Below are 555892 nucleotides of genomic sequence, written 5' to 3'. Positions count from 1 at the left end.
GGCACGTCACAAATCTTCTTGATGGAAAATTGCTTGCTTTATTTTTCTTGCCATCCAAGGTAATTGGCATCTGTTGGTGTGTCCTCGGTCTCTATTTTTATCGGCTGCTTGCACATTGACATCTCCACTCGCCTCATTATCCCCGCGCCTTTCAGACCCGCGGCTCTTTTATCGCTATTTAGATGCAAAGGAAATGACAAAAGAGGCCGTTCCCCCCTGTGCCCACCTGCTGGCACCTGTGGGGAGGCTCAGGCACAGCTCCTGCACTGGGACACGCAGTGACAAGTGCCAGCCCTGCCCAGCATCCCTCAGAGCCTTCCCTCTGCTGAGGACATCGTTCATCTCAGCAGCTGCCCCTTGGTGGGGACACTTGGGGTTGCCAGTGCTGTGTGTTTGCTGGTTTGTTGTATTTTGGGGGTTTTTCAGAGCCCAGTGTGCTGGGATGGGTTTGATGATGTTTATCCAGCTGGTACCTGGGGGATGCCAACCCTGTGCTCACCTTCAGTGTGCCAGGGCCAGGCAAGTCCCTTCCCTGAGCCACCTCCAGGCAGATGTTTTTGGGGATGTTTTGGCTCTGGGAAGATGAGGCAGCAGGGCCAGATCCTCCCCAGGCATGATCAGCTTGTCCCCTTCATGTTCCTTCATGGTTCTGCACTCCCTGAACACAACACAGGGAGTCTCTCTGGTTTTGGGGGTCCCCAGCACCTGCAGCCCTGGCCCCATGCACCACCTGGGCTGGCCCAGGCTGTGCCTCAAAAGCATTTTCTGCCACATGGGGAAAGCTTGGCAGCTCATGGAGCCAGTGAGGCCTGGGGCATCCCCCAGGGAATTCATTGCTGGGAGCCCCAGAGCATTCCCCAGGGAATTCACTGGTGGGCAGTGCAGAGGAACAGCTGGCACTGCAAAAGCACTAAATTTCTGTCTCTTTTTTCTTCTTTTCTCCTGTTTTCTCTTGCAGTCACAGAGAAGGAGGTGCAGCAGTGGTGAGTGCCTGCCATGGGGGTGAGCTGGGGCATGGGGCTGTGGGCAGGGGACAGGAGCTGGTGGCACTCAGCCAGCATTGCAGGGCAGGGTGGGACATGCAGGAGGTGTGGGCAGTGCCCCTGTATTGGGGTGCAGGTGCTGCCTCATACAGGGGAGAGCAGAAAATAGAGGGATTTTCCTGGCACACCCTGTGCAAGGGCTGGGTTCTAGTGGCTCTTCCCTCCCCATATGAGCAGCCAAAGAGTGTGGGGACATGGGGACTGTCCAGCTGGTGACCTGGTGCAGGAGGCTGCTGCTGTCCCTTTGGCAGCAGAGGCTCTCAGGGTAGGATCCACAGTTTCTCTCACCCCACTGAACACAGCGCCCTAGAAAAGCCACTGCTTCCCTTTCATCTCCCTATCCCACCAGTCAAGGTTTGCTTTCTTTATCTGTCTCTCTCTGCTCCTTCCCCCCCACGATGAGTCATAGCTGCAGCAGATGAAGAAGATGTCACCGGCGCTTCTTCGCTTTCCCACCTCGCCACCCCCTTCCCCTCCTCCTCCAGCCCTTGTCCCGCTGCAGCGGGCGCCTGACAGATCTGGGCGAGGGCTTGCATAACATCCCCGTACCCCACGTGGTGCCCATGTGGTGCCACATGCTCCCTCCATGCCCCCTGCACGGTGCCCACACCCACGGAGCCACCGAGCCCCTTCCCTCCGGCCCAGCTGCGCTTTCCAGCCAGATCCAGCCTGGAGCTGGCACCGAGGGGTTTTGGGGTGCTAAAGCATTGATGGGTTTTGGGAGTGACCTGGGCTGTGCCACCTGAGGACACAGGAACCTCACTGTGTGCTCCAGCTCATCTGAGCAGCTTTCATTTGGGGTCGTGCAAAAATTATCACAGAATATCATGAATTGGAAGGGACTCGAGCATCAGCATAAATCCAACTCTTGGTTCTGCACATCCCGAGAATCCCATGTGCCTGCAAGTGTTGTCCAAACACTTCTTGACCTCTGGCATGCTTGGTGCCATCACCACTTCCCTGGGGAGCCTGTTCCAGTGCCCAGCCACCCTCACAGACCTCAGTGGTCACTGTGCCATTGTTTTTTGCCAGGCATTGCTGGCATTGCTGCCAGTCCTGGCTGTGCAGTGGGTCCCTGTCACCTCCCGTGTCCCAGTGTTCAACACAAGCCTGGTTGTGGCCCCTGTGGGCTGGCAGCAGGTCGGAGCAGTGCAGTGGGCATCACTTGGTGTCACTGGTGCCACTCACTGCTTGTGTCATCACTTGGTGTCACTGGTGCCACTCACTGCCTGTCCCCTCTGCCACCCTCACTGTGGTGCCCACAGGGACCTCATCCACAGGGCTGGGGTGCTGTGGGTGGGTGATGGCTGTGGTGGTGTTCACAGGGGTGTTAGAATAAGGGAAGAGATGAGGATCTGACTCCATGTTTCAGAAGGCTTGATTTATTATTTTATTATATATATTATATTAAAAGTATACTAAAAGAATAGAAGAAAGGATTTCATCAGAAGGATGGCTAAGAATAGAAAAAGAATGATAACAAAGGCTTGTGATTGACTGAGACAGTCTGGACAGCTGCACTGTGATTGGCCATTAATTAGAAACACCACATGAGACCAATCACAGATGCACCTGTTGCATTCCACAGCAGCAGATAATCAATGTTTACATTTTGCTCCTGAGGCCTCTCAGCTTCTCAGGAGAAAAAATCCTAAGGAAAGGATTTTTCAGAAAATATCCTGGCTACAGATGGGAGTGACACAGGGAGCACCTGGGGACCTCCCCAGCTCCAGCCCACTGCAGCACTGGGGAGAACCTCCCAAATCAGTGGGGAGCCCTCCTGGGCCCATGCTGTGCCCTCCACCCACAGGTACAAGGGCTTTATCAAGGACTGTCCCAGCGGGCAGCTCGATGCCGCCGGCTTCCAGAAGATCTACAAGCAATTCTTCCCCTTCGGAGACCCAACCAAATTCGCCACCTTTGTTTTCAATGTCTTCGATGAGAACAAGGTAAGTCTGGGATCCAGAGGCTCAGTCCAGGGGGGTCAGGGCTGGGCCCGTGGTGATGGTGGGATGGGTTTGGGATGTGTCTGCCTGGCATTGGAGGAGCAGAATATTCCAGCACTTCCTGGGGTGTGAAATTGCAGTGGTGCAGCTGGAGAGAGCCCCTGTGCTTATTTTAGTTGGGGAGAATCATGTGGGGAAGGGCAATGAGGTGGCAAAGCAGGAAAGGAGAAGTGGTGTTCTGGTGCCCTGACAAAAGCCCATTCCTGTGGTGCCCCCTGCATTCCAGAGCTGCTCCTGCTGGGATGTTCTGGGTGCTGGATCACAGTGCTGGGGATGAACATGCATCACTCCTCCCTCCCTGCTGCCTTTTGGGATGTGCCCCCCTGAGGGGATACATGGGCAGGGAGGGCTTTGCTGGGCAGGAATGGCCTCAGCAGCCTGACCCCTCCTTTCCTGCTTTCCTCGCCCAGGATGGGAGGATCGAGTTCTCAGAGTTCATCCAGGCGCTGTCGGTCACCTCCCGGGGCACGCTGGACGAGAAGCTGAGGTGTAAGTGCTGCCCAGGGGCTGCTGCTGGGCTCAGCCCCACAGGGTGCTGGGTGTGTGTCCATGTCCAGGGTGGGGCACAGTCCCAGCCCCTTGGGCTGCTCTGTCTCACAGGGGCGTTCAAGCTGTACGACCTGGACAACGATGGATACATCACGAGGAACGAGATGCTGGACATTGTGGATGCCATTTATCAGATGGTGGTAAGAGGGGCAAGCAGGGCCTGCTGGGCTGGAGCTCAGCTCTGTGGGAATGCTGAAACACCCCCAGTTCCTTCTTTGGCCTCTTTTGATGGGGGGTTGTGACCATCGTGGCCATCATGGCCAGGGCAGTGTCTGGATCTGGTCCTGAGGGTGGTTCTGGTGCCAAGTTTGTCCCCTTGCACCCTGTCCTGATGTGTGTGGGGGGGACAATCCTCACCTGGGGACACCCTCCAGGCATGGCACAGGTGGGTGTGTGACCTGGCCCTGTCCTGCTGCTGCAGGGGAACACAGTGGAGCTTCCTGAGGAGGAGAACACACCAGAGAAGAGGGTGGATCGGATTTTTGCCATGATGGACAAGGTGAGGATGCTTGTGGGTTTTTCCCCTGTGGCCAAGGGATTTAGGAAGTGCTGTGGGTCCCTTTACTGCATCTTGACTCCTGCAGGTGCCTTCTTGTCCTACCAACACAAGATCTCAGCTGCTGGCAAGGTCACTGTGGGATGCCCACATCCCTCTGGGATCCCTGTATCCATTTCAGGGTCACTGTGGGATGCCCACATCCCTCTGGGATCCCTGTGTGCATTTCAGGATCACTGTGAGATGCCCACATCCCTCTGGGATCCCTGCGTGCATTTCAGGATCACTGTGGGATGCCACATCCTCTGGGATCCCTGTGTGCATTTCAGGATCTCTGTGAGATGCCCACATCCTCTGGGACCCTGTCCATTCAGGGTCACTGTGGGATGCCCACATCCCTCTGGGATCCCTGTACCCATTTCAGGGTCACTGTGGGATACCCACATCCCTCTGGGATCCCTGTACCCATTTCAGGGTCACTGTGGGATGCCCACATCCCTCTGGGATCCCTGTACCCATTTCAGGGTCACTCTGGGATACCCACATCCCTCTGGGATCTCTCTGTACCCATTTCAGGCTCTCCAGGGTGGCATTGTCCCCTCCATGGGTGACTCAGTGGGGAAACCGAGGCTGAGGCAGCGGGGTGGGGAGGGTGCATGGGCTGGTGTGGTTGTGCCAGGTGCCCAGCTGGGTGCAGCAGTGCAGTGACAGGAGTGTTTTGCAGAATGCAGACGGGAAGCTGACGCTGCAGGAGTTTCAGGAGGGCTCCAAGGCCGACCCCTCCATCGTGCAGGCGCTCTCCCTCTACGATGGGCTCGTATAGTCCCGGGGCCGAGCGGCGGTGAGTGAGTGCGGCCCCAAATCCCCCGTCCCCACCTCCCTCAGCACAGGCAGCTCATTCTCCTCTGCTGGAGCACCAAAACCTGGATATCCCCCCAAATCCCAGGGGGATTGGTGCCCCCATTCTGATGGGTTTCTCCCAGTATCACAGAGCCCCCTCAGACCTCATCCCACGGAGATGGAAAGGTTTGCCTGCAGCACAGCTCGTGCCCTCAGCAGCAGATGTGGCTGCACAGGAGGCAGGGAGGCAGCTGGTGTGCTGGGGGCATGGGGACACTCCAGAGACAGATTATATTAAATGGTTTATTTATCTTTTATCTTATTATGTTATGCCCTGGAGCTGGTTTGGCACGGCAGTGCCAGGGACACTGGTTCACAGCATCATACAGGTGCTGGGCTGAGCATCCCATGGTCCTTGCTGTGTTCTGTGGACCTGAGTCCCTTGGAGTGTTTTTCGTCATCACAGTCCAGGAGTGTCCTGGGGGTGGGATGTTTTTAACCCCACTGGAGTTTTGTTATTTTCAATATCTGTTTCCTGAGATGGCTCTGTGCTGAGACGGCCACAGGGATTTCTGGCCGTGCTTCTCACCCCGTTTCCCTTCTCCCCACCTCTCCTGCAGATGCCTGGGGGAAGATGCTCTCCGTGCCATCCGACCACCGCCGTGCGAAGCTTGCCTGTCCCTCCCGGCCTCCCTTTCTGTCCTGCGAGCAAGGAGTGCCCTCAAAGCGCGAGCTCAGCCCTCTCCGCGCTCCGAACCAGCCGCTGCCATCGCCAAACTCCGCTTTTCCCGAGCGCTCCCCGCGCCAGGGCCGGCTCTGGGCGGCAGCGCGGAGCTCGGGGAGCGCTGGGGCATCGCCGCGGGCAGAGCCCCCTCCGAGCCCCTCTGCTCCCTTTGCCCACATCTCCGGATGGCACCGCGGATGCGCCGGCGGGGAGGAGCCCCAAGGTACCGGGGACGGCCGGGGAGGCACCGACGGCCATTGGGGACAGAGTCCTGGCGTCACCCGCGACGCCGCTGGCAGCCCGGCTCGGCTCACTAGGGATATATATTATATTATTATTTTATTTTTTCTGGTGAGACAGTATTGTGCTTTTTTTTTGGTTTGGTTTTTTTTGTTGGTTTTTTTGGGTTTTTTTGCCCCCCCTTCCGGTGGAAAAAAAAGTGAGGCTTTTTTTTATATGCCTATCTCGACGATCGATATCCTTATTTATTTGTTGTAAATGTTGCTGCTGTGTTTTGTCTCTCGTGTGTGTGTGTGTCCACCCACCCAGGTGAGGATTTGTAAGGTTTACATGCTCGTACACTATTGCGGGGACCCGGGAGCCTGCAATAACAATGAAGCCAAAAATCTGCCTTCCCCCTGTCCTCCCACCCCTCACATCCCGAGCTCCGTGGGCTGGCTGCTGTTTGGAGGGGATGCTGTAGCTTCTTTTCCTCTCCCTGTTCCCCTGTTCCCTGCATTTTCCTGTTCACCCTCTGGGGGCTCAGTGAGGGCTCACTCAGCCCCAACTCTGAGCAGACCAAGCTCCATCCCTGAACTGAGCAGGGCGAGGAAACTGCTGGGCACCACAACATCCCTGTTTCCTTCATTCCCTTCATTTTCTCACTGCATGAAAAAGTATTAATGGAGCCCAGAGCTGGGTTTTGCTTTCAGGCAGATTCCTTTGCTGTGTTCTGCTTTGCAATGGTGGGAAGGTGTTTGGTGGTGGCTGTGACCCATCCTGTGTGCCCAAGGGGCAGCTTTGCTCTGTCTTGCAGGGACAGGGTGACAGGGGAGTGCCAGGCTGGGCTGAGCACAGCTCAGGGTGGCTCCTTTCCCCACCGCTCCCACAGGACATGGGAGGTTTGCTGTGACCCCAAATGGAGCCACTTGCACCCACCTTGTAGGAGGCAAAGGGCTGGGAATTTACACCTGGGGACACTGAGCTGCAGCCTCAGGCCTGCAGGGCCCCTCCAAACTCCATCAGCACCCAGCTCCCCTCTGGGATGTGCCCCCAGCTCAGCCCACACCGTGGGGCACAGTTGGCATCTCTGCTGGAGAAAAGGAGAGCTGTGAAAAAAAGGAGAGCTGTGCATTCCCTCAGGAGCAGAGTGCAAGAAGCCTCTGGGACCCCTGAAGCCACCCTGGGGCCTCACCCTTCCATCTCTGGCCCAGCTGATGGCAGCAGCATCTTCCCACCCAGCTGTGTCCCAGCTGCTGTGGCTGAGCCCAGACACAGGACTGTCCCCTGGCAGGGGGAGGTGACATCTGCCTGTGGGGGACAGTGTGACAGTGTCTCACCATGCAGGAGACAAGGTGGTGCCTCAGCATTCCCTGAGTCCTCCTGGCATGGCAGGGACAGATGTCCCAGCCAAGGGGTGCTGGTTCTTCACCGAGCAGCCCCACTCCCCAGCTTTGGGATTTTGTGCTTGTGGAACTTCTTGATGCCCGTAAAAACCACCTTTCCCATCCCCAAGGAGACTGACCTCACATCCACGTGCAATATTTCTGCCTCTGCTGCAGTTCCTGCCCTGAGGATGCCCCTGTTTCACTGTGGGGGTGCTTCTGGAGGGGGTCCCTCACTCACTCCCATGGAAACCTCCTTCTCCTTGTTGCTCTGTGGCCAAAATGCAACTCTCTGGGGTAGGTTTTTGCAGTGCCTGCAACTTGTTGAATGCTCATCTGCCAGACTGGTCCCCTCCTGGTGCCAATCAATGTTCCCAATGAATGTGACACTGCTGTAATCACCTCTGCTGATGAATGATGGCCCCTGCCACATTTGACAGAGTTCCCAGGCAAAGGCACGTTCACTCTGACACTGTTCCCTTGGAAAGCTTTCAATTTTTGGAGGACCTGTCGTGGGTTGAGCTCCATCAGTGCCCACAGATGTGTCCCCAGGGACTCAGCCCTGCCAGGGCTCCTGGCACACTGCATTTTGCCCCAGTGTTCCCCCTTGGCTGTGGATTTGGGACCCTGGCTTGGATTCTCCTAGTCTCACTTTTGGGGAGCACTGAGGGCCCCCAATTCCTCCTGACTGCCACCAGGATCTTGGTATCACTGAGAATAAGGCTTGGAGCATCTCGTGCTTGGAAATGTCGGCCTTAACCTCCTCGTGCCTCAGTTTCCCCTCAGTGGAGTGGCTGGGGTGAGCCCTCCCCCTCTGAAAGCAGTTTGGGGTCTGTGCTGGGTATGGCTCAGGGCTGTGGGCACGGGGCTTGGCAGGACCCACCAGGCACCAGGCACTGCAGGACAGCAGGAACAGTGCAGGGAACGCTGGGTTTGTCAGTGAGTCTGTAATCCCAGCCTTGTCTTACACCTGCTCACGATGGAACAGACAGCAAGCCCTGGTTTGTCTCTGTGCCTGTCCCAAATAGAGCCCTGGCCATGGGAAGGGGGCCCCCAGCACAGCCAGGCAGAGGTGAGGCTCCAGCCCTGGTCACTGTGGCATGTGCCCCCTCTCATTTGTCCCTGTCAGTGTTGCCCCATTAAATGCCATGTCTGTACTTTCCTTTCTTTTCACTTTTCTGTCTGTGTGCTGACTGTTGCTGCTTTGTGTCTGTCTTTCCTTGAGCTCTGGGGCTGGGCTGGGCTGAGCTGTTTCCCCCAGGAGCAAGAACGTGGGAGGGGGCTCTGGGGGCAGATTCCCCCCTGCCCTCTCCTCACAGCACAAACCAGGACCCACGAGAGAGAGAAGGGAAGGGGTTTTCCTCTGGAGCAGGCTGTTAATTAATGCAATTTATAACGAGACCAGGCTGGTCCCAGGAGCGCTCTCCACTGGGTTGGTGCAGGGGGGTGTTTGCTCATGGGGGACCCCAGCCCCTGCTTGTGCCAGGCACCAGCTGCATCTCACCCTCCCTCACAGGAGCCTGTTGGTTCTTCCTGTGCCATCAGGACACCCCATTCCTGTGGGATGGGAGGAGCCCAGCCCAGGTCACTGCTCCTCACTGGGATGCAGCTCCCAGAGGGTGGAATTGTCCTGGGGTTTTGGGATCTGGGTTTGAGCCCCACTTGGAGCAGGGCCAGGCATGGCGTGGGGGCAGCTGAAATCACTGGCAGAGCTGCCCCCTTGCCATGTATTTAGGGCTGGGGGTCATTTGGGATGGGCTCACTGTCCCCATCCAGGGAGGAGATTTAGTGAGAGCATCTTTCACCTGTCCTCTCCAAGGGCATTGGAGGGGAGGGTCTGGCTGGGACAGAAATAAGGGCTGAGAGCAAAGTAGGGAGCTGATGGCTCCAGCCTCAGTGCACAGTTTTGGGGTCTCAGTTCCACATTTCAGCCCTGCCTATTCCAGCAGCGCTGCAGCAAAATCATCCTTCCCTTCTCTCTCTGCTCCCCTGGCCACCAGCCCTGGGCTGGGTGCCCTGTGCCACTGCCCAGGGGGTGGCTGAGCCCTGGGCTGGGAAGCAGCAGCTCCAGCAAAGAGCCTTGTTTGTGGAGATGAAGCCTGTGTGTGTCTCGGCTTGCATGCCCCGCTGCCTTGTCTTGAGATGAATTCAAGAGCAAACCAAGCAAATGAAACAGTTTAATAACAGAACAAAACAAAACCCAGGAACTTTGTGACAGTGGAAATAAAAGCTTAATGACAGTAATGAAGTGGCAGTGGTCTGTGATGTGCTGTGGGATATGGGGGGGATCATGGGGGTCCCCAAAGCTGCCCTGGCACCCAGTGGGGCTGGGAGCTGGGCTGGAGGTGCCATAATCCTGTGTCCCAAGCCCAGGGCAGTGATGGCACCAGCACAGGTGTAAACAGGGATGCCCTGGGCTCTGTGGGCAGGCACTGTGCCCTCACTGTGATGAGCTGCCAGGAATCAGCTCCAGGCATCCCATACAGGGCTCTTCCCACCTCCTTTTACCCAGACACAGCTTTCCCTGCCAGGTCCCATCCTCACACAGTGCCTGCACCCCTTTTTCCTTGTACAATGAAGACACAGCCATGAGCCCATGGGCTCTGTCCCAGTCCCCTCTGAGCCCCCTCATTGATGCAGCGGGCTGGGAGCCATTGGGTCACTGTTGGCAGACAGTGCCTGCAGAGGAATCTTGATACAAATATTCCACAATCGTGTCCCAGTGCCTGGCGGTGCCCCTTGGCAGCCCCCTGCTCCTGGCAGGGCTCACAGGGGGCTCACAGCCTCTCACGTGCAGCCTTGGCCATTCTGCTGTGCCAGCTCTCCTGGAAGCGAGCCCTGCGGGGCCTCCCTGGCAGCCACAGCCCCGTGTCTGCTCCCCTAACGAGGCTGGTGACTAATTGTTCTCAGGAGGCCAGAGGAGATGCCCTAATGGTCTGAACAAGGGGGCTGTGTTTGTGCAGGGGTGCTTTGTGCCAGCGCATGGTGGCAGCTCCCAGGGATTCCTCCCCTGTGCCATGGCATGGGCAGGGCAGGCACAGGCTCCAAACCACAGTGGTCACCCAGAGCTGTGCATTTACCCCAGCAGGGAAGGGGTTAAAGCCCAGCTAACAGGTGGGACTGGGAGCACTGGTGGGTGTGGGAAGGGCTGGCTGGGATTAATTTGATGATGAGGAGAAGCTGTTGGGGTTTATTTTGTGCCAGTAGTGCTGGTGCTCCCTGCCAGGGTGCAGGACGGATCTGGCATGCAGGCTGGGGATGCTCCAAGGTAGGTTTGGTGGCACTGTGGGGCTGGGAGTGCAAACTCTGGGGGTGTGCAAGCCCTGGTAGTGGGACTGGAGGGGAGCAAGCCACTGGCACAGCCCCAGAGGCTCAAGTGTCATTGTCCTGCTGTGAAGGGGATTTCCTTGCCTGCTCTGAGGTTGAGCTGGGGATAAAGAAATGCACAGGACGGCCCCACTGTTCTGTGTGTGGGTTTTGAGATGGGTGATCTCCAAGTGTGGGTTATGAGATGGGTGATCTCCTCCTGTGCCCGGGAGGAGCAGGGCTGCCGTGGGGGTGCAGGAGGTGCATGCCCAGCCTCACCTGGAGCCGGCGTTTGGCCGTGGCTGTGCCCTGGCTGCGCTGCGGGGGAGTTGAGCAAGAGCAGAGCATCCCAGCGGAGCCGGGTGAGCTCAGCGCTGCCTGCCCCGGCCAAGCGCTGCCTGGCCCAGCCCAGCCCCGGCCCGGCTCTGTCTGTGCTCTGCGGGGCTCTCTGCTCCCTGTCCGTGGGGTGGCTGCGTGGCTGAGCCCCCACAGAGCCCCCTCGCAGACCCCCAATCCAGGCCCCTTTGCCCAGCAAGGGGGGGTTTGGGTCCTTGGGGCTCCTTTCACAGCTGTGTCTCCCCCGCTGGGGTTTGGCAGGGTTTCCTCACAGGTGCTCAGCTGTGACCCCCGTGTCCTCCCCTAACCCCAGCAGAGCAGGGTCTCTCTGAGCCAGGCGGTCAGGGCAGCGTTTCTGACAACCCCGTGGGCTGCAGGCTCTGCTTCCCAACCCCTGTATCCCCATCCCGCTTCCCTCCAACTCCCACCCACCTCCCAAACGCGTCGCTGGCTCCAAAATTCCGCTTTTTCCTCCCTCCCTCCCTCGCTGCTCCCTGCCAGAAGCCGAGCGCTGGAGGAGCAGGTCCGCAGCTGCGGAGGGCTGGGCGTTCCCCGCCCGGGTCCCTTCGCTGTCCCCGCCGCGTGTGGCCCCCTCTCACACCGCGTCCCTCCCTCCCTGCTGCCGGACGGGCCCCGCGGCTCTGCGGGCAGAACCAGGGGCGCTCCTGACCCCTGAGCGTGTCCCCCGCCATGCCGCCCCACGGAGGGGTGTTGGTGGCTCTCTGCACGCTGCTGGCCCTCGGTGCGGCCGAGACGCCCCCAGGATGGGCCACTCTGGCCTTCGTGTTCGATGTCACCGGCTCCATGTACGACGACCTGGTGCAGGTGATGGACGGCGCCTCCCGCATCCTGGAGCGGACGCGCAGCCGGAGCACCAAACCCATCAGCAACTACGCCCTGGTGCCCTTCCATGACCCAGGTAGGTCCGGGACAGGCTGAGGGTGTGTCCTGCCATGGAGGGGCTGCGGGGAGCTGGGCTGGGTCTGTGTTTGAAGCGTGCACTTCACAAGTGCTTGCACTGCTCCTTCTCCCTGTTTTTAATGCCCTGGTGGCTGCTGTGCTGGGGATGGCACCTCAGCAGCTGGGCTGGGGCTCCTGTCCCCAAGGGATCCTGTGGGCACAGGGTGGGTTGTTTTTCTCTGTATTAAACCCGGGGGTGCTGACACTTTGTTGTGGGTGGCTCTTCCCCTTCCATCCTGCTCCAATCTCCCTGGAGTAACCATGGGGGAATTTCTGTCCAACTCCACAATGAGCTTCCAGGTCACCTCAATAAAAACACCACTTGCTAAGAGGCTTTGGTAACTTGCTGTGATACCAGAAAAATTTCTTTCTGCCCCTGCTTTTGTCCTGTTTGTGCACACCCATGTAAGGGCAGCTGGTCCCCAAAAGAGCCCTGGCCTCCTACAAGGAGAGAGGGACCCAAGCTTTATTTTCAGCTGAAACACTGAGCTGAGTGAAACCATTGGAGCCAGACAGGGAAGGAGGCAGAGGCAGTGAATTGATTCCTGCATTGCTTTGCTGGGAGCCTCCCCCAGTAGAAAAGGGCACAGGGTTTGCAGCTCACCCTGGCTGGGACCACCCAGCATGTCAGGAAAATTCCTGGGCATAGGAATAGTCTGCCAAAGCGGTCACAGTATGGGCACAGGGGCTGGTCTGCCCAAAGCCACCTCTCTGCTGGTGCCAAGCCAGCGTAGATGCTGGACCCTGAGTCTCACAGGTGCCAGGAGCACCAGCAGTGTGGGAGGTGTTGGAAGGAGCTGGTGCTGGGCTCAGGGGACTGAGTGGTGGCATCTGTGTGCTCGCAGAGGTGGGACCTGTCACCCTCACCACGGACCCCCAGCTCTTCCAGCAGCGCCTGCGGGAGCTCCATGTCCAGGTAGGCAAACCCAGCCCCAGGCTGCTCTGCCAGGCCTGGGCACTGCATGGTGGGGGGTTCTGGGGGCAATCCCTGCATCCCCCACAGGTGTGATGGGGGTTTAGGCTGAGGCAGCCTGGCTGGGGGTGGAGAGGATGGGTGATACTGGTGCTGTGCCCCAGAGTCCTGCAACAGGGCAGAGAATTCCCAGTCCACAGCTCTTATGCTGATCCCAGAAGCGTTTGCACATACTCTCCATGGAACCAAAAATCTCTTCTACAACCACTGCCTGATAATTGAGTTTTTAATTTGTGTCTTTTTTTATTATTATTTTAAATTACTTTGTCTGTTTTCTGCCAGCTGAAATGTTCTCCGGGAGCTTAATCCTGCTTTATCCATCCCCACTCTTGCCCTGCCCCCTGTGAATTGCTAAATCCTTGTGGCTTTTCCCTTCGGATGCAGCTGTTTTGGCAGGAGCTGTCACGCTGAGGCTGCAAATGCTTTCCCAGCCCTTTGGGGTGCCAAGCCCTGGGAAAGTGGGAGCTGGTGCTCTCTGAGGCTTCCCTGGGCTGGCTGGCACAGATGTGCCCACTAAAGGTATCTATGGGAAGCCAGTGGCTTCTGTGAGCATGGATCCACAGATGGGTGCTTTAATTAGTGAGGCAGGGCTGGGTCCGTGTGATCCTCAGGGTCCCTGCAGTTCCATCCCGCTGTAAAATTGGGCTGTTCCTGGCCGTGAGCATCCCCCGGGTGGATCCCGCCGGGATCTGAGCCCTGGGTGTCTCGGTGCCTGTGCCACGTCCCCGCCTGTGTCCCCCAGGGCGGGGGGGACTGCCCGGAGATGAGCGTGGGCGCCATCAGGGTGGCCGTGGAGATCTCCCATCCCGGCTCCTTCGTCTACGTCTTCTCGGATGCTCGGGCCAAGGATTACGAGCAGCAGGAGGAGCTGCTGCGGCTGCTGCAGCACAAGCAGAGCCAGGTGAGCGCCCCGGCTCCTGCGACCGCAGCGCCGCATCACTGAGACACAGCCATAAAACCCCGGGCTGGGGGAATCCTGCACCCCTCGATGTCCTGGGGTGCTGGTGATGCCAGCTGTGTCCCTGCCGTGGGTTGCTGTGGCAGGTGGTGTTTGTGCTCACCGGGGACTGCGGGGACAGGAGCCACCCCGGGTACCGCGTGTACGAGCGCATTGCCGCCACCAGCTCCGGGCAGATCTTCCACCTGGACAAGCAGCAGGTGACAGAGGTCAGTGGGGACACCTGGCCCCTTGTGCTGAGGTGAGGCTGTGCTGGCCGGGATGGGAGATCTGGGTTTAATCCTCCCCTGGCTGCCTGCAGGTGCTGAAGTGGGTGGAAGAAGCCATCCAGGCTTCCAAGGTCCACCTGCTGTCTACGGACCACGAGGATGGTGGGGAGAACACATGGCAGGTCCCCTTTGATCCCAGCCTGAAGGAGGTCACCATCTCCCTGAGTGGGCCTGCCCCAGGGATCAGGGTCCAGGATCCAGCAGGTAGGAGCTGGGAAAGGGACAACAAGGGGAGTGAGGCTTTGGCCCCCACCAAGACCTCAGGTGAGGACAAGCAGCAAGGGGTTCACAAACCTGCACTAAAACTCAAATGAAAAGGTGATGAGCTACAAAGCCCTCAGTGAACACCAGCACATCTCCCTGCTCCCCCTCCCAGGCTGGCTTTGCCTCTGCCTTTGAGGGATTTCCCTGGCTGTGAGCTGTGATGGGCTCTGCACTGCCCTGAGCCCTGAGGGAGGTGATTCCCAGCTGCTGTAGCAGCCAGGGGATGGATTGAGTTGCCCACCTGAGACATTCACTTCTGTTACAGGAAAGGTCCTGGAGAAAGGCCGAGGTCTGAAGGAGCTGCTCAGCATCCCCAACTCAGCCATGGTGGTGGCCCTGGAGCCCTACGAGCCAGGGCTGTGGCTGGTCACGGTAGGCTGCTGGCAGACTGCACATCCCCTGCCCTTCCCTGATGGATGTTTAGCTTGCCAGGCGTTTCCAGGTGTGGACTATCCCCATCCACCTCCAGCCAAGCAGTTAAAGATGTGTGAGCAGGATAAAATGGGCAGCTGCAACCTCTCCTTTCCCTGCCCTCAGTGCTTCTCAATCTGCTTCCAGACCCGGAGCAGCGGCCGCCACTCTCTGAGGATCACGGGCATCAGCAATGTCAATTTTCAAGCCAGCTTCTCCACGCAGCCGGAGTTTGACGCCATCCAGCGCGGAGAGCGGCCGGTGCAGGGTGAGGGTGGTGCTGCCCGGGGCCTGGGTGCCGCATTTGGGCGATTTGCAGCCGGGAATGTGGTTGGTGTTTTTTTCCCTCTCCCTTTCCAGGTCTGCCCATCTCTGTGCTGGTGAACTGCAGCGGTCTGAGGCCGCCTGGGCGCCTGCAGGAGATCGAGCTGTTCAACACCTCGGGCCACGTCCTGCTCTCGCTGCCCGTGCAGCCGCTCCTCAACTCCTCCTCTGGCTCCAGCGCGCAGCTCTGGGTGGGATCGCCGCTCTGGGTGCCCCCGGGGGACTTTCTGCTGAAGGTGAAGGGTGAGGATGGCCAGGGCCACCCCCTGCACCGCCTCTCAGGGGTCACCTACACCAGCGTGGTCCCCGGTGAGTGCAGCCCGCGGGTGCTGAGCAGGGAGCAGAGGTTGCTGCGCTGCCTCTGCTGTGGTTTCTCCTTGGTCATCCTGCTTCCAAGGGTGCTGTACATCTGCACATCCCCAAACCCTTCCAGGACTGCCCAAAGTGAACATCTCCAGCAATATCCAGGCTTACAGCCGGGAGCCACAGCTCATCTCCTGCTCTGCACGGAGTGAGATCCCTTTCCAGCTGCAGCTCAGCCGCGGCAGGAGGAAGCTTGGGGAGGAGCAGCTCTTCAGGTGAGCCTCTGGTATGGCCCAGTGAGCCCCAGGAGGGTCCCATGTGGGTCCCTGAGCTGTGACCCTGAGGGGGTGCTGTGTGCTGGGTGAGTGCCTTCAGGTTCTGAGCATCCCAAGAGGAAAATCCCAAGGGACAGATCTGCAGCAAGTGGGATTGCACCTCTGCCTGACTCAGATGGAAAAAAGCCCCAGGGAGTAGGACTAGGATGGTGGCACTGCAGTCCCAAGGTGGGAGTGATCCATATTTCCTTCTCTCCCTTTTTGCAGGATTTCAGGGAACATCAGCTGGTTGATCCCTGCAGTGTCTGAGGGTGATGAAGGCTTTTACGAGTGCACGGCCACGAGCAAGGTCGGCGTGTCCCGGGCCCGTGCCTACCTCTCTGTCTCAGGTGGGGGCTGCTTGTGCCAAGCCTTGGAGCCCTTCCCATAGCTGGGCACAGGCTCCTTTCACCCAGGCATCCATCCCCTGTTTGCAGAGCCACCACCACGTCTCATCGCCCTGGGCAACATCACGGCTTCACCAGGCCAGGACGTGGTGATGTCCTGCGTGGTGCTGGGGGACGTGCCCTACAACCTGACCTGGAGCTGGGATGGGAAGGTGGCACAGCCAGGGGCTGGCAGGGCCCGGCTGCTGCAGAACAGCTCCCTGGAGATCAGCCACGTGCAGCCAGGGGACGGGGGCCTGTATGAGTGCGTGGCACAGAGCGCCCATGGCACTGCCTCTGCCTCGCTGTGGCTCTTCATCCAGGGTGGGTTGTGCCCCTGTGTGGGACCCTGCCCCATGGTGATGGCACCTGGAGGCTGAGCCCTGCTCCCACCCGTGCAGAGGCGCCCTGGGTGAAGGTGGACCCCAGTCCCCAGCGTTTCAGCAGGGGCCAGGAGCTGAGGTTGAACTGCACGGCCGGGGGCCACCCCCAGCCCCAAATCACCTGGAGGCACTGGGGCTGGCCTCTGCAGCAGGATGAGAGGTAACCCTGGGGAGCCAGGAGCCTCCATGCTGGAGTCCCACAGGGATGGGGCTCCCTTGCAGGGATGTATGAGGTGAGGGAGGGAGGCCTGGGGCTGCCACAGCTCTGGGAAGAGGGAGGCATTGCAGTATCCCAGCCCCTGCTCCTGAGCTGCTTGGCATGCTGCTGGCCTTAATTTCCTATATTTATTTTTAAGCTGTCCTGCCTTATCCAGGTCACTGTCCCCACTTTGCACACCTGGTGTGAGCTCAGGTCTCAAAATACACCTTGTACTTCTCCTTAATTTCCTCTGCTTTTTCCCTTTCAACTCCTGCCTGTGTCAGGCTGTGAGTGCAGGGGTTCACTTTGGGGAAGGTTTTTGGGCTTTTGAGATGAAAAAGCCCAATTCTCAGTGCTTTTCCCTGCTTCAAAGCAAAGTCCTTCCCTGCAGCAGCTGGCTCTAAGTGCTGACCCACATCCACCACATGCCCAGCATGGCCTGAAACCTGCTCATTTATATCCACACATTTTCCATCATCCCTGTTTCCACAGGGCTCGTTTCTCCCTTTCTCTCCCATTTGCTGCAGGGTTTTCAGGGATGCTGAGGGTTCCCTGCACATCAGGTCTGCTGTCCCAGAGGATGCAGGGAATTACAGCTGCTATGCCAGCAGCACTCTGGGCTGGGATGAGCAAGTGGTCACCCTGGAGTTCACTGGTACTGGCGGCACACTGGGAATGGGGCTGTGTGTGATGGAGAGAATTGGGGTCAGCAGAACGGGAATGGGGCTGTGTGTGATGGAGGGAATTGGGGTCAGCACAGTGGGAATGGGGCTGTGTGTGATGGAGGGAATTGGGAACAGCACAGTGGGAATAGGGCTGTGTGTGATGGAGGGATTTGGGGTCAGCACATTGGGTATGGGGCTGTGTGTGATGGAGGGAATTGGGAACAGCACAGTGGGAATGGGGCTGTGTGTGATGGAGGGAATTGGGAACAGCACAATGGGAATAGGGCTGTGTGTGATGGAGGGAATTGGGAACAGCACATTGGGAATGGGGCTGTGTGTGATGGAGGGAATTGGGAACAGCACAGTGGGAATGGGGCTGTGTGTGATGGAGAGAATTGGGGTCAGCAGAACGGGAATGGGGCTATGTGTGGTGAAAGGAATTGGAGGTCAGCACAGTGGGAATGGGGCTGTGTGTGATGGAGGGATTTGGGGTCAGCACATTGGGTATGGGGCTGTGTGTGATGGAGGGAATTGGGGTCAGCACAGTGGGATTGGGGCTGTGTGTGATGGAGGGAATTGGGGTCAGCACAGTGGGAATGGGGCTGTGTGTGATGGAGGGAATTGGGGGCCAGCACAATGGGAATGGGGCTGTGTGTGATGGAGGGAATTGGGGGTCAGACAATGGGAATGGGGCTGTGTGTGATAAAGGGTGTTGGGGGACAGCACACTGGGGATGGGGCTGTGTGTTATAAAGGTGTTGGGGACTGCACCCAGGGCTCTGGGGTCCCCTTGGGCTGCATGACCCCACACCCAGAGTAGCAGAGGGTGACCCAAGTCCCCTCTCCCCACGGCACAGAGCCCCCTGCCATCCTGGCAGTGACGCCCAGCCTGAAGGTGCTGGTGGGCGAGGATGTCACCCTCGAGTGCTGGGTGTCGGGGGCACCCCCACCCCAGATCGTGTGGTACAAAGGTGAGCCCGGGGGAGGGGGGGCACTCACCGGGTCCCCTCCCCTGCCCCGCGGGGCCACCCCCGTGGCTGTGACACGGCAGGGACGCACAGGGTGTGACCGTGGCTCCGGCAGGGGAGCAGGCGGTGGCGGCGTTCCCGGCGGGCGGCCCGCGGGCCGTGCTGCGGCTGCAGGCGGTGCGGGAGGAGGACGCGGGGCTCTACGGCTGCCGGGCCCTGGGCGAGGCGGGCACGGCCTGGGACAGCACCGTGCTGCGAGTGGGATGTGAGTGTTGCTGTGGGATGTGAGTCCCGCAGCCTCTTCCACAGCTCCCCTTTGTGCCTCAGCTCCCTCTGCTGCTCCCCGAGGCTTCCCAGCAGGGAGGTGTTGGTGCCTGGCACAGGAATTCCAAGCTTTGGGAAGATGCAGGAGGCTCAGCAAGTGGGAGAAGACAAGGCAGTTGTTATTGCACGGGGACATGAGGGTTTAGGATGCAAAGTGCATTCATTGGGATTAGGCAGAGGTGGGAGCTGACTTTTGTGTGTGTGAAAACCTTTTGCTGGAGGCAGAAGGGATGAAAGAGCATGAGGAGGAGGGAAGGCTCTGCATTGAGGGCAGCAGGGTTTAAAGCAGTTAAAGATGGAAAAGTGCAAGTTATTTTGCTGAGCCAGGGGTCGATGAGTGTACCTGGAGAGGTGGAAACTGCAAAGGCTCTGACAGCTTTGGAAAAGCACCAAATGTGGCTCTTGTAACTTGTCGGGGCACCCAGCTCATTGGTTTTGCAGCCCCATCCCTTCTCCAGGTTCAGCCATGGGGATGCTGGACCTGCCTGAGCCCTTTCTCTGCTGCTCTCTCCTCCAGCTGCCCCTCACTTTCCTGAGCCCCTGGGCGACCTGGAGGTCCAGGTTGGGGACAGAGTGAGCCTGCCATGCCATGTGGAGGGATCTCCCCTGCCCCAGGTTACCTGGACTCGGCAGGATGGGAAGCCTGTGGTGGGCTGGCACGGCCCACAGGATGTTTCCAGCCAGCTGGAGACTGCCCAGCTCCTCATTGACAGTAAGAGCTGAGTGTGCATGCATTTATTTGTATTTTTAACTCGTGCAAGGTGTGCAGCAACAGCCTGCAAGAATCCAGCTCTGAGGGGTCTGTCCCCACTGGAGATGGTGCTGGGGCCGGGGAGGGTGGTCCCTGCCTTGGAGCTGGCTCAGGGCTCTCCAGCCCCACCAGGCTGAGCCTTCTCCCCTCTGTGCTCCAGGTGCCTCGCTGGATGACCAAGCCACCTACATCTGTGAAGCCCAGAACGAGTTTGGGAAGATCCAGGCAGAGGTCAAGCTCACAGTCACAGGACAGGGTTTGTGTTTCTGTGCTTTGGTCGTGAGTCCATCCCAGAGTGCTGGCAGGGCTGAGGGCAGAGAGCAGAGCAGCTGTCTCTGGTCCTGAGCTGGCCACAGTGAACACTCAGAGACCCCAGGGCAGGTTTGGGCAATGCCCTTCCAAACCCTCTTTGGCTTTGTGTGCTGCCATGGACCCACACTGCAGTGAATATCCCCAAATCCCTGGGGAGTGGCATCAGAGCTGGCTTATGCTGAGCCATGTCCCCTTGGAACAAAGGTGATCTACCTCCATTCTCCTGAGTGTTCCTGGCCAGTTTATCACTGATTAATGCTGGTTCCCTTTCCCCTCTTTGAACAGCCCCAGAAATAGCCCTTGCATCCCCCGTGGTCCGTGTGCTGCCAGGCCAGCCCGTGTCCCTGCCCTGTGTGATCCTGGCTGGGAGCCCCTTCCCTGCCCGCCGCTGGCTCAAGGATGGGCACATGGTGAGGATTCCATGCCTGCTGGGACCCTGCCTGGGTGGGTGGGCTCCTAACCCCTGGGGGGGCTTCACTGCAGGATGGCTCCCCCAAGCTGATGATGAAAGACTCCAATGGAGCATTTGTGTTGGGAAGGCAATGTGGGTTTATCTCCACATCAGGGTGTTGCTCAAGGACTCATTTGGGGAAGGCTTTTGGATTTTTAAGATTAAAAAGCCCAATTCTCAGTGCTTTTTGGTGAAAGAATCCTTTCTGGATGTGCCCCAGAGATGCAGGGATGTGCTGGTGTTTCACCCTGCCATCTGTCCTGCTCTGCCCCATGTCCAGGTAGCCCCAGGTGGCCGCTATTCCATGCGGGCTGATGGGAGCCTGCACGTGGAGCAGGCGTCCCAGGGGGATGCAGGAACCTTCACCTGTGAGGTGACAAACGCCCTGGGCTCGCACAGGCAGGACATGGCCCTGGTCATCCACGGTGAGTGACAGGGAGCTGGGTGTCCCCTCTCAGCAGTGACACAGGGCAGTGCTCTCTGTGCTGGATGTAGCCCTGGCCATGTAGGACAAGGTTTCTCTTCCTTCCCAGCTCCTCCCAGCATCGAGCCTGGCCCTGTTCTGGTCACTGCCACCGAGGGAGCTGCTGTCACCCTGCAGTGCAATGCCACCGGTGTGCCACCCCCCACTGTCACCTGGGCCAAGGTAGGGGACAGGGACAGGGGCTCTGTGCCCCTGCCAGCCCAGCTGGGGCCAGCCTTGGGTTTAGGGAATTGTGTTTGGAGGGGTGGAGCTCTCCAGCTGCCTGGGGAGGTGGCACCGAGTGCCCTGGGGAGCTGGGACCAGGGCATGGCCTGCTCTGATGTGCCCAGAGCTCTCTTCTTGCCTTTGGGATGATCATGGGAGAATCTCTGCCTTCCTCCCTTCCCTTTCCCCTGCAGGGCACAGAGCCCATTTCAGCGAGCCCACACTACCAGCTCGACCCCGATGGGACCCTCCTGATCCCTTCATCGTCCCCTGGGGACGCTGGCACCTACTTCTGCACAGCCACCAACGCAGCAGGGTTCTCCAGCAGGGAGATGCAGCTCTCCATCAGCAGTGAGTGCTCAGGACAGCTCCACTGGGGCCAGGCAGGGAGAGAGGATGACCTGGGAACACTCCTGGCTTCCTTGGAGCACCAGCCCAGGTGCCAGATGGGTTTGGAGGATGGCAAGAGGAGCAGTGAGGGCTCTGAAGTGTCCCTGCACCAGCTGTGCTCTCTCTCCATGCAGCAAAGCCCAGGATCAGCGTGAATGGATCACAGACATTGGAGCCTGTGCCCATCCTGGCAGTGCTGGGGCAGGAGACCACCCTGCCCTGCGAGGCCCAAGGGCTCCCCCCTCCCCTGGTGGTGTGGAGCCGGGAGCCCCAGCCCCTGCCCCTGGCCAGCACCAGGTAAGGAGTGCTCTGGGTGCTGGGGCCACCATCTCCTGGGGTTTTGTGTCCCTTCAGCTCCATGGAGGGACTGAGCTGCTTGGCAGGGGGATGTGAAGGGCACCCCTGGCATCCTGTGGGCAGTGCAGGAGCTGAGGCAGTGAGCAGGGCTGCATTAGCTCTGCTCTCCTTGGAGAGCACCAGGCTTTTCTTCCATGTTCCAAACATCTGGGACCGAGCAGCTGCTTCCATCGCTCATGTGCCTACCCTGGACATGGGGCTGGGAAGGAAAGGCAGCTCCAGTGCAGCTCCTCAGCCTGCTGTCTGTCTGTCTGTCTGCCTTCCTGCACATTCCTGCCTGGTGCTGTCACAAGGTCAAGGATGTGCCTGGGGATGGTGGATCCCTGTGGGAAGTGTTGGACCAGGGCCTGGTGCTTCTTGGGATGAGGTTTGGCACAAACAGAGTTGTTAGCCCAGCAGTGGCTTTGTCTGCCCTGGGATGTGGTATTTAGGCCAGTTTTGTTCCAGTAAGTGACTTCTGGGGGACAAATCAATTTGCTGATGGTGTTGAAGCTGATGACAGCCATGAGACAGTTCATGTGATTTGATGGGCAAGGGTAAACTCATATCCAACCATTCTTTGGGTTAGCTGGTGTCTTGGTCTTCCAATGCTTTCCCCAAATGTTAGCACCATGTTGGAAGGGATCCCTAAAGCCACAGGTCCTGGTCTTGGGGTTAAACACTTCTTACCTATACCTGAGGATTGCTGGGGAAGCAGGAAGGCAGCTTGGGTTTGCTCTTCTTGGGGGAGGCATTGCCTTGCTGTTCATGTCTGGTTTGCCATGGCTGCTCCTGGCTGTTCACACACCCTGTCCCCGTTTCTGCTCCCCCCATCTCAGCTGGCGTGTCCATGCTGGGTGATTGATGGAGCACACCAGGAGCGATCTGCAGCCGTGGGCTGAGATGAGGTTATGTCTGTGGAGCACAGATGGGGCTGGCAATGAGAGCATGGCCAGCTCCAGCTGCAGGGGCTGTGCTCTGGGGGGACCCTGCTCCTCCTGCATCCCCCTGGGCTCCTGTGCTGCCTCGTGCAGGGGCTGAGCAAAGGGGGTTTGACCCCATGGGCAGCTGTGCCACTGTGGTGGTGTTTGCAGGGATCCCAGGATGGGGGAAGAGATGAGAATCTTGACTCTGTTTTAGAAGGCTGATTTGTTATTTTGTGATATATGTTATATTAGAAGAAAATATATTTATACTAGAAGAATAGAAGAAAGGATTTCATCAGAAGGTTGGCAAGGAAAGGAAAAGAATGATAATAAAATTTTGTGACTAACCAGATAGTCCAAGACAGCTGGGCTGTGATTGGCCACTAATTAAAAACAACCACATGAGACTAATCAAAGATGCACCTGTTGCATTCTACAGCAGCAAATAATTATTGTTTACATTTCGTATGTGAGGCTTCTCAGCTTCTCAAGAGAAAAACCTTAGCAAAAGTATTTTTCAGTAAATAAGTTTGTGACAGTGCCACCCTCTTTGAGTGGCATGTGGCCATGGTGAGCTCTGAGCCCTCAGTCCTGCTCAGGGTTGGGTGATAGATGACATGGCTGTTTCTCCCATCCAGCTTTTCTGTTCCTTCTCCCCCAAGGTTCAGCATCCTCCCTTCAGGATCCCTGCACCTGGCTGAGCCCCAGGTGACAGACAATGGCCTCTACACCTGCACGGCCACCAACGCTGCGGGGAGCGCCTCGCTCAGCTACAGCCTGCACGTGCAAGGTTCAGACACCTTCCATTTGTGCCCATATTCCCGAAACCCCTGGCTGTGTCACATCCTTGTGCCAGGGAGGAAGGATAGGCACAGCCTGAGGTCCCCTCTCCCCCAGCTCCGCCCCAGCTGTGGATTGGTGATGGGGAAAGGCACCTGGCAGCTGTAGCCAACACCTCCCTGAGCATCCAGTGTCACACCAGGGGCATCCCCCCAGCCCAGATCCAGTGAGTGCTGCAGTGCTGAACTCCCTGTGCTCCCAGGATAGGTGGTTGGGGTGTCCCTAAGGGGGGAGGCATCCATTCCTTCTCCTTATCCCCGGTGTCCTCTGCTGGCACTGCCAGCCTCATTCCAGGGGACAAGGGGACAGCCCTTGCTGCCAGCACCCCGTTGGTGTGCAGAGACAGGGTGTGGGTGGTTGCTGCCTGTCCCCTTGCCTGCAGGTGGCTGAAGGATGGGCACCCTCTGGATGGGCAGGACGGCGTGGTGGTGTCCCAGGATGGTGGCACTCTGCTGCTCACACGAGTGGGGCTTGGCCACCAAGGGCTCTATGCCTGCCAGGGCAGCAGCTGGGCAGGGCTGGCCCAGGCAGAGGTGCAGGTTTCAGTGCATGGTGAGTGCAGGGTCTGGGGTGAGGGGTTCTCTCCATCCCGTGTGTGGGGAGGAACGTGGCTGCCCAAAGGGGTGGGAGTTCTTGGCCCAGATTTTTGGTAGGTGCTGTGTCACTGGCTTGATCCCTTGGGATCTTGTCCTTTGTCAATGAAGCTGAGAGGTGATGGCATTGGCACCACAGTAAATCCCTGAGTGGTGTTTCCTGCTGGAGGGTCCTCCCCCAGCCCCATTTCCCACCACCAGCAGGATGTGGCTCTGAAGGTGCCAGGTGAGAAACCAGGCAGGGAGCAGAGATCCCTCCCTGGGAAGAATGGATGTCTCATTGGGGCAAGGACCAAACCTCTGGCTGGTTTGGGCAGCAGTGGTGGCACCATGGGGGGATGTGTCCCCTCCCAGAGCAGGGACTGGGCTGTGCTCCCGGCTGCTGCTGTGCCAGGCCTTGGTGTGTGCCAGGAGCCCTGGGTGAGCCTGGCTGTGCCCCGGGGCCCTGCCCTGTGCTGGCTGCAGGCAGACAGAGCCGCTGACAGCGCTGCTGGGTTGCAGTGCCTCCCAACATCGAGCCCAGCGCGGTGGATCTGACCATCCCCGAGAACAGCTCAGCATCCCTGGAGTGCCTGGCCTCGGGGCTGCCCGCTCCCGGTGAGTCAATCCTGTCCTCAGCTCCTGAACCCCTGGGGCAGCAGTGCCGTTCCTCAAGCTCAGCTCCCTGCTTTCCTGCAGACATCGCCTGGTTCAAGGGGCAGGAGCGGCTCCGGGCCGGAGCGGGGCTGGCGCTGTCCGGGCATGGGAAGCGCCTGGAGCTGCCCCGAGCGCGGCTCTCCGATGCCGGCAGCTACCGCTGCGTGGCCTCCAACGCGGCCGGGCTGGCCGAGCTCCGCTACAGCCTGCGGGTCACCGGTGAGCGCAGCCGTGGGGGCTCCCCCCTGGAATACCGTGTGGGACCGGTGGGGTTGGCCCAGCCCTCAGGATGCATCCCTGGAGGATGGCTCATTTGCAATTCCACTCATACAATCCCCAGATGATATCCTGGAAAGCCATGGCCCCATGGATGGGTATTTCCAGGTCCCCATTACAGGATCACCCACCCACCCTGTCCCTTTTGCACCCCATGTGCCTGGTGACATTTCTGTCCCCCCAGACTCAGTGGTGACTCCAAGACAGGCACTGGATGCTTTTTCTCCCTCGATCCAAGCATCCCTGCATCTTCCCAGACCACTCAGCATGTCCACAGCTCTGGGGGCTGAGCCAGGCCCTGGTTTTTCCCGGGGATGCTCCAGTTGGTGGAAGTCCTGCAGGCAGGAGGCCAGGGCGTGGAGAAGATCCAGTTCTCCTGCTCTGGGCTTGTTCCTGCAATCTCTTCCCAGGGAAATGTTTGCACGTCTGCCGTCCTGGCTCGCGTGCATTGTTTGGGTTCTGCTGTTTTTGTTTTCCAAGGGTTTCTGGGTGTTGAGACTTTTCTTCTCCAAACTGATGTCCCCCATGGGAAGGAGTTACCATTTTGCAGCCAGCTGTATTTATGAGCAGCTGAGAACATCACCCGATAATGGAAAGAGTTGGGTAACCTTCCCAGTGAGCAGAGCTGCCTAATAAGGCTGTGTCTGGCCAACCTGACCTTGGCTTGTTTGTGGGATGCTTGGTCATCCTCTGCTCTTGGCCACGTGCAATTAAAAGCATCCCTCGCTTGGCTGGAGAGACAAGATTATTGTTTGCACATGGAGCCAGGGCAGGGGGATGTCACTGGGGTTTTGTGGCACCCAGCAGGGCTGCAGGGGGTGTGAATCCATCAGGATGGAGCTCCAGTGAGGAGCTGCCCTTCTCCTCTTGCCCAGTGCCATCCATGAGCTGCTCCTCTCATCCCTGCAGTGCCTCCATCGTTCTCCTCGCCAGAGCCCGAGGCCGTGTCCGTGCTGGAGGGACAACCTGTCCAGCTGTCCTGCGAGTGCCACGGGACCCCCCTGCCCACCCTGAGCTGGTGGAAGGACGGTAGGGCCCTGTTCCTCAGCCTCATCTCTCCCCACATGGGCTCACCCAGCTGTTTGTCTCCTTGGAGCAAGGAGAGATTTTTGTTGAGCAGAATCCTGGTTCTGGGTGGGGATTTGTCCTGCTGGGAGCCTGAGGGGAATCTGCTGTCCCCTTCCCTGGGCAGGTGAGCCCCTCTCCAGCCAGCCAGGGAGCCCAAAGCTGGTGTCCCCAGGAGGGAACGTGGTGTACATGGAGAAGGTGCAGCTGCTGGACCAGGGGACGTACACCTGTGAGTGCAGGAACAGTGCTGGCAGCAGCAGCAAGGAGCATCACCTGGAGGTGCACGGTGAGTGTGGGGCACCTGAGACCTGTGGGGGCAGGTGGAGGTGCTGGGACTCTCTCAATGCAAGGTCCAGCTGGACCCTAAAGCCATTTCCAGGTGCCTTGGATATTTTGGAAGGGATGCTGCTGCCTGGGTCAGCTTTGCCCCTCCATTTGTGCACAACTGAGGGAGCTGCTGCTCATCCCCTCCACCCCTGTCCCTCTGCCCACAGCACTGCCAAGGCTCCAGGGCAGCAGCAGCAGCACCCCCAGGAAGGTTTCTGTCATCGAGGGTGGTGAGACAGTTCTGGAGTGCGAGGCCATGGGCACAGCAGCACCGTGGGTGACGTGGGTGAAGGACGGGCAGCCCGTGGCTGCTGGGGATGGGCTCCTGCTCACGGAGCAGGGGAGGAGGCTGCACATCCCCAGGGCAGAGCTGGCCCATGCAGGACACTACACCTGCCTGGCTGCCGGCCCAGAGGGGCAGGAGCAGAGGGAGTTTGATGTTGTGGTGCATGGTAAGGATGTGGGATGGGGCTGGTGGCTGGGGGTGGGTGCAGGCAGGATGAGGAGGGTGGTGATGGGGAGTAACTTGATGTGCAGCAGGTGTTGGACAGTCCAGCATGTAGCAGGTCCCAGGGTTATGCTTCAGGAATAGCTGTAGAACTGTGTCCATCAGGCAGGAGTTTCTTTCTAGAGCCATCACAGCAGATCATCTCATATAAGGTCCTCTACTACCTCATGGGTCAAGGTCACTTGAGATATAAAAGTTCTGAGGTGGCTCAGGCTGTGTGGCCATCCCAGTGTGAGCCTGTAAGCCTGGGCTCAGGTAAGTGGCACATCTTTGCTGTAGTCACCTGTCCCAAAACACCTTTGAAGTCACCATCTCCAGGTGATGCTAATGGTCCTTCTGGGTTTGTGTCCTAAAGATGTACAGAGCAAGAAGGTGGGAAAAACCAGGTTCACCCAGTTCTCCCCTCCTTGCTTTGCTCCTTTGATGTCCTGGCTGCTTTGCAACAGTATGTCCATCTTCTTCTGCATCCCCAGTTCCCCCTGAGTTCATTCAAGGATCAGGAGTGACAACCAATGTCAGCGTTTCCCTGCAAGGATCCCTGACCCTGACCTGTGAGGCCACTGGCATTCCCCAGCCCAGCGTCACCTGGTTCTGGGATGGCTCCCCTGTCACCCCCAGCGAGCACACACAGCTGCTTTCAGGTCAGAGGTCTGGGTGCTGTGAGGGATGAGCACTTTGGGAACGTGTTTTGCCCCAACACTGATGAGCTCAGACTCATGGTGGAGCTTCAGCCCCACAGGAGCACAGTTGGGATGGATGTGCTGGTACCTGGATCAGATCCCTGAGCCCCCTCTGCTCTGTCCTTCCAGGGGGCTGGCTGCTGAGGCTCACCCATGCTCGAGCCCAGGATGGTGGTCACTATTCCTGCCTGGCCAGCAACATAGCTGGGGAGGCCAGGAGGCATTTCTACGTGCAGGTCCTAGGTAAGGAGGGCTCTTCTGTCTGCTGCAGCATTCCTGCTGGGGTTTCAGAGCTCCACCCTTGCATGAGTTAGGACTGGACATGCTGGGTGTGCTGGAGTCCTTAGGATGTGAGCTCAGAGGCCGAGCTGGCCAGCTGCTGAAGTCCCTGGGGGCTTGTGTTCCCAGTTCCTCCCCACATTGAGGATGCAGATGAAGAAGACACCTTCAAGGTGCCCGAGGGCCACCCTGTCACCTGGTCCTGCCTGGCTTCAGGTGAGCATCGAGCGGGGAAGGGAGGTGGCATGAACAGGGAAACAAGGGGGAGATGGGGCTCAGGGCAGACCCGAGTCTCACTTTGGGGTGTGGAACAAAGGGATGGCTCCAGGCAGAGCCATGGAAACAGCTGAAATTCAGAGCTCTGCTGGGATGGTCCTGGCTCTGCCTTTGTGCTGTCCGGGAAGCGCTGGGGAGGGGACGCCCACATGGGGAGCCTGTTCCACAGTGTAGGATCCAATCATTCCCAAATGGAGTTGAAACTCCTCTAATCTCATTTCCCTTTAGTGATGGGAGTAATTAATCACCTCCTACTCAGGACAGTTCTCTTTCTTCTTGCTGGCTCATCCAGCAGCTTCGAAAATCCTGATCCAGGTCATGATAACTCTGATTTGGGATGATGTCCCTGCTTTCCAGAAAAGCTCCGACAGTGACCCCAGCCAGGCTGTGCTCACACATGGAAAAACTTCACACAAAGACCAAAACCCATTTTCCATCCCTCACAGGCAACCCACAACCCCAGATCACCTGGATGAAAGACAACCAGCCTCTCCCTGGCACCTTCTCCATCTCCCCAGATGGCTCCTTGTTCCACATCCCCCAGGCCTCCCTGGCCCATGCTGGTCTCTACTCCTGTGTGGCCTCCAACTCTGTGGCAAATCAGACCAAGAATTACCTGCTGGATGTTCTGGGTATGAGATGTCTTTGGATGGAGGCAGGGTCTCAGGTGTGAGCAGACTTAGTAGGTTTTAATGTAGGTGGGGAGGATCCCTTAGTCCTGCAGCCAAAGTGTGGCGTGGAGCTGTCCCAAAGCCCTTGTGAGACCTCTTGGAGGAGCAGAAAGCACCTGCTCAGTGCAGGATCCATCTGTGGTGGTGGCTTGTGGAAGAGGGGATGTGTCTCCTGGATCTCTGTGGTTTTGGAGGGCAGCAGGACGGGGCAGAGTCTGAAGTTGGCACAAACTGTGTCAATTCCAATTCCCTGAACTTGGATCGTTCTCTCTGCTGGGGGAATGAAGCACTGGGAAGCCAAAGTGTGTGCCAGTGCTGATCTAACACCCAGCCACGTCTCTGCAGCCAGTCCCACCTCTGCTCAGGATGCTGCTGCTGCAGAAGAGGTGACAGTGATCATCAACAACCCCATCTCCCTGCTCTGCGAGGCCCCACCATACCCATCTCCCAACATCACCTGGCTCAAGGACCAGGTTCCTCTCCAAGCATCTGGAAATGTCCTCCTTCTCCCTGGTACTGCTGCTGTCCCCTGGCTCTGCATGGCTGTGGTGCTTCCTTGCTGTGCATATCTTGGGGAGTGGGTGTGGGGCTTTTTCTTGGTCTGGCAGGGGTCCAGCACAGTGGGATGGTGAGAAATCATCATCCTGCAGGACCTGAGGGCTCAGGGATCAGCTGGATGCAGCTCTTGAAGTGCTGCATCCTCTGATAATAATGAGCCTCCTCAGTGCTGGTTTTTATAAGCCTGGGACTGGGCTCTAGGAGAGCATCAGGCCCCCTCCAGCCAGGCTTGCAGTGGCTCAGCAGGTCCCTGGAGATGCCTTCAGGCGCTGCACGGGGAGAGAGAGCCATGGCTGTGAGCAGAACCCTCTCAGGATTCCCCCTCTGCCCAGGTGGCCACGGGCTGCAGATCCTGAATGCCCAGGAGGAGGACACGGGCACCTACAGCTGCATCGTGGCCAGCGAGGATGGGGAGGCTGTGAAGAGCTATGCTGTGAAGGTCCTGGGTGAGGGAGCTCCCCAAATCCCTCCTAACTCCTGCAGTGACCCCACCACTGCAACCAGCCCAGCGCTGCTTCCTTTGGCTGCCCTTTGCTTCCCTTTGTCTTTCCCCACCAGTTCCTCCTTGGATTGCCAGAGAGGATCCTCTGGGGGAATTTGCTGTGAAAGAGGTGAAAGCCAGGGTGAACAGCACGGTGGTGCTGGAGTGTGAGACCTGGGCTGTGCCCCAGCCAACCATCCTCTGGTACAAGGACAAGCAGGTGAGGTCCAGCTGTGACCAGGGAGGAGCTGATGGGTTTGGGGACTGTCCCTGTTGTGACGAGGGGGGAGCTGATGGGTTTGGGACTGTCCAGGTGTGACCAGGGAGGAGCTGATGGGTTTGGAACTGTCCAGCTGTGCCTAGGGGGGAGCTGATGGGTTTGGGACTGTCCAGCTGTGCCCAGGGAGCAGTCGATGGGTTTGGGACTGTCCAGCTGTGCCCAGGGAGGAGCTGATGGGTTTGGGGACTGTCCCAGCTGGATGGAAAGGGAAAATACCCTTTGTAGAGGTGGCTGGGCTCTGCCCCACTCCTGAGTGTGTAATCCTCCTCCTGCCCTTCTCTTTCTTCCCTTCAGCTTCTGGAAAGCTCTGAACACATCCAGATCCTCAGTGAGGGGCAGGTCCTCCAGATCCCAGCTGCTGGTGTCTCAGATTCAGGGCACTACACCTGTGTGGCCACCAATGCTGTGGGTGAAGATGACAGGGATTTCATTGTGCACGTCCAAGGTGAGCCCTGGGCAGAGCCAGCACCCAGAGCAGGGGGGTCTCAGCAAGGGCAGGGGTTCTCAGGACCCCTTGTGGGAGCACTGAAGGGTGAGCAGGAGAAGAAATTTAAGCCTGCTGGCAAACAACAAACATCTCCTGAGCTGCAGTGAGGGCAGATGCTGTGGATGGACCTGGGGATCAATGTCCCTGCTCCCCACAGCTGACCACAGCCTGTCCCCGCAGTGCCCCCCATCTTCCAGCAGCAAACAGGCCCCAGGGAAGCCCTTGAGATCTTCTATCGGGAGGAGGACCAGGATGGGGAGGTGACCGAGCACCGGCAGGCTGTCCTTGGCCAGCCCACCGCCCTCTACTGCGACACCAGTGCCATCCCACCTCCCCAGCTCACCTGGTACAAGGATGGGGAGCCCCTCTCCCCCGGCCTGGGGGTGCTGATGCTGCAAGGTAATGGGCAATGAGTGTGAACCCCAACTCTGAGAGCTGGGAGTGGTACTGCTGTGGCCTTGGGGGTTGAGAACACCCACAGCATGGAGGAGGATGGAGCCTGTCCCCTTCCTGCCACCACACACAGCACCCCTGGTCTCGGGTTTTGGTTGTTCATTGCTGCCCCAAGATGTGCAGGATGTCTCTGCTTCGGCCTGCACAGCTGAAGAAAGAGTCAGAGCTCTTCAGTTTTCAGTCTTGAAGTTGTTTATTCATTCTTATCTATAAAATTTTCTTTCTGCCCAGCTGAGATCTGCCCAGCAGGGCAGCTACAGGCACTCTGACTGCCCCCGAGGTGGCTCCCCTTTTATACTACAAACTACATATAACATATTTACACTTAATTCCCAATACCTATCACCTATGTTAGTGCACTTCTACTCTAAACCAATCCCAAAGTGCCAACATCACTGCAGAGAATGGAGAACAAGAAGAAGAGGAAGAAGAAAGGCTGGACATGCCCAAGTTCCTCCATCTTGTCCCCATAACCCCCATACTAAAAATCCTAAAATCTACATTTTCACCCTGTGATAATTTTATTCTTATACCATTCAAACTTCTGTGACTTTCAGGTCCTCATACAAAGTTGGTAACTTTCTCCAGGGGTCAAAATCAAATCCCCAGCTGCTCTGGGCTGTGTGCCAGGGTCTCTGAGCCCCCCCAGTGGGGTCCTCAGCAACTCTGGACACCCGGAGGGATGCACTGAGTTCTGACACCGTGGGACCTCTGGGTCCCTGGGGCTGGGCAGGGCAGGGCTGGGGGACACCCCACAGACCCTGTGCTCTGTCCCGTGTCACAGGGGGCCGGGTGCTGCAGCTGCAGGCGGTGCAGGAGGAGCACAGGGGCAGGTACACCTGCGAGGCCGCCAACGCTGCGGGCCGGGACCGCCTGCACTACGAGCTGGAGGTGCTCAGTGAGTACAGGGACAGGGGACACTGGGCTGAGGCACCTGGCAGCCCCATAACCTCCTGCTTCCAGCTGCCCCGGCCATCCGTGGTGGCACAGAGGACCTGGAGGAGGAGGAGGTGACGGCCACCATCAATGGCACTGTCCAGTTTGAGTGTGAGGCTACCGGGCACCCAGAGCCCACGGTGTCCTGGCTCTGGAATGATGTCCCCATAGAGGCTGGCCTACGGCACCAGCTCCTGGAGGGTGGCACTGTCCTGCAGGTTGGTGTTGCCCTAAGTAGGTGGCTATGTAGGTGGCTCTCTCCAACATAGCCAGGAGACACTGGATGGAGGGGATGGGGCATTGTTTCCTCCTAAAGGTGGCAACTCTGGTCTCACCAAGGTCCCCATGGGAGCCCCAGCATCCCTCCAGCTCAGTGGTGCTCTGGGGCAGCCCTCAGTGGTGATCTGTTCCCCTGTGCAGGTGGCAATGCTGGAGGTGGGTGACGCTGGCAGTTACACGTGCGTGGCTGAGAACCCGGCCGGTTCAGCTGAGAAGCACTTTGCCCTCTCTGTGCAGGGTAAGGCATCTCCCCTTCCCTGGGTCACTGATTTACTGCCCTCCTCCTCCTCTTTCTCCACCAACTGGAGTTCCCTGTGGCTTTGGAACTGCATGGCTGGCTCTGTCCCTTGTGCTGGTCACGCTCACCCTGTGTGAGGAGATTGAGCAGGCCAAAGGCTCGGTGTGTGCTTCCTCCTGGGGTGGCATTGGCCCCCACGGTGATGGCTCCCCTTTGGCACTGTCTTTTGGGCACAGAAACTCCCTGGAGTGTGGCTGCAGACCCCGAGAAGGTCGATGGCGTTGTCAATGGCAGCGTCTCACTGGTGTGTGACATCCAGCCCCACCCGGCTGCAGAGATCACCTGGTACAAGGACGGCCACGTCCTGCGGCCTGGAGAGGAGGGCACTGTCACCCCAGGTGTGTTGGGATCAGCCAGCATCATTGCCTGTGCCCCAGCTCGAGCTCTAGGTCCCCTAATCCCCCTTTTTTGGGTGCCACCTGTGAGTCTCAAACTCAGCCTTTGTGTTGTGTGACACACTAATGACGCACTAATGACACAGGGCTGAGTGATCCCCTTTGGAGAGCACCAAGGGCTGCATCCTGCAGGCTCCACCCTGTTGCTTCCTGGGAGCTCAGTGCCCTTTCCTGTGGGGCCCAGCAAGGCTTTGGGCCTCAAATTTGGAAATTCCATGGCCAGACTCCTTTTGCATGGAGCTTGGCCGGGTGCTGGGGGATCAGTCCCCTGGTTCTGCTCCAGGCTGTCCTGACTCCCTGCTCTCTGCTCCTTCCAGACTCTCGGGTGCTGCAGCTCCCTGACCTGCAGCTCTCCAGCTCAGGCACCTACACGTGCATGGCACTGAGCGTGGCCAGCCAGGACCAGAAGAGCTTCATCCTCACCATCCATGGTGAGTGGTGAGGGCTCAGCCAGGAGCTGTCCCCGAGCCCACCCTGAGGAGCCGACAGCGAGCCCTGCTCTGTCTCACACCCCTGTCCCTGCTCATCCTCCTCAGAGCCCCCCGGCACCCAGGACCCACAGCAGGAGACGCTGGAGGCTGACATGGGGACACCCCTGGTGCTGAGCTGCCACGTCACCGGTGTGGCCGTGCCCTCTGTCACCTGGCTGAAGGATGGGCACCCTCTGGGTGTGTGTGCATGGCATTGCTGTGCCAGCCTGCCACCCCCAGCCTCCTGCTGCTCCTCTCTCAGCCCTGCCTCAGTTTCCCAACTTCTAACCCCACTGCAAGAGACCCTCAGGGCTGCACAGGGAGGGGACAGAGCATGAAGGGTCTGGCCTGTTCCCTGCAAGCTTTTCAGAGATCCCAGGTTCATTCCTGAGGCTCAAAGCCATGGGATGGGGGATGAGGGAGGAATATGCAGGGGGTGAACTCTCTGGGTACCAGCCCTTGGGGTGCTTGCTGGGACAGGGGTTTGCCCCCAAACCAGTGGCTCTTTTCTCCTGTAAAGCTCCAGCAGTGAGCTCTGCAGAAACCCTGCTTGGCTTTAACAGTGTCCCCAAACCTGGGTCTGGGGAAAAAGGGGAAAGCTTGACATTGATCCTGGGGAGGGCTGAGTGGAGTAGCACTGCTTAACCCTGTCTCTTTGCAGAGATGAGCCCAGAGCAGGGTTTGGTGTCCGGGGGGGCCCAGCTCCTGCTCAGCCCCCTGCAGCCCTTCCACCAGGGCCGGTACACCTGCCTGGCACAGGGGGCCGAGACACGCAAGGACTTCCTGGTGCTGGTGCGAGGTAGGGCTTCCCCGAGGCAGCCTGCTCCCTGTGGAGCTCAGAGCTGAGCCTTCCTCCCCTGCTCCTCCTCAGCCTCCCTCTCTCTCGTGCAGCGCCCCCCCGGATCAGCAGTGCAGGGGACCCCAGCGAGCACAGCGTGCTGGAGGGCAGCGGGGTGAGGCTGGAGTGCCGGGCACAGGGGCAGCCCACTCCCCACATCTCCTGGCTGAAGGACGGGCGGCCCCTGGGGCTGCAGTCCCCCTCACACGCCCGGTGAGTCTGGGGGGGACATTCCAGGGGCCCAGTGGTCCCACATACAAAATTGCTGGGCAAGGCACGGTGAGCTGTGCTCCTTTCTGTTGGATGTGCTCATCCCAGCTCTTTGCTGGGAGAATGTCATCCTGGGGTAAACCTGGCAGCCTTGGATGGCCACTGTCACCCTGGCAGAGTCCCAGTGGACACCCTGACCTTGCAGTGTGCCCAGAATCCTCATCCTTGGCACAACAGAGCGCCTGTGCCCCATGGGATGGGCACACGGGTCACTGTCCCGCCCTCCCGACGCAGGGTGTCCCCGGATGGCAGCGCCCTGCTCCTGGAGGGGCTGCGAGCCGCCGACTCCGGGGCTTACACGTGCCTGGCCCGGAACAGCCTGGGCGAGGACGCGCGGCTGCACACGCTGAACGTGCTGGGTGAGCAGGGCTGGGAGCTGCGGGGAGCACGGGGGCCAGCCCGCCCCGACAGCCCCAGCAGCCCCCGTGTCCTCTCCCCAGTCCCTCCCACCATCGAGAGAGGCGCCGAGGAGGAGCCCGAGGTGGCCCGGGCTGTCCTGTCGGCCGCGGTGACGCTGCCGTGCTGGGCACGGGGGTCCCCTCCGCTGCATGTGAGCTGGCTGAAGGACGGGCTGCCCCTCCGCCTGTCCCCTCGTGTCACCCTGCTCTCGGCTGGCCACCTCCTCCGGTGAGAAGGGACCCTGCAGCCATGGTCAGGCTCTGGGGCTGCTGCACCCTCAGGTGTCACCCTGGGGAGCAGGGGCTCACCCGGAGCTGATGTCCCCTCCCCATCCCCGTGTCCCACCCCGCGTTAGGATCTCCCAGGCTCAGCTCTCCGATGCTGGACTCTACACCTGCGTTGTCTCCAGCCGGGCGGGAGTGGCCGATCGCAGCTTCGTCCTGCAGATCCAGGGTACTGGGCAGGGGCTGGGAGGGCACGGCACGGGCACCTGGGCACTGCTTGTGTTGGCAGAACACACTCTGTGCACTGTACCCATCCCCGAGCAATCCTGAGCCATTCCTCCGCTGCTGGGGTGGGAACAAAGCAGGGCCAGCCTGGGAGCAGCCCCAGAGCCTCCTGCAGGAGGGCTGAGCCGCCTCTGGCTGCTCGCAGGATGTGACCGTGTTCACAGGGGTGCAAGGATGAGGGAAGAGATGAGGATCTGACTCCGTGTTTCAGAAGGCTTGATTTATTATTTTATGATATATATTATATTAAAACTATACTAAAAGAATAGAAAGAAGGATTTCATCTGAAGGCTGGCTAAGAATAGAAAAAGAAAGAATGAATAACAAAAGCTTGTGTCTCAGACAGAGAGTCCGAGCCAGCTGACTGTGATTGGCCATTAATTAGAAACAACCACAAGAGACCAATCACAGATGCACCTTTTGCATTCCACAGCAGCAGATAATCATTGTTTACATTTTGTTCCTGAGGCCTCTCAGATTCTCAGGAGAAAAAACCCTAAAGAAAGGATTTTTCATAGAAGATGTCTGTGACACGCAGGACAGCAGGGAGTGGCCAAACCCGGCCCCGGTGTCCGGGGTTTCTCTGCCTTTTCTCCCCAGTGCCCCCTGTCCTGGAGAGCCCCGAGAGCAGCGAGGAGCAGATGGTGGCCCAGGGCTCTGATGTCACCTTCACCTGCAAAGCCACCGGGTCCCCAGCACCGACAGTGACCTGGCTGAAGAACGGGGAGCCCCTGGGGCAGCAGAGGGCCCAGGTGCCCGGGGGCCCACAGCTGAGCCTGGTGGCTGTGGCACCAGCTGATGCAGGCATTTACTCCTGCCTGGTGGTGAATGAAGTGGGGGAGGTCAGCAAAGCCTTCCACCTCGTGGTGATGGGTGTGTGTCATCCCTCTGGGATTTGGGAAGGGCAGCTTAGCCAGTTTTTTGGGAGCAATGAGAGGATGAGCCCTCCTGCCTTGCTGTGTGCCTTGCAGAGCCACCCCGTGTCGAGGCTGGGTCCCATCCCACTGAGATATCCATCGCGGTGGGCACCCCTCTAGGGCTCAGGTGTGTGGTGACAGGTGTCCCCATGCCCACTGTCACCTGGGAGAAGGATGGACAGCTGCTGGCAGGGCCCTCGCTCGTGACAGGGAATGAGAGCACGCTCCACATTGACAGCACTGAGGTAGGAGTTCCACTTTTTTATCCCTGCCTGGATTTTGGTTTTGTGCCTCAATTTTCCCCTCTCCTGGCTTTTCAGGTGGCTGATGCTGGCTTGTACACCTGCCTGGCCACCAGCCCTGCAGGGGAGGACAGCAGGAGCTTCCATGTCAGCATCCAAGGTAGTGTGATCCCTCAGAGCAGCGAGGAGCAGAGGGGGCTGTAGGATGCTCCAACCCCTGGGGGACCACGGAGCCAGAACCTCCTTTTTTGGGATTGGTGTGGGCTCCAAAAGAGGGATCTGGAGCCCAGTGCTGGTCCTGCAGAGTGGGGGCCTGTGCATGACTGATGGGGACAGGGATGGGGGTGCCCAGCCCACCCTGACCCCCCTTGGGCCATGTCCCACAGCACCCCACAGCACCGAGGTCATCCCCATCATCACGGCTGTGCCAGGGGGGCAGCTCCTCCTGGAGTGCCCAGAGGGTGCTGAGCCCCACCCCAGCATCGAGTGGCACCGGGAGGGCTCCGTGCTGCAGGTACCTGTGAGGGGACAGGGACAGTCACAGTCAGTGCCTGGCTACCGTCACCAGCAGCACGGGGCTGTGCTGGGGGTGATGCTGGGTCCCTGCTCATGGGCTCCTGGTGGTTTTAGGAGGATGCTCGCAGGCAGCTCCTGGCCCAGGGGCGTTTCCTGCAGGTCCTGGAAGTGGCAGCTGCAGATGGTGGCGAGTACAGCTGCAGGGCCACCCCTGGGGACAGCGACCCACGTGGCCGGGTGCGGGTTCAGGGTGAGTGCTGCCTTTCCCTGCCTTTCCCTGCCTTTCCCTGCGTTAAATCCAGGATGTGGGATGTTATAGGGTTGTCTTATGGTCTGGTGAAGGGGTGGCAGGGCTGGACACCATCAGCCCGCAGGGCTGCTCTGTGCTGGCTCCCTCCCTCCCCCAGCCTTGTCCCACACTCTCGGTGCTGTCTCTGGGTGCTGCCACAGTGGCCCCCGAGATCCAGGAGGGCCCCCAGGAGGTGAAGGTGCTGCTGAACACCTCGGCCGTGCTGCCCTGCCGGGCACAGGGGTGGCCCGTGCCCCGGGTGACGTGGCGCAAGGACGGCCAGCTCCTGCCCCTGCCCGGGAGTGACAGGTATGAGCCTCTGTGGGTTGGTGGCACCAAGAGATGGCTCTCAGGTCGTGCCACCCTCCACAGCAATAGGTGATTAGTGTGCCAGTCACGCTGTGAATTGCTGTGCTCTGTCCTCACACCAGCTTAGGGCAAGAGTTGTGTGTGGCTGCAGTGGCCCTTGTCACCTTCCCTGCCCCTGCTCCCTGTGTGATGCAGCCTGGCCATGCAGAGCCCTCTCAGGGTTCACCTGCTCTCCCTCCTCAGATTGCAGCTCCTGCCAGGTGGCTCCCTGCAAATTGACCCTGTCCAGGCCCAGGATTTGGGCCATTACCTCTGCATGGCATCCAGCCCTGCTGGCTCTGACCGGCGTGGCCTGGACCTGCACGTGCTGGGTGAGCAGGAGAGGCAGATGGATCCCCCTGGGCTCCCCCTCCTGCAACCCAGCGCTGCTCATGGCTGCCATGCCCTCCCACAGTCCCTCCTGCCATCACACCTGGGCCCTCCAACCTCACCCTGCTGGCTCAGCAGCCAGCCACGCTGGGCTGTGACGCCTGGGGGTCCCCTGAGCCCCACGTCAGGTGGGAGAAGGATGGCCATCCCCTGAGCCTGCACCTCCCACCCGGCACCTACAGGTACCTGTTCCCCTCTAGGGTGGGGTTTGCCCCTCCTGCTGCTCCCTGGGGTACAGGGGTGATGCTGATGTGTGCTCTGCCCTCACAGTTTGCAGTCCTTGGGGTCGCTGCTCATCTCCAGCCCCACTCCCAGGGATGAGGGCAGGTTTGAGTGCATCGCCACCAACGCTGCTGGGGAGGCTCGAAAGGCTTTCCTCGTGTCTGTGCATGGTGAGCTCCTGGGGCTGGGGGTCTTGCTGAGAGTCTTTCCCAGGGTCTGTCACCACCTTGGCTGTGGCATGGGTGTGCTCCAGCCCCACACTGGGTGGGTGCCCACCCAAGAGCTGGGCTTGGGGGTGGACAAGAGGGAAAGAGAAATACTCATGTCCATAAGAACAGGGACAGAATCCTCTTCAACAATTTGCCATGCAGCCCTGCCCACCTCCTGTGACCGTGTTCACAGGGGTCTCAGGATGAGGGAAGAGACAAGGATCTGACTCCATGTTTCAGAAGGCTTGATTTATTATTTTATGATATATAGTATATTAAAACTATACTAAAAGAATAGAAGAAAGGATATCATCAGAAGGCTAGCTAAGAATAGAATAGCAAAGAATGATGACAAAAGTTTCTGTCTTGGACAGAGAGTCTGAGGCAGCTGACTGTGATTGGTCATTAATTAGAAACAACTCTATGAGACAAATCACAGATCCACCTTTTGCATTCCACAGCAGCAGACAACTATTGTTTACATTTTGTTCTTGAGGCTTCTCAGGAGAAAAATCTTAAGGAAAGGATTTTTCATAAAAGATGTCTGTGACAACCTCCCTCCCTCCTTTCTGCAGTGCCCCCCAGCATCGCTGATGACCTCACAGATGTCGTTGTCACCCGGCTGTCCCCTGCTGTCCTCACCTGCTATGCCTCGGGTGTGCCCCCTCCCACGGTGTCCTGGAGCAAGGGGGGGGCTCAGCTGGGCACCAGAGGAGGGGGGTACCGCGTCCTGCCCCGAGGTACAGTGTCACCCTGGTTTTTTAAGATTTTCTAAGCCTTCTGATGTTGACATTCTTGTAGTGAACTTCCTCACAAACTTTCTGTAAATAACTCATTGTTTTGCGTTCCTTTATGAAGGAAGAGAAAGTTGATAGACTGTTAGTTTGTCCAGTGTCATTGGAGAGGTGGCACTGTCACCCTCCAATCTGCTGTCACTCTTAGAAAACTATAAATGTTAGAGTCAGAAAATGAACTTCGCTTTTTATTCACCTTGAGAACAGCGGTGTGCGCTTGTGTTGTTTCATGTCCTATAGCGACAGTACAGCATGGGGCAGCACAGCCCGGGGGGGACAGGGGTCCCTGCCAGCCCTGCTGCCACCTCCCCTCTCCTGCTGCTGTTTTGCAGGAGCCCTGGAGATCCGGCAGGCGCTGCCTGCACATTCCGGCCGCTACACCTGCACGGCCCAGAGCGCCGCGGGCACGGCCCGCAAGCACCTCTGGCTCACGGTGCACGGTAAACACAGCCCCGGGCTGCTGCTGCTGAGGGTCCTGAGCCCTCTGCCCGAAGTGGCACTTCCCTGCCTCCACAGAGCCCCCTGCCTTGAAGCCCCTGCCCGGCATGGTGATGGTGATGGTCAATGCCAGCGTGGTGCTGTCCTGCGAGGCCACAGGCATCCCCCGGCCGGAGGTCACCTGGCAAAAGGATGGTGTTGGCATCGCTGGAGGTGAGCAGAAGTGAGCTGGGGGCTGGCAGAGCCCACATCACCTGCCAGCCTTTACCTGGGGGGAGACTGATGTGCCAGGGGTTTGTCACTGTGCACGGGTCCTGCTGGCTGCTGTCCTTGGTGGGTGTGGTGGCCGCTGGAGCTGTTCCATGGAGACTCCTTGGGAAGAGGCACCTCTGTGGGGGAAGCAGTCCCTGCACATCATCCATGTGTGCCCTGGCTGAGCTGTGCTGCCCCATCCTGTCCCTTGTTTCTGCCAGGCTCTGGGCTGAAGGTGCTCCCCAGAGGGCAGCTCCGGCTCCTCCGAGCAGCCCCAGAGGACGCCGGCACCTACCTGTGCATGGCCCGGAACCCCTCGGGCACCGCTGCGGGGAGGACCCGGCTCATTGTGCAAGGTACAGCGGCCATCAGAGCCCCGGTGCTGCCTGCTCTGCTCGGCCCCTCCCCAGCCCCGGTGCTTCCCTCTCTGCTCAGCCCCTCCCCAGCACCCCACAGCAAAACGGGGCTGCCGAGCTGTGAGCAAGTCCCTGCCCTTCTGTCCTATCCAGTGCCCCCATCATTGCTGTCCCTGCCCTTCTGTCCCATCCAGTGCCCCCATCATTGCTGTCCCTGCCCTTCTGCCCCATGCAGTGACCCCATCATTGCTGTCCCTGCCCTTCTGCCCCATCCAGTGCCTCCCACCATTGCTGTCCCTGCCATTCTGCCCCATCCAGTGCCCCCCATCGCTGCTGTCCCTGCCATTCTGCCCCATCCAGTGCCCCCCACCATTGCTGTTCCCGCTTTTCTGTCCCACCTCAGTGCCCCTCACCATTGCTGCCCCATCCAGTGCCCCCATCATTGCTGTTCCCGCTTTTCTGCCCCATCCAGTGCCCCCCATCATTGCTGTCCCTGCCCTTCTGCCCCATCCAGTGCCTCCCACCATTGCTGTCCCTGCCATTCTGCCCCATCCAGTGCCCCCCATCGCTGCTGTCCTGCTTTTCTGTCCACCTCAGTGCCCTCACTTGCTGCCCCATCCAGTGCCCCCATCATTGCTGTTCCCGCTTTCTGCCCACCAGTGCCCCCCATCGCTGCTGTCCCTGCCATTCTGCCCCATCCAGTGCCCCCCACCATTGCTGTCCCTGCCATTCTGCCCCATCCAGTGCCCCCACCATTGCTGTCCCTGCCATTCTGCCCCATCCAGTGCCCCCCACCATTGCTCTCCCTGCCATTCTGTCCCACGCAGTGCCCCCCACCATCGCTGCGGGCCCCCTGGAGCTGGAGGTGCTGCAGGGGCTGGAGGTGCTGCTGCCCTGCGCCGCCCGCGGTGTCCCCGAGCCCCGCGTGTCCTGGAGCCGGGAGGGAGCGCTGCTGCGGGGCGGGAGGGCCACGGTCCTGCCCTCCGGGGAGCTGCTGCTCCGGGACGTCCAGGTGAGCACCGGCTGCTGAGAGATTGGAGTGATGAGGGACAGGCGGCTTCTGCTGCTGAAGAGCTTTTGGCTGATTGTGGATACATCTGGTAGAGGGAGAGCCTTGTGCAATCCTGTGCTGCAAACTGAGGGTTGGGGCAGTGTGAGGTTGTTAATGTGGGCTGGGAAAAGGGGTTCTGTCCAAACTGTGACTTTTTAGGTGCACAAGAACCAGCAGAGCTGTAGCTCAGCCCGGACTCAAGGTGATTCCCTCTCATCCTCACACAGGAAGGGGATGCTGGCAGCTACTCCTGCACGGCGGTGAACTCCGCTGGGAGGGCCGTCCGCCGGCTCTCCCTGTCCATCCACACCCTGCCCACCTTCACCCAGCTGCCCACAGACATCACCCTGAGCCGGGGCGAGAGGCTGGAGCTGCTGTGTGCCGCAGCGGGCAGCCCCCAGCCCCGCGTCTCCTGGATGGCCAACGGGCAGCTCCTCACCGGTACCTGGGCAGAGGATGCTGAACCTGGGGGAGATGCCATCCTGGTGCCACCCTTGCCCCACCTTTCTGTGTCCCCGGGGTGCCAGCACGTCTGGCTGTGCGGGGTTTAGCCAGCTGATGGCCAATCCCCCTTTTTGGGGTTTGCACCCCACAGATGGCGGCTCGGGGCACAGCGGGCGGAGCATCCTGCGGCGGGAGGCGGCGGCGCCCACGGACAGCGGCACCTACGTGTGCCACGCCGAGAACAGCGCCGGGGCCATCAGGGCCACTGTCCTCGTCTCTGTCACAGGTAGGTGCTGGCAGGGAAACCGGGGAGCCTGACTCTCGGGTTTTGGTTGATAATTGCTGCCCCGAGATGTGCAGGATGTCTCTGCTTCGGCCCACACAACTGAAGAACGAGTCTGGACTCTTCACTTTTTGGTCTTGAGATTGTTTATTAATTCTTATCTCTAAAGTTTTCTTTCTGCCCAGCTGAGATCTGCTCAGCAGGGCAGCCACAGGCACTCTGACCGCCCCAGAGGGGTGTTGTCTTATTATACTACAAACTACCTATAACATATTTACACTTAATTCTCAATACCTATCAATCATGTTAGACAGTGCACTTCTACTCTAAACCAGTCCCAAAGTGCCAACATCACTGCAGAAAATGGAGAACAGGAAGGAGAAGAATGGCTGGACACGCCCAAGTTCCTCCATCTTGTCCCCAAAACCCCCATACCAAAAATCCCAAATCTACATTTTCACCCTGTGATAATTTTATTATTACACCATTCAAACTCCTGTGACTTTCAGGTCCTCATACAAAGTTGGCAACTTGCTCCAGGGGTCATAATCAAATCCCCAGGTGTTCTGGGCTGCATGCCAGGGTCTCTGAGCCCCCTGGCAGGGTCCTTGGCAACTTTGGACACCCGGAGGGATGGACTGAGTTCCGATGCCTGGCCAGCCCCGCTCCTCTGCCACCCTTTTCCCTTTCCCAGAGGCACCCATCATACAGGGGGACGCCAGCTCGTACCAGGTGGAGCGCTCCGGAGGTGATGTCCTCCTGCACTGCCATGCCCAGGGTCACCCTGAGCCCTTCATCCGCTGGAGTAAGGACGGGGTGCCCGTGGTGGCCCGCGGGCGCCTGCACCAGCTGCAGAATGGATCTCTGGCCATCCGTGCTGTGAGGGTGAGCGGGGCTCAGGGGGTGCTGGCACATTTCAGGGTGCTTTCCTGGCAAAGCAAAACGCTGTGCTGATGCTGTTGGTCCTGTAGAGCGCTGATGTGGGGCAGTACCGGTGTGTGGCGGAGAATGACGCGGGCACAGCGGCAAAAGTTGTCACCCTCGTTCTGCAGAGTGAGTGCTGGCCCCTTCTACACCCTTATTTTAAGGGATTGCAAACTATGTCACCTCCCAGGCCCTCCAACTCCCCCTGATCCATGATCACTACCTGCACCCCTTCCCCGCCCAGGTGCCCCGGTGGTGACAGTGACACCAGCAGAGCTGCGGGTCCCTGCTGGGCAGCAGGTGCTGCTGCACTGTGCGGTGTCAGGGCAGCCCACGCCCTCCGTGGAGTGGCAGCGGGACGGGGAGCCCCTGCCCGAGGGTCTCCAGGCTCGTGTCCTGCCCAATGCCACCCTGCTGCTGCCCTCTGTCACCCACCGTGACGCTGGCACCTACTCCTGCCTGGCCCGCAATGCCCTGGGCTCTGCTGCCGCCCACGCCTCGCTGGATGTCCGAGGTGAGGGGCTGGGGCTGCCTGCAGGGCTGTTCCTGCAGGGTGAGACCTCCACCCTGACATTGCCTTCTTGTTCTACCCCCGTGATTCAAACTCTGCTTTGTCCTCTCCTCTCCCGCGCTGCCCAGCTGGAGCCCAAGCAGGCCCTGTCCCGAGCAGCCTCTCCCTCACTTGCCTCTCCTCAGCCTTCCTGCCTCTGCTGTGATTAAATTCCCCTCTCCCAGGGGCTCTGCTGAGTGCACAGACACATCCTGTCGTGCTGCCCCTCGGGAGCAGAGAGCCAGGCTGGAGGAAGTGCCCCATGTGCCCTGGTGTGGCTGGTGGCATTTTCGCTGCCAGGCACGCTGGAGAAGCAAATAAAAGCTTGGGGCTCTGCCAGGGCCTTGAGGCTGATACAGAGCAGGGTTTGGGGGTGTCAGTGCCTGTTGGTGTGACGAGGCACAGGGCCACACTCACAACATCCCTTGTCAACATGGCACTGTGCCTGGAGCCACGGGCTCCCTGGGGGCTGCTGCAGCCAGGCAGGGACACTGCCTGCCTTGCTCTGGCTGCTTTCACCTCCAGAAAACGAGATTTTTTTTGACATGCAAATTAGTGAGAGGGGAGCCAGGCCAGGCAGTGCAGTCCCAGTGCTGCTGCCTGACCTGACCCTGATCCCCTTTGCCCCAGGGGAGCTGCACCAGGTGCGGGGCAGCCTGGTCGGTGTCATCAATGGCCACGAGCTCGGTGTGTCCAGCCTGGATGCCAGTGTGCTGGAGGACTCTGAATCCAGCACCAGCACCCTCCAGAGCAGCATTGGGAGCATTCCACCTGCCATAGGTGAGTGGACATTTCCATCCTCACCCTGGTGAGAGTTTGGACCTCTGTCAGATGTAAATCTTGGGGGAAAGGTTAATATTTCTTTTTTTTTTCTCCCAAAATCAAACCTTTTTTCCCCCCAAACCTTCCACTGTGAGCAAGGAGGGATGGGACTGTGACAGGGTTCACAGGGGTCTTAGGATGAGGGAAGAGATGAGGATCTGACTCCATGTTTCAGAAGGCTGGATTTATTATTTTATGATATAAACTATACTAAAACTATAATACTAAATACTATATACTAATACCATAAGTATAATACTAATACTGTACTCAAAAAATAGAAGAAAGGATTTCATCAGAAGGCTAGCTAAGAATAGAAAAAGAAAGAATAATAACAAAGGCTTGTGTCTTGAAGAGAGAGTCCAAGCCAGCTGACTGTGATTGGTCATTAAATAAAAACTACCACATGAGACCAATCACAGATGCACCTGTTGCATTCCACAGCAGCAGATAATCATTGTTTACATTTTGCTCTTGAGGCTTCTCAGCTTCTCAGGAGGAAAAATCCTAAGGAAAGGATTTTTCATGAAAGATGTCTGTGACATGGGACAGCCTGGGTGCCCCAGGAGGGTGCTGGCTCCATGGTGGCACCCTTTCTACCCTTTCTTCCCCATTCCCAGGGCCACTGATGCGGGTGCTGGTGACCATCATGGCCCCCATTTACTGGTCCTTGGCCCAGGCCCGCGGGGCAGCCCAGAACGGGCTCCTGCTCACTCGGGGCACCTTCCAGCACGAGTCCCTGCTGCACTTTGCCACAGGTGAGGGGTCCCTGACAGCACAGCCTGGCCAGATCCTGGTCAGCTCAGCCTCCACCTCCCCCATGCACCGTGCTGATCCAGAGCAGAGCTGTGTGTGGGGTGCTGTGGGTGCTGATCGCTGTTCCCCCTGGCAGGGGAGCTCCTGCGTGTCACCCACCGGGCCCGGGGCGCGGGTGGCGCTGGCGCTCTGCGGCTGGACAGCGTCATCAGCGGCTCCGTGCCCGAGCGCTTGGGCGATGCCGTGCTGCTGCTGCAGGTGCTGCCCCTGCCCATTATCCCCATGGAACCACGGCTGCCGTGCCGGGAGCACTGGGGTGCATGGCCTGACCCCTTTCCCTGCCTCTCCCCAGGATTTCAGCGAGCGCTATGTGCGGACGGGCGCGGGGCAGCTCTCTGGGGGCTCGGTGCAGAGCTTCCTGCGGGATGGGCGCCTCCTCCGTGCCCACTGCAACCACACCATCGTGTTCGACCCCCCCGTGGGCCCACAGCCCCCCCGGGTGCAGCAGCTGCGGGCCAGAGCCATCAGAGCCTCGTATGACCCAGCCAAGCAGGAGCTGCGCTTCCAGCTCCGTGCCTGGCTCGATGCAGGTGAGCAGGGGAGTGCCCAGCGTGGGGATAGAGATCTGTGGTCATTCTGGGTGTCTGTGAGGGTGCAAAGGCCATGTCCCTGCAGTGATATGTCACACTGTCTCTGCTCAATTCACAGGGTCTGACAGAGACCAGTGCCCGCTGGGATTCACCCCAGACCCTGGGCAGCTGTACTGTATGGGTATGGATGCTTTCTGAGGGGGCACAAGGATGGCAAGGGGACCTGGTGGCACTTCCCTGTCCCCCCAACGCTGTCCCTCTCCCCAGATGTTGATGAATGCACCGAGGGGTCCCATGCCTGCCGCTACAACCAGGTCTGCCAGAACATTGCTGGCTCCTACAGCTGCTCCTGCCCCCCTGGGTACCGCACGCTGGGCACGGGCTGGCCCTGCTTGGGTATGAGCTGGGCTCTCAGGGCCCATGGTCACCCCTCCTGCCCTGTTCCAGCCTCATTCCCCCATTCAGCCGCAGCTCCCCACCTCTTTCCTTCCCCAGATATCAACGAGTGCCTGAATTTCCCCCCTCCGTGCGCCTTCGAGTGCCGCAACCTGCGGGGCTCCTACGAGTGCCTGTGCCCCGCTGGCCAGGCCGTGCTGCCGGGCGGGCGGTGCGGCACGGCGGGGATGGAGGGAGGGGACACGGCGAGCAGCGAGCCCTGGGACACTCCCCCGAGCCGGCAGGGCCCGAGCAGCCGCCCGCGGGGACGGTCCTGGTACAGCCAGCTGGCCCTGCGCCGTGTGGCCAAGGATGCTGCGAGGGGAGCCCGGGGCCCGCCCTGCCCCACGGGCTACATCAGGAGGAATGGCACCTGCACTGGTGAGCGTGCTTGGGGAAGGGTGTTGAAGGGAGTTCAGAGATTACTTTGTCCCCAAAAGGTGCCTGGTGTCCTTCTTGCTGCCCTGCCCATCGCTTCGTGCCCTGTGGTTTTTGCTCTGCTGGGAAGGGGAGGTGAGAGCCAGGCTATGTGACCGTGTTCACAGGGGTCCGAGGATGAGGGAAGAGATGAGGATCTGACTCCATGTTTCAGAAGGCTTGATTTATTATTCTATTATATATATTATATTTAAAACTATACTAAAAGAATAGAAGGAAGGATTTCATCAGAAGGCTAGCTAAGAATAAAATAGCAAAGAATGATAATAAAGGTTTGTGGCTTGGGCTCTCTGTCCGAGCCAGCTGACTGTGATTGGCCATTAATTAGAAACAACCACATGAGACCAATCACAGATGCACCTGTTGCATTCCACAGCAGCAGATAATCCATGTTCACATTTTGTTCCTGAGGCCTCTCAGCTTCTCAGGAGAAAAAATCCTAAGGAAAGGATTTTTCATAAAAGATGTCTGTGACAAGGCTGGCCCAGGGCAGTGGCACCAGAGGGGACAGATCCTCCCCTCTTGCTTCACCCCTCTCCTCCCACAGATCTCGACGAGTGTCAGACACCGCACCAGTGCCAGCACGAGTGCAGGAACAGCCTGGGCAGCTACAGCTGCCTCTGCCCCTCTGGCTACCGGCTGCTGTCCAATGGGAAAACCTGCCACGGTCAGTGCAGGGGTGCCAGGGGGGTGCCCCCTCCCCATGGTGCCCTGGGTGTCATCTTTTTGGGGCTCCAAGCCTTTCTCTTTCCTCAGGACGGTTGTTCCCAGCCTCAGATCCCCACAGTCAGTACTCATGTCTCACTGCCTCAGTGTCCAGGCAGATGTGGGGGGGCTGGGGATTGAACCCCCATCTCAGCCACCCCAGAGCTGTCCCCTCTGTCCCTGCAGATGTGGATGAGTGCACGGAGGGCACAATCCAGTGCGGCCCCAGCCAGATGTGCTTCAACACGCGCGGAGGTGCCCTCTGCACAGACGTGCCGTGCCCGGCTGGGTACCGGAGAGGCTCCAGCCCAGGGTGAGTCCTGCTGTGGGGCTGGGAGTGCCCATCCCGCTCTGCCCATCCCACCACTCCCCCGAGTGTCCTGCCCACTCCCCAGCACCCACACTCTGCCCATCTCTCCCGCAGGCTGTGTGTGGGGCGCTGCCCCCCGTTCTGCGGCCCGGCGGGTCCCCCCACGCTGCAGTACCAGCTGCTGCCCCTGCCCCTCGGCATCGCTGCCCGCCGGGACGTGCTGCGCCTCACCCCGGCCTCCTCCCTGCGCCACCGGCCCGTGTTCCGGCTGCTGGAGCCGGAGCCCGACAGCCCCTTCGCCCTGCGCAGCGAGCGGGGCCGGGGCATCGTCTCCACCGTGCGGCCGCTGCGGGAGCCCGGCACGCACCGGCTGCAGGTGCAGGCGCTGCTCCCGGACGGGCAGCGAGCGCCCAGCACCTTCCTCCTCCTCATCTCCGTCTCGCCCTACCCTTACTGACACAGCCCAGGGGCAGGAGGGGATCATTTCTCCTCCTGTCCCTCCCCACCCCATCGGTGGGGCATGTGGTTCAGGGAATGCTGAGCTTGTACCTCTTGTGTCCCTCCCAGACACCCCTGCCCCTCTCAGCTGTGCTCCTTTCACCCAGGGCCGGGCCCTGACTCAGCAGGAGGGTCAGGATCCCATGGGGGATAAGATGTGCCACCAATCTCCTGCAATCAGGTCCCAAATCCCAGAGCAAACACAGCTTTGGGTGTGTTTGGATGTCAGACTGACTGCTGTCAGTCCCCAAATGTGGGGGTGGGAAGGTGAACTGGGTGACAGTGGCCAGCAAGGGAGACAGTGGCCATCCCTCCCCACCAGGGAGCAGGGAGGAATTCCCTGAGCTGGGGAGGGTGTGGGACACCCCAGCATTAACCATTATTAAACTGAAATAGTCTTTTTGTTTGTTTAATCCACTTGGTCTCTGCACTCTTATTGATTTATGTAGGTGTTTTGTGGCTAAATATTAGCTGTGCCTGAAGAAAGCAGCTTCCTTCAGTGTGTGGGAGAATTCCCAAGGCTTGGACACCTCCCTGCCTGGCCTTGGACCATACAGGGGAGGATGTCTGGATGTAGCAATGCCAGAAGGCCAATGTCCAGCCCTGAAGGTCCAATCCTGCCCTGGTGTCAAACCCCTGAAGCAGCAAGAGCAGGACGTGGCTTCTCTGCACATGGTGAAGATGGAGGCAGTTCCCAAAACACCATTTCAGTCCCAGCTGATGGTGTGGGGTGTGAGATGTGGGCTGCTGGCCCCAGGAGATGTGAGCCCACAGCCACCAGGGCTGGGCCATGGAGGCTGATGGTGGCTGTGCACCTTCTGTGGTCAGACCCTGTCCCTGGAGCTGCCTTTTGCTGCACCTCTCTGAGATTCCCCTAAAAGCCTCTGTCCTTTGGGGTGGAGCTTTCCTGTCCTCCAAAGCCAGGCCTGCTGTGGCTCTGGGGTGCTCTGGGTGAGGGGGGGAAGGTGAGTTTGGCCCCATGGGCAGCCCTCTGCCCTGTCCTCTCCTGCCCACCCTGGCTCCTGCATTGCCTCCTGACGGAGGCTCAAATAAACCCAACCTTCCCCTCCTTGCTGTCTGGGGAGGAAAGCCAGGTGCTGCAGGGTGCCATCTCTCCTCTGTCCCCATTTTCCCACTCCTTGGGGGCAGGAGGCTCCATGGGTGCTCTGTGGAGGTTGCTGAGGAGCTCAGGAGCGGGGGAGAGCTGTGGCAGCACCCAGAGCAGCCCTGCAGGGGCTGGAGCTGGGCACTGGTTCCATCTCAGGGTCAGCTTCTCCCCCGGTTCTGCGGGGCAGGAGGAGCTCAGGGCCTCTCCCGGGACGGTGCCCAAGGAGGGGCTGTCCTGCGGCGGCTCCGCCCGCCCGAGCCCGGTACAAAGGAGCAGCAGGAGGGGGAGGATGCTCCAGGCACCGGCCCAGAGCACTGAGGGCAGCCGGACACCGGCAGTGAGTGAGTGAGTGTGGGCATGGCATGGGGGGAGAGGGGAAAGGGGGGCTTTGCCTTGGGGGATGTCCCCTCATCCTGTCTGTCCCCTCATCCTGTCTGTCCCATTTCCACCCACCCACGGGTGTCCCCCACGCACCCCTGGGTGCTGGAGCAGGGCACGGGGGTGCCAGCCCCTTCCCAGCACGGTGCACGCTGCAGTCAAGCCCTTCCCAGCTCAGTTTGGGATGAGTGGGGAGTTTCCAAGTGAGTCCCATTTCCTTGAGGGTCCCCTTGGCCACCTCAGGGAGGGGAGCTGAGACCTCAGCCAGTGCCTCCTCGTGCCCTCTCTGTTCTGGGGATTTTGGGGGGCAGGATGGGACCTCCACGAGGTAGAGAAGCCTAGCAGCACTGAGCACATGCCTGTGCTGCTGGAAAGGCTGTGTCTGTCCCTCCTGCCTGCCTTTGCCCCTGTTCTTGCCCCTCCTGCCTGCTCCATCCCAGCCCTCAGGCAGCAACCCGGCTGGCAAAGATAGTTCCTCTCTTCACCAAAGTTTCAGCCTTTTTATTCCCCCCCCCTCTTTCTGTTTATTTCTTGGTTTTAAAACCGAAAGCGCCGTGTTCCTTTGGCGCAGGGCAGCCCCAGCCTCTCCAGCAAAATAAATCCCTGCCCCAGCTCACACGGAAATCGCTACGGAATAACAACAAGGGCTGAGAAAGTCCCGCCGCCTTCCCCTTCACCGAGCTTTGTTTGCTCTGATTTATTGCCACCAAAACTTCGGGGCTCTCCCTTCCTGGGCAGACAGATTTGGCACCAGCCGTGTTTCCCGAGCTGGGAGCGCTGCTGCTCCCACCCCGTCTCTGTGATGCAGGATGCGTCTCCGGGACAAAGTGCCCCCAGGCCCCTCGGGCATTGCGACATCGGGACGGGTCTGAGCAGGCAAAACTTGGAGGCATTTCCCTTCCCTATCGCCCTGCTGGGCCACTGGTAGAGCGAGTGCGCCCGCTCTCGGAGCTGCTTACTCAGGCTGGCAACCACAGCAGCGATGCTGGTGGCCACAGCGGGGATGAGTTTGGCACTAAAGGAGGGAAGTTGTCTCCAAAGGAGCCGCAGGAGCAGCGTCAGGGTTGGGCTGGGCCGTTTTGGGAACTGCGATTGCCTTCCTGTAATTGCCCCGTGAGGAAGGGGCGGCTGGAGCTCGCTGGGCAGGGACCCAGCTTGGCACAGGGAAATGCTGCTTGCACAAGCTCGGGCACCCGGTGCTGCCTGCGTGGCACGGCCCGACGGGCACGGGCAGGCTCGGGGAACCGCAGGGAACGGTCCGGGGCTGCCAGAGCTCTGTTCCTCAGCCAGAACCCTGCAGGAGCAGCGCAGAGCTGTCTGTGGCTGGCTTCCAGCCTCACCCCGCGGGATGCTGGCTCTGCAGTACACCCCGGTGTCACCCCATCCATCCCTGGGAGACCTGCTGGGTGGGCCGGCCCGGAGCAGCGGGCACGGCCCGGAGCAGCAGGCAAGGCCCGGAGCAGCGGGCACGGCCCGGAGCAGCAGGCAAGGCCTGGAGAGGAGGGCACGGCAAGAAGCGGCGGGCACGGCCCGGAGCGGCAGGCACGGCCCGGAGCAGCAGGCAAGGCCCGGAGCAGCAGGCACGGCAAGAAGCGGCGGGCAAGGCCCAGAGAGGCCTGCAGGAGCAGGATTGTGCTGACTTGGCAGCAGCAGCAGCGCTGTGAAAGTGGCTCAGGACAGGACTTGGCCGGCTCCACGTCCTCCTCCCCCGGCCAAGGGTCAGCTGGCATCGCCTCCTCGTGGGGCCCTGGGATTCACAGCCTGGGGACATTCCTGTCCCCGGGGACTGCAGGGACAGTCCAGAGCCCCTTCCTGCCCGGGAGCCCCAACCCTCCTGAGATCCAGGCTGCTGCACCCTTCACCTCTCCTGTTGTTGGCTGAAGTCCTCGGTATCCTTGGCTGGAGGGTGAAAGGTGCTGAATCCCCACGTAGGTGTTTGGTGCTGGCAGAAACCACCGCAGCACAATTAGAATAAATGCTCTGTAAGCATTAATTAGACTTGGGGCTGGGCTGGGCTCTAGGGGATGCTGCCAAGGCCCCCAGCCCTGCAGTCCTGATGGGCACAGGGGGCTGAGCCTGTGGCAGCTCTGCAGATGGGCAGGACGTGCTGGGCTGTGCCAGAGCAGGGCACTGAGCTGTGCCTCTGCCACGGTGCCTGAGCTCCCCAGCACTGCAGGGCACGTGTAGAGCGTGGGGCAGGCTGTGCTGGGGCTGCCAGCATGGAGAAAAGGTAAGAGCAGAACAGCCCTCCTGGCTGGGAGGGCTCCTCCGTTGTCCAGCCACCTCAGGGTGCACAGGTTGGTGCACAGGCAGTGTGTCCTCCCTGGCTGAGAGCCACAACCTGGCCATGGTCACAGTGCTGTGGCTTTTCCCCTTGCCCCCAGCCCTGCCCTGGCTCCCTGCTTCAGCTGATCCTTCCTGATGCTGTGGCTGGTGGCTGCAGTAAGGGCAGGGGCTTCATGACCCCCTTTTCCTTTGCTTTGGCAGCACCATGGCTCAGCCCAAGGGCACAGTGGTCCTGGCCTACAGTGGGGGGCTCGACACCTCCTGCATCCTGGTGTGGCTGAAGGAGCAGGGCTACGATGTTATCGCCTACTTGGTGAGCTCTGGGCTGTCCCTGGGGGTGCAGGGGGTGCAGGGCCATTGGTCTGGGGGGGCAATGGGGGTCCTGCTGTGTGTGTGTGCTGTGGGTGTGACCCTGCTAGCACTGGTTAACCATGGCCCAGCTCACTGCTGCTCTGCTGAGCTGCCAGCCCTGTGTGGCACAGCCTGTCCCTGCCAGCTAATGACCCTGTGCTAATGAAGGCAGGGGATCAGGGCAGAGCCAAGGGGCTTGGCAGAGCAGGGCATGGCCCTGAGATATCCAGCTCAGGGAGTGGAACTCCCCTCCTGCCCAACCTCGGTGTCCTCAAGCCCAGCCACCATGGACTCTGTCATAACACACACAATGCCCTATGCCAAACTGGACTTGCTCTGGGTTTTGTGGCCTTGTTTCACACTGAGTTTTTTTTTTGTTTTCACTCCTTTCCAGGCCAACATTGGGCAGAAGGAAGATTTTGAGGCAGCACGAAAGAAAGCACTGGCACTGGGGGCCAAGAAGGTAACACAGTGTCCCTGCCCTTGCTGCCCACCATGGGGCTCTCACACACCCCAGAGAGGGGATTGTGCCAATGAGAAATCCTCCAGAGGATTTGCCCCAAAGCCTTATAGTGCCATTTAGGAAAAGAGAAGCAAAGAGATTTTTGCTGCACCGTTCCTAAAACTGCAGCGTGGATTTCCCCTGCAGCAACCCTTCCATCAGGGTCCCTCTGCTGGCAGGTTTACATCGAGGACGTGAGCAGGGAGTTCGTGGAGAGCTTCATCTGGCCGGCAGTGCAGGCCAACGCGCTCTACGAGGATCGGTACCTGCTGGGCACGGCCCTGGCACGGCCCTGCATCGCCCGCGGGCTGGTGGGCATCGCCCAGCAGGAGCGAGCTGCCTACATCGCCCACGGGGCCACGGGCAAGGTGAGCAGGGCACACAGGCACCGGGCAGGGGTGGCTCCATGTGCTCGGCTGGGGGAGCTGCTCAGTCTGCAGGGCGAGCTAGGGGTGCCAGGAGGGGTGCTCAGGGTGTTTTGGGGGGACTGTGCAAAACTCAGCCGTGTTTCAACACTTCCTCCTCGCTTCTGGGATTTCTGTGCCCAATTTCGGTTCCGTCTCGCTGTTGGGAAGGCTGGAGTCACGGCTGAGTGTCTGGCAAGAATTTCAAAAAGCTGGGGCTGCCCGGGCCAGGAGCCGGCTGGGACTGAGCCAGCACAACCAGGCGTGGTTAGGGGTGTCCTGCAATAGGTCCTGTCCCACAGTCTGTCCCTATTCCTTGTCCCCACTTCTGGCTCTCCCGGCCCCTGTCCCCATTCCTGACCCTATCCCGGCTGTGTCGGTCCCTGTCCCCATTCCTGTCCCTATCCCGACTGTGCCAATCCCTATCCCGGTCCCTATCCCGGCTGTGCCGGTCCCTATCCCAGCTGTCCCTGTCCCCGTCCCCGCAGTCCCCGCCGGCCGCAGGGAGGACGCTTTGCCGCTAGAGGCAGCCAGAGACCGTGGCAAAGGGATGCTCGGGGCCAGCCCGTTCCTGCGGAGGGGGAATCCCCCTCGGGGAGCGTGGTGGGCCCGTGGGACCTGCGGGACGTGGCCGTGGGTCACCCCCGGCACCTCCAGCCCCTCCCTGGACACGTGGGGCAGGTGAGGGTGAACCAGGACCTGCCGGGTGCCTCCTCCTCCTCCTCCCACAACCCCTGCCTTGGGCTAAGGCCAGGTCCTTAGGGTTCCCAGGGAGATTGCCTATGGGTTTGGGGGCCCTCCCGGTGGGGACCCTGCTAGAAAGCGGATGTTAAATGCAGCCAGGAGACTGCCGAGCACCCAGGAGATGGGGCAAAGGGGCAGCTGAAGGGGCACATGACCGGAATTATTCTTTTTCCTGCTGCAATTGGGTCCCTGCACACTTTTCTGTCCATCCTATCCATCCTCACCAAGCTTTTCTTGCAAAGGTGCCCTGGATTAACACACCCCCAGCACCACGGTGTCCCCTCGGCTCCAGGTGCCACCAGCCCTCGGTGCTGGCAGGGTGTCATGGTTTGGCCTGCGACATTTCCAGCATCCCAAAAAACTCACTTCCTCCCAAACCACGACACAGGGGCGCCCTCCCCGAGGTGGCTGCACTCCCCGAGCCATTAAGCCGCGGGCACGGGCAGGGACGGACGGACGGACTGCCGGTAACTCGAGCCGGCTGCGGAGCCTCAGATGGGACCATCTGGGGTGTGGATCCCGCTGCTGCCGAGCAGATGGACAGTGCCGGGCCCGGGAGGGAGCTGAGTGCGCTGCTGGATGTGTGTAATAGTCCTCTGGGAATGCCCAGCCCGGTGTAAATGTATCCTCAGGCCCACGGCAGGGAATGGGGGTCCTTACACCCCGTGGTGAGGGTGGAAAATTGGTTTCAGTGAGTGCTATTCCCTTGGAAGTGCTCGTAATTCCCAGCCTTCCTGCTGCTCCTTGCCCCTTCCCAGCTACCTGGACTCATTAGTGGGATCTAATCAGCAAGGGACAATTAAGGTAAAGGGAGATTTGGAGCTGTTTAATGATGAGTTTCTGCATCCCTCTGCTCACTGTGGTCTTACCCCCACCTTGCCCTCTTCCTTCTTTGTCCTTTGATGTCTTTGGGGGAAAAAATACCCAAATCTGGTTTGAACACACAGCAATCAGGAGCTACAGGAAAGGTGGCTTGGGGTCCAAACCAGCCGTGGATATGGACCAGGAATGATCCCATGGGACAGAGAATCCTGGCCCTCTGTGCCCAAGGTTTCCAACACCACCGGGGGAGCTGTAGCTGGAGCCAAGCAGCTCCTCAGAGGCTGAGTGTGATTATGTGTGAGTGTGTGTTGTCACACCCTGGGCTGGGGTGACCCCTCAGCACCTCCTTTGCTGTTTCAGGGCAATGATCAGGTTCGGTTTGAGCTCAGCTGCTATGCCCTGTGTCCCAAGATCAAGGTAAGGCACCCAAACCCATCCCCTGCCTCCGCACTGCCGGGCTTCTGCCCCTCTGCAGCTGCTGGCAATTCTGTTTTAACACCCATGCAAACGGCCCTGCCTCACTTTAACAAGCCACCAGCTGCACACAGCGACGTTTTGGCATTTCAGGGCGCTGTAATGATCCTTAATTGACCTATTTTTACCCCAAACACCACGAGGCCACAGAGGAGACAGCACCAAGGCAGCTGCTGGCTAATCGATGCTGCCTGTTTCCCTCTGCATCCAGTGCCTGGTTAGGGTCGGGGTTTGGTTTACTCCCACCTTGTGCTGGGAGATTAAATTTCAGCTGAGATGCAACACCCTGTTGGTCTTGGCTCCCAGGGGCTACAAGAGGGCAGGGGATTCTCATCTCCTGCTCTCCTGCCAGGTTGTTGCACCGTGGAGGCTGCCTGAGTTTTACCAGCGCTTTCCTGGCCGCCGTGAGCTGATGGATTATGCCAAGGTAGGAGCTGGCGTGGGGTAGCCACAAGATGCCCAGGGCAGCAAAAGGTGCTCAGAGTGGCTGTGGAAGCTCAGGGTAGCCCTGGGATTGTTGGAGTGACCATGGGATGCTCAGGGACACCACAGGATGCTCACCAGGCTTGGCAGGTGACAGCAGCACACCCTGCACAACATCCCTGCAGCACCACTCAGGAGCCTCCTGGTCAGAGTTTCCCCCACCCCCCTTTCCTCTTTTTCTTTTTCTCCTTCCTTTCTAAAAGCCCCATAATTACCTGGCTATTAATTGTAACCCTCTTTCCAAGGAAACGGGTCCCAGCTCCCTGACTTGTGTAACAGACAAAGCAAATACATTCACCTTTGTTGTCCCTTCCTTTTTGAAGTACAAGTTACAATAAAACATATTAGAAGTTTTGCATCAGGTTTTTATGTGCCCACCAGGGTACCTTTCTTTTTTAGTGACTCCATGGAAATGCTTGACAACTCAGCTCAATCAATCAAAAGGGAAAAGTCAGCTCTGTGCATAAACCAGAAAATTGCTTCAGTTTTTAAATAGCTGCCACTGGAGCTGCCTGGGTAATCTCAGGGAAGGAGAGGTGTGGAGCTGGAGGGATGTGGCGTGGGGTGAGGAGCCCTCTGAGCCCATTAGGGCTGCCAGGAGAGCGTGGTGTGTTGAGGATTGTGTTTGCCATCTGCTGCTGTATTATGAAGGGGAGAGTTTACGAGAGCTTTCCATATGTTGCCAAACAAATTGTCAAATAGGGGAGTTATTAAGAGCACCGTGGTTTTATTATATGGAAAATGGAACATGTGTTTTGGGGTTGGGGGTTTTGTTTGGTTGTAGGGATTGTTTTGTTTGTTTGGGAAGGGGGAGGAAGGGAAATGAAATGGGTTGGGGCCCCATTCCATGAGCAAAAGGTTGTGGGTGAGGGTTTAAGTACTTTTCAGTCTTTGGTTATCTGTAACAAAAACAAAAAAGTGGTTTCCTTTCTTTTTCATCCTGAGGAGAGGGAGATGCATGGCCAGGTCCTTTGAGCACATGCATGTGCTCACCTTGGTGCTGGGGGAATTAGAAAATGATGATTTTGGGGCTCCGTTGGTGCCAGGGGAAGTGAGGCTCTGTTTCACTGTGGCACAGCTCTCTCCATGGGTTTGCTGCCCAGGGGCTGAACCCAGCCTTGCTCTGGCAACAAATCTGTGCCAGGGGCTGCTTCATTCTCATACACCTTAATGAGAGCAGCCAAATCCCCCTGGGTGGTGCCCCAGGAATAGCCTGGCCACAGGCAGAGCAAGTGAAGCTGAGAACAAAATCCCTCTTTGGTCCTGGCACTTTTGGCTCCTGCAAAGGCTGCCTAGGCTCTGTAGGTATTGGATCTGGACTTGGAGGATCCTCTTTGGAATGTGGTGAGGATGGGTTGGGGAACACTGGCTTTCCCAGTTACCGGGAGAGAACTGGCTGGGGGCACAAGGCTGCTCAGGATCACTGGAAGATGGATTTGTACACCCCAGATGAGATGGGTGTGTCAATGCTGGGTCTCTTCTCACAAATAGAAGATAGGGCAAGAGGAAATGCCCTTAAGCTGTGCCAGAGAAGGTCTAGATTGGATAGTGGGGGGTCTCAGCAGGCTCTATGCCGGAATTATGGTGGGGAACCAGCAAATCAGGACCCGTGAGCCTGAGGCCATGTCCCCCCAGGAGCAGGGCTGAGTCAGTCCCTCTACAGCATGAGATCTCAGAATCTTGTTCCCACCTCAGGTGCTGGTTTGAGGGCTGTGATGCAACAACCACGAGCATTTCCTTCCCCTGTTACTGGCCAAACAAGAAATGTCCCCTCCGCCCCTGCTCCTGTCCCCAGCTGAGCCCTTACTGAGCCCCTGCTGTGGTGACACTGCAATGCCAGAGCTGCCCAGGCTGTACAGACACATCAAGGCTCAGTGGGAGCTGCTGTCCCCATCCCTGTCTTGCCATGGCCATGTCAGAGCCAGCACATTGTGACTCGGTGTCCCTGCAGGGTGGGTGACATCCCCACTGGCTCCAGTTTCAGCCTGCTGCCGTCACCTCTCCCGCTAATTCCCCCAAGTATTCACCTCGTTTTCACAGGCAATTTCCCCCATTGAAGTGTCAGTGGATAAATGGCAGGCTGGTGACCTCGTTAGGGAGCTGGGCTCGGGGCTGTACATCCTGCTGGCCAGGGAGCTGTGGGGCCTCACGTCCCTGGGCATGGCATGTTCAAGGTGCCCTGGGCACTGAGCCTGCCTGGGGTGTGTCTGCTTCCCCAGGGGTTTGCACCAGGCTGTGAGGATGTGCTGCTGTCCCCTCATGACACAGCATTGTCCTCTGTAGGCTCTAGAGCATCCTGTGGGTTTGGGGACATGGATCCCAGTGTCACCTCCCCTTGCTGAGAAGCCTGGCTGGGGGAATTGCAGAATCATGAAACACCTTGAGCTGCAAGAGACCCACAGGGTCATCAGATTCAGCTCCAGGCCCTGCAATGAACACCCCAACAATCCCACCACACACCTAAGAGCATCATTCCACCATCCTGGCCCTGGAGCTGGGAAAAGCAGACATCATCTGTGCTGGTGTCCCCATCTCTGGGGTTCACGGGGTGCTCTGGGGCCCCTTCCAGCCTTGGCAGGGCTGGGATGGCCGTTCTCCCCCCACCCAGCCACACTGTGTCCCTGATGTCCCTGTTGGGCTGGCTGTTGTGGTGGCAGCTGGTGTTGGTCAGGGACATGGGAGTGCACCTTGCTCTGTGCTGCCCTGCTGGTGCCCTGGGCTGTGCCTCTGTGCTTTTGGGGCTGATCCTGCTGGGAACCAGCATCGATGAGACTGGCTTTCCCTGCAGGCTGGCTTATCCCCACTCTCCCTCTCTTGGCAGAAACATGGGATCCCAGTGCCTGTGACGCCTCAGACACCCTGGAGCATGGATGAGAACCTAATGCACATCAGGTGAGGAGCTGGGCAGGTGGGGACTCCCATGAGATCTGGAGCCCCAGTCCCCTCCAACCCACATGTCCAGAGCAGCCCTTTGCACATCCATTGCCCCAGGCTGCCCCTCCACATGCTGACCCCACCAAATCCTCCATCCTACCTTTCTGTCTAGTTATCTACATTCCCCATGGCAGCATTCATCTCCTGGACTCTCCTAAGCCCAGCTCTCCTCTCAGGGTTGCTGCTAAAACCCTCTGGAAATCCATGACGTGTTCTTATGTCCATCCTCACGGGGTGGGTGGGAGCAGGGGTCTCATCCCAGTGGGTTTTGAGGTTGCAAAGTTGCAGGTGCTGCAGTGACCTCTCTCTCCCTCCTTCCCTGCCTGCTGCAGCTACGAAGCCGGGATCCTGGAGAACCCCAAGGTAATCAATCGATCCCGGCAGCCGCGGGTCGGGGGCGTCTCAGGGTGTGTTTGCAGCCTAATTGGAAATTTCACGGCGGGGCCGCCCGGGGAGGTTCCGCCACCGCCCCCGGCGCGTTCATTGCCAGCTTGAACAGGGGACGGGACCAGGGTGACACCGGAGGGGGCAGAGTGGCGGGGCAGCGTTAAAGGAGCAGTGAGATGCGGTGCTGGTGCGGGGGGCAGAGGCTCGGGATGTCCCCTGCAGCTCGCCCAGCCCTCCTCGCTCTCCACGGGGGTGAAACCTCCCGTTGGGTGGGTGGTGGTGTTGGACACCCATGGGGCCACCAGCTCTGGTACAAGCAGGGACCAGGGACCGGTGACAGCGCCACATCCCCGGCCGTGCGAGCCGTGCCCGCGGTGCTGCATCCTGGCGCTGCCTGCGCCGTTCACGCTCCAGCGGGTCCCCGGCCCGGCCGCTATTTGAACTATCTATTTAAGCTATCTATTTAAACTATCCATCAGGGCTAATTAGACAGCCCGGGAGAGGAGGGGAAGGCGGGCGCAGAGCGAGCGGAGCCGCTGGAGCTCGGTGCCCGCAGCCGCTCCCGCAGCGGGGCTGACGCGTGCCTGCGCCGGGCAGCGAGGAAGAGGAGGGTGAAGGTGGAGAGGGGTCCTGCTCCTCCTCTGGTGCCCTCCAGGAGGGTGTCTATGGGTCACAGCCGGGTTCCTGTGGGGTCTCCTTCACAGAGAGTGGTTGGCACAGGGATGGGTGGTCCGGGCTTTAGCTGAAGGTGGCACGGGCCTGACCCACGGCTATCCCGAGCCAGCTGCAGCACCCAGCGCCTCTCCTCTGCCCCGCCCTCCCCGGGCTCTGCCAAACCCGGGGCTGAGCTGTGCCCTGACCCCATCCGGAGCATCCCCTGCTCGGGCACCTCACCCTGTGACTGTGCTGGGGATGGCTTCCAGAGCTGTCCCTGTCGCTGCTGTCCCTGTCGCTGCTGTCCCTGTCGCTGCTGTCCCCCGCCCGGCCCGGGAAGCGGTGCTGGGCACAAGGCGGCCCTGGCAGGATCCGGGGTGCCAGGCACGGCGGGCTCCCCTCCCCAAACCCCCGGGACCTGCCAAACGCAGGGATTTGAAAGCAGATGGTTGAGCTATTTTCTGCCTCTGTGAGGCCCGATTGAAGGGCAATGAGGCAGCTAATGTGGAGAAAGATAGAAATTTACTTGCTTTAACTTCATATGGCACTCTGAAAGAGTTCATTCAGTCCCGGGCACAACAATATCAGCCGGATGAATAAACCATTTGCGGCATCGATAGCTCTGCATCATGGTTTACTTCATGGACCATTTGCTTCCAATTTCTTCTCTTCTTGCCCCGTTTTTCTTGCTTCTTTCTTCCCCCCTCCCTCTCTCACTTTCCACACACTCTTCCCTTTTTTTTCCCCCCTTTTTTCCCCCCCTTTTTTTCCCTCTCTTCCCTTTAAAGATGACATTGCAGGACTAGCCCCCCTGCGGGGAGGGATAAATAGAAGGCATTGATACACTGCAACAAACTATTTGTCATTTGAACTGTGCTTTTAGGAGAGAGAATAAAAAGAGGACAGACTCACACCGTAATGATGGAACGCAAGCCAAATGTCACTTTTATTTCTATTTAGTTATTTTATTTAATAGGGGTTTTCATAGTTGGCTCGGAAAATTGGAAACTACCTGACTTTGACTTCCAATGTTTAGTAAAGAGTTTTTAATACTTTCCGGTCTTTTTTCTCCCACCCCCTTCCACCTTTTCCTTTTGAACTCAAAGTTTTTCATCATCTCTCGCGGGTTCATCTAGTTAATAAGTGTGATCAGGGCTAGGAAAGGCCAGACGATGTAAAATTGAAATCCACAGCCCGTGTAATCTGTGCGTGGGGGCACGGGGGAGATGAGCCTGCCTGCCAGTGCCTGTGCCTTAAAACGAGGGAAAGGGACAAAAATGACATTAAATGGGAAGCGAGGAGGGGTTTGCTGCAGGGAGTGCTTGGGTGGCTGTGTCTGCATTGCCAGGATTGGTGTTGGGATGTGCACCCCGAGGTTTGGGGAGAGGCAAGGGGTCCCCCCCAGTTTGGAGGGTGAGATGGGGTTCCCTTGCAGCTGTGTGGGGTTCCTTCAGGTGCTGGCAGTGCTTCAGCAAATATAAATATATTTGGAGAAAAAAAAATTGAAGTTTTCACTAAAATTCTTGTTGCCAGCCTGGAAAAATTTTAGATGAAAACTTCTTCTGTAGAGAAATTACTTTTCCATTTAAAAAGCTTAAATTTTTTAAAAGCAATCGCTCTTGGGTGGATTATTATGGGTTCTTTTTCCTAACTTGCTTTATACCTTATCGGTTTTTTTTTCCTTGCTGGAATGCAAGAGAAGGGAGGAAAAGGGACTTTTAAAGGTCCCTTCCATCCCAAACTATTCCATGATTTGATTAAGTGAGCAGAATTGTGGATTAAAAAGGAAAAGAGGAACAGGGAGAGCATGGACCAGGCATTCGGTGGGTGAGTACAGGCAGGGCCTCCCTGCCCAGAGATAACCCAGTCGGACAGAGCTGGAGCTCTGGGTTAGTGGGGAAATACCAGTTTGAAGCCTTCAAAAGGCTGCTTGACTCTCCATGGTGCTGCAGCGCCCTGGCTGCTCTGTGCCCCCATTCCCCCTCCGCCTCATGGAGCTGTGGCTGGGTGGGGAGTCCCTCTGGAGGCAGCAGTTTACAAACACACATCTGAAAGTATTTTGGGGTCAGCCGCATCATGGGTGAGTGCTGAGGGGCCATGTGAAATTGCAAAGCATTTGTTCTCCGGGACGGAAAGCTTTTTTATATTACATTTCCCGGCCCCCACCCCCCTTCTGGCACGCACTTCAATTGCAGCAATTCACCATCGGCACCCGAGCCTCTGCTGGCCTGGCTCTGATGGAGATAAGATGCCTCTTCCCTATAAATCTCAGAGAGAAAAAAAAAATATATATATATACATAAAGGTTGATGTGCTCTGAAATAGGTTTTTGCTTTGCTGCTCTATTTTCCCCCGTGTGTATTAACCCCGGGGACAGCTTGAAAGAGCCGGTGTGCCGGGAGCACCTGCTGGGGTCAGGCCGCCTCATCAGCGTTTTCGGTCAGTGCCGGATGAGCCGGGCCGATGCGGGGATGTGCGGGGCCCGCCCGCCCGCTGCCCGCGCCCTGCTTTTCCCTGCCTGACTTGCTTCTGCTCAGCCAGCCCGCCTCCAGCTGCGGGGGCGGCGGAGGGAAAGATGAGATCAAGTTGAGGGGAAAAATTGGCTGATTCTGCCAACCCCTTTGTTCCCGGGGCCCCTGGTAAGCGCCGGTGCTGCGCCGTGCTGGTCCTGTGATTTGGGATGGGGGTGAAACCCTGGGATGGGGATGTGATTTGGGATGGGGGATGCACCCCTGGGATGAGTGATGTGATTTGGGATGGAGGATGTATTTTGGAATGAGGGATGAACTTTGGGATGGGGGATGCACCCCTGGAGTGGGGGACGTGCTTTGGGATGGGGAACATCCTTTGGGATGGGGATGTGCTTTGGGGTGGGGGATGCACCCCTGGGATGAGTGATGTGATTTGGGATGGGGAATGCACCCCTGGAATGGGGGATGTGCTTTGGGATGGGGGATGATCCCCTGGAATAGGAGATGTGCTTTGGGATGGGGAATGTGCTTTGGGATGGGGGATGCGCCCCTGGAGGGGATGTATTTTGGGATGAGGGGTGTGCTTTGGCGTGGGGGAAGCACCCCTGAAAGGAAGATGTGCTTTGGGATGGGGGATGACCCCCCCTAGGACGGAGGATGTGTTTTGGGATGAAGGATGTGCTTTGGGGTTGGGGCTGCCAGCAGTGTTGGCCATGGCAATGCCACTGACTCTCCCTCTTCTCTCCCTCTCCTGCAGAACCAGGCTCCTCCCGGGCTCTACACCAAGACCTGTGACCCAGCCAAGTCTCCTGACACCCCAGATGTGCTGGAGATCGAGTTTGAGAGGGGTAAGAGCCTCCTTGCTGCCAGGCCTTGTCCCTGGGTCCCCAAGCCCCACTTCCCACCCAGGACTGGGGTTCTTGGGCAGATGGGTGGCCCTGACTCTGAGATTGGGGCTGAGGATGGTGCAGCAGCACACCAGGGCCCTTTGAGGTGTGCAGAGGGTCTGCTCAGATCCCAGGGGGTTTCTGGGACCCCCCTAAGAGTGGAAAGGGGTCTGAGCTCCCTCACTCCATCAGGGCACAGTGGGCACAGGGTCCCCTGTCCTGCAGGTGGCTCTGAGGGCATGCAGGTGATGCTGGCCAGGTAACAGCTGGGGAGCTGCTCAGCAGGATCTGGCTGGTGATGCCATCATGGAGGAGGCAGGGATGCTCCATTGCATCTCTGGGGACACTCCACTGCATCCTGGGGACACAAGGCAGGGCCCAGCCCCGAGCAGGGCACACTGGGCAGCATCTCCACATCTGCCAGCCACAGCCATCCCCGTGCCACCACCCACCCTGGCAGCAGTGGCGAGCCCAGCACAGGCTGGGGGGAGACCCTGCAGGGAGGGGACACCCCCTCCCCTCCCTGCTCCATTATAGCGATCCCCCTGCAAGGAGCAGCCCCCCTCCCGGCAGCCCATTCAGCCCCTAGTTAATTTATTTGAAGTTTTAATCTAATTATTAACTATTTCAAAGGCTAAGCAGCTTTCGGCAACAACAGCCCCGACGTTGTCGGCTCTTCGCCGAGCGGACCCCGGCCAATATCCCGGTGGAGGATGAGGAGAGAAAGAGCCGGGGCGAGGGGAGGGCGCGGGCTGGGGGGGCCCACGCCGAGAAGCAGCTTAAGGTTCATTATTGCCGCGAGTTTACATTTAATAGCAATTTACAACTGAGTTTATAAACCCCTGGAAAATAGGAGGTTTAAAGGGGGGGCGCTGGGGGGGAGCTGACAGCCCCCATCACTAGACAGGGCTCTTGCGGGCGCCTATATAATAAAGACTAGAAAGGGAGGCATTGAGGCTGATTGGCAACTGATAGTGCGTTAAATGGTAATGAGGAGGGCAGATGGAGGGGGGATTAAGCCTCCAACTCCGCACCGCTTTTCTTTGTGGGCTCCGCAGCCCCCTTGTCAGCTTCCTAATACATTTATTGCTCATTTCACACCGCTAAAGAAAAAATCCCTCTTTCTATTCAGCATCCCCCCCCTACCCCATCACCACCACCACCAACACCCCGCTCTGCTTTGCTCCTGCCCGGTGCCCTTAAAAAAAAAAAAAAAAAAGAAAAAAACCCCAAAAAATTAAGGAGGGGGTAAAGAAAGAAAGAGAAGGTGCAATAATGAATTCATGGCGGGGAGCGCCCCGCCGCGGGGTGCGTGTGCGTGCGTGTGCGAGCAGCCCGGGCTGGGGTCCCCCCCAGACACCCCCCGTGCTGGTGAGAGGAGGAGGGGGGGACACACATTTGTCACTCTGTCCCCCCTCCCCAGCAAGGGCTGGTGGGACAGAAGGTGCAGCGCCGTAAGACAATTGCGGAGCGTGAAATTCAATTAGTTAAGGGCCTGGTTGCAATTTCACAGGCCCTAAAAAAAAAAGGGAGAGGGAGGAGAGAGAGGAAAAAGAGGGGGGGGGTGACGTTTTTATGGCCTTTTATTATTTATTTATTTCGCTCCTCTCCCGAGGTGGGTCCCCCTCCCCTCGCCTCCCCCTCGCACCAGCTTGGATATGCCTTTTTAAGAAGTTATTTAGAGTTCATATCTGTCACATCTATTTAACGCCCACGGGGTGATGTTCCGGGGGGATCCTGACACCGGCTGATGCTGCCCATCCTCTGTCCCCGCCTCTGCAGGTGTCCCAGTGAAGGTCACCAACACTGGGGACGGAGCCACTCGTTCCTCGGCGCTGGAGCTCTTTGTGTACCTGAACGACATCGCGTGAGTGCCACCCTGTCCGGCCAGCAGAGGGGACAGGGCAGTGTCTCAGGGCACCCAGCGGGGTGGGAGCAGGATCTCACAGTGTCCTGGTGAACCCAGGGATGGTGGCCAGCGATGGGAGTGTGCCAGTTGTGCCATAAATGCCAGCAAGCAGAGCTGGGCACCAAGGCCAGGAGCACAAGGGTATAAATACCTCAGGGTTTTGGTCGTTGGGCATGAGGAGGATTAAAAAGTCCTCTGAGCATTCTCTGGGCTGCCTGTGTGCCCCAGGTGCCATGCCCCTGCCTTTACTTCTTGTCCCCTGCTCTCACATCTTGCCCTGCCCAGTCTCCCTGAGAAGGCTCAGTGTCCTTTTCGTGTGGAGAGTTGACTTTTTGGGGGAATGGAGACCTGCTGGCCAGGTTCACTGCCCTTTTCTATTCCAGTCTCCACAGCAGCAGCTCCTTTGGGGTTTTCTTTCCATGTGCCACCCCATGCCCGGCTTCTGCTGCTGCTGGCACAGAACCATCCTCAGGAGTTTGCCCAAAAATACAGCAGCACCCACAAGGGCACCCACCCCTCCTAAGTGCCACCCAGTCCTGGCCATCCTCCTCTGTGCCTTTATCCTCCTGGTGGTGAATGGGAATGAATTTTTCTACTTTATTCACTTTTTAAATGGTTAATAAGTGGTTTTAAAAGTACTTTGGAAATACAGGTGTCCCATGTCCTGTCTCCTTGCCCAGTTTATTTCCCAGTGGCCAAAGCTCCATGGCTGCCTGCAGCACTGGTGGCCCCAGTGACAAGCGGTGGAGAGAAAAATCCATTTCCTTGTCACCTGCCTTGTCCCTGCTGCTGCTCAGCAGTGCTGCCCAGAGGCTCCCTGCTGTCATTTGGGGTTTTTCCCCATTGTCCACCCCTCTGACCCAGATGTGGGGCTGGGACTGCAGCAACCTCCCTTCTCCTGACAGGGGCAAGCACGGCGTTGGGCGCATCGACATCGTGGAGAACCGCTTCGTGGGGATGAAGTCCAGAGGTGAGAGCACGGCCCCGAAAAGACAAAAAAATGGGAAAACCATGGTGGGTGCCCAGTAATGCTGGGGTGCTCTGGTTCAGGTCACACCAGCAGTCTCAGCCTTTCCCTCCCCATCAGATTTTGGCAGAGATTTCCTCATGACAGGGACTCTTTGTTGCTCTTTAATGAGAGCAGTTTCCCACTCACTGCCACTGCTGGCACCAGCCAGGGGGTCCCAGTGCCCCCAGGTGAGACCTGTCCCCACAGCAAACACACCAGGCTCTGGGTTTTGTGGGGATATGCTCATGGAAGGTCCTGGATGGTGCCAGACTCTACAATGCCTGTACAAACCACAGGAAGCTGATGCAAATTATTATTTTGATGTTTTTTTAAAGGCAAATATTTGATTTATCCACACATTTTTGAGTCTATGTCTCCTAATATTGATCTTCCATTGGGATCAATTTCATTGGAAACCTCTGGAGGCAGCAAGCTGCCCAGTGAAAAAGTAAGTGAGGAGGTGGCTCAGCATCATTTCCCAACTCCTTGCTCCAACTCTTTTGTTTTAAATCTCGTTAATGCTTAATTAGATGCTTCCTTTCTTTAAACTTGCCCTCTGTGCAGGACAACAGCAAAAATTTTGGTAAGACTCAGCCTGTGGTGTTCCTCCCCACCACAGAAGAAGAAACAAAACCCCAAATCATTTGATCTGAGTTTAAATAATCAAATTGAAACCAAAAGAAGGAAGTAAAAAAAACCAACCCCAACCCACACACACCAGCCTGTGCATTTGCATTCAGGATGCTGAGTAATTTGTCAAAATCTGCTTTATTTTTTTAAGAGCCACTGACACGCTCTAGTGACCCTTCCAGCATTTAATAATTCCTCCAAACCCCATTTATCTGTCACGTCTGTCTGCTGTGTGACACCAGCGAGCGATTGCTGCGCCAGGGAACCGGGGGGTCTGGGCCAGCCCTGCAGGGAGGAGACCCTGGGCTGGCTCCCTGTGGGGATGAGACCTTGGGGAAGCCTCCCCCCATTGCTTTGAGCAGGATCCTGTCCCTGGTTGGCTTTTTGGGATTGAGAGAAACCTCCCATAAATGTGTTATGCAGGAGGGAGGGAGAGTGGCATGGAGCAGGCCCGAACAGGAGGGGCTGTGGGCACCTGCTCTCCTCCAGGGTTTTGGAACTCAGCGTATGATCCCAGCACTGCCTGGATCATTTTGGACCCCAGATGGATTTAGGATCAGTGGTGCAGGAGATACTGTTGGGGTTTAAAGGATTGTCTCCTCCAAGCCCAGCTCCTGTGAGGTTGCCCCGCAGATTTGGGGCCGAGCGATGGCTGCCGTGCTCCTCCACTGCGGGACCGGGCCAGCCCTGCAGAGAGGAGACCCTGGGTGGCTCCCTGTGGGGATGAGACCTTGAGGAAGCCTCCCCCCATTGCTTTGAGCAGGATCCCATCCCTGGTTGGCTTTTTGGGATTGAGAAAAACCTCCCATAAATGTGTTATGCAGGAGGGAGGGAGAGTGGCATGGAGCAGGCCCGAACAGGAGGGGCTGTGGACACCTGCTCTCCTCCAGGGTTTTGGAACTCAGGGTGTGACCTGAGTGCATTTTGGACTCCAAATGGATTTAGGATCAATGGTGCAGGAGATGGGAGCTGGGCTTAGAGGAGACAATCCTTTAAACCCAGCAGTGTGAGGTTGCCCTGCAGATTTGGGGTTCTGCAGGGGAAACTGAGGCACGGGCAGCAGCATGGCCAGAGCCTTCCCTGTGGTGGAGGTGGCAGCGAAGGTGCTTCCTCTTCCTCATCTCCCAGTCCCAGGAAGTGAGAGAAGAGGAAAAATTCATTTGCATTGATTTTTACTAAGCTCCTAATTGGACTTCGTTAAGACCTAATGGGCGAGGGGGCACGGAACCACTCGCAGCCTTTCAAGCCCAATTAACTCGGGTTTGCCCTATTTGTTTTAGTGGCAGGAGGGTGGCTAATTACGGGGTGCCAGGGTCGGGGGCACGGCTGGGCCGGGGGGCACGGCCCTGCCTCTGCCTCCCGCTCACATCCTCATTATCAAATTATCTTTTTAACTCCGAAGGGGGGCTAATTAAGTGAGGTAAATGAAATCAGTGGGGAGGAAGAGGGAAGGAGGGGGACGGTCGCTGCCAAAAGCTGAGCGCTGCCGGCGGCTGGGGCTTTTCCTCCCCTTGGCTCCCTCCTTTTTCCTCCTCTGGATGCGCTGAGCTGATGGAGGAGAAAGTGGAAAACCCTTTCCCTGCAATGAGCACCAAACTGGGCCTGATGGCTCAACCTCAGCCCTGGACCAGGGGTGGAAATTTGGGCAGCATTTTCCCATGGGCACAGCATCCCCCTGTCCTTCCCCACATCCCTTCCTGTCCCCGGGATGACGTTGGGAGTGACAGCCTGCACTCAGCACAGCAGAATTGCTCCGATGGAGGTGAAGTGACAGCCGAGGTTACAAATTAGAAAATTTTAAGTAGCGGCAGCTGTCTCCTTCGCTGCCTCCCTCCCTGTCCCCCCTGCTCCCGTCCCCCCTTCCTTAGCAGTAATTATGGGGTGATTGAAGCATCGTTGGGCTGCAGTGCTGACACCTCTGTCTTTTTCCTGTAAACATGGGGAGAGGAAAATAGACACTTGGAGATTGTGCGAGTGTCACTTTGAAGGTGTCTCTTGTCTCCTCGGCAGAGGCTGGAGAGTGGCTGTCAGCTGCCCTCCCCTCTGCCCCAGCTGACACACTCTGGTCCTGTCTCCCAGCACCCCCAGATGGGCAGGAGGTGGGAGTAAAGGCATAGACCCAAACCTTCAGCCCAAACTGGCTTTAACAGCCCTCAGGGGAAGGAGACGGAATATTAATTGTATTAATTGTGTTAGTGGTGGGCTCAGCTCCACAGTGAGGGGCTGGAGCAGCTCCCTGTCACTGCTGTGCCCATGAGGACAGTTGGGGTTTGGTGTTAACTTGGCTGTCTGCTCCCACATCCTGAGGGAATGGATGTTTGGTGAGCACCTGAGCTGCCCCACCTGGGCTTCACCAGGGTTGCTCTCCTTTGGGACAGTCAGGCTGTGGTCCTGTAGGATGCTGAAATCATGGGCACTGCTTGGGATGAGGTGTGATGGAAGAGCCTTGGGCTGCTGCCCTTGTGGCTCCTGCTGTGTCTGGGGGACTGTGGCCACACTGGCACAGGAGGTGCTGAGCCTGTGCCACCCTCCAGGGCACTGAGAGAGCAGAGCCTGGTGAAGCTCTGAGCCCTGTGGGCTGCCCTCAGCCCCTCCTGGGGCTGGGGCTGGTTGGGGACACATCCCCTTCAGTGGGGACTTTGTTCCCTTTGCCATTCCCAGGACTGCAGCACAGCAGATGCCCAGCACTGGGAAATGACCATTGCTGTGGGCAGGGGACAGGGACATGCTGGCTGTGGGGTCACACCCTGATTTCCACAGCCCTGGCTTGGGATGAGGTGTGATGGAAGAGCCTTGGGCTGCTGCCACAGCCCTGGCTGTGGAACTCAGGGTGTGACCCCACCACTGCCTGGAGCATTTTGGACCCCAAATGGATTTAGGATCAATGGTGCAGGAGATGGGAGCTGGGCTTGGAGGAGACAACCCTTTAAAGCTCACAGCCTTTCCCATCACACACTCACAGCCTTTCCCATCACACACTCACAGCCACAGCAGCTCAGCATTTCCCCACAATATTTCTACCTTCATGGATGGCAGAACCGCCTGGCCACGCTCGCGTTTAAACACCACGCACAAAACAAGCCTCGAACGGCTAGAACAAAGGAGCAGCACGCCAAAATAATTAAACACCCTCCATCCCCAGGCCTTGTGCAGCAGGAAGAGCCTGGGGGGGCCCTGCCAGCCCCGAAGGAGTTGCCCTGGCAGCCCCAGGTAGCCTTGTTGGCTCCCGGCAGCCGCGGGGAGAGGAGGGCACTGCGCGCTCCCCATGCCTGTGCCCCGCTCGTTCTGCTAATTACAGGTTTTCAGCTGCAGACCGTTGGGCACGGATGGGTGGGGGGATCGGTTCCCAAACCCTGTCATTTAGCCTCGTCAGAGTGCCTCTTCAAAGAGGGGAATCTAGAAATTTTCTCCGCAAGGTGCGGAGTGGACTGTCTCGGCCCCAGCATGAATATAATGACAGATGCATTTTACAGCGAGCTGAGACTGAATGTGCTCGACCACGGCTCCTTCTGTCAGCCAAGTCATTATTTTTTGTCATTTGCTGACAGTTTTGGTCTCATTCGTTTCTCTCTCTTTTTCTGCTTTTCCCCCTGCCTGGAAAAATGGCTAGGTATCTATGAGACCCCAGCAGGAACGATCCTGTACCATGCACATTTAGATATCGAGGCCTTCACCATGGACCGGGAAGTGAGGAAAATCAAGCAGGGGCTCTCCCTGAAATTCTCAGAGCTGGTGTACAACGGTAGGTGCAGTCCAGTCCTGCCACAGCAGCCTCCTCCTCATCCTCCTTCCTTGCTGCTGGAGCTTGCAGGTCCCATTGGTTGTGAAACTGAGGTTTTGAGGCTGCTCCTGAGGAGAAATGTGGATTTGGGCTGAGCAAAACTCCACTGTGCCGCTTTCCTGCCCAGGGAGCTCCATGCCTGCCTTTGGGAGGCAATGCCATATTCCATGAGGCTTTCTCATGGCATTCCTCCCAGCCCAGTGCCACCACTTCATCCCAACCAGCACATTTGGATGTAATTCAGCATCCTTTTGTCCCCTCTCGTGTCACCTTTCCCCAGCTCTCACCTCCAACCCCTTCTACTTCTGCCTTTGCCTCCTATATCTGGGATATGGGGCACCCAAACTTTAAACTTCAAACCCTGCCATGGCATTTGGAGCTGGAGAGCTGTCCCTGTGCCCTGGCAGTGTGGCATAGGAGGCTCTGGAGTGTGCCTGTGCCCTGGCAGTGTGGCACAGGGGGCTCTGGAGTGTCCCTGTGCCCTGGCAGTGTGGCACTCTCTGGATGTCCCTGTGCCCTGGCAGTGTGGCACTCTGGGTGTCCCTGTGCCCTGGCAGTGTCGCACAGGGGGCTCTGGAGTGTCTGTGTGCCCTGGCAGTGTGGCACAGCGGCCTCTGGAACGTCCCTGTGCCCTGGCAGTGTGGCACAGGGGGCTCTCTCTGGAGGAATGGAGGGTCCTGGCAGTGCTATGTGGTGCACAGCCCACACAGGGGCACTGCGGGTTGGGGCTCCTGCTCTGGGACAGGACAGCACAGCCTGGAGAGGGCTGGGAGCCATGAGAAACGAGGGGATAGGGGCTCACCCAGCACTGAAGCTCTGTGTCCTCCCTCCTGTGCAGCAGCCACAGCCCCAGACCGTGGGCTGAGTTTAGGGGGTCACAGCTCAGCATTTCCCCTGTGCCCTGGCCTGGCACTCTGGGGGGAGAACCAGCAGTGCCCTGGGGGCTGCTCCATGGATCCACCCTGAGCCAGGCTCTGGTGTTGAGTTAAAGGAAGGAGGATTAGCCCAGAATGCCCTGAGCAGGCTCAAAGCCCCTCTGCCCACCCCTGGGTGCTCAGAGCTGTCACCCCTGCAGGCCCCACAGCAGGGCATTCCTTCTCCATGGCCAAACATTTGTCAGTCACTGATTTCTCAGCCTCCCAGCTCCTCATCCCATCACTTTTCTCTAACCACAAGGGCTGGGATGATTCCTGTGGGGTTTTCAATGGGAAGACACCTGAAATAACTTGATTTTGGGAGCTTGGGGTTTGGGCAGCAGCAATTCCAGCAGGACTGGCTCAGGCTTTTCTCTCCTGCAGTTTCTGTGCCAGTGCTTGTCACCTTCCCCTCCAAGGACATTCACTCTTGCATCTTCCTCAGCAACTAGCATTTAATGCCTGAGCCCCTTTGCTGCTTAAATCACATTTTAGGGCCCTGTCAAGGGCTGGGGGAACCTCTGTCACCTTCCTCTTGGATCACAGCCCCTGCCCTCATTCCCCAGTGCCACTCTTGCCTCTGGCCATTTTTATCAGACTTTGACCTGGCCTGCCATTCTTTTAACTATTTTTTTTTTTTTTTTGTAGTTCAGGCTTAAACCTATTTGTTTGTTTATTCCTAACCACTGGCTCGTTGTGCAGCCACCAGGTTAAAAAGCCACTGAGGGAACCATGGTTTGAATTCTCCCTCCCCACCTCTGCCAGGCAGAGGATGCTGTTTCCGTGGCTCCACGTGCTGAATCCCCAGGGATTCCCAGCTTGGTCCTAAACTCCCCTGCCAGCCAACCCTAAATCCAAGGAAAAACCCCAGCAAAGTGCAAAAAGCACCCGTGGGTCCCCATGCCCGAGGCCAGGCTTTCAAGCTCACCTTCCTTTAACACCTCATTATTGCAGCCAGTCCCGTTTTTAGGAGAATTAGTGTTTATCTTCCCCCTGTTCCTATTGATCCCATTGTGGAGGGGTGGCTTTGAAGCCGTTCCCTCCTTTCCAGGTGCGGAAATGCCATTGTCCCCCTGCCTGCGCCGTGATTAGGGCACGATGGTGGGGAGGTCATTAAGGGGGATCGCTTCCAGTGTCTGCAGTGGGGGGTCGGGAGGGGGGGATGCTTCCTCCCACCTGGAGCTGTCAGAGGCAGGATTTAAGCAGCTGGTTATTATTTTAGTGTGTCTGAGTTTTATTTTTACCGGGATTTTTTTACATCAGTCCTGCTAGTTGAAGAGTTGCACTTGGAGGGTGGGGACCAAAAAAAGGAGTGGGGTTGCTACTGGCGTGGCAGTCCTGATTTTAGGGAAGGGGTCCCCAAATCCTCCAGTGTAGAGCAGCTGAGGGGGGTCAGTTTAGTGGTGAGGGGCTGCAGGACCATGGTGCTGTGCCTTGGAGCAGGGGGGATCAGTTCAGGAGGTGAGTTTGGTGGTGAGGACCATGGTGCTGTGTCTTGGAGCAGGGCCACACAGACCCCGGGGACAAGGCTGCAGGATACAGCCCTGCTCAGGCCAAACAACAAAAGAAATTATTTGTTTCTTTAATGGCTTCGGCCCCAGAGCCCAGCTGGGAAGGGAAAGGTGAGAGGGCACCGGTGTGAGATGGGAGAGATAAAAGCGGGGCATGCCTGGAGGGCGGTGAATGGGCTCTTTCTTCCTCCACCCCTATCTCCTTCTGCATCTCCCAGGCTTTATTCCGGGTCTCCCAGGGCTCCCTGGCTAATAACCCTGCCTAGGGACAGGAGGGGCATGGGGGTGGCAGGCAGGGCACGACCCCTCCATGCACCTGCAGTGCCCCAGCTGCTCCCCCAGGATGTGTTTGGGGGCTGGGGTGTGACTGCACATCACCCCAGCACCCAGCCTGGGCTTCAGCTCAGGGCATTTGGGCTGCCAGGGGCTGCTGTCCCCCCTGGAGCCAGCCAGTGCTGAGGGGGTTTCCATTCCCAGAGCTGCTGGGACTGAGGGGTTCCTGTGGGGCTGCATCCCCCTGAGCACAGTCTGCCATTTGGGGCAGACCCCTACTCTGCCCATCCCAGGGGAGAATAGCTCATCCCTTTCTTGGGGAGCTGGAAGCTGATCCTCCCCCATTTCTGTGTCCATCTGTTTCCACCTGGCCTTCCCAAGATGGTGGTGTTTGAGTGGCAATTTCACTCCTGCTTAACAAACCTTTTCATCTGCATGATCACCCCTGCCCAGCAGAGCTGGAACAAGGACAGCCCCATGGCCTATTCCTAGTTTGTTCCATCCTCTTCTCCCATCCTGAGGGCCACCAAGGAGAAGGGAAACACCTGAGATCTCCATCCCTCATGGCTCAGCCTGTGTGTGAATCCCAGGGAAACACCTGACATCTCCATCCCTCATGGCACAACCTGCTTATCCCAGCATCTCATTTCCTCACCCAGTCCTGCAATCCCATCCCTTCCCCTGGAAATTACCCAAGCTCTGCCTTGTAAGGGGACCCTGGGGACCACCCTAGGCTGCCCTGGGGTCCCAGGTCCCTCTGGCCTTCCCCAAGCCCCTGACTGATCCCATCTCATGTCCTCAGGCTTCTGGCACAGCCCTGAGTGTGAGTTCCTGCGGGAGTGCATCGGGCGCTCGCAGGAGCCCGTGGTGGGCACCGTGCGCCTCTCTGTCTTCAAGGGCCACGTCTACATCCTGGGCAGGGAGTCCCCACGCTCCCTCTACAACGAGGAGCTGGTCAGGTGAGTGGGGCAGGGTGGGTAGGAGTGACAGTGAGCTCCCCTTCCCCATCCCATCCCACCCTTCTCCATCCCATCCCATCCCATCCCATCCCATCCCATCCCATCCCATCCCATCCCATCCCATCCCATCCCACCTCACCCTTCTCCATCCCATCCCAACCCCACTGGCACAGGTGACACAGCTGAAGCATAAGCCATGTTTCAAGTCAATATTGGGGTTTTTTTTTCCCCCTCTGGCTTTTCCCTTTTTCTTCGTGTTGTTTTCTCGCTTGCTCGCTCCCCCCTCAGCCCTCCCTCAACTCCTTTCAATCTCTCTAAACACTTTATAAGCCATAAATACACCCGAATGAGTTTAGATCAGTCGGAGTCAAATTATCTTCTCTCTTTCTCTTCTCTGGCTTTTTTTCCCCCCTTTCCCTCCCCCTCAAAATCAACAGCTCCTAATAATCCGTCCCAACCCTTCATTATGCTTTGCACTCTCACTTGGAGAGATTAAATGAATAAAGTATTAAAAAAAAAAAGGAAAAAAAAAGAGGGAAGAAAAAAAAGGAGGATGGAGGGGGGTGGGACGGAGGAAAAAGAGAGAGGGAGAGAAAAGCAGGGGCACTTATTCTCCCTGCGTCTCCAACCATTTTCCTTTTCTTTTTGATTTCTACATCGCTGGTTTGAAAGCCTTTGAGTGACGGCGTCACAGGAACCCGAGAGAAAGCTGTGAGAGGCAGAGCTGTGTGGAAATGCCTCTGCACAGTAGGTAGAAAGTAACGTAATTATAGAGCAGGTCAGAACCACTCGAATGAGCAAAAATAAAAGCACAGAGGTTTTTCTGTAGCCCGTCAGGGGAGGTAAAATCGTTGTAAACTCTTTTATTTTTTTAATTTTTTCTTCTTTATTTCCCTCCACTTCCTGCTTTAAGGTTTGTGGTTTCTGGGAAATGAGCCGTGTGGTTTGGGGATGTAGGAAACTGTTGGGAGCTGGGATTCAGTGGGTGGCTGCTGCCTTGGGAAAGGGGAGTGCTCTGAGGAATCACTGCCAGGTTCACAAAACCCCACACCAGTGTGGGGCTGTCCCAGCCTGCCTGGAGCCCTGTTTGTGCCTGGGGCAGTGCCTCCTGCCCAGGATCCCTTCCCTTTTCTAGAGCCAAACCTGTAGGATTGCTCTGGAACAGGGTGAGCAACCCTGGGTGGTGCCAGAACACGGGGAGGAAGGATGATGATGATGATGGAAGGGTGATGATGATGGAAAGGCGATGATGATGATGGAAGGAAGGGCGATGATGATGGAAGGAAGGGTGATGACGATGGAAGGGCGAGGACGATGGAAGGGCGATGATGATGGAAGGAAGGGTGAGGATGATGGAAGGATGATGACGATGGAAGGAAAGGTGATGATGATGGAAGGGTGATGATACAGTGAAGGACCAAGGAGGGGATTTTGGGGCAGTGTCCCTGGCAGGGCCTGTGCAGCCTGGGCATGGCAGATCCATGTGCCCCTTCCCCAGGGGCTGGCAGGGACCCAGCCCTGAGCCCCCCACAGTGGATGAGGGTCAGCAGCAGGGCCGAGCAGCAAGGTCTGGGATCCCTCACACTTTCTCCCATCCCAAAGGGCAGCCCTGATTCCCCCGGGAGTCCCATGGCAGTGACAGAGCCTTTCTCTCCACAGCATGAACGTGCAAGGGGACTACGAGCCCGCTGATGCCACTGGCTTCATCAACATCAACTCCCTCAGGTCTGTGGGGTCCAGGGGGACCCTCCCCAGCACCCCAAGGCTCCCCCATCCTCACTCAGGCTCTGGGGGTGATCCAAGCCCCCTTTGGAAGCCCCTCCTGAGCAGTGGGGTGCCACCAGCCCCGCCAGTACCAGCCCTGTTTAATTGCAGCCTTCCCCAGCACAGCCAGCCTCGTTATTTTACTTATTTCTCAGACCCCTCCCAACTCCAGGGCTGTAAAACACGCTGAATTTACATAATGGGCTCTTAATTTTTCCTTTGCCTGTTAACTGCTTTGTTCTCCCCGATGCTCCGTGTCCCCCCGACTCCTCTAAGATTAATTACATTATCTCGTGGGGAAAAAAAAAATAATTAAACTGTACAGGTCTTAACAAACGCCTGCTCTTCACGCCCCCTCATTCTGCTTAAATTAATTGAAAGGAAATGTGTGTTCTTACTGTTAATTTACAATTAATTTATTTTTTTTTCAAATCCCGGTTTCCAGGCTGAAGGAATATCATCGTCTCCAGAGCAAGGTCACCGTAAAGCAGGATGAATAGCAATCAATGCCTCCCGCTCCCCTTTCTAATTTCTGGAAGAAGTAGCACTAATTGTGGTGGCAATTGGTAATTGTAACTCGTCTCCCTGGAGCGGAGGTGACGGCTTTGTTACGGGGCTGCAAGTGAAATGCAATCGGGGGGGGAAAAAAAATATGTTTGTCCATCGGAGGAGAAGTGGGGAAAGAAATAAACCCCGGCCACGCGCAGGTCCGGCATGGAGAGCCGGGCTTTATCGCTTTATTCCTGCCTCGTTTGTTTGCTCCCTCCAGCCCGGCTTTGTGGGTTTGTGATGGGTTAAGTGGCTGCGAAGGACGAGGGGGGTTGGTGGTACCTTGTGGGGAAGGTGGGGAGCGGGAAACATCTCTGAGAGAGGCATTTCAGGGGCTGTAGTTGTGCTAAAGGGTCTACAGGGCTTGATCCTTTCTGCTGCATCTTGGTGAGTTTTAAAGAGCAGACTCGGGAAAGGCAAAAATGCAGGGAATATCCTCTGGTGGTGCTGCAGGTGAGCAGGAAAGGAGTGCTGGGTCCAGGCTGGGCAGAGCATCCCTCTTTCAGAATGCCTGGAGAGCTGCAGATCCCTGTGGTCCCCATGCTCACACCCGGCTGGGAGGCTCAGAGAGAAACCTGGAGCTGTGGTGGAAGCAGAGGGGAAAAAAAGAGGAAAGGACTGAATTTCCTAACCGTGCAAACACTCAGGATGTGCTGGACTGGGGAAGGACATGGTTTGTGATGTCCCCACATTGGATGTCCCAGGAGAGGAGCAGAGATGCTCCCTGGAGCTGGGGTGCACCAAGCACGGCGCTCACTGTGGCAGCCCCAGCCCAGCAGCAGCAATGTGGGGCTTCCCAACATGAAGGGAAGCATTTTGGGGAGCAAAAGCAGAGCTGCCACCAAAAAGGGGCACATTTTAATAGCCCTTATGAGACAGTCAGGCCAAGTGGCCATTTGGGGACGTCCAGGCGTGCCCTGCCCACTCTGCTGCCAAGCCAGCGAGTGTGACAAGCTCTGACATCACAGCTGGGAAAATAACATGTTATTTTCCCAGCTTGGATGTGAATTTCCCTGCTATTACTGGCAGCGACCATCTTGGGAGGAGAAAGCAGCAGAGGGCTGTCAGGAGAGGGGAGAGAAGGGAAGAAATGGTTTTCTGGGCTGGTGGAGCCTGTCCAACCCCTGTGGGCTGTGGGGAGGTGGGGATGCTGTGCAGGGACACCCCATTCCCTCAAGCCCACTGCTTCCAGCAGCAAGTGCAGCTACATGTGGGGTCCTGCATTGCCCCAGCGGGGCTGGTGGGCAGCAGGTTGTGCTGAGCAGCCAGCCTGGCTGGGGGCCCTGTGTGGAGCCCTTTTCACCCCACAGCAGCTCATTCTCAGCTGGGGGAAGGGTTTGGAACCTCACCTGAGGAACCATCCACAAAACCACAGGAACAGAGCTGCTTCCCTTCCCCACACCAGGGATGGATGCTGTGCTGGCCCATGGGGCAGTGAGCAGCCCTGGAAGCTGTGAGAGTTCCCTCCCATGCCCATCCTTGACTATGGTAAAGGACCTCATTTGAAAAGTGGAGTTTGAAACAGCTTGGTGCAATGGGGAGCTGATGTCTTTTATTTGGGGGGAACCCCAAAACACAACAACAACAAAACAAAGTGTCTTGGCACAAGATTCTTGTGCTCCAAAGCTTGAGAAATGCTGGAACAGCTCAGTGAGGGCTCATTGGGCCAGCTGTGCTTAAATCATCACCTGGAAAAAGCCATTTAACTCCCAGTCCTAGAATATCCTCCAGCACTCACCCCAGAACCCAGATCTGAGGGGATCCTGTCTCTCTGCACCCACTGGAGTGTCCAGGGAGGTTTTTGGCTCCACCATGGCAGCTCCAGCTCCTCGGGAAGCACAGGGATGCTCTCAGAGGCAGTGATGGCCATGACACCTCAGCCTTGGAGGAGTATCACGTGTCAGCTTCCAGCTGCTGCTTCCAACTGGGCTGCAAGAGGGTTGTGCTGGTAAGGCAGAGCTCAGTGTATTCAAAAAGCCATGTCAAACCCAGTGTGAGTCTTGGAGAAGGGGAAAATCTCTTAGAAATCTTGGTTTCAATGCATAGAGCACACCCACCAAAGTGCCTGCGCTTCCTGTTGGAGCTGCAATAAGAGGATGCTGTGAGACAGACACCACATTTCATTACCTTGCTGCCTTAATTGCCATCAGCCCTTCCAGTTCACAAGACTTGGTGGTTTCTCAGTTTCTCATCGTCCTTCCACCCTGTTGTGTCTCAGGGAGGTATTTCAGGGGCTGGGACTGCCAGGAGGGAAAAGCAGTGGGTGAGGAGCACTCTGTGAGAACCACCCAGAACTCCTCAGCAGAGATGGTTTCGGGGGAATATTTTGGCCTTTAAGGTGAAAACTTGTTTCTGCAACACCCAGAGGGTGTTGAGGACAGTGAAGATGGGCTGGGGGCTGTCCATTCCCATTGCAGAGCTGCACTGGGAAGAGCCCAGAGTGACCCTGGAAGGGACCTGGGTCACTGCTGGGATCTGAAGCTCTCCTGAGCATCCCCCAGAGCATCACCCACCACTCCAACCCTGAGGCAGCCCATTGCCAGCTCTGGGGATGCCTCTGGGAAGGTGCAGCCCCTCTTTGCACCCCATGGGGCTGCTCTGCCACCCTCCCAGGCTCTGGTGCAGGGCTTGGCCTGGGTCACTGCAATCGATATCTCATCTGCAGGCTCTCCTAGCGGAAGTGATGGTATATTGGAACATGGTAATGGCTCTTGTCTAGTGGAAAAGGCTAATCTTCCCCAGCTGTACGGGATCTCTGCAGGTGTCCTCTGGCTCTCCCCGCTGCCACCAGCCCTGCCAAGGAGCAGACACACTTCTTTAAAGCTGTAGCACTGCAATTTGCTGCTGTCCTGGCGAGGGAGAGCTGCCTGCAGGCTCCATGGGGCACAAAGCTGGGGCTGGGGCTTCCCAGTGAGGAGCTGGCACCCCCAGTGTCACCACAAAGCTGCTCACAGGTGCTGGGTCAAAGAAGAGAAGGTGATGTGTTCTCCAGAGGTGGCATTTCCCCAGGGAGAAGAGGAGAAGGATGTGGGGATGATGCCAGAAGAGATGTGGACTCCCAAAGTGCCACCTGCACGTGTGGGAGGGAGGCAGGGAAGAGCAAGGGTGGCAGTTCCTTGCTGTTAATTTGGCTTCTTTGGCATCACACTTGCTGCTTGGTGGGACTCCCCGGATGGAACTTGTCCTGTTTTGCCCATCCCTCAGGACTGCTGCAGAGCCAGGTCTGCCATTCCCCTTGTGCATCACACCCAGATGGGCTCTGGGCTCTGTGGGTTCTGTTTTTTGAAGCTGACCAGCCATCCCTGGCTACCACATCCTGCTGGATACCAGTGCCATAATCCATTTTCCCGTTTTTCTGAGGTAATTACCAGGTGTGAGGTTTATTATGCATGTGGATTTGAGCATGAACTGCCAAGAACAGCTCAGAACAATGCCCAGGTGTGTGCAGCACATCCTGGGGGCTCAGACCAAGGTGTGTGGAGCCCCCAGATGTGGGCTGTAAACTGGGAACCCCAAGGGCCTGGTGGGGGCCCTCAGAGGCTGAGCGACCATCAGAGCCCACAAAAGCCAAGCCAAAGGTTGTGCTAACCTTGTTGGGGCAGGGATTTTTCCTGCAAAAGACAGTGAGGATAGATGGATTTTAAGAGAAAATTCCTGGAGAGAGAGAGCAGTTGTGGGGCTGCTGGGTTTTTGCTTAAACTTTATGTTGTTGGGCAAAGAAACACATCACTGGGTCCATAAAAGGAAAAACCATGATGTTTTACAGGAGGGAAGCAGGGGGGTCTTGTGTGGTTGTGCCCTGTGGGACTGTGCCCATATCACATCCTTTCCTGGGGCTCCATGTCCCATCCGGGTGTGTAGGAGGGGACCCTGGATCACTTCTCCCAAAAAAGGGTCAGAAAATCCTGTGGTGCTGCCCAGTATCCCATCACTTTGTGCAGATGGCATTCCCCAGCCCTGGGTGACATCCCCTCAGCAGGGCAGCAATGGTTTCCTCTTGGGAAAACCACAGGATTCCCCAGATGAGTGGTTGGCTCCCATTTCCTTTGGAGATGTGGCTTCCAGTGGTCCATGGGAGCACAGGAGGCACCCTGGGCACTGCACACAGGTCACAGGGCTGCAGCACAGCACGGCTGCTCAGCATTCCCATCCTTCCCTGGATCATTTCTCCTAAAAAAGGGACAGAAAATCCTCTGGTGCTGCCCAGTATCCCATCACTTTGTGCAGATGGTGTTCCCTAGCCTTGGATGACATCCCCTCAGCAGGGTCACTGGCAGCAATGGGTTACTCTTGGGAAAACCACAGGATTCCCCACAATGAATGTTTTGCTCCAATTTTCCTTTGGAGATGTGGCTTCCAGTGGTCCATGGGAGCACAGGAGGAGCCCTGGGCTCTGCACACAGGTCACAGGGCTGCAGCACAGCACGGCTGCTCAGCATTCCCATCCTTCCAAGGCAAAGCCATCCCCCCAGTGAGGTTGGGAGTCACCAGCCCTGATCTTCCCAGGCAGGGGGGAGATGGTGGCCTTTGTAAAGCCCTTAACAAGGTGGCTTTGTCTCACGTTTAACAAGGAGCTCCCTCGCTCCTTTCCCAATGCTGTGTCCCTGAAAGCCAGCTTTATGCTCTGGCTGGGGACACGCTGCTGTGGGGCCGGATCAGAGGGACACAGGGGCCCTTTGCACGGCCCTGACAAAGGCTGCCCCGGGGGGACAGAGCCTCACAGCTCAGCCGGCTCGGGGAGGGACAAGGGACCCACAGAGGGGGCTGCGCTCGGAGCCCAGCGTCCATCTGGTCACTCGATCACAGGGAATGACCTGAGGATGCTCAGGGAGGGCCAGGGGCTCCTTCTGCTCTGTCCCCCCGCAGAGGGGGCAGGGGGAGTGGCTGGGAAGGGACAGGTAGGTTTTGTTGGCCGCAGGTAACAGGATCTGCAGCCGTTGGTGCCTCCCTGCCCTCTGCTCTGGCTTTGGTGGGGGGTGGGAATGAGGAGGTGAGGGCTGGAAATGAGACCTCCATTCAGCAGGGATGGTTCAGCAGGGATGCTTCCCTCACCTGGAAATGGGTTTGGAGCAAGCCTCGAGGTGTCTCAGCTCTGGCACCCACAGATCTGACTGGGCAGGTGCAGCAGCAGGAAGGGAGCACCAAGAGTTATCCTTGGATATGAGCAGCACCTTGGGGGTGGGAGTGAGGAGATGAGGGCAGGAAACGAGACCTCATTCAGCAGGGATGCTTCTCCTCACCTGGAAATGGGTTTGGAGCAAGCCTCGAGGTGTCTCAGCTCTGGCACCCCACAGATCTGACCAGGCAGGTAGGGAGCACCAGGAGTGATCCTTGGTTATGAGCAGCACCCTGGGGGTGAGAGTGAGGAGATGAGGGCAGGAAATGAGACCTCATTCAGCAGGGATGCTTCCCTCACCTGGAAATGGGTTTGGAGCAAGCCTCAGGCACCCCTCTGGTCTGGACCAGGCAGGTGCAGCAGCAGGAAGGGAGCACTGCAGTGATCCTTGGCTATGAGCAGCACCCTGCTCATGGCACAGCCATCACCCATCCCCGTGTCAGCATCCAAACTCCCCTCTGCCACCTCCTCTTCCTTCCCTGGGGGCTTTGCTGGCCTCTGCTCAGTTTGGGAGCTCCTGCCCTTCCCTGTCCCACCCTCTCTCACCTCCCCCTCAGCCATCTGCCTCTGAGCCCCCCGCCCAGCTTTGCTGTCACACATTAAAACCCCAGCTCAGCACCAGGGTCAGCGTGTCACAGCGGCCCCTCATCGATTTGTTTTACCTCCCCTTGGCTAAAGCACTTTGCCCTGGCCCCTTCCATGGCAGAAGGAGCTTCCCAAGGCCCTCCGCTCTCCCCTTGCCCATCCTGGTCCTGCATGGCTGGACCCTGTGGGCAGCAGGGGCCCAGATGAGCCGCTGATCTCCTGACCCTCCCCAGGGCACCTAATGTGTCTCCCTGGTTTATCTGGATCAGTATTTCTGCAAGGGCAAGGAGGATCCCTCCAGGGGAAGGAGGGGATGAGGGGATCCTGCTTGTTTGCACAGCCCCACGGCTGGTTTAATGCTTAGCTGGGCTGGGTCATCTCTGGGGATTGGGAAGGGAGGAAGACCCCAAATCAGGGGTGGAGCTCAACCACTGAGGTCTCCTCCTCCCAGTTCTCACTCTCTGCACTGGGGCACAGTGGTTGGGATATCTTTGCCTTCAAAACCCGAGGAGCTGGCATGGCTTCAGCAGGGGTGGGGCTGCTTTGGAGGATCTGCTTCTCGCTCGTGGTGTTTGGGCCTGGGTGAGGGGTTTTGGAAATGTTCTACTTGGTGCTGGGACTGCTTTTATAGAAGCCTGGAGGTGACAGTAAAGGACGATCATCAACTTAGTAAGTCCAAGCAGTGAGAGCCCTGGCTGGGACAGCAGCCTCCAGCCCTTCTTGCTGCACACTGGGGATGCCCAAGGCATGAGGATTCTTGGTTTTATGGCTTGGCTCGGGGAATGAAGGCAAAGAACACATGGACAACACTCCAACACCAGCCCTGCTGAAGGCACAACACCTCCAGAAGCCCTCCTGTCCCACAGAACCACCCCACAGCCGTGCCCAGGGTCCCTGTGCCAGCCGCCAGGGCAGCCCGAGGAGAAAAGCAGGGAGCTCTTGGCAACTCTGCCTTTTGCTTTCAGCCTGGCCCTCTCGCTATTTATTGGTGACTTTTGTCCTTGGCCAGCTTAGCGGCTGAAAGGGGCTGTATTATATCACATGGAGGCAGCTCCTGGGGGGAGAGGGCTGCGCTTTCTGCGCGAACAAAGCAGGGTTGGCTAATTCCCCTCTCCTCCCGCGGCACCCGGGTCCCATCTGGTTGACACAGTTTGCTCCAGTGTCTCCTGCTATTAAGCCCCCACTTGCCTGCTTGAATCACCGGCGCTCCCCCGCCCCTGCACCCTCGGCCGCTTTTTCTTGCTTTATTTTTCATTTTCCCCTAAAGCCAGGCAGAACTTGCTCCGTGGAGTGATGTCAGATGTGTGCGAGGCAGACCAATAAAACCTAATGCATCCCCCTCTTTGTCTGCCGGCCTCTCCAGCGCCTCACATTTTCCACTCAGAAAGCCACTTAAAACACATCAGCAACAATCCCTCACAAAACAGCCACTTGTTGGCTAATTGTGCCGAGGGCCCGCACTGCGCTCTCCTGCCAAGGAGGCTCTGATGCTGCCAGGAACCAGGGCAGTGGGGATGGGAACCCTCAGCATCCACCAGGATTGGCCCTGGGGTGCCTCAGCTGCTCTGCAGGGTGTGGTGAGGGATATGGGGTTGGGATGTTTCTATTCCCCACAGCTCTGAGAGGATGCTCAGAGCCATTTCTATTCCCCCTCAGAGGCAGGAGTGGGGCTCAGCTCAGCCCTCGCTTTGCAGCAGGATGGATGAACAGCTGTTTGCAGCAGTGCTCCCTGGACTCTGTCCTACCTGCTGATTCCTTCCTGGGAAGGAAAGCAGGCAGCTGCAGTGGGATGGGAGCTCTGGGGGGATGAGATGGGTGCCACCCTGCCAGACCGGTGACTTCAGCTCTGTGGCTGTGACTCTGAAGGCTGGAAGAGCTGCCCTATGCTGATGGGAGAGAGCTTTGTGGCAGCTTAGAGGGATGCCAGTGGGTTTCACTGGAGGGGATGGAGATCCAGGTACCTGATGGAGGGCAGAGAGGGTGCAAATCAGAGATGCTTCAATGCAGGAAGGGAGGCAGAGAGGTTTGGACCTTTGCCTCCAAAAATCCCTCCCAAGGAATCCTTTGGGCCCTTTGGGATATGGGAAAGAGATCAGAGGGTGGTTATCTCCCCCTCTGCAAACAGGGGACCCAGCCCTCCCCTCCCCAGAGAGATACAAGTATGTGCAGTATCTGCATTTATTTTTCTGCAGAAAAACTTGGAGAGCTTCTGCTGCTGCCACCCCCGGCATCCTGGGGAGCAGGATGGGAGCAGTGTGCACTCACTGCCGCCTGCTCTGGGGGCGGGGGAGCTGTCACACCTTTATCTCACAGCCACCCAATCACACCTGAAATTTGGGCTAATTTGAGGCAGGCAAGGAGGTTCAGACACAGTGCCAAGGAGTGGGAATGCGCTGTGCTGGGCAGGCAGCCCAGAGCCCTCCCTGCAGGCACCGAGCACACCTGCCCCCGCTCACCTGCCTGCATCCACCTGGGCAGTTCATTGGCACAGGGCAGAGTCTGAGTGACTCACAGGGACTGGTGCTGCTGCCTGCTCTGGCTCCATGGCCAGGCTGAGCCTCTGCCCCAGTGGCAGCCAAGGGATGAGGCGGGAGATGCTGACAGCTGCCTTGCATTCCCATCCCCATTCAAATTCGCATCCTGTTCCCATTCCCATCCCCTTTCTCATCCTGTTCCCATCCCCATCCCCATTCCCATGCCCATGCCCATCCCCTTCCCATTCCCCCATTTCCATCCCCATTCCCATTGCCCCATTCCCTTCCCATCCCCATTCCCATTTCCATTCCCCCATTCCCATTCCTATCCCCATTCCCATCTGCTTTCCCATTCCCCATCCCCATCCCCGTTCCCATCCCCTTTCCCATCCTGTTCCCATTCCCATCCCCATTCCCGTTTCCATTCCCCCACTCCCATCCCCATCCCCATTCCCATTCCCTTGCTGTGCCATGGGGGTCCCTGTGGGCTGGTCAGACCCCACCCCACACCTGTCAGGGGCGGGTGCTGGGGAGGAAGGGGTTAAGCAGCGGCAGGAATCCGAGGATTACAGGTTTGTGTCCGGACTGTCCCATCTGTCAGCAGCACAAAGACGAGCCCTGTGTCGGGCTGGGCTGTCAGCGAGGAGCCCACCACTACATTAGGACTCCATTAGGGAGGCTGGTGCTGGGAAATGGCAGCTGTCAGGACACTATCATTTCTCCTGTAATTCCTCCTGCTCCTTTCTCAACTGCACTTAAATAGCAGCTCTACCCACTGGGCCAATTTTGCATTTTCGTCCTCCCCGCTGCTCCTCTTCTTTCTTTAAAGCTGCAGCTCCCTGGGCTCCTTCCCTGCAGCCTGCTGGTGCCAGTGCCAGTGCCAATGCCAGTGCCAGTGCTGCCTGTGCCAGAGTTGCCTGTGTCAGTGCTGCCTGTGCCTGGCCATGGCATCTGCACAGGGAGGAGGGCTCAGGAGCATTGGCAGCATCCTCACTGTGGAGCCACAGCAATGCCAACCTGGTTTGAAATGGGAGCTCACTGGCTCCTGAGCCGGCGCAGGGAGGAGAGGAGGTGGATCACCATCTCCAAGGATGGTCCTTCCCTTTTCCCATCATCTGGGGCTGTCTCTGAGCTGGAGGATGTTCCCCAGGCTGTGCTGCCCTTGTACACCAGGCTGGCTGCTGATGCAGGGCTGGCCAGGATGGGGACAGGATGGGGCAGAACAACGGGTGGAGAATGGGGCTGGGGACCATGACCAGTGTGTCAGAGCAGAGTTTCCTCTTCCAGCCACAAAATCTGTGGCTGGGGACCATGACCCGTGTGTCAGAGCACAGTTTCTTCTTCCAGCCACAAAATCTGTCCAGTCTTTCAGCATTTGCCAGAGGCTCCTGGGTCACACTGCCTACCACATCAAGGTAGGATGATCCTCTGGTACCAGGGGACCCAGAGATAAAACCACAGACAGACAGATTTCCTGATGGGACAAAATCACCTGGAAACTCTCAGCACCTGCAGAAAAGCAGCTCAGCATGGTGAGGGGAGCATGCTGGGGGTCTCTGTGCTCACAGCTTTCCTAGGAATGCCTGCATCTTCCCACACCCTGCCCTGCCCTCAGCGCATCTCCAGCTGGACCAGCGCTCCCCGTGGAGCCTCCTCTTCCAGCAGGGGATCAAAACAAACACTCGTGTGGGGAAGTGCATTGCAGTGGTGCTCGAAATAAATAACTAATTTCTCCCTACATGATCTCAAGGAGCAGGAGAGGTGTGAATAGCAGGGCCCGGTGTCGGGCTGACTGGACTCCCCGGGGCGGTAATTCAGAGGATGACAAACATAAGCCAAAGAAAAATGTTGAAAAATGGGCACTTCCCGCAGCCCTGAGCAAAGGAGCTATTGCAGGGTTTGGAAATAACGAAGGCAAAGAGAGGGAGAGAGGGGAATTTTCTCATTGAGACCAAGTGAAGTGCCAAACAAGCTGCTATTATGGTGGCTTTGAGAGGCACAGGGAGGGGGTGGTGGGGAGGAGAGTAGGGGGAAGGAGAGGAGGGAGAGAGGGCTGGAGGAAGGGAGAAGAGTGGGGGCTCTGGGGGAGAAGGGGATGTGAGGGGCCAAAGCTGTGAGGTGACACAGGGGACATGGAGAGAGCACCAAGGTGTGTGATGGTGGCAGGGCCACCACATGCCAGCACGCCACCCCTCACCCCCACATCTCCCCATCCTCATTCCCAGCCACCTTCTACCCCCTACAACCATCACCACCACCACAAGGGAGGAAAAAAAAAAAAAAGAGAAAAAAAAGAGATGGAAAGAAGGAAAACAAAATATCTACAGTTGTCGAGACAAGGGGAGAAAAATAGAGGCAAACATCCATAATTTTCTCTGTGGGGCTTTGCAGTAATTGAGCCATTTGGATAAAAATAAAGGCAGCAGGCCCTTTAGGTAAGAGGAGCTTTTGCAATCCAAGAAGGCTGAATTATGCGTCTTGTATCACTTGAAACCCCCCAGCACATCACCCCCCTTCTGCCTCCCCCGTGCGACACCAAACCACTTTCCCTTTTCTTCTTCTTCTCCTTTTTTTTTTTTTTTTCCCTTTCCCTCCTCCTTTTTTAAGTACCCTGTCAAACAGCATCCGATGAGAGGAGAATTTCAGCTGTCACAACTAATTTCAGTGTGTGTGTGCAAAGGTGTATGTGTGTGCCTCGAGAGGGGGGAGCTGGGGGTGGAGGCGTAGAATCACTCCCTTGCTTTTTATTTATTTATTTTTTATTTTTTTATTCCTCTAAAAGGAAGATTTACATCAGAAATTTGTTTCTGGAAGTGTTTAAGGCCTGTAATTTCCCTCTTTTCAATCACTGCCTGATGTCTTCTTCTTGCCAGCTCCAGTGCTGAGGCTGGCTGTCACCCTCCCAGCAGCCTGGTCCTTTTCAGCTGCTCCTGCCCAGTGCCAAGGAGGATTTTCCATCTCTTACCAGGGCTTGGGGATCCCAAAATTCAGCTCTCACAGCCCTGAGCATCACTCTGGGTCTGGTGGGGAAGGTTCCAGCTTTTCCCTGCCTATGTCACAGTGTTGGTGGATTTGTGCTGCAGGTTTGGTCACCTTTGCAGCCACTTTGGGATTGGCATTAGCTGGAGGGTCACAGGGTGGATCCTGCTCAGGACAGGGCACCCCTGAGAGCCAGGTGGGGCTGTTGGGGTGATCCCCCATCCAGGATAAACCCAGGGGAAAAGGGGCAGCTGGTGCTGAGCACATTGGGTCTTCCCAGCCAGAGTCAGGAGGGGAAAATTCCCTGAATCCAAAACCTCTGGGTGTTCCCAAGAGAGGAGGAAGCAAAGCCCTGGGCATGGCTGGAGGTGTTGCCTCCATCACGTTCAGAAGATGATGGGGTGGCTGTGGAGATCATCTCAGGTGATGAAGAGCTCCAGGCCAGGCTGGGTGGAGCTCTGAACCACCTGGTCTCATGGGAGGTGTCTAATGGGTGGGACCAGATGAGCTTTAAAGTCCCCCAAACCCAAACCTTTCCGTGGTTAAAATCCTTCCCCCATGGGCTGTGTCCCTTTTCCTAAAACAAATGGACTTTTTGCTTAAAATGACCCCAGCTTCTGAGAGGAGGAAAAGCTGGGGAGCAGGCAGCCCACTGCTGTGAGGTGACCAGGGCAGACTCTGCACCCCAGATCATTCCATCAGCTCAGCAATTCCTGCTCCTGTAGGCACAAATGGGATGCACAGAACTGGAAAGAGCAAGACCCAGCCAAGGAGGAGCGCAGAGCTCTGTGGGACGTCCCTCAGGTGTTGAATTTCCTACTCAGGGCTTTGGGAAATGGGCTGTGGGGTCACTGAACCTTGTGTGCAAACCCAGCCAGGCCAGGAGCTGGGTGCAGGCAGCATTTTGGGAGGGATCACCCAAAAATGACACTCACAAAAAGCAGCAGGAAGGGCTGTGTCGGGCCCTGCTCAAGGAACAAGCTTTGCATGTTCTTTGCATGAATCCTTGACTAACTGGTCCTTGCATCATCATCCCAGAATCTCCTGCTGCTCCACTTGGCAGGAGCGGGGGCTGGACCAGACCTGGGGGCACCTCCAGAGCACCCCATGCCCAGAATCTTTGTGCAAAAAGTGTCACCAACACCATGGCAGTGTCCAGCCATGGCCATGTGAGTCAGGAACCTCAAACACATGGACCAAAGCAGGCAGGGAATGGAAGCTGTTCCCAGGGATGGGAGGCGTGTTCCAGGGAGGGGCTCAGTGAGGGCACAGCCTGGCATGGGATGGCACAGGCACAGAGAGGGCACAGAGGGGATTGCATGAGCAGGGAGAGGATGGCAACAGGTAGGGATGGGATGGCAAGGGCAGGGGTGGGAGGGAACGGGCAGGGATGGGGTGGAAGAGGTGGCGATGGGATGGTACTGGCAGAGCACGGAGAGCAGGCAGGGATGGGATGTCACAGGTGTGGATGGGATGGAATAGGTGGGAATGGGATGTCACAGGTGTGGATGGGATGGCACGATCAGGAATGGGATGTCACAGGCCGGGAGGGGCTGTCAGGGGCAGAGCAGGGTCCGGGACAGCGGCGCTGCCGGTCCCCGCGGTGTCCCAGCCCTGTCCCATCCCTGTCCTCGCCGTGTCTCATCCCTGTTTCCTCCGTGTCTCCCTCATGTCCCCTCGATGTCCCATCCCTGTCCCCTCAGTGTCCCCGGGTCCGTCCCGGGGGCGGTCCCGGGGGTCCCTGTGGGCGTGGTCTATCCTGACCCCACCCCTCTCCCCCATCCCCACCCCTCGGCGCGCGAGCGGCCCCGCCCCTCACCGCGAGCCCCCTCGCGGCCCCGCCCCCGCGGGGCACTTCCGCCGGAAGCGGGGGGCTCCTTCCCTTTCCGGGCGCGGGCCCCGGGCGGAGCGGCGGGACGGGCGCGGGCCATGGCGGAGCTGGCGCAGGGACAGAGCCAGAACGCGGCGCCCGTGGGGATCAAGCCCGAGGGGTTCGTGGACGCTCTGCACCGGGCCCGGCAGGTGAGACGCCGGCCGGCGGGCCGGGGGCGGCCGGGAGGAGGCGCGGGGCGCCGCTAGGCCGCGGAGCGGAGGCGGGGCACGGCCGCTGCCCCAGTGCCGGGAGAGTCGAGCCCTGAGGGGGCGGCGGGGTCTGACAGCCCGGCCGTGCTCGGTGCCGGGGCTCTGGCGCTGCTGTGCGGGAGGGGGCGGCCCGCAGGCTCCGGCCCCGGGCTCTGGCGGGGCTGAGGCGGTGCCGGTTCGGGTCTCACACCGGCCGGAGAGCGGCACCGGGGCTGGGGAAGGGGCTGGGCTGGGTGTCCGTGAGGAGCGGCTGAGGGAGCTGGGGGCGCTCAGCCCGGAGAACAGCAGCCTCGGGGGGACTTTGTTACAGTGTCACTCCCTGAAAGGAAGCTGTCCCCAGCTGGGGCTCAGGGAAACTTTGTCACAGTGTCACTCTCTGTGCCCAGGTGGGGTCGGACTCATCTCCCCGACAGCACAAGAGCACTCAGTCTCAAGCCATGCCAGGGGAGGTTTAGTTGGGCATTGCATGGAATTCCTTCCCAGAAAGGGAATTAGCCATGAATGGGCTGCCCGGGGAGGTGGTGGAGTCCCCATCCCTGGAGGTGTTTAAGGGAACCCTGGATGTGGCACTCGGTGACATCCTCTGATTGACAAGGTGGTGATCAGTCAGGTTGGGTTCCATGGCCTCAGAGATCCTTTCCAAGCTAATTGATTCTGTGCATGCAGACCTGGGCAGAGCAGGAGCTTGGCATTCCCTGCAGGGAGAGAGGAGGGGGCACTGAGGTGCTCCCCGAGGAATCCATGAGCTTGCTCAGTGCTGAAATGGGAAGTTCCAGTGCAAGTGCCCAGCCCTGCAGGAATCACCACCCTTGCCTTCAGCACAGGCTATTCCAGGTGTTGGTGTGCTCCTTGGCTTGTGGAAGGTGCTGCAGAACCAGAAGCTGCTGCTCCCAGCACGGGTGCTGTGCCTGTTGTTCCCATCTTCTGTTGCAGGTCTGCCTCAGGGATTTGTTTCATCTCTGAGCAGGCTGCACATGCAGGAGCTGTGACACAGCTGAGTGCCAGCAGCAGCTGCTCAGAGACCCTTTGCTCTCTCCAGGTGGGAGAAATCCCCTCCTGTGGCCCAGACTTTGTCATTTCACTGACAAACTTCTGAGGGAGCCAAGCTGGACCCTGAGACCTCTCAAGTGCTCCCTGTGGGTGCTGTCCCCTCACTCCCAGCTCCCCTGGGAATCAGGGGCAGCCAGTCCCTGTTGTGTGCAGCCTGCCCAGGGGCACCTGGTGCTGCAGACCCACACCCTGCCCCTCCCAGGACACTGGAGCTGCTCTGGGGCCACTGATTTCCCTCTCAGCACAGGCTGGTGGGTGTGAGCTGCTGCAGGGTGAGCCAGGCCTTGCTTCTTGCAGCCCCTGTCCTTGAAATGTGGTGTCTGAGCAGCCAGACTGGGTTTTGTGCTTGGTGCAGTTCAATTGAGAGTGCTGCAGCTGCTTTTGTCTGACCTGATTCTATCTTACTCATTGCAAAAAACATCTTATTTAAATATCTGATAACGCTGCCACCTGTTAGCAGTTGAATAACTCATTTATGTAAAAGAAAATAATTATTTGCTGTTGAAGTGCAGCTGGTTGGAATTGTTTTGTGAGTGTTTCAAGTCCAGAAGAGGCCATGAGGTTGGTCAGGGGTGTGGAGCCAGACTGGGAGAGCTGGGGCTCTCTGGAGAGGAGAAGGTGCAATGGGAACATTACAGCATCCTCCAGGATCTGAAGGGGCTGCAGGGAAGCTGCAGAGGAACTGGATTCTTCCATCAGGAGAATGGGCTCAAACTGCAAGAGGAGACATTTAGTCAAATATTAGGAAAAAATTCTTCCCTGTGAGGGTGGTGAGGCCCTGGCACAGGGTGCCCAGAGCAGCTGTGGCTGCCCCATCCCTGGCAGTGCCCAAGGCCAGGCTGGACAAGGCTTGGAGCCACCTGGGACAGTGGAAGGTGACCCTGAGGTGGAGCTGGGTGAGCTCTGAGATCCCTCCCACCCCAAACCCTTCTGTGTATAAAGGGTGATGCCTCAGAGCATCCTGGGCTCCAACAGCACAAACTGAACTCAAACTGCAAATGGATCTGAGCTGGAGCTGCCTCACTGCTCTCATCATGTTTGTAGGAGCAGTCTGTGAGACCCCAACCCCTGCATGAGGGAGATGGAATTATAAACAGTAAATAATTCTGGATTGTTCTTAAGTTCATTATACTTGCTGCAGTTATTCTGTACCTGCTGGGTTTCCATGAGCCCAAAACTGGAAGATTCCAGCAGCAACCTTCTGGCTGTCTCTCAGCCTGGCAACAAGAGTGTTGGGAAATGTGGGCTCTGCACGTGTTTGTGGGAGAGCAGTGTCCTACATTTTTGTGCAGTGAGTTGTTTGCTGCCTGTTGAATATGATTTTTTTTTTTCTGTTAGGGTTTGTGGGATGAAAGGAGGTGTTGGAGGGCTGAAATGTTTCCTTCCCCAGTGAAAAGAATTGATTTGAGTTCTGTAGAGGCTGGGTGAGAGAGCAGGTGGTTTTCTCTTGCACAGAACCAGGTTGTCACTAGTGACTCATTGCCAAATGTCACTGAAATGCTCCTCATTGCTCAGGTGATGGATATTTCCCTCAGCACCCTGCAGTCTGTGATGGACCTTCCTGGCTGAGAATCAGGAGAAAATGGAAATGCAGCTGCACCTGATGTTTCTCTGGAGGTGATGGCAGAGCTTTCACCAAGGGTTTGGTGCTGTGTTTGCCTGAGCTGTACTGATCTGGCACAGCTTTTGGCCTTTTTGGAGTATTCCTTTTGCTCTGAGGGAGTGAGGGAGCAGAGGAAAGAAATTCAGGATTTTACATTATGGGTTGCTCATCCCTGCCTTGATGTTTGAACCTTTCAAGGTTTTGTGTCACATGCAAGACCAGGAATCAAATTTGCTAAATTCAGTTCTCATGAGAGCCACAACATTGCAATCAGGCTCTGGAATACAGAGCTTGGTTCTGAACATCTTAACAAGGACAAGGAAGACTTCCCTGACTCAAGGAAAATGCATTCCTCAGAGCCACTGGGATGTGAGGTGATTATGGGAATATAAAACAGAAACCTGGAATAGATTTGAAAGAAATTACCTTGCATTGCTTTCAGCATTTGTGCAGGACCTGCTTGGATTTTTTGTGGACTCTGAAATATTTGGGATTTATGAATGATTATTTTTTCAAGGCAGTGCTGGGACTTTGAATTGCTCTGTCCTGCAACTTCTGCACCATGTCCCAAGTGGATTGGTGGCTCTGAGGTGGGGACAGGTCTGTGCAGCTGCTCCCTGGCTTTGGGGTGGGAAGAGAGAGAGAGAGAGGATGTTTGCTCCCCTTTTGGATAGTGGGATCAGAAAATAAGCAGAGCTGCTTGTACTTTGGACTAAAATGAATTTCTCTCAGACTCTCCTTAAGTTTTGTTCTTATTGACCAAACAGTGCCTTGCTGAGGCTTGGTGACCCTGTGATGTGCCATCCTGGCTACCTCAGAAATGGGGAATATCCTGAGACTGCCTGAGAGTCAGCAGGCTGTGTTTGAAATCCCTCTTTGTATCAGGCTCTGACTTTCATTTCTGTGCTGATGGAGGGGTCTTGGACAAACTTTTCTCTACCCCCTTTCTCAGGTCATCCTCAAATAGATTCAGGCTTTGCCAGTTACTCTGGTATTTAGGAAAACCTGTGACAAGAAGCTGGAATGGTTGTGGATGGTTTTATTGCTTTCTGCAGAGCTCTGGAGAAATGTCTGTCAGCCCAACTCAAGGGTTCTGCTGAGGGAATGGGAGGAGCAGCACAAGGACCAGAATAGTCTGAAGGGTCAGATGACAGTGCCTTATTGGGGTTTTTTTATCTTGCTAATACCTAGAATTGGTGATTTTATCTGTTGCTGTTCTTTGCAGGGCACCATGGAGAGGTTTTTCTTAGAAGCTGGGCCTGTTCTCTTGAAATTCTGCAGATATTTGTGTTTGAGTGTGCCTAGCAAAGAAGCTCCATGTTTAAAAGTGGTTTTGTATTACTCTGTATTTTGTACTGTCATTTTTCTATACATGTTAAATGTATGGGAGAACAGAAGTGCAAGGTGTAGGAAAACTTATATCTCTCACACAACTTCATGGATTAATTTGTTTTTCTTGGCTTTATCAGTGCAATTTGCAGCTGAGGCTTGTGTTGTTTTTTGAAGTCTTTGTTGCAGAGCTTTATTTTGGGATGCAGAAACAGTGATGCTTTTTCCCCAGTGTGTTTCAGAGCTTGATAAAATGGATGCATTGGGTTTAAGGGGAAGAAAAAAGGAGGAAAAAAACCTAAGGCTGACATGGAGCAGGACAAAAGCAGTGGCTAACAGCAGTACATTACTCAAGGTCATTGAGGCAGATAAGGGCTGGGTCTGCTTGCTTTTGCCATGTCCTAATTTTTGTGCTTACTTCCCTGCTGAACTTGTCATAAAATCTGAGCTTCCCATTTTAAGTTGAGCATGAGATGTTAAAATGCATTTTAGCTGCTCCATGTACTTTAAAAGCTCAACTTTTCATTTTGCTGGGTGCATTTTCCTGCTGTGGTGAGGTGGCACCGTTGTCTGCCTCTAATCCAGTGGCAGCTGGGAGGCTTTAGAGATAAGGGTGCAAGTTTAAATAAAGGGAGAGGGGGGGAGAAAGGAAAATATCCTAAAAGCTGATAATGTAAAAATTGCTTTAACACTCTTGCTTTGCCCTTTACTTGGAGGGTTCTGTGCCAGGGTGATCATTGGGGATCACAAAGCTCCCTGAGGTGGGAGGACACAGCCCTGGTGCCAGCAAAGGTCCTGAACACCTTTGTACTTCAGGCTGGTTTTTGATTTTCCTGGAGTGTGTGCTGAGTGATTTCACCTCTAAAGGATCATCCATAGCTTGTAAGTCATGATTAATAACCACTGACAGAAAGATTTCTTGAATAGGGTGTTGAAATTAAATATCCCAGAATATGTCAGAGTGTGTTATACCTGACACTGTTCTTTTAAGTCTAAGTTACTGTATGAAAACTGTTCATAGATTGCTGTAAAATACATTTTAAAATTTACATTTCAGCATTGAAGTAGTCAGAAAACATTTCTGCTTTTTGTATTTCATTGAAATTCTGTTCATCCCAAACATGAGGGGAAAGGGCTGAATCCATGGATGCAGTACAACTTTTATCAAAAGAGTGAAGCATCACCTGGCCCTCCCTCCTGGACAGGACAAGGTGTGTTAATGCTTTCAGAACCAGCTGGCTGGGGATTTACTGGAGATGTTGCTGTACACAATGCTTGTCATGAAAACTGCACTACAGGATTGCAGCTGGTACCAGTGGAAGATTTTATTCTCTAGCTCTGACATTCCTGACACAGCAAAGTTTCTGACTTTCCAAAAGGAGACAAGACAGGATGGACTATAAGGAGAAAATGGTCCAAACTTGGGGCCCTTTTCATGGAAGGCATTGAACAGAATGTTTGCTGTTCTCTTTCTAAAAGCAATGTTCCCAATCTTCCAAGATTATTTCAAATAGCTTTTTTCCAGTGCCCTGTGGTTCTGCATCTTGGGCAGTTGTTTGTTCCACTGCAGCAGAAAATAGTGTCAACAACCAGAGCTGCTGGAGATGTCTTGCTGTTGCAGTGAAATGCAAATTTTAGAAATCTTTAGATATATTGGTCATTAAAAACATCTCGGTGTAAAATGCTCTTTCATCTGCTCCTGTTCCTTATTCCCTGGTGAAACCCAGTTATAATGGAGTGAGATCAGTCTCTTGGTAAAGATTTGATGAAATGATTTTATTTTTGCTGGAAAAGGCAGCAAGTGCTGTAGCATACAGTGTACATGATATTTGTTCTGTAACTGCTTTGTTCTGTGCTTGCTTATTACAGCAGAATACTTTATGTGGGCAAGGGGAGCTGTGACAGTGCAGTTTGCCTGTCCTGTGAGGGTGAAATGGGGTGCAGCACCCAGGGAATGCACCTGAGTGTTTCTGGGGTGGTTTTCTGATAGAAAATTGATAATTAGCTCAGAGAGCAGCTGGAAGAGCTTGTGTTGTCAGCACCCACCTGTACAGCTGTTCCCCAGATGTCACTGGAGCTGAGCTTCACTTTTCTCTTGCATTAAGTGATGTTTAGATGTGTCTCAGTTTATTTGCTTACCTCAGTCCCCTCACTGTGCTACCTGCCTCTCCTCTTTGCTGTGAATAAACTCCTGGTGTCCTGGCTCAGCAGGGAATGGCAGTTTCCCCTGTGCAAGGCTTGGAAGCAGAGGCACAGGCAGCACTGGCTGTGTTTGTGCTGCACTGACCACTGCAGGAAATGGAAACCAGCTCTGCACTGATAGTTTGCCCACTGGCTTATTCCCCACACAGCAAACAAGAGTGATCCAGTCTCTGACAGGGAGCTCCCAAACCTGTCCTTGTGCTGTGTTTGCACTCTCCTCTGCTCCCCCACGGGTGTGAGTGCATTTCTGTGTGCCTGGATCTGCGTGGATGCAGGAGGGAGCACATGTCCTCCCACACAGCTGCTCCAGGACAAAGTTGGGGGGTTGGTTTGAACCCTCCTCCTAGCAAGATTTAGCTTGTCAGCTATCCATTGAGTAAATAATCCTGAATGTAATGTTCCAGGGCTGCTTATGATCAGGAAGAGGAACTGGGTGAATATGATCTTAATTAAGCAAATATTAAAAGCAAGCAGAAAACTGTTTGCTTTACAAATGAAGCACCTTGTTACAAATCCACCTATACAGTAACAACCTGAGAGAAGATTGGCCTGGGGTCAAAGCTTTATTGGGAGAAACAGCATTTAGTTGTGACTGATTATGCTTTTATCTCCTTTTTATAGATTGCTGCTAAAATTGGAGATATTCCTCACTTGAATAATTCTACAACACTTGTGGACCCCTCAGTCTACGGTTATGGAGTGCAGAAACGGCCCCTGGATGATGGAGGTAAGCTGCCTGTGGTTACTCAGTCTTGTGCATGCAGCTCCTGAAATCCATCTATGGAGGCAGTTGTGTTTTAAGCAGCTTTCTGTGTGTAGAGATTTTGTACAAGATGCCCTGTGCTGTTTACTCTTACCTAGATTGCCCAGTGTTCTTAGGCATTAGTATTAATGTGAAGCAATTCTTTGGTGGGAATCAGCAAACAAACTGTGTCATTTAAATCTTAGTCTGTGGTAGTTGAGGGAGGAGGATTTGTTCATTGGGTCTGTTCTGGAGCCCACATATAGAGCAGCAGGTGTACACAGCACATGTTCTTCCCTTCTTTTCTGAGAGCAGGGAATGTGTAGGGACAGCATTACACATGTTCCTTTCCATGTGTACAATAATCACAGCCCAGGAGCTGAGTTGCTGTCAAGTTCTGGTTGCTTTTTACTTGAATTTTAAGGAGAAAAGATATTTATTTAAGGTGATGCAAATTGGAAGGAAACTTCCAATATTTAGCTGTGCTTTCTCCATTAACATTTGAGAATTCTGAAATCTCTGAAGAATTTAAAATTGGCCATAGCCAAAGGATGGTTTATTGTATGGACCATAACTGGTAACTGTCATAAGTCAATATTTTATGAATTGTTGCAATTTTAAAATAAGCTACTAGTTTCTTACCTTTATTAGAACAAGAGTTCTAACAAAAATGCTAGAACTCGAAATAGAGTTTTTTAGGCTTTATTAATGTAATGATATGCATTGTTACAAGTGTTTAAACTGTATTATGTGTTGCTGTACAGATGCAAAGAGCTCACCTTTTCTTGTGAAGAAATAAAAAGCATGGGCATGGCTTTGTCTTCCTTTTTGCTGTTTTCCTCTGGTGTTTTTCCTGACACTCAAAGCCCTGCAGGGTGATTCTCTCCCCCATGAACATGTTCAGGAGTGCTGAGGAGATAAGCCAAGCTGCTGCCCAGCACTTCATTTTGAAAAGAATTTTTTTCTGTCTGATACAAAGGCTGAAAATAGCTGCATGTCTGCTCCTCAGTCTGGAAAAACATGCTGCTGCATGGGGAGAAGCTTCTCTCATGTGGAGCCTCTGGCTTGCCACCCTTACTGTTTTCTGAGCCCATGCCACCACCCACTTCTGTTCTCTGCTCTTGGCTCCATTTGGGCAACAGGTTGCTGCTGCTCCTTTGGTTTGGGGGTTCAGGAGAGAATGGATTTATCTGGGTGAGCCCCACATTTTGTATCTGTGTTGAGAAGCCAGGGGTCTGGCATTGCTGGTGTGTGCTGGTTCTGCAGGGGAAGGAGCTGGGCAGTGTTGAGGAATGCTGAACAGCTCTGAGCTTTGGGATGTGGCTGTGTGTGAAAAGGAGTAAAAATAGCCCTCTGGGAGCCTGTCATTCACAACATTTACCCTGCCTGTGTTTGTCATTGATTCATCAGACTGGAGCTCTGACCTCCTGACAAAATGGGTTTTAGGAACTGCTACCACGTGAGTTGGTTGTAGTGTTTCAGTGACAGGTTGGACTTTGTACTTAAACTTGCACTGGTGAGCCCCAGAAGGTGGTGAGCCTGTTTGTGTTGACACACAGCCTGTCAGTACAGTAGAGTCTGGGCTAGAAAAGTGCATTGCTGCTGGTTTCTTGTGCTCTGGAGAGAACTCCATGGGTGGGTGTTGTTCCTGGGAGAGCCTCCCAGAGTGGCTGTTCCTGACTCCTGCATCAGCACTTGTTCTGCTCACCCTGTCCTCAGCACTGGACCTTGTTTGTAATTGTTTTTAAATGCTGTGTTTGCCCTTGGGTTGTTCATACACATCTGTATATAGCTTTGTCCAACTCCCCTCCCAAAAACCTGGTCTTTGAGAAGGTGAGAAATGACAGAAGTCATATTTTAAAGGGCTGGAATTTGACAAAGAAGCAGGAATTGTCAGGGTTGTAGCAATTCTTTCAGCTTGGGTCATGTTGGGTTTTATTTCTAATGGTGTTAGTAAATCCTGTACTGAGATTCAGCTGTGTGATGAGTTCCCCCTACATTTGGGATCCTCCTGTGCTGTTCTTTACCTGAAGCTGTGGGTGCTTCTTGCTCTGGATCTCTTTGTGGTGTGGTCCATATCTCACTCTTGGGCTACCTGCTCTTGCTGCTGTGTAATTAAATGTCTGTAATGCAGCTTTAGCTTTAAACATCTGGAAGAGAGAAGTTGCTTTTAATAGGACACTTAAATTAGGAAAGCACTTCCTATTTGGATGATTTTTTTAGTCCTCTGTTAGCTGCAAACAAGGGGTGTTGGAATTTCATGCCCACACTTGTCTCCATTTTCTGCTTGTCTGTGAAGCACAGTTTGGAGATGTTGTTGTCAAGAAGTGATTATATTGTTACACATGCTTTAGAAATGTTATAGTGCATTTTATAGTGGAATTTGGATACATTCTACTGCTCTGGATGAGTTGGAAACAAATCTGGTGGGAAATTTCCCTGTATACTGCATATATATGTGTCTCACTGCTTCCTTATCCCCATGCAGCTCTTGGGAAATTATCTCTGTTCCTAATACTGCTGAAAAAATTGTCTGCAGAGGAAGTGTTTAAGGTGTCAGGAGAACTGTCTGTCTTTCAGGACAATCTCATTCTCCCCATCTGTTTTTGTAAACAGCTGCTGCTGTGGCTGCCTGATGCCAGCTGAGGAAGTGGTCTTGAGACAGGTGTCAGTGTGTTGATCAAAACAAATTCAGCTGCTTTTCAAGCATTTCTAGGAAAAACAGATTTAATATAATATCAGAAACCAGGATGTCTGAGTGCTTTTTGCACTTCCTTTACCATAACCCTCATCTGAACTGAGGAGCAGCAGGATCAGCCCTGGTAACCTGGCTCTGCTGTTAGATGGACCTTGAGACTGATTATTTCTCTTTTCCCTGGCTTCTTTTTTTTTCCCCTTTCTGGAAACAACTAGAAAGTAATCCTGCAAACAGCTGTAGTGCAGGGAAGGGATCAGGTTGATTTGTGCTGCTCCTGGGAAGTCAGAGCTGGCATTTCTGTGGCCACTTGCAGGGGTTGATGTTTGTGGGGCCAGGTGAGTGTGAGCTGCAGACAGACCTGGTGGCACCTTGCCTGTGGCTGCTGCTGGGCCAGACCCCAGCCCCCCTGTTAAGGGCCAACTGCTGCCTCTGTTCTAATTAAAAGGTCCCTCTAATTATCAGCAGAGATTAATAAGTTTGTTTAATGCTAAATAACCTTTAAAGAAGCAGCCTCCTTTTGTTCAAAGGAAGCAGGGATCTAGTTTGCTGCAGAGAGACTGATGGACAGAGCATTGCCCTTTGTTTGGGCTGCTTTAAAGGAGTGTCCTGGGAGAGCCATGGGATTAAGCAGCAGCATCACAGCTGAAGGCTGGGGCACCCTTTGAGTCTGGGAAAACAAAGGTGAGAGACCTTGGAGAAGCCTCACCCCCCTCTCTCCACTCCTCTCTCCTCCCAAAGCTCCTGTGGTACATCCAGATCTGAAGATGACTTGTTCTGGTGTAATAAAATTTGATTTTAATAGAATCAAGGGCTCAAATACAACACGATCCTGCTGTAGAGAGTATTTTATTCTTTCCCTCCAATGTGTTTTCAATGAAAATAGTGATGGGCAGAAGGGAATTCTATCCCTTACTGCTGATGGAAGTCAGTACTGGTGCTCTGACACATCTGCAGCACCAGTAGGACCAGGGCAAAAGTCCAGATCTCTTGGCAAAAGATTTTATTTAATACACAAAATGCCACTGTTCTTCAAAATTTGTAACTTTACAGATGGTCACTTTTTAAAATGAGATGGTTTAAGGGAGGGGAAAAACCTCCAAAGATTTGCAGCGAAGTCACACACAAAAATTATTAGGGTTTGACTATTTAATTCAAGAAAAACCCATCAATATTTAATGATGGAGAATTAGGATAACAATCTTTGTAGCTTTCTAAAATTTATCATGATCCCATTTTGGCTCTAAAGTCTGAAAAGCAGCCCTGTTCCACTGCTCTCAAGGAGATGTGTTGCTCTGATTTTATTCTAGCCATGAAGATATTCCTGAAGAGATTGCATATTCCCATCATGCACATTAATTTAGTGGGAGGCACTGCTCTGTTTTATGGGGTGGAAGAAAAATCCACATTTGTTTTGAGTGTCTGTTAGGTAGAATTCAGTTAAGGTGAAGCGTAAAGCAGATTGAAGAGTTATCAACCAGCAGGTGCCATTAATAGGAAATTGTGCTGATTTTATTCAGTATTTTTCCTTATTTGCAATGAAATGACTGCAGTTACAGTTAAATTGTACTGAATAGATGTAAAAGGGGGAAATATGTATGTGCCTTGTCAGAGTTCAGCCCCCTCCTTGGTGTGGAGGGAGACAGTGGAATGGTGCATCAGCTTTCAGAATTGTGGCTGCCCCAGCCCTGCCTCTCTGTCAGTCCCTGCTTTTCAGAGAAAAATGGACATGTTGGAGAGGGAATGGACCTTTAGCTTGTTGGAACTGGGAGCCACATCAATTTTTCCCCCTCAAACAGAGAGAAATCATAAATGACTTGAAGTAAATAATGTCCATTTCTCTCCATTTGCCTTCAAGTTCAGTTTATCTGTGAACTGTGGAAGGAATGGCCTCTCACATCATTTACTGTGCCATAATTTCTCCATACTAATTTGTCCAATAAACATGCATTAAGGCTGATACCTCCCTGTGGGGGTGAATGGCTTAGTCTGGATTCTGCAGCTCAGAATGGGATGGAGAGACATTGCTACCTTCATCTAAAGCATTAATTCCCTGTCTGATTTAACTCCCTGTGCTGGTACAGGTCTCCCCTCCAAAGCTGGCTTTTTCAAGTGTAGGATTGTGTTACAAAATGAAGGCTCTTCCCTTCCTTGCATGAACTTGGGGAGTTGATTATAGGATGTGTGTCTGTCTCATAATTTGTGGGCAGCGGCTGCAGCGGAACAGATTGCTAAGAGAGCAGTTCTGGTGAATTGAAATGAGAAGTGGAGATTTAAATACAGCCTTTGCAGGGTTAAAACCACTCTTTCTGGCATCTTGATAATGAGTGGCCTTGGCTGTGGCAGCCCCACTCTACACCAACACCACCAGAGCTACTGCTTGGAGTTGAAATATTCTGAGTTTGGTTGTATTTGCTCAGCTCTGTGGTAGAAGCTTATCAGCCAGAGCAAATATTCCCCATTACATCACCAGCTCCTTTTCAACTGCAATATTCACAATTATCAAATTAGAGCTTTTCGTATTCAGGGTGAGAATATGCAAAGACAAACTAAATGAGTCAATTAACACAGCAGTTGTCTTATCGCTGAGCTGGAGAGAGTAATAAAATAGAAACATTGTCAATATTTTGGTCCTGAACTATCACGGAGGTATTGACACGCAGCAGAAATACACTATTGACTCTCTTTGTCTATTTTCTTTGAGTAAAGTGTTTGGCCACAAACTTGATGCATTTTTCTACCAGATTTAGACAGTGTGGGATGCATCCACTTTCTATCCCTGCCACCTGATTGCCAATTTATTTCAGGTCAAAGAATGTGCAGCTTGCTGCAAGGTAGTTTGAAACAGCATCTTTATTCTCACAGCTCACATGTTGGCCAGTTTCATTTGTTTTGTTCTGTGCCCTCCAGGCATGCAATATAATCTTTCAACTGGTTGTTAGCACCAAATGGTCTGGGTTTTAGCTGGTTTGCTGCAGGCAAAGTCCAGTAGGAAGCCCAGCAGGGCTCGTGTTCCTACTTTGCATGAGTTGGTCTAATGATATTTTCCCCATTAACATTTGGAAGAAAGATCTAATCTGTTGGGGCTGGGGGGAGAAGTCTCTATCTCAGGGTTGTCAGTAAGGGAGATAATTGCTAATCATGGCTGGACCACCAGCTAGCATGGCAGAAATGCCTGGAATGTGTTGAAGAACATGTGTTTTGTTGGGTTGAAACAGTGTTTGGGTGCCACGAGGTTACTGAACAGCCCTATTCCTTTAACAGGTCTCCGTGTAAGTGGGCTCCATGGAGCACAGATCAGAGACACTGAGAGAAGTATGTGCCAGCCCTGCCAATGCTTGGACTGAGGGAATCTCTGAGGCTGCTTGGCTTTTATTCTTGTTTATTAATGCACACTGGTCTCCTTCAGATTTCTCTCCCTCCTCCCTCCCTCCCCCCCTTTTCCCTTTTTTTACTACTTTGGGTTTCATTTGGGAAGGGGGGAGGTTAGTTGCAGGGATTTGGATTTGGGCAGGCAGGATTTTCTCCCATGACTCTCAGCATGGGGAGACACGGATCAATTCCCTATCCTGTGTTCAGCTGGACACTGGGCTGTGCTGTGTGTTGATCAAGAAATCCCCTCCTGTTTTGTAGCACATAACGCATTCATTTCAGCCACTGAACCTAAATTACTGTTTTGCTTTTCTTTCTTTTTTGATGAAACGGTAAGAACTCTTTTTCTATAGGGATGAAGTTAGTTTATCCGTGCTAATGCTTTGATTTTTTTCCCTTTTTTCTCTCTCTGCCACAGTAGGTAACCAGTTAGGGGCCCTGGTACATCAAAGGTAAGCAGTGGGTTATGTTTTATTATTTATTGATCAATTCTAATTGTTTATTGATCCACCATCTGTAGTAGTGTTAGAAAGTCAGAGGTTGAGAATGTGGAAAAACTGTCAGCTTGGGTTTTCTACAGCCTGGCTTGTTTGTTCTGTTGAAAAAAGAGGAGTTGATGTGAAACTTGGATTTGGTCTCTGCAAATCTGCAGGACTGAAAAAAAGAAATTCTTCCTCCTTCCCCTGCCCTGGCAGGGGCAAGGCAGAAAAAGTGAAAAAAGATCTGGCATTTTGGTGAAAGGTGGAAGTATCAAAGACACATGTAACTGTTGTTGTTGTCATTATTTAGTTTTGTTGATGTAAAATGACCTGGGATGACTCCTTTGTCAAAGATGGTTTGGGAGGACTGAAGCAAGTAGGAGTTGTCATCCAGCATGTCTCAGCATCTAATAAAAATGTCAAATTCTCAGTTTTTCTCAAATCCTGCTCGTGAGAATTTTCTGTGTTGTTTTGAAGGGAGGAACATTTCTAAAGCTGGATTAGCCTGAAGGGGAATGGTAGTGCATTTCCATCCTAACCAGCTGTTTGGGGCCTCAGCAGAAGGGACAAACAATGTGCATGAAGGCTGTAGAAGCTTAAATTTTTAATGGCTAAGTTAAAGCTAATGTCCTCCCAGAGCATCCCAGAAAGGGATAGGCAGTGTTAGCACTTTATCTGCAACTTAGCTAATCAAGTCTAGTGTGTATTTTACAACTTTCCTAACTGATCTAAAGCAAAAAAATGGCAATATTTTAATATATCTGCCCACAAAACCTGCATTGAACTTACAATGCAGATGTTTAATTTCTTTTTAGATTGCTGAGCAAATTGTATATAATGCATATTTGCAAATTCCATGTTCATGGTGTTGTGTTTTCTCTAAGACAGAAAAAGCTAAACAAAAAAACAATCCAAGTTAATTCCTTTCTACTTGACTAAGGTCAGGTCTTAGGAAACTGCTTTGAGTGATTTGTTTTGAAGCAGACACATTGAAAATGTCCAAAGAGCAATAGGTGTGGGAGTCTTGAGATAATAAGAATTCAGAGGATAATTGAAGACAATCTTTATTAATTCCAAGGAAAATAATGATAAGGACAAGCAAGTGAAAAAGAGTCCCAAACCACCAGACCTGTGAATATGAGAAGGGGGATTTATGTCAGGACTGGCTGTGGTTGGTGTCTCCTGGGAAGAGAATACCCAGAAGGTCCAGGCTCAGTGATGAGGAAACTTTGTGCTTTTTTTGGTAAATCTGTCTGGAGCAAGAATGACAGAAGGAGCTTCTTCCATCAGCTCCATTCAAGATACCAGAAATAGACTGGAAATGGATCCAGCATAGGAGGAATTGTGTGACCATCAGAGATCCTTTCCAAAACAAAGAATTTTGACAGTGATGTGCTTTTACTTGTGTGTGCAGAGCCCCTGTGCTGAGCCCAGGCTCCATGGCAGGGCTGTGTTTTCCTCCAAATTGTTCTTTGTAATGACTTTGGGGTTTTCTTCCCTTTTCTTTCCTTTTTTTTTTTTTTTTTAGGGCTGTAATAACAGAAGAGTTCAAAGTGCCTGATAAAATGGTTGGATTTAGTAAGTACCTTGATGCTTCTTGATGTGTTTCCTGTGCAGGAATGCTGTTGATTCTGACACAAGTTTTTGTGTTTATTAGCCTTGGATAAGCCTTGTTTAATGCTGTCTTCATGGGGAACAGAGGATCTGTGTTTAAAATCCAGATGCAAGCTTCATTGGAAAGCTTGATGTCCCAGTAATAAGAACAAGAATGTTTGGTACAAGTTCCTGGGCATTTTAGTGATTTTCTCTTAAATTCCCATTAGCACAGTACATAAACAAGTCAAAAGTGACTTTATTTCCCTTCATTGCAACATTTTACCTTGATTATGCAAAACTATGAGAGTTGAGGACAGAAAACAACATTTACATGTTAAAATATGAGTTGACCAAAGGCAAGTTAAACAGAATTTTAAATTCCTCACACATTTGCTGCAGGGAAACAACCAGACCAGAGTTTTTCCTAGATTTGCATTCCTGATGCTGTTCTCTTTCAAGCTTGATCCTAATTTCTCTCTTCCTCTTAATGATCATTACTCTGGCTTTCAATGGCACCTCCTGCTGATGTGTTACTGCAGTGATTGCATAGACTCTTCCACTGCTGCCTCTCTGTGTATCCCTTCCAATTTGATATATGGAGAGTAAAGAGGAAAATAACAGGCCCTGCTAATTACCCCATAGCGCGCCAAGTTTTGTCCCGACTCTGTAAGACTGGAACTCAAATTCCTGCAGAGGAAAAGCTCCCTCCTCTCCTGCCAAACCTCTTCATTTGCCACTCCTGGTGCTGCACATGGAGCCCTGGAGAGGGGAGCTTGCAGGCAGCATCTCTGTTTCTCACCCTGATTCAGGGGTGGATGCAGCCCCACAGCTGAGATGCTTCTTTGGGAGCATCCTGAGCCAGGAATACCTGGTTGACTCAAAGCTTTGCTGTTTGTGCAGTCTGGGAAGGGCAGGAATGGTGATTGGCACAGCCTGTGCTCTGGGTGTCTTGTTGTGAAACAGCAGTTTAACTCTGAGAGTTAAGGGAGAGGGATATTTGTGTTCCCTGGAGGTTGATAGAGCATTTCAGGATGTGGTTCTGGCTGAGTGCAGACAGCCAAATAGCATGTCCATTCAAAAATGGCAGTAAAATAGGAATTATAAAGAAACAAGTCTTTACCTTCTTTAGTACTCCAAATAACTGGCTTATTGGTTCAGGCTGAACAAAATGTACTTAAATTACTCTCCTAGCATCATCCAGACTAGTGCCTTATTTCTATCATGCTTATTTCTTTCCATTCCTGTGCAAGAGAGGCTTTTTTGTTTTGTTTTTCCAAGCAAATAGAATAACCTTCAGCGGTATTTTAATGTTTTTCTGCTATGATAAATTTGGTCATGCTGTGGATACTCTTCTGCAATCCTGGAGTCAAACTGTTCCTTTATAAAAAGCTGCAGCAGAGTAAAAGGGGGAAGGTGCTGTGCAGTTTCCAGGAAAAGCAGTTTGTTCTGATGCTTGTTGCACTCATTGCAGTAATCGGCAGGGGAGGAGAACAGATCTCACGGATCCAGATAGAGTCTGGCTGCAAAATTCAAATTGCTCCAGGTAAGCCCCTCTTTGTGTGGTGGGTGAACAGGTTTTGATGTCAGAGGGTGTTGTGTGCATTAGATCAGGCACTTTCCATGCTCAGGGTGTGTTATCACCATTAGCATGGATACACAGCCATGGAGAGCTGTTGTGGGACCCACCTCCCAAGCAGGGTAGAAAACAGGTTGGTCAGGTGGTTTGGGAAGGGAACAGTGAGGGAGCTGCCTTTAACCAGCAGGTGGTTGCAGAGCAAATGAACAATCCATGGTGTTCTCAGACCTGAAGCTGCTGGGTTTTCTCACTTTGCTCAGCTCTGTGCTTTGCCTCTGACTGGCCTGGTCAGCTCCAGCTCCTGGCAGAGGACATTTCAGCAGGGTTGGCAGCAGCTTTTCATACAGCTTGCTTTGCATCATAAAAATGAGACCCTTCGTCCAAATGGGATCATTTGGTGCCAGTTTGCTTTGGGGAAGACTCTGCTGTTCCCTGCTGATCAGTGTTATCTGAGTTTTTACCCTTCCCTTTAATTGGTGGGGAAGGCTTTAAAAGAATGCAGACATCCAGTAAATCATTTTAAATATGTTGATCCTGGATGGTTTTGAGTCCTTTAGCATGCTGTGTGTGCAGGTGGGAGGTGCTTCCATTGGTGCTTCATGGTCACTGAAATAGCTGCCACATTTTTAATTCCATGTATCACAAGTTTTCTCCTTGATTCCTTTGCAGACAGTGGTGGGATGCCCGAGAGGCCCTGTGTACTCACTGGGACACCAGAGAGCATTGAGTGAGTTCTGATTTCATTTCTCTCCCTTTTCCTTCTTTCTCTTCTCCCTAATGCTGTGCTCTGTCAGTGGTGCTACTTGGTTATTAGCCACACCAGCAAATGTTGGCCTAGAGAAACTTGAGGGTCTCTGGAGCATAGAACCTCTTGGTCTGATGCTTTAAACTGTGCACCTCAAAGGCTTTTTTTTCCACTTGCAGTTTGACTCCTCTGCAGAAATTTCCTTGGAATTTCCCCCTCCTCAGGGTGAGGTTGCTCTTAGGGCACCTAGGATGCAGTTTAGTAACTGCAGCTTTCCAGGAGACTGAGCTAAGCTCTTGAAGGGCACTTCTCTTCTCCCCTTCGCTTCCCCACTCCTATTGAGATGAGCATCCTTCCAGCTGAACAAGGGCTGCATGAGGCCTCCAAAGCCTGTGGGTGCCACTCCAGGATACCCTGGAGCTGTTGGTGTTGTTGCAGAGCAGCATGAGGCCCACTGGGTGCTTGTCTCTGCATTGCTGCCAACAAGAGGCAAAGGACTGAACCCAAGTCTTGATTCTCTGCTCCTTGCATGGTAGAGACACGTGGCCAGCCAGCAGGGATTTCTATCTTTAGACCTATAGAAACTTTAGGGACAGTGTTTCCTCCCTCCCCCTTCCCAGGAGCTGAGTTTGAGACTCTCACAAACCAGTTGAGGACCTCCTGCTGGAACTGGATCCAGGATCCTCAGGCTTACAGGAACACACTTAACATATGGAGCTGCTCTTTCTCTCCCCAGCCTTTGGGTAGGTGGGTTTTTTAAAATCCATCTGGAAATCTTTGAGTTGCGTTTGAAAATACATTGGTGCAAAGATTGTCTCTCTAAAGAGAAGACACTCATCATCCTTCCATTCCTAAAGAGATCTAAGGGTACTTAAATCTCCTTATTCTACCATAATACTGCAAGCAGTGAGCCCCAACAAATATAATTGGCAAACTCATAGGGCAGGCAGTGTATTCTTGCTGATATTGAGGTGGTTTTCCCCCTTTAGCAAAGGATATTTAAGAACAGGAGCAAAATAGTAAAAAGCTGGGATTCTTCATGAGATGCAGTTGTGGGAAAATGGGGGAGAAGTGTAGTTAAAACTTTGTGGTTCTGAAATAAGCAGTTAAAGGTAGTCATGTCCAAGGCTGTTTTTAAATAAAATATGAGTAAATCTTAAAAGTAAGACTGTTAAATTTGTGAAACAGAGCATGGACATGAAATTTAATTTAATTTTGTGGTAAAATTCTTGACAAATTGGTTGTTTGAACTGGTTTTTTCAGGCTACTTGTAGAAAAAGAAAATGAAGTAAGGAAACCATTCCAAGTGTCAGACTTCTTTGAGAAGGGTTTTGTGAGGAATGTTTTCATTAGTTATATCCAGTGACAAACTTACAGGGTTAATTTCCAAGTGACCCCTTCTGATCTGAAGTATGTTGTGTATTAACTGTTGTGGTCTCTATATTGTCACTAAAAAAACTTTGCACAAAATATGAAGGCAGATAAATAAAATGTCCCAGGACTTTTCCAGAACATTTGAAGCAGGCTTCCAGAAATTCCACCTTTTCCCTTTTGTTGTGAGAAAGTCAGGGGCAAGCAGTGCTCTGCTCTGAGTGCAGCCTCAGAGCACCATCCCCTGAGCTGCCCTGGGGGAATGTCTGCCCAAAGGGATCAGTTTGTACTGGTTCTTCAAATCTCCAGAGAGAATTCAGTCATCCTTAGGGTGCCTGATATGGCTTGGTGTGAAGTGGAGAGAGGGGAAGGTGCTGCATTAGGCTGTCAGGGAACCAGGGAATTTCTTCTGCTTTCAGAAGGGTTGTGGGACAAGGGCAGGAATGGGATGTGCTGGTATAGGAGTCTTCAAGATGAAGGGAAACCCTGTCAGTTAGCTCTGACATGCTAAAGATTTTAGAGAAGGGATCTTTAATCTCCCAAATGCTTCTTTGTGTGTCTCTTCTCACCAGGAGTAGAAGAACCCAGTCTTTCACTGGTGGCTGCTGCAGTATCCCTGCCTTGCTTCGTGGTGTAGCTTCAGCACCTACTGCTTGGAGCAGAGGCTGTGTTAGGACAGTGTTCTGGTGCTGCTGGTAAGAGCAGGTAGAGAAGAGCAAAGCAGTTGCCTGTGACTGATCAGAGAATGGTTAATCCATGGGCTGTGTTAGTATCAGAGCAGTGTGTGTCTTTTTGTCTTGACTGAGAAGGAGACCAGAGCTTGAGTTTTATTATTGTATATGTGTTAGAAAAGTTAAAACCTAGAGCATCTTCATTTGAAGCAAGCATCCCAAATGCTGTAGTTCAACTATTGTCCTTAACTTCCTAAGAGGTCAGAGCATGCTGCTGCTCTTCCTTTTCTCTTCCCCTTCCAAAATCAAACTGCTTATAAGTAATCATGATAGGGGAAAATAGACATCAAAGAGTTTATTTTAAAAAGAAGGGCAAACATTGTGCTGACTATGGTTTCCTCCATCTTTCCACTTCTCCTCTCCATTCCGATGGTTCCTGGTCTCTTGGTCACGTGGAGCAATGTTGTCTAATGGTTGTTTCCCTCGATTCTTTTCCCAAGACAAGCAAAACGGCTTCTGGGGCAGATTGTAGATCGCTGTCGCAACGGACCTGGTTTTCACAACGATGTTGATGGCAACAGTACCATTCAGGAGATTTTGATCCCGGCATCCAAAGTGGGTCTAGTCATCGGCAAAGGAGGTGAAACAATAAAACAGTTGCAGGTGCGCAAGATGCATTTCCTTGAGGGCTCTCTTCCCTACTGCAGCTTCTCTAGATCCACTGGAACAGGCTGAAATGGAGAGCCTTGACTGCTCTAACCTTCTCCAGCAGGGACTACTCTTCTGCCTTCGGAGATTGGGCTCAAGTCCAATCTCGTGTTACAAAATCAGTGTGGCCCCAGCTACACAAGTAGTGGAGTTTTGCCAGAACTGCGACAGAAACCCTTGTGCTGTAGATAACACTTGGTGTGTGCTTTAGGAGGGGATCCCTGTAGCCAAGGAAGGGCCATGTCTGCTCTGCTCTGCAGTATTTTAATGCCAGCCATGCTCTTGTAGAGTGCTCTGCTTCTCTTTTTGTTGCTGGTCTGTGGTAAAGCTGCCATATGTCATCTTTTTTTCTCATCCCACCCCTTTCTAATTAAGTGTTGTGTTATGTAGAAACTGTGTTCCTGGACGTTCTTTATTCCTCCATCTGGTACAAGTTTTTAAAGAATAGAGGGTTATAGCAAAACACCTAGGGTCAAAAATGGAGGGGTTTTGAGTGCCCTTATTAGACCTCTGTCATATAGTTTGGAGGCTGGTCACTTAAAAACTGTTACATGCAGACAGCTACACATATTGGAAAGGGCTGGAAAGTCAGCAGTTGAGGTGGAGGGGGTTGTTCTTGCAAGGATTTCAGCTGTTTGAGAACCTCAGGAACAATGCAGTTTCTGGCAGTCCTTTACACTCTAGGACTGTTCCTGAATTTGTACATTCTGTAACGGTGCTGGTTTGACCTTCATAATGTTTAATAACCAAAATCTAGTCCCTTGTTTTAGGGACTCTGCTTAGAAAATTGCTCTGTGCTTTTTCTTCAGGAGCGAACAGGTGTGAAAATGATTATGATCCAAGATGGTCCTTTGCCTACTGGAGCAGATAAACCTCTCCGTATTACTGGAGATGCATTTAAAGTACAGGTATGTAACAAAAGCAAACTGGTTCCCCAAGAGAACTGAGGAGAAATTCAAACCTGACTGTATTTATGAGCACCTAATGGAGTTAAATCCAGCTGTAAATGTAATATTCTTTCCTGGTTTTGTTTGTTCTGTAAGGTTGAGTAGAGCAAGTTAAAACAGCAGAGTTTGTTTTACAGTGTGACTTAGGAGCTGTCACTCCACATAAATACTGCACATGGGTAGGAGTAGAGATGAGGGGGAGGGTTTGGAGAAAGTAGTTTTGAAATGCTTTCCAGTCTGTGTGACAAAAAATCAAAGAGAGCTCTGTGTCACTCAAGCAAATGGGTTCTTAGTGACTGACTGAATCACATGTTTGAGACAGCAAACCTTTCACAAAATGACCTCAGACAGCCAATCGACGCAGGTAATTAAAAACCAATCCCATAACAACTCCTGAAACCAAGGGGTTTGCTTAGTATTGGTGCCTCAGTCTCCTTGTGCCAGGGTTCTGCAGATGTGGATGTACCTGTGGTTTGGAGAAAAACCCCCCATCAGCTGCAGACTGGGGGATTGCAGTGTGATGGGAGCACCTGAATTACAGCATTAAAGTTCAGCCACAGCCTGTTCCACTTCTCAGCAAGTGCCTTTCATAACTTGCTAAGTACTTAAATCTAGCTTAGCATTCCTGTCTCCAATAGAAGTTCTGTTTCATAGGATCTCCCTAATCATAAATTGCTGTAACTGTTGATGTTGCTCAGGCATAGTGTTTGGGTAGTATTTTTCAGAGCTCTTATTGCAAGTTTTAGAGTTAATTTTTTTCCCCCTGAAATTCTTACTGTGGAGGTATCACTGTGCAAAAGGAGTTTAAAGACAGTCTGGCTACTTTTAACCAAATCATACTCTCAGTGCTGCCACTTCCCAGGTGGCTTCTGCTGTGCAAGATTTGCTGTTGTCACATCTTCCATTCAAGGGAACATGGAGACTGAACAGGCTGGAAGATCTTTGAGGCACTTAAGGCTGAGCACACTCAGGAAGTGTTTAAGAAGTGTGATGAATCCTTAGGTTTGGTGGGATTCTGTGGATGCTGCAACAGTGTTTCTTAACTTCCTCAAATACTTCTGAAATCTCTCCATCACCCATATTTCTGTCTTGGCATCTCTGAAATGTCTTTGAGTTGCTTCTTTCTGTTAAAAATACTTTGAGGACTTTGGGAAATATGTAAAAATGAAAGGAGAGAGATTCACCACTGTCCTCAAGCTTGGAAATGGAACCAAGATGTCAAAAGCTTGACTGGTAGTAGAGAGAAACAAATGCTGGGGTTTGACATACAGGCTTTTTTTATTTTATTGGTGAATACCGTTGGCTAGTTTCCAGGGTAGACTTTCACTAGCTGAGCTTATGAATGGCCTTGAGTGCTGTCAGTAGGTAGGAAAAATATCCATTTGTCTCAGGAAATGTCTTGCTGGATTGCTGCAGACTTGGGTTTAACTTTTCAGAGTCAGTGAGCTCAGTGGTGCCCAGCAGCCTCCTTGCTTTGTGCTCTGTAGCTCTTAGTGGGCATGACCTCTGCCATGCTACCAGCAGCTTCTACCTTACTGTGTTGCTGTCAGTTTTATCAGTAGGAAAGGGCATCCACTTCCAAAGATATTTTAAAATAAGTTAAAGAATCTTTTTTGAAAAACTGGAGGAAGCAATTGCACCCAAAAAACTGCCACCTTGTGTACCTGGCAGGTTTTTTCAGACATAGAAGATGCTATCAAGAACAGAGTGTGGTAAAAAATCCTAAATCAGGCTGCTGTTCCTGTCAGCAGATGGAGATCCCCCTGCCTGAAGCCTGACCATTCCCCACGTTGAGGCCCTGACACCAGGAGGGCGAGCAGAAGAATTTGAAGCTAACTGTAACTTCTTTCCCCATGTAGCAAGCGAGGGAAATGGTACTGGAGATCATCCGAGAGAAAGATCAGGCAGACTTCCGAGGCGTGCGCAGTGATTTCAGTGCTAGAATGGGAGGAGGCAGCATAGAGGTACGTTTGCTTCTCAGTGCTCTGCTAACCTCCCTGTGGGATGGGTCCTGGGGGGAGTCATCCAACTGCACTTGTAACCTGTAAGCTTTTTTTTTTTTAATGTGTTGTGTTCTGGTTTTGCCAGAAGAATTGAGTCTGGCTCTGCAAAGAGGAGGAGTTCTCGTGGACTCCCAGATGGCACTTTATAATTGAAGCTGCATTCTTGTAGTGCAGAGTTCATTTAGTGGGGAAGGAATTTGTGGCCATGTGTTTGTTTTTTCTCAAGAGATGCGGTTCTGTAGCCTGGAGCTGCCTAACATGGCCCACCCTCAAAGTTAAGAGCATCTCCTTGTAAAATCAGAGTCATTCAGTCTAGTTCTCTGCACTTTCATACTCCTTTGCCTTTCCCATCAGGTCTCTGTGCCCAGGTATGCTGTTGGAATTGTGATAGGAAGAAATGGAGAAATGATCAAAAAGATTCAGAATGATGCTGGAGTTAGGATTCAATTTAAACCAGGTTTGTGTGAGGATGGAGAGCCGTTGCTTTCTGACCAGTGTTCCACTTTTGGGTTCCAGCAGCCAGGCTTTCCTCATTTACAGGTGCATTGTGTCTCTTTCTGAAACCCATTTAAATGTGATGTGCTGCCTCCTCATGCACTTCCTGGTTTTCAGAGAGTTGAGATTATGTACAGCAACATTAGATGTCACAACAGTCATGTCTTGAGTGATAAATAAAATAACAAAAATCTTTTATTTCCTGTTAAAGAATTCTCCTTCAGGACATTAAAGCCTTTGGGGATCAGGAGTTGATTAATTCTGAATAACTTTCTCTGGGTCCTTGGCTGTCTGATCACCTATCAAAGCTACCTTTTTTCCTCTTAAAATTATATCAATCTCTTTCATAGCTTTTTGACATTTGAAAGTGTTTTCTTTTGAGTGTTGTTCCCTCTGCAGTGTGGGCTGGGTTTTGTCTTCTTGCAGTCCAGGGAAGAGGGGCTGAAGGTGGAGGGAAGCAGTAGCTCCTGGGATAGTTCTGTGGTGTGAAAATGCTGCCAGCAGTGTTGGTGCTGCAAGGAAGCTTTTGTTGGTGAGTGGATGTTTCTGCTTTTAATTGAATCTTTGCCACCTCTCTCCACAGATGATGGGATTAGCGCAGAAAGAGTCGCGCAGGTCATGGGGCTCCCGGATCGGTGTCAGCACGCAGCACACATCATCAGTGAGCTCATCCTCACGGCACAGGTGGGTTCTGGAGGTGCTCTTTGGGAATGGGGGCTGCATGGAGGGATGGAGGCCAGCTTCTGAGAAGCAGCAGTGTTCAGTTTTCCCTGGTAGGGCACACATGCTGCTGCCCAGAGCTGCTAGGTTTGGGATTTGCTTGTGTATGATGGAAGTTCTTTTAATGCAATGTGAGCTAACTGAGCTGTGGCAAGGTGTTTTATTCCCAGGCCTATGAGGCATCATTGTAGCTCCACATCTATCTCCTGTTTAGTTGTTGTTAAGTTTGGAAACAGTGACCTGATGGAATGGAGTCCATCAGCATCAGACAGTGACTCCAGTGCTCAGTGGTGCCTCATCTTCAGACCTCAGCCCTTTGGTCTGATGGAGGCACAGGAAGGTGCTGAGTGCTCAGGTACTGTGTCACTGTGCTCTGAGACACACCAACATTGCATTGCACAAGAGCAAGAAAGGTGAAGTACTAGGGCAGACTCCTGAAGGAGGTTGTATATTCCCTTTGCACTATGAGGAATTAAAACTTTAGACCATTTCAGAAACCTGAGCATAATTTGTCCAACAAGGCCTGTAATTTGTCCATCTTGATGTCTCTTCTGGCCCCAATACCTGAATACTTGATTTTGTAACTTGCTGTAATGATTCACTTAAATATTGTGATATCATGATAGCCTCTGACTGCCCATGGCATTTGCTTTTGGAAAAATCACTTACCCAAAATGGGTATGTCCTTTAAGTGCCTTTGAACTTAAAAGCTTCCTTTGGAAGTTTTGGAAAATGTGCATTTCTGCTGAGTAATTCCAGCAGGGTGACACTTGAAAGGGTTGGAAAGCAACTTTTGTGTGTGTCAGTGCCAAGATCCATTGTTTGCTCTAAAGAGACCCCCCCATCACAAACTGAAAGTCCTTTAGTAGTTGATGCTTATTTATAGGTTTATTTCAGCAGATATAAAGGCATGCATTTAAAAATAAAAATACCTTCCTGAATCAGGAAGGCAACCTACGTTACTTGGCATCTTTCTAGAGCACTTCAAAACCTTGACTGTGAAACTGAGGTCCAGGAATATCTCAATTCAATGCCATTGATTATGAGGAAGTTTAACTGACCTGGCTTTATTTTGTTTTTAATGAGCATTGGTGCCAGCATAAAAACACTGATGCACATGTTTTGGCTTCTCAGGAACGAGATGGCTTTGGGAACCTGGCTGTTGCCAGAGGAAGAGGTCGTGGCCGTGGGGACTGGAGTGTTGGAGCACCTGGGGGCGTGCAGGAAATCACCTACACTGTTCCAGCTGACAAGTGTGGCCTTGTTATAGGCAAAGGTGGGTTTGGTGGCTCCAAATACCACAGCTTGCAATCCTTCTCTCTCAGGATGGTCATGTTCTTGCTGCCTGACAGCAAAGCTTTGGGGTTTTCTGTGATTGTAGTGTTTAGTGCCTGGTGAATGCAGCATAGGAATAAGCTGTTGTTGTTGTTGTCTTTGTGGTGTTCTCACTCATAATTGTGTTCTCCAGGCCCTTGTTCACAAGCTGTAAGAGAGGCTCTTAATGCAGAGCTGTCAAATAAGCTTGTTTTATAAAAAGCTGCTGGCTGAGAAAAGGCAGGTTCATTTGTGGAGTGTTTTTACAGAGAATTCGTTTGAAGGACAGTTTATCAGGGACAAGCAGAGCAGTTATTTCATGGTGCTGGATTTCTGTGAGAGCTCTGTGAGGAAATGGAAGGTCTCTGGGTGTGCTAATAACAGGAGCTGCTTCCAGCCCCTGAAGTGTGTGATGAATGAAGTGAAGCAGGAGGATTTCTCTGCCCCTGCTGGCACCTGACCTGGCACAGGAGCCTGGTGCACCTTGTGCCACTTGGCTGAGCGTGTTCACTGCCATGGAGGCCCCTTGGCTGCTTGGCCTGTGGATCTCTCCATGCTCAGGAGATGGATGAGGAATCATCCTCTCAATCAGAACACCCCTGTGTTGGTTATGCAACTGAGCACCAGCAGCAGACTCAGTTTGTCACAGAACAGGAGCTGCATGTGGGGCAATGGCAGGACTCAGGGTAGAGCCAGGAGCAGACAAATTCTGTGGCTCTGAACTGCTGGGATGTGTCTGAGCTCATGCACTGACCTATCTAAGGCAGTGTTTCATTTTTCTATCTGCTTATTTCAGAAAGAATGACATATGCCTGAACTAGCATTTAAGTAATCACAGCTGGCTTTCAGCCTCAGCAGAGAATAGAATAGGAATAGATAAGCTACAGCAGAAAAGGAGGCAGAGACTTGAGGGCATTGGGCCAAGTTTCAGTGGCTTTGAGTGTTCCTGGCAGGAGGGAGCTTGTGGTGAGACTTGTTGTGGCCTCTCTCCCTCCTGCTGTTCCCTGCCATGGGCTGTCCCCACAGCACCCTGAGCTCCTGCCCTGTTGGATGACCAAGGACATGGGCAGGTCAGCCCTGTAGCTGCAATTGTTTTCAGATGTTGTTTTTTGCCACAAGCCTGTTCACAAACCTGAAAACTTTTTTTTCAGTATGAAAAACCACCTGCTTTCCCCATTATGCAGAAATTGCAGTGATTATGCTTGTCCTCACTGAACAGTCCAGTTGGCCAAAAGATCAAGCAAAGTAAATTTTAAGCCCACGAGTGAGACTTACATGTACAGAAAAATCAAATTATAATGAAACTTTATTGCTGTATCCATTAGTCATCTTTAATAAAGGATCAGAAAAGGTCACTTGTTGTTCAGCAGTGCACTGAAGTGGAGCATTTGTGACTACAGAGAGCACTGTGTGCTGAAAAGATAAATGCAGGTAGTGGAGTGAATGTCCCAGCATTCAAGTGCAAGGCCTGGCACAGCCTCACTGGGGGGTGAAGGGTGGCTTTTTACCTTTGTTTCCACAACAGCAAAATAGGGATTCTTACTTGGCCAGATCAGAAGCTTTCTGGAGTGACTAATTACTAGTTGTATGGTGATTTGAGTGCTGGTAGCATTGTAATACCACCTTGTAATCGGTGTTCTCACAGTGCCTGTGCTCTTAGGCTGCTGCAGCCTTCACTTTTGTCAAGTGAGTGATGGCTGTAGCGTTGCCTTTTGGGGTCTGGACCAGCATGGATGTGCTGCACTCTCCACACATTGATGCAAGACAGGCAGTTCTTGTTATTTCCACCCCTGCTGCCTGTGGGGCAGCGCAGGGCAGGGGGGATCTTAGTGGGGCTTTCCTAACTGTGACCAATTACAAAACCTTTGCACTCCCTGACAGATTCTGAGCAGTTTCCAGCTGTTGGGTGTGAGTACAGGATGGGGCTGTTGGCCTCCTGTGTAAAATCTGGCTGAGGGCTGTGGGCCCTCAGCTTGGTCTTGACATCAGCACCCAAGCAAAGAGTGCTGACCCAAGAGCCCTGAGCACCCAGGTGTGGTGTGTGTGATCTGACCTGGTGAGCACTCAAGAAGCTGGGAAAAAAGGGAGGCTGGGAAGTCTCTCTCAGCTCAATTCTGCAGCATTCATGACTGAAGATCTGGTGCCTTTTTCTTGTGGGCATCTCAGCTTGGGAGTGTGAGCTTTGAGGAGTTGGCCTGCAGCTCCTGCACATGGCTTTTCCCCCTGAAGGGTGGGAAGGTGCAGCTTTTCTTTCCCAAAGGCCCTGAGGAAGGGTGGAGGCGAGCACCATACACATGTCAAAATCTGTCTGTGTTTGGTGGTGCTTGGAAACAGCCTCTGACTGCCTGGGCCCCCCTGGATTTCCATGATAAATACGGCAATCCTGACAGATACCGCGCCCGGCCTGGCTCTTGTCAGGCCGGCCTTTGAGCAGGTTTGATTAATTGCTTTAGGATTTCACATCCAGCCGGGAGGGAGGCCGCTCCTGGCTCGCTCCTGCCCCCCATCAGGTGGAAGAATGGAGGGGATGAATGCTCTATAGACAGGCACCATGTGCCCAGCAGTCACCTCGCCGTGGGGAGGAGATTCCTTCCGGCACCGCGGCTGCGTCACGGCCTGTCCATCCTCTGGAGGGTGGCTTGGCTGGAGGGAGCACTTCCACCTGTACCAGGCTGCAGGGGGAAGAGCACAAGGGCACTGAGTCCTTCTGGAGTCTCCCACCAAACCTGGAGAGGCAGCTGACTCGATTCTGCTGTGTGGTGTAGAGGAGCTGCTGTAGAAACAGGCCCAACAACCACAGGCTTGGTGCTGAATGCTAAATGGGGCAATGATTTGAAATCTGTATTCTCCTTGCTTCCAGTTTGAGAATGCTTCGATTTTTAATCCCCTTTTGGAAGGAGAAACTAGTCTGCAGTGCAAGTAGCAACCTCTGGTTGTGCCTCTGTCATCCAGTAAAGAAGTTGTGCCACTCCTTCAAATTGTGTTGCCTGAAAGGGTCCTCTGTTTTCACTGAGCAGATGAAATGGCTGTTGATTCAGATCTCACCTCGATATGTAAAAAACAGAGCTTCAAACAAATCTGCATCAGACAAAAGCATGACACAAAAAAAACCTTCTTGGTTTTGAAACTTCATCTTGCTCCTTTCCCATGCTTGACTGAAAGTAAGTGGGTTGGCTTTTGGCTGCACAGTACAATCCCTGTTGTCTGCCCAGGGATGTGACATGATTATCTTTTGTTAAATGCATCTTCAAAAATTCATTTAGAAAGAGTTAATTGCCCTTTGGCAACTTTTCCTCCTCCCTTCCCCAAGAAGGCTTTAAAATGTTAAAAAGGTCACGAGTCCATTACAATGAAACGAACAAGTGTCTGCAACATCCACAGTTTGTTTTGAAATTGTGCTGGATGTATAGAGATGGAAATGTGAGCAAAATTGAGGCATTTCTTTTTGGAGGCTCTTTTTAATGAAAACCAAACAAAAATCCCTGGTTAGTTTCCTTTGCTCTCTGTGCTGCTTGCTGTCTATCCTATGAGCTGGTGATTTTTTGGTTTGTGATTTTAAAACTTGTAAAATCCCTTCCTTCCCCACACCCTTTAATTTCTCCAGTTGAGTGGAGCTGCTCTGTAAGTTGTGTGAGCTTCCAAAAGAAGAATTGAACCATTGTAACATTGGCTGAGGCTTTTGTTAAGCAAATTTCATGAAGAGACCAGGACCTAGCAGGTCTTGAGGAAATCAGATCCACTTTGACTGGCCCTGCTGCATCCTGCTGGAAGCACTCCTGTGCTCTTGTGCATCCAGATGGCAAACGAGCCAGACATGTTCAGTGCATGCACAGCTAACTCTGAAATAGCAGGAGACAGCCTGGAATCGTGGAGGGATGTGTGGCTGCAGGGTGAATAGCAAACTTTGTAAGCAGAGGCTGCTCTAAGGCAACAACCTGTCAAACAGCTCATGTTTGGGAGAAAGCTTAAGCTTTGTTATGTGGCTGGTGGCTTTTTGCCTTAGTGATGGAATAAAGAAGAAAAACCAGCATGTTCAGATTGCAGGTGACCTTCATTTCCTAGAGGATTTGAACAGCTGTGCTAAAGCAATGGAATTCAGTCAGTGCAGGTTTTGCATCCATGTTGTCAAAGTGTATCCCAGTCATGCTGCATCTTGCTGGGACCCTGGCAGTGGGCACTTAGCAGGGCTTGTGTGTTCTTTAAGCAGCATCATCCATGACCCCAGAAACTGTTAGAGTAGCTCAAGGTTTCAGGTTATGCTTGTGAAGTAGATTAAAGGAGCAGCATGAGCTCAGGTACTGCAGTTTCTTTTGCCACCTTCAGCCCACCTCTGCTGAGGCACCCAGAAGGTGCCTGAAGCTGTAATCCATTCCCAGGACCTGACTTTGATATGATTTTATGGAAAAAAATGCTGAATATCCCTCCTAATGTCTTGGCTTTCTTCTCCTCAGGTGGTGAGAACATCAAGAGCATAAATCAGCAGTCAGGAGCACACGTGGAGCTGCAGAGAAACCCACCCCCAAACACAGACCCTGGTGTAAGAATATTCACAATCAGAGGGGTCCCCCAGCAAATCGAGCTCGCTAGACATCTCATAGATGAGAAAGTTGGTGTAAGTTCCATCCCTGCTCTCTTGCTCTGTCCCTTTCAGACTTGCTGTTGTCACCCTTGGGTACTTGTAGGCCTGGACTCACAGGATGGCACAGAATGCACGTGCTTGCATTGTTCAGCTTCAAAACCATTTGCCTCTTAGCAGCTGGCTTGAACTGGATGGCCCTCCAGCATCCATTTGGTTAATTTTTTGCTGTGGTCCCAGAAGGATTTGACTGTTGACATAATCCTGGGTAGTGTATGCAGCTATATGAGAGGGAAGAACAGCAATAATAAGGTATGAAAAGGCTGTCAGAGGAGATTTTTGAAAGGCAGACAAGTGTGTCACTGTGTGAGAATGACACAGTCCTGGCAGCATCATCCTGAAAGTAAAACACTCAGCTTGCTCAGTAAGTTCAGGATGACTTATCTTACACTTAATGCAGTGCTGTGGTGTTGAAGTTTAATAAAGCTGCAGTACTACTGAATGAGGAGACTTTGGTAAAAAAGTATGGAAGATACTGCACTGGGGCATGGCAAAGCTGAAAAGCTGCCTTCATGCTGAATTGAGAGGAGAAGGCTTGACACCAACCTCAGGATCCACGTGTCCCAGGCTGTCTTCTCTCCTTTCTTACTACTCATAGTAGCTGCCTCCACCCTGCACTTGGAGCTGGCATTAAATATTTGTGGATTCTGTGGCAGGGTACCAGCATGGGTGGACCTGGAGGATTTGGTCAAAGTCCCTTCAGCCAAGCACCTGCTACACCTCATCAAAAGTAAGCTGCTGCATCTCCTCACCACGGGCTGGGGGAATGGCTGGGAGCTAGAAAGTGCTGGGAGAAGGGTGGAGGGCCATGAAGGGGTGGGGTGTGAGTGGAGCCTTTTAAAGATTGAGCATTCAGAAGCAAAAGCAAGTGAGCTCAATGCTTTAAGCTTGGCTACAGGAAAGATTTCACCTGTTAAATGATGCACAGGTAGGTATTGGCATCTCCAAAATTCCTATCTCTAGTGCAGTGAGCATGGAAAGAAGCCTGAACTGCACAGAGCACAAGGAGTGCTGTTCAGTGTGATGTATCTTCACCTTGGCTTCATGAACAGACTGATTCCAAGGCAGGACATAGCAATTCACACCTGCACAGCTTTCCTTTTGCTCCCATGTTGCCTGTTTGGTCAGCAGCTGCTGATTATAAGTGACAGCTTCTCTTCTCTGGGCAGCTTCATGTCTGTGCCTTGGTAAGTATTTTATTGTCTACTTGAGCATGGCTTTTTGTCCTCTGCAGTGGTCCTCAGGCGTTCATGACACAGGGCTGGGGCAGCACCTACCAGACGTGGCAGCAGCCTGGACAGCAAGTCCCAAGTAAGTACCAGGGCCTGGAGAAGGGTTGGTGTTCCCTCTGCAGTCTCTGCAAAAGGCAGGTTCACCCATGAGACCACGTGTGGGAAAACAGCACAACAATTTCCTGAGCAGAGCACAAGAGGTGTGTGGGGGCACGTGGTGGTGGCTGAGCTCAGAACGAGCTGAAGGATGTGGAAAACTTGTTTTTTGTGTGCTTAAGTGTTTGTTGTCTCTTTCTGCTCTTTGGGTAGAAATTTGGTCTTTGCTGTCTGTTCCTCTCTTTACAAAAACATTCCTACCTGTGGCTCTCTTCCCCCAGGATTCTCCAGGCAAGCACTTGCTAACCACACTTCTCCCTAACAGGTGCTGAGCCCTCCCATCTCTTTGTTCTTGACCTTATAATTTCTTGCTTATTTTCTTATTAAATTATTCCTTACAAGCTTTTATCACTATTCAAATTCCAGACTGATGGAACAACAGGGGAGAGGGATGCAGGAAATGGAAGAAAGGGGATGCAGGAAATGGAAGGAAGGTTGGGCAGGGCACCTGTACTGGTCATTTCTTCCTGAATCTCTGTTGAGTCAAAATTGAGCAGTTTGGAATGGGGAATTGCCTTTTCAGAATAATTGAAGTGGTAAATGCTGGTGGTGATGCTGTAGTTGCATCATCCTGTGTCTCCAACAGCTGAGGAATGGATTGCCCTGAGCAGAGCAGATTCATGTCTGCTTGGTGATCTCAAAGCTCTTGTGATATGGTGGTAATGTCCAAAGGACATTTGCAGTCACAATATTTTAAGAAATACAAATTTTTTAATTGTCTGGTCTCATTATACTAAAGCTAAGCACCAAGAGGTGTGTGGAGGGTTAATTTTCAAGGTGTTTAATGGCAAACGCTTTTCACTGCTAAGGCTGATTTAGCAAGGAAGCAGATTTTGAATTTTGGTATAAATTCCCACCCTTTGCAGTGCCTGAGGTAGAGGAATCATTGCAGGGACAATGCCTGCAGTTGCACTTGTGATTCCCTGTAACACTGATCACCTTTGAGTGTTTATGACATTGTGAATTTGTGAAATTTAGAAATCCCAATGCTGCTTTAACTTGTTTCACTTCTGAACTGTGTTCTGTGGTGGCACATGGGAACCCTGCATGGGAAGTGTGTGTTAAACTCTGGATGAATCCTCCCTCTTAGCAGTTACAGCCAGAAATGATGACTTTCCTTTGAGCTCTAGGGTCTTGGAGAAGGTCAGCAGTTGTTCTGGTTTCAGCACATTAAAATGCAGTGGTGGACTTTTCTTGTGTACAGGAGTGGAATGGTATGGTACTGAAGAAGAGTATTTTCTCACTAACTTGTTTTACAGGAAAAATTGTTACTCTGCTCCTTTGCTTTGCACCCCCAAGGGCTCTGAACTTCCCTGAGCTTTGGGAAGCAGAGCAGTCAGTGCAGCAGGGAAAGCTCCACAAAAATATTTAAGTTTTATCTTCCATAGATATTATTCCTTGGAATAAATGCTTACAAAACTGCACTGCTCTTTGCCTCGCAAGATGCCTTTAGAAACTCACCTTGGTAATTTAATTTCTTCCTCACCTTCCTGAAACATCCCCTCATGCTGCCCACAGTCCCTGGAGAGAGAAGAATCTCCCTTGCTGCAACAGATAATCATGTCTCAGCTCACCCCTCCTGGCTTTGGAGCCTGCTGGAGGAAGCAGCCCCCTGATGACCAATAATGCAGCTCATACTCCAGGTTCAGGTGGCTCCCAAAGCCCTGGAGCTTGTCCTTCCATTGTCCTTCCCCATGTGGGTTTAGTCCCACACTGCTGCCTTTTGGAGGCAGGTGTTTTATTTCTGCAGTTGAACCTGATGGGAGATGTTGGCTCTCCAGTTCCATGTGTGCTCAGGATGCTCCCTGTTCCTGTTTGAAGGCAGGCTGGGTGAGGAGAGAGGACACACATAAAATGCTTTAAGAACCTTCACCACTGTTCTCTGCTGCAGTGGTGCCCAGGTGCAGCTCACCAAGGTGTAGGAGGATTGTTGTAGAAATAGGTAAATACCTGATTTGCAGTTTTTACTGTGCAAAGCCTTGTGCAGGGTCCCTGGCCCGAGTGCAGCCTGTGTGTCACAGCTCTGTCAGCCCTGTCACAGCACTGCTGGCCTGGGGACAGCCTCGAGTGCCCTGCTCGTGGGAGGAGGGGCAGACCCCCACCCCCTACACATGTATTTAGATTTTAATTACTTCCCCCATCTTAAATAAATTAACTGGCTGGGGAAACATTTTGCTGTGAAATGCATTTAGCTGCGTGTCCTTTCAGCCTGCTGTGGACTGTAATTCTCCGAGAAGAAAAGGCATTGAAGGAGGTCCTTTGTTGGCATTAGCAGGTGGACAGTTGAGGCAGCCTTGACCTCTGCCAGCAAAGGTCCTGACTTGTAGCGTTGGTCAAGTCTTTTAACCCGCTTTTATGCCCCTGGACAGGACACTGCTGCCCTGTTCCCTCCACCCACTTCACACTTGCAGTGTTTTATTTTCCCCTTCCCCCCACTTCAAAGCCCCCCTCGGGCCAGCATCGGGCTGGGCTGTGCACGGGGCTGGGATGGGGTGGGGAGAGCTCTGCTCCACCCGTGTCCTCTGTCCCTGCTCTTTCCTTGTCCCCAGTGCTCGTGCTCCCCACCCCTGCTGTGCCTCTCTGCAGCTCCCAGTGCTGTGATTGCTGCTGGTGTGGCTCACTGAGGGCTCTGTGCTCCCACTGGGATCCAGGGAAGAGTGGGAAGGGCAGGGATCCTTCCTCTCTCCCTGCTGTGGCACTTGGATGTGCTGGGCTGAAGATTCCTTAGTGCTTCAGAGATGGGCAGTCTGTGCTGGGTGGAGCCCAAGGTTTGGGATCTGTGAGGAGACACTGGCACCGCTTCCCTTGGAGGAGTAGGAGCCTGGAGATGACACCATGAGCCAGCTGTGGCTGTTTGGGATATTGTGGCTGCTCTTCAGTGATGCCTGGGCTGTGCCCTGTGGCCAGTGGAGGAGGTGGCTGTGCCCCCTGGGCAGGGCTTGTGGCACCTTGAGGAGTCGGGAGCTGAGTGGCTGCCCCAGAGCTGTGCAGGTCATGCTGTGGAGGCTCATGTGTGTGCAGGGTGTATTGAGGGGCATTGCTCACAGGTCCCTCAGCTCTGCTCCACTGAGAAGAGCAGGGGTGAAGGATGCAGACCCTGAGAAATAAGTGAGGTGACTCAAAACGTGGCCATTCCCTTGGCAGCTCTGTCGAGGTGACAGCTCTCAGGTGTGTCAGGTGTCTCAGCTTTCCTGCAAGCAGACTGGGAGCCCAGGGTGGCTGATTGCAGGCTGGGCAGCTCCTACCATGTGCTCTGCCTTGAGCAGGTCCCAGCAGGGTGACATTTGGCTTCATGCCCCTTAGGAGAAGAGGTGATTTCAGGAACTCCAGCTTTTCCTCAGCTTCCCCTGAGGATGCCCAACACTGTAGAAAAGTGGAAGCTGAGGTGTCAAGTCTGGGCAGCTGGAGTAGACCCAGGGCCTGTCTAGTGGAGAGGTGGATGTCACTGGCTGGAAACTGTCACCTGTTCCATACTGACGTGCCCCTTGTTGTCATCTTTGCACAGGCCAACAGAGCCAGCAGCAGAACAGCCATCCCGATTACAGCAAAGCATGGGAGGAGTATTTCAAAAAACAGAGTGAGTGAAACAGGCTTCCTGGAGATGAATCAGCTCTTGTCACAAGGAGTTAACTCTAATCTGATGACTTGCATCTCCATCCCTGCCGTTTTTAGCTTCCAGTCCTTTGCAGATGCCCCCTGGCCCTGCCCTGTTGGTGATGGTGCATGTAGGAAAGCTCTCGGTTGTGCTGTCGCCTCTCGGGAGAGCAGCTCCCACCGAGCCCCTCGTGCCCCTGCTTGCAGCCAGCCTGCCTGGGGGAACACAGAGCACGCAGGAGCTGCTGCTGGCAGAGCCCAGGGAGCTGCAGCTGGGTTGTGAGAGGGTAGGAGAGCTCGTGGAAGGTCACAGGCCTGGCTCTCTGCGCCGTGTTCCGGAGTGCATGATCCCGACCTCTGGACTTGCTTTGACATGGAGCTGCTGGAGGCTTTGCATCTTTGAGGATGAGGGGTGTGCAGGCTGTCAGGCTGTCCCTGCAGCTGCAGGGATGCTCTGGGTGCTTTCTGCCTGCTCTTGGCTTGTCCCTCACAGTCAGCTTGGAGCCCATCCTGCCATCCCACGCAGCGGAGCCGGTGTCGCTCTGCCAGGTGTCTGCAGCAGCTGGAAGGGGGCTGGCTCTTCATTAAGCTTGGCAAAAGGAGATCCTAAGCCTGGGCTTGGACTTCTGGAATTGCTTATCTCTTTTCCTTTTTTCTTCTTCCCCTCCAGGTCATGCTGCCAGTGCTGCTTCTCAGGCAAGTTCCCAGCCGGACTACACGATGGCTTGGGCAGAGTATTACCGACAGCAGGCTGCCTACTATGGGCAGACACTAGGGCAGGCTCAGGCCCACAGCCAGGTCTGTATTCACCTTCCCCAAACCCCTCTGCTCCTTCTCTTGGTCAGTTGGGTATATTGGCTTTGCCTTAGTGTAGGGACTCTCCTTCAGGCTCACATGGTGAAGCAGAGATGTTTTGTGGCTGAGAAAGTGATCACAGAAACGTTGCCTCAACATTAAAGTCTTATTTTCTTGTACAGGGTGGGTGAGGGGTTTTTTGGGAGAGGACTGGGAGGTTATTTGTTTCTCCTGGGAGCCTTTCCTTATAGTGCCCAGGCAGTTTGACTTTGGGGAATTAAAGTAAAAGGAATGATGAAGCCAGGCTGCTGAGGCAGCACAGCACTGAACTGGGAGTGCAGGCACTGCCTTTTCTCATGGTGGGACAGGAGCTGTCTGCTCACCATCTCCCTGTCCAAAAAGAGACTAAAATAATTGAAAAATAATTTATATTAACCTGCTTTTGAGTGAAATCTCCCTTCAGCTGTCACTCAGTGCACCAGAGAGTTGTGTGAGATTTATCCTGATCACACTCGGTGCTTCATGGAGCAAACAAAGCAGCAAAAAGTTTGTGCAAAGCACAGGGGCACCTTGCTGTGGTCTGACTCTTGTCCCCACTGCTCCACATTTAGCTGTGGCTCTGGGAGCAGAGGCTGCTGTGGATGGCAGCCCCAGCAGCTGCTCTGCCCAGCTCTGCCCCGCTCTGCCCCAGCTCTGCCCCAGCTCTGCCCCAGCTCTGCCCCAGCTCTGCCCCAGCTCTGCCCCAGCTCTGCCCCAGCTCTGCCCCAGCTCTGCCCCAGCTCTGCCCCAGCTCTGCCCCAGCTCTGTCCCGCTCTGTCCCGCTCTGTCCCAGCTCTGCCCCGCTCTGCCTGCCCAGCTCTGCCCCGCTCTGCCTGCCCTGCTCTGCCCAGCTCTGCCCCGCTCTGCCTGCCCAGCTCTGCCCCGCTCTGCCCCGCTCTGCCTGCCCAGCTCTGCCCCGCTCTCCCTTGCTCTCCCTTGCTCTCCCTTGCTCTCCCTTGCTCTCCCCAGCGAGGTGGAGCCGGCGCTGCCGCGGGCGCTGGCCAGGGCTGCCCTGGTGATGATGAAAAGGCTTCTCTTCGTTCCTCCCCGAGCCTGCCCTGCTGAGAGAGGGATCTTGTTTGGTGAGGGCAGCAGAGCTCTGGGACAGCGTTGGGGCAGGGGGCTCTGGTGGCAGCTCAGAGCATCCTTTGAGCTCTGTTTCCCGCTCAGCTGCAGCGGGGACAGACCTGTGCTCGCAGCTTGGATAATTTCCTGCTGCTCAGTAACTTTTCCTTTTCTCTCCTCTCTCTTTTTCGTTCCAGGAGCAGTAGAACAAGGTCCTCGTGGCAATTTTTTTTCTTTGGAATCGTTGTGGAAGAAAACCTTTTTGTAACAGAGGTTTCTAGATTTGCAACATTTTGATGAAGACTTTTCTGTTTGTGAAACACTAGCTGTAGGATAATCTATACTGAACTTTTCTAAGAATCAGGAACAATTAGTAATGTACTAAACGTATGGACATGCTGGTAATTTTGTTTCCAAATTTATATTAAAAACAAAACCTCCGGGATTCTTTTTGGAGAGAAGCCAGAGAATTTGCAGGCACCAAAACGCACCCCAGAGCTGTGACATTTCAACATGTGGGTTTTTTGTGTGTTTTTTTTTTTTTCCTTTTAATTTTCGATCTTTTCTGTTGGAACAGAAAGAGTGGCTTGGAAGTCTTAGGTGGTATGTAACAAATCTTAAAAAGAAAAAAAAATTTAAACAGTATTTAAATATTCTTAAATATGTAAATTCATTAAATGTTTTACTTCTAATTTCTTGTATCTTGGCTGTCTTTGATTTTATTGCATTTTTAAAAAACTGAACTATGATATGTATTGTAATTAATGATATTATTTCTGTATTTGAAACAGTTACTGTTTGCAAGTTGGGGGGGCATTTTGTAGGGTTTGTATAATTTCTAGAGTCTAAAGGGGTAATATAAGAACGTGTTAATTTTTTTAGCAATACATGTTTTCATGTCTCCATTGGTAGTTGCATTTATGTATCTAAGACCTCCAAGCTTGTTAAAAAAAAGAAAAACAAAAAAAAAGAAAAGAAAAAAAACTTCTTCTATGCTCTCAGAAATATAAATACTGTTATTTTTAATATTAAAATGAATCTGCTATTAGTACCTTTAACAAACACTGTGGAACTTAAAACCGTATAAAAGGTAGTAACTATTTTTTAATTCCAAGGTGTTTTCTGCTTTTTCGTTTCTTTTAAATATTTTCTTATCTAATATTTGTCAAATTACCTAGAGAAATAAATGAATCTAGTATTAACCACAGTATGCGTTAAATAATTTTGATTTAATAAAAGGGATAATATGATTTCTGATGTTTACTGTAGTGTTTCTTGTACAGATAACAGTGTATTTTTAAAGGAAAAACGGAATTGAAGCTATTTTTTCTTGCATTTTTAATTGCCCTCCGGGACATTCCGTTTTTAAATGTACTGAATTTACTGTTCTTGGGTTCTTTCCTTATTTTTCCTTATGCTTGAAATGTCTAACTATAAAGAACCGCGATTGGATAATGTTGAGCATGGTGTTAAAATAAAAAAAAAAGTGTTCTTTTTATTTGACTGACAGTTGCATTTTACACTCTATATAATAAAATTTCCACAAGGTGTCTTGTGGGCCAAGTATTTCCCGTCTCTTGGACTCCGTTGTTCCCGGCGAGTTTGGGGTGGTCACTGAGGGCAGGATCAGCTTTAATTGTGGAGAAACTCTCACTGTCACATCCCCGTGATGCCGTTCTGGAGAAACTCTCACTGTCACATCGCCCTGGTGCTGTTCTGAAGCAATTCTGTCACTGTCACATCGCCCTGGTGCTGTTCTAGAGAAACTCTGTCACTGTCACATCCTGCTGGTGCTGTGACACCGAGGATTCCCATGCAAGTTTCTGTGTTTGCTGCTGTTTGGGCCAGAAGGGTGTGTGTTAACACCAGGAGGTTTCCTCTGCAGCCCTGTAAGGTTTTACTGCTGAGGAGTTGGCAGCCCCTGTTTTTAAGGCTCTGGACTTGTTGCTCTTCCCCAACTTTGTGGCTGAATCCATCAGGATCCGTCCCTGCACGGGGGGTGCTGGAGCAGCGCTGAGGAGAGGGATGGGAGGGATGTGGCTCTGGCCATTATCAGTGGTATTAAGGGCATTAGTTGTGCCCAGGCCAAGTTTGGCAATAACTGCAGCTCCTTCAGGGATCATTTTCTTGTAAAATGTGAGTTTTGAGCAGCCTGAGGCAGCTCCATCCCCTGCTCCCAGGCAGCCGTGGGGGTTTGTGACGGGGGAAGGGAGGAAAGAAGATCCCATCTGCAGAGCCGGGAGCGGGAGGCACATTGAGAGCCGGAAGAAAAGGAGATGTAGCATCTCTAAATATACCTCCAGAGAATCAAGAGAGACATTGAAAGATGGGATAGTAAAAGCCACTTGGAAAGAGGGGAGAGGGGGGAAAAAATGGCTAGAGGAGGGCATAAAGGCTGCTGATGGGAATTGGGAGCGGGCATTACCGAGAAGACTTCCTTCTAATTCATCTTCCAAGCTCTGTGCCAAAACAGCATTTGGCATGGTTCACAGGGAGCAATTGTGTGATAATGAACCCTAAGGTGTCCCTTAATTGAAGACTGAGGATTACAGATTGTGCCAATAGTCGTAAATGGCGTAGGATTGTGGGAGGATGCATTTTCTTAAATGTATCTGTAAGTACAGATGAGTGAGTCTCCCCAGTGAAATGCCCCTACTATAAATTATGGAAATATCTCTTTCTGATGCAACCTTTTATTGAGGGGGTGGGGCAGCAGCACAAGAAATAGTTTGCAAGCCTTTGAAATTTGGCCTGTCATTAAGATGGTGCCTGCAAAGCTGGGGTTTCATCAGCAGTCTGGTGTCCTGGAAGGATGAAGTGCTTGAAACGTTCCCAAGTTCACCGATTTGTTTTTCCATTATTGCTGCCTGCTCTGGGCAGAGAGGCCGCGGATGTTGAACTGTTGTGAGTCCGTGATGGGCTGGAGAGGGGCAGGGTTTGAGGCAGAGATGCCTCAGCACTTCATGAGGAGCTGGGTTCCTCCAAGGCCTCCTCCAGCCCTGCTGCTTTCCTGGTCTGTGTCCATCCGAGGTGCTCTGGGGCTGCTCTGATGGTCACTCCCACCCAGGGCTGGACACCCCTCACCTTTCACTCTGGGTCTGCAGGCAGCTCCTCATTCCTGGCTCAGGTGTGTGGTGCAGCCCTGAAGCTGCTGTGGTGCCTTCAAAGCCAAGTCTTGGTGTCCAGGAGAGGAACCAAACCTCCTGCTCAGCTCTGGGCAAATTTAACCCCAGGTAATGTGGATTAAGCCCTGGCTGCACTGGGTTTGGGGCAGGGAGGGTTTGTCTTCACTTTGGCAGGAACTGGAGCAGGAGCAGTCCCTGAGGGCTGGGCAGGACAAGGGACACATTTGGGACTTTGGGGTCCATGAATGGGGATGGGGATGGTGCAGCCTTTTCCTCCTCACAGGCAGCCAGAGCCCAGCACGGGGCCAGGACAGAATCCTGAGGGGCAGGGAGGTGATTCCATCAGCTCAGTCTGGGGAAGGCTCAGCCTCCAGAGTGTGACATTTGGGAAGAGCAGGACTGAGTCGATGGCCTTTGACAAAAATCCTCAATCCTTCTCCAGAGTCCTTGGCTCAGGCACACGATGGCTCTGCTGCCCCAGAATGAATCCACCTCACTTCTGCCCAGCTCTGCTGGGTGTGTGGGGGGGTCTGGACCGTGTCCCACAGGACCCCCCAAGCTGGCAGCGCCCACCCCACTCTGCAGGCAGAGCCTGAATCCTGAGCAGACATTAACTGTGATCTTTCTGCAAACCCTTTCTGAGCAGCAGCCCTAAAAACCCTGACACTGAAGCATCTCACTGAGTCCAGGATGACCCTGATGCTCTCCCATGCTCTGAATTTGGTGAGCCTGAACAGGAACAACGCTTTTAGGAGTGGGAGACTTTGAGATAGACTAAAATCCTTTAATTTTGCATGATTTGAGAACAAACTACATTATAGCCATTGTGAGTTAGACTGAAATTACTGTTGAAAGAGACAAGATGTGGGACCTTTTTCCCCCCATCTCCAAGTATTTAATATTTAATTGCATTAAAGGAACACTGTATTTACAGTAATGGGCAGCATGGTCAGAGTGAGAGCTCCTGGTGTTTAACATGGAGCTTTCCAACAGGATGTGGATCTTCACAAGGTCCCACCTGTGCTGCTGCTTCTCCCCTAAACCCACCTGGTTCCTCCCACTCTCAGGGGGATTTTCAAGGTTATTGGTGTTTGCAGGGTGAGGAATTGGGATCTTGCAGTGTCAGTGTATCCTGTCACACAGCACTTGGGTGTTTACTCCGTGCAGAGAGCTGCTCATCCTTCATTTGGCTGGTTTGGAGGTTTTTCACTGGATTTGCTGCGGGGAGCAGCAGCGCAGGGTGCCCATGGCAGGCAGCATTTCTCTGCTCTCATAAGGCTGGAAAAGATACAAAATAAACTTTCCAGAATTTTAATGGTGGAAATGAGCAGGAATTGGTGTTATGTGATGTGAAGATGAGTTGGAAGAGCCACAGGCCCTGGAGCCGAGGGCAGTGGGAGGGCAGAGAGCCCCACCGGTGCCTGGGCAGCTCCTCAGTGATACTGGGGATGGAGGAAGATGGCAGAGGGGAACCAGCCATCCCTGGGATGCAGGATTTGGGACAGAGGGTGCCAGATCTGCCCTGCCACTTCCCTCCAGGTCTGGGGCACCACGCACAAGGCAGGTGACCCAAAAGAGCATCTCTGGGGGTGATGTGGGGGCAGGTACCAACAGCCCCCAGATTATCTCCCTACCCTGCCCCTTATCACTTGAGGAAATCCTATTTCAAGGCCGCTCTAATGAAGCCTCTGATCTTTGCAGAGCCCGGCTCGCTGCCCTCTAATCCGGGCCGGGCCGGGGTGCAGGTGCCGCGGTGCCGGGGATTAGACGCTCCCTGCCCTTTGTGGGAGCCGTCACTCAGCGCGGCCTCCCTGTCCGGCCCATTCGCCAGGGAATATTAAACTTTGCTGCCGCGCAGTCCCTACACGGGCAGGCCGGAGCTGCTGCTCTGTTTGTTTTGGGGGAAATGGGGCTGGTGAAGGGCAGGAGCTGCCGGAGGGGTCACCCGCCTGCCGGGCAGCCCCGTCCCTGCCACCCACCCCGGTTCTGCCGTGCCAGGGCTGGTCCAGCCGCGCTGCCCCGGCCCTGGAGCAGGGCAGCTGTGCCTGGTGCTGGGATCCTGCTGCTGCCAGCCCCAGCTGCCCTCTCCCGCCGCCGGCTCCTGCAATCCTGTGGGTTTGGCCGCTGCTGGGGAGGCTCGGGCGGGGAGGCTGTGGGCAAGGGGAGCAGAGGGGCTCACGCACAGCCCCGCACTGTCACACTGTCACACTGTCACACTGTCACACTGTCACACCGTCCCCTCGGGCACCTCCCCGGCTCAGCGCACTGGGTCACAGCCCGCAGCTGGATTGCAGCTGATGCCGCAGGAGGGATGGGGTGTGGGACAGACGCTGGTGGGATGCGGGACAGACATCGGTGGGATGTGACTGTCCCATCCCCACATCACTGCCAGCAGGGAGGAAAAGGCGCAGAGATTTCCCTGTCCTTGCGGTTCACATCCCCGCTCTGTCCCTCCGGCCACTCCGTGCCACCGGCGCTGCTGCCGAGGAGTCGCCCCCTCGATCCGCCGCAGCCGCGCTCCCTTCCGAGGCCGCCTGAGCTCGGACGCAGCTGGGACGGTGATTTTCCTGCTCTTGCGTGCCGTGACACCCTCGCCGAAACAACCCTGGAAATAACGCTTAAAAGAAAGGAAGGGGGGAAAGAAAGGCAAGGAAGCGAGCGAGAGCGCAGGGGAGAGCACTCAGCATCTCTGCTCGGCTCCGCCGCCTCCCGCAGAGTGAAATGGAGGCAAATAATGCCCTAAAGCGCCTTCCCCGAGCAGCGCGATCAGCCCGCGGCTCCGGGGGCTGCCGTGCCCGGTGCCGGAGCCTTTCCCCGCACCGAGCGCTCCGTGCCCGGGGCCGCGGGCACCGCCGAGGGCTGGCACCGCTCGGGAGCACCCGACCCATCCCCAGTGCTCCAGCCCCTCGGAGGGCAGCAGGCACAGGGTGGCAGTGCGCGGTTTGGAGGGAAACAAGGGGGCATTCAGCTCCATCCATGGATGGGGCACCTTGGGCATGGTCGCTTTCTTTTTGCCCCTGGGAGGTGGCAGCGCATCCTCCGCACCGCGCACCTGCATCAGCGCCGTGCTGGCACTGCGATGGGGAACGCCAGGAGCTGCTCGGAACAGGATGGGGACACATGTGGGCCCGTCCTCGGTGTCCCCTCGGGCCCGGGATGAAGCTCCCCAGGTGATGGTTCAGGGGGGCTGCGTGCGGCGGGTGAAGGCACAGGTGGGATGGGAACCTGCCAAGGATCCGCCGGGCCCCTCAGCCCAGGCTCACCCTGGGCATCGCCTTGTCCTCGCCGTGTCCTCCTGCACCGCCTGCTCCGCCGGCGGGAGCGTTCCCGGGCGCAGGGAACATTTGGGCACATTCCCATAACCGAGTGTCACCAACTGCTGCGGCGGCAGGGCCCGAGCCCCTCTCCAGCGCTGCTGTTTGCTTTGCAGCCTCCTTAGCCCCCATTGAGGCTTTTCAGCTCCAGCCCCTTCAGGGGGTTTAAGTAGGTAAAACCTGAGGAAGAGGCTATTTTCCTCCCTCCCTTTTGAGCCCTGCCTTGTGCCCAAAAGGCCCCCTTGTTTCACGCGTGCCAGTCACCTGGCTGGGCCCCCAGCCCCTTTCTCTCCCAGCCTCCCTTTTCTTTCTCCTTTCTCTCTTTTGACTTTTCCAGGAGCCCTCGCTCTCCAAACGAGCTTCAGATTGGATCCAGATTGAGGTCCCTTTGTCTTTCAAGGGTTGTACTAAGCTAATTAAATGTGATCCCAACAAATAAACGCAGATCTCCCCATTACATTCAGGCCTGCCTTTCAGGCAGCACCGGGCGGCCCCTCGCCCCCGCCCGCTCCGCGCAGGGTCCCCCTCATTGAGTCCTGGCCATTGAAAGCACTGCCAGGATTTCTTTTGTGCCGGGGGTCTCCGAGCCCTTTTTCCATCAGAAAAGACCCCCAAACAGCAGCTCGGCCTTTGTGAGTTTGCAAGCAAACGCCAAAGAAAAGCCCCCTGAATGCTTTAATAAATGACACATTTAGCAACTTCGGAGGCGCCTGGCTCCTGCGGCAGCCGCAGGGGTGCGATGATCCCTCCTGCCCCGGCTCCCCCGGCTCCCGCAGGGGTGCGATGATCCCTCCTGCCCCCCTTTCCCTCCGGCTCCCGGGGCATTTGCAGCCCGTGGAGGCGCAGAGGTTGCGGCCGGAGCAGCTGAGCGCCCCGGCTCGCAGCCCGGCTCTCGGCCGTGTCCCTGCCCGGCGCTCGGAGCCCGTGATGGGGTCGGCCGGGCCGCCCCGCGCCGGCAGCGGGCACCGGGACCGCGGGCAGCGGGCAGGGCGCGGCGGGGCGGCGGGGCCGGGGGGCTTTTGAACTCAGAGCCCGCGCTCCCTTCGCCTCGTATTAGCGCTGGCAAATCCAAAATCGTTTTTAATGACACATACCAGCCCCCCCACCCCGGATCGGGGGCTGCGCTGGACTTTTCTCAGCTCAACTAATATCTTTTTAATGACTTTGGGAGGGGGCAGAGCCCGGCTCTGCCCTAGAGCCTGGATTGCTCCAAACAGATGTTGGGGCAGAGGGAGGGGGATGCTCTTCCCTGCCAGGGACTTTCTTCTAAAGTTCAAACGAGAAGGGAGCTTTCAATCACCGCTAAAAATGTATTTCTCCCCATTGAACAATGGGCTCCTTTCTGCGCCCGAGGGGACTCGGCTGCGATCGCGTTTCTGCTGCCGGAGAGGAGAAACCTTCGCTTTTAGGGCAAGAAAAACTCAGCTTCGAAAAGGGCTCTTCCCTGCGCCGGTTATTTTCGTAGCTCTGCATCCCTCCTGCGTTCTACACTACACGGGGAAAAAATAAAAATTAAAAATAATACAAAATTGTACTAACGAAGCACTAATCCTCCTTCCGCGCTGCAGCCCTTCCCCGCCGCACCGGAGCCGCCGCGGATCTTTGCAGAGAAGCCGGGCAGCGAATGCGGGGTTTGAGGAGAGAATCGCGGCTGCACCGGCCCGGGGCAGCGGCCGCTCCATCCCCTCATCCCGGCTCCATCGCCGGCGGCCCCACAAGAGTTAAATTTTAAAGCAAATCAAATTCCCATTGGCCACTGTATATTATCTCAGCAGTCTTCATTTGATACCTCTTTAATACAGAAAGGAGCTTTTCAAACCCCTTTTCTCTCTTTTCTCCCCGCCACTCTTTAAGAGCAATAAATGTTCAACTGCAATAACTATAAATCAATCTCCGCTCTGTTCAAATCCTATTCATGCGAAGGGCTGGAAGAGGGGAGAGAGCTCCCCCCTCCCCCCCGCCCCCCAAAAAGCAGCTGCTGGGCTCTAATCTCCTTTCTTGCACTGTCATTCACCCTCATTTTTCCTCCATCACCCCATCCCTGCAATCTTTTCTTGTTTTGCTTTTCTTTTCTCTCTTTGCTGCATTATGATCCCATGTCTCCCCTCATCAGACCCCAACCTTGTCCAGATCCTGACCATCCCCTTGTAGGCTGTGAAAGAAAAGAAGAGTCCATGGATGTCAAATTGGTCTCAAAAAGACCATGAAAGATTGATTTGCTCCACTTTTCTTCTGCCTGACATTATTTCTGAGGGTCCTGAATGGGAAACCAGAAAGTCTGGGACTGGAATAAAGATGTTCTCTCTGTAAGGGGGAGACGGGGGGGAAAAATGCCCATTTACTCCTGGCCCATCAACCCTGCAAAACAGAGCAAAAGAAAAGAGGACTGTGGCTATTCAGAGTCAGACCAATATGTACACCTCCCAACAATATGCCAATATACTGAGGGCTTCTCTATTAACACCCATGAATATTAAAGTGCTCACTAAACGCTCAGAAGGAACTTTGGGAATATACACATGAAAATACAAGCAGCATTGTGCGGGGCTCAGAACAATGGGGCGGCGATAATGGCCCTTCTCTATTAACAGCCATGAATATTAAACTTGTTTCCTCTTAAATGTTAAAAAGGAGGGATAGCTGCGATATTAAAAAAGAGAAATGAGTAGGGGGTAAGGGGGGGGAACACACAGCAAAGCACCTTCCTAGGACCGGGAAGAAGCTTGGGGAAACAGCTGGGGATATTTAAAACCACGCAGAAAATGGAAGAATTTTTATTCCACCTTTTTTTACCGTCACCCCCCCGCACCGCCGAGCCCCCGCAGCCGGGCGCGGGGTTCAGCGCAGCCCGCACCGGAGCCGCAGGGGGTTCAAGAGCATCTATTATTGTTTTTTGTCCCGGGATAACTTGAAGGTTGAAGGGTTTTCCTGGGGAAACGGGGAAAAAAAAATAAAAAAAGCAATCCGATGACTGGCTTGCCTCGGCGGCTGGAGGGAGCCGGCGTTGGGAACCTTTCCACCTGATGCGTTACGTTTAGCAAGGCTGAAATATTCTGACGGCTCCTCTAGCCAAAGTCCAGAAAAACAAAATAAACTTATTTTTTACATTAATTAAACCAAACCCTGGCAGGTTGTTAACACCCCCTTTCCAGGCGAAGACCCGAAAGTCAGCGCAGGTTTGGGTGCGTTCCTGACATCTGCGTTGCTTCTTGATTGGAATAATAGAAATAATTAACTGCACATGGGTTGTAGCATCATTTCACCCAGGCCAGAAGACACTCCACAGCTTCACCCTATAAGACACCGACCCAGGGGAGAGGCTGGGGGTTTGGGCTGTGCTCGGCTGCTGCTCCGGGCACGGTGAGACCCGGCGGGGCTGCCCGGGACTCCGGGCTGCGGGAACCGGCATTGGAGCGCCCGAGGATCCTGGGGGCCCAGCCTTCTTCCCGCAGCCCTTTCCAGCCCCTCGTCCCCATGAAAATCAAAAGAACAAGGCTAAGGAGAGGGCTCTAAGCTCCGACACAGCAGGACTAGGTTTAAATCCGGGAAAGATTAACCCTTTGCTGAGCCGGCAAAGCTCGGGCCCCGAGGGGAGCGCTGGGTTTGGGGGCACCGCTCTGATGCCGCTTTGCTGGGGAGCAGAGGAGGAGCAGAGGAGGCTGCGGAGCTCCCGGGCTCGGCAGGGCGGGGATGGGCGCCGTGGCTGGCCGGGGAATGCCCGCGGGTGCGGGCACGGGGCCGATGCGGCGGCAGAGCCCCGGAGATGCCGCAGCCTCCCCGGGTGCGGGTCTGGCCCTGGGGAAGCACGGCAGGGCACGGTTGTGATTGCAGGGAGACCGAGGATCCACCAGCGGTTCCCAATGCACACCTGGGCACAATTCCTGCGGGGATGCGGGATCGGGGACCGGCCGGGCTGGTGGCGGCAGCAGGGTGAGCCCTGCCCCGGGATCAAGCGGGGATCAGCCCCGGGACCTTGTCCCACCCTCCCCGTGCTTGGGGACCCTCTCCGGCATTCGGGGCAGCAGCGCCGGAGCCTCCCGGTGCTGCCGGTCCCGGCCGGGAAAGCCGGGGATGCGGGGGGCAGCGGGGAGCCGGGCACGGTCGGGGCCAGCTGCGGGAGCCTCAGCCCGTTTCCCCGGGGCTGCGAGGGCCGAATGCCGCCGAGCACCGGGAGCTGTCGGGCTCGGGGCCGCCGATTTCGTTGTGGTGCTCAATGGCCCCAAAACGCAGCGTTTTAGTCCTAAAACGAGCGCGGGGCCAGGTGGGGAGCGGGACCGTGCCCGAGGGTGCGCCCCGTCCGTGGGACACCGGCGGGGACATTTCTGCCCGTTTCGCTGCTGTTGTGCCGTGCCCGGGGCAGGTGCCCGGGTTTGGGTTTGCCCGGGCTGGGCGGTGCGGGGGGCCGAGCCGGTGCGTGTGTGTGTATCGGTGTGTGTATATGTGTGTGTGTGTGTGTATCCTGTGTGTTTGTGTATGTGTGTGTGTGTGTGTGCTCGCCGTGTCCCTCCCTCCCTCCAGCCACCCCACCCCCGGGAGGGGAGGGAAGGAGGAGATGGGGGGGGGGGGCTCCGACGGCTCGCCTCGCTCCGGCAGCCCCAGTCTCTCCGCCAACGTCAGGGAGGTCATTAATAACCAATTAGGAGGGTCAATGAAGCTCATATATAGCCGGGCGGGAGCCGCCGAGCCGAACGGAGCCCAGCCCGCCGCCCACCGCCCGCCGCGCCCGGCCCCGTCGCGCTCGGCCCCGCCGCCTCGCCCCCATGATGGGCTCGGTGCTGCCCGCCGAGGCCCTGGTCCTCAAGCCCGGGCTGAAGCCGCAGGGGCTCTCGCTGGCCGAGGTGATCACCTCCGACATCCTGCACAGCTTCCTCTACGGCCGCTGGAGAAACGTCCTGGGCGAGCAGCTCTTCGAGGAGAAGAGCAGCCCCAAGACAGCGTTCACGGCCGAAGTGCTGGCTCAGTCCTTCTCCGGAGGTGAGTGACCCCCCCCGGAGCCTCCCCGATCCCCCCGGTTTCCCCCATGGGCCCCGGGCCGGCTCCCGGAGCCCGGCGGCGGGATGCGGTCCCGGCGCCCCGCTCTCCCCAGGCGTGGGACTGGGGAAAAAGGGCTTTAAATTCATTTGGTTAACTTGGGCTTGACCTGAGAAAGTTCCCACTTAAACCGCGGGCTGGGGGGGCCGGGGCCGTCCCGCATTCAGCCGCCCGGGACAATATCTTTTCTCTCGCCCCGGCATCGCCGGGGCGTCCCAGCTCCCTTTTCCCCCTCTCGGATTTCTGTTCCTCTCTTAATTTACCATGAAGGCTAATTCCATTTCCATTCACGATATGTCAACCATCTCATCTCCCCATTTTGTAAGAGGAATTCCTGGGCCCTTTTAAACAAGCCCTCGCGCCATTCAGGCACAATGTACCGCTACAGCATTCCTAAAGGACTAATGAATTTAGAATTAGCAATTTCTTTCTAGTTGAGTTTAATGAATGCAGATCACTTTAACAGCATGACAAATTGCTGGATGGGCCGAAATAGACACCATTTAACCTCCTTTCCCAGCCCCGCTCCCTCGCCCAGCCCGGGATGCTTTTCCCAGGTACCTCCTCAATGCCCCGGGGGAACCTTGTAGCGCTTTGTGGGAGCCCGGTTGGGCGTTTAAAAGGCTCAGCCCCGGGTCTGGGCTGGGGCGGGGTCCCCGCCGCCCCCGATCTCCCTCCTCTCCCCCAGCCCTGTCCCTTTCTGAGCTGCTCTCCCCCCTCGCAGAGGTGCAGAAGCTCTCCAGCCTGGTGCTGCCGTCGGAAGTGATCATCGCCCAGAGCTCCATCCCCGGGGAAGGGCTCGGCATCTTCTCCAAGACTTGGATCAAGGCTGGCACCGAGATGGGGCCGTTCACGGGCAGGGTCATCTCTCCCGAACATGTGGACCTGTGCAAGAACAACAACCTCATGTGGGAGGTAACGACCCCCCCGAACCCCGAGCCCCGACTGGTCCGGGGAGAAGCAGGGACGGGGTCCTGGGGCTCTGTCCCGTGCTTGGGCACCACCGAGCACTGTCCTTGTGCCTCAGTTTCCCCATTCACGCAAATATCTGGCCAGATGGGTTTAGGAACCCCTTGCAGGAGAAGGATGAGGTCTCCCCAGCCCTCGGGGTGCAGCCAGCCCACAGAGGAGCCCCGAGATGCTGTTGCTCTGGTCCCGTGCGGACGGATCACGCCCTGCCCTGCCCATCCCATCCTGGTGGAACACCCGACTGGTTGCTGCCTGCACTGGCCACAGTGGACAAAACCAGCTCTGCCCTGTCCCTTGCCCCCTGCTTTGCCCTAGCCCTGGTGAGGTTAATCCCGAATGAAACCGTGGAGTTTGGGGGGATCTGAGATGCCAGGACATTGTGCACTAAAGCACAGCCAGTAGAGAGGGTTTTCCCCTTTTTTTTTTTTTTTTTTTTTAATTTGTTTGACTCAGACTTGCAATTGTTAATTATTATTGTAATTTTATGCCTAGCAGAAACTTGCCTTATCATTTTTGGCACCCTGCTAGGCATCTTTCCAGGCCTGGCATGCACCTTTCCCTTCCACCCAGGGATTCTCCTGCTCCCATGGCAGCTGCAGGATGCTGATCAGCCCCTTCCTGTAGGGCTGAGCTGCTGCTGGGGCTCTGATGAGAAGGGAAATTGAGGAAGGTTATGCAGGGAGATAGGGGTTGGCAGGACCAGCCATGCCAGTGAGAGCAGGGCATGTTTCTCAGTCCAGCACCACGAGCAGGAAGGGTTTAGCATCTCCAGCTGCTGTCAGGATCTCAGCCCCGAGGCTCTGCTGGCTTTGAGCTTGTCCCAGGGGTGGAGGGGCTCAGCCCACAGCAGGCAGCATCACTACCAAGCCCTCTCTGCCCTCACAGGTGTTCAATGAGGATGGCACCGTGCGGTATTTCATCGATGCCAGCCAGGAGGATCACCGCAGCTGGATGACCTACATCAAATGTGCACGGAACGAGCAGGAGCAGAACCTCGAGGTGGTCCAGATCGGGAACAGCATCTTCTACAAGGCCATTGAGGTAAGTGGGGCTGAAGGGCAATGGGAATCTGCAATAGAACAGTAGGGTGGTGGGATCCCCCACCCTGCAGACTCTCCCTCCCTTGTTCTTTGGGTTGTTGGCGGGGTGTCCGTGGAAGGACATGGCAGCTTTTCCATCCTTGGCACTCAGATCCACCAGCAGAGGTAGAAATGACATGGAAGGGTCATTTCAGGGAATAGTAAAGGTCCTTTCTCCTATCTGCCCCCTTTCTGTGGGCTCATGGAGTGATGTGTGTTGAACAGGGCGAGACTAGATCCTTGTTTGGGGTGTAAAGCCTGGAAAGAGCTGCAGTTCTCCTGATATGGAGCTTTGGGCAAGGACAGGGCTTGGATGCTTTATTGAAAAAGTGGGATTTTGTGCAGAACCTGCTTCTTTATAGTTTGGGAGGTTCTGTGAAACCCAGGTGCTGCACACAGGCTGTGCCTGACTCTGCACTTCGCCTGGGCATCACTCTGGCTGTGCAGGGAGCCATGGGGAGGGCAGGGAGTGGGGCTGGTGCAACTGTGCCTTGGGCTTTACCCTGTGGGGAGGGGGCTCTTCCTGCCCCCTCACCCCTGTGCTGCTGCATGAAGTGCACAGGGTCCCAGGGGTGGCACAGGCTGCTGTGCAGTGGGGTGATGGCTGAAGGGTGCCCACAGCTCCCTACAGCAGACTCTGGGATGGAGGTGGGTGTCAGCTCCCTGGCATTATTGGTGACATGTGCATGTAAATCACACAGTGCCAGAGCAGCGTGATGGTGGGGACCAGGCAGTGTCCCCATAACCCAGTGCTATTGCAAGTGGAGAAAGGTGGTGGCTTGGGGTGTAAAGCATGAAAAGAGCTGCACAAGGCCCTGTGCCACAGCTCTGGCTTGAAGAGTGACAAGGGGGGACACATCCCAGTCCATCCCAGACCACCACTGGGATTGTGTCGCTCCAGTATCAGGCTCAGAGTCTCACCTGGGGAGTGTTTGCAGTGGGAGAGGGTCTCAGCAGGGAATGACCATGAGTGCCTGCTGGCTCCGTGGGCACAGGCAGCGCTCTGGATCTGTCCAGGCTCCTGCACTGGCTCACAGAGCAGCACAAACCCAAATGCTCCACGGCACAGGACCACAGCAGGGCTGGGTGAGGGATTGCTGCCACAGGGTAGCAAAGGAGAATGGGTGGGTAGGAAGAGGATCAGATATTCTCTCCTCCTGCTGGAGGGTCCCGTGTGCCCTTTGGGCTCTGCCACCTTTCCCAAGAGCTCCAAGCACTTCCCTGCTGTTCTTCTGCTGGACAACAGGCTCCAGGTGTTTCTAGTTTTAAGACCTGATATTCCTGTGGGCAGTTGTTCCTGTTGTGACAGCACTTAAAGTACTTTTTACTACTGTTCTTAAATTATGCAAATAAGTAGAATAATCCCAGGTAGCCATGGTGTAATTAGGAACACAGCTGTGGTTTTTACACCTGGTGCAGGCACAGAAGAGAGGGTGGGTGAATGAATGTTTGGGTATAGCCTTGATCCAGCTGTGGGCTTGCTCCTAGGGCTGAAGCAGTGAGCAGTGGAGCAGGATGAGTTTAATTCTCTTGGGACAAGCAGTGAATTTGAGATGCTGAGAGTGCAGAACCCCAAGTGATGTGTGGGAGGAGGTGGGCATGAAGGGTCCCTGCTGTCACACTGCTCCTCGAGCTCGGCAGGGCATGCACACACTGACCCAAACTTAGGCGCTGCCCTGCTCAGCACCAGAGGTGTCCTTGCATAGCCATTGTCACCCTCCATCCCCTACCAGGCTCCCCAACCAGTGAATCCATCTCTTTGGATGCCTTTCTCACCAACATACCAAAAATCCAGATTGATTTGGTGCTTTTTTCCCTATTTACCTTGGATATTTTAATGCATTTTGCCTGTTCCTGCCCTTATTTGCTGATTCGTTTTTCCCATCCTCTTTCTCAGCAATACCAAGTTGTTGCTGCTGGAAAATAAAGCTAAGGCAGAAAGTTTTGGCCTTTGATCTGAAGGCCACAAGATTTCTGGGAGGCAATTTGAATTTGCTTTGGGGTGTGTGCACATGAGTGCTCACCTGCTGCTGGTGGGGCTGCAGCGGCTTCAGCAGAATAAACCACACACCCATGCATGCACCCATGCAGATTGTTTTTTCCTTTCAGCAGTATTTTATTTGCTTGTATTAAAAATGGCTAATTTTCTCTTAAGAGTAAATAATGCAAGAAACAGTGTTGTCAGTTTGGGATGCAAAAGGATATCGGCTTCCTCTGAATCCCAAATTCCTCCTCTGCAGCCCAGTGCGGTCTTTATGCAGAGGGACAAAGATATGAAGTCAAATTCCTATTTATTTCAGATGCTGTAAATTCAACATATTTTCAGTGTTGAGGTGATTGAACTTAGCATCCGTGTTTCATGTGGATGATGTTCTACTTGGATCTAACATCCTCAGTGTACAGAAAGCCATCCTCCAAAACGCAGGACGTTCCTATTTCTAAATTAGGTTCTTAACAGTAGGGACTGCTAGGGAAAATATGTATTTTTTAATGAAGTGATGTTGTTATTAGTGTTGTTTGAACTGGTCTGAGAGGATCCATCTCCCCAGCCAGGGCTGCTGCACAAGGGGAGCCGTGAGCGGCGTTTCCTGGCCGCTCGCCCCGGCCATGCGGGAACACAGCAGGAACAGCAGGGACAGGAAAATCCCATCACTGCAGGGAAATGGGAGCGTGGATGAGGCAAAACCTCTGTCCTGCTCCTGTGGCTGTCCTTGGGCTGTTGCAGGCACGGCAGCTTTGGTGAGGGATATAAGCAGCACTTCACACCTGAGCCATGGTCTCTGACAGCAGCTCCAAGCTCACCTCTGCTCTGAGGGCTGATGAGCCCTTTGCTGGTGGATCTGCATTTCCACCTTCTAAAATCAGCCCCAGCAGGGATGGGTGTGTGGGAGGTGCTGCCTGTGCCCTGCAACTGAAGGGTGCTGATGGCTCCGTCCAAAGAGAAAATGCTCTGCTGGAGCCCTGAGGGCTCCATGTCCCATCTCTTTGCTTTAGTCTCTGTCACTTGTGCTGGCTGTGGCTTCACAAATGTTTTTTTTTCTCCCTGTCTCTGTGTTCCACCCTGTCCTGGTCTCCCCAAGCTGCTGGGACCTCTGGGTCCTGCACTCCAGAGATTCCAGATCTGTGCCTGTGCTCTGTAGCTGCATATTTGCCTGTAAATATATTTGTACCCGTCTTAGGGGAGAGCCTGGAGTGTTTGTGTTGGTGCTGAGCTGTGCCATCACCTCCAGTGCTGCATCCTGGGCTGCTCCGTGCCTGCCTGTGGGTGTTGGGGACTGCTGGCAGGTCCCAGATGGCAGCAGGGTCTCACAGAAATGGGGCACAGCCAGGGTAGGTCCCAATGGATCAGAGCAGGGATGGATGTTCATTGCCCCTCCCAACAACCCTTTCTTTATCTCTCTTTCCAGATGATTCCTCCAGATCAAGAGCTGCTGGTCTGGTATGGGAACTCCCACAACACCTTCCTGGGCATCCCAGGTGTGCCAGGGCTGGAAGAGGAGCAGAAGAAGAACAAACATGGTAGGTAACATCAGAAAGAGCCAAGGGTGTAGCATCCCTGCCTGCTCACCCTGTGCCCAGCTCTAAGGCCATTGGGTGGGCACAAGGCAGGGATGTCCCAGGGTATGTCAGATATCCCAGTTCTCTTAGGACAAGCACAGGGACTATGAAATGATCCATACAGCTTGAGCAGGTCCTCACTAATTCAGGGTGGTGTCTCCAGGGCAGTTTGCCCATGGCTGTTGCTGGTGGGGTGTTGGCAGTCGCTGCCTGACCCAGCCAGGCAGGGAGGAGCAGTGCAGGGTGTGAGTGCAAGGCAGCCCCAACACCCTGTGAAACACCAAGTAGGGGCAGACTCTGCATTTAAGGGATCTTAACCTCTCCTTGGGCTTTCGCTTTCTGCTTGTCTCAGTGGCTCCCTGAGGTGCTTCTCCGTGGCACAGCAGAGCTCAGGCTGTGTTTGCAGCCACTTCTGTGCTCCCTGACTCTGCTCCCCACTCTCAGAGAGCCATGTCTGAGCCCAGCAGAGTGAGGGGAGAAGCTGGGACTGGGGCAGGAGATCGACAGTGTGGTTGGGGGGTTCCTGAGAGTTCCTGCACCCACCTCCTCCAGCTCTGCTGCAGCCCAGGGAGGGGAAAATTGGTTTTGTGCCCATTTATAAGGGATTTGTTCAGCTCAGCTTGAATGATCCCCTTACCTAAACCTGGCAGAGTGCATTCCCAGCACTGGCTGCATCCCAAAATCCTAAGAGCCAGCCAGGATAGGTGACCTCAGCAGCAGGGAGCTAGCAAGAGGGCAGTGGGGATTTTCCAGAGCACCCAGCACCTCAGGCACTTGTGGTGGGGTGAGCTGCCATGCTGGAGGGCAGCCCCTGACTATGTCCTGTCGTCCCCAGAGGATTTCCACGCCGTGGAGACGGGGGCCAGCACGACGGGGCGCATGCGCTGCGTCATCTGCCACCGCGGCTTCAACTCCCGCAGCAACCTGCGCTCCCACATGCGCATCCACACCCTGGACAAGCCCTTCGTGTGCCGCTTCTGCAACCGCCGCTTCAGCCAGTCCTCCACGCTCCGCAACCACGTCCGCTTGCACACGGGCGAGCGGCCCTACAAGTGCCAGGTTTGCCAAAGTGCCTACTCCCAGCTGGCGGGGCTGCGGGCGCACCAGAAAAGCGCCCGCCACCGGCCCCCCAACGCCTCCCTGCAGGCCCACTCACCTGCCCTGCCCGTGCCCCACCCTGCCTCCCTGGCCCATCACATCCCCACCATGGTGCTGTGAAGCCCCGGCGTGGCAGCAGGATTTGGGACAGCAGAGACTGATGCTGAGACATGCGATGAACTGGGGGAATGGCCCTTGGCTGAGCTGCTTTGTGTCTCGGAGAGTGTTGGGTTGTTTTTTGGGCATTGCTCACTGCAGGGGGTCGGCAGAAAAGGAGCCCCCAGCTCTGCGGCTGAGTTGTGGGGGATCATCCCCAGGGAGATGTGGCACAGGGTGGGCTGTGGGTTTGTGTGGGTTTAACAGTGCACTGGGGGAGGACTGGGAGAGCCGAAAAGCCAGGCTTGGAGGAGTTGTGCCTGGGTTTTACAGATAATTTGGTAGAAAGAAAGAAAAATTCCTCTTATGTGTCCTCCTCTGCTCTAGCAGACATGTGCCCCAGTGAAAGGTTGGCACAGCCCTGATGTGGCCACCCCAGTCATACCTGTTTGCCCGGGGAGTGGCTTTGGTCCTGGTGGTTCCTTCTAAGGGACACCTATTCCTGCTTGGGAGCCTGGAGTTAATGAACATTTGCATTTTCCTGCACCCGAGCCCCCTCTCCCTGCCCTGCTCCAGCCGGAGCCCAGTACTGGGGTCTGTCACTGCTCCAAGCCACGCTGTGGGCAGGGGGGACACCGTGCCAGCTGGGAATGCCCATCCACAGGCAGGATTTGTGGGGACCCTGAGCTCTGCCGGGCTGTGCCCGTTCCAGCCCTTGCAGCTTTTCTCCCCATCCCTTTCCCAGCTCTGAAGGAACATTTTGGTTGGAACTGCTACTGCCCTCTGGGGACAGAGAAAACCTGTCCCCGGGCCAGCTCTGTCCCCAAGGACAACTCTAAGCGCCCTCTGGAGTCCCTACACTGCGGAGGAGAGCTGTGTATCATAAATCTTAAAAAAAAAAAGGTATTCTAATATTAATTATAAGTCTAAGATGTATAAAGTTCTCACAAACCGTGTTTCACTTCCAGAAGAAAATAAACAAAAACAAAAGAAAAAAAACCCCAAACTGTCACTTTAACTTTGTAAATATTTATGTAAACATTATTTACAAGACTTTGATATTATATATTATTTGATTGTATATGTACACAGTGTAAATACATTTGTACTTTTCTTGTATTCTAAATAAAAATTACTTGGAACATTTATCATTTAGAAGAGGGATTGCATGAAGAGCTTTATTTTATGTGCCAGGGAAGAATGTGTGTATTGGGATGAGTGAAGGTCTTAACAAACACAACAATCTGTGACTGAGGAGATGTGTAGTCATCTGTTGGACCAAGAAGTGCATCTGGGAGGGGAAAAACCCTCAGTTTTTGGCTAAAGAAACCATTTTTCAGGTCTGGAAGCTGGGGTAAGGGCTGACTCACTTTGGAGCTGGTGCTATCTAGTGATTCCACCCTGCCAGTCCCTATTTTTGTGAACTTGTACAGTCCCTTATAAAGCCACAGCTACTGCCATCCTTTGATATATTCCATGAATTAGTGCCCATATTTCGGCTGTGATGGGACACAGGTGCAAGCCCTGCTGGAAGGGACATATTTGAGGGCGGTCATCTCATGGTGGGCTGCTTTTGGCATTTCCTCTGCGGCCCTAAATCCGAACCAGTGCTTGCTTGAAACTTTTCCACGGACGTATCAGTTCGTGCCGGCACAGCTCGGCCGAGGGGAAGGGCTCAGGGCCGAGCCCCGGGGGATGTTTGAGCCCAGCGTGAGCGCCGGCCAGCTGGGGAGGGCGTCAGAGGACTGCCCTCGGGGGGACACCGTGTGTAAGGGGCACCCGAACGGGGCGTGCTGCTCCCCGCCCCGGCCCGGGCTGTGGGGCCCGGTGAGCCCGGGGGAGGGTTCCCGGGCTTCCCCCCGGTTTGCCGGGCAGGTTCTGAGAGAGCGGGTCACGGCCGGGAGCTGCCCGCACTAAAAATGGCCGCTGTCCCCCTTGGGTTTCACTGGAGCGAAGCCAGAGAGGCTCTCCGCTGCCAGAAACAAACATGGCTGCCCAGTCACCGCCCCTGCTGCCCTCACTCAAGATGGCGGCGCCCGCGCCCTCAGGCGCGCTCTCGCCAGCAGCCAACATGGCGGGCGGAAGACGCGTGCGGCGGGGCCAAGATGGCGGCGGTCACCATGAGGCTGCCGGCGGCCCGCGCGCCCCTGGATTCCAGCGCGCTCCGGGGCGGCGAGAAGCACCTGGTGGCACCGGGGGACACCATCACCACGGACACGGGATACATGAGGTGCGGGCAGCGCCGGAGGAGCAGGCGGCGGCGGGGTGGCGCGGCTTCGGGCTGTCCTTAGGTAGCTCGCTGTCTCTCCGCAGGGGCCACGGTACTTATGTGGAGGACGACAAGCTGATCGCCTCGGTGGCCGGCGTGGTGGAGAGGGTGAACAAGCTGGTGTGTGTCAGGGCGCTGAAGGCCAGGTGAGCGCGGCCGCGGCGGGGCGGGCGGCAGCGGGGCCTGGCTCGGCCGGGTGAGGGAGGTGAGGTGTGAGGTGTGTGACCGCCGCTCTCTGCCCCAGGTACAACGGCGAGATCGGCGACATCGTGGTCGGCAGGATTACGGAGGTAAAACCCCCTGTTTGCCGCGGTGCCCAGGAGAAGGAGGGTGGTTGTGGCTCAGTCCCACTTCTAAGCGCTTCCCGGCATCCTAAAACACTGACACACATCAGTGTCCTTGCTCAGGGTACTGGGAGCGTGTGGATTTTAACTGGGATGGGGCTGGAAGAAGCCAGCAGAGCTGTCCCCTCCTGCAGTTTGGTGAGCTGCAGGTCCCATTCAGTTTTTGAGTGTGTACCCATAAAGCTTGGGTGATTTTTTCCCCCTTAGGTTCAGCAGAAGCGATGGAAAGTGGAAACAAATTCCAGGCTGGATTCAGTCCTGTTGCTGTCGTCTATAAATTTACCTGGTGGGGAGCTGGTGAGTGAGCTGGTTGTGTTTTGCATGGCATCCTAAGGTCCCCCACAAAGAGCTACTGATGGGTGTTTTCTCATTCTGGGCTACATGTAACTTTTCTTGTGATGTTTCAGAGAAGGAAATCAGCAGAAGATGAGCTTGCAATGAGGGACTACCTGCAGGAAGGGGATCTCATCAGTGTATCCTTCTGCTGCTCCCATTGACAAAAGAGCCAAGGGCGTGGGAAGAACAGGGAGAGCTTGGCTGGCCTGGCTGGGGGTGAGAGCTATGCTGGGGTGGCACTGGGCAGCCTTAGGGACCCTGTTTCCTTAAGTGGCACCAACAGGCAGAGGTCCAGTCTATATTTTCTGATGGAGCTGTGTCACTGCACACCCGGAGCCTGAAGTATGGGAAGGTGAGTTATTCCAAAGCCCTTGATCCTGGGTTCATTCTGCACCAGCTGATTTGTATAAGGCCTTTTGGAGGCTTTGTTAAGAAAACAGCTACAGAGTAGAGCAGGATGTTGTTATAACCCATTCCTGCAGGACAGGAAGACTCTTTGCTCTTCCATGGGACCACCAAGCAGAGTTTCCCCAAAACAAAGAAGGTGTCCTTGAGTTGCCCTTTGATCCACTGCTCTCCCTGTCTACAGTTTCAGCCTGCTAGTTCTGTTTTCCCCACTAGCCACTTGGGAATTAAATCCTGTGGAGAGATCTTCTCACTCCTCTTCTGCTGGCTGTTGCCCCTGTGACTTGTTCTTCTCCCCAGGGCTCTATTTTAGGCTTTACACAGTTGGCATTTATCTCTGGTTTTGTGCATTGAAATAAGCCAAGGGGCCGTTGGAGCGTAGGCTGCAGTTTGGGATTACCAGACCAAGGGTATTAGCACTTAAAAGATGAAAGGGAAGTGTGCTTATTGCACAAAGGGTGAAGGACAGTGATTGGATTATGAGGGAAAATGTTCTGCTAAATTGGGCCTCTGACTCCTCATTTTTCTGCAGGGATGGTTGATGTGTAGTTACGATCAAGATATTATTAACATTTGCGTTAAGCACTTAGAGTATTCTTCATCTTCAAAGGGCTGCACAGGCATTAGCTAATCCTCCCAGCGCTCCCAGAGGCAGGCAGGTTTTACATTCACTGTTTCACAGGAAAAGGTGTTAAAACAGAGTTGTTCCTAGGCTAGGAATTGAGTGAGTGTGTATCAGTGACTTGGTGTTATGTGGTGGCTCATGATGTCTCTCATGTTGAGTTTGTGGTCTGCTCTCCAGCTTGCCCAGGGAGTGCTGGTTCAGGTCTCTCCCTCCCTTGTGAAACGGCAGAAGACTCATTTCCATGACCTGCCCTGTGGTGCCTCCGTGATCCTCGGCAACAATGGCTTCATCTGGATCTACCCAACCCCGGAGCAGAAGGATGACGAGGCTGGAGGCTACACTGCCAACCTGGAGGTGAGTCCAGGGAGGTGAGCCCTCTTCTGCCAGTGATGGCTTTTTGTCTGACACAGTCAGAGGCACCTGAGTAACCTGAGGCTTTCAGGATCCTGGGTTAGGTTCACAGCAACACTTTTCTCCTTGCATTATTTCCCTGTGCATTCATCCCTTTTCCTCTGTCCTTCCTCAGCCAGTTCCCTTGTCTGACCGGGAGGTGATCTCACGGCTCCGAAACTGCATCATGGCTCTGGTTACTCACAAGATCATGCTCTTTGACACCAGCATCCTGTATTGCTATGAAGCATCCCTTCCTCATCAGGTACAGGAATCAATAGTGTTTATTCCACACTGAGGGGAGGGAACAGAAAGGCTGCTGAAATCAGAGTTTCATTTCAGTTTACCAAAGCATCCTGTAGTATGAGCTTTCCTCTTCTGCACAACATAAGTTGCCTTGCACAATTTCAGGGATAGTTTGAAAGGTTCTGCCTCTGGCAAAGTCTAACTATTCCTAAAGAGGGATCAGTCCCTTTTTGATAGATGTTGTGTATCCCTCACTGGGATTATGGACCCTTTAATTCCTGTGAGAACAGTGTTAAATTTGGCATTGTATGAGGGTACAGTGCATTTTATGAAGCAATGAAAAAGTAAATGTCATTTATTGTACAGAGAGCAGGCTCATGCCTGTACCCACATCCTGCACTGCTGCAGGACTGCCTCCATTTGCCCTCTTGCTGTACAGCTTTTCACTGTGATTCCTGCCAGCACTATCACAAGCAATTCTCTTCCCATAAATAAATGAGATCTGAATTCTGCTTTCATTCCCAATGAGGTGTTAATTATGCCTTGGACCCTCTGCCATAGATCTTTTTTCACCACAACCCTCTAAACTCCCTTGCTGGTTGCTGCCGTGTGCCAGGGACCTTTGTGTCCCCACTGAGTGCAGAAGTGGTTGTTGATTCCTGGTGCTCATATTGCTCTTCTTTCCACTGCAGATCAAGGACATTCTCAAGCCAGAGGTGACAGAGGAGATTGTTCTGGAAGCTCGACAGAGGTTGCTGGATTCAGAGGGATAGGATAGGGCACGTGGCCAGAAGCAGTCATTTGAAATCCCAGCATGGCAGCTTTGATTCTCAGTATTATATGGTTTTTTTCAGTGTTCTAGTTCTCAACATTCATTCCACACTTCAGAAACCACCAAAATTCCTCACTCCTAGGATATCTCCTGTGTCCTTTTAGTACAAAGTAGTACTTAAGTACAACAGCCTTTTAGTGCAACGGCCTGAAAAATTGATATCTGACCTTTATAAAGATCAGATGCAACTGGGACCTGTCTCCTAGCACCTGTTGCTGTGTCTAGTGCCCCAGAAATTTGTGCAAAATGACAGAGAGGAAGAGATTTGCTTTGTGATGTTTCTCTCTCCCCAGAAGATGATTTGGCTTTTAATTTACTTGTGATACAGATCTGCCAGTCTGTCCCCTGATTGAAAGCCCTCATTTTTAAGAATGTGTTTGGAGAACAGGAGTATCCACAGCCTTGCTAACCACAGTTTGGGTCTGGCTGTTCATGGCTTGAATGTCTCAGGGGTATGAGATGGGATGTGGCTGTGTCTGTCCATATGAGCCAGGAGCTCTGGACAAGCAGAGTCCTGGTTTGTGTATATCCTGCTGGTCATTTTTTATGTCTGAGAGGTGAGCTCCTCTTCTGAGGAGTCACCAGTATGGTTTTGTATTAAGTATTTTACATTTCAATAAATTTTTTGAAACAAATCAGTCCTTCAGCAGTGTGTGCATTGGCTTGTTTTTAGCCTAGCTTGAAAGCTGTGGCTGGCTCAAGTTTCCTTGTGCTAGGACACTTGGAATGGTTCCACTGCTTTATCTCCCCTTCATCCCAGCAGGACCTGACCTTCCTCTTCAGCCCTTACAGGGTTCTTCTGTAAGGATTGCCTGGTGTTCACAGTGGTTTTCCAAGCATTTTCTCCCTGCAGGATTCCTTGGAGAGGTGAGTCAAGCAGAGGTGACTGGGGGTGACAGGGAGCTCAGTATGACACTGGTGAAGATCTCCAGGCCACTGTTTAGAGGTGGACACGTTGAGCCAAATGTTGGCAGGCAGTCAGTCATGTTCTCTGTGAAGATTGTGATGTTTTCCCTGAGAATCCTCTCAGCTCCAGGTGCTGTATTAGAGCTGGTTTATTATATCTGTATTCCATCTATTTGTATTGCAAATATCTCCTTGCACCACAGCACTAAATTCCTAAAAAGGATGATAAAACATCCCTGAATCCAACTGCACGTTTCAAATTCGCACTCTTGCTTCAGGCAAACGGGAAAATTCTTTCCTCGGTGTTTTCCTGGGAATTTCTAGTTCTTGTTGCTGTCCCTGCAGCTCGGGCCGCTTTCCCTGTGCCGAGCAGGCACTAGATGGCACCTTTGGATCGCGTTTGTGGCACTTCCCTTCTCCAAACAGCAGGGCCTGGGCGGCTGCCACCAGCGCTGCTGCCCAGATCCTAAAGCACAATGGAGTAAGGACAAGCAAGGACATGGCTAATCCGTTCTGCTGCTGCACAACTGCCCGTGCTGCCTCTGAAAATAGCACTGAACTTCTTGGGGGTATCACTGGAATGCTCCACACAAGGCCTGGGAATTGCTGTTTTTGAGTTTTAAGAGGATTTCCTAGTAAGTGTTGCAACAATCAGATCCTCAAGATGACTGGGGAATTTTGAAAACCAAGGGTTGATGGTGACACTTTCAGGTCTCCATGAGGCTGCTGGTAGCCACATAATACACACCTCCATTGACAAAACTGGTTCAAAAAGGCTAAAAAAGCTTTAGCAGTCTGAATTTTTCTCTTAGAAAAGTACTTTTTTCTCCCCCTTACCCAATGCTGTAGTTTAGCAACTGTTTATCTTATCACAGGAGGAAATTCAAGGATTTCTGCTAAAAACCAACTCAAGATCTGGACTGCTTTAGCTCTGAGCTTTCTGATTCCTCCTGCTTGCTGCAGGATTCCTGATATCTTGCATTAATGATGAGTTAAATGGGGGAGACATGTGACTCATCCAGTTCCCTTACTCCTGATTACCTGGCACTTTTGTTTTTAAACCCAAGTAGAACACCAGCTGGTGAGGTTTGATTGTGGATCTTTCCTGATGGGAGGGAACCAAAGGTCTCAGTATGTTCCCCAGTGACCATGAGGGGTGATTATTGATCTTTGCACATTCAGCCAGTGCTGTGCCAAGACCTAAATTCTGTAACAAGGCTTCAGCAAGGTCATTGCTGGCAGTTCCCATCCAGCACAGCTCTGCAAACCAGCAGCAACCAAACAACAAGCCAGCAAACAGCAGTGGCCCCTTAAATTCTTGAAATAGTCTGTGGGATTGTGCTGGGCAACTTCTAAGCAGGAAGGGTGAAAGGGAAGAAACTATGGATTGGATTCTCTGGTTTAAGAATAAATAAAAAAAAAGTAGTTGAAAGGAGGTTCAGAATAACCTAATAAGTGTTCATTTTTCTGTGAGGAACTAAAAGGCCCATGCAGGCATTAAAACAGCTCAGACCAATCTGATTTCTTTGCTCACCAGTGTCTGACACTGTAAAGCAGCTGTAGCACCTCCTGTGCTGCCTCCTCCAGGGTTAACACATGGTGCAGCTGTGCTCAGAGGTGGGGTTGGTAACTCACCCTTCCTGGTGAGTGTTGTCTGTAGGAATAAGAACACAATATCACTCATGTGCAAAAAGAATTTTCTTGTTTCCTGGTGCCAGTGTTCATGTACTAATAGCAAGGATTCCTTTACTCCTAGGAATAACCACTGAGATTTTAAATTTGTGCTAATGGGTTATTAATCCAATTACTGCTGCTTATTGCATTACTTCTGTACCAGCCATGCAGTTTTGCTGTTCAGCTGAGAGTGGTACAAATAAAAAGCTTTGCACAGACCTGAGAAGAGACAAATCCCACTGAGATTTGAGACGTCTTGAAATGGTTCTCTCAGGTTCCTGAGGACTGTTAATTAGCATGCTAAGTTTTATTATTTGGTGAAGAGGTTGAGTTTTAAAAATATTGTTATGGAGAAAATGTCACTGCAGCTGTTGGGTGAGAACCCACACTTAATGGGAGGTAAACAGAAAAAGTGCTGAAGTATCTCTTAGGAAAAAATAAATGGTGGCAGGTACATGGACTTGATTGAAAAAAAAAAAACTCTGAAGCTTTTTTTTTAAACTTATTCTGTATTCACACAACTTTTCTGTCTCTAAAAATTCTAAATTTCTTCTTATTTTCTTCTCTAACAATTTCTGAATCTACTGGGCAGCTTTCAAGTTTAACAGGAGAGTCATGTTCACAAAACTGGCAGCAGGGCTGGGGGCAGAACATGCAGTACCCTTCAGGAAGGGGAAGGCAGGTATCTCACCATGATATTTGGGAGTGACCAGCTGACTCATCTGCCTCTGTATTGTCCCAGATTAACCACAGCAGTGCTCTGGGAAACAGGAAATGCTTTTGGAGAAACTGCTGAGTGGAAAGAGGCTGGGAACTGCTGGCAAAGGACCTGCCCCACTTTGCTGCTTATGATTGCACAAGCGTCAGAAGGAATAACTGCCTGTTGGCCTGAATGATAAACTCACCTGGTCTGTTAAATAAAAAGTAAGTGCTTTCCTCTGCACAGATCTCAGGCAAGGCAGGAAGAGCACATTTACAGCCTGTACTGTCCACAGCACAGCCCTGGAAGTGTTCAAGGACAGGTTAGATAGGGCTTGGAGCAACCTGGAAGATGTCCCTGCCTGTGGCAGGGGTAATGGAACATGATTGTCTTTAGGGTCTCTTCCAATCCAAACAGTTCTGTGATTCTATTGCATGTTTGGAATGACTTTTGCTTAATTTGGTGAAGGTTTTTCTGACTATTGTGGACCCATGGTTGTCTTCTGGAGTTTACTCTGCTTTCAGCCCATGGTAGGAGAGATTATCCAGGATGCTGCAGTCAGACCCAGAAGAGAGTCTTCATTTTACAGTGAAGAATGGTTGGTATTGGGTTTTGTAACAAATTTCTCTTGGGCTGCTTGGCCTGTGCTGACAGCTTCATTTCCTCCCTTTCCTCCAGTCCGTGGGAGCCCAGAGGGGGTTGTATCACCTCAGTGAGAAGCTGATCTCCTTTACTGAGATAAACCTGGAGAAATTCCACAGAGTTCAACAGATGTGACCTTGGATTTGCCTCAGCACGAGAATTTCTCTCTCCTGTGTGGGTGTGTGTGCAGCACAACCAGTCTCAGTACCTGCAAACTGAGTGATTGATGGAGAAATCCAATAGAAATGGTTTGAGCTCAGTCTCCTGACTAAGAATTAGTGATGTAGGAGCAGCCTGGCACAGCAGAGATGGAGGATCCCGCAGGGCTGGATGAAGTGCTCCATTTTGGATGCTATTGTTAGAAGATGAAAAATACAGGTCTGCCAGAGACCTTGAATATGGCACAGGAGACATGGAGTGTGTTTGGATTTGTCACAAGGGAGGAGTCAGTATAAACAAGCTGCTCTGTGTCCAGATGGTTGCCCTGAGCAGGAGGCTACAGCACAGAATTGCAATTGTGTGTTCTCCTGTTGTCGAGTGGGAGCAAGCACAGACCTTTGACCAAAACACCTTGACCTCAAGCTGCTGCCTTGACCTTCTTTATCCCCAAGGTGAACTGGAGAATGTATGAAAAACTAAATATCTTCAGCACCACGGTCTGCTCTTTAGCTCATGGAACTCTCAGTGCCTGCTGGAGAATTTGGCAGTTTAACTCCATCTTTGTACTAAATGGTGCACAAAAATAGGTCAATAAAATATTTTTGCAATTGTCACTGGTCTCTATGGCTGGTTTTGGTATCGAGTTCTGTGTATGCTGAGAGCATTTATAAGGAGGTGAAGTCCTTTGTGCAAGCAGGGTGACAGATTCCTGGCTGTGCACACAGCTGATCCTGTAAGGATTTCTTCTTCCCTGTCCATCTCTGCAAGCATCCAGGGCTGGCCAGAGGCTCTGAGACCCCTGCAGAGTCAGATCTGTGGGAAAACAACTTGGGTGGCCCTTCTAAAGAGGTAAGGGTTTTCACATGAGCGTTTTGGGGCCTTTTCACAGTTTTTTTTCCCCAGATCATAATTAGTTGGGGTTGGAGGGGATCTCTGGAGATCATCCTGCCAGGGCAGGGTCACCTGGAGCAGGTGACACAGGAATGTGCCCAGGTGGGTTTGGAACGTTTCCAGAGAGGGAAACTCCACACCCTCCCTGGGCACCTGTACCAGAGCTCTGCCACCCTCAACACAAAGCAGTTCTTCCTCCTGTTGCGAGGAAACTTTTTATGTTTTAGTTTATGTCCATTGCTTTTCATGCTGTCACCGGGCACCACTGAAGAGAGTCTGGCACCATCCTCGGACACGCCGGGGAGATATTGACATGGATATTGACATGGATTGCTGAGATCCCCTCTCAGCCTCCCCTTCTCCAGACTGACCCGGCCCAGCTCCGCAGTGTCTCCTCATCAGAGAGCTGCTCCAGCCCCAAATCCTCTGGATGTCCCTCACAGGACCCTCTCCAGCCCCAAATCCTCTGGATGTCCCTCACAGGACCCTCTCCAGCCCCAAATCCTCTGGGTGTCCCTCACAGGACCCTCTCCAGCCCCAAATCCTCTGGGCGTCCCCTCACAGGACCCTCTCCAGCCCCAAATCCTCTGGGTGTCCCCTCACAGGACCCTCTCCAGCCCCAAATCCTCTGGGTGCCCCTACAGGACCCTCTCCAGCCGCTCCTCGCCCATCTCGCCCCGAGGTGCCCAGCCTTGGGCACAGCGCTCCAGATGCGCCTCACCAGGGCCGCCTGAAGGGAGGATCCCCTCCCTCGCCCTGCCGGCCACGCCGCTCGGAGGCTTCTCCCGGGAGCCTCCCCTGCCCTTCCCCGCCCGGCCGGTGCCCGGAGCCGGGATCGGGCGGGAGGCGGGGGCGGCGGAGGAGGAGGGGCCGGAAGGGGATGTGACCGCCCGCCCGCCGGCCCGGGGGTTCCGGGATCTCCCTCGCCGCCTCCGCCGCCCCCCGCCAGTCCCGCAGCCCCGGGCTACCCGCGGCCCCTCGCCCCGCTCCGCCCGCCCGGCCCCGCTGCCGCCCGCCCGCCCGGGGATGCGGCCGGCGCGGTCCCCCCCGGCTGCCCCGGCCCGGCCGCTGGGCAGGACCCGGCCTCCCGGAGCTCCCCGGCCTCGCAGCCCCGCGCCCGGCTCCCCCTGAGGCAGCGGGCACGGGGCGCCGGCCCGGCCGCCCCAGCGCTGCTCCGACGCCGCCATGGCCCCGCCGGGCCTCCCGGCCCCGAGGTAGCGGCGCTGGAAGGAGCCCAAGCCCGGTGACCGAGGAGCCCCGGTCCCATCCCTGCAGCCCGGGGAGCGTGCGGAGCCCACCCGGAGCTGCTGCTGCTGCTTCGCCCGGAGAGCTGCCATGGTTCCAGCGCACCTGACCCTGCTGGACTTGAGCGATACTTGAAGCCAAATCCCCGTGGCTCTTTGGCCTTTGCTAACTCAATGCTATGCAAAAGAAAAGGAGGAAAAAAAAAGAAACCTTGACACTCGCTGTGGTGGGAATGGCTGTTTCCTGCCCTGGGTGAGCCCATGTGTGGTTTCTTGCTTGTGAGATGAACTGATTCTCCTTTACCCGGTGGAAGACACACTACATATGGCAACCTGAAACTTTGGTACTGCTTGGTCATTGCTGAGCGGTTGGAACTTTTACTCGTTTGTTTTGCTTGTTTTCTGTTTTCTTTTTTTTTTGCATAAAGTCACCTAAGGAGCCTTGTTGCTGTCTTCAGGAACATTGGAGGAATTTGTCTTAATTCTTCACCTCAAGTGACTTTATCCCACTGTGAGTGCCGCCAGTGCACCCACCTGAATACCTTCCTCCTTCAAAACTCCTTCCCAGCCTGGAAGATCAGGGATCACGGACTTCTTCGGAAACTTCTCGTCCTGGGAAAGGCTGCCCATAGTTACTTTATGGGGCAGCAGCCTGGAAAAGTTCTTGGGGACCAAAGGAGGCCAAGTCTGCCTGCCCTGCACTTCATCAAAGGAGCAGGGAAGAAGGAGTCATCGAGGCATGCGGGCCCACACTGCAACGTCTTCGTGGAACATGGTGAGAAGTTTCTATTTGTAGTAGAAACTATTCCTTTTGGTTTGCTGAGCTAGGTACAATATGGATTTATTCAAGACCATGGAGCAGATACAGACATGTACTTTATGGAAGTCTTGTTTTCTTTCTCTTGCTGCTTAATGCAAATCTTCTGTGATTTGTTTTTTAAGAAAATACTTGGGTCAGATTGCTCGAAAGCTGGGGAGAGGTTATTGTACAGCTAAAGGTGAAATGCAAGGAAGTAACTTTTTAACATTGTAAAAGTTTCTAATTTCTGCCTTGGTTATGTTCTGGTTTGCAGTCTGGGGAAGTGTTTGATCCTTTTTGAGTTGTCTGTGTCATAGTACAGACCAGCCTCAGCCAATGGTGATGCTGTGGTCAGTCACAGGTGTTCTTTAATTATCTTTACCGAAGGGACTTTGCTACTTGGAAGGGAAAAAAGCCTTTATTTTGGAAAGTTTGTGAACTTACTGCTGTTGTGAAAAGAGTTTCTTGTGGCATTTGGAGCATCTTTGCTCAGTGGTTTCTCATAGCTGGTTAAACCTCCATCCTGTGCTGGGATGGATTGAAGTGCTAGAGACCAAAAGTTTGGGGTAGAGCAACCCTGTCACTTGCTGGCCTTCTGCAAAGTATGGGAGGAGTTCAGAATCTCAGGAAAGAAGCCAAATGAAAACTCAGTAGGACTCAGAGGTAGATTTGGTGACTGCATCAAATTCTTCCTTAAGCAACAAAAACCAACCAAACGACCCCCTCCCACTCCCAAAACTGTAAACTGAAGGCATCTTTGCAGAAGTGAGGTGCAGAAATGCATTGTTTTTGCTTAAACTTTGGAGTAATCCTTGCTTTTGCACAACACTTTAAAAATTCTAATACAGTATTAGAATTTTAAGAGATTTCTTTGAGATGATGTGTTGTTGACTGCTTTCTTTGACTGGAGAATGTGATTTTGACAAAGCTTCTGCAACAGTTTTGTCCTGTAGAGGAAGTTTATCTGTGAACAAAGCAAAACTGCATCTGTAATCTTTAGAGATTAAAATTGAAATATTTGCTGTCTGAGAACACAATCTAGTTAGAGGAAAAGTTTTGATTTGTTCTTTCTTTTAAAGGGCTTTGCTTTCTAGCTTTTTCTCATTCTGTGTTTCTAGAAGGGCCCAAGGAATTCTCTGCAGTGTTCAACAAACACACAGAGATCCCATGTTTACCCTGCCCTGCTGAATTACTGTTTTGAGTTACTTCAGTGTTTTATTCTCCCATACAGTGTTAGTGCACTGAAGAAACTTGAGGTAATTAAGGGAAGGTTAGAGAATATCAGGGCTGACTTGTCCCTGTGATGTTAAACCTGCTGCTGGATTTTTCCTTGCTTTCAGTGCTGTGTTATACCCACTCCTCCACCCCCAGTTTGGTTCCTGCTTTTACTACTTTGGACAGAGTTTCAAGGTCAGGTGAGGTACAGCCAGAGCACTTGCTGCAAGCAATACAACGTTCTTAGTCCCTCTGGTGCTTTGCTGTGGCAGAAAAGCCAGAAACATTCTTTTTTGATCATCTAACAGCAACAGGCAGATGGTAACTTCTTGCCAGTGTGACCTGAGGTCAGCAGATCCCAGCACATTCACGAGGAAAAATGGCATCTCTAATGTCCATGTGCCATATGTCCACGAGAGACCTTGGTGTCTTGATTTAGAAGGGAATAAACTTGAAAGGGGACATCAGGGCTAGGACATCTGTTAAAAGAACTGCAAAAGATCAGCTTCGTTTATACACATGAGGAAAAGTTTTGTCCTTTGAGTGGAGGAAAAGGTTCTTCCAGGTCCTGGCAGTAGAAGGCAGTACCACTGGTGTTTGTTCAGCTCTCTTCTGAGTTTGGGTTGCTCCTGTCCTGAAAAATGCCATATTAAAAATCTGGACAAATTAAGAGGGAACAAAGTTCGTTTTAGAAAGTTCTTCCTTTTCCTTTCAGTAATTTGCCTTTGCAATACATAGAGTGACATACTTTATAATTAATGAACAGATCAGTATTTAATGCCTTCAGTTCTATTCAGTTATTGTGCCATGGGCTGTAGTTCATAAAAATAAGATTGGTGCTTTTCCAGGGCTTAAATATTTGCATGTTTCCCTTTCAGTGTGTTATTACACAGTTTCTTCTAAATACCAAACACTGTATCTGGTTTCTCTGTTGCACTGTGGGAACTGGTTTGTCCCGGGAAAATTGTGTTTCTGGCTTTTCATAACTAAGAAATGCTTTAGGAGAAATTCCATGGTGGGCCACTTAACCCCCTAGAGACAGGTGAATTCTTAAATGCACTTGTCTGAAGTTCTTGTGTATTAAAGGCTATGATAAAACAAACATGAGAAGTGGAATTTTTGGTAGCAGGGCTCTCCTTTTAGGGTTATTTTTATAAATGTATTCATGATCCTGGTTTGGTGGAACATGCAGATTTCTACTGAGGCTCATCCAGCAGGCACTTAGTGAAAGATCTGGATTGCTTCAGTGGTACCAGATTTGGCTGAAAGGGTTGGTGAATATTATCAGATACTAACAGTGTAAGGCAAAATAACTTTCAGCAAAGTAATTCCGTTTTTCGGTCGTCGCACTCTCCGTAGCACCCAAAGCAACACATGGAGAGGCTTCTGAAAAACCAAGGAGGCAACTGGCCAGAAATCAGCTCTGCTGGTGCTCAAATGTTCTGTGTGAATAATGCAGAAAGGCTCTAAATTTTGTCCTGAGCTGACAATTGAGGAGTGCCTTAAGGGGAATAAAGTAATCTATGGGCAAGTTTTGGGCTTGTCTCTTTGTGCTGCTGCTTTCCCCACGGAGGGTGTTTTACAAGCTGGAGTTCACGCTCGTGTCGTTACCCTGGGCAGCAGAGTAGCCTTTGCTGGGATTTTACAAATTTCACCCTGATGCAGATTACTCCAGCTCACAGTTTGCTTGCAAGCTTGAACTTGAGAGGAATTATAAAGGCAAAGTTTGGTTCTTTCTCTCTGCTTTCCTTGGTGAGAGTTGAATCTACAGTCACTGCTTTTTGGGGATATCAGCTGAGAAAAAAGTGTGGCCAGCGGACAGTTTAGGGAAAACACTCTGTCAGTGCACCTTGAAATTGGCACACAGCATACATGATGCTGAGATGAGGAAGAGATTGACAAAGCACTCAAACAAAAATGGCCTTTTCATAGTCTTTCATAGTGTTAAGATGTGGTCTTAGAGTTTCTCTTTCAGCAGGTGAGTGATAGGGGAGCTTAAATGAGCTGTTTACCTCACTGTAAAGAGAGATAAACTGCAGAACTGGATCCATTTTTCTTAAACATTTAGTGCTGAATATAGCTGAAGTCAGCCAACTACAATCTCTGTCATGTTAGATCTGAATTCTTTCTCTTACAAGGGTGCTGAAAGATTTTACTGCTTTAATTAGGAAGCAATTGTGCAAAATGGATCTATAGCACCAGCTTGCCACAGCTGCCAGTTGGAGATGTGCCCTGTACAGTTCACTGTGAGGAAAAACCCCAACAATTAAAAGTACCATTTCCTACATTATCGATTAAAAATAAATTTTAAGGGTCTCTATGTTTAATAATCTATCTTGTTTTATGCTGTTAAGTTTCATGTTTCAAGTACTTCAATTGGGAAAATGAATAAATTACATTGTAATCACTTCTAAGCATATCCTGGGCTGATCCCACAGTGTGGGCAGAAGGGCAGAGGGGGAAATTCTTCTCCTTCTTGCTCCACTATGCTGAGACCCCTCCTGCAGTGCTGTCTCCAGCATGGGAAGGACATGGAGCTGTTGGAAAGAGTCCAGAGAAGGCCAAGGAGAGCTCCAAGGGCTGGAGCCTCTGTGCTCTGGGGACAGCTGGGGGTGTTCAGCTCAGAGGAGGCTCCAGGGAGGGCTCAGAGCTCCTTCCAGTGCCTAAAGGGGCTCCAGGAGAGCTGGAGAGGGACTGGGGACAAGGGTTGGAGGGACAGGACACAGGGAATGGCTGCAAACTGAGGGTAGATGAGATATACAGAATAAATCACTCCCTCTGAGGGTTGCACAGGTTCCCAGAGAGGCTGTGGCTGCCCCTGGATCCCTGGAAGCGTTCAGGGCCAGGTTGGACAGAGCTTGGAGCAGCCTGGGGTAGTGGAAGGTGTCCCTGCCCATAGCAGGGTTTTGGAGCAAGATTACCTTCAAGGTCTGATTTTTGTACTCATTATCCTTTATCCTGCAGGGGAGCTCAATATGTCTTCCTTATATGCAATATACATTTATTAGGAAGTCAATTGCCCATACAAGGAAATGATTTAAATGATACTCCTTCCATACTAGAACTGTTTCTTCAAACCCATGTACTTAAAACTCCTGCATTTATCTCTTTCCATTGTACCTCAGGGAATTTTTATACTTTGTCTCTGCTTCACCAGCTGCAAAACCTGAGACTTCAAAGAAACTGCTTTACTACTCCTGACTCCACTTTAGACCATTCACCTGAAATTGGATCATTAGCACTGGCCTAATTGGAAACCATTTTTTAGTCTGCCTTCAGTATTTCAGGTTTTCATTCTGAACTGACAAAACTTTCTTTGTTGTCAGGCTGGAGATTTGGCAGCTCCCAAATTTCAATTTCCATCTCTATTAGGAGAGACTTATCTCCAGCTTTTGGGATCATTGCTTATGAATCCAACTTCACTGTGCCTCAGTATTAGCCTGGTTAATGCTGACATCTGCTGCATGCTGAATGCAGATTTGTTTACTGCCTCTGACTGTATCCCTTCTCATCATAAAAATCACTTGCTGTATTTTTTTTTTTTTGCTCCAATTATCAAATACTACTAGGTTTTGCTAAGAAGCTCTTCCACAAAACTTGATCTATGGTTGGAATATATATGGAAAGAGACCTAAGACTTTCTAAACTGCTTTTCCACAGGCTGAGGTGGATGATGATGATGATGATGGGGAAAGGCTAATCCCTTTCCTGGGCAAAAGCGGTTCTGTTCTGTGCGCTGGCTAATCTTTGATAACTTGCCATATTTAAGCAGTTGATCTCCTTCATGACTAATAGGTAGTAGTTGCTCATATGCCAGACTTTCATTAACAGATTATGGTAGTTCTGCATTCTTATTTACAAATTTTAATAGGGAGGCTGTGGTAGGAAATCAGGACAGGGAGGCAGGAGAAGGCTACAGGGTATTAGCATAGAAATCTTCCCTTGTAGGAGACCATCTCTTTCAGCACACTTCAACATTTACCATCAAACTTGCAGTATTTTACACTGAAAAGTTTAAATATGAAGCTTGAAAATGAGGAGTTGACACAGTCCTGTTGCTGAGAGTCCTGAGTTCCATCCCTGGTGCTCTCAGTGTCAGGCTCTGTGGCAAATCATGAGGGTGCAGAAAGGTGGAAATGGCCTTGGAAAGTCTTGTCCTGCTGACTGTCACTTTAGGGTGGTGATGCTGCTGTTGGGTTGTGCCTTGGAAGAACAGGGATGTGTTTCCTGTGTAGGAACTGTGACAAAACAGACAAGAAATAATTGGGAGAGTGTTTTGATAGCCCTGGTGTGGATGGGACTGCAAGCAGAGCCTTGGCAGGTGCCAATGAGGAACGCTCTTGGCTGGCAGCAGGCAGTGAGGATGCAGAGCTGCAGGAGTTAGTCCAGCTCTTCACACCCAGCTGACACCAGTGTTGTGTTCTGTGAAAGTTCAGAGCACCTGCCATGGATTTTGAGGTGTTTGGAATATTTCAGCATCACCAGGACATTCCTGCAGCTCCCTCAGTGTACTTGAGCCACCCTGTAAAGTTTAAAACCTGGATGGCTGTGGTACTGTGTGGGTGGACATTGGGTGTGTTGCAGGTGCCATCTCTTTCAGCTGTACAAAACACTCTGATTTGCATTTACAAAGACTGAAGGAAGTGTTTGAAACACTAGTGACCTTCTGGAGTATTTTTGCAGATGGAAAAGTACAGATTTTGCTTTCCTTATTCTTTGGCAGGGGGAAGGGGCTGCCTTCCCTCTGCAGTGTCTGCACCCAGCAGTGTTCTGTCAGTTCAGCCATGCTGTGCCATTCTTGTGAGAAGGAGTTAGTCTCCTTATAAAAGGTCTGTTGTGAAGTCTTTTGCTGTAGGAACATCCAGAGCAGTTCCAGCAGAGAGAGGGACTCTTGCTTCTTTGCTTCTGTGACTCTCTTTTCATTCAGCTCTTACTCTGCTCTATGTTGATTGAAGATCAATCTAAACAATCTGTAGAGGTTATTAATCTGCTTGCCAGAGTGTCCATTTAATTGGTTTAAGGAGGATTCTTGGGCAAAAAGGTAATGAACATTCAATTTTAGTGAGTAAAGCTGCCTAAGGCAGTGTCTTTTCTTAGTTCTTAACTAAATTAGTTCTTAGTTCTTAACTCTGGTCTTTAAACTTCTGTGTTTAATGCCAGTGTTGCACTTAGATATTATCATTAATTTTTGTGAGATGGCTGGAAGTTTCATCATGCTGGTGGCAAAATTTGATATAATTCTGCTAAAATGGTGTGTTGTGCTCTGGGAGGAGTCCCTTTCTTCACATTTCCTTGTGTGTCCTGAATATCAGCTTGCTTTAGTTTTTGCTTAAGTACTTTCTGAAATTAGTGTTGAAATTAGATTTAGGGTTTTTTTCATGTATATTTTCTTTTTTTCCAGCATTTTTCCTGGCTGTTACCAGCTGGGTTGTGAAAAGCAGGAGCTTGCTTTTATGCAGAGTGATTGCTGCTAATTTACATGGATGCGAGCAAGCTCATCATTCTTTCATGAGTGAGGAGACTGCCTGATTTATGTTGTGTCATTTCTGAGCACTGTTTTTACCTAATGAATAGAGTTTCACAACAGATTATTAATCATTAAGACTTTGGTTTCATTGTGTGTATTAAAGAATCAATATTGCTACATGTTGCCTGCCTTGAGAAGCTGCTTATCCATTAGTGCTGCTTTTCTAAGGCATTCTGGTGCATTTATCATTTTGGCTGACTTAGTTCCTACCTTATTCCTGCCACGTTTTCCAGGGCCTGAGCTGTGTCCAGCCTGCCTCTCTGCAGATTCCTCCTTTGAAGTGCTGTCTGAGCAGTAGCAAATGTTATTTGCTCCAGTCTCTCCTTAGAGCTCATGAAATAGTAAAAGGCTGGACCTTCCTCTGCTGTGGTTTGCACTCCACATTTGCATCAAAGAGGGAGTGATGGCCTCAGAAACTCAGGGAATAATGTGTGATGAAGAATATATTGAATTACTCTGGTGCCTGTTAAATGCTGGGTTTTGGATGGCAAGGCTTGCTGAGGACAGGATTCCCCACTGGCTGACCTGCTGTTTGTTCCCTGTCCAGTGTCCATCTCTGCTGGAAGCACAGAGTGACCTGGGCATGTTCCCTGTGCTTCCTGTCCCTCTGAGCTGCAGAGGAGGAAATTTCACTTGCTCTGCACATCCAGAATCCAACACACACCCACACGGGCTCTGTCAGGTTTGGTAGTGACCCCAGTGTCTGATCTCCTGCCACTGCACACCTGGGGGAACTGATGGCGAATTCATGGCCTTTTTTGTGCCTGTGGGTTCCCAGAATCAACAAGGTTGTTTTTCCAGAGGCTGAATGTGTGAATGGTAGTGGGATAAGGACATGGAAACTTTAAATAGGAAATTCTTTGGGCTTTCAGGAAATGTTTGCTCTGTCATTCGTGTTCAAGTTGCCCAAGTTCAAAGGCTGCTTGTTATGTTCAGCCTCATTTAACATACCTGGTGAGGGGCTGTTCCCAAGCTCGCAGCTCCTGGCCTGACCACAGGGCTGTTATGCAGCAAACACAACTGTTTTCACTTTTTTTTTTTTTTTTTTTGTGAATGAAATTATTTAATTAATTTCATTTACTTTAATTTACTAATTAATTATTTACTTACTTAAAATTTAAGCTTTATTACAAAGGTGTAAAGCAAATGAAATTGTCATTTGGGGCAGTGGCCACCAGATGTCTTCTGTGACTCTTCACTAACTTGCTCTGATTAAAACAATCCCTGCAGTGAGAATCGTCTTGGAAATGAACAAAAGTTAATTGGTGAGAACCAGGGTCAGAAGTGACAACTGTGAATTTCAGAAATAGTGGCTGTCAGGTCTTTTTAGATACTACCAGAACCTGTAATCTTTGTGTGCTTGCTTGCTGATGAAAAAAGCTTGGTAGGTGATGTTTGCTTTCACTGTTAATGGGAAAATCTTGCTCCTTCATCTCCTCAAGCTCCATTTTAGCCTGTTCTTTGTTAAAAAAAATAAAATAAATGGTTTTCAGTTCTGCCTTCCTTTTCACTTATTGATGTCTTCTGCAATTGGTCTAATTCCCCTACTTCTTTTGTTATGCTCACTGACTTTTAAAAGATGTAAATACTTTCCTAAAATTAATATTAAATATTAGATTCCTCTCAGTATAGAAATTGATTAGGTAAATCCTCTTGTAGCATTGAGTTCAACATTTGTGAACATGAGCTTTTTATGGCAAGGATGCTCAGGGAATATCTGGAAACAAATTCAGCCTGTGACACTTATTTACACAGTTGGTGTTGTCTGAATGTCAGAATTGCTCTCACAGAGCTAATGGTGGAGTTAAATTGTTATGAAGTCATAACAATGCTCACTAAAGCAAAGCTGTAATCTAGTAATACTCTATTTTACTTAAATCTCTTTTGGGTGGGAGAATTTTATAATAATGAAGATTTAGTGCATCTAGCAAAATAGTTTAAGCTATAAATATGTATGTGTGAATGGGGCTTTCTTTTTGTTATTTTTATTGGCTCTAAGTTCCTTTCATTCCTGATATAAGTCTGACAACACATAATGTTCATTTAAAAACTACATCCCATTTTAGCCTGAATAACTGGAACAGCTATTAGAGCCATTGTTGTCTGGCTACACCTCATGTTTGCAAATAACTTAGGAAAGCTCAAATGAAAAGTTTTGAATAAATGCCAAGCTGTTATTTCTTCTTTAATATATTTAGCTGGATGGATAAGAAGCTGCATTTAAAAGTCTCTGCAATTAAACCATTACTTCTTACAAGACTTATTGATGGATTGCACTAAATGTGTTTGCTATATACATTCTTTTTTTTTTTTTTTCCTCAACGTGCAGCTATTTAATAGAAAATAGATGTCCTTTACAGGAAATGAACTGGAGGGAAGACAAAGCTCTTCCCATCATTTGATACTGTTGATGTTCATGTAGAAGCTGTAATTTCCCTGGGCTCTGCAGATTGTCTGTTATGTCTAAATAGTGCCTCCCACGCTGAGGGTGGATGTCAAGGTGCTATCATGTTTCAGGTTTTAAGTAGTAATTATTGTTATGAGGTGATCACATAAGACAGTGTAAGTGTTGCTCAACCTTTCAAATTCCATGTCATTGGGGAAAAAAATCTGTTGGGGAAACTTCAGTCTAATTTAGACCTCAGTGTGAGAACTGCTGGTGGTTTTTACCTTGCTCTTGCTGAAAAGTGGGATAAAAAAGGCTTTTCTGACCACAGGTACACCACCAGATGTGGTGTGGGTTGTTGTGCTTGTGAAATACAACTTGGAGGCATAATCTGGGAGATAATTCTGGATTTGCTGTGGCAATTAGTCTGGAGAGGGTCAAATCCTGAAGGCTGTGGCTGGTTACCAACACCACTGAGCTACCTCTTGAAATAAACAGGGCCAGGAGACTTCTTCTCCTTTATAATGCCTTTATTAAAAGTGATCAGCTCAGGATTGGGCGGCTCGGCAGGGCTGCAGTCCCCGTCGCGTCTCCCAGGGCGACTCAGAGGAGGAGGATATGCGCAGCTCTGTCCACTAGGGGCAGAGTCGGGGATCCGGTCCTCGTGGGAGCTTTAGGGCGTGAGGTCCCCGTCAGATGTTGCCTCTGAGCCTCGCTGGTTACCCTGGTCCCGGCGTCCGGACGACTCTCTGCTCAGGGCGAGAGGGGCTCCGAAGGTGTTCAGCATCTCTGCAGGCTCAGCACTCGGCTCCTCACGTCCAGACATCATTTTAGTCTCTCAATTCTTGGGTGGCTCGTTGTTTTTGGGGTTTTTTCCGTGGGTTTGGAGTCAGGGTCCCACAAAGCATGCTGGTCTTGGAGTCACTTTGCATAAACCCCCCCCCACCCTCTCAGGTGTCTTCACTATGCTGGGAAAAGAGCACCTTAGCCTTGGGGAAGGGCCATTACCTCGCCCTAGCCAGGGCTTTTACTAATACAAAAGGAGCGATAAGCTACAACGACCCGTGATTACAATAACAAAACACGCAGAAGCTTGGCAGGGACAGAGATCTGGCTGCCTTTTTGTAACTTTTTCTCACCAAAAAAATATTAACCGAATTTTTGTTCATAACAGTCCCCCCTCTTTTTCTTTGATCGAGCTTAAATTCTTAAGCTCGCATCAACTCACAATTTTTTGTTTTGAATCTACTATAAATCTCTTGTGCACTTTGGTAATCATGCTTACTTAACCTTGTTACTTTGCTTGGTTTTTCCAGATTGGTTTGTACAGCCAATACTGTTTTACTAAAACAGACAAATAAGCATAGTAAAAAGAGCAATCCTCCAAGTACACACACAGCGAGAAAAACCACTTTTTCCCATACATATTTTCTGAAAATCTCTAAATTCTCCCACCCACTGGGATCAAGTGTAGGAGTTTGATCTTGATTATTTACACATGCCAATCTTTTTATTTCGTTTGAAATGTCCCTAATAATTGAATTCTTTATTTTTAATACTGCCTGTAGCCGGATGACTTTGTTCAACACAGATTTTGGGATCTAAACTTGGCTTTTACAATTTTTGATTTTCCCAATTTCTATTTCACTTTCCCGGTTTTGTTTAATTTCTCCCAAATCATTATATATAGGAACTCCCAAACTTGATCCAGTTTCTTTGGGTAATAAGAAAATTGGTGTTATCACCCTAGCAATGCTGTTGCCAGATGGGATCAAACTTAGGGGTTTAGAGTTACCCTGAAATGTGTTCCAAAAGGGGTTTATCTCTTTTCCAGTACACTCATATAAATACTTGTAACAAACAGTTTTTCTTACCATTTTCACCATTTCTTTGCTTTTTACTAATCTGCTGAGCTTGTTTCAGCAGCATCACATTCAAAGCAAACCAGGCTTCCTCTATAGGGCACTCTCCTAGGAGCGGCTGCCTAAAAGTGGCAGTATTCTGGGCTATCCAATACATTCTCTTATTTTTCTGATAAAGGACCAATTGGGAGAGGTTAACACCATCAGGGTTAGAACTGATGTGGACTCTCGACAAGGAGCTCACTTCCTCCTCTTCATAGCAGGGTTGGTAGCATTCACTGCACAGCTCAGCTGGGCTTCCCAGAGCACCACCAGCAATTAGAGCTATCATTACTACCCTTCCCAAGAGTCCGGTATGGGTCATCTTGCACAGCCTGCCCACCCGGCCTTGCCTCTTGGGGAATTTTTTTCTGAGGACAAGCTTCCAAGCTCTTTAGAGTCCCTTCTACCCGCTTCTCTGGTTAAGCCTCTCTTGGTCTGTTCCCTACAAATTTTAGTTTCCCCCCCCCAGGGGAGTGTTCTGTAGAGGGTTAACCTGGAGTCTTTAGAAGTATATTGGGGAACTTAAACTAGAATTACTTATTTACAGCCTTAAACTTTTTACCAACATAATTTACACAAAACAGTTTTGAAACATTTTAAACAATATTAAAACTCTGATACCAATTTTCCTCTATACAGTTCAGTCTTTTTGACTCTTCCTCCTGAGAGTCAACTTTAAATCACAGTATACCCAGGTGAATTAACTTGTGATGTGGATGAATCCTTGTCCAGTGCCTGGAGGTGAGTGGTGTGGACTCTGGCCCAATGCCAGAGGGGAAAACTGGGAGTCTGGCCCAATGCCAGAAGTAGACAGGGGTGTAGTCCGGTCCAATGCCACAAGGAGAAACTGGGAGTCTGGCCCAATGCCAGATGTAGAAACTGGGAGTCTGGCCCAATGCCAGCAGGAGACAGGGGTGGAGTCTGGTCCAATACCAGAATGCCAGAGGGAAAAACTTGGTGTTGAATCCTGGTCCAATACCAGGGGTGAGAGTGATGTGAGTCCAACCGTCTCAGTAATGAAGAATACCTGAAACGGGCTTTCAAACACAGGCATTAATGGTCTACTGTTAATGATTTTATCAAAACTCAGCTTCTCTGTTTAATGTTATCAGTAATTTCTCTTTTTCCATAGCTTGTATGTTTCTCTCATCAACTTCTACATACTCTGTATTTTGCAAGGAGTTGTATTTCTCAGCTAGCTTAACTCTCAAAGTACTTTTATTCTCCTATATATCTGTGTATTTAATTCACTGGTTTTCTGTTCTATTTTCAAGATCTTATTTATCTATCTCTTGCTTCTGTTTCATACTTTCACTTCCAGCTTAAATATTTCTTTCAACCCCCTTACACTTAAATTTTTCCTTACACCATTCTTTTGCACAATACACTTCTTTCTAAGGAGATGTGGTAAAACTTGTAATGCACAATCTACATTACCTCTATTCTAACTCATCTATATTCACTTTTTCATTTCTCATTCACTTTCACACACTACTCCACACCTTTAAGACACAAACTTATTGCTAGAAAATCACAGGTCCCTATAGCCCCCCCTCCACCTTGGGGTTGGCCCACAGGTCTCAGTATCTCTGGGCCTCTTGGAAGGGCCCAGACTCTGGTTGCCTCTGGTGCACATTCACTTGTGAGGCTGCCTGCGTGTCACTCCCGCTCTTACAGCTACGGCTCCCTCACACATCAGGGGAGCACTAGTCTGGTTTGCAGGTCACACACACACATTTTGGTCACAGCCCCCACCCGCCCGGGGGACACAAGCCTGGTTTGCAGGTCACACACACACACACACACTTTGGTCACAGCCCCCTTCCCACCTGCCCGGGAAGTTGAGGCTGACTTTGCTTGTAACTCACTCTCACACACAACAAGACAACAATAAGGTACCTTTTACTTTCACACCACTTATTACAAGTTTAGTTTTACTGGCCAGTTTTGGTGCTATTGGATATCCTTTCTACCTAGCTGTTTTTTGTCTAACTTCAGATGTTACTTTGTTGAGACAGGACTTATCTGCTCCTGTATCAACCAAAAATTCAAATTCCTCATTTAGGGGTCCCACTTCAAAGTTTACCAAGGGCTCTTCTAGATGTTGCATCGGGTCCCCTATATTAAAAAGCCCCTGACCCTCTACTCATCACCTCTAAGGATCTTTCCTAAATTATCTTGTTCCCTGGCTATTGCCACATCGAGACTGAGCTTTCTACAAAACTTCCTGGTGTGTCCTGGCTCTCCACAGTAATAACACTGCCGTCCTCTCAAAGGGACTTGAGGTGTCTCTATCCCTCTTGCACCTGACAGTACAAGAGGCCTATCCTTGCCTCCTCCTGGTGGTGGTCCCGCCCACCCTGCACTTTCTCTAGCTACAGCAACCATGATCTTAGCCTTGGCCTTTGCTTTTTCTTCCTCCCTCCTTAAATACACCTTCAATGCCTCTCTTAATAACTCATTAATGTCCTTTTCTTGCCAATCTTCCATCTTTTCCAGTTTTCTCCTTATATCAGGCCAAGATTTGGTAACAAATTGGACCTTTAGTAGCATTTGACCTTCTGGGGTGTCTGGGTCTATTCTAGAGTACAACTGGAAGTTCCGTCTTAGGCGATTAAGCCAGGCAGCAGGAGCTTCATCTTTCTCCTGCATGCCCTCAAATGCCAGTTGGGTGTTAGTTCCTTTGGGAACTGACTCTTTGATCCCCCGTATTATCAAAGACCTATATTCCATCATGGCCTTCCTCCCCTCCTCCTGGTTAGGGCTCCAGCTGGGATCCGTTAGTGGCAATTTCTGTTCACCTGATGGCACCTGGGGTCCTGGACGGTTATCTTTCTCCCAAATTCTTATGCTAGCCTCCCTAATCATCTGAACCTCTTCTGGAGAAAATAATATACTCAGGATGGAATTCATCTCCCCCCAAGTGTAGATATTTGGACCTAGAAATTGATCCACTTGGTTAGCTATGCCCACTGGGTCCTGAACTAAAGGCCCCAACTCTTTCTTGAATCCTCTCACCTCAGAAGCAGTTAGGGGAGCATTCACAAAGCCAACACCTCCCACTACTCCTCCCATAGGAACCTCTCTGAGGGGAAAGAGTCTCTCTGCCTTGGAGGTCTTGGATCTGGTGCTACAGTACGGCCCATCTTCAGATGCCAAACTACTTTGAGGGATATCTGGGTTACCTTGAATGTTCTGCCCATCAGCAGGTGTATTTGCTGATAGCTGTTTATCGGGCGAGGAGACATTTGTGTCCCAACTAGGAGGAGGTAAAGGGACAGCAATAGGAGGGGGAGAAGAGCCTGAGTGAATATTAAGTGGAGCTGGAGAAGGGGTGGAGAATGCAGCAGGTGGAGTAGGCCCTTGTGGTGGTGCAGAAGGAGCTGGAGGGGATACTGCGTTTATCATAGCGGAAGCTGAAGAGGTAGAAGGAGGAGTCTGAGCAGGTGGTAATGAGATGGCAGCCGGGGGAAGAACCGGACCTGCCATTTGAGGTGCTTGAAGAAGAGGATTATAAAGTGGAGGGGCAGAAGGAGGCAAATAATCCAGGGGATCCCATCTTTTACTAGTCCTATCATCCCCTCCTTCATTCCCCTCTTTCTTCCTCTGTACCTTACAAATTCGCACCCCTTCATCCCCAACAGTGCTCTTTAACCAGCAGGCTACATACAATAATTGCTCAGGATCAGTATCCCCTCGAGCTGTCAGATAATTATTTAATAGCTGGCACATCCACTTATCCTTTGTCCCACACCAAGGCCATCCTCCTTGTATCTCTAATTCTGGCCACACTTCCATACAATAATGGATCATTTTCGCTTTATCTAATCCCTCCGTGGCCTCTATAGAATCCCATTTTACTAACAGTTCTCCTAAGGGACTATTGGGATGTATATACCTCAGTCTCTTACCGGTCTTTCTACTATTACACCCTCCCATTTTACAGGTCTCAACAGTAAAAAAATCCCAAAGGTGCCTTTACTGACCGGTAATTTCAAAACAGAACCTTCTTTGAGGAGCTTCAGCCTCCTCCACTGAAACTTCAAATTTCTGCCTGATGCTCAGGACTTTATACTGAAACAACTGCCCAATCTCTTGATTGCCTAACTTTCCCCACGTCAGGTCTTACATCTATCGGGACTTGAACACACGAAACCTCGGCTTAAGAATCCGGGTCGTGCCTGACTCCCTCAGTCAGGAAAAACAACTGCCTGATTTTTAGTTTGCCTAACCCGCCAATTTTTAGGCTTCACCGTATCAGGACTTAAAAGCAAACCACAGCCTCCTTCGCTGGGGTTTTTGCCTGGTTCCTGTGCCAGGACTTACTTTTGCCTGCAGGGCTTATGAGCTACCCGAATCCTTCTCGGGACTGACAAATCTGCCTGACTTCCCTCTGTCAGGACCTATTTTAGGTAAGTGCCACTCATACAAATATTCCCTCCGCACGCCCGGAGGGGGCGGGCCCTTTATTCCCCCTTGGGAGACGACTCACTCACGCTAATTCCAAGCTCCGCCCCCTGTTCCCGGCCGGCCCCTTCGCAGGAGTCCGGAACCGCGGTACTGAGAGGTCCGCTCTCGCTTCGAAGGTCCGGCTGCCGGCCTTCGTCTCATTCACACACACATGCGCTCGACTCCCGCTCCCGCCACCGGCTTTCTCACCAATCCGGTGCTCCGGTGCTCCTCTGCGTCGCTGCTCCTGAGCTGATCCCTCTGGTCCTGGTAGCCAGCTGTCCTGAAGTCCAAGATGGCCAGTCTTGAGTCTTCTTGCGGCGTGGCTATCCCGGACGAGTGCCCCCAGCTGAAATAAACAGGGCCAGGAGACTTCTTCTCCTTTATAATGCCTTTATTAAAAGTGATCAGCTCAGGATTGGGCGGCTCGGCAGGGCTGCAGTCCCCGTCGCGTCTCCCAGGGCGACTCAGAGGAGGAGGATATGCGCAGCTCCGTCCACTCGGGGCAGAGCCGGGGATCCGGTCCTCGTGAGAGCTTTAGGGCGTGAGGTCCCCGTCAGATGTTGCCTCTGGGCTTCGCTGGTTACCCTGGTCCCGGCGTCCGGACGACTCTCTGCTCAGGGCGAGAGGGGCTCCGAAGGTGTTCAGCATCTCTGCAGGCTCAGCACTCGGCTCCTCACGTCCAGACATCATTTTAGTCTCTCAATTCTTGGGTGGCTCGTTGTTTTTGGGGTTTTTTCCGTGGGTTTGGAGTCAGGGTCCCACAAAGCATGCTGGTCTTGGAGTCACTTTGCATAAACCCCCCCCACCCTCTCAGGTGTCTTCACTATGCTGGGAAAAGAGCACCTTAGCCTTGGGGAATGGCCATTACCTCGCCCTAGCCAGGGCTTTTACTAATACAAAAGGAGCGATAAGCTACAACGACCCGTGATTACAATAACAAAACACGCAGAAGCTTGGCAGGGACAGAGATCTGGCTGCCTTTTTGTAACTTTTTCTCACCAAAAAAATATTAACCGAATTTTTGTTCATAACACTCTTAAGTAGGTAATATTTTGAGCCAAGCAAAAGGAGGAATTAGAATAATAAAGGTTGGATTTTTGGAGGCAAATGCTAGCTTGAAATGCTAATATAATCATCTTGGTGAGTGCAGTTTTGCCTCTGCAAAGCAAAGGCAGTGCATGACATTTCATTGAAGACCTGCTGCAATGTTGATAAGCCGACCTCTCCTGAGAGGAATTGTGAACTTCAGTGAGCAGCAGCATGGCTTTGTAATCGTGGTTAAAAACACAGGATTTGAAAAACATTAAATGAAAATAGATCAGTGCTGCATTCATTATCAGGTAACGATTCAAAGAACCGTGAAATGTTAACTTGAAGTATTTTGCATTCCACTCATAGGAATAAGTAGCACAAATCCAGGGAGGCGTTTTTGCTCTGATTTGTTAGCTTGGGCTGCTTTTCCCCAAAAAAATGAATATTGCATTGTGTTTGCCATGTCCACATCATTTAGTTGCCTAACTAGAGAGGCATTACAAACATGGAGGTGAAAGTCGCAGACACCAAGAGAGCCGTGGCTGTGCAGCTCAGCCATCTCCGTCATCCGCAGCCTTCCCAAATTAGGAAGCGGTGGCTTCAGCAGCCGGGGAGCAGGATGATGTGGAGCCCCTGGAATGAGACACATTTCATGGCCATGGGCAGGCCTGAATCATTGCTGGGGGTGCCTCGTCACCCCAGAGCCCTGAGTCACAGCAGGGGCAGAGCTGTGTCTGCCCGGAGATAAGGGGTGGATGTTGTGGCTGACATGGGGAGATCACCACTCAGCCACTTCTGAAATAGCTACACCATGTGGTAGCCAAAGTGCTTGGCTGGGCTGAAATACCTTGGCCATTCTACCTTTAAACTCCTCCATGGATGTCACAGGTTTTTAAATTTAGGAGGAAGGTGGCTCTTCTGTGGTTATGAGGCTTTCATCTGCTGAAGCTGTATTTCAGAAAGTTGGTGTGCTGCTTGTGAAATGCTCCCCTAAGGCAAACAAGCCCTTCGGGGAGGGGGACTGAGGGCTGGAGTGACTCAAACAGGCATTTTACATCTCAATTATTAATACTGCACTTTTTATGATTCTCAAATTGGAATTGCTAGAAGCTGAATTTTAAAAATGTAATAACTTCTAAAATTTTTAGGAGTAAAACTAACGCTGTGCAAGTAAAGGTGCTGTCTTCTACTCCAAGACCTCTTTACTACAGTCTTGCACAATCACACTTGGGTTTGAGTTCTCTTTATCTTGCTGCAGTGTGTTCTGTTTGTATCCATGGTCAGCCATGTGCGGGTGTCCATAAGGGATGAGTCCAGGTGATTTCTGCAGTTTAAGGTCTTACCTGAGAGGACTCACACTCAAAAGGTAATTGCAGGGTGCATTCCTGACTTATAATCCAATTCTGATTTATTTAAAATGGATCCAAATAAGCAGCGCTATTAAAAATTATTATCACTAGGATGCCGGGTGCAAAGCTGAACAAATGGATTTCTTTTAGACTACAACAAATTGGATTAGAGTGTATTGGATGCTTCCCCTTGTGCCTCTCTCCCCATCAAAAAAGGTATTTAAAAAACTGATCTGAGTGCAATACTTTAGCAAAAAAGGGATGGAGGAGAGGTGTGTGAGAGCTTTTGCTGAGTTCTGTCAGTGCACCTCCACCTTGACTCCATGTTGTGGTGGGGCCGAGCTGTGTGAATGCAGCTCCTGCCCTAACAAAGCTCCACAGGAGCCAGGGATGTTGGAATTCACCTCCTTGTGCCATGCAGCACTTCTGACTCCTCTGGAGTACAAATCACCTCCCTGACTCCTGATTTCAGGGGCTGCCATCTCAGTCTGGGCATCCAAGGTTTGTGGCTATGGGGAGGGAATTGCTTTTAGCCTGGGATCATACCTGGGATGTTTTATGAAGCTTGAGGAGCTGCCCTTGCCAGGGGTTGGCCTGGGGGTGTTTTGTGAGATGCACAAGTAAAAGCAGATAGCAGGGATGGGGGAGGAGAGCCATGGAAATGTTCTTTCCGTGTTCTTTTCCAGCTTCTCCAGGGCTCTTCTGCGAGCCAGCCTGGGTGACAGCTCCTGTTCCTGTGACACCACAGATAAACCACAACAGGGACTTTGGATCCTGCTTTTCCTTGTGCCACCTCCTCTCTTCCTCCCACACCTGGCCCTTGCACACAGTAGCAATGTGCTACCAAAAGCAGACTAAATAATACAGAAAAAACCCCAGCTTTTTCTTTGCACCTGACATCAGTGTTACATTGCAAAGAATAATTGAGATTTATTTCAGTCATTTCTCCCCTGTGCTGGGCTTGTCCTTGGATATGTAAAATGTGTATTTTTAGGCTGGGTAATTGAGGTTTGTGTAGGCAGTGATTCCAGGGATGCACTGGTGCTGAGGCAGATGAAGTCCTGTGTTATTCCTTGTAGCAGGGAACAGCATCACAGATAGTTAACAAGTGCCTGCTTGGATTATTCCTAAATCAAAACCAGATCCTTTATCTTTATGTTCTTTGCCATCACAAAGCTGCACCTTCTTGTTCTATAACCCATATAAATGGTTAATAAGATTTCTTCATAGGAGGGAAAGAGGGTTGAAAGCATGGCAGTGCTTGAAGGTCCTCAGAGATGGAATAATTTGTGTTTGCTGGTTTGAATTGGAAGCTCTGCCTTTTGTGCAGGTATTGATGCCAACATGGAACGCTGTGCATGTTTATTTGGCTTTCATTTATTCATTGGAGTGGGTGAAGATTAAACTCTTCTGGATAACACCTCCAGTAGCTGCCTATCCTATTGGCACCCAAATTTGATCCTTTGAAAAATCTGTGTTGTAAATCCCTGATATTTCACGCTCATCTTGTAACTGCTCACCTTTTGTCTTTCAGTGTGTTAAAGCTGTTTATTTTTATTTGTTTTGATTATTTTGGAGTTGGTTGTTGTTGGCTTTCTTTGTCTCTATCAAATTGTTCATTTTTTCTCTTGGAGAAACAACTGTCCATTTTCAAATTGGATGCTCTTGCAGGTTGAGTGATTGCTTTGTATTGTGTAAGACTATGGAAATCCTGCTGTTGAGCTGAAGCAACTGAAATCCTTGTTTAGAAAGGAACTAATAATTTCTTACTGCCTGCTGGAAAAGCTGTTGGCCTGCTCCTGCAGGTGACCTGCCAAGGATTTAAGAAAGAAAAATTGGGTTTTATCCTCTTTTTTCCTGGTTTTAAGATGGTCAAAGCTGGCATGAAAAATAGTGGTTTTCAGAGAGAGGCTTTGTCTGCCCAAAGCAGCAAAAAAGAGCAAACCTAATCTTGTTTTTCTTCTCAGGTCAGCTTTAAGTTCTTGGATATATTAGCTTGCTATTGAAAATTGAAAATAATATTTTTTTCTTTCTGCCCCTTTAAGTAAAGGGTGATGGCTGCTTTGCCCACTCAAATTGATATTTTGGCATCTTTCTATACTTGTTCCTTCTTGCTGCTTTTTGGGAAGATTGTCTTTAGGGATTGGCAGTGTCCTTTTTGGGGCAGCTGGATTTGAAATGCTGGTGGCATTTGGGTAAGGTGACATTGAGTCATCCCTGACATCCCTGCTGTCCTCTCCCACCACAGCCTGTGACCCTGGAGCTATTGATCACTGCTTCTGTAATTAAACATGCAAGCTGGTGTAACTCCTGAGCAGCCTGATGGTAGGAAACACTTCTGCAGTCTCTAAGGTGCAAAATACCACCTCCAACAGCTCAGTGGAACCAGAAAAATCAGACTTGTTCTTGGGAAACTTGCTTTTTAGCTTTCTTGATGACATGGATCAAAGCTTTTAGCCAAACTCATCTGTATGACAGGATCACACTGAACGAAGCCTGAAGGATTATGTGGACAGGAGGCTGTTGTGAGTTATAACAAGAAGCTTTGTTTTGAAAACCTGTGTTTTTCTCCTACCTTGCAATTACAGGGGATGGGACTTGGATTTCCACTTTGTTCTTGCCAGTTGTTGAGGCCTGACCTGGAGCTTGCTGGGAGGTTGGCAGTGTGATTGCAGCACTCTGGAGCAGGACAGACACTTGGGACTTCCAGTTCAGACACTTTTTCTCATCCAGCCTGCAGGTTTTTATCTCTTTTAACAAACAGTCGCAGAAATTGAAGAAACAATGCACAGGTTCACATCTCGGCAATTTCTCTTCTTCCATGAACCCTGACCAACACAGCAATGGGAAAGAAAGAACATAATTGTAGCAAAATGTTATGTGTGTCTCCTTCATTCTGCAAAGCCTGTATTTTAGGGAAGATTGTATTGCTGGACTCAATAGTCCAGAAACATTGTCCTTCCATTTCCTCTACATTGTCTCTTTCCTACAAATACTATTTTCATAAGATGCAGTCAGAATGAATGCCTTTTTTTTAATATATATATGTCTTTTCTGTGTCATAAAATAACCATTCCAGCTGAGATCAAGTTCATCCTTCATCCATATTCAAAGGAGGAGTCTTAAGGATTAATAAAAAGCTGAATCTGGAGAAGGCCATCTTGCCTTCATGATCCTTTGGGCTTTGAGATTTTGGTTCGGAGCATTTGGTATTTTTTTTTACCTCATGTCTGGGGACATTTTATCATCCTCCTCTTTCCTGTTCCAAGCAATTACCATTTATTTTATCTTCAAGCAGCAGCCTGTGGCAATAAATTTTAGGAAATTCCTTCCCGCCCTTTATTAAGCCCCACATAATAGCTTCCGCTACTCACTCATACATTCATTAGGAAGAATTAAACGAGTGCTGGCTCCCATTAGCAGAGAGTTTAATAACCTCTCCAAGGGAAGGTGCAGCAGATTGGAATAAATGAACAGGAGCAAAAACAAATGAAATAACTCCATAGAATATGCTCAACTAATTCGTTCTTAGAAAAACTACTTATTTACACGAGCGTCGCACTTCAGAAGTTGTCGGTTTGAAACCCCTGGCAGAAGAGTCCCTGAAGATCTGCAGGCAGTGACAGTGGGAAGGGTTCTGGGTATTTTAGGGAAAAAAAGGGGATTTTAGTGTGTCCTGCTCACTTCCCCAGCTGCTGGTGCTGTCAGCAAGGCTGATGGCTGTGCTTGTGGACTGCAGGGAGGACATCTGTCCTGCAGGAACTGGGCCATCACTAATAGCTCAGCTCATCTGCTAGCAGCCACACCACAGCCCTTGGATGCCTGTGATGGCTGATCCCTGCCAGGATGGGCTGTGGGGAAAGCACAGTAAGGAAATTACCCCTCCTCCATTGGTTCTTAACTGTTGTTTTAAAGGAGATTCACGCTCAGCTGACAGTTGGCATAGGAGAGATCAGAGTCTGAGTACCCCTAAGTGGCTTTTCCACGATAAAAGATAATATTGGAGGCATTGCTGTAGGGAATTTCCTTAGGAAATTTCAACTTTGACTACAAATGGACCTGGAGTTGCACATTACAGGAAGAGTTTTGCCGCTAGTTCTAGTACTTCCCATTATTTGACAGTATTTTAATTTTCATGTGTATGATCTGATCCACGCAGATGAAGGAAAGTTGCTGGCACTCATGTAGATCCAAGTGCTCTTTTGCTGGATGTGCATTTCCTCTTGTCTTGGTGGGAAACAAGCAGAGCTTTGAGATCTGCTCCTGTGTGTGACTGGTGACAGCTCCGTACCCTGGTGTAAAACAAACACTGTACCCACCGTGGGCTCGCAGTGTCACACTAAGTGTCTCTCAGCTGTGCTCAGCAGCCTTTCCTCCTCCAGGATCTGATACTGACACTTTGTTTTCACACACTTCAAAGCTTCAGACTGATTCTCTCTTGAAAAAAAAAAAAAAGAAGAATTCTAGTAAATAAAGCAAATGAAAACTCTACAGTAGCAGTTTTCATGGCTAACGTTTCATATTGGCAGTGCTGACAACCTTGTTTTCATTTTGCTGTTACCTGTTTTGGAGACAAAAATGTCATTGTTCAAATGTAATTCAGGTCTTGTGGATGAGAGAGTTTTTTGAGATTTTGTGTTGTTGTTTTTTTTTTTCTGTAGTCATTTCTGATCTCATTTGAGGAGCTCAACGAGTTGAGAACAGTGACACAATAATTGCAGTTATTGAACCAGAGATGCAGTCTAAGACTTTTACCTGGATCACTACATTTGATTGATATTTTAATTTGGTTTTCTGGCAGATGAAAGATAATGAGAATCAGTTTGTAGTTGGAAATATTTGCACTGGAGAATTTCTAATTTTTTTAATTATTGCTTTTTCCCTGCTTATAATACATATGCAAGTTTCCTGTTTGAGACCCCTTATTATATTTCAAGCATCAACATATCTGAATGGAAGGAATCTGCACAAATCATTTCAATATGCTGCTAATACACTCAGAATATCTTTTTCTTGTCTGTGTGCTGGATAATAGCTCGGATAACAGCTTTCAGACACGTAAATAACATTGCAGAGACATGGTGCAGACTCCTTAATGGATAAACGCATTTATGAACCTGGTTATTTGCATTGCTTTTTAAATGGCCTGATGACCACCCTTCACTGAGGGAAGGAGTAACTCGGGAAGATTTGGAGCAGATTGGTTTTGGCTCTGTTTCCTGCTGTGATAGGTGGACAGTGAAGTGTTACTGAGAGCAGGATTGAACCTGCACAAGAGCAGGGTGAAATGCTGCTGATGAGCTGATTTATTCCGGTGGGGTCACTCCCCTGCTAGTAAATAGCAGCGTTGGTAATTCTTGCTATTTTCTTGCAACTTTGCAGTATTTCCTAGCTGAAATCCTGCTGGATAGAGGCAGTAAAAGCGCTGCTCACATCCCTCCACCTCCAGCTTTCCCTTCTCCCCCACCGCTTTCCTTGTGGTGCCAGTCTCTGGTACTGGAGATCTCTTTCCATTTTAATTACTCTGGGAGCTTTTGTCCCGCATTTGAGAGACTTGCCTGAAGGCACAGCGTAGATTGCAAATGGCTGCCCCTCGTATATAAGCTAATAATTGTAATAGAAGCTAAAAATTGTAATAATATCTTTATCGCCTTGGAACAGTTCCCTGCTCCTTCCATGCTCTGGAGCGGCAGAAGCCATTCAGCGCTGTGACATTTGATCAGGAGCTCAGGCGGAGCCGCAGCTTGCTAATGGATTTCTGATTGTTCTCCCGGCCCATTCTCCTGATGAATGGTGCTCCGGCAGTCTGGGAGCTCATAGAAAGGCTCTGCCATGCTGTCATTACCTTTCTGTGGGAGAGAACAAGAGCAGGTTTCCTCTCCTGTCCCCGTGGCTGCTCTCCTGCTCAATTAGAGAGATAGAGAAGGGCTGGCTCTCTGTTCGAAGCTGAAATTAGTTTTACAGCTTATATTAGATCTTTCCTGGGCGTCTGGTGGAATCCCTCTTTGCTCTGGGGAGGCTTGAGCAGGTTTTCCTATGGCTGTTTCGCTCTGTGAAAGCCTTAAAGCCCTGCTGTTAGAGCTGGCTGGTGTAGTGGGAGGTGTGTTTTGGGTGGGGGGGTTTCTCTGCCTCCTGGACAAAACCCCTTTTTGTGCCAGACCTCTCCATTTCAGGCCAGGGAAGCCACGTCTGCCTGGGGTCAGCATGCAGGGTCCCCCTGCAGAACTGCCTTCAATAGGGCTTTTGTGCAAGGAGTTTTAAATGTGCTGTGACTGCTGCTTTAATAACTCAGGTGTATGGTTTGGAATATCTGCTTCAGGGCTTGTGGGTGCTAGTGGGAAAATTCGGGGTGATCTCTTTATTTCAGTTGTTACAGGACAGCAAACATCTTTATAATAAAATAACATTGTAGAAAGAAAAAATTATTCTTATGAATAATTAATTTAAATGTTTTTATCAACTTAAAATCAGCATTTGTGGCCCCTTTACCATCTCTAAGAACCTGAAGCAGCTCATTCCTTTCTCTTGAAGGATTGTTTCCCTTCCAACAACTCCCAGAGAACCGCAAAAGTGAATTCTGAGCTTTGTAATTAAGCTATCTTGAGTTATTTCTGATTTGTCAACATGACTGATGAAAGGGGTTATACATTTCTTTTCCTTTCACTGATATAGTTCTGCATGGGGAGGCATTCTGGGGGCTTTGTGGGTACCAGTCTGCAGAGTGCCAGCCTGCAGACCTCACTGCAGGAGCAGGGGCACAGCTCTGCCTGGGGAGATCCCCTTCAGGCTCTGCACCCTCATGTTTTGTTTTCTAGAAAACTCCAGGCTAATTCAGCCTGGGAGGTTGAGCTTGTTGAAGATAGCCAGTGATAAACGATGTTGTACCAACCTACATAATAAACATTAATAATACCTTGTAGGATGTTTTACTCCCATGCATCTGAGGAATACCTGCTGAGTGATCTAGCTCACATTTCAGCAGATATGGGCAGCTTTAAAAAAAGTAACTAATGAATTGTTGGCTTAGCTCAGTTTTATGGCTTAGAAGTTCAGGCTGTGCATTTCATTCCGTCACAATCTCATTATATCCAACAGCTGCCTCTGGCCTGGTTCAGATAAACAGCATTAACTTGTATTTAACCCCAAACCCTGTGTGCTTAGGCTGTGCTGCTTTTCCCTTGCACAGGTGATTTGTACCAAGGTAAATCCTTTCCCTGCAGGCAGCTGGCCCTAGGGAGAGCTGATGGGCTGTACAGGAGGGTTCCGTGATCCCTGGGTTTTCAGGAGCAATTCTGATTGGACTCATCTTCTTGTGAGGAGAACATTGTTTTCTCAGGACGTGCTGTCTTTTGGTAGGATTTTGAAATGGTGCTCCCATAGTTCTAAGAAGCTTTTCCCCAGGATCTTCCTACTTGTCTAGGAAGAAGGCCAGTTTATCCTCCTCTCTTTCTATTACTCACTTGTTTTGACTGGTATTATCTCTCTTCCTGATTTTTTTTCCTGTTTCCATGATCTTTCTGCCTCTTTGATTTCCTGCAAACCCAGCACAGCTTATGGATCAGTTTCAAAGCCATCAAGTGCAGACCTCCTGGGCTCCCCACAGGGCCACAATACCTGATGGTGTCACATTGCCCACTCCTGTCCCTGCTGAGGTGTGCAGCTGGAGCTCCCCTCTCTGCCCTTTTGTTTGACTCCTCCATAAAAGCAAGTTGATTATTTCAACTTGCAATAGTTATACCTGTGTCCTGTGGACAGGCTAATACCAGCTATCTGTGCAGGCTTCCATTATCTCTTCATTCATAGTGCAGAAAATGTGAAGAAATGCGCAGAGTTCTTTTCCTGTCAGTCTGTAGTGCTTTGGTTTAGTAACTGGTTTGGGGCCTTGTTTGCTGTTTGAACTACTCCATTTGGGTTTTTAGTGTTTTTTGAAAGCCTGCCATCAGAACAGAGTACTCAAGTGTTTCCAAACTTCCCAATTACGTAGAGAATAATCACTGTGCCAGAACCACCAGGAATCTTTCTTATCATACATGGTTTTTTTTTTTTCCCCTTTGATTACAGTCTCGCTGAAAGACAGTGTTTAGGCAAACATTCCTTTTTGTGTTCCCTGGGATGGGCTGTCAGTTTGTTAGGCTTCCAGCAGTCCTGTTTATTCACGTGTGCCTTTGGAAGAGTTGCGACACAGCAGGCCCATTTTGCCTTTGTTCACTGCTAAACAATTAGAAAATAATTTATGGCTTTGCTTTTGCTTTTGAATCTCTTAAGAAAATGATGGCATATTCTTACCCCAAGAGCTACAGCGCTGAGCCCTTTGCATCAGAGAGGAGCTGTTCCTCATCTGTGTTGGCACAGCATTGGGGCACTCTGCTGATGATTGGGCCATTTGGCTGTTACTTAGAATTAAATGAATAATGAATTTTCCCATTCATCCAGAACGGGCTAAGTGTTAGAAGTGATGTATGTGTTAGATCCCTGCCTGGGAGCAGCAGTGTGGCTGAAGAATTGAATGCAGTTCAGGCAGGCTGGGTATCCATGAGTGTGTGGGATCATTAGTGCTTTAGGGTCCATCTGCCCCCCACTAGCAGCCAGTTGCTGTGTTTAACAAGCAGCTGAAGTTTCATCCTAACCCAGGAAAACATTTGTGTTGTGTGTATGGAATTAGCACCCAGGTTTATTGATCATATAATAGCGTTGTCTTGGGCTGTTTAACCTGTTGAAGGTTAATTAAAAAAAGGAATGGCCAGCATAGGGACCTGATTGTTAATCTGAGTGTGGCTGTGCAGAAGTGAGTTCTTTATGTACTGAAATTGGTTTATAAGCCTTTTCTAGATTGCTTCCCCTCCGCCTCCTGCTCTGTGCCTGGCATTTTTTTCCCAGCTTGACATAAATATTTGGCTAAGGCTAAAGGGATGAACAGAATTACATACTATCAGCAGAATTAGAGGGGGAAAAAAGGTTATTCTGCCAATCACATCATGCGCTGGGTAGAGCAAAGGCTTGACTTAATGCATTTTATTGTACTTGGCATATGCTAAGCAGGATGAGGATCCAGTGGGTGCAGGTCATCGCCCACTGCCAGTTTCCCAGGCTTTGGGAGAGCCTCCATCCAGGAGCTGGAACGAGCGGCATGTGCCGGTACCCGCTCTGCAATGTGACCTCTGCTGCATTCCCCGGGCTCATTCCTGGCATAACTTGGCTTCTCCATCCCCACCCCCTGTCCTGGCTGCTTCATGGTCAGGCTGGAGAACCGTGGTAACCCCAGAGCCAGGCCTGAGTCCTGCTGAACTGGAGCCTAGAGGCCAGCTCAGGGTCTGAGCCCACCATGGCATGGCAGGAATGCTGGGACAGGAGGGGATGGCACCTAGAAAAGTCATCCTGTCACTAAACCAGCCAGCCCTGCTGTCCCAGCAGCACAGCTTGCCAAGCTTTAGACATGTGCAGTCATCACCATATGTGCAGTGATCACCATACAACGATACTTAACCTTGTTAAGGGTAGGGTAACCTCTTCCAAAGTAATTTAAGCAAGAAAAGAAATCTGTAATGCTGGAGTAAGTGTAAATTACTGGGTTATGTGTCTGTACGTGTGACCTTTGGATTACAGCAAAGTGTCTAACAGGCAAGACCTTTTGCCTTGGGTTTTCTTCTAGAGTGTGCTCATCAGTCTGAGAACAGCTGCTGGTACGAGATATAATTAAGGTTTAATTGGAGATGTCCATTAGGAGAATAGAGAGAGGAACACTGGGAGAAAATAAAGAGAATAAACTCTGAAGGTTGAAAAGAAGAAGAAAGTTTAAAGAATACTAAACTGAGAAATGGGAGCTGATGCAATATTGGTGCACTGGAGGAGAAAAAGAAAGGGCTGAGGAGCCACACTGGAGCCAGAGGGCATTAGAACAGCTGAGCTGGCAGAGCAGATCTCAGAAGTACAGTTGCCTGAATTATTCTGAGATGGAAGAAGAGAGGAGCTAAGGAACATCAGGGCATGAATTTGAAGAGCTTGGAAGTGAAAATAAGTGGGTTTTAGGTGGCAGCAGTATAAATGTTGAAGGGCAGGAGGCCTGTTGGGGTGAAACGATGAAGTGGAAGGTTTTTGCTGGAGGGCCCTGCAGTTCTTGGAGAATGGATTGTAATGGTTCTGCCCCAATGGATGGGAGTGGGTGCTGAATTACTAGCAAAATGCCTTTTCTTCAAAGTATCATTGTTAATCTCTCTTAGTGTCAGTGCTGTGTTCAAAGAGGAGTTTACAGCCCATGCTTTTGCCTTGTCAGTGTTTCAGAGGGGGTTGTTTATGTCAAGCACTGGCAGTGGCACAAGAGAGGTGGATTGCTCTTCCAGTGGTTGGTGTCCCTGGTGCTGCTCTGGGACAACACCAGCAAACATCACAAATCAAAAGCTCTGCAGCCAACCCAATGCTCCAGAGCCCTGCTTAGCAGGGCAGTTTATCCTGGTGGAATTGTAGGGGTGAGAAAACCTCAGGGTGTACTCCCTACCTTCCTTGTGGCTCTGCAGGATCAGAGGCATCAGGGAATGCCTTGGATTGTCCTTGCCTGTGCAGGAAGTCCAGAATGGATGAACTGAAGGGTGATGGCCATTATGGATTGGCTGGGATGTTCCACCCTACAAATTCTAGCCAAAATGAAAATAGTTCCTTTAAACAAAATATTTAGGCAGGCTCTATTTAAACATCCCCTGCAGTTTCCTTTCTTTTATATTGCTTGCCTAAGTAAGTTTGAAATTCTGCTGTTGAAAATGGAAAACTCCACAGTGGCAGTTTCCAGTGAATTTTCTAATTGTGAGCATGTGCACTCAGTGCCTTCAGATTTTCATTGTGCCCTTTAGCAGGGTTGCTTCAAACTCTTTATGGAGGGAAGTGCCTTTTCCTAAGAACCGGGGAATATTTGAAATGTTGAGAACAGATTTAGTATCTTTTGATGAGAAGGTTACTCTGGTGCTTAGAGCAAAGTCCTGGGAGCTGTAAAAGTGCAGGGCTATTACGCCAGTGGAGCCAACTGACTTTCCTCTCTGTATGACCTCCAGCAAGTCCTCAGACCTCTTTGCATATCATTCAACCCAGCTGGAAAACCTAAGTAAACAGCAGGAACCTTGCTTCAAGCCAGAAGCCTCAAATGACTTGAGTTATTCTGGGGAAATGGAATAAGTTGTGAATTAGAATCAGGTAAATAACATGTAGATTGGATTGCTTTAAAGAGAAAATAATTTTGTAAATGTCCAAACCCACTTTAATTTGGCTTAGTTTGAATGGGTGGAGTGATTGCTTTGTCCTACTTTACAGTAAATGGGGAAAAAAAAATCTACTTGCAGTTTCTGTTTTCATCAGACTGTTTACAGAGTCTGTAGAAATCCAGTTAATCAATATTTCTATTAGGCACCTCTTTGGGCCCTCTGCCACATGCACGCATTTTTAAAGCCTTCAATCTTGTATCATTTATGGAGATGGTATTGTCAGAAATAGTACTGTAAATAATTTATTCTGCTGCCAGTGCTTTTCTAAAGGTCTCTAGGCATGAGGCAAGATTTCCTCCAGGAGCTGTAAAGCCTCCAGATCAGTTTGCTGTGGCAGAAGGATTTATTTTTTTTGAGAGAGACAAGAAGGATGGTGGAAATGATGGGTTATTTCAGGGAGTGGCTGGCAGCTGTTTCTTTTGCATCATTTTTAGGATCTAGAGTAGAGCAATTATTAAAGTGGAATCGTTGTTTTGTGGGTTCTGTGGGACGAGTTGGGTTCCTCGGTGCTCCCAAGCTCCCGAATGCCCAGGTTGGTGTCAGTGTGGGGATGATGGGTTCCCTGTGGCTGTGCCAGCTGGGAGCAGCCAAGGGCAGCTCAATGCACCTGTGTCCAGCCCTGCCATGGGGTGTGCTGTGCTGTAACAGATACCAGCCTGCAGACTGGGCTTTTCACTGCATTGCACAGCGACTCCAGTCTGCAGATTTGATGCTTTCCTCTCTCAGGTGATGCTGTTTTTCACTACATTGTCACTTGCAGAGGAAATGTGGCACCGTCTTCTCTTTGTGCTGTTGAGAGCAGTTCCTTTGTGGGTGGCTGGTGAGTCCAGGCCCATTGCAGCTGGACAAGCCAGCCTGGAACAGAAGATGGAAATCTGTCAAACTTATGAGAGATTGGAAACTTTGTTGATTGAAAGCTCTATAGCAGGCCTAAGTAAACGTTGGCTGTGTGTTAGGAGGCTTGCAAGAAATCACTACCTCCAATTTACTCCTGAAAATCTTCCCAGGTCTTTAACACTGTTTTGGATTTCTGGCTAATGAATAGAGAGTGCAAAGAAAATTTCATGTGAACTCACTTGGTTTACTCCCCAAATAAACTAGAAGGTAAGTTTCTTATAGGAAAGCAGGCACAGGTAGCCTAAATTATCTCCAAGCTTCGGGGCTTGATGACCCTTATGGGTCTCTTCCAATCCAAAATATTGTGATTTGCTGCAGGTTTAGACCCAGAGAGCTGATGTAGCTTTAATGATGGTGCATCAAAGCTCTTTCTGAAGCACTGACAGCAGTTGTCAAGAGACTACTTGGGTATCACGTGCTCCATCATTGTTCTCTGAGGGTCTCTGCTCTCTGAATATTGTCTGTATATAAGCAGTAACCCACAAAAATTGCTTGTTGTTGATGTAAATCTTGGTGGTTCCTGGCAATGCCTTTCCCTGTCTTCGCTCACCTTCAGTTACACGTAGAGAAATCAACATCTTCAAAGAAATTAAGATTAAAAGCAATTTAAAAGAGAAACTGTGGCATTTTGCTTGGAGGAGTAACAAAATCACAGCCTGGCTACTGTTGTAGCGCAAATGGCTACTTACAGGTATGGGATGAAACAAATCCATCCTGTACATCCTGTATGGATCACAATGTGCCTGATGAGCTGAGGAGTCTCCCTCCCTGCGGGTGCAATGGTAATGCAGTTTGCTAACAGCTCCACCAGCCAGGCTCCAGCTTGATTAATAGATGAATCCTCAAATGCCTGCTTTGCCTAGATGTATGTACTCTTAAAAATTGCCTTTTTGTAGTGCTTTGGGAAAACACTAAGTATAATAGTTAAAAATAACTTGTATTACTTCATGTCAGGTATAAAACATTGCATTTTGACTCAAACTGCAGATTAAAGTGGGAGGCTGTGTCTTTCCTTCTCTTTGTTTTACAGCCCCCAAGGTGGCTGTTTCACATGAAACCGTGTCATCAGGCTTTGTTGTCAGTGATTTTTGTGCTTCAAAGGAAAGAATCAAAAACTGAATCTACCAGTTTTTATACTGACAGAACAAACCTCACAGTATTTGAAGTTTCCTTCTGAGGTAATTTATTTTTTCCTTGGCTTATTTTGATTTAGTTACCGATCTATCCTGACATTTCCCTCAATGTGCTGAGATGTCCTGGGATATTTGGTTGGATTTTTGGCTGGCTTGCCCCAGCTGATGGTGTTTGCAGCTCTGCTGACCTGGTGCAGCCATTCGGAGCTCTGCCACTTGGTGACAGTGTTTTAAAATAAAATCATCCCCACTAAAGGGGAGGCTTGAGCTCAACTGACCAGTGTATGTTTCTCAAATCTCAGAGTAAAGAAGGCTGGACTACAGGGATTTATTTGCATGTGAAGTCAAGTGCAGGGATTCAGCTCCTCAATGCCAGTTTGCTCTAAATACCAGGTTATCACTTCTCATTATATCATTCCCTGGAATATCACTGCTGGTAGGACTTTTTTTGTGGAGCAGTAAATGGCAGGTCTCCATCACTGCAGTGTGTCTCAGGTTGTCACCAGGGGTGACACATATCCACACGTTCACACCTTGTGAGCAGCCTCCTAAAGGCTGTTCAGGCCGTGCTGCTCATCTTTCCAGGAAAGAAAGGCACAATCCTGGTGCTGCTGGTGAGGGTTTTGCTAATTTATTCTAGACAGTGAATCTGTTAGCTGGACTTTTTTCAAGTGAAGAAAATATGTTTCAGGCAGGTTTCCTGCATAGTGTCTGCGTGGTAACTGGTCCATACCTTATAACTTGCAGCCAAATTTAATCCAGGAATAGAGGGAGAAACAGGGAAAGCTCATCTGTCAATCTTCCTGCACAGTAAAACCTGGCCAGATGAGCATTTATGTTGTACTGGACTAACCACAGAATATCTTCATTGAATCATTCCACTTTATTTTCTCTTTCCATTCAAATCTGGCAAAGTTCTCCTGGAAAGTCAGAGCAGTAGAATAAAATAAAAAATTAAGTTTGCTCTTTTTTGTGCTGCTCTATGGCAACACTTTGCCTGTTGAAACATTCATGAACCCATCTAGTATTAAGCTATTTTAGTGGATTTCATGCTGCTGGTGCCAGGGGAACCTTTCTAGTAGCCAGAGTCCTGAAGCAAATCAGTGATCTCAAGAATTTGGGATCAATTTTCTTGGGTTCTGAAGTCTGGTGTGCTGCAAAGTGAGATAATTTGTGCTGTGTTCAGTTCAGTGCAGAATTGTGGAGGTACCCAGTAAAGTCAAAGCACTAGTGCTTTTCACAGAATGATGGAATTGTTGAGGTTGGAAAAGCTCTCCAAGACCAAGTGCAACCATTAACCCTGCACTGCCAAGGCCACAACTAAACCATGTCCCTTTTAGTGGTTCTTTTATTAATTTGTAGCTATTTCCCAGGATTATAAACAGACAGAAAGAAAACCTGGTGAAGGCAAATTTCCTCTAGAATAAACCTGCTTGGAGTTGCTGAAGGCAACAGAGATTTTGACATTGGGCCTGCTCCTCACCTAATGCAAACTTCGATTAAAACATTACAGTGTTTCGATTAAACATTACAGTGGAAGTTTCCTTGTTATATTTTGCTTGTTTCCTAAATTCCCTGGGTGGGAACACTGGTGTTACAGAAAATGATTTTCCATTTTCAGCACCATGATACCTCAGAGGTGTTTCTGAGCTGTGTGATGCAGGTGCTGGCACAGCACTGGCTGGGTGAGCAGGATTTCCCTTAGCAGAGGGCAGGTGAGCAGGAGAAATCAGACTTCTGGAACCACAACAGCAATCCCCTTATGCTTCCATCTTGCTCAGCTCCAGACAAAAAGTCATTCCCAGGACAAACTGTGAGGGATACTTGTTTTTGTGCAACCTGAGCCTGTTGGGGTGGTGTGGGTGTCTGCTGTGTGTCTGACACAGGAGGACAGCAGGCTCTCTGAGCCGTCTTTCTGTCTCCAGCAGCAGCAGATCCTCTGTCTGGGCAGAGGATCCTGTCTGCAGTGCTGCCTCAGCTGCTGCTTTCAGACAGCCTCAGCTCTCACCTTCTGATTCTTAATGGTCTGGAGAGGATGGAAGTGGGAGGTGGGGGCAGAAATTTTCTGTATTCACAATTTTGACATGGCAGCAGTGGTGGAGCTTGGTTTTTATGCTCTGTGTTTAAGACAGGGTATGGTTTTCTTCTGTAAATTCTCTAATGCAAAGAGAAACACTCAGAAAATACATCTTACTGCAGGTATAGAATGCTTTGGGGTTACCTTGCTAAGCTCCAAGTTTCAAACAGAATGCAGTGCATTTCTGGGAGCTGTGGATCAGCAGCACCAAGGGTCTGATCTTCTGTCAGTAGGCTGGTACCTGGTTTTGGATTGTGTAATTAGTTTGGGATACATGGCACAGAACCATAGCCAGAGGACAATATACTGGATTATTTAGATAGCCTGATGTGCCAGGGAGATGAATTTTGAGTCCATTCCTTTGGATCTTGCTCATACACTGGAGGAGCAGGGGAGCAGCTTCAGCAGCTCAGAGCTGGCCTGCTCCAGCTGCCCCAGAAGAGCTCTTGGTTGTGTCAACACTGGGGACTCAACTCTCTTGGAAGCCAGGTCATGAAGGATAGCATGAGGCCGTTTTTTTTCTGAGTTCTTTCCCTTTTCTGCAATTCCTGAAATATTAATCAGCCTTTTTGAAATAACTGCCACGGTTTTCCAAGCAGGGGTGTCTGTGAGGCAGTGCTCCATCGCTGGCCACGATGACACTGCTTGGCACGAGCAGCTGCCAGGTGAGTGAAAGTTGATCTGGAGCTGTGGAGAGAGTGGAAATAATGTGGCCTGGGACATGTGTATGCAATTTGTGCAGATGATTCAAGTGAGAGCCATGGCAACTGAGATAAACAGAGGGAAAGATACTGGAAAACCAGCAATGGCTTCATTTTAATAGCACAGCCTTGATTCCAGACAGCTCAGATGTTTACTAGAAGAGCTTCATCTTCTTGCATCTCTTCCTCCCCACCACCCCCATTGCTCTGCATGCACTTAGTCATGAGATCAGATGGCTGCTTGGATGAAGCACTGCAGGCCAAATTCCTCTGTTTCTACTTGAGCTGGGCTGCAGAATTTCTCTCCCTGTTTGCACACCCATGATTCAAAGCACCCTCATAAAAACACATCCCATGGAACAAGATGAGCTTCCTTGAAAGCATTGTGGATTATTAGGCCTAGTGCTGAGCTTGGGATGTGCTTTTGCTAGAGGTAAAACTATTGAGAAGCTCACAACCTGTGCTGTCTAAAGGTAAAGCCTGGAATGGGAAGAGTGGAGCCAGCATTAAAGCGCTGCTGCTCTTCCCGTGTGAAGTCAGAGCAGAGCTGGCTCATCTGTGGCTGTTGAATAACAAACAGCTCTTGAGAAGATCCAGCCCAGCTTCCATGCCAGGGCTCCGTGGCGTGCTTGGCAGCGGGGCCGTGCTGGTGTGTGGGCTTTGGGCAGGAGAAAGCTGGGGCTGCAAGTGGGAACAGCCCAGCGAGAGCAGCAGGCGCCGCGCGCTGCTCCGCCGGGACGGGGCTGGCAACCAGGGCCTGAGCTCTGCCTCCAAGTAAATCATCCTGTGCTCACAGCCCTGGGTTGTGTAATCTGGCATGGGGCTGCACTTTGGGTATGCTTATCCCAAATTCACCCCCCAGGGGAGCTGCTGGTGATTCACCTCTCTGAATCATAATTCCTGACGCTTTTCTAATCGCTGTCCTTAGTGTGTCCCTGGTTCACGGGCTGCCAGTCCAGTCTGATTGGGAGAAAAGGGCTTTCAAGCAGTTTAAAAGTCTACCAGTTTCCTACACCAATGCATTAATCCCACTTCAAGACTCTGGCTCATTTCTTTTCCTCTGTTGCTTTAAGAGTGAACCAGAAGACACAGAAAAATTAGAGAAAGAAATTTAGTTAGCTGTAGAAATGTGATAAATGACCAGTAATTTGACTGTGAGCAAAAGCATTCCTTGTATGCAGTTTTCAGTTCACAGTTTGTAAAACAGTGTGTGTTTGCCTGTTTAGAAAATCTGCTCTTTTTGTTAAGATCTGGCAGGATCCTCAATCCTCTCTTTCCAAGACAGTGCAAATACTAATTAAAAAATCTATATCTAAATAAAGTTGTTTGCATATATTAGCACTAGATATCTTTTTCACATATGGTTTGATATAAAACTCCCAATTCTGCACAGAGAACGTGAAGCTTCGTGTGCCTTTTTATGAATGACTGACAATAAGGATTAAAGCAAGCTTTGCAGGTCTCCTCCAAGTCCTTGTTTTGGAGTGGGGATGGAGCCAGGGCACTGATTTCTGAACTCTTGGCCCATGTGAAGCCATCCTGCACTTCTTAGCACCTACATGCTCCAGTCCTGCTGCCTGCTTTTCTCCTGGTGTCTCCAGGCTCCTCATGTGCTCCATATTCTTGGTTTTGGATATTGCAGTGTTTGTGCTAACACTTGTTACTCTGCAGTGTGAGGAAATGAATGTTTGGTGCTCTCTGTCAGGCAGGAATCAGGAACCCTCTGCTAGCAAAAGGCTTTTGCCTTTCTGCCCTGAAGAGTGAAGTGTGAACAGGTTTGTTTTAGACATTTATCTTCCTTTACTTGGCTTGAATGGAATGAGCAGCCTCTCCAGCAAGGAGGCCTTTTCCCTGAGATGTGTGTTACCAGCGTTAGTGGAGATGATAAAACAAGACACTCGTCTTTCTCTCTGAATTTGTTCTCCACTTCATTATGTAGTTTTACATTTTTATGTCACTTCCAGTTCTCTTTATCATGGTGAAATCTTTCAGAGAGGATAAAAGCTGAAGGCAACAAGCAGAAACCAGAATTTTTCAGCTGCCTTTGCTATCAAGCTGCAAACATCAGTCAGAAGCCCAGTGTTTATTTTGCTTTTGTTACCATTCCTGTATGAAAAAAAAAATGTACATAAAAGGGCTGTTTGCTGACTTGCAGTAATTGGGAGAACACAAAGAGCTGAGTGAAGGGATTCAGAAGGAAGAGAAACAGAGTTCAGTTTTGAGTCATGGAAAATGCTTTTCCCAATCCAGTGGTTTTTGCATGCATGTCTCCCCATGGTGGTTTCAGGTCTCTTCACAGAGTCCACCCACGAGCACATGTGCTTAACCTGTTGGAGTGTTCCCTAAATGTTCCCTCCTGGAATAGATTTTCTCTTCTTTTATCTGCCTGCCCTCACTGGGAAGATAAAACTGAGAAACTGGGAATCAGCTTGGAAAATGTACTGTGATTTTGAATTTTAAGGGTGCAGCTTGAGAGCAGAGGTTTGCACTCAATAATAGAGCTGGAGCTACAATCCCGTGGGAATAGGGGCAGAGCTGGATGGGTCAGAGGAAGTGGTGGACCAGTGCTCGTAGGTATTCTGTCAGAACCAAAATATTTTCCACAGAATTCAGAGTGGAAACTTAAACTTTCCTAGAAGTATTCCCGGGAAGAAGTGATGCCAGTGATGAGTCTGTTTGCAATAAGGACAGGAACTGAAGTTTGCCCCCTGCTTCATGGGGTGATGCCTGCTCAGTTAGAACACCTAATTTCCATGGTTCTTTGGTGGCCACTTTGTGCCTGGAAATGTTTGGAGCCTGTTTTGAAGCTGTGCAGAGGAGCATGCTTGCGTCATCCCGAAAATGCAGTGAGTCAGTGCAGTCCTGAGGGAGCTGTAACGGCTCAAACAGAAACTTGGAAAATGAAATGGGGATGGATTTAAAGACACAGCATTTGTGGCTGCTGCTCTGTTTAGAGATGGTCTGCACTCATCAGAGGCATTGGTGAGGAAGGGGTTCAGGGAGGACTTTGCTGCTGTAAAATACAAGTGGAGCTTTATGAGCGATCCACCCGGGACAGGGTGTGGAACTGGAAGAGGGTGTTGAGCAAGTTCTCCTTGTCGCTATGCTCAGTAATTTGGTATTCAGAGAATCTCCATGAATTCTTCATTGATACGTGTATTTTGGTATGTTAATGAATAACTTATGGGGATGGACAGGAAGGAAGGTGGGGGCAGCCTCTTGGTTTGGCCCCCACTCCTCCTTTTCCTTAACGTTTTCAACCGCCCTCAGATTTGGGATGGTTTCCACAGCATTACGAGCTGTGTGTTGCTGCAGTGCAGCTGGGTTGGGATTGCTCTTGGCCCAGCTCCTCTGGCCCAGGAGATGCCCCAGGTCCTGTCACAGAACCCAGTGTGGCTTGTGAGGACAGGTCCTTGCTGGACCATGTCACCACCATGGGGAAGTTTGCTGTCAGTGCATGCTGCTCTTTCTCTTTGTGTCCACCCACAGCTGGACAAAGTGGGAATGGGATCCCTCCTTCCTCCAAAGCCAGCAGTGATCCACAGCAGGACATTTCAGAGGTGTGCTCTCCTTAAAATGCTTTCAGTCCTGTTGGAGATGAAATAGCCAAGGTCTGTCATGGTACTGTTGGTGTGTTGGTTGTTTCAGCTGAAAGCTCTCAGCAGTGTGAACCCCTGTAGTGTTTGGGTGCCTCAAACCCACAGATGAATTCATCTTTATGGTCTGTTTCTGGAGGGAAAAAGTACAAAGAAAAGAGGGAAAGTGGCCTAGCAGTGAAGTCAAAGACAATGTCTTGTGCTTCTATATTTCCTATTGGTTCTGCTTCAGAACTGAGCTCGTTTTCCTCATTTACCAGACCAGCAGAACGAGGCTGTTCCTCCCAGCAGAGCACAGCAAAAATCCTGACAAATCTCCCCTCCAGGCAGGCTCTTTGCCTGCTGGGACTGAGTAACTTGAGGTGCTGAACTTTGTTGGTTTATCTGAGCAGAGCATCAAAGCGAGCTGGCCCTTTACAGGTAAGATGAACCTCCAGAGTGACTTTTCTGTAAATAAAAGAACGAGTTTCTGGAGAGCCAAGGATGAAGAAAAATAAGAAAACATGGCTTTTTCCATTAATTTGGGTTTTTTTGAGCAGGGGTAGCTCAGTCCCTGGGCTCCCTCAGAGCTATTCTGACACTTTATTATCAAGAACATAAAAGCATTTTGTGACTGTGATGTGTATGCACCTCAGCACTTCAGTGTAGCTGTTTTATTCAGACCAGGAAAGCTTCATTAGTTCATGTTGATTGAGGAGTGATAAGGTCCCCAGCCATCCTAATGCAAATTGATGACTCATTTAGATCTTTAAAGTTGAATTTAAATTTCTGTAAAATTTTAGACTTAGGCAAGTAATTGCATTACAGTTTTGTGGCTTTTGTGAAAAATCAATTTTTTTTTTAACACCTAAAGCCATATTTCAAACCTGTCACTTCATTCCCATAAAGCAAAGCTATTTCATTACATCATAGCTGTGCAATTTGCCTTCTGATAACTGGCATATACATTTATGTTGGATCCATTAAATACTTCTCCATCTAAAGAGCTGGCAGGCATTAACATGTTAGCATGTGAATATTAATTAAAAAAATACTAGAAATTAGTATTTTTTGGCCTTCTTGCTGGCAGTTTTGTTGAAAACAAATGAATCGTAGTTTTCCCTTCCATCATCATCCTCTTGGTTTCCAGAAAAAGTGATTAATGAGCTTTAGCCTTTGCAGCTGCAACATTTGATTGCAGTCTGACTTCACCAGTGATGAATACGGAAATATTTCTGCACTTAATTGGATGTTATCAAATCCACAGCAGGTGACTAAGACCATACTCAGATGTAGTTGTTGCAATGGTATAGTGATACCAGTTCACTCTTTATATTCAATAAATACTTGAGGAGCTTAGTGTCCAAGATTTGCTCCATTCCCTTGGCTTTGGAGGAGCTTAGTGCCCAAGATCTGCTCTGTTCCCTTTGCTTTGAGGCACTAAGGTTCTCCTGCTGCTCTGATTAAAGATAAGTTTCAGATAAGTTGGATGGATTTAGGGTGGAAAAGGATCAATGTGTATTTGAAACAGTACAATGTGTCAGTCTCATACAAGATGCCCATTTATAGGCTCCACATAAATGTGAAATATTTTAGCTTAATATTTATCCTGAGCAATGGTCAACCATCTTTGAATCCCCCTGAGGTCCAGCACTAGTGCTCTGTGCTGAAATGACTTAAACCACATCTTTCATGGCTCTGCAGCTTTAAATTGCCTTATTTTTCCTTCTCTGAGCCTCTTCTGTCACCTCTGTTTTGCCAGCAAATCTTGTGAAAGCAGCATCCCTTGTGATTCAGATCAAATGACTGCCTGGCAGCAGGACAGGACCCTCCTGTGGGGATCAATCCAAGGGCAGACCCCCACCCTGGACCCCTCACTGCTTGGGGAGAGGATGCTCTGTCCATGGCATTGAGCAAACCTTCCTCCCAGCACCCTGGGAGAGGGCAGCACCAGCATTAACAGGAATATTTTCTTGGCACCATCAGCCTGGGAGCTGCGGAGTTAAATTCCTCCCTCAAGCTTTGCCCCCTTGGTAACACCTCCAACACCCTGATTATTCATGTTAAAAACAAAAACAACAAAGGGCTAATTGCCCAAATTTTGTAAAATGGTTATTTCTGCACATTCAGCCTCAGATGGCGTTTGACCCTTAATACATATGGTTTCACTTAATGTATTTTGTTTAAACAATCCCTGTTCCTGGAAGTGGTTTCAGAATAGGCTGTTCCTCATTGCTGTTCATGTTTGCTTTTTCTTATGATATTATAAGAAGCTTGAAGAGAGTGGATTGAGAAAAGGGCAGTAATCAGTGTTCACAGGCATTTGTGGAAGCCTTTGTATTTTCCAATTAATACCATGTTGACTCCTCAAGCTTTCAAGACTGAAGTGGTTTGGAGCACTTTTGTCCTTAGGCTGTCGAGCTCCCTGAGCTTCTGTTACTCCTCTCTCTGTGCTAAGAGACCCCAGGGAGTCCCAGCACATTTCTGTGGAACAGAAACCACAAAATATCCCTATTTCATCAGGGATACCTGGTTTTCCTCCCAGGATAGGCTTCTTAGTGCTCCAACACATGAAAACCTCCTTTCTTTTCATTGCAAACAAAGTGTTTCTGTGCAAGGGGAGAAAAAATTGTCTGTTGTGCTTGGAACTATCTCCTTTTCATGTCTGTTAGAATTTCTGCATGTGCAGACATTTCACAGGTGGTGCAGGGTGTGTTGGTGATACTGAGCACACCCTCTCTATGAGAAGCCTCCCTCAGATTTTGAATTCAGGAGTTTTAAAATCCTGCCCTGTGCCACAGCCATGAGAGGCAGCCCCACTCGATGGAAAGAATGTGAGTGTCTCTGAAGTACATGGGAAGTGTGGTTTCTAAGCTGGAAGTTTTGGTGTGTTGGGTGTGTTACTGAATATTTCACATTTGTGTAGTAACTCCTAGCAGTGGGTCCCGATTTGTGGTTTGAAGGTTTGTAGTAGTTACATTTGGAAAAAAAATGGAGATGCCAAGTCAGGTAATTTATCCACAGTGATTGGAGAAATCTAAAGAAGAGTTGGAAATAAAATTGTAGCATGTCTGTTCATATGATGAAGCAGAATAGTTAATTTTCCCTTATTTTATTCCCTTTAAATACTTAATTTTCCCTTATTTATTTTTCCCCCAAAATTATTTTTTTCTTAAAATCCAGGCCCTGCTTGGGGGGTTGACAGTGTAAGCAAAAGTGACCCAAGCTATCTTTCAGGTCTTTCCAAAACAATAACCTGCTAATCCTCCCAGTGACCTTGTGATGTCCTTTATAAACACTTCAGGTAGAATTAAAAAATGAGAGATCACATGGTCTGTGAGGTTTTTCCATTTTATAAATGGTGTGTTACATGGCTTAAAATCCTTTTGTGTCACCTCCTCAATATCCTCTGTTGTCCATTCAGTCCTTGCTTCATCCCCCTTGACTCCAGAGCTGCTGAAGATTTCTAGTCCTGATTCTTTCTATGAATGTTCCTCTACTTTGAGATTAATTTTAAAATGGGTTCTCCTGGCACCCTGGCTGCTGTGCGTGTGGGAGGGAGGGATTAGGAGAACACAGCAGCTCTTTCACCATCTGAAAATCCTCTGGTCACGCTGGACGTGCAAAGACTGAACCAAGGAAGGGAGGAAATCAGGATGTGTGGCCTAACAAAAACCAGTTCATTGATTTTTGCTCTGGGTATTCCCACCTGATGTCAGTTCAAGCCAGAGCCTTCCTCCTCTGATGTTCCAGGCTCACTATTTTTTAGTCTTTATTCTTGTAGTAACTGAATATAACATCTCTAACTTGGCTGAGCTTGTTTATGGCTGGCATGAGACCTCACTATGGACTGGCAATGAGAAATAGGAAAAGCTGTGAGTTAAATTACAGAGTTGTGCTATCTTCTTTCTGAAACTTCATAGAACAACCCCAGAATCAGGAGAGGCTCCGAGTGGAGCTGCAGAGGAATTCCTTACTCCAGAAGGTTTCTCACCAAGCTGTGTTTTCTGGGACTGCTGTCTGTATTGCAGCACTGCTGCATATCTGGGTATCTGTCAGCTCTCTAGGAATTTGAGGCATTGCATTCCCTAGATGCAATGGGAGTGCAGCCAGTTACTGAGGCTGGATGAAACACTCCCATTTCAGGTGGAAGCACGTCTCCCAGCACAGAATAACTGTGGTCTGTTTGAGGGTCTCTGAATGATTGATGAACTCCATCTAGAGCCGGTCCAGTTCTAGATTCATATATTTATTTCTTTGGGATCTGTTTGTAACTGTCTCAGTAGGAAAGGTTGGTAAGATTAAGCTGTTTATATACAACTTGTCAATACAGATGGTTTACTCAGTATTTTGAATTAAGGAACAGCTTTGCTGGCCCCCTCACGATGCCAGCACTGTTATTTGTTTGAATATAAACTGACAAGACTCTTGACATTCTTCAACTGGGTCACCACATGGTTGGTGAGCACCAGTGCCAGCAAGAGGGAGAAGGTGGGAAAGGTGGGACCGAGGCACTCTGTGTTTGGATGGGGTTAACTGGCTGAAGACCCTCACTGTGTGTCAGCAGGATTTCTTCCCAGCTCATCTCAGTGTTTGTCTGCAGCACTTTCCTGCTTCCCTCCCTGCTGCTCCATTGTGCAACTTTTCAGAGCAGTCGCAGGTATTTTAGTTTTGTGTTTGTTTGTTTAAATATTTGTGCACATCCTCAAGATCCTCTTCTCTCCCTGAGCAGTGAAGTGACTCAGCTGAGCCTGACATGACAGAAGTGTCTGGCTCACCCTTGGAGCAGGGTGGGATGGCTTGGAGGGTGCCAGTGGCTGTTACTCCTTGATACTTGGCACTTCTCCCTATTTTCTGTCTGGTATGTGGGCAGACAGAATCAGACCACATGTAACATATCTGCTCTGGGAAAGGCTCTGATTAATTATGGGCAGGTAAAGAGGGAGTGAAGAGAAAGGAACTTTTGGGGTTACTGGAGATCAGTAGCACTGATTTCTTTTTTACACCTTCCTTTATCTTTCCACTTGTGCCTGGAAAGGCAGAAAACATGCAGAGGTATTGCACAGTCTCGTGCCATTTTCTAAATCTATATTCAGGTATGACAAGCATGATTAAGCTTACAAAAAACCCTCATTCTTAAAGAGCTTAACTTAATAACTATTCCCCCTTATGAATTCAGCATCAGTCTTTTGCTTTGTCTTAATGGTGCAACCCAGGGACAATGTTCCCTAGCTTTTTAATAAAAATCCAAATTAAAATGCTTCTTTCAATGTGTTTTTATGTTTAGCAATTGGAAAAGAGTGTTCAGCCTTTGTGAGGGTTTAGCACTTGAACTGCATCCATTTGTGTTCAGCAATGTATGAGTAAATTAGAGATCCTTTTCCTGCATCCTTGCTCCAGTTGGACCAGGACAGAGGTGTATATATACATTTTGCTTTTGCCTTATTCCTGTCTGAAGCTTCTTCCTGTCGGCCCCAGCCTTCACAGGAAAAAATACTGGTCCTGCCTTTACGTCATAGTCCCAGCAGGACTCTTAAAACTTCTTATATTGTGTCCTGACAACAAAATAAAATGCTGAACTGTTTGGAGGGAACCATTGCTGCAGGCAGTTCTAATTAACTGGAAGCTTTTCCTTTCTGGGAGCATATATTTACTTTCTTACACTGGGAATAATGAGCAATTAGTGCTAAGGAGCACCAGGCACTTACCTGCACATCTAAGGGAGGCTGAGAGTGGATCCTGAGGGTGGATAAGTAGAGTAATTCAAATCAAGTGACTGTAGATGGCTTTATATAGTGGGTTTTATGCTTATATGGATGCTTTTTTATTTCTATAGTTACAAAGGGCTTCCACTACTTTCTCAAAATGATATGTATTCCCCTGTGGATGAATTAGTGACGTCTGGAATTCCTGAGCAGAAGGCACTGGAGTTTGGGGCTTTGGGTTGGGGTTTTGAGGGTTTTTTCCCTTGGTTTTTTTTAAAAAAATAATTTAAAAGAAGAGGAAAAAAGCACACTTATTTCAGTGTCAAAACATCTGTGTGTTTTAAAGGTTTCTGCCCGTTGACGTTGATAGTGTTCAAAGGCGCTGTCAAGGATTAGCTCACTAGAGAAAAATGATCTCTGCAATCAAATTTATCCTATTCTCTTGTGGCTGTGTGCATGTGTTACTTGAAATTTTCTGCATTTCAGTAAATTAGGATAATCTTTGCTGAATTCAGTGCTGAAAAAGCTTAGGTGAGTGAGTACAGAAATGATGTGTGGCGGGGAAGGGAACGTTCACCTGCCCTGAAATGGCTGTGAGACCTCCTTTGTGTGATCACCTTCGAGGCAGAGGAATTGAATTGCTCCTCGGTTTGATGGATTATTTGTTTATTTGTGCACCATTACTTGCTCCACGTGGCTTTCATCCCTCTGCTTTTCAAGTCCTTTGGTGATTCCCACACCTGTGGCAGCAGCAGGACACAATCCCTGGATGTGTGCCCCAGCCCAAACTCTCCAGCTGGGAGAGGAAAAGCAGCACAAGCACTTTGCCTGGGTGGGGAGAGCCAGAGGGAGAACGGAGATCCAGCTGGTCCCATCACTGGAATTCCACAGCTGATGCACAGAAGGTTTTCCACACTGACAGGGGCTCAGGGGCTCAGGACAGGTCGGTGTTCCCGCAGGGAGTGGCGAGGTGCAGGCATGGGTTGGGTTTGTGTTTACAGCCAGCCCTGGATAAAGCTCTCCTCCTCCATGTTCTCCTAATCCCCGCTGGGTCTCATGCGGCTGTGGTTCAGTAATACTTGTTTTCTTTTCTTCTTCTCCCCTTCCACCCCCTCCTCATGTGTAATTTGATCTGCGAGGCCTGCTCTTCTGCTTTGGCAGATTTTTCAGCTCTTGAATGGAAGAAATTAACCACTTAGTTACTGCCAGCACTAACCTCTGTTCACTGGTCCCTCTGGCTCTTCTTGCAGATGTGCTTGGATTTACCCCAGAAAAGCCCACAAAGTCATCAGCTCTGAGCTCCCCTTTAACCTCTTCTCTTACCTTTACTTTTTCATTCTGCATTTCCTTGCCTTTTCATTTAAAAGAAATACGGAAATGCTCCCACTCATGATCTGAGTCAGTATTTGGCAGAGATATTTCTCTAAAATTTGTTTGCTGGTCCTTTCCAAGCATGTATGTTTTGTGATTGCATCCTGGCTGTCTGTGATTCCTCCCTTCCCCGGGCTGGCAGAAAATACTGAACTTCAGCAGGATCCCTAAACTTTGGAATTCTACCTAATGCACAGGAACTTCCAGTCCCTGCTCCCTCTTTTGCAATTTTAACAAACAATGGAAGTTCAGTCATTAATAGTCAGGAGGAATTTATGCCATTTTTGTGTCTTTAAGGTACACTGCTATTTTTTTCAGATCTGAAAAGTGCAAGAAGTTTCTTTGGTTTCTTTTTTTTTTCCCTTAGCCTGCAGATGTTCATAAAGTGTTTAGTGGAAGGGGCCCAAAACTTTTTCAGTGATGGGTGATGAGCCCCTTTGGACTTGAATTTAACCTTGCAGGCTTCAAATGACAATACTCCAAGCAATTCCCTGCAGAGCTCATGACCCATCTTGTGTTTTTACATGAGTACAGTGAATACATATCACCATTGCAGGAATTTAGTATTACCTTCTGCCTTGTTACTACCTTAAAAAAATAAGGATTCTGCTCTGTTGCTTGAAAGGAATTTCAAATAGTTGAACATTCCATCTCTGAAATCCCACCACTTCCCAGGCACCTCCTTCACTCATGAAAATTGCAAATAACAAACATCTGTTAAATCAAGGAGAAAAACCAACAAATGCACATGGTTTATTGCAAAATCCTTGGCTTTTCTGTTGATGTGTACAGTGGACTTTTTGTAACCTGGCTTTTCTTGTTGTTTTTTTTTTAAGTTTCTACCGAGAGTGGGACTTAATAAGTCCAAGTACCAGAAGTGTTTAATATCTCCCTGTACATGCATTTGCCTTTCTGTGTTCTTGCAGGGCTATTCCAGCTCTGCTGGATGGTGGCTGAAGGAAGAAAAACACTCTTTGCCCTCAGGTGTTAACTTGCCTTTATTTGTGGTTTTTTTAAAATTTTATTTACAATAATACCTATTGTGGAATGGTCTGAGTAGTAGCAAGAGGCTTTTGTTTTTAACATGCTGTTTTAACTAGCTGTTGTAAACATGTCAGCTGGATCTTGAGAAGAGCTTAAACAGGAAGGTAGAACAGGGGTCTGTAAAAATGTTTTGTGTGTGAAGTGGAAAGGGAGAAACAGAGGTTTCTACATAAAAAGCTGGAAGAGAGACACTGGCAGCACTGGTGGAGTGGTTTCAAGTTAGGCTGGCATTTACACACATCTCTGGCACAAAGGTTCAGCTGGGCAGAGCAGTGAAACCACTTGAGCCCTGTTTATCTGGGTGTGCATTCCTAATTTCCTAATGCCAGTGGGATTCCTAGAGCTCACCAAGTAAGTGGTAGCTGTAGATCCCTCAGTATCCTGGTTGCTTGGGCTTTCTCCTGTGGAGAATCTCACTTGGAGATCTCACCAGGCTGATGCAGAGCACATTCTGTATGATAACATCAGCAAGGACTTTTCTCACCCTCTCCTCATTAAATGGCTGATATTACAAATAATTCCCAAATGTCATTGCCTTCTTGTGTAGTGCTGTCATAGCCAAAGAAGTGAAGAACCTTGGGGTATTCTGGAAGACTTGTTTTCACTTGTCCTTTGGAGTGTCTGAACAATCACTTGAGACTAAGAGGTGATCCACTCAGGAGACAGCTGTTGAAATCTGAGGTGGCTGGGTGTGGGATGTGCACTCACCCCTAACCCTGCCAGCCTTGGGAATTTCTCTACCATAACAAAGCTCTCATTGCACATTATGCTTGACTCAAAGTGTTGTACTCACTGCAAACAGCTCTACAAGACTCCACCAGAGTTTTTGTGCTGCACGTGCCAAGAAGGTAGAGTTGAGTAGCCAGGGTTTGAAAGCTGCTAGCCCTCTGTATCTGATCGATAGCACTGTCTTCCCAAACGTTTGGCACGTTGTGTCTAAGAGTGGATGAAGTTGTTTAACAGTGCAGGATCTGAAAATCCAAAGGAAAGCTGGAACCTGTCAGACAAAGCAGGAGTAACCCCCAGGAAAACAGGCAGTGCTGCATTTGCTGTCGGATCAAAGCCCAGCTCTGTTACAGCTCCATCTGTAGCACATGCTGTGGTCATTCATGGATTTCAACACTGGCTTCTTTAATTATTTGCATATACACATACACACACACACATTTTTTATCAGGTAATGGTGTTAGGATGTGTTATTCCACTATGTGAAAAACGCCATCAGAAGAGAGCTGTGTAGCATGGGAGTGTTCTGTGGCATGGGTGTATTTTTAATCCTAAAGACAGTGACCTATGAATGTGCCAAATCACATGTAATCTCACCACTTACTAAGAAAAATACATCTCATAAATTATGTGATTCTACATTTTGTTGCTCCAGAGACAAAAAAACTGTTTTACAGCTGGCACTGAGTTAGTCTTTATCGTGGGGAAATTCTCAACTGCATTTATAGAAGAGAAAGATAAGGCACAGGTAACTTCGAGCAAGAATTTTCTCTTTTTCTGGCACACTTGTTTACTCTTTTGCTTTAACCACTAGTTTGAGATACTTCTATTTCAAGTGACTTTTCCCATCTCAAATCAGCTGAATGTGCCTATCAAAAAATGCCCAGACTTTGGGACTTGAAACTCTGTTAACTTTCCATGTTTCAGAAGAGAATTTTAAAACAAAATTAAGCTCAGATTTTAAATGGGTGATAAACACTCAAGCTGTTTTTAACAGTATTGCAACAAAATTCACTCCAGCTGCTAACATGTGAGATCATGCCAAAACTCACTTTCTGTTCATGGAGTCCAGTCCTTTTGCTGCTGCTGTCATGTGTGTGTGTGTGATCATTTTCTTTGGGATAGAAATCTGTCCTCAAATTCTGGGTAGTGTTAAGAATGTAAAGAAGAAATATCTGTCTGCTAGAAGCAGCTCAAACACAAAGGCTGTTGGCTAAATAGGTTTGTGCTCTTGTAGGAGCATGAACAATAAAGGCTAATGGATACTGGATTGCATTAATGAGAGCAGAGCCAGCAGGTCGAGGGAAGTGATTATTTCCCTCTTTTTGGCTCTTGTAAAGCCACATCTGGAGCTCCTTCCCCTGCAGCAGATGCTGAGACCCTGGAGGGAGCTGGAGGGGGCTGGAGCCAGCACTGCCCCCCAGGACTGAGGCAGAGAGGGGGTGGAAGGGGTCCCAGAGCTTTCGTAACACCCCACTGGTGGCTGGAAAGGCTCTTCTCAGAGGTGCACAGCAAAAGGACGAGAAGCAACACTTAAAACTTGCAACCAGGCAAAGCTGGGTAGGTATGAGAGGATAAAAAATGTTTAACTGCCCAGCAGACTCTAAGCCTGGAAAATCCTGATGTAGGGAGATAGCCTCCCTCCGAGCAGGAGATGGAACTGGAGACCTTCTGAGCCTGCTCCCAACCAAATTGTTCTGCCATTCTGCAGCAGAGAGGCTGAGTTGAAGGCTGCATCAGTCACTATAGTCCAGAAATCTGCACACGTTTTCATGACTGATCTTGTTTAAGATGTGTATGACAAACAAATGTGAGAGGGATTTATAGCTGACAGCACTAAGAGTGGCAGAGGTTGTGTGACACTACCAGTATGGCTTTTATTTCTGTATCACCAGTTAATTTCATGGCATTCAGGAATGGCAGAGGGTGTTTGCTCAAAGTATTTACAGCCCAGTTTGCCATGACACAAAAGAGGAAATGTTGAAGGATGATGTTTGTAGCACAGGGACCACACAAGCGTGTCTGCCTGGAAGCATAAAGGGAATTAATTTGTTTATCTACAGAGGAAGTTATCCCAGATAGCTCTTTGTGTTTAACTCCCCAAGTGGATGTGTTTCTCCTAGAGTGAGGTTCTTCTGCAGGCGGGTTAATTTAATTTGAGATGAGGCATTCTTCTTCAGGAATAGGAACCCCAGGAGTTCATCAGAAATGTAATCCGCATTAATTCTGCTGGCACTCATTGTATTAACCTTAATTGTGATGGCTGGGTGGTGCTCGTGGGGGGCAGCCTTTGTACTACAGGGAATGCTTTGGGGATTCCGAGTTCCTGCAGCTGCAGGGGAAGTGGGATAGGGATGGGGATGCTCATCTCATGGAAAAGAATTTGTGTGCAGGATGCTTGGTCTGCTCTTAAAACCTCATTTCATCCTAAAACATGACACTGGGCTGAAACATGTGAGGACTGAGCTCCTCCTGTGATTTATGTAACCTTTCTCCTCCAAATCTGTGTTTAACTCCTCTTTTGTTTCCTGGTAGGTTTTTTTTTTCACTCCCCCAGTGCAGTTGCACACAAGTTCCCTGTTAGGCAGGCAAGGAACAAGTAGATAGGTGTTGGTTTCTCTTAAACTCTGGTGCTTCCATAAAACAGAAATTCTCCAGAAGTGGAGAGAGAGGATGGGATAGATGGGGAGAACTGTATTGTTGTTTTCCCAATGTCCATGCAGGCTGCCAGCAGTGGAGATGAGAGCCTCAGCTCTTTGTCTGAATTGAGGAAATGTTGAAGTTCTCTACCTGCTTTCTGGTGTATTAAATGGGAATATCCATGTTTGTGTTTTCTGAGAAAAAGGTGAAAACACTGTAAACATCACACTGTCCTTAGTGTTATTTCTTTGCTAGAAATGTGACTTGTGGTATTTAAAAAAAAAAAAAACCAAAAACAAATGCTCTTATTGCAGTTCAGTATGGGTTGAGAGATCAAGGATTTTTTTTCCCAGCTATCTTTCATGTTTTTACCCCATGGATCAGAAGACCGGGGCAAAGTGATGCTGTAAAATAATGTTTAAAGAGTCTGAGCAATGTTTGCTGTTTCGGAGGCACAGACCTCAGATGCTGGAAGCATGCAGAGTTTCCCCTAAAGTATTCAATGTTTGAAAACCATGGAGGGCAAAAGAGCACAAGCGCTAGTCAGAAACCTTGCCAAAATAAACTGTCAGATGTGAAGGCAAGTTTTCAGGGACAAAAAATGAAGATTTGCTGATCTGTTGACTCTGTGTGTGACACACCAAGGGCTCCACACGTTGTGGGGTGATTTGTGCCCAGATCAGCTTCCCAGGCCGTTTCCCCAAACTCTGTGTTCTGCACCCTTGAGCACCTCTTGCTTCAAGCAGCAAGAGCACCTCGAGCTTTGGGAGGTGAAAAGGGATTTTTGAGTGGAAATAATGCAGTTGCATACATACCCAATATGCTATCTCCTTTAGAGAGAGAGATAGGTAGGTAGACTATATCTACTATATCTATGTACAAATATATAAAAATATATGCAAATATAAGTATAAAAATAAATTAATATATGTTTATATATAGATATAAAATATATTATATATAATATATATTTATTTATATATTATATATAATATAAAAATATATTTATATATGTTTTATGTATAAACAAAAATTATATTTGTTTAAATGGGACACACACAATAATGCCAGAAAACAATTATAAAAAAATACATAAGCAGAGAGCATTAATTGGTGTGCAGCCTTGAGAAACATGCCGGGAAAAAGAACAGTAGATAGTGTGAGAGTGAAAACTTTTGTGCCCTTGTGCCGGAGGAGCAGCAGTAAGCGCATGAACCTGAATCCCTGTGCCTGTAATGAGCGCAGAGATGCCAGGACAGGATGGCAGGCAGGAGCTGCGGCTCCCCCGCCGTTTGTGTGCCGGGTTACCGTGGGCATCGCTCCGGGCTCGCCGCTGTTGGAGCAGCCCCGGAACGCGCTGTGGAGTGACGCGCTTTGGAGGCTCCCCTGGCGGCACGGAGCTCCAGCACCCCGCCTTTCCCCCTCTTCCCCAGACCTGCTGGTTTCCCCCTCGGCCTCCTGGGCGCTGGGAGAGTTGCAGGCAGGAGGAGGTTAAGGAGCGAGGGCGTTGCTGCACGCCTGATGTCATGGAGGCCGGCGGCGGCGGAGTGAGGGGCCCTTTGTTGGCAGCCGAGCCCCAGCAGCGCCCGCCGGCTGCCGCGCACGGCCGGCACCGCTCACTCTGCCCAACTTAGTTGGCTGCGCTTTTTTCTTTTTTTTTTTTTTTAGTTCTTACTGCTTTTATTCTTTTTTTTTTTTTTTTTCTTTTATTCTTCCCCCACTCCATTCCCCGCCTCCTTTCCTCTCTCTCCCGCCAAAAGAGTTGGGAAGGAGGGAAGATGGCTGGAGTTAACTCCCCGGGAGAGGAGGTGCGGGGCCCCTGCATTTTCCGCCTCTCGGGCTCGCCCTTGTAATGCTTTTCGGAGCGCTGGATTTCGTCGAGTTTTCCTGGATATTTTGTTTCAGGCTTCTCCTGGATATGTTGTTTTAGACTTTTTTTAGACTTTTACCGGGATCTTTTTAGACTTTTTTTTTTTTTTTTTTTTTTAAAGACTTCTAACGGATAATTCCACATAGAAAAGAAGCTGGAGGAGAGGGGGGGAAGGGAAAACAGAACAGCCGAAGCCAAACTCTAACAAATGAAAATGTTGGAGATTTGCTTGAAATTGGTGGGTTGCAAATCGAAGAAGGGGCTTTCCTCCTCCTCCAGCTGCTACCTGGAAGGTGAGTACCCCGATCCCACCATCCCGGACAGAGTTTTGTCCCTCGTTTTTAAGCTGGGGCCAGGTTTGGGGGATGTTTGGAGCTGGCCACGTTCGGGCTGGGTTTTCCCGAGCCAGGGTGAAGAACCAGCGGTGTCGGACCCAGGTGCCTTTCATTAATGCAGTTACAGAGGGAGCGCGGCTCTACCATTTATGGTTGTAAAATGTCAAGTGATCTTATTGCCGAGCCCATAAACAAATCCCTATCTTCAGGACTCAGCTTTATTTTTTTTTTTTCCCTGGGGGGGAATCTTCCTTATTTTGGACGTGAAAAAACCTAACGCCATACTCAAGAAAATTTAGATGAGTCCATCGGTAAAATATTTTCAGCATGTGTTAATACGTAACACATTAGTCAATTTTGGTTATCCCCCTTCTTAGTGTGCTTTCCACAGGCATTCGTTTAACTGAATTTTCCTGCGTGTTTGCTTTTAAAAAGTGATTTTTGAGTCACACCCGTGGTTACTTGCAGACAGCGGGATGTTAAACATATGGAGTCAACTGGTTTGGATGGAAAGCTTGGGCTTTCCAAGGGGGGACTTTGGGCTGAGGTCTTGCTTGGTGTGACCTCAAGCAAGATTTTCACCCTGCCGTGGCTTCACACCGTGCCTGGACCAGCCTTGTGGTCCCTCCTTCCCTGCGCTCCCAGGGCTGTGTCCATCCCACAGGCTCCTTCAACTTCTTTTGTGTTGCTGGATGTTGTTTCAGTAAAAATAATCCTCCTGCCAGGAGGACCGTGCTAACTCATCAAATCAGAGGCACGGAAGGCAGCAGCTGATTTCCAGGGGCCTATCGCAAGTCGCTGTTGCTCAACTCTCAAATATTCGCTGCAGAAACGGCCCTCGGAAATTCATAGGTTAGGAATCTCAAAATCTACAAATGGCTGCTGGTGGCAAACTCGCTTGAAGAAGTTTTGGATCGAGAGTCTGTATTTATTGGATACATTCAGTGACTCTGAGGAATTTTTTCTGTTCTCTAAAATCAAAGAATTTTGTCCAGAGGACTTTTTCTGCTTATTTAAAGTTTCAGAAACCAAATGGTGGGCAGATGCATGAATAATTTTGATGTCTTTATGTGACTGAATTCTTCTGCGACGTTTTAAGTTTACAAAGCCTGTGTCTGTGTTCCCTCTGGTGTTGCTCAGGGTGTGTGTGGAGAAGGAGCCCCAAGCTGTGCTGGGCCTCCTGTCTGTGCTGCTGGATCTTTCAACACAGCCCTGGGAGAGCAGGCAGAGCATCTGGGGCCTCATTTCCCTCTGCAGAAATGAATGCTGAGGGATGATGTTACAAGGGTGTTGCCCTGACTCTTTCTTGCAAGTTTTCTCTTTTGTGTTCCTTACAGCCACTCCCCCCCTCCCCAAATTTGCAATGCAGTTTCATAATAGGATTAGAGCATAGTTTGACTTGGCTGTATAGGCAGTGCGAGTTAAGAACGTTGGACACAATTAATATTGGAGTATTTCCACCTCCTGCTTCCCTGAGACTGTGGTTGTATATTTGTTTTTTATGATGGAATGGGAAATGCATATTGAAACGACTTTTACTCAATTTCAGAGTAGCTCAGTCTCACTTCTCAGCTCATCATGGGGCAAACCCAAAGCCAGTCTCAGAGCTGATGTTAAAGGTGTACAAATGTGGCAACTGCAACCTTAATGTGGCAGTCAGGACATAGCCCAGAACCCCCATAATTGATTGGGGAGCTCCTGGAGAGCAGGGTGAGATACTCATCTGAGGAAAAAGAAGTTTAAAAAAATCAGCATTTTCAGTTACACCTTTCTAAAGCTGAGTGTCTTCCTGGGCAGCTTTCTTATAAACATTATTGTGAGGTTGAAATCATTGTTGAGGACTCCTCCAAAAGAGCGGTGGTGGCTTGTCCCAAACTCCTGAATTCCAAGAGCACAAGCGAAATCCATTTGCTTGTGTTGCCCTTAAGAATGTGACAAGTTTTTACATATGGATTTGTTATTTTAAGCTTGGCAGATCATGAGAAGGGGGCAGGGTTGTGTCAAGGGTCAGAAACTCTGGATCATTGCTCCTGGATCCCTGTGAACAGCCTGTGATGGCCAGTCCATTTCCATGCACATCCTTCAGCCTCTGAAAGAAAGAATTAATGAGATGATGGTGATATAATTGGAGGATTTAACTCAGCTGTTATTTTAGTTGTATGAAAAGCTGAAAGTTTCTTTACTGTAATAGATGAGAAACCTTAAACATAACTGCTTAAAGGCTGAAAGTTTCATTAGGTGCTTGGAAAACCAGTTGCAGCCAGGAGGATAGAATAAATTTTACTTAATTCCTTATTTTTGTATGTATTTATATTCCTTATTTTTGTATGTTAACAGAAATAATTCAGTTCTTGGTTGATGAATAGCATGGGATGTAACAAAGTCAAGTCTATTTGTTGTATTTTCAAACACACTTCTGGAGAATATTGTGCTGAGTTTGGATTTGCTGTGAGGCTGATTTGGTGTCAGGCACGTGTGTAGGTGTACGTGTCCTTTGACCAAGTAATCAGAAATGTGGTTTTCTTTTCACGGTGGTCCCTTCTGAGAGGCTTTTATGCTCTGTTGGTTTGCAGGAACGAGGGTTGTTTGGGGATGCTCTGTGTGTGGTGTGGAGGGCTGGCAGGTGCTGTGGCCCATGGCTGTGCGCTGCTGTGCAAGGGCAGACTGTCCTTCCTGAAAAAAGCTGAAATCTTCTTTTAACTTGATCAAAAATACGCTCAAACTGGTTCTGACAATGACTGAGTTTTCATATCGATGTGTGAGCTGGGCGTTTCTTTGCCCTCGTTTCTGTTCCCACTAGTAAATATTATTTTAAAATGTGACAGATTTGAATTTCTCTCGTCTGCTTTCTCCTGTCTGCCTTTGCCAAAGTGAATAATTCCTCACCCACTTCACACCAAGAAAGGGTAAAGAGTAGAAGGGAAGAGGCACAGCGAGTACTGCTGCCAATCTGATCAGGAAAACAGAATGTGTCCATGTCCCAAATAGGGCTGGAATAGTCTTGCTGCCTTTTTGGGCTTGGCTCTACCACTGAGAGGCAAAAGCCTTGTTTAAAACCTGTCAGTGTTCTCTGTGAACTTTAGGAAAAAAAACATTTTGGGGACAGTAGTAAAATCCTTTTTTTTTTTAACTGAAAAGACTCCTGTTCTGCCAGCTGTCAGACTGACTTTTTTTTCTAATTTATTTCTTTTAGCATGTCTTGTTACAGCTAGAGTAGACAAGCCTGGGGAGGAGCAGCAGCCTGTACCCATTGCCCTGTTCCTGGAGAGGGATTTTTGTCATGCATTTGGGCACACATTAGGCCAGGCCTAAATTGGCAGCACAGTGACTCGTCTGCCCCAATGTCACTGGGAGAGCAAAATCATCTGCCCCTGCTTGGGAGAGCAAATGCATTAACCTGGAATTGCTGCCTCCCTTCTGTATTTCCTCTCTTCCTTGGCTGTTTTTTGCTCCTCACCTCTTGGCCTCTCATCTACCACCACTCACTAGAGTTCTTGCTGTTATCCACATTTCTGGCTTTGCAGTGGCTTCTTTGTGGTGTGCTCCTTCCAGTGGTTCTTATTTGTTCAAAAATCTGGTTGATGGTGCTTGCTACAGTTTCCTGTGGGATGTGGTGAGGGAAAGGATTATCATTTCACAGGAAAAGTTGTAACAGGTTTGAGACCTGAGACTGATCATCCACAGACACGTCAGTCCTTCCCTGAGCAGTCTGTGGGGCTGCTTAGTGAAACAGGGAATAGAACAATAAATCTTGATGATTCTTGCTTGGTGCTTTCCCTGCCCCAGGGCTCAGAATCAGGCAGACTTTCCTACTTCTGCTCCTCCAGGAAGGAAACAAAACCAAAAGCTATAAAAGTGAAGTTGTCAGAAATACTGAAGTGTCACTGAAGTTCACTTGAATCTAGTTACTCTTTATTCTTCCTCTCCCAGATATTATTGTCTAAGGTCAGGCAGAACTCAGTGGCAGATTTGGGAGTAAAGTTCAGATTTCTGCCATACCCAGTGTTCAACTCCATCCATTTACAGCTGTGATTAGCTGGCTGCAGAAAGATGATGTTTGCCATGTCACTAAGGGGTTATAAATGGAATAAACTCAGTGAATGAGTTCAGGTAGAGCCTACAAGTCTGTGTGAGAGTGAACTTGATGAAAAACCCAGCAAAACAACCCACAAACAAACCAACAAAACAAAAAATGACATTAAAACCCCCGAAATTATGGAATCATCTCTTGGAGGAGTGGCCCAGCTCAGGGGAGTGGGGCTGGCTCAGTTTCTGCACTACTTCTTCTCTGTGTATAAAAACACAATGGTTAAAAAGTGGTATTTATCCTCATGCTGGCTCTAAGAAGGTGAACTTTCCAAATATCAGCCAAGAGCAGGAAAACCATCAATTGCCATTGCTGCAGAAGGGTCTGTGGCCTGGGCTGTGCACAGGGTCACAGCAGAGGCTGAGCCTGATCTCACTGGAGGGATGAGTCTGAAATAAAACACGAGTCCCTCCTTCTTTTTGGAAAGATCTGCTTTACAGGTTCTTTAATTTTATATTTAAATCCATATTCCATCATGCATAGGAATCTGTGAGGGCCACTAAGGAACAATACTGAGACAGAGAGGCAGCTGCTCCATCATATGTGCTCAGAGTGGGAAACATTTGGAAGTATTAAATCTGCATTGCTATTTATCATCATTTCTTCCGGGGGAAAAGGGGAATGTAGGGAAAGGAGAAGGCTTAGGTGGCATGTGCTGTGCCTCCAAAGAGATTACTTGATGTGTTCTGCACTCCCTTGCTCTACAAACCTTGTGGAAAAAATGCCAGCACAGTTTGTAAGCCCACAGGATGTTTGTTTTGTAGGGAGACAGGAGGTCTCCTCCTTCCCTCGGGACTGCCTCGCAGTCAGCTCTGGAGGAGCCAAGTGTAATTCTCTGCTCCTGCCTGTTTGCCAGCCCTTCCCTTGCATTGTGAAGGAAATTTGCTTGCGTTCATCTCGACCAGAATTGTTCATACTCAGAAGTTCTCACACAGCCCCTAACCATGATTCATGGCTTCGTATGAACAGTAATGAGTAGGAGATAGTTACACTTATGAAATCTTTTAGTGTGCAAGCATAAATACCTTCTGGGAAAAAAATTTAGGGAGGAAATGATGACATTCTTATGGCTAATGCCTCAAAATACAAGCTGCTGTTGTCTTATTTCAAAGTTGGCACCGCTTTAAGTGTCATCATTTAGTTGATCTTAGTGGAGAACTGAATTACAGTGCTGTTTTAGGAACACCATCAGGAACCCAGGTGTTATCCAGAGCAGAGTAATAAATTGCTGCCTTGCTGGGATGCAGCACAAGACAAAGTGGATGTGTGGAAGGAAGGACAGCCCAGCGATAACAGATTGAATTACGCTCGCTTCCTGCCCCATCACCGTGCCAGGATGGCCTCCTGTAGGTACAGCAGCCAGGCTGATTTATTAGGAGGAACCTGGCCCACTGAAGATCTCAGCAGAGCTGTAAAATTGTAGTTAAAACCAGCAGTAGGAGGTGAAGGAGCTGTGTGTTGAAAAAGACTCTCAATATGTAGGAGCAGCAATGTCTTATTCCTGCTCTGGAGGACTGGAATGTCTGGGCAGATTTGCTGGAGAATTGCTCAGAGGGATAAACGCTGCTGACAGCCGGCTGGACGTGGCTCCCAGATGGACATGTCCTGTCTGCTTCTCTCGCTTCATGGTTTTGTGTCCTCAGTCTGCTGACAGTCTCCTCTTGGGGCCCAGACCTTTAAAAGTGTGTTTTGTCACGGTCTATCAAGCTTCTGCTACACTCGGGTCACCACAATTCTGCTCTTCCCTTTACGCTCTTCTCTCTGTTGACTCAGGGCCTCATCCTCCCTTTCTGGACACTCTTCAAGCTTCATTCACCACCTTCCCCACCCCAGTTCTTAACTTGGGGTCCCTAACTTCTGGAAAAACCAGCTCCACTCAGCCCAACAGTTGTCTGGCATGTCCGCATTGTGCTCTCCTGCTCAGCACGTTCACACACAGCCAGCGCCTCTGTTGGGGTGCCTGTGGCTGCACAGGAGGGAGAGACAGAGGGTGTGAGCATCCCCTGGTTTCACTGGAGACCAGTGTGGTTTTCCACTGTAGCAAATTCTCCTGTGTGTGTGTGTTCAACAGCCCTTGCTCCTGCAGGTCCTTGGTGTTGCAGGTGTTGTCACTGAGTCAGTGTCTGTAGGAATGTCCTTGAGCACAGCCAGCCTTCCCCAGCTCTGTACCACACTTGTGGGTGTTGCTGGCACTGGCATGGTGTTGTCTCACAGCTGAACTGAAGCACATACCTTGGCATCCCAGTGCAGTGAGTCAGTCCCAGCCTCACCAGGGCCTGGGCATGAGGGAGGGATTTGTGTGGAGCGCTTGGCTTTGCTCCCACATCCCCATCCCTGCTTGTGCCTGAGCCATCCTCGCTGGGCTGCCATGTGCTGGAGTTGGAGGGGAGCCTGCCTTGGATTTCCTGCCTTCCTGTGGAATTAGTGCCCGTGTGGGAGGCATTTTCCTTCCTAACAGAGTTTATGGTCCATCCCACAGAGCAGTGAGTGCTGGTTTGTCCCATTTTGGGGGAGAGCATCACAGCATTGCTGCTTGCTGAGGCTGTGTGTCTGCCCCTTGCAGCTCTGCTGTCTGTCTGTTCCAGGTGTTCAGTGATGGTTTCACCCCTTGGAGTATCTCCCATCACTCTGGTGCCCTGTGTTTGATAAGGGAGCTTAATGGGCTTCAAAGCGTTTTCATGGTAAAATGATTGTAGCTTAATTTCTCAAAGTGGATTTTCTGTTTCTTGTCTCATTGTCACTCTTGAGGGAAACCCAGGCTATTAAAATATATTCTCCTGCTGGACACATGAAGAGGAAGCCAGGATATCAAGGTGCTTTAAAATAACCCCCCAACACACTCCCACTTTTTCTGACTGTGGAATCATTTAGAAAGTGGAATTATTTAACTGCTCTGATTCACTATGGAAATATATCTCCCTGCAGTTACAGTTTGGCTGTGAAAACAGGCCCAGCAGTGTCTGTATTTGCTATTTTGCTCACATAGATCATATACTTTTTCCAACAAATACAGTAGTACTCATGTACATAAACAACCACCCAGAGAGCCTTTACCAGCGGTCACCTGACCAACACATCAAGGATGCCAGATTGTCTTTGGGTGAATAGTGGCCACTACTATTTGCACTTTCACTATCAAAGATGATATTAGAAAATAATGTGTGTTGTTATGATTTGTAGGTTGAATTTTGGGGGGTTGGTGGGATTTTTTTTTAATCATTTCTCCACTGGGAACATATTTTGGACATGTCCCAGTCCACACTAAACTTCCATGCCTTTTCTGATGTCAATTGCCTCAGTTCTTCACCGGTTTACTGGCACAGCTTATACTCCATTTCCAGGCCAAACAAACAGTAGTGTTAAAATCATGTTTTGACAGGATTGCATCTGTACAGCCGCACAAAGCTACTGAGTATTGCAGGTGTAAACAGAGTTCTGTGCTCCCAGGTGACCTGACAGTCTAGGAAACACTTGGCATGGAATCTCTGTGTCCTGAGCCCTGTGTGTGCAGAGAGGGGCTCAGCAGGCAGGGGCTGATGCTGTAATGAAGGGCAGTCCCTGGGGCAAGGGGCTGCAGTGACAGTGCCGTGTTTCCTGTCCCCAGAGCCACACTGACGCAGTGCTTTGTGTGCAGCTCTGTGACCTCGCTCAGCAAACTCATCCAGATGGACAATGACCCTTCAAAATACAAGAGTTTCACAACTTATTGTCCTGGCTCTGTGCCACTACAGTCAGGCTTGGTGCTGCCAGCACATCTGGGGGTAGCGTGTTAAAGAGTGAGGGGCACAATTATCTGGAACATTTCTGCTCCAAACTCTGCAGTTGTGCCCCAAAGTGAAGGACTTGCAGGAGCAACTGCAGTAAAATTCCCTGGTGTATTGGAACTTGCCTGATACTTTCTGAATATTACATGCCTAATGTGCTGCAGGGTATAAAAATCTTTGGAGGTTGGTTTTTATTCACCTGTAAAGCTCAGTTTTCAGGAATTTCTGTCTTTGGAGTTGTCTCAGGGTTCCTAAAAGTGTAGAAGTATGCTCAACACTGCTGTAGTTTGAGAGTGATGGGCAGGAGAGAGGGCAACAAAAAATACTGCCTTGTTCTCAAATAAGAAGAGAAATGATTAAAAAAACTGTGAAGACCAGAAAGACCTAACTCCTTCTTAAATACCATGTCTTATACATCTCACCTTGCTTGGCTCCATTTGCTGCACGTTCTAGCCATTTCATTTATAGGATAATTAAGGGATTTACCTTTTAAAGGTCTTGGGTTTGTTTTCAAATCTAACCATTCCAGCAGTTAGGTGTGAGCCAAAGGATTTACAGGCAGCAAACAGCCTACGTGAGCTGCATTTACTGGGGGGATGGAGAGGGGCTTTCCCTTTCCTGCATTTCCTGAGAGGCAGGAGCTGGGGGACAGCTCTGGGACAGGAGTGTCCTGCCCATGTGGCAGGAGATCTGCACTGAGCCACCGTCCATATCTGCCCTCTGACGCACGAGGAGCACACGTGTCATGAAACAATGCAGCTTAGAAAGTCAGAGTGTGTGGGTTGGCCAGATGGCTTTTATCAGCCAAAATGAACCTGCTTTTTCCTTTCTCTCCCTCTTTCTCCTGCAGAAGCCCTTCAGAGACCGGTAGTGTCAGACTTTGAGCCGCAGGGTCTGAGCGAAGCAGCTCGCTGGAACTCCAAGGAAAACCTCCTCTCCTGCCCCAGTGAAAATGACCCCCATCTCTTTGTTGCACTGTATGATTTTGTGGCGAGTGGGGACAACACTCTCAGCATAACTAAAGGTAAGGTCACTGGCCAGAATTCCACTGGGAGTGTGGGAGAAGGTGTAGGGAGGAAGGTCGCTGTGAAATAATTAAGTTTTACACCAAACCCTGTGGAATTTTTTTTTACTGTGGGAAATCATCTTAAACAAATACAAATATTTCACAAAGTCATGACCTTTTTAAAGGTTATAACTGTCTTTTTTTTATTGCATTGGGCAAGAAACTGTCAAAACTAAATTCTCCGTTAGGATCAAGAATTTGAACTGAGAAATTAAACTAAGCTGATTTTGGAGGCTGGCCTCTTATTTTCACAGTTCTCCAAAACACAGTCCCTGTATGAAAAATGACTGTACAGATATAAAGACCAGAAGGATTGAGAAAGAAAACACTGTATGTACTCCAAGTCACATCTACTTACCTTCCTAATTAAAATTATTTTTTAATTGTTTATCCACTCCAGTTCTTTCCTAGCTCCAAGAAGCCAGCTCAGTTCAAATAAAATTTGCTGGATTCATTTCTTAAACTCGAGCAGTATTGGAGCTGGTGCAGAACTGCAGGAGAGCCTAAAAATCTGAAGCATGTGACTTTATTTGGCTTGGAGAGCTCCACTCAAGCTTGAAGAGAAACACATGCTCCCTGCTGAGTCAGATACCTATTCTTATAGGAGATTATTTAATGATCTGCTAGGCAGAAAGAACTTATCTTTGTCTTCAACTCCCAGGCTCACCATGTCTAAATCTAATCCCGACTCTCTGCTGGGCTAATTTGCCCCTAAACAGGCAGCAAGGGCAGAATAGCTCAGTCCTTCATGGGGACAGTGTGTCCGAGTCCCCAGGCCACTCTCAGCCCCTGGCTACCTTAGCAAGCCCAAGGGATATCAGCTCTTTAGTGATTATCAGCTCTCTTAGGATTCCAGCTTTTTGCTTGCTCAGGTGCCCAGGCTAGTTGGGAAGCAGATGTGAGAGAGGAGAAGAAAACGTCCTGAGGTTCCACAGCGATGGTTTTATTGAGGGGTCTGTGAAGGTTTCCAGCGATGGCTCTTCTAAACCAGAATGGGCTAAAACAGCCCCTTTTTATAGGGTATAAACTTGTCCAGTAGTAGGGGTTAAGGGAAAGTGACCTTATGGGGTTACAGAGAGATAAGTTGGGGTCTGAGAGCCATCATGACTTGGCAATTCCTATCTTTGCACCTCAGCCCTCCACGGGGCCCTAGCGAGCTCGGAGCCTGCTACATAAATCCATTTCTCTTCCCCAAGGTGAAAAGCTCCGTGTGCTGGGCTACAATCACAATGGGGAGTGGTGTGAGGCTCAGACCAAGAACGGGCAGGGCTGGGTGCCCAGCAATTACATCACGCCGGTGAACAGCTTGGAGAAGCACTCGTGGTACCACGGGCCGGTGTCGCGCAACGCCGCCGAGTACCTGCTGAGCAGCGGCATCAACGGCAGCTTCCTGGTGCGGGAGAGCGAGAGCAGCCCCGGGCAGAGATCCATCTCCCTGCGCTACGAGGGCAGGGTCTACCACTACAGGATCAACACTGCCTCCGATGGCAAGGTGAGCTCCAGGCTCTGCAAACCTCGCCGGGGTATTTGGTGGAGCTGTAGCAATGGAACTGAGCAGTTCTGAGTTCTGGTTGCAGGACTCGTGGTCTGTAGTTAGTACAGTAAACTGTGAGATTCTGATGTGGCTGGGACAAAACAGTTCTGTTCCTGTAGAATACTATATAATCCAGAAACATTTTATCCCTTTCTTTAAGGGAGAAAATAGTAGAGTTAGATCAGAGCAGAATCTAATACATAATTTTATTGACACCTTGAGAATTCTTATCCCTGATGTTCAAAAGATAATCCCTGACTATCAAATTAGAAAAGTCAGTGCCTGTTGCTAATAATCCTGTAAATATTAGGGACAGAATGCTTTCTGAGGTATTCTGCAGTATTTTTAACTACTGTTTTGATTTCTCTACAGTATTTCAGCGTGATCATTGGAGACGGGTAGGCACTTTCACTTTTATATGGGCTTTGTCCCCAGTTCCTTCATTTTTCCCCTAGATTGTTGTGTGCTGTAGCAGTGGTGCAATGCTGTGCTTTGTGGATGCTGCAGAAAAATGTTAGCATAAAAGTGTAGTTTTCCACAGGTTTTTGTTTTGATTTCATGAAAACATTTCCACTGGCATTGGAATTTGGAAAATGTTGTTTTTTAACAAATCTATTTTAAGCAGTGTCTCTTTAGATCCTGTGCAGAAGTTGAAGTGTGGGTCTGGAGCATGGCTGCTGAGGCTCTTCTTGCCAGCATCTAATAGATGACAGATTCTGTACCATTAAATTTCCTCAAAAGAAAAAAACCAAAAGTAATTAAGTATAGTAGCAGCCCACTGTGCCAAATTTTCCTTTGTCCTATGAGACCTTTACTCTTCTTACAGCAAAGGTGACAGCAAAATCTTTAGTATGAAAATACAGGGAACCAGTACCCTGTGTCCTATTTATCGGACTCAACACTCTAAAACCTTGGATAAGATAACCAGATTTTACTTTTTGTCTGCTTTAACAATTGGGTTGTAATTGAGACAATTCTGACCATGTCATTTAAGGCAGCATATTTCCAACTCATGGCATTTTGATTCTTCCTTCTCCCTCCCATGTAGACGCTCTCTGTGGTCAGCATCAGCTCTGTGAAGTGCTGACATGCAGCATACTTGAAGGACTGTATGGCAATCTGGAATATTATTCCTCCTCCTGTCCCTGTAGTGGATATTCCTTCTATTCCCATAGATGCTGGCAGATGAGCAGTGCTCACATGTGAACGTTTTGAACTGAAGGCTCCTTGGGTTGGTGTAAATGAGCATGTGTCCATGAGGAGATAGCACATGTTCTCCATTTGAGCTGTAATAGAGTTTGGCATATGAAGGCTTTCATCCCAGCAGAGCTGTTTTATCCCAGAAAAACAGTTCTGCAGAGCTCCAGTAATCCATTCAGGTCTGTGTTAGCCAGGTTAACTGTTCATTTTCCACAAAGTTGCTTACATTGGTGTTTCTGAGAAAAAGCAAAACAAAGGTTGGAACAACTCACTAAAGCAGATCTGCAGCTCGTGGTGGTTGGAAATACAAAACTGAGCAGCAGCAGTGACCGAGACCTGTGGCTTTTGGGCATTGCAGGATCAAGCACAGAGGTAGCCAGAGTGCTCCTGCTGCTGTGCCAAGTGCCAGCATCCCTGCAGAAGGGGCAGTTTGCCATGGCCATGCATCATGAGCTGCAGTTTGCAGCCTGGCCTGTTAAAGCTCATCGCTTTCAATTTGCGTTAACGAGCCGGGCAGTGAATTGCGACATCTCAGCGGCAGATGTGCTGCTGGGCTGGGGACACTGTGCTCTTCCAGCACCCTGTCCCTGGCTGTCAGAGCTGAGGAGCTGGGAGGAGAAAGAGCCAATATCCCTGTTTATCCCTCTGCAGGATGGAGGCTGCTGGAGCAGGTCCTGCTCTGAGCTGCTCGTGTCGCACTCTATTTATTACCAGCTTTGCAGCAGATCATGGCTGTGCTGGAGGAAAGCTCTTACCTTCACTGCCCTGAGCACCTGGGGCTCTCCCAGCCTGCTGGATCATTAGTCAGCCTGTCCAGGGAATTTAATGTCTCCCAGTGGTGCAGTAAGGATGAATGGCTTTGGTGGGATCATATCCTGTGCCTGACAGAACACGCTCCAGGAGAAAGAGGTATTAGAGGAACATGTGGAGCAGCTGCTGCTCAGCTCACTGCTGTGTCCTGCATTGCAAAGCCTTACCCAGACTGTTTCCTGGGAGAAAATTGAAGGGACTAGAGAGATCAGAGGTTTGTACATCTTCATTTTAGTACAAATTATATTGAATGCATTGGCCGACTTCAAAAAATTCCTCTGGGAATTTTTTTCTTTATTTCCCACTTCTATGGGTCATGTTATTTTGGACCACCCTCTAATGTTTGGTTTTGTTGGTTGGGGTTTTTTTAAGGAAGGTATTAAAAGTGACCTTTCTTGATTTGGCTGGCACAGTGCAGCCAGTCATGTGGTAAACCACTTCCGTGGTACAGAGGCCTTGGTTTTCCTGGGTTTGATAGAACTTGAGGGAAAACCTTTTAGTGAGTAACCCAACTGAATAAATAGCCTTGTCCAGCCAGTTCTTCAAATCCTGCTGTCCTCAGCAGGAAAGAAACAGGACTGGGGTCCTGCTTGAGTCTTTTGGATCCTCCATTGGATGCAGACTTGAACCTCCATGGATTTTTTTGGTGTGGATGTTCAGTTTTGTCTTCTGAGTGGGGAGTGGGAGTGCCACTGGATTCAGGATGTGCTGAGGTTAGCACGGGCCAGTTTAACCACCTGTACAAAATACCTCAGCCAGGAAAAAAGAGATGTGGTCTGGTGGTAGGAGTGCAGATGAGCAGCCCATTTGTGGAGGCAGAGCCCCTTGAAACAGGACTGGTGTTTGTGGTTTGTTTGATACACAAAAATTGACCAAATAGTGTCAACAACATAGCCAGGAAGCAAACTTGAGTCCCTGCAAAGCTCAGATGCTGAGTCTGTCACCTCTGTGAGAGTACAGGTCATCAGCACCACATGTTTTTTTGTTGGGTGAGAGGTTGTCATCAGTGTCATCAGTGAGAGGTTAGAAAGAACCTGCCTACAGAATAAACACATTTACTGATGGATGTTTATCTTAATGTAAATGGAAAACTTCATGAGTGTTAAGGCATCAAGTGTTGTTTTTGTGGCCTGGACAGTGCAATCCTGTTCTGTCCTCATCCTCCTACAGCTTTTCTCTGAAATATTTGGCCATTTATTTAGCTTCTTTCTCCTTCTGTAACAGGATCATACAATCTGTCACACTAAATGCAGATATTTCTAATTTTCATGAGATAGAACTTGTCATAAAACCATGGGGGAGCTTCCTTCTCCGTGCCTCTCTAATACTTCCAAGTAATCCTGGAATTCAGCTTTTTCTACATCCATATTTTTAGATTTTAATTCTCAGTGTAGCATGGGAGCTGCTTATAGCACTGCAAGTCAAGTCGTTCCCAAACAGGCATAGCTTGTTCTAAATTGTGGTTGTACTGGCTAATGCTTGGTCACTCACACCAAGCAGCTGTACCAGCCTCTTAGGTTGCCACTTTTCTGTTCTAAAAACATCTGGTTTTAAGGTGATTGCACCTGTTTGGTCACGAATAGCTTTGTAGGTTTTTGTAGCTTTTTTCATTTGAGGGGGATTTTTTAGCCATAGTGTTGAAATGAGATATCAAAAGAATATCTGATTAATTCTGGTGGAGAGATGTGAACATGCTCCCCAGGAGGGTGCCATTATTTTCCAGTCTTCATTAAAAAGACTAATCAAGTTTGAGGGTGATTTTGTCCCTTCTTGCAAACACTTTTTTCTCTTGCAAACGCAGCTCCCTTTTTTGTTGATGATACTCTCTTATTCCTGGAGCTTCACAGATGGATTTTATTTTTCCATCCAAATATTCTGTCTAGGTGGAAGAAGCAGAATTTTACCCTAAGTCTAGGATTTTTGGATGCCTGGCAGCCCCATCAACTTCCCAGCCTCCTGAAATCCCAAACAGATGGCCAGTGCACATGCAGAAATTGTTGAGTGTACATCCAACATGTCAGAAACATTTGAGAAGTTTGATCATAGCTGTTGGCATGTGATGTGTGCAGTAGGTCTTGCCTGTGGAGTGGACAGGAATTTGGGTGCTGCTCTTCCTGCAAGCTTGTCCCTTGCCAAACCTTGGTCCTTTGTGAGAAATGGAGCTCTTCCATCTTCTGTGTTGTAGGCTAGACTGTGATGCAAAATGCATATTGATACAAAGACTTCTCCCCATCTCCTTCAGGTGTTACCAGCACTTTTCAAATAATTCAATTTCTAGCTTTTTTCACTTTGTCTGGCAGAACGCTGGGCTTGAGGTTGAAAACTGGAAACACACAGCTCTGGTGGGAGGGAGTCAGTTGTCTGTTATCTTTAGCAGGATTTTAGGCTTAAAATGGATCTTGTGTATAAATGTTAAGAAGGTAACAAATATGGGTTATCATGCCTCGCAGCAGGTTTTCATTCAGTGGTAATGATTTTCCTTCTGTGCTATTGATCAGTGCCCATCACAGGAATGGAGCAGAGCAGCTCCTGACTTCATGCTGAACTTCTGCAGAAGCTCAGGCCTAAAGCAGGGAAAGCTCTGGTTTGCCAATGACACTTGAGGGAGAATTTAGGCAGGTGAAAATGTAATAACTCAAGCAGTAATAGTTGAAACACTGAGGGTGACAGCCCCCATACTCTCCAGGAAAAGTCCCACTGACCAGCCTTTTGAAAAAAGACATCTCAAGCAACAGCATGCCAGTCTAGTGCTATTTGCAGCTATTTCTGCCCTGTTGTTTTGGCAAAGTGCATGTATTTTCTCCTGAATCCATGCCTTTCCCATGTAAGCATTGGTTGTTCTGGGCTCTGGAGCTGGTTACAGAGCTTGTGGAGCTCACAGTTCCACGGCTCAAGCAGAAACAACACCACCCTTTGCTTTCACAATTTTACAATGCAGCTCCTATGCACGACCTCTCCGAGGAGCATTACCTGAACGAGCTTTTCCCTTCCCCTTTGCTTCCCAGCTCTATGTGTCTTCAGAGAGCCGCTTCAACACGCTGGCAGAGCTGGTGCATCACCACTCCACGGTGGCAGACGGGCTCATCACCACGCTGCACTACCCGGCGCCCAAGCGCAACAAGCCCACCATCTACGGCGTGTCCCCCAACTACGACAAGTGGGAGATCGAGCGCACCGACATCACCATGAAGCACAAGCTGGGGGGAGGCCAGTATGGAGAGGTCTATGAAGGAGTCTGGAAGAAGTACAACCTGACAGTGGCTGTGAAAACTCTCAAGGTAGGACTCGATCTCGGAGCAGTTCCCGTTCAGGCTGGCTGCCTGCCCTCACTTCTAGTTGTATTTGCGTTCCCTGCCTTTGAGTGCTGTAGGCTGTAAACAGAATATTTTTAAAAGAGCTTGATCCTCTTATGGTTTATGTGATACCTATAACACTCGTATCTAAACAAAGGAGGATGTTAGCAGCACAGTTTTTACTGGAGAATGGATGAAACCTTAGAAAAGCAAATAGTGCCACGGTGTCTCGTGTTCAGGGTGTGGTAGAGGTGAGCTGTTCACGGATGAACACACCAGCACAAGCTGGTGTATTAAAGAAAACTGTGGATTGTGAGTCAGTCAACATAAAATTCAAAGGCTGTGCTTCAGGGAGGCTTTACATGTTTTGATTTTCTGTCTTATGTGGCGTCCTTCCCAAAAGACAAGCTCCCTGTGTACCTGAAAGTCTTAAGCAACTGTTCACAGCTGCTTCTTATCAAAAGACACAAGAGGAGGAAAGATGGTATGCAAGCTAAGGTATATTAAAATTCATAAGTGGCTTTAATGAAGAACTGGATAATCAGTTCTGTTTCTGGCTCTGCTCCCTGATTTCTGCATCTTGGTTTCCTTGTCTCTTGAAATGCAAATAGTGCTCTGTGAGTTCATAAGGTCATTTCTTAATTCATCTATGTTTATAAAACTGTCTTGAGATCTTCTGGCACCATCTGCATGCATTGCATTTGATTGCTTAATAGGAGTTTATGCAAACTTGACACCATGTTCTCTCTCCTCGAATGGGGACGTGGTTTGGTCTTGCAGAAACAAACAGAACCGAGGGTTTAGTTTGTTTCTTTTGGGTTTTTTGCAATGGAAATTTTGAAGTGGAGGGAACTGTGTAGATGTTTCAGTGTCAGGGGAAGAACTTTTCCTTGATTTGGGGAAAATATTTCTTCCTTGCTCTCCGAGCAGCGGCAGCCTCAGTACTTGTGGGTTGCTATGGCTGCAGAAAGTATTTTCATTTTGGCCTTTTCTGTACTCTGGAGGTTCCTGCTGCTGCTCCCGGCGGGGGAGTCCAAGTGCAGCTTGCACAGGGAGCGAGTGACATCTAGTGTTGTCCCTGCTCGGGCTGCTCGGAGCGCCGCGGTGCAGGTGGGCCGGGCTGGGGCCGGGTTCAGCACAGCTGCTCACCCTGAGCACAGCTCAGCTCTGCCCCTCAGCACGGCCTGCAGTAACATCTCCCTGCTGCTGGCTGCACTGTGAGCGTTCCTGCTGCTGTCACACTTCCCATCCTGCTCCAAGCTCAAGTTGTTGATTTCATTCTCATCTCCCTAAAACCCGTCAGCAAAGACAAGCTGCATGTTACCCCATCGAATCTGTTTGTGCAAAGGAGAAACCTTAATACAGACCGTGGCTGTTTCAAATAAATAAATATTTAATGAAACACGACTAAAAGTGGTTCATAATGTAGTATGGAGCAGCGTGTTCCACTGGGGAGTGTAAGAACAACCAGGAAGAGAGTTGAGAAACACTTCAACCTGCAATTATGTACGCTAAAACCATCCTTAAAAGCAAATTTATAATCCACCTTCTTTAAATCCATTAGTCTGCTGCCTGACAGGTGGGATTATAGCTTTCTTCAAAGTTTTGGGAAACATTTTAAAATCACATTTATATCCCAGTTCTACTGGGAAAAACAAGCCTTTTGCAGCTTCTGCCCGAATCTTCAGATGACTCATTTTATTTTCCTTTGAGAGAATGTTTTTCAAAACTTTGTATGATTCTTCTTGCTCCTTCCCCCTCTACCTCAGATATCTCTATAAGAAAGATAAAGGAGAGCGAAGACTAAAAGAGAGAGGAGGAAAAAAGTCCTCCCAGCATCTTTTTGAATAATGATGCTTTATGAACACCCATTTGTTGTTCAGTTTTCTGTCAAGTGTCTAAAGATAGCTCATGGCTGGCACAGAGCTGGAGAAGAAGAGATGGAAGCAGCACAGGCTGTTCCTCAGTGTTTAACTGGAGAGGGCAGGACCGTGTTTTGGTAATGAGATGTTGCCTGTTAAAACCCATCCCTGGCAGCTCTCTGAGTTGCACAGGACGCAGTATTTATCAGGGGCTGTTATAACAGGACACACTCAATTTGTGGTTTTGCCCCCAGATTGGACAGGAGCACAAGGCAGTGGCTGTGGGGACAGGGGGCTCTGTGACCTGCCCTGGCCAAGTGCAGCCAGTTGTGACTCTGGCCATAACTGCTTCTCCTGAGGGCCATTTAATGGCTGAGCTGCTGTGAGCTGGTCATCTCAGCACATTTCTCACTGCTCACCTCAGCTCTGCTGCCCCTAGGACTGCTGCTGCTTTTTCTTTGTTTTTTTTTTTCCTCTCTCCTTCATTTTTTCCCCAGCAGAGAAGTCTGTGTTTTAAATTAGGCAGCATGTAACCCTGATGTCCCTTAATGCCATGGCATGGCCCTGTGCTGTGCTGGGAAAACGCTGGACAGCCAGAAGTGTTTTTTTATTTCTGCCATGGTTTAGTACAGTAGGAGCTGGAAGCCAGTTTAAGCTTGGTTCTCTCCACAAGATCAGATTTTCAGAGAGGTCATTGCTACAGTGGTTCTCTGTATGTGTCCTTCGTTATTAATATGGTCACTGAGAGGTAAGAAATTTCAAACTGTGGAGCAGCTATGCAAAGGACAAACCTTCCAAGGCTTGTGTAGCACGAATAAGACAAAGGCATATTTAGGATAATTTTGCAACCTGAATTATTAACCCAGTTTCCTTTGCCAAAGAGAACAGTTTAAGGTTCTGCTCACAAGGACCTTTGGACTATTAGTTTTGACAGTGTGTTGAGCAAATCGCAGCTGTCAATCAAGCTAATTGGCAATGAATAGTAAATGATTGAATGGAAGTGTTGGAAAAATGTTCTCAGTGCTAAGTGCAGAGCAGGGAGCTGGCTGGATCTCACAGTGGCAGCCCACTGTTATCGTTCTCACCAGCAGCAGTAAATCCTTTCCAATCCTTCCCTAAAACACTTTGTCCATGTAGCCTGTCAACATTAATCCATCATTGAAAAAAATATGGATATGGAAAGAAACATTGCTTTAGGAATAGATCTGTATTTTTGCACCACTTTGAAATGACCTTCTGGCCATTTGGGGCGTATCTCCTTCAGAAAAATAGGTCTTTTGAGCAAGATTGTATCTTCCTTGGTTTTGTGCTGTGCCAAGTGACTTTATGGTGCCCAACTAATTGGTGGTGACACCTCTACCCAGAATGGATATGTCATGGGTCAGGCTCTGGATGCCAGAAATGAATCTGTGAAACCTTGGGTTCTCAGTCACACCAGGGCTGCCATCGGTCGTGCCTTCCTGACTGAGAGAGGGAATTTCTTCTTCCTGCCCAGTGAGCACAGGGGCCTGCCTTTCAGCAGCCTCTCAAGCATTTGATTGTGGTGTATCCTTTCTTTTATGTTCGTTCTTGTTCCTTTTCTGTACTTTTTATTTCATGGGTTTTTTTTTTCCTGTTAGGAACAGGCTTATTTTTTCCTTTTCTGCTCCCGAGCGTTCTGTGAGAGACTCTTCACAAAAGGGATATGGATTTTCTTGCCCCAGCAAGCTCAGCTAGTATGAAAATGACAAAAATATGTATTTTTAAAATCATACAAAAAATTAATGTTTGTAACTCCCTGGCTTTGTGTTGTGGCTACAGGGAAAAATTACTGTGTGAGAACTGTGGCGTATGTTGTCAGTTTGCAGTTCTTTTTGTGTCCTCATATAAAAATCTGTTTCTCCTTTGTGTACACTGCCTTTGCCAAAGCTTTGCCATTGTTCTGCAGGAGGATACCATGGAGGTGGAAGAGTTCTTGAAAGAAGCTGCAGTAATGAAGGAGATCAAGCATCCGAACTTGGTGCAATTATTAGGTAAGTGATAAATACCAAGCAGAGGGATTTGAACTAAACCCTTGTGCAGTGATATGGATGTTAAGGAGCAGATAAGCTGCTTACCATAGCAAGGCTTTAAATACAGACACTTATTGTCTGGCAAAATTCACAATTTGTACCACTAATACATGATTTTTAATGATCTCGTCTCCCTAATGTTTAATTTGCCAGAGGCTGAAGCAGAAAATTAAGCCCCTCTATTAACCACTTCCAAGCAGAATCCATTCTTTCCACCAGCCCCATTTTTCTGCCTTCTGGAGGTACAAAATTGCCTTTTAGGATGAAACCTAAAGATTCACTGGTATTCTCCAACATTCACTGTCAACTTTATGTTGTTCCCCAGGGGTGTGCACAAGGGAACCTCCTTTCTACATCATCACAGAGTTCATGACATATGGGAACCTGCTGGATTACCTGAGGGAGTGTAACAGGCAGGAGGTGAATGCTGTGGTGCTGCTGTACATGGCAACTCAGATCTCCTCAGCCATGGAGTACCTGGAGAAGAAAAACTTCATCCACAGGTAGGAAGGACAGTGAACACCCTTGAATCTTGAGCACAGAACAATCTTGATGTATTTTCATCCCTTTCAGTCTGTCACAGCATTGATTGGTGTCATATATTTAACACACTAGTGCAGATCTGGCACAGTCTATTAACCTGCCCAAAGGATGGGTTTTCTCTCAAAGCTTTTCTCTTGCCTTTGAAGTAGATGCAGGTGAAAGACACATCAGTACTTATATGTTTTGGGCAAGGCCTGAAATTTGAATTTAAGCCCTAAGTAATGGACTTTTAATGGACCAGATAAGGCAGCTCTTTGTTTCTAACAGCCTTTCAAACCAGCTGCAGTTGGTGATGCTGGATGTGTGCAGGTCCCCACAGCAGAATCACCCTCCCAGCACCGCCCCAGCCTCTGTTCTTTCTTGTTTGGTTCACTTTGTTTTCCACTGCAGGGATTGTTCCATGCTATTGTCCAGATTGTGTATTCACTTTAATAAGCATTTCTACTGTCTTAAAAGTCTCAGGGACTCTGACCTTTAAAGCGTGCTGCAATTATGGCTGGAGCTTTGCGTTCCTTGTCTGCAGAAATGGGCTCCTGGCAATGTAATGACACATCCTGCACCAGGGCTCAGAGTGCCTGAGCTTTGTACAAGATGCTCTCAGTGTTGTAGCGTGACCTTTCCTGCCCAATTAACTGGAATATGGAATTAGCACGTGGGTTTTTTAATGCAGACAAATATGAAGATGGTGTGTAAAGTTCTAGGTGCTCTTCTAAGCCATGAGTTGCCTTTGCTGCTTGAAAGGCCTGGTTAAATGCTGCTATCAGTCAATAAATTGAACAGTGATGCTGCCAATTAAAATTTCCAGCCTTTGATTTGCTCTGTTGAAAGGATTTTGTCCCTTCAGCCCGCAGGAAGTAAACTTTAAAAACTCCTTTGTGTGAATCTCATTTGTCTTCTCTGCCATTCATTTCATTTCCTCTTACTTCTGATGACCCATTTATCTAAAATAAATAGTAGCTTTTTTCCTTATCAGCCACCCCCATAACCACCTACCCAATTATTTGAAGAGTGTTGTCACAATTCACATCCATGGATTCAAATGCTGTGCTCTGACCTCATTTAATGAATCAGGAAGGAGGAGGAATTTGATTATGGAGAGGAGCTTTTATTTGGATACACATTGTAGTAATCAGCATTGATAAGAAGGTACATTCAAAAACACTGTGAAATTTAAATGGGCATCCAGTTAGATGTACTTTTTTTTGGTTTTTAATTTATTCCAGTTGAGCAGAACAAGCAACAGAAACAGCAGTGTCTGCCTCATATCTAAAGATCTCACAGGAGCTTCCTGGTACAATCAATTTTTAGTTCAATGTGACATAATCTGGAAAAGTGTTTTTAACAAAACCTAATATTAGGAGAAATGTAGTTCTGTGCTTTACATTTTTATCCTGAAGCATTTCCAAGGATGCAAACAGCGTGTACAAACCAGAGAAGTGGCAAATGCAATGTGCACATCTCTCACCTGCCAGGGCGGGGCCAGTGGTGGAAAAAAATACGGAGAAAAAGTTAAATCTGTGCTTTTTGCCCAGTCCTTTGAAAATGCCAGCACTGATAACAGAGGCTCCAGCAGATTTGCAAAGGCCAAATGCTGGTTGTGAACAAGTTGTGTTGTGAAAGGTGTACACCTGGGAGGAGAAAGAACAGGACTAGGAACTCATCCTGGTCCTTAAGCAAGGACTGGAAAAGGAGTTCTGGAGAAAGGCTGGGGTGACTGAAGTGCTACAGAGGTGGGCAAGAAGTGAGGAATTGAAACTCAGTTTATTCAGTGCTCATCCCCAGCTATTGATAACTTGAGCACTGACATTTCTTTGAAATATTTTTATCCTGAGGGTGGCAGCTTTTATTGAAAGTGAGGGGGCTTCTTGAAGCTCTCACTTCAAATTAGAAGAAAAAAAAAATTGGGATGACAGTCTTACGAAGAGGGAATGGAAAATAACTTTCCCTCTTGTGTGTGTGCATGTAACTCCAGAATTTCTGTGTAATATTTGGATCAAAATAATCACACAGGCCCAGGTTTCTTCGGGAACAGCAGGCTGCCTTGCTATTGCTAAAAGTGAGATGGTAAAGAATTCTCATTGCCTATTTTTGCCTCTTCTTTTTAGGGACCTTGCTGCCAGGAACTGCCTTGTAGGGGAGAACCACTTGGTGAAGGTGGCAGACTTTGGCCTGAGCAGGTTAATGACGGGTGACACCTACACTGCCCACGCTGGAGCAAAATTCCCCATCAAGTGGACTGCACCAGAAAGCCTGGCCTACAACAAGTTCTCCATCAAATCCGATGTCTGGGGTAAGAATTTGCATGGGAAATTAATGCAGATGATAGTGTTCTTTTCCAGGGCTGGGAAGTGAGGTTGTTTGGAACATTTCAGGAGGGAGCAGCAAGTTCCCTGGTTTGGGCAACGTTGTTCTGTGAGCTTGTCAGAGTGCAGGAACTGATCTCTGCTTAGGCAGTCTCAGCAAAGAATGCACACCTGATTATATATATTTGAGTTAGCAAATATGAAAAGTAAAGGGTACTGTAGTTTTTACAGAAATGGGGCTGAAGTGCACCAGTGCTACTGCCTTGATGGGGTTCTGGCACAGGACTATGAAGTGATACATTATTATATAGCCAAAAACTTTCTAACTACTTAAAATGAACCAGATTCTTTAGTCCTTTATGTTAAAAAAATAATTATGTGTGTATCTGTCTAGTGATAGCTCCAAGCTTGTCTTTCTGCATTTTAAAGGAATAATCTTTGGAATGAGATGAGGAGAAGCAGAGGGAAAATTTGATGACAAATGGTTATTGAAGAGCCCTGAAGTGCTGGTGATAAGAGTAGACTTAGCTAAATTGAGCTATATTGTATCAAATCTGACCACAGAAAATCTCATTGTACTTTTATCAGTACATTTCTTTGGGTTTTATATCTCTGCAATAGCTGTTGGTCAAATTCTCAAAAGTGCCCAGTGACATGAGATAGAGGTTTGTGGAATGTGGTCCCAAAGGCACTTGGAAAATGATATCCTGAGCATCTTCTATGAATAAACCAACAGACAGTAGTGAAGCAGAGATGAAGTTTTCTGCAGTTTGGGTGAAAATGTGCAGAGAAAGGTTTTATGTTGAAGAAACTTTTAGGTGGATGGGTGATGTGTAAAATATTTCCTAGATGGAGGAGGAAAAGCCAAAGCAGCCCCCAAAGGAGTATGTGATTGCTGATGAAGATGTTTCTGCTGCTTTGGGTTTCCATGTGGTGTTGGCTGCTGAGTGTCTGCCACAATCTTAGGATGTTGCTGTACTGCTGTGGTGCCTTTCAATAACAGAGTATTTGAGTGAGGAAAGATCCCAGAGGAATATGGGGTATCTTTATTGAGGGTTAATGTAACCTCAGGGAGCAGAGCTGGGGCAGTGGACTTTGGGATCCCATCAGAGATCAGCTGTCCCCAGAGGCCAGGGCTGCTGCTGGGCACGCCAGGGTTTGGATGTTTTCACCTCACTGCCTCAAGACAGCAATCAAAGAAAATTGTGCACAGCAATGTCTAATGTAAATTGCCCTTGGTGGCGTTGCCATGTAATGTGATGTGATTTCCTTACTTATGCAGAATTGTAATCGCTTTCTCTTCAGGTTAAGAACAGAATAGGGTGACTGAACTAATTACATGCAGGTTGTTGAACTGGTGTTGGGTTTATTCTGTGTGCCTGACTCCTGGGTTAGCTGCCTGACCCCGCTGCTGACCTGCATCCCCACTGACTGCTGCCACTTGAATGCCTGTTCCAAGACCCTTTTTGTGCTCTCCCTTTTCCTATTCAGCTTTCCCTGGGCCCAAAATGTCTCACCCTCACCGTATCTCGTTGGTAGCAGCTGCTCAAACTTTCCACTCACTGCTGCCTCCCAAATTCCCCTTCCAGACCACACTGCAGCTAAACAAGGGCACCCCAAAAACACTGAGCTATTAAAATGTGCGAGTCCTCCAGGGAGAGGTTGCAAATGAGAGGAGCTGTCACACTGAGGGAGCGACTGCAGTGCAGCAGTGAAGCAGTTTCAGCTAATCCACTGTGAAGTCTCTTAATTGTGCCTCTAATAGGACTTGAAGGATCTCAAGGCGTTCAGGTTGGAGACAACTGATACATTGAAAATTAGTCTAATTCTACCCTGTCATATCGCAGGAGACTTGTCTGTGCTGACGGAGAGCCTTGTTACGCTTCTTTAACATTTAAGCTGCTGCTGAGCATGGGATCTGAGCCACCCAGGGCTGGTCTAAGTGTGCAGCACTGTTTAGTGACTACTCCCACTAAACATCCTCTCAAATTCAACATGAAAACAAAGCTTATTGATTTTTTTCTCTCTCTTTTTTTTTTTCTTCTCTCTTGTTCTTTACTGCAGCCTTTGGTGTTCTGCTGTGGGAAATTGCAACCTATGGTATGTCCCCTTACCCTGGGATTGACCTGTCTCAAGTGTATGAGCTGTTGGAGAAGGACTATCGTATGGAGCGTCCTGAAGGCTGTCCTGAGAAAGTTTATGAGCTCATGAGAGCATGTAAGTGTTTCTTAGCCCTGCAGATGCTGCTTTGTAGCTCTGCAAGGGTGCAATAAAAGTGCAGGGGTCTGGCTGTGTACCACAAGGCATGAGAGTCCCCTGCCAGTATCAGGGAAGGTGCAGTGCTGTGTGGAAGTGTTTGGTTAAAACTGCTTTCTCTAGAGGATGAACATGCTATGAAACCAGCTGTTCATCTCTGCTGGGAGCCCACAGGCCCAGAGAGGAGATTTGTTGTGGATCTCAATGCTTCCTTTGTCTCCTTTTTCCTGACAACTTAAAGAAAAGCTTGTGCTCCAAGGATGAAGCAGGAGCTTCATTTGGCTTCTTGCAGGACAGACTGTGACTCTTCACTGTGGCCTTTTGGTACGTGACTCAGTGCCCTGCACTTTCCCCAGCAGTGCTCAGCACCTACTGTCACACACTGACACCAAAACCTGATTTAGGGAGTGCTGGGTGTCTGCAGCTGTCACTGAGCCAAAGTGGTTGCAGACACTCAGCACTCTGTAAATCACATTTTCATGTCAGTATTTTATCTCAGTGTATTGGAAGGGAACTGTGATTTCTGGCTCCTGTTGGTGCAGGGTACTGAGTGAGTGTCTGCTGCTGGAGGGAAGATTTGAGTGGTGCTGTGCTTTTTTTCAGGCTGGCAGTGGAGTCCTTCTGATAGACCATCCTTTGCTGAGATCCATCAGGCCTTTGAAACGATGTTTCAGGAGTCCAGCATATCTGATGGTAGGTCTGGGTCCCTGCTGGACCAGCAGTACCAGGGGTGAGGTCAGGGCTGACTGCATCCTTAACTCTGCTGTTATTCATAGATTGCTTTGCTGTGAAACTCAGTCCTGTGTTCTACTACCTGGTGTAAATGATGTGGAAAGCAGTTATTTGTTTACATGGGTATTTTTTCTGGGCAACCATCTCATTTTAAAGGTCTAAATGGCTGAACTACCCCAAGGAACCCCGGTTTTGTGTTGTTCACTTTTCTTTTGTGCTATTAATTCCAAACAGAGCAATAGTTTTTTATCTCCAGTTGATTGCAGATATTGTTTTTCTTCTGTGCCTTGCAGAGGTGGAGAAGGAGCTGGGAAAGAAGGGCATGAGGAGTGTAGTGAGCAATTTCCTGCAAGCCCCAGAGTTGCCAACCAAAACGCGAACATCGAGGAGAGCTGCAGAAAGCAAAGATGCCAACGAGGGCTTGGAGACTGCTCATGCTCGAGGCCAGGGGGAGTGTGGTAGGTTTTAATTAAAGTCATTATTCCTTCAGGAAATACAGGGGGAAACAAAATGCACATCTAGCTCCAGGCCCTCACGTAGGCAAAGCTGTGCCTAATCACAGGTGCCATCTCGCTGTGTTTCTGGGTGACAGGCTGCTGAGTTTGCCGTCCTGGGTCCAGAGCTCCTTTTATTAGTTTTTGCCAAGGTGGGCTGTTAATTCTGGAGCCAGATACACACAGCAGCTGGGAGTGTGAATCCTTAACTGGCTGAGGGACTGGTGATCTCCCTGCTGTTGCTTAGAGAAGCCCTTGGAGTTCTTTTAACTTAATGGCTGTTGCCTGCAGCTCCCCAAAGACCAGAGCCTGAGCACAGAGCTCTCTGATCATATCCTCTTCCCATTCCCTGGCAGGAGCTATCAGTGGGATCTCCCACTGCATCTGAGTGCTGGGTAATCTGCTGTGTTCAAGCCACTTTACACTACCACACTGCATAATTTAAAGCAGGGTGATAGCTTGGGTTTAGCAAGCCCCATAAGGGAGGTTTCTTCACTGTTCCATCCTACCAGATTTGTGCTTGCAGCACAGAAGTGTATTACTCTTGGCAGGCACCAAATATAATTTCAGCGAGGGACAAAGAGGTATTTACAGACTCTTCCATAAAATTAAACTTCCAATCAGTTTTTTCAGGCACTTACCTTCCATTCCAAGGTAATAAAAGCAGTGGTAAAAGGCTGAATGAGTACAGGAGATTTGTGTCTAGCTCTATGTGGGAAAAACAAGAATGTAAAATGAAATGCAGTGGGGTTTTTTGCAGCTCCTGTTGAGGCTGCCTCTTCTGACCATTCATGAGACTGACCTCTTTTGTGTAATGTCAGATTCACCCAGTGGTACGTGTGTCAGTAACCAAAGTACATCTGGGCAGAGGGGAGGGAAAAAGGGGATTTTAAATGATGAAAAAAGAAAGTATCAGTGACTCAGGCAGGAAGGTTATTTACCATATATAGGAAATATAATTGCCTATTATTACAAGCTTTTGAAGTTAAAATAATTTCATTTAAATACTTGAGAGCTTTGAGAAATTAAAGTACAGCAGGCATAATACGATTTTAACATTATGCTGGGAATCATTTCATTCTTTACTGTGGAAGAAATTTTTTCACAATAAAGTTTTATTGCAGTTTCCCTTCCAATTGTCAGTGTTTCCATAGCAAGTCCAGCAGCTGGAAGCTGATCCTTAGTGCTAGCTGCTAGTTTTCTCTGGATTTCTGCACCTCTACTGTGTCTGTACTCAGTAGGGCCATGATCTGGCTCTTCTGGCTGTCCCTGTCCCCCTGAATCCCATGGGAATGGTGGAACTGCAGTGTTCTTGGGCAAAACATGTTGCCCTCTCAAACTACACAAATATTTTCTTTTCAAATTCTCTCCCCTCAACCAAAATCCATTCCTCAGCCAAAATCCTACCCATAGCATGATGATCACCAGTTTGTGACTAAGAAACATCCTTCCTTATGACTCTGCTTCATCTCCCTTCTTGCTGCCTAGTCAAGCTGTAAATGTATATGCTGCCCTGCAGGCATTCCTGCTTTGGATTAGAATGCCATTGGAGTGCCTGGCCTGGGAACGAGCCCCTCTGTCAGTCAAGCACAGAGACCTTCAGGACTCTCTATGAATTTATTATAAACCATTATTCATTTTTAAGTACTGCTTGTAAGTGGAGAGAGGGTCACCCCCTGGCTTCCCTCTGCAGCAGCGCTGCTGGAGGAGGCTGGCACTGCCCCTTTTCTCTGTTGCTGTACAAAGCTGAGCATCTTCCCTGTGCTACGACCTGAAGTGTCATAGCTTGATCTCCATTTCTGCTCATGAAACAGTCCTTTCCATTCCCCACAAAGGATGACATCAGGAAAATGAACGAGGAGCCTGGGGATGGAGGTGGGTTATGGAGGTGCCTTATTAATTCAGAGGGTCAGCGATTCAAAAGACAGCAATTGCACAGGGACTAAAGCAAAGGCTTCTTCCTATTTATCTTCTTCACAGTGTGAAGTTTAGACAAATCTCCAGATGTGAGGAGGGGAATCTGAACACAAACATGTTGTGTTTGTATGTCACTCTTCCAGTCAGAAACCCCCACAGGGAAAGTAGTTTGGCAGCCACCTCAGGAATGAATGGATGCAGAATCATGGACCATGTTCAGTCTAGGCTTGAGTTTGGCTGCACTTGATTTATTTCTGCTCTGAAATTGTGTCTGTTTAGAGAACCTGCAGCTTTTGGAGGTGCTGCACTGGTTGGATCCTGTAGGAAAATAGTTTATTCTGGCTCTTTGAGCAATGCTGAGAAAACTTCCCTTTTCCCTTGCAGACCTCCTGGATCATGAACCTGCTGTTTCCCCCTTGCTCCCACGGAAGGAGAGGGTGGCCCTGGAGAGCAGTTTGAATGAAGATGAGCGGCTGCTCCCAAAAGACAAAAAGCACAACCTCTTCAGTGCCCTGATCAAGAAGAAGAAGAAAACTGCCCCCACCCCTCCAAAAAGGAGCAGCTCCTTCAGGGAGATGGACGGACACTCGGAGCGCAGGGCGGGCGGGGAGGAGGAGTGCAGGGATGCTGGGAATGGAGCTTTCATTGCCCCCTCTGCAGACACAGCTGAGCCCTCCAAGTTCCAGAGCCCCAGCAATGGGGCTGGTGTCACCAACGGGGTCGTGGCTGGCAACTCTGGGTTCTTATCTCCCCACCTACGGAAGAAGTCCAGCACGATGAGCAGCAGCCGAGGGGTGGCTGCTGAGGAGGAGAGCAGTTCCAACTCCAGCAAGCGTTTCTTGAGGTCCTGCTCAGCCTCCTGTGTGCCCCATGGAGCCAAGGACACAGAGTGGAAATCTGTGACACTGCCTCGGGATCTGCAGTCCACGGGACGCCAGTTTGATTCCTCCACTTTCGGGGGGCACAAGAGTGAGAAGCCGGCGCTGCCTCGGAAACGGGCGAACGAGACCAAGGCTGAAATTGCTGTCAGGGGAACAGTCACCCCTCCTCCACGGCTGCTTAAGAAGAATGAAGAGACTGCTGATGATGTGTTCAAAGATGCAGAGTCCAGCCCTGGCTCCAGCCCTCCCACCCTGACACCAAAACTTGGCCGTAGGCAGCCTGCAGCCCCTCCTTCCTCCAGCGGGCTCCACAAGGATGATGGAGTCAAATCCAGTGCCTTAGGTACCACTGTGATGATGGACCAAGGTTCTGCTGCCAAACCCAACCCTGCTGGGTTCGTGGGGGCCAGCAAAGCCTCCTCTGAGGAGCCACGCCTGAGGAGGCTCAAGCAGCCCTCGGAGTCGGCAGGGAAGGACAAAGGGAAGTTATCGAAGCTGAAACCAGCCCCTCCTCTCCCACTGTCTTCATCCTCCATTGCCAAGCCTGGGAAGGTTTCTCACAGTCCCAGCCATGAAGCAGCAGCAGATGTGGTGTCTGGGCCGAAATCCAAACAGTTGACTCAGGTTGGAGAGGCTGCAGGCAGTGATGCTGTCAAGCCAAACCAGTCAGGGGAAGGTGTGAAAAAGCTGGGGATCCCCTCTGTACCAAAGCCACAATCCTCTACAAAGCTGCTGCTGAGCACAGCAACCCCAGCTGCCTCCTCCTCATCCATCCCCTCTGCCCCAGGCGGGGACCAGCCGTCATCCACAGCCTTCATCCCCCTCATATCCACCAGGGTCTCGCTGAGGAAGACCCGGCAGCCCCCGGAGAGGATTGCCAGCGGCACCATCACCAAAGGGGTGGTGCTGGAGAGCACCGAGGCGCTGCGGCTCGCCATCAGCAAGAACTCTGAGCAGATGGCCAGCCACAGCGCCGTCCTGGAGGCTGGCAAGAACCTCTACACCTTCTGCGTGAGCTACGTGGACTCCATCCAGCAGATGAGGAACAAATTTGCCTTTCGGGAGGCCATCAATAAGCTGGAGAACAACCTGAGGGAGCTGCAGATCTGCCCCGCGAGCGCTGGCGGCGGCCCCGCCGCCACCCAGGACTTCAGCAAACTGCTCAGCTCCGTGAAAGAAATCAGCGACATCGTCCAGAGGTAGCAAGAAACCAGGCTGGAAAACAAACCATGAATCAATCAATCAATCACAATGGGCCAAAGCCAGCTGTGGAGAGAGTAAGGTGTGGACTGACAAAGGAGAGGGGTGTTGGGGTTAGGGCTGTGCCAAGGATGCAGACTGTGAATGGACACCCCAGCTCCAAAGGGCAGGGCTGTGTTCAGGAGGCACTTCCCACCCTCTGAACCCACATTCCCTGTGTTTCATATACTTGTAATCGTCTTATCTGTGGAGTTCTTGCCTTGTGGACTACAAGTCTAAATGCTGATGTCACACCATGCCTTTTTATTAATATTTTATTGTTCTGGACAGACTGTTGAGACTGAAACCAGACTGTTGGACACTGAGATGACATCCTCCTCAGGAGGACTTTGTACTGCATTTTTGTCCCCTCCTCTGCCCCCCTGTACATGAGGATGAGTGTTTGGATTGCAATATACCCATTGCATTTTTTGGGAGAGTTTGCCCAGCACATGGTCCTGGCCCAAGTCTGACATTTACCTGACCCTAATGCAACAGATTTGGTGCTTGGGAGGGAAGGGGGGAAAATTATTAATGTAAGGTTTTTTTCAATGACATAATGCTACAAGTGATGATTGCCCAAATTCTTCCTCTGATTGCACCTGCTCCCCTTGGTTTCTGTGTTTTCAGTGGTTTCTCAGTGTTGTTGAGCTCCAGTGGATTGCTTGGGCTCACAGTGTTGGAGGCAGCACCCGCTGGTGTCCCAGCCCTGGAGCCTGTTTGTGGCCCTCCCTGGGCAGCAGAGCAGGCCTGGAGAAGGCCAGGAGGAGGATGTGGCACTGGTGATGGCTGACACTAACAGGGCTGGTCTTTGGGGTGGGGTCACAGAGCTTGAGCAGCTCTGGGTGGCAGAGGGAGGAGATGGCTCAGGGTGAGCCGTCCCCATCCAGCTGTGCCTCCAGCTGCTGTTCTGGCTGAGCCTGCACCTCGCAGTGGGTGAGAGCTGCTGGGCTGTGCCTCCATTGAATTTCCAGCTGTTTGTTTAGTGAAGGGAGATGGAGCCTGGCCCCTGCACTCCTGCAGAGCTTTGGGGGGCTGCGGTGTCTCCCTTTCTGTGCCACTGGAACCCCCTGGCAGGAGCTCCAGTGCTCTGGGGTTGAAAGCATTCCCACCCTCATGCCAGCCTGGTTCCATCCAGCATCAAACAAGGATCTGTGAGACTGCAGATCTGAGATCCTTTTCTGGGTGCATCTCCCCAGAAAACTGCCATGAAAACAACATGCTGTCAGCAGGACTCCAGGCCTTCCTTGCCAAGGTCCTGTGACCTTCCCAATTAATGCTGGGAGCTAATTGTGACTGGTGACAATAGTGAAAGAACAAGGTTTAGGGCTATTAACAGTGCAATTTAACTCCTCTTAACAGTTCCAAACATGAGAAAAAACACATTTCCCATTTTCTGTTCCCCTGTAACTCGTGACCCCTCTTGTGTATCTTAAACACTAATTGCCTTCAATTGTATTTTATGCTGTTCTCTTTGGAACTGTTTGTTTTGTATATGATTTCTAGTAGTTCACTCGTGTGTGTTCATGCCACTTCTCACCCTCACAAACAGCCATGACTTAACATGTGACAAATGTTCAAAAGAAAATACACACTTCTGCCACAGGCTGCCTTTAAAAATGTAAGAAAAACCCCAACCCTTGAATTGTCTCTTTCCTGGAGGTACTGTTTTTACTTTGATAACATATTGTGCCACTATATTATACATTTGTATCTCGTTATTACACACTTTTGTAGACTTGTCTTTTTTACAGTGTGTAAATAGCTCTGTCCTTCATCTCTGTGATACTTAAGGGGGCCGTTTCCCCTTTAATTTAGTCCAGTACAGATTGTTTCTGTACATGACTTCCAGTTCTTCTCTCTTTCTCTATTTCCATTTTTTTGATTTGTTTTTTATTCCAGTCTCTCTTGCGTAGTATATTTAAAAATAAATCAATGTTGAGGAAAACTGGTGTTTGTCTGTAAGTGAGGGTTTTCCAACCCAGCTGACTCCCCTTAGAATCATCCAAAATCAGGAGTTTGTTGTTTGGGTTCACTGTGACCCTTCAGCACAGTGGGGTGGGCAGAGCCAGGCCAGCAGCCCCTTCCCATGTTCTTTGATCTGGCTCTGAAAAGCCAGGAGAGAAAAGAGATACGCAGAGTAAGACTGTGTCATCACCTCTTCTAAATCCGAGACTTTGCTGTTGTCTTCAAGGAGATTTATATCAGAGATTTGACTAAACTTTTCTTCTGTTAATGGTTTGTATTCTGTATAATTCAGCTGCTGATGTGTTTTCCTCCTCCTCCTCCTCTGCTCTGAAATGACCCATGAGTTTCTCTCCTCATGCAGTTCCCTCCCTCATTTCTTGCCCATTCTTATTTTCTGTTTCCCTTCAGCCTTTCTAGCAAACCTCGGGGGAGGGACATTTCCAGGCACTGAGCAGCCTCTAAAATCAGCCTTTGCTTTGATTATTGAAGATGCTCAAGACTAAAAAAGGATGAGAGGAAAACAAGGGCAGGTGACAGTGTGTGGTGTCCCACAGTTCCACAGTGGTGTTTTAGGGCTGTAACCCAGTTCTCTGCATTTCTAATCCCTTTAGTAAGTGCCTGGTGAAATCTGTGGGTCCTGGCTGAAGGGGAGCAAGGCTGAGGGGAAACCTTGGGCTGCTGGTGAGGCTGAAGAAGGTGATGGAGAAGCAGGAGGATGCACTGGTGAATATAAACAAAATTATTGGCCGGCGCTTGGCCAGGCAGAGGCACAACAGAGGGGTCTGCAGCACTCAGGGAGTTGTGGGTGGGATTGTGACCAACACCCTGGCCAAGGTTGGTGTCCAAACTTGTCTATGGTGAGTAGCTTTGGGCTGATGGGGAAGCTTCACCTGCCCCAAATGCTGTCCCTGCTGGTGATTTCCATCCCTGCTGGCTTAGGGACTGCTCTGTGGTGTCGTGGGAAGGCAGAGGCTGCTTGGCCTGGCTGGGGAAAGCCCCTGGATCTTTGGTGTTGGGAGTGAGAGAGGGGGGATTAAAGGCTAAATTTAGCTGAGTACAGTAGGAGTTGATTTAACAGATCGATGCATTTAACAGTTTGATTGCTCCAATTTTCAAGGCTATTGAGCTTGAAAGTGAGAGTGCTCTGGGGGAAAAATAGCTGTGTTTGTGGTTTTGTTTTGGTTTTCGTGTCTTTGAAATTACAATGTTCGCTCTTTTAAGTTTTCATTTAATGTCGTCTTGCTTTTTGTTGGGAAGTTGCTTGTCACGAGATGTAAAATGTCTGATTTATGCTCACTCTTTCTTGCAAATCCCATGTTTTTATGGTAGGCTGGCTGGGCCAGTGGTGTTTCCAGGTGTGCCTGTCCCCCAGAATGGTCAGGGACAGCCACAGCCTCTTCCCTTGGCTGACATTCATCCCTCCACAAATGGAAATAGAGGAAAAGGGACCTGAGCACAGTGTCAGCTCTGAGGAGAGGGTTCCTGTCATCACCTGTGCACTAAAAGCAGCTGGCAGCAGAGTGGGACACTCCTTGGCCAAGGGTGAGACCTGGCCTGGGTGGGCTGCTGGAAATGATGCTCCAGATCAATTCCTGATCAGTCCTGGTGCCCTGGCAGTGCCAGTGCCCCTAAAGCTGTGGGTGAGGACAGCCCTCAGTTATGTCAGTGCTGAGCCTGGGCTCAGGGCTGTTCTCCTGGCAGATCCAGCTCAGCAGAAAGCTGACCTGCAAACCAGGCTGTGCTGCATTCACCCCCTTGTTGAGGGTTCTGTGTTTGTCCTGGCATCTACTCTGCTGTGAAGCTCCCACCTGTGCTCCTGCAGCCTGCATGGCCCAGTTATGATACCCAGAGTCCCTGGGCTGCAGTTAACCCAGGCTCTTCTCTGCAGAGCATCCTTTGTGTTTGAGATTTGCTGTTCCTGTTGTGTGTGTGTTTGCAGCTCTGCCAGGGCTGGGGGAGCAGTGAGGGGCAGCCCATGGGAGTGGAGCAGAGGCCAGGGGAGGGCCAAGGGCTGTGAAGGCAGGGAAGGTTAAGGGGGCACTTCATGGGCAGTCCCAGCTGTGCTGGCAATGCCTGCAGGGCTGTCTCTGCCCTCCTGCAGAGGAATACAGGGCCTGTTTGATGCAGCTCCCTGTGGGTGGGTGAGTTCTGAGCTCTCCACCTCTCAGGGATGTTCAGGGTCTGGGTGTCCCTCAGGAGGAGAGGATCTGGCCAGGGGTGCAGCTTCCTGTGGGAGATGATGTGTGCAGTGTGCAGGGTGGGCATTCAGCCCCTCAGGGGTCGTTCCTGGCATGTTCCCCCCTCCTCCCTCCCAGCTACACCCCCAGGCTCCAGGCAGTTGTTTTCCATTCACTTTTACCTCCCTCTCCAGCAATAATCACCAAGGAGCAGTAACCCAGAGCCTGGAATGCTGCCTCTTCCCAGGCACCTCCAGGTGTGCTCAGGGCAGTTCAGGGATGCCATGGCCCCTCACCTGCCCCATGGCACAGCCTGGCAGGAGCTGTGAGGAGGGTGATGGCAATGCCCTGCTGGCACCTAGCCGCCCATCAAGGAGCCCTGAGGCGTGAGGGCTGAGCCCAACCTCATCCCACCTGCCAGGTAAGTGCTCCAATTTTCAGTGAGTTCTACAGAGGTTATTGCACATCAATCAAAGCCTCGTTATGTGAGAGCTTTTATGAGGCTGTTCTGAGCCTGTTCCTCTCCGGGACTGGAGTGCAGGAGCCCAGGCATCCCCGCAGCCACAGCATTGCCCAGCAGGTTCCCTTTCCCTTCCCGCAGCAGTCAGTGCCGCTTTCCCCTGCAAAGATCCATCACAGCAAAGCCGGGGATTTACCAGCCCTCACTAACCCTGAGTTACACCAGAACTCTTCCCCTTCCTCCCTTGCCTCCCTCCCCCGGCTCCAGCGCAGGGTAAAATTGATCAGTGCGTGTTTATTGATGGTTTGAACACTCAAAAGGGAGAGGGGCAGGGGGAAGTGGTTGCCATGGAAACATCGATACAGCTCCGTCTGCGCTGCGTGAGGCGGCGCCGCCGTCCCGATCCAAACCGGGGCGGGACTGGGAGGGATGCAGGGATGGGAGGGATGCAGGGATGGGGATGGGTTTGGGGTGCCTGGGCTGCGGCTCTGTGCGGGCTCAGTGCCCTGGGTGGCCCTGCTGTGCTCCCCAGTGCGAGATGCTCGGGGCTGCAGGAGAGGGAATGCCCGTCCTCACCTTCACAGCCATCACCATCCTCACTTGAGGGCAAACCATCCTCACCTTCACAGTCATCACCATCCTCACCTGAGGGCAAACCATCCTCACCTTCACAGGCATCACCATCCTCACCTGAGGGCAAACCATCCTCACCTTCACAGCCATCACCATCCTCACCTGAGGGCAAACCCGGCACTGTCCGTGTCCCTCAGACCTGGGTGAGCCTGTCCTGTGCCTCCACTGCTCCCTGCTCCTGCTGCCTCACGATTGTTCCCCCTCCATTCAGCCCCAGCCGCTGCTCTGCTGCCATAGGGGCTCACGCAGCACTGCATTAAGTGCTCTGTCTGCCTGATGGATATTACAATGCACCTCTTGCAGCCTGATTTAGGTTTTTTTTTTTTTTTTAAATCTTTTTACTCCCCCAACCAAGTCCTGCCACGGTCTCTGATTTTTGAGGGTGCAATTCAGCGCTTGCAAATCATCTCCAGGCTCATTTCTGTGCCTGCAATGAAATATCAGCCGTGGCTCAGTGTGTGAGTTGCTGTTAGTGCCTGCAGCAGGTAGTTAGAGCTCTGATTGCTGCTATCTCTGGCAGGCACAGAGAAAACACCGGGATTGGCACAGCTAAATCTGCCCAAAAGAGGGGAAGGCAGTGGCTGGGGCTCCTCCTGTGGTGGCTTTTGGGGCTAATGGTCCCCAAAGCTGCACTGATGGTGGCTGGAGCACCAGTGACACTGAGCACCTCTCAGTGGTCAGAAGTTCTTGTTTCAGTCCTTCTGCAGTAGCTCCAGCTGGGTTAGATGGTGAGGAGGCCAGGAAGGCTTTGGGAAGGGCCAGGCTGACCGAGGAGCTGAGTGGTGACAAGAACATCGAAGGTCAGGCATCACAATCTCACCCTGGCGAGGAGTGTGGGGCACGGGCAGGGCTGTGGGGCTGTGCCAGGGCTGGTGGTGCCAGGGCAGGGTTCTGTGCTCACTCCAGGGGTTGCTAAGGACAAGATTCTCTCGAACCCTGCTGCTCTGCCCTGGTTTTGCAGGCAGGAGCTGCCTCGTGCGAGAGGCATCTTGACACTAAGCAGAATTTGCTGCCGGAGGGACTTTCCCTTAATAGGCGGGAGAGCAGCAGCTCGGTGGAGAGCTCTGAGGGACCCTCTCCTCCCTGATGGTTGGACCTGGACTACAAACAGTCCCTGGGGACTGTCAGCACCACAGCATCCTGCTGTAAACCCTCCAGCCCTGCTGCCTGGCCCTGCTGGCACTGCCCGTCCCATTGTGCCACCCCTGCTGGCACTGCCTGTCCCATTGTGCCGCCCCTGCTCTGCCCATGCCCCTGTGCCACCCTGCTCTCTGCCAGCACTGGAGACCCAGCACCAGCCCCTTTCCCTGTGTCCCAGCAGAAGCTCTATGTGGTCAGGGAAAGGATTTGGTAATTTCTCCTCCAGCCACCCTCCTCTTCTTCCATTGCATGGGTCGGGAAGAGGGATGGGAGATCTAGAGCTGAGCTGGGAGTGGGGCAAAAGCAGCATCCCCCCTTCCCAAGGTACCCCCAGCAGCAACACCACCAAATATCCTTTTTTTCCATGCAAACCCAGGTGAGATGGAGGGGAATGACAGGACGAGGTGACCCCCAGCAGCAAAACCCAATATCCTTTTTTTCCACGCAAACCCAGGTGAGATGGAGGGGAAGGACGGGACGGGGTGACCCGCAGGAGGTGGGGAATGCAGTCCACGCTCTCATCTCCCGAAGCGGAAGGTGAAGCCCCCTTTTTTCCTGTTGTAGCCGGTGAGTTCCTCCGCCAGGTTGCCCAGGGCTCCGCTGCGCTTCTCCCCTCCCGCGGGCAGCGCCTCGGGGCCGCCGCTCCGGCCCGGCCGCGTCCCGAGCAGCTCCCGGGCGAGGCTCAGCAGCGCGTCCCGCTCCTCCTCGCTCCTCCGCCGCTTCGGGGCTGCCCTCCAGCCGGGACCCCGGCCCTCCGTGTGCCAGCCGGGACCCAGCAGAGCCCCTTCCCCGGGCTGGGCCGGCTCCCAGCGCTCGCCCGGGGGGAAGCAGGCGCCCAGGCTCAGCAGGAACAGGCAGGACAGCGAGTAGGGTGCTCTCATCTGGGGGAAGCACAGGGAGGGGAGGCAATGTCAGGGGAGCAGGGGATGCCCTGGGCTGTTCCCCATGCCTGCTGCAGCCCCCCAAACCAGCCCTGCTAGAACCCCCCGAGCACTCGCTGCTCCTCCTGCAGCAGCGCCCAGCCCCAGAGAGAGTCCGAGCGCCCCCCTGCCTTCCCTTCCTCTTCCCAGAAAGAGGAAACAGGTGGTATTACTACTACTACTACTACTACTACTATTATTATTATTATTATTATTAATCTGGGGATAGTGCCTTAAAAGCTGCTGCAGGTGCTGTGGGCCAGGCTGTCTGCTCCACCCTTGCCCAAGGAGTTTGTTTCTCACTCCTGCACCAGACCCAGGTGCACTCAAGCCCGTGCCTGCTCTTCCCAACACTCCTTAGCCCGCAGGTTTCACTTCGGTTTCACCCCTACCTTTTTTGCACCTTCCCTCTGTTCTGCTCTCTCCCTTTTTGCTCCCTGTTTCCCATCAGGGATCCAAATTTCTGAGTCCCGTCCTGGGATCCAAGGGTGGGTCCCCAGCTGTTTCCCCCAGCCTTTCACTGCTCCCTGGCTGTGCTGCCCATTGAGGCAGGGGTGTAAGGCAAGGACAGACAGACAGACAGACACAGGGGCACCAGTCACTTACCTCTGCCCCTCGGTTCTGCCCAGTGCTGCCTCCCCTGGCACCTCTCTGTCCTCCCTGTGTCCGGATGGGCAGGACCCACCTTGGGCCATTAAATAGCCACGGGCGCTGATTGCCAGGTCACCCCTGGGCGTGTGGCCACGGGGAGAGGAGGGTGGGACCCTCGGGGACGGAGGGGACAGGGGTTGGTGGAGCTGCCACAATGGGAACACAGCCACGCCGCTCATTAACGCGCTGCTGCTGTCTGCTGCCTCATCTGGAGAGCAGCTGGGAGCCGGCCCTGTGTCCCTGGCAGCTGTCAGGGGTGCTGCAGGGATGCAGGCTCTCATCTGTCCCCCATCATCTGGGTGGTGTGTCCTGTGTGCAGCTCTTGGGGGTCCCACCCAGCTGTTTGTGTGCACGGGCACCACTGGAGACCCCAAACCCGCCCAGGCCTGGCCCCACATGGACATGACCGAGTGCTCCCACCCTCCCTGGTCAGCACACACGGCCCCAGTGCTGGAACACGGTCCCCAAGGCACCCTGCTGTCCCCTCCAGGTGTGTCCTGGCAGTGGAATTGGAGTGGGCAGCAGGGAGGGACTGGGGCATGGCTGGGTGCTCTGTCCATGCAAGCAGGTCCCCGTGGCACAGACACTGCCACCATCCCAGCCCCAAGGCCACCCCAATGTCCTGCAGGGCCTTGGTTTGGGCTGGAGCCCTGGGGAGCCTCCTCAGCCCCCTGGGTGTCCCCAGCTCTTGTTGTGCAGTGATTTTGGTGTGGTAGCACAGACATTTCCCCTTGGCACAGACACTGCCACCCCAATGTCCTGCAGGGCCTTGGTTTGGGCTGGAGCCCTGGAAGCCTCCTCAGCCCCCTGGGTGTCCCAGCTCTTGTTGTGCAGAGTGGTTTTGGTGTGGTGGCCAAGTCCCCAGGGATGCTGTGCCATGAGCCATCCCCCAGCACAGCGAGGAGCTGCAGGGATTCAGTGCCACTCCCTTTGCTGTCCCTCTGGCCGTGTCCCCGCACTGTCACAGCTGTCACACGGTGAGTAACGATGAGATCCTTTTATTAAGGAGTTTAGAAAGTCCACATGTACAGCTTTGGACACACTCACACACGACCTAGACTTCACAGCACTGCTACACACCACGGCCTGGCCCAGGGCTGCTCTGGAAGGTCCATGGCCACATCCCAGCCCCACGGTCACCCCTGCCCACCCCTTCCCAGGGAGGTGTCACCACAGATGGGTTTAACCTAATCCAGGGCCATGGAGCAATGCTTGAGCTCTTGGGAATAATCCTGGGAAATCCTGCGTCTTGGCATGGATTAAAAACCTCTCGTGCAAGTCAAAACAAATCTCTGGGGGGTCCTGGGTGACACAGGCGGTTACACAAGGATGTGCTACCAACAAACCAACATACAACATTCCCTCCCTGGCATGGCAAAACGCCAGGGGAGGGGTCTGGGGGAGGGATGAGCCTTCCCACCCAGCACATGGTTCCATGTGCATTCCTGCCCAAAGCATCAGAAAACCCAGCTACAGCTAACCCACCAAAATAACTGATCGAAAAGTAAAGATGGGTGCAGGCAGGAACCTTTCCAGAAAGGTCCAGTGGAATGCAGGAAGCTCCTTGGAAGCTGTCAGGGCTCCTGCTGTTGTGCTGAGAAATGCCCCTGCTGAGTTCCCCCAGTCCCCATCGTTCTGGGCATGGATGGAGTGCTTAGAGCTGGATGCCCTTCGCTCAGAGCTCTCCCTGCCCTGAGGGCTCTGAAGGATCTCTCTGGCAGAGTAAAAAGCTGTGGTGATCCCAGTGCATGGTTTGTCCGTTTCTCTGTCAGGGCAGACAGACAGACACTCACCCAGTGGGTGAGAGATCTTGTCCAGCACAAGATCCGAGGTGGGGAAGGCTTTAAAAAAAGGAGATTCACAGAGGGAAGTACAAACCTGGCACAGTTGGGAAGCTGAGCCTTTGATCTCCCCGTGCTTTAAGCTCCCCTGGAAATGGAGACAGGGGGAGTTTCCTCCCCTCCTCAGTCCATCTGTCTGTCTGACGCTGTTTCTTGGGGCAGGGCTCTGCTGTAGCACAGGCAGAGAATGCTGTGAGGGGTGGCAGGGCTCTGTCTGTCCCCTCCCCTCTCAGTCCAGAGTCTGCTCACATTTGGTTCTCAGTTTTTTTGGACAAAATCCCCCATTTGAGTCCTTCCAGGGAGCCAGCAGGAGACATCAGTCCCATGGCAGCTCCTGCCTGGTGCTGCTGCCCGGTTATCAGGGCCCTGCAGATGCTAAGCCCCACTCGGGGCTTCTCTTTTGCAAAACCTTAACAGGATTTGAGGAAATGAAAGGCTTTGGATATCTGCAGGTGCCCAGCCAGTGCCACAGCTCAGAGTGCAGTGTCCAGGCCAGCAGTGAGCAGAGGGGGCTCACTGGAAAATGGGGCTGAGCTGCCCAAAGGGTCTGGGGAAAGGTCACAGCCTTTGCATGGTGAAAGTCTGATGTGAATCCAGTGGGTCTGGTCGGGAGGGAGGGGCTGTGAACTGCAGGCAGAGCTGTGTTGGGAAGTGAGCCTTCCTCGCCTCCTCCTCTTCCTTGCCGTGCTCCCTGTTTGCCCAGCACTGCCAAAGCAGCTCCGTGCTGTGCTCAGTTCTGGGTGTGCGTCCTGGCAGCGCTGCTCTGGCTCACTTTGGGGTGTCCTGACCCACTGGGGGGCTCCAGGAGCCAGGACAGGGGCAGTGGGGAGTAAGGAGCTGGTGGTTGTCCCTCCCCAGCCGCGCTGCTCCTGCAGGGGCAGGGGAGAGCGTTCTGCAGCCCAAGGAGGAATTGCTGGCACGTCAGGCTGGCCCAGCTGAGCCTCCCCATCACCAGTAGCACCATGGGGGAGCTGCAGCAGCCTCATCCCAGTCCTGGGGGTTTGGAGGGCTGGGGTTCCCCATGACAATGCCCCCAGCCCCTTGCCAGCTTGGCGAGCCCACTGCCAGGTGTCAGTGCCCAGGGCAGAGGTGACCAGAGGTGCTCAGCCTGCCTGGGCTGCTGCATCCCTCCCTCCTCCATCCTTTCCTTCCTGCTGGGCACCTCTGCCCAAACTCCTGCATCCTCTGTGCCCCAGCCACGAGCACAGACCGTGGGTCACACTCTGGCCAGGACACCTGGTCATGGCAGTGGGAGCAAAGGTCTGGCAACACCTCTGGATGCCCAGGAGCCAAAGTCACTCCCCAGGAGCCCCTCAGAGGTGGGCGAGCCCTCGGAGAGGATGAGGAGGGTGGCAGCTGAGGGAGTGGGTCTGCAGGGAGCTGGGGAGGGGCAGGGGAGCGGGCACGGTGTGGGGGGCAGATGCCATCAGCTAATTCTCCTCGCGGATGGGCCGGATCTTCATCTCGGTGAACTTGAGCGAGTACTGCCAGCCGGTCCAGGAGGACCACTCGATGCCGTCGGCGTAGGAGCTGTGGTGGCCGCGCAGGTACTGCCCGTTCAGGTTGGACGTGTGGCAGTTGCGGTACCACCAGGCGCCGTGGTAGAAGGAGGCGCAGTTGTTCTCCGAGTGGTCGTTGTCCAGGTCCTTGGTGGTGAACTTCATCCCGTTGTGCTTCAGGAAGGAGTCACCTGTGCCAGGGGAAAGGAGATCCTGATGGGCACCTCCTGCCCTGCCCCATGGGGCTCCTCCAGCAGATCCCCAACCAGCAGATGCCCAACTTCATCCACCTCCAGCTCCCCAAAGCCACAGGGATGCAGCTGGTGCTGCCGCCCTGGGACACTGGAACACCCCAGCGAGGGGGTTTGGTGGCTGTGTGTCACAGACATGTTTTATGGAATTTTTTTTTCTCCTGAGAAGCCTCAGGAGCAAAATATAAACAACAATTATCTGCTACTGTGCAATGCAACAGGTAGATCTGTGATTGGTCTCATGTTGTTGTTTCTAACTAATGGCCAGTCACAGTCCAGCTGTATTGGACTGTGGTCAGTCACACGATTTTATCATTCCATTTTCATTCCTTTTCTATTCTGTCCAAGCCTTCTATTGTTTTAGTATAGTTTTAATATAATATATATCGCTATATATTATAAATAATATTTATATTTTGCATAAATATAAATATATATATTTATAATAAATATAATTTTACATTAAATTATATATTTATATATTTATATTATCTTGTAGATTAAATTATATATTTTATATTTTTTCTATAAATATATACTATTTATAGAAAAATATATTTATGTATAAATATTATTTATATATATAAATTATTTATATATAAATATTTATTTATATATTATATATTATTTCTATATAATAATATATATTATTTTAATAGAAATATTATTTTATATAGCTATTATTTGTATATAAAATATAATATATTGTGTTTATATATGAATATAAAATAATATTTAATAAATAAATAAGTAATATTTATTTTATAAAATAATATATTAGCCTTCTGAAACATGGAGTTAGATCCTTGTCTCTTCCCTCTTCTTAATTCCTGTGTGAACCCCACCACAGCTGTGGGACCCCCCCTGCCCATGGGGGATGTGCCCCCCATCCCGCTGCCCACCTGCAGTCCCTGAGTAGTCGGCGATGCTGATGGGGTACCCGTCCTCCTCGGGGTCCACGGAGAAGAGCCCCACCCCGAAGCTGCCGTAGTGGGCGAAGGCGGTGCCGTTGTCGAAGTCCTCCAGGTCGATGCGGAGCTCGTAGCTGCCCTGCACCGTCAGCAGGTGGATCCTCTTGAGCCCTGGCAGAGGGAAAGGGGTGAGTGTGGGGATGGCGTGCCCAGGGCTGCAGCCCCTCCCTCCCAGCCCATGGGTGGGGGTCTCGGTGTCCCGTCCATCACAAAGGAACCCCGGAGCTCCCCGTGCTTTGCCATGCCAGCCCCACACACCCAGCCAGTGCTCTCCCGTCAGCTTCCCGAAGCCGTCCCGGTAGGCTTCCCAGCCACGGAAAAAGTTCACGGAGCCGTCCTCCCGCCGCTGGAACACCTGGGGACACACAAAGGGCATCAGCTGTGGGGCTGCTCCCAGCCTGTGGGACCCCTCTGCTCCCTGCCCACCCCTGTTTAATTAGCGGCACAAATTAAGCCCTGTCGGCTCAGTGATTGCACAGGGATGAGCTCCCCGGGGAAATGCTCCATCCCAAGGGTGGCTGAGTCCGTTCAGGCAAAACCCTTCACAGGATCCTCTGTCTAGGAATGTGAGGAGAGCTCGGGAAACCTGAAGCTCCTTGGGAACCTGAAGTTCCTTGGGAAGTCTGTGGTGTCCCTGGGGTGATGGACACCCTGCAGGCTGCCCCTGCACAGGGGAGCAGGGACACAGAGGGCACAACCCAAGCTCTGTCCTGCAGCACAGGGTACCCAGGTTGCTGTGAACCCTCCTGCCAACAGTGGGTGCCCAGAACTGTGTGAAAACCCAGCAGGGCTGATTTCTTCCTCCTGGATCTCCTTGTTCTCCTGGGCAGCACCCCATTTTAAAACATCATCTCTGACAGCCTCATTAATCTCCCAGGGAAATTGTAATCTCCCACAGAAATTAGCTGTGAGGCACTGAGTGCCCTGAGCCCTGCAGAGCCCCCAGATCCCAGGCAGATCCAGGGCTCAATGCAGCTTTGCTCAGAGCCTTTCCCTTTCCCTCTCCCATCTGCTCACCAGCCCGTGTGCCCTGTGTGTTCCATCCCCTTTTATCCATACTTTTGGGTTTGATTTATTGACAGCGATCCAGAAAACGCTGCTTCATGCCCGACCATTTGAACTTAATTAAGCCTCCAGCCCTGGATTAATTGCATTAAAGTTGGCTGAGCAAGCCTGCCCCTCTCCCACCAAGCTCTGTGCTCCCGAGGCCGTGGTGGGGACAGCTGGGACACTTGGTGGCTTGGGCAGAGCCCTCCCAGGGGCCAGAGAACCCCATCTTCAGAGCTGCCCAGCTGACCTTCCAGGATTGGGGAATGTGGATGAGCCCTGGAGTTGGGGGAAGCCACTCTCCTTTGCTTCCCCTTGCTGCTCCTGCCCTCCCATACACAGGTTTTTCACCCTGGCACACAAAGCAGAACCACCCTGTGAACCTCTCACTGTTTTCCCTTCCCCAGATGGGCGTTTTTGGGGCTGGCTGAGGCTCTGGCACAGCTCTGATCCTGCTGTACTTACCTTCTAGAATTAGAGCCTTAATTTTTATCCCCGCGTTGAGCACTTGAGAAGCTGTGGTTAAGCCCATTTAAAGGGGCTTTCTTCAGCCTTGCTGGGAAAGGGGGACAGCGTGGCTGGACAGGGGCCTGAAGCTGCTTTTCCCCAGCCACCACCAGCTCTGTGGCTGGCGTGGGGAGTCAGTGGCTGCAGCACCAGTGCTCCCTCCTAATCGGCTTTGAGCCACGGCTCTAAATAGGCCAATTGCCTGAGTGGTGCCCAGGGAAGCGTGTGGGACAGGGCTCCGCTGCCTGAGCCTTGGCACAGCTCAGGAATCAGCCCAGGAGAAGCCTCAGTGCCTCTCAGCCCACCAGGCTCAGCCCCAAAGGGGTTTGAAACCAGGTTTGTTGTTGGTGAGTGCTGTAGTCCCTGTGTCCTGCTCCACCCTCACCATCTCTCATGCACAATCCCTTCTCTGCCTCTTTTTGCCCCCTCCAGGTGCAGGCAGGGCTGTGGGAGCCTCCTGATCACCCTCGGGGGTGCTGGGGATGCTGGGTGCACCAGTGACCCGCAGGATTACACTGTTCCAGCCCTGCCTCGCTGCTCTTTCCCTCCTCATCAAATATGCATCACCCCCCTCTTAAGCAAAAAGGATTTCCCTCCCTTCTTTAAAGGCAAGGCTGAAATATTTATCTCCCTCGTTCTCTGCCTCCCCCAGTTGCCCCTGTGGGGCAGGGACAGACTCCTGCAGAGCCACAAACCCAGAAAAATGGGTTGAAAGCAGGGAAAAGTGGGAACACCAGCCTGTGCCTGCCACTGGCAGCTTCCTCTCCCTCAGCTCCACCAAACTCCTGCTGGGCTTGAAGCTCCCAGTGTGGGGACATCCTGAGCCACCACAGAGCTCAGGCTCCTGGTCCAGTTTTGGCAGCCATGGCACAGAGCCCAGGGTGTTCTCTGAGCCCTGTGGGTCAGGGAGACCCAAAGAAAGCCAGCGAGAAGCTCTGGGCAGGGAAGAGCCAGGCCCCAGGATGTGCCAGTGCCTTGGGACAGCTGTGAACACCAGAGCTGGCACCTCTGCCCTCCCAGGAGCTGCTCCTGCCCAGCCCTGCCAGCAGAATTGTCTTGTCCTGTTTGTGGTGACACATAAACCACACCCTTGGAAACAGGACGTGTTTGTGGCTCCTCTCAGCCCTGCCTGTGCTTTACCCCAGCCCTGTCCAGGACCCCTCTCCAGGCTGGTGAGGCCATCCCCAGCACTGTCCCAGCACAGAGGGTGCCCCTGCAGCTGGGAGCTGTCACCTGATGTCACCACAGCCCTTGTGCTGCTGGCACAGCCTTTTCTCCTGCTTTCTTTGGCTCTCCAACATTTTCCAGTGCATGCTGCACATGGAGGTGATGCTGAGGAGCTGAGATGCTGATCCAGGGGATTTTGCCCCAAATGAGGAGCAATGGAGGCTCAGGGGCACTGGGAGGAGCGTGGGGCATTTGCAAAGACATCCTGAAGACAACAATCTGTGAAAAGGACACTTTTTGAGCCCTGCTGATCTCCCTTGACCTCCACCATCACTTCAAGAAAGAGCCAGAGGTGAGTGTGAGGGGCAGAGCTGGGCTGGGCAGCCCCAGGGCAGCCTCTGCAGCCCCAGGCAGGGCTGGGCACAGGGCATGGGGGGCACTGACCCAGAGCTACATCCCCAGCAGCACAAACGTGGCCCTGCTGCTGCTGGGCAGGACAGAGGGGGGACAAAACAGCCCAGGATGGGGACAGGGAGCCAGCAGGCTCTGGGGACAGGGAGGTCCTGAGCTCTGGCCCTGGCCTCAGCTGCCCAGGCAGCCTAAAGCTGAGCTCAGCAGCTCCCAGGCTCCCGAGTCAAAATTGATTCAGCTGCTGCCATCGCTTCCACCCACCCACCCACATGCAAATGAGCCCAAATGTCAGGAGAAATCATTCCAGAGGGAAGGGAAGGGAAGGGAAGGGAAGGGAAGGGAAGGGAAGGGAAGGGAAGGGAAGGGAAGGGAAGGGAAGGGAAGGGAAGGGAAGGGAAGGGAAGGGAAGGGAAGGGAAGGGAAGGGAAGGGAAGGGAAGGGAAGGGAAGGGAATTTCCCAGGCTCTGCCCCACAGCACCCATCCATGCCATGGCTCACCTGGAGCCTGGATCAGGCAGTGCTCTCACACATTCCCCCAGAGATGGCTGAGACCATCCCTGCACCCACGGCACGTTTGGGACCCTCTGCTGCAGCGCAGCCCCAGAACAGGAGCCTGGGGTGGGCACCCTCAGCCCAGCCCCGGCTGTCTCTGGGGCCCTGCTTTGGCCCCTGGCCCCATCAAGGCAGGGCAGAGCTCTGTGGTGTCTGTGCCACTGCACTCCCAGGCTCAGAATCCTTTGCTGAGCCCCCTCCCCAGCCCAGCCGAGCCCTCCCGCCTGCAGCAGCTTTAAATAAGCCTCTGAGTGTCTCACTAATCACCTTGGGCTGCTCTTCAGGCTTGGCTGGGGCTGGCAGAGGCTGTGCACGGGTTTTGCAAGGACCCTCTGCACCTTGGGGAGCCAGAAGGGTCCCCTCTCCCCTCTGTAATCCCCCTAGAGCTGAGGTCCTGACTGTGCTGTGCCTCAGTTTCCCCACTGGAGCTGTGGTACCACCCTGGTACCCACCACAGGTCCCTCCTGCCCTGGGTGGGCTCTCAGCAGCCCCTGAGGGCAGGGGGGCTAAGCTCCCTGCTGGCCCTGCTCAAAGCTGCTTAGGGGGATCAGATGGTGGGGATTTGTTTCCTAGAGCACCCAGCTGGAGGGGTCCTGGCCCAGCATGTCCCCAGGGCAGAGGCTGCCCGGCAAGACCCCCAACACCTGCTGGGACCCCAAGTGATGCCCTCCAGGGCAGGGGGAGCTGCTGACCCCCAGCTGCTCCCTGGGGCAGTGGCAGAGCCCTGTCCCCCCCCCATTGCTGTGATCACAGCCCATTGCAGCAGCTCTGGCAGAGTGAATCGGACAGGGAGTGAATCAGCAGAGGTGCCCCAGGCAGCCCGGCCTTAAATGAGGCCAAATGTCCGGGTTTGGGGTCTGCCCTGAGCCCCAGCACTGCCCCAATGGGGCAAAGCACAGCCACATGGCCCATGGCACAGCCCAGCCCTGCTGAGAGGGACAAATCCCAGAGGTGGCACCAACTCCCTCCTGACCCCCCTCCAGCCCTAGCCCAGCTCCCCAGTGCAGGCAGGCACTGGCTCCAGCTCAGGGTTCACCACCGGCTGCACAGCCAGCCTCCCTGACATTGACTGTCCCTCCTGGTGACACCCCCAAGTGTCCCAGTGCCATCTCCCCTGCCCAGCAGGGCCAGCAGTGCCATGTCCCCGTGTCCCCGTGTCCCCAGCGGGGTGCTGGCAGCTCACTCACCGTCCAGCCGCCCCCGTCCGTGCTCATGTCACAGTAGACCTGGAAGCCATCGGGGTAGTGCGTGGGGAAGATGGAGTAAATCCCATCCTCCTGCTGCCCACTCATGTAGATGTCAAAGCAGTCTCGGGGCCGGGAGCCTGCAGGGTGCCATCGGGGTGGGGTGGGGTGAGGGGAAAGCTGGTTAATTAATGGGCTAATTTAATGTCTTGCCATTTCTTCCAGGCTCCCAACCTTGCTTGCAGCTTGGTGCTGCTTTGCTCTTTCCCTCCCTTCTCCTCTCGGGGTGAGCAGTGCCAAGGGGGATGCCACCACCATGGGGCTCCCCAGCAGCTGGCAGGGACTGCCCTCATGTCCCTGTGGGATGGCAAGGGCAAGCTGGCACCCAGATGGGGACAAGGGACAGCCAGTGCCCAGGGAGGCTGTGGGCACATGCTCCCAGCTCCAGGACAGGCTCCTCAGCTGCATCCCAACCCAAGGCTCAGGGATGTGACTGCGCAGGGCCACCCTCCACACTTGATGGAGGTGAATGCTCTGCCTGGTCCCTGCTACCCTCTGTGGGAGCTTTGCAGGGGTGTGAAAGGGCTTTTGGGCTGATTTATGGACAGCTGGGAGCTGCACATTGAGAGCTCCCCCTCCCAGGACACCCCTTTCCCTCTCCCTCCTCCCCACCTCCTGCTTGTGCTCAATCCCTTCTCCAGGATGCTCTGCCCCACGCTGGGTGGTTCCTCCCTGCCCCAGGCCCATCCCTCTCCCCAGGGATGCCTCTCACCGTTGGAGCAGCCCCGGGGCCGGGCTCCCCTGGCCGGGGCTCGCTGCAGGTCAGCCTTGAGCCGGGGCCGGGCCCCACCGCGCTCCCTCTGCAGCGAGTCCAGCGCATCGCTGACGGAGCTCACCAGCCGGGCCATGCTGCTCTGGCTCTCCGACAGCAGCTGCGGGCAGGGACACGGTGGGGGGGAACACAGAAATTGGGGTGAAATGGTTAAATCCCTTCCACATCCCTCCCTGCCCCTTGGCCGCCGTGCTCAGCAATGCCAGGGTGTAAATCCACAGATCCCGTAAAACATCTCTGTTGCTTTATCTCTGATCTCTGTTGCTTTAACTCTGATCTCTGTTGCTTTTTCTCTGTTGGTTTTTGGCAGGGGTCAAGGTCCAGATAAGCACCTACTGCCCTCAGGGAGGAGAAATCCCCAAACCTGGGTGCAGCAGTGCTGCAATCCCGTGGGATAAGGAGCGTCTCTGGGCAAGCACAGGATGACGGAGGCAGCAGGAATAGCCGTGTCCTGAGGCAGCCCCCAGCTCCTGTCATCCCCTGAGGTGACCCAGGCTGGGACAGGGACACGGGGTGGCTGTGGCAGAGCACCAGGATGGGCAGAGAAGCAAAGCAGAGAGACACAAGCCGCTCTGGGCAGAGGGAGCTGAGTACCAGGAGGGTCAGGCATGCAGCACCCAGCCGTGCCCTGGATCTTGCTGTGACACCTGGCAGAGCCCTGGCACACTCAGGTAAGCATTTCAACACAGCCCATTGGCTGGGAATTTTGGGGACTGTAAAGAGGGGGAGCTGATTGCTGCATGAACTGCCCTTGAGAAGATTCTGTGGTGTGCTTGGCTCTGTCTGGAGCCCATAAACTGAACCTGGAGCTGGGACACCCACAAGGTGGGAGGCTGCACACCAGGCTCACTGGCAGTGGGGTGGTTTGGCAGGGAGACACTTCCACTTTCCAATTCCCAAGCAACTCCCTTCAACCTCACCTCCTTCACCTGGAGCTCTACCCTGGATGCTGAGGCCATGACCCAGGGACATTGGCACAGGGAATTCCACCCCCAGGGATTCGTGGGGCTCAGTGGGTTAGGATAGGTGTGTTTGGTGGAAGGCTAGGCCTAGGCTGCTTAGGGTGAAGGCTGAGTTGAAGCTTAGGTGGAGGTAGGACATAAATAAAGTTATAGGATGGGAGTTATAATCTGTTGAGTTGAAATCAACCATCTTAGTTAGACTGACTTTCTGTTATTCTGCTCATTCTAATCTGCCTTGAATTCATTCGTACACTAGTCCTAGGGTAAGGAAGAGGATAAGTGAGGAGGTTCAGGTTGGGGTGCTGGTAGGGGATTGCAGTTGGGTGGCTCACGGTGGCGGGAGGAGTGGGCCCTGCCCTGCCTGGCACTGCCAGCCCCAGCTCACCTGGATGAGCCTGCCCTGCTCTCCCTGCAGGGCGCTGAGTTCCTGCCCCATGGCGCTGTGCCCCTTCTTGAGCCCGTCGCAGTCGGCACGCAGCTGCACCGCGTGGCTCAGCAGCTTGGCCACCTCATCCGCCACCGTCACCAGCAGGGCCTTCTGCTGGCTCTTGGTGGCCTTGGCCTCGGCGTCGTGCTCAGTGAGGGCGTGCAGCAGGGAGCTCTGCAGGCCCTCCACGCGGCCCAGGGTGCCGGCGGCGCTGGGGCAGTTGGGGTCGATGAAGATGTTGATGCGGGAGCTGTCGGCCTTCTCGATGGTCACCAGCGCGTTGGCCTCCTCGGGGTTGGTGCTGATGACGGGGGGCGGCTCGGTGACGGGCGTGTGGTAGTGGTTCATGAAGAGGATGGCGCCGGTGACTGTCACGGCCAGGAGCACGGCCACCGAGAGCAGCACGGTGCACAGGATGTAGCCACAGCTCATCCTCTGCGGGCAGACACGGACACGCCGTCAGCCTCATCCCCTCACCCCACAGGTGGGCTCTGCACGGGACTTGGGGTCTCAATCCTCACCCCAGAGATAGGCTCTGCCCGGGATTTGGGGTCTGGCAATGGCTCTGAGGGAGGGGACCCAGAGAGCTCTGCAGGGACATGGAGGCCATCAGCACTGCCCATCCCCTCACAGGCAGCCTCTGCACAGGATTTGGGGTCTGGCAATGGCTCTGAGAGAGGGGACCCAGGGAGCCCTTCAGGCACACAGAGGCCATCAGCACAGCCCATCCCCTCACGCCTCAGGGGGGCTCTGCATGGATTGGGTCGATGGCTCGAGGGGGGGAGACACGAACCTTCAGGACCAGAGCTCACTGCCCATCCTCACAGGCAGCTCTGCATGGATTTGGGTCGGCATGCTCTGAGGGAGGGGAGGACCCCAGGAGCTCTGCAGGGACACGGGTGAGCAGTGAGTGAGCAGAGCTGCCGAGCCCGCCGGGGAGCAGGCCATGAAATAATAACGAGAGCAAGGCACGGCACCGCCCGCTCCCGTGGCATGTTTTATTTACAGCTCTGATCCTCGGCTGGAGCAGCCCTGGCTCCCCCAGAGATGTGGGGGGCTCCCTGCTGCCCTGGGCACAAATGTGGGGGGAAAATGGGAAAACACCTCGTGTCCCTCACAGTGGGATCACAGGGAAAGCAGCACTGGTGGCTGTGGGGCTGTGCTGGGGTCACACTGCCCTGAGTGTTGTGGGGACCTGCTGTGCACAGGGCAGCTCCCAGCTATGGCAGGCAACTTATCTTCATCTCCTTCATCATTTCCTGCTGGAGGGGGCAGAGCTGCTCCCAAAGCTTTGGATCAGTCCCAGAGCCTCCTGGCAAGGGAGAATCGCTTTGGGAAAGGTCTCTGACACCCCCAGCCCCTCTGGCAGCTCTGCTGCTGCTCAGAGCCACGGGCTCAGCCCCTGGCACCTGCTCCATGCCCACCTGGAGCCTTTTCTCCCTGCAGAGCCTCGAGTGCCAGCACAGTCAGAGCAGAGCGGGTGAGCTGCCACCCGATCCCATCGGCTCCCTGTCCCCTCCCCTGCTCGTTACACCTGCAGGACAGAGGCTGTGATTTCCCCCTGACCCTGGCCACGGCTGTCACAAGAAATTGCTGGGCTGGCAGCAAACTGCAGATTCAGAGAGACAAAGACTACTTTGCCCAGAAATGAGGGGAAAATTGCTGCATCTGCAAAGATTTCCCAGGCCCTGTCCCCTCCCGTGCACATCTATCTGGAGTGACACCTTCCTTCAAGCACCCTTCATTTCATTCCCTCTCACGCAACCATTTGCATTAAGGTGACCCCACAGCAGCAGCAGGGCTGGCTGGGGGGCTGAGGATGCCCCACCAGCCCCAGGGTGGGCTCTGGCTTTCTCCCCTTCTCCATGGAGGGAGATCAAACAGCACTGGGCTGAATGGAAGCCACCTGCAGGGAGCTCTGAGCCCCAGGCTCAGCCCCTTGGTGCAGGTTAAAAGGAGATGTCAAAGGCAATAAGGGAAACTCTGGGCAAGCAGGGGCTTGAGGAGTTTGCCTGATGTGTGTGTAGATACAGAGCCCTGCTTGGGGGCACAGGGGACACCCAGGAGCAGCAGGATGGTGGCAGACAGAGGTGGCAGATGCCCATTGCTCACATCCTTAAATGGGCACCCAGGACCTGGGCTCAGCTGGGCCCCTCAGTGGCCTGAAGTGACAGGAGGGGTGGCTGCTGACCAAAGGCCAATATCAGGTTGTTTGGGATCTACATGGTGAGCAGGGACCCTGTCCCTGTGGTTGTCCTGGCTGTCACAGCACTCTCATCTCCAGGGCTTTGTGCCCTCCCATGCTGCTCCCCACAATGAGCCATGCCCAGCTTGAGGGGCACATGGAGGAGCTGCAGGGCCCAAGGTCCCCTCTGAGCAGTGAGAGCTCCCAGAACAGAGCCATGAGAGGATGAGGCTCCTCTTCCCACAGCCACACAATCCCAGCTGGGCTGTAACACACCAAAACCTCACAGCTCTGTCTGGGTGTACCACCACACCAGCAGCTGTATCCAGCTGTTTTCCAGCCCTCAAGGCCCACAGTCACTGCCCTCCCACCAGCACCAGGAACTGAGGCCAATCCCGTTCCAAAGGGATCCCCCCTGCTTGTGGCTGCAGGATCCTGAGTGGCAGCAGCCTCAGGAGTCCCACGGCGTTTTGCTGGCAGGTTGTGTTACCTGGCAACCTGCAGTGGGGAGAGGAGGCAAACCCAGCCAGTGGCACCAGCAGCACTCCAAACTGGGCTGGAGTCCCCCCAAGCCCCTCCAGCACTGCAGCACTGCAGCAGCGTGCCCAGCTGGGCATGGGACCCTGCAACACCCCCTACCACACATTCCTGCCTCACCATGAGCCAGCTCTCCTCATCCATAGGGTTCCTGCTGTCTGTTCCATGGCCTCAAGCCCCTGGAATTCTTGCCAAGAGTTTTGGACAGCTTTAAGACTTCCCCCTGCCCTGGTTATTGATGTTCCCGTGGGGATATCCACTGGGCTGGAGGTCCCAGTGTCTTGAAATCATCTTTCCTAAGGAGAGCAGAAGCTGTGTGACTGAGTGGTGCCTGGGATGAGCTGATCTTCGCTTGCAAACCTGCTCTGGAGCCTGGAGGGAGCCCCAGGCAGGATCCAAGGGATGGTTGTGTCCCTGGTGAGTCGGGCTCTCCATGCCCTGCCCTGGCACAGGATCTACACTTGGTCACCCATGGGTCCTTGGTGACCCAGCCACACTTTGTGAGCAGCTCTGGACACCATCAGGACCCTCAAAACAGCCCAAAGCCCACTCAGCCAGCCAGACTGGCTGTTCTGGGATGGAGACAAGCAGCTCCAGCACTTGCAGCCTGTGGGAAGGGAAGGACACGAGCTGGCTTGTCCCCAGGGCACCCAGAGGTGGCTGTTCCCTGGAGAGCATGGATGGAGAGGGGTGGCAGGAGAGGCTGAGCTCTGCCCTGGGAGATGCTCTACGATGAGGAGTCCCCTTTGCTCCTGCCACAATCCGTGCTCCTCTCCAGCCCAGCAGACTGAGGGATGGCAGGCAGCGTTCCTGCAGCCTGGCTGCTCTGCTCTGCCCGCGGGCTGTGCCCTCAGCCAGGGACGAACCAGAGCCGCTGTTCTGCTTCCCAGGTAAGCGAACACTGAGGTTTGCATCGGCCAGGCTCAGCTGCTGGTGTAACTTTAGTCCAGGTACCCGCACCTCCCTGCCGGGGTCCACTCAGCGCTGCAGGATCCCCCAGCCCGCACCTATCATTCATTCAGAGCTCACTTTGCATCCTCGCTCTGCTCCCCCGCTCCGTCCCTGTCCACCCTCGCTGCCCATCCCGCCCTGCCCGGCTCGGGGCTGCAGCCGCCTCCCCTCGCCCTGGCCGGGGCTGTGTCACCCCCGCGGGCACGGAGCAGCTGAGCTGAACCCCGCTCCCGTTTTCCTGCTCTGCTCCGTCACCCAGAGCCTGCCTGCCACCGCTGCCTCGGCACGCCACTCTCTGCGGATGGGGAGAGGAGAGGAGAGAGCACGGGCAGGATGGCGAGCACCGAGCCGCTCTGTGGGTGAGCACGCTGGGCTGGGCTGGGATCCACCGGAGCACGGCAAACTCCGAGCATCCCTGAAATCCACCGCGAACCACCCGGCCCCGCTGCCTTGTGAGGCTGGATCCGTCCTGATCCTGCCCGGCTCGCCCTCGGGGGCACAAACCGGGGGATGGCAGCTCCAGACGGGTGGCACCGCTCGAATCCCTGTGTGCAGGGAGGGAGCTCTGCCAGGGAGGGGAGGGCAGGGCAGGCTGGTTTCCCTCTCGGGAGGTCAGGGGTCTGCCAGGGAGGGGAGGGCAGGGCAGGCTGCTTTCTCTCTCGGGGGTCAGGGCTCTGGCGGGGTGCCCAGCCCCTCTCCACTGAGCTGCTGGCAGAAGGGGAAGTCAGGCAGAAGCCCCTCTTGCCTTGCTGCGGGTGTCAGGGGACAGGAGAGTGGCGGAGCGGGGATCGAGCGTGTCTCCCCCGCTGCTTGCCCAGCTCCGGGGTGCCGAGGAAGGGCAGCGCTGCCAGCTCTCGGTCCTTTCCCTTCACTCACAGGCTCGCTGGAGATTTGCTGTCCTCCAGCTCCTCGCAGACACGTTTGCCCACACTCCGCACTCCTTCTTCCCACCCTGCCCGCGCTCAGCGCTCATCCGTGCCCGTGCCCATCGCTGTGCCTATCCCTGGAACTGTCCAGGGCCGGGCTGGATGGGGGATTGAGCAGCCTGCAAGGTGTCCCTGCCCGTGCCACGGGGGTCGGAACTGGGTAATCTTCAATGTCCCTTCCAAGCCGAGCCATCCCGCGCTTGTCGGGCTCGCAGCCCGCTCGGCCGGGCTGTGGAGCTGCCACACGTGCAGCGGGATGTGCAAACGGGCTCGGCACGTGCCGGATCCCCGCGTGTCACCGCAGGCTCTGCCGCCGCAGCGCCGGCCTCCCCCCAAACCCGGCGGGGGCCGGGAGCCGGGAGCCCCCGAACCGGGAGGGGTGAGCCCGGCTGCAGCGCGGAGCTGAGATGCCAAATCCCCTTTAAAGGGTTATTTCAGCAGTTTAGAGCGGTTCGGCAGTGTGGCAGCCCCCGAGCATCGCACGCTGCCCCAGCCCGGGGTAGCCCAGGGTTAATTAACCCGCAGGTTAATTAACGCATTAATTGGGAGGGGGGTGAGGAGGTGCAGCCTGGGGGGATTCGCACGGTGGGGACAGGGGGAGAGCTCGCCAAGCTGGGGTGCGCCGGGGGAAAAGCTGGCTGGGGACACTGGGGGGTGGCTGGGACCCCCGGGCTGGGTGACCCCCACCCCCTGCCCCCCTTGCCCCCCGCCCCGTACCTGTGATTTCTCCTGCTGCCCATCCTCAAGTTGCGAGGCTCCTCCCACGGTTTTCCAACGCTCGTTCCCCATCGCGCCGCCAACTTCCAGCCCAAGTAAGTGCCCGGACCCCCACAAGCCCCCCCAAACCTCCTCCCCGGCGGCGCAGCCCCCGGCCCGCCCGCGCTGCCCGGCTGGCCGCGGCGGAGGACGGGCGGCGGCGGCGGCGGCGGCGGAGGAGGAGGAGGAGGAGGAGGAGGGAGGGAGGAAGAGGAGGGAGGGAGGACACGGGCACGGACACGGGGGTGGATCTTCCCTCCCCGCCCGCCCCGACCCCCCCCGGGGCTCCCCCGGCCCCGCTCCGGGCACCCCGCCCGGTGATGCCCCGGGGGATCTCCCCGCCCCCCCCAGCACCGCCCGCTGCCCCCCGATCATTCCGGACCCGGACCCGAACCCCCCCTCCAGCCCCGGGCTCCGCGGCTGCCCAGATGTGGCAGCACAGCTGGAGCAGCGGCAGCAGGTAAGGCGGGGTGCCAGCGGGATCGGGGGTGCTGCAGGGGCCCGGGGGGAGAGCGGGGGGTGCCCCCGGAACCCGCTCACCCCTTGCCGGAGAAACGCCCCCACATCCTCCGGCGGAACGCCCCGAGCTGGTGGGGCTCAGTCCCATGGGTGGGCAGGGATGGGCAGGGTGCCGGGCGGGGGGGCGGAGAGGGCGGCATTGGCATCGCCACCCCCCAAACCTTTGTGCCCGAGGGTCGCCAAAGTGCTGGGGGGCTCTCGGAGCAAACCCCAGCGCACTCTGCGGAGCCGGGGCCGGCGGGGCGAGGCACAGCCGCCCCCAGCCCCTGCAGGGTCACAGCGGCGCCCGAAGCCCAGCGCTGCCAGCCCCGAGCCGTGGGGCTGGTCCTGCGTGCCAGGGCTCCCTCCCGGCCCCGTGTGCCGCCGCTCCCGTGTGGATGTGGTTTTCCCTTCCCAGAGCTTTGCCGCACCTCCCGTAAATCTTTTATTTGCCACTTGTCTGACCTGCGGGCAGGAGCGTTGCTGAGAGGTTCAGAGGAGCAGCGTGAGAGCAGCGATGGCTCAGAGCTGCTTCCATCCGGCTGGGGGGAGGCTGAGCTCTCTCTCCAGGCTGAGAATCCCCTAGGAAACCTGCTGGGCAGCCCTGCAGCCCCTTGTCCTGCACCATGGGGCGGTCCCCTGGGCACCCCCAAACCCCCCTGGGTCGCTGTCCTGGAGCTCAGCCCCAGTCCGGACCTCCAGCAGCCCCCATGTGGCTCCACTGGGGTGGGGGCTGCCTGTCTGTGGGGCAGGGGTGGCACAGGGGTTGCATATATGGGGAACGAGGGGTTCAAGCAGCTTGTCTCCAGGACACACACCCTATTTTGGGAAGAGCTGGATGCGTGCTGGGCTGGCCAATATTCCCAAGGAGCTCCGTGGGGCAGGGAGGGGAGCACAGGCGCTGCCTCAATCCATCGGTTCCCTGTGTGTGGGGGGGGTGTATGCATTGCCTCCCAGCCAGGTGCAAATCCAGCCTTTGGCTGCAGAGGTGTTTGGTGTGGATTTACCGGGCGATGCTCACTCGTGGCTGCCAGCCCAGCTCCTTCCCCATGGATGATTTTCAAGGACTTCCCTGTGCAGCTGAGCCCGGCCAGCCCGTGCCCCTGGTGCTCGGTGTGCCCGCACCAGCCGGGCTCGGCTCCTGGAGGCAGGAGGCGCTGCCCCCGGGAAGCTGTTTAAGCAGAACTCCAAACAATAAAAACTTATCATTAAAAAGAAATGCATCTTGGCTTCATGTGGCCTGGCAGCGCGGGGAGGAGTGATTCAGTGGCTTGTCAGCCCTGGGCGTTAGGCACGCCGAGCTGCACAACTGGACACTCTCCAAGTCCAGCAACTCATTTTCTGCAGATGGAGCCGGGACCGTGCAGCGGGGCTGACGCTTAATTTGCAATCCAACATACCTTGACATAGCCCACAGCCGAACGGCGGAGGTGGTGCAGGGTGGGATCTGGGATCCTGCTGGCCGGGCTGTGCAGGCAGCGCTGGCCCCTCGCAGCCCTGTCATGTGTGGGGTGTCCCCACTGCTGTCCCCTGTGAGGGTGCAGGGTCCTGCTCGGTCTCAGTGCTGTCTCCAATAGCCGCCTCCAAGCCATGCGGTGAGCGGGATGGAGGTTGCCACCCTGGCAAAGGGGTTTTGGGAGCTTCAGTGATGCTCAGGGTGAGCCCTGTCCTGGGGACACTGGCCTGGCCCATCACTGCCTTACACTGAGCCGTGCCACCTCCTGTTACCTGTCACAGCGTCCGGCTGTGGCTGTGGAACTGGGGACATGGGAAGGGGCGTCCATGGCCAGCTGAGACCCGCGGCCCCACAGCGCTGGGCCCAGCTCCACAGGCTCGGGGTGCGCCTTGTTTTGGGCACCCGGTGGTGGCTGGGCACCGATGGGCACAGACCCACCCCCGGGGCTGAGGAGGGGGCTCTGCCAGCAGCCCAGCCCGGATCGATCGGCATCAGAGAGGATGATTCATGTCTCAGGCAGTGGCCCGAGGGCAAAAGCGGGAGAGGTTTGATGTGAGGATGCCGGGAGGCTGCGGCTCCTGCGGGAGCTGCGGCTCCTGGCAGCGCTTCCCCTCCCGGAGCTGCTCTGCCCGCTCTGCCCCGCGGTCCCGGCTTGGCCTGGGGGAAGAAAACAGCTGAAGCAACACAGGATCAGACCCAAGCTCTAAACAGAGCCCTTTGAAACATTTCAGACACTCTCTCCTACGTTGTGGTCCAAGACAGCGAGCAGAGTTGCAGTGGGGGTGCCGGGCAGAGGCTGGGGTGGGGTCAGCGCTGTGCCCCCGTGGGGACAGGACACTACAGAGGTGGCACTTCACCCTCCTTGTGCTCAGCCACACTCGGTGCTAGAGCTGGTGAGAGCAGCGATATCCGTGGGTCCAGCCCAGAGAGGGGCATCAGGACTGTCCCAGACACGGTGCCAGGGCTGGGATGGGGGACACCGAGCCCTCCCCAGGAATAGCGTGTGCTTTCCTTGGCAGGGAGCCCGGGGAGGCAGAGCCGTCGCTGCACACGCACGGCGTCAGACATCATCATCATATTAATAATGAAAGGGCAGCTCCTTCAAAGCTCTCCGTCCCCGCGCCGGCGAGAGCGCGGAATGCAGAGGAGCTGCGTGAGCCTCATCCCAAGCAGCCGAGGGAGAGCGCTGCGGTGCCCGGATGGTCCTTCGCTGGTCCTTCACCCGGCCACAGACCGGGAGTGACAAAATCCACCCTGGTCCCCGCTGGGGGCTCTCCCTGCTGGGAGTGTGGCTGCTGGGGGGGTCCCTGCACAGGAGCGGGGCAGCCCAGGGTGAGCTGGGCACAGCCCTGCCCTGTGCTGAGGCTGTGCAGGCTCCCCTGTGTGTCCCCAGGCTCCCCTGTGTGTGCCCAGCTCCTGTCCCAGCCCTGCCCTGTGCTGAGGCTGTGCAGGCTCCCCTGGCCACCTCTTTCAGCCCGTTTTGGCTGCTAGGGAAGGAGCCTCTCCCCCAGGTCCATTGCTGAGTGACATGGCAGGACACTGCTCCCTGTGTCAGGGCCTTTTTCTTCCACAGGAGGAATCGATGGCTCAGACAAGAGACAAACCACCCACAAAGAGCTCTTGGGCTGCAGCTCACATGGGGTCAGTGGCATCACTTCTTCTCTTGTCCCTGCAAGATATTTGGGTTTTTAAAAATCCCTCCTTTAACACCCCCATTTTGTCTAGAGCATCCCCAAGCCTGGCTGTACTTTGTGAGGGTCTCAGCAGGACCAGACCAGGGCTGAGCATCATTTTTCCTCTCTCCCCTCTACCAAACCCTGTCCACTTTTGCCCCTCTTTGCTGCACATGCCACGGTCTGGGGAGGAAAGAATGGAACATTCTGTACCAGGAGGAGATGGAGCACCCCATGCCTACCCTGTTCTCATCCCAATCCCATCCCATTCCCATCCCAATCCCACCCCATGCCCTCGTGCTCTCCCTGGCACCCCGAGTGTTTCAGAGGCTCCCACCCTGCAGCAGTGTCCCAGAGAGGTGGGTGCTGCTCTGTCCCCCCCCAGCTCTTCCTTCCCAGCCCTTTCTCAAGCTTTTCTTTCCACTCCTCCCTCCAAACACAACAAAAGCCCCAAATCCCCCGCAAATGAGAAACCTCTTTTTGTTCCTCTTTTCCCTTTGCTCTCTGCTACGGCAGAGTATTGATTGGAGCTGATGTGCTGTAATCCGCTGTTTCTCTGAAAAGTTGGCATCCCAGAGTCCCTGGAGGGGCCAGATCCTGCCCTGCTGTGGGCATTGCTCCTCTGCCAGGCTTGTGGATATCAGGGAAGCTGCATCCCTCCCCATCCCATCCCATCCCATCCCATCCCATCCCATCCCATCCCATCCCATCCCATCCCATCCCATCCCATCCCATCCCATCTCTACACTGAGCAGCTGGTGGGTGGGAAAAGGCTCTGGTTTGCAGCAAATCCAGGTCAGACCCCACTGGGATGGATATCCAGAGTGCTCCCCTGCCCATGGTGACAGGGGGGACATTGGTGCTGGTGAGAGGGGCTGGCTGGGGGGTCCACAGGGATCTCCAGAAAGGAACAATTCATTTTTCTGACAGCCAAGGAGGGCTGTGGGCAGATAGGGCTGACCCCAGGCTGAGAGGGGCTCACTGTGGGGTGCAAGGCTGTCTCTGTGGGTCTGGGCCCTGGCTGGAGACCCCCCTGTGCCCACCCAACACCACCGTGCTGCCACTCCATCTGCACTTAATGATGGCAAATGGGCCGGAGAGCTGGAAAGTCAGGGGAAAGAAACCCAGCCAAAAATCGCCAAAAAACACGGGGAAGATTTTAATTTAAAACCTTTTCCCACATGGAGAGCAGCAGCCTGGGCCATCTGGAGGAGCATATGCAGGTGAGGGGGGGCAGTGGTGCCTCCTCCAGCTCCCCTTGCTCTCAGCATTCTCCACAAAGGGCTTTGAGCCGGTGAAAACTAACCTGGGGGGGACCTGGGTACCCCAATCCCAAACACCAGCCTGGGGGAGCCCAGCTTTCCCCTCCTGAGCTACCAAGACCTCTCTGTTTAATTGCTGTATTTGCAGCAAAAGTGATGATGAATCCCAAAGCAAACTACAATAGCAGCTGAGTTTATTGCTGGAGATTAATTCAGCGGTTTAATTGAAACCACAGGAGCAGGATGGGAAAGCATCAGTGTGGGGCTGGGAGGAGGGGGTCAGGGTCAGCTCTGCTCAGCACCCACATCCACCCCGAGCCCCTGCAACCAACGATGCCCAAATTAGCAGATTTACTCCTCAGAGGACTTCTCCATTGGCTGAGCATCACATCCAGCATCCCAAAGCCCCAAGTCTCCTAGCAACTCCCCAGCTCTGCCTGTGCCCACCCATTAACCCCTTCCCAAGCCCTCCCCACGCTGTGTGGAACACCCGGTGCTCCGAAGGCGTCGCTGCCACACTGGGTGGGAGCAGGGGATTTGTGCAGCAAATAAATCTGCAGGAGGCTGGAGGGAAGCTCAGGATGCTCGGCTGGGTGGGAGAAGCAGGCTGGTTAGCCAAAACTCATGTTTGATTCCAGGTGGCACAGAGAAACCCCTCAGGTTTATGTGTTGGGGGTTTGGTTTCTAAATGTCAGGGTAGTTTGGAAGGTTTTATCCTCATGGCTTGTGGAGATGATGGGGAAAGGTCAGGGAAACCCCAAATCATGGCCAGCCCGTGCAGCTCCCAGCTGGCATCAGAATCAGGGCAGGCTGAGCATGAGCCAGCCACTTCCTCCAAATTTCAACAGTAAATCAATGACACAGTTTCTCTGAGGATAGGATGGAAGGGAAATTTTCAAGGAAAATGGCCTTGAAAGTGTAAAATCACAGCAGGACATGGTGTGATGGCCAGGCCTGGGATGAAGGAAGTGGGGCTGCTCTGTGATGGTTTTTCAGATGGGATGTCCAATACTTGCCTGGTTTTGCCTTTAGAGATCAGAAAGGAGGAAACCAGAGTTGGAAAAAATACTGGGGTTTGTGGTTGAAAAACAACAGCTGACATGAAAAAAAAACCAAAACAAGTTTGTTTGGGTTTTTGGTTTTTTTAACTGTCTTAATATATATAGACTGGGAAATGTATGCAAAGATCACGTGCCACTGAAAAGGATAAATCATTTCTCTCACTTTAATGTGCTTTGTTGGGTTTTATCAGAAACATTGTCATAAAATTACCAAATTGAAATTTTAAATGGGGGGGGAGAGAGGGGATATCTCGAGGGTTTGTTCTTGCTTCTCTTTTCTTATTGCCAAATAAAATACAATTAAAGCAACATTTTCTATGCCAGCCAGCACAGCTAACATCGCTTTTCTGACGGCGCTTTTTTCTGTCAGCCAATGAAAATAAACGATGCAGGATTACCAGGGAGCATCCAGCCTCCGTGGCTGGAGGGGGATGCTGAGCAGCAGGCATTCCAGTTGGAAACAGAAGGATTTTATTCCCGTGGTAAGTGGAAATCTCCAGGGACGTTTCCCACAGAGCTCTCTGCCGCCGCCTGGAGCGAGGCTTTGCTTTCCCTTCGCTCTCCCAGTTCCCACCAGTGCCTCCCAGTCCAACCCAGTGCTTGGCACAGACACATCTGGGAGTGCCAGATTAACTCAGGACCTTCTGCAGCACTTTTGGGGTGACCCCAGTGGGGCTCTGTCCCCCGTGGGGCTCATTTAGTGCCCGGTGGCTCAGCTGCTGCCTGCGCAGAAATCCCCGTGGTAATTGGATGAGGGCACCGCTTTCCATGAGAATATTAAATCAGAGCCCCAGCCCAATCCAGGGCGACACGCCTGGGGATAGAGAGACACGGTAGATCACGTTACAGAGGAGTTATTTCTCCTGCTTTAAAGTCAAAGGTATTGCAACAACTTTTATTTGTCACAGAGAGTATTGGGGCGCCTCTGATTGATGGGAGAGGGAGGGAGGCAGCCCTTGGCAGAGGGGCTGAGCACTCACCACTCATCACAGCAATGGGCTCTGGGGGCTGTGGGAAAGCCTCCGGGCTTACAGCAGGCTTAAATAGTTCTTAAGTGATTCCCAAGTCTGATTTTCCAAAGCCCCCTGAGAAACCATCTCTGTGATGAGGTGCAAGTGCTCAGCCTCTCTCAGGGGACAGCCCAGGCTGTGCCTGTGGCCACAAACCTTTGTGACAGTGCCAGTGCAGGTGCCAGTGCTGCAAAGGTCCTGGAGGCTTTGTGGGCAGCAGCTCAGTGCCACCATCCCGAGCTCACTCCCCTTGGGACCAGTACAGGGAGCCACTTAGCAAATGAGGGGCTCCAGTGTCCTCCCAGTTACCAGATTAGCTGGGTCTGTCATTCTGGTGACCATCTGGTGGCATCTGCTGCTGCTCAGCTGTCACCCACCCTCCTGGTGAAGGGGAAATCTGGGCACCAGGGGAAATGTCCTGGGGTCCAGCAGGGGATTAGGGGCAGCCATGGCAGGAACATCCCATGGCTCCTGCCACGGTGGGGGTGGATGGATGGATGGATGGATGGATGGATGGATGGATGGATGGATGGATGGATGGATGGATGGATGGATGGACATTTCCCCACCCATCGCATGGAGACAGATGCGCCTTGTTAGCCAATGGAGTGGCCTCAGGTGGTGCTGACAAGCCCATTAAAGGGGTTTATCAAGGGGACTGGGGCTGGCAGGAGGCTGCTGGTTTTATCTGAGATGCTGCTTTTGGGCTGGGACAGCCTAAGCCTCTGCTCATTAATTAGAAATGCTTCGAGGAGGTTTGTGCTGGTTGGCCTCACTTGTGAGCAGCAGTAATGTGATGAGCGATTAGGGGCTCTGGAGCTTTTTAGGCAGTGTCATTAGGCTGCTGATGAGCTCAGCAGGGAAAAGGTCCTTTTTGGCTGTGCCTGAAACCGGCTGGTCCTGCTCTGACCTGGTGCTTCCTCCTGCCCTGCTCCCCGACCTCCTGAGCCCAAGGCAATGGGTGAAATCTGTGTCCTGGGGACACGGATGGCTTGGCTGTCACCCTGTGTCCTTGAGCTGGGTCAGATCTGGAGTAGCTCAGCTCATCAGTGAGATGATGAGCTTGTGGTCATGCACGAGTGAAGCTGAGATGTTCCTATTTTCACTGTCTGCCAGGTATTGAGAGAATTTGGGGATGATTACCTCTGAAAAGGTGACTTTAGACCATTTGTGCATCAGGGAAGAGGATGGTGATGTGTGTCCTGACAATTGCTTTGGGTAAGAGCTCCTTTACCTGTTATGGGGTTTCCTCACTTGTCTGGGCACTGCTGGTGAAGCCTTCTTGCTCAGGGACATCCTGACAGTGTCACTGTCCCCATCCTCCCCTTGCCCCTTGAGGGCTGTGGCAAAGCAGGGAGCAAAATCTGCCTGATTTTCTCTGCCCTCCCTCATCTCCAGTCAGCCTTGGCAGAACTTCCTGCAGCTCAGCAGCGTGGTGGCCCCTCCGTGGTCTGGCTGGCATCTCCAACACTGTATTTACAGCAGTGTTAATTAAATACTTTCTGCAATCAGCGCCACGCATGACCCCGCTCCCCGAGCCGGGCTGGGCTGGAATGTGCCATCATCGAGCGAGAACATCACTGCTGCCATCCCAGGGAATTTCTAATAGAGATTTACTCATCCCAGGCCTCTCGTTTCTCCGTTTTGTGACATTTTGCAAAGTTCAGGTTTACAAAATAAGCCAGCGTGCATGAGAGATGCTCCAGCCATTATTTACACTGCAGGTTCGTTTTCCCACTACGCTGAAGATGGGACCTTCACTCCCTGGTCAGCAGAGCTGGGGGATGAGCTAGCAGCTGCCTTTTCCTCCTTTCTGCCCAAGGAGCTGCTGTTTGTGACAAAGAGCACCCTGTCACCCCAGCTGTGCCCCCTTGCAGGGCTGGGAGAGCAGCAGAGCCATGTCTGTGCTCATTGGAATGCTGGTGCCATCCTGCAGCTCAGCCTGCCTCCAACCCTGCTCCAGTCCCAGGGCCAGCGATGCAGGGGGAGAGGGAGCTGGACACAGTGTCAAGGAGGGCCAGGTAAGGCTGCTGTGGTTTTTGGGATGTTCAACTGCTCTGCTTTTAGAAACAAGGCTGTGCTGAAAGCGAGAGGAGAGCATGGAGGCAGCAGGCTCTCAGCAGAATCCTCTTACTGTGCCCCAGGTCTCAGCTACAGGCACAAAAACCATTTCTGGCAAATCCCTGGTGGTAGGAGCTGCCTGTTCCAGGAAGGTGAGGCAGTGTGTGTGCTGAAGCACAGATAGGTGTCCATCCCAGAGGCTTGTCCCTCCATGGCACAAGGTGATGGTCAGTGCCCTCCTGACCCTCTCCCATTTAACCTGTGGGAGGTGGGACCTGGGGAAAACCACCAAGCTGGGTGACCAAACCTTCTCCTCCTCTTCCTCAGGATGGAGCTGTCCATCCTGTGTTCCCCTTCTTCCAGCAAGGTCAGCTCATCCTTTGGGAGAAGTTCCTGCTGGAAACTGAGAACAGAACCACTCCAGGCGTGCAGTGGAGCCCAGGGCAGTGACCCAGCTCTCACCCCAGCTGCAGGGTGTGGATGGGGGCACCCTCAGCCTCAGGGGTGCTGGGGGCAGGTAAGAGGCACCCAGTCCCACACAGCCTGTAAAACCTGGCCGTGCTGGCAGCCTGGAGCTGGGCTGGGGGACACGAGGGGCTGTGGGATGTGGCACACCTCGCTCCTGCCCCGCGCCTGCCTTGTCAGGTCTGATCAGGAGGAGGATCAGTTGGCCCTGTTCCTCGCTCTCCAGATTTAATTAACGGGCCTTTCATCTCTACCCTGAAGGAATCTGCTATCTTCTGTCTTCTTAATTAACGTTCATTAAGCAAATCAGAAGAACATTTTCTCCTCTCCGCCTCCACGGCTTTTAACCCTTGCGGGGTACCAGGTCTGTGTTGGGGCAGAAGAAGCCTCCTGGACAGGCTGGTGTCATCACAGCCTTGGTCACCACATCCCTCAAGTGCTTGGACCAAAGTCCTGGAGCATTGGGTGAAGTCTCTCCAGGTACAGAGGAGTTCAGGTGAGGTTGGACTGTGTTACCAGTGGACCACAGTAAGGGGCAAACTTGTGCCCACCACCCAGCAGGAACCTGGTGAGTGCTCATCCTGTCTGGGGCACAGCTGAATCCATCTGGGAATGTGCAGTTCCCACCCCAGCTGCAGCATCCCCACTGCTGAGCACAGCAGTGTCAGCACCAATTCCCATCAAGCTCTCTGTGCCCCCACACCCAGTGGGCTGTGCTGGAGGAGGAGGAGGAGGGATTGGGGCACTCATCAGCATCCTGAGCCCTGGCTGTGTGGTGTCATGACTCTCTCACATGTCATGACTCTCTCCCCCTCTGTAACAGGGGCAGGCAAATCCTCTCGAGGATGAGTGCTGCATCCCAAGGAGGAGGAGGCAAACCCCTGACACAAAAGGTTTGGTTAGAGCTCGGTGTTAATAGTGCCAAGGTCATGGGATCAATCCCCACATGGGTCATTCACTTAAGAGTTGGCCTCAATGATCCTTTTGGGTCTCTTCCAGCTCAGAGTATTTTATGATTCTATCTCCTGTCCTGAGCTTACAGCCACAAGAAAAGCAAAACACCTGGAAAACCTCATCCCTGCAGGATGCAAATCCCATTAAAACTGGTGCTGGGAACGTGCCGGGCAATAATTGAGCTGCAAACCCTTCTCCTTCTCCCCGGAGGCTGACAGTGGGTTTCCCAGTGGCTGCCCACTCCCAGCAGCTGCTGCACAGCTCCTGGATGCTGGGAAATGCAGCCCTCCCAGAGGAGCTGGCTCTGGCTGTCAGAGCCTGGGTCAATATATGATAATGGGGCTTTGAAACGGCGCTGCTGCCCAGGACTCTGATTCACAGCTCCCCTCTGGTGCTTTCTCCCGCAGCGTGGAGGGGAAGGAGAATAAAATAAATAAGAGTAGAAGGGAAGGGGAAGAAGGGAGCTTAAATTATATATGAGTACTAAGTTTCCAGAGCCCCTGTGAGCAGCTCAGACAAGTGGTGTGGGGGTCAGAGCTCCCCTGTGCATCCCACTTTTGCAAATACTGCCCTGTGGGGTGTGGGTCAGGGTTTGCCCAGGGGCATGGCACCGTGCCAGGCTGCCTCTCTCCCTATTTGCTGCCACCCTCCTGCCCTCATGGGTCAGATCTGGAGGGTGCTGTGGTCCCCAGAGGGATTCCCCTGGCACAGACTATAATTAGCATTAGCTGAGAGCTGCTAATGAGGTCTGGTGATGATCTGGTTTGCTACCCCATGGAGATGCCTCCCCAGCAATGTGCCCTCACTCGGGTCCAGGGGACTGGGCTGGCCCAGGGCAGCAGGCAGGGATGGGACCCCCCACTCCAGGGTCCTGGTGGGGAGAGTTGGGGTGTCACAGACCCACAGCCCAGGCAGGCTGGTGTAAGTGGGAGAGCAGTCAATGCCCCCATAAATCAGTGTGGGGAGAAGCTGCTTCAAAGTGAATCTGTTTCAAAGTCCTTGGGGCAGCAAAAAAAGTGGTGACCCTTATCAATTGAAGGAAAAAGCCTCATGTGAGGTATGCACCACCACAAGCTCATTCACAGGTCGAGGAAATGGAGGAGCTCAGCTATGCCCACGCAGCTGAAGATGCAAATTCCCAATCCACGAAATGGAGATGCAAAATCCAAAGCAATGGGGATGTTTTGGGGATGGAGCACTGGATGGTCCCATTCCCACAGCCTGAGCACTAGGATGTCCTGCGGGGATCCCAAACTCCACAGCTCTGCCTCTCACACGAATACTTCGACATTCCCAGCAGCTTCCACAAGATGGACCTCGGAGAGAGAGGAGGTGCCGGGCAGGGGGACCCGTCCCATCCCATCCATCCCACCCCGTCCCGTCCCATCCCGTCCCGCCTGCTGCCATCCAGAGGAGGCTCAGAGTCTCAGACTCCGGCCGGGATTTCCGCGGCATGGCTCGGCCTGCGGGGCTCTGCCTGCTGGCCCTGCTGGGGCTGGGGCTGGGGGTCCCATCCCCCTGCTGGGACCCCCGGGGGCAGCCCCGCCGCTGCATGCCCGTGTTCGAGAACGCCGCCTTCGGCCGGGCCGTCCGGGCCAGCAACACGTGCGGGTCTCCCCCCGAGGATTATTGCCTGCACATGGGTGCCCAGCATGCCAGCGCCCTGTGCCACCGCTGCGACGCCAGCGACCCCCGGCTCCACCACAACGCCTCCCTGCTCACCGACTTCCACAGCCAGGAGGAGAGCACCTGGTGGCAGAGTCAGTCCATGGCCTTCGGCATCCAGCACCCCAACTCCGTCAACATCACCCTGCACCTGGGTAAGCGCCAGCAGGAGCCACGGCGGGGTCAGTGGAGGGAGATCGGGGTGCAGAGATGGGGCTGGATGCTCCTGCACCCTGCAGATCTTGCTGCTAGCGCTGGGTTAAGGACAGGATCCTCCCCAGGGCTTTTTAGGGGGTGGATGGAGGGAGCTGCACTGTGCAGAGCACTGAAAGGACTCGGGGAGGATTGACCCCATCAGCCGTGCCCGGGATGCCAGGAGCTGTGCCTGTCTGTGCTGTTTCCTAGCCATGCCCGGAGTGCTGCTCCCCCCTTCACCCCAGGATGGTTTTTTCCCTGATTTTGGAAGCCTGAGGAGCAGGAGGCAGATGGTTCCTGCCCTGGGAGAGCCCTGCCCGGGGAGGGTGGCTGCCGTGGGTGCCAAGCCCCTCCTGTCTCACCCCCGTGCGTTGCTCGGGGTGCCTGGTGTGTCTCAGGGTGCCGAGCTCCAGACACACCGTGCAATCCCAGTAGGTTTCCCCAGCTGGCATCAAACCCTCTGTGTTTTAAATACCGTGCAAGCCGCCCACCTGGAGGGTGCTTAAACCCATGGGGCATGCCTGGCATTTTAAAAAGGTTTTATAACATTTTCCTGCCATCTAAACTCTCCTGGCTGTTGGCCAGAGCTGTAAAATCTTCATTCTCTGCAGTCTCCTGCCATCTGCATGCCGAAGGCGGGTAGTGGAGGGGCTGCGGCTGGAGCCGGTGAGGGGACGGATGAGTGTCGGGGTGGCACTGGTGAGGGCACAGCCGAGTGTTGGGGTGGCACCGGTGAGGGGATTGAGGGGACAGCCCAGTGTCAGTGTGGCACTGAGCCATGCTGGTGGGACCCAGCGCGGTCGGGGTGGCCGTGGAGGGTCTGTGCCTGCCTGGCTGGGTGGAGGTCGCTGCTTTCCCAGCCCCCTGCGAGGGGAAGGACATCTGCTCCTGTCCCCGGGCTGGGGCTCGGCACCAGGAGCGATGCCGGAGGACTCTGCCAACCTCACTCCCTGCTCCTGCCAGCCCTGAGGGCATTATCCAGCCTCTTGCCCACCCAGCGCAGGCTGTCAGGTTGTCCCCAGTCCGTGTGTGGGTGACCCGGGGCACAGACCACCCGAATGCAGCCTGTGTGGCTGAACTGCTGCCGCCGCCGGGCGACTTTGTGGCCACCAGTCCCAGCTGTGCACAGCCACATGTGCGGGCTCTGCAAGCCCCGGGGCTGCTTTCCCATTCTCTGTCCTTCTTCCAGCTCTTCCCAGGCTCCTCTGTGGTGTTTCTTGGACCCCACACTTGGGTTTCCAGTGGAGCCCAGTCCCTGTGACTGCCCTGCTGTGTCTGTCTCTGTTAACACAGCCAAGGCTCAAGCACTGCACCGAGCTCATCTTCCAGCCCTACAGCCCCTCATGAGCTGGAGCATCCTCTGCCATTCTACCCTTCTTCCTACATGGCTCCTTTATCTTGCCATGCTAAAAAATACCATCTTGGTGCTTGGCACGTCATTATTTGACCTTTCCCACAATTGCCAGGCCCTGTTCTTGTCCCAGCCACAGATGTTTTTATTGCTGCCTTAATGCTTTCACTCGGGTTAAGCAGAAAAAGCCCAACTTCAGTCCCCTGCAATGCAGCCTGGGCTGAGTCCTTGCCCCTGAGCTCCACCAAGTAATTGGGTGTTCCATCCCATGCAGTGTGTCCCCTCAGCCTGCCTGTCTTGCTCACTCACACCTCTTGTAAGTTCTGCAGCGTGGTTGCCTGGGGAGCTTATTAAATAAGACATGGGATGACTTGGACAAGACCCGTGTTTACCTGTGTGTTGTTGATTGGCGTTAATTAGATTATGCTCCTTTAAATCTCTCTCTCTCTGTGAGGTTCCAGCCATGCTGTTATGGTGCAGTGGGCTCGCAGCTGGTCGATCATCCCAAGTGTCCACAGCTCTTGTATTTGCCCTGTCAGATGTCAGGAAGGAACTCAAAATATCCGTGGCTTGCAAAGGCAGCAGACTCCAGGGCTCCTCAGGAAGCAATCTGAATGCCAATGGTTAGTTTTGGAGTGTCTAAATCAGGCATTATCTGTGTCTGTGACTCTGATTTTCCTGTAGGACTAGAGATGACAGGACATGTAGGTGACATGAGTGTCCCACATGCTCTTTTCCTCGTCTCCAGAATTCTCTTCTTGGAGCTCCAGAGCAGTACAAGCTGCAGTTTGGGCTCAGGGAAGGCAGGTGCACAGCTGGGAGAGCACCCAGGGGTCCTGGTGCTGCTTCTGCACCATTCCCAGCATTGCTGTCCAGCAGCACATCTGGCTTTGGGACATGTCACACCTGAGCAGCAAAGAGGAGACAGCCAGCCTGTGTTATTTTCTGGATAATTTTTTATTTTTTTTCCTTAGGAGAAATTGGCTGATTAAAAAGCCTGTCTGGGAACAGCACATGAAAATTCTCAGACAGCCTTTTTAATCAGCCAAATTTCTCCTCTCACGAAAATTCCTCAGGAAAGTGAATCTGCTCCACCCCAGCTGGAGGCACCAAAACGGGGCTGCCCCAGCGCGGCCATCCCCTCCCCTCATGCGGGGCCGCTTGGGGCAGGGGTGGTTTATTGACACAGCCCTGCCTTCCCTTCCTCTCCCAGAGCAAGCTGCCCCGGGAGGTGACGGCCCCGACCTCGCTGTTTTGGTAGAAACCCTCCGGGGACAGCGCTGTCTGGGAACCGGCGCCTGCCAGGCTCGGGGTGCAGGACAGGGCCACCCCCGCTGCCACCAGCGCTCTGAGGGAGGGGACAGGCACAAGGCGAGGGTGGCACAGCCCAGCTGAGCCCCTTCTCGTCACCTCCGGGTGGGCTGGCAGTGGCTCTGTCCCCCTCTCCCGGCAGCGCTTCCCGCATCCCTGATGGGATGCAGCTGCTTTTCCCAGCGCTGGTAGCCGGCTGCCTCGGCTCCCCCGCAGCAAAGTCGCAGCACATACGCGACAGAATTCATATGGGCCCAATTAAAGGCTTGTTTTCCTAGTCCCGGAATAACCCCTCTAACATTCCCAACTCATTATCTTTTCAAATAAAGCCAAAACCTTGCAGCTAATTGTTTTGTGCTGTCAGGAGTGGTGCTGTTATGGAGCAATTCGGGCTTTGAGCTGGTCCTTCATCTCTGGCAATTAAGTGGGTCTGATGTTCACTTTGGTGTTTTCTCTTTTCCTTTCTGCTAATCCTTTCAAGCTCTTTCAGAGCTCGCTAGGACGCCCCAAGGATTGGTGGCCTCTCTTTGTCTTCATCCCAGCAAAGATGGAAGCGATGCCAGGTCCTGGCATGCAGCTCGCTGGGAAGGGATTGGCCTTGACCTTTTCCAACTCTCCATCCCTAAAGCACCACTGCCCTGGGGATGCTTTCAGTGCTGTGGGCCTAACTCTCCCCCACAGCCTGGATTTGGAGCTGCTCTTTGCAACCCACCCAGTGCACCACGCAAGGGGTGGGCCCTGCACTGGGGCGAGAGCCAGCTTGGATCCAGACAGGGTTTGGGCTGCACCAAGGAGGAGCTGTTGAGGGCAGATGGGTGAGTGTGACTGTGTTCACAGGGGTTCTTGGATGAGGGAAGAGATGAGGATCTGACTCCATGTTTCAGAAGGCTTGATTTATTATTTTATTATATATATTACATTAAAACTATACTAAAAGAGTAGAAGAAAGGATTTCATCAGAAGGCTAGCTAAGAATAGAATAGCAAAGAATGATAACAAAGGTTTGTGGCTCAGAGAGAGAGCCAGAGCTGGCTGGGCTGTGATTGGCCATTAATTACAAACATCCAATATGGGCCAATCAAAGATCCACCTGTTGCATTCCACAGCAGCAGATAATCATTGTTTACATTTTGTTCCTGAGGCCTCTCAGCTTCTCAGGGGGAAAAATCCTAAGGAAAGGATGTTTCATAAAAGATGTCTGCGACAGGTGAGGGCGGTGATTTGTCCATTTTTAGCTGTGCTGGGAGCTGCAGGGTGCTGTTGGGATAACCCAGGCTGTGGTGCCCATCGGGTGGACAGCACAGGGTCACAGCGTGGTGGCTCTGTCCCCAGGCAAAGCCTACGAGATCACCTACGTGCGGCTCAAGTTCCACACCAGCCGCCCCGAGAGCTTCGCCATCTACAAGCGCAGCCGCGCCGGGGGGCCCTGGGTGCCCTTCCAGTTCTACAGCGCCTCCTGCCACAAAACCTACGGCAAGCAGCCGCGGCAGTACCTGCGGCCGGGCGAGGACGAGCAGGTGGCCTTCTGCAGCGACGAGTTCAGCGACATCTCCCCGCTGAGCGGCGGCAACGTGGCCTTCTCCACCCTGGAGGGACGGCCCAGCGCCTACAATTTTGATGGGAGCCCCGCGCTGCAGGTGCCATCCGGGTGGGATTGGGGTGTGGGGCATGGAGCCTTGGGATCAAGGGAATTATTGCACCCAGCTGGGGATGAGCTGCAGCCTGGCTTGAAAATCTGCAGGATGTGGCCTAGTTGGGGTGGGAGATTGTGGCCCAGACCTCTTCACCAAGGTGGCTTCCCCATGTCCCTTGCAGGAGTGGGTGACAGTCACTGACCTGCTCATCTCCTTGAACCGGCTCAACACATTTGGGGATGACATCTTCAAGGACCCCAAGGTGTTGCAGTCCTACTACTACGCCATATCTGACTTCTCTGTTGGTGGCAGGTGAGGAGCAGCCAGGCAGAGGTATGGGGACCTTCTTGGGGCTGTGGGACTGGGGCAGCTGCTCCCCATCTCTTGTCTGAATTGTGATTTTGGGGCAAACTGCTCAGATGTGGCTTCCTCCATGTGTAAACTGGAGCTGGAAATGCAGAGATAGGTGATGAAATCTGGAGACCTCCGAGCTGTGCAGGAATATTCTTTTCCCCAGTAGCTCACTTCATGTGTCAGCAGTTGTATTTGCTTTGTTCCCTCCCAGCCCAATGGCCTTTAATGATGCTGGGGCTTGTGTTGCTCTTCCTGTGACCCTGCTGGTTCCTGGGCACTGCAAAAGGGGAGCTGTGGGGTTCTAGTGGAAAGGTGACCTCTGAAGCTGCAGAGGCCACGGGCAGAGAAAGTGGGACAGCTGCCAGCAGGAAAGGGCAGCAGATGTGGGATAGAGATGCAGGTGGCACCCACTTTGTGCTGCCCGTGGGCTGTGCTGCACATGCCCTTCCCCAGCTGGGAGGAGTGGAAAATTTCCCCATCCCTGAGAGCTCTGTCTGCCCCAGGCAGCGGGGCTGGGATCGCTCCCAGCCAGCAGACCTGGAGCTGTTGTCCCACCTCTGGGGTCAGCAGCTGGAGCTGGTCAGCACGGGCCACCCTCAGTGTGTGACCTCCCAACTGGCCAGAGTGGGAGAGCCTCAGGGACATGACAGGTGGCCTCAAGGCCAGCACAGCCTGAGCTGCTCTCACCCCACCGCCAGGCCAGCAGCAGGGTCACACACTGCACAACCTGGGCACTGTGCCACTGCTGCTGCTGCCCACACTGTGCTCAGAGCGGCTGCCCCATGCTGGGGTCTCACTGCAGGTGCAAATGCAATGGCCACGCCAGCGAGTGCTTGCCGGATGAGGCCGGGCAGCTGGTGTGTGTGTGCCAGCACCACACGGCTGGCACCGACTGTGAGCGCTGCCAGCCCTTCTACCAGGACCGGCCCTGGGCGCGCGGCACGGCCGAGGCTGCCAACGAGTGCCTCCGTGAGTACCCCCCCGTGGTTCTGGGTGCCCTGCTGCTGCACCAGCTCACCTGGCACCTCCTGCCCCGATGGGTGCCCTGCTGCTGCGCCAGCTCACCTGGCACCTCCTGCCCCGATGGGTGCCCTGCTGCTGCACCAGCTCACCTGGCACCTCCTGCCCTGATGGGTGTCCTGCTGCTGCATCAGCTCACCTGGCACCTCCTGCCCTTCCTGCACTGCTCCATTTTGGAAGGGAGGGAGGATTTGTACCCCGGGGCTCCCCTTCGCTGCAGCACCCTGAGTACTCAAATTCCCTTTACCCCACGAGTGCAGCCATCTGCTCCCTGCATTGTACTGCACCCACCTCTGCTTCCGAGGGCACAGGCACTGCTGAAAACTCTCACTGCTGGGCCAAGGAGTCCCATCTGGGACCTCCAGTGCCCGCCAGGTGCCCACCCGTCCTCCCGCCTCTCCCGCAGCTTGCAACTGTAGCGGCCGCTCCGAGGAGTGTTTCTACGACCGGGAGCTGTTCCGGCGCAGCGGGCACGGGGGACACTGCCTCAACTGCCGCGACAACACGGCCGGGCCCCACTGCGAGAGCTGCAGGCAGAACTACTACCGCTGGGAGCCGCAGGGAGCCTGCCAGCCCTGCCACTGCCACCCCGCAGGTGCGTGCGGCAAAGCCAGCGATAACCCAGTCGGAGTTTGCCGGCAGGGATGGTTTTTGGTGGGTTGTCTCTTGCTCGGGGTTTCCCCGTCTTTCCCCGGCTGGGGTTGAGCCTCAGGGCTGGTCGGGGTCCCCGCAGGGTCCCTGCAGCCCCAGTGCGACAGCTCGGGGACCTGCGTCTGCAAAGCCAACGTGACGGGCTGGAAGTGTGAGCGCTGCAAGGACGGCTACCACAGCCTCAGCGAGGGCGGCTGCAGGTGAGGAGGAGCCCGGTCTGGGCAGGGGCAGCGGGATGGGACCGGGGCTCACCCCGTCCTGCCTTTATCTCACCCCGTCCTGCCTTTATCTCACCCCATCCAGACCCTGCACCTGTGACCCCGCGGGCAGCGTGGGCACCTGCGACCCCAACACGGGACGCTGCACCTGCAAGGAGAGGGTGGAGGGACACCTGTGCAACAGGTGAGCACCTGGCATGGGGACAGGAACACTGTCCCTTTCCAGTCTTGGACTTGGTGGCAGGGCTGTGGGGCTGCATTCCTGTGGACCACTGGTGCTGTGCTCACAGGAGCTGTCACAGTGTCCCACACAGTGACACGGCCGTGGCTCCCTGACCTGTGCCACATTCTCCTGTTTCCTCCCCGTGCCCAGGTGCCAACCAGGCTGGTTTAACCTGCAGCCCCACAACCCCATCGGCTGCACCAGCTGCTTCTGTTACGGCCACTCCAGCGCCTGCAGGGCGGCAGATGGATACGAGGAGACCCAGATCTGCTCCGACTTCAGCCAAGGTAACGACCCTCTCCAGCCCCAGGTGAAACAGAGGGCACTGCTCTGCCAATTTCAGCCAAAAATGTTTGGGAAGGATGTGGTTGAATGTCCCCCTTTGGGGCTGAGCATCTCCCTTTGGAGCTAACTGGTGCTGATGGGTGGAGAGAGATTTCTCTGGGTTGCCCCTGTTAAATTTCTGCTTCTGCCCCCAGCTCCATGGGGACAGGGTGTCGTGACTCCCCGTGGCACCCCTCCATGCCAACCTGCTCCTGGGGCTGTGCATGGCTCAGGGAGGGCTGTGGGACCAGGCATGGACATTGCACCACACCAGGGACTGCAGGAGCACTAAAGATCCGCTCAGAAAGACAAAAAAACCAATAGGACGGAGCCTGCTGGGAACTTCCCCAATTATTCCCTTCTGTCCCCGTGCTGGGCTGGGATGTGACAGCGCGGTTGGACGGGCGGGAGGGAGGGAGGTGGCGCTTTTGCCTGGCTGCTGGCAGGGCTGGGTGCGTGCGGGATGCTGGGGAAACCCTGCCATCTGCCGCACGCTGCGGGGACACCGCGGGGACACCGCGGGCACGGGCACCCCCGGCGGGCACCCCGCGCTTCCCAGATGGATGCGAACGCGCCAGGCACGGGCGGATCTTAATTGCCTTTAAACCGCGCTGCCAATTGCTGTGCTGCTGGAATGTCTTCACGGCCTTGAAACCGAGCCAGGCTTTGAACCGAGCCTTTTTTTCCATCCTTCACACAGCCAGTTTGGGGCTGCTCCTTTGGGGACTGGTTTGGCAGTTTCTGAGCTGAGATGCAGCCACAGCACCCTCCTAAATCCCTGCTCCCCAAAACATTCCCCAGCCCAGAGTGGAGGGGGATCAGATGGAATTTTCTTACACTGGGTGAAAGTATAAATTGGGGATGATTTGATAACAGAGCACAGCCCACTTGAGAGATTTCCAAGTGTTTGTCCTGCAGAGCTGGAAGAAATAACTAACCCTGCAGAACGGGGGGGAGTTTAACTGGTTTCTTAAGGAAACCAACTTAATGGAACTATGGCCCATCTCTTCTGGGCTTCTCCAGCATTTCTCCTCAGGCTTCCTGTGCTCACCAGCACACAGTAATGTTAGAATGGCAGCACAGACAGGAGGGCAAAAGTTTAAAGATAATAATTTCCTCCAAATCTAAGAAAATAAATAGATGAGGGGTGGTTAAATCCACCCTCCAGTTTGTGAGAGCAGAGAGCCTAAGTGGGGCAGGGTGTTAGAAAATGCTGGCCCCTTCCAAGACTCGAGAGAGTGTTGGGAGCAGGGACAGAGCCCCTGAAAGCAGCGCCCTGCTGGTGCTGTGCTGGCAGGCACTCGCTGCTCCCTTAGCTGTGCCCTGCCACTGTATTGTCACACAGGGCTGGAGGGCTGGGCTGCCACAGCTCCAGGCACCACAGAGCTGCCTCTGCGCTGGGCTGGCCGGGAGATCATCGCCGAGTGGCATGGAGAGGAGCCAGTGGATTTCCTTGCACCAGGTACTGTGTGTGCTGCGTCCCTGGGGGCTGCTCTGCCATGGGGTGCTCTTGTCCCACTGCCATGCTGCTGCAGGAGGCACTGGGCTCCATTCCAGAGCTAAGAGTATTTCCATAGCAGAACACAGTGGTGGGCATTGGAACAGTGCACTGGGACCCCAGGAGGGCTGGCTGGAGCTGGCACCACCCTAGGAGGGTGGCTGTGGCTCCTGAGGGTGGTGGTGGGAATAGAAATGCAGAGCTGGTGCCTTCATGTCCTGTAGACTTTGCTCCTCTCTCCCCTCACAGAGAAGTTTCTGCAGAACCAGCGCCTCAGTTATGGGCAGCTCCTGTCCCTGCTGCTGGGAGTGGAGAATGGGACAAGAACAGAACCTGGGGTGCCCCTGCTCCAGGTCCAGCTGCTGCTGGAGGGTGAGGGGATGAAGATCACCATGTCCAGCAGCAAGAGCCAGCTCCAGCATGGAAAGCAGGCTGTCACCTTCAGGTACCCATCACGGTGTTTTGGGGAGCCTCAGTGGGTTTAGGGCTCAGTGTCTGATTTGTCTGGGGTGCTCTTTACTGCTCTCTGCCCATCTCGGGGACCCCCTGCCCGGGTCCCAGCCAGGAGCTGAGCTGTCCTGCAGCACCCAGCCCATGCTGGCCCTGTCCTGCCTTCCCCATTCCCTCTCCAACAGGCTCCACGAGGCAGAGGAGGGTGCAGAGCCTTTGCTGTCAGCCTTCAGCTTCCAGCGCCTGCTCTCCAACCTGAGCTCCCTCCGTCTCCGCGTGAGCCACGGCCCCGGGAGAGGTGGGTGGCTCCACAGGACATCCCATGGGACCAGGCTGGGGTGGGACTGAGACATTTCCACAGAACATCCCATGGGGACCAGGCTGGGGTGGGACTGGAGACATGGAAGCAGCATCAAGCTCTCAAGGATGAGAGGGATTGTAGGGGGGTGTTTTGGGGCAGGGGCTGCCTCCTCTCTGTGAACACCCCTGGGCTCTCAAGGAGGTGTTTTGGGGTCTGTCTGGAGCATTTCAGAGCAGAGCAGGGCATGCAGCACCCCATTCCCACACGGCTCTCCCCTCTCACAGGCAGGCTGTCCCTGAGCCAGGTCCAGCTCACATCTGCTCGCCCCGGGCCGGGCCCACGGGCGGGCTGGGTGGAGGAGTGCACGTGTCCCACGGGATACAGCGGGCAGTTCTGCCAGTCCTGTGCACCTGGATTCAAGAGGGAGATCCCATTTGGCGGCCCCTTCGTCAGCTGCGTGCCCTGCACCTGCAACCAGCACGGGGACTGCCACCCCCTCACAGGTGTGCACCCTCCAGCCCCGCCACTCACCTGCTGCTCCCTGTGTGGGTGACAAATCCCTGCCTTTGCTTGCTCTGAGGGAAGCTGGGAACCACTGGTGAGGTTGTGGTTCCCAAAATCTGCAAGCTGAATCGCTTGGGTGGTTCTAGGGACCAGGTTCATAACTGCAAAGATAGAGATTATTAATGAAGTGCAATAATGGTAGTAATCTATAATTAGAGGAGCATTTTTCATGATACTTTATGACTTCTAAGGAGGAGAAAGGAAGGGTGCTGGTGCTCAGAGGAGCAGGGACCAGGGCAGCAGAGAGGGTTTATCTAGGCTGGATCTCACAGACAGCTTCACTGCCTGATGAGAGGAGCAGGACCAGGGGCAGCTCTGGAATCTGCAAACTGAGGGTTAACCTGAGCAGAGAAACAAGTAAAAAAGCAGGAAAACACAGAGGGAAGACACCAGAGGAGCCAGATCTTGTGCTGCCAGCCCAACCCCTGGTGGCTGGCTCTCCTCAGTGGGGAGCAATAATGATGTACAGCAGGGATGGAGAGGGCTTGGGGAGGCAGAGAGCTCGGCAAATGCCCCTGCCCTGCCCACGGAACCACGGCGGCAGCTCTGCAAACCCGCCCTCATCCCGCAGAGCGGGGCTGGCGCCACGACTGCACAATCCCCAGGGATGGGGCCAGACTTTTGATGTTCCGGCCTGGGCGCTGCCAGCCTGCGCATTTCCTTTCGTTTATTTTTCCACTTCTTCCTGCCACCCGCTTTTTCTTTCTTTTCCATCGTCTGACTCTGCCTGGATGTGGGGAAAATGGAATAACACCCCCTCCTGCGCAGCCTTCCTGGTATGACCCGACCCCACAAAACACGGGGGGAATCCTCCCCCGACTCCTCTGTCTCCAGCGAAGCAGAGCATCTGCCTGGAGCTGGGGGTTCCTTGAGCACTCTGCCTCCTCTTCCTCCCTCTCCTCCTCACAGCCCATTTCGGAAGGCTGACTCAGAGGCTCGGCTCGCTCTGGAGATGCTCCCCGGTGGGTGCCGGGCCGGCTGTTTGTGTTTTCCGAGCCGGGCTGGAAAGGACGCGCCTCAACGCTCGGAAATGTGTTGTGGATTACGGCAGGCGCCGGCAGCCCCCGCGCACACTGGTGGTGCTGTTTGCGCCAGCGCTGCCTCGTCCCTGCATCGCTGCGGCCTCCGTGGCCTCTCCAAAACCTTCTCCCTCTACCAAAGACTGGGCAAGGAGGGAAAATGTCCCAAGTGCTGGTTGGGGATGTGCAACCCCTCGCTTGGAGCTGCACATCCCTCTTGCCGTGCTCAGCGCTGGGCTCTGAGGGGTTCCACTGGGTTGCATCTAAGCCCTACCCTTACTACAGGGTGTTGGGGTCAGTTGTAGCAGTGGTTGCAGGGTGAGGTTGACTAGTAAGTTTACGGGTCTCTTTTGTGCCTTTGGTGCTCGTTATAGTTTATTTAGGGGGGATGTTGGTAGTGTTTGTTTATTCAGTGTCATTGGCGGCGGATCCCCATCCAGAAGCTTGGGCTAGTTGGGGTGTTGTTGGTTATGGTCTTGGGATAGGGTTGGTTGTGGTGGTGGGGCTTGTTCATGGGGGTGTGTTGGGGTTATTAGCGGATTTTCCTCCTTGCAGGGCACTGCCAGTGCTCACACAACACAGAGGGTCCCTCCTGCGAGCGCTGCAGCCCCGGCTTTTACGGCAACCCCTTCGTGGGGCGCTCCGATGACTGCAAGCCCTGCCCCTGTCCCGGCCGCTCGCCCTGCACCGAGGTGCCCAGCACTGGGGAGGTGGTGTGCACCCACTGCCCCCCGGGGCAGAGAGGTGAGGCCGGGCCTGGGTGGGCACAGGGGCCGTGGGCAGCGTGGGCACGGCTGGATCCTCGCCACCGTTCCACCTTCCCCAGGAAAGCGCTGTGAGCTCTGTGATGATGGGTTTTTCGGGGACCCCCTGGGGCAGAGAGGCCCCGTGCACCCCTGTGAGCCCTGCCAGTGCCACGGGAACGTGGATCCCAATGCCGTGGGGAACTGCGACCCCGTGTCCGGCCGATGCCTGCGCTGCCTCCACAACACAATGGGCGAGCACTGCGAGAGGTGCCGGCCGGGCTTCTACGGGGATGCGCTGGCTCCCAGCCCTGCTGGGAAGTGTGCTCGTAAGTACAGCCCCGGGGCACAGCTCACTCGCAGCCAAAACCCTCCCAGCAGTGCAGACAGAGGGTGGAAGGGGATGCCCAGCAGGTTTAGGGGCTGATGGCTGGTCCAGGTTGCCCCCACCTGTTACCCTTTGCCCACTTGCTCCACTGCCATCCTTCCCCAGAGGTACTCTGGCCTGCAGGGGCTCTTTGGAGCCCTGGTTGATGGGGGAATATGGCTCTCCACGTTGTCAGGAGCTCAGGCCCAGTGCACCATTCCTGCAGGCCAATCCACCAGCCCCATGCTGGGATTTAAGGGTTATTTTGTCTGGTTATTTATGCTGGGATTTAAGGGTTATTTTGTCTCCCATAGCTTGTGATTGCAACCCCAGTGGCTCAGACCCGAGGCTGGAGGGCTGTGATCCTGTCACAGGCCAGTGCCACTGCCTCCCACACGTGACAGGCAGAGCCTGTGGGCAGTGCCAGCCTGGCTACTACGGCCTGGAGCCCACCGTGGGGTGCAGGAGGTATGTGGGGCATCCCACGGGGCTGCCAGGGATGGCTCCATGCTCCCAGCTCTGCTCTCTGCACTGACTGCCTGCTCATGACCCTCCACTTCTCATGCCAGCTGTGAGTGCCACCCAACAGGGTCACGGGACAGCGGGTGCCACGCGCTGACGGGGCAGTGCTCCTGCCAACCTGGTGTCACAGGCAGGAGATGTGATCAATGCCAGCACGGCTTCTTCGGCTTCTCTGCCAGGGGCTGCCGAGGTAAGGGGCACGGGCGCTGCATCTTTGTCCCAAAAGCAGGGCTGGCAGCCACACTGTGACGCCTTTCTGCTCCCGCTGCAGCCTGCAACTGCTCCCCGCTGGGCTCCATCACCCCGCAGTGCCACGAGAACAGCACCTGCCTGTGCCACCCTGGCTTCGTGGGCTACAAATGTGACCGCTGCCAGGCCAACTTCTTCCTGGAGCCGCTGAGCTCCCGCTGCCAGCAGTGCCCTGCCTGCTACGGGCTGGTGAAGGACGAGGTACAGCCTGTGACAGGCACAGCAGCCCTGTGTGACCATGTTCACAGGGGTCTGAGGATGAGGGAAGAGATGAGGATCTGACTCCATGTTTCAGAAGGCTTGATTTATTATTTTATGATATATAGTATATTAAAACTATACTAAAAGAATAGAAGAAAGGATTTCATCAGAAGACTGGCTAAGAATAGAAAAAGAAGGAATGATAACAAAGGTTTGTGTCTCAGACTGAGCGTCCGAGTCAGCTAGACTGTGATTGGTCATTAATTAGAAACAACCACATGAGACCAATCACAGATGCACCTGTTGCATTCCACAGCAGCAGATAAGCAATGTTTACATTTTGTTCTTGAGGCCTCTCAGATTCTTAGGAGGAAAAACCCTAAGGAAAGGCTTTTTATAAGAGATGTCTGTGACACCCGTGCAGTGCCTCACTGTCCCCCTCGTGTCCCCTGTCCTGCCCACAGGCTGACCGCCTGAAGGCCAGGCTGCAGGAGATGGAGGAGTGGCTGCAGAAGCCAGGCTGTGACACCCACCCGGGCCAGGCTGCCATGCTGGGAGACGCACCCCGTGGAGATGGGCTGCCCAGCCCACACCTCCTCAGAGGTACAGGGGACTCTCCTTCCTCCCACCCATTTCACCCTCTGCTCCCTCAGGGTGCTGTGACATGCTGGGGGGGTGCTAGGAGGTCCCAGGTGAGCTCTGGACCCAGTGTGGTGTGGGGGAAGTGGAGGGGACATGCCTTTTTGGGAGGACAGAGCACTGCAGGGATGCTCACACCACTGAGGTCTTGGAGCAGGCAGTGATGGGCATTATTGGCGGGTACCCTTTGGGTGCTGAATTCCTGGCTCCCCCCTGAGCACCCAGAGGGACTGTACTCCCCTTTCAGCAGTAGGTGTTAGGGCCTGGGGCATGGGGCAGCTCCACAGGGCAGCAGGGAGCTCTGAGCAACCCCAACGGGCAACGAGATGCTTGTGCTGCCCACAGGTGCCTGGGCCACCCTCCTGGTGCAGGTGGGGCAGCTGGCAGGGGCACTGAACACTGCACAAGGCCGTCTCAGCAATGCCAGCCAGGCCACCAGCTGCTCCCATCACGGACCCCCCAAGACCTGCACGCTGCTCTCGGAGATCAGGGCCGTGCTGCAGTCGGCTGAGCAGGAGATCCTGCATGCTGCTGACACCCTGGCTACCACGGTGGGGGCTCCTGAGGGGGGTGGTGGCAATCCTGGAGGGCACTGGATTGTTGGGGTGGGATGTGAGCAGCAGAGTGAGTGAGTAAGTGGGAAAGCCTGGGCTCCATGTGGGTATAGCCCTCCTTGCAGCTGAGTCAAGAGGAGATATTCTCTTTGCTCTGGCCCTTTGGGAGGTTCTTGGTGGTGCTGGGCCGGCAGGGTGCAGGGGTGCCTGCTCCCTGCCAGGGTCTCAGTGCTGCTGTTTGCGTTCCAAGGAAATTCCCCAGGAAATCCCACAGCAGCCCACAAACTGGAGCCACTGGGCACTGGAGGCTCAGGCTCTGTCCAAGAGGTAAGATTTGAACAGGCAGAGGAAGCTGTCAGCCCAGCTGGGGGTGCAGGGGGCCCATTCCTTTACTAGGAGTCCAATCCTGATTGCCTCTATCTGCGTGTCCTTGTCCCTGCAGCCACAAGGACTCCATGGCACAGGTGGAGGCTGTGGTCAGGAGGGCACTGCATGCCTCCAAAGCCAGCTCCGAGCTCCTGAGGAACCTGCTGGAGAGGAACAGCACACAGGACGTGCAGCACGAGCTGGAGGCTGGGTGAGGGGCTGGCAGGGCACCAGAGCCCCTTTCCTCTGGCCAGGTCCCTGTCACAGAGCTCAGTCACAGGGATTTGGCACCTGCCCAACAGGCACGTGCTGAGCACCTTCAAACTCATTGCACCACAGTGCTGTAAAGCAGAGGGACAGGGTGCTGTGTGCTGTGGGGGTTCAAGAAAAGCCCCAGAATTTCCTGCTACATCCATGTCCAGGGCCACATTGTCCTCTTCATCCTTGAAGGGACCAGAGGGCCCTGGCTGACAGCAGTGCTCTGTGTAGGTATGAGGAAATCCAGCGGGCACAGGAGGAGCTGGGTGCTGGCATGGCAGAGGTGGCAGCGGAGGCCAGGAGAGCTCTGGCAGCTGTGGAACAGGCACAGGCTGACCTGGCTGAGAGACTCTTGCAGGTGGCTGCTCTGGGGCAGGTGAGCAGCACCCAAACTACAGCTCCTGCTGGCACCCTACCTCCTGCTTTACCAAGCTGGGAGATGATCTCATGGAGCCTTTGGCACTCCTGATCCTGCAGCAGGTGCTGCCAATGCAGGCTGCAGACCTGGCACAGGAGCTGGCAGTGCTGGAGCAGGCAGCAGCAGCCCAGGAGCCCCTGGCTCAGCAGGCTGTGGAGGCATCCCATGCACTGACAGCTGGATTGCACCTGGAGCTGCAGAGGACTCGTGGCTTCAAGCAGGTAATTGCTGCTCACAGGAATGGGGAAACCCATCCCTGCTGCTCCTGCAGCCAGGTGTGGTCAGCTTCATTCCTCCCAGATGCCTCCCAGCTGCCCAGCCTCATTCCTCCTCTCTCCTCTCCAGCTGCAGGACCAGGCTGGCTCTGCCCATGACATGGCCACCATGGCTGTCTCCCGAGGAAAAGCTGTTCTCTCTGATGCTGAGTCCCTCCTGGCCAGCTTGGAAGGTAAAAGGCACCAGCTGGAGCATCTCCAGCCAGAACCTGGCTCTCACCAGGTGGCAAGGGGAGAAAAGGACAGTTTGGTGATGGCCAGGTTGCTCCCATAGGCATGAAGAAGGTGCTGGGGCATCGGAAGAGTCAGGCTGCCCTGAGGAGGAGGATGGCCACTGTACGGGACAGAGTGGTGGTGGATGCTCAGAGGAAGATTAAACAGGCAGAGAAGACACTGGGAAACTCCCTGTCCATCTCCACCACAGCCCAGAGGACAGCTGGGGAGGCTGAGAAACTCTCTGAGGAGAGTACCAAGGTCTGAGCTGAGGCATTGGGGTGGAGCTGCTGGGCATGGCCAGGCTCACAGCCATCACCCAGAGAGCCCAGGCTGCTGCAGGCAGGGCTGTGTGTCCCCAGGTGACTGTCCCCATCTCTGTCCCTTTGCAGAGGGCACGGGCTGTGCTGCAGGAGAGCAAACAGGCCCTGAAACACGCCAGCCAGCTCGCCATGCGTGCCAATGAGACCCAGTGGGAGCTCTCCCGGCAGGAGCACATGGCTGAGAAGCTCAGAGGAGACCTGGAGGAAGCACAGCAGGTCAGCTGGGCTCCCTTGGGCAGGCTGTGTCCTCCAGAGGATGGAGGCAGCTTTGCTCACAGCCCAAAGCATAGGGAACAATCTGGTTTGGGAGCTCCACTGTAGTGACAACACCTTGGGGATGTTCCTGGGATCTCCTCCACCATCCAGCCAAGGGTCAGTGGTGTCCCTGATCTGGGTGTCTGTCTCTGTTGGAAGGTGGGGTCAGAGGTGAGTGAGATGGCAAAAAGTCTCCAGGACGCACGGAGCTCCCTCATGTCGGACATCGAGACCCTGAACACCCTGCTGAACAGCCTAGGTGAGACCTGGGGGGAAATGGGGTGTGGGTTCCAGGGAGAGGGCTGGGCTCTCGGGGGCCTGGGCTCTCCTGCTCACTGCTACTCCTGCCTGATGGCCATCCAGGCTGAGCTGGGTGCTCTTTTGGCTGAGATATCCATGGTCGCAGCAAACTTCTTTAAGGCTCATGAAGAATGAATTGGGGCTTGCTGAATGTGTGTGCTCATGTCTGCTCTGGGTACACTGATCTCCCTTGGGATCCTCAGGGGGAACAAGGCTGGCAAAGTCCCTTTGGAACTGAGGGCTGTGCTAGACTGGTTTGCTCCTTGTTGCCGGTTGGTCTTGCTCCAGCTCCTCCTGTTTTTATCATGTGGGTTTATTTCTGAGCATTCCAGGACTCTTGCATCCAAAAAACTTTGCAAAAGCCTGGAAACCATGACCTATTTGTAGGAATGAGAAGTGCCCAGGCCCTGCCTGGAGCCACAGCTCTGTTTGCTTGTCTGTGATCAGTGAGAAGCTGCTAAGCCTCCATGCCCTGCTGCACCCACTCCTTATAGTCTGCCTGGTGCCATGGAGTACATCCAGAACATCTCCTGTCCCCTTCTCTGCTCTCATCCATGTCCTCTCCTGTGACTGTGTTCACAGGGGTCTGAGGATGAGGGAAGAGAAGAGAATCTGACTCCATGTTTCAGAAGGCTGATTTATTATTTTATGATATATATTATATTAAAACTATACTAAAAGAATAGAAGAAAGGATTTAGTCAGAAGGCTAGCAAAGAATAGAAAAGGAAAGAATGATAACAAACGCTTGTGGCTCAGACTGTCTGTCCAAGCCAGCTGGGCTGTGATTGGCCATTAATTAGAAACAACCAACACGGGCCAATCAAAGATCTACCTGTTGCATTCCACAGCAGCAGATAATCAATGTTTACATTTTATTCCTGAGGCCTCTCAGCTTCTCAGGAGGAAAAATCCTAAGGAAAGGGTTTTTCATAAAATATGTCTGTGACACTGTCCCTCCTTGCCCAGGTGAGCTGGAGCAGGACACGGAGGTGGAGGCGGTGCTGAGCGCTGGGAGGCTGCAGCTGGAGCAGCTGTGGCTGCGCCTGGCCACACCAGGTCCCCTGGCCAGGCAGCTCAGGCGGCTGCAGCAGGAGGCAGCACGGCAGCAGGAGCAGATCCAGGCGTTTGAGAGCGACTTGGCTGAGATCCGGGCCGACAAGCAGAACTTGGAGGACATTTTGAGGAGCCTCCCTGAGAGCTGCTCCAAGTGACAGGTGGCTGGCTGCTGCCACACGTCCTCCGTGCCCACCCTGCACAGGGAATGGCAGAGGGAAGGACACTCTGCATTCACCAGCACCAGTCCCTCCCACTGCACTGTCCTCCTACAGTATCACACCCCAGGTCCTTCTCCACACCCATTCAGGCTCTGCACCTCAAGCACTCTGCAGCACAACTCCAGCCACCACCTCTGTCCTTGGGATGGGGGGACACCCACCCACAGGGGCACTGATGTTTCTGTGCAGGATATGGAGCCATTCCAGGGTTGGTCTCCCACTGCAGAGTGAACAAAGAATCCTCACAGATCTCCTCCATCCCTCCTTTCCCATCGCAGGGACAGCTTACCAAGTATGCAATGTACCCAAGCTGTACTGCCTGGCACTCCCTCCTGCCCCAGGAGAAGAGAGAGGCTCTCACACATGCTGGAAGCTGGTCCTGCTGCACAGCACCCTGCAGTGCTGTGGTCACAGAGGTGCAGAGAGGAATCCTGGTGAAGCCAGGCACAGAGCTGCTCGCCGGAGGGCACACAGCTTGCCTGCCTCCCAAGGGAAGGGAGCTCACAGCAGGGAGGGCTCAATTAATGAGCAGAAACAAAGCAAAGATGGATCCTCACCAGCTCCTGGAAGGCAGGTGGGACATCCTCAGCCTGCTTCAGTATGAGAGGAGCTCAGATCTTGCTGTTCCCTTGCTCCAGGGTAAGACAAGGCCGCAGCCAGCTCTGCTTGGCTCACTGAATGTCACCAGGCATGGCTACAAAACAGCCAATTGCCACCAAGTCCCAGAGATGCAGCCAAGGGAGGTGCCAGAGCAGCAGCACACACAGCCCCACCAGAGAGGAGCTGGCTGATGGCAGCAGGCTGTGCAGCCTGTGTGGACTAGATGGGGAACAGCTGGACACCGCTCCTGCCTGTGTCACTCCCACGGGGTGGCAGAGGTCAGGGGCTGTATTGCCTTGAAAGGAAAGGCATTTCTGTTCCTCTGTGCTCCTGTGTGGGCTGGGCTGCAGGACAAGCCAGGTCCTGGCTCAGCCCACCTTGTGCTGGCTGTGTGGTGACTCCAGGTAGCTGAAGTCATTCCCATGGGACCAGAAACGAGTCCCCAGGCTGGAGCTTGCTTCATTTTTTAACCGGTTTTACCTATGGTTTTTTTCTGCTCACAGTGCTGCAAATCAGGTTTGCTAAAGTCTTGTGTAATTTATGTAAAATTGCTGCCATCGATGTTGAATTCCCCCAGCAACATCTCTGGTGGGTCCAGTGGCCTGGAAGGAACACAGGATTCTCCTGCTGAGAACAAAGCCATCGCCCTTCTAATTCTGCACAAAAGCTGCCTGAGGAGTGGGGTGCCAGAGCTGCAGTGCTGTGGGGGTGTGATGGCAGGGGCTCCCCTGCTGCTGCCCAAGGACAGCTCTGGGAAAGCAAAACCATGGAACAGCGAGAGCACAGCGTGATCCGGCTTGGCCAGGGGCAGGGGGCCATGGCCACTCACTGTCTCTCTGGGAGGACAATTATACTTCTCCAGTGAACACACAAATTTGCTGCTCTTACAGAAATGTCAAGCCTCTGCTGTGTGCCTGCTGCTGAAGCTGTGGTTCACGCTGCCTCCTGCTCTCCCTGGAACTCTGTGTTTTTCGCTGGTGCCACCTGCCTAGAGCTGTATCCATTAAAAATTCTTAATATAACACACAGCTGTCCATCCAGGGTGCGTGGCGGCAGGAGAGCACGCTGTACCTGAGTCTGCTGCTTTTAAAGAGCAGGGGATGAGATGCGGCTGCATTTGGGGTGGTGAGGGGCAAATGTCTGAAAATTCTAGCATGAAATCATGCTAGAACATGATTTTAAAGTGAGGTGTCAGGGTGGCAGCGAGGAGGTGCGACCCTGGCCGGGACACGCATGGCCGGGACATCACCTTGGTCCATCCCTTTTCCCGCTGCTCGCACTCCAGCGTTAATCCTGGAAGCGGCTGTGCCATCCCGCCCCTGTGGCTCTGCGGGGCGATGCCGCTCCCAGGGCAGCTCCGAGCGATCCCCGGTGTCCCGGAGCCGCGTCCTGCGGGCGGTGCGGGCACAGGGAGCCGATCCCTTCCCTCCTGCGTGATGCCCAGAGCCGGCGGTGCCTCCGCCGTGCTCGGGCACCGCGGGCACCTCGCTGCCCTCCCGGTGCGGGGCGGGGAACGGGTTAAGGGCGGGGGGCGGAGGGCCCGGCCCGGCCCTGCCCGCCCCTATTTAAGGCGGCGGCGGGCGCGGGCGGCTCGGTGCGATGGCGGCTCCGCGCCGGCCGAGCGGCGGGGGGCTGCGGAGAGCCCCGCACGACGGGCGGCTGGACGAGATCAACAAGGTGGGGCTGGGGCCGCCTCCCGACCCCTGTGGGGAATGGGGAGGGGGCTGCGGAGGGGGCGGGAGGAGGAGGGGGGCGGTGGGTGCAGGAGGAGCTGGAGACCCCTCTGCCCAAACCCCTTTGGGGAGGGGATCCGGCCGCAGGAGGAAGCGGGGTTCCTGCGGGGATCGCTCTCCATCCGCTGGTATTGCCCTCTCAGGCGGCTCTTTCCTCCCGTGCATCGCACATCGGCAGGTCCGAGCGGGCTGGTGGGCGCCCGGGGGCTGGCTGCTATGGAATTCCCTTTGGGAACGTGCTCCGGCAAGAATGGGGGCTATTGTTCTCCTGGAGGATTTCAACCTCCTCTCTGCTGTATCGAGCGCTTCAACTTTTCCTTCCCGGAATGAGAAGTTTCTGCTGCTCAGAGCTGACTCCAGCCTTCCTAGCTTTTCATTACAGCGGGTGAACGGGCTGCCCGGGATGGCTGGACGTCCCACAAGCCTCGGGCAGGGGGAATGGAACCTCCTGGATTAGTGCAAAGTGCACTGGGCTTCGTGCCCTTCATGCCAGGGTCAGGCAAGGTCCTTTCCCCCGAGCTCCAGGCTTACCCCGTCCATTGCTTGGCATGGTTATTGGGGCAGCTCTGTTGGCATCCCTCCCAGCTAAGAGCAGTTCTGAGGGTGAAAAGAAGGTTTTAATCTCGAAGCAAACAGTGCTGGGATTTCTAGCACTTTGTAGGTGCTCCTTTAGTTGGTGACACCTTGGTGTTACAAGTACAGAAATCAAATTGCTGTACAAGATGAAAGCCCAGAGGAGATGGGCTCACCTTGCCCTCACACTGACTAAGCTATGAAAAGTAGCAATATGCTCCTCCAGTGAGACAGTAGAGGTGAAGTTTAGATCACTGGGGAGGGAATTAAGTCATTAGAAATTACTCAATTAACTAGAAATTAGGATGTGCTGTGGAAAAAGAGATGTCAGGCATAAGGTGTGGAATAAGAGCACTTGGTTAAAATGGAGCCTTTGTAACCTGCAGCTAAAAGGCAGGCACAGCACACCCCGCACCAAGGTGTGTAGCTGGGTCTAATGCATCTCTCCTAGCCGAGGGGGTGCTGGCCCTTAGGCTGGGGCTCAAGGGACTGTGTTGTACCTACTGCTGCAGCTTTTGCTTCTCCAGAGCCTCCAGCATCACACAAGCACAAGGTGGATGCATGATCCTTAAGCTGGTGGGAGCTGTAGGACTGAGCCTGGGAAGCTGTGATGCTGGGGGTGTGCCACTGCTGTGTCCCCAGGCTCAGGGCTGTTCCCACACAGGGGACAGGTTCCCTATCTCTCCCCTAAGCTGACATCACTTCTGGCCTTTTCTTTGGCTGAGGTTTGGGTGACAGAAATGAAACAAGCTGTGTGACTTCCCACTGACAGAGCTGCTTGTTTGCACCCTTGCTGCCCTGTGTGCTGGCTCAGCGCTACGAGCTGGGGTTTGAGCAGCTCAAAACCGAGCTGCAGATAGCACGGGTGGCAGATGCCCGTGGATCCTCAGAAGCCATTGTGCTCTGGGCAGCAACCCCCACGCTGCTGTGCTCTGCCAGCTCTGTGTGGCAATGGGGGAGTGCAGCAAACAGCCTCACACCGCCCTGACAAACAGCTGATACAGAAACTTGGGCTGATACTGTGGCTGGAGCCAGGGACGGGGTTTTCCCCAGCACTGGAGAGCCCTAGGGCTGTAAAACAGTCAAGTGCTCCTAATAAAACCCATCAGGCCAAATTCCTATCAGGCTTAATCTCATTGTCTCATCCTAACACTTAGCTCCCTCCAGCCCTGTTTTCCTGGCTGGTTTCTACCCCAGAGCTCTCTCTGGGATATGGGTCTGGCAGGCAGAAGGCTGAGTGCACATGTGCTGCTGAAGGATAGCTGAGTCCTGGTGCTGGCTCCTCTCTTCCAGCCTGAACCACTCTTGTGGGCTCCCCTCTTGGTTTTCCCCTCTTTTCAGGCAATGCAATCACATTGTCCAGCCTCGTGCATCAAGGTGGCAGGTCTAATCCAGCACAGATTAGTTTCAACCTTGTTTTACCTTCTAATGCTCTGGGCTGCAGGGAAGGAATTCAGCCTGTTAGAGAGCAGGTGCCTGCTTCTCCCATCAAGGGCAGGCACGAGCATCCCTCAGCCCTTCCCAGCCCCTGCAGGCAGGGTGGCTGGCATTCAGCACTTAAAAACCCCTGTGAGAGCTTGGCCTGCCAGCTGGAGGCACCTTTTTGGGGAGCAAGGATGGATCTGGCTTTGCTCAGGTTGTGTTGCAGGTAACTGGGGCTTGTCTGACTGAGTTTATTGGCTTAGAAAAGTCAAGAGCTCAAGAAAGGCTGTTCAGGGCAGGAGCAGGGGAGAGGCTTTTAAAGCAGTTCTTATTAATAGAACATGCTCCTTAAAATGGGAACTTTAGCAAAGGGCTCTAGGAGAAACTTCAGCCGGGCTCTAGGAGGAACTTTCAGCCACTCTGAGTTTGAGTCACGGGCCCTGGGGACTGAATTCCTGTGTGCCATTGTGAGTGTTTTCCTTATCACAGTCACAGCCCGGCTCACACACAATGTGGAGAGTGGAATGCCTTTCAAGTACAGCCCCTTGTTGCTTCCTTGCACCTGGAGCAGAGCTGTGGTGCTGGCGGGCTCTCCAGCCCCCCTCCAGTTGAAGCACAAGGGAACTGAGCCCTAATGCTGTGTGCAGTGTCACCTGTGCTGCTTTTGTGCCAGGGCTGGTGGCTCCTGGGCATGTATCCTTCAGCCATCAGGTCTGGATGCATTCCCTTCAATCTTCACCATTTCTGTCCCGCTTTTTGCTCCCAGAGAGACTCTGTGCTCTGTCCTCACATCCCCTGTCCTGCTGGGAGGTGGAAGCTGCTTGCTGCTCCTGCAGGGCAGGAACGAAGCTGTGACCTAGTGGCCAGGAGGTGTTTTGGCCCTGTTTTGGCTTTCAGTGATGTTTGCCTTCTGCAGAGGCTGTTCAGTGGTGATGGCAGCAGGTAACACTACTCTGGTCTCTGGTGGCTCCTGCTGCTGCCTGGGCCCAGGTCTCAAAGCTGAATTGGGCCCTTTGTGTTGGGCTGGTAAATGATACCCCTGGGTAGAAATAACTGAGCTAAATGAAACTGAGTTTGCAAAGGAGAGCAAAAGAAGGAACTGGAAATGCTGTTTTTCACCACAGCTCTCCATCTGAGTCGGTGACCATGGTGATGAGGGAAGCCAGTGTCACACTGGTTTTGTGGCCATGGTGTCTGGTGTCCCATCTGGAGTTTCTGGGGTGGGAGGAGGGGGTGGCAGTCACTTCTGTCCTAGTGGGCTTCCTACAAAAACCTAGTTCAGCTGCAGGGAAAAGACTTGCAGTGGTTAACTGGCAGTGAAGGTTTGAGGATTCCCTGAGCAGTCCAAGCTCCCCTGTCCCAATGAGGAAGAAGGGAGCAGCTCCAGGTGTGTGGGACCCAGAGCACAGGAGCAGGATTAGCATTACCAAGTGATCAGCACACTCCTGCCTTCCCCATGAGCATGGGGAGCAGTGGTGAGGAACACATTCCCAGTGTAGGGAACAGCCTCAGCCCTCCATCCACTCACCCCTCGAGGGGTTTGTCCTGGGCAGGCCATGCATAAACTGTGCAGATGTTAATGATTTCTGCACTGAAGAATGTGGTGTTGTGCTGAACACAGATCGAGTCATTAAGCTGTGCTGGGCTGGAGCTGGTGTGGGAGGGCAGGGACAGGAGCAAGACCCTGCTGCTCACAGCTGTGGGGAGTGCTGCTGGCAGGGCACAGCACAAGAGCTGGCTGTGCAAGCTGTGGTCTGTTCTCTTGGCTATCTCAAGGTTTTTGAGGTGGGGCTAGGGACAAGTGACCAGAAGTGAGCAGGGTAGAGGGAGAAAATGGATATTTGGTATAAGAGTTCCTGAGCCCAAAATACCCATCCTCTTGGGCATATGACATTCTGCAAACTTTGCCTGCTCTATTTGCAACCCCTCTGAGTTTATCTAAGAGTTTGAAATCTGAGATAAGAGTGCTTTCTGCAAGGACTAGGAGCCCTTGCTGGAAATAAGTGCCCAATCCACATGCTAAGTGTGCTTAAGCAGAGATGTGGAGAGCTGGAACCTTGGGTGAGCAAGAACAGGGGCTTTCATGCAGGTTTTCCAAAGGCAGGTGGGGTCCAGTCCTCCCTCAAGCTGCTGGTGGGAAATCTGAGACATCAGAGGGATTCCCCTTGCACTGGAATGTTAATGACAAGGTGTGGAGGGATTCAGCCCATTTTCAAGTCTCCTGGTGCTGTTGCTCAGCTGTGACTCTCTGGGAATTGTGAATCTTCTGGCTTTGGAGGTGTCCTCCAGGGTGTTTTCACACCTTTAACCTTGAGGATATTTTTTTTTTTCTGTTCTAGGAGTTCCTCTGTGACCCAAAGTTCAGTAATGAAAAAGGCCTGGAGGAGAAGTTGGCAGTGTTCAAAGGTGAGAACTGGAGGGTCGCCCTGTCCTTTGGGCCTTACTGTTTGCTCTGAACCAGATTATTTTCCTCAGCACTTGGGTGTCACCAGCCTGAGATTCTCGGCCAAATACAAGTGACTGAGCTCGGATGGATGCCTTCCCCCTTGCTTGTGGGACTTGGTGAAACTCTCTGGAGAGGTGTTTTCCACACAAGCCTTTGTGCTTCTCCTGCTTGCAGGGCAGGGACTTGTCACCCTACAGACACCCTGCCTGGCAGCTGCTGTTACTACAAAACCTGCTGTGTGAGCAAAACCTTGGGGAGCAGCAAAGGAGGATGGTTTCTGTCTAGTTACCCAGCAAGCTAACTGGCATAACGGGCAATGCAATAGCTGGACTCTATTTTTTGTTTTTCCAATATGTAGGAGGGCCTCATTCCACAAAGAAGAAGTGTCAGCTGCTTTCTGGAGGAGTTGGGGACTTCCTCTCTCCAAAAGTTTTAGTTCTTTCCCAGCCCCCTGACAGCAGAGGGAACACAGCACTGATATGTCTAGTTCTGGCCAAAGCCTGACTCCAGTGGGTCAGCAGATCCAGGGCTTAGGTTTGGGCCTTTTTCTGGGACAGGGGACAGAGAAACAGCTCAAAAGCCTGGAGTCCTCTGGAGCTTGTCCTCAGACTGGTTAGAGGACAAGATCTGGCAGGGTTATTCTGGTGTACCCACTTTCTTTCCAAGCAGTGGCTGAAGGCAGTTGGGAAAACATGCCTGCGTCACACTGCCTCGAGGCTTGTGCTCAACCTGGCTCTAACCAAATAAAACCTGACCTTGCTTCCATTTCAGACATTGTCTGCTGTTTCCCTTTGAATTTTGGCTTTGCAATCCAGCGAGGAAGAAGCTGGCTGGCGTTTTGTGATCCCTTACACTGCTGGGCACAGAGGAGCCTCCTGTGCTCCCCCATCTCTTTGTGTTGCCTTTTGTGCAGCTTTGGCTTTTGGCTGCAGCCCCGCATTATTTTTTCCCATCACAATTGGGGCTCTTCAAACATTGCAACTGTAGGTCACAGGCGCAGAATTCCCTGTAACGAGAGCCTTTGGCATCTCTTCCTGCTGCCTCGTGAGTTTGTCTCCGTGGCCTGTCCCTCTCTCCAAGGCCTCCTCCAGCTCCCCCAACAATCAGCTCATTGTGTGATGATGGGGGGAATATTTCTTCTCTGCTGTCCTTCCCACTTCCTCCTCCCAGCCTGGGGGAGGCAGAGATGGAGCCCCCATGCAGTGTTTGTGTAAATGTGTTTGTGAGGGAGGGACCGTGCATGGTTTTTGCCCCACTATATCCCTGCTGCTGGGGTGGGAGGGAAATGTGAATGTGTGAGCTGAGGCTGGTGTAAAGCTGCCTCTGTTCTCTGCACTGTTGGCTAAGTGTCAGCTCAGAAGAAAAGAAAACATGGGCTGGGCATGGACATGGCAGAGCAGGGTTTGTGCCCCAGGCATATGCAGGGGTGCCTGACCCTGGTGAGGGAGGTGGCAGCTAAAATGCACAAGGTCATTCTGGTGAGGCAGAGAGTGGGGAGAGGCAGTCCCACATCAGCCCCTAATCAGGCTGTGTTACAGCCCTGATTTCTTCTAGGATTGGTTGCTTGATGCTTGATGTGAGACATTTACTCCAGCCTGAAGCATGAATAGCTTTGGTTTGTACATGGTATTTCCTGCCCATGGTATTCTGTCCTGGTCAGCTCATGGCAGCAGTAATCCATGGGCTGAGACCCAGGTGAAGACATGCCAAGCCATTCCTTTGCCTTCTTCCCATCAGTCCAGTTATCCCAACAATTTCCTTTAGAAGCAGGTCCTGGGAAGACTCCATTGTGTGAAATAACCACTCTTCCCTTTGGCTCCTTAAATTAGCCTGCCACTTCTGTGTTCATCCTCACATACCTGCTGGTGTTCCTGGAACAGAGGCAAAAGGTGTTTTCCATTTTCCTTCCTGGGGCAAAGGAGCAACCTGGAAGGGCTTGGTTATTTTGAGTCCTCCAAGGCTGGTGTGGGGAGTGAGTGCTCACTGCAGGGTGATTTCTCCAGCTCAGCATGGATGGATGGTGCCAGCAGGCATTTTGCTCTTTCCATTTAGTCGAGCTGAGGTGATGGGGGCCTCCTGTGGTGCTGGGAGCTGTATGGTCTGTAAGACAGACAAATCCTTGCCTGAAGAGCTTAAAGTCTAAATGGGGAACAGCTATCAAGAGATGGGGGTGTGTAGGAAGCTCAGGTGTGCCACTTCAAAGGGCAGAAACTGCACAGGACTGAATTCCTGAATTTTCTAACTCAAATCAGTGCTCTGCCTGTTGCAGCATGCAAGTTTTTGTCCTGCAAAGCTAACCAGACCTTCTGGAGCAGGCTCTGCCTCTCTCTGACAATGCCAGAGTTGCTCGAGTCAGCAGTGTTTGACAGCAGGCTGGAAGGGCAAACAACCTGCTCCAGCATCACTGTGCCCAGGCATGTTCTTGGCTTCACCCTCTTGATGTGGTCCTTGAGCATCTCAGCTGGCAGGTGCTGCTCTGGGAGGGAGCACGGTGATGGGAGCACTGTGGAGTCTGTCCCTCATTACTGCAGGCAACTGCGTCATTTAATCCCCCTCCTAATCCGATCAAGCTTCATCTCGGCAGTGCCCAGGGGTTTGTTTTCCTTGCTACTCCTTCTGGGAGCCTGTTCCAGAGCTTTGTTTTTCTGGCTGGAAACCTTTTAACGCTGTTCATAGCCAGCTGATACCTTGTTCTCATGCCAGTGTTTTCCTTCAGCTTAAATGAAAAGCAGCCACAATTACAGAGAACTTAACTCTAGAGCCCTAGAGTTGAGATAAGCGTGCTAAAACCAGGCCTTGAGATGGTCTCCCCCTCTGAACTTTGCATTCAGCAGTATATCAATCTTATCACCAAATGCTTTATTTCAGGGCTGTAAGCAGGCAGTGCTCCAAAGCCCTGCACACCCCCCTGCTCTAGAGTCCTGCTAACTTGATTCTGTGTCTCTTCCAGAGAAATACATGGAGTTTGACCTGAACAACCAAGGTGAAATTGGTGAGTGATTCTGAGGGATGATGGGCTGGAAAAGCCACAGCCTGTCAGCTGCTGAATCTGCTGCTTCCTTCTGCATCATGGTGTTGAGGAGGAAAACTAGTGGGCTTTTCCTGTATTCAGCCTTGCTTGGACCTTGATTGCCAGCTGGGGGCTTCCTTGGCTCTCCAGCCCCTGCCTCTCAGCTTCCTCTGTCTCTCCTTGCCTATTTCAAGATCTAAGCTCTTCTCAGTGCTGTTCTCCTGAAGTTCTGTTGATCTCCTCCACTTCTTTCTGCTCCAAATCCTTTTTTTTTTTTTTTCTTCTCCTTTTTTCTCCACTGAGGCCTTCTACTCAATCCTCTGCTGCAAAGCTGGGAATTCAGAGCTGGGAAGCTGCAGGACTTGGACAATCCTAGGAGTTGCCTGGCTTGAGGCAGGAGCTGTATAAATCCATGAGCAATTCTCTGGTGCAGAGAAGCTCTTTGCTTTGCAAGGAAGGGAGCAGAGGGAAGCCAAGGCCTTGGGAGTGAGTCTGGCTCAGCTGAGCAGCCCTGCTTTGGGTTCAGAAAGCACCAGTTACATAAAGTTCCAGCCTCCTGCAGGCCTGGAGCTGACACTGAAGTGTAATCACTTGTGCACTGTGCCCTTCCAGGAGGCAGCTGCCTCGTTCCCCTCCTCCACAAGTGTTCCAGCTGAAGTGCAGCCCGTGTGGAGCTGGAGAGGCCTGGCTGAGGCTTCCGGGAGGGAAGGGGCCCGCAGGTCTCAGCAGGCAGCAGTGCAACGGGAGGAAATGGCCTGTGGCGATGGGCAGGGGCGTCTGCTCCCCACTGCTTGTTTGTCTCCAGCTTTAACCCCAGTGGTGCTTCCCTCCTCCCCATCCTTGTGATTCTTGGCACCACGATCCGAGCTAGAGAGCACTGTCCCCACGTGTGTCTGGAGCACTGGAGTTGTCCCCCTTCTCTGAGTGTGTGGTACTTTTATCCTGAGCTGCACAAGTGGGAAGTGATGCTCTGTACTGGGCAGAGTGGCAGTGAGCTGTGCTGGAAGGCTTTTTGTGTCAGCCACAGGGTGAGGGTGGTGTCAGGTGGGAACTCATGGCTCTGTCCCTAGGGTTACTCTGTGGGGTCACCCCTTGACAGCAGTGATTGCTCTTGCAGATTTGATGTCTGTCAAAAGGATGATGGAGAAGCTGGGGGCTCCGAAGACCCACCTAGAGCTGAAGAGGATGATCTCTGAGGTGACTGGAGGGGTCAGCGACACCATCTCCTACCAGGACTTTGTCAACTTGATGCTTGGGAAGCGCTCTGCTGTGCTCAAACTGTGAGTGTTGCGGGATGGAGCTGGGGAGAGCAGCAGCACCTGAGCTGCTCCGGGGGCAGCTGGGAAGCACAGGCTGTTCTGTCTGATGGAGCTGGAGCTGTGCACACTCAGGGTTCGTGGAGGGAGACAAGGATCCTTGTGCAGGGCAGTCTGCAGGGTGCCATGCAGGGTGTACAAGCTGAGCAGTGGCGAGTGCTCCCAGCAGAGCTGCCTGCTGTGTGTTAGCACCAGGCTTCCTCCCACGTGCTCCATGGGAGCCATCCCCCTCCCTTCCCGAGGGTGTGCAGGCATTCAGCACTGCAGGACTGCTTCCCATCTCCTCCTTGAGGATCCTGCTGGCTTTGGGGACACAGACTTCCCCTGTGGATGGTGGCAGGACCTCAGTGAATAACGGAGCATCCTGTATCCCGCAGGATGCTCCATCCTTGCCTGATGTTGGAGGGATGGGCAGTAGATGGAGATGGGGCACATGCTTAAAACAGCTGGCTCGTGCTGGGAGAGGTTTTCTGTGATACAGGCTGCCAGCACTAGCCTCCCACGGCCCCCTCTGCCCTCTCGACAGGGTTCTGAAAGTGCTGCTCGAACAAATGGCTTCCAAACACTTGCTTGGCTCCATCTCCATCCCATTGAAGCCTGGCATTTCCTTTCACAGCTCAGAGGCTGGCTCTGCTTTTGTGTCTGAAACTGCCATGAATAGGAGCTGATCCTCTCCATCCTCCTTACCCCTTTTTGAAGGCAGCTTTAGAAACACAGCCAGCTTTCCGGGCAGGTTGGGAGGAAGAATCTTGCATCCACTTCTCACGTGGTTTCTCTAAGCTGGGACATGTTTGCTGGCAGATTCTCCCCACTGCGTGCTGTGTCTCTGTTGTGATGCTTCTCTTCCCAGCAGACACAGACTTCTGACATCCCTGCTCCTCCTTTTTCTCCACAGAACCAGACAGAGCCTGCAGCGTGTCCTGTATCTCCCATCCCTCCTCCCAACTGCAGCAGCTTTCACAAACAGGTCCCTTCTCTTGCTAACAGACACCCCATTGTCTGTTGGACCCTGTAGAGCAGGAGCAGAAATGTAAAACTCGTCCTAAGAGCAGTGCAGCCCTTTGATCCATCGAGGCAGCTGGCATTCCCAGCGTAGCTGCAGTCCTCAGGGAGGAAGACAGTGCTAGTGGTTACAAAATGCTTGAGATTCCTACAGCCAGTGCCTTGCTCCTTGTTTTTGCTCTCTCCCCTGGCTGTAATTGCTGTTGCTTGCTCGGTGTTGGCTTCTGAATGCTCTGTTGTGTGGTTATGTGCAAGGTGGGCCAGGAGTGGTATTTGCTTTTACGCATCAGGAGCACTTGGCATGCAGTGTGTGCCCAGGGGATTTCGGAAGTGGCTGTCTAAATAAAATGTGCTAATCCCCTGGGTTCTGAGAGGAAAACCAGCAGAGACTTAGGGAACCCACTCCTGGTAGCTGCTGGAAAAGCCAGCCTGGCAGCACTGCCCTCTGTTGGCTTTCCCTGCTTTGTTAATTATCTGAGTGCTCTTTGTAGGGGAGCCAGATGCTCTTTTTCAGCAGAGAATGCCACCCCCAATGATGGATAAATATACATTTGTTGTTTTTTTTTAATTGGCAATATCTGTTGTGTTTTGCAGGGTCATGATGTTTGAAGGAAAAGCCAATGAAAGCAGCCGAAAACCTTCTGGTCCCCCTCCAGAGAGAGACATAGCCAGCCTCCCTTGAAGAGGACAGGCTGTAAAATGGGCACTGTTTGCTTTGCTGGTCTGTAACAGAGGTTACCTGTGCTTTGTTACTCTTTACTGTGGACAGTCCTAGTTTTCAACTAACCTGCCTTAGAGGAACAGCAAGGGAAGCTGGAGCCCCCCAGCTCGTGTCTTTCTGCTGCATCCCTTAGCCAACTCGATCTGTTAGACAGAAGCCGTAGCACCAAGTGTAATGTGAGACCAAAAAGAACAAAAAATATCCTGTGATTTTTACTCTTTCCTCTGCCCTTCCTGCATTTCTCAGACGAGGAGCTACTTTGTTCCCAGCCTATGGATTCAGAGCTGTGCTTGTCATGACAGGTTCCTGATGGTCCTTGCTGCCAGACGTGGACAAAGCCCCTGAGAGCGGCTTCATGGGTGCAAAGAAATAAGTGCCTTCTCTGCTCCATCCTCCTGTTCCTACTTTGGACTTAGTTCTTCCCCTCCTGACCTCCCCAAAATGCAAATCAGCCTCCCACATCTGCCTGATCCTATGGGGAATGTGCTTGGACACAGAGATCTGCCTGCACAGCCTGTTGGAGTGGGGACAGTTTCTGTCTGCTCTGGGGGCTCATCCTGCGGGCAGATCTCGGGGTCCAACTGCAAGTGAGGATGGTTAATGCCACCTTGGGGACCCCCTTCCTGATAAATCACCACTTGGGCCCGACCAGGAGTGTAACCTCTGGGCAGGTGGTTGTCTGTCCCATCCATGGAGTCCAGAACCAAGCTGTGATGCCTTTGCAGCCCCACAGGATTCCTGGGGCAAGTGAAACCTCCAGGTGAAAGGAAGCTGAGTGACCAAACTGAGCCTGGCCAGAGCAGTTGCAGATGAGGATCTGTCCTCAGGCAGCTGCTCTGTCCCTCTGATTTTTGCAGACCTCCCTGTATGTGTTTCAGCCTGGTCCCCTGGGATTATCCATTTCCCTAATGGATAAACCCTCAAATCTGCAAAATAAGAAGGGCTGTAAATATGGAATATGAGCTGGGACTGTGCTATCCATGCTCTGGGTACTGTGGTGATCCTTGTTCCATACACAATTTCTGGAATTCAGGTGTTTGCTCTTTGGCCTTTCCCTCCTCTTTTCTTAAATGTTCTTGACAGCTTTTAACTTTTTTAAATCATGGTTTAGTAAGTACATTTTTTTAAGGAAATACAGATGATTAACTCTACTAGGCTGATTGTTCCTGCCAAAGGCTGCACTTTTAAATAATTTAAAAAACCAACAAAAACATTCTCACTACTGTTTGTGTGAAAACCAAAACTGTAACAGAGAGAAAAATTATGAGCAAAAGCAGCACCAGTCTACTTCAAGGACTGAAAATAAATCTTTTGAAGCTACACAGTGTGTCAGTGTTTACTGTTATCTCCTCTGAAGTTTGGTCCATATGACTGGTTGAAGATTAAGAGAGCTGGTTTCCAAGTCTGTTAATATAAACTCTTAAACAGATCGTGGAGATAGGTTTGGGCTGTCTTGATCTGATTTTTATCTGTAATAACTGACTGAAAGCCATGGAGTTTGTGGGATGAAATACAGAGGCCACCTCCTGAAAGTTGGCGCTTTTTTCTGACTTACTGAAAAAGAAGCAGGTGCCAGTGCTTGTTTTAAGGAATAACTTGTTTATTGAGAGCAGACACTTGCAATGCTTCTCTTGAAGGAAGGGTTTTTTTATTATTCCCTCTGCTCTGGAAGCAATTGCCCAAGGTTCTTGTCTGATGTGAATTATCTAAAGGGGAGACCACATTTCCCAGGGAATTACTGTGTGCACTTTTTTCACATGTTTCTCAAAAAGGACAGAATTTCCCTGAGATCACAGCCCCATGTCTGCTTTCTGCTGCCTGGTAGCCTCTGGGAATGCACCTGCTTTTCTTGGCTGTGTGTTGGAGCTAGTGTTCACTTAGGAAATAAAGGAAGCATATTACACGAGGGAAACTTGGATGTGGTTTGCTGCAGTTCAGGTCACTGCCCAAAGCCATCATTGTTTGTCTCTGTGGAAATCCTTCTCCTTTTTGGTCCTGGAAAAGAGAATGACCTGCTAGAGCTGGAAACAGCCCTTCTCAAGATGTTCCCATAGTGCTGAGTGCTGGCATTCTGTCTGGTTGGGAGCTGAACCCCTCAAAACTTGAACAAGTAAAGAGATTGGGGACCTGGCATGATTAAGGCCCCATATTCTGCTTTTGCATGGTCCTGGAGCACAGTAAGGCTCCTCCAGCTCACAGAGCTGCTGTGTTTGCAGCTCAGGCACCCCGCACTGGAGCTGACCCAGAGCATCCCTGTGCTCCCACTGCAGCCCACGCCAAGGGAGCTGGATTTTAGCTGATGGAAAGGCACGAAACTGAGTCAGGGTAGGGTTAGGTTGGAATTAGGAAAAGGTTCTTCCCTAGAGGGTGCTGGGCTCCCCAGGGAACAGGCACGGTCCCAAGGCTGCCAGAGCTGCAGGATGTTTGGACATGGCTCTCAGGGACATGGTGGGACTCTGGGGTTGGCCTGTGCAGGGTCAGGAGCTCAATTTAACCATCCTTGAGCGTCCCTTCCAACTCGGGAGTCTGTTATTCCTTAGCCCTTCAGCAATACTGATACGGGAAAAGCATCAAAGCAGCTCACCAAGGGCTGGTGGCAGGGCGAGCAGCCGCCGGCCAGGCGCCACCGTGGCCCGGCAGGGACAGCCGGAGGCCACCCCGCTGTCAGCGGGGTCTGTCCCCTCAGGATGGAGCGAGGCACGGGCATCATGCAGCTCCCAGCGCCTCAGAACGTGTGGAGGGTTAGAGCACACAGCCTTAATCTGTGCCAGGGGGGTTTAGGTTGGACCCTGGCAGGAATTTCTGCACAGAAAGGCTGATTTGATATCGGAACGGGCTGCCCGGAGGGGTGCTGCAGTCACGGTCCCTGGAGGTGTTTAAGCAACGCCACTCAGTGATGTGGGTGACAGGTGGTGTTCGGTCACAGATTGGATTCGATGGTTTCAGAGATAGTTTCCAATCTGTGCAAAGAGGGTTTACTAAGCACAGCTGCGGTAGGGGAGGAGCCGCTGGGAGGACCCGGAGCAGCGAGAGCCGCGGCCAGAGCGGCCCCGGCGGAAGCGGAAGCGGCGCGGGGCTCTCCCGGCGGAGCGCGGGCGGCGGGACCGCGGCCGCGGGGCCGCCATGGGGGACGACATGGACGTGATCCCCGAGCGGGAGATGAAGGTGAGGCACGGGAAGAGCGGGGCTGTGGGGGCAGCCCGGCGGGGGGACAGGCTGTTTAACTCGGGCCGGGGAGCCTTGGCTTGGAGCCGGAGGGGAGCGGGGCTTGGAGAAGGCTCGGCCTGGGCTGCGAGCGGTGGTGGGTTATGGGGGAGGCTTGGTTGGGACCGTGGGGCTGACAAACCGGGAGGGTCGGCTCGGGATATGGCGGGGCTGTTTGAGACATCCTGGCAGTGTTTGTGAAGCAGAACCGCAGGATGGGTCAGGCTGGAAGGGACCACGGTGTTCATCTGGGCAAACCTCCCAAGGATGCTCAGACTGGTTCGTCCCAGAGCACACAGCACAGGATTGTGTCCGAAGGGGTCTGGAATATCTCCAGTGAGGGACACTGCAGCATTTCTGGGCAATCTTGAGGACTTGCCAGTATAGCGTGGTACAAGCTTGTGGGGTGGAAAAGTGAGGTCTGGCATGGCCTTGGTGTAGAGGGGTGTTTAATGCCTGGGGAGGGAATCACAGAATGGTTTGGGTTGGAAGGAACCCTACAGCTCTTGTTCTAACCCCTGCCACGGGCAGGGACACCTTCCACTAGACCAGGTTGCTCCAAGCCTCGTTCTTGAGCAGTTTCAGGGATGAAGAAGAGTTGGAGGAGCCATGTTTTGGAAGAAGAGTGATATGTTTCTATGTTCTCCTGTCAGCATGCCTTGTGCTGGGATCTCCTGGTTTGGGGATGTGTGGCTGTGGGGCAGTGTGAGCTGGAGTCTTGCTGTGTGGAGCCAGCCTGGCCCATCCTGTGTCACCCAGTGTTGCTGTGAGAAGGGACATGGGGGAACAGATTCCTGGGGTGATGATGGGTCTTTGTGCAGCTGCCTTCTGCCCTCACAGACACGGTGGTTGGGCTGTTTGCTTTGCAGAAGTTTCTGAGTTCCTACAGCCTCCTCAGATTGCAGGAATGTACTTATTTAGTGGCAGTTATTTGGGAATAACTCAGCTTGAGTGGAGTTACTAACATGTAGGTTAGCAAATATGTGCCTGTAGCAGCAAGTTTTGTTCAGTTCTGTCCCATCTTTTTGTTCCTTTCTCTTTGTATCTCTTGGCTGGTTTTGGTGTGCTCCTGAGGTCAGATATCCCTGGCAGATTTTATGAACACAAGCACTGGGTACAAGTGAGATTTAACCAATGGAAAAAAAAAATAAAATAGTGTGATCTCAGTCTTTCATGGATGAGACAGAAAATGTGATGGAGTGGCCAGAGCCTGCCTGGGTGTGCAGGATAGAGAAGCCAAAGCAAACTGTTCCTCTTGGGCAGCATGTGAGCAGCCTCTTCCCAACTCTCCCAAACAGGATTTTCAGTTCAGAGCACTGAAGAAAGTTCGCATCTTTGATTCTCCTGATGACCTCCCCAAAGAGCGCTCCAGCCTGCTCGCAGTGTCCAACAAATATGGGCTGGTCTTTGCTGGAGGAGGGACCAGCCTGCAGATCTTCCACACCAGAGATCTTCTCATGCAGAAACAGCCAGGAGAAGATCCCAATAAAATTGGTAAGACACACTTAAATCTCATGGTAAGACACACTTAAATCTCACGGATTTGGTAGAGACAGGTTTATAGGGGTTTATGACATGGAACTCTTGGGTTCTAGTACATGTTACAGTCCTTGCCATTCTCTGTCAGGCATTTGAATTGCCACATTTTCTTGTGTGGGAAGGCAGAAACAATGGTTGGTAGCCATTCTTTGAGCCTGTGCATGTGTCAGGGATGTGTGAGAGTGGAGGGACACACTGAGGCAGTTTTCATACTGAATTACCCACTCTGACTAAATGACTGTCCAGGAGAGGAGAAGCAACCACTGGTCCACCACCTGAGTGCAGAATGGTTTTCATTCTCCTTAGTAAGTGTTCCACTCTCTACATACATAAATAAAGCCAAAAGTCTTTCCACTTATTATTACTCAGGTTACTGAGGAAGGAAAGTGGCGTTTTCTTTTCTTAGAAATTTGGCAACTCTCAAGATTGTATTGATACAGATGAAGGGATTTGCTTTCATTCAGTTTTTCTACATGTTACTTTTAATAACTGCTGTTCATAGGACTGAAGATTATTGCATAAATTTGTTGTCTCATTTTACAAGAACAATTCCCACTATTTAAATTTGTCCCCTTCATTCCATCTTCCTTTCCTTTTGTGTTTCAAGTGGAGAATATTCAGAGTACTGTGGTTCCCATGAAGTTTCCTATGCAGCACCTGGCTCTGAGCTGTGACAATCTCACCCTGTCTGTCTGTATGATGTCCAGTGAGGTTGGATCCTTCATCAGCTTTTTTGATGTCCGCACATTCCTAAATCAGGTACAGCATCTGCCAAGTGGGTTTGCCTTTGGTTTGGGGTTTGGGTTTTTTTTCAGAATACAGCAGAGGAGAGGTGTAGCTGGGGTGGTATTTTCTGTCTCTCTGAGGGTTGTCTTGTAAAGGAGTTGGTCAAAATTTGCTTGTTTTTATCATTAATTTATAGACAGATCAAAACTGCTTTGAGCTGTGCCTTCAGGAGTGTTTTGTTTTGTGCTCCACTTTGACTGTCCTGTGTATTTGTCTTCCCCAAAAGGCAAAACAGCAGAAACATGCATTTGCTTGTCACAAACTGGCCAAGGACTCAGGAGGTGCAGCCATGGTCAATGACCTGAAGTGGAACCCTGCCAGTGCTACCATGGTGGCCGTCTGTCTGTCCGATGGCAGCATCTCTGTCCTGCAGGTCACAGACTCTGTGAAGGTCTATGCCACACTCCCATCCTCTGCTGCTGTCACATCTGGTGAGTGGCAGCCTTGGAGGGCACGCAGAATGTTGGGCACTAAAGAGGAAACACTGATTAAGAGGTGTATAAACACAGGTTGTTTGTCTCAGGAGGAGGATTCTTAAAATTCTTCACAAACAGGAATGGTTTAAACTCAGTGAAACTCAGAAAATGTGTTGCAGTGGAATTACTCTTTCCCAGTTGATTGCAGCAGCTGAGTCTTGTGAGTTACCAAACATGCCCACCTGTGGTTTGTGCTGTCTCAGGCTTGACTCATTTCCAGGAAAACATGCAAATAAGCATCATCACCTGTTGGGTTTTGACCTGTATAGTCCTGCCTTCTCTGTGACTGGATGATGCCTTGTTTGATTCAGATTCATTATTTTTTTCAGTGAAAAAAATAGCAGTTTTAGTTTATTGGTCCTATTTTTGTGGGGCATCTCCAGTTCCTTAGGGCTAATGAAATTCTCTCTTTTTTTTGCCTAGTGTGTTGGAGCCCAAAGGGAAAACAACTGGCTGCAGGGAGGCAAAATGGCACTGTGGTGCAATATCTGCCTGTGAGTATTGGTGGTGTTAAGGCCTTATGATTTCAGGAGTTTAAAATATGGTATTTTGTTGGTTTGGGTTGTTGGTTGGTTTTTCTTTGATTGGTAGATTGATTTTTGTATCACATACTCCAGAATTTGGTTAGGTGGCACATGCTGTGAGCTATGTGATGCTGCCCACGTGCTTCAGTAATATTCAAGTGTCTTAGGCCAATATTTGGTTTAGTTTAAGGTTTGCAGTGGTCACTGCAGTCATGATTTCAGAGTGGCCCATGATTGTTGAAGAATGGGTGAGTTTTAAACCAGTTCTCTGGGCTTTCTGCAAAACTTGCAGTTGGATTTGTTCGTTGCCTTTTCTGTATATTTAAGAGTTGTTTTATTTGCAGAATCTGCAGGAGAAGAAAGTAATCCCTTGTCCTCCCTTTTATGACTCAGACAATCCTGTTAAAGGTGCATCTTTTTATTACTTTTTAACTTGTTTTCTCTTCAAAAGTATTTTACTAATTGTTCCCCCTGTTGTCTTTAGTTATAGCAGCTGTATAGCACTGGTTATGTAATTACAGTGTGATTTTCTGTGATTCTTAAGCTTGCTAGTTTAGGAGTTAGTTGCCATTTGCTTGTTATTTCCTTTTGTGTGCTGTGCACACTTAAAATCAACAAGGAAATATTAACTATAAAGTGTTTCTGGCTGAGGTATTTGCTTTTTCTTTCAGTTTTGGATGTGCTTTGGATTGGCACCTATGTCTTTGCCATCGTGTATGCAGAGGCTGATGGGACTCTGGAGATGTCTCCACAAGTGGTCATAGCCATATTGCCTGTAAGTGCCAGCTGTCACAATGACACAGGTGTCTGTTCCTTGTTCCTGACTTGTTCATGACAATGGAGAGTTGCTTTTATTGTTGATATTGGCACCACATAGAATTTGAGTTTAGCAGTGCTGTAAATCATGGGATTGAGGTTGGGGGATTAAGTGGAGGAAGTAGGATCCACCTGAAAATCAATGAGTAAATTGTTCTCTGCTGAGATCCAATTGTGATGTTATTGGTGTGCCCTGATACTGTCAAATTTAAGGGAGATCACTTGGTTGGTGCATTGAAGGATAAATTATCAATGTTGGTCCTACAGAAAAAGGAAGAGAAGCGACCAGAGAAGTTTGTGAATTTCATGGAGCCGTGCTACACGAGCTGCACTGAGAGACAACATCATTACTTCCTCAATTTTGTGGAGGAATGGTGAGTGGCAGGAATCATGGCAAAGTCCTTCCCTTGGTATGCATGTCTGAGGGGTCAGTGCTTCTCCATAGATTGTATTCCTCCTTTTTTATAAACCTTGCAGTGGACTGTCATGTTAGTTTTAACCTGTTTGTGTCCATGCTTACAGGGATCTAGTTCTGGCAGCTTCAGCAGCTTCCACAGAAGTCAGCATTCTTGCCAGGCAGGGGGATCAGGTAATATTTTTACTCCATTTTGGAATGTATTTTGTGTTGCATCTGTGCAAATCTACATTTTCTTTCCCCAAGTATAACCTATATAAGACCTGGAATACCATGAGATGATGATTTTTTTAAGACATCCCAAAACTAAACAAGCTTCTAAATTGTACATAATCTGAAGATAACTCTTAGGTGAACAAGAGATGTGTGTTGTGAATCAGGTTCCAGAAGTCTGTTTTTTGTTATGCTCAAAATTTGATCAAACTCACTATAATAAAGTGATTGATGTGAGCTCATCAGTTGAAGTTAAGCATTAAAAATGTCTGACCTCTGACATGCAGTGATACATGAGAAGTCACACAGAAATCTGTGAAGGACCCTGATCTTTCTGGCATTTGTTAATCTGACAAATTTAAGTAGTTACTCTCTAGCTGGTGTTTCAGCTGTTGTAGGCTGGAAGGCTGGTCACAGGAAAGCAGTAGCTGATGTAGTAATAATTTTACTTTTTGCAGAACTGGGAATCATGGGTTTTGGAGGACTCAAGCAGAGCAGAACTTCCTCTGACAGATAAAAGTGATGACACTCTGCCTGTTGGCGTTGCTGTGGACTACACCAGTAACATGCCCATCGTGATCAGTAAGTCTTGTTTGTCTTTCTTGTGGGGTAGTCCAAAAATCTCAGTATATTTGATGTTTTTGAGGGGCAGCCTTGTGCTCAGAGTTCTGGGAGATCATTCTGAAAGGCAGACCAACACACCTCCTGCTGTTTTAATTCCAAACCCACAGCACGTGGCTTCACTTCTGTGTAAGGATTCAGGGGTGATGTGTTATTTTTTTCCTGGAGCTTTCAGCATCCTGGGATATGACACTAACAGACATGACAAACAAAGCTCCTGAGTTACATCTGTCCCCAGAACTGAGTTTTAGTGAGTTTAAAGGACTTGTGTTCCAACACTGGGGATTTCAGGCTGCCCATGAGGTGTTTTTTATTCTTGTCACTTATGTCCTTTTGCAGAACTATTTTGTATCAAGTACATTTGCATGGATTTAAAGGAAAAGTGGGTTGGTTTCAAAGCCAGAAACAGCAAAGATCGCTGAGGTGAATGCGTAGGTTTTAATTCTGCATTAAAGCTCAGGTCTGTACTGCCTGAACCCTGCTGTGCTCCTCAGCTCTGCTGCATTGTTGCTGTACCTTCTGTGCTGCCTGAAGGCCCTTCAAAGCATTTTGTCAAAGTCTGAAGCTACATCTGAGCTATTGTGTTGCATCTCAGTGAATTCTGAGAATTCTACCTTGAAGGCCAGAGACAGATGGAAATAGAGATGCCTTGAGGCAGAGTGGAAGGTACTGCAGTCAGGAGTTCCTGAAGAGCACAGGAGGGTGCCAGTTAACTGAGACCTTTACCTGGAAAAAAACCTGCAGTAGGGAATTGAGGTCAAACATTTGTACTTGAATGCCAAATTGAATTTGAAGCCTTTTCTCTGTTAATCTATACAGTTACTGGATTAAGAAATCTGTCAGGACAGATTTTTTAAAGCCTGTGTTATGCTGCCTCAGAGTTTTTAAAAAGGTTTTTGGAGAAGCTCTTTGTAATACATTTTCTGTGTTCTGACACAAGAGTTTTGCTACACATTAATTGGCTTTGCAGTTCACAGCAAGTTTAGGTTGCAGAGAAACCTGATTTGTCCTGGAGCTTGTTCCCAAATAGAAACTGCCCTTCCCTAGCATGGTTTTCCTGAAGAACCAATAGTAAAGAAAAATGGCTGTTCACTGTGCTCCCTGACAAACAAAGCACCATGATTATAGCAGATTTTTCCTGTACTCTGCATGTGTTGGGTTTTTGCATGTAATTAAGCACAGTTAAACTATTACAGAATTTTAGAAATACAGAGAGTGTTCTTGAAGCCTTTAACTGTTCTGAGAATTTTTGTACTGAAGCAGACTCACAAAGCAACTGCATAAAACACAAGTATTTTATGTCAGTGGTTCAGATCACGAGGATATTTGTTTGATGTTTGCTTTCTTTAAAGTTAAAAAGCTTCCTCTGTAGCAATTCCATTTTGTAGTTTATGCATATGAATGTTAATGAGGAGACAGGGCCCAATGGAATGTGGGATTGCTGAAAGGAATTGAAGGAGGGAGCAGAGTATCAGTGAGGAAAAATGACTGCTTCAAAATCTGAAAAAGCTTGGCACAGAATTGATGGGTGAAAGTTGGGCTTTGTCATTCAGGAGATGACATTCAATTGTCAAACAACCCTTTTATGAAACATGAAGTCAGAAACATAAAGGAATACAAAAGGATAAAGAAAGAGATCTGAGCACTGACAGAGAAGCAAGGGAACAAAGATGCAAATGAAAGCAAGAAGGTAGAAATGTAAGAAATATTGAAGGAGGCAATTCCAGTAGGAACAGAATAGGAAGCTTTGACTGCAGGACTTACATGTGTGGTCTCTGGCAGGTGATGAGAAGATCCTTGCTCCAGCTCCAGTTCTGATCCTGCTCTCCACGGATGGTGTGCTTTGCCCATTTCACATGATCAACCAAAACCCAGGAGTCAAGTCACTTATTGTGACCCCAGAACCACTGCAGGTGGCAGGGGAGAGAGTTCCAAAGGCAGCAGGTGAGTGCTCCAGGGCTCAGGGGAGCACTGGGATTTGTTTCTCTGTAATGATAATGGTGAACAGTTCTTGGGAGTTTTCAGGACTGTTCTCTGTCTTTGGTGCATGAGTGTGAAATTACCAAGTCCTGTTCACCAAATCACAGGATCATTTGGTTTGGAAAAGACCTCTAAGATCATGGAGTTTGTTTGTGGGATCTCAAGCACTTTGCAGGCTGTGCATTTAGATTTCCCTGTGCAATCAGCCTTTGCAGAATAGGACCAAACCAGTTTTAGGAGGCTCTTTGCCCAGCTCTGAGCTTGGCCTGCACACTTCAGAGAGGTGATGGTTTTCCTCCATAGTTTTGCCACAGGAGGTCATGATATGAACTAAGGTGTTTGACTGCAGAAAAATCCTATTTAAATAAAATTCTTTTAAAATTCTATTTAAAGCTTTCCTCAGCACTGTGAAAATTGTCAGCAGGTGAATAGAAGTAGTTTGTTTGAGTTATAGATGTGTTGCTCTGTGTGGTATGATGTAGGCAGGTAAGATGATTGTTTTGCTTGTCTGCATTCATAGAGAAATAATTGCAAATGCACCATTTTCTCCCCTGTGCCCAAATTTGCTTCTCCTTTCCCAGCCAGAAAGCTGCTTTTTGGCAGCCTGCCTTCCTGCAGTGCTGGCTAACTTGAATGCTTACTGCTTATTTTATTTGAGATGGCAGGAACCTCATCAAAATCAATGGAGGAAGGTGAAGCTTTTTCACAGGAAACTTCAGACAACATTAATCTGAACAGATTGTTGTATTGATCATGACTTTGTACAGTTTCTGTATCACTTGCTGGGATTGGGGACTTGCAAGCCCAGCTCTGCCATCCCTTTTCCTCACTGTCCAGTGAGAGAAGCAGTGCTGAGCTGTCCATATCAAACAGATTTAGCCTTGCAATGCCTCCTGCCATGACTCAGTGCAGCCCCATGAGCCTCCTCCTTTCCCATTTGTGTTCCTGCAGGGAGTGCTGCCACAAGTCCAACCACTCCTGCAACTTCTCTGAAGGCTGACACAGCCCCAGCTGCTGCTCCCACTGTGCCCACCTCAAGCCAGCCTCCAGCAGGGAGTGGAGCAGCTGTTTTTTCCTTCATGCCCTCGGCTGTGAAGGCTCCTGGTTCCACAGGCAGTGATCCTCCACCATATTCCTTTGCCACTGATGCCTCCAAGCAAGGCCAGACTCCTGCTCTGACTGGACTAGCAACATTCTCCTTCTCCTCTGCTTCTTCCAAGGCATCCCTGACTCCTGCTTCTGCAGGCAGCACTACAGCAGCTCCTGCCACCTCTTTTCCTTTTGGCTCCATGAACTTTAAACCAGCTGCAGACAGCTCACCAGGGCCATTGCTCTCCACAGCACCTGCTGCACAGAAGTCATCTTTTGCACCTTCAGCTTCTTCAGTCAAAGTGAACCTCAATGAGAAGTAAATAGATTCAGCAGTGAATGCAGGGGCTGGGTACTTGTTAAATTGCTGCAGGCATGGATAATATATGGTAGTTCTGAAGATGGTGTCTGGCTTTTTGCTCTGACAGCAGTTCCCCACATTCCCAGGAAAGCACTGAGGAAGCCCCTCTTTATCCAAGAGTGTTGTGGCTGTGGAAACCCTCAGTGCTTCCCGTGCCAGGGATTTTGTTCATAGGTGCTAGTCAAGGGACAGTGCCAAAAATTTAGACTGATAAATTGCCAGAGACTCAGGGGGGTTTTATATCTTTGTTTCATAGGCATCAAACAGTGATTCCATGCCTTGGTTTGATGCAAATCATAGCTGAGGACTGCTGGGAAATCACTTCTGTCTGGAATTGTTTGAGTGGGGTGGTGATAGCACAAGTTTCTCTGACTGTTTGGTGAAGGTTCCTTACCCCAGCCTGAGGGGAAGCTGGAGCCACAGCTGATGGATTGCTTTGCCACTCTGTGTTCAGCACAGAAGGTGCCAGACCTTTTGGTTGTGTTCTTAAATGGACACTTGCTCACTGAGCACAGGATCTGGAATCTTCAAAGCTTGTTCACACTGACTGAAAAAAACTAATATTGATTAGAAACCATGTAAAATGGATTTGAGTGTTCTCAGATGTCATATACTCACTCTTCCCTCCAACTCCTGAGACTTGCTCTTTATTTTTAGAAAAAGTGGTTTGAAACACAGAGCTATGTTAACTGGAGCTGCTTTTTAAGGAGAAGAACTTTCATGTAAATGCATCATAAAGAAATTTCTGATGGTTTAAATGATTATTTTTGAATTAGGAAAATCTTTACTACACCAGAATCTGATGGGAACTCTTAGGGCTTTTTATATTTTGTGTATAAAGCAAATGATACACCAGTGAATTGGCTGAATATTTAAATTGGCTGCCTGGAGGAGCTGAGTTTGCAAATGAATAGAAATTCATATTTTCTTACAGAATTTCTGTTTGAGCCTTACTCTAAGATGAGCACTGAAGGGCAGCTCAGATTTGCTATAGCTGGAACAAAATTATGAGGTGCATTTGAAGCAGGGTAGTATTTTTTGGTGGCATTTAGCTTTTGCTCATGGGAGGATCTAAGACAGAAGTCTCTGTGGTTCCATGTATTCAGAAATTATCCTGAATGGCTCCTTCCCACTATCCCACAAGCTACAGTCATGATTTTGTATCTGCAGCTTGAGTAGTTGCTGATCCCAGGGGGTGTTCATTCATTTATTCATTCATTCACTCACTCATTTATTCATTCTGTTGCAGGTTCAGTGCTGTAGACACCTCTTCTCCCACCAGCAGCAGTGGGCAAAGCACCTCCACAATGTTTTCCTTCTCAAGCAGTTCCAAAACTGCTCCTGGAGGTTCTCTGAGCCAGTCCACGCCTGTTGCAGCCCCTCCTGCCACACCACTGAAGACTTCATCCCCTGTGCCTGCCACAGGTAGGAGTCTGATCCCTATTTTTGGGAATAAAGCATTATAAAAAACATTCTAAACGTTTTAGGACACAGGGAGCTTCATTTGGCTTTTTGCTTGTTTTGCCTGTTGCTTTTCCTGCTCCAGAGGCCCTCCTGATTGGCACACCATCATGATGTGAATCACTTTGTCTTGAAACTGAGCATTTTTTCCATTTGTGCTCTATTTCTCAAAGAGCCATGTGTGAAATAATTATATTCAGCTGCTTAAGTTCACCCAGAAGTTCTGGCACTTTCAGTGCTCTGAATGTTTCTGGGCAGCCACACAAATCAGTGCCTTACCTTCCATCTGTATTGATCAGAGTTCAAAGCAGTGACAAGAGAAGTTGAATGGAAGTGAAAAGGCACCTGAGGAAGGTGTATGCTTGCACTGGGGCCCATAGCACTACTGCTTTTGGATTTGATAATGCTGATTGTTTCTGATCACACCCTGTTTCCTCAAGCTTTGTTTAACTTCATCCATTTCTGTTGTTCTTATTAAATTCCAGTGGCACGTCCTGCTCAAAATCCTCCTTCAGCTTCCTTGGTACAGAAGACAGCCAAAGTCACCCCATCAGCAGCAAAGCCAAGCTCTGCTCAGGTAACAAGAACTTGACTGGTTTCTTTGGAGGATGAATGTTTTTCATGGCTCATGAATTGCTTAGAATTCCTTGGACTGAACTAATGTTCTTAGGTCAAAGAATTAGCTAAATTCTGATTTTGAAACAGTGGCAAATCTGTGGTTCTAAACAATGTTCTCTGCATGTCTTTAGAGAGCTGTATTTTACCCTGTTATAACCAGAGTGTCTGAATGGAGTTTCTAACACCAGGCCTATTTTAATATTCTAAGCTCCCTGTTGCAATTAATATATCCTCAATATTGGTTTTGGTTTTGTGGTTTTTTTTCCCCAGGGCAAATCAGCACTCCCCAGCACAGCTTTAGAGAAACAGACCCACCAGTGGAAGGAGTCAGACCCTGTCATAGCAGGCATCAGGGAGGAGGTAAGATTTTCAAGCAATTTTCTTCATAATGCCACACAAACACTTCAGCTGTGTTCTGATGGTGTCTGTAAGTAATTTAGGAATCAGAATGGAAATTTTTCCTAAGATGATCAGCCTGGTTTGTAGTTGTTATTTATGTGTCCTATTCAGTCATCTTCAGTCACTGTGCTGAGAAGATGGAGTATTCTTTCCTGTTCATGTTCAAGAAGAATTTCCTGCTTTGGCTGCAAAGTGACCAGTGTTTATGGTGTAACTGAGGCATGATCCAAGAGCTGAGACATTTGTTCCAGTCCCTGCTGTGTTTTCAGTGGCTGCCCTTTCTTCCACTTGGCCTTGCAGATTGCACATTTCCAAAAGGAGATGGAGGAGCTGAAGGCCAGGACTTCCAAAGCCTGTTTCCAAGTTGGGACCCCAGAGGAAATGAAGATGCTGAGGACTGAGTCAGAGGATCTTCACACCTTCCTCTTGGAAATTAAAGAGACAACAGAGGTGAGCAGGCTGTCTTCAAACTGTGAACCAGCAGTGACTGTTCCTCACCTGATGTTCCTCCTAAACCTCTACACCTGAACTGTAGAGGGAACACCTGGCATTTGCCTTTGTGCTTTTAGACAGAGAGATGCTTGCAGGAGCCCTTGTGCTAGAAATGGCAGTAGAAAATGTTACCTTGGACCTTGTCCCATCAGTTTTGTTTCACTTTGCAGTCACTTCATGGAGATATCAGTATTCTGAAGACAACCCTGCTGGAGGGATTTGCAGGGGTAGAAGAGGCTAAAGAACAGAACGAGCAGAATCGTAGCTCGGGGTATTTACACTTGCTCTATAAGAAACCTTTGGATCCCAAGAGTGAAGCACAGCTTCAGGTATGAATCATGTCAGCCAACTTCTGATAGAGAGCTTTAAATCAAATAAAACTTAGGCTTGTGTGTGCAAGTTCCTAGCATTCTTGTTCTGCCCTAAGTATTTGCTGTTTCAGTAAATAGTCTAGTAAATGTGTGGGGAGCTTTGGTTTCCATGAGTTTGCAAGAGCTGCTGGAAATCCTCTCCTGAAGCTCCTCTCTGTTGTTGCCATTTGCAGTGATGATTCAAAACTCCTCCTGAAGGGGATGTAGTTCACCTGAGATCTAAGTCTTCTAATCTTAGAATGTGACTCTTGACATCCTGTTCCTTCTCAGCCTGTAGTGTTTGCTCAGGGATTTAGTTAAAAGAATGTTGGGTTTTTTCCTACACTTTATAGAAGAGTTCTTAGAATTATTTTTATCTTCAGCAAGTGCCTTGTGGAACAATTTGATGGTTTATTATGACTTACAGAATTGTGTGGTTAATTTCATGGATGGTGGAGCATAAAGCTTAATGATATTCTGAAAGCTGGGGCACAAAGGAAAATAACCAGCAGTACATAAAGAAGCTTTCAAAGACAAGAAAGAAAGTAGGGGTGAAGCACTTTTTGTTACAGCTCTGGTGATGAAGGCTATTTAACCCTAAGCAAAATAGAGTCAATGTGCCCTACAAATGATACTTGGTCTTTTATACACTGATAAGTTCCCCTCAAGAGGTTTGACTGGCAGGTTGAAGGCATAATTGAATGCCATCTTTGTGGCATTAAGTATCAAGACCATGCATGTAGTTATTGGAAATCAGCTGACACAAAGTCATTTCTTTTAGGTCTGATCTCTAATCTTCACCTGGATTCTGTTGATTGATTCACAGTCTTAATTGCATGGCTGCTTTGATGTCCAGCATGTCGCTGTGACATTTGAAGCTTAAGCTTGTGACTTCAGAGAGATGATAATCTTGAAGTATGTGTTTCACTGTGTAGAGAAAGGACCATGAGGAAAGTAGAACACAGTGGGAGAGAAGTGGAAGTGGATTTGAATGGAATGAGAGAGCTTTTGGGTCAACTTTGTGCAAGTTTGCTTTGAGAAAGCTGTGTGCTGACTTTGAAATTTTGCTTAGTCTACATCATCCCCATTCTCCTGGGTGAGAAAAGCTCCCTTAGGCAGCTTTGTGTCTTAGTTTTCAGTGAAGTTTTCAAGACCCTGAGACTTTTCTGATGTCCAGTTCTACCAGTTTGGTATCCAGAGAGTTGCTGCCACATAGGTGCTGGGGAAAGGAAGCCTGGGCTTGGCAGTGTTTAACACTAAGCCCACAGCACTGGGTTTGCTTTCAGGTTGGAGAGGTCCCACCAGAATTCCATGCTGTATCTTGAAAGCATTTACAGTGGAATTCTTCTCAAGCTGTGTTCCTTGGTTGCTTCATTGTATTTAGGTGAGCATTCTGTTGAGATGAGCTGAAACCAGCTGCAGTTCCCATTTCCATTTTACAGGGTTGGAGTTCAAGCCAGGGCTGTGCCATGCCAGGCAGGAGGGATCACAGGAATGAGACTGAGCTCTGGGTTTGTTTAGGGAGCAGAGCTTGGGGCCAGAGGTCTCTGGCATAGCTGCAGTTGTGCAGCTTTGTGGTCATGGATAAATCACTTTACTCTCTGTCCTTGCTTTTTACTTACTTTTATTTTCCTACCTATAAAAGTCAAATTAATTCCTTGCCTTACTGTGGGAGGTGTGAGCATTTGTGAGTGCTTTCATGAATCATAGTCTGTGAATGCTGATATTCTAGAGCCGTGTGAGCAGCCTGCAAAGCTTTGATCACTTATAATTGTTAGAAGTTTCAGTGTTGTAAGATGGGACCGAATGACTCATGCTCTGGAAGTGGCATTTGAAATAAGAATTGTTTTGTATAATGCCTTGTGTTTGTAAAATCCTTTTTGTAAAGACTTGGCAGTGTTTTGCAAATATTGTGGACAGTATTTCTCTTAGTTGAGAGCTGAGGTGAAATGTCCAGGGCAAACCCTGGACAATGTGTACCCTATTGATTGTTACATAAATTTTCACCATGTTGGGTTCTGTTGTGCTGGCAAAACTCTCCGGGCAGAAATACAGGCAAGTGTTCTATGGCTTGGACTGAATGAGCCCAAAGAGTCTTCATCTTCTTCAGCTGAGATTTCTGAAATGAATTTAAAGCTCACTTTATTTTTCATGGCAGGAAATCCGGCGCTTGCACCAGTACGTGAAGTTTGCTGTTCAGGACGTGAACGATGTCCTGGATTTGGAGTGGGACCGGCACCTGGAACAGAAGAGAAAGCAGAAGTAAGTAACTAAAACTGGAGTGTAGAACTACATCTGTGAACTGGAAATTAGTCTATAATCAACAGACAAAGACCTTTTTCTGTTTAAAAGTCTGATTTTTTTTTTTTTTTGAGGGATCTGAGACTGAAGCTTGTCTCAGACACCTAATGGGAGCCATAGGTTCAGACTCTCTGGCTTTGTACATGTTATAAGCTTGTTGTGTCTCTGTACAGTGTAAATAGTGCTTGTAGAAACAAACTGTAAGCTTTGCAGAAATTCATTGATGGCAGCTAATTAAACCTTTCTAACAGATAAAATATCTTAAAAAGAAATAAACTGGCAGCACATTCAAAGGAGGAATCTTATTTGAAATGAACTGAGCTGCTTTGGTGCCCGACTTTGAGTTTCAGTAGCCAGAACCACTAAACCATTGGTGTTTGCTTGCTGCCTGTGCCCCAGCTGCACAGAAGGATCCTTGTCCCTGTCTCTTGGTCTGGTCTCTGCAGGCGTCTGATAGTCCCTGAGCGAGAGACTTTGTTCAACACCCTGGCAAACAACCGGGAAATCATCAACCAGCAGAGGAAGAGGCTGAACCACCTGGTGAACAGCCTGCAGCAGCTGCGCCTCTACAACCAGACATCTCAGTGGAGTGTTCCCAGTGATTCCCCTCTCAACAGTGCTCAGAGGTGTGTGAAACATGAATTCCTCCCTCTCTCTTGCCCCCAGTAATGTGCATCCTCCAGACAATGATGTTTTGTGGGCGTGGAATGGGAGGACAGGATGTTCTGAAGATTATACTAAACCATGCCCAGGTAATACAGAAGTTCATTGGTTGGGTTCTTGGACACTGTGTGATGCTTAGCAGAAATTTCCCCTAAAAGTTTAAAGAGTTTTTTAGTAAATGGGATAATTGAGCCTCCAGGCTGAGATACTGCTGGTTGTCTGTCTGACTTCAGGGGAAGAATTGAATGACTGTTGAAGTTTCCAAAATAGTTAAAGGTGCATCACACAGTATCTAGAGGAGCCAATTGTTCTTCTAAATATGCCAGTGGTTCTAGTGGCTACTTTGGCCCAGTTTTGTTCCTGCTTTGGTAGGCTTCTTTTTTCTGCTGCTGTTTTTTCACTGCTCTGCCTTGTCCCAGTTTTGACAGTGACCTTGAAAGCCTGCGCAACGATTTGATGAAAACTACTTTGAAATCACATGCAAAACCTCTGCCCAAAGCACCTGGTAATTTATCCTTTCTTCCTGCCATAAATGTGAATTACTTTTTTTTTTTACTTGCAGTTTGACTGTAGACTAATAACTGCCTTCCATTTTCCAGCTAAGTTATCCCCAGTGAAGCAGGCACAGCTGAGGAATTTTCTAGCCAAGAGGAAAACTCCACCAATTAGGTCTACAGCTCCAGGTAAGCCTTTAGTGACTATAGAAGTCTGATATACTTCTGTAGTCACTTCTATAAAGTCTCAGTCTTTCTGAGAGGGTGACTTATTTGCTGTGGGACCAAGACCAGAAATTAGCTTTTGATTACTCAACTCCTACTTGCCCTTTTCTGTTCTCCCATTTGCTCTCAGGAGGACTTGCCTTCAGTTGCTCTCTGGTTGAAGGCTGCCTTTGCAGGCAGTTAAGAAATCAAATCTTAAATGCATGAGTTAAACAAGCCAATAGGTGACTGTCCTAGGGTGCATTTATCATGGCTGTTACACTGGATGGTTCCCTCAGCTTAATACTGAATTTTGGTTCTGATGTTGCAGCAAGTTTGTCCCGATCTGCCTTCTTGTCCACAAGATATTATGAAGATTTGGATGAAGTCAGCTCAACATCCTCAGTTTCCCAGTCACTGGAGAATGATGATTCCCAAGCAGTGGAGCAGGAAGAAGAGGCTGCCCCAGTGCAGGTCCCTCGTCATGCTCCCGTGGTCCGAACTCCCTCAATCCAGCCTGGCTTGATGGCTCAGTCTCCATCCTTTGGGAAACAGCACCTCTCCCTGGGTACTTTGTGTGAGTTGTGTTTGCAGTGTCTCTTCTCAATGTGATCTTGTGAGTAGCTTTGACTCCTGTGTTATCCATTGCCAGTGCTTCAGGCCCTGGAGAAAGGAGATTGCAGGATGCAGATTTACTTTGCCAGGTTCCCAGGAGCAGTAACAGAGTGGCTTTGTAACCTCATGAACTTGAGCTAAAGGCACTAAACCACCTTGACTCACTGATTGTGTTTTTGTGATAGCCTGCTTCTTTCAAATTGCAGCCCAAAGCAAAATATTGCCCAAAGCCTAAGAAACTGGAGTACTGCTGCATCTGTGGCCAGGGTTAGGAGGTCTGAGCCCAGCAAATCTCAGTAAGAGCTGCATTTGCATACACTCAGTTTTCCTTGGGCAAGAGAAGTTTCTTTAATCTCTGCAGCCAGAGAGAAAAAGAAGGTGTCAGCAGAAGTGTCTGTTACAGCAAATTGGAAATCCTCTAATGTATTGAAATTACATCTATTGAGACTTACTAAATTCCTTGGGATATACCAAAATCTGCCAGGGACAGATTGTGTTGATTATTTGAATGGCCTGCACATGAGTCCTGTCAGAAGGAAGCTGTGCACTTAGAGGAACTGCAGCTCAGCAAAGGCTTCCAAAGACTCCCTGGTTTATATAGAAACATTTAACTAATACTTTTGTTAATTTGTTTTATTTTTAGTGCCTGCATCTTCAAACAGAATCATCCCACAAGGGGCAGACAGTACAATGCTTGCAACAAAGACTGTGAAGCATGGAGCCCCTGCTCCCACTGTCACTGTTCCAGCCCCACAAGCAGCTGCTGCTGCAGCTCTGCAGAGGCAGATGGCTGCTAACCAGTCCCCAGGTAAAAGGATGGCTAATTGCCCAAGTGACCTCTGAGCACTGAATGGGGCTTTCACAGGGATTTAGTGCTCTCAAAGGAGGAGATCATCAAACAAAATGTGGCACACATCTGTAGCTGTTGCACCTCTGAGCTATCCAGAGTTCCTTTGTCTTCCTTTTTCCTGTAAGCTGCTAGTACAGAATAACTGAGAAACTCCCATTTCTGTTAACAAAAAATGTTACAGTGTTGGTAAATGTACCAACTATATAGATTGCTGCCCACTTCTTTTGTCCTTAATGAAATCTGAGGTTCCAAATATTTCAGGCCAGGTACACTATATATGTTCTAGAATCTTGGATGGACCTTCTTGGAATTATTCAGGCCATACTGAATGAAATGAAATGCTTAATATAGAGTTTTTCTTTACATCTGTTTTTTTTTGTCTTTTTTTTTTTCCTGTTCCTTCAAGCTGTGAGCACCTCCTTGACTGAATCCACTCTGAAGAACGTTCCTCAGGTGGTGAATGTTCGAGAGCTCAAGTCTGGTGCACTCTCCAGCAGTGCAGTCTCTGCAGTTATAGGGTGAGTGAGTGCTGCCCCTCTTTCTGGTGCCCTTTGGTAGCATCTACACTGGAGCACATCTGCCAGTGGGGAGCAGTAGCAGTGTTTTACTGAGTCTGGCTGTGTAAGATCTGAAGTGGGTGCATTTAGACAAGAATATTGGGTTTGTGGATTGAAAGAAAGAATTAAAGAAAGAAAAATCTTACCAGGTCATTCAAGGAATTGCTAATGGCTTGTCCTGAACAAATGATGAGACCAGTATTAACCTCCTTCTCCATTTGTCTGTGAAATGCATTTTTGTGCATCCTCTGCTTTTGGGATTCAGTGGTTTTATTGCTAATATGAAATTTGGCCCTGGTATCTCTCAAATCACTACCTCTGTTCTACCTCTTTCAGTGGGGGAATTGCAGCCCTGTGTCACTGAGTGTGGTCTGTGACTTCAGGCTGTCCAGATGTTTTCCTTCTACTTTGTCATCCTTTGCTGAGAGAACCTTCTCTGGAGTTATGCCTCTTCTGTCTGTTCCCACATTCACCCCCTGAAGGGAGGGAGAACTGTGCTCTGGCTTTTCTGGAAACTTGTCTCAAGTGTTTTGACACCAGAATTTTGACTGAAGGGTTGGGTGTCACTAGGGGTCAGTCCCTTTGGAACCTTTCAGAGCTGCAGGGCTCTTCCTCAGGAGTACATAGGAACATTGACTTCTGGTATTTAACCTTGAATTTGTTACCATTTCTTGTGAGTTAGCTGTAACACTTGGCTTCCCTACTCTGCTTCCTGCAGACAGCAGCCAGCTCAGCTCATTCCAGAGATTTCTTCCTTATCACAGGCTCTGTCACCAGCCTAGGACTAAGCTTTTTCCCTGTCATTGTAATGACCTTGGAGCTGTCTTTGCTTGAAGTTCATGCTGTTGCTTAAGACCAGGGCAGTGCATGGCCAGTTCAGGGCAGTACTCAGAAGTCTGTGCAAAGTTGGGCTTAGTGCAAGAAGAGGGATAAATTCACCACATATCTCAAAGTTGCAAATGCTTTATCCACGTAACAGTGAGCTGTATGTGCAGCTCCTGGAACAATTGCTGTTGTTGCATCACTACTGGCTTTCACACATTTGTGTGTACTCTTCACTGTCAAATTAAAAAAGGTGGAATTCCTTTGATTCAGCTTTTTAGAAAGGGAACAGTCTCACAGTGGTGCTACTCAACTGGAGACCTTGACATTTACTTCATGGTTTCTTTTGCATTTTAATTGAGAAACAGCTTGGGTGCTTTTTGCTATTTTATTTCTTCCTAAAAGTGATAAACTGGAGTGGGGAGGGGAATTGCTACATTTTTTGAAAGTCAAATTTATAGACAGCTCTACTTGGGAATTTTTTTTGCTAAAAGTAATATTGTGACCAGGAAGAGTTTTCCACCCTCTGTTTCATCAGAACTATGATGAAAGAAAGTAGAAAGTACTGTCTGTGCACAGAGAAGATTGTGAGTGAGCAATAAGTAATGAGATTGGTTTTCAATTGAACTGTAGTTAAAGACCTGTCTTACTTTCAAGTAGTTTTAGACTGTCAGTATTGATTGATATCTCTAATTTATAGAGCACCAGCTAGCTTGATATCTTGGAGGCTTTTTCTACAGTTTTACTTTATAGCTGACCTCATAAAAATGTACTTTCTAAAAATTCTACCCAAATGAGCCATGCTTGCCAGTCAGATTCAGCACTGAAATGAAGAGCATTCACCCAGCAAAGTTAATTCACCACTTTTTGCTACTTCAGACATCCTGGCTGTGTTTTGCTGCCACAGCACACTCTTTGGTTGGTAAGCAGGAATGATTTTTCAGTTGTTATCAGTTGTTCAGTGGCCTGGGTGTGTTGGTGGTCCCAGTCCAGTTTTCAGTGAAAAGATAATCCTTTCTCCACAATTGAAGTCAAACTCAGCATTTTCACAGCATTGTCAAGTGATGTTGAGATCAAGTCCCACCCTCTCATGAATTTCACAGACTTTCTGATGTTCTCTTTTTTGTTCTGTATAAGCTTGAAATCTACACCTGCACCATCCCACCACCAACTCTTTCCAGTGTTAATCTTGAAGTTTTCATTGTGTGCTGTACTTCTGCTTTGGGCAGAGGGCAAATCCAGGGCAGGCAATGTAGAGAGAGTACTCATGGCTGGAAGGAAAGAAGGACTTTCTAGTAAAGCAAAGCTGTTTAAGGCATGAAACCATATCCAAGACCAAATGTCCATGCAAAATGTGTCATATCTGTGTCCTCTTCCTTTGGAATATGGTAGAAAATTCCTGTGAATTGGCCTGCAGCTGACCAAACAGTAAATGCAGTTTGGGAATCCTCATGCTTTAGCAGACAGACAACTTTGGATGCCCAAATTTGCTCACTGTCTGGGATTTGCAGCCTCAGCCAGAGATTGGTTATTGCCTTAGGGAACTTCTGGTCCAAGTCAAGATGGAAAGAACCTGCCTGGGTAAGAAAGCTGGGCTTTGCCACCAAGAGAATGCAATAATGGTTGAATTTAAGTTTCTGAAATCTTCTGGTATTGGCCAGTGAAGCTTCTGAACCTGGTGGGCCACAGCCTTGAGATGCCAAAACTGGTTGGCTGTTCCCAAATTGCCCTGATTTGATTTGTTGGTGCCCCACAGTGCCAAGGTCAGATCCTGCAGCCCATGAGATGCTGCCATTCTGCAGCAATTGTCTGGGGGTTTTTATTTCATGGTCAAAAATACCAAATTTACAATGTAGAATATAGATTAATTTTATCACAGTTCTTTGCATGACTTTGTCAGTGTTTATAGTGCACTTCAAAGACAGGAAATGCTCCCTCCACCCCCTCCCAACTTACTCAGCATTTCTAAGTATTGCATGTACGTGTCTGGACTCCACATTGTGGAGGAAGCTGCTTAAATTTGTTATCCACTAGGCATAAAATTGTAATCCCCTTACCTGCTGATTTTTCATCAACTCCCTGTAAAATAGAAAGCCCTGACTCTTCAGAGACAAGAGTGTCTGGAGAAGACTTGATCATTTCAGTCTAGAGGTTTAAACACATTTACAGACTTCCTTTGTTAAATGTGGCTGATTCATTTAAGAGGTTTATTCTCTAATCAGATTTGTTCTTTTGGAGTTGTGTGTGGAATCTTTAATAGTGGCTGTTGTTCAAGGCTTCTGGGAGCTGGGCTTTCTGAGAGGAGAGGAAATCCTCTTTCAGACTAGTTGTTCATATAATTGTTTAAATTTTTTTTTAAGATCATCTGTACCTCACTCTGCAGCCCAGGCAGTCCATCAAGTTTTGGCAACTGTTGCTACAAATCAAGCTAAACAGGTATTTTGATACAGAGCCCTTTCCCTGTGCAATACTTACCTGGGCATGCTCAGCAGAGTTTGGGGGTTTCATTTTCATAGCTTGCCCTGCATTCTTGACAAACCATTTCTGTATCTGTGACCTTGACAGTGTGGTGTCAGGCATATCTTATGTTATGTCTTGTCTTTTCTCACTTCTGAAGACATGCAGCTTTCTAATGGCCACAGCCTTGCTGCAGTGATGGCTGCAGCTAACAGCAAAGGAAGCTGTATTATGTAGCTACAACTAAGTTTCACAAAAAAAAAAAAGAAAGTTACAGGAAATCAGGGAAGAGAGTTCTTTATTACCCTGTTATTCTACTGAAAATATTGCTTAATAGTTGACAAGCTGCTGGGTTTTATATCTATGCATCAAAAAACCCCAATGCAGAAGTCTTTGTCCTCTGAAATCATTGAGCTGCTGCCCACAGAGGCTTGCTGGCTTGTTGAAAAGTCTGAGGACTGACCCTCTATTTAAGTGTCAAGGCATAATGGGCCCAAGAGTGCAGAGCTCTTCCAAGTGCTGCAGCCACCCACCTCTATTTTATTCTTAAGTCACTGCATGACTCTGATAATGGCAAACCAAAGTCAGAAGGAGCTTTGTTAATGGACAGACTTCACTGACCTGAAGTGGTGCTGTGTTTTTAGACATCTCTGGCAAGCTCAGTGAAGAGCCAGACTCCACCTTCCTCTGTGTGTGCACCCTCTCCTGTGGCATCCACAGCTGCTCCAACATCATCTGGCAGCAAGAGCTCAGGTAAGTTGGAAATAAAAGCTGATGTCTCTTGCAAGATGTCAGGGTGCACAGTCCAGACAGTGAGGATACTGAGGAGAAGAGTTTTGCCTCCACTGAGAGGTTGCTGTGCCAGTCTTGAGGGGGAGGATTTGTAAAAAAAAAAAAAGGTACAGAAGTGCTGGAGAGTGGTTTTCTATACTCCCTGTGTTTTGTCTGCTCCTGCATCTAGAATTTAGTGACACAATTCCATGTTCAGAGTGCACTCAGGGCTTGTAACTCTTATCAGGGAATGCTGAAAGCACATCTTCCACAAGGCTACTGTGGTTTGACAGCAAATTAAAAGCAGGTCTCATTTTTAAAACATTAAAATCCTGCTGATTTTAAATGTGCTGATTTGATTTTTAGCCACACAGCATTATAGGAGTACCTGAACCAGCTTGATCTAATTCCTGTGCAGGATCTGTTGAACATTGAGCTGTAGGACCAACTTCAGAGCCACTTCAGACACAGGGATCAATCTCATGGAGTTGGGAAGCTTCTAAAGAAAGGAATGCTCAGTTTTCAACTGAACAGGGAAAGAGGAAACATTAGGGGAAGGAAGCAATTGATTTTTAATGTGTATTAGATAATAATGCTTGCATTGGACATGGTTTTATAAGCCTCTTGCATAAATGTCTGCAATCCATCTCTGTTGGTCTTTTGCCTTTAATCCGTGGATGTAGGTTGCCTCTTAGCCAGGGGTAAGAAGCAGTAAAAATAGCTAGGAATCATATTTGACTTGGCAAATGCTTCCTAAATTTTGGTTTATTGAAAATGTCAGCTCCTGAATTTGATAGCACTTCCTTTTTATTAGAAATTTATTAAATTACAGACCGTGCGTGCAAGCTAATCCCTGCTTTTCTAATAGATAGATGACAGGATGCCTTGTTTATTTTTTTTAATTTGTAAATTTATTTGAAAAGTATAATTATTTGTTGTTCTTGTAACTTACAGGACAAGGGACAGTAAAAACAGTTACAGCTGTTTCTTCTACTGTGACATCAGTGCAAGCAACAACTTCACAGCCTAACAAAACGTCCTTGTTTTCTTCTACAGGGTCTGTATGAACATTAAAATTTCTTTGTGGTTGGCATTAAATATGAGTTTTGGCTGTTACAGCAGGTGTTGCCTACAAGCTGTGCAGAACTGTAAAATGGCACCTGCAAATGTTAAGCTGGGAGGGCAGGGGTTGTACCAGAGTCCTTTGAAGACCTTGTTTGTGGAAGCCTGACTGAGGTCTCAAGGTCTTGAGACTCTGACACAATATCATGTTGCTCTGAGAATTTTCAGTGTATAACTAATCAAGTGTAAAGGATGACTGGCTTACTTTTGGGTTTTATCTACTGATAAACAAATTCCCTGTTAGGAGTTGAAATATGTACTGATGGTCACACTCACTGAATTACTTCTTCATTTTAATACAGCAGAACAAATTCTGTGTTTTGGCTTGGAAAAGTAATCAGTTCATGAAGGTGACAAGAGGGGCCCCAAGCCATCTGGTGATATCTGTTACATAACAATAACACAAAGCAAGGCACATGTTATGAACATACAGTTACTCTGAAATCTCTCTTATGGAATTTCAGGGAGAGCAAAAATGTTTATTTGGTTATATCTTTTGTTTAGGGGAGAGGGATGATTCCTTAGGAATGATTGTTTGAAGATCTGCAAGTTTACTGGTCTACTCAAGTGATTTTCTCTGTGAAGTTGGCAACATTAAGTATTTCAGAATACACACACTTTCAAATGGGTGGTTTCTTCCAGTCTTACCCATTTCTCTGCACATTTTTTAAGTGAATACCACCCAAATGCCTTGCTGGGCTCTTCAGAGGGCTAAAAGAGTCCTTTTGAGTGATGGAAATTCAGATCCAAAAAGCAAACAACCCTGCCTTTGTCCCATGTGCAGTGCCTCAGTGTGTAAACCATATGCTAAATACAGTGCTGTTGTCAGTGATGTCTTAGTCCCATGGCCTGACTTCTGTATCAGCAGCTGGTCTTTGAGAATCAGAGAAAGCTTAAAAAGCCTCAGGGAATGAAGATCTCTGCAAGACTCATTATGAAAGATCACAGTATTTTTGCAAGACAAAACATTTTCAGTGTAAAATAGTCATGATAACTTTTCATTTTTGTCTTGCTATGAGTGGTCTCCTTTTTGATGGATGGTTGTATCCAGTCATTCCCTTCTGCACATGCACTGATTCTTCCCTTTTAGCTCTTTCAAACTCTAGTTACCTCTGTGGTTTTTCCTCTCACCCAAATCCATCAGGTTTTGGTGCATGAGGAAGAAATACACAACAGAAAGGAAAGAACATGGAAGGATGAGGGTGGTCAAAAGAACTTTGAACCCTGACTCTCTTTAACCTTCTAGAAGCCTTTTCAGAGAGGGAACAAATGGAGCACAGTGTGTGTGTGTGCTTCTCTCTTGCTGTTAATTCTTGCAGAAACTGCTCCTGTGTGCCTGGCTTTGTACAAGTCTGTACTGGAAATCTGAGCCTCAGAGTTGTGCTCATCATATGGTTGGAAATTTCAGCACTTTGAGCTAAGTCATTCTTTCCCTTTCTCCCCTCTCCTCCTAGGCCTGTATTTAATTTTGGTGGTGTCACATCAGCTGCTTCATCACAGACTCCTGCCAGCCTCGCTCCCTCACAAGGTTAGTCTGGGAGAGTTGTGCAAACAGCATCTCTTCCCTCTTAACAGAGTGTTTACTCTTCCTAATCCATGTGGTTCTTGTTCTATGTTGCACTTCTATTACTAAAATTGCAATAGCATTTCATACACATGCTGGGTTCTCCCCTGTAATACACAGAAATCTGGGCCACCCACCCCTCAATTAAGCAAAATATTTGTTGCCAAGAACATTCAGGAGGCACTAGTTTATGAAAAGGGTAACATCTGTAGTCATTTCCTCTGCTGTTTTTAATCTGTAGATTTAAGGTTGCTGAGGTGGACTGACATAGAACTGTTATCCACTGAGCATTTAGTAATCAGAGGGAAGTGCTTGGAATGCCTTTGTGTTGCTTCCAAAATTGGAGTGACAATACAGAGACTGCCTTTCCATGCCACCTTGTTGAGTCTCATCAAAGGGAACTGATAAAATCTGCTTTGTAATATTTTTGAAGCTTTCTGCCTTTAATTTCAGTCTTGCAGATGAGATCATACAGTCAGAAAATTTGCTCCCAATGTTGTTGGTTCCTCTGATAAAAGATATCACCTCTTCTTACAAATCTTGGCTTGTTTCTATCCTTAGACATCACAGCTACAGTAATGCTACTGACACTCTTGATGTTAAGCAGAGAGAATGAGCTGGGCTTAAAATTTGGAGATGAACATAAAAGCTTAGGTAAATAACAGAGATGAAGCAGGAGTGGGAGGTACAGGAGGCAGACTTGTAAACTACAACACTGTGTGAGGGCAGGTACTTCACTCTGTTCTGTGAGCTGGTAGGAGCACCTCTGTCTCTCTAATTGATAATGAAAGAACTACAGAATGTAATTTCAGGGCCTCAGGAGGAAAATAAAGCTACATTATTGAATGTCAGTCACTTAAATATACTTAATATAGAGGAAAACACAAAGATAATACCAGATCTGGTAAGAAACTTTTGCTCTTTGTTGTTTGAGCTCCATGAAGATTTCCTGTTCTTTGTCCAAACACCAGTGAAGTGTTTTCTGGTCAGAATTTGGTGCACAGAAATGAAATGACAGTACATTAAATAAAACTAGCTCAGTCTCCCTTAAAACTTTAGCAGTTTCACCCTGTTGGACAGCAGTGTAGGTTAGAAATGGAGGGCAGGCAATTACCTTTGAGAGTTTTTCTCTAGTTTTTCAAAGCTGAAAACAAGCTGTATCAAAACTGCTTGGTGGTCTATAAATAGCTGAATTGGTAAAGAAAGATATGATTTTGTGGAAAACTCTTCAAGTGTCAGAAAGTATTTTTATGACCTTAACTGTTCTGAGCCATTGGTTTAAAAAGAAAGTGCTGTAGTAAATGTCAGGTATTTTTTTACCTGAACCAAGTAAGAAGAGGTGAGAGTGGTGTCAGTAGAAAATGATCTGTAATAACCAGGTCTTTCATGTTTTTATCAAACTGCTGAAAAAGAAATAGGAGCCAAAGGCTGGAGTGTCTGTACTCAGAGAGAAGGATGGTTAAGTGGAGGCTGTGATGTGACACTAACAGTGTTTGTCACTGCCACCCTGGCCATAAAGGCTTCAGGTGTCACTGTTGTGTCCTGAATGGATGTGAAGGCTGCAGTTACCTGATGGACAGAGGCTTTATAGCTTTGAGGCAAGAGCACTGACAGTCTGTGAAGCACTAAAACGGACCATTATTGCAAGAATGATAAATGAGCTTTGCATACCCTAACTCAGTTTGTTTCCTCTGTCTCTCTCACTGACAGCTCCTGCAAAAGAATCAGCCCAGCCAGACTCATTTTTGTTTGCTGGGAGTTCCAAACTTGGAGCAATTCCTGAGGCCTCCTCCTTTGTGTTTGGGTCCCACAAACCAGCAGGTGCTCCAGGAGGTGTAGTAGGAAGTAGCTCCTCAGCAGATGGCACCCAGTCAACCAAAGCTGCTGCAACATCATCTTCTGCTCCCCCCACAACCTCTGGCAAGTTGGATATTGCTCCATCCAAACCAGGAGATCACTTGTTTCAGGGCAACCTAGCTGGGGAAACTCTTGGGAGCTTCTCAGGACTACGGGTTGGTCAAGTGGATGATAATGCCAAGACCACCAGTAAAGCACCATCCACCAGTGCTGCAGGAACACAGTCAATTAAAGTGTCTACAATATCTTCTGGGTTTAGTTTTACTGCTCCCCTGACTTTAGGAAAAGCTGGAGAAGCTGCTTCAACCTCAGTCACATCAGCTGGCACAGCACCCCTGTCCATCAGCACCAGTGCCACGGGCAGTCTCTTTGGCAATGTGCAGTTAACCAGCACAGGCTCTTCTGGGATGTTTAATCTTGGAAGCTCTGGTGGCAGCAAACCCACCTTTTCATTTGGTATTCAGCAAACAAGCAGCATGAGCACTTCCACCTCTGCCCCTTCTACTCTCCCTGCTTCGACATCCCTCTCCTTTGGAGGTTTCTCAGGTTCATCACAAACTGCTGTCCCTGCTGCAACTTCCAGTAAGTCTGCAGGGGATGCCAAATTACCACCTGGCTCAGAAAAAACATCTGAAAACGAAGCTGGAGCAGCTGGGTCTTCAGCTGCAGTGCCACAGCCCCAGGCACAGCTCTCAGAGCCACTAAAAGAGCCAGCCTTACCCCAGGCCACAGCTGGGGACACCGTCCCAGAGGGCTCTGGGGCCACAGTGGCACCTCCTGCCCCTGAGCCCGTGGCTGCTCCCACCTCCACCAGTGATCTGAAGGCCCCAGTGCCTCCTGCTGTCTCCACAGCCACCCCAGCAGATCAGAATGTGTCAGCAGCAACCTCCACAGCAAGTGTTGCCTCTCCTGCAGAAGCCACAGGTGCTCTGGCTGCCACCTCTGATGTTACTACAGGTGTGCAGAGTCCGGCTGTTGGTGCCTCTGTGTTTGCCCCCACGTCTGCAGGCTCCTCAGTGTTCTCTCAGCCACCGAGTTCCAGCTCTTCTGGCTCAGCATTTACCCAGCCTGCTGGGGAAGCTGCTGCCACTCCTTCCACACCCCCAGTTTTTGGACAGCTCCCAGCAGGTACCACAGCATCCTCTCCCTTTGGGCAGCTCCCCACCAGCACTCTGTCCACGGCCACTGCCACCAGCCAGGCTGCCACCTCAGCCTTTGGTACTTCTGCTTTTGGCACCACCACCACGGGAGGCTTTGGCCAGCCAGCCTTTGGGCAAGCACCAGTCTTTGGACAACCTGCAAGCAGTTCTTCAAGTGGCTTTACCTTCAGCCAGTCTGGCTTTGGGACAATGCCAGCCTTTGGCCAGCCAGCAGCTTCCACAGCAGCCTCGAGCAGTGGGAATGTTTTTGGAGCCCCAGCCAGCACCAACAGTGCCAGCTCCTTCTCCTTTGGGCAGCCTGCCAGCACAGGGGGGGTGCTCTTTGGGCAGAGCAGCCCTCCTGTGTTTGGGCAGAGCTCTGGCTTTGGGCAGGGGGGATCTGTGTTTGGGAGCACTGCTGCTGTCACCACCACCACGTCCTCTGCTGGCTTCAGCTTCTGCCAGGCCTCAGGTAAGAGCAGAGTGTTGGCACTGTCTGGCTTGGAGGGTGTCACTGGGGAAAGCAGGATGGCATTAATGCCTTTTTCCCCCCTGTTGCACCTGATGGGGCTCATTTTTTTTGTTTGGTTCTGTTTTATTTTCAATTAGTAAGAACAAAAGCTGCAGTGGATGTGAGAAGCAGACTAATGTTGGAGCAAAAGAAGCTTTTGCTCTGCTTCACTATTCATCAGCAGGCTTCTGAATGTAGCCTTGTCAGCCAGTCCTGCCTTCATTTTATACTTAAAAGTCTACCTTAATTTAATTTTGAATTACATATTATCCTGCCTGTTGCACAATAACTGGAAATGTAAATTGTTGCACGAAAGGGGCAGAGCAGCTCTGGGACCATAACCAAGGCAATGAATAAACACAGATGCAGCACTTCCCTCAGTGGCCTGCACTGAACACATGCAACAGAGGATGTACAGCCAGGTGTAACACTCTGTCATCAGCTGGGATGGCCAAAAAAAAAAAATTAAGCCCTCAAAGTGATGGGTTTGCAGGGAAAAATCCCTTAAATCCACTTCTGCATTTGGAACCATCTCAAAATTAAATATAGCAGTAACAGGAGTATCAGCTACCTGTCCACACAGTTAAATTGGATTCCTGCACAGACCAAACCTCCTTGGTCAGTCCCTTTTTGTTCTCCACATGCTCAGTATATTGTTGGGGCTTTTCCAAAGGTTTTTCTGTACAATCTTCAGAGAGCTCCCAGGGAAAAGTGACAAGTGCATAGTAATAATGGAGAGCATGTATTTCCAAAGAAGAAAAACTAATTAGGTTCATTTAATTAAAAATGATGGCACTACAGGCAACTGCTTGCTCATTTTAACTACAGTAGCAGAGAACAGTTAAATGGTGGGAAGTGAACTCTGCTCGAGAAAGGTGTTCCTAATTATAGAGATGCAAGTTTTATTACAAAAGGCAGATTTAAGTGAACTGGGAAATGGAAAGGGGAGTTCTTTTTTTAATCAAAACATTTCATTATCCTTAACAGGAGTCTTCAGGTAACAAAGCTCAGATCCTCTTTACACAAGGGCAATCAGAATGCTCCAGTGCTTGTGCACGACTTGCAGTGTTATTGTAGCCATGTTAACAGAAATCCTGTTCTCTTAGTGTTAGCAACAATCCCACAAGTGAAAAGGCCTTCTGTTATCTGTTTTTAAGTTGGCCAAAGAGAGAATGAGAATGATTTTGGTATAAACTTTCAGTGTAAATTATTATTTGTGTGTTGGCATATACTTTGTATATGTCCAGCCTAGATATGTTTGGTAATATCATTTATATCCCTGTGTTTTGGCATGGAAGACCTGTCTTTATCCTGTCCTGGTCTTACACTCTGGTAATAGTTTTAGTGGTTAATTTTTCTTTTTTTCTCTTAGGTTTTGGCTCTAGTAACACAGGTTCTGTGTTTGGGCAAGCAGCAAATACTGGAGGCACTGTCTTTGGCCAGGCAAGTATTTATGGCTTTTTGTAGGGCTGTTACATGTGGGGGACTTGATCAGGGTTCCCTATTTCTGATGTATTTTTTTAAAATATAGTTTGATATGTTAAATAAAATGTGTCCCAGTCTGTACTGGAGGTATTTGCTGTTGTGGTAAGCACCAAAGCAGCATCTGCATGAATACTGCAGGGGGCATGGAGACACAAACATTTTATCACATGCAAGATAAGATAGATGCAGTGAGTCTCCTGCCTTTATTCCATGCCATGTGGAAAGTAGGGCAAGTGTAGGGCAAGTCTCAAAGGCATTATTCTGTGCTGTGGACGAGATTTAAGAGAGACTTAAATAAAATTTCATGGCATTCCATTTTGGAAGGTGATTGCTGGCTGGTTTGTCAGTCCCTTCAGACATCCAGAGAAAAGGCCCAGGCAAAGCAGCCTGGGGGGAACACGTGCTGCTTTGACTTTGCTTAAATCCCTTTTTTGTCCTTTTTTTTGTGTTCTAGCAGCCATCTTCTTCCAGTGGAAGCTTGTTTGGAGCTGGAAGTGGTGGGAGAGGTGGAGGCTTCTTCAGTGGTTTGGGAGGAAAGCCAAGCCAGGATGCAGCCAACAAGAATCCCTTCAGTTCCTCCAGTGGAGGATTTGGATCTGCTGCTTCCCAGAGTAAGTGAACAAAACAAGAATACAAAATGTGCTGTGATTTCCATCTGCTTTTTGTGAGCCCATCTGCTTCTCTGCTGGTTGTTTTTGAGTAAATTCTGTGTTAATATGAAAGGCTTTGAGGGAGTAACCAGTGCATGTGTGATGTGTAATCCAGAATTTTTCTTCTAGGTTTATGGAAAACAAGTAGGGGAGCCATTGAAACAAACAAGCAGATGCAAGAAGTGTGAATAATATCTATATTCTGTAGAGAATTCTTGTCCAAATCCTTCCTTAAAATGAAATACTCAAAATTCTTGTCACTGAATTTCTGCCTCCGACTTGGTTGGAAGTTAGAAAGCTTTGATCATCTCTCATCGCCCTAGGACTGTAAAAATTGCAACAAATCAATATGAGAGGGAGAGAATTTTTGTGAACCTCTACCTAAAAATTAATGTCTTTATACAGCACATGCAAGGTACTTTATCAGAATTTGCTCTGACATATGGATAGGCAGGTAGGAAGCACAAAGAGGGGGAAGCAGTGGCTGAACATGAAAGTTGGGAAACAAAGGGAAGCTGTAAAATTAGTGCTGCAAGTGGTTAGAAGTAGCACTTCAAGCCTTAAAAGAGAAAATCCATTTATTTTATTACATCTTTAATGATCCATTGGGATTAATGGTTGAGGTCAGTTTTCTAACCTTGCTAATTTAATCTTTTAATGCAGTTCTGGGGTTTGTGATGAAACAAAACAGATGGTTCACCAGAGAAAAGCTTTGGTTGTTCTGTGTCCTGCCTCTAGATGCAAAAACTCCCTGTAGGCTCATGAAGGATGAAAAAATGAGTTATTTCTCAGTAAGGCTGGAGAAGTTTGGCTCCTACTTTAAGGTCCTGTTAGATAATCTTGTGTAGAAATGCTGAGCATTGCCAAAACAGCTGAGAACCTTTAATTTGTGGTTTGCTGATATTTGTGTTGTCTGGAGAAACTGATTGTAGCTGCTGGGATTTCTCACTTGAGGAATTGTCTTTTACTGACTGGGGCACAGGATGCATCTAAACAAATCATCCCTCCTGGTGATTTACTAGATTGCAGCAATAAAGGCTTGTTAGTGGTCTATCAGATCCAGAATGGATCTTGGTGCAACTACAAAGTCCTGTAGGAATTAGGGAAAACTTGGCTTCTCCCTGTGCTGTTGTCAGTGTGATGTTCATTGTGTGCTTGGGGCTTGTGGAAAGAGAAGTCATTTTCCTTTCTCCTGCTTCAGCTAATGAAGTGCAGTGTAGAATATTGTCTGTTTATAAATATTCTTCATCTCCCCAGATTCTTCGAGCTTATTTGGAAACAGCGGAGCAAAGACTTTTGGCTTTGGCAGCTCCTCCTTTGGAGAGCAGAAGCCTACAGGCACTTTCAGCTCTGGTGGTGGAAGTGTGGCCTCCCAAGGCTTTGGGTTCTCCACTCCAAACAAAGCAGGTACTTTGGGAAGCACCCACTAGGACAGCCCTCACTGTCTGGGAGATATTTGCTGTTCTGCACTGAGCTGTGCGCAGCCTGGACTCGGTGCCTGGACAAGAATTGTCTCTGAACAATAAATGAAAAATAACAAATGGCTGAGTGAGTGGAGCTTTAACTGGTGGGTCCAAGGCTGAATTTTACTCTCTTATGCAGTATCCAGTACACCACTTGCTCAGGTGTTGATTCCAAAAATTCCCATTGCACTTTAAGAGCTGAGAGCTGTATAATTCAGTTCTGGTCTTATGTTCTGTAAAGTTAAGAGTACAGAACATGGAACTGAATACATTTTTCTTATTTTAGATATGTCCTTGGAATATTATCTTACAAGCTTTGCTCTGGGTTTTGTAACCTCTCTTATCCCCATATCACTACTTAAAATAGTGGAAAAAGGAAAGTGAAAAATGTTAATATACATTGCTAAAGAGAGTGTTTGCTGACCAAAGCTTCAGCCCCTGGGATAAATGCTCTTAACTTCCTAGAGATAGAGGTAACAAAATATCTGATCTGCATTTAAATAATTCAGGCCTAGCATTTATTTTTTTTCCAGACCTTTTGTGTTTACAGCCAAACAGTATCCATTACCTTGGCATGGACTGGAATTTCACCCTGGGTATTAAAAGGTGCAGTGGTATCCCATCCTCATCCCTGGTCAAATAAAAGAGCAGGTGTCCTTCATGTTCCACAGTGAAACAGGCCAGTAATATCAGCAGATGAACATAGAAAGAAATAATCTGGGTAGAAATCCATTCAGAGCTGCAGGAGGCAGCTAACCCCTGAACAGAAATTGCCAAGAGCAGAGATAAGTTCTGGATTCCCTGCAGGCAGTTCCACTGACCTGGCATTTAATCCTTCCATTTTAGTTTCCACCACTTAAACCAGAATTAAATCATACCCTACCTCCTGAATTTTTGCATCCTTGAATCACTTAAAACCCAAGTTTGCATTACTCTCTGATCTTCAGAGATGGGGGAGACTTGCCAGTTGCAGTTTCCTTTCATGCATTCAGGCACTTCTCTTACCCATGTCTCTTGCAACAGAACACCCTGCAGATTGGAATTAATTCCATAAATTGATGTCCATATGATAGGATGCACACCCCATTACCTACCTGGAAAGCTGCTCTTTGTTTTCTCTCTCTGCCTTATTGTTTATGTGATATTCCTGTCCCCTTTTTTTGCCTCTGTTTTGCTCAGGTGGCTTCGGTGCTGCTCCAGTGTTTGGCAGCCCTCCCACTTTTGGGGGATCCCCTGGGTTTGGAGGGGTGCCAGCATTCGGTTCAGCCCCAACCTTTTCAAGCCCTCTGGGCTCAACGGGAGGCAAAGTGTTCGGCGAGGGGACGGCAGCAGCCAGCGCTGGAGGATTTGGGTAAGCCAGGGAAAACAGCCTGCTTGCATGACAGGGTTCTGCTTGGTTACCTCTGCTCTGACATGAGGAATATGTTCTGTCGTTGGCTGGTAAGCTCAAACTGTCCTTGGTTTTGTTTAAAAGACAAAAATATTAAGGTATAAAACTAAAATTTGCACCTCAAAGAATGAGCGGGAGCATTGTAATGCTGGTAACTCCTGTTGAATCTTTAGCTTTAGAGATGTCAGCTTATAACTGTGTGAGGAAATGCAGGGGTGTTTTCTCTGTGTGCAAATCTAGGGCTACAAACTATGCTTAGCAAAGAAAATAACAATTATTGTTATCTGTTACTCTGTCCAGACACTTTATCCTCTGGTTAGATTTGGGCTAGAGATGCTAATGAGAATTCAGGCTGTTCTCTCACCTGTGGGATGAGGCACTTGTAACAGTCTGTGCTCCCAGAGCTCTTCATATTTATCCCTCCCTGATTGTTTTTACCTGTTCCTGTGTCCCCTAGGCCTGTGCTTGGCACCAGCACATCATTGCTTGCTTTGTTCAGCAAATACACAATTCCAAACCTTGCCAAGCAGCTTCTGCAGGAGGCAGCAAATGCAGTTCTTGAGCATTGTGCTGCAGTTACAGTCAGACTGAACAGAGCCAATTAAAAAGAGAAAAACTTCCAGTGAGGAGAGGAAACCGGATGTCTCCCCAATCTTGGTGTTTATAAATTTCACAAGTGTTTGTCTCTCTGTCTGGTTTCAGGAGGAACTGCCCTTATGTAAGGCACGGGGGAGCATCCAGAAGTGTGACTTGTTAATAATTCCTGTGAGGTGTGGGCAGGTACCCCTGGGCTGGGGCAGGCTTCAGCCAGGTGCTCCTGCTGTCCAGAATGTGCAGCAGCTTGAGGAGTCCCTTTGGAAAGTGAAAATACAGGCAGCTTAATTAAATCTTAAAAGGAAGATGTGTTTGTAGGGATGACTTAGCTTAAATCAACTGCTGGTTTGTTCAGTTCCAACATCCAGCCACTGTGCTGCAGGATTTTGTACTGAGACTGGATCTGCTTAGTGACAACATGGAGAGCTTAAAGATAAAATGGGATTCAGAACAAGCAGCATGTTGATGGAAAAGAGGGCTTGCATAAGCAGTCTGCAGACTCAAGAAAGATAATTCAGTGACTTCACTTGTGGGAAGCTTTGACAATTTTTTCTCTACTAGAAAGGTACAGACTCAGTCTGATATTTTCAGAGCTCCCTGATGATGTTGATTTTTAAAACTTTAAAAGAGTGTGCAAAATTCCCAGGCATCTTTATAGAAATCTAAATCTCACCACAAAATGTTGAGCAATAGTTTAATTCTGCAGTATAATGTAGCATCTGTGCAAGACTTCCTTTTTGCCTTTCTCTTGAATTGAAACTTTAAAAATCCCAATTCCAAAGAAGTTACTTGCAAGTACATGGTGTTGTATTAGCTCCCAGTTCCTGAGAATACTCTGCTGACTTAAATACATGTGATTCATACTGCTTCAATTCTGAAAAATGTGCATCACTCAATAAATTATGGGGGTATCAGAAATAGAAACCACTACACTTCTTCGGAGCCTGCAGTTCCAACTGTTGGTGGGCAAATAATGTTTTGCTTTTATAAACTAACCTCAAGTGCATCTCAGTTGTGTTTTGCACAGCAGCTTTACAAAAGACCTGAAAATCTGGGCAAGATAGGTTGGATTAAGTTGTTACCAGGCAATGACTGCATTTCATGTCTTTTATGTGTCTGGAAAAAAATCTGTCCATATTAAGTTGTTTCTTACTTAAACTGTGTGCAGCCTTTCCAACAGGCCTGAAGGGAGCAGTTTGAACCACAAGTTTTCTTGTCACTCTTTTCACCTCTTCCTTACACAAGGGAGACAGGATTTGTGGTGTAGCATGGTCCTGAGAAGATGGAGCACTCTAAAACCTCTTGTTCTGAACACATCACCCAATCTTCTTTTTTAAAAAAATCTCTTCTGCTTTTCCTGAGAAAAGCACATTTGTGGTTCAGAGAGGTGAGGAGGCAGAGCAGGAGCAGAGATGCAGAGTCACTGAGCTGCCCCTGGTGTCTGTGGAGGCAGTGTGCACACTTGGCAGTGTCTGGGACAGCAGAGGTGATGTCCTTTGCCAGGTGAATTGCTTGTCACATTGCTACAAGGGCTGTCTTTTGTCTGCAGAGATAGCTTTTGATGTAGCTCTGTGTTTTGGGTGTTTTCAAGTCTCCTAGATGTGGATGGATGGAGAGGTGGGTTAACGTGCTGTCAGGTTGTGTTTGAAGTGAGAAATGACAGGAGTTTGTGTGAGGCACAGCCCTGCAGAGCTGGCACACTCTGACATGTCCAGCTCTGCTCAGGCTGGGGTTTGGGATTGTTGTGCACTTGCAGAGCTTTAGCAGAGCTTGTCGTTTGGAAATCTGCATTTTGCCCAGTTTAAGTTAAATTTGAAGGTCGTTCTTTAAGAACATTTCTTCTATTCAGGATGGAAGGAAGGGCAGAGAAACACTGCATGTCATGGTCTCATTAGTGTGTCACACCAAGAGCTTTGTGCTGCCTGGTTGGACAGAGTGGGTGGAGAAAGAGACATTTTCTTATATAAAAGTGTTTCTCATTTCAGTCCCTAAAGGCAATTAGGGGAGTGATTAGTTAGAGTTGGTGCAGATCTTCAGGGAAGCACTGGAACCTTGTATGGTTCAAAATGGGCAGGGGGGAGAAAGGAATTGAGAAATCTGCACATTTCTGGGCAATGGGGAAGGTACCCTGTGAAATTTGAGAATCTGGGCTCTGGTTTGTGCTCTGGCTTTGAGCAGCTCACACCAATTCTGTGTTTTGCTGCCCTGTTTGTGAAGCAATGCTGTGCTTTTGGTGAGAACCACACACAGGGGTGAATTAAAATATTCCATTTGATGGCTGGAATTGGTATTTCCAAGCACTTGAAAACATACCCTGTGTGTGAGCATGAACATATTAGCCTGGTGTGTGTCAGGAATGGGAGCTGAACAGACCTTGCTATGTACAATATTCTCCCAAAGCAGGAAATCTTTCCAAAATGAACAATTATTCATATCAGCTGGTCCCACCTTTTGATGTATCCTCATTTAAGGAGTGCACTGTTATCATGGGCATGGGGACAAACTTCCAGTGTAAATGAGATGATGTTTGCAAACTGAGATTTTCTCTTTAAACCTGCAGGTTTGGTGGTACCAGTAACAACACGGCGTCGTTTGGCACCTTGGCAAACCAGAACACTCCCACCTTTGGCTCCCTGTCCCAGCAGGGCACAGGCTTTGGCACCCAGAGCAGTGGATTCTCAGCTTTTGGGACAGGTGGAGGAGGTAGGAGAGGCTAAAATCACCCTAACATCCCCATGTCTCTGGTTTTCCCTGGAAATTGGGTGGGAATTCTCAAAAATCTGCCTGGTGCTGTAGGGAAGGCACCATGTCCAGGAGGATGGAGGTGCAGGATGGGGTACAGCACCTTCTCAGCCTTCAGCTCCTAATTCATCACTGATCTGCTGGGTGCAATGGCAGCACATCACCACTGCTCTGCACACCCCATCTGATTATTGCTTTTCACCCCTTTTTCTGGAGCTGCTCTTTCTCCTCCCAGGAAAATACTGAGAATTAAGGAATATTTCTTCAGTACCCACTTGGGTATCTGTGCTGTAAGTGCTTAGTGTTAGAGGAATATGCACTGAAAAATTGAGCTGGAGCACCAGCAGCCAAATGTTTTTGTGCTGCAGTTCAGTGAAGCCACAGTGATTCAGGCAGGGCCACGTTCCCTGGTGGCTGCCTGACACCAGGGGCCTGCATTAAGCACAAACCTCAAAAAAGCAGCTCAGGGAGAGAGGAGCAAAGCAGGCACATTGTCTGCAGGGCTGCTAATGAATGACCTGGCTGATGAGCAGTGAAAGCCAAGCTCTCTCAGGAGGCAGGCAAGTCACTTCTCTTGTAGATGGAGATTTGACTTTCATTGTTTGCCCATCGCTTTTTTCCTGGCCTAAGGCAGGAAAGAAATATTTTTCATTCTGTGTGTGGGAGGGGACGTTTACTACAAATCCTAAGCATTCATTTTCCCTTTTACCAACTATTTTTCTATCTTGCTTTTCTTTCAGGGTTTGGTTTTGGATCACCTAACACGTAAGTACCATTTTGTGTCTTAACTCTTCCTTAAAAATAGGAATTGAATCAGAATAAAGAGTGGAATGGTTTACAGGAGCAAACACTCAAAATAGCATTTAAATATTAGCTCTGATTTCCATTTTGGTGATGCTTCAGAGGTCCAAGTCCAGGCTTTGGATGTGAGCTTTCCAGAGAGGTTTACCTGTCTCTTAAGAGAAAATTTCCACTTGAATCGTGCTCCCTCTCCACCTCTCAGGGACATGATCTCTCTGCTCAAGCTGTGTGTGTGAATCAGGAGTCTGCTCCATTTATCTGGTTGAAACAAGGAATGAGATAAATTGGTACTTTGGTGGCTGAAGTGAGATGATGATTTACAGTTAAAGGTTAACTCTGTCATCTGCTCTGCCTCTGCCTGGCTGGATCCCTTCCAGCAAGTTTCCTAAACTTTGTTTCCCTGTCAGATAGAGAGAACATGGATCTCTGCAGATGGCAGGCTCTAGAATAAGCACAATTATATCTAGTCAGTGTGTGTTGCTGCAGGCTCAGGTAAAAGAGGCTGGAAATACTTGTGTGTTCTCATAAAAAGCTCCTGGTACTAGGGAGACTGCAGGTTTGATTGAGAGATCTGCTGAATTAATGCTGCCTGAGGGAGGCTCTAGCACTCACTGCTGTGGTTTTCTTTTTATCTTGCTCCACAGATCTTCCTCTGGATTTAGTGGATGGAGAAGCTAGGGACATCCTGAACTCTTCCTGTAGCTCCTGCATTCATGAGTCACCCACATGATTGATACCCAACCAGCTTTTCTTCTAAATACGAGTTCTCAGACTTTTTTTTTTAAGAAAAAGATTTTGCTTATTTTTATGCAATACTTGCTCTTGCTCTATATTAAACTATTTTATCTGGCTTGATGTTTTCTGTGGTGGAAGGGTTTATTATCTCCCTGCATCAAGAGGAGATGGATGTGTGCTGAGCTCAGCTTTTTCTTGTCCATCCCTTGCCTACCCAAGGGAGAAGCTCCAGTTGGTTCCTGACATAAACCAGCACATTTTTCATTAATAGAATGCATGATTATCCCAGGCTCTGAAGAAGGGGCTGAGGTTTGCCCTGCTAATTTTAAGTCTAGGATGGGGCACATGCTTATCTCAGTGAAGTGCTGAAACTGAGTCATGTGTGAGCCAGAGGCTTGGTGGAGAAATAGGAAATTATCTGGGAAGAAGCTGGCAGCGTGCAGAGCACGTTCCCATGGCAGTAACATTCAGCAAAGAGGTGGGAAGGAAAAGCTCTCCTATTTTTACCTTTCTGTACATCTTACAGAACTCAAAAATTGGAACTCAGGTTCTGGGGAAAACTTCTGGCCCTGGAAGGAGACACATGACCTCCATCTAGAGCCATTAGTGATTTTGCTTTTTTTGGCTTTTGGTTGTTGGATTCTGCTGTTGGATACATTTTGTTTTCTAACAGAGATGAGATTTTGGTTTTTTTCCTGTAGCTTTTGGCTTTAGTCAATTTCATTTGTGAAATTCTCATGTGTTTATACTTGAACATACTAAACAATTTTTTTAAAGAATGCCCCAAAGACTTCTGGCCAAACACTTTTTGTATTTGATGCATCTGACCTCCATGAAACCTCTGTGGATAACATGTTTGAAATAGCAGCTCCTGTGTTAGCAGATTGGATGGGTTTTCTCCTTGCTCCTATTAGGATGTTTTGGGGAGTTCTGCATTTTCTGTTTTCAGCAGAAACATTCTATTGTTTCTTTTTTTCTTTTCATATGATATGATGACCGGTGACATTTTCTGGTTTGGTGGACATGTGATCATTTTTGGGAATTGTAAATAATTGGTAACTTCTTGTTTTCATATCCATTATAAACTACTTATATTTTTCAACAGTTCCTGAAGAAATTGTTTGTTTTTTCAAATCTGCCTAAAAATATTTTCCTAACTCCTGTCCTTGCTGAGCCAGCTGTCCTTCCTGTCTCTGCACCTGGGAATTGTGTTTAAAGGCAGGTTCCCTTTAAAAATGAAGAGATGTGGGCAATTTTTTTAGCTGTGGAGAGGCTTTGCAAGGCCATGGGCTCCAAGGCTGTTCCATAAGCCCTGGATTTCACACCTGGTGTGCCATGGGTGATGTTACAGGCAGCACTTTTGGGATTTGGGTGGAACCTCCCAGTCCTTTGGGGGAACAGGGAGAGTTCTGGTGATCCAGGGACCACAGCACTGGCACAGGGAGAATATTCCCAAACTGGCTGGTCTGGAGGTGAAGAAAAGCTGAAGATGGATTGAAGCCCTGGAATCCCTTCCCAGTGTGTTCTCCTTGACAAGACAACATTTCTTAAGGCCTAGAGGTGACACTGCTGTTGTGCTTTCTTTCCTCTTTATAAATAGCAGCTGGCCCAAACCACTGACCCTGAATTCTTTGCATTAATCTCCCCTCACTGTGGCATGTGACACCTCCTCAGAGGCCATATCAGCTGTGCTCCCCCAGATAGCTCAGAAGCCTCTTGCTATGGAGAAGATTGGCTTGGTAAGAATGTGGTGTTGGCAGGCTGAGCCTTTTAGAGTTTCTCTTTTGGAATGATGGGAGCAGTTGGGGGTGTCCCTGCTCTGCTGTTTGGTACCTGTTTAACTCCTGTGCCTTCAGAACTACCCCAGACCCTGACTGAACATCCATTTTCTTGCAATTATTCCCAAATTCTGGCTGAAACAGCCCAGCCCCCTGAACTATGTGCCCTTGAGAAAAGCAGGTGCTGCTCCCTGTTTCCATAGCAGCTGCTGGAGGAGCTGAGCAGCTCAGGCTGATCGTGACCAAGAGCCCACAGGAATATGCACAAAACCCAGCAGAGTCTGCTCTGGAAAATCTGCATTTTCATTAGATGACTCAAGGAGTTGGTAAGTGTGTGTGTGTGGCAGTGGTTTGGTGGCTGCCAGAGGCTGTCACAGCTGTGTCACATTGCTAAAAGTGGCCTCTGGTGATGGGGAACAATTCAAGGACCAGCCAGGTTTGGGGTCTCACTCAGCAGTTTGTCCATGCTGGTTAATCCGTGGGTAACCAGCAGCCCTCACTCCACTCTTCTGGAGGAGCTTTGCCTTCTGTGCCTCTTTTTTTCCTGGTTTTTTCAGTATGAGCAGAAATCTTCCAAGGCTTTTATCAAAGGCAAAATCTTAATTATGTCTAATGAAAGCACACACTTATTTTCCCCTCCCCTGAGAGCTCAGGGCAGTGGGAAGCCGAGTGCTGGAAGGGCTGTGCTGTGACAGAGCACAGGGCTGGTGTCACTGTGGTGGGCAGAGGGGAGCCTCAGGCACAAGAAGGATCTCCCCAAACCCATGGGGAGACCAAAACAGGGATTTCTGCTTCCTTGAAGGCTAAAGGAGCAAAGATGAAAAAAGCTTTCTTTTTTCTGGTAAAATAAGGCCAGACCATAGCTTTGTCACAGAGGTAGAAAAATTAATTACTTAAATCTCATGTTTGAAGGGTTTTGCCCTGCCATCCCCTCCCAGCTCAACAGCAGCAGGACACCACTGGCATTTGTCCTCTGGTCACCTCCCCACTGTGGCACAGAAGGGCCAAGGGAATGATGTCCTTCCCTTCCCAGACAGAGGGATATGGCCAAGACCACATTTTTGAAATATCAAGCATTATACAGCAAAGCCTTTCAAACATGAGATTTAAGTAATTAATTTTTCCACCTTTATGACAAAGCTATGGTTTGGCCTTATTTTCCAGACAAAAGAAAGCTGATGTGTCCCTGACCAAAACCCTGGCAGTGGGAGGAACCTGACCATGGGAGGGAGCTGCTGTGAGGTGTTCAGGCCTGGGGTGAGTCTCACAGAGGTGATGGAGCTTGGGAAGGTGCTGCAGAGCATTGCCTTGCTGCAGATGCTGGAGCAGGGAGTGAGGCTGGGGAAGGGTGCAGGCAGGTGGTGGCACCATCTCCTGCCAGCCCTTTGCCCAGCAATCAGGGCACTGCTCTCTGCCAGCATTCTGGAGCAGAGCTCCCTTCTCCCCTCAGCTGTGTATGTGCCCAGGCTCAGAGGCTAAATGACATTTTATTTATCCCTTCTTAGTTTTCATGTGTCCCTGGTGCATTGCTTCCAGCATTGCTTACAAGGAAAAATAATCCTGCATGAGGCTTTGGCATGAGCGAGCCTGGGAGTGCCAGGGCAAGTTCTGTTCCTGGGTAAATGTCGTGTGCAGCCCCAGGGGCTGGGCAGAGGCAGCTGTGGCTCACAGGGATGAGCAGCCCTGGGTCAGCAGTGAGCCCATCCCTGTCCCCCCTCTCATGGCCATGAGGCTCTGGGGTCTGGCAGCCATGGAGAACAGGCACTCAGTGCTTTGCTTTAATTGGCATGGGGGTGTTTGCTCAAAGGTTGGACTCCGTGACCTTGGAGGTCTTTTCCAACCTTTGTGCCTCCATGGCTCTTCCTCTCCCAGGGATGAGCTCGGATGTGTGAACACATCTTGCAGCTCTACACACCCACACGTGTCCGTGGGCTCAGCTGCCCAGGGGCTCTGTGGTCACTCTCAGCATATTCCTCACCTCACCCCATCTGCAGCTCCCAGTAGGTCACAGGGCTCCTCCTCTCCAGTGTGAGTCTGTCCCCTGCTGCAGAGCCAGGATTTCTCCTTTCTGCCCTTATCTCATGCAGGCTCTGTGCTGCCAGGGCCTGTTTGGGACTCCTGTGTTCCCTGACAGGAGATAAGCTCGAGTGCTGGGGCTGCACTGCTCTGCCCCAGCCTGGGCTGCAGTTCTGCCTCCTCACAGCCCCATCCCAGCAGGGACAGAGGCAGTGAGCCCCCCTGCACCAGTGCTGCACTCAGGGCTCCTCACAGGACCTCTCTGCAGGTGCACAGGTGAAAGGGAAATGTGGGACAACCCAAAGTCATGAATCATGGCTGAGTCAGCCCTGGCTCTCCAGTGCTGCTCTCCTGGGTTTGGGGTAACCCCAAATTTATGAGTCGTGGTTGAGTCAGAGCTGGCTCTCCAGTGCTGCTCTCCCATGTTTGGGTTCTTCACAGAATCATGGAATGGTTTGGGGGAGAAGAGACTTTAAAGCCCATCTCATTCCACCCCCTTCCACACCTCCCACTATCCCAGATTGCTCCAAGCTCCATCCAACCTGGCTTTGGACACTTCCAGGGATGGGGCACCCTGTGCCAGGGCCTCACCACCCTCACAGGGAAATCCTTTTTTTCCAGGACTCTACAACCAAAAGCTTTGTGGAGACCAATTTACAAAAGCTACTAAAGGTAGCCCTGAGAATCTCAGTGCAGGTTGTTTCAGGCGCTGTTACAATCATGTGTCAATTCATGGCACTGTACTTTTATTTTATTCTTCATAGGTGCTTCAAGGTTCTTCAGGGCATTGCTAAAAATGTTTTGCTTTAAAACTTGAAAACATGAAGGAATGAAAGGAGTATTTGCAGCTGCTGCACATTAACAGCTTAAGGAGATGTGAGAGAAGAAATGGGGAACAAAACCTGATTTGCATCAGCAGAGGAAAGTCCCTGCAGAGTTTCAAGACGGAACTGTGGAGGTCAGAGGGTTTCTTCAAATGAAGGAACAGTTGCCTCAGTCTGCTTAAAACTGAGGTTAGAAAATCAGAAAACCAAGGGACAAAACTCGTAGAAAGGCAAAGTTTGAGATGTGCTGCAGTCAAGGATTGGTGTTAGCTGAGGCACCAGAGCAGAGCTCCAGCCTCACCCGGGCTGTGCTGGGCTCAGCAGCTCATGACCTTCCCTGTGCCCTCCTCATCCCCCACAGGGGCTTTTCCTTGGGCCTCCCCGTGCAGGGAGAAGTGTCCAGGAGCTGTTGGCTTTTCCAGGATCTCACCAAGGCAGCTGTGAGTTGGCTGTGTCCCCTCCCCACCCCTCCCTCCCTCCAAAACTGGGACATCTAAATTTAACCTGCTATCAACAGATGAGGCTGGAGTGTTTCCACTGTGGCAAGGAATCCCACTCAGAATCTGTCCTCTCCCCTGCTCCAGCTCCATCCCTGCACATTCCTTCTCTGGAGCTGGGAGTTTCCTTCCTCCTCCTCCTCCCCACCTGCACTTGTTTGTGTCACTGCCACAGCACTGATACCCAGCAGGTCTTTGCTCTGGTGCTTTTTTGGAGAAGCTTGGATGCTGCTTTCCAAGCTGGATCAGAGACAAGCAAAACTTCTCAAAGACCACAAAAATGTGCAAAGGAGAAACCTGTGTCTTGCTTGGGTAGACCCAGTGTGTTGGATGGGAGCTTGCAGTGGGGTCAGGCTGTGGCAGGAGGAGCTGGAGCACGAAGATGCCAGTGGGTTTAAGAGATCAGCAGTGGAGCTGTGCTGGCTGCTTGGCCAAGCACCCCCTGCTCTCCAGAACTCAGCACTTTCCTTTATGGAAAGCAAACAAAACCTGAATGTGAAAATTTTCGGGGGCAGGCAGCAAATAATGGAATGAGTACAGGTGGTGTTTGAAAACCAATCACAGACTGCAGCAGCTTTCACCCTCTCCCCTGCCCAGGGCTCTGTGCTGCTGCCTCTCTCCAGATGTGGTATTTTCAGTGAACATCTGCCTGGGGTTTTGCTAAATAAGCCAGTGGTGTCAGGAAACCGAAGCGTGCGGAAGTTCAGCGCTGCCTGCGCCGACCAGCCCAGCTCCGGCTGCCCCCAATGCACGGCAGGCTGGTGATGAAAAATGCAGGATGTTGGCTGGTGTTGTTCACCAGAAACCTCCTGGCTCTGTCTGCTGCAGCCCAAGAGCTGGCACGGAGAGAGAACTGGTGGTAAATGGGATATTTATCGCTGCTCAAAACGTGAGCGCAGAGCTATTTGTTTAAAAACAGCCACCGCCCAAACGACTCCAGGCAGACGCGTTTGAAAATTTCACTTTATTTCTCTGTTATAAAAGCAGGGTTTTGTATTTTACATCTCTGTAAGTGTCCAGACTCGGTACATCTTGGTTTTGTTTTCACAGTATCTCTGCAAGACCAAGGACGATTCTTATTGCTGCGCCGGGAGCCAGGGCAGGAGGGCGAGCGGTGCCTTGCCTTCCCCCGGGCTGGACCCAGCTGGCGCCGGCTCCACAGGTCTCTACCCCTCCCCAAGGCTGCTGAGGGTCTGTGCTGGCTCCCCGAGGGGCTGCCCCTCTCCTCCCACGCTCATCTCGGTGTCAAGGGCAGGGAAGGAGAACCACGAGGTCCCTGACCCACTCGGTGCCTTGGCCGCGCTCAGCGGCCCCTGGGGGCAGGTGAGGGTCTAGGCCAGGGCTGCTGCCCACCCTGGAGCACCACAGGGCTGTGACAGGATGGCCAGGCTGCACTCTGAGCCCCTCTGGGGGTTTGGGTCTATAAAGAGCTGAGAGCATCACTGATGGGAAGGGTGAGGCACAGACACGCTCATGTTCACCCGTGTATGCTGTGTCGGTGCCCCAACCCCTGCCCAGTGTATCCTTTGTGTATTCCTGGTTCTGCCAAAAGCTGCCAGAGAAGGAGCTTGATTCACCTCTGCTCATTTGCCACTCTGCCCTGGGTTCCCAGACATTGAAGTCCCCACTGGAACCCTGTCAGTCAATCCCTGTTGTAACCACCAGCCTTAGCAACAGCGGTGTCTCAGAGCCCCTGTTACTTCCAGCCATCCTTCCTGTTATAGACAATCTGTCCCCGTCAGTTTGGTAATGAAGCAGCATTGGAAAAACATCACTTTTAATCACAATGCATGAAATCTCCAAAGAGGCAGCATCACTCTCTCTGCCGTGTCTGGGGATGCAGATGGAGGTGAGGGGGCACGTTTTGACCTAGGCACGGGATAAAGGCATTCTTTGGGAAGGGAGAAGTCCATGCAAAGCCGACCCCAGAGTGAAATTTGAATTTTGTGTTTACTGCTCAGCTGGGTCCGTTCAGTGCAACAGGACAAATTAGCCAGGAGGTTACTATCAAATTGCATGGATGTATCCAGTCCACCAGGTAGAGGGAATAGGAGGAACCAGATTTGCTTAATGCACTGGGAGACTAAGTCCAACACAAAGCTAAGTGGAAAAGGACGTAGGTGTTCCCTGAATGTGGTTTTTGGTGACTGAGAAGAAATCTTTCCTTGGAATTTCTTTGTGCAGCTAATTAAGACAACTGGGTCCGATTCCTTCGACCCAGGCTGACATCAGTGAGAACTCTAAGTACTCAGCACCTGGAGACAAAGTGAATACCAGACACAAATCCCCCTTCTGCTCCCACCCATGGGACTCAGCAGCAGCCAAGATGCATGAGAGCATGATCAGCTATTCACCCACAGCTCACAGTTTGTCCTCTTCTGCATGTATTGCCTCGGAGAAAATACAGACAAGTCCCAAAGGGCTGTGCCAGTGGAGCTATAGTTGGATGTGAATCCAGGTAAGAAAACGGAGTTTAATACAGAGAGTGACTGTGCAAGTCCAAGTCTCCCTAGCTTCATCCTTTATAGTCCCAAAGCCGAGATTGAGGCACCCTTTGGCTTGTGGGTTTGGGGTTGATCCAGTCCAGTCGTTTCCAAGCCGGACTGCCCACCTCGGAGCTCTGCCCGTGGAAAGGAGCAGCTCCGTGGCTGAGCATCTCTGGAAGCCAGTGGATGAGGAGGGTGGGCTCCCCTGCAGGCAGGGGAATGGCTGCAGAGCCCCAGGGTCCTTGTTTGCTGGTTTGAGGCTGTCCTGGTGGGGGACACAACTCCTGGGTGTGCATTCCCCGGGCAGGGGGTGGTGTTGAACCCGTTGCCAAAGGAGGTGGTGTGGCTGTGGAGAAGTGAGGAAGGAGAATTTCTTGCTGGTAAGGTCCTGTGTGGAAGATGGGGGTAGGAATAGCAGCTGATTGGTGCCTCTCCATGGGGAGAGCCTTTTGAGCAGCGTGTGTGGGGTTGTGAGACCTGTTCAGACCAGCTCGGCAGGGCCAGGCTTGTACCTGGCATGCAGAACTCTCCTCAGTCCCAGCTCTTGAGGCAAGTTGTTAATAGGAGGAAGAAATATTTTCTGGGGGAAGGAGCTGCAGAGGGAAGTGATCTGCCTGAGGCCATGTGCTGGAGCAGGGCAGATCCTCCACTCCCCATCCTGTGCCCTGGCCTCCAGATGCCACCTCTACCACAGAACTTCCTCTGCCTTCAAACCCCTCCCTCCCATTCAAACGGCTCTTGTGCCTCATCCTCCTCTGCAGAGGAGCATCTGCTTATCTCAGCAGCCATCTGGTCCTTATTAAAAGCTACAGGTTTCACCTCCTCCTCCTCCAAATGCTCCTTCCTCACTGAGGATCCACACCCAGGGCTCAGGTGTTGCCCTGCCTGCACCTTCTCGTGCGTTTCCCTTTGCTACAGTGGATGTTTGTGCCATGACAGACAGGGACAGTGTCATGGCCCTGCCTGTACCTCCTTCCTGACAGCCAGGTAGATCATGAGGTCATTGGGAAGAAAATGATCTGTGAATCCCAATGTGACTGGTTAGCACAGAAGGAAGAGTTTTCCTCAGCTGTTGCTGTGTTTGCCAGGAGTGGGTTCCTGTTATTTTCAGACGTGGCTGCTCCTGAACTACAGATCATGCTGGGTAAGATCTGCCCTCTCTGACACCTGTGTGTCTCCAGTGACTTCAGAAGGATCCTTGGGACACCCCACTCTTTGTACAGCCCCATCATTGGGATTTCACAGCAAACAGGGCCACAGAGCTTCACCCGACAGCAGCAGCACGTGAGCTCTTATCCACGAGAAGGTGAGGCTGTGGGCTAGCTGGGAGAACATCTGTGTGTCCTAAAGACAAATGTCCCACTGGGACATCCCCCCTTGACTGGTGTTGACTCCCAGGGCCACAATTCCAGCTGTGAGGTGATTGATTCCCTGTTGGACTGCTAGGGGAGGCTGAGACCACCACGAGTGATGAGCAGCACGAGGAGCTTCCAGGGCCTCCTGCAAAGCAGGGAGAGGTGGCCTGGGAGCTCCCCTCGAGAGCCATCCGACAGCAGGGTTGTCATTTGCATTGCTTTGAAACTGAGATGATTTCCGTGCTTCCTTGTTCCAGGTTTTAAAAAGAGGAAGATTTTCTTGCTTCTTCCAATTTCATGCCCTTTGTATCCATCAGCCCATGCCATGCTGACAGCCTATTCCCTGTTCCAAAACTTTTTCTCCAGAATTCTGTAGAAAGGACATTCTGCCTGGTGGTGTTTTTGTTGGTTTGTTTTTTTTTTTCAAACATAGCTTTAAGGCAAAAGTTTGGCAATGCAAAGCAAAGTCTACATAAGGCCGCATGACTTGGATTTGCAACTCAGAACCTTATCGCTTAAAAAAAATACCTTATCTTAAATAGTCAACTTTTTGCTCCAGGAACTTGTTTCATTCTCAACCAAAAAGGAAAAAAAAATTCTTAAAATCCCAAATAAAATGTTCATATTGTTCTGGGCAGTTCTGGACAAGCTAATGAGACTGAAGTTCAAACGGGAACTAAAGTAGGGAAGAAAAAATAAAAGCTATAGGGTAGACATCAGTGTTAGTTTCTTCCCTTAGGAATCCAGTGATGAGACAGACCCAGTCCAAGGTCTCCTCTTTAGCTTTAGCACAGTGAAATCCGTCCCAATGGGAGAAGGTAGAATGGTTGCATTTGTTGAATGAATAAAAAGTGCATTTAGGTTTTGCTCAGATTCTAGGTGTGTATCCTAATACCTAAGTGATTGTTTTGCTTCGGGTTTGTTTTCTCCCTCTCGCTGCCGGGACGCCAGGCGTGCATTATCGATGCTTTGGGGGTATCACCACGAGTGGCGGTCCATCCTTTGGCCTCCACATGAGTACCTGAGCATCATTGGCATTGGGTTTGACAAGGGCACTGGGTGGTATTGGCTCATTCTTGCTGAGGACCTGGGGCTGCTCTTGGGCAGAGGGCTCCTGCAGCTTGGCACGCTGCCCCAGGGGCCTGCTGGGGTTCACCTCGATGCCCAGCCTCATGCGCCATTTGATAGTCTGCAGGGTCACCATCTCGTTGGTGGCCGTGTTGGTGGCCACCAGCCAGGTGGTGAAGCTCTGATCCCGGTGGATGCTGGTGAGCTTGGCCACGTTGCTGTCGCTGACGGGCACGGCCCACGTCACGCTGGGGTAGAAGTTGTCGTTCATGCTGATGTTGAACTTGGACTCCTTCTTGGTGGGACCCACGATGGTGCAGGTTTCTGTGGTGTTCCCATACCAGGGATAGTTCACTCCGTCTGAGTCACTGATGGCCTGGATTTTACCGTCCAGGAGATCTGGAAGCTCCCAACTTGACCTGCCATAATCAATAGCAAATGATGGATAATGAATTAATTAATTAGTTTAGAAACATGCTGGACTTTAGAAAGGAGAGGGAAGAGCTGTGGATGCATTCCCTCTCTGGCTTTTACTGGAATTTGTGCCCTTTGTGCCATCCCTGCCATTAAAAGCATCCTTCTCGTCAGGCCCGCTCTCAATCCGTTCATCCCCTGAATTTCTCTCTGGATGAGCCACTGTCCCTCCCCACTGTCTGCCTGGCTCTGGAAGTGTAACCCATCCTCCTGCAGCCCTTGGAAGGACCCAGCCCGAGGGCTGCACTCCAGGCTCTGGGCTGGGGATGGTGTTACAGTAATCAGAGAGCCCCAGGTGGAGCTGCTTGTAAAGCTGCCCGCACTGCTCACCTGAGAGAGGGACACAAAGGTCAGTGCTGCTAGCAGGAATGTGAGTGAAAACACCCCCCTGTCACCTTGTGCTGCTTGATGCACAGCTTGGAGTGGGTTTTTTCAGTAGCTTCCAATTTAATTTTTAAGATTAGATTTGCCAGTAGAGGCAAACTGCTGTAAAATGTCTCAGAAGAAGGGTTGGATGTTTGCTCTGAGACGGCACGGCCACAGATCACTTGCTCAGTGCACAGCAGCTGTTTTAAGGACAGTCTTTTAAAAACCAGGCTGGTAGAGGTGCCTCTCAAGCACCTTCTCCTTCCTGCTCATGAATCAGCACTCCTCACCAGCCAGGGATGGTGTCCCAGCAGTGAAGGTGGCAGAAGGGACTGGTGGCAGCAGCAGTGGTGTTTGCACCTGACCCTGCCATAGCACTGGCTGTGCTCCAGTTCCCCAAGCCTTGTGGCTCCCTGCTGCAGGCTAGGACATGGGAAATGATTTATCTTGGAGAGACACAGAGGGGACGCCCTGAGGCTCCTCAGGGTCAGGGTGACTGTCCAAGCCTTTCATAAGTCTGGTGCTGCAGCTTAAAAATAGCCCCTTGATTGCAGAGGAGCCTGTGGCTGGGGGTACTGGGCAGCCTGGCTGGCTCTTGCACAGCTCTGGGATGGCTGCTCTGGCCAGGGAGATGTCACTGTCTCACAAGGCTGTTTTGACTGTTAATTAGTTAATGACCGTGAAGTGCCTCCATGTTTGTACCCGCTGGATCGTTCAGCACTTAGCTGTGTCTGGCTGTGGCTAGAGGATACCACGGGGGATTTCAAGGTCTCATTTATCTATTTGTTCATGTGAGCAGGGGGTCCTGGCAAACACCTCCCCACGGGAGATGAAGTGTGAGCAGGAGGTGGGGTGCCCTGGGGGCTGCGGGATGCAGGGAGCAGCAGGAGCAGGGGATGCTCTGAGCTGTAGGGGCTGCAGGGATGCTCTGAGCAGCAGGAGCAGGGGATGCTCTGAGCTGTAGGGGCTGCAGGGATGCTCTGAGCAGCAGGAGCAGGGGATGCTCTGAGCTGCAGGGATGCTGTGAGCCGCAGGAGCAGGGGTTATGCAAGCACAACATCTCCCTGCTCAGATTTACAGGCTGCTGTCAGCTACGGCACCGCAGCTGCAGCAATGCCTTCCTCCCGCGCTCATCGCCAGCAGGCAGAGGGAGTCCTTTCCCTGGAAGAAAATTTTTAGTGAAGGCAGCCAAAAGGAGATCCCTGAGCAGTCCTGCCAGGACCCTTGTGCACTGCAGAGATGTTTATATGCTCTGCTCTGCTCTGCAAACCGGAGTCATCCTGGCTCACCATCCCTTGCGCCCTTCAGTCAGAGCTGGGCAGGGGAAGGCTCAGGAAGGCCCAGGGAAGGCTCAGGAAGGCTCAAGGATGGCCCAAGGAAGGCCCAGGGGATGCTGAGTGACCCAGCCCTCGCTGATGGATGAATGGAGGTCCTGCTCTGCAGCCCCCACCCCTCCCTGCTGCACAGCCCAGCTCCGAAACCCCATCTGGGGGCTCTTCTCTCCCTGTCACCTGCTGGTTTAGGATTACTTTCCATTCAGACAGGGGCTGGTGCTCAGCTTGGCTGTCACCCAGGGCTGAGACGTGGCAGAGGTTGACTCTGAGGTGACAGTGTGGTGCAGCCACAGCATCTCTGCAGGTACCCAGGTGCCAAACCAGGACTGAGGTGCCACAGAGCATGAGAACCCTCCTGGGCTGCTCCAGCCTGCTCAGATCAGAGCTGCTGGCTGGATGGCAGGAGAACCTGGCAGAGGATGCTCAGTAAATGCAGCTCCTCTGAGATCTGCTTGTCCCCATCTTCATTCCCAGGTCAGGATGGAATTGCAGGAGCTCCTGGGGATTTGCCCAGGATTTAAACAAGAGCACAAGGGTGGAGCTGTGTCAGGGCCTGAGCAGGATGGTGCCTGCAGAGCCTGCAGCATCCCAGGGCAAAGCTGAGCGTGGCTGGGCTCAGGGTGGCCCAGGAGGACACCCAGCTTGAGCAAAGGCGTGGGCAGGAATGGGGAAGGAGACACCAGCCTGCGTTTCTTCAGAGAGCACGCTGTGCCTAATTCGAGCCAGTGTGGTTAACCCCAGGGTTTCAAAACCATCATGCTTCATCTGCTCTGCTTGGAACAAGCAGGAAAACGAGGCCTCATGATGATCCCATGACTGGAGCAGAGCAGAGGCTGCCTGGTGGCTGCTGCTGGTGCCTGTCCCTCTCCTGATGCTCCAGCAAAGCCCCTGTGCCAGCCAGGCTGGCAGCCTCTGCTTGCAGAGCGTGTCCATGCTGAATAATATGCCAACAACTGGATGATTTTGGAAAGAATGCTGTGGAATGATCTTTGGCTGCATCAGCATCTTTCTGTGGTAGTGTCGAGCCAAGGAGAGACCAGAAAGTGCCCAGTAAACACTTTGCTGACAATAGCAGGAAGGAGGCATGAAAAGCAACCAAGCTATCTGGTTTCGTGGGTTCACTGATCAGCTCCAGGATCAGTAGGTTCTGCCTCACAACACTGACAGGCCTGTTTCTGCCTCCTCTGAAACCCTCAGAGCCAGTGTGGGCACCACCAGAGCCCGGAGCTGCCAAGAAACCTCTCCAACAAATGTCTTCTTGCTACCAGAAAGAACTCTGAGCTATTTCTTGTGGTACAAGCAGAGCCCTGCTGCTGACAGCCAAGCAGCTTTATGTAGGTTTTGGCTTCCCAGTTCTCATTCAGACACTTTTTCCCTCTTCTGTCACACAGAACAGAATCACCCTGAGCTCCAGATGTCTGTCCCACAGCACCCAGCAGGGCAGGGACAGCAAAGGCAGCCCTGGGCATCCAGCAGTGGGGAACATGCAGGTAACCTCTCCAGACAGGCACCAGGCACTGCTGCAACCTCAGCTCGAATTGCCTAAAGCCAGCTCCTAATTAGTCACAGGCCAGATGGACTTGCACAACCTTCTGCTTTCCAGCACCTTCCTCTCCAAGCTCCCTAAATAAGAGCAGCCCCTGTGGGCACAGCCCCTGCCTGGTGCAGGGAGCAGGGCCATGTGTGGGTGCAGTGAAACTCTGTCTCAGGATTTCACATCCTGCTCCTGCCTCCCTCCACCACTGCCCTGCACTGGGGACTCACTGGGACAAAGAAAACCTGATAGCCAGAGCTGCTTAATTTTAAATTCTCCTTTACAATGCCTCTCTCACCTTTTCCAGCATGTCAGGCAAGTCAAGGCAGGGTTGGAGTGAAGAACAGGAAGGAAATTGAAGATGTTGCTGTGCTGCTGTGGTCCCTCTTCCTCCCACCCTCCAGCTGTGTGTTCCTGCCCCATCTCCTGAACCAGCAGCAGTGTTTGGGGCTGGGTCAGGGAGTGGAACTGACACAAAACTGGCATTAGGAAAAAGGGAATAATTGCTGCAGCAAACTCAATGGACAGCCCATGGAAATGGGCTAAGGTGGGTGAGCTCCTTGGGCCACTGCAGGGCAGCAGAGCCTTGTCCTCTGAATCCCTGGAGGAGTAAATTCCCACAGGGAACTGACCTCCCTTCACTTTCTTTGGAAAAGATGCCCTTGTGGTGTTTTTGATCGTGTCCTCCCCCCTGGGGACTGGGGGTTTATTCTCTTGACAATTTGAGTTCATTATGTCCCTGCTGCAGGGCATGGAAGATTTAATCTCACCAGGGAGAGATGCCTGGGAAGATGGAGTGATGATGTAAGGATGCAAGTGCCCCATCAGGTCTTCCAGGGGGAGAAACATCCACAGGAAAACTTCTCCAGATTCCTGGCTGATCAAATTCCAATTCCAATTTATTTATCTCTCTCTTTTGCATATCTCCATCTGCACAGCTTCTTGCACATCTCCATGGAGATGAAGGAGGCTGGATAATGCCATTCCAGCAGGGCCCAGAGCTGGCACAGGTTCCACCAGGTGCAGAAACCAGCACCCAGCCCAGCAGATGCCAGCAGGGACCTGGTCCAGCTGCTCCTGCTCAGGTCACAGCTCTGGCCTGATGCTGCTGCCTCCCTGTGCACAGCAGATCCTTCCCTAAGGACCAGGCTGAAATCCTGCATTTTAGGGAGAAGCAGCAGCACCAGCCATGGGTGCACAGAGAGGGGTCACAAAGCACATCCCCATCCCCATGCTGAGGGTTTTCATGTTCCCTGCAGCATCTCCTGACTCACATGTAAAGCAATGCCAGCGCTTAATGTGTTAGCTGAGCTCTAATTCTCTCCCTTTAAATTTAAAATGCTGCATTTAGCCCCCAAATTGTCAGTGCCACTTTAAACGTGCGTGTCTAAATTATCCCCTCTGTACTCCCATCCCTATAGCAGCATTATGCACAGCTCCATCTGCTCCAGTATTTCTCAGCTGTTTCCATCCTCAATGTAATGGCCAGCTTATGCACAGCTAACAACTTCCCAGCAGAGAAGTGAAAAATTAATCCAGAGCCTGCTGTAAGTATTGGTGCTCCGGTCGGATGAGTGATTTTTGATTATTTGGGGGTTTTTGTTTGCCAGTCACCACAGGGGTTAAAAACATGGATGTGGCAGTGGCCTCTGCCTGCCATGGAGGGTTGGGGCTGTGCTGGCATCAATCGATGCAGCTCTGTGGAGGTCAGAGGGATTACATCGAGTTTCACCAGCCAAAGCCTTGGCCCATCCTTTCTCCCAGGTCTGTGTCCTCTCTCTTTCTCTGTAATGGTCTTCCAAGCCCATGTTTCAATGGCATTGAAGAGGCCTTTCCTCCTAAATGCCTTTATTTATAGCCTTCAGATGGCAATGAGTCTATAGAAAGAGAGTGCAGGAACAGACCAATTCCTGCTTGTGTTTGGGTAACTTTTTTTTTTTTTTTTAATCAGCTAAATGTCAGTGAACCTCCTAGGGAAACATCTTTGTTTCCATGATTTTCTAGCTAAAAGCTCTCATACGTAGCTGCAGTGTTTAATTCTACCAGTTTACAGCAGCACCTACTACTCCTTTTTTTTCCTTTTTCTTTTTTGTCCCAAAACATTCCAGCAAGGGCAGGCTGTACCAAATCCTCATTTTAAACCCAGGGAAACTCAGGTGCAGGGGAATAAAAGGCCACACTGAGGTTTGCAGCACTGGCAGCACCACTCTGTGCCCAGTCCCCTCTATTTCAGTGCATCTGAGCTGTATTTATACAAAGTGGACTTTTCTATTTTCCCTTTGCAGCTGGTGGCTAAAGACAGGATTCCTAAATGAGCCTGAGAATTACACATGCAAATCCCAAAGGCCTGCAATTGGGAACATCTGAGCAACAAATTGTCCTTGCTAAAGATGCTCTTGGAGCCAAGAAAGCCTACAGATTTCAGGCCTGCTGTAAATACTTTTAAAATCACGATCAGCCCCTGCCTGCACTGCTGCTGTTTGCCAGGTACCAGTTTGCCTCTCAGGAAACTTTCTGCTTGAGCAGAGAGGGGACATGGGGACAGGAGAGGGGCAGATTGTCACCCGGGGGTGTTCCTGATTCCCTGGGGTCCCGGGAAGGGAAGGGAAGGGAAGGGAAGGGAAGGGAAGGGAAGGGAAGGGAAGGGGGGCCAGGCTGTGCGTGCAGATGTTCAGGCTGTCAGGAAGGTGCTGCATTCACTCATTCCTGCTCTCCCTCTCCCCCAGCTCTCCTCATTCAGGGATTTTTTAGGCTGCCCAGACTGACCCTCAAGGGCTGAGCCAGCATCTCCCTGGCTCGGGGCAGAGCAGGGAGAGGATTCCCAGGCCTGACCTTCCCGTCCTTCCTCCCTCAGCCCCAGAGCCTGGGCAGCATCAGCAGCTCCAGCCACTGACCCATCTGCCAGCACGGTCAGGCTCTGTCCCCCTGGCTGGACACACACATTTCTGCTGCACCTGTGCTGCCCAGCACTGTGAGCTGCAGAATTGCTGCTCTGTGCAGGCATTTGGGGATCAGGTGCTGGGGCTGATTTAGCTGTGGGCCAAAGCCTGCAACGTTTGGAGAACAAGCTGGTGGGGACTGGGGAGAGATGACTTCTCTTGGCAGGGAGGTGACATTCTGATTTGACTCATTCCTGCCTCACTATGACTGTCTGACCAGTACCACGGGGATTCCTGGTGTGCAAGCAGCCCCTGGATTCCTCCCACCTCACATTTACACCCATATATTCCCTTTCACATCCCCCGTGAGGGAGGCTAACGTGAAATCCGCACCCCGCTCCAAGGTGATGCGGGTGGTTTAACTACCAAGGGGTTAAATCCAGCTTGTGATTCCCGTGGGCTGCCTGCTGCTGTGGGCAAAGCAAGCAGGATTCCTCCTGTGACGTTCAGTGTGCTCCCAGAGCTGGTGGGCTCCGAGCTGCCAGCCACAGCTCACTGCAGCAGCAGCACAGAGCACTCGAGGGACGGCTCCGTGCCACAAGTGTCAGCCCTGGGCTCTCCCCAGTGAGCACTTTGGGATGGGGAGGGATGCAGGCAAGAGGAGCTGGAGGTCAGGAGAGCCCCTGGTGTCACACACCCATCAAAGCAGGGCTGCTCCCGGGGTTCCAGGATCTCCTGTGCAGCCCAAGAGCTGTTGTGGAAGGGCTCTGCTTTTGGGTTCTACCAGACCAAGTGGGGTTTGGTTGGGGCTTGGGCGAATTCCCACTCGAGGAGAAGAACACCCACTGCTTTGAAAGGGCAGGGACAAGCTCTCCTGTATTTTAAACACACGCCGAAGTCCTGTTAAGTTTCAGAGGGGCTGGGTTTTTAAATATGGATTATAAAAATTATAATTTTTGGCTTGATCCACTATTTCCCAAGCAGGCCACGGCCCTGCCTCTCTCCCCCTTCCCACCCGCACGCGCCCTCCCCTCGGCAATACTCACATCCCCTGGTCCCCGTAGTGGTTGTAGAACTCCATGTGGCTGCAAGCCTGGATCCAGCCCACGATCCAGGTCTCCTTCTTGGGGAGAGGGGGCACCAACACCTGGGCAGAGGCTCGGAAGTGAGGGGTGCGGTAGCGCAGCACCACGCTGGAGGACTCGTCAATGCTGGTGGGAACGGGATCGATGGAGGCTTTCACTTCAACCACTGAAATGCTCTCCCGGAAAACTTTGGATTTGCAGCTAATGCTCTGAATACAGCCCATGGCATACCCCGAGTACAGTCTGACGCAGCTCCTAGGGTACTCCAGCAATCCTGGGGAATATTAGGCATTGAAATTGTCTGGTGCTAGATCAATTACAGATCTTCTTGGTTTGTTATTTCAAAACTGATATCCATAGGATAGAAAATTCATCACGTAAAGCCTTAATTCGAATATCTGTCTTACAAGTACTGCTTCTATTTTTGAGGTTAGCTGCGCTTCAGAAGCAAAAGGGCCTTTAAAATTTTTTTCCCCTTTTAATGACCCATTAAATCTCTTGCTCCAAACAGTCTTTGGGTTAAAAAAAAGTCTCTTGAGTTCAATAAATAAAGGTGGTGTTGTTAGCTGATATATTTAGTCCTTCCTTTGCTCAGATGCAGTCTGTCATTCACCATCAAACATAGGACTAGCCGGTATTTCCCTTTATTCTTTGGATGAAAAGCAGAATGTTGATAGACACATCTATATAAATAATGAAATAGTTTTTAGCCCCAGCTTGTCACAACCGGTGTGGATTTCCACTTCCTGACTTGCAGTTGTTCATAACTTCCTTTCGCACAAAATTACAATAATAACAGAAAGAAACGACGGCTGGAAAATGCAAAAAGTCGCCAAATCTCCGATTCTGGAGGCTCCTCCGCCAGCGCTGTCTGGGCTTTGGGGATTAATTTATTTTTTTTTTCCCTCTCTTCCCCTTAGAAATAGCCGGGCGCAGGGACGCGAGCGCGGTGCCGGTGGGGCCGGCGGCTCCGGGCGCGCAGCGGGGCAGCGGCGATGGAGCCTCCCCCGCGCCCGCCGGGGCCGCGCCGCTCCGCGCCCGCTCAGCGCCCGCTCAACGCCGCCCGTGACATCCCCCGCCACGCACCGGCCCGGGGGCGCCGCTCCCCTTCCTCCTCCTCCTCCTCCTCCTCTCTCCTCCTCCTCGGCGAGCGGCTCTCCGCAGGGGTGTCCGACCTTCCTCCTCCTCCTCCTCCTCCTCCCGCTGGCGCTCCGGGGCGAGCCGGCTCAGCCGGCGGGGCTCATGGGCGGGCGGCGGGGCTGCCCCGCACACGCGTGGGCCCCGCGGGGCGTCACAGCATCGCGGGGAGCCGCGGCGAGCCCCGGCCGCGCCGCCGAGCCCCGGCTCCTGCGCTGCGGGGGCGAGCGGCGGCGCGGGGCGGCGGGGGGGAGGCTCCTGCTTCTTCTCCTTCTTCTCTCGCTGGGTTTTTTTTCCCCTTCGCCTCTGCGCTGGCTGCCCGGGGAGCTGAGCGGAGCAGGATCGGTGCCTCCGCCTCCCGGCTGCCGCAGGCTTCCTCTCCCGCAATACATTCGTGCACCCGGGGCTCAGCCTCGCCGGGGGCGCGGGGGGGCGCGGGCGGGCTCCCGCTCCGCTCGCCGCAGCGTCGGCAAAGGCAGCGGGGTCAAACTTTGCGGGAACTCGCTGGCAGCCCCTCGGTGCCCCCGGGCGAGCCCCGCCGGCTGCCCGCGCACGGAGCGCCGCATGCCCGGGGCTCCCGCGGCCCCGGCGGCGGCACCGGCGGCGGCTCCGCGCCCCCCCCGCCGCCCCGTCCTCCCTCCTTCGCCCAGTGCCATCCCTCCCCCTGTATTTCGCTTTTAAACTGCAGCTGTTGAGGCTAAACCTCCTTTGCAAAAAAAACAGCATTTCCTCCCACATGTCCGTGGATTGTGGGTAATGTAGTTTTCTTTTTTTAATTGTAGAAACGCCTTCCCCCCCTTTTTTATTATTATTTTTATTGTTATTATTTTTATTATCATTATTGTTATTATTATATTTTAATTTCACTGCAATGTCCTTTTTCTTGCATTTTCAGATTAAGATTTTCCTCTCCCGCCTAGGTAGATTTGGTGCCAGCCAAAGGGCACCAGAGGGGATGGTCAGTCTGTCTCTCTATTTGCAGAACCTGTAGCCCGAGGCTGGATGGGCTGTGATTCCAGCAAGGAATAATGTAAAGCTGTCCACAGCAGCAATGAGACTCGGGAGCAGCTGGAACAGGCAGTGAGGAGCGTCTGAGGCAGCAGTGGCCTGTGGGAAAGTTGTAAACTTCTATTACAGGCAGTTTTAAGGGTAATGCTGCCAGCTGCTCCTGCTGGCCATCAGCTGGCTGAGGATCTGAGCACCAGGGGAGGGGAAATTTTTGGCTTTTCAGCAATAGCTGATGGTCATCAGGCATTGGGTGAGCGTGTCCTCTGTCACTTGTTTCTAAATAGGAAACCTGGGGGAATGAGAGGTAAAAATCTCTTTGCCGGTGCTGCTTGTGGTGTGGCACAGCAGTGCAGAGCTGCTGTAAATGTCTTTCAGTCCTTCCCACCCTGCACTCTCAGCAGGCTGGATTAGCCCTTAGCAGATAGGAAAAAACTGAGCTACCAGGTGATCCTAACAAGCAAATGTAACAGAATGAGGGAAGGCAGATTTGCTCCTTTCCACCCACAGCCAGTGGAAAAAACACAGCTTATTGTGATGTTTTTCCTCCTCACGTGTTTCTCGAAGCATTGAGAAGTATTTATTTTAAACTTCCCAGTTGCTGTGAAAGGCACAATTTAGTCACTAATCCTGTGACAGAGACAATCACTAAGAACCCGCTCGAGTTACAAGGCACTTACTACCATGTAGTACCAGGAAGAATGAAATTAGCATCTTCCGAATGAAATATCCAGCAGCCTCCAGAAGGTGCTGAAATCCTTTGACATTTCCAAGGCTCTTTCACACTTTTCAAACAAGCTTGTCACAGTTTCCCAGAGCATCCTGAGCCTGGTGAAACTGCATATTCTGCGCCTCTAGTTCCACTGAAGCTTCAGCCAGGTCTTACTTCAACTTGGCTGTCTCTGGTCAGCTAGGAAATTGCATTATCTCACTCTAATTAAATCAGCTCTTCAGCTGGAGGTTTTGTTGGGTTTTGGTCGTGCCTGTCTCCATCAGGCTGCTGCGAGTGATTGAGGCATTAGCACATCCCACCCTGGAAGCATCCCGGGCAGGGTTTGCTGGATGCACTTTGGGCAGAGGTTGGGATGCACCAGCTCTGCCAGTGAATCAGAGAGAGGGATGGAGCTGTCACTGCTGTCCCAGCCACATTCCAGCGCGGTGCTCCTGGCCATGCTGGCCGCAGGAATTGTGGAATTGTGCAGGAATTGTGGCTGGCAGCCCTGCAGGCAGGGCAGGGCTGAGCAGGGGGCACACAGAGCATGCCGGGTCTGTCTGTCTGTCTGTGTGTCTGTCTGTCTGGGCATTCTCCCAGGTGCTGGGTGACCCCTGTGGATCGTGTGTCAGGACTGGAATAGCCCCTGTCTGCAGGGATATTTATAAACCCCGGGTTAGTTTTATGGGATGGGGCTTGTCATGGCCTCAGTGGGATCAGGGATTTTTCCCTCCCGAGCTCAGTTTCCCCAGCTGGGACTGTCAGTGACAGCCCACCCTGCTGCAGGAGACACCAGGCAGTTTTCCCTTCCCACCCAGCACTGATGGGGCTTTAGCTGGCACTGCATCCACCCCACACTGCCCTTCCTGCTCAGGACTGGGCTGGAGTCTCCTGGGGAGGCTGGGGCACAGAAATTCCCTCCTATCAGTGTCAGCAGAGGAGAAAGGCACCAGATTAAATTCACTCCCAGGGCTTTCAAGGTATTTTTTAACCCCTGACAGCTCCTGAGGAACGTGTTCAGTGGTAGCTGAGCATCCCCAGCACAGCCTGGGTGCTGTCTCCCTGTTTCTGCAGGGTCCTGGCCACCAGTGCCTTTATCCCTGTGCCCACTGATGTTTGCAGAGCCCCACATTTGCACAGAGTGGGGAAATCCAGGATGCCACACACTGGGAGGTGATGGCTGCAGCCAAGTGGAGGCAGTGCTGATGTTCTCAGGTAGGCTGAGATTTTCCTGGGCTGGGCAGGCAGGTGGGCACTGGGTGCTGAGTGCCCTGGTAGTGGCAGCACAGGCAGGGATCAGGCAGGAGCTGCTGGGTGTGGGTGATGTGGCAGTTCCCGTGTGATTTAAGGGCTGCCACAGCCCCACGTGGTACCTGAGGCAGGAGAGGTTGGGTTTTACGGGCTGGGTGAGGGTGCCTGGGAAGGGAACAAGCTCTTCCTCCCACTGGGATCACAGAATCACATGGTTTGGGTTGGAAGGGACCTTTAAATGTCATTTAGTTCAACTCCCAGCCATTGGCAGAGACACATTCCACTATCCCAGGCTGCTCCAAGCCCTGTCCAGCCTTGTCCTTGAACACCTCCAGGGATGGATGGGGCAGCCACAGCTTCTTTGGGACCCTGTGCCAGGGCCCCACCACCCTCATTGTACAAAATGCCTCCCCAATATCCCATCTGCTCTCTGGCAGGGTGAGCCAGCCCTGTCACTCCATTCCCAGCTCTCTGGAGCCCCTTTAGGCACTGCAAGGAGCTCCAAGCTCTCCCTGGAGCCTTGTGCAGGCTGAGCACCCCCAGCTCTCCCAGCCTGGCTCCAGGGCAGAGCAGCTCCAGCCCCTGGAGCATCTCCAAGGCCTCCTGTGGGCTCACTCCAACAGCTCCAGGTCCCTCCTGTGCTGGGGTCCAGAGCTGGATGCAGTGCTCCAGGTGGGGCTCACCAGAGCAGAGCAGAGGGGCAGAATCACCTCCCTGACCAGGGATCAGTTCCAGGAGGGCATGAATCATAACTTGATGTACATTATTTTCCCTTGAGGGAGGAAAGTATGAACAAAGCCCAGGAGTGAGGGCTCCTCAGGACCTCAGGCACTTGCTTGTCCAAGCACTGGTGCCACCTGGATGGTGTGTCACTCACATGGGCACAGCCTGGATGCTCAGTTCACTGAGGGAATTTTGAGCTATGTATAAAAGTGCAAAGAAAATGTAAAATTTGTGTTATTATCTTTGGAATCCTGAGAACCACCTTTCATTTAGTACTTAAAGTCCCCACTGCAGTTTGGACAGGTGTCTTTAAAGACACCTGAGTGCCCAATTCCCAGGGTTACCTGTGCATCCACTGCCCTCTGTGACTGCACAGTTGCGTAGACAAATGGCACTGGCACCAGGAGCCGTGGCTGTTCTGCTCCTCAGTGCAATACCCATCTTCAATTCCCCACCCACGGGGGATTTCCAGCCTATTTGCATAGGAATAATCCTGTTCCAGGAGCCTGGGGGTGCTGTGGAGAGCCCACTGTGCAGGGAGGTGCTGGCAGGGCAGGTGCTGCAGCTGGGCTGTCACCCTGTAGGCAGGAGGAATGGCATGGGTGGCGTGTCCCAGGGGTGCTGGAGGCTCAGAGCCACACAGCTGCTGCTCAGGGATGCAGGATGATCTTTCAGCCCATGAACTGGAGCTGAAGCCTCCCAGGGATGCAGGATGATTCTTCAGCCCTGTGAGATGGAGCTGCAGGGATGCTCCCAGGGATGCAGGATGATCCTTCAGCCCATGAGCAGGAGCTGCAGGGATACTCCCAGGAATGCAGGGTAATTCTTCAGTCCACAAACTGGAGCTGCACATTCCCAGAGATGCAGGATGATACTTCAGCCCATGAACTGGAGTTGCAGGGATGCTCCCAGAGATGCAGGATGATCCTTCAGCCCATGAGCTGGAGTTGCAGGGATGCTCCCAGGGATGCAGGGTGATTCTTCAGCCCATGGACTGAAGCTGCAGACTCCCAGGAATGCAGGGTGATTCTTCAGTCCACAAACTGGAGCTGCATGTTCCCAGGGATGCAGGATGATCCTTCTGCCCATGAGCTGGAGCTGCAGGGATGCTCCCAGGGGCATGGGTGTCTCAGGTGGGAGGTGACAGTGATGGAGCACAGCGTGCGTGGCAGGGGGACAGGAGGGACAGCAGGTGTTCCCTGCCCTCCCTGGGGCCTGGCAGAGTGTCTGTGCTGCTGGGGCCAGTGCTGTGCTGCTGTCAGGGGACACAGCAGTGGCTGTCACCTGCTGCCAGCTCGGGCTGTGCTGGCTGGGGACACAGTGGGGACACGTGTGCTATCGAGGCCACGCAGCGCCAGGGCAGGAGGGTGGGAATTCAGGGAGGATGGGAATTCAGGGAGGATGGGAATTGAAGGAGGATGGGAATTCATCAGCAGCTCCTTCCCAGGTGATCAGGAGGCAGGTGATGCTTCTCCAAGGTGAGTGATGGAAAATGCAGGGAGGGTGGGCTTTGAAAGGTATCCGTGCCAGGGGGGCATTCAGGGTGCCCAGGTATGGGGGGGGAGAAGCTGAAGAACAGATTAATCAGGAAGATTTGGGGGAAACCCCTTGAGGGGAAGTGCCTGGTGACACCTGGTGTTGGTGCTGCAAAGGCAGGCAGCACAGCCCCTCATGGATGCCCTGAGGAGGGAGGGGGATGCCATCATCCCCAGCTCTGACTCTGGCACTGAAATGTGAATTGCAGCACAAAAAGAACTACGTTTCCCAGTTTCCCTTGCAGCCCAGGGGAATAAGCAATTGGAAGATTTAAATAGACCAGGCCAGAAGCAACCAACCTTTGGCACAATGTTTTTCCCTCCTCTTCTTCATATCTATTGGCTGTCCAACCTTTTTCCCTGGCACTGGAGTGGCTGCCCAGCCTGGCATTAATTTTCCTTCCAAGCTTGCTAGGCCCATGAAGTAAACAGCCATGTGCATTCCTTACTCTATATTTAACAGCTGCAGCCTGTGCTGGGGGCAACTGCAACAGAGGGGAACCTTTGTGGCTTCCCAAATTCACAGCTTGTGAGGGTGGGAGTGGGGGAAGCTTTCTGCGGGGACAAGAGGGATTTCTCTCCTTGCCGGTATTTGCAAAGCAGGTTGCGTTAAACAGAGACTGCAATGCCAGCATCCCAGCCACGCTCCAGGGCCAGAGACAGGAACAATGTCCTCAACAGGGCTGAGTTCCTGTCCCTGAACCAGCCCTTGAAGGGGAACCAGGAGGGCAGGAGCTCCAGCAGGAAGCAGAGCGGCCAGGCCGGGGCAGCCGGTGCCCAGAGCGGCGGCCCCAAGGAGCGGCGGCAGTCGCAGCAGCTGCCCGAGGAGGATTGCATGCAGCTCAACCCCTCCTTCAAGGGAATCGCCTTCAACTCGCTGCTGGCCATCGATATCTGCATGTCCAAGAGGCTGGGGGTGTGTGCCAACAGAGCCTCCTCCTGGGGAGGTGCCCGCTCCATGATCAACCTGCTGGGGATAACGGGGCACGGCATCCCCTGGATCGCGGGCACGCTCATCTGCCTGGTGAAGAGCAGCACGCTGGCAGGCCAGGAGGTCCTCATGAACCTGCTGCTGGGTGAGTGGCAAACCTCCCTCCCTGCTGGGGAAGCCCAGCCCTCCTCACAAGGGACAGCAGCAGTGCTGGGACTCCTCCTCTGGCTGCTCCCGGCATCAGAAGTGGTCGGGAAGCAGGGAGTGACCTTTAGGGTGAATGCTGCACTTATTGGCCCTCCTGGTCCCAGGGGCTGGGGGTCATGGATGGCACAGGAAGGTGTCTAAGAGGGGTGCGGTGACCATGGAAGCTGGGGACAGCCGTGGGGCACGGACAGGCCCCTGGTGCTGCGTGGGGCAGGGTTGTCCAGTCAGACTGGACAGTGTCCGTGGTGGGAGGGTGGATACCAGCAGTGGTGTCTTTTATTTAATCTGTGGTCAACTGCCTGGTGTTTGATAGGGTATCATAAAGATGATAGTCCCTAATATCTGGATTAATTCCTGAGGGTGTTATTTCCATCCCCTTGCCACCTTCTTGACCAGATTCCATGTGATGTGAGTCCTGTCACCTTCCCTGCTGCAGTTTGCTCTCACATCCTCCTTCCCTTGGGTACCTTTCTTGCTGCTGTCCCCGTTTCCATGTGCTAATGTGACCCAGAGGCTGTGTAGGCAGGCTGGGATCCCTCTGGCTCTCCTGCTAGTCCTTCCTGGCATGGTGGTGGTCAGTGTCCCTGTTTCTGGATGTTTTGGAGGGTTTGGCTCCTCCATTGACCAGGACCCACCCTGGTGTCCCACCAGTGACCAGGATGAGCTCTGGCTGTGACTTGCTTAGATCCTGTCCCCAGCCTGCCCAGGCCACGTGTAACTGAGGACCTTGCTCTTCTTGCTCCTCTGCCTTTGGCACAGGGTTCAGTTATTCTGTTTTTCCTTGTGACTAAATACCCTCTCCTCTGGCTATGACCCACCCTGGTGTTTCACCCTCCCTAAAAACTCAGCAATCCCACTTCTGGTTGGTAGGAGAAATTGAAAACATTGGATTTAGACCCTTTCTTCTCAGGGAGCATTTTGAGAGGCCACAGGGACACTTTATTTCTCAGGCACCACAGGAAAGGGACGTCCTGTCCGCAGGGGCTGACTGTGACGTGGCCCCAGGTTTTGGGGTTTTTTTCACAAGTTCATCCTTCAGAGAGGGTGGAGACTGACCTGGACTGGCTTGAAAAGCACAGTGGGAGCTGCCTTTTCTCCCCTGTGCCTTTGGAGGAGACTGTGCTGGTGCTGTGACATCTCCTGGGGGGAGGCTGTGGTGGGAAGAGGCCAGAATAGCTCCAGCGTGATGCAGAACCCACTGACATCAGCAGCTCCTGCAGGGGCTCCTCAGGGCTGGGGTCAGCCCCTCCTGGGAACACAGGATCCATCCAAAAGGGCACGAGGATGAAATAGCAGGTGACTAACAGCGACCAGCACAGCCTCCAGATGTCTCTTGACCCAAGAGCCTCTGACGGGGCTGGAGCCTGAAAACTCTGACTGCTTTGACTCCAGAATATTTGAGATCCTTGCAAAGAGCTGGTGCCCCTTCTGGCTTAAAAACAAGGAAGGTTTTCTCACCCTTCTGTTACTATATGAGGAGGACAAATGCAAAGCCACTTCAGGGTCATGTTCTAACTTTGTGGAGTGGTGGCTGGGAGAGCTCATCCCTGCAACACTACCCACATCTCCAGGTCTCCTGAGCTCCAACATGGTGCCCAGGGACAAGCTGGGGGTTCTGGAGCACTGCATCCTTGCCTAGACACACTACTCCCATTGCCAGGACAGGAAATAGTTAACTGGTGTGAAGGACCAGTTCCATAGGTCTGGCAATTCCCAAAGAGCCCCACTGCTCCCTCTGAAAGGACAGCAGTGAGTGGTGGGGCTGGCCAGGGTGCCCTCAGCCTCTCTTGCCAGAGCTTCTGCAGGAGGACTGGTGTCATCCCCCAGAGCAGATCTCTTGGGCTGGTATTTAAGATTTCAGTCAGAAACTCTGAGTGTCTGAGTAGCTGCTGCCATGGTATCTGCACTGCTGGTGGAGAAGGAGCCTGGGGCTGCTGGACCTCGATGGGTCCCCAAGAAAAGTGGGGTCTTGTGTAGACAGGAAGGTCATGGCACCTCTGCTGCATCTGGCATCCTTGGTCCCTCTTGCTGCTGCTTTCCTGTGGTTCAAATCCACCAGGATATGGTTTAAAGCCCTCCTGTTTAGGCGCAGGCCAAAGGGAAGGGAAGGGAACCTCCTGGTGTTCCCCTGCTGGAAGGGGGAAGCTGGGGCTGTCTGTGGCACCCCTTGAGTGCCTCCCCGGGCTCTCCTCCCTTCCCCGGCTGGCTGAGGGTTTGATCCATCAAGCAGAATTTCTGATGCAGTCTCTGGGCAGGCAGCCAGCCCATCATAGAGCACTTGTTTAGGATTTGCAATCAGGCTTCCCAGGCGAGGAGACAGGAGACTGCTGGAGGGGGACTGGGAGCCTGGCAGCAGCACCACTGCAGATGGAGGAGGAGCTCCCACCAGGGCTTTGCCAGCACTTGTGGGGGCATTTCAGGTGAGGGGGTCTGACCCTGGGATGCCCCATCCATCCCCTCTGCAGATGCTGATTAACAACCCCAAGCAATGTTTTCCCTCCATGTTTGTCATCTGTGATGGAATTTATTGATTCCCCTTCTCACAGTGATCCTTTCCAGCAAATGCCAAACCAGCCAGAGAAGCACACACAGCCTGTTACTGAAAAGATGGGAGAAAGCAGATATCTGTGCCCACTGTAAAAATCCCTCTGCCAGGACATGCTTTCAGGAAGATTGTCTCAGCATCAGCAGCCCTGGCTGAGCAAAAGTCAGGGAGAAGCTCCACAACCCCTTGGCTAAATTGATAAAATCATAACCCAGGAAATCCCCCAGTTATAAAGTTCATTTTATTTGTCTGCCATTGTTGGAACTTTTAGGGCTATTCAAGCTTTTCTCTGCAATCACAAGGGTTTCCTGAAAACTAAGGTGCTTGGAAAGTAATTTGAACTTTGCAGTTGGGCTTGCAGGGGGAAAGCAGTTATAAAACTTTCAGTAAAATGCCCAGATCTGCTTCAGAACCAGACAGAAATTCCATTAAACCCTGGGGGCAGCAGTACCTCGGTTTCTGGTTCTGATCCATCTGGTGAGGATGTGGATCCAAATTTAGTGATTCATTGACTGCAAAGCCAGCAAAGAACATTTGGATCATCGATCTAACCCACGGCAAAATACAGGCTGTAGCACATCCCTTAATTTATTCCTGTTCAATTTGTTAAGGGAAAAAACCCAAACACTCAATCTGATGTGCAGTTACAAGTGAGGGTGAACTTGTCAGAGCCATTTCTGTATTACTGCAGTGGTTGGGATTCTCACAAGAGCTTTTAGTTGGACTCTCCCCTTCATTGCGTCTCCATACCCTTCTCTGTCCAGCTGAACAGCCCTTCCAGCCATCATCTCTTCTGCCTTTCAGTATTTTGGATAGTGCTCAAGTAATTTCTTCACCACCTATTTATTAAGCTAAACAGATTGATCTCGTTAAACTGATGGTCATTGCAGATCCAGGCACCTTGTCACTGCAGAGGGGATGGAATGTGGTCACTGGGGATGGAATGTGGTCATTGGGGATGGAATGTGGTCACTGGGGATGGAATATGGTCACTGGGGATGGAATATGGTCACTGGGGATGGAATGTGGTCATTGGGGATGGAATGTGATCACTGGGGATGGAATATGGTCACTGGGGATGGAATGTGGTCACTGGGGATGGAATGTGGTCACTGGGGATGGAATGTGGTCACTGGGGATGGAATATGGTCACTGGGGATGGAATGTGGTCACTGGGGATGGAATATGGTCACTGTGGATGGAATGTGGTCATTGGGGATGGAATATGGTCACTGTGGATGGAATGTGATCACTGGGGATGGAATGTGGTGACTGGGGATGGAATATGGTCACTGGGGATAGAATGTGGTCACTGAGGATGGAATATGGTCACTGAGGATGGAATGTGGTCACTGGGGATGGAATGTGGTCATTGGGGATGGAATATGGTTGCCCACCCAAGGTGGTCACTCCAGTGAGGCTCCACTTTTGTGTTTACAGCCAAACCCCTGCTGTGTTAAGCTATTTGCCATCCAGCTGGTGCCTTTGCTGTTGGGAGGCACCTGCTTGGGTCATCCTTGCACGTGAAATTGTGTTTGTGCTTGGTTTGAAGGAGCAGGAATGGTTCTGCTCTCTGGAACAGGCACCCAGGCTAGGAGAAGAGAAAATCCCTTGTCCTCTCTTTGCTTGCTGTCTCAGTGACACAGGGCCTGGTGCTCAGCCATCTCCAGCTGGCTCTGCATCCCCTTGGAGGGCAGGATGGCTCTTTGGAGCTGTCACTGAGCATTTATCCCATTAAATACAGCACTGCCTCAGGGTGTGGGTGTATCAGCGAGCAGTGTCAGGCTGGGGATGGGTCAATGCCACAGGAGGAGCAAAGGAGGGAGCCCAGGGCAGCTTTTCCATTCCTGGAGGTCAGCAGGGAGGAAGTTCTTGATCTGTCCAGCCTTCTTCCTGAATACTGACCTAGCTTTACTCTGACCAGAAGCCAAGCCATGACATTCTGAAGCATTCCCTGCAGACCCCCTAAGAAAGAAAATTATAAATCCATAAATATGGTCAGAACTCTGTGGTCCCATTCTGGCAGCTTCCAAGCAAGACCAGATTTACAAGAAATTGGTGGATTAGGAAGGAGAAAGAGAAAAATGCCTTCCCCAAGCCCCTTGAGACCCCAGTGACCCTGTTCTAACAATACAGATGTGCTTCAGGTATTGTCCTGCTTCTCTATGGAGGATGAAAAATGCAGACAGTGCAGCCTGATGCTGGTAAAGGTCACGGGGTAGATGAGATGCCCAGGCAGTGCAGAGGAGCTGATCCTGTCAGCTGAGCCTCAGGGCAGCCCAGGCCCAGCAGAGAGGCCGGGGAGCTGCAGATGGATCAGTCTGAATCCAGCAGAGCTTGCTCAGCCCAGAGCCCCAGAGATGGTTTGGGGCCAGATGTGTCTGTTTTTTCCCCTTTCATTCTTGCACTGTGAGAGGAGGGATTTCCTGAGCCAGGCAGGGCAGAGCACATTCCATCAGGGATGGCTAGAGCAGCTCAGGAGCTGCTGCCCTGCGGAACCATCCATCCCTCCTTGGGCAGCCTGGCACATGGAGGGGGCTCAGCTGCTGTCCCCCTCCCCTCCCAGCCCTGCCAGTGCCCACCAAGGTCTCACTGAGCCCACCAAGGTCTCACTGAGCCAGCAGCATGTCTGCCCAGTGAGGTGGAAACATTTCAGTGCCAAATAACCCACCATGAGTGACCCATGGAAGGTGCCAGGCAGAGGGAACAGCGCAGATGCCCCTGCATCCAGCATTTAGACACAGGTCCAGCCTGGCATTAAACATTCCCCTTCATCACTCCAGGCTGCTAATCTGCCTCTGTTCTGCCCAGATACAGCAGCTGAAGCCCGTGGTCTGTGGTGGGTGCTGTGCTCAGCCTTCATCCCTTCACAGCTGATGAGCTCAGGCATCTCTGAGCAGGCAGCAATGCCCAGCTCTGCCTCCCCCCTTCCTGCTGCCTGCAGTGTCCCCTTGCATAAAGGACAGGCAGGGACAGCCTGGCACTCATCTGGCTGTGGCTGGAGCTGGCACGGGGGTGTTTCCATGCTCTGATCAGCCCCTGGGACCAGGCAGCACCGATTTGCTCAGGTCCTGGCCGGCTGCAGGGGATGCTGCGAGCCCTGCAGGCAGCAGAGTGCAGCCCTTGGGGAACGTGCAGAGAGCTGGAATCCAACCCTGGAGCTGGAATCCAACCCAGCAGAGCCAGCAGAGAAACCGAGCCTGCATGCAGAGCAAAAGAGAAAAGAAGTGCGAGGGTTGTTGAATGGGAAGAGGGGGAATAAACATGGGAAATGAGTCATCCTTGTGTCTGTCACTGCGGGAACCACTTCCCATTGCCCCTGCCTGCAGCTCCGAGGGGACAGTGGCTGTTCCACCGGGCAGAGCTGCAGGAGCAGAGCCAGGGCAGCTCCCAGGGATGGGGGAGTGTGTCTGCCTCTAACTCGCCCTGACAGGAGCAGCGGCTGCGGAGAGCAGGGTGGGCAGTGAGGTGAGGTGGGAGGAGCAGCAGCAGCAGGGAGAGCCCTTAGGAAATCCTGCTCTGGGTCAGGATGGGTGCACGATGGGGTGGGAAAGGGGGGAATCAGATGGATTCTCCTTTTCTCCTCCACTTTGAGGAAACCTCCATGCTCTAACCTGGAACAGAGAACCAGGGATGCTGGCAGAGGTACCTGATCTGGGTCCACGCTGGGAGGTGTGATGGTTGGAGGCCCTGTGAGCATCACAGAGTCAGACCTTTTAAGAGTTTAAATTTTTAAAATTTTAAAAAGTCTGATTTTTAAATTTTTGAATTTTTAAAATTTTAAAAGGTCTGATTTTTAAAATTTTTAATTTTTAAAATTTAAAAAATTTAAATTTTTAAAAATTTTTTTGCCAGTTTGCCTCTTTGAAAGCAGTGGGGTGGAACTCCAAGCCCAAACAGCACTGAGGCCATCAAGGATCCCGTCCTTTGTGCCTGGGCCATGCTGCTGGTCCTCAGCCCAAGGCACTTCTCTTCCTCCAGCTCATCCCATGCAGTGCTGGGAGTGGCTCTGGGGTGTGCTGGTGGTTCCTGTGCTGCTGCCATGGGGTACAGGAGCATTTCAAGCTGTCAGAGCCCTTCTGGAGGCAGATGAGCCATCCTCAGGGCTGCTCAGCTCCTTTTCCCCAGCAGCACGAGCCCTTTTCACTGTGCTCCCCCTCTTGCCTGCATCTCTCCCCAGCCTGTGCAGCCCCACTCAGTATTTGATGCTGAGTTCAAATTTCCCAGCTCCCAGGGCACAGTGTTTCCAAAGGGAGAGCTCCAGGCAGCCTGTGTTTGCACTCAGGGCTGCTTCTAATCATCCAGAATATAGCAAATCTATTTTTACTCGTTGTGGGGTTTTATTTTAATTAATTGCACAATTCTGCTTTCCACCATTTTATCACCTCCCCATGACCACTTACCCCACACTGATGCTTGTTCAGCCAAAAAATAACCCCCCCTCAAACAGCAAAATGCCTGATTCATTGGCTCTTCAGTGTGTCATGCTTTTTGTCAGCTCTTACACCCAATAGCGCCACATTTGGGGGACAAAGTGGAGGAATGGAGGGGTTCATTTCCAGAGTGGACCTCTTCCAGGTGCTGCTGACTCCACTGGAGAGAGGGTGAAGACTCTTTTGAAAGCTGCATCTTTCATTAATGCCAACGAGATAAGGCTGCAAACACACAGCTCATTTTCCAGGTCAGGGAGCCCAATGCCTGCAGGAGATTGGGGAAGTTCAGAAGGAGTAGGAGGGGGCACGTAAGTAAAAAGAAAAAAGGGTGGGGGGGAAATGATGAATTCTAATTATGGAGCTGAAGAAAGTGTTTCCTGGGAGTGGTGGCGTTTGTCCAGAGTTCAGCACTGGGTGAGGGTGGGCAATGTGGGCAATACAGAATTTTCCAAGCCAGTCTTGGCCCCACACCTGGCCTCAGCAGCTGCAGTGGGGAGCACGTGGCACCTCCAGCACGCTGGCTTTGAGGCCCAGGCAATGAGTTGTCCCCAGCTTGGCTCTGTGTGTGCACATCTTGTCTGAGGCACATCTGCTCCCACATTGGGGGCCTCCTGAGCTCGTGTGATGAGCTCACTCTCCATTCCTGGGCATTCACCTCCCTGTTTTCCCCTCCCCATGTGCTCAGTCGTGGTTCTGGGGGCTGAGTCCAGCCTGTGAGTGTTTCTGATCCCAATCTCTGGAGAGCAGCCCTGTGTCATGCAGGCAGCCCCATGTGTGTGCAGTCACGTGGATCTGGGCTGCAGGAGCAGATGAGGCCAAGGGCTCTTTTGGCTTTCTCCTCTTTTCCTCCCCCCCTGCCCCTAGAACTGCACCCAGGTTGTTTTTCAGCTGTGGTTTTGATAACATGTTTATATAAACACTCCAGCTGGAATCTGCCTCCCTCCCTGGAGACTCTGCCTGGCTCCAACCTGGAGCAGACCATGTCCCCAAGGGTGCTCACACCATCCTCAGCCTCCTCCAGCCTTCAGGGACAGCAGCAGAGATGCCACCCTGGGGACAGAAAGGACCTTATGGTGACAGGGGACATCCAACTGCTTCAGTTCCTTTTAAATTCAAGCTTTGGGGTTTGGTTCTGCTGCTGATGGTTCAGGTTTGTCCTTGTGCCCAGCCTGCACAGGGCTCCTCTCTGCTCACCTCTCTGCTCATAATGGGCTCCTCACATTTGGCAGATAATTGTTTTCCTTTCCTTATTAATAGATATAAAATGCCTGCCCAGGGGGCTCACTTTCAGCTCATTTACTGTGCATCTGATGCCAGATGTTGGCTTTTTACAATACCAAGGTGATCTCTGATGCTAAAATTGTCACAGGCAGGACAAGACTTGCTCTTTGGTTTTGTGTTTTAAGGAAATTGTAGATGTTAATGTAGGATTTGGGGACATGGTGGTTTTGTGTTGGAAATCTGAAGGATTGTTTCCCTTAACACCAGGTCAACAGGGAAATTCCTGATTTTTTTCAGAAAAATGTGAAAGGAGCAAGAATGGGCAAAACGTAATCGTTTCTTTAGTCTCAAATACAGCACCACCTGGATTTTACATCCAGTGATGCCTCTGGTTTAAATCCAGTGCTACCTGGCTCTGGGGGGGGAAAGGCACGATGAAAAAAATGCTTCACATTAAAATGTCTTGCTCCTCTCATCCCAGCCTCAGTCAGGTGGCACTCTGCCATGCCTGCTGTGCTTTTGACAGCCCCAGGGTCCCCAGAGAGCAGCCAGTGCAGGCTGCAGCTCCTTCCATGGGCTCTCCTGGGGCTGTGCCTGCTCCAGCCTCCAGCCAGGAGGGTTTGCAGGGCTCTGTGAGGCACCAGGGAAGGACAGAGCCAAGGTGGTGCTGCTGGTTTGCAGGTGGCAGGTGCAAGGCTCAGGAGCTTGGGGTTGAACAGCAGGAGCAGCCCCCAGTGCAGAGACACCCACCTGCAGCACCCGATACAGTTAACCCCTTAGTGCCCACCCGAGGAGGGAGGGTTTGATGTGCATTAAGGGGAGGAAGGAAACCAAGGTCTGAGTGGGAATGTAGGTCATGGGATTGGGAGGGAATAGGGCTGGGCATGGGGCTGCTGGGCAATGGCACTGTGGCTGCTCCTGAAGGATGGGGCTGCTGGGCAATGGCACTGTCTGTGGCTGCTCCTCAAGGATGGGCCCTTGGCAGCAGCACTGCCTGCTGATTCACCCTGCCTGTGCTGGCAGCAGCAAGAGAGGGAAGGGGAGCAGCAGAGACCCAGCACTGGGAAGGAAAATAGCAGAGATCCAGCACTAAAAGGGGAACAGCAGAGATCCAGCACTGGGAAGGAAAATAGCAGGGATCCAGCACTGGGAAAGGGAACAGAAGAATTCCAGCACTGGGAAAATAAACAGCAGAGATCCAGCACTAAAAGGGGAACAGAAGAGATCCAGCACTGATAAAAGGGAACAGCAGAGATCCAGCACTGGGAAAGGGAACAGCAGACAGTAGGAAGGAGAACAGCAGACACTGGGAAGGAGAACAGCAGAGACCCCAGGGCAGTGGGACCCCCCAAGCCTCAGGGGCTGCTGTGGCTGTTTCATAAAGAAATCTCCATGAAAGGAACGGAAAGTGCAAGGGGAAGTGACAGAAAAAGCACCAGACGAGGGATTTTCTGTGGTTTTTTTTTCTTTTAACGGCAAATTAACCCCTGGTTTTAATGCTGTCATGCCTTCCCATCCTGAAACGTGGGCAAATGAGGCTTTTTGCTTTCTGTGCATCATTTGACGAAAATCAAAGCTAGCAGTACTGAAGGCCCATTTTATTCATCTTCTGAATGAAAGGATTATTAGAACTGCTCTTTGGCTTGTTCTCCATGCCCTGAACACCTCCATGCACACATGCCTGCATCCCTCCAGTTGCCCTGACATCACCTTTGACCGTAAAAAAATATTGCCAGTGCAAAATACTGACAGGCAGTGGTGAGCAGCACACATTGCTAAAGCACATGGCACTGGTGCTGCTGATCCATGGGCAGGTTTGGTGGGGAATGGTCTCTAGGGAATTTATTGAACACTGTGGAGGAGACACTGGGATCTGTTGGGGTGCACAGACTCGTTCTGGAGCCCTGGCTTGGCTTCCCAGCAATGCAATTGGTGCTGACTTCAGCAGAGCAGCTTGGGCCAGAGCCTTATCTTGGCAGCACTGGTGCATCATATCTCTGATGCTTCTGGGTTCCCAAGAATTTGATGAGTCTGGGTTCCCGAGGGAGCATCGTGGAGCTTCAGTTTCACACAGTTCTCGTCCAGGGTGAGATGGGGCTGGTGGGAAATGCAGCTGATAAGCTGAAAATCATCCCCTAAAGCACTTTGCTGGATCAGGGCTGTCTGGGGTCACTTAATGGGGTGAGGAGTTGGGCTGGGGTGATTTAGGAAGCCCAGCATGAGCAGAGCCCTGTGTGGCAGGGCAGCCCTGCAATGGTCAGCCAGGCCTGGGCTCACAGCATTTGACCTTACCAGGGAGCCAGGGTGAGTGGCTGCTCCAGGGCTCCACAGCCTGTCTGAAATCCCTCCCTCCCTTTCTCCCCACAGCCAGCCTGTCAAAAAAAGAAAAAAAAAAAAATCAGCAAATTGCAGACAAGCACTGTGGTGAGTGTGGGGGTCCTGGTGGGCTGCAGGCCTCCCCCTGCTCTCTCCCTGCCTGCTGGTCACATCCAGCAGCAGCTGGGCAGTCCCTGGTTGTCCTTGTCCACCCAAACCCACTGGTGTGAGTGGCCTCCTTGCAGCCCCTTGCCAGCTGCAGCCTCAACACCTTTGTTCAGGTGCCATCCTTGAACCTTTGCTCTGTGTCGATCTCCTGCTTTTTGTGGCTGTCCTGGATTCCTGCTGCTGTCCATGCCAGGGAGGAGCTGGTACCCAGATCTTTTCCTCTGCTCTATCTGCCCTCCACAGCTCTGAGAACCCAGGGCATGCCTGACCCATTGGGCAGAAGGTTCAGGGAGGTCCTGCTGTCCAAGATCCCTGCAGATGGGGGAGAAAAGCAGTCTGCCACAAGGAGAGGGTTGTGCCAGGATAAATAGCAGCCCCTTCCCAAAGCAGTGCTGGAGCTGGGGGTGGCACAGGCAGAAGGTGGGTGAGCAGAGCTGCTGTGACAGCTCCTCACTTCCAGCTCCTGCCAGGTGCTGAGCAGGCAGGTGGAGCTGCCTCCCATGTGCCATCTCATTTCCCATCCCCACCACCACCACACCCCCATCCATGCTCCTGAATCCTTGTCAGCTCTCAAGGAATGGTCTTTACCAGGGCCTGGGAGCCAAACGAGTGCCCCTAGCATTCCTGCTGAGGGAGCAGGCTGTGCTGGTGATGGCAGATACGTTCTTGTCATTGCTGCAGGGAGCTGAAATCAGCTCTCTGACTAATTAGGAGGGTTGGGGAAAAGCAGATGAGGGGATTAAAGAGAAATAAAATTGATGCTAGGAAATAGAAATGACAGTACCTGTCGGCTGGGACGAAGCGGGTGGGCTGAAGAGGAGGGAGATGTAGACAAGTGCTGATGGGTTTCACTCCTGAAGCTGTTAAGGAGGAATGTTGGTTTGGTGTATAGGGCTGCAGCTGCAGGTGCCTGTGCCCCCACAAGCCTGGGTTTGCTGGGCTGGGAGGTGGGGTACCCCCATTGCATTTGCACAGGGAAGGGGCTGTGTGGGGTGACAGGCAGGCAGAAAGTCACAGGGAGGAAGAGGTGAGAGAAACAAGAAATGGCTCGTGGGTGTTTGGTGCTTTGGCAGAGGAAGGAGGATGGGTGGGGGATGTCTGGGAGGATGTCACCCACCCTCCAACACGCTGTGGTGCTGTTTCTAACACATGAGCCCATTTTTCTTTATTGTTCCCCTTGGCTCACTGGCTCCTGATGCTCTTTTCTTAGTGAAATCTGTCAGCATGGTGAGAAATCTGTCAGCATGGTGTGATCCCCTGGCTGCTCTGGGCAGGAGGAGGTGGTGGGCTTGGGAGAGGACAAGGGACAACCCTAGAAAGTGCTGTGGGGCACCTCTCCTCCAGCAGACTGCTCACTGCAGCCTGGTCAGCCTTGCTGCACAAGGTTTCTAAAGCATGAGGTGGAGGCAGCAACGGGAACACCCAGAGTGGGGGTTTGAGGGCCAAAAGAGTTTCAATTTTAGCTTTGCCAACTGCTCTCTTCCTGGCCAGGTGGGTCTCTCGCCTCTGTGGTTTGGGGCTCTCCTCTGTCAGATGGTGACAGTGGTGTTTGCCTCCTCTGTGGGCAAACTGGGAGGGCTGATCAACATTTGGGTGGTGACCTGAGGATGGGGAAGCTGTGTACATCTGTACCATGGACATGTCATCAGAACCAGACACAAATTTTTATTTAAAGACAATGACAATCTGTTGGGGAAGGTGAAACAGGAAAGCCTTATAAATATGATTGTCTGGCAAAAGATTTTGATAATATAGAAACTATAAGTGAGATTGAAATGAAAGCAAGCTTTGAGATCCCTCAGTTACTGAACAACTGGAAAACAATGGTGTAGCCAGACTGAAGGTAATCCCCTTTTGATCAAACAACACCCTCTGCTTGCAGACAGGCCCAAGGGTCAGAGCAGACCCTACAGCTTGGCAGAAGGGACCCAAAGAGGAGTTTTTAGGGTTTAAAATGTAACACAGTATGGTAATGTAATGATTCTTATGGGCTGTATGTAAATGCTATAGGATTTGTATCTTGTACTAGATTGGTTAGTGAGAGTTAGAATATTCAACACAGGAGATGATTTATTGCAGTGTAACGGGAACTTTGCTCTCTTAGCTCTTACCCCTTTTACTGTCTTATGCTTTTACTCTCTTATCCTCTCATCCTCTCTACTCCTTCCTTCTCCCGGGCCTGCTCTGAGCTGTGGCTGCAGCTCCAGCAGGGCCCTGCACCCAGGCCCTTTGCAATAAACCCCAAATCACAGCAGGGCCCTGCACCCAGGCCCTGTGCAATGAACCCCAAATCTCAGCAGGGCCCTGCACCCAGGCCCTTTGCAATAAACCCCAAATCCCAAAAGGCCCCTGCACCCAGGCCCTGTGCAATGAACCCCAAATCTCAGCAGGGCCCTGCACCCAGGCCCTTTGCAATAAACCCCAAATCCCAAAAGGCCCCTGCACCCAGGCCCTGTGCAATAAACCCCAAATCCACAACCTGGCTCCAGAGATCTCTCATCTCCGTCCGTCCTGGCTGTGCTACCCCCCAACACTCCTACAACAACCCTTTAATGTTATGCCTTGAAAATTGCCCTCAACTCTGTCTCTCACTGCTCCCTCTGTGTCTCCTGTTTTGTAGCCCTGCTCCTGGACATCATGATCGTGGCAGGTCTGCAGAAGCTGGCCAAGAGGAAGGGCCCCTACGACATCACCCCTGGCCTGTTGGACTACCTGACCATGGACACGTACGCCTTTCCCGCCGGGCACGCCAGCAGGGTGGCCATGCTCTCCAAGTTCTTCCTCAACCACCTGGTCCTGGCCATCCCTCTCCGCATCCTGCTGGTGCTCTGGGCCCTCTGTGTGGGCCTGTCCCGTGTGATGATCGGGAGGCACCACATCACCGACGTCCTCTCCGGCTTTGTGTTCGGCTACCTGCAGTTCAGGCTGGTGGAGTTGATATGGATGTCTTCCAACACGTGTCAGATGTTGATATCCATCTGGTGAACGTGGAGGACTTGGAAGCTAGAAGATACTTTGAGAGTTCCCCACCCCTCCCAGTATTTTCTACGTGTTGTTTGTTGGAAGCTGTTGTAACTTCCATGAGTAGTGATGTTTTTTAATGTTGCTTCCCCACCTTTAAAAAAAATTATTGTAATGGATTGGGTTTTAGAAATCAAGGGCCTTACCTGTGTTTTGGCCATATTCTCAAGCTCTGTTTGGACAGCAGCCTAATTAAGCTTTACAGGTGAGAGAAATGAGCTCCATGTCTGCCTTCTTTAGGTGGTTCACATTGGCACCTTGGTATGTCCTCAGGATGGGCAGTGCCTGAGAGCTTCCTGAGAAGACATTTGTGAACTTTTTAGAGGATAAATTATTTTGGCCACAGTGCTTTTTTTTCTTTTTGTAAGCCCAGCAGTTGTGTCTTGTACAGAGTCAGGACACTGCTGGTGCTTTACAGATAATAAATAATCATAAAAATCCTGCCCTGTTTGGTTCTTATCATGAGGGAGGGGAGAAAACGAGCCCAGTGTGGCTTTGAGATATACAGTCAGCATGGAGCAGGTCCTGTAGTATTGCTGCCCAAGGGGATGCAAACTTTTGCTTTGGGTGGGATGGGCCTAGTTGGGTGCCCAGGACATGGAAGGAAAACCTCTTCTGTGAGGGTGCAGGAGGAGTTTTTGGTCTGGTAAGGGACACATAATGCCTTGATGTGGTGCTGTTTCTTCCCATTATTGACAAGTGGCCTCCTTGAAGCCTGGTGGATTCTTATCCAGGGTGATGGCCATGCTCAGTGTGCTGTCTCCTAAATGGATCCCCCCCGTCACAACTGCCATAAGAAAATCTCATATTTTGAACAGAATGTTCCAGTTCTCTGTGGTCTAGCTGTCTCTAGAAGACAGTTTGATGCTTGGCAGGTGATGGATACTATCAGACATCTTTCCTAACTGGATGAATCCTGCAGAATGGAGGGGTCCTGTCATCCTTGTGCTCCTGTGGATCCCAAGAAAAATTCACCAGGCTTGCAAGGCCAGGGAGGAGTCAGCTGGGACCTGTGCTGTCATCTCACCCTGCACGTTGGGAGGCCTCTTCCTCCAGGAGCTGGTGAGAAGAAGACATTCAGCTAATGACTGTTGCAAGCTGCTGACATTTGTTGCTCTTTGATGATTAATATGAAAAGAAGCTGAACAGAAAATCTATCCCTGGCATGTGTCTCCAGCTGGGATGTCAGCACAGAGCCCTGGGAGCTGCCGGCTCCGAGGCTGGAGCAGGAGCGTGCTGAGGGGGCATCCATGTCCTTCCAGCACCAGCCTCCCACGGAGCTCACAGATGAGCTGTCCCCTGGGAAGGGCTGTCACCACCGAGCGTGTTGGGAAAGGGGAGAGCTCAGGGTTGTCCCTGGAGGCTGCAGCAGCAGCAGGCAGAGCAGCGGGGGTGGCGGGTGCTGTCCTGCTTCCCTCCTGCTGCTGTGTGTGGGAGCAGGGATGTGCCACCCTCCCAGCAGGGCTTTCCTTTGCCAGCCTCCTTCTCCTGCAAAGATTTCTGTGAAGGAGTGAGCTGTGGTGCTTTTTCTTCCTTCCAGGCATTATTACACGTGGCAGAGTTTATCCTCGTCCCTAGCAAGGGTGGCAGCACGTTCTGAGCTCTGGCTGTGGGTGATGCACCAATGTGCAGCTGGAGATGACAGGTTCCTGAAGGGGCAGGGAGCAGGGATTGCCTCTTCTCCCATGGCTTTGTGGGAAATTCTCACTTTGTAGCTCCAGAATTTACTGAACCTTTGCAAATAGGTTGGATGATTCTTCAGCCGTGTTAGCGGGTCCAGGTTTCCTTGCACTTGTGTTGTCTTCTCTTGGAATATCCAGGGTGGCAGAATGGCTTTGTAGGAGTTGCTCCTGATCTTTGCTGGTGTAATCAGGAGAGCGTGGCCTGGAGAAGCTGCCACTGTGGGTTAGATCAGCTGAGCTGGTCTCAGCCCAGCAAAGCAAGGCTGGAGAGCAGGGGGAGGTGAGCTGGGGCGATTCCCAGGGGTAAGTTGGGATTCACAGGCTAAGGCTTTCTCCCACAGAGAGTTTCTCCAGGGAATCTTCCTCCTCAGCCCCCTGCAGCCTGTGCCCCTTATCCCTCACAGTGCTTCAGTGCCCTCAGCAACTGAAGGGAAGCTTTTGGGAGACCTTGCACAAGATGAGAGTGAATTTGGGCACAGAGACAGCAGGAGAGCCTTGCCTTAGCCATGGCTGCCCTCCCAGCAAGCCAAGACATTCCTGATCCCTCTCTCCCTGCCTGCCACGCTGAAGGTACTGCTCAGAAACAACCAGCATCGCTGTGGAGAGCAGCAGCTTCTGTCTCTATAGCAACAGCAGGGGATGGTGGGTGCCTGTCCCCTGTCCCTGGGAGCTGGAGCAGGACCCTGGGGCTGCTCTGTGCCCATGCTCACCGTGGAAGTGTGGGGAGACAAAAAGCCAAATGGTTTGAGCTCCTTCAGGATGGTCCAGGATTGTGAGTGTTTTGCCTGAACCTTCAGATCCCCAAATTCAGCCTGTGAGGTGTGGGAGGTCCTTCCAAGCCAAGGCCTGTCCAACCAGAAGGATCGAAGAAGTCCTGACCATGGCATCTTCTGCCTTTCAGTTCATCTAAGAGATTAATTCAGAAAATGGCCAGGAGGAGACAAGTGCAGTGTGTGGGCTGGGGACTGCTGCCATCAGCACTCCACTGGGAGAGTCCCAGGCTGCTGTAGTGATGATTTCGTGTGTGATCCTGCAGGGGACAGTGAAAGGCCCCTCCTCCTCTTACCCTAATGCTGATTATGCTCAGCAGCAGCAAAAAGAGATTTTAATTTATTAAATTCAAAAAAAAAAAAAAAAAGGGTTCCAGGGCCAGGGCAAGTAGCAAATCTGGATTATATCTTCGGGCATATGTGGCAATCACGCCTGGGGTGTTTAGTTCTCCTCTCCTCTCCTCAACCTAAGCTGGTGTTTTATTCCTGACAAGCTGTTTTGTACATTTGTGGCTGGGGCTGTGCTGAATGAAGGCAGGACAAATCCTTTCCCACATCAGGGCTGTGCTGCCCTCCTGCCATGGCAGGGTCCTCTCTGTCCCCCAGGACTCACTCATTGTCTGTGTCCATCCCAGGATGAGGCAGCTGAAGGGGAGGGACCTGTGGGACATGCTGCAGGGTGGGTTGGCAGGTTTGAGAGGCTGTCACACAAGGTCTCCCAGCAGTATCACAGGTGTGTCTCTAAGAACCCAGAAACTGGGTTTTCTTGGGCAAACACACTCTTTTTGTTCAGCCAGGATGTCTCTGAGGGGGATGCAGGGACCCATTGGTTTATCTGGCTCCCAGGAGCTCAGTGCAGCAGCCCCAGCTCTTGTCACAGCCCTGACACTGCTCCCTGCAGCACCAAGCCCTACAGGATGTCCCTGGCACCCACAAACTCACTTTTGAAGCACTAAGGTTTCATTCCAATTAGGGGGAATCACCTGCATGATTTTCAGTTAAGATTTTTAATTAAAGTGCTAATTAACCATGTCATTTCCAGGCTACACGTTTAATATATTGGGCAAAGCCTAAGGAAATGGGACAGTGCCTCCCCTTCACACATACATATTCCAGAGGGTGCTGCAACATGAAATACACAAATATAGATGATGCCTTTTATGTGATTTTGGTGACCTGAACCAGAGGTGCAGCCAGTTCTTGCCTCAGCACACTGGACTTCAGGCAGAGACATGGACAGGTATGCTGCAGGTGGGAGCAGGTGACCAAAGAGGTGTTTTTCTCTGGTGCTGACCCAAATGCCTGGCTGATGTGCCTGTGTCTGCTCAGTTTAGGGGTGCTGCTGGGGCTCTGCCCCCCAGACAGGCAGGGATGGGGGTGTTTCATTCCGTGCCTCGCTGGGAGCAGCAAAGATCTCGGCGCTCGTTGGCTCCCCAGGACACAGGAGTCAAAGCGGATTAAAGGTCCCTCGGCTGATCACATTTATTTCATTATTTGAGTGAAATCCCTTGTAAATACTGCCTCCCTCCCCTTTTCTTTTTATAAAAATAGAAGGCACGAAAGAATTGGAGATTTAGGAAAAGTTAATCACAGGAGTCGCTTGAAATCCATTAACCTCACACAGCCTGAGCGAGGCTGATCCGTGCCTGAACCCTGCTGCAGAGAGGAGATGCTGGATGGCCTGGGGGGCCCCCAATCTCCCTAAAAAAAGAACTTTCCCTGAAAAATACCTTGTTCTTAGCAGGCTGGGTGGTATTACAGCCTTTGTTCACAGTCTGGCCGTGATGAAGTGCTAATTGCAGTGTTGGAACAAATTGGCTGAAGCTCCCAGGAGGCTCCAGAGCTCTGGGATCACGTGTGGGAACCCTGCAGCAGATGCTGCTGGCCAGCCTGTGGGCTCAGGGCCATTGGAAATGCCAGTGCTCTTCCCTTTACACTGTGATTCCTCTGAGCTTCTGTGGAGGATGGGACTTGGGCTTTGCAGAGGGATCTACCCCAGTTTTTCTAACAAATTGCAGACAGGTGCAGCTCGTTTCCATTCCTCAGAAATTGCCCTGAGTCCCATTCCTCCAATATCCCCATGCCCTTGGGACTCTCTCTGATTTCCTCTCTTCTCCCAGGACCAGTTTTGTGCAAGACCATCAGTGCTGGTAAGCCAGACCTGCAGAAATTAATTAAATGAAAAGCAATGGGAACAGAAGCTGAGAACTAAAATGATGGATGTTCATGCAACACTTGCCCAGAGCCCAAAGTGCTCTGGGCATTGGGTGATGTTTGTTTCCAGCCAAGGAGGTGTGCAACAGTTAAACACACTCAATGCAGTGTGATTAAAGAATCAGCCTCTGGTATCTGGGTGTGGGTGCCATCTCTCCATTGCAATTTGCACCTTGGAGCTGCCAGCACTGGTTTGTCATGGATTGCTTCTCCTGGCTGTGGGGGGCTTTATTTGCTTTAAATCCTACCCCTTGAGTTGTGTATTAATAGCACAATAATGCATCCCCTTGTGTCCAGCACCAGCCAGGGGTTATATAAAACACAGATTAATGGGAATCAGCAAAATGCAGGAGCATGTGGAGGGATGCCATGAGGATGCCTTGGAAGGGGAGGCAGGAGGGAGGTGGCAGGTCCAGAGGGTGCAGAAGGTGGCTGAGTGGGTTCAGAGCACTTCCTGGCAGGATTTGCTCCAGTAATTGTTCTGCAGCCCCCCATTCAGGCCATTTCCTGAACCAGCATGTCTGTGATCAGGGGTCTTTTGTCTTTGGGTGATAACAAGAAGGCAGAAAGGGGGCCTGGGAATTTGAGTGGAAATGGCTGCTTTTTGCCTTTTTTTTTTTTTTCCCTAGCTGATATGCATCATTTCTGCAACTGCAAGAAAGCAAGCATAGTACAGGCAGGAAGATGAATGAACAAGCACTCGTCCAAAGGAAAAGCACATCTTTCACAAGGGGTAAATGAACCTCTATTCCCAACATGGCTTGTTTCTCCTCTCCCATCACAAAAAGCAAGGTGATACTTGGGGTTAAGAAAGGCTGAGAATTCTCAGGAGCTCCTTTCCCCTCCGTGGGAGATCAGGGCTGGTTTCCAGGGACCCCATGCACAACCCACAACAGCAGTTCCTCACTTTGGGGCAGAAAAGCTTCCCCTTGCAGACTCCTCAGCCCAGAAAAACTCAAGATGTGCTGAAGGGGCGGCAGGGACACTGATCCAAACCCCTCCTGCTGCTGTTCCTCAGAGCAGGGCAGGGCAGGAGAGAGGGAAAGCAACAGGTTTCTGGGCACCTGCCTCAGATGTGACCTTCCCTGGGACAGCCTGACCCGGCAGCTCTGCCCTCCCCACGGGAAGATGCCTCCCAGCCCGGGAGGAAGGCACAGCTGGACTCCAACCATCAGTCACGTTCCAGCGGGAAGGGTTTGTATGGCTTGTGGGATTCCTGGTGGGGTGGCTTTTTTTTCAAAGCCTCCTGCAATAACAGCAACCGTTGCTCAGCTTCCTTTCTAGATAACCTCTTTCCTGCTGCCCAACATGCTTATCTGCTGCAGACAGGCTGGCAAGATGAACCGGAAAGCTGATACCTTATCTCTCCCTCTCAAGGAGCCTATTTAAGTGCTGGAATGTGTTGAGATGGTTAATGATTGTTAAAATCCAAGTGGGGAACATGGACCTCAGGACAGGTCCTGCTGGGAGGGACCACTTAGTCAAAAAGGAGACTTGAGGGACTACAGCCTTTTCAGGCTCTTCTATCTTTTATCTGCCAAAAGATGCATCACCTAAAATGTGAAATATTTATTTAGAACTAAAAGGTATAGACTGAGTGGGGTTACCACTGCAGGCTGCTTGCAACTCAATGAGGTTTGCTGTGTCCCTTGGATATGGTTTTATCTGTGTCTCAGTTTACTCACTGCAGGAAATCCACTGCTGTGAGTCTGCCCTGCAAGGGATGCAGGGTGTGATTCCTCGCTCACCCTTTAATCTGACTGCTGTGGGAAGCAGCAAGATGCTCACACATTCATAAAGGTAAATAGGATTGGAGAGCTATCGGGCTAATTGAAATGAACGGGGCTCAGCGGCTCAGGCAGCCTGATACAATGAAATGAGACCTCTCTGGGGACACAGGAGTCAAGCAGAGCTTCAGCACTTCACTTATTTCAGCCACTGCAAGTGGCAGCTACAGCAACAGCAATTGCAGGCGCTGGGATTTGTGCTTTGTGACAGGAGAGGGGCCAGGGAACACCGGCGTGGCCGGGGTGATGTCTGTAACAGCTGCTGGGGATGGGTGAGAGGCTTATTTTGGTCCTGACCTGGGTGAAAAAATAGCTGTTGGAGCTGTTGCCAGCCTGAAACACCCTGCCAGCAAGAGCCAGAGTGCTCTTCTTCCTCATAGGCAACTGTGTTCCAGCACACCCGGGGGTGGGCAGGATGGGGAAGGGGGAGCAGGGCCAGGGAAATCCTCACACCCAGGTTGTGGGGCTGAGGAGCTCTGGCAGTGCCCAGATCCCAGCCTGATGGGAGCAGCTTGTCTGTGTGAGATGGGTTCCTGTATCCCCTGCCCTGGCAGCACCCCTGAGGGCCAGGCTCAGACCTGGGGATGGTCCTTTGCCACTCCATCTGCTCTTGGACCGTGTTTGTGAGAGAGAGAAGCTGTTCAGCTGCAATGCACACTGCTACCATGGGCTGCTGCATCTGAAAGTTAATCTGTTCCACATCACCGACTACTTTTCCATAGTGATGCATAAGGAATCACCCCAGAGCAGAGCTCAGCCTGTCTCAGCCAAGAGCTTCAAGAGGAGCACAGGTGATGCTGTGGCAGCCAGGCTGGGACAATGTGCTTTCTGGAAGGTCTGATCCCATCCCAACCGTGTAGACCCACCCTATCCCCGAGGCTTTTCATCCCCTGCAAAACTCCTGAAATTAAACACTGAAATGCAAGATCCTCCAAATTCTCTTTGAATCTTATGAGGTCCTTGGCTGCATCCTGTTGGGTAGGAGCAGATGCCAGCCTCAGTCACAGCCTTTTTGGGGGTTGCACAGGAAGTAGGATGGGAGGCCTGTTGTACTCATTTTTCTCTCCATGATGTGATTTGGTCCCACTGATAAGGAACAGAGCTGTTATGGCTGCTATGTCCTGGCATAGCTGATCAATCCTGTGTGTCTCTGCCCCTGCCCTCTCTGTTTAATTCCTTTAGGACAGCACTTGTATTTTTGGGGTCACTGCAGCTCCAGTCCAAACCCTTGATCCCTGCTGGCTGCAGTGACTGTCAGGATGGGGCCGAGCTGTCCTGCAGAGAGAACGAGGCCATCTTAGCAGTTGTCCCTGTCAATGTAAAAAGTAGGAATGAGGGAGATCCATCTGAGCTGCTCGGCGCCTGTCTTGTGATCCTGAAACCCAAGAGCCCCCCCTGACTCAGCAGGTTATTAATAACCCCCTGGCTGTGCTCCCACCGCAGCGCCTGCCAGCCCTGGCACCGCCTGCCTCTGCTCCGTGCTGAAGTGAGATGCACATCCCAGGCAAGGGCAGGAGCTCCTTCCTGCCAGCCCACACACCCCATGCTCACCCAGGGGCTGGGCAGGAATGGTGTGAGGCTCATGGAGGGATCTGGAGAGACCCAAGGCCTCTGCACCTCCTGCAGCACAGGAGAGGCTCCTGCTGAGCTCAGCCTCTTTGCATCCTTGTCCCACATCCTCTGGTTTTTATGTCTATAATCAGTTCTGCCCAGGCTGCAGGATGGGTGAGTTTGGCCTCCTGGAGTGTGGCATCAGCAGTGCCACCTACCCGCCCCCTAGGCTGGGACACACTGGGGAGGGGGTAGGTGGCACTGCTGGGACACACTGGGTGTCCCCAGGCTGCTGCAAACCCTGGTGGCACTTGGCCCCTGTGTCTGTTTGGACAGGACAGGGTCTGCCAGCCACTGAGTTTCCATCTGTCTCTGCTGAACCTTTTCTGTGGTCACAGCCTTTTCCTCCTTTGCTCCTCTTCCCAGGCTTGTGAGGGCAAAGCAGATGAGTCACAGATCCCTTGGAGATGAGCTGAGGGGAAGGAATGGCACCTTCAACAAAGCTGTGGTGATGATGCAATCTGACTTTGGTCAGTTCCAACGGGAGCACCCGGGCTGCAGGCAGCCTGCTGGGGGTTCCTGCCAGCCCTGGCGGGCACAGACCAGGGCTGCCCAGGTTTCTCGTGTCCGGGGTGGGCTGTAGCACACCCACATCCCCATCACATCACACAGAGAGCCCTGGCCGCAGGGGCTCAGCAAAGCTGCGGGGTGATTCGGTGTGAGGATGAGTCCGGCTGTGCTCGCCAGGGCTGCTGCTCACTCGCCAGGTCCATTAGCGCTGCCTGGGTTCCAAATAGCAAAGCAGAGGTGCCCACAGCACCCGGACAAACCCACTCCCACGTGGCACAGCATCTGCTCGACACCTTGGCTGCCTCAGCGCGGGGTGTGAACCCTGGGCTGTCCCCCCGACTCTGAGGGCGGAGATGCGGAACGGCGCTGGCCGCTGCCGGGGCCACCCTGCGAGCCCTGCCGGGACTGGGGACACCGGGGACACGGGGCAGAGCGGGGCGCGCCCGCCGGCGGCTCCAGGCTGGGTTTGTCGCTCCATCTAGTGGGGACGCGGCGGGATGTCGCCGCCGCCCCGCATCGCGGCCCCGGGAGGGCAGCCCCTGGACGGCGATGCCCCGGCCCCTGCGAGCCCCCGAATTCCGGGAATTGTGCTTTGTGCCCCCACCACGAGCCAAAATCCCGTGGGATGTTACACCCCGAGCCATGCGGCCGTTCCCGAAGGGAGCAGGGATACAGGGATGGAGACACAGGAGGGATGGAGCTTTTGGGGCTGATGCTTTTCCCTGAGCTTTTGGGGCTGTGTTTTCCCTGAGCAGAGGTGGTCAGCACCCACTGAAATATTTAGGAATTGTGTTAATAATTAAAGAAGAAGCCGAGCTCAAAAGGGACCACGTGTGATGTCCTGAGATGGAAGGGACAAATCTAGTCATGAGAAAAAAACACTCAGTAGAGAGTTATTTCATGAATTCCCCATGAAAAAGGAAATTCTGCAGCTCCAAACAACGGCCTTGGCTCCAGGGCTGTGGAAGTGCATCCTGCAGCCTGTTAATTGCAGTTACCATTTCTGTCTCTGCACGTGTGCAGGATTCACATGCTGGCTGGGCTGTGATCATCCCGTCACTGATCAGAGCCACGCTCGGCAGGGACAGCGAGAGCTGGCTTGTTTACAGCAGGGGCTGAAGCTCTACCAAAATCCATCCATTCTCATCAGCTCCAGAGCATTCAGAAGCAGCTGATACTTCCCTTTGTCAGGGTGAAGCAAGATATTTTTGAACTGCGAAGAAGCAGCTGTCTCCCCACACATGGACGGGAGGAATCAGATTGTTGTGATGGAAGGCTGGAACCATGAACCCAAATGTGTCCTTGAACTCACATCCTGACCACAGCTATAGTCATGATGAGAGTTTCAAGGTAGGAAACAAAATTACTTTGTAGCTTAAATCTGGACTGATCTTCAGATTTAGAGTGAAAGAAGTTTGATATGTTTATATTATGAATTGTCATAAGAGTCAGGTTGATCTAACACAGGAGTGGTTTGCCTTCCTCAGAAATATTCCTTTGTGTTTTGAGATACACCTTGTAGGACCCTATGTTAAATAATTCTATCCCCTTATTTGTCTTGGATTTTTTTTTCAACCTCTTTGAAGAAGGGGCTTTGATAGAGCAAACAGAGGTGCTAACTGAAAAAAACTAGGTCCTACTACAAGTGTTTTTCTGTGTGTTTTGGAAGTGTTGTATTGAAAAATACACCCAAGTCTTTCCCTCACAAAACTTTAGTACTTGCACCTCCATCTCCCTGTTTCCCCCTCTTTTCTGAAGGTGCTGAAAACTCAGCATGCCACCATCAATCTTTGGAGTCTTTTGAAGAACGCAAGCTGTCACATTGTAAGCGAGGTGTGTGATGTTTCTTGATAATTTTTTTTCTTGAATCTCTTGTTATTTAAGCAACCAAAGTTTTGTGAGGGCTTCCAAGTAGATGTAGCAAGAAAATTTAGGCTTTAAAATCTGACTAAAGAACAGCCTTGCTGTCTTCTGAACAGCCCAGCCAAAGGAAAAATCACAGAGCTAGGATGAGCAGAAGCAGTAGACTTGTTTTGTAGTTTTGCACAAGGAAAAACTGAAGTCATGGCCAATGAAGTGCCTCCAAAATACTTGCACTATCAGGCAACTGGTATTTGGGTTTTGTTGCAAGCAAAGCTCAGTGCTCAGGCCAGCTGAAAGCAATTCACTTTTCATTGGAAGAATAGTTTCTTCCTTTTAATCAGCTCTGTTTTAAATGATTTCCATTTTTAGTGCCTTAAATAGTCATTTTGGTTTGTCCTTCAGGCAGCCAGCATTTTCTCATGAAGAATGGAGTGGGTCTGCAGCCTTTAAAAGGACAAACAATAGCCTGGCAAACAAACACTTCCATGGCATCTTGTTTTCATACAGAGCCTGCAACTCCCATGGGCTGCAAAGGAATAAAAATCAACAGTCTCTACCTGAGAAGAAGCAGTAAGTAACACAACTACTACAAGTAACTCAGTTTGGAATACAGGCCAAGATTCCTGGGTTTTCATACTCTTTTTCCATTTCTAGTATTTCATACTCCATTTCAGCTTAGACGGGTGAGAGACTCCAGCTTCCTCTCTCATCAGAATGCCTCTTTCTTCTTACAAAGCATCTCTATTGATATTCTGTCTTAAATAAGAGGGGGGAAAATCTTTTATATTTGAGACCCAATGTCCCTTTGTTCTGCTTGAGGTCTGGCTTTCAAAACATTTCCTTATATTTGGATAACACAGCCTCATACGTGGGATTACAGAGAGCTGCCAGAGCTACTCATGTCTTCTCTCCTACCTCTCAAATATGACAGCTCAACTCTATTGATGTTCTTGCTGACTGGGTTTTGGGTCCTAAGGCCCTGCTCACTTAGTTGCAGGCTTGAATTTCCCTGTAGCTGTCTCAGATAAGCTAATGAAGTCAGTGCAGGCATGAGGCACTCTTGATTTAGACACAACTGAATTTGAAATGATTTTCATGCCTCAGGGCATAAACAGCTCCTACCTCATGGAATTATAAAGCATATTTTCCCCTGGACAGGTTATTCCACAACTGACCATTGAGTGTTTCTCCTGCAGCAGCTGATGTTGGCTGCTGTCTGAGACAGATGGAAAACTGAAGGACTGTGACCTGACCCTCTAAGGTAAATGTGCACTTTGTGGTGCCAAATGGCCTCTGGATGGGGAACAGAGAAGGATCACTTTGCTTTTTCCAAGTGTGTTGTGGAGTTTTGTGAATGACTGTGAGGGCAGTAAGGCCCTGTCCTGTGGTGCAGGCTGCCATTTACAGCTGAATAAAAGTGATAGCAAAATGGCACAGGAGCACTGAGCCTGTAAATCACCCTGCTTTGGTGCAAGGCAGGGGCAGGGATTGATGGATGCAGAGCAAATTTTTGTAGAAGCTGTAGAATATAATAGAAATTCTATTATTTCTAAGAGGTTTTATACCAGAAGATATTTCTGTAGATGTATATCCTATACGAGGGCTGTAAGTCCTCTGTAATGGATATTTTGTGTTTGGCAGATTTCTCATGAGTGGAAGGATAAAGCACACAGCAGGATTTCTGCTCTCACTTGTAACTACTCCTGCAAGGAGGAAGCAGAACACTCCTGAGCTTGACTCTCTTGTTCAGGGGATAATTTGGTAAGGACTTTGGAACAGGTAAAAATCAGTGAGCTGTTTTTCCAGAATGGATCCTGCATAGAGCTGTGCACTGAATTTCATCCAGATGAAACCTCTTCTTCAGTCTCTGCCCAAACTTCTTCTCATTGTTGACACTCCTCCCTCTCAGTCTATTATGGGTCTAATCCTACCAGCTCTCACTTTACACCAGTTGTTTGGAATCATACACAGGCTGGTGAGAGGTGGTGCAGAGCTTTCAAAGAGCACCAGAAGGAACTCCTCACCTTATGCCAAGGTCTGATCCATGTGTGTCCCCATGGACCACATGGAGCTGACCTGGATGTAGAGGAACCACACTCTCCCCTGTGGTGGCAGAGACAAGCTATGTCCTCTGACTATCCAGACTGTGCCCAGCTTTGAACAGTGAGGGGGTGGAAAATCCAGCCTTAATGCAGTCCTGAACCAGACTTGCAGAATTCCTGAGCTGGCTCTGGCACACTGCTGGGCACAGGTGGAAAAGCCAGGAGCTCGTGGGCACTGCAGTGTACACACCTGGTAATGAATGCACAATTGTCTTTCATTTGTTTACTTTGGCCTTTTGATCGCCACAACAGTTTGCATTAATTTTTTCTTTAATTGCTGCATCTATTCCCTTGGCCTTGGTCGTTGCCTTGGAGACCTTCAGAGAACTGCTTATGACAGCAGCAGGTGTGGATAGTGCTGACCTGGACAAACCTGTGTGAGTCACCTCCTGATGGGGGGGTTGTAGGTGTCTGCATGAGTCACTGAAAGTGAGGGGATCCCACATTCCTCATCTCCTGAGGGGAAATGGTAATGCCTTTGGGTGGCTTCCTGTCACTCTGAGCCTGTAGCTGCTCCTGTGGAGGACAGTGATGTTTGCATGGGCAGGAAGCAGGTTAGAGGAGCTGCTCGTATGTGTGTGTACTTGTCACAATTCTTTCTCAATGGATAAAGAAATAATTAAGTGGACCAGATTAATGCCCCAGCTGCCAGCGAGCTGATGAGAGCAGGAGTTTGGGAATGGTGGGAAGGAAGGTTGGGCTCCTGCAGGGAGAGAAGTGGAAGGCATTGGCCTCCTGTCTCTGGACAGGCAAAACACTTCTAGAGAAATGAAATGAGACACCAAAGGGGCACGCAATGGTGGTGTAATACTTTGATATGCAGAAAAGGACAACCAGGTGATGGTTTTCAGCAGTGCTGGTGCATCTCTAGGTAGCTCAGTGCCTGGCAACTTCAATAGCAGTGCAGATCAACTGTAGGAACATCCCATATGGTCCAGAAAGCTGTTCATGCATTTCTTCCCTCTGCATTACTCTTGATGACTGTTTGAGATCAGACACTTCTCTCATGAGCAGCGATCCGGCTGCTCGGCCTTACGCTGTTCCTGTAACATGGAGAGAGGTGGGAGCTGTTCCTCCTGAGGCATTGCCTGCTCTGAGAAATGTGCTGCAAAATTCCTCTAAATGTGCTGCAAAATTCCTCTAAAGCCACCTTCCCTTCATGGGCAAGGGCAAGAGACCAGCAATTGCCCAGCTGCTTGTCCCATATATATAATATATGTATATGTGTGTGTGCACAATTCTTCTGAACTGCTGTACAGTCCCTAAGAAATAAATGCATATGTGTACCTGCAGTCTGGCCTTCTGTCACCAAATGTCACACTGACAGACACCTGTGTGTCTGACAGGGAAGGAGAATTAGACAGAGGCTGCTCTGTCCTTGGGTGCAAGGTGACCACATCTCCAAAGCTATAAAAGATCCACTGGGCAGAGGAAGTGCAGTTTGCAGTAACTTTTACAACACTCTCTTTAGTGCCAATTTCTTGCCAGTGCTGCTGCTGCTCAGGTTGTGTTGACCTGAAGCTGAAGCAGGGACTGTGTTTGCTGGTGAGGCTGTTGGTATTTTATGGCTCTGTGGAGTGTTTCAGGAGAGGAGTGACTGCTTTGCTCTACTGCATTCATTTCCATCATCCTTGATGACAGAACAAATTAAAAGATATTTCTGGACTGAAGTCCTTCCAAGGGGCAGCTCCTCCAGGATGCCTTTGAACCTGCTGCCCATGAAACCACAGGGGAACAGCAGGCAGCCCTCAGTGGTGTTTTCTGCTCCCTCTCAGGCTGGACAGAATCCTCATGGGCTTGTCATCACCCCACGTCCCTGTCATTGCCCTATGGCTCTGGGGTCATAGAAATGTGAGGGAAAAATTTCCTGTTTTCCTTTGGAGACATTATCCCTGGCACAGGGGGCTGGGGTGGTTGTATCAATGATGATGTAGCAGTGACGACCCTTGCCTCATAAGAGACGCTCCAGTCCCCCAATCCTCCTTGTTGCCCTCCTCCAGACCCACTCCAGCGGCTCGGTGTCCCTCTGAGGGGAGCTGACAGAATCACAGATTAACTGAGGTTGGAAGGGACCTCTGGAGATCAGGGCAGGGTCACCTGGAGCAGGTGACACAGGTGGGTTTGGAATGTTTCCAGAGAGGGAGACTCCATGCCCTCCCTGGGCACCTATTCCAGAGCTCTGCCACCCTCAACATAAAGAAGTTGGGAGAAACTTTTTGTGTTTTCGTTTATGGCCACTGTTCCTCATCCTGTCACCGGGCACCACTGAAGAGAGTCTGGCACCATCCTCGGACACACCGGGGAGATATTGACATGGATATTGACATGGATTGCTGAGATCCCCTCTCAGCCTCCCCTTCTCCAGACTGACCCAGCCCAGCTCCGCAGTGTCTCCTCATCAGAGAGCTGCTCCAGCCCCAAATCCTCTGGATGTCCCTCACAGGACCCTCTCCAGCCCCAAATCCTCTGGGTGTCCCTCACAGGACCCTCTCCAGCCGCTCCCTGTCCCCCTGAGGGAGCTCCCCCTCAGCGCCGCCCCCGCGCTGCTGGCGGCGCCCTGCAGGTGGCGCTGCGCGGCGGGGCCGGGCCGGCACGGGAGGAGGGGGAGGAGGAGGAGGCAGCGAGTGCCCGGATCGGCCGCAGCCGCCGCCGCCGCCCCGCGCAATCCGCCGCCATCCGCCGCGCCCCGCGCCCATCGTCCCTCCGCACCCGGCTCCGCAGGCACCCCCGGCTCCCCGCCACCACCACAGGTGGGTATCGGGGGCCGGCGGCGGCGGCGGCCGCGGATATTCGGGGCGGTGAGTGGGGCCGGGGGGGAGGAGGAAGGGGAGGGAGAGGGAAGGTGGGACGAGGCAGCGCTAAAATGGAGCCGGAGCCAGCGGCTGCGGCACCCCGCGGCCTCCCGGCTCGGGCGGGTCCCCCGGGCGGGTTGGGGGGAGTCTCGCCCCGGTTTCTCGCTTCTGTACCGTCGGTGTTTATTGTGCGAACCGCCCCCCTTTTCCCTGCGGGGACGGGGCCGCGGCGGGGCCTGGCCAGGCCCATCCCCGGTGGCGCTGGCGGGGCCGCCCGGGCTCGGGGCCCCTTTTCCGGGCTCCGGCCGCCGGGCCGAGCCGCCCCCGCCCCGCTGCGCTCCCCGGAGGGTGCAGCCGGGCCGGGGGGCTCCCCGCCGCAGAGGCAGGTTGTTTTTTTTCGGCGTCTGGAGTGTGACACAAAGATATTTTTGTCGCGCCGTGTGTGTGTGTGTGTGTGTCTCAGCAAAACAAGGGGGGGTGGCATCCAGAAGGCTCGGCCGGTTTGTTATTGTGCGGGAGCTACAAAAGGGCCGCTGAGGCCGAAATGCGGCTGGCTGGGGCGGGGAGGAGCGAGGATGGAGTTTGTGCGCTGGGCGAGCTCGTTTGGTAGGTTTGGAAAGATGTTTTAGGCTTTTTTTTTTCTTTTTTTTTTTTTTTTTTTTGTTCAAGAAAGAGTTTCTAATTTTTGTGTGGGAGCAGCTGTGCTGCAAGCTGGGGAAGTCCTTAATGCGGGTCCTGGGACACGTGCTGAGCATCTCCTTCGGGGGCTGGTTTTAGTGTGTTGGTTGTGAATTTAGAGGGTTTTTTCATTACAAAAACCCCCCTGATCTCTAAAGTCAGAGCTGCCGTAAGGGGTTTGAATGAGCTGGAAATTGTGGGGATTGTTAGGAAAGTTGTTTTGTTTGGTTTCTGTCTTCTGAGTGTGCAAAGGGTGAGATACACATTGAGTATCTAATCATCAGATAAATACTCATTTATTGATGTTGCTGGTGTTTGGGGTATAAGGTACAGTAAAAGGTACAGTAAACATAAACGTGTAGGGATTTAGTAGTTTAGTTTCTTTCTAGGAACAGATATAAAGTGTAAGCACATTGCAGTGTCTGCATCATCTCCTATGGGGGAAGGCATCCCACCCCTTCTAGCACTGAGTCCAGGTTTATAATGGAAGTTTTGGTTTTGTTAAGCCTTGTTTTACAGATTCACTTGACACCTCCACTGGAATGGGCTCTTCCATGATGGATAAATAGCTGGTCCCTGTTTTGGAGAGCCCAAGTTTGGAGAATCAACTCCTGATGAGTAGGTTTCTCAGATGTGAACAGGCCAGGACATTACTTTACTTGCCTTTTCCATGTGCAGTGGTAGTGAAATCCCAGTGTTTCAAATCTAGTGCTCTGAGCCAGAGACTGGGAGTAAAGTCACCTGGAAGAGGTAGGGAAGGTAAGGCCATGTTCTGAAAGTGGAATTTAAAGAGAGGATGGAAAGTGATGTTTTCAGGCTGATTTCTGACTGAAAATATGAAATACTTGCATGCATTTTTCACTCCCAGTGAAGCATTGTAAATGAGCCTTGGTTTTATCAGGAGCTCATCTGTGGTCCGTGAGGTCTTTGTGGGTTCATCATGGGTGATGCTGTTTCTTTTGGGTCTCTGGCTTAAGAAGCTTTTTCTGGGTAGCAGAATATTTTTGGGTTATAGTAAACAATCCATAATGTTTTTATTGTTAAAATTTAAAAGTTCAGATAAAAATCATACACAGAAAAATTTCAGATACTGTTTGGAGTTGCTGCTTTGTTGGTTTTGCAAGCCAGTGTGAGTACATCTGCTGTTAGCTGTTTTTTGATTTTGTGCTTAATTTTGAGTACAAGTTGATTACTTTTTTTGTTCATTAGTCTGGTATGCTTTTCTGCATGGTTGAGTAAACTAGGTATCACACATTTGAGGATGCTTTCAGCAGTCTTCACTGTTGAGAAAACAAATTTTTATATGATTTGACAGTTACCTTTCTTTAAAAAAAGATAAACCACGTGTTAGGTATGGGTTTCCATAATAGTGCCTTGGTGCCTTGTTTTTTCTAAATTCGGAGATTTTTTTCTTTGGTCTTACAGTGCATTTTTTGGATGCACTCTGAGCTTTTTTTCTTTTTTCTGTGTGTGCATGAGAGCTTAAAAGGGCAGCTCAGCCAGCTGGCTGAAACTGGAAGAGTGAGTAAATAGTCCATAAAGATGCTGGAAGGGATACACAGGGTTTAAAAGTATTTTTGTTTCAGTAAGTGAGTAATGTCGCTAAATATTTTGGATTAAAGTTATTTCACTTTATAGTGACATCATAATAAAACCTTTTATTAAAGCTTTGTGTAAAGGCTGACTTCAAAGGCTGATTTATTTATTGAAGGTAGTGGTGGCATTAGAGGCTGTGTTTGTGTGCCTGCCTGGGTGATGGCACAGGACAGAAGTGCTCAGTGCCCGTGTGTGGCAGTATTTAAGAGCAAGTCAGCCTAGGTTTAAATGCTGAAAATAATACTAAACCTTTTGGTTTTGGTTTTTTGTTTGTTTGGTTTTTTTTCATTTATGATGGTAGTCTACAAAGAGATTTTGCTCCTGTGGTGTTTACACTTAAAATTGTGTATTTTCATGTTGGAAAGCATGAAAGCTCAGGAATAAAAGCAGTATGAGCAGGAGAGACTTGGTGATACAGGCTGGTAACTTTAGGAGAGGGTTCACTCCAAGGGCTGGACCTCTCTGGTTCTCTGTTTCTTTTTACTACATTCCTCATTTATTCTGCAACTTGGCACTGAGCTGTTGTCTCAGTATCAGACTTTGCTCTTAAGCTGATCCTGCTTTGTTGAGTGGGTTTTGTTTTTCGTGTGTCACTGACTCATTCTCTTAATTGATGGATAATTTCACAGCTCCTTATCACTAATTTCTCATTTGGAGCAGAAGAAATCGAAGGATGCTTCTGTCAGGTATCAGACAATGAGGTGAGAGCACAGAGAGCAGGTAAATAATGGGGAGCTGCAGCTCTCCATCACAGAACAGCCTTTTCTAACTTCTGAAATTAAGTGACTTTGTTACCACCTCTTAGGGTGGGTTTTGCACACATCTGGGTTGGTTAAAGAGTTTTTCCTTCCCCCAGAAGGATAAAATGGGGCTAAAGCAGGACATTGCATTATATCCAGTGTCGCTGAAACATTTATTGGGCTCATGTTCTATTAGTAAGTTGTACTAGAATTCAGGATGTTCCCTGCCTGCACGTGTACTTCTGGTGCAAAAGTAACAGAGCAGTTGGAGCTTATGAGCTGTTTATTTCAGAGCAAAGCTGTTCAGATACTGATCTGTAGAACTGTTAAATCCTGATCTGTTTTTTAATCTGGGAGCATTTGGACAATAACCGAAGTGGACTGGAGCTGCTTTAGAAGCCCTGTGTTGTTCTGTGATTGCCTGTGGCCCTGGTTGGTTCTGAAGCTGCTTGTGCTGTTTTGCTGTGGGGTGTGTGGGGACCAAAGGTGCTAAAAGGTGTATATGCAGCTCTGCAGGGGGTTATTTAACTTGCAGCCAAAATACAATGTCTGTGGTTTGATTCCAACACTTAAATTTTCAGGAGAGTGTTAGTAGGCTGGGAAGGTGATAAGAGGTGGCAGTGGGGGGTGAGCTCGCTGTTCCATCTTTAGGAGACTGCGGGCGTTAATTTGTGGGGACTGGTGAAAAATCGTACCTTGGGTGAAAGGGAAGAGATAATGACCAGGTTTGAAACGGGCAGCTGTGCCAGGCTTAAGTGTGAAGAACTACGGGAAAAATAACTGGGAAGAAAGCGAGGACTTGATAACAACCCCTAGGATCTGGCCAAGAAGCCCACTCTGTTGGACTGTAGTATCTCAGGTGTCTGCCAGGCTTCAGTCAGCTGTTGGGAGCACCCTCAATAGCCTTCGGATTTCAGGTGGGTAGCACGTAAGAGGTGTAATGAGGTGTAAATCATTGCGTATTTGTGCTGTTAACACCCTTACTGAAGAGGTTCGGTGGAGGAATCCTTCCCAGGTAGCCACTGAGACGTTTAGATGGGAATTGTAGTGATGGTGCTCCAAGGAGTGAATAGAGACAGATTTGAAGAGCTTGCACTGGGACTTTGCCTCCTCCAGGCACTTACTGTGTGGGAATATAGTGATTTTTTTGGAAGAGTTCTGCTGCGGGGTGAGCTCTTCAGCTCTTCCTACCTGTATGTGGGCTGGGAGGCTGCACAAAAGCCTCGAGTGATCTTGTTCAGAGTTTGGAGTGGGCTGTGAAGCAGGCAGGGGAGTAGGGACATGTTCAAGAGGTGCTCCTTCTTTGGCTACAATAATAACTCTGGTTTTATCTTTTATTGAAATATCCAAGCTTCAACAACCACCATTCAGAACCAGATTCATGTGATCTTGAGTGTTATTATGGTGTTGATGTGTTTCATCTGAGCTTAGCGTTGTCTCTAATGAAGCCTGTGATCCTATTGCAGTGTAAGCAGTGTATGGGGTTGCTCATGTAGGAGGTGTTTGCAGCATTCCCCATCCCAGCATGCAAGGACCTGCTCCTCCCAGAACTTCTCTGGAGCAGGGCTTCATGCTGCTGCTGGCCCCACAGCGTCAGGCAGGCTGTGTGATTCACAGGGTGCTTTTCAGCCCCACAAAGTGGGGGATGAAGGCTCTATTTCTTAACTCTGCCACTTAGCAGAGCTGCAGAGTTCTGCGGTGTCGTTTTCCTAACTGGAAAATAGAAGTGATGACGCTTACACACCTTGTCAGTTATGCACTGCAAATATCTATGTAAATGAAAGCATCTGTGAAATGTTTTCACTTCCTGTCTGGCTCGGAGTAGTCCAGATGTCCTGGGCATAGTCCGAGTTGTTTTGCTCTCCGGAGAACCTAAAGAAGCTTCTTTCTTCAGACTACTGAATCACAACTCATATAAGGTGCTTTCTTACCACTTTGTACCTGTGTCCCTTTCCCATCACGTTTCTCTTGACATCCTTGGCACTCATTTGTGGTGCAAATGGCTCCCATGAATAGGCTTCCTGTAAGGAGAATTGCTGTGCAATGCTGCATTGCCTTAGTGCTGTTCAGACCTGGAGGAAGACTTCCTTGGAAGCTTCAGCCTCTGCAGTGTTTATGAACTGCAGGCTTGTCCGGACTGCTTGTCATCTTATTAATGGCTTGAACCAGCTGCCTCAGTCTTGATGGCTGTGGGAATTGGGAGAAATCTGATAGAGAAGGAGCTGTTCAGCTCCTGCCAGGGCAGCTTTGTACCCTGCAGCATGTACCTGCCAGGGGAGCTCCCAGCAGAGCCTTGGGGAGGATGTGCTCAGCTGGGGTGTAAAGGAACCTCTCCCTTGCTGGTGCAGTGAGGGATTGTTTGCTGCCTGCTGATCAATAGCATTGGGTTTTCTCTATTCATAAAGAAAACCTTCTGTGCATAACCTTAGCTGAGGCCCTGAAGTCAGCAGACAACCTGAGAGAGTGGAGAGCTGTTGCCAAAGTCCAGGTTTTGTTGTGAGGCTCATCAGGCACAGGGTAAACATCCACATCCCCATTCCAGTGTGATCCTTCCTGAGACTGCAGAGAAAACAGAGCAGCTTACTCAACAGCTGATGGCATTTGTGTGGAAAGAGCTGTTTCTGTTCCTGAAAAAAGGACTGTTAACCCAGAGGACTGCCAGCTTTGCTCTGATTTCATCTCTTGGAGCTCTGACATCTCTGCTTTTCTCTCTGCTTGGTGGCAATAAAATTTATGTTCACTGCTGAGAGATGCAGTAAGTTGCTGAGCTTGAGACCTGGTGAAGGAATTGTGAAATGCTTTACAGAGAAGGATTCTCCAGTGGCCAGTGGTGGCCTTGGGTGGGTAGTGCTCTGCAAGATAAGCTACTTGCAGCACAGGTATTTCACCTACACTGCTCTTGCTGTGTCTCACCTGGTTATATGGGTATCATGGCTGAGATGACTTTTAAAGGTCTGTGTAGGCAGAAGTATCAGGACTGAGGGACTTTCACAACCTTTACATGCAGTGGTGTTTATTTTTAGTGAGGGAAGAGTCTTTGCTTCCACCTATCAGACCTAACTAAGGTGTTGTGCAGTGCCCGAGAACAGTTTGTGCTTGTGTGGGTGCGTCCTGCCCTCGTGGGCTCCTCAGGAGCAGTAGGCAGGACTGGGTGCACTTTCTGTGCCAATGGACAGCCTTTTCCACTGGAAGGGAGTGTCCTGGACATGGCAGGTGCTGCTGCACTGCATTTCCTTCTTGTTTGACATTTTCTCTGGGGTTTGGGTGGCTGAAGCAGGCACCTGAGTTCTGGGACTTCTTGCTGTCTACAGCCTTAGTTGAGCAAAGTGTTGCTCTGACTTGGACTGATAGTGCCAGTCCCTTACCCATCAGGAGATCCCCACCAGCTACTCACAGTCTGTTATTGTTGCTCAGATACCCAAATGCCCAATTTACCTTACAGTTCAGCTGAATGTTGCCAGGAGCTTTCTGAACAAGTTTTGCCAACAGAGCATTATGCCAGGTATTTCCTTTGTATTTGGATTTAAATTGCTTGCTCGTGATCAGCCTCCCTGTTTTGGTGTTGAGGCAGCAGGATGTGTCTGTGTGTTCCCCCTGCACACTGAGATCTCAGCAGGGCAGGGTGGAAGGCAGAGTCTGTGTTGGAGGCTGAGGGTTGTGTGTTTCAACTCTGCCCCTTGGTTGTAGGGGAGGCAGAGTGAAAGTACAGCTCTGAAGGGTACAGGTTTGTACTTGGATGTGAGCCTTGTTGGGCAGGCAGCTCGTGCAGATCACGAGGTTGCTTCCCTTTCCTCTTGTACCAGAGGTTGGGATCTGGGTCTGTTGAGGCCACAGGTGATCCTTGCAAACTGAGCTGTTTGTCCTCCCTGGGTTTTGCCTCTGAAATATTTAACAGCAAAGAAATAACTTTTTACTTCAGTTTGTGCTGAGCTTTGTCTCCTTTAACATCTTCCAGGCCTGGATGAGAGGATAAGGAGTGTAATGTTGGTAGCTGGTGCCTCCAGGTTGTTCCACATGAGACACCTTCCTGCTTCCCTGCAGGTTCTGAAAGCCCTGCAGCACTTCCTCGTGGGTTGGAGATAGGGTTATACCTTCCTGACAAGCTGGCACCCGTGGGTCAGTTCCTTCTCTGCAGCATGGTGGGGCAGATGGGTGAAACTGGCTGTGACTTTGGTGGGCTGTTGTAAACAGACACTCCTTTCAAGGGAAGAATTATCTGCACACCTTGGGTTTTCTGTTGTTTGAAAAAGAGGGGGAGTTTCATGAGCACAGGATGTCATAAGTACTTTCTGTGGGCTGTGGACCAGCCTTCTGACTGGGTTTTTTTTTTTGCTCTGTGCCATAGTCTTGCATACTCAGGATGAACTATTTCTTTGTCTGCATCCTCAATTACTGGAGGTCAGGGCTCCTTTCCAGGGTGTGGTATTGTCTGTCCAGCCCGCACAGAAAGGAGCACAGAACTCATTAATGTTTTTGTGTAAATACAATTGAGCTATTCTCCAGACTCCAGTCTTCTTTATCTGTTTTACAGTAAGTTACAATTCCAGCCTCTCTGGCTGCCTTTGCCTTCCCAGCACTGGAAAAGCTGTTCAGCAGAGAGGTGAAGCTTCTGTATTTTAAGGCCAAACCTGCCATTGCAAAGACCTGTTTTCTCTAGAGTGTGCAGTGAGTCACTGACAGGAGTTGTGATTCCCAACCTGTTGGTACATTCAGAAGAGCGGGCAGCAGGTGAGCTTGGTGAAGGCAAAACTGAGAAAATTAGGTCAGGTCATCAGACAGGACATGCCCTTTCTGTCTGCCTTCCCTTTTGTCAGGTCTTACCACTGTCTGTAGAGCTCCACAGTGTGGAGTTAGGAGAGATCTACTATCTTCTCCTCTTCATAGTCCTTCAGAGAGCCTCTGCTTCTCCTCTTCGTAGTCCTGCTCCATGTTTCAAATCCTGGGAGGCTTGGCTTCAATGTCTGAGGATGGGGCTGGACAGCAGGGAAGTGCTCTGGCAGACAGCTTCCAGCAGTGTTGCTTGGCTAACAGCAGAACCTCTGCAACAAATCATGGCACATACTATCCTGGTCTCTCATTCTTTGAGCCAAGGTTTGTGGGAGATGGAGAGAAGCTGGAATTGTGCAGGATTAAAAGAACTGGTATCACCAAATATGACTTGAGCTAAGCAAGGAGGGTCCCTCTTGTGAGCCAGGAGCTCAGTGATGGAGGTTTGTTATCTCTTCTCTGCACTGCAGGCTCCTGACTTGCTTCTCCCTGTCTGGCAGGATTTGGTGCAGGATTTGGCACTGTGTTTGGTGTTACACCCAGATCTTGGCAGGGCCTTTCAGGTGTACCAGCAAATCTTGGCATCTCCCTCTGGAAGTGATGCAGTGGAATGAGAGCAGGAGGGTTTTTTGTGCCTCATGCTACAGCCTCTGCCTGCTGCACAGCTCTCCTGCATTGATCCCATTGACTTTGTACTTGGATGCTGATATTCTCCTGTTGCTCCCTGCCTTACTAAGCAATCTCTGCTGGGAGCTGAGTGCTCATCTGGTCCCTTCCTTGCTGGGCTCTTGATCCCTGCATGGCCCAAACAGGGCTTTAGCAGGATATAAGTGCATCTGACAGCAAGTCCTGGGCAGGTGATGACAGTGTCTCACCAGAGCCCTCCCAAGGGCAGCCAGTGGTGTCTTTCATTGCTGAGGCAGGTGCTGAGTGTTTCACAGATGGTGGTTCTTGGTGGGACGTGTTCCAGAGGTGGTATCTCTGTGTTGACAGCTGAATGTTCAGCTATGGAAGTACAAGTAAAATTGACCTCTGTGTGTATTTAAAGAAGAGTGAACATCATTAATCTCCTGTAAAACTATACTGTGTTTTTTAATAGGTTTCGCATTGCTGGTAACATTAGGAACCACAATGTATTTCAGTTTAACCTAACTCCAGACACTTTTCTATTCTGAAAGTACTGTTTAGCTTTTCCTACCTGTGAGTTTCTGAAAACAATTTGTATAAAATTACATCAGAAGTTATTCTGCTTGTGAAGAAAAGCCTTTTCCCTGTTAAACTCCATTCTGCTGCTTTTTGTGTTGGTGGCTGCTGCTGTGAAGTGAGCAAGGAGTGAGGATCTGCAGTAGTCAGGACTGTGCTCAGTGTAGAGCTCAGTGGTGTGTGAGTAGCTGCAATGATTCCTTCTAGTATGTGTGTTACCTTTCATAAATCTGTTTGCCCTGCTCAGCTAAGGCTGGCTGACTTCCAGATACTCAAGCTCCATTGAAGTCTTGTGAATAAAACACCAGCAGCCCAGCCTCCTGCATACATAGATTTGCAAAGAGCTTTGCAGACAATCCTGTTTGTCAGGAGTCCCTGTGTTTGGCTGTGTTTTCAGCTCAGGGGTTTCCAGTTCTTACCAGTGCCAGTAACTCCAGGTTTTCACATTTTTTTGCAGGACAGGCTGTAGCTCCAGGACTTGCATGCTTGTAAGTCTAATGTCTTTAAGACATTAAAATGTCATTGTTGCTTTCTGAGTTAGAATTTCCCCCTTTAAAAGGCAGTTAGACAGGGTCAATACCCAAAAATTGGATCCAGGGTAGTGTGATGTGGACATGACTATGCCTGGCCACTGGAGCTCTCTGCCCAAGTGCTTCAGTGCAGTTGTTTGTATCCTGGGATCTCTAATGGGACTGGTCATGCTGCAGTATTTTATGATTGCTCAGACACTCTGTTTTGCTCTCTGATGCTGTCCCTGGATATAGTAGGAAAATGAGAAGAGCTACTCTCCATGCTGAAACTGATAGCAAGCCTTCCCCCACAGACCTCTATAAACCCAGAGAGAAACCTTGCAGAAATGCTGGTGATTGATTTTTTATGATTTCTCTGTAACAGGGGATATTGCTTTCTTCAGGGTCAGCTGTTGGGCACAGAACCCTGAGCACAGGTCAGAGGCTCTGCCGAGGCTGTCAGTTTTCACTTGTCAGCATCAGCATGAGCCTCCTAGTTCCAGCTCTGCTAATAATGAGCATACAAGCTGGCAGTTCAGTTCTAAATGAACCACGATTTTTATCAGAAATGGCTTTGCTCTTCAAGACTGGAAGGTCTTTATGATCCCTACCTGGATTCCCTGCTTAACTGTGTGATGGGGAGATAGTGCAGTGTTGTGCCAGCCTTGGAAGCTCTGTGGCCTCTTTGAAGTGCTGTGGGTGAGCTGGGTGCTGAGTGATCTCCCTGGCTGATAACACCCTTGGGGTGGCTGGGATCTGCAGGAGGGACAGACAGCAAGGTCCTGCCAGTCCAACAGCTCTGACCCAGCTCAGTGCTGCTGCAGCCTCTGCACAGTGACTGTGGAAATTGCTTCACCTCTCCATGGTCTCCTTTCCCCCTTTGGAGCACTCACATAACACATGAGCAAAGCTGTGTTTCACATCTTCAGAGCATTGAAGGAGTTGAAAGTAAATTTCATTTATCCAGCTTGTCTGTCCAAGGAAGTTTGACAAGGGGCTTTATCCCACGTGTCCCCAGCTCCTCTGCTGTGCAGTGGTTGTTTATTCTTCCCAAATCCTTTTAATGATAGAAGATGTAATCAAGAGGCAGCTGAGACCTGCTTACATAACTGTTGTCAGGGTTTCTCTTTGGCAGCATTGCCCTGTGTGCTGTTTGCACACTGACTTTCAGGAACTCATGGCTTTTCTGTTAACCAGATAACTCCTCAATCTGATCTGAGTAGGTGGTTTGTTGTTGTTGGGTTATTTTTAAACACCTTCTAATTTTGTTTGGTTTGAGCTTTCTAAACTTCAGAGTAGATTTTACTGCTTTTATTGTGAGGTTGGTACAGGGTTGACATGGTGTGGATAGGCCCTGAGCCAGGCTCCCACTGCAGGGCTCAATATACCTGCAGAAGCAGGTGGTTGTGCTCTTGCCAGCACAGCACCCTCTGCTCTTTGTTCTGCTCTGGGGCTCCCCACAGCTCTGCCCCTTCAAAAAGCTCATTGTTCTCAGTCCAACTTGTGCTTTCCTGCCAAGTGTATGCTAATCAGTGTGTTTTCTCCCTCTCTTTTATGTCTGTCCTACTAATAAAATACAGTGCAAATGGGCAAGTGAGGGAGGAGCTGTTGTTTTCTTTGGCACATAGTGGCCATCTGAGCAAAGATGGGCCAGACTGGAGCCAAAGATCTGTTTGCTGCTCTGCAGGAAGAGGTGCCTCAAGGCTGCCAGCCAGCCCTCTTGCCCCACAAAGCCTTCATGCTGCAGCCCTGTGTGGTGGTTGTGCAGAAATGCTGTGAGGGGCTTCTTGGGGTGTTTTTCCTGAGCATCCTGTGCATCCACTTTTCTTTCTCTCTCCCTGAGCACCTAGCACAGTCCATGGCTTCTTGCTCCTCATAGATGTGGTTTAAATCCTGCAGTGCAAGAACAAATGCTGTGTAGTGCCAGGCTTATTGGTCAGACACCTGCCCCAGCAGCAGCTTTGGATGGGCTTTACTGGGCCAGTTGCAGTTGGCACTGCATTCCCAGTCTGGCTCTGTCCAGCTTGTTCACAGTCTGTGCTTTAATTTGTACATAATGTGTGATGGACTAATCCTCTTACCTGCAAATCGTGTTTGATAAGGCATTGCTGATGGGAGTTGTAGCCTTTGGTCAGTTACAGTTTCTTTCAGAAAGAGTGATTGCTGTCTCTGTTGGAAAAGGCTTTCAGCTGGGTGAGTTTCAGAAAGTGTGAGGTGTGGGAAGATCAGAGATATGTGTGTATATATACACACACACACATGTATATAGTGTTTTGTTACTCCCAACACAGAGTTGAAACCCTAGAATGGTTTCATTTTACCGTAACAGATGGTGAAAAGAAACTGCCAGCAGTTTTGGGCTTGAAGTAGAGGCTTTACAACAAAAAAATCTGGAAATCTAAATTATGTGAGAAAAGGTTAGATGATGCTCCTAGACTTGAGAAAACTTAGAACAGAATGATGCTTTAAAAAATGTAAGATAGGTCCATTGGAAGTAAGCAAAATGTCTTTTCTGACATCAACTTTTGATGTACAGTGTGAGCACTATATGTTTCAACTTTATCCTAGGTTCCAAGAGCCAAAAAGTCAAAGTAAGGAGACTGCCTGCATGATTGGTGTTACTCACAGCATGTTGTGCCAGCAAAGATCAGATTGAAAAATTAACAAACCACATCCATTACAGAAAGTACATTTCAAGCTAAAAATTATGTTCAAGATGCCAGCAACAGAGGAATATAATTTTTTGGTAATGTGTTTGGGGAATTCATAGTAGAACAGCTGAACTCACAGGCTCAAGAACCTGAATCTGGTACAGTTGAGCAGTTTTTTCTGACTCCATAACTCTCTTTCTTGGCCAGCTGATGAGAAAAGGGGATTTGGAGAAATAGTTCTGTTGTCTTCCATTGATGCTGTCAAAGCATTAATTGCTGGTATAACTGTGGCCAGTGTGGAACCATAATCTAAACATTACAAACCCAGTGCTTCAGGGGAAATGCAATGATAAATTCTAGTGTGGTATAAGATACAAAGATACAGTGCTTTTCTGGCATTTATGTTTAGGAATCCTTGTGTTTAGCTGTTTATTGTCAGCTTTACTCTTTCAAAGCAAGGACTTGTTGACCCCCTCCCCTCTTGTGTTCTCATACTTTAAGGATCTCACTTCTTTCAGCACTAGAGTGGCAGAAAAAAGATGCAATGAGAAGTGTGTTCCTGCAGTTCTTTTCATTCAGTTTGTAATTTTTAAAGCCCAGAAGTTTCTTGTGACTTAAAGAGGAGGGAGTTAAAACTTGTATCTTGGTGTGTGTGCTCACTTGTATGTTCAGTTCTTGCTGTTGTGTGTGTTCTGTGTTTTGCATGACTGAACAATGCATTTGATGGGGTTTTCCTGTTCTCTTCCATTCAAAGGCAGATCGGGAGCGGCGCAGAGCAATTTCCTTACTAGATGACATTTCATCGCAATGTCCGATCGTTTGGGGCAAATAACCAAGGGAAAGGATGGGAAAAGCAAGTACTCGACTCTCAGCCTGTTTGATAAGTATAAAGGAAAGTCAATAGAAGCTATCAGAACTACAGGTAAGAAACAGAAAGCTCCTTTTGGTGTTTTCCAACAGTGTTGTTGCAGAGCTCGTTCATGTTGTTGACCCTGTGGGACACAGCTGGATTGCCCTGTTGGTGCAGCTGTCAAAGCCTGTGTTTCATTGAGATCTAGAGGAAAATCTCCATGGCTTTTTTATTGTGGAAACATAGAGGAATTACACAGGACAGATGGGGACTCTTGGCCCTTTCATTTAGCCTTCTGCAGAGTGGGCAGGTAGCAAACTTGAGTGGAGGCCTTGCCAGGGCCTTGGGCTGTGCCAGGGCAGGGCACCTGAGCTGACTGAAGTGCCTTAAGCTGGTCAGACCTTGTGTGAGGTGAGAGTCAAGGGCTAAGGGCCACTGGGAAAGAACCTGAGTTGGTTTTGCAATGGAAATATGATCAAAAGTAGATAGTGGGTTCAAAAAAATAACCTTGCCTGGAATGGCTCTGGATTTGGTGTGAGAATAGAAAACAAAAAATAAAATACTTTTTTAATAAATGTGGTCTGGTGCATAGAGCTGGAAAATGGAGACCTCAGGATTCCTGGGTTAGGTGACCTGTTTGTCTGCTGAAAGGTGGACTTGGGTGGCCATTGCCCCAAGCTGTAAAAAGGTGGTGCTGCTTCTCCTTGGTGAAATGAAAGAGCTACCTGTGTAAATCCTCCTGGAGGGCTCTGTGAGCACTTTGTTGGGGAGAATGATTTTTCTCCCTCCCACTGTAGGAGCTGTTTGCCAGCTGCTACAACAGAAGGCTGCATCTGTGGTCCTGTGGGAAACAACCTGTGTGTTGACATAACAGCAGCACTTCTGCTGGGGCTGTGCCCAGCCACAGCTTCCTAATTAAGGTTACTTATCTAGCAGGATACAGCCCTCTGACCTGCTGCTGTTCCTTTCTCACCAGTTATTCCTAGACATGGCTTACAGAGTCTTGGGAAAGTTGCTGCTGCCCGGCGCATGCCACCTCCTGCAAATTTGCCTAGCTTGAAGTCTGAGAACAAAGGAAACGACCCCAACATCATTATAGTACCCAAGGACGGTACAGGATGGGCAAACAAGCAGGATCAGCCAGACCAAAAGAGGTGGGTAGAGTGAATCTTTGAGTTTTGTCAGGCAGGCAGCAGTGGTTGTGCACTGCTGTGCTTGGTGTCAGACCTTACAGGGATCAGCTCTCTGTTGTCTGTGCCAGTGTAGAGTTGTTTTCCTGCCTTCCTCCCCTCTGGTCTCACCTCTGCTGTGTGTGCTCAGTTCCAGTGCGACGGCTGCACAGCTGCAGGAGTCGCTGCCGCAGCAGGGTTTGCAGAAATCTGTCTCCAATTTACAGAAACCGACACAGTCAATCAGTCAGGAGGTGAGTGCCAGCAGTCTCTGACTGCCACCCTGCTTCCCCTGTCCCCAGGCAGCTTGAGGACTTTAATTGCCTGTGTTGCCTTGCTCTTAAGAAAAAGCTCCTGTATAATCAGTTATTGTGGAAGTGACTCTCTTGTGTCCAAGCTGCTGTGCACCAGCAGCGTTGTGCTGCAGTTACAGAAGTAAAATACACAGAACTGTCTTTCTCAAATGTGTGCAGTAAATCTAGTTGCAGTGTAGGAAAAAATGGCTGGAATGTGGGATGGCTGGTTAGCACTTCTAAACTATTCTAGTTTGGTTGTAATTCAAACATTGCTTGGTGACAACAGATCCAGCTCTTGCTCCCAGCCTGATGAGACTTGATGGGAAGAGATCTGGTCATGTGGGAGAAGTAGCCAATGTTAGGACCTGAAAAAGCTACTGGCAACTAAGAAGGTGTCCCAGAGAGTGCAAGGACCTTGACCCCCTGTGTGTTGTAGATTTCACACTTCTGGTTTAAAAAAAAAATGCCCAGCCCTTGAGCTTCAGGGAAATCGGGACAGAAGTTATGTTTTGAAGAGAAGAGTGGTTAATGCATGAGAAAGTAGGGTAGCCTTCAGGCTGAGTTGTGGCATGGAACAAATCTGGAAGATTGAGAACATTTAGGAAAATGCAACAAAACAAAAGGAAAGCTTAATGAGAGTACAAGTTGAGGAAATAATTGGTGAAAATGGGCAGAGGAGACATCAGGACAGAGCAGAGGATTTTTACTGTAGCATTGTAGTACAGTGGAGTGGGGAACAGCTGACTGCAGTCCCAGCTTGAAGCTGTGGAGGCCTGTGGTATCTTTGTGATCTGAGGCCTGAACCATAGCAGGTGCCAGCCAGGAAATGAGAAACAGTCATGAATCTAAACTGATCCATGTTGGGGTTTCTTTTTGCTTTGTTTTGTTTTCAGAGTACAAATTCAGTGCCAGGTGGACCAAAGTCATGGGCACAGCTGAATGGAAAGCCAGCAGGACAAGAAGGTGGTGAGTATGATAAACAGAGCTGGTATGTGCCTGCTTTTCCCAGACAGGCATGAGGTGGGGTGGGCTCCATTTCTTCCTGGCCTGGTGCAGAATGGGAGTGAAGCTTTCTGAGTCCTGTTTCCAGTCTGTGTGCTGTATTGGTTGGAATGATGCAGCTGAGTCAGTTCAGGGCTGTCTGTGCAAGAGATGGCTTGAACAGAATGTGTCTCATGGCCACATTGAACCCCAGAGCAAGTCATGCTCCTGGCATGCAGCAGGGAGATCTGGGAGGGGAAGGTTCTGAAGGAGAAAGGGAACATTTGCCCCCATCATGAGCATCTTCAGTCAGCCCAGAGCAGTGTGTAACAAAGGTGCAGTAATCACTGTGAAATAGGGGAGGACTGGTTTGGAAGAGAAGAAAGGGACATTGGAGAGGGGAAATGTAGGTATCTCCATGGGCAGTAGCAAGTGGATTTTTACCTAACTGGGTAGTCAGGAGTGGGGCTGGAATGTTCCTGTACAGGATCTGTGATCCAAGGGGGTTGCAGTGGGTGGAAGTGGCAGTGGAGCTGCTGCAGGGTGTGCTCGCCTACACACTGGCTGAGCCTTGCTGTTAAGTGTCCCTCAGTAACTGTGCTGCTAATGGCTTCTGCCTGACTGAGAATCCTGAAGCAGTGTTAACATGAATTGGGAGTTTAGTTGTGTTCAGATGCATCCATTTCCACACAGGAGGTGGTTTCCAGCTGCACTGAGTAGTGCCATTAAAACCATAGTGAGAATAACAGCTCAGTTCCACTGTTATAATGTGAACAGACCTGAAACCATTCACTTGTCAAGTGAAATTGCAGAGATATTTGAAAGAACAGACAGCTGCTGATTGCACAAACAGAGGGGACAAATGTATCCTAAATTAAATGAGGCCCTTAATGAGAGGGTGTTTCTCAAAGGCTAAATGTTAAAGCAGAGATTTGTACTTACCTGAGGCTGGTAGCCAGTGCAAAGACTGTCTTGTTTATTAATTGGTACTTTTTTGACTCTTTCTGTGTTCTGTAGACCTCCTGTGCAGGCATTTTGAAATCTGATCGTCTAACAATGTTCTTAAAGGATTTTTTGAAAACACATTTTAGGTCACACTTAACAATGTAGAGCTCTCAACCCAAGAAAACAGTTGCCTATGTGGCTAAGAGCAGCTTAATTAGAAGGTAATTGAATCACAGAAGCATCAGAAATCTGTCTGAAAGGATTGCTTAGGCCATCCCATGCTTGCACATCTTCTCTAGTGGCACTGAACAATTGCTTTTCCTTCTTAGCTAATTCAGGTATTACAGACCAAGAGGAGAATCTCTTGCTTCTTGCTCTTTTTAAGTCTTAGAACTGTAAAATCTCTTTTGGAGGGTGTATCCTGAAGAAAAGTGGCCTAATAAATTAATTATGGACTTCTCCGTGCCTGTGTCTTTGTATAAAGGACATTTGGAGAAATAAAAGGGGAACCAAACTTTTTTTCAGTGTGGTGCTGCATAGGGTTAGAGTACAAATTGTTAATGGCTGCATGTAAATAGTCCTTAAATGGTGCAGCCTTACCTGGGGGTAGATGGTAAGGCAATTATCCTCCTCTCCTGAAGGACACATACCTGTGCCATTCTAGTTCAGTAAAAATCAGAACTCTTCAGCGAGTCTTAGCTACATTGCAATAAATTAGGCAATGTCCTTCTCAAATATTTTCATCTGTCTAAAATTCAAAGTGTTTTGTGCAGCTGTTGCAGAGTCTTTCCTGGAAATTTCACATGGGAGGTCTTGTGCAGTGTGCAAGTTCTGGAAAAAATGAAAATTACTTAAGCCAGTCTGTCTTGATTCTTCAGGGCAAGGAAGGAGAAAGATAGATGAGACTCTTGTCAAGTCTTCAGTACTCATGATACTTCTAATAGAATTCTGAAATGCCCTTTTTAAGAGAGCTTTTTAGCCAAGTAACACTAAGAAGCAGTTCTCAAAAAAGCAATTCTTATAATGTGTAATAGTACAATAATGCTTGTAATTTCCTTTTATTCAGTGTTATCTTGCCAACAGATTTAGGAGAATTGCTGTGTTTCATGTTCCAGTCACTGGCAGATCTTTAGAATTGACAGAGCTGTTGTTCTGGAGTGACAGATGACTCAGCAAGACAATTTGCCAGTGACTAGAAATGAACCTGACCCCATCTGGCCAGTGATCTGCATCTTGAAAATGCTGCAGCAGGGAGGAGAGCACAGAACATCTGCCCTCACCCTGTGGTGTTTCACAGATCAACAGAAATTTTAACAATAGACTTCCCTGGCAGAGTGAGGTCTGAGCAAAAAGAGTCTGAATAGAGATGTCAAATACCTGATAGCAGGGTATCATTTATGAGCAATCTTGCAGAATTTATATCTCTGCCTCTGTCTGAATTCTGTACTTCCCAAAAATAATTGGAAGCTGAGAAAGTTCACTGACTTTGTTGAATGTGAGAATTTAAATGAAGATCCTGAGTGTGGGAGTGCTGGGTGAGGACACGTGTTGTCGTGTTGGTGACAGTGTCTGAGAGTGTTGGGGATGTGAAGTGAGGTGCTGGTACTGTAGTAATTTGGGTTTAAATGTGCCAGAGGCCCAGATTCCCAGGAAACAAATTTCCAGGCTGATCTCATGAGGGAGTTGAAGCAGTGGAAAGATCTTCACTGAGTGCCACACTTATTTGTCTGACAGGTTCAAGGGCCTCAAGCCGACTGTTATCCTTCTCTCCCGAGGAATTTCCGACGCTGAAAGCAGCTGGCGAGCAGGACAAGGTTGGCAAAGAAAAGGGCGCCTTAGATCCGTCGTATGGGCCAGGACCAAGCCTCCGCCCCCAGAGTGAGTGAAGGGTTGTGTCTGCCTGCCTTATCCCAGCCCAGTGACCCCACTGACCCTGTTTTGTACCAAGAACTTCATCCTTACATTTCCTTTCTTCTTTTTATGACCTTACACGTGTCAGGCTGCTTAGCAGATGAGCACAGATTGGCATGTGATGCTGATGTTCTGTGGTCCAGACAGCCAAGTATGGACTGTCATCTACTACAGTGTTAAATAAAAATTGCTGTGTGATGTTGCAAAGCAGGCCCCTTCCCAGGCTGGGGGAGCCACAGTGAAATCAGTGTGTGGTGTAATGTGGCCACTGTTTTTGCATCTAATTGGCCTTAATTCTGCAGGGTAAGGACTGTGGAGATGGGGAACACTCTGATAGGAGTTCAGGTTTATTGGCAAATAAGGACACCACTGGTGCAGCAATTACTTAGTAACAGCTGAAGCTGCTCCTCTCTTAAGAAAATAAACACAGTTGGAAATTCTTCTTGATCCTTGATATTTTTCTACAACCTTGGGGTAATTAGGTCTTGACCAGAGTACTTGAGCTTTCAAGACTTTCTGGCAGAGTGGCTGCCTGCATTTACAAACATTAACGTAATAATTACCTCTTTTCCAGATGTCACCAGTTGGAGGGAGGGCGGTGGGAGGAACGTCACCTCTGCCACATCTCTGACCGCCTCCCCTGCTGAGCTGGGCAGCAAAACCCCCAGCTCTGGAGACGGGGCCCCCTCCTCAGCCAGCGCCAGCGATGCCAAGGAGCCGTCTCTCCGCCCAGCCCAGCCCCTCCGCAAAGGGGCCTCGCAGTTCATGGGAAATGTCTACCAGCCACCCACCTACCATGACATGCTGCCTGCTTTTGTGAGTCATCCTTTCTCCACGCTGTTGTGATGCCCTTCATTCTTAAGATAAGGGGGATTTGAAAGCAGCTGGGATGTGTTTTCTGGACTCTCAGTTGGCTGCCAGGGATCCTTCTCTTGACATGTTTTTAGTTTGTGTAGCACAGCCTTGCTCAGCCTAAGGAGAAGTTGTCCAGTTGTTCCTTTCCCTCTGGAGCTGGAGAAGGAGCCAGCCAGATGTGAAATGTTTGTTTCCCTTTTGTGTGGGTGCAGCTACCTTGCATATGTTGTCACCTAATCTGGGTAAACCTTCCTGTGGCAAGGATTAAAACCAGACTGTTCTGCTTTGCCTCATTCCAGATGTGTCCACAGCAGCCATCTGAGACCCCTGCACCGCTGGAGCGAGGGTCTTTCCCCGTTCCTCAGCTTCGGCTCGAGCCCCGGGTACCTTTCAGACAATTCCAGATGAATGACCAGGATGGGTAAGGCTGCTATCACTTTGTCACTGGAGAGGCAGGTTCGGGGTGTGACATGAACCTTAAATTAGGCAAGAATTTGGGCCAAGGATGCAGTTGCATGTGTGAAGCTGCAGGTGCCAAAGGGGAACCCTGTTTTTTACCCAAAGCAGGAGTGCTTTTCTCCAACTAGAACAGCAAGACTATGAGCATTGTGTGTCTGAAGAGGAGGCAGACATGGGAATTGGGTTGTGATCCTAGACTGGAGGGGTTGCAGCTCTGATCTCTAAGTTCTAGGTACCAGGTAGACAAGGGGAAGAAATCGCTGGACAGGGAGAGAAACTTGGATGCATTGTATATAAGTGTATGTAAGTGCATAGTAGAAAAGGACTGATTTGGTGTTACAAAATCAGCTCTGCATTCTTTGATTTTCTTTTTGCTGGTTCTGACCAGTTCTGTGTTTCCCTACAGAAAAGAGAACAGGCCCACCCTGTCTCGCCCAACGCGCCCAGTTCGGCAGCAGCTGGAGCGAGTGCCCCGACCCACCATCATCAATGCAGAGAACCTGAAGGGGCTGGATGAGCTGGACAATGATGCAGATGATGGATGGGCAGGTAAAGTGCCTTCATGCTCTGGCTTTGTGTAGTTGTGAAATTGGTGTAAATGATGACACAATGGATCCTTCTGATCCTTCCATCATATTGTGCTCAAGGAACTGGATCTGAAGACTCCTAAAATCTGAAAACACCAAGCACAGCAGGAGGGATGGGACTGTGGGTGCTGGGATGGAGAGTTAGTCCTGCCTTTTCAGTCATGGCATTCAGTATCCAGTTGCACACAGTCTGGCTTGGCAACTGCCCTCTCATTTGCAGCCCCCACTCCCAGGTTGTTTGATGCTTCTCCTCTGGGACCAGTCCAGCTGTTCACTAGTGTGTGTCCACGCTGCTCACATAATTTCTTACCTGATCTAGCTGAAATTGTCCCTGCTCATTGAGGGAGGTTGGTAAATGACATTAAAAGTCCCTTCCAACCCAAACTATTCTGTGATTTCCAGGACCAGTGCTGGACATTTGGCTTTGTGAGTAGTTCATGCCAAGGCTGTGTGTCCTGTAATTTAGTGCTAAAGGAGAGCATAAGCTTTATCAGGACAAGAGACCTGTTTCTCTTCTCTCATAAATCTGTTCTCCCTTTGCTGCCTTCGTAGGCATTCATGATGAAGTGGATTATTCTGAGAAACTAAAGTTTAGTGAAGATGAAGAAGAGGAAGAAACTCTTAAAGATGGACGACAGAAGTGGTAAGAAGTCACTGTGTTTGCACCTACAATTTAGCTTTAGTAAAAATGAGCAATACCAGGATCTTTAAAAACTTGTTCTAAATGTGGAGTCTTGATTCCTCTCATTTGTTACTGTGACTTCATTGATTTTACTGGGCAGTGTTTGAGTGGTCTTCAAGGCTTTGTGTAGGTCTACCAGCTGACTTCTAGTTTGCCAGGCTTTTTTCCTCCTCTTTTCTCACCTTTATCTGCTGCACAGTAGTGGAGTTGATCCTTATGTACCTTCAGAGAGGCACATCATTTGTTCTGGTGTTTTTTTGTTATCTTTCCTTTTTATTAGAGTCAGTTGCCTTTGCCACTTGATTAGGCTCCAAGTGCTTTTTGAAGCAAGTAGCAGATGCAATAATAAAGCTGTTTATGTGACAGGAACAGCTGGGATCCCAGAAGGCAGCGACAGTTGTCCCTGAGCTCTGCAGACAGTGCAGATGTCAAGCACACCTTGGAGGAGGGAAAGAATTGGAATGATTCAGCTGGCTTGTCCCGGCCAGTCCGGAAAGCACAGGATTCACAGCAGCCTCCAAGGAAGCTGAATGGCTGGAGCTCTGCCTCAGAATACCAGGTAGGTTCAACTCATGAGGGTGAGCTGGAAGCCCATCACTGTCCTTAAGAGGCTAATTTGACATTTTGTTGGAAATGGGATGCTGATGAATTTCTCTATTCTTAGTTTATATCCACCTGGAGAGACATCTATCTGCATAGCACTTCCACTAGGGAAAAGAAATTGAAGCTGGTCCAGAACAGTGGGGTTGTCAGTGAGAAAATGGAGTTACTGAACCAAATATCAATAACTCTTCCCAGTAACAGGGGGATTTGTGCTTGGGGTTAGAGAGGAGGGAGTCAGAAGGGGAAATTGTCACCGTGGAATGCAGATCTCAGGATAGAGGCGCTGGTTGGGTCACACTTATGGAGGAATGTTTTTTCTCTGGCAGAAGCCCGCACTGGGAAGTGTTCTCAGACAGCAGTCCATAGAGGATAAAGAAGAAAAGGTGCCTGTGAGACAGAAGTTTGTGCACTCTGAGATCTCTGAGGCTGTTGAGAGAGCCAGGAAGCGACGGGAGGAGGAGGAGCGGCGAGCCAGGGAGGAGCGCCTGGCAGCCTGTGCTGCAAAGCTCAAGCAGCTTGATCAGAAATGCAAACTGGCTCAGAAGAATGGGGAGACACAGAAACACACAGAGAACGAGGATGTGCGACCTCCCAGCACAGAGAAAAACACTACACAAGAGAATGGCCATGCTTTCCGTAAAGGTACAGAAACACTGCCTGCCTCACCCTGTAAAAATTGCTTTTTTTGCTGTAGTACTGATATTTTAGTTGGAGTGGAGAATTCCTGGGAGGGAGTGTTCAGAGGGTCCTTCAGCTACCCTTGAGAGATCAGCTGCTGCTTGTATTCTGCAGAGTATTTTGCTTTGTTGACAAAGGTTGATTAAATAAAAAAAGCTATTAAAACAAATGCAAACTTCTTCAGTTGCTCAGTGAGCTGTGCTAGCAGAGGGCTGGTTGGAATGGGCCTCATGGGCTTCTCATGATTGGATGATAATATTAAGTGCTTGTGACCATAGATCAGAAAAGAGTAAGTGCTGCCAGGTTTGAGGACTAATGAGGAAAAGGAGTTTCTCCCCAGTGCTTAAGCAGAAGGCTGATAGCAAAGGAGGATCTCAGAATTTATCATTAAAATAAGATGGGCAAAACTCTATATAGGACTGTCAAGGTAAAGGATGTGCTGTATATGATTGTGGTAAGGTTCAGCCATGTATTATATACAGTCAGGACATGCCCACAGCTGATTGTGTGGTGGTGATGCACTCCCAACTCTGTCATGAGCAGGCTCTAGAAGGATTGTTTTCTTCTCTGCAGCAACCCCTGAGTTTCACACACAAGATGCCTCTGTTGGCTATCTGGAAGAGGAGAGTCCTGCTCCAGCAGCAGCAGCAGCAGCCCAAAGCAGCAGTGAGGAGGAGCTCAGAGAAGCTCCCTCACCAGCACAAGAATTCAACAAATACCAGAAGTCTCTTCCCCCACGATTCCAGAGGCAACAGCAGCAGCAACAGCAGCAGGTAAATGGCTCACAACCCATTTTCTGGACCCCCACTAAACCATTGTGTTTGCTCAGTTCTCAACACCATCAGTCTTTGGGCTGGGAGGGGATAAATGGGGTTTTACCCTGGCCTTTTTCAGTACTTCTGATCATGGAAATACCCTGTCTGATTGGGTAGAAAGGCTCTCTGTGGGCTACATGAGTTTTCCTTGCTCCCTGTGATGCTTGAGCTGTTGTGGGTAGAGCTCTGCCAGGTTTGTCACTTGCCTGGGAGAAAAACACAGTGCTGTCAGAAATGTTGACTTGTCTTGCATGGTTGTCTGGGCATCTCCTGACAATTGGAACTCTTAGAACTGTGTGGCTTGTGCCAGAGCTCTGGTTTGCAAATGTTCATGAGCAGGAGAAGCTGTGGATGTTCCCACATCCAAACCATGAGTGGCTGTCTTGGTGCTTGTGTAGGCCTGGCCCAGGGGAGGTTCTGTTCCTTGGGCTAGCCTTGAACCTGATGAACATCTCTTTTTACTCTCTGGCACAAGATGAGCTGCTGTTCTTCAGCACTGCTGCAGTGCCTGAATCCACAGGACAGGGGAAGGGGAAACCCTTGGGGTTCAGCTGCTTCCATTTCACTCAGCACTTGCTGAGTCCTTACCATTGTAGGTATGGGCAGCCATTTGCTTGCCAGGGGCAAACTGTGCTTAGTTTGGCAAGTTCCTGGACTGCTTCTGGACTTGGAGGGAGTTCTGGAGTGCCACACTTCTCATTCCATCTCCTGCCTTTGCAGAGGGCTGGTCCTTTGCTCAGCTCTCATCTAATACCTACTTAGATTATTTTTTTCTGTGAGGCTCTTTGAGATCATTGTTTTCTTTGCACTGTAAAAACGTTTGGTCTTAAATGTTTCATTTTTGTTGCATTGAAAACTGTTCTGGGGCACTGAGACATCAGCTGAGCTGCTTTGTGCATCTTGGCTCTTGCCTGACCTTTCAGTGCTGTGTGTGCCATACGTGCTGTGCAGCTCTGCTGCCAGATGCACGGAGTCTCTGTAGGGCAGCAGAGCCAAACCAAGGGACAGAGTATTCAGGCTTCAGATAATGCAAAGTTAATTGCCATTCTTCATAAAATAACCACTTGAAATGGGATATCATCAATGCTGCTGCAGATCTTAGCAAAGAGCTCACAATTGGCTTTTGCTCAGTAATTGCTCTTTTATGGATGTTCCCCATGCTCATTGCTCGGCAGTTGACATTTTCATGATTCAGATGTACAGCAGCAAATGCTGCCTAATGTTACTCTTGAAAGGAGATGCTCTTAAACTAAAAAGAATTGGATGTCTTTGCTGTCATGCTAATAATACCACAGGTCATCACTAGTGGAAGAACATGAAGTTTTATTTTATTTTCTCTTATCCTCTGTGATGTTAGTATGTATGAGGCCGTGCATGTTTTGGCTGGCTTGTATTGCTGCTCTGGTGGCTCCATGTAGAGAATAAAATGGAGAATGATGGTATTGTGGAGGCAGTATTTTCTCCGAGGTACCAGAGGACTAGGTAATGTAGATGTAATCTGCATTTATCAGAGCCTTCCTTGCTGTAATGATGTGTCAGATTCAGATTTAAAGGTGTCTCTTTTGCTCTGCAGTTGGGGATTGGCTTTTTTAATAACCAGTTACGGTATCTGACACTGTTGTAAGCTTAGCAAAAAAATATGGTGGCACATATGACAAGTAAGTAGATGCATTTGATGTTAATTGGAGCTGTTTAGTGTTTGAAAGCTTTCTTCAGTACACTTCAGTACACAGACTCCTTTCAAATATATATTATTTTTGGACCTTCAGCAAAAGTTAAATGTCAAATCAAATTAGCATCATGACAGTCCTCAGCTAAGGAAAGGTGGACTGGCTGTGTGGGAGATGGGGAAACAACCTGCAAGTGCCAGCCTGTCTGAAGGATGCCCAGGAAACACAGTAAAATATTAATAGCTCTCTTAATGTGATTTAGGTTGTTTTTATCTAATCTCTTAAGCTGACAGGGGTGGAACTAATATATCTACACTCTAAATAAATTAGAGATGCATTTCCTGGAAAATGTAACATCTTCTGAAGTATTTGGTTCCAGTTATGAAGTGGCATTTGACAGGAAGCTGTCCTGTGTTCATTCAGGAGTGTTGAACGGATGCAAATTGTGGTGTTAAAGGTGATCCCCTATGTTTGGCCACATAGCCTGGCCCACAGTGGTGTGTTAGAATAACAACTGCCACATTCCCAGCTGGGAGTGAATTACCCCTGTCTGCCCCACCCTCCCATCTGATCAGAGATTGACCCTTTGCTGATGGCACGTGTTTTCCTTTGGCTGAGCAGTACCTCAGTGTGATTGCTGGCAGCACAGCCATGTCCAATGGCCCATCCTGTCCCCTGCAGGAGCAGCTGTACAAGATGCAGCACTGGCAGCAGCAGGTGTATCCTCCTCCATCCCACTCCCATGCCCAGCGGACGTTCTACCCGCCGCACCCGCAGATGCTCGGCTTCGACCCCCGCTGGATGATGATGCCGTCCTACATGGACCCTCGCATGGCCCCCAGCCGCACCCCCGTGGATTTCTACCCTTCAGCCCTTCACCCTTCAGGTGAGCTGTTGGCAGGGTTTATCTTGGCTGTTGAGTTGGTTCATAGCTGGAGATTTGCTGTGTTGTCTTAATCTCTGTCCAGACTTTGCATTCTTGTTGGCATCCCTTCTCTGGGATGAGAATGGGAAGTGGTGGGAGACTGGGAGGGAGGACATGTAGACATGTGTCTGTCCAGTCTCTGCACTGCAGTGGGAGACATTCCCTGACTGCTTTCTGACCTTAGTGGATGTGACTGATCTTGCCCCTTGGAGGAAAGGGTAGCAGATCACTGATCTTGCCTGTTGAAGGAGGAGGATAAGTTTTGGAGTTACTGCAATAATGTGAAATCTCAATAGACCCCTTTTAGACCATGTGATGGAGAAACCCTGTAGTTCCTGTGCACCTTCCTATATTGTCCTAATCTTCAGAGGTGTGAGTGTAAACATCAGGATGTATAAATCATTCCCTGGAGTTGGTGGATTGCTTGATCCCAAGCCAGTGATGCTGTGTAGTGTCTGTGTGGGCTGGGCTCTGAGAGCTGTGTCATCTTCTGTATCACTCCAGGTGTATTTCCCAGCTGTGCGTTTTCCAAGCACAGGCTCCCCTTTACAAGGGAGGTTTCCATGGCTGCAGCCACCTGCTGCCTGAGAAGGAAGGGGAGTCAGGCTAGGAGATTGTTAAATTCTTTTTGTCTGTGAAATCCTGGTGCTAATGGCATGAACTCTGTTGTGAGCAGGAATTATGAAGCCCATGATTCAGCAGGACTCCATCAGTGGGAGCAGCTGTCGGTCTGAAGATCAGAACTGTCAGGCAGGGCAGGCGGAGAGGAAAACTGCTCCCTTGGATCCTGTGCCAGTGTGGGGCCAGGACAGCTACACATCCCTGCAGAGCAAAGGATACTCCCTGTCACATCAGAAACAGGCTGACAACATGAGCATGGAGGGGCTGCATGCCAGGTGAGTGCAGGATTCCCCTGTCCTCATGCATGCTGGGATGGGAGGTGCTGCTGTAAGCTGTCTGCTGAAAAGCAGGTGTAGAGCTGGCCTGAAAGATGTCTGTGAACAGGCCCAGGTTCTGATCTGGGAGCACCCTTACACTCCTCAGTGCTTTAGCTGGTTTACACAGAGCTATTGAGCTGTTCAGAAGTTTTCTATCTGACCAGCTTGGAGCCTGTTTGGAGGGAGAGGGGCCTTGTCACCTACATGGGAAGGTATAAAAAAACATGAGTCAGAAAAAATCTGATGATTGCTAGTTTGTTTCCTACTTTTTTTTAGACATTCTAAAACCAATTCTTTGTTTTCAGATCTCCACATCATTGGAGGTTAAATCTCCCTTAATTTCTTAAGTTTGCTGCTCATCATAGGAACTGTTTTACTTTATTATGTATTGATTTAACAAACCAGGCAGTACAGCCTGGGGCCACTGCAGCTTTGCCCAGCATTTTAGTATTTATAGGTTAATTGCCTCATGATTTACCATAAACCTTAGTTTATTTCTTTTCACCTCTTGTATCCAGCCTGGGCCCTTGGATTTGTGCTGTGCTCTGCATTACCTGACTTTCCTTTGTTGTTTGTTTTGTTCTCAGGAATGAAAGTTACTCTGCTTCTGGAAGACCAGAGAGTCTGAGCACTCAGCGAGATCTCTTTGAAGAGAGAGGGGAGGAGTATTTGAATGCTTTTGACAAGAAGGCCCAAGCAGACTTTGACAGCTGCCTGTCTTCTCAGAGGATAGGCCAGGATCTCCTGTTCCAGCACCAGGAGAGTGTGCAGGAAGCCTGTCCTGCTGGCAGCCGCCATGCAAACCTGAGGTGCTCACCTCTGGAGCCTGATTTTATCCAAGCAGAGAAGAAGCCTGAATACAACGGTTGGGATATCAACCACCATCAGAAACCTGCCGAGACAGCAGCAGAAGTTGCTGAAGAAGTACCCCGGGATGAGCAGTCCTTCAGTGCTGACCCCTGGAAGAAAGAAGGAGCCAATCCCAAGCAGGCCACTGAGGAGACACCAGAGTGGGCTCCTGAGAGCCGCAGCACCAGCGGGCAGCCCCCGGAGCAGATGGGGAGGACACGGCGGTCAGGGCCCATTAAAAAACCAGTCCTGAAAGCCCTCAAGGTGGAAGAGAAGGAGAAGGAGATGGAGAAGGTTAAACTGGAGGGAGAGGACAGCTCACGCCCGCTGAAGGAGAAGGCAGCTGTTCAGAAGGTGGAAAATGAGTCAGATGACTCTGCTGCCTTGCTGAACTCCACGCGTTACCTGCTGGATGACAAAGGTTCTTCCCAAACCAGCCTTGCGCGAGAGGCTGAGAAATCCCAGGAGGAAGAAGAAGAGGAGGAAGAAGAAGAGAAGCCAGAAAGAACCTGGGAGAGCAAACTATCTAGAGAAAGCAGCGATCTCCCTCCCACAAAAAGAAACAACTGGATCTTCATTGATGAGGAGCAAGCCTTCGGTGGGAGAGGTCAAGGGCGTGGGCGAGGGAGAGGCTTCAGAGAGTTCACTTTCAGAGGCCGAGGCACGGTTGTGAGCAGCAGGGGGGTCTACAACAACAACAACAACCAGAGGAGCAGCCGGGGCCGAGGGCTGCGGGAGTTCAACCAGCCAGAGGATTTCCCCAGGGGCAAGCCAAGGCGCCGGATTGCCAGCGAGACACACAGTGAGGGCTCAGAGTATGAGGAGCTCCCCAAGCGTCGCCGGCAGAGGGGCTCTGAGAACAGCAATGAAGGCTCTGTGCTGGACAGGGAGGACAGTGATTTGAAAAAGGGAGACTTCAAAGAGTCTTGGAGGTCCAACAAAATCTATTCAGATGATCACAATAGCCTGGATCCTAAGATGAGGGCTCCAAGAGCCTTTGGGAGATCACTGCCACCGAGACTGAGCAACTCTGGCTATGGGAGAAGGGGGTTCATGGGTAAGGAGCCCACCCAGTGGCAGGGCAGGAGTGGGGGAGGAGGGTGGCAAGAATACAGCCACTCGTCTCCATCAGACACCTTTGGGAGCAGGCAGCAGTCTGACAGGGACTACATTCAGGATTCTTACAAACACACGGATTCCTTCTCCAGCCGGGTTTTTGATGAGAGTCATCTGGATGACAAAAGGCACTTTTTCCAGGAGGATTACTCAGCAGATCAGGAGAACATAGAGAACAGGCCCTTCAGGAGGCGGCGTCCTCCCCGCCAGGACAAACCCCCGCGGTTCAGACGCCTCAGGCAGGAGAGGGAATCAGTTGGGCAGTGGAACCCTGAGGAGGGAGGCCCAAATCTACTACCCAGCCAGTGGCCAGGCAGATCCAAACTGGGCACTGCAGAGAAGAGCAGCATCTCGGGCAGACGCTCCCCTGAGCTGTCCTACCAGAACTCCTCAGACCATGCCAACGAGGAGTGGGAGACGGCGTCTGAGAGCAGCGACTTCAGCGAGCGGCGGGACAGAAGAGATGGAGCCCCAGAGAGTGAGGGCCAGCTGGAAGGTGGCCTCAGCACTGGGAGCTTGGGAGAGAAGAGGGAGCTGGCAAAGAGGAGCTTCTCAAGCCAGAGGCCGCTGGTGGACAGGCAGAGCCGCAAGGCTGAGCCGGCAGGGTTTGCAGAGCAGTCTGTCAGGACTGGTGTGGGAGCAGCTTCCAGATATGAGAGCCAGCAGAATGGGACCCTGATAAAGAGCAAAAGGTAAAGTTGTTTTCTGATCTGTGATATATGCACATGTGGGAGTGGACATACACCCCATGCAATTTCTTCTTGTCACTCTGCATTCTACTGACAAAACAAAATCCTTTCCCTTCTTTCTTGTGTAGGTCTACAGAAGAAGGAGGAGGCCTTGGCAACACCAGTGGTGGGAGCAGCCACTCCATTTACAGCTTGGATAGGGCCTCCCATGTGAACTCAGAGAGTGCTGAGGGGCCAGGTAAAAAGCCAGAGAAGGAGCACAAATCCACTGCACAAAGAGCAAGTGAGAAGGGAGAGGCCTTGTCACAGTTTGAACTGAGTTATGGAAGTGAGTATCTTGATGCATTTGTTTATTTTAGGAGGATAACATATTATGGCTGACTGATTAAAGCCAGACTGATTCAATCCAGTGTAATTTTTTTTTATCAGGTTAGGGGCTTTTTTCCATTTGTGTGATTCTTGTGTATCTAAATAGAAAAACTTGGAAGGTAAAATTGTTGTTAAATTTTAAACACAAACTTTTCAGCCTGATCTGACAGTGTCTCCAATGTTTCTTCTATAGAAAGTTTGTGTTTAGGGAGAATATTTCTGTATTTCTCTCTAAGATGCTGATGTGTTTTAGGCTTGAAATTTGTGTTGTGTAAAAGAAATAAGAGAGCATCCAGAGTGGGGAATTTGAGGCTGAGCTAATGGCAAGGAGGCAAGAAATTAGCATCTCTGAAAAGAGAATTACCTGAGTTATCACACAGCTCCTCTGGCTGAAGTGTGGTCATCTTGAAACAGAGGAGACAGCAAAGTCCTGCAAGATAAAGTGGCTGCTAGATGTCAGCAGACTACATACATTATTTTATTTTCGAAATGTAGCTGCTATGTTGCTAGGTGAACTTACTGTGGCATGGATCCTCTTTGGAGTGCACTGTTTAAATTCCTGCAATTACAAAGCTTTATATGCACACACACGTGCACTGTGTTCTCTCTGTGTGCTTTGTTCAGGTACCATCATTGATAATCGGGTGTCAAACACAGCAGAAGAGAATGAAGTTGGTTCCATGGCAGGGGAAGGCTTCATTGAGGTTCTTACTAAAAAGCAGCGTCGCTTGCTGGAAGAGGAGCGAAGGAAGAAGGAACAGGCTGCTCAGGTGAGGAATGGCAGGCAGAAAAGTTGGACCTGTTACATGGTTTGGGTTGCAGTCAGAGAAACAAGGCCCCAGAAAGTGTTTGTATGAACAGAAAAAGGTACATTTGACAGTGCCAAAATAGTACAGATCCTGTATTGGGCCCCAGAAACATATTTAGGGCTGCTGGTCTGAAAAGGAGAGTTTGATTTCTGACTATTCTTGGCTTGCAGCAGAATTGCTAATTGGAAGTTAAGTTTCTAGCATGGTCTTCATCCAAAGCAGCTTGGCTCTCTAAGCCAGCTGCTGGCTGTAGTTGGTGGGATATTGGGCAGCAGGAGCAGTGCAAAGCAGGATGACTTTGCACTCTGACTGTGTTGTTGCCAGAAGAAAACCTCACAGTGCAAAAGGCAGCTCTTTCCAGCCTTGTCAGACTGGGGGCCCCTCCCAGGCTGACACCTGTGCCTCTCCTGTCGCAGGCACCAGCCAAGGCCCGCGTCCTTCAGTCGCGCATTCCTCCACGATTTGCTAAGAAGCAGAACAGCCTGTGCTTGGAGCAGAGTGATGTAGCAGTGTCTGGAAACAGCCTGGGCACGGAGATCTGGGAGAGCAACAGCCCAGGTAGGCTTGGGTCTGTTTGTTCCAAAGGGGTTCACAGAGCTGGAGCTCTCTGGGATGTGCAGGAAGGCTGGGGGGTCCATGGTTCAGAGAAGAAAACTCTCTCCTCCTCTGGTGCTGGGAATGAGGGGGGAGCTGGCAGACATGTGGAGTAGCCTCTGTTCTAAGCTCTACTGTTCAGCCATCCTGCTCCTGTTGCTGGCCATGTCAGTCTCCTAATCTGCTTCTTCTCTTGGGTCTTTGTTTCACATCAAGTTACTACAATACAGCATTTTATAGCTGCTTGGGCTGGATCTACTTTTTGTTATTTTGCTTTCCTACATTTTCTCATATCTAGCCTTGAGTGGTTAGTGCCTCCCTTGTTTCTCTCTGACCTGTCTTTCTCTTGTTGTGTTCCCTAAGAAATCTCCTCCCTGTACTCTACTCTCACTCCTCATACCCTGTGTTCTCTGCTGCATCATGTCTCAGATGTCTGGGCAACACTTAATGTTCTGAGGTGGTGAAAATACCCTTTCTCATGTCTAGAAATGGAAGGTGGATGGCGTAATGTGTACAGGGTGTGCTCATAGCTGTGTTTCAAGCAGCTGAACCCTGCCCTCCATTCTCTTCCAGCACTTTCTGTTCAGTCTCCTGGCAGCGATTCCTGGAGCAAGCCTGTAAATACCTTTAATGGTACTGAGTCCAGCACTGAGGTAAGTGGCTCCTAAGGTGCCCTTCAAGGTATTGTGTGTATAAAGTATTAATGCAGGTGCTTTCATGCTTCTCATTGCTCCATCTGTGCTTAGTGACTCTCAGCTCTGCTTGTGCCATTTTAAACCGTCTCTTTGCAGTTTTAATTTGAGCTTGGCGCTGTTCAAATCTTGACCTAAAGAGCCAAGCCAGCGCTGCTTGGTGTTGTGTGTGGGTATAAATCTGGAGTAACTGTGTGGTAGAGCTGTTCCAGGGTTATGCTCATCACTGGGTGCACACTGTGGTTGAGGAGGGTGGAATCCCTTAGGTCCTGTTTGTGCCTGTGAGCAGTGTGTAGCTGTAGCCTTAATGCAGGGAGGGTAGAGGAGTTCCTGAACTCTTCATCTCTGGAGACCAAGAGTTCAAATTTGATTTGGATCCCATGTGAAGCAAGTTTGGCAGTCTCAGCCTAGTTGTTCTGTGGGACACATTTCCTTACTCTGAAGCCATGGTGTGGTTGATGCATCAGTTCACTGTCTGAGGGCTGTGTAGAGCTGAAGGAGCAGCCAAGGGCTGCTGCAGGTCAGGCCCAACTCCTTTGCAGTTAACCAGGAAGGTGATTTGACAAAGGGACATGGTCTTGCTGTTTTTTGGGATGATTTTTCCTCGGTGGTGCTGGGTCGGAGTCCGGGGCTTTAACACATTTCGTGCTTTGCATAGCAGGGATTTAAAGGCAGCCAGGGGGATAGTGGCATTGACTTGAGCGCGGAGTCTCGGGAATCCTCCGCGACCTCCTCTCAGCGCAGCTCTCCATATGGCACCCTCAAACCAGAGGAGATGAATGGGGCTGGCCTGGTGGACTCAAAGCCTGACTGCCAGAAGGAGCAAGTGCAGAAGCAAACTGATAAAAAGGTAATCTGGATTCGCAGCCAAGCCAGAGCGCAGAGTGAGAGACGTTGTGAAGTGGTTGTGTTGTTCTTGATAGCATTTTTAAGGCTTGAGGTTGGGTTATTTGGTCTTTGTGTCTCAGCCTCTCTGCTTTCCTGTTAAGGATTCAGATCAAGGCTCAGGACAGAACAAGGAACACAAGCCCGGACCCATCGGCAACGAGCGCTCCCTGAAAAACAGAAAGGGTTCGGAGGGAACGGAACGGCTGGAAGGGAATATTCCCCCTGTTAATGGGGTGGAAATTCACGTGGATTCTGTACTTCCTGTGCCACCCATTGAATTTGGAGTAAATCCTAAAGTGAGGATTGAATTTAATTTTATCTTCTTGGTGATTTGATCTTGTTGAGGGATGAAAAGTCGTTTGAGGAAGAAGGATTGTTTAGAGGAAGCTTCCAGCTGTAGGTTTGCCTTAGATTTCATTACTGACACAGACTAGGGACTCAGGATGTCCTGGCAAACATTTAGTATCCACTTGGAAATACAGTCCCAAGGACCAGCTGGGGTGGTAACAGAGGTGAGGGACAAAGTCATGGCCAAGCTTTTGTGTGCCTCTGGGGGTTGCCTGCTGCTGAGTGCTGAGAAGTGTTTTCTGTTTGCAGCAAGGCTTACTGGAAATCAGTCTTTAGTTTGTAGTGTCATAATTCAGGCTAGAGTCATTAACCATGAAAAGCAGAGGTGTGGCCCATGGACCTGGATTTAAATTTTATATGTTTTGCTTTTTCAGGACTCTGACTTCAGCTTGCCACCTGGTTCTGCCTCTGGCACTGCAGCTAACCCTGTCACCAAATTGCAGGATGCCTTGGCCAGTAATGTAAGTATTTTTTTCTTTTGACATTGATTCATTGGAGATACTCCTTAGGTAAATCTCAGATGCTTCCAAAGAGAGGAAGCATGTCTGCATCTGACTTCATATTTCATGTTTAGGCAGCACATGTTACTGAAATCTAAAATGGAAATCTCATGGTACTGTGGTACAATGAGTGTCACAAACTCAGAAATGATGTAGAGAGCAACTTCATTATCATTGTGACCTGTGTAGAGCCATGTCTGAGATGGCCAGTCTCTTCCCCTGAGACACACAAGTGTTGGACATGGCCATGGTCCAGATGGTGACATGTTTAGACCCAGACTGCTCAGCTTCCTCAGAAGGTTTCACCTGTCACAGCAAGGCAGAGAACTGTAACATGGTGGTCAGGCCTTTTTGGAGGTTTCCCAGCTTATTCCAGCCCTCTGGGTATTTTATTATTCTTTGTGAAGGAGTGAGCACACTGAAAGCCCAGCTGTAGACAGCAATGTGAGACACACACAAAGCTGCTTTTGAAATGTCTTCAAGTTTGTAGGGTGTCTGGTTTTGATTTTGGACACTTGTCTTATAGGGTGTTTCTTTTCAGAAACAGATTTTGTCTGAAACCTAGGTAGTTTCTAAGTATGGTACAGGAAGGAGAACTCATCTGCAAATGGAAGTTTTTGGATCAAACTGATGGTTAAGTGGAAGCTGATAAAGTTCAGCATGGAGGGGTGTCTTTGCACATAACCAAAGCCTCCTTTATTGCAAGAGCAGAATGGACCCTAGGCGAATGTGGCACTTGGCTCGTGCAGTACCACCAGGGACTGAATTCTTTGATGTGCACTTACTGGAGCTGCCCAGCTGAACCTCTGTCAGCCTTGGTGGCTCATACCATTCTCCTGAGAGTTCCCAAATATTCACCTTTTATGACTCTCCCCTCAGGCAGGGTTAACACAGTCCATTCCCATCCTGCGAAGGGATCATCACCTCCAGCGCTGCATCGGCCTGAACCCCATGTCCTTCCCCACTGCTGACCTTACTCTTAAGGTAAGGAAGATGAAGGTGTCTGGTTACCATGACTCTGTGGGGAGATCACTCTGAAGGTGTGTGGGTACCACGTTTCTGTGGGGAGATCTTTCCCAGAGCATTCTGCTAGGTATTGCTAAACTTTATTTAACTTTTGTAAAAGTTGTGCATATGTGCTGTTCAGCATGAGTGCAGGGGTGTGTGTTTGAGGTCCTGAATGCAGGAAGTCCTTGCCAGTTGTAGAACCAAGTGCAACACAGCTTTCCTATTTCTGTACTGGGCAAGGTGGCTGCTAAGGGATCCTGAGAAGCCTGGTGGTGTAAAGAGAGGCAAAAACCAAACAAAACCCACCCAAGTGTACAAACAAGAACAACAAAACCAAATAAACCAAACCAAAACCCACCTCCATCCCAAACCCAAGAAGCTCAGCAAATACCAAGGGTTTTGAGTATTTGTGAAGAGTTCTTGTTCATTAGAAATTGTTGTAGAATCCCCTGACCTCAGACCTGTCAGCTTTCCACTATGCCTAGAGTGCAGGGGATTTGGGCTTAGGACACAGATGAGCAGCTGTGGGCTTTGGTAATGTCCTCCCCATTTGAACTGTCTGTAGTTATTGTTCTTTGTTTCCATAGATGGAGTCTGCTCGTAAAGCTTGGGAAAACTCTCCGAGTTTACCAGAACAGAACTCCCCAGGAGGTGCAGGCTCAGGCATCCAGCCTCCTTCCAGTGTTGGAGCTTCCAACGGTGTCAGCTACAGCTCTTTTGGTGGAGTTTCTATGCCTCCCATGCCTGTGGCATCTGTAGCACCTTCTGCATCTATTCCAGGTACCTGCAAACTGCAGCAGCAGCATTTGCATTGTCTGATTGTTATCTGGGAGCCATCCTCTGGTTCTGGTAGATGAGAGCATGGTGAGAAGAGCTGCTGTGTAGAGTAACTGGCTGGCTGGTGTTTGACAGATCCTTAATAACCCAGGCAAGGCAGAAAGAGGGACTGTCTCCCCACTTTAAAGAATGTGACTGGTGAAAGCTTAATACAAAGCCAGCTTTCCCTGTGTAGTGGCAAGTGTCTGATGTCTCAATAGATCTTGCTTACCCTTTACTGTGTGCCCAGTAAAATGGAAAGAGACCTCTGGCTGAGAGGCTTCAACAGTCCCAATATCATTATCAGCCATTCCTCTGCTTGTTTTGCCTTTGAAGCCACAGGTTCTGAGCACCATTTGCTTTTAGCAAAACAGCAACTGGCTTACAGCTCACAGAACTCTGGGAGAGAGGAAGGTGTTGCTGCCTTTTAGTTAAAGGAAAAGCTTAACTCAGTCATGTTAGTGTGTGTAATTAGGGAGAGCATCTGGAAAGAGAAATGTACTGGGATTCTCTCCATGGGATGACTCCTGGGTCCCAGAGGGCTTCTCATGTATGCATTCTGTTTCTCGTTGCAGTTCAGGAACAGAGTGAAATGTGTAGTGACTCTGTTGTTAGCTTTCACTTGGTAAACAGATGGTTTCAAGTCAGGTGATTTCCTTCCTCACCCACCCTAATCTTGCTGCTTAATCCTGTGGTTCATATCTGCACAAAAGCACAGGAGTGGCACAGCAGTTGCTAATTGGTGCCACCCTTGGGGTGAATGTGGCTTTTAGATCTCATGTGTCAAGGCCTTAAATGCTGTGTTTGCTCTTCCTGTCTGTCTGAGCTGCAAAGATGAGATGATTGCAGAGCAGATTTCTGGCATTTAGTTCAGAGTACAGGTTACCAAGTTCTGAGCTGCTAGTGTCTGACTCTTTTGTGGAGGTGGAAAACCTGGGTTTACATTTAGCCTCTGACAGGAAGATATGATTAATTCTCAGCAATCCTGCTACTGCTGATGTTGGTATGTAGATTTAGGAGCTTTACAGACACTTCTGAATGGGTACTATATTTGTGTTAACTTGCTGAGAGGTGGGAAATAGTCTTGACCTGCAGATCTCTGCTGTGCCTGTATCTCCCCTGTACCTTGAATTGACAGCCTGCCTTTTGTGATGTCCAGGTAACCATATTCCACCCCTGTATCTGGATGGGCACGTGTTTGCAAGTCAGCCCCGCCTGGTCCCTCAGACGATACCTCAGCAGCAGAGCTACCAACAGGTAAGGGAGCAGCACAGCTTGCACGTGGTGTTTCAGGGATTCTTCATGGTGGAACTTAAAAAACAAGGAGTAGTTTTTCACTTTCATAGCCCAAAGGAAATTAGATGTGGCTCCCTTTAGGTTCCTTGAATGCTGCTTCCCAGTGGGTGTCAGAGGTTAGTGGAACTGAAGGGAGGGAATTGTACCAGTGCCCTTGGACTGGTTTTAACTGAAGCAAATGCTGAGGCCTGAGTGAGATGAAGTGACTTTTGGTGAATTCTCCAGCCAGTCAATAATAATGAGTAACTTCATTAGTAAATTGGGTGTTGATAGGGCTGGGGAGAGCTCTTTCAAGGTGGAGTACAGGCAGGTGAGAGCTGGGATTGTCACTGCCTGCTCTGTGTGAGGAGCATGTTGGTTCCCTCATGTCCATCAAATGCCTCTTGCAGGCATCTGGGTGCCTGGGCAGTGTGTTCCCAGTGTGTGCTGCTCTTCTGGGGAATGGTGCAGGGCTGGGTGAAGACCCAGGGTAGGTAATTGTCACTGCAGATTGGCTCATGCAGGAAACTGATGGGTTTCTAACAGCCCTGGAGAGTTTCTGGCTGCTCTTGTACCTCTCAGTCATACTAATTTCTTTTGCAGGCTGCTGCTGCTCAACAGATTCCCATTTCCCTCCACACATCCTTACAGGCCCAAGCTCAGCTTGGACTGAGGGGTGGCCTGCCTGTGTCCCAGTCCCAGGAGATGTACAGCTCCATACAGCCCTTCAGGTAACTGCTTCCTGTTTTCCTTTCCTTGTGGCTTGCTCTCTTATGTTCCTGATGTTTGAGCACATTGGTCAGACACCTCACACTCATCTTCCCTTTCCCCTTTGTTCAAATTCTGTTTCCTTTCCCTAATAATAGTGACAGTGTAGGGAGCATGAGACTGAAAAATCTGAATTAGTAGTTAGTGCTTCAAAAGCCTAAACACTGAGATTTAAAAAAACAACCCTTCTTATTTGCTAGAGCTGTTGGAATCTTTAACTTCTGATTTTTTCCTGCTTTGCATAACTGCTGCAGACTCTAGGTAACCTGAATCCTCCCTTAACTGCTAATGCACAGGTTGTTTTGTGGGATATTGAAACATAAATATCAGATACTACACAACATTGTTCTGTTGAATATTCTGGCAACACAAGGACGTGGTTGTAAAAGCTTAAGAGTGGAAGTAAAAAATCCTGGTAACTAAAATGGAAAGTGGCATCACAGTTTACTTCTAAGCTGTCAGTTTAGTTGTCTGACAACTGATGGCAGGCCAGATACAGTTTGGCAGGGTGTGCTTGTACAGTCTCCAAAGGCTTTGTGCATCATGACTGAAGCATGTTTTTTTCCTGCAGGTCTCAGGTGTACATGCACCCCAGTCTGTCCCAGCCCAGCACCATGGTCCTGACAGGAGGCACTGCTCTGAAGCCTCCATATTCCGCCTTCCCAGGCATGCAGCCCTTGGAGGTGGTGAAAACCCAGTCTGGGTCCCCCTATCAGCCCATGAACGGAAGCCAGGCACTGGTTTATGAGGGGCAAATAAACCAGGCTGGTATGGGAGCCTCCCAGATGATGGACTCTCAGCTCACACAGGTTAGGAGCAGGACTGGCGAGCCACTCCTTTGGTCCAGGCTAATTCACAGCCACATGTTTCTGAGGATGGGTTGTAACATGTCTGTCTGAACTAAACTCTTTGTAAAGAGGCGGAAGATTTCCCCGAGACACTGTTCTGTGAACCATGGTTTCACATATGCAGCACCTTATTTAATGAGATGGTTGCTCATACCTTGTCTGTCCCTGCTGAGACGTCATTTTGTCACTTGGAAGTCAGACCTTCCAGTGCTGCATGCATAGGAGGCCATGATGCAATGGTTGTCCTAAAAGCACCTCTTCTGAGAGCCAAATCCCAGTCATCTCTCCCAGCACCTCAGCTTCCAGGGCAACTAGGAACTTGTATTAAAGGCTCATCTGTCTTCTCAGTTCATTTGTCGTCCAAGTCTTATTTACAGCTTCAGCTGATCTGTTTGGCAGACTCCTAACAGGAATTTCAATGTGTGAAAATGTTTTAATAAAGCATGGTTCACATAAAAACATTGAATTCTACTGTGACCATAGCTGTGTTTGTGGGCATGTGCTCTGATTCTCTGGAGAAATTTGATAACTTTATTAAACTCATCTTACGTTTATCTTGTGCAACTTGTTAAGGTTTATTTTTTGTTTCAGAGGGATTTTTATGTTGTGGCTGACGTAAAGAGTTAATCCTGAAAGTAACTTAGGTGAGGAAAATACAGAGAACACTGGCAAACAAAATATTTGAAGAAATGCTTTATCCATCATGAGGGAATAACTTGGTTTCTTTTGCCAGCCTTAGATTGGTTTATTTATTTATTCTAAAATGTTGATAGAACCTCCCAAATCCAGCAATTGTGAGAAAATCAGAGGGAGCAGGAGGTGCCTCAGCCCTGAGCTACAGTATTTTTTTGTAATTGCTCTTCATTCTGTCCATCATTGGTTTGGAGCTCACTGTGAAACATGGAACTGAGGTCTCCATCACTTTCTCTGGAGGTCCAGTCCTCAGAATGTTTTGGTGTAAGAGTGTAGGAGATTTTCAAAGGTGAAAACAAAGCACCTGACACTGCACTGACACTGCCATTGTATGAAGGGAAAACAGACCCATGAAGTGACCATGAGGAAGACTGGAGAACTGGGCTGTAGGAATGGAGAACAGCCCCCATCCACGGGCAGTTAGGTTAACTTGATGGCATGTTAAAAACCCAGCTGATAAGAGTGTTGGCAGCACTGCCAGAACATCCATTTCAGTGTGAAAGTCCCTCTGTTACAGTCATTTGCGTTTATTCCGTGCCAGACCGCGCTGTTTGGGAGCTTCCTTTTGGCAAGGCTGTGCTTTCAGGGTATTGGGAGGCAGCATGTCAAACACGAGACTGTTACTGCCTTTAAGGTAACTACATGTCCTTGTCACACAGCTGACAATGCCTGTGCCTGGCTCCCAGCTGCCTCTGCCCCGCTACGGCTCTGGCCAGCAGCCCCTGCTTCTGCCACAGTCCATCCAGCTTCCCCAGGGGCAAAACCTGCCTGTAGGAGCTCCCCGAAGAATCCTCCCTCCTGGATCCCAGCCTTCTGTTCTTGCTGCCAGCAGGGAGGTAAGGATTAACTCCTGGTGCTGCTCATGGCATTCAGTAACCCCTCCTGCGTTGAAGTTTGACTCCTTGCTTTTTAAAGGGGAGAATGGCTTGTTTGGGATCCTTAAATATCCAAGCCAAGGATTGCTGTTAAAATGAAGGAACCCATTTCCCCTCATCTCCAAAGTGCAAGCCAGCAGTTTTCAGGTTTTTGCTGCTGGTCATCATTCTGTTTCCAGGGAGCCACATCCTGCCTTGATCCAGTTTGGAGTCTCCAGTTTTATTACATGTTTACACAGGTTTCCCCAGAGTGCTTGAGGGGTGGTGAGCTCCAGACACAGTTGGATTACTGCCCAGATATTTCACTCTGTTGTGAAGCTTGTCCATTTGAGTAGGTATATTAATGTCATGTCTGGTTTGATGGATTCATATCATAAGTTTGTCTTACTATAGGGGAGAGAGAGCACAGCAGTTAACTTCCAGGTTCTGTATTTGCTTGTGCTGCTGGCTTGGTGCTTAAATACAAACAAACTATTTCACTTACAAGCCTCACTTTCTTCACCTGAAAAATATTTCTTCTTTTAAATGGGCATGATGGGGAGAAGGGCAAACATTTGGCTTGAGTTTTTATATGAAGTAATGAGCGATTTGTGAATGCAAAGATGATACTCTCTCTCACTCATTTTCCTCTGTAGTCCTCCCAGATGGAAATGAAAGGGTTTCATTTCTCCGATGGTAAACAGAGCATGTCCTCCGGAGGGTCAGTCCCGTCCCCACACACGTACAGGTGAGACCTCCACACAGCTCGGGCTCCTTAGAATGGGAGAGAAACGTGGTGCACCCATCATCCCTGCACGAGATCACCTCGCTTTTCATGCCTAGAACGTGCTCACCTCAGTCCAAGCACTTGTGTCTAAATGCATGGTCATGGCTTTCATCCTGGGTGTGGGCCAGTGTGTGTACCTGACCTGGTGCTTTGTGGGAAGTGCATGAAGTTACTTGTTCACTGAATCTCAGAGACACGTTGGAATTGGTGTGTGCTTTTGTTCCTTGTGAAGATGGGAAACCTGAGGATCATTGAATAAATGTTTTTGGTCCTGAAGATGTGAGTGCTCATGTCTAGACACATCAGGTCATCGAGGCTTTTGCAAGACTAATTTATTGTTTTTCTCCTAACCGACCCGTGTGTTGTCATTTGGACTGTGGAGCTCACTGGTCTGCACAGCACAGACTTGTGCCCTGTCTATTGCTGCTTTGCTGTCTTTTTTTTTTTTCTTTCACACATGAATAAGGCTCTCATTCCATTGTAGAATTTACTCCATGAATGTTGTCGACTCTTCGATTTCCAGGCCTAGCTCTGCCAGCCCCAGCGGGAAGCCGTCGGGACCAGCAGTGAGCATGGGCTCTGTGCAAGGACACTACGTCCAGCAGGTAGTGTACCTGAGTTCTTTGTACAGCCCAAAAGTACCTCTCTGCTACACTGTTGTGCTTGTGCCTTGGGCTGCAGAGGAAAGGCAGAAAGGCCTGTGTAACTGAAGCTCCATGTGGGAGCTTGTTTTCCCCTGGGTAGGTGGGTGTTTTACTGAGTCCAGGAGTAATTCTGTGTGATTTGAAAGTCAGGTGAGATTACTTCTACTAATTTCTACTAAGTCCTGCTGTGGAATTATTATAAGTTACTTGCATTGCCAAACTTGTGATACACTGAGATCCTTAAATATGAGGTGTTACAGGAGCAAATTCAATGTCCTGCATGAATGATGGTCACAGTTTGCTTGTTCTGCCTACCCAGAGGTGTCTGTCCTAGCTAATGCTTTGGTTTTTGTGTCACAAGGCAAAGCAGCGGGTGGATGATAACAAAGCCAGTCTGGGAGCAGTGAAGCTGCAGGAAACAGCCTCCACAAACCAGATGAAGCCAGTGCGCACAGGAGCGATCAAACCTCAGGCAGTCAAAGTGGAGGAGAGCAAGGCCTAGGAGCACCTGATGCCTGCCTGGTCCTGCTGCCTGAGAGGCACCACAGCTTAGACTGGACCCCACTGGATCTCCTGAAAATCTCACCAGATCTATCCCCACCCCACACTGACTGACTACAGCAACATCATTCAAGCCCCTCTCCCAACAAAGCAGTTTGAAACAGTGGATATGACATTGACCTGCTTGCTTTAAAACAAACCAATCATGTGACTTTTAAGTGGCTTTAGCCATTTTTTTTTTTATTTTTCCCCCTCCCTGTGCCCCATCCACAGGTAGCTGTGATTGCTCACTTGGCAAAGCCCGTCCTTCTCCTTCCCTACTTCTGTCTCAGCAGAGTGGCAACTGGGGGAGAGGGGTTTAGTTTGAGGTTTTTCATTTTAAAGGCAGCTGAGGTTTTTACAAAAAAGCTGTATCTTTGTTTATAGCAGAACTTTTATATGTTCTCTCATTCCCCCCTTCTTTCTGCTTTCCTCATTCCTTTCAGAAAAGAATTCCCTTCAGCTAAAATGGTGTTCTGACAAAACTCTGCTTAGTTTTGTATATGGTTCTGTGCTATGTTGAGAGTTCGAGTTTGTTTGGGTGTATTTCCCCAGATGATTTAGCCTTTCAGACTATTTGATTAAAAAAAAACAGGACAGATAAGACATCTGTTTATTTTTCAGTATTTTTGTTTTAAGCTAGAGGCAGTGCTTGCAGTAGGAGGAAATGTGTACTAAAGATATGTAGTACATCAGTGCATAAATCCTGAAACTTGCACCACTTCAACACAGCTTTGGGGTGCTTTGTGCACAACAAAATTTAGCATTTTCATTTTAAGGAAAAAAACTGAAACCACCAGATTTCTGTTGCAAGCTCATACAGATCTAGGTGTTTAATTTTTCCTTTTTGTGCGTTTGGGATTTTTTTTAGTGACTGCAAAACACTCGCCAAAACGTAAATCATAGATTTACAAAGTGTAACGTTTGTTGGGAAGAAAAAAATTCTCACAGCACATGGGTCAGAAGAGTTGGCTAGAGCCAACGGGTCTGTATGGACTACTTTTTGTAGTTGTGATGCTCTCTCATGCTCCCTGCCTTGGCTGCTCGAATTCTTCGTGTCTCCTGAGACTTGTCCTATATTGTGTTCACCCTCGGGGCTGCTCTCCTAAGCTTTGCTCTTTTCCCTGAGTCTTGCTTTCTATTCCTCTATTCCATGGCCTTTTGTAAAATTTGCATAGAGATGCGTTGCTAAGGAAGCCCCTCTGCAAGGCACACTTGGAACCTCCTGGTTTGGGTTGGAAGCTCATGGTTCCAGAGGCAGATTGGAAAAATCCTTCTCCTCTCCTTCCCCAGGTGAACAGCAAAGGGTTCTTTACTCTGATGCAGTTGCATATAGTGTGTGTACAGCATCACCTCACCACTCCTCTCCAGTATTTGATGATCTACACAAGGAAGATCCCAGTGGGAGAGGTTGGGTTTTATTTCTTTGGCTGTTTGGTTTTGGTTTATGTGAGTGTGCGTGTGTGTGTGTGCGTGTGTGTACGTAGATTTTTTTTAGGATGGACCTAAAAGTTCCTGAAAGGACTTGGAGTCTTTCACCTGATGGTAGTCTAAAGTAAAAACTACTTTCAGAAAATTTGGTTTGTGTTGTTTAGCTCTTTCAAAATGTAAAGTAGGCTGGTCACTCTGAAGTGAGGGACAGAACCGTTTTTGGAGATGGTGGCTTGCTCACAGGCTGTGCATCAGCCTCTGCTGGGTGGCAGAAAGTCATTTGGTGGTGGTTCCAAAGAAGATATTTTGAACAAAGAATGTATTGGGGAAGGGATCTGAAAGGTGTTTTTGGTTTTTTTGTTTGCTTTTTCCCCCCCCTCCCTCTGCCCTTTCTGGAAAAAGATCCTTTGTAACTTTGTAAGGATGCATTTGAAGTTTTAAGCTAGGCATAAATATGATTTTTATACAGTAGCTTTAAAGAGCTTAGAAACCTAAACTAACTTAGGCATAGTAATGTCCCCTCTCCATAGGTGTCCCCATGGAACATGGCAGAGAACCCGAAGGGAAAGGGATAGGATGGTACTTTAAGAAAAAATAAGAGCTCTTTTTTCCTTAGGTTTTATGGATTTTAATTTCAGAGCAGAGTGTGCCAGCATCTCTCTAGCATCCTCCTTAAAGTACAGGGTTTGAGATTTAGTGACAAATATTTCCCCAACCTTCAGACATCTCCCAGATCTGCATCCTCATCTGCTAGTCCTGCTCCCAGTGTTTTCCAAAGATTGCACCTCCAGTAAGTCATCCCACCCTTGTTTCTATTTTCTCCCTTGAAATACCATTAACAGCAGAATTGTCTGTTTGGGATTTTTTTTTTTTATTATCCTTCTGCCCAGCTGGCCCTAGCTAATACAAGCCCAGAATCTAACAAATGGCTAAAGAGACTTACCTGAGCCCTTCTCATCTCTTCCCTACTCTAGACACACTACTTCAGCTTTACAAAGACACTAACCTCCTTCCTCCCACCTGTGTGACTTCAAAATGGTCAAACGTGTTGGAGAAACTGGGTTATTGCAAGATCCAAGTTACTGCAGTCCCTCTGGTGTACATGCCATCAGAACTACAAAACTTCCTGTTGAAAAAGGTCACCCTTGTTTCTCTTTTAATCCCTCCATTCCTTCCCCCAACAGAATAAAACACTAGAATTTATTTATACGTATTTGATGTTGTAGGTCTAGGTGAAAAAGTAATTGTTTCACTGCTCTATTTATATATTATGTCTGAATTATTCTGTGCAGGAAAGGCCAAGAAATGCATGTGAGCTTCATTCCATTTCTCAACTTTGCGTGACTGTCAGCTGCAGTTGGCAAGACTCTCTCTCACTTAGTGGAGTTTTGTGTGATGGAAAGCAGTTTTAGAGCCCAAATTTCTACAGTGCAATATCCTTCTCTGGCATATATTTTTGCTTGTTTGTTTGTTTGTTTGTTTGTTTAAAGCTAGTCCAAGGTTAGTGCAGTTTGTGGTGCTCTGGAAGTTCAAAAGGAAAAGCCTCTGATCCTCAAAGGAACAGAAAAGCCAAGGGAGCTGGAATGGTGATAAAAATCCAGTGTGGAGAGGAGGATGGAGATGCACAGAATGGATCAGTACAGTTACAGAAGGTCCTTCTGCTTGCTGTCTGCTCTGTTAAAGGGTTGATTTATTGCTGATTTATTCCTTTGTGAGTTGCTTTTGCTTTGACTGGAAGTCAGCTACCAAATCTTCTGCTGGGAAAGGTGCAGGGTGCAGTGGGAGGGAAAGGTGGAGCCCATCTTTGCAGCAGGAATGTTGAGAGCCTGAGTGCTGCTCTTGTTCGGCAGAGGGTCTGCAGCTCCTGTGTGATTCCCTGCCATGGCCAGCAGCCCCAGTCAGTGCTGCTGCCCTCACCCCTTCTGCTGTAGCTCTTCATTTAAAAACAAATCAACGTTCAAGTCTGGAAATTAAAAAAAAAAGGAATAAAAAGGCACTCCAGCATATTTTAAAAGACAAGCAGCACAGTCACCAGTGGCACAGGTCTTGCTGTTGATGTGCCATAGCTTGCTCCTGGCTGTGCCAGCTGCTCTGGATGTGTTTGCTGCCCCTTGCACTCCCGTGTGTGGTGTTCACACAGAGCCACTCACTCCATCCCCACCTTCCTGGCAGGAATGCTGCAAAGCCACAAGCTGCCCTGTGCTTCCTGTGTATTTAGAGATAGGCATTCCAAATGAGCTGAGTGTTTTTGCTGTCTCTCACCTCTTGGCTACACCAGTCACGTTGCAGCCAGCACCCCTGCATGCCAGGACCTCCTTCTGTTGCATTTTCTTAACCCTCCCTTTTGCTCCAGGCTGGTTAAGCACAGGTTAATTCCTTGTAGCACTGGTTATTTTTTATTCAGCAACCCAGTTTCTTCATAAGAAAGTTGCATTTGTGAATAAAATTTAATTTACAACAGCCACCAGCGTGCTTAGTTGTGGCACATGGACAGAAAAGTTGCATTTTGCTGAAAAAAGAGACAGTAGAGTCCAGCTATTTTTGTTGTTTATTTGAATCCAAAGACCACCAGGTTTTCCAGTGGCCATAGACACTCCCTTGGGTTTAGTGGCTTGTTCTGGCTGCTCCAGATGTCCTTGACTGTCCCCAGGAATCACAGCTGCAGCAGTGAGGCGCTCACCCCTTAGCATGTCTTAGGCATTGTCCTTAGCTGGATCCTCCCTCTGGTTCTGTAGGAATTGCATTTGTTGTTTCTCAAGGGGATACTGTCCTCCTTAAAGCTTTTAACTTCATGACCTGTATAGTAAATTTTTTTTGGCCTTTCCTCTCTTTGTCTTTTCATGTAGACCAGATATTTGAAAGGGCAGACGATGGATAATTGTGTAACGTGCAACCTGTTTATATTTTTTGGAAACTTTAACTCTGACCGGAATTCGAATCACGGAATCACCAGGCCAGTTGCGGCACACTCTTTATTGCCCTTCTCCTCGTTTCAGTACCTATTGTTTCTCCTTTCAAATATGTGATTGTATTAGCTCTTTCCATATGAAAGAATTCTCCTTATTTAAATAAAAAAAAAAATTAAAAAAATAAAGCAGATTATGCTTTTCTCAAATTCCCCAGTCCCTTGTCTGGTTCTTTTAGTTAATAATAAAAGGAAAACAAATCCAAAACGAACAAAAAACCCAACAAAACACAAACAAAACACCCCCTACCCCAAAAAAAATTTTAAAAAAACCAACAAAAAACAAACCCAATAAAAAAGAAACAAGCTAAACAGACAGCACACAAGCCCCAGCGGCCGGGTCGGTGATTATGACCGTGATGCTGGCGGGTCCCTCACAGCCGCCATGTCTGGGAGGCCGGGCCTGCTACCAGATGCGGCGTTGCCATGGCAACACTTCCTGGTTCCGCCCGTGCGGACGCGTGCGTCTGACGTCACATCCGGTATCGGCAGGTAGGGGCGGGTGGAGCGCGGCGCGCGGGAAGGCCACGCCCCCGGCGCCGTGTGGGGCCGTGAGGGGCCGGGGGTCCCGGTTCTGATCCCAATCTCGGTTCTGGGCTTGGTCCCGGTCTTAATCCTCATCCTACTCACGGTCCCAGTCCTAGTCCCGATCCAAATTCCGGTCCTAGTGCTGCTCCCGGGCGTGCTCCCGGTCGCGATGCTGGTCCCGCTGTTCACTCGCCCCCTTCACCCCATAGATCTCAGGGGGGTGGGCGAGGCTCTGGGGGGGGCTGGGGTTGGTGCTCCTCTGCCCCCAAAAACACCTAAGGGAGGATCCAGGGGGGGTGGTGGGGCTCGGTAACCCTCTGAGGGTCACCTGAGGGATCAGAGATGCCACCCAAGAGCCTAATGGGGGCACAGGGCGGGGTGGGGGTGCTGGCCCTGCTCCCCCTTCATGAGGGGTGCGGAGGTTTGAGTGTACCCCGAGGAGCCCGAGGTGGTGCTGCTCACCTGCCCTGGGCCCCGCTGTACCGCAGGGCCTCCACCAGGAGCTCCCGGGCTCGCAGGGCCTGCCAGGGGGTGACAGACCCGGGTGGGGGCACAGCTCTGCCAGGGGCTCCTGCAAACCTCAGCTCCACACAGCGCTTGTGTTTTGTAGGCACAGAGAAACCAGGCCAGTGGCTCTGGATGCTGGTGATGTGCTCACATCTCGCTTTGTTCTCCCCGGATCAAAGCCACGCTGATGGATTTGTTCTGGTAACTTTCCGTTGTGTTGAGGTGAGGAGGCACGGCACGGATTCTCTGCTATTTTCTGACCTAGCTTTTAGCACTTCTGCTTAAACAGCACCTGTACCTGTGCTCCAGTAACCAGCTTTCTAATGCAGAGGGCGTTTGGGGGATTTGCCCCTCCCAAACAAATACCTCCATTTCCCTACTGCCAAAAAAATACCTCCATTTGTAAGGAAGTAACTTATTTGAGATTTTTTAAAGCTACCTGGTCTCTAAATAGCTCAGTTAGTTAGTGAGGTCATCTGGTGCCTGAGCACATGGGTTGTCCATCAATAGCATCAGAATTTGGGCTGTGAGGTTTTCTTTGCTCAAAGCAGAATACAGGCTGGAGAATGAAGCTGCTGTGTTTCTGCAGAGCCAGTGTAAGAATAAACAAGGTTTCTAGCTTACTACTGCAGGCAGAAGCAGGGCAGAGGAAAAGTGTGTCAGTTCAGTAACTTTATTTTTACAACTAGTCCTGTAGGTAGAATAGAAACACAAAAACATGAAAAGCAAGAGAATTTGGGGAATTTAATTACCATGAGCTGCTTGTAGCAGAAATCAGGCTCGATGTTTTCTGTGAGCCAAAGGGTGACTGCTGTTCTCCTCTGCTCTCCAAGGTTCAGACAAGCCTCTGACAGGATGCTGGGGTTTCTGAAGGAGCCAGTTGTGGTCACTGCAAAGATCAACGTGAGCCTTGTGGCACTGACTGTGATGGGATTAATGAGTCGTCTCTGGGGGCTTTGCTATCCACGGGCTGTGGTGTGAGTAATGAGTTTCTTTTATTCCTGAATGACACAGACTTGTTTTTCAGACATTTGTGAGCAAGAATGCAGGAGCAGAAGAGCACAGCCTGACTGATGTCAGCCTCTGTAAATCACAGAATCACAAAATCCCAGACTGGTTTGGGTTGGAAGGGATCCTTAAAGCTCATCTTATTCTGCCCCCTGCTGTGGACAGGGACACCTTCCACTATCCCAGGTGCTCCAGCCTGGCCCTGGACACAGGGATGCAGGGGCATCCACAATTTCTCTGGGCACCCTGTGCCAGGGCCTGCCCACCCTCACAGGGAAGAATTCTTTCCTAAAATTCATCTCAACCCACTCTCTGTCAGAGTGAAGCCATTCCCCCTTGTCCTGCCATCCAGGCTCTTACAGTCTCAGCCCATGTTTCCTGTAGGCTCCCTTCAGGCACCACAAAGCCACAATTAGGCCTTCTCTTTCCCAGGCTGAACAATGCCAATACAGTGATAATCTTTCCCTAATTAAAATCCCTGAGGAAAGCCTCAGTGCTTCCTTGCATTCTTAGCTCTCTACCAACAAATTGGTGTTTGCTTTCTGAGTATCCCTGCAGGATCATTGCTGTTAGATTTGACACTTTTCTGCCTCTGGTGTTTCAGTTTCGATGAAGTTTATTACGGCCAGTTTGTTTCCCTCTACATGAAGAGGATCTTCTTTGTGGATGACAGTGGCCCACCCTTTGGCCACATGCTGCTGGCCTTGGGAGGTAAGGTCTCCTGGAACTGGGGAGTGCCTGTTGCTTGTTGCTGTGGAAAAGAGAGGTGCTGGTTAGAAATGAATCATTAAATCCACTTATGAGGAGAAAGCACAAGGCCCATGAGAGCCTGATGCAGAGAGAATTGAGTTTTCCTTTATTTAGGATTGTTAAGGAGCTGTTGCATGAGTAAAGGGGGGGATGATGAAGCCATGTATCCATCACCTCATTTTATCCAATCCTCTCTCTTGGATTTTTTCCATCACCTCTCTTTATCCAATCCTTTGTACAGTGACCAGAATCCAATCCTTTGGATAAAGAGAAAAGTAAGATGAGAACTGCTAGTGCAAGAAATAGCCTCAGTTCCTTTCTGTACAACATCAAAGTGTCTGTATGGGAGGGAGGGATTAAATATACATCTGACTTTGTCACTGAGAATCCCTTGTTCCCAATTTATAGTCTTTGTGCCTCTGCACATTCTCAAGTATTGCTGCAGACAGAGCAGTATCAAAGAGGACCCTTTTGGGAAAGAGGGCCTTCATGCAAGGAGAAGCTGTGTGTTTGGGAAATGGTTCCCAATTTAGCACCAGGTTTTATATGTGCTTTGAGACTGGAGATTCTCTTGTTTATGTTGTAGGTTACTTAGGAGGATTTGATGGAAACTTCCTATGGAACAGGATTGGAGCTGGTAAGAGTTGTTTTTAACTGTCTCATTCTTTAGAGAAAAGAAGCAGAATTTCAGCAACTGACAGATTCCTTTTGCCTGTCTAGTAGAAATAACACTTTTCCACCACCTTCACTTCTCATTTTAAACAAGTCTTCTTCAGGTCTCTAGAACAAGTTTAAAACATTATTAATTCATAGCACAGGCTTTCTAAATCAGCTAAAACATTTAAGCAATAAAGATGGATAAATCAGTGCAAGTAGGAGTTAATTCCTCTAACAGTCAAGAAATTCTGTGTTGGTCTGTCCTGTCTGCAGTTGTGTCTCCAGCCTGGTGGATCACTGGTTCCTGTGTTCTGTTTCAGAGTACAGCATCAATGTTCCTGTGTGGTCCCTGCGACTCCTGCCAGCCCTGGCTGGTGCTCTCTGTGTGCCTTTGGCCTACCAGATTTTGGCTGAACTGCATTTCTCCCACTGTGCTGCACTTGGAGCTGCTCTTCTGATTCTCTTGGGTGAGATTGTTCAACTGAGCCCTGTTCTTCATACATGGGGAGAAGAGTTCCTTTTCCCCTTAGGAATGTTTAGGGTTATGTCACTGTAGGACACAAAAGAACACAAGCTCACACTGCTGTTCTCAAGGTGAAGAAAAAAGAGAAGTTTATTTTCTGACTCTAGCATTTATAGTTTTCTAAAAGTGACAGTGGATTGGAGGGTGACAGTGACACCTCTCCAGTGACACTGGACAAACTAACAGTCTATCAACTCTTTCCTCTTCCATAAAGGAATGCAAAACAATGAGTAATTTACAGAAAGTGTGTGAGAAAGTTCACTACAAGAATGTCAACATAAGGAAACTTAGAAAATTTTTAAAAACCAAAGTAATAGGGTGGAGTAGCATCTCCCCAGGAAATATGAGCAACAGATCAGCCCTGGCCTGTGCCAGTCTGTGCTGAGCCTCCCTGGTCTCCTCCATCCTCACAGCCCTGCAGCAGGCTGCCCTTCTGGGCTTTATAAAAGTTATTTTCAGTATTAACCAAAGCAGGCAGCCTTAGCAGCCTCACAGGAAACCACATTTCTTGTATTCAAGGGGGCCTGAACTCCCTTCCTCAGAGGTTTACAGAGTGAGTTACAACATTCTGGCATTTAACAGCAGGACAACTCAACTTGCAGTCAGAGCTCATCAGATTTCTTCAAATCCAAACTGCAGCAAACCAGCCTGTGTCCTTAGCACTGTGGTTTGACACTGTTCTGGTGTGTACAACTAGCTGGTTTTGTTTTCTCTGAGGGGCTGCTGGCAGCTGCCTCAAAGGGAAAGAGCCTCTCAGCAGCTCTTTAGCAGCCTGATAAGAGAAACCTCTCCTAGCCACCAGCTTCTGATTCTGGCTCATTGCAGCTCCTTCCTGCAGATCTGTTGTGGTGCTCATTGCTTGCTGTGCTTGGACTCTGCTTTGAGAAGCACCTCTGGATTTCCCAGCACTGATTTTCTTTGCTTTGTAGGAAGTGCAGCAGCTTTATCTGCTGATAGACTTCACTGCTTGCCCACCTCTTTGTCTTGGAAGCAGTTATGTCCATGTAATTTGCTCCTGCTGGAAAGTTTTTGTCCCTCTAAACCCAGCACTTGCCCATTACAGCCAGCAGGAGCTGTGTGTCCCTCAAAAGGAAGGTCCTTTTGTTGGATAACAGTGTGATTGTCTGAGGTGGCACTTGCCTATACACAAGTTTATCTATTTTTGTGTCTGTCTCTCTTTTCCAACAGAAAACTCTCTGATCACTCAATCAAGGTTCATGCTTCTGGAATCAATATTGATTTTTTTTATCCTGCTTGCAGTTTTGTCCTACCTGAAGTTCTACAATTTGCAAAAGCACAGGTAAAGCTGGATTGTCTCCCACAAGGAGATATTCTCATTGTGACTTTTTTTGTCACAAACTGTGGTTTTTCTATGCCTCTTAACCATTCTGAAACTCACTTCACCTGTCTGTAAAATCCAATGCTTCACCCTCTCATATGGCTGCCTCAGAATTTTTCTCCTGAGCAGTGTTAAAGACTGCTTTTACTGTTTGTAGGGTTGTCTTTTTTAATTTTAAAATAGAAATCAAATCTCTTGGGAGCATTTCTTTGCCTACCCAGATTTTTTACTGGAAGGTTTCCTTCTGTGCATAGAAACACTGATGATAACAGGTCACTTAATTCTCCTTTGTAACTGTTTACAGGCACTGAATTTAGAAATATTTGTCTCTTTTGTTCTCTGATCCTTGCAGAGGATGAAGTAATCCTTAATAAAGTAAAATTATTGTTAAATTGACCCTAGCAAGTGATTTAATACATTTATCTTTAAGTTCCTTCTCTGGAAGCTGGTGGTTTTGGCTCCTGCTGACTGGAGTAGCCTGTTCTTGTGCAGTTGGGTAAGTGATGGTGTCTTACCTGGACTTTAATGCCTGCTGTTGAAGAGAATGTTAGAATATTTAGGTAATTGTGTGTTTTTTTAACCATGTTCATTTTTTATGCACTTTCAGAGTGAAATATATGGGCCTGTTTACCTATATGCTGCTCTTGGCCACTGCAGGACTCCACTTCTGGCACATGATAGGAGACCAGAACTTGTCAAATGTACGTAGCACAGCATGCAAAATATATTATTTGTCACTTTTCATTGCAGGAGCCTTTGAAGCCCACAGATAACAGTGCAGTCTGTAGCTGGCTTTTGTCTAAAATTCCTTGTCTGGAAATCCTCCTGTCATAGCACAGTTCCCAGCTCAGTTGCTGGGGAAGATGGAATTAAGTTTAACAAAAATATGTGTGTGTGAGTGTCTTTTCTGCTGTTTTCCATGTCTTGGTGATGTGTGACTCAGAACATGCACTTGTCTCACACACTCCTGCCAGCTCCACTTCAAATCCTTGTCCACAAAGTCACAGCTGAATGAGAGCAGTGGGGAAAACTTAGAAAAGACAAACAAATAAAGTTAAGTGCTCTGGAATTTTTTATATCTAGAGCATTAAACAAGTGAGCTTTCTCTGTTTTTCCAGGTTTCCTTGCTGTGCCATTTTCTAGCCCGGGCTCTGGCCCTCATCATCATCCCCATGGGGCTCTACCTCTCCTTCTTCTACGTTCACTTGGCTTTGCTCTATCGCTCTGGGCCTCACGACCAGATCATGACAAGTGCTTTCCAAGCCAGCCTAGAGGTAAAGGAAAATGTGGTCTTGGAACTGATTTATTAGAGGCAAGAGGGGAGAATGTTCACTATTAGTTTAATCCTGTTCCTTTGATCCTGCATATTTTGCCCCTTTTATGTCATTTAACTATTTTGCTGCTGTAGTACTGCTTTAGGGTGAAACAATAATGACTGAAATCCTAATAACAGATGAAAATCTTTTCCCAGTAAAGCAAGAAAAATATATTCACTCTTCTGCTGAAGGTTTGTCCCTTCCTGCAGGAAACTCCACAGAAGTAGATACAGTACTGAACTCTCACATGGTGACATGGCATACTATAGGAGTATGTCTTTTAGAACATGGCTTTGGGGATATTTCCTGAGACCTTGTAGTTTTTTAGGTGTTGGTGTATTTAATATCTATTGAGTATAGTGCTGCAAGACTTGATTTTAGTAGATAAAATCAAATGAGAAGGCGCTATGTGAAAATACTGCTGTGTTGAACTGGGATGTGACTCAATGGAATTTAAACTGTCTCTGGGTTTTTTCTCCTTTGCATTTCCCCTGTCCTTGCCCTTCTCAGGGTGGGCTGGCTCGAATCACCCAGGGTCAGCCCTTAGAGGTGGCCTACGGCTCCCAGATCACCCTGAGGAACGTGCTGGGCAAGCCCATGCAGTGCTGGCTGCACTCCCACACCAACACTTACCCCATCAGGTGAGGAGTCTGCCTGGGTCTCTGTGGGGAGGGTCAGCTCTGCTGCTTCACCTGCCAGTCCAGCTGTAGCAGTTTGGGTGCTGGCAGTGTTTTCATTGATCCTTCAGAGTTCCTGTGCTCTGTAGGGATGATCAGTGATGTGGTGCTGGTTTGTGCTGCTGGCACTGATAGCACAGGGCTGTGCCTTTACACCTCTGGGGGGGTTTTGTTACTCCCTGTGCAGGTATGAGAATGGCAGAGGGAGTTCCCATCAGCAGCAGGTGACCTGCTATCCCTTCAAGGATGTGAACAACTGGTGGATTGTCAAAGATCCTGGAATGTGAGTATGCAAGAGATTTAAATTCAACCTGTATGCTTCCAGAACCCAAGCAGGGCTTGGATTGGATTGGACATAACTCTTCTCTGCTTATGGGTGCAGAAGCCTGGTGTGATCTGAGCAAGTGATTGCAGCTCTTTGCACAATCCTTCTCAATGTGGTAAAAGCATCACTAAGGACTCTAAAATCCTGTCTGAACTGCTCCTGCCAGAACATGGGCTGTGCTGTGCACAAGTGGAACTTGAAAGACTCACAGGACCACTGGAGATTCTTCAGGTGTTTTGCATGAAAGGGAAGCTCTGCTTTTTGAAGTGTGAGCCATGGTGTTAGAGTGTCTTGATGAGTTTTATCAAACTTGAATAAGTCTCAGAAAAGAGTAGAAAACACTTTTGAGTAGTTCTTTGTATTAGAAGTGTGGAATGAGCTGTAAGATCTGCCACATAGGGAAGGATTCCAAGTGGTGCCTGTACCCAGGGCTGGTTTGTGCTGAAGTGTTTTGCCATTGTCACTGTCAGTGCAGAGCAGGACTCTCTGTCCTTGTTTTGTCAATAAAAGCCTTTGAGTGACATAATTCCATACTGATCAAAAAAGTTGCTTTGTTGGTTTCTTATATTGTTCTGAGAACTGTAGAAGGAGTCCTATCAGAAGGACTGTGTGCCATCAGAAGTCATATCCACATTGGGAAAGTTTGTCCATAGTGCAAACCTTTCAAGCAGGGACTCAAACAGAACCACACACCCCAAACATATTCTTAAAATTCTTCAAACTCAGAGGACTCCTATGAGCATTGGAGGATGTGAAGTTCTTCTATGGAACAGTAAAACACAGGCAGCAGTTCAGTGAATTGCAGCTCCCCCTTGCCTTGGCCCTGTCCAGAGGCCAGGTGAGAGTTTATATGGTGTAAAAGCCATTGATCTCTCCTATAATTGTGCCAAAGTGACACCTGCTGTTGTGCAGCACCCATCAGGCTCAGTGAAGCACTCAGTGATTCACACCAGCCACCAAACAGCTGTGTGACAGTAATAACCTTAATTCACTCCTGACTGACCTGGATTCAGAGCACTGACCTAATGCCTGGAGTGGCAGTATCCCATTACTGATCCTCTGACTCATTCTGCCCTTAACTCACCTTTCCCTTGATGAGCTTTGCTTCCATTCTGGTATGACCTATATATTGCTTTAATTTCTCATTTTCTTACCCAAATTTCTATCCCCACCTGCAGCTTCTTGACCTAACAACTTGGTCATGACAAGGTTGTGGTCTATATAAAGATGTTTATAATTGAACCATTTCCAGTTTAACCATTTGCTGTTGGGTGTCTCCCCCAGGCAGCAGCTGGTGGTGAGTAACCCCCCCCGGCCCGTCAGGCACGGGCACATCGTGCAGCTGGTCCATGGCATCACAACTCGCTACCTCAACACGTGAGTCCTTTCCTCCTGCTCTGCTCTGCCCTGCCAAGCCTGCTGCCTCATTCTGCTGCCTTGGCTCTCAGAGTAACCACTCAGTGACCTTGCATTCAGATATGCCATAAACTGCCTGTTATTTTGGAGTTTTACACCGGTGAGCCTTGGAGGGACCTCATGTGGTTAGTGCCATATGCCATCCCTGTGGCCCAGAGCAAGGATGCTGTGTGCTTATTTATTTTTTCTGATTGACTTGGCAGTGGGATTTGATCCTAATCACAAACTTCTTAATAGTTGCTTACTGCTTCTGTTCTTCCCTACTAGTGGCCTTTAGAGGATTTCACAGTTGTTCACATTTCATGGTAGTTCTGCAGATTCCTAAATACAGAGTCCCCTCTGTCAGTCTTCATCCTCACCCTTTCATTGCCCCCACTCTGGACAGGTGCAGGAATTCAGTATTTTGTGTGACTTAACCCAAATCCAAGTGCACTGACTTTGATGGCATGCTCCTACCTGAAGGATGTGTTGGGAGGATGTGCTGGAGAACCTGGTGTGCTGTGGCTCATTGCCAGAGATTCCTTCCTGTTTTGAAAGCCTGCAGTATGAAGTTGCCTCCTGAGTGCTTCCCAAAGGGCATCTGTGTGTACTTGAATATCACTCAGATTAGGAAGGGGCTTGTTCTGAGCTTGGGTTTTTGCTGTGTCCCTTCCAAATCTAATTTGTTCATTATTGGAAACCCCAGTGAACAGCGTCTCTGTTTGTCACAATCAGTGCTTGTTCTTCAGCCTGGCATCACAGGCATCTGCATTGGCTTCCTCTGAGCCTGTTCCTGGCAGCTCTTGCTTGTGGGGAATGCTCTCTCTCAGAGTAAACAGTGCTATCCCAATAAATGAGTTACTTTTTGCTTTATTACTGAATCCAGTCTAAGCCAATTCCATATGGGTTTGCTTTTTAAATGTATTTGGGAAATGGTGGTGGACGACCTTCCTTTATTTGTCTTCTAGGCATGATGTTGCTGCTCCTCTTAGCCCCCACTCCCAAGAAGTTTCCTGCTATATTGATTATAACATCTCCATGCCAGCACAGAACCTCTGGAGAGTGGTGAGTGGTCAGAGGGAGGGGAGGAGCTGATCATGCTCCAGCAGAAACAGCTGAGACAACGTGGATCAAAATCATCTTTCTGTTGTAGGAAATTGTAAATCGTGAGTCTGACACGGACGTGTGGAAGACAATTCTGTCAGAAGTGAGGTTTGTTCACGTGAACACCTCTGCAGTGCTAAAGGCAAGTGGCTTATGTTTATTTGCCTGTAGCTTTTACTTCATGCACTTCTTGTAATCTCAAAAATTCTGCTCCAAAATAGCTACACCACTGTAATGAATAAGTAAATTAAAAAGGAAATAATTGCTCAGTGTGACAAAAGAGCATGTTTTGTGCTGTCACATTGGTACTCCATCCCTCTCAGTATCAAAGCTGTCCTGCTTCTCAAGAGGCTGTGACCACTCTACACAGCTGGGGCTTACAAACTGATGCTGAGTCTGTGTGCCTGTGAGAGCAGCTGGAATAATTAAGGATCTTTTTCTTCACAAAGTTTGCCAGAATCACTGATTTTATGGCTGTAGCATTTATTGAGACATTATTTTGTGTGGTGACTCTTCACACATTTTCTGGCAGTCCCTCACTGTCATCCAGTGCCCTGGCAGAATTTCTTCCATCCTGCAGTTCAGATTGGTAGAACTTTCAGTTTACAAGTTCACTGTTGTCTTTCTCTTTTAGCTGAGTGGAGCATCTCTGCCTGAGTGGGGATACCGGCAGCTGGAGGTGGTGGGAGAGAAGCTGTCCAAAGGCTACCACCAGAGCATGCTGTGGAATGTGGAAGAGCACAGATATGGCAAAAGTAGGTCTCAGCCATGTTCCTGCAGCAGGTTTCACTTCAGGGTGTGGGAAGGTGGTACTGTGTGTGTGTTCAGTGTGTTCATTCTACCCTGGTGTCAGAATCCTTACAAAGTCCCTTCAAGTGCTGTTGCAGTTGGGTGATGTATTGGACAAGGGCTCCTGGGAGACTGAGGAGCCTCTGTGCTCCCTCCCCTTTCTGCCTGTTCTGTGGTTATTTCTGAGCTTTGCTGTTTTCTTCCAGGCCAAGAGCAAAAAGAGAGGGAAGTGGAGCTCCACTCCCCCACACAGATGGACATCAGTAAAAACCTCAGCTTCATGGCAAAGTTCACAGAATTGCAGGTGAGTGTCTTGTTATCCCCTTCATTTTTCCTTCTGCTGCAGAGCAGGAACCTCAGCATTTCTGCAGACTCTGAGCTTGAGAATTCATTGTTTAATCCTTGCTGATAGTTTGGCTTCCTCACTGTAAAAAAATGTTTCTGAATGCACTTATAAGGGCATTAAAGACCTGGGCTGTCCAGTAATGAATACCCAAGTGATTGTGTAACAAAAAAGGGGGAGGAAAATTGGTTGGGCACCCAGAAGCTGCCTGAAACTGAACTGGGTGGTACATGCAGTGAGTAGTGTTGATGCCCCTTACTGTCTTTGTAAAAATCCATTAAGGAAAGTGCATTATTTAATAACAAAATAAAACAACTGTATTGATCAGTATCCATATGAGATATGTACAATATTTCTCCACTCCCAGCTTAGGAACTTAACATCTTACATCTGGAGCTGTTCACTCATGCCTGCTGTCCCACCTGTTGTTCCAATGCTGAAAGCCTTCTGCTTACCTTTTTTTTTTTCTAGTGGAAAATACTGACATTAAAAAATGAAGACACAGAACATAAATACAGCTCCTCTGCCCTGGACTGGATCACAATGGACACCAATATTGCCTACTGGCTCCACCCCACCTCGGGGGTAGGTACAAGAGGCAGAAGTAGCTGTGAAGCTTTTGAGAAAGCAGAACAGCTCAGATGTCAGCCCCAGGAGCAGGAGTCAGAGCAGGGCTGCAGCTTCCAGCCAAGGACTTTCCCTGTATTAATATATTTTCCATGAGGGGTGAGGTATTTGTTTAGCATGAGATACAGGTTTGACAGTAGTTGCTTTTAATTAAATCATGTTTGCTTGTGCCTTTTTTCTAAAGGTAAATTGCAGTTTAATAGTTTCCATTATTGATTTCATTTAGAAGATGAGTTCATCTCCAATAGCATCCTTTAAATGCTTTCCATTACACAAGAGTCCTAAAGCAGCAAAGTTTATCAACCAGCTTTGTTCCAGGTTACTAGGCAGGCTCATTCTGGAGCTTAATTTAGCAAGTTTGTGTAGGTAATATTTAAACTTACCTAAAAGAACCACAGCATGTTCCTGCTTCTGGCATACTCTCATCTATCCTGCAGGCCCAGATCCACCTCCTTGGGAATGTTGCCACCTGGGCTTCAGCTAATGCTGCTGCTCTGCTGTACCTGTGTCTGTCCCTGTGGTACTTGCTGCGGCGGAGGAGGAGGATCTACGACATCCCTGAAGGTCTGGCTGCCCTCTGTGTGTGTCCAGGTGGAGCCTTGTGCCTTGCTCTGCTCTCAGGTGCCATCTCCTGTCTCCTGCAGATGCCTGGCAGCTCTGGATGGCAGCAGGAGGCATCTGTGGTGGAGGCTGGGCTGTGAATTACCTGCCTTTCTTCCTGATGGAGAAAACACTTTTCCTGTACCACTACCTGCCTGCTGTCACATTCCAGATTCTCCTGATTCCTGTGGTACTGCAGCATCTCAGTGATCATCTCTGCAGGTATTTGGCTCAGCAGAATGGTTCTCTTGAGCAGGACTGGCACAGCTCTATCTCCAGGGCTGCTGCAGGGAAAGCAGTGATTTTTCCAGCAGTGGTTTTTCCAGCAGTGGCCAAACTCTGTCATTTGCCTTTAGGGAAGCCAGGCACAGATCTTTTAGATGAAGTGTTTGGCCAGCCTTGATGTAACCTGAGTGCTCTTTCCCTCTCTGATCCCAGATCTGTGCTGCTCAAGAGCATGTTCAGTGCCCTGGTTGTGGCCTGGTTCTCCTGGGTGTACTTTGTGTACTGCACCTTCAGCCCCCTGACCTACGGGCAGCCCGCGCTGGCGCCCGCGGAGCTCAGGGCCCTGCGCTGGAAGGACACCTGGAACATCCTGATCAGAAAGCAGTGACCACTCCAGCCTGGCTGCAGCAAGGGAAACACTTGTGCAAAGCCAAGAATTTATTGTTACTATCATGGAAATCTTAACAGTCGCTTCAGGTATTTGGTAGTAGTCCTGATCTAATGATTACAGGAGGAAATAAAGGAATGCTGTTACAGAAAAGGGCTCAGCAGTAATACAGCTGTTCTGAGCACAGTTCCCAGTTTCTGCCCTTGTTATGTTCAGCCCTCATTACCCCTTCAGGGTGTGAAGGTTGCTGACTTCAGTCAACAGCATCCCAGCTCCTTTGCTGGGAAGAGCTGCAAGAATTTCTTCTCTTTCCTGGAAATACTGTGGTGGTTTCTTTCTTCTGGCATACATTGCACTTAGGGCCATTTCATGTGTTTCCTATCACTGTGGTCTGCAATCCCATTATGTGCTTATTATAAATGGACTCTTTCTAATACATCAGATACTTTTTTCTGTTTTCTTTGTTATGCCTGAAACCTCAGTTTTCCCTCTCTAAAGCCTGTTCATCTTTAACAATCAGTAACTGGCCCTGCAGCCTTACAGCATCATTCCATGACTCTATTCCTCAACAATGCATTATTTGCCCCCAACTTCCAATGCTCTGCTATCATTTCTATTTATGTAAACACAGCATTAAGCTACATTTATAAATAGTTCATTCTGCATAGACTAATGACTTGTTACTATTATCTATTTATAATCATCTGACATAAGCATCACTTTTAAGAAGATAAGCAAAATAAAAAGACATTAAAAAATTGCTGTTACAGCTAAAGAAGGCTTCAGGCAAGCCAGGAATTGAGCCAAAGCTAGAATAATCCTTTGGCCATGTGGCACTGATGTGAAGCCTGAGGCCTGTTACCAGCAGTGCCAGTATTGCCATTACACCTCAGATCCCATGGGAAAGGGAACTCTGGGCATGGTAGGACTGATCCTGCTGACAAGGAAACCTGCTCCAGCTTGTGCACGTGGGTTCAGGGTGAAAACACTGAAACCCAGCCCATGGCCAGGCCTGCACCAGCAGAGAATTCACAGAGGTGAAGGTGAAGCACTGGGGACTCAGTGGGGAATTTGTCATGGCTCTGAGCAGGGCTGTAGTACCTGGGCCACATTCCATGGCTGTATCTCCACTTGGCTGCAGCAGCAGGTCCTGCAGGGCAGCACAAAGCTGCCAGAGCAGCACTCCCACACCCCAGGGGCTGTGCAGTTCCTCACTGCTCTAAAAAATTCTATTCAAGGCTCCCCCAGCCCTGAGGAAGGTATGATCCAACACCACAGTCATTCAGAGCAGGTTTTAGTGACTATTTTGCTCCTACTGCAATCAGCCCTGAGAGCTGATGCTTCAGGGCAGTAGCTCATGCTCTAAGTCTGTCACCCTGAGCTAGACAGCAGCCAGCAGCAGGAAATGCTCTGCCTTCTCCTGGGCACTGCTCAAGTACCACTGAACTGCCACTGAGACACCAACCCTCCACCCCTTCCCAAGGCTGAAAATACTATAGGGATGGAAGTGCAGACTCACTGCTTAAGTTTGGGTTTTTTTCTCTAAATTTTCAGCCACAACAGAACCAAAGGTAACAATTCTGAGTTAAGGGGAGAAAGAACTGTTGAATAGAAGAGCCCCTCCAGCAGTGTTCCCTTCTGTGCCTTTTTGCTGGCATTGTGAATGTACCAGAATTACCTTTTATAAAAACGGTCATTTCTGATCACTGTTCATTTATTTATTAGCCAAAGTAACACACCCACAACCAACACAGCCAAACCCTGCTTTTAGAAAATTACCAAATATGAAAAAGTTCCTCTTAGTAACATTTCCCTCCCACCCTCATTCTCAAAATTACACCTTAAGTCCAGACTCAAGAACAGTATCACAAGGACATTTTCAAAGGTCCAACCAGCACTTCATTGCAGTTTTTTCCAAACAGACTCTTCATGCTGCTGCAGTATCACTTATCTGGGGTAAACTACAGAAACTGGGATATCACTGTTTGTACTTCTTGTCTGCTCTTTTTAGAAAGCCAGACATTCTTGAGTTGAAGCTGCTGGAGTGCAAGGCAAGTGCTCTGACCCTGTCTGAGGGTGTCCAGGCAGCTGCCAGTGCCAGCAGGAGGAGGATCCTGCAATTCCCAGTTTCTCCCCTTGCTGACCTCACCAGCCATCTCTGGAAGTGGACGGATTCTGCCCAGCAGAATTTGCAACCAGCAGCACAGAAATGCACTAAAAGACACTAATACTGACAAGGTCAGGGTTCTGTTTCCATGAGCAACTCAATCCAGTTGGAGCTCACACATTCAGTAACTGTGGTAAAGCACACTGGGTACAAAAAATAACCAAACAGTGTAGCAAGATTCAGGAGAGCTTGGAAAGGAATAAATTAGGAATCACTAGAACCACTAAACTTCTTGGGCCTGTCCCCTGGTGAACTGCAAGTTCCCATTTGTCCCAGTCAGTCTCTGTCTCCCCCCTATCTCAAAGGAGAGGTGCCTCTACAGGCCAGGAGGTGGCCAGCAGCAGAGCATGGCCACAACTCAAGGTGCCAACAAGGTGGAGAAGAGTCAGAGCCTGTTAAAATTAACAGCATGTGAGCTAGTCTTGGATAGAGAGAAACACACCCAAGAGGCAGCTGATTTTCCTGCTACAGACAACCATCATCAGGGAAATGGGGTATCTTGCTAGTCACCTGATAGTGCTTAATTCTCAGGGGAATCTTCAGCATTAGATCTCATTGTGAAAATTAAAAAAAAGGCAAGTAACACTGCCTTTAACCAGTTCACCAAGTAACAACTCCAGACATCTCAGAGAGAACAGGGAAGGGTTTGAGGGAAGCAGGATGGAAGGCCAACCCCTTCCTCTCCCCTCTGCGAGAAGAAGATTCCCACCAGGATCCCCTCCGCTGCTAGGACGACTCAAGGGGCACTTCACCAACCATTCCGTGGAAGTCCTTTGCCAAAGTTGTCTTCAGTGTTGGTGTGGAGCAGAGGCAAAGCCTGGGGCCGTGCCGGGCTAGTGCGGGCGGCTGCTGGACTCGAGGTGGGAGCGCTTGCCGGCCGCCAGCACGGCGGCGCTCTCGGCCTGCTCCGGGAACGGCCGCTTGTACGTCCGGCCGTGCCCGTTCAGCGCCCCCCGCTGCCACTTGCAGATGTCCCCGTTCAGGATGTCCTGAATGTGCTGCACGATCAGGTTTATGGCAACTGCAGAGAGCAACGGGGAACAGAGGACGTGAAGGCTCTCCTGGATGAGTTAGCTAGAAAATGTGCAGCATCCAGCCCTGCTCAAGTTTTAACAAGCCCTTAAATGAAATTCTGCCTGCTGTCTGCAGAGGTCAGACCTCAACAGGTCACTTTGGCAGCTCTCCACAGGCTGAGCAGCTGGGCCTTCTGATCAAAACCCCTCCAGCAAAACCCCTTCCTCAGGAGCAGGCACTGCAGGCAGCAGGGTGCCTCCTGCTCTCTTCCCAACCCCAAAGGTGTCTCCCCAGGGAAATGAGGAACCCCTTCCTCAGGAGCAGGCACTCCTCCTGCTCTATTCCCAGCTCCAAAGGTGTCTAACCCAAGGAAATGAGGAACCCCTTCCTCAGGAGCAGGCACTCCTCCTGCTCTATTCCCAGCCCCAAAGGTGTCTCCCCCAGGGAAATGAGGAACCCCTTCCTCAGGAGCAGGCACTGCAGGCAGCAGGGTGCCTCCTGCTCTCTTCCCAACCCCAAAGGTGTCTCCCCAGGGAAATGAGGAACCCCTTCCTCAGGAGCAGGCACTCCTCCTGCTCTCTTCCCAACCCCAATGGTCTCTCCCCAAGGAAATGAGGGAATCCCTTTTACCCATGTTGTCAACTCCTCTGGGGATGATCACATCTGCATACTTCTTTGTCTGCAAAACAGAAACGGTGGTGGAGGAGGCTGTTAATGGGAAAAGTCAGCTTCATTCCAGGAAGAAGTAACCAGAAAACTGGGCAAAGATGGAAGTGCTCCAGGGTTGTAAGTTAAAGCTCTCTCTCATGGTGACAAGCTAAATAAATTCCAATATCACACTGGCAAATGTGCACTGGATTTAAGCTCAGGGACTCTTCTTACTGTCCCTTTGCAGAGAATCACCAGGTAGAAACAGCAGGTCAGGTGTGGAGTCCTCTGCTTTTACCCATTTGAGCTGCCTTCAAACACTGCCCATGTCAGGCAAGGTCTGTTTGCCCAGAGCTGGTTTTAATCAGCATTTCGCAAGGCATTGTAAATCTCTGCTGAGAGCCAAGGTATCCAATGTGCATGAGAAATTCCTGCCTGCCTCTGATAACATTTTATTGATCTTTGCCACCACACCACTCCTGCTTTTTCTTCCTCCCCACAGCTCAAAAAAGCCGACAAATTCAGCATTTCTAATGAGTAGTTTTAGAATCCCAGAATTCCTCTGATCTAGGGCAAGAGGCGCCTGAGTTAGCCTTTTCCAATTTATTTAATCCACATAGGGTTTTTTACAAATTAATTTGATTATTTTAGTACCTAAATTGGCCTCACACTACATGGTGTAGCAAGCAAAGCTAGAATGATCTGCCCCAGGTTTTCACCAGTGTTCCCTCTGAGAAATGCTGCTGGAAACCAAGCTTTTCCTTCTTCCTACAAGACTTAAGAATAAACTGAGAGTGGGAGTCTTTCATTCAGAGAGACCCATACTTAAATAGCCCCAGCAGCCAGCAGTGAGAAAACCTGCTTGAGGCATTTCCATGGTGCTTTGCCAGCAGAAGGGACCATTTCAGTTCCTTAACAACCAGCCTGAAATGGTTGAAGACATGAGGCAGAGAGGAGAACGTGGGATTTGTGAAATACAAATACCAAAAGCCACCACTGCTGCCCCTACAGCAGCTAACTCCCAAACAACCCTGCTCCTCTAGCCCTCCCCAAAAAAAGAAGACTCCACAAATGAAATCAGTGAGAGGCTTTGTACCGGTAAGCAGAACTCCTCAAAGGCAGGCTTGACAAACGTGGTGTACTGGGTGAGGATCTGCTCCAGGTCCCTCCCACGCTTCATATCTCGCAGAACTGGGAAGGGGAGATAAAAGCCCTGACTGTTGTCCCATGGTGGGGACGGATAAGGAGCAGGGGCACGGCAGGGCTTTACCTCTGCGGGACAGCCGGACGTCAGAGTCCGTGTCCACAAAGAGCCGCAGGTGGAACATGTCCCGAATGTCCTGGCTGTAGAACACCAGGATCCCCTCAAAGAGGACAACATCAGCAGGATACACCACTGTGGTCTCTGCCAGCCTGCCAGGAGAGAACACCCAGAGCTGTTAAACAGGCTCTGTCCCCAGGCTGGGGACACCCCCACACAGCCCAGACAAAGGCAGGGCCTACCGAGAATGTGTCACGAAGTCGTACGTTGGTACCTCAACCGTTTTGCCCTCAACAATGTTCTTCAGGGTTGAATGCATCAATTCGTTATCGAAGGCATCTGTGAGAAGAAAGTTCAAAGAGAAGGATTTTCAGATGCTGTTGTAGCAAATCTGCTCAGATTTTTCCAGACCCAAAGGAAAAACCCTCTGCCCGGTATTTCACCATAAAAAAGGAACTTGCAGCTTATTCTTTCCTACCACTAGCACCACAGCACTCTCTGCCCAAGTGACAATGGCTGTGTTTGGTTTCAGAGATAAGGAAGGGACAGTTGCTGTTCACAAGCAACTATAACACAATGAAATTAAGAGCTCAAAGGTAAAGCCAGTAATTTTATAATTTTATCAACCCGCTTAGTAATTGCACAATCTTTTGCAACTTTGTAATCAAGAGGCAATTGGAAAACCCCAGGCATCTTTCATGGTTTCCATTACCCACCCAACAGGCACCAGACTCCAGCCAAGGGCAGCTCCCTGTCCCGCCTACAATCCACAGCACTCCCCCGGGCAAGGGGAGCAGCTGTTTGCGTGGACAAGAAGTAACAGGAAAGGATTTGGGGAATGCTGTGGTTCATTAGGGAGCCTCTCAAGAGCAGGGAGTGGAGCAGGCAGCAGGCTGGGATGCTCAGCGCCTCTCCACGGCTCCAGAACAACGGGCACAAGGGAAGGACAAATGGATGTTCTGCTGGGGGAAAGCACATTTCTGTTCTCCAACACTTCCCATTTCCTACGGGGACTTCCCCTGAGACCCAGCTGCGCTCCGAGCACGGACCGAGACCTGGAGGGGCCGGGCCGGTGGGGGCTCACCCGGGTGGTCGAAGTTGTACTGTCCCTTGAGGGCCTTGGCCTGCTGCTCGGCCGTCAGCACCTTGTAGAAGCTGTCCTGGCTGAGGATCAGCACCTTGCGCTGCCGCTGCTCCACCTCGTTCTGCCCCAGCAGCTCCATAATCTTCTCGCACACTGTGGACTGAGCGGGACGGGGGCTCAGCCGGGGCGGGGGGGATCCCGACCCTTCCCGCGGCCCGGCCCGCAGCCCGCCCTCAGCCCGGGGCGCAGCCCGGGGCCGCCGCCGGCGATGCCCCTGCGGGCGCCGCGCAGGTCCCGCGCCGCGCGGGCTGCCGGGGGCGAGCTCCAGCACAGCCCCAGCACGGTCCCGGCAGGGCCCCGGCACGGCGGGCTCACCTTGCCGCTGGCGGTGCCGCCGCTGACGCCGATGAGGAAGGGCTTGGGGTGCGGCCGCTCCGCGTCCGGGCCGCCGGCGGACGCCATGGCGGGATGGACGGCGGGGGGCGGGGCCGGAGGTGGAGAGGGGCGGGGGCGGGGCCTGGGTGAGGGCGTGGTCGTGAGGGGGCGTGGCCTCGTGCACTGAGGGCAGCCGGCCTCAGCCCCGGGCCCGGGCCCGGGAGCGCCGGCACGGACAGACGGACAGATGGACAGCCGGACAGCTCTGCCCTGTTACAGACAACGCTGTCTTACCCAGACACCTGTGTGAGCGTGTGTCTGTCCCCGGCTGTGTGTTTGACACCTGTTCCATGTGTTTCACACCTGTTCCGGGTGTGTTTTACACCTGTAAGCATATATACACCTGTTCCGTGTGTGTTTGACACCTGTACCCATGTGCATGTGTACCTGAGTCCCCTGAGTCTTACACCTGTACCCATGTGTGTTTTACACCTGTTCCTCTGTGTTTTACACTTGTTCCCGTGTGTTGTACCCCGGTCCTGAGTGCAGGTGTGTGCAGAGCATGGTACACAGGAACTGTGAAGAAACTCTTGAAGGTCCAACACAGAGACACCAGGACGCATAAATACACATATGGGTAAGACACCTACACACAGTGTGCACACACATCCTGTGCGTGGGTGCGATAGAGATAGCCACACACACATGCTAAACATTAATAGCTATAGCTACAATATGCAGAATTTTATATACATTTTGTGTATAAATAGAGCCGGAACACACACCACATTCTACATGTAAATACAATATTCTAAAATAAAACCAAATCATATGTTTAAACACGAACAAATTGAAGCTCCTTGACTGCCCGGCGCCCATCACCGACTCCAAGGGCCGGCCGGACGCTGTCCCGCTGTCCATCCCCGTTTGCCGGCCCGGGTCCCGGCCCCCTGCGCACCCCGAGCCCCGGTGCTGCGGGCCGGGTTGGCCGGTGCGGGGCGGCGCCGCCCGCGGGCCCTGGGCAAACAGCAGCGGGTCAATGATTAACCGGCCCGGCTGCGCTCCCGCCGCCCGCGCGGGGCCACGCGGGGCTCGGGGGCCGCGGCGGGGCCGGAGCGGGCCGGGCCCCGAGCGGCGGCGGTTGGGAGCCCGCGGGCACCGGCGTGAGTGGGGCCGGGGATGGGGCACCGGGGGGAACACGAGGGCAGCCCCATGGCACCCCGAACCCGGGGTGGCCGTGCCGGGAGTGTCCCGTCCCATCAGAGCCTCCCTGTCCCCGCAGGCCTCTCCGCGGATGGACGGTGAGCCGCCAGCCGGGCCCCAGACCCGCGGCCCCGCCGCGCGGGGAGCGGAGCCGGGGGACGGCAGCGGGGCGGCCGGGGCTCCCAGCGGGACAGCCGGGACTCCCACCGGGGCGGCCGGGGTGCTTCCCACCCCCGGGGCTCCCACCGAGGCCCTGCCCACCCCCGGGGCTCCCACCGAGGCTCTGCCCACCCCTGGGGCTCCCACCGAGGCAGCCGGGGCGCTGCCCACCCCCGGAGCTCCCACCGGGACGGCCTGGGCTCCCACCGGGACGGCCTGGGCTCCCACCGGGACGGCCTGGGCTCCCACCGGGGTTCCCGCCGGAGCAGCCGGGGCGCTGCCCACCCCCGGCCCCCGCAGCGATGCCCCCGCGGTCCCCGGGGACAGGCCCGTGGCCGTGTCGGTTGTCTCCAGCTCAGCCTTCGACGGGGCTCCTCCACCGTACTCGCCCCCGGACCCCAAGAGCTACCACCTCCTGTACCCGCCGTTCCCAGCCGGCTATGCCCAGCAAGGCCCCATCATTTACCCGCCGGGGCCGGGACCGCAGCCCTACCCAGGCCCGGGCTTCCACCCCGGACCGCTGCCCTACAGCCCGGTACGTATCCCCCACCCCGGTGTGCTGCTTCCCCTCACCCCTTATCTCCCTGCCGGGTCTGTGGGGTCCCCGCGGTGCCCTGAGCGGCGCAGCCCGGGCGGGGAGCAGCTCTCACCTCCCCCGCAGTACCACCCGCCGCCGGGGCCCTCACCCGCCGGCCGCGGGCACCACCGGCCCAAGGACTACACGGTGGAGTCGGTGCTGGTGACCCTCTTCTGCTGCCTGATCACCGGGGTCATGGCCCTCGTCTACTCCCACGAGGTAAGCAAGGACTCACCGGGCGGCCCCGAAGCCCCTCGTGGTGCTGCGGGTCTCTTCTAAGCGCTCCCCTTCTCTCCCTGCCCCAGACCCGCGCTGCCCTCGCCCGTGGGGACATGGCCCAGGCGTACCTGGCATCCAAAAAAGCGCAGTCACTGGTCCTCATCAGCCTCCTCATCGGGTTGTTCGCCTCCATCAGCTGGATCGTCTACGTGCTGGTGTCCCTGTACCTGTGACAAGGACCCTGAGCCCCAGAGCGCCGAGAGCTCCTGGTGGCTCCACCTGCGGGGGGTGTGGGGCACGGGCAGGTGAAGCTGCCACAGCCTTGTGTGGAAATGAGTGACAATGAAGTGTTTTTGGGGCTGTGGGGCAGCGTCCGTCCTTCCTGGTGGGGCGGGGAGCTGCCCCGGAGCCTTGAGGCATCTGCTCAGCCCAGGGCAGGAGGAGCTCGGAGCAGGGAGATGCCGCATCCTGCCGGATCCAGCTCTGGGCAGGGAGATGCTGCATCCTGCTGGATCCAGCTCTGGGCAGGATCCATGGGTGGAATCAGGCTCTGCTGCAGGATGCTGAATCCCATTGCTCTGGGCTCCCACCTGGAGCTGCCAATGGGACTCAGGTGCGGAGGGAGCATCTTGTAGGTTTGGGGCTGGAGGGGGAGCAGAAGTAACAGATGTGTGGGAAGCCCTCACTGGTCATTAATAGTGTAACATACAAACTCATGTATGCAATTCTACAGTAATTCTGCACACACACCCCACCATACAACACCCACCCCTGTACTGCCACCTCCTGCTGCTTCCAGACTGAAATAAAATACAGCTGTAGCCAAAACTTCTCTTTTCTCTGCACACCGAGGGCCTACATCTCCCCTTGCCATGGCCTTTGCCCACCACAAAATTCAGCGTAAGTTCTCATGCAACAGCTGAAATCAGGGTTTACCCAAGAGCAGGTGGGCACCAGGGAAGGGGAATCTCCCCATGGCTCTGGCCTGGGCAGTTTGGGGGCACCCTGAGCTGTGGGCAGACCCTCCTGCTGTCCTGATTCCGTGGAATGCAGCCCCACATTCCAGCCCTGGCACGGGGGGCACGTGCTCAGGTCAGTGTCTGGACACTCTCCTCCTAAGCTGGCCCGTGACAACTATTTCCAGAGGAATTTTGAACCCTGTCCAGGACTGAAATAGCTCCATGGAGGGGTTATTTATAGCCCTTGGCTGTGGGCACACGGCCATGCACGGGCCGGGCACACGCTGGGAGCTGGGCAGCCAAAACCCTGACACCAGAGCCCAGGGAAGGTGACAGGAGAAGATCTCCCCTTGTATTGGGGCAAAGCCATCTTGGCAGAGAGAGGGAAGAAATTTATAGTGAAAAAATAAAGGGGAAAGAGGCACATGAGAAAACACGAGGCCACACCAGCGCCAGAGGCGGATTCGATTGTCACTTTAATCCACAGACTGTGCATGCACTGTAAACAGGATCATCAGGCAGGCTCGTTACTGGTGTTTTATTTGTCTTTAATATAAAAGTTACAGGTCTGAAATGTCTGCAGGAAGATGCCACCATGGGGGTTAGTGGTAAATCTATAATACAATGGAACTGCTTGGGGGAGAGGCCCGGGGCAGGGGGCTGGTGATGGGGTGCATGGCTTCTCCCCACTCCCTGCCCCGTGTGGAGAGAGCACTCAGACTCTTCCCTCTCCCCAAAAAGAGGTGATGGCCTTGAGGATGCTGCCTGCAAGATGGGGACACACTCATGGCCAGTTTTACACAAGGATGTTCTGGGTTTCTGCTCCTGGAGAATGGGGGGGTCTCTGGTCAGCAAACCTGAAGCTGCTCCAGGTGGGGGACTCTCCTCTAGGGTCCCTCCAGCCCCTCCAGCCTGGCCTGAGGGTGGGACAGGAGCCAGGAGCTGTGGCTGGGACACTGCTCAGCTGGGGATGACAGCAGAGGAAGGGGTGAAGGGGAGGAAAGCTGGGGGCACCCAGAGCTCCCATCCCCACACCATGGGCTGAGCTCCAGCTCTGGGGGCTTGGCAGAGGGCAGAGACCAAAACCTCCTTTGGTGCTAACCTTGGGCTCAAGTGCAGGGAAGAGCCTGGAAATGGCTCCTGCTGGTTGGGGATCACAGGATCACAGAATTTGCTGACTTGAAAGGGACCCAGCAGGATCACAGAGTCCAACTCCTGGCCCGCACAGGACAACACAAAAATCCCATCCAAACACTTCTTGATCTCAGACAGGCTTGGTGCTGTGCCCCACCACCCTCTGGGAGGAGAACTTTTTCCTGATTTCCAGCCTAAACCTCCCTGCACAGCTGCAGCCGTTCCCTCGGGTCCTGTCACTGCTCACAGGTGAGGAGATCTGCACCTGCCCCTCGTGAGGCTGCTGAAGACCACAATGTCCCCCCTCAGTCTCCTCCAGGCTGAACAAACCAAGTGCCCTCAGCTGCTCCTCACGAGGCCCCTCCAGACCCTTCCCCATCCTCGTGGCCTCCTTTGGACACTCTGTAATAGCTTAATATCTTCTTTTATATAGGTGCCCACATTTAGTGTTGTCAGCAAAGTTCCTTAGTATCCCTTCCAGTCCTGTGTCCAGGTTGTCAATGAAGATGCTGAAGAGCACAGGGCCAGGGGTGGAGCCCTGTGGAACCCCAGTCAGTGCCAGTTTTGGGGTGTCCTGTGTGCCCCAGCCACTTGCTCACCCCTCAGCTGGGTGAAGACAAGCTGGCCCCTCCTGTCCCCCTGAGCCCCCAGGGCTGTGACTCCAGAGCCACCAGGGCAAAGCCCACACCACATCCTGGGTGTATTCATCACCCTTCTCACCATGCTGGGCTTTTAAAAGATCTTATTTACAAAGGAAACATGGATATGACTTCCTGGGAAGCCTCCGGGGATTGCAAAGCCTTGGCTGGACAGAACACACAGCTCCAATGCCCTCAGTGCCATGAAAATAAACCACTTTTGAAGTGTTCTGGCTCAGACCCCGTGGTTCAGCATGAATAATTCCTGTTCCTCCTGCTCTGGGGCTGCACAGAACTGTGTGGGACCCCACACTGCCCTCCCCCAGGTGCCCTCATGGGCAGGGGGTCTCTCTGTGCTTGGCCACTGTGTGAGCCTCGTGCCTGAGTGCTCAGGAAAATCACCAAGCTGGGTAAAACCCTGGGCTGTCACCCCTTCCTGGCAGAGCTGGCCAAGGCTTTGCAATCTGTTTGGAGAAGGAAAGGAGTGCAGCTCTGATTCACCCAGAACAAACAGAGGCTTTAGCAGGCACAGAGCTGCTATTGAGAAATAAGTTAAGGATGCTCTGTGAAACTCCATCTCTGTATTCCTTGGAAGCTGCTGCCCTAAATGTGCAGGATTTTGTCAGAACCCTCTAAAAATCTGTGACCACGTGACAGGGAGCTGAGGAGGGTCTGGCAAAACCTGCAGGACACACTCACACCCATGATCCAACTGCAAACCACTGGAGCAGGACAGAGGAGGGACGTGGGACGGCCTGGCTGGGGCTGTGCTGGGGGGGACACAGAGGGGGACACAAGGGCTGAATAAGGCACACTGAACAGATTGGGGTTAACACTGTGTGTGTGGGAAATGACACCCCTGCCTTGCCCTTCCGTGCTGGGCTGTCCCTGCCCTGCTGGCAGCAGCAGGACTGGGGACAGGGACTGGCTGGGGGTCCTGCCAAAGCACAGCTCTCAAAGCACAGCACTGAGGGTCTAACAGGGACCCCCAGAGAAAAACATTTGGCAACAGAGAGAGGAGAGAGGAGTGGGTGGGAGGACAGGGTGGCTCAGCTGGGCACAGGGCTCCTTCCTGGTTCCCAACCCAGAATTGGCTCCTTCAGGAGGCTCCAGCCCCTGCTCTGCAGCCAGTGCCCACCTGGCTGCCCCGAGCCTCCTTTATCCAGCACTCGGAACAACATTGTCACTGGTTGTGGATTTTATACAGACTGGTTTGCACTTGTCTTGTTTTTTTTTTTTTTTCCTATAAACTCATGGGTATTCAGACATGCATCAAAAATCCCCAGGGGGTTCTAAACACTAGGTATGTACAGTCTGTATCCTACAGCATTTCCTGTGCAAAAGCTAAGTACCATCGCTAAGAGACACGGGGGCACAGGCAGGTGACCCCCAGTACCTGGGCAGTCTGTGTTTCCAGGTTCAGAGGGATTTACTGTTGCTTAAATAACGAGATCTGAGAGGAGGAGGGGGGTGTGATGACTGGAGATGGCGGGTCCCTGCCCACATTTTCAGTGCCTCTTCTGCATCTACGACCGGTGCCTTCCTGCCGTGAAGAAGGCCCAGAGATCTGGGGTGAGCCGAGACCCCTGTAAACACAAGCAGCTCTCTGGAAGCAGAGCTCCTCTGGCAGGCAGCAGGAGACACTTCCATCCTCACGAACACGTTGGGAAGGTGGCATTGCAGGGGAGACTCCAACCCTTGGCTTCCTTGGCTGCTGCCCGACGCCGCTCCGGACATGAGTCAGTGGGCGCTGAGCTCCTGCTGCCCCTGCTCGGGATGGAAACAAGAGCCAGGGTACACCTGAATGCAACAGGCCAGCAAACCAGCAACACGCTGGCGTGGGACACTCCTTCCACACAGCTCTGTCCCCGGGGTTAAAGCTGGTTCATGGCACAGAGGGGCGGGAGGAGGAGGAGGGCGAGTGCAGCGAGCACCGGACGATCGATCTCTGCCCTCGGCGGCTGCGCCGGCCGGCATGGCCACCCCCAGGGCTGGCTGCCAGCTGGGAGGGAGGGTGTGTCATCCAGTGACAGGTACAGACATTGAACTCCAGTCTCATAGCTGCCCTCGGCGCCTCTGCGGAGCGATTCTCCTCGCACAACCCCTCCTCCTAGGTTTTCTCTTCCCGATCTGTTTTCCGCCTCGTGATGTTCCGCGGTTTGATTTTCAGCGACAGTTCCCACAGGGCCTCCTCAGCCAGGTGGTCGCTGAAGTCGTTGAAGAATGACACTATGTCGTCGTTCCTTTTGATGTCGTAATGTCTGGAAAGCCACAGAGGAGCTGCAGTTACACAAGGGCTGCCTGGGCTCCTCTCCTGCCTTTGGGCCACCCCTGTCCCTGTCCTGCTCTGAGGACACCCAGCACTGTGTGTGGGCTGTGCCCTGTGCTCATGGCAGTGGTGTCACACCACAAAGGGGAAAAAGCTGGTGCTGAATTGAGGGGAAAAAGGCACTTATCATACAGAAATCAGGAGGTAGATCTGCTGCCTCTGCTTCAAGATAGCACTGAAGAAAACCCCAAACATCCCAGAGAACACAGGAACCAGCAACGGCAAAACCTGAAGGCAAACTTTACCTGGATCTCAAAACTAATATCAGAAAAATGCCCTTACAATGTTTATCTAACCTAGAGGGGGAAGGAGACTGATTAGAGCCCTGTTGCTCCCAGCTCTCCTTCCAACTCCCTTCCCTTTTAGACTCCCTTCTCCTTGCACAGGGGCTCCCATGCCCAAGCCCCGGCCCCAGGCCCCACCTCTGAGCCCCACTGCTGCACTTACACTTGCTGGAAGCACCTCATGCTGTCCAGGATGTTAAACTGCTGCCAGCGCTTGGAAAAGTTCACTTTGCTGTCAATGTAATCAGGGTTTCCCAGATGGACAAAGGTCAGGTCCTGCAGAATCAGGCCTCTGAAAGAGGGAAAGGGGCAGCAGGCCAAGGGAGAAGGCAAACAGACACAGAGGTTAGTCACAAAGGGCAGGGTGGCCAGCCAAAAGGCAGCAAAACAAAATCCAACAGCCTCCCACTGCCACCAGAATGGCAACCTTATCCAAAGGGAAACATTCCCCAGCAGCGGATCCAAAGGTGTTGAGATGCAAACACCCCCAGCCAAACTGCTCCAGAGAGCACCCATGGGCTGATGTGGCAGTGCTGCCTTACCCCCGGTGCTGGGCAAAAGGCAAGGGCTGAGCTCAGCAGCAGCTGCTGAGAAACCCTTGCAGGAGGCATTTGAATGTGCAGAGCAGGGTGAGGGGAGGAGCTGCACTCACAGGTAGGGGATGCAGGGGGGCTCCACGTCGGCCAGGGCCGCTCGGTAGGCGCGGAAGGACGAGGAGCTGTCGATCAGGGTGCAGTACTCAGCCAGGCCCTGCAGCACACAAACCCCCTGCTGACACCCCTGCTGCACAGCCATTCTCCCTGTCACCTCCCCCCCGAGAGTGCATGCCACCCTGCAAACACCTCCAGCTGATTTACTCAGCCCAACCCTGGGGTGTTCACATTGCTGCCTTCTGCCTCCCCCAGCCTTGGGCTGCAGGAGGAGGAGGAGGAGGAAGAGGCTGTTGTCCCCTGTGACTGTGCTGGCACTTCTGCAGCTGTCAGAATGCCCAGCCACACTGAAGGCTTCCAGCACTGAGGCATTTTACCCACTGGAGAGGAGTTTTCCACCATCCCTGCGCCCTGGGACACTGCTGGGATGTAAAACCACTCAGCTGTTTCACACATAACCACACTCAGCCTTCCCCCAGAGACCACAGGCCTCACTGCTCCTCACCTCTGAGGTTTGCTTCTGCCACTCCAGCCTTCGGATGGGTGCAGAATCCAGTGCAGAAAGAATGGCCAGATAGGAATTAAAATTATTCAGCTTTCGTAAGTGCTGTCAAGAGGGAGAATATTCCAGTTACTCAAGAGCTCTGAAAAGCCTTCTAGCATAAAACAGCTCTACCAAGCAGAGGACCCCACTCCCCTGCCCCTTTAAGCAGCAGTGTGTGTGATTCACAGGAAAAAACAAACTGGTACCTTCATAATCTTTATAAATTTAAGGAGCAGCCTCTCTCGGTCCTGGGCTTTCTCTTGTAGCATAATTATTGAACGAACCCTGGAAGAACAGACAGAATAAAAGATAAACCTCCTTAAGCAGAGATCAGATTTCCTCTTGTTTCATTAAGAAAACTGATCACTAATAGGGATGGGCCAATGCAAAAATGTTCACAATACCTCCCACTTAAATGGTGCACTCTAATCCACAGCAAAGACAGGATACTGCCACAGAGTGCATTTATTTGCAAGGGCAATGTTTGTTTCAAGAGCTCAGTGATACTGATAATTAATTCCTCTGGATTACAAGACCCTCCTTATTTTATTTCTGCTGTGCTCTGGAGTCTTAGATGAGTGCTCTGCATCTACTTCCTGGCCAAAAATACACATTATCCCATTTGTAACAAAGGAACCCAAGTCTATGAGGAATACTTGGAATATTTGCAAGGCACTGGAGGTTAGGCACAGTTCAGTGCCACGTTCTGAGCTCCTTACCAGTAGGACATGTTATTAAAGTGCTCTGTGAACTGTGTCAGGTTGGGACTCTTCTCTTCATTTTGTTCCTTTGCCCAAAGCAGAACTTCTGGAATCTGCCAAGGAAGGAGAGGAGAGGGGTGTGAAAATACCACACATTAAAATGGGATTTCCTCCCCAAGATTCCCAGCTGCAGCCTGTGCTCACAGCCACTTGCTGGCACAAGATCAGCTGTGTCCTACAGTCCAGCAGGTGTCTGGGAGAGCTGGCAGAAGGTCCAGACCCTCCCACTGCCCTCAGCCCATCCTCATCTCTGTACCTCGATTTTATAGAAGAGTTCAGCATCCAGCAGGGTCAGCTGCTCAGCTATTTCATGGCTGTGGAAATCATGCAGTGTCCCTGGCCTGTGGAAAACAACCAGGAAGTACCAAAGCTCAGAAAACGTGACCTGTTTTCTTATCTTTCTTGTATTTTGAAGTGAGGAAACTCTTGTGTTCCCAGGGAAGGGGTGCCCTGGCTCTCAGAGGACACAGGTATGGTCACAGACACCTCTCCTCACCTGGCTGCCACCCCTCTGGCTGCGAGAGGTTTGATGGAGTTGGCGTAGCTCAGCATTTTCTTCTGATCCACCTTATCCAGGATGTTCTTGCGCAGCACCCTGGCCAGGCTCAGCTCCCCACTGCACACCAGCCTGAACACCAGGTCCATCAGCAGCTTGAGGATCTCCTCTGTCAACTCCACCAAGCTGGGAGGAAGGTGGAAAATGCAGGGAAGGCATCAGAGCTGAGACACTGAGCTCTGGGGTTTGTATCTGTACTGACTCTCATTGCTCTTTCCTACCAGCAGAATTAGGTGACTGAAATTCCTCTTCCCAGCTCTTTCCCAGAGACTCCCCTTTTATTTGTTATTTTCAAACCACTGACCCATTTAGGACACACAGGAACAATCTGTTCTTCCAACACAGTTCAGCACTACAGGTGTCCCACTGGTCAGGGTTGGGAGATTTCAGCTGTCATTACAGATTGGGTTAAAAAAATGCATCTTCCCTAAAACCCACATTTTCCCAGCTGCCAGGTTTCTGTGAGTTACTGACTCTACATCCTAAAATGAAGAAAGGAACTCACCACAGCTCATCCACCACTCTCACCAGCACAAAGAAGGTGTTCTTACTGACTCTCTTCTTGAACGTGTCCGGGAAGTGGCAAAACTTCTCATATGTTGGTTGCAAATTAAAGAATTAACTCAGTGTAGCCAGACCAGCATCAGTGCAATTCCCAACTGCCTCAAGGAATCATAAAATCATTGATTTGGGGTGGAAAGGATCTTAATAATCATCCAGTTCCACTCCCTACCATGGGCAGGGACACCTTCCACTGTCCCAGGTTGCTCAGGCTCCATCCAGCCTTGCCTTGGACACTGCCAGGGATGGGGCACCCACATTAGAACACTGTTCTGTCCTGATGGAAACTGGTGCTTGATTTCCAGGAGATAAGGGACACTGAGATGGCATAAACTGACACCAGCTGCTGGTAGCAGGGGTGTGAGGAGGAACTGACACCTCACAGAACTGAGAGCAGGTGTACCCTGAAATTGTTCTCTCTAAGGTGGCATTTAATGAGCAGCACTTCCCCACAGTGAACTCCCCCACTGGTCTGTGACATCTGCTCTCAACAGATCTCAGATGTCACTTCCACCTTCCTGGCTGCCCAATCTGCTGCAAGGACAGTGACAGGGGCGACAGCACAGGCCGAAAAACCTTCTGCCAGGTGGACAAAGGGACAGAGAGCAAGGTTATCAGTGAGGCAGCACTGGCAGGGTAGCCCAGGCAGGATTGTCACCTGGCTGAGCCGTGCTGTGTCCCTGGCTGCTGATCCAGAGCAGCAGCTCTGCTGCAGATGGCACTGACGAGCTGCAGCAGGACACGGTGACGTCAGGCTGCCTCTGACGTGGCTGCACAGAGCCACAGCCACCAGGGCCACCAGGGCCACCAGGGCCAACACAGCCACCAGGGCCACCACAGCCACCAGGGCCACCAGGGCCAACACAGCCACCAGGGCCAACACAGCCACCAGGGCCAGAGCCTGCCCTGCTCTGCTGGCAGGGAACAGAGGCAGGGGCAAGGAAAGGCAGCAGGGTGCTCAGGGAGAGCCCCTCTCCATCCTCTGCCAGGAATGCTCACCCTGCACATCAGGGTTACCAGGCACAAGCTCAGCTCAGGGCTGGGAGACCAAGAGCATCTTCAGGGCTGAGTTTATTGCAGTAAGAGAGAGAAAGCCTTGATGGTTTAATCATCTAAAATATTAAACTACACTTTCCCATGCAGGCAATACCCATGGCCCCTCTGGAAGGCAGAAGCTTCTCTGGTCCCCACTCCACAAATGAGATGTCCCAAATAAAACACCAGTTCCCCAGTGACACACAGAAACCTGAATTGCTCCTCTACCCTGCCAGGACCCTCAGCAGACAACTCAGGTTCAGAATCCACTGTGACTGGACCTGGCCTGCAGCAATTCCCACTGGAGAGAGTGGAGGTGAAGGAATTCCTGCCTGGGACACACCAGGGCCAGCACATCACTGACCATGCTGCCAGCAGGCTTTTGACCAAAAACCTGCCACCAGCTCCCTCCACACTGACCATCCAGCTCTGACTCCTGATGGGAGTGAACTCTCTCTGATAAAAGGATATCTGTACTGCAGCTTCTTGATGAGCTCTTCAGGGGTAATGAATGTCCTGTATGTGGTCAGAAAGGCTTCACAGTACAGCACCAGATCTGGGGGAAAAAGCAAAAAAGCTTCAGTCAGCCCTGCTTTCAGAAAAAGGAGCTGCTTGTGAGGTTGAATGCAGATGTACAGAGAAGGACAGGGACACATTTTGGTGTGAATGAACTTCCCAGGAAGGCTGTGCTGTTGGTCCTTACCAGCAGATGGACCCTCTGGCACAGGAGCAGCAGTGACACTGCCCTGTCCCCACCGGGCTGGCCCTGGCTCCCACTCGGGCTTGTGCCTCATAAAGGGGTCAGTGAAAAACACCTGCTTGTGGGACAGGAGCTATCAATAATGTGTCAAGGAAAAACGTAGTTCAGACCTTGGGGATGCTTAAAAAAGAAATCTGATGGCAAGAGGTGATGCCTGCTCTGTCTTTGGTGCTCAGGCAGGTCACTCTGCTCTCCCTGTGAGGAACACACACATTTCAGCACATGCTGTGGGGCTGCAGATCCTCTGCCCTTGCTGAGTTCCACAAAATCCATCCCAGGACAGTGTAAATAGAAGATTTACACTGATTTACAATATTATTTCCAGCCAAAAGAAAAGCAAATTGCACTGCAAAAACTGATGCTGCCCCAAGAGAGTTGTGGTGCACACAGCCTGTGCTGATCCACCTGCAGGACAAGCTGCTGTAGGGCCTGGAATTGCAAAGGCTCTGGGCATTATCATGGGCACAGGGGATGGAATTTGAAAAAAGCACAAACTGCAAACAGGAATGCAGATGTCAGGTGAAGACTGCAGAGCACTTGCAGTGCCAATGCCTGGTCCCTATGGACAGGAGTGACAAAATGGGAGCATTGGGGATTAGTGGCAGCACAGAGCAGGGGCAGGGCAGCAGGGTGGGCAGGGATGGCACCCTGCCCTGCCAGGAGCTCTGCACCAGGGGCAGGCAGAGCAAGAGCTCCTGCTTGTGCCTGCCCAGGCTGGGCTGTACATGCAGGGCTTGTCCCAGCCAGAGCAGGCATCACCCCACAGCCACGTGCTGCAACAGCCACTGCTGGGAGGTGGAAGGAGCAGGGCACAGAGGCAGAGCTCTGCCTCTCTACCTGCTCTGTTTCTCTTGGCAGGAACCTCACCTTCCTCCTGCCCTGAAATCAGGAGTGCTGCTGCCTCTGGGTGACAGACAACACAGCCTGGGTGCTCACACCAGGCCTTGTCCAGCCCCAACCCTGCACTCACAGCAAGTGTGTGTGGCTGTGAGCACTCAACTGACCAGGGATTTTATTCCTGAACACCACAGGTCTCTCTTTATCCCTTATGCCATTTAGCTTTTTCAGAAAACTCAAATGGACAAGAAGCATCATGCAGCAGGGCGTGGAGTTACATTTATTCTGGGTTCCCATCTGCCCAAAAGGCAACGTGAGGTAATACAGCTGGTCTGCTCTGGCACTCGAAGCTGCCAAGAAATTCATCTTTAAAGGAAAGCCTCTTAACTCTACCCCTCTGTGCCTTTGGCTGATTGATTTACAAGCCTGGAATTCTTCTCATTGTAAGCTTAATTCATTAACCCTCTCAGTCACCCAAGCAGTGGGTTAGCATAGCACAAATTCCTCTGTGCTCCATTCAGCCCTGGCTTGGCAGGCTGAGCTCAGGCACTGGAACTGTCCCCTGCCCCAGCTCTGCACAGCTGCACCACTGGGCACATTAAATCCTGCTCTGGCTTCTCCCAGCTCTCACCCCACTGCCTGCAGAGCCCTCAGAGCCCCCTGTTCATGAACTGCAGGTCCAGCACTCACCCCCTCACCAGGCAGCTGTGTTTCAGCAGGAACAGTAGGGGAGTTTTTTGTTGTGATGCTTGTTCCAGAGAACAAGATGTTTAGAAATTTCTCTACCCCACTTTCAGCAGGTTTATGAGGGGTATTTCCACTATTTCATTTTGTTTTCTTTAATATACATATCCAGCCTTGGCACAATCAACTGCCTCCTCCTCTCTGGTGTGTTCCTATCTTTGGTCCTTTCTGCCTGCATTCTATGCCCGTGCAGACTGGGAAACACAGCTGTCAGGGGAAGGATTTTCTGGCTAGCTGAATGGTGCTGGTAAGTAATTGCAAACATCTTATGCTACAGTAAAACCCCTGTCATTTAAAAATGTACATGAAAGATATTTCCCCTTTGACTATCAACCTCTAAACTGAGCACTGAGCGATTCAGAGGTTAGTGCTTTGCCTCCCAGGAGATAAGGAGATCAATCCTGGTTAAGGCCATCAGCACAAATGTGTTTGGCAGGCTCAAATAATTCTCTGGAAACACTGCAAAGGCTGTCTTTGCCACAGGTCTTGGAAAGGAGCTGCCTCGTGTGTGTGGTGCCTGGGTTTGGGCAGATGAAGAGGGGTTTTAACAAATCTGGAGCTCAGGGTTGCTAATGTGCCTTCTCCTCCCCCAGACCTCTCCTTTTGTACTGTGGATTCCTCTCTGAACTGGTCTGGGTGGCTGCCAGGACACAAGTGGTACAGAGAGGGACAGGAGGTGGCACAGTGAATTGAAAATACAGGGTGTCAGCAGAGCAGCACCTGGGCAGCCTCCCAGTGCCCACAGGTACTGCATCAGACCCAAACCAAAATCCCTTTTTCCTGCTTTGATGCACAACCATTCCATAACTCCTACAGCACCACTGCCCTGAAATTCAGAGGACAAGGAGCACCTCTGGAAACAAGATCCAGGCTGGTCACACCTGCTCTCTGAGGAGGCAGTGGCCCAGCTCAGCAGGTACAGGGACACAGCACTGTCACTGCTGTGCCAGATCCAGGCAAGGGCTGGGGGGAGTTAATCCCATCCCTGCTGCTAAATGGAACCACCAGGGGCTTATCCAGCTTACCTCCATCTCCCAGAGATAAACACAACCCCCCAGGCTCAGGGGATCCCTGCAGACTCCCCCAGCCCAGCTGTCAGTGGGCAGAGGAGAGGCAGCCAGAGCCGTGCCAGGCCGTGCCAGGCCGTGCCCTGTGCCTCACCTACCTTTCCTGTCGGTCTCTGTGGCGTGCACCAAGAGAATGTCCCCAGATCCACCTCGGACATCTGGCCCATCATCCCCCTGCAATGGCAACACAACCACGTCAGGCACGGCCCAAGCTCCCTCAGGCCTGGTTTAACATTGCTGAGATTCCAGCTCAGCAACAACTGGCAGCACACAAAGTGTTCCTGGCACTGCTGGCAGCACAAGCTGGGACATGGACCCCAGTGCTGGGATAATCCTGGAATCTGCACAGAGCATTTGGTGCCCCAGAGGAGGAGCTGGGCTGATCCTCACTCAGGGTCTCCCTAAGGCCAGGGTGTGCAGCTCAGGGGAGGCTGAACCTTCTGCCCAGAGGAGAATGAGCAGAAATGCCACAAATCCTCCCATGAGCAGGGCAGCAGCACTGTGTGAGCTGCCTCACAGTGCAGGATCACGTAGCACAGTGGCTCTGGGGTGGGAGGTCATGCATTCAGCTTGCCTGCTCCTGGAACATCAAAACCCAGCAGTTAATTCCCTAATCTGGAGCCATTTGGCCAGAGGTCACCTGAAATGATCCAATAACTGGCAGAAGAAAACAGCCCTGCTAATTGCTTGACCCCTGCATTACCACTCTCTAAAACATATCTTTTTTCTAGCGACTGCCATTTCACAACTCAAAATATGCAAAACTGATCCAGGACTCAGCCAGCAGTTCCCACACTGCAGGAAGCAGCTCCCAGTGACAGCTCTATACTGCTTCAAACACGTAGATCAAAAAGAAAAGAAAGAGAAAGGACACTAAGACACAGATCTGCTAGTCACAAATGTTCAGAAATCACTGATTTTTATATGTTTTTTAAAGGAAACAATCAGTCAGAGGAGGCTGGAGTTGTGTCTGTCTTCCCCTAGGAATGTCTTTAGCTTTTCAATGTGGAAAACAGTGAAACATGAGTTACAGCCAGGAGCAGCTCTAAGATGTGAATTTTTCAGGTGACCCTCTGGCAAAACTCATGAAATACTGCTTAGAGAACATGTAAAAGCTTCTCACTGTCTCCTGCACATCTCAGCTGACCAGAGAACACCCCTGAATGCCAGACAATGATCCATTCTGTGTTCCAGCCAAGCCCCCTGACAGTCTGCAAGCTTCACAAGTGTAGGGCACAGGCAGCTCAGGAGCACAGGGACCAAACCTGGCTGGGAGTGCACCCAGGGCAAGACACAGAGCCATTTCTCAAACACAGAAACAACTCCTTGGCTGCTTTTCCACATCATGTCCTGCTCATTCACCTGCTGAGCCTGCCCTCAGAGAGGAAGGCCAGCACCATCACCCCCACCAGGATGGATTGTGCTCAGGCTCTCAGTGATTCATTTCAGACTGTCAGAGGCTGAAGAGGGAAAGGGCAGACTGGGAAAAGGGCACAGGATGTGCTGGTTTTTAGGGAGACATCTCCCCTTTTGTTAAACCCTCACTCATTGCTGGTGCTCCCTGCCTGTACCAGCACCTCATACTTGAACAGCAGCCTTCACACACACCCCACTTCTGCTGCAACCTAGTTTTTCCTATCTAATAAAAGCTGATGCCTTGTTTGTGCACACAGAATCACATTTCAACTCAGAGTAAACCAAACAAACCCTGAATGCACCTACCTCTTGCTTCAGTGTTAATCTGGACATGATTTCACTGTGGTCAATAAGGGACAGCTCATCTACCTCTTCCTCCAGCTGTGATGACTCCAAAGCATCTGGTGACTGTGGCTGCCTGTGACAAAGAAAAGGGAAATAACCTTCAGCAAATGACAGTAAGTACACAGACACTCTGGAGGTAAATCTTTTGCAAACAAGCCCAAATGTCTCTCTCTAACTCTGTTGTTTTGTGCATCTCTTGAAAAAGAGAAAGATAAACCTTCAGGACGTGAACACTTGTCAGTCTGCATTTCTGGCAGACAGGATTTTACTATAAGTACACACTTCCATGTCTCCTTAATCCACCAAATTTTTAGTGCACACAAATCTAAGCTCTTCCTCAAGTGTACAGAGACTGAGCACACTCTCCTCATGCACATCTTAGTCAGTTCATGACCTGCTGTGCTGAGACAAGGGGACATGACAGGGAAAATAGAGCAGAAAATCATGACCAATTTTTTTTTTTGGTGTACATCCCCCTCTAGAATTCCTACCCCTAAAGACTGGTACTTTTGTGCCAGGACATGTCCTCTCTGTGCCTGTATTTCTAAAAAAACCCAAACCAAAGCACTTATGCTCCTCATAGCTTTCCCCAGGCCAAAATCTTGTGCACCAGTCAAAATCCTGTGCACCAGTCAGTATTTTGGGCAGATAGTGAGCTCTGCAGAGCACTCTTGTGCTGTCTCCTTCACTGCAGGGATTAAAACCCTCAAACCAACTGCAGGAAAATGGGGGAGGGAAGCTGACTGTCACACACAAATCAACTGCTGCTCTCTGTTTTTGCTTTAGAAATGCAATTGCAGAGCAATCTCGAGCAGCAGGGAAGCACTCACTCCACTCCTCCTGAAGCCCATCTGTTCCAGCTTGCACCTCTTCATTTACATAGGCAAATGACAGCTAAGAGCATTAGGAGGGATATAAAGCCTCCTGCTCCAGGGCCTCAGCCAGCCTCTAACTAGCAGGGTTAGGAAGAAATTTCCCTCTGGAAGATGATTCCAAACAGCAATACAGATTCTTGTCACACATTTCCCTGGAAGCAGGAGGGAGCAGCCAGTGTCAGGGACAGCACAGCCACTGACAAGGACTGAGGATGCCAGCACAGGCTGCATTAACCCCAGGGGCTCCTTGAGCTCAGCAGGGATACCCTGCCAGGGTTCTCCTCATTCAGGATCCCATCAAACACTGGCTGTGCAAAACACGTGGGCTTAAAAGTTTAGACAACATGGAGGAGGGTTAGGGCACACCAGGCAGCCCAAGGATGGTTTGGCAGAGGGGATCTTGGGGCTCTGCACCCTTTGAACATGGAAGGAGGACACCAGGGGTCAAGGCTCACCTTTCAGCACCATCTTTGCCCTCCTTGCCCATGGCACTGCTGTTCAAAGCCGAGTCTTTGGAGGGGCCATCTTTGACAGGGGGAGATTCCTGCCAAGAGAAAGGAGTTTTTCATCATTACACGGGGTCCTTGAGCCCAGCCAGCCTTGCATTTACAGTCTGCCTGCCTCTAAATGGCCCTTTACTGTAAATTCCTACAGAGCAGTTAAAGATTGATGCAAGTTAATGCCAAATGCCAGGAAAACACAGAAGTTAATCAGACAGGAAATTTGGGACCATCTCTGGAGACTAGTGTAATTAGTACTGTTTGCTTTTAACATTGTGAAATGATGCTGAAAGTTACAACATAAGTCAGCTGTTGTCTTGGATTTTAACCCTCTCATGACCTTTTATTTTTCCTCCAGCCCTTCCTGTTGAAATACACTTTGCCTCCTGCTTTAATCCAAACAGACACGATCAGCTCGAAGCTCTCCAGTTTCAGTTCCCCTCCTGACCACAGCCCCCTGCCTCAGGGGTGGATGCTCACTGCTCCCTACCTCCCTCCTCTCCCATCACAAGAGGTTTTGCAATGATGCAAGGTTTCCACTCCACGACTCAGGGCTGTGGAAATGAGGCTAATGCAAAAAAGCAGAACCAGCTGAACCCGCGGCACGGAACAGCAGGTAGAGAGCTCAGAGCAAAGATACAGCATTTTAAATTAGCCATTTATTAAGGAGACAAATAGCCATGAACAGCAAATGGGAATATTAATCCAAAAGTGTCAGAGTTCAGAATTATTTAACATCATGCAGAGTGAAGCTTGGAAATGCAAACCTGGTGAACAGACAGGACTGAAACCACCCAGCATGGAAACACCCTGCTGAGCCTGGCTTTCTTGGGGTCTGCAGGATTTTTCCAGACTCTTATCTGTAAAACCCTTTGCTTCAAAGTTGAGAATCTGTTCAGAGCTGCCCAAAAGGATGGGCCTGCCCAGATGTGTCTCCTGAGGGGAAGTGATGGGAGCACTATCTCTTGGCGTATTTAACACCGCCATGGATAAAGGTCTTGGACACATCCTGCAGGAGATGTGCCTTCCAAGAGGAGGGCAGGCAAAAGGATCACCACACACTGCTGCCAGCTTCCTATGACCCAACAGGAAGATGGGACCTCCCTGGAATGGAAAACGCCCTGGCTCCTCTAGGAAATATCTAAGATACAAGGCTTGGGTAAAGGAAGAAACAGCGTGTGAGTACAATGCTAAATCAATCATTTACTCTGCAACCAAACAGCGAAGGAAAAAATAAGTATTTAGTGCAGAAGGCTTTCTGTATTAAAATAGGGAAGGCAAAGCAGTTACAAGAAAAGATGTGGCCCCAGGATGGCTCAGGGTGCAGCTCTCTGCAAGGGAACTCCACGCAAGCAGCTCCAAACAGCAGCGAAGCAGGAGAAGCCATCCCTGACTCCTGCCAGGGCTCAGCATCACCCCAAAAGCATCTCCTGCTCTGCACCTGCACCAAGAGGGCCCCCAGACCTGCAGCCAGCAGTGGGCAAGCAGAGGGATGGCTGGGGCAGCAGAGGGACAGACAGGGTGTGCAGAGGAGCCCCGTGCAGGCGCATGCACCGGGCAGGGCAGCCCCTCTCGGGCTTTACTTACTCCTTCAGAGCCTGGGAGTTCCCCGTTGCTCTGGCCAGAGGAATACAGATTGACATATTCACCCTCACCAGCCTCCTCACTGGCGTTTTCACTCTGAGGGAGACAGGATGAAAGGAGATACGTGATGGTGCCCCCCACCAGCGCTTTGTGGCAGACAGAAGCAGGGAGCACAACTGCCCTGGCAGCTGCTGTCACCTCCCTCGGAGCTGTTCTCTGTCTCTGTGGCCAGCAGCGGCCACTGAGGCTGCACCATCCTGGGGATCATTATTTCTGGCTCTGGAGGACTATCCTGAGGGCCCTGGGCAGCAGCAGGCACTGCTTTGCAAGAGCTGTGGGCTCCAGGTGACAGTGCCAAGGTGCAGCGGGTGGATTTCAAGGTGCTGGAAGCAGAATGTTCAGAGCTGGACACAGAAATCCTGTCCTAGCCAGGGCGGCCCTGCTGAGTGCAGACCAGCCCTCAGCCCCATGGGCATCAAAGATATCCCCCAAACTAGGCTGCAAGCATGGACTAGACCCATCAGACCAGAACACACCAAACTCGAGGCCTGCTGGGATATAACAAGGACCCGGTGCAAGGAAGATGCAAAGCAAGGTCACATCCAAAGCGTGAAAAGCTGCACATTTACTCTGCAATCAGTGACCCTCTTCCAAACTTGGCAGAGAGGCAGCACTAGCATGCCCTGTGCTGACAGCTCTAATCCCATCAACTCTCGGCTTCGCGGCGGACGGAAGAGGAACTGTCTTGAAAATGAGGTGTTCAAAAAAGTATCTGTAATGGACAGACCTGCTCAGTGATGTGCAAAGGGATCTGGGACCTCAAACTAGCAGAGTGGGAACAGTGTTAGCCTCACTTCACCAACATGTGACAACCTGCCACCAAGCACACAGCTGGGGCTGATGGGGACTGGGAAGAGCAGGAACCTGGAGAGAACAATAGGCTTTATGCACAGGAGAGACAGAGCTGGACTGGACCCACTGCTCCTGGTGACTCAGGAGGGAGCAGGTGGCAACTGCAGGATGTGAACTGCTGTTAGGAGCCTGTATTTAGTAACCACCAACCTCACAGAACACTCCTTTACCTCCCTCAGCTTTATCTTACAATTGCAGGAAGCTACAGCCAACTCTCCCCTTCACCAGCATTTGACATTTTGTGTTTCCTATATCTGTGTAACATTTTCTAAAACCTGCTGAGGCTGTCCATTTTTATATGAAATTTCCTCTCTTCAATCCACACACATTTGGAAACCAAACTAGACCACAATTTAGCATGTATTAATACAAGAGACATTTTCTTTGGAAAGAAAAACCCCAACAAACAAAGGCAGCCTTGCGTGAAGGCGCGTTATCATCATCCCTTTGGATGGTCTCACCGAAGGCGTCTGGAGAGAATCAGTGAAAGAGGTTTCAGAAGGAAGGCAGACAGGAGCACTCCCATTAAAGCTGCTCTCCTGAGAAGAGGAGTTTGGCACATCCACAGTGCTGGGTGACTGGCTGGCTGCAGCGGGCACCGCTAGGTCGGGGCTCTGGGACACATGGACGGGCGGGAAAGGCGGAGTGGAGCAGGAGGAGGAGGTAGAAGAGAGGAAAGGAGGTATGGAGACTTGGTTGTGAGGCACAAAGTCCTGGGAGTAGGACCTAAACACGGATTTGTACTGCAGGATGCAGAGACACAACACAAAAAAAACAAGGAAGATGGGGAAAGGAAAGAGACAGACAAAAGAAAAAGTAATTAGATTGGCAGCAGCATAGCAGTGACAGCAAAAGGCATTTCTAACACAGGCAGCACTATTTCAGCATCCACACACTAGAGCAGGAATTACTACCTGGGATACATCAGCCAGGCTTTTCCTGGCTGTTCTTGCACCACCAGAAGCCTGGCCGCTCATCTCACAGAGGGAAAGTGAGCAGCAAGGTGTGAGCTGCAGGTATCCAGCCTTTGCTAGGCAGGGGAAAACCTGGATAGCTCAGAAAGCACACAGAAAGCACAACTCTGAGCATGCTGGAAGTATCTACATAGAGAAAACTACTTCAAGTGCTTATTGCTTTTCTGGGATTTTCCACAGGATCCAAATTTAAGATGCTTTTTGCTCCAGCCCTGTAATTTAACAGCTACTGTGTCAAGTCTGTTCCAGAACACACAGCTCCCAGGGAGGAGTGGCTGGATACTGCCTTCAAAGTTACACTGAAGGATAAAGGAGATTATGCTGCTACTCCTTCCCATTCGTGAAAAACAGGGAGCAAAAATGGTAATTGCCCTCAGGAGTGATGAATTCCTTATCAAACCAATCCTTTAATGCAGTGCCTTGAAGAGTCAGCTGAAGAGATGAAAAGAGATCATCTGCGTAAAGCTTTATTTCACTATCTCTCCTAATCATCAGATTACTGTTCAGATAATATTAAACAGGGTGCAGTGGGAATATATTGTGCCAAGAAAAACAAGAGCAACCCTCTGTCTTTTAACATCTGGTGCTAGTAAGATTTGCCATCAGGGTAAGTCCAAAACAAAGCTGACTATCATTAAAAAAAAAAAAAGCTAAATCTGCTGGAGAGGAGTTTATTTTAAAACTTGCAAAGCTGGTCACAGTCAAGTGGACTGAAAGAAGAATCACATCATCCAAAAAAACCCCAGGCTGGAACAAAGTTGTGGTGCTGCTCCATTGAGGGATCTGCTGCAGGACAGTGCAGCACAGAGCTCTCAAGAAGCACTCACACAACTTGCTCAAACCAGGCTGAAAAGTGACACCACTGTGATGTAGAAAGAAAGGGAATCAAAGGCAGGATTTGGAGAATTCAGGCTACATTTTCTCAGGAGAGTTGAGCAGGTAAGAAAAAGCAAAGCTTAGTCCATCACCTGAGCCCCAGCAGCAGCACCCAGCTCAGCAGTGGTATTTTTGTTTCTACCTAGGAAACATGTGGGCTTAAAAATTTAAACTGATAACAGCCTCAGGCCAGAAGCCTGGTCAAAAAAGCTTTTCCACTACAAAGGAAAGGAAATGTAAAGGTCAATGATTAGGCTTTACCTTCCACCACCTTAATCCTTGAGTGCCTGTGCCTTGTGCCTTTCGTGGGGTCCAGCAGTGCTCTGGGTGTATTCTCAGGGCCCAAAACAAATTGCAGGCCATAATAGAGAGGAGAGGAGGGGGATGCTTTGGAAAGAGAGCTTAAAAGACTACTGAAAAAATAATTAAAATGCAAATCCCCTCCATGTGCCTGTGGCTAAAAGGAGACTGGCCCTAGGACAGGCTCCTCTCTCTTCCTGCCCATTTCTTTCCGGATGAGCAACGCTGGCTCCAGGGACACTGTCAGCTTTTGGAGCTGCCTCAGTAACAATGACAACTCTAATCTCTGTATTTACTTTCTGCCTGGATAAATGCTCTACATTTATTCATTTTCACTTGCATGGCACAAACCACTAAATCCCTCGTAAGACGCCGGGCTCATGACATCACCTTGGCTCAGCAGATTCATTCTGCCTGCCTGCTATTCCATGATCTCATTGGCACTAATATTCCAATGATCACCCCAAATCCCAGCCTAGACCCCAAAACCACTGCTCAACAGCTCAAGAAAGCACTCAACAAACTGCTGTGCTGATAACAAGATGCTTTGGTCCTGCAGAGGAAATAATTAGCTCCAGCAAAGCTCAGTGCCAGCTCCCCCATTGCTGGATTTCCTGCACCCACATGACACGGGCGGCACACGCTGCCCTTCACTTTGTACTTGATGGACATCTTCCACCCAGGAGGGCCAGGGGGCTTTGTCCCTGACCTGCTGAACCCAGAGGAGAAGGCAGGCTCTGCAAAGCAGCACTGGAGCTCACGCAGGGCAGCGGAGAAAGGAAATGCCTGTGCTCAGCCAAGTCACTCTGGGACAAGCCCTGCGTGAGGTGCTGGCAGGGTTAGCTCAGGGCAGGCTCTGCAGCCTGGACCAGCAGCTCAGGGACATGAGTTACTGCTTCTGGGGCAGGAACATTTGTACAGCTCCTGCCTCGAGGAGTCTCACACACATTAATCCTAATTTGAAGGTAATTTAGACCTAAATATAACATAACCTTGAAGAAATTTTAGAAGTTTCAAAGCAGATAAGTCAGTATTGAAAATCACTGTATGCGTCTCTCTCCCTGGTCTCATAACACACCTTCAGAACAACTTCTTGGCATGAGATATGTTGAGAATACCAGCTTAAGGCCCAGGTAGCCATGAAAATGCATTAATCTTCATTATGTGATCCGTGAACAATCATTTAAAGATGCAGACAGGCTCTCAGCATGCTGTTAACAAAGGGAACAGTGCAGAGAAGCCTTTAGTGTGCTGGCATTAATTAGCCAGCCTGCTCTCAACTTCCAATCTTGTTGTAAAGTTGCATCTTGTAGAAAGGGAGCCAGGGAGCCCCCTCCTTCCTCCGGAGCCTGCAAGCAGCTCTGGAATTCCAGCTATGCAGCCGTGCTGGGACAAGAGCCAAGAGTGAAGCATACTTTTCAAAGGGAAAAAAATCCCACCCAGCAGTGGAGATGATGTCCATATGGCACCCATTCCTGCTGCTCCCCAGTCTGACCCAGCCCAGCCAGCAGCTGCCCCAGGAATTCCAGCCATGGCTTCCATGGGATCTGGGTGTTGTCCATCTCCTGGAAGCCTTGTCATCCTCTAAAATAAATACTTCTTTGGGGAGGGGACGGTTCATTCAACACAAGTGTCACAAGGAAACAAGCCATCCTTTAGTGCTCCCCCCAAGAGGCAACAGTTTATCTTGGAAACAAATCAGGGCTTGCTTTCATCAGCTTCTCAGAGGTTTCCTGCAGGGTCAGTCAGTTATGGCTCCACGGACACAACCTCCTACTCCATGGCTCTGCTTTAAGTGAAGTGATTTCTGGGAAAGCTACAAAACAGGGAAAGGATGCTCTGCTGTCCCCAAACTCTGGCCACACTGCCAGCTCCCACCATAGGACCAGAAGAAGCTCCCAGAATGAATAACTCTGACCTGTGACAAACAGCCAAGACACGGAGAAGAGGGAGCTCCCTCTCCTCTCACCAGTGCAGTGGTTTTTATAAAAACCTCTCTGCCACTCGGGAAGTGCTTGCACAAAGCCAGCTTTGAGCTGGGAGCAGCCTCATCTCCTGGGAGCAGCAGGAAGCAAACCCTGAACATTTACCACACACTGTGACACAGAGGATTCCCAGAGACAGCATCTTTCAACCTTTTCAATTTGCTGCCTTTGATTTTTTGCAACTGTGAATATTTCAGAACAGCTTTCCGTCATTAGAAGCCTTGTTCCAGGATGTCCCAAAGGTCAGTGACATTCTGGCTGTTTATTTGGACTAGATGGCAGGAGATAAGCACTTTTTTCTATTTAAACTTATTTCAGGAGAGATGCTTCTTCACACTCACTAGGCATGGCTGACCACAGCTAACAGGGTATACATGCACAGAGTCAGTGGTTCCAAGTTACAGCAGCCTCCAGCCCAAATCCAAAGTTGAATTCAATTACATGGCTGACAGAGCATCTGCAGCATCAGCAGACACAGTCTTTACCTTTTAAGCACAGCCTTCTCAGTTACCCTATGGACTTCTGCCAAATTAATCTGCCATCCTGCCAGACACTCCCAGAGCAGGTAGAGCATCAGACTCCCAAAGTATGAAGCTATCAGAGGAAAGGATCAATCTTTCAGATCTCCCCTGCTAATGTTATTAAGGGAACTATGTGGGCAGCTGGCCAGAACTGGATGCCCAAATTGTAACAGTACAGAATTATGTTCACAAAATACTGGGTGTTGCAAAGTCATTAGACTCTAAGAATATAATTGCACAGACAACTATTTGAAAAGACTTCCTATCTCATAACACAATGCTGGGCTTCCAGGTACTTTTGCTAATGAGGAAGGAAATGCTCCTGCAATGAATGGCTGGAAACACAAGCTGCCAACAGAATGGCTTCAAGCACTGCCACAGGAAAGGCAGCAACTCCTCAGGCTGGAATGTTTCTCAGCAAGGCCTCTGACCTGGCTGCAGAGCTGACCTCCCTGGTTTTAACTGATGGTTACCACAGTGCAGGGATGGATGGGGATTCTTGTGTCTCCTGGCTTCTGCACAAGAGAACACAAAATCCAAATTTTCCTTGTGGAGGAGAGATTCCTGCACATCTTTGTAACAAAACAAAGGGGGCAGCAGGGGAAGAAAACATTTGTAAGCTTTATTAACCATGCTGTCATGCATCCCTCTTTGGAAAATATCAGAGTTCAATTCAGTTGCAGCTCCAGCATCAACTCTTTTGCTTGTGGACAAAGCCCCCAGATCAACATGGTAGATCAGGAAAAGACAGAGTCTGGAGACCAAGACAAAACTTCTCAAAGATCAATCACACAAAAAACATGGGGTGTGTGGCCTGTGAAGTCAACATGGGACTGGTCAGCAAGACCTACAGAGACCTGCAGTGTTCCAACTGCAAGGAAAATGTAAAAACCCCCAGAGGAAATGGTTTTCATCACCCCAGAGGATCCAGTGATGGCAGCAGGCAACAGCACTATTAATACCAATGTCCAAGCCTGCCACAGGCAGTGGAAATGAACACAAACACAGAAGGAATGCTAAACAGGAAAGGCAAAACAATACCTAAGTCAGAGCAGCTGGTTAAAGGGATGCAAATCTTTTCAATCCCCCTTCCCTCTGCTCCAAATTAAGGAGCGAAAACCTCAGGACAGAAAGGAGAAAACACGTTATGACTTCCCAGCCATGAGGAAGGCCTTGACTGAGGCTCTCACCATGTGAATGAAAAGAGCTCAGATCCTGCTGAGGGCAGAGCCTGGTGTGTGCTGCAGGCTGGGAGTGAGCTCCAGGAATGGGAACCAGGCAGGGAACACGTGGGAAGCACATGGCTGTGTCATGCACGCCTTTAATCACTTATCTGACCCCCCTTTTCCCGAACATACGTTAGCAGGCACACAAGAAAGAAGAACAGTTGCTGTGAATTTTCTGTGCACTTGCTCAATTTGCTCAAGAATGGTGAGAACAAGTGAGAACAGAAGCACTGAACTGGAGCTTTCACAAGGGAATCACTTGTGCCTTCTGCTGGAATCTGACAGCCAGTTGGTTAATGGTAATTACTGGAAATGTTCCTTAATTAAAAAGAAAACATAAGAAAAAACCCAACATTCTGAGAAAGGCAACTTATTTTTCCACGGTGAGGGATGCAGCCAAATTTCCACTAATGGCATGTACATGCCTTGGAGGTACAACTGCTCCTTGTTTCAGTGAGGAAAAGCTTCCACAGGAGTTTCTGCAGCCACCAAAGGTGGATGGGCAGCAGTGGAGCTCATCACTGGATATTTCCTCCAGCAGTGCAGAGATCTCCAGCTGCCAGGAAGTAACGAGATTTCAAGATCTGATTATTGCTGCTGCTGCTGGGATACCTGCCCACCCATTTCCAGGCAAACAGCACAAGGATGGATTAAACCAAGGGACAGCAGCTCTGTGCTCTCAAGGAGGGAGGGAGTGATCAGCTGGAGAGAAACTACTGCCCACCATAACCAAGGATGATGCTTCTTGTTGCAAACCTCCTTCCCCACTGCTCAGAACCTCCAAGAGAGGTGGGAATCCCTTGAATGATTCTTGTCAGCACAATCCAGCTGTCCCACAGTGTGGGGATTAATGGCTCAAAATGGGGTTTAATGGGATGGGGAACATGATGCAGCTCCTTAAAGCACCAGCCCACACCACCAACACAAGCCCTGCTGGCACAGAGGCCAGACACGAGTCAGACTGGGATGAAAAACAGCTCCACTTGCCAAACCTATGAGGTCTGATCCAGTTGCTCAAGATCTGCCTCTATCCAGTAAAAGCTATTACCTCTGACACAATTTCCTGCAAAGGAGGGAAAAGCACAATTAGTGGGCTGACAGAGCAGTGGTGGCAGCTGGGCTGCAACAGCCCCTGCAGAGCTGACTGCAGAGAAAGGAGTCAGGGCTCTGGAAAAATTCATCCATTAAAAATTAAAAGATGCTCTGAACAACTTCACCTCTTTTCTGCTGTCTGAAAACAGTCTTGTTAAGCCATGTAAATCAGGAGTCAGGCACTAATCCTTCACCTGCAGCACGGAGCTAAGGGGATAACAAGCAGAGTGTGGTGCTGGCTCGGAAGAAAATATTGCAAGAGTCACCCTCCCAGTGGTAAGTTCATGGCTCTGTTCCCACATTTCCTCCCATTTTGTTAATGCCATGGCCAATTTAAGTAAGCTACATCAAAACAAAATAACTTAATTTTTTTTTAAACAGAACAAATAAAATAATTAATATAATCAAAATACCTTAAGTTGGAGTTGGGAAAAAAAAAAGAAAGAGAAAAGAAATGAAAGGAAAACCCTTAAAAGCAACATGTGGCACGTGAAAAGATGGGGACAGGGACAGGTCCTCCCTGGGAGTGGCTCCTGTGCCATCCTTAGCCAGGCTCCAGGGAAGGGAAAAAGCACAGGGCACTTTCTGAAAAGTGGCTGCACTTGCAGGGCCCTGCTGACACTGGGGCAGGGGACAGCCATTGAGTTCAGCAGCTCAGACTTCCTGGTATTGATCCAAGGAGGTTTCTGCTTCCTGTGCAGAATGAATAACAATTTATGTGGCAGACATATGATTTTAGGAGATCTGATAGCCACTGCTGCTATCTGGGTACACAAGAGGCCGAGTGCTCAGCTGGCAGTGTCTGAAAGGTGTGCTCTCCCTGGCACTGGCTCCTCGCTGGGGCTGCTGGCAGATAATGCTGATTTTTGCCAGGTTTATTGTTCACCAGTGCCCTTTCTCTAGGGAGAGAGGAGAAATGAAGACAAGAGGATAAGAGGAGCAGAGCAGCATGCTGAAAGTGCTCCTGGTGGCATCCCTTGAGTGAAACCCCTGGGGGCAGATTGCAGGAGGGGCTGCTCTGCTCCTCCAGGGCTGATGGAGGGTGGGTGTCACCCTGGGAGGGATCCAAACCCCACAGCTGTTTCACATCTCTGTCTTATTAGGGATAGGGGAAACAGGATAAACTGTGGTTATGCTATTACATGGGTCAGGACATTGGTATTCTGCAGCTCAGAGACACTTTCATACTGAAAATCTCATTTTTGGCTCTGAAAAAATAGACCAGATAATGAGAAACTATGAAATGACCCTAATTTAAAGGTACTAATGGAAAAATCACCATTTTTAATTCAGCTTATTTCATTTGACAGTGCCCTGTCTCATTGTTCTCATTGTTCCTCACTGCTCCAGCCATTTATCTTATCCCTCACCAAATCCTTGCAAAAATGAGTAAGGATTTTTTAATGAAGTTTTAACATTTCTTAAAATAATATATTCACAGTAATGTAGTCCAAAGTAAGATGAGAATGGGTCAGAGCAATTTAATAGGTAGTAACCATTTAATCCAACAAGGACACTTTTTAAAATCAAAGTGCCCACGTATTTTTAGAACATTATAGAATCATATTTATAGCCTCCCAATTAAATCAAAAATAGTCAAGCACTTTTATCTAGTCCTACAGTTCCATGTTTTGCTAGCAAGGACCACTACCAAGTAAGAGAGCTGTACAATTCAGGACTTTTACTTCACATTTTAGAACTGTTTACCACAAATTTATGCAAACACTAACCTTGCCACCCCTCAGCCTTTTCATCTGTGCAGCAAAGCTGTGATAGTGCTCTCTCTCACACAAGTGGAAGCCAAAAGCTTTCATTCATGGCTTGTGAAGTAGCTCTACTTGTAAAGCACTTGAATACTTTCTTCTTCTTTGGACCAGTGATTATCACTGATTTTTAAAGAATGAGTAAGTGCTGAAATGGGGAGATAGCAGTGGCACAGTGGGAGGATACTGTTTTCAAACATTTAATATTAAACTAATTGAACACTTCGGAATCTTCTCAAGTCTTGCCTGATAATTTCTTCTCCAGGAGAAGCCTAATTTACTAAACATCCAGGTCACTGTCAAAAAATAGTGTATTCTCAGTTGTCATCACATGGCAATCAGAGCATAACCACATAGTTTTACATGAAAATGAGCCCCACACTGATGAGCTGGTGGAATCCCATGGTTGAATTTAATTTCATTATATTAACACTTTGTTATTACTACAATTTAATTTAAGCAGCTGATCAGAGATTTAAGCAGTGCTCTAACACTATTCTGATTTAAATGATTTCCAGCTCCTCCTGCCATTTTCTCTTCAGGCTGCTCACAAATGCTGTAGGAGAGAAAACCCTGCTCATCCATCAGCAAATCATACAAGCAAACTGAGCTTGTTTGGGACCACGGAGACGTGAAGGGAAGCAGACAGGCAAAAAGGAGATGGAAGATCTAGCAGAGGCTGAAAAATAAAAAATAAAGGAGCTGCGGCCCCTGTTCCACATCTTTGATTAAATCCATGGTTTTTGGGGACAGCATCTTGTTATTTCTCCCAAGGCCAGGCTCACAGAGCAGCCTTTAATTGACTCATCCACATCAGTGGCATCATGCAATGGGACAAGACGACTTTGCAGCTCCAACGTGCAGCCTGGGGCACACAGAGGTCACAGGAGTGTGCTGGGCACACAGGCCAGCTCTGCTCCTCAGTCCCCTGCCACAAATGTCAACGTGGAGAGAAAGATACACCTCCCCTGGCTTCACCTGGTGAGAAGTGTAAATCTCAGCGAGATGAACATTTGGTGAGAGTTACACCTGGTGAGAGTTACACCTGGGAGAGAGTTACACCTGGGCAGAGTTACACCTAGGGGAGAGTTACACCTGGGAAAGAGTTATACCTGGGCAGAGTGAGTTACACCTGGGCAGAGTTACACTTGGTGAGAGTTAGCTGCACCTGGGGAGAGTTACACCTGGGCAGAGTGAGTTGTACCTGGGAAGAGTGAGTTACACCTGGAGAAGAGTGCATTACACCTGGGCAGAGTTACACCTGAGCAGAGTTACACCTGATGAGAGTTACACCTGGGCAGAGTGAGTTATACCTGGGGAAGAGTGAGTTACACCTGGGGAAGAGTGAGTTACACCTGGGAAAGAGTGAGTTACACCTGGGCAGAGTTACACTTGGTGAGAGTTAGCTACACCTGGGGAAGAGTTACACCTGGGGAAGAGTGAGTTACACCTGGTGAGATTTACATTTGGGGGGATTACACTTGGGGGGAGTTACACTTGGTGAGATTTACACCTAGTGAGATTCACACACCGTTTCTCCCACCTGCCCGGTGACTACAAGAATTCAAAAGCCCCCAAAGGAACCTCCAGGTTCACCTGAGAGGCCAAGCAGAGAATTGGCAGAGCAGTCAGACAATACCCACGTGTTGCAGAGCTCAGAACTCACCGAGTGCACAGGAAAGGAGCTGTGCCTGCTGAGAAAGGAGTTAGAGACTGACATAGTGAGGCCCTGAGTGGCAGCGCAGTCCTCGGGGCTGAAGGGCACTTTAGGTTGCTGGACACAGTAGGAGACAGAGGAGAAAGAAGAGGCAGCATAGGAGGCCTGCTGAGGAAGGGGAGAAAAGCAGGAGACACAAGACACAGAGAAAGAGAGCACAGAAAAGGCGATGAATAAAGGGCAAGAAATGCTAACTGTAAAACAATGCATATAATGGCTGGCTAAACAAACAGCTATTCATACAGCTCATCAAAGCAGACACACCAATATGCCTTTCTTGAGCTCAAGAGGCTCGGCAGAAATCACAATTTAAATCTTCTTTGTTTCACAAATCCCTTAAATGTGAAGTCCTGCCTCCCCCTCCCTGCTCCCCCTGGACAGCTGCTCCTGGCTGTCCTTTTGTCCCCTGGCTGTGGGGACAGACACCCAAAGCAGGAACTGGCTCTAAGCACACAGCTCTTGCACATTTCTGGCTTTTTCTGGCAACCTGCACACTGGGAACTTGGCCTCCCAGTGTGAGCTATGGATCCTCACTGGCACTGCTGTGAGAATGGGTGACAGTGACATCCTGCCATTTCCCTGTCCAGTCCAAAATAATAATCATTTGCACAGGAGGCAGCTATTACACTGTAAGTGACAAATCCTGGCAAGGAATTTCTCCTGAATTTCCCTATGGCAAGGAGACTGAGAGAGGATAAGGTATATTCAGGCTTTCTCAGACTTGTTGAATAAAACATACAATGCAAACACACAATCTTATTTTTGATTCTGGAGCTGACAAGAAAGGACTTCCCCATTATTATATTACAGAAGAGTCCATCCAGCAAAACTTGCTGCTGTTAGAGCAGCTGATGCCCATTTGATTAGCCAAATCAAAATCTCCCAGGGCAGCAGGAGCAGAGGAACAAGAGTCTGGTGCCTTTTACAGGGACTGTTCAATAAGCCATCACCTGCTTGCACCTATTTCCCAATGGAGGGATGAAGGGTGGGAGCTGCACTTGAAGAAACCTTTGCTTCAGGGGAACTGCAAGCAAAACCTCGATGGTATCAGCTTGTAAAATTACAAGAATGGCCAGCAGGCAAAGCAGTGACGTCTTGGCTGTCCAGAAAATGATTAAAGGGAAGCAAAGAAAGGCTTTGCTTCAGCCATCAAATTTGGGACAGGAGCAGAATTTCCCCTCTGCGCAATGGCTGCAGTAAATCTGTGCTTTGCAAACTCTGATCATGACTGTGCAGCCCAAGTCACCTACAAAAACATCCCTGAAGTGCAGCCACCTCCAGGAGGGTCACATTGATGGGGACCACAGACCCTGCAGAACTGCCTGATCCTCCAGAGTGAGTCCTTAGACTCTTTAGTATCTCTGCAAAGCAAATGGGATGCCAGCATTTAAAGTCTTGTCCCAATAAGTAAATAAATAAATATAATAATAATAATAATAATAATAATAATAATAATAATAATAATAATAATAATAATAATAATAATAATTATTATTATTATTATTATTATTATTATTATTATTATTATTATTATTATTATTATTATTAGTCAGCTTAGCCAAAAATGTCACTTTATCTTTTTAGGACTCTCCTCGCATCACAGGAATGTACTTATGCAAATCCTAAAGTTAGAGTTAAAAAGTAACACTCTGGGGCAGTCAAACTTCAGCACATACAACATGAAGAAATACTGCAAGAGTCACCCTCACAGTGGTAAGATCATGGCTTTGTTCCCACATTTCCTCCCATTTTGTATATGCCATGGCCAATTTAAGTCAGCTACATCAAAACAAAATAATTTAATTTTTTTTAAACAGAACAAATAAGATAATTAATATAATCAAAATACCTTAAGTTGGAGATGGAAAAAAAAAAAAAGAGAAAAGAAATGAAAGGAAAACCCTTAAAAGGAGATGGGACAAAATCCCACCCTGCACTGAGGTTGGAAACAAAACTGCTGCTGCCATCAGTGAGGTCAGGATTTCATCCCCCACATGGAAAATGGCCCTTTCTGTGCTGTTAAACCCAGCACCCACACACACACAGGTGGATGTGGAAACTGCCTGGGGGCCAGCAGAGCACTGAGAAAAGGTAAAATCCTGACTCACACAAGGGGACTGAGGTGAGGGAAACATGCAGAGTGAAGCAGTGGCTGTACCAAAGGTCTGTGCACAATAACAGAACAGGAGTTATTCTGTTCAAAGTTATTATTGGTGGCATCTCTGACAACAGTTTCAAAACAGCAGTGGGAACAACAGTGCAGCGATCTCTTGAGAATAGTGTTGCTCAGTGTGTCAAAATCTTCCAAGCAGTTGTTGTTACACAAGCCTGGCACAGATTCAGATTCAGCCCTGCCATGTGCAAGACAACCCTTTCATTTTTAGGGCATTTTAGGACTTTCAAAGCTTATAGAGAACGGTCTGAACGTGGGGTTGGAAAGCAGCAAAACTTCACAGAATGCAAAATGCCTAAAACCACGTTGACAAGCTGCCAGGGAGCACGATGGGGTAAGAGCAGTGGGACATCCTCCCACCAGCTCTGCCTGCCAGAGCCAGGGCAGGGAGAGCTGAGCTGGCCCTGGGGTGTCACTCACCAGCTGCCTCTGCTTGGGTGGCAGAGCAGGAGGAGGTGCCAGATCTTGAGGGGGGTCGGAGCTGGGGAAGGAGTCGTTGATCCCATAGACTTCCCTGAGGTACTTGTTCTTCTTCTGGTAGATGTGCTCGTTCTGAGGGGTCTGGTAGAACATGGAGGGCTGTGGCTCGGAGTAGTCCTCCACAAACTGCATGTAGGCCATCACTGCAAGGCAAAGAGAGGTGGCACTCACTGTCCTGCTCTGCAAACCCCACTGAGGGTCAGCAGGCAGCTGCTTGTCCTCAGAAGGGCACCCTGCAAATCCAGATCTCCATCCTGCACACAGCAAACACCATCCCAGGCCACAAACACAGCTCTGGAACCAGGAGGTCTCCAAACAGCAGCTTGAGAAGCATCATTCACTGATGCTTAGCCCAAATCCTCACATAATCCAATTCTGAGAATATTCCTCAACAGCTAATGTCCAAAGTCACCAAAATGTCACCAAAGTCACCAAAAACCCAGAATAGTGTCAGTCTGCTTTTAGGAGTGTAGCTATGCAATCCTGACAATAAATCTGTAATAATTCTTGTGCCTACAGTAAGTCTCATGTCTGCAGTCAGCAAGATTTCTAGAACCAGCAGGCACACAGTGTTTCTCCATTCTGGCAAGCTGATAAAGCTGTTATCAGAGAACACCTACCTGTGAGCCTGGCTGTGCCTCTCCCTCAGCTCTTTAAATGCCGCTGCCAATCCTGGTACAAAATACTTACAAAACACTTCTAAAAGTGCCACTGACCACGTGTTCCTACCTCCTCAGCTCAAATCCAGCACCCTTTGCTCCCACATCCCTTTTTAAAACAACTTACCATCTCAAATTTTCAAATTCAACTGATTCGCAAGCTTTTGTGAGACGTGGCTCAATAGAAATGTTAAATAGGATCAAACCTTGTCTAGAGGACCTCACCATCTGTATAATATTTCTTCCAAAATTATAAAAAACCCCACACAGGTGAGCCTGGGCAGCTCTGACAGAGGATTAGTTATTGATGCAAATTTTAGTGTTGGAGGATGACATCCAGTGCCACAGAAAGACTACCACAAACCCACCCCCATTATTAAGGATTAGAAATATATTGAATAATGTAAAACAAAGAAAGAACCCCTTTTTGTGCACCTGAGAGCAGGAGAAACAGATGTATTTCAGTGTCATGGGAAGGACTAACCCAGGCCTTCTTGTAAACATGCTGTCATGCACAAGGCACTGTGAGCATCCCTCCCTTCCTCCTGATAAACAAGCACTTGTTACTTCTTCTAAATGTGGTCATTTGGTGGCAATTTTTCATCTTCTGCTGTCACTTCAGCTGTACAGCTGGAAGGAGTGGATGACTTCAGGGAAAGCTATAAATACAATGAGCACAATGCAGGATTTGCACATCATGAAGTTGGTTCCCACACTGGCTGCTCCTCTGTTCACCTGCCAAGGCAGAGCCCTGGGCCAGCCTTAAACAGGATACAGCCCTGCAAATGTGTCAGCAGGAAGGAGTTGCTTTGCACCTGTCCTGGGCACCTTTTTTCAGATTTCCTCTAATATTTTAAATTCCTTTTAGAAAGGGAGCTAACACAGCTGCCCTTCCCCAAAAGAATTATAACCCTCTTCCAAAAAACAGAATAAAGAAAAAAGAAATAATGAAAAAAACGAGATTGGAGCAATGGGAGCACAGGAAATGGAGCTGATGGACTCCAATCCTGACCGGCAGCACCTGCTGTCCCCATCCTGTGACCCCACAGCCCTGCCAGAGCACAACCTGTTCATGTCCTGCAGCACAGCCAGTCCCGCACAGCCCTGCCAAAGCTGCTGCACCCCTGACCTGAGCTCTCCCTGCCACCTGAGCCTTGCTCCTCTTCCTCCCTCAGACTCCCTGCTCCTTCCCAGCACCACCTCACAGTGACAAGAAGCATGTTCTGGATATACTGTCTTATTTGGAATCATGGTGATGCTGCAGGAAAAACAGAATTGCTAAATTTGTCTTTTCAGGTATCAGTGATTCAGCTGGCTAAGGTGCTCCTGTGCCCTGCAAAATGCCCTGGTATCACACAACAACTTCAGGAGGCAAGATCTAAAGAAGGCTTATGGAAGATATTTGTCTAGCAGCAAAACTGAACTAAGGATCAGGAGCCCTTGCAGAAATGCAGAGGACAAGAGCTCGAGGGAAAGATTTTGAGAGCTCATCAACTGCGCAGGACAAAAGCCAAGAAGGCAGGCCTGGCAGTGCTGGCACACTGCAGCAGCCACTGCTGAATGCAGACCAACCCTTGGTGTTGAGTCACCTACAAAAGCTTCAGTGAACACCCAGAACTGCAGCCACCACTGGGGATCCATGGCTGTGAGCTCCTGGCACAGCCCCAAACTCTGCAATGCCACCACAGCTCACAAGTGTTGGTGAAAAGGGCATCACATCAGACACTTGTGTAAAATCAAATCACTGCAGCTCAGGGCACTGAGCCTGAATGCTCAATCTGCCTTAACTCAATCTGCAAGGGAATAATGAAGAGCTCTTTTATCTCAGCTCTTTATGGGGCTAATGCATCCCATTGTCATGGCAGCTCCCCTGCCTGGCCTGTTACAACTAGTCCTGGGCAGGTGAGCATGTCTCTGCCTCTACTTTGTCATCTTTGTTTTTAGGCAAAGTGAAAAACAGTTGGGATGGTGAAATACAAACCTGGCACTGCAGAGTGCAAATCAAAACAGGCATCATTAAAGCCCTGCCAATCTTGAACAGGAGAGAAAGAGAGCAGGAGCACTCCCATGACTCCTGTTTGCAAAGGGTCTCCTCTCCCCCTCTGCACTGTGGTTTTTAACAAGGCAGAAATTTAAAAGCAGATGGGAAATTACATCAGCAGCTCAGCTCGGGCTGCACGCCCTGCAGCAACTGTGCAGAGGGAGGGATGGGGGCTGCAAGTCCCCAGTGAGCAGCTGGGGTGGAGTGACAGTCCCAAGGCAGCACCCCAGGAGAAAAGGAGGCGTGAGAGAGAAACCTCTCCCACCACATGCCCAGTTTATGTCAGCTCTTAACCCAGACAGAAAATATGTGAAAATTAAAAAAACCATGAAATCTCAGACTGAGGCTAGAACACCTTCCCAGCAATCTGCTTGCAGTGCCTTGCCTGTCATTTCTGAAGGAGCTAAAGCTGCTCAGGGATTTCCAGCACACACAGCTCTGCCCATATGGCACAAGTCACAGGTACTGCTCTCCCAGGGCCAGCTCTCCTGGAAGCAACACTCATCTGCAGGATGGTTGTTGGGAGTCCAAAGGGGTTATTAGGGGATGATCAGCACTAAGGCACACCTGCAATAAGGTGAGGCACACCTGCATCCCCCTGAAGGGCTCCCTGATACCCCAGCCCGACCCTGCACCCTGCACAGGCACAACAGATTTGTGTGCATGGACAAGAGCCAAAATAATGGACATTCTTAAGCTGTACCACACAGCAGAAGCCAAGGTCAACGAGGCAGTGGCTGCTGTCACCTCTGGGAGGAGAGCTGCTCCTCACAGAGCTGGCATTATCCGCTGGCTGAGCCCAGCCTGCCCCCAGCATGGTTCTGCAGTTAAATACCAGCTGCTCACTGGGCACCAGGCTGTGTTTTGTTCCCACTGACAGGGAGGGAAACATGAATAAGTGCCTCACCAGTAGTTTCCAAGCTGTTTGAGGAAAGGATCTTGTTATTTCTGACTCTGGGCTCTTAATGGCAGAAGCTGTTCCGTGTCTGTGTCTCGTTCAGCAGGAGCACAGCGCTGGTGCTCAAGCAGAAGTCTGGAGTAATTTGCCCTTAGCACAGTAAAATAACCATAACTCATGCCAGACTAAAAGCCCTATCACTCCTCTGTGTAAATTATACAGAAGTCAACTCTTGGAGGTCCCTCTGAGCACAGCTCACAGCAATGCACAAGGTTAACTCAAGCAGATCTTCTGTGTATTACCAATAAACACCATCAGTGTCTCTGCTGCAACACTTGCTGCCAGCTACCAAGAGATGACCCACAACAAAGGCACCACAACCAAGTCCTATCTGTGTTTTTTAACAAATCCATGCATTTTCTCCAGATCCCAGGAGCTTGCTGAGGTTCTGGAAGCAGCCCCGTGTGATTACACAAGAATATCTACATGCATCAGCCTCTGGGCAAAAAATATCCTGGGTGTCACCACAGAGCCTGAGTAATGTTTGACTGGCCTTTTAAATGCTGAAAAAGTAAAGCTAGCAACCACAAATCCATGGTGTGATATACTGTGGAGTAAAAAACAACCTAAAACAAGTTCTCAGTGTCACACAAATGCAACTAAAAAATTTGCAGTGGTCAGGTATCAGCCCCAGGACTACCTACAGGTTTTGCAGCAAGGATGCTTTATCAAATCATCACAGTTGACAACACATTAGGTAACAGCTCCTGCCTCTCCTAACAATGCAATCTGATCAATACTCCCAAAATTTCTGATAGTGCCAGATTACAATTAACTCTAATCCAACATCAAAGAAAATTCACACAAGGTCTTGGTACTGAGGTTAAAGTTGTGCTCAAGCAATAATGCAGATTGCTTTTAAACTTGTTGTCAACTCTTTGGCACTTGTGTGATACCAGAAAACAAAGTCATGGGGCTTAAAGACACAAGCAAACAGCTCAGATCTCTCTTGCAAATGTCAAAATTTCCTCTTACCCAAGACTCACCCAGGAATCTCTCCTCCTGCCTACGTGCACTGAGGTGCATTTCCCTGCATCCCTCCCAGCCTGAGTGGGGTAACACCATCCCTCATTGGGAACAGCAGATCCACAAGGATCTGACCCTGCACTGACGTGCTCTGTATCACAGCCCCTGGCAGCTCACACTCTAGGAGAGCATTTTGAACTGTAACACCTTTGTCTGTGCCCATTTGCTTCCTCTCTGTTGTCCACAAACAACCATCTCAGCCTCTTTTTTAGCTGATTTTAGTGTCTTTAACTGCTTGATTACCAGAGAGGAACAAAAGAGATTTCCTGCATAGGGGACACTTGGATGACCCTCACTTTCAGGTACTCTGAGTAAAATCCCTGAGGGTTACTCATGTGGACTGGTCACTCAGGGATAATGGAAATGCTTTTAGACAAGGCACATTTTTAAAGAAGTGACTGGCAGAGTGCACTGCATAGGAATGGAGAGAATACATCCTGACACCACACCCCCCTTTTACTCCCACCTCATCCATACAATTGCAGCATCTCACACTGCTTTGGGTTGGAAGGGACCTTAAAGAACCCAGTTTCAACTCCCCTGCCATGCACAGGGACACCTTGCACTAGGCCAGGTTGCTCAGAGTGCCATCCAGCCTGTCCTGGAACACCTCAGGGACAGGGAGTCCACAACCTCTCTGGACAAAAAATTAATTCTCAGTGAGAAGTGCATAAACTGCAGAAAGGAGCCAGAAGGCCAACTCAGCTCTTTGAAATCAGCTCTTCTCTTGGGCTGCCAGCCATGCAATGTGATGCTCTTCCTCCAGATCTTGTAGACATTACCTCCTCATGCAAAAGCCAGCCAGTGACCAGTAAAGCAAAATCTGCTGGACCTCACTGTGCAGTCCACAGCCACCCCTGTTTGGCAAGAGGTTTCACATTTTTCAGCCATGAACATTAAGGAAATCAGGAGAAGGTTGTGAGCTTGAGATGTGGTCAGCCCTGGTGTGCCAGGAGTCTGGCTGGGGACAGGAGCCTTTGCTGCTTGTTTTAATGATGTGGGAAATTCTCAGGCATCCAAAGGAAATGAGATCCTGCAGCAAAACAGCAGTGCTGGAGTCTAGTTAATAGTGTTGTCTTGCACAGCTATGTGGGTGACTGTGCTCCTATTGCCAATAACTGCTCTGCCAGGGCTGGGTTTTGGACAGAAAATCAGCCCTTTCTCTGAGCTCCTGGAGAGGACCCAACTCTCCCCTGCAGTGGGAAAACAAAACTGGGGAAAGGGGGAGGAAACTGACTTAAAAAGGGAGAATAGAGCAGAAAGATCTACAAGGCAGAGTGCCTCAAAGACTCACATTTAGGTGAACAGAGAAGTAACATGGTCTCACTGCAGTAAACAAGATGCTGTGCGATTCCAGGTCCCTTGGGCCTGGATCAATCCTGGCCCCAGGAATCACCCCCTGCCCACCACAGCACTGACATTTCCCCTCCATGTCTTTGACACTGACCAACTGCTTTGGACACTCAGGCTCAAATAAGAGTATCACCACAATCACCACTACTTAGTGATGATCACAAGCACGACAACTGCAAGGTAAAAAACAAACCCCAACCAGAAACTTGCTTACTGTGTTTGTTTTTCTTCTCTGGCAGAGGTGGCGGCTTTTCTGGGTCACTGTTCGAAACTGGAGCAGCAAAATCACCAATGAATCCCACTGGAGCTGAAGAGTTTCCTTGCTGGAAAGGCAGAACAGCAGCAAAGGGCGTGAAGGGCATGGAGGGGACGAGGGCGGCGCTCTGCAGGTCATCCTCGGAGATGTTGTCGTACTGGGATGGGTGCCTCTCGTAGGACACCCTGCAGCCGGAGCTCTCCGAGGTCTGCGAGGCTGCACTCCTCCTCTTCTTCTCTGGCAAAGCTGGGGGAGTCTCTGTTGGCTGTGCTGCTCCTGGGAGGCTGCAGGGTTCCAGCGGAGGAGAGGAGCCCTGCGGGAGCTGGAACGTGTGTCCGTGGAAAGGGGAGCCAGACTCGCCCAGGGACTCTGGCAAGGGGCTGAGGACACTGGGCCCCTGAGGAGGTATCTGATCAGTGTTGGAGAGGTCCTGCTGCAGGAATTCATAGTCTGGATCATAGTGATCTGATTGATCTGGGTAAACAGAGGATGATGTATTAGTTTCTCTCTTTTACGGTTCAGACCTTCTCAGTTCTGTCCCTCCCATTCTATCAGTTAATTAATTGGTTCATTTTAATCAGAGTGGAACTTCCTTGCAGCTGGGACCATCTTTTTACACCTTCTGTAACATCCAGACTTCATACAACTCATAATTAATTCTTTACACTAGCAAACAAAAAACAAAAATTCAATAGGCAGACATCTGCAGACTTAATTTTTGTCATATTTATATTTTTATTTTCTCTCCTAGCATGTAGAAACCACACTGCTTTAGTCTACCAGGACTGTAATTTCTGCAGACAGGGCTGAAATGAAGAAAACACTCCACTTGAGAGCTGAATTGAGTTTGAGAACCATCACCTACAGCACGGGAAACACATTCCCTGGGCTTTTCCCTCTCTGAAACAGCTCCGCACTGAGCTGCCTGCAGCAACTCCAAGCCAGCAGCTGCAAGTGCAGTGCACTGAGTCCATGAGCTCGTGCAGCTGAGCTGGCAGGGCAGGGCAGCCCCCAGCAGCCCCTCTTACCCAGGGTTTCACAGCTGGTGTTGCGGGAGCACTGCCCGCTGTCGCGGTCCAGCGACGAGAGCTGCTCGTCTGACTTGCTCAGCTTGCCAATGCTGCTGCACGGGGACAGCCGAGGAGACTCCCCCCCGTAGGAGTGGCTTCCACCTGACAGCCTCCTCTGGGCATAGCAGTCAACATCAAAATCCTTCAGGACAGAAAGAAAAAAATAAACAACGTCAAATCATCATCACTCTTGGCAGCTCGCTAGTGAGGAAGATGCAGCTCGAGGAGCAAAGAGCTCCCAGTGCTGCTGGCCCTCTCTAAGCTCAGGGAGAACACAGAAACTCTCTGATGTGGCAAACAGCCCATGCCAGGGAGCTCTGGGTGTTCTTGATTTCAAGCAGGGGTTGCTGTAGCCATAGCCACATTGGACAGATGCTGAGAAGATGACCAAGTTCTTCACAGCTACCTGTGTCTGATGACTGCTTATCCCAGCACTGAGACAAGGGAATGACTCTGCAAGATCTCTCATGACACACCTGGGCCTTGAGCAAGTACTTGCTTACCTCACACAAAGGGAAAATAAACTACAGTGAGATACAACTTTCTGTGGTCCCATTTCAGAAATCACCTCAAGCTTATTAACCTGTGAGCAAACCCCTCACCATTCCCACTCCATCAGAACACCTTTAGTGTGACTGCAGTTTCAACTGAAGAGTGGCCACAGCTTTATCTGAGCCAAATGACTGTAGAGGCTCCCTAAGACAGAGCTGAGGCTTTGGGGATGAGGACAAGATTTGATTTTTGTGCAATTTGATATGATTCAGGTCCTCACTGCTGAGCTAGTAAGTTCCTGAATGGGTAAAGCAAACCCAGCCATTTACAACCTCATAAACCCCAGACAAGCACAAGAAATGGAATGTGATTAACACACATACAACTTTCCCATTTTTCTACCAGCAAAAGTACACATTTCCCCAAAGCACCAGCAGCGGTCAGAGCAGTAGCTCAAACTACTGATGAGTTAAAAGATGTTTGAAATTGTGACTGGATGAAAACAAGACTTTCATGAGATGGTGAGATGTCAGGGAGCTCAGCCAGCTCTGTCCCCTGATCTATGGACATGGCAACACTCAGCCACTCCCACCCTCACACTCTGCCACCCCTCAAGGCAACAAAGTTTGTAGCAATTTGTTAATTAAACACAACAACACTGTAAAAAAAAAAATAAAAATTAAGCTGCCAACATTATTTATGACACTGCTGCTCCTGCCACTCCCACTGCAGAATGGCTGGGACGAGCAGGGACCTGCAGCTCTCAGCATCTCCCTGAGCTTTTCTCCAGCTCCCAGCACATTTCCCTTGGCTCTCACAACGGGGTTATGCCATTACCTGTCTGTTGATCCCAACAGGTAAACTGGACCCACTGGTAGCTCTGCTCATGGGGGCCACCACAGCCACTCTGGTTGGGGAAGGCGCAGACTGACGTTTTTTAGGGGGCAGTGCTGGTGGAGGGCTGCAAGACACAACGGGAATTGATGTTTCCATCACTCTTCCAGAAAAATAAAAGGATTTTCAGAGGCTTCACAAGATGTTTTCCAGAAAGCTTTTGTCAGCCAGGAGCTATTCAGCAAAAGGTATCCACTAAAAATATGGATTCAAGAATACTCTCACAGGTAAGGTAACTCTCCTGTTAAGTGATTTATTTTTTAAGGTTGGTATTTCTCAAACAGAAACAAATGCTGCTGTAAAAAGTATTTTTAATGGAGCTAATTAGCATGGTAATTATTTCTTAATAAAAGCAGTGAAAATCCAAATTAAATGTTTTGGTTGACCCAAATATTGTTTCCATTCACAGAAGTCCCTCCCCCTCCTCAAACCTTCCAGATCTGAAAAATGCTCAGTTTCACAGATTTACAGGACAGGAAAATTCTCTTTTTTGGTCTTTGCTTTCTTGGTGAACTTCAGGGAACAAAAGGGTCAGAGCTGCTTTCACTGTGCACTGTGAGGGCCCCCTGTTTTGGCATGAATCTGTGTCAGACCCACACATTTACAGTAATTTGTGAGAGTTTAACCCTTTGACTTTTAAGTTTTTGCTTCTAATGACACATAATTCTGGTAGTCATCAAGCCTGAGAAGTTCCCAAGAGCACACATAGTCTGTTCTTGGAACATACCACGAAATTTTTATATAACCTTTGAGAATTCATAAAATACACAGAAATTTGATTCTTTTTGTCAGCCACAGCCGCATTTGCAAATTACCACAACACGTATTTTTCACACCAGCCATCAGCACCAGTACTAGAGGAGAAAAACAACACACACACACAAACCTGCAAATTGGGGGGTTTTCTCTTCCTTCTCAAAATAGAACACAGAAACTTTCATGTGGTTACTCTCAGAACAGGGTAAGAACAACCAAGCACAAGGGTTTTTTTCACACATTCCTGGCTTTCACTCTTAAGCTGATAGGCAAAGCTGAACAACCTGGCTGTGCAGGACATATTGGGAACTGCCCCTGAGGTTAAAGGAACATTTCCCATGGGATAAAGCAGCCCAAAACACTTGCACAGTGTGGAAATCACACAGTTTTATGTGAGGTTATTATGGATTTATTGATGCCTCTCATGTGTGGGTATCAGGGCATGGCATTATCCTCACATAAAAAGAAGGAAAAGACACAAAGAAATAATAAGAGAGAACACAAAGAGTGCAGGAGCAGGGAAGAATTGCTCTGGAGGGCTGGAAATTCAAAAGCAACACTAACCCTCGTCTCTTGTGCACATTTTGCAATATTGTTTAAAAACCAACAGGCTGGTAAGAGGCACTGGTGCTCTTTGGCTGTGTTACCTGTTCTCTGCCACACGAATGCTGGGCAGAGGGGGTTTAGGAGGTGCAACTTCTTCATCCATGGAGTCAGTCAGCAGCTCGTTGGATTGAGTCATGTTTGTTGTTTTGTTGAGGATCTCCATTTCTCGGTCTGTAAGGGGAAGTTCTGATGGGCTGCAACACATGCAAAACACAGATTGTAAATCATAAACCACAGCTGGAACACAGCCCTGACAGATTCAAATCTATTTTAAATCATGTGCTATCAGACAGACACCTAGAGCAGAAGGCAGAATTTGCATCTGCAGGTGGAATTCCATGTATATGCAGAGCTCAGAGTGCATGTGACACAAAGACACAAATGTTGTTTTTTACCTTGCCAGATTTTGGTGTCTGTCCTATCAGAGCATATTCTCTTTTAGTGATCCTACTGAAATGGATGGGGGCTACATAAAGAACATTACACCATCCTCTGTGAAGAGCAGCTGAATGATTTAACTCAACTGTCAGCAGTCAGAAATTATCCCTTCTACATCAGCGCTGCCCACAGAAGAAATCAGTGACCCACCTGTCAGATTTACATGCTGGCAAACTGGGTTTAACTGGGCTTGTGGGAGAGGGATGCTCCTGCTTTTCAATCGTGAGTCTGACCAGCTCCTGATGGATGGAGAGAAGAAAAAGAGAATAATCATCATTTGCTGAATGCTGCACTTAAACATCCCAGAACACAAAGAGATGCTACTGCAGTAAACTCTTGGTTATGGTTTAATGATGGTGTGGACACAGAGAGCTGAGCTGGGTGTAAGTCTGGTACAGAGCCACACAAATGATGCAGAACAGCTGCTGAGGAGCAGCCTGCACCCAGAGGAAGTTTTGGCAGCATTTGAGTGAAGTTCATTACCCTGACTGAATGGGGATTCTGCACAAACCCACATGTGTGTGTTTTTGCTATGCTTCCTCTTTCCTCTGTCTCACAACTGTGTTCCAGTTCACACAACACCCTAAATAATGGTAAATTTGCTTTACATACATAAATCTAAGTACAAAACAGTCTTACCCAGTGGAGTACTTCATCTAGCCAAAACCAACATTAAATAATTGCTTTCTATTTTATAAATAAGAATGTATTTGTTTCAAAAAGCAAGTTTTCTGTAAAATGCCCAACCAAAAATTAAACAGAGAACGCCTCCATTAACAGGCCTGCTTTCCCTGAAGCCACCTTTTAACACATTAGCAATAGAAGATCTAATCATTCAAGAAGCTACTGCAGTGTACCTGTTATAGGCAGATAAGGCTCTGGATAAAGAGATAAGGGCATGATAATCCTGAACTCTAAGTCTGCCAGCAGTCAAAGCAACAATCATTTATGCCACAAAGACAGAGAGAACATTTCATGGATTTGTCTGAGGCTGACAAATACATCTCCTGCTCACAGATACAAACACATGCCCCTCTTACAGGCAGCCTGGAAAACTGGCACTGCTTCCTGCCACTATTGGCTTCCCAGCATATTACACAAAGGAAACTGGAAGGGATCAATTTTAATTTTATTTATTTTAAAGCAGACTGAAGTACAGTGTCATCATTCCAGTATCATCTTTGTGTCCTTGTCTGTGGAGCTTGGAAACACCTGGCATTGCCATCATCCCTCTGAGGAAGGAAAATACTCCAGTCCTGGCCCTTTTACATCAGGCTCTACTGAAAGCTGAAATTCCATGGGTTAACACACACACAACAAGAGGAACAAGGAGCAAACACCATCCAAGTGTCCACCACAGCTGACTTTGGTCTCCATGCCCTACTTACACTCCTGGTGTGAGCTGGTGCTCCAACACAGTACATTGTGTTACCCAAAAACTCAGCTCTCCAGAACATCCCACACAGGGGGGAGGAAGAGGGAGCACAAACAGATGTCCATGGGGACTAAAATATGAAGATGTGGGACAGAGAGCCCTGGTGGGAACAGTGTGTTCTGAGAAGTGTCCTGATGAGTAACATCGCTTGACTCTTCTGGCTGCATTTGGCATCATGGGGCTGAGTGATGACTCAATGGATTGCCACCTTTCTGCCCTCTGGGCAAAATTCCACTGCTGAAAAGGTTTTTGGAGATCCTCATGCACTTAAAGAGACTCAGGGTTGGAGTCTCTGGGGTAGTGGCCAGCGAGGACTGCAAATGCACAGGAGCACAATAAGGGAAATAAAATGTATGGGCATTCAAACCAAAAGCCAAAATACTCCTTAAACATCCCTCTGAGAAGGCTGTGGAAGGGAAAGTGTAATGTCTCCTTTTCCTTCACCTGAAACCAAAGCCAGGCCAACACTGCAGACTGTGGTGGTGGCTGTGCTGCAGCAGCACCGAGGAGCCCCAGACACTCAGGGCTGAAGTGCTGAGTTTTCCTATTTTGCCAATCATAATGCACACAAAGTTGTCTACCACATGGAAATGTAGGTTAAAAGGGGAGAAAACCAATCCAATTTGGCTCAAAAGTATCTTCAGAATTATTCAAATCATTGGGACTGGGGTGAAAAACACAAAGCACCTTCCAGTGGAGGCACCAAGGCATGACTGCAATTACCTGAGAGGATCACCTTCCCTTCCAACTTTGACAAATATCACCAGACCCTCAATGTTTCTCCTCTCTGCTATCCCCAAATGAGAATTAGCATTTGGAAATCAAGCCAGAATCTTTAGCATACACATAGAGGTAATGTGCACACAACTGAGCCAGATGCACATTATGCTATTCCTTATCAGCAAGGAAAGAGATTCCTGCAGCAGTAATTAGAGATAATTAAAGCCTCTCTACAAACTATGCTACTTCAGCAAGCTGAAAATTCCACAATGAGATGGATTTTTGAGAAGTTATGTAATCAAACCAAGGATTTTTTTCCCTGCCTAGCAAAGCCCTAAAACATGAGATCAAAATATCAAGTAACAGAGGTGAACAAGAGTCTCCTTTATGTTTAATTCTGAAAATAAAGAAGTAAGCATTGAAATGTGGAAGTGGATCTTGTGTGATCTGCCAGAAAAACAAAACACAGGCTCTGCTGTGGAGAGAAGTGTCCATCATCTCAGTTCTGCTTCCACCAAATGTGGCTGGGCCTTTCTAAAATAAACTTTGTTCCTTGCTGTGCAGGAGGTGAGAGCATGCTGCTCCCAAGTGCTGACCTCTTGGTGGGCAAACACTCTCCCATCTCCCCAGACAGCCACACATCTGCTCTAGGGCTGACCAGACATGAGCCAGCTCCAACTGGAAGGCCAAAATAACTCAGTCTAAAAACAAAGCAGAGCCTGATTTAGCACTGCAAGGACATGTCCATGGCTGCTCCAGTCTGGGCTGCCTCATGAACAGACATCCCAGACCTTCCCCAGTCCCAGAGCTTCCCCCAGTGTGCAGAGGACACAGCCCTGGCTGAAAGGCAACAGGTACCAAGGGTTTAAATATTGCTTAAAGTCAAAGAACAACTCCCAGGTTGTGTGCCCAACTCTCCTGCAATGAGACCACACAGCTCTGATCCACATCTGGGGATAACACATCTCTCTTTGGGATTGTGCAGATTCAGTCAGTGATAACTCACCATTTGCTGGGGAATTACAGCACAGATTTTCACATCCTCCACATTGCTGCTGAATTCCAGACTAACAGCAGCTGAGATTTTAGGCTAAACTCTTTTCCTCTCTCCTGCTGTGAAAATTTAAGGCCAGCTTTACTTTTAAAATGTGTAGCTTAAAGTTAAAGAGCATATTGTGCAAAATAATCCTAGAAAATCCATCTTCTTTAGGTGCTAGAAATGATTTGTTTCAAAGATATTTATTTAAAAGGCTCATAAAGTAATAGCAGATTTTAGTATCTGTGCTTGAGTGACATTAAAGAGATATCCAGATGATGCAGACACCAAACCAAGAGGCTTGAAAATGTGACAGTCAAAGCCTGGGAGATCCACTTCATTTTTACATTTGGCTCCATTTAATAAAACTGAGTCTGAGTACAGTGAAAGGTGCCAGTTCCTGATCCTTAACTCCAGGTGAAGCTGCAGTTCTTAAAACTCTATCCCAATTTTTCTTGTGATTTAAACATTCCCCTCTAAATTCAGCCCTGCTCTTGAAAGAGATTTAACTTCCTCTACAGTTTCCAAAATAAGATTCCCAGGAGATAAGACAGTCTGTCCACTCGTGCTCTAAGCCCAGATCAACCAAACTTTACCAACAGTGCCAGGACAGGTGAGTGATCAGCCCAGGGACACAGAAATAATGGGTACAAGAAGCTTCCAGGGAGGCAGGAGGAAAGCCCACAGCTTTTCCAGGCTGGAACAGGGAGGGAATGCTACAAGCAGGTCTGACAATGGATACAAAGGTTTCTGTTCAACGTTTCCATTAGCAATGTAAAACTAATCTGCAGAAAACTGAGTTTAGCTCATCACCTGTTCCACACCCTAATCCAGCTGCTCAGAGTGGTGATGTATCACTGACAAATCCCTTGAAATTTCTCTTAAAAGATGGAGCTGGAGTCTTTCATTCTCTGTGGGCATTGACAAGGGAGCATTTTCATCTTATTTTGCTGAGACAGAAAATGTGCAAACCACGTCTTGTAATCTGCAGGGGAGACTGGGAATGACTTGCTGAAAATTTAATGCAACACTGAAGAAAGATCCATTGCTTCTTCCAATTCATCCAAATGCCAGGGTGAGCATGCCAGAAGTTCCCATTCAGAGCCAAACTGTGCTAGTCTTTAACCAGCAATCCAAAGAGGAACATTTAACTTATGGGACCGCTGATTTAAGGGGTAAGTTTACTGAAGGCAGAAATAGGATCATCATATTTTACCTGCACTTAAAAACCTAGAAGAGATTAACTAGAAGAGGTCTAGTTTACACTAGAAGAGGTCTAATTTAAACTGGAAGAGGTTTAGTTTAAATTAAGAAGGGGTCTAGTTTAAACTAGAAGAGGTCTAGTTGACACTAGAAGAGGTCTAGTTTACATAGATCTCTTCTAAAATACTTTACTATATGCTCTTTATAATAAAATTTACAATGTCTCACGTACCTTGACTCCATCCAGAACAGCTTTTATGACATCCTTCACTGTTGTGACCATCTCCTTGTCCTCTGAGTTCACTCCCTCCAGCATCACCTGATCAGACCAGCGGATGAGGTTGGCCAGGCTCTGGTACACTCGGCTGTAGCAGGATGAGATGGCAGAACTGCACAGCAGGAGAGGGAGCAGTTGAGGAAAAAAAAAAAAAAGAACAAAAAGAAATTTTGGAGATGTTATCAAATGTTCGGAGAGTGAGTTTCACGCTGTGCATTTCAGTGCTTTGCTCTCTGACACTCAGAATTTGTGCTGAGCAGGTGACAAAGCTCAGCTGCTCTCCTGTTCTCTAGCACCAAATGATAACAATGTGATGGTACAAACCACCAACAGCTCATTCCCAAGCATCAGAAGGAATTATCTAGGATGCAGGTTAACACAGCAATGCTAAAAAAATTATTTCCATCTTAATTTACAGCTCCATCCTATCCCTTAATGTTAAAAATAAGCATTCAAGCCCTACATTTAAGTTATGTTATTTCAGTATTATCCTTCTTCCTTATTAGCTCTCCCCAAAACCACCTTGGACCACTGAGATCTGACTCTATTCATTCCTTTACAAATCACTGCCTCACTGTTTATAATGCCTGAAAACATGTAATTAAAATTACTTCTTTAGAGAAACTGAACTGAATGAATTTCAGGTTTGAAAGAGGAAGGGTGTTGCTTTGTTTTGTTTTTAATGAGAAACAGAATTGAAGCTATTGTTCTGAAGGGGAAAGAAAAAAAAGAGTTTTGGAAGGATGACAACTTTAAATAAAAGTTAACTGTAACAACAGTGCTCCCAGGCATTTTCCTGGCCATTCTGAAAACACTGACTTCATTACTAAACAAGGTGTGTTAACAGCACTGCTGATGGCAACGCTTCAGCAATTCTTTGTCATGTTAAATCAATTTCAAACTGCATCAAAACCATAAACAGATAAGAGAAGGTGTAATCTTGCAATCATTACTGATACAAGTTGTTCCAAATCTTCCCATTTCTCTCTGCTATCCATTCTGCATTGGCTTAACTCCAGTAACTTCATTATCTGTGAGAAAAGAATCGAGCCCACGAGCTCCAATGAGTTTATTTAGGTGAATGAGATTTGCAGGACTGGGGGAAGAACTACTGTCAAGTTTCAACCAGGGAATACAAACAATGGCAAGGATTTGATTGTTTGGTTGCTGTTTGGGGTTTTTTTTTAAGGTTTGCTGCTTGCCATTTGCTCTCATTTCAAATGAAATTAGCTTGGTAGGAGATATTTCCTAAACAGGGCCCTCCCTCATCTCTTTCTAAGGCTTTGATTTCTTTGCCATTAATCTTCAGTCTGCTTCCTTCTAAGGAGGCAGTAATTGAAAGCCCATTTTGTGCAAGATTTAATTACTTTTTTCCTTGATGCAAATGCTTCCCCTAAAGCAAAAAGAAGTCCAGCAATAATTGTAGGGCTTTCTTTGTCACTGACACAAGTCTTGCTCACTTTTCTTGCCATCAGAGTCACCCCTTTGTGTCCTGCCACAGGTAGGGAGAAGGACATGGCTTTTTGATCCCCTTTTGGGTTTTTTGGGAGGGTAAGCAAGGCAGGGCATGGACATGGGATCTGTGCTTTAATGCACAGTGTTTCCAGAAAGAGACTTATCTCTGTGTAGAGGACATTCCCATTTTAACAGATTTATGGTTCAAAAGATCCAACCTCAACTGGATCTTACCTGTCCCAGCCACAGGTGTGATACTTGCCCATTTCCTCCTTCCTTTTGCCCTGGCCTCAGCACTGGGGCCAAACACAACTGAGCAACTCTGTTTGCAAAGTATTTGGCACCCAGTGCTACCCCAACTGCATTATAAACCTTCCCTGTGCCAGCACTGAAATAAGCATCTTGAAAGAAAAAAAAAAAATAAAATTGGAGCTATTTAATGGGAAAACAAACAGGAACAGCACAAAACCTGGCAGGATTTCAGGAACCAAACACCTGCATTTCTCTGCTTAGTTCTGTGCTTTCCTCTGTGTTAACTTTGCTCTTTCAGTATTATTCAACAGTGTTTGTTTGTTTTCTGTAAATCAATTGCTCCAGCATCCATGGGCTGAACACCAACAATATCTCTGTGGCTTGGCAACACCACAAATTCTTATAAACCATGCTGAGCTTGGCTTTGGCAAATTTCTACTTCTTTCCTGGCTTCAAACCCACTGCCTAACTGGTAAAAACGTAATACACATAATCTGTTAAAACAATAATCTGTTGAGTGAGGCAGGAATGAACTTGGACTGGTTAATCTGCTGAAGTACATCTATTTACTTCTCTATCTGATCCAGCAAAATCCAAAAAAAGCAGTTAAGAGTGCAGGCTCAGACTTCTGTAATATCAGGGTGGATAAACAGAGCCCAAAAAAGGATTACTCTGAAGATAAACTCCTTTTTCAGGTGAAGCTATTGGATTTGTTAGCTTGTAGGATACCACCATGGACTGCAGAAACAGGAATAGCATCTGAAGAGAATCTCCCTCTGGAAAACAATGAATTTCCAAGTTTATGCTAAGAACCATCCCTTCCTCCGCTCTGAAAGCAGCCTGATTTGCTTTATCTTTCCATGGCATGAGCAGGGAATCTGCTTTTAAATGATGTCTGAAAATAATTTAGTGAAAACAGGAGTCACTTCACCAGCATCTCCTGCCATGAGGTTCCTCAGGTAAAGCAGGAGCCTGTTGGTCTGTCGTGGCCCCAAACCCAAGGAGGAAACTCACCTTTGCTGGATTCGTGGGTCAGTCTGCACCAAGGGCAGGATGGCTTCCAGCACTTTACTGGCTGAGCCTGGCAGCATCTCCAGCACTTTGTTATCAATTGCCATTTTATCCACAATAGTCTTAAAGTAGCGCAGTGCACTGACCACCTCCTTCTCCTTTTCCTCCAGCCATGATACATTCTGAAGAGGAGGGAAGAAATGCAGAGATTTGTTAAAATTTCATTATTTTTAAGGGCAGGATTCCTTTAAGAAACCCAAAGTTTGGTGACACTGAGGTGTGTTTCAGGAGGAGTGGAAAAACCTCCTATTACCACAAACACTTTTAAATTAAATCACTATTCTTTCAAAGGAATAGTCAGTGCAAGATCACACCCCCACTTTAACCTTCAGAATTACCTGCATTCCAAACTGAAGGCTGATCTTGATCAGTTTTAGGCTAAGATTAACACCACTGATGACATCAAGGACACTGCTTTGAAACCCAAACCCTAAACTGGGACAGAGTGGTTTGGGTTGGAAGGGACTTTAAAGCCCATCTGGGCAGGAACACCTTTCACTGTCCCAACCCCATCCAACCTGGCCTGGGACACTTCCAGGGATGGGGCAGCCAAAGTTGTGCCAGGCCCTCACAGAGAAGAATTTCTTCTTAATATTTAACTTAAACCTGCCCTCTGTCAATTTAAAGGCAACACCCCTTGTCCAATTACTACATGTCCTTGTAAAATACATGAAAACACCCAAATAAACTCCACTCTGATGAGCCTCCAACCTGAATCATTTTGTGATGCTGCTGGAACAAGAGAACTCACACAATTTCCACGAGGACCAACTGTAAAAGCTAAGTTTTGGCATTGGTGAATGAATGTTGCAGAAGGGAACAATTCATTGGAATAAAGCTGAGTTGTGGTCACTAATTTCTGTGCCACCACAAACACAAGAGGAGGAAATTCAGAAGTGACACATGATACCTCAATGGCATCCTGGACAGGGATAGTTTTTAAAAGTTTACAACAGTATGCCTGGAGGACTTTTAATGCCACAAGTAGTTTCTAAGTGAGATTTAAAATAACTACTGAGCACTGCTAGAAAAGGAGCAGAGAGCTTAGCAGAGTCAGATTTCATCCATTATCTCCTCAGTAAATTCAGCTTCAGGAATTAATGACCTATGGGCACTGTGTGCTCCCCATATTCCTGTCAGCTGTTAAATTGCTGCTTTTTTGCAAATTCAGGCCAGCAGCCCAAAAGATTTTAGGAAGAACAATTTATAGGCAGCACTGGTTAGTAATTTGGGGCCAGTTGCATAAAAGGGTTAGAATCCCAAGTTCCATCTAGCTCCAGCTTCAGAAGTCTAAGTCCCAATCCAAGAACTGCAAACCACCCTGTCATTTTCCATCTCCTCTGGGCAGTGCCCAAAATCTGCTGCTGCTTCCCCTTTGGACAACACTTCTTGCCAGGAACCTCAAGTTCTGATCTACAGCCCACAGTGCCCTGAGCTCCCTTCCTTGCTGAGGAGCATCCTGGCAACCCACTGGGATAAAAAATGACATTTCCCATTTTGCAAGGATGTGCCCTCACCACTGCAGAGTTTATTCCAGGATACAGAATCTTAAAAACATTTAGGTTGGAAATGACCTCCAGGATCACTGAGTCCAACCATTAATCTATGGAGAGCCTCAGCCTCCTCCAAGGTTTTGCACTTCATATGAAATGAGCACACATTTTAGGGATCAGAGGGTCTGTAAATTCCCTGGGTAAGTACAACCATGGTCCAGCAGTCAAAGCTCTCAAACAGAAGTGAAAAAATGCAGACTGCAGTTCCTGCTCCCATGGCTGTTTATGGGTTTCATTCAACAACTGTTTCCTGTAGAAAGGCTTGTGACTTAATAACTTAAACACTTTCCTGGTGCACAGAAGGGATGGGCCTGACAGAGTTCAGGGCTGAGAATGACAACTGGAAACACAAATCCTTCCTCTGAGCACATCAAGGGATGTGAATCCAGACACTGCCTGGGACACAACCCTTTCTTTTATTTTTTTGGGGTTTTTTTCCCCTGCTAATCCTTTGGGTGACATTCCCAGAAGCACTTTGTAATGAATCCTCTTCCAAAGTCCAAAGTATCATACACAGAAGTGCACAGAACCATGGAATGGTTTGGGTTGGAAGAGATCTTAAATCTCATTTTATTCCACCCCTGCCACAGCTTCCACCAGAGCAGACTGGCCCAGGTCTGTCCAACCTGCCCTGAACACTCCCAGGGATGGGGCAGCCTCCCATTTCTCTTTGGGGCATTAAATGGGAAAAAGTTACAACTCAGGCAAAACAGCATCTCCTCTAAATCCCTGCCTGACACATATAGATATTTCTGGATGATTTCTGAAATTTTCCCTTAATAATCAAATTGCAAATGCATCATGTATGAGACACAGCTGACCCAGAAAGGGTCACAGTGAGCTGTACAGAATACACCCAATTACAAAAGCTGGAATCATCCTTTTTTTCCTTACATTTTGGCAGTGTAAAACCTATCATAAGTCTGTATATAGCACTGAAGGACACTCCTGTTCCTACAACAGGACAAGAATCACAAAGTTCAGGGGACAAAAGGAGGTTTTGAGAAGAAAAGAACATCCCCAATGTTGCCCCATCCATATATAAAGAGGAACAGGAGATGATGATGTTGGCATGAGCTGAGCACATCCTTCAGCTTACACATCGTGATTTTACATTAATTTTTAGTATTGCTATTTCTGCTCTACAGTGATTATCTACTTCAAGAGCACAAAAATAGCATCTTAAGTACTTGAGAGGGAGAAAAGGATGGTATTTGGTTTATCAAGTGAGCCTTCTGACAGAAGATCTCCCATTTGTCAACTGATGTCTATGTTCCAGTGAGAAAAACTGGCAACAATCCAGGCCCATCCTCTTCCCCACTCTCTCCCCTAAAGCTAATGAGCTGACTACATCCAACTAATTGATTAGTTGGGCAGTGGGTATTAAAATAGGTAAGGAATGAGCCAGAAATCAACAATATTTTGCAGTATAAAAATGAATGCAGCTTAAATAATCATGTACAGTAATAAAAAATATTTCAAGTGTTTTGTTTTCCAACTAAAAAATCCCAATCTGTACATAAAAAATTATTTTAATGTCCAGCATGGCTTATTAGTAAATCCTCTTGCACTGTTTTTAGGGGAAAAATAGAAAAGCAAAAACTTCATCTATTATTAACATGCATTTGCTATAGACCACATTTTGAAAAGGGCTCTTCATTTTCTAATGTATTTAATGTGGTCACACATCAATTTAAAGGAAGGCTGCTAAATTATCTCAAGACACCATCGTGAAACATCATTGGAATTAAAAGCCTTCAAGGAGTACTCTCAGGGTTGTCTTGGGGTTTTTTAGTTTTATTTTTAAGGAGCACTCAGCAATGCAAGGTGTCTGGCTCCCTAGAAAGCAATTCCACAGGCTCCTGGGGAAAAATCCCTCATCATCTTTCATCTGATGGGGCAGAATAGGGTGAGGAAGGCTGCAGAGACTTCTCTGGGTGTTAAGCAAGTCATAAAACCTAACAAAACTTTATCTTGCTGGCTGTTCTCAGTAACTCCACAACAACTCCCAGCAGAGATAATCTGAAAAATTCTGCATGTCTGGCACTGAACACTGGATGAGACTTAACAGCTGAGAATGATGTTTAATTATCCTAAACAACCTCAACTGTTCTTAACTTCTGGCTTCAATTTGTACTTGAAAACTGACTGCAACAGTGCTGTGACAGAGAAAGTCTCCAGCTACATAATCAGGTCACAACAGGAGAGGAGATAACACAAATCAGTTTGTGAGCTCATTGCTTAGAGGCCCTGGAGTACATTTGGTCTGAGGAACATTGTGCTGGATCAGCAGCTGCTCCAACACCTCTGTGGGACTCTCCCTGCTGGTGCCACCAGGGATTGAGCACATCTTTGGAGCAGCTTCAAGGATGTGCTTGCTTGCCTGGGTCTGGGGTTTTTCAGAGGATCACACCCCAAACCAGGCAGCTCTTTGGAAGCACAACCCACAGGGTGTGCATGTGGGGAGGATGTGTCAGCCCATATACCATGTTCCACAATGAGATATTTAAATGCTTGTGGAGGGAGGTCTCACCATGCTCTGCAAAGGGAAGCACATGTCTTGATTTAATACTACACAGGGCTGTTTATAGGTAACCACAAAATGACCCTGAGGATCCCTGAGCTGCAGAATTATGCAGAGGACAAATTCACACACCAGATTATGACAGACAGTACCAGAAAGCAAGAATCCATCAGGATAACAGAACATGGCCTTTGCTTACTTTGTTCACTGACTTCTCTGGTGTTTTCACTGTCAGTTCAACTTGCTTTCCTTTCTTTGAGGGTGTTCTCTTTATTTTTGGTGAATGAAACTTGCCCTTCAACTTCATGGTGAACGAGGAGAGATGGGAACGCTCAGAATCTAGAAAGACACAGAAAAGCATTTCTGGATTAGGGCAAATATGATGAAACCAGGGATGTGTTACAGCATTATCTGGAAGACGCACCATGTAAATTTATTGAGTGGAACACAATAAAGAAAATTAACAAACTGCTGCTCTATATTATGTTTCAAACCACAACACCACCATAATTTCCTGCTTTCCTCAACCACAATATCACCATCATTTCCTGCTCTCCCTTGGAGGCAGGGACAGAGGGACTGCTACAGCTCTGTGCCTTGGAGGGAAGAGGGAAAACACCTCTCTTAAAGCACTTATCTCCAGAAGGCCCTGAAGTACTTTACAAAGCAGGCAATCATCGTGCCCTTGTCATCTGCAATGGATTTCACTTCCAGTGTACCAGAAAAAATAGAGGAACCCCTTTGATACTGGGGCATCTTTCAAGGAACTGAACTGCAGAAGCGCTCAGCCCTTTTAGAAATTGTATTTTCATTGTTTTTTGAATACCTGAAAGAAGCAGCCTCAAAGGTTTGCAATCATGCCATATGCAGACTTACTGTTGAAATACATTTTTATCTGTTTAACCATGAAGCTAAATAAAACTCAGCTAAAAACTAAAAACTAATCTGCCTTGTAGAGTGCAATTTAGAAAGTATTTTGAGCAAAGAGCACTTTAATAAATGAAGGTCTGAGTTGCTCTCTAGTGACCCAGATAATTCAGCAGAAGTTACCCAACTTGTCTCTAACTACATTATGAAGAAAAGTACACACTTTTGCTGTGTGTTTAATTTTTCTTTTAGATTATTTGAGCATTAGCTGCACTGGCTGTAATGAGTGCAGAGCACAGCCCCGTGCATGCAGCACTGCAGCACCTCGTTAGCATGCAGGCTGCAAACAGCAAAGGCTGCTGAGTCAAATCTAGCAACCAGCAGCTAAATACCACAGAGCAAGTGCTCTTGCTGGCACTCAAGAAACCACCTAACCACAGCCCAAAGAAAGGAACCTGCCTCCCTTTGAACCTGGTTTCCTGCAGCATGTTCTGACCCTCTGTGAGCACACAGCACTCTGGTTGGGGATGTCCTCCACACCAGGATTTTGCATCCTACAAATGGGAGCTGTGTGAGCACCCATCCTAATCTAGTCTGGCTGCAGAGCTGTTCTCCACTTACAGGAGTGAATGTTTTCCCAAGGTTTTCTTTGTGTCCTAAAGTCCTGTTTAGTGCTCTGAGGAGGGAGGCACTAAAACCTTGGCCACTGCAGATAAATCCAGGCGTATCAGTTGGCCTCTGAAGAATCACTTGCAGCAGCTGGCACCCCAACTTAGCAACAATTTACGTCAGTGCTTTACATCCACAAGAGGATCTCCAAACCTTTAAAACCTCTCTGTCTCCACAGGGTGCTGAAGGTCACCACTGAAGAGAGTTCCTGGCTGCTGTGATAACACTCTTGAGCTCCTCCTCATTAAATCATTTGTATTTATTCCATACACCATATGAGAATTTCCATATTTGCACGCATACGCACACTTGCCATGAAAAGTCACGGCTCTGAATTAATTTTTTGAGAACTGGCAAACAATTACAATAATTAATCTGCAGGGAAGTAATGGTGACAGCAACAAATTGTGTCTGGCTCCTCCACAGGCTGCAGTGCGATCCAAACTGCTGGTTTCAGTAAGACAACATTCAATGCCTACAAAACCCTTGCTCACCTATGGTGATAATTCTGCCTTATAGGGACAAGATATTTGGAAAGGAGAAAGATTTCTAAAGATTCCCGTTTCCTTTTCTCCTTGCCACCAGACATCTCTACCCATTTTTATGGGGCAGGCACATGAATGGCTGAATCACCATGTCTGGGTGGTCAGGAACCTCCAAAAGGAGATGCCACCAGAGAAAGTTCCTTTTCTGCTGACAGCACATGCTCTTCACCACCACCAGCAGCCAACCACTGCTCCTTTGCTCTTTTTATCCTTTGGTCACAGCAAACACCAAATCATTTGTGTGCCACACTCTGAGGGGAGATAGACACACACAGCAAGGACAGAAGCAAGTGGCTGGAGCAGAATAGGAACTGCTTAAAATAGTACTGAAGTAAACCAGCTGACATTTGCAAAAATAATAAACGTTATTGTCTGAACAGCCCTGCTAAGTCCTGCTTTGAAGATCACAAATTAATGCAGCTTTTTACTGCCATGGCTTTCTGTCTACACCAAGCACTTTCCAGCTCTCATCTGCTCACAAGTTTCTGATGCATTTGCAGTTAAACAAATGAGTCACAAACCAATATTCTCTCACACTCAATTACACTTAGCACTTAAAATAGCACTTTTCTTGTTCCAAGCACATTACAAACACATCCTTCTCATCCTTAAACAGTCAGGCCTTAACCTCACTCTGCAGATGGGAAGCAGGCACAGAGGTGAAGCAACTTGTCCAAGCAGAGCAGAGGGTGAGTCAGTGACTCTGGTGCAGCATCTCCATCACTGTGCAGGCCCCCAGCCTCTCCCCCTGCTCAGGGATCAAGCTCTGGAGCTCCTGTGATTACGTTCAGTGAATGCCAACAGAATTATTCGGCACACTGGGCTTTACAGTTTGCAAGCTGATACATCATTCAAGCATTATAAACAGAATTTGCTTTGTAATGAATCTGGATGAAGTGGTATAAAAGAGAAGTGACACTTGAGCAGGGAGGGATTCCAGCTCACAGGTGTAAGGGACCTAAGCTTTTACAGATGAAGCCTGAAACTCTCCTCCAAAGAGCACAGCTGAGTAAGTTCCTAGACTGGTTACCACAGCACTGGTCTGCCTTGAAAAAGTAACTTTTTTTAATATTATATCCTAATTGAAATAGCTTACATGTCCTGTGTGTCTGTCCAGTTAAAAAGTTCAAACAGCATAGCATGCCTTTACAGATTAAATAATTTGATAACATACACAGAGGCAGAAAACAGAGCCATGGCAGTGGCTCAAACCACTTCTGTCCCTCTGCTCCTTCCTGCCTATCTACAGTAACCAAACCCCTTAATGCAGCATTGAGATTGTTCTTAGCTTGGGAGTTTGCCCACTGGAAATTATTCTATCATATTACCCCAGCCTCTTGTTGATGAATAGCCAGCAGTGTTTAGCTGGAGTCTCAGCATTGCCTTTCTCCTCTCTGGTGTGCAGGAGGAGGGTACCCCACACTTACTTCTATGAACTGTCCAAATATTTGTGAGATGAATGGGAAAAGTCAGGGTAATAAACTCAACGAAGTGATTTCAACTGGAAGGGGGAAAGAAAAAAGTTGTATCAAAGTATTTCTGTCTCAAAAGAACCACTGACTTTCCATCCCCTCATATTTCATCTGTCTGGATGCTCTCTCCTGCTGGAAAAAAAAAAAAAAGCCCTTCAAAATGACTTTATTATAGATCTGAGTTTCTTGATTTCTGCCTGGAAGCTTCACTACGTCACTGGTTTCACAGCTAATTCCATCCCCTGTCACTGAGGCTCCTGCTGCTGAACGTGCTCCAGCTGTTGAGTCACGGCCCTGCTCAGCTCCAGGCGTGTGTCTGGGCTCTGACCACACACACAGCACCACAGAGCTGCTCTGACACTCCTGCTCCAACCAGCCCTGCTGCCAGGTGTGCCCAGAGGGGTTCTCAGTGTCCCTGCAGCTCTTGCACCAGGCAGACCATAGCTGAGGAGACCACGGTCAACCAGGAGCCACCTAATTCTCCACCAGCTCCCCAACTCCAGCAATTGCTGCTGCTGCTGCTCCAGTTTGCCAACAGAAAGCCAAACCTGGTGAGAAAACAACTGCAGGCTGAAAACAACAGTGGATTAAAAGGGAAGGCAGATAAATCAGCTTATGTGCTTGTGGGAGAAGAAACTAAGGCTGCTTAGGAGAAAGCCTGCAAGTCAAAGCCCAACATCCACCTCTGCCATAGTCAAATGGTTACTCTCCACTCGGGTTCAAATGAAGGCCAGGATAAGTCAAAAACACACACAGGCTGGTGAATTCCACCAAGCTAAGCCAGAAGCAAAGTATGTGCTTTAAAGTCAAAGTGAAAGTTCAGCCTTTTACAGAGCTCAGTCACAGCAGAGTTTCCATCTGCTGGGTCCGAGCCTCTTGTAACCAGCACAGGGGAGCTGCAGAAATGGAAAATAATGTCCTGCCTGCTTCTGCACCTCCTGGTCCTGTTTTTATCACTATTATTCCATGGCAGGGAGACTCCAGCAGCTGTGACAAGCTCCTCAACCTGTCTAGTGCTTGGATCACATAAAACTAATTGAAAATAGACTTATTTTTAATCAAAACCCCACAAACTTCAGAATACAGTACCTTTTCTTTCCTTCACCTGAAAAACTAAACCCTCCATCTTCTCTCACCCTCTGTGTGTTCAGACACCAAAACCCTGCAGCTTTAGAGGGGACACAACCTTAAAAAGGGTTATAGTTAATTTTCCAGCTTGTCCTGACTCTTGCAGCTTGTTAGAAAGAACGAAGTGGAGTCTAAAAACCTTATTCCACAAATGGTTCCTTTTTCAAAGGCCATTTAGGTCTCTGCTGGATGCACATATTTTAAAGCTATCAGATTAAAAATAACAGGGGACATCTCTCCCCATGTCATAATGAAGCTATTGTGCACATTTTTAATCAACTGCTCCTGCCACTTTTGCCACGAGTCCTTTGAAGGCAGCAGTGACTTATGTAATGAGTTACACAACGATGCCCATTAAAATGGCATTTGTTCCCTTGGGCTCAGCTCCATCATTTGAGAAGACAAAAGGCAAGTTGCAAGGCTTCAGCTAAACCCTAGCTGACAGGGACTTTAAGGGTTCTGAAGCAAAAGGCAAAAATAACGAGGCAGAGTTCAAAACGACCTTTCTGCTGAGGATGTCTGTGCTGCGATGCAGCACCCAGAGAGGCTCTGGGGTACTCAGGATGCAATTCTGCTCTCAGAAACACAGGAAAACAGGTGATTCAGGAGAGGCAGACAAGCACACGAGAGTTTACCACAATAATCACAAAACATTCTGCAAAGGAAACGTCTTCCCAGATTGTATATGGATATCACTACAATTCCCAACATCTTCCTTCCACCCTTAGGGCAAGGGCTGTATCTGTTACATACCTGTAAGCTCACAGATCTGGGGGACTGTGCCCTGGCTAAAGCTTTTGTGCTCTCTTGTAATGTAAATATTAAAATCAGTGACTGACAGAAAATCCAAGCCTTTGAGCTTTGCAGGAAACAGCAGAGATCCTCTGCAGAAGAGCTGGCACAGGAGGCACAGTGTGATGCTCACCAGTGAGCTGTGGGCAACAGAAAATGACTGCAGGGGCACTTGTAAAAATAAATTTTAATAATCCTGTCTTGTGACAAAATGTTTGAGCCTGCCAAAGGGTAGCTGTGAAAGTGGAGAGAAAGCACGAGGCTTCAAGGAGGGTTGAAGAAACAGATGAGGAGGACCCCAGATAAATTCTCCACCCTTTCACATCTGCAGTGTGTTGCCAGCTCTCCCATTACACTGCACACAGCCTTCAGTTTCTTTTCACACCCTCTTTCTCCAGAAGTCCTGAGGATGTTTAGAAGCCTAAAAACGCTGATATGCAGCACTTGTGCAATGCTGTGCGTTCCCAAAAGGATGAACTGGGATCCTGAGTACAAAAAAGACAGAATGTGACAGAACAGAATTAAAATATCCCTTTTAAATGTATCAGCATAACACTGCTGCACCATGGGCGCTCAAAAGCCTCAGACCTGCTACTCCCAGCTCTGTGAGTTTGCTTTCCTCAACTTTGCCATTATCCCCAGAGACTGAAGCAAGAGAATTAAAGCAGAAACAAAAAAAGACCTGGTAGGGGACCTGGAAAGGAAAAAAAAAAAGGGAGGGTCCAGTGTCAATGAGGAAGTTTGCCCACCCTAACCTTTGTACCTTAGGTGGAGTTGTTTGTAAGCTGCTCCAAGTCCTTCTCCAGGGAATCCAACTGCTAGGAGAGCCGCCAGGTTTTAGAGGAAAACCATGGAGGAAGGGCAGCTGAGAATCAAACAATCGCTCTCGAGTGCTAAAGAAACTTTTCCTCTACCATCACGTCACCTTGGAAGCAGCCAGCTTTGGGGAGCGGAAAGACCGACTGCCCTTTTTCTTTTCTGGCAACATTACAGTGAATGAGCATAAACCAGTGAGCATTAATGATGTGCAATGACAGCACACAAACTTCTCTGGAAAAGGGAGGCTCAGTTCCCTCTCAGCTGGCCAGGCAATGCTCACTGACTCACAGGCTTCATTATTTTTATGCCGCCCTCTGGGGCCTCCAGAGGAAGCAAAACATTTTTATTTGTCAGAGAGCACATTTTTATTTTGATTTTTTTTTTCTTCCTAAGCAGCCATGAATGAGGGATCTCCAGCTGCAGCAACCTCACGTGGAAAGAGCCTGCAGTGTTTGCAAGGGAATTGGAAGGCAGAGAGGGTAACTTATCAATTCAGCCACGTCTCCTAACTGCTCTGAAAGGACTGGGTTAGTCAACAACATTAATTTTATGGTGCATTAGCACTACAGCTCTTTTTTCTTCCAGTATCATATCTGGAAGCAAATCTTCAGGTTGCAAGGAAGATGCACGCCATCAAGTAGCAAGTTCAGAGCAGCTGACCAGATTCCCCTTTACTCCTCTTTTTGTCTGGTATTTCAGAATAGAAATCTCCTTGTATGCAGATAAACCAGGAATCCTTTACCTGCTGAACACTGCAGCAGTATTGCTCAACTGATTTACAGGGGGAAAAAGAAAATAAAAAGGCAAAAAGCTACAATAAATCAAACAAGGAGAGATTTAAGGAAGTAAAACTGCTACCCAAGTTCAGTTTCCTGCAGCACACTAAAGCTGGCTTTGAGATTTCTTTTTGAACAAGATACTGTAATTTATTGATAAGCAGCAGGCAGGACTTCTGCTGCGGTTTATCAAAAGCTGCTCCAGCAGACTGGTGCCATATCAACCCCCAAGCAGAAACACCAGCAATCACCAGCAAACCTTTGTGCAGCATCTGGCGAGTCTCTGGTAATTTCCCATCTAAGAACTGATTTTGCACAGCCCTGCAAGCCCCAGAGAATTGATGGGATTACAACACTGGTAATGTGACTCGTAACTCCCCCAGTGCCAACAGCACTAGAACAACAAGAGACTCAAGTAGCCTCCAACACCAACATGAACAATGTGGTCCTTGCTCACCCTGTTCTACCCATGAAAGCCACCAAGGATGTTAACTAAACATTTAGTTTTAAATGAAGAAAATAATCCAGCTACCAGGCATAGCATCTGCATTACTTCAGCAAACAGCTCCTAGCACAGAAATTGCAACGGTTGGGAGGGAATCTGCTGAATTTCCCTGCTCACCAAACATGACTTAATATGGGGTCTGTGGGCATCCCCACTTGTCTAGCAGCTTTTGGAGGATATGGTCATGACAGTGATTCAGACAGCTAAAAATAAAGCCCTGCAGGCACAAGTGCGTGCGCAGCACCTGAGTCACTCCGGGCTGCAGGAGCCAAAGCTCATCTGTTTCATTGACACCATGGCCAAGCAAAAACCCTCACCACTGAGCTCTGCTTCAACTCCTTCTCCCCTCCTCTCATTTTCTCAACCATGTTTAAGTTCTTCCCAAAAAAAAATCTTTGCCGGGTTTGTGTTTCAGTCCTGCGGCCGGTCAGCTTTGAAACTCGGAGCTGAAAGATTATAACCCAATGTTGCTGGAGCTGTTTATTCATCTCCAAGGTGACAGGGTGTCGTCACAGGCACTCGGCAGGACACCAAGCAGAAAGGCATTATTTCAGATGCTTTAGGGAAAAGCCTAATTGCTCACAACCTGGCCATAGGTTCAGCAGCTGACAAACAAGGACTGTAAATGGAGCTTTGGCTTCTTGTCTGCCCCACAGCACCAGCTCTGAATGGGAAAAACTCAGCCCTCTTTCATCCTTGGAGAGTAACCTCTGCTCTCATTCATTAGGCAATGGAAAAAAAAAAAAAAAAAAAAAGAAGCTGGCTCAGATCTGCCTGACACAATTTCCAGTTGCTTTGGACATTACTAATTATAGTCATCTTTATTTTTGACCTCTGATTACAGACTCTTTGCACATTCAGTCTGAATGGCAAAGATAACCCCTCTTTTCTAGTAGGCTTGGGAGGAACCTTATACACTGCCCAAAAGCCACCACCCACACTCATCCGAGCTGAGCACAAGAAATAAGATGAAAACATGGAAAGCATCTGCTTGAACATGCTCAGTTTTACTTCCTTCTTTAGCAAGTGCCACAGATCAAGGGCAGCAGTCCAGGTGAGAGTGTGATGTAAGCTCTTTTCCATGCATGCCCCAAGATGAGCTAACTGCTCCACACAGGAGCCTCCTTTCTCACTGTTCTGACTAGCACTGTGTCCTCAGGGCTCAGATGCTGAAAAGCAGATATTCACTTCAGTGAGATTAAACATGTCTGCACAACTCCAGTGCACCATGCTGGGGGCTCACATCTCTGCACGAGAGAGAAAAAAATGAATTTCAGGAACCAAGCCAGCACTATCTCCTAGAGGCACTACTGCAATACCAGTGTAAACTTCCCTAATATTGCTTACTCAATAAAACAAGGCATCACAGGAGGGCTATGCAAATCCCTCAACTTTGAAGTAGTGCTCTCCTGTTGCCCCAAAGGAGCAGCTCTATCTGCACACACCAGACAAGTGTGTGTGTGTGAAGCGATACAGCGGCACCGCAGGTGTGAAATTTCTGATGTAATCAGGTCAGGAGCTGCTCTGACATTATTGTTGTGCTGCTCCACAAAGGGTTAAGAAGCTGCAGGCCATATCCTCAATTCCATACTCTGCTCTGTACCTGATAGGATCTGCAACCAAACCACCAGCTTTATTGCCTGCCTACGGGCAGGAGAAAATATTAGTCTTCTATAAGCATGATTTGGAACATCAGTGCCTCCAGCAAGGGGAAACTGAGATGTTAATTGAACTGAGCAGCCCAGGAGGGAGCTCCCTCTTCCCTTCCTTAGCTGTAGGATTAGCACATCCCTACACCACCATGGCAGGAAACATGAAGCACCTTAGGGAGTCTAAGTGGGATGTCTGTCTTTCACTTTGCTGCACATTAAGTTACTTTAACAGTAAACAATTATTTGTGGCAGCTTTCTATTTTATGCCATCTCCTCATGTCTGAATTAAAACCTGCTGGTCTACAGACAACAGGTTTCAAGGTAAAGGCACACTGACACCAACACCTGCAGTTCTCCCCACTCTTTTTGGCAAATCCTGCCTTTGAAAGATACAGAAGACTGAAGTTTGCAGCAGCAAACCCCAGCATATTTGTTCAAACATCAACAACAACATGAAGGGAGTCTGAAGGAATCCGTCCCATCTCTAACTCATCTTGAGACTTGAGATTTCAGTAGCAAGAAACAGCCACTAGAATTTTACTTGTTAATTTAATTTTGAAGAAAAAGCAGCTATTCCCCAGCTGCTTCAGAACATTACTCAGCCTAATGCAGTGACAAGTCTGAAAACCCACTTAACAAGGCGATACCTGAGCCTGATTTCTTTGGCACATCACTCTTTGCTGGCATATCTTGTATCACCCTATCTGTATTTAACAGTTACTGTCATCTTTAATGGAAATTCCCAATAGGGGGCCCTACTAAGAATCAGTTTCAATTTTTCGAAGAATTTCAGTTTGCTCACATTGGAAGCTGGCCTGAATCTCAAGAAGAAATACCTTCCACGCTCATATACAACAACCCAACAGCCAAAGGGAACCGAGCTCAGGCTGAATTTCACCAAAACCAAAGCAGAACCTTATCTTAGCATCTCTTTACAATCTTGCTGAAACTATTCTCTTATCACAGAATAAATCTTGGTGAATTAATAGCTACTTGAGTGATGTTTTTACCAACAGCCCATTTCCTGATCATATCCCATGCCATTCAGGTTTCAAAAGTGAGATCTTGCCCATGAGCCAGCCAGGAAGACACACAGATGCATTGAAAGACCATGACCCACTCCATGAAAAAAAACCCATGTTTTAAAAGCCAGTGCCCAGATTCTGTGGTAGAGAGACCTTGGGATTCTATAAATAAGAAATAATTTTGTACAGTATTTCTATTTAATTTGGTTTTGACAAAACAGCTAAGCCACAACTGCCAAAAGCTATTTAAGTCCGTGCAGCACAACGTGCGACTGTGCGGCGATCCTGCCGTGGGCCCTGAAAGGTGAATCAATACTAATTTCAGTTTGTGGTCTGTTGAGCAATACTTTGGAGCTTTAGGAGGTCTGTTTGGAAAACAGCAGCCAGTTTGTAACAGGAAACTTCGGCTCCACGAGGCCTCGAGCCGTGTGGTGCAGGGTCAGGCCAGGCTCTGCTCCAGGGCCCCTCGGTCAGGCTGAGCCTGGTGCCTTGTCAAAGCTTCACTGTGATTAACTTCATGCTCCTTCACTGTGAAAAACAGGCAAAAACCAGTGGTTTCTGTACCATTCAGTATGTCACACTGCTGGGTTCAGAGAGACATCAGGAGATGTTTATAGAAATACCTGTGGTATATACTAGAAGGGTGAACACCTCCCACATCTTCTGGGATCAATATTATCAACTGGTAATGCTCAACCTGCCTGCAAAAACTTTACCCCAAATTGATTTTGAGTCTTCACCTGGATCCAGCCAATGAGTACAAAAAACTACACTGCAGTAAAGCAACAAGAAACACTATAAACCATCTTTCAGCTAAAAAAAACCCACTTAAAATGTAGCAAGCACAGAACTGACTTTGTATATATGATCCTCGTTTATTAACATCACTTTAGTATAACAATCTAGCACTGAACTTCGTGTCAGTGTAGTAAAAAAGCATCTTTTTTTTTATTGCTTAGTAGAGCAACCTTGTGTTGTCTAGTCTAGGGCTTTGGGGAATCAGACACTGCAGTCAGTGACTGCAGGACCTCCATGAACATCTGCTCCACACAAGGACCACTCTCCCACAACGCCCTGCACGACTTCACAAGATTTGCAATCTGTGCTTGGACTTCATTTATTTTAGCACATGTTTTCAGGAAACTTCCCTTTCCTTTCTACCCTGTTTACAAATTTACACAGCAAACTCCCTCCCCAAACACACACATAAATTTTGCCTTTTTTCTCCTCTGTGTACTCGTGAACTCTGAAGCTCAGCAAATAAACTCTCAGCTACATCCACTTCTAAACTGCTGATTTCTGTAGAGGAATGACAGATGGAAGAGAGCTCTCCTGCTTCATTTTTGGCAACTCTACAGCCAGAAGTCTGAATACACTCAATGTGCCCTCATTCCTCATTAACCTGAGAGCCACTTATGTATCTACCGAAAAGAGTGCAGAACTGGAATATGGCTCAAACAAATCTTGAAAAAGGCATTGGTTTGGAAAAAGCTGCTTCATTAAAATGTATTGAAACATTAAGTCCATCTGCAAAAGGCTCCTACAGTTTTGTATGACTTTAACCAGTACCTTTTCCATGTCTGTCCTGATATGACACACTATAGGTATAAAACACTCCTCAAGGCTTGATTGCTGCTATTTGATAAAAAAACAACCCCATATATAGCAGTCACAATCATAATTATGAAACTGAACCCATATGGGAACTTTGAAAGATGGCCCTCAGAGAAGATACTTTCAACAGGGATTCAAATCACTTATAAAAATAGAGATTTAAAAAATATATAGAAAATACTTCTTCAAGTGTAGTCAAGTAAATTTGCTATTTATTGGCAGAGCAGGTGAAGAGCTGAGCTGGTTTTCTGGCAATTGTACAAATCTACTTTTAGGGAAATCGCTTCAAACTGTAACACGCACCAGAATTTATCATGATAACACAGGCAACATTTCAAAACCACAAAACCCTGTAGCTCAGACTTTTTAATGAGGGCTTCTCCATCCTGGAAAGGTAGCTTAAATCAAGGTGAAAGTTGGAAACTCATACATATTATTCCCAATTAACTCCCTATATAGTTTTATTTTGGAGTTTGACTGTCCACTTGCAGAATGGATTTATCTAATTAGAAGGCAATATTTAGAGATAGTTCTCATATATATATGGGAAGTTGTTTCTCAAAGATAAAGTCTAGCCTTGTTGTACAGAGTAGATAACAAACCTCAAAGGAAGAGATTTTTCTTGTATGAATTGTCATTTTTTTTTATTTAAAGGACAATCCTGTGTTATAAGAAATCAGGACAACATAACCTCAACATTTTCCATTGTTAAGCAGAAATCCCTGGTTTGTGCTCTTCTGTTAAGAACTGGGTCTGCATTTGCAGAACAGCCCAACAAAGAAGTGCCAGCTCCACTGAAATACTTTGTCATTCAGGAACTCAGGGTTGGGAAAGTCAGCTCCAGACCCAGCAGCAAAGCTCCAGGCTTACATTTGATCAATAGAATAAACAAAGCCTGACCTAGCACCAAACAGGCAGCTGGTTTGCACACAGAAATTTGTAGAACGTTACTTTTGCCCCTTTAACGAGAAAACTGCCATCTCTCTGCTTCCAAAACGACCTTGGGATGGTTTTTCATTGTACAAGTCAGAAATTCATGGCACAAATTGAGGAGGTGGGGACTCAGAGCAGGTGACAGCGTCAGTCACATGAAAAGCTCAGGCAGAACAGATGCAAAACCACATCACCACTGGCAGGTGACCCACCTGGGTGATGGCAACTCCACTCCTGAAGTCACCTGGAGCAACTTTAAAGGACAAATGGAATAATTGTGATCCTGAGGCCACATAATATTCCTATAATGGGCTTGAAACACGCTGCCAGTCACAGGCAGCACACAGTAAACACTTTGGCCAAGCTGCCCAAGCAATGAGCAGGTTACTGTGAAAGAAATGACCAATGCTCACAGCAAATGACCCAGCAGAACCCATCTCACCACCCCTAACGAGCACTCCAGATGTAACAGCACGAATGCTTACAGTCATTTTCAACATTTCAAACCAAGAAACCACTCCCTCATATTCTTAATTACCTCCCACAGCAAGACAGACAGGGATTTGGAGCCTCCATAAATTCTCAGTGGTAGAGAAATCAACCCATTAATTTTCTAACATTAAGGCTACTAGGTTTATTTTATAAAATTACTAGCCAAACCAGAGTCCAATAATGAGATGATCTATTTGGAAATAATATTTTGCTTGGAGGAAAGAAAGAAAGAAACATGGTTTTCATCTCTAATACCCATAAATCGCTGTATTTACAGACTCCAGCTTGGGGACTCGGGGCCAATCTACTGATAGGATTTCTCTTCTATTTGCACCGTGTCAGCATCTGCTCTCTTCATGTGAAAACAAAAAGCTGCCCAAGGAGATTATGGCACTTTCACACCCTGGATCACCCAGGTCCCAAAGAGTCTCCCTAGCTCAGCTCATTAGGAGCACACCGCACTTTGCATTTCCTACTATTTTAATCTTGTAAGTGTTTAGTGAATATAGGATAACACTGGTAAAACAGCTCTTGTTCAACTTCAAACAAATATAAGGCACTTCTTTATTACAAAAGCACAAGTCACATGCTCCAAGGCTCCTTTCACAAAGTGATCGTGGGCATAATAAGGTGAACACCAGTAAGTACAATCAAAGTACATCCTCCTCTCCCTAGACATGTTCCTACTGTTCAATTACACTGTGGTAGACATGGCTTATTAAAGGATTTTCACACACCTAAGGAGCCATGTCTGGCAGTGATTTCTTTATTTATTTAAAAAAACATTTTACACCTATATTTACATAGTGCTTTTAAAGAGAACTCCAAAAAAACATCAAAAACCATTCAATTCCAGGGTAAAAGGTAACAGCCAAATATGAGAAAAATCACAAGGAAGAAGAGAAATTAAATTCCACAAAAAAGAGCAAATGACATGGATTTGAAAGCTTGCTAGGGGCTATACAGGGCTATACAGAGCCCACTTATCACAGGTAACAATTCAGATTGAATTTTGGAGGTCTAATCTGAAATACAGTCATATTATTCCTGGGGGTAAACAGCTCCTGAGAGCATCAGCATTACAGGAGGCTTCCTCTGCCAAATTACCACCACTCTTTCTTGAATTCACACCTCCTGGTTGCGTATTAACACAGCTATCTTGTATTATATTAACCTCAGTCAATCATTTTACCTCCACAGAGGCACAGGCTAGGAAGGGAATTTCAGAGTTCAAGCCCATTCTCTTGCTGGATCATAAAAATCCCAGCATTACTGTATCACACAAAAGGTCTCCCACTGGGACTCGATGCAAAACAAGGAAAACCAAAACAAGGAAACAAAGCAAACAAGGAAAAATCCTTAAACAAAGAAAGAAAATCTCTGAAATCGCTGGCCCATCCACTTAAGTGCTGTTAATTCATAATGATCTTGATTCCAATAGCTAGTTCGAAATTTTCCACGTAGTATGTGTCACTTTATTTAAAAAACACGACCTACATTTGAATTTCTGAGTAAGATCACAGACGTACACAACGCTTTGCATGCTAAAGACGGGGCTTTGTAGTGGCTCAGATTTCACACGTTCCCATCTTTTGAGCAGCAAATCTGCTCTGACTCTGCCCATTGTTAGGGGGTCTAAAAAATCCAGAGGCACAGAGAGCACCTGACCTGGGAGTTGTGATAAAAACCAGGCTATTGCAGGGAGACAGCAGGAGAAAAGAGGCCGCTCAGTGTCAGTCAGATGCTCTTTAATCAGGTTGAAACGCTTGGCTGTGGAGAGGGGGGCTCAATCTCTCCAATCCACATTCCCATCCCTCATGCTGCTTTCTTAATTAGCAGCAAGTGGACAACAGCTGTCAGTAGCCTGGAGGCCAGAAAGTTATCAGTAAAAAAGGGGGAGAGACACAGAACTGGGCTGGTAAATCACCAGTGGTCAATGCAGGCAACATGGAATGCCTTGGGTTGGAAGGGACCCTAAAGATCATCTCATTCCTGCCATGGACATGGCCTCATCCCCTGACACTGAGAGGATGCTCTTCCTGCTGGCTTTAATCTGGTAATTTTAACATATGACTAACTGTAATTCAGGTTTTTTTTGGTTTTCTTTTTAGTATTCCCGTAACAGGAAAATTTAAGCTGAGAATAGAAGGAAATGGGAAGGCCATCCTAATGTCTTGATGAAAATACATGGGGGTCAGTTCAAAGGCACAGCAGAATAAAGGCTTCAAGATTGTTTCAGAGATTTTAGGCATAAAAGTTGAAGCACAGGAGAGAAGGGGGAGAAAGGATGTTTTACTTGAACAGTAGATAGAAACTTTAGCAGAAGATAGAAACTTAATCTAGAAGCCCTAACCTCAAATAGCACAAAAGAAAAATACTCAGTCATTATTATCTGTGTATTAAATCCTGTGAACCCAAGTCATCAGTGTTGACCTTACTGTACCATGTATTAGATTAAAGTGGGTCAAAAAGAAAATTCATTCCCAAAGAGGTGACACCCTCTGGTCAAACCGTGTGCTTATCTCGAAACAAAACTCGCTGACTGCCTGGATGATCAAGAAATAAAGTAATTGCTTCCCTGTTGGATGTCCTGATTACTGTCATTGTGGCAATAGGGAACTCAATGCAATTGCAAGCAATAAAATTTATTATTAAAATTCCCCGCTGCCCATTTGTTACTGATAAATTGTCATCACCCCAACTTGTTCAGAAAAGCCAGGCTTCTTTTGAATTTGGCTTTATCCTACCCAGAAAGAAGAGATTTGGAGCAATTTTCTGAGGCCTGGCTGGCAGTTCTGCCAGCTCTAAATATATCCCAGCCTTCTGAGCTTGAACCTATGCAAGAGAAGCTGGGAGGAAGATGGAAGTATTTCCCCAAGCTGCCAGTAGACTAGCAAGACATCTAAAAGCCCTCATCAAATTAAGTGCTTAATTACAATTCAGACTTTGAGACTCTGGAAATTAGGATAATCTTCTGGGAAATTTAACAGTCTCCCACAAAAGAAATTGCAACATACAAGCCAAAAAAAGCACAGAGCTTGGAGAACGTTATCCCATCAAATCACACCTTGTACTAGATTCCTCACCCTAATTCCTGGAGAATGCAAAGTGAGATCCACAACTTAATTTCAGGTTCTTGAGCCATTGGGAAGGATGAGGATCAACATTTAGGAGGCTAAGTTGGGAAAAGCAGTTTTGTGTAAAAAGCTAAGAAATGTTAGTTGAGTTGATGGAGAGCTGCCTGTGGAGGGACCTTCTCTCACCTGACACCATGAAGGACTGTGAGGTGATGCCACAAAGGGCATGGCTTGGAGAAGGTCTCAACACCTCACTGGCACAACCAACAAAATTTTGGCAGCACAGCGATGCTGCAGGCTTGCCAGCTGCATTCCTCTAGGTGGCATGATCTGTGCAGGCATCACCTTGGTCTTCTCACGCAGAGAGATGTCACCACCACACAGCACTGGGGCTGCCACTGTCACATCCTAATGACAACCCTAAAACATGAATTAACAACCCACTCACAGGCTACACAGCTCCAGTGATGACTGAAAAGCCCACAGAAGCTCTTGGAGATGTAGAGATCATCTGCCCACAGTACCAAGTGGAAGCACAGCAGAAATGAAAGGAGGGCAGGACTTGAACTCACTGTCCTTACCTCACTACTGACAGAACTTTCCATCACCACCCACCATGAGGTCAGAAGTACAGAAGAAATGTTTGCACAATGCTCTAAAAATGTAAAGTTCTAGGTGAACACTAAGCATTACACATTTTCCTTTTTGATTCATGGAATTAATGCAAGGGAAATGAAATCTTGATCTCAAAATAAGCCAGAACATCCCACACTTCCCATTGTTACCACTCATAAACCATGACCCTAGAGTTGCATTTAGCAGCAGGAGGAGCTCTGCTGCTTGGGCAAGATGTGTAAGGATGATCTTTGGCTGTGACACATGTACCACTGGCACATCCCTGCACATCTCCAGGACAACGCTGCTGAGTCAAAACCTTGTGACACAGAGGATGCACCACAAGCAATCTGAGTGTTACCATCCAAAAAACCTGCAAACTAAGAGAAACAAAGGGGAGGGAGAGCTGACAAAGAAGAAATCATATCCTGGTATCGGAGACAACAAGAGACAAAACAAAATTAAAAGCAATCCAAATGGAGAATGAGGGAAGTGAACTGAACTTGGGCTGGAGGAATCTCAGAGGCTGAGCTATGACTCTGGGTTCACCTGGATAATGCAGAAGCTGTAGAGGAGAGGGTGTTTCCATCAGCAGCTTATCTCTGCACACTCAGTTTCCAGACAGGTTCACATCTGGAGCACTGTACTCCTTGCTCATTGTTTTTTCCGTGAGCCAAAGGTCAGCAGTGCTGCTACAACCTCCAACACCCTGGATGAGCCCTCTGATCCTGCTGCTCACACCTGGTACTGATCAGAGGGGTCTGGTCCAAAATCAGAATTTATTTTTCCAGAAAATGTCAACTACACAAATTCACAAAAACGTTCATTAATTCAAAACAAATCTTTTGGCGGAAAGCTATGGAAATCTATATATAATCTCATCAGAAGTCAGCTCTGTGATTAAAAACAGAGAATATAACAAAAGAAGTCCCAACTTGCTCTTTAGGAAGCTCAGGACAGGGAGCTGACTGCACTTCCAGTGAGTGCCTGGCCTAACACAGGTCCTGGTAAAAACCCAGGCTGGGTCACAGCATTCTACAATGGCAGAGAATGCTCAAAGCCAAATGCTCAAAGCAGCAGAGATGCCTACCTGCAGAAACAGAAACTGCTGCATTAACTCAACATGGAATAAATCAATTAAATTTGTACCCTGGAGCAAGAGTCTGGGGAGTGTCCAGGCAAGCCTTAACAAATATTAACTAGCCTGAAGTTAAATACCTCTCTATAAACTGTCCTACAGACTTTGATACCCTAAGAACCAGAATTTTTTTTCCCCCAATATAAAATTTCAGACAAGTGAAAATACAAAAGCAGTTCTTCATATAGCTTAACTAGACTGATCATTTAAGCTTGAGCTGCTTCCTAGAAATATTAGGGCTTTCACAAGATTTTTTCTGTGGCTTACTCATAATGAACAGCTGCTCTGGCAACTGCTGGAGTCAGCAGGTACTTCCTGCCCTGAAAAATAGTCATCAATATATCTCAGTACAGAAAATCATACTCTCTTTAAAACAATTCATGATAGGGTTTAGATATCAACTGGCTCCATGCCACGGACACTCCCTTAAACAATGGTTACACCCTGTATACAGCTAAAAATGAAATAGCTGAAAAGGAAGACATTTCACACAAGTTCCCAGGGTAAAACACATCTGAGAAGCACTGGTCTGGGACTGACATTGTTCTATTGAAAGAATAAATATCTGAGTTCAAATCGTATTTCCTTCACCACCTTCCCAGACTCGCACGAGGAGAAAATCCCTCTGAGCTTTCCTTTTATACTTGTGGTGCTCTCTGACAGAACGAAAACCCAGCGTTTTATAAGACTGTAAATAAATTAGAAGTGCTGCAGATTATGATTTGCCCTTTTGTTAACATCACTGGTAGCACCAGTGAGCCTGTTTGCCAGCTTAGGAGAGGTCTGAAACTCTTTCAATGTTGACTTTAAGCTGAATACAAATATTGAGTGAGCTGCCTGTACACGGAGCCCTCAACCACAGCCATCTCCTCGCATAGCAATGCTGCTTACAATGCTGCCAGTGAGCCAGGGTGTCAAAACAAACATCATTGTATTAATTGCATCTGTTGATGAACCAGCCCAAGAACAGCCTTGTTTCAATCACTGGCTTTATAAGACAGCACTGAAATGTTACTGTGAGTGTTGAGATGGATGAGTCAACAGACAAAACACAAAAGCATTTGTAAAGAGAGTCTCGCTGGAGTAATTTGAAAAGCTGCACAGCTACACAAAATGATGGCTTTTATTGACACAGCTCGCTCATAATAGTCCTTAACCTAGTTTTAAGTTTCAGTTTTGTTTTCTGCAGCCTTTCCAGTCAAGGACAGGCAAACACACAAGTGCTGTTACCTTTGCAAAGGTGAAAGATCAGCAGACACATAACCAATCTGAAAATAGTTCAAGAAGTCATGTCAGATACTAATCCTCACTTGGTGAATTACAAATGGCTCTTCCCTCTATTTTGGAAGCTTTCCTTGACCTTGTGGAGGGAAAGACCTCTCAAACTAGCAGGTAAATATAACACTGGGGCTCAGGGTCAGCCCAAGGCAGGAAGCACTGGCCACACATCCCAGCCAGCCTCTCCTCCTGGTCTTACTCGGCTGAAATCATCTCTGCAGTGTCACGTAAGGTCAGGAGATTCAGGTTACTGAAAGAATGACATTTTAAACCTGATCTCTCTCCCTCTCTCATCCAAAACCATCTGCAACTCATCTTTTAAGGCAGAGATTATTCATTCTGGGGGAATTATCCACTAATCAGTTTTTATCTCCAAACTAGGTCCTCATGCTCACAGCTAGGTCTGGCAGAGGTTTAGGTTCCTTCCACTCTCAGAGCAATCTCCTGCTGGACAGATTTTAAAATGCAGTTGATGGCAGCTCCATTTGCTAAGAAAGCCAGCCCAAATTTACCAGCCAACATCATGAAGGCACAGAGTGCTCCAGTTATGAGTCACCTTTACTGGGCTGGGGTTAGCTCTTTACACCTTCATGCCCAGGGAACTGCCATGTGAGGTTTCCCACCACCCTGATTTTCTGGAGTAGGACAGAAGAAAGGAAAACCATCCTGCACAACAGGAGAAGGAGACAAGGACTCTGGTATTTCTCCCCAAAGCACATGCACAGAGAGAGGTCAGCACAGACCTCTGCTCACTAGCCTGGCTGCTACTCCCTTTGATATTTGTCCCAGCCAAGTGTGAAACTCAAGAGAAGCATGTGGCCAAGTGAGTCAGACCCCTGCATTCTGCAAGTGCTCCTCCCCTACTTATTATAGCTCATCCTTCACTTTGCCCTGGGACACCAGAGCATTTTCTATCCACTGCTCAATCACAGCAGCTCCTCCAGTTCCTTCCACTCACCAGCACGAAATTCATGCCCTTCACCTCCCAGAGGTGACATCCCTGCTATCTTCCAAATAAGATGTGCTCTTCATCTGCAGTTATCATACAGAAATATCCCCATAAAAACCCAGGATAAACTGCCTCCTTCATTTCACCCAAAGGCCAAGGCAATTACTGCAGAACTTGTAGTTTGCATCAGTAAACACAGATGTCATAGTCTTGGGTTATCTGATTTTCAATTTGGAGGACTATGTTAAAACAAAACCAAACCAAAACCAAACCAAACTCACCCAGATTTCTCCTGACAAGCAAATTGTTAAACTGGCCCAAAATCATATTTTACCGACTGCAAAAGAGAAATACAGGAGATTCTTCAGCTGGTATGAATCAGGATAAAAGGCATTTCACAGCTGTAGAAGTGAGAATATTTTGGGGAAAAAGAGATGTTTTTAATTCCCTCTAGTTCTTTTAATAAATTCTAAACATCATGGCTTAAAATAATCCTGACAGACCAAGCAGGCCAGACCTTCCTATCCAATAGAGACCAACTCTGCACTCACTGCCTCAAAACTGTTCTCTACTCTCTTGGGTAAAACAGCAGGGATGGAGGGAAAGAAACTATTTAGACTGAAGAGGAGAAACCTCTACTCAGACCCATTTGTTTTACTCTGCAAGTATTGACAGATGAGTAATGAAAACTTTGCTGCAGACACACACTGTTCTTCAAGGCAGCATCAGTTAATAAACCACAACCACAGCTGCAAAAATATTAAGGAATTTAACCAAATGACTCCTTCAAGGGCAAAGGATGCAGGAAGAGCCAGTTTTTTGTGCTTTGTTATCATCCCAAAGGTTAAGATCAGAGCATGCAGCATCAACACAAACCAGTGTTACTGTTTTGGACATAAAAGCTTTGAATAACAATTTCATTAAATGTATACAACTGGGTACTAATATTTCTAGTATGACTCTTTTCCATTATGATAATATTTGAAACTTAGTGTACTATGTTGCCAAAGCTTTTAGATGTGAATTATCTCATCTGAAAAGAATTAAATGGTAAAAACAAATTAACAGTAACAATAAAACTAACAGCCTGTTAGCTGTCAGAACCACAGGAGCACCAAGGCTGGAAGAAACCTTCAAGATGATCTGATCCAAGTGTCAGCCATCATCTCCCCAAAACCACATTCCCAAGAGCCACATCCAGACATCTCCTGAACACTTCCAGAGACAGAAACTCCACCACTTCTCTGGGCAACTCATTCCAAGGCCTGACCTCTCCTTCAGTGGAAAATCTGAGCCCTCTCACAGGACAAGCCTGGTAGCATTGGTGAAAAGGGTGCTCTGCAGGCATTGCAGACTTGGATCAGGATGCTGACCCACAGCCATATTAACAGCTCATGCATGCTGGGAATAATTCCAGAAGCAGCTGTGCCCACAGTGGATGGGGGAATTTTTTGGTGACATTACCACTGGTGTTCCAACAGAGTGGATAACCAATGGTTCTAACCTTAGGCACAATTATTTAGTCCTTACAGAGCTTGAGAATTATCCAAGCAATGACACAGGCAATCAACACCCTTCCAACATTCTTTTTAGTGTTACTAACACCCTTACACACCTTGCTGCCAAAAGACCCTCAGGATTTATAGATAAATTCCTCTGCCCAGAGCAAAATAGGGTTTGGAGCTTGACACCCAGCAGGCTGCCAGCCAAATGGAAGCTCAGGGAAATTCTCCTGGGTATCACTTGTGGTGCACCTGATGTCCCCAGGGAGCCCTCTGAGTGAAACACACACCTCACCTCTGAGGTCTAATGAAGCAGGTTGTGTTTCGGGATAAAATCTAAGAATAAGTGCTGCCAATGAATATTTAGGGAATTTATGCAAGTGCTTTCACCCAAGACACACAGGAACAAAACCATCTTTGTTTAAAGGCTACCTGGAAATAGGCATAGAGAGTTAACAAGTACAAATTCTCTCCTTGCATGGTTTTTAAGTGTTTCTTTGCCCTGCAATTGTTACCAGCCCTTTATTGGCAGCCCACCCTTCACTGCCCTCTGAACTGTCTCCAAAACACACATTATTTGCTTTTTTCCCCAAAGATTTTGCTTTTCCTTGTCATTCCCCATTCCAGGCCGTTCACAAGTCACGTTTGCCAAATGGCTACAAACACAGACAGCTACATTTTCAATTTTGCCATAATGAAGGCCCTTTTTGAAGCCTCTCTTATCTCCTCAGCCTTCTTCAGAAGATGTGCAGAAATTTAAATAAATTTTAATATCCATTCCTTCGCAAATTTTGACAGAAATTGGCCAGTAAAACCAAGAGTTGTAACAGAGGATGGATGAACTATCACACTGCCTTATGTAAGGATGTTACAGATTAAGGAAGAGAGGTGCAGACAAGGAGCAAACTTATCTCTGAGAGATGTGCCAAGTTATGCATGAAAACTCCCTGGTTTTTTAAAGGGATTTTGTGCACCTGAATATCACAAAACTGGCCAGAGTTGAGAGCGCCAGCTCATGGACTTTAAACACCATTCCTTAAATTCACTCCATCACTTTAACAGAGTGATTCCACAATGTTCCAAAGTGTTTCTCCTGTAAAACAACATCCCAGACAGAGCAGGGGAGAGAAGTGGCACTGATTCTAATGAGAAAGAGCAAACAGCTACACACAGAAAAAGAACACAAAAACTGAGCTGAAAACAGAGAAACTCCCCACCTCAGTTTGTCAGTTAGTTTCTAGGTATTGCTTATAATGATACAAGATTGTGGGGTTTTTTTAAAGTCATGTGACTTTCAGATGCATCATGGTTTTGGGTACCACAATTTTTTCCCACACAGCAGCTCTGGAGAAGCAATTCCAAGCAGTAAAAGTTAAACTCAACCCCTGCACTGTTCCTACCATGCTCTGTCAAAAATCTGGCATCAGCCTGAACATCTGATTTCATGTGACCTTTCAAGGGTATTTATACAAACAAACCACCTCCTGCACAAACCAGTGCTCTACATTTTCTGCAAATCCCTGTAAATTCATGGATGAGTTCTAACTAAAACTTTTGGCAGAATTCCCTAGTTCCTCAAATGTATTATTCTTATATATAATTCTACTAAGAAAAATAGAAAATGTAGACTTAAAAAAAATAAGATGGAAAAGATATATCCAAAAAGGGATATTTCATTTTTTTGTATATGAAAGTTGCAGCACACATCACTGTCGAATGTGAAAAGCAAGGCTGCATTAAGCATTGAAAAGGAAAAAAAAAGGCAAAATGCTCAAACTGACAAAGTTAATATGGTTGGAGCACAACTGAAAGGATCATAAAACACCCAAGAAAAACTGTGTTTAAACAGTATTGTCCTGCTAACTGAACCCATTGTCAGATGGATTCACTGAGCTCTGCTCTCCAGAATTGATTGGAATGTACTCTACAACCAGAACTGCAATATTGATCTCCCTGGGTGCCCTTTGTTACATTTGGTTCGTAAAGGAAACTTTCTAAATATGGAATTAATTCCTGAGGCTACTGCAGAACCTCTTGGGCAGCACAGACAGGACCCAAAAAAACCCATCAGAAGACAAGGGATAAAACAATATGTGCTGCACATTTGGAACACACTTGTTTTGGTTCCTATTTTAATTATTAAAGACTCCCTGCAAAGTACAGCTGAGTGGATACAGAACTATTTATTCAGTCTCCCAGTAAAATTCTATCAAGGTTTAATCAAGCAACCAAGCTGCAGTATCTGCTTCCTCCAACCTTACCAGCTGTGAGCAACTATTCTTTGATTTTAACCTCCACTGATTTTTTCCTTTCTTTCCAGAAGCCTAAAAAAGAAAATTTTCTTTCAAACCCCAAGATTTCGTACACGTCAGGGATGAAATTAAAGATCTTGTTTAGAATATAAATGGGACTGGTTCAGTGAATATGTTAAGTACTCAACAAAGGGCATCCCCCCATGAAGCCTTCAGAGAGAAAGAATGAGAGCATGAGAGTGCAAGCAAGCTTTAACCTCTCTCCCTGGGCAGAATAATGGATTAGGATTTCCTCAGAGGAACTGATGGCCATGCCAAGATGTTAACTTACATCACAAAGTGCACAGCATTTTCATGGCACCAGAAGAAAAACTCTACCCAAAGCAGCAGACACTGCCACCCAGATAAAGTAAGATAATACAAAACATAAGATTTTTTTTTCAATTCGAAAAGCCTCATTTCTGTAATTAAGAAATCTCTTCTTCAGTGCCACCTGTGCTCATTCGACCCTCAGTGTGGTTATAAAATTGGAACCAAAAAATTATTTAGAATATACCTCTTATCAATTCTCAGAGTTTCCTAAATATGATACAATAGAAAAGAGGTGTAGGAGAACCAGTCCTCCCAAATCCTGTGAATATTGTACCTCCCACAACACCAAGTGAACACTCTGATAAAGGCTTTTCCCTCTACTTGGTTCTATTCACTTCTCCCTTGCTCTCACAAGGAAACATTTTCTTACAAACGCCACAGAAGGTGAGCTGTGCTAGCAGCTCAAACAGCAAAGGGATTTAACATGAAGAGACTGTTTCCAAGCTGGAGAGCTTTCACTGAAATATGCAACCCAAATAAAAGCAGATCAATAATGTGATCCATCAGCCTTCTCAGGCTGCTCCACAGAACATGTGAGGACATCATTTCTCACTCACACAGATGAAATTGTTTGCTCTGTCACTGCCAGTGTCAGACACCTTAAGAAGAGATTGGAAATGCATTTTTAAGAGTGGATGCAGTGGGTCAGGGAATAAAGCTGTAATTTGTCAGGATGCAGCAAAACGTGAACAGCACAAGTGCAGAACATTCCTTTGGCAGCACGTCCCAACCTGCAGGATTCCTGCAGCTTTTCCGGACTGCTGAAATTCATCTTGTGTCTCTGTGCCTTGGAACAGACTCCATGGAAGCTGTTGGGAACGTCCTCCTTGCCTGATTTCCCCTCTGCCATCCTCTGGTCCCCTCCTCTCTGCTCTCCTCGCACGCAACTCAGCCCCTGCTCCCTCCTCTCCCATCACTGCTGGATTGGGCATCCTCTCAATTTTCTCATCTTTCAACCCATTCCATCCACATGTGATGCTCCTTTTTCCTTCTCTGGCCACCTCTTTATACACCTTCCAGTGCTGGGGCTGCAAATTCAAACTTGCAAAGACAATAAATCTAGTTTTCCTTCAACCTGTTCTCCCTTTTCCTCTGATTTCAAGCCCTGAGAATGACACACTGTTCTCCCTTACCATCCCCTCATCCCATTATGTTCTACAATTTTTCTCAACTGTAACCAGTAAGACAAAAATTACAAATAACTAAGCTAATATCCTTGCAATAACTATGTGATTTTAATATTCTTTCCATGACACTGGCTGAATCCCATAGTCATATGCTAACAAACAAAAAGGAAAAATGTAACTCCAAAGCAGAATTTTTCAAGATTTCAGGCACTTACAGCATAATAAATTTTCAATTCTTTTCATAGAGAAAAGCCTATTCTGTCACAAATCTGAGAAGCTGAAGGAGCTCTCTCCATGTATAGGATTTTTCTCTAGATAATGTAATGTCTCTACAGGCAGAATATAAGCTGGAAGGATTCATTTCATGCTAAGCAACAATACACAGAGGACAAGAGCTTCCCAAACTAGCAAAAGATCCCAAATCTTGAGCTCCAGCAGAAAAAATGTTGTGACTGTATGCTTTGGAAAACTGAACAAGTTACATCCACTACATGTATTCAAACTATGCAAAATGATGGGTGTGGTGAGGAGGGGGAGAGAGGAAGGAGGCTATTAAATCACCTTCCCTGTAATTCTGACATGTAATTTGTTATTTTTAATATACAACATAGTTTCAGGTGTTTTATCTGGCACAAAGACAGAAAATGTTCTTTATCATCTTACCTTTGCTGGGGTACAAGGGATCTTCCAAACTGGGTGCTACGGTAACAAACAACTCCAGCTCCCACTAGCTCAACTGAGAGCTACCTATAATACACATAAATGATTGAGTGATTGAATTAAACCTGATCAGCCATCAAATGCCTCTGCCAAGGAAGGGACAACATCTCTCCAGCTTCTTTAAAATGAAGTTTAGAAAGTTAACTCCTCGTGTTCCTTCACTCGCAGCTCAAATGCTGTTAAGATTCTGGATGGAATGCTCTCCTTCCAAAGATTGTAAGTCAACAGCAAAGCTCATTTTGCCAATTCTACCCTCAGGCTTTCCACTTTGCAATAAATTAGGTCTTAATGTATATTTCTTTAAAAAGAAAGACCACACCTTTGCATTAGACTCTACCTGCACCTACACTAGAGTTACTAGAACATCAACTGCAATTCAAAACTTCCAAAAATATTAACAGAACCCCAAGGAAACCTGAAAGAGGAGTTACAGATTGACTCCCTTCCCTAGAAACAAACACCCAGGTTTCTTCCACTCAGGCAATACATTGCAGCAAGCAGAGCCACACAAGTGAATCAAGAGATCTAAATGAGGGATATTTGTTTTACGATCTTGACTGACAGTGAACTTCCACTCCTCTCTTGTCCTGCCAGGAGTTTAGCAAGAGCCAGTGAGTTACCACCACATAAAAATCACAACCAACAGATATATTTAGTCACTGTGGTTCAAGGAAAACGATTGCTTACGCTGAAAATAAATTCAGCAATTGTTTCCAGTTTCTGATTTTCACTGACTAAGGCACAACCCAGCTGCTTCACATTCCAGCAGCCTTCAGCTGTCTTCTTGCTCCACTCCTTGCCCACTTCCTTCTTACAACTGCTAAGACCATCTCAATCCTGCAGCATTTTGGAACACACCACCTGTCAGCCTACAGTGGCCTACAAAAGATGCCAAATTCTGCTCCTTGTGCCATTTTGTAGAAACCAGCGATCATCTTGTACCTGACCATGTGAAAATTACCAAACACCCAGAACAAAAACAACAACTAAATAAACTATTTAGTGCAATACAACACAGCCTGAATGGTTGGTGCTGTTTAAAGAAGTTACAGTAAAACACACGTGGGATGTCTCTATGGGAGCAGCACACAGGAGGAAACAGGAGGTGCTAAAAGCCTGACGAAGGAAGAATTGGAACTGAATTACCTTTGGGGTTGAGAGAGAAGTTTTTTGAAGGGTCTAAATTTTAGATTTCCAGGTAACTCCTATTTTGCTTGAAAATCACAAGCAGAGAAGCACTTAAGCTGGTCAACTGCAAAATTTTCTAACCTGAAACCCCTCACTTAATATTGAGAAATATGGTACAGCTGTGAATGCACAACAGGACTGAGACAGTCCTGCCTAGTAACCCACCTAAGCCTGATAGACAAAGAGAAACTGCATAAAACTGAACAGGTATATAAAACAGGCAGGCTGATTTCCATAAAATGATCCAAGGCATGATGACAGTTCAAAATATACCCTCTGCAAAAACAAAATCTCCAGGAAACTTCACATTTGTACAAAAACATCCGCAGATGAACAATTCAGGATCACATAAATTGGCACGGAGGGCTCCAAATAGAACATTAAATTCCTACAAAGATGGGAATAATGTGACCTCCTGAATTGCTTCTTCAATTTTGTCATTTTCTTAAGAACAGAGTTCTCCTGGAATTACCCCTAGATGTTTATCCAACCAATACTAAAGGATGACAATTTGAGGTGAATTTGCTTATCAGGCAAGTGCTTATGAGTAAAAAGTAAAGCCAATACTGTTTGTGGTCTACTGGGAATAAACACATCCCAATGAGTCCTGAGCAGAACAGAGATGACTGCCTGCACTCCAGGTACCTAACACCTGAAACAGCTCTCTCAAACAACCTTCAGCAGGCAGCTATTGAAAAAACAAGTTCACAAGGGAAATGAAAACCCTGAAAGAAATAACAAGACTAAGACTGAAAACACCAAGTAGAATAAACCTTCAAAATATGGCACCCATATGTTCTTTGGTTTTAATAAAAGGGCATTTTTGACTTGTTTCATGACAAGCTTTTGGTGTCTAACTCCTCCCTTACTCTCCCTGAATGATGCAGAGTAGCTGAATTCCCTGCAGCACGTAATCCATCAGGTAAATAAAAACAGGAATTCGTGCATCGCCATGGTAACGGGAAACCAAAGCAGAATCTGTGACCTTCTCTGCTCTTTCTTGGCATCTCTATTTTGGATTTCACATCAAAAAGGGAGAGAGCAAATATTTTCTGAAAGTGAAGACAAAAAGTCACAGTTCTGGAGTAAAGAGAAGCCAATGGCCATTCTTCCTCTTCCAGCCAAGGAGGGTTTTGCTTTGGAAAAGTGTCTGGAAGTCTCCTGGTGGGAGCCTAACAAAGCAGGGGCTCTAACACCAGCAAACCCCATCTTCCCCTACACTACCAGATGGCTGCCCTTCACTGCAAAGCACAGCTCTGAATTGCTCTACAGTGACCCTTCTGTTGATTAAACAGCAGCACTGAGAGGCTCCAGAGGGAGCCTTGTCTGCTCTTCCCTCATGGACAGGATGGAAGCTGTTATCTCTAATCATTTATTATTGTTTTTTATTGAGTGCCAACAAGGTGTTTCAGTTAAGGACCGGGGGAGCAGATGTTTGAGGGTCTCTGGGGGTCTAACCCTGCAAGGGGTAACACATTTTTTTCCAGCAGGCTGTCTAGATGGACACACAAGTTAAACCAAAGCCCACTCCAAAGTTTGTCACCATGGCTTGTGACCAGGCAATAGTCTATTTTATTTATAACATAATGCATGAAATTCTGACCCTGTAAGAAAAATAAATTCAAATGTACATGAATGCACAGACCTTGGACCTCACAGCGTTTGTTTCATGAGCCTGTATCCTTTGTTCTGCTACTGTACACGTTTTGACAAACATTACCCCTGAGCGGCTGTGGTGTTACAGGCTGTGTTTATTCGGTGACGCTATTAACCAAACTGTTTGTGTCAATCAGAAGTTCAAACACTCAGGAACAGAGATGGAGACAGTGCTGCTCTGGAACAGCTGGCTCCCAGCCCTCCTTTCCCGTCTCTTCTCTTCCCATTTATATTTGGACTGGATTATTATTTTTTTTTTAATATCCTTCCTAAAGAAATGAAAGTATAAGCAGTTGAAAGATGAGAGATTCACAGATTTATAGTTTCTCTTGTTCAGCAAATCATCACTGTGATAGCCTTCCACTAGAACAAATGTCCCTGCATCAGGGCTTCTCCCACTGCATCTTCCACCTGCACACTCACAGCACCAACCTGGGGATGGATCTTGCACCATCCTTGAATTCTTCAGTGGGAGCTCAGTGTGGCTGGTCTCTCGGTTGTGCAGGGTATGACTTTTATATGGTATTTTATTGCTATTATATGGTATTTTATATGGCATTTTATATTTATATGGTATTTCTTGGCCTCTCTGCTCCATTGTTTATGGAACCGTGCTGAGTTTGTGTGTGTCTCCAGAGTGATCTTCCTGTGCCTGAACTCCTCACACTGCCTCTCTGGTGTGGAGCTCTATTTACTATTCTCCCAGGGTTATTTACTGCACGCGAATAAACAAAACGTGATCACTTATTTATACGTCTGTAATTACTGTCTACAGTTACTAAATCCCAAGCCAAATTCACCTCCAGCATAAACAAGTGGCAATTATTCCAGAGCTGGCCTGAGGTCTGTGTACTCTGCTAACACCTTCCCTGCTCGCTGGAGTAAGGGACAAGCACGGAAAAGCTCAGCAGGAGCAAAACTACGCTGGGATCCTCTGAAAGGGACGGTGCACGGGATTAACCTGGGATATTTCTGGAGCAACATTTGTCCCCTGATGCCGAGCACACTTGTCAGACAGTAACTCAGCGCGGAGAGCTGGAAGCACGCCGAGGTGCTGCACGGAGAGGCGGCTGGCAGGCTGCTCATCCCCCGGGGCCGCTGCGGAACACACGGAGCACACCAGGCTGCGATGAGCACGGCCAGGAGGAGATGCTACCGACCCGCATCCCCTGGAGCCGGGGATCCTTCCTGCATCCCTGGCTGCTGCCCTGGGAAGCCTGGATGCTCCTGCCCTGGGGAGCCTGGATGCTCCTGCCCTGGGAAACCTGGATGCTCCTGCCCTGGGGAGCCTGGATGCTCCTGCCCTGGGAAGCCTGGATGCTCCTGTCCTGAGAAACCTGGATGCTCCTGTCCTGAGAAACCTGGATGCTCCTGCCCTGGGAAGCCTGGATGCTCCTGCCCTGGGAAGCCTGGATGCTCCTGCCCTGGAAACCGGATGCTTCTGCCCTGAGGAGCCTGGATGCTCCTGCTCTGGAAGCCAGATGCTGTTGCCTGGGAAGCCTGGATGCTCCTGCCCTGGGAAGCCTGGATGCTCCTGCTCTGGGGAGCCTGGATGCTCCTGCCCTGGGAAGCCTGGATGCTCCTGCCCTGGGAAGCCTGGATGCTCCTGCCCTGGGAAGCCTGGATGCTCCTGCCCTGGGGAGCCTGGATGCTCCTGCCCTGGGAAACCTGGATGCTCCTGCCCTGGGGAGCCTGGATGCTCCTGCCCTGGGAAGCCTGGATGCTCCTGCCCTGGGGAGCCTGGATGCTCCTGCCTTGGGAAGCCTGGATGCTCCTGCCCCGCGTTCACCCAGGAGGAGACAGCCGAGCCATTCCCCACAATGAAATATACAAAACAGCATCGATTTCTTCCTCTGCTAATTAAATGCAACATAATTAAACTACGTAACTTCGCCGCTTGATTTGCACAACACTAATTGAATCTTTAAGCGTACTACTCCCACTACAGAGAAAAACAGGGTCATTCAACCATCTAAAGTGACAACTGAGAAGCAGGCACGACTCCAGAAGCACGGAGAGACAATATGATCCGTGCTTGAGCGTTTCCTTGTGAGAGCTGGAGGAACCTCAGCAGCCTCCCCTGGCTCTGGCTCTCGTGAGCACCCCAGCAGAGGGGAAGAGGGAGGAAAAAAACCTGCAAGGTCCCTCTGACATTTGCCCACGGACTCATCTTTTCTCATCCTGCACAAACACCAGGAGAGGAAAGTTGGGAGAAGTTGAAATTAATCATTGTAGGCCCCAAAGCGCTGCAGCGCCCGGCTGTGCTGATGCTCGGCGGCACGGCAAGGACGGAACGGGTGCGAGAACACAAAAAATAAAATAAAGGAACTAGGGGGGAAAAGAGGCAAACAACGAGGAAAAAGGAAAACGCGGCGGAGACACAAAGCCCGAGCCAAACAGCGCTCGGGCACTGCGGGAGCAGCCCCGGGGGGACGCGCAGAGCATCCCCCGCGGCCCCGGGCCCAGCCCCGGCCCCGCTGCCCGCCCGCGCTGTCAGGAGCCCCCGGGGGAGCCTGGCCGGGCGCGGGGGTCCCTGCGCGGCTCCCCCCGCCCCGCCGGGCCCGCCAGGCCCGCGGCACCGCCGGCACCTCCCGCAGCTCCCGCAGCCCCGGCGGCTCCGGCTCCTCCGGCGGCTCCGCGGGGCGGGCGGCGAGCGCGGCCGGCCCGGCGCGTCCCCCCCTCCCGGCTGCCCCGGGCCTCCCTCCCGGCGCTCACCTGCTTTCTCGATCTTGCCGGACATGTCGGAGCCGGCGCTCGGCGCTCAGGCCCGGCGGCGCACGGAGCCGGCGCTCGGGGCTGCCGGGCTCCCGCTGCTGCCGGGCGCGATGCGGGAGCGGCTCCAGCGGCGGCCGTGGAGCTGCGCCCGCCCCCTGCCCGCTCCGCGGGCCGCGACGGGAAGGGGCGGCCCGGGGCTCCCGCCGCGCACGCCCAGCGCCCGGCGCCGCCTCCCGGCCACAAAGGGAACCGCGGGGCGGGGCCGCCGGCGGGGCGGGCACGGAACGGCCGGGCCCCGGGATGGGCATCGGGATCCTGGGATGGACATCGGGATCAAGGGATGGAACGCCGGGATGGGCATCGGGATCCTGGGATGGAATCCTGGCATGGGCATCGGGATCGAGGGGTGGACATCGGGATCCTGGGGTGGGCACCGGGATCCTGGGGTGGGCACCGGGAAACTGGGATGGGCATCGGGATCCTGAGATAGGCATCGGGATCAAGGCATGGAATCCCGGGATGAGCACTGGGATCGAGGAATGGGCTTATCGGGATCCTGGGATGGAATCCTGTGGTGGGCATCGGGATCCCAGGATAGGCATCGGGATCCTGGGATGGACATCAGGATTTGGTCGCGTGTAGATGTTTAGAATTAGTGACCATTCACGGCAGAGCT

At 50.3% G+C, this 555892-nt stretch overlaps 19 protein-coding genes across 44 annotated transcripts in view; 14 read left to right on the top strand and 5 right to left on the bottom strand.

Moving 5' to 3' along the window:
- The window catches only part of NCS1 (neuronal calcium sensor 1), a 21769-nt gene extending 12259 nt beyond the window's left edge, over positions 1 to 9510 (top strand). Inside the window, exons 2-8 of the mRNA XM_064728134.1 lie at positions 959 to 983; positions 2854 to 2992; positions 3460 to 3538; positions 3650 to 3738; positions 4020 to 4097; positions 4819 to 4935; positions 5555 to 9510. Of these exons, the coding sequence (XP_064584204.1) occupies positions 959 to 983; positions 2854 to 2992; positions 3460 to 3538; positions 3650 to 3738; positions 4020 to 4097; positions 4819 to 4917 (509 nt within the window). The 3' untranslated portion in view covers positions 4918 to 4935; positions 5555 to 9510. The remainder of the gene's footprint in view (positions 1 to 958; positions 984 to 2853; positions 2993 to 3459; positions 3539 to 3649; positions 3739 to 4019; positions 4098 to 4818; positions 4936 to 5554) is intronic.
- Positions 9511 to 10758: 1248 nt separating this feature from the next.
- HMCN2 (hemicentin 2) lies at positions 10759 to 48404 on the top strand. The gene is made up of 79 exons (XM_064727771.1): positions 10759 to 11823; positions 12710 to 12780; positions 13580 to 13738; positions 13882 to 14004; positions 14097 to 14268; positions 14594 to 14700; positions 14887 to 15007; positions 15100 to 15372; positions 15497 to 15641; positions 15909 to 16030; positions 16118 to 16390; positions 16468 to 16609; positions 17176 to 17303; positions 18170 to 18283; positions 18396 to 18545; positions 19122 to 19316; positions 19516 to 19611; positions 19953 to 20077; positions 20399 to 20543; positions 20652 to 20764; positions 21001 to 21157; positions 21331 to 21493; positions 23121 to 23248; positions 23356 to 23464; positions 23681 to 23850; positions 24393 to 24488; positions 24570 to 24746; positions 25713 to 25832; positions 25996 to 26157; positions 26366 to 26650; positions 27180 to 27347; positions 27516 to 27629; positions 27795 to 27881; positions 28388 to 28573; positions 28958 to 29125; positions 29503 to 29616; positions 29729 to 29871; positions 30226 to 30376; positions 30599 to 30817; positions 31656 to 31769; positions 31835 to 32025; positions 32228 to 32324; positions 32561 to 32722; positions 33097 to 33210; positions 33316 to 33447; positions 33911 to 34048; positions 34141 to 34300; positions 34592 to 34716; positions 34798 to 34984; positions 35112 to 35209; positions 35866 to 36138; positions 36237 to 36427; positions 36503 to 36584; positions 36811 to 36938; positions 37055 to 37190; positions 37391 to 37538; positions 37782 to 37909; positions 37993 to 38149; positions 38238 to 38359; positions 38974 to 39138; positions 39525 to 39632; positions 39709 to 39843; positions 40104 to 40238; positions 41066 to 41250; positions 41517 to 41730; positions 41885 to 42019; positions 42711 to 42901; positions 42988 to 43069; positions 43185 to 43454; positions 44121 to 44270; positions 44933 to 45070; positions 45205 to 45326; positions 45421 to 45658; positions 45777 to 45839; positions 45926 to 46054; positions 46154 to 46474; positions 47079 to 47198; positions 47423 to 47549; positions 47661 to 48404. Exons 1-79 carry the CDS (start codon positions 11595 to 11597, stop codon positions 48001 to 48003), a joined length of 12174 nt encoding a protein of 4057 aa, XP_064583841.1. The 5' UTR covers positions 10759 to 11594; the 3' UTR covers positions 48004 to 48404.
- Positions 48405 to 49401: 997 nt separating this feature from the next.
- ASS1 (argininosuccinate synthase 1) lies at positions 49402 to 76419 on the top strand. Of its 4 annotated transcripts, none has more exons than XM_064727885.1 (15): positions 49402 to 49497; positions 52018 to 52129; positions 52562 to 52630; positions 52849 to 53037; positions 55000 to 55056; positions 55466 to 55540; positions 58418 to 58488; positions 58863 to 58893; positions 62800 to 62890; positions 64712 to 64796; positions 65744 to 65808; positions 70088 to 70219; positions 73759 to 73915; positions 75575 to 75640; positions 76125 to 76419. In XM_064727885.1, the coding sequence occupies exons 1-15, from the start codon at positions 49442 to 49444 to the stop codon at positions 76177 to 76179; spliced, it is 1311 nt and encodes a 436-aa protein (XP_064583955.1). In that variant the 5' UTR covers positions 49402 to 49441; the 3' UTR covers positions 76180 to 76419. The 4 variants fall into 4 exon arrangements, with proteins under 4 accessions (XP_064583955.1, XP_064583956.1, XP_064583958.1 ...); XM_064727886.1 differs by having other exon boundaries at positions 49407 to 49493; XM_064727888.1 differs by having other exon boundaries at positions 49432 to 49489.
- A 12871-nt stretch (positions 76420 to 89290) lies between these two features.
- FUBP3 (far upstream element binding protein 3) lies at positions 89291 to 128165 on the top strand. 5 transcript variants are annotated; one of them, XM_064727525.1, is made up of 19 exons: positions 89291 to 89404; positions 96270 to 96375; positions 102350 to 102400; positions 102879 to 102909; positions 104465 to 104514; positions 106004 to 106075; positions 106778 to 106835; positions 109396 to 109558; positions 110413 to 110511; positions 112410 to 112514; positions 112908 to 113010; positions 113632 to 113732; positions 114903 to 115044; positions 119534 to 119694; positions 120375 to 120448; positions 120953 to 121029; positions 124612 to 124683; positions 125371 to 125498; positions 126797 to 128165. In XM_064727525.1, exons 1-19 carry the CDS (start codon positions 89312 to 89314, stop codon positions 126803 to 126805), a joined length of 1695 nt encoding a protein of 564 aa, XP_064583595.1. In that variant the 5' UTR covers positions 89291 to 89311; the 3' UTR covers positions 126806 to 128165. The 5 variants fall into 5 exon arrangements, with proteins under 5 accessions (XP_064583595.1, XP_064583594.1, XP_064583596.1 ...); XM_064727524.1 differs by having other exon boundaries at positions 102876 to 102909; XM_064727526.1 differs by lacking the exon at positions 102350 to 102400 and having other exon boundaries at positions 102876 to 102909.
- An 8212-nt stretch (positions 128166 to 136377) lies between these two features.
- On the top strand, positions 136378 to 146015 carry PRDM12 (PR/SET domain 12). The gene is made up of 5 exons (XM_064727646.1): positions 136378 to 138012; positions 138794 to 138984; positions 139924 to 140079; positions 143525 to 143636; positions 144511 to 146015. Exons 1-5 carry the CDS (start codon positions 137799 to 137801, stop codon positions 144891 to 144893), a joined length of 1056 nt encoding a protein of 351 aa, XP_064583716.1. The 5' UTR covers positions 136378 to 137798; the 3' UTR covers positions 144894 to 146015.
- Positions 146016 to 146921: 906 nt separating this feature from the next.
- On the top strand, positions 146922 to 150962 carry EXOSC2 (exosome component 2). The gene is made up of 9 exons (XM_064727653.1): positions 146922 to 147099; positions 147183 to 147284; positions 147383 to 147428; positions 147690 to 147779; positions 147890 to 147955; positions 148102 to 148170; positions 149026 to 149202; positions 149375 to 149503; positions 150177 to 150962. Exons 1-9 carry the CDS (start codon positions 146975 to 146977, stop codon positions 150255 to 150257), a joined length of 885 nt encoding a protein of 294 aa, XP_064583723.1. The 5' UTR covers positions 146922 to 146974; the 3' UTR covers positions 150258 to 150962.
- Positions 150963 to 156320: 5358 nt separating this feature from the next.
- Positions 156321 to 240496, top strand: ABL1 (ABL proto-oncogene 1, non-receptor tyrosine kinase). 2 transcript variants are annotated; one of them, XM_064727539.1, is made up of 11 exons: positions 156321 to 157307; positions 217218 to 217391; positions 218630 to 218925; positions 223983 to 224255; positions 228060 to 228144; positions 228509 to 228686; positions 230832 to 231016; positions 233094 to 233246; positions 233889 to 233978; positions 234311 to 234475; positions 236813 to 240496. In XM_064727539.1, the coding sequence occupies exons 1-11, from the start codon at positions 157172 to 157174 to the stop codon at positions 238510 to 238512; spliced, it is 3435 nt and encodes a 1144-aa protein (XP_064583609.1). In that variant the 5' UTR covers positions 156321 to 157171; the 3' UTR covers positions 238513 to 240496. The 2 variants fall into 2 exon arrangements, with proteins under 2 accessions (XP_064583609.1, XP_064583610.1); XM_064727540.1 differs by lacking the exon at positions 156321 to 157307 and adding an exon at positions 208325 to 208474.
- A 2833-nt stretch (positions 240497 to 243329) lies between these two features.
- On the bottom strand, positions 243330 to 246518 carry QRFP (pyroglutamylated RFamide peptide). Its single transcript, XM_064727697.1, has 2 exons — positions 246453 to 246518; positions 243330 to 245807 (listed from the first exon to the last, which is right to left on the bottom strand). Exon 2 carries the CDS (start codon positions 245805 to 245807, stop codon positions 245445 to 245447), a length of 363 nt encoding a protein of 120 aa, XP_064583767.1. The 5' UTR covers positions 246453 to 246518; the 3' UTR covers positions 243330 to 245444.
- A 961-nt stretch (positions 246519 to 247479) lies between these two features.
- On the bottom strand, positions 247480 to 263658 carry FIBCD1 (fibrinogen C domain containing 1). The gene is made up of 7 exons (XM_064727950.1): positions 263465 to 263658; positions 258107 to 258583; positions 256700 to 256859; positions 255931 to 256067; positions 251318 to 251414; positions 250991 to 251170; positions 247480 to 250028 (listed from the first exon to the last, which is right to left on the bottom strand). Exons 1-7 carry the CDS (start codon positions 263534 to 263536, stop codon positions 249769 to 249771), a joined length of 1383 nt encoding a protein of 460 aa, XP_064584020.1. The 5' UTR covers positions 263537 to 263658; the 3' UTR covers positions 247480 to 249768.
- A 10649-nt stretch (positions 263659 to 274307) lies between these two features.
- LAMC3 (laminin subunit gamma 3) lies at positions 274308 to 295304 on the top strand. Of its 4 annotated transcripts, none has more exons than XM_064727745.1 (28): positions 274308 to 275763; positions 279798 to 280102; positions 280281 to 280411; positions 281256 to 281422; positions 281880 to 282068; positions 282207 to 282324; positions 282428 to 282526; positions 282716 to 282852; positions 284235 to 284351; positions 284637 to 284832; positions 285023 to 285135; positions 285423 to 285641; positions 287277 to 287465; positions 287548 to 287793; positions 288146 to 288299; positions 288401 to 288543; positions 288625 to 288803; positions 289268 to 289406; positions 289788 to 289993; positions 290247 to 290323; positions 290439 to 290573; positions 290852 to 290996; positions 291116 to 291259; positions 291384 to 291486; positions 291588 to 291787; positions 291919 to 292065; positions 292264 to 292363; positions 293373 to 295304. In XM_064727745.1, the coding sequence occupies exons 1-28, from the start codon at positions 275397 to 275399 to the stop codon at positions 293615 to 293617; spliced, it is 4710 nt and encodes a 1569-aa protein (XP_064583815.1). In that variant the 5' UTR covers positions 274308 to 275396; the 3' UTR covers positions 293618 to 295304. The 4 variants fall into 4 exon arrangements, with proteins under 4 accessions (XP_064583815.1, XP_064583814.1, XP_064583813.1 ...); XM_064727744.1 differs by having other exon boundaries at positions 291101 to 291259; XM_064727743.1 differs by having other exon boundaries at positions 291098 to 291259.
- A 507-nt stretch (positions 295305 to 295811) lies between these two features.
- AIF1L (allograft inflammatory factor 1 like) lies at positions 295812 to 307825 on the top strand. The gene is made up of 5 exons (XM_064727990.1): positions 295812 to 295957; positions 300348 to 300414; positions 303405 to 303446; positions 304582 to 304744; positions 306377 to 307825. Exons 1-5 carry the CDS (start codon positions 295880 to 295882, stop codon positions 306462 to 306464), a joined length of 438 nt encoding a protein of 145 aa, XP_064584060.1. The 5' UTR covers positions 295812 to 295879; the 3' UTR covers positions 306465 to 307825.
- A 1737-nt stretch (positions 307826 to 309562) lies between these two features.
- Positions 309563 to 348638, top strand: NUP214 (nucleoporin 214). Of its 3 annotated transcripts, none has more exons than XM_064727696.1 (36): positions 309563 to 309668; positions 311006 to 311201; positions 311854 to 312005; positions 312259 to 312463; positions 312932 to 313002; positions 313377 to 313440; positions 313704 to 313807; positions 314116 to 314222; positions 314371 to 314437; positions 314935 to 315058; positions 316880 to 317041; positions 318029 to 318485; positions 319777 to 319952; positions 320474 to 320565; positions 320877 to 320966; positions 321306 to 321455; positions 321668 to 321826; positions 324006 to 324109; positions 324595 to 324774; positions 325231 to 325316; positions 325411 to 325494; positions 325841 to 326077; positions 326768 to 326932; positions 327381 to 327492; positions 330714 to 330789; positions 331455 to 331563; positions 332536 to 332638; positions 334158 to 334231; positions 335978 to 337735; positions 339147 to 339217; positions 339714 to 339870; positions 341167 to 341316; positions 342552 to 342723; positions 345917 to 346059; positions 346839 to 346863; positions 347544 to 348638. In XM_064727696.1, exons 1-36 carry the CDS (start codon positions 309627 to 309629, stop codon positions 347575 to 347577), a joined length of 6258 nt encoding a protein of 2085 aa, XP_064583766.1. In that variant the 5' UTR covers positions 309563 to 309626; the 3' UTR covers positions 347578 to 348638. The 3 variants fall into 3 exon arrangements, with proteins under 3 accessions (XP_064583766.1, XP_064583765.1, XP_064583764.1); XM_064727695.1 differs by having other exon boundaries at positions 325841 to 326086; positions 339717 to 339870; positions 347544 to 348637; XM_064727694.1 differs by having other exon boundaries at positions 325841 to 326086; positions 347544 to 348637.
- Positions 348639 to 353694: 5056 nt separating this feature from the next.
- On the bottom strand, positions 353695 to 367059 carry FAM78A (family with sequence similarity 78 member A). Its single transcript, XM_064727807.1, has 2 exons — positions 365292 to 367059; positions 353695 to 358077 (listed from the first exon to the last, which is right to left on the bottom strand). Exons 1-2 carry the CDS (start codon positions 365552 to 365554, stop codon positions 357549 to 357551), a joined length of 792 nt encoding a protein of 263 aa, XP_064583877.1. The 5' UTR covers positions 365555 to 367059; the 3' UTR covers positions 353695 to 357548.
- Positions 367060 to 371589: 4530 nt separating this feature from the next.
- PLPP7 (phospholipid phosphatase 7 (inactive)) lies at positions 371590 to 386976 on the top strand. The gene is made up of 3 exons (XM_064727713.1): positions 371590 to 371636; positions 372297 to 372769; positions 386135 to 386976. The coding sequence occupies exons 2-3, from the start codon at positions 372319 to 372321 to the stop codon at positions 386497 to 386499; spliced, it is 816 nt and encodes a 271-aa protein (XP_064583783.1). The 5' UTR covers positions 371590 to 371636; positions 372297 to 372318; the 3' UTR covers positions 386500 to 386976.
- Positions 386977 to 401689: 14713 nt separating this feature from the next.
- On the top strand, positions 401690 to 448007 carry PRRC2B (proline rich coiled-coil 2B). 6 transcript variants are annotated; one of them, XM_064727954.1, is made up of 32 exons: positions 401690 to 401824; positions 414769 to 414932; positions 415837 to 416014; positions 416181 to 416283; positions 417219 to 417291; positions 419986 to 420129; positions 420737 to 420978; positions 421317 to 421438; positions 421883 to 422025; positions 422616 to 422706; positions 423112 to 423304; positions 423675 to 423990; positions 424600 to 424799; positions 427193 to 427397; positions 428113 to 428332; positions 428962 to 431031; positions 431157 to 431356; positions 432022 to 432167; positions 432623 to 432764; positions 433374 to 433453; positions 434151 to 434342; positions 434482 to 434676; positions 435103 to 435189; positions 436108 to 436212; positions 436824 to 437016; positions 438212 to 438309; positions 438931 to 439058; positions 439667 to 439904; positions 441296 to 441472; positions 442147 to 442238; positions 442762 to 442882; positions 443283 to 448007. In XM_064727954.1, the coding sequence occupies exons 2-32, from the start codon at positions 414818 to 414820 to the stop codon at positions 443421 to 443423; spliced, it is 6750 nt and encodes a 2249-aa protein (XP_064584024.1). In that variant the 5' UTR covers positions 401690 to 401824; positions 414769 to 414817; the 3' UTR covers positions 443424 to 448007. The 6 variants fall into 6 exon arrangements, with proteins under 6 accessions (XP_064584024.1, XP_064584025.1, XP_064584026.1 ...); XM_064727955.1 differs by having other exon boundaries at positions 414765 to 414932; positions 434154 to 434342; XM_064727956.1 differs by having other exon boundaries at positions 414765 to 414932; positions 442801 to 442882.
- A 287-nt stretch (positions 448008 to 448294) lies between these two features.
- Positions 448295 to 461631, top strand: POMT1 (protein O-mannosyltransferase 1). 2 transcript variants are annotated; one of them, XM_064727881.1, is made up of 21 exons: positions 448295 to 448349; positions 448996 to 449114; positions 449726 to 449869; positions 450505 to 450611; positions 451237 to 451287; positions 451628 to 451774; positions 453019 to 453130; positions 453600 to 453665; positions 453777 to 453870; positions 454288 to 454443; positions 454996 to 455126; positions 455350 to 455445; positions 456772 to 456864; positions 457851 to 457947; positions 458036 to 458128; positions 458621 to 458741; positions 458982 to 459079; positions 459590 to 459703; positions 460183 to 460309; positions 460390 to 460567; positions 460784 to 461631. In XM_064727881.1, the coding sequence occupies exons 3-21, from the start codon at positions 449748 to 449750 to the stop codon at positions 460956 to 460958; spliced, it is 2178 nt and encodes a 725-aa protein (XP_064583951.1). In that variant the 5' UTR covers positions 448295 to 448349; positions 448996 to 449114; positions 449726 to 449747; the 3' UTR covers positions 460959 to 461631. The 2 variants fall into 2 exon arrangements, with proteins under 2 accessions (XP_064583951.1, XP_064583952.1); XM_064727882.1 differs by lacking the exon at positions 448295 to 448349 and adding an exon at positions 448385 to 448605.
- A 1020-nt stretch (positions 461632 to 462651) lies between these two features.
- UCK1 (uridine-cytidine kinase 1) lies at positions 462652 to 467656 on the bottom strand. The gene is made up of 7 exons (XM_064727883.1): positions 467508 to 467656; positions 467133 to 467292; positions 466291 to 466387; positions 466058 to 466200; positions 465884 to 465978; positions 464770 to 464818; positions 462652 to 464146 (listed from the first exon to the last, which is right to left on the bottom strand). The coding sequence occupies exons 1-7, from the start codon at positions 467592 to 467594 to the stop codon at positions 463959 to 463961; spliced, it is 819 nt and encodes a 272-aa protein (XP_064583953.1). The 5' UTR covers positions 467595 to 467656; the 3' UTR covers positions 462652 to 463958.
- PRRT1B (proline rich transmembrane protein 1B) lies at positions 467593 to 471089 on the top strand. Its single transcript, XM_064728116.1, has 4 exons — positions 467593 to 467667; positions 468364 to 469404; positions 469531 to 469665; positions 469752 to 471089. Exons 1-4 carry the CDS (start codon positions 467593 to 467595, stop codon positions 469896 to 469898), a joined length of 1398 nt encoding a protein of 465 aa, XP_064584186.1. The 3' UTR covers positions 469899 to 471089.
- RAPGEF1 (Rap guanine nucleotide exchange factor 1) lies at positions 471071 to 555394 on the bottom strand. Of its 7 annotated transcripts, XM_064727875.1 has the most exons (27): positions 555217 to 555394; positions 549601 to 549684; positions 523538 to 523677; positions 519205 to 519383; positions 516439 to 516595; positions 511963 to 512051; positions 511416 to 511568; positions 509956 to 510079; positions 508585 to 508768; positions 507515 to 508030; positions 501204 to 501406; positions 498560 to 498718; positions 488618 to 488899; positions 487248 to 487340; positions 485616 to 485704; positions 484247 to 484358; positions 482623 to 482698; positions 479588 to 479672; positions 478026 to 478118; positions 477461 to 477646; positions 477221 to 477305; positions 476923 to 477017; positions 476410 to 476488; positions 476165 to 476266; positions 475662 to 475759; positions 475173 to 475301; positions 471071 to 474657 (listed from the first exon to the last, which is right to left on the bottom strand). In XM_064727875.1, exons 3-27 carry the CDS (start codon positions 523643 to 523645, stop codon positions 474507 to 474509), a joined length of 3627 nt encoding a protein of 1208 aa, XP_064583945.1. In that variant the 5' UTR covers positions 523646 to 523677; positions 549601 to 549684; positions 555217 to 555394; the 3' UTR covers positions 471071 to 474506. The 7 variants fall into 7 exon arrangements, with proteins under 7 accessions (XP_064583945.1, XP_064583943.1, XP_064583944.1 ...); XM_064727873.1 differs by lacking the exon at positions 549601 to 549684; XM_064727874.1 differs by lacking the exon at positions 549601 to 549684 and having other exon boundaries at positions 498560 to 498715.
- Positions 555395 to 555892: the final 498 nt, after the last annotated feature.

Source organism: Zonotrichia leucophrys, chromosome 17, assembly GCF_028769735.1.
Source record: "Zonotrichia leucophrys gambelii isolate GWCS_2022_RI chromosome 17, RI_Zleu_2.0, whole genome shotgun sequence".
In the NCBI taxonomy this organism is placed as follows: Eukaryota; Metazoa; Chordata; class Aves; order Passeriformes; family Passerellidae; genus Zonotrichia; species Zonotrichia leucophrys.
Note: the sequence above shows the minus strand (reverse complement) of the source record. Positions and strands in the feature narration are given on the sequence as shown.

Excerpts from the sequence above, each read along its gene's own strand:
- HMCN2 (XM_064727771.1), top strand. The coding sequence starts at position 11,595 with ATGCCGCCCCACGGAGGGGTGTTGGTGGCTCTCTGCACGCTGCTGGCC. Across the intron at positions 32,723-33,096 it reads GGAGGGCACTGTCACCCCAG|ACTCTCGGGTGCTGCAGCTC; the intron begins GTGTGTTGGGAT and ends TGCTCCTTCCAG. Across the intron at positions 41,731-41,884 it reads CAACGGGCAGCTCCTCACCG|ATGGCGGCTCGGGGCACAGC; the intron begins GTACCTGGGCAG and ends TGCACCCCACAG.
- ASS1 (XM_064727885.1), top strand. The coding sequence starts at position 49,442 with ATGCTCCAGGCACCGGCCCAGAGCACTGAGGGCAGCCGGACACCGGCA. Across the intron at positions 53,038-54,999 it reads CCCACGGGGCCACGGGCAAG|GGCAATGATCAGGTTCGGTT; the intron begins GTGAGCAGGGCA and ends TTGCTGTTTCAG. Across the intron at positions 70,220-73,758 it reads CTCAGAGCTGGTGTACAACG|GCTTCTGGCACAGCCCTGAG; the intron begins GTAGGTGCAGTC and ends TCATGTCCTCAG.
- FUBP3 (XM_064727524.1), top strand. The coding sequence starts at position 89,312 with ATGGCGGAGCTGGCGCAGGGACAGAGCCAGAACGCGGCGCCCGTGGGG. Across the intron at positions 104,515-106,003 it reads TGATAAAATGGTTGGATTTA|TAATCGGCAGGGGAGGAGAA; the intron begins GTAAGTACCTTG and ends CACTCATTGCAG. Across the intron at positions 119,695-120,374 it reads TCATAGATGAGAAAGTTGGT|GGTACCAGCATGGGTGGACC; the intron begins GTAAGTTCCATC and ends ATTCTGTGGCAG.
- PRDM12 (XM_064727646.1), top strand. The coding sequence starts at position 137,799 with ATGATGGGCTCGGTGCTGCCCGCCGAGGCCCTGGTCCTCAAGCCCGGG. Across the intron at positions 138,985-139,923 it reads ACAACAACCTCATGTGGGAG|GTGTTCAATGAGGATGGCAC; the intron begins GTAACGACCCCC and ends CTGCCCTCACAG. Across the intron at positions 143,637-144,510 it reads GCAGAAGAAGAACAAACATG|AGGATTTCCACGCCGTGGAG; the intron begins GTAGGTAACATC and ends TGTCGTCCCCAG.
- EXOSC2 (XM_064727653.1), top strand. The coding sequence starts at position 146,975 with ATGGCGGCGGTCACCATGAGGCTGCCGGCGGCCCGCGCGCCCCTGGAT. Across the intron at positions 147,100-147,182 it reads ACGGACACGGGATACATGAG|GGGCCACGGTACTTATGTGG; the intron begins GTGCGGGCAGCG and ends GTCTCTCCGCAG. Across the intron at positions 147,956-148,101 it reads AGGAAGGGGATCTCATCAGT|GCAGAGGTCCAGTCTATATT; the intron begins GTATCCTTCTGC and ends TGGCACCAACAG.
- ABL1 (XM_064727539.1), top strand. The coding sequence starts at position 157,172 with ATGGGGCAGCAGCCTGGAAAAGTTCTTGGGGACCAAAGGAGGCCAAGT. Across the intron at positions 224,256-228,059 it reads TGGCTGTGAAAACTCTCAAG|GAGGATACCATGGAGGTGGA; the intron begins GTAGGACTCGAT and ends ATTGTTCTGCAG. Across the intron at positions 234,476-236,812 it reads TCGAGGCCAGGGGGAGTGTG|ACCTCCTGGATCATGAACCT; the intron begins GTAGGTTTTAAT and ends TTTCCCTTGCAG.
- QRFP (XM_064727697.1), bottom strand. The coding sequence starts at position 245,807 with ATGAGAGCACCCTACTCGCTGTCCTGCCTGTTCCTGCTGAGCCTGGGC.
- FIBCD1 (XM_064727950.1), bottom strand. The coding sequence starts at position 263,536 with ATGGGGAACGAGCGTTGGAAAACCGTGGGAGGAGCCTCGCAACTTGAG. Across the intron at positions 258,584-263,464 it reads GGCAGCAGGAGAAATCACAG|AGGATGAGCTGTGGCTACAT; the intron begins GTACGGGGCGGG and ends GTCTGCCCGCAG. Across the intron at positions 250,029-250,990 it reads CGACTACTCAGGGACTGCAG|GTGACTCCTTCCTGAAGCAC; the intron begins GTGGGCAGCGGG and ends CCCCTGGCACAG.
- LAMC3 (XM_064727743.1), top strand. The coding sequence starts at position 275,397 with ATGGCTCGGCCTGCGGGGCTCTGCCTGCTGGCCCTGCTGGGGCTGGGG. Across the intron at positions 282,069-282,206 it reads CTGCCACTGCCACCCCGCAG|GGTCCCTGCAGCCCCAGTGC; the intron begins GTGCGTGCGGCA and ends GGGTCCCCGCAG. Across the intron at positions 288,804-289,267 it reads ACGGGCTGGTGAAGGACGAG|GCTGACCGCCTGAAGGCCAG; the intron begins GTACAGCCTGTG and ends TCCTGCCCACAG.
- AIF1L (XM_064727990.1), top strand. The coding sequence starts at position 295,880 with ATGGCGGCTCCGCGCCGGCCGAGCGGCGGGGGGCTGCGGAGAGCCCCG. Across the intron at positions 303,447-304,581 it reads GAACAACCAAGGTGAAATTG|ATTTGATGTCTGTCAAAAGG; the intron begins GTGAGTGATTCT and ends TTGCTCTTGCAG. Across the intron at positions 304,745-306,376 it reads CGCTCTGCTGTGCTCAAACT|GGTCATGATGTTTGAAGGAA; the intron begins GTGAGTGTTGCG and ends TGTGTTTTGCAG.
- NUP214 (XM_064727694.1), top strand. The coding sequence starts at position 309,627 with ATGGGGGACGACATGGACGTGATCCCCGAGCGGGAGATGAAG. Across the intron at positions 325,317-325,410 it reads ACCTCTGCCCAAAGCACCTG|CTAAGTTATCCCCAGTGAAG; the intron begins GTAATTTATCCT and ends TCCATTTTCCAG. Across the intron at positions 341,317-342,551 it reads CTCCACTCCAAACAAAGCAG|GTGGCTTCGGTGCTGCTCCA; the intron begins GTACTTTGGGAA and ends TGTTTTGCTCAG.
- FAM78A (XM_064727807.1), bottom strand. The coding sequence starts at position 365,554 with ATGGGCTGTATTCAGAGCATTAGCTGCAAATCCAAAGTTTTCCGGGAG. Across the intron at positions 358,078-365,291 it reads CACTACGGGGACCAGGGGAT|GTCAAGTTGGGAGCTTCCAG; the intron begins GTGAGTATTGCC and ends TGATTATGGCAG.
- PLPP7 (XM_064727713.1), top strand. The coding sequence starts at position 372,319 with ATGCCAGCATCCCAGCCACGCTCCAGGGCCAGAGACAGGAACAATGTC. Across the intron at positions 372,770-386,134 it reads CCTCATGAACCTGCTGCTGG|CCCTGCTCCTGGACATCATG; the intron begins GTGAGTGGCAAA and ends CCTGTTTTGTAG.
- PRRC2B (XM_064727954.1), top strand. The coding sequence starts at position 414,818 with ATGTCCGATCGTTTGGGGCAAATAACCAAGGGAAAGGATGGGAAAAGC. Across the intron at positions 431,357-432,021 it reads GTTTGAACTGAGTTATGGAA|GTACCATCATTGATAATCGG; the intron begins GTGAGTATCTTG and ends TGCTTTGTTCAG. Across the intron at positions 432,765-433,373 it reads CTGGGAGAGCAACAGCCCAG|CACTTTCTGTTCAGTCTCCT; the intron begins GTAGGCTTGGGT and ends ATTCTCTTCCAG.
- POMT1 (XM_064727881.1), top strand. The coding sequence starts at position 449,748 with ATGCTGGGGTTTCTGAAGGAGCCAGTTGTGGTCACTGCAAAGATCAAC. Across the intron at positions 451,288-451,627 it reads ATGGAACAGGATTGGAGCTG|AGTACAGCATCAATGTTCCT; the intron begins GTAAGAGTTGTT and ends GTTCTGTTTCAG. Across the intron at positions 459,704-460,182 it reads GGCTCCACCCCACCTCGGGG|GCCCAGATCCACCTCCTTGG; the intron begins GTAGGTACAAGA and ends TCTATCCTGCAG.
- PRRT1B (XM_064728116.1), top strand. The coding sequence starts at position 467,593 with ATGGCGGGATGGACGGCGGGGGGCGGGGCCGGAGGTGGAGAGGGGCGG. Across the intron at positions 467,668-468,363 it reads GCCTGGGTGAGGGCGTGGTC|CTCCTTGACTGCCCGGCGCC; the intron begins GTGAGGGGGCGT and ends AACAAATTGAAG. Across the intron at positions 469,666-469,751 it reads CCCTCGTCTACTCCCACGAG|ACCCGCGCTGCCCTCGCCCG; the intron begins GTAAGCAAGGAC and ends TCCCTGCCCCAG.
- UCK1 (XM_064727883.1), bottom strand. The coding sequence starts at position 467,594 with ATGGCGTCCGCCGGCGGCCCGGACGCGGAGCGGCCGCACCCCAAGCCC. Across the intron at positions 466,388-467,132 it reads GTACAACTTCGACCACCCGG|ATGCCTTCGATAACGAATTG; the intron begins GTGAGCCCCCAC and ends TTCTTCTCACAG. Across the intron at positions 466,201-466,290 it reads GACTTCGTGACACATTCTCG|GCTGGCAGAGACCACAGTGG; the intron begins GTAGGCCCTGCC and ends CTCTCCTGGCAG.
- RAPGEF1 (XM_064727873.1), bottom strand. The coding sequence starts at position 555,241 with ATGTCCGGCAAGATCGAGAAAGCAG. Across the intron at positions 516,596-519,204 it reads GACCCACGAATCCAGCAAAG|TTCTGCCATCTCATCCTGCT; the intron begins GTGAGTTTCCTC and ends CCTGCTGTGCAG. Across the intron at positions 482,699-484,246 it reads GATTAACACTGAAGCAAGAG|GGGGATGATGGGCCAGATGT; the intron begins GTAGGTGCATTC and ends TTGCCATTGCAG.